This window comes from Aspergillus undulatus (genome assembly GCF_047715775.1).
Source record: "Aspergillus undulatus strain CBS 261.88 unplaced genomic scaffold BDV17scaffold_6, whole genome shotgun sequence".
In the NCBI taxonomy this organism is placed as follows: Eukaryota; Fungi; Ascomycota; class Eurotiomycetes; order Eurotiales; family Aspergillaceae; genus Aspergillus; species Aspergillus undulatus.
Window position 1 is genome coordinate 1 of NW_027396610.1, and position 499,350 is coordinate 499,350.

The window sequence follows — 499,350 nt, forward strand, 5'->3', positions numbered from 1 at the left end:
TGTTGCACGCATGGCCTGATATTGAGGTGTTGTCGCCATCAAGGTGCGTTACTAGTGATTACTCATATCTTAGTCAGCGATCCCGCTTCTTCTGTGGGTCCGTCCCTTTCGAGATAGGAAGACAACATCTATCTCATGAAATCAAACCATACGTTTAACAAAGGTCCTTGTATTTAGCTTGCTCGTAGTTATATTTTCGTGTAAAGCATGACTTAAGCTCAGGGTATTACTTAATAAGGCTCGTAATCTAATTCTGGCTAATTTTATTAGATAGAGAGGCCCCGTTAGCTTCAAGGATTATTTTGGCTATTTTCCGCATGTATAAGTAATAAGGCGCAGCGCCGTGTATATCTAGTAATATTATCTAATTAACTAATATATCCTCCTGTATATCAGAGAGCCTGAGGCTATTAATACAGGATTTAGTATAAAATTAGTAACCTAACATGCGGTCCCGAAGTATTGTTCAAGGGATATTAAAAATAGCTACTGCGCGACAAATACTCGGAATTTTGCCTTCTTTGATAGCAGAAATTGCGAGTTAGATCCTGCCCTCTTGCTCCACCAGGTTTTGAGATAATCCACGGGATTTTGGTGTCATGGTAGTTGTTTGAATAGTGACAGTTGCTCGGTCGGATTCTAGAGAAGTGGGCGGGTCGGTCGTGGTGGGCGGGTCGCCCGTGAATTACGTTATCTAGATGCAGGCTTAGTCATCATCTTCCTTGTTTTAGAGAGCTTTGTATGCCTAACGCTGAACGTGAACGGCACAAGTACAAATTTCTATACTTCAAAGTGATGAAAGGATATTGTTTTTACAGAAAGTTGATACCGATGCCGAGTTGCAGCCCCTTTCTGCCTTCCTCGCCTTTCCGCAGCACCAGCGGAAGGGAGACGTTGAGCTCGAACCTGGCAGCTGGATGAGCATAAACGAGTCCAACACCAGCTGCAACGCTCGGCAGGCCGTTGCCAAGCTCAGAGATAGTGGATGACATGGCGTCTTTCACTTCCGAGTTGGTAGCAGGAGCAGACTTGTCCGCGTTTCTCAGGGGCAGTAACCGCCCACCGTTAACAAACGCCTGGAGTCGAAGAGGCTTTTCAGCGCCTACTCGCGGGAGCGGGAAAAGAAGGTTTGCGCTTCCGGCCGCATATACATCGCCACCGACGGCATCTGCACCATCACGAGGCCCAAGGCCAGCCAGACGGAATCCACGAACATCGGTAGGGCCGCCTAGCTGGAAACGGTCATTGACGCGAGAGAGCCGCGGCCTAGAACCAGAGTCGAGGCCAAGAGGATAGAGGAGACCCGCGCGAAGGCCAGTAGTGAAGCTCACGCCACTGTCTCCTTTGATTCCAGGAATGGGAATGGGAATGGCGCTTTGTGTCTCGATCTCAGACTTCCAGAAAGCAACGTCACCCTTCAGCGGGCCCCAGCCGGCAAGCTCGTTGAATGCCCTTGCGTAGTAACCCCGAGATGGGAGGAGGGGGTTATCGCGGCGGTCTGTTGTCCAGCTGTGGAAAACGCTGCTCTTCACGCTGTCACCTGCATCTGAACGAACTGTAGGCGATGCATTGTCCGCAAGACCAGTTAACTGCCTCCAGAAGCCGTTGTAGCCTAGTTCGTGACGTTGGCCGTTCCGACTCAACCACCGGAGCTTACTCCAGCCGCCCTTCAGTACTTCTTCATGGCTCGCCCAGGCCTTCTGTGTTGCGCTGGCAATACAGCCTACCTCCAAGCGGAAGTCTGGGTCGCTGAGAATCGGCGCGTCGAACGCAGCCTGATAGGCAGATCGTGTTCTTGTGCCCAATGAGGCGTTGAAGTTCAGGTTCTCAGCGCCTCCAAACACATTGCGCCATAAAAGGTTACCATAGGCCGAGCCCTCGGCATTGCCCAGGTCAGTTCCAGTCTTGAGCAGAACACGAGGCTTCTCCTTCACGGAGTAAAAGACGTTGATGTTCGTCAGGCCCGTCTGCTTGTCGGACTGTGTCTGGTCCAGGTACACAGAAACTGGCTGCTGAAAGATGTCTAAAGCTTTATTGTTAGAGAAAGGGCTGCGCATAGGAGCTACATAGGGAACACCCACCGAACCTGCTAAGCTTGTCCGCGCGTGCCGATATTTCCCGCAAAGCTTCCGATAGGGTATAAGGCTGCTTCTGGTTCGAGCTGAGCAATGGGTTGAATAGTCGTTCTAGGAAGCCCCTGCGCGTATGCGCTGCGTTCAGGACCTGGACCGAAGAGATTGTGCATGGTAAGGTAGAGTTTTGGTCGATCTAGGTCATAGCCGGCATTAGTATCAATGGAGAACATAAATGAACCTCGAAGTAAATCACGCCAAGGAACAACAGGATACCCCAAGAGAAGGATGGGCTCACAAGCTCTCCAAGGCGATCTTGAGCTTTTTGATAGATCGCATGAAGGCGCTCATTGACAGCCTGCTGCTGCTCTTCTAGCACCTTAGGATCGGGTTTCTGAAGACGCTCGAAAATCTAGATAGCGGAAGCGCACAGAAGTCAGAAACAGCTCATTGAAAGCATTTAGAGGGGCACTTCGGAGAATGACATACGTCTCCATCCTCAGCAGACAGTGGAGAGGACATTGTGGCCAGCAGAGGACCAGGAACGAGTACTATCTGATTCTCCTCGAGACCGGGAGTAGCGTCCAATGCGGATGAAGCAATGCTGCATTGAGGTCACGTGGCGGCGGCCTTTCTCTGGCGTACTATCCATTAGCACCATCTTTCTTGACAGCAACTCCTAATTTTGTCGCATTCTTCCCTAAATCTCCTTTTTCCTCCTGCGCGGTCGACCTATCGTTTTCCTTTTGATCCTCCCTCGTCCACTACGTCATTCGCTCAGCTTCCTCCCGTCCCTACTCCGTACCACTCCTTGGGTTTCGCCGCAGATAAGCACATTAAGATGGCCACAAAAGCCGCCTACAAACGAGTATGAGAAATCGCAATACTGCCAGGATCTGCGTTCACTGACAACTTGGACAGCTCACTCGCGAGTATCAAAACATTCAAAAGAACCCGCCGCCTTTCATCATTGCGCATCCGTCAGAGTCCAACATCCTTGAGTAAGTCCAGCTTACACACGTTTCATTGCAAAAGGTACTAACAGGTGCTCCTTAGATGGCATTATATTCTCACTGGCCCTCCCGGAACTCCATACGAAAATGGTCAGTATTGGGGCACTTTGATATTTCCCCCCGAATACCCGTTTGCCCCTCCTGCGATCCGCATGCATACCCCGAGCGGCCGATTCCAACCATCCTCCCGTCTCTGTCTAAGCATTAGTGACTTCCATCCAAAGTCCTTTAATCCAGCGTGGGAAGTTTCAACGATTCTTATCGGACTCCTCTCCTTCATGACCAGCGAGGAAATGACCACCGGAAGTGTGTCGGCAACAGAAGCGGAAAGACGGGTTCTTGCTGCGCGATCCAGATGGTGGAACTCTACGGGCGGAGGTACGCATATCAGCACGACACCCGGAGTAACACCTACATCCAGGGGCATCAACAATGTGAAAGCGGGCGATGGAGGCTTGAAATTCCGCACGGAATGGCCAGAACTCGACCAGGAGAACTGGAAATGGTTGAAAGAAAATCGTATTGATACCGCGACTGGGCAGCTGAGGCCCGATCCGAACGCATCGGCTAGCAAGTGCTCCCCAGAGACAAGTGCGCTCCGCAGACGACCCAACGGCAGCGCGCCTGGCATCGGGGCTGTAATGGACGGTGGCCACGCTGCGCGAGAAGTCGGTCAGACTTGGCTCCAGCGCAACAAGATCTGGGTCGGCTTAGCGGTCTTGTTTGGCTATGCGCTCATTTCACGCCTTGTCCAAGATGTTCAGGGTTGAACCTTGATTTCATGCCATTTCTTTATTCTTGACACTATACTTTGAAGGTCGTGAACTCACGACTATTACCATTACATCATCTTTCTGCTCGTCGCTTGTCTTATGTTCCCTAGGTTTTGTTCTATACCGTTGGGCTGGATTCTATCAGGCTGTGTTTATGCGGGAAGGCGTACAGAGAAGGAAAGGCGTTTTGAACCTTGATATAATGTCAATACAGATAATTTTCACCACAAACTTCAAGCTGTAGTCTTGTACAGAGGATCTAGTAGATATCCTCGATGATTTGTTTTTTATCTCCTGCCCGAGGACATTACCGTAGTACAACTCCTCTCGGTGATTGGTCGGCTAGCCCCAAAGGCGGGTGACTTCTCCGTATATGGGACACGGTAATTGTTATCGGAAGTTACGGGAGTCTCCGATTAGATCATAAAAAGTTTCCAAGCCTCCTTCCCGTTCCTCATCGTGCATCCCAAACCATCCTCATCGGCCTATATCAGCCCACTTGACATCACTCACAACTTAATCTTGAATACTTCAACTATATTCAGTCATGGGTTGGTTTTGGGCAGATTCGCAGCCGCAACCTTCGGCGCGCATGCACCCAGCATCATCTGATGCGTCACCTCCGGTAAGTCGAACGGACGTTCAAGACTGGATTCAAGTCGCTCAGTGAGAATATAGCCAGGATGTCCTATGCATGCATCAAACCCCTCTTCTACTCCCGTGATTTCCCCGACAGAAACTCCAAGCGCCTGCCCTATCAAACCTGCAGACCGACCAGCAGATTCGCCTTTCTTCGTGCCCCCAAAGTCTTCGTCACCCCCAGAGGCAGCCCCTGCCCCCGAGCCAAAGCAGTCAACTTTATCGAAGCTCAACCCGCTAAACTACATGTTTGCGTCCATTTCACAAGAGCGCGCTCCAAATCAGACCGTGGATCTAGGCGTGGATCGCGAGGTATCCTCTATACCCAGAGGAGATTCGCAGGGCAACTGGGAGTATCCCTCGCCACAGCAGATGTACAACGCGATGTTGCGAAAAGGATATACCGATACCCCGCAGGATGCCGTCGAGGCTATGGTTGCGGTCCACAACTTCTTGAACGAAGGCGCTTGGAATGAGATTGTCGACTGGGAACGCATCTTCTCTAAGGGCCTAGCAAGTGGTTGGGAGAAGGTTAAACGAGGCGAGGAAAACATTCCACTAGAACTGGCGAAGGAAGAGTATTATGGAAAGGCACCGATGGAACAGCCGAGTCTTGTAAGGTTCCAGGGTCGGCCGCAGGAACTTACACCGAAAGCGCAGATTCTCCAGGCTCTCGGCAAGCTATATCCTGCGAAATTCGGGTTCGTCTTCACAATTTCATGCACCACATATTCTCGCAGTCTTACTGACCTTTTTTCTAAATTTATAGAACCAAGCCTCCATTTGACCGTCACGACTGGTACGTGGTGCGTGAAACACCATCAGGCCCCAGGGAAATTCGTTATGTGATTGATTATTACTCGGGGCCTCCGGAGCCAACAGGAGAGCCTGTCTTCTACCTCGATATCCGGCCAGCCTTGGACTCGCCTACCGCCGCTGTCGAACGACTCATGAGATGGGGTGGCGACGTTTGGTGGCGTGCCAGCGGAGGTGCTGTGCGCAACAATGGCGCAAATTAATTGACACTTGGGCGTATGCTGAACTTCCAGGCTGGATGCTTCATTACCTATTATCCACTCTTGACGTCGAAAATGAGGTGGAATGACACTCATCTATCCGACTATGTTTCTTTAATGAAGACCTTCCGCTACTTTGGCATTTGCATTTTTATCGCGGCCAGAAAACAGACTGATATGCGAAGCGATGATGACATATTGGCGTTTTTGGAGTTCGGGTGCTATTTGGAACGTTGCTTTACGACCTTGTTTCAGCAGTGTATTATTATTAGCCTGCCCTGCTCGTATATAATAGACTTACTCCATAATGCATTACCAGCTTCACTATGGACCCTGATACGCCTACCTCAGTTATCGTTCTTTCACATCGCTCGTAGCCGGCACAATAAAACAGATATCCTTGAATTATAATGTGCTTGATATGTGAAGGGTGTATGTACAATAGTGATGGGCGTACGACCGACGGAAGACCTAGGGAAAGTGGCTCTAGAAGTCTAACAAATATACAATACAGGAACAATTGGAATAATATCCCCAACCCACGGCCTCCCGGCTGGGCAGTGCCTAGATGTTAGGAGACAGCTGGTCGTACTTGACACACTGTTCGACACTCTCAATACTCGCCCTAAGCAAGCCGCGAGCCTCCAGGCCAACCCAAACACGAAGCATGGAGGTATCGCCCGACCGTACCGTTTTCAAGAAAGTGGCGTTGGAGCCGAGTTTCCGGAGAATGGGCAGGGCACTGGAGAGTGAATTAGTCACTTAACGATACAGAAAAGGGTTCTGATCGGGCGGCATCTCAATGAACTTGAGAAACAGGCCAGTGAGAATGGGCTCTAACCTCTTGAAGAGATCGAGATTGGGATCCATGCTCCGGCCTATGCCTTCAAGGAGGAGGATGGAAATGACGACGTTTACAAAGTCTCCTTCGAGGCGGACGTGGTGCCGCCGGACCATGGATAGTACTTCGCTGAGGACGTCGCCGATCTTGATGTTTCCTAGCGCGAATGTTCGCGACTTGACGCCGAGGACGAGATGCTGCATTCTTAGGGCGAAGATGTCCGGGTCAATGACTTCTTCTGGTTGGCGGCACCGCTCAACCATGAGCTCCCCCGCACGATGACCATCGAATTCGGCGACAGCTCGGAAAAGAGCTAGGAAGTTCGTGCGATTGGTGTCGTTCAACTGCGTTACTAGACCTGTGTCAATGAAGATGAGTTGAGGTCTGTAGCCTTCTGCGTTTAGCTCGTTTAGAGCCTTTTCCCAATCCTGGGGGTCGTTCGCATGTGGTCGCAAGCGTGCAAGTACAGCTTCCGCCACGTCAACCTCCTTCCTAGTTGGCGCTTCGGATGCACGGGTTTGTTTACGCAGAGACAAATTAAGCTCACTGGGCTGATAGAAGCGGACCATGATGTTCCCGGGATGCAGGTCCGCATGTACGAAGTTGTCGATCAAGAGCATATGGAGGAAAGCGTCCAATCCTTCGTTGGCAATTTCGTGCTGATACACACCCCCTCCCTTTTCCAGGAAGGTCGACAAAGGTATTCCCTGAGCAAATTCCTCCACGAGAACCTCGCGGGTGCTGTAATCCAAATATGGGTATGGGAACCAGGCGGTAGTGCGAGACCTGAACTTCTCGCGGAAGGACTTCAGATTCGCGGCCTCAATGCGGAGATCAAGCTGCATCTTCATCATTTCGCCAAATTGATTCACCTCATCAGGAAAGGATAACCAATGCATAGTAGGGATCGCATTAACCAAGGACGCAAAGACGGACATGATGCGTAGATCCCTGCGGATTAGACGCTCAACCCGTGGATGCAGCACTTTAACCGCAACGTATGATGACGGAACTCGCTGGGGGCTGCTCTTCACCAGAACGTCCACGTTCTTTCTAAACTTGCCGCTCAAGTCTTGGGGTCCTGAGGTAAGCTCATTGTCTGCGAGGTTTGCCAGGTTGGGCTTTAGTTTCGCCTTGTACACCTGGGCTATAGCGCCTACTCCGAGAGGCTCCTCGTTGAATTCCTCAAAGATCTCTTCAAAGGGCAACCCATTGAAAGCTTTCCTTATGGTCCGTTTGGTTTCCATTAACGAATGAGCGGGGGCATGTGAGTGTAAGGACGACATTGTGGTGCACATTTGCGGAGGAAAGATATCAGTACGTGATGCGGCCCATTGACCAAGCTAGAAGAAGTCAGGGAACCGCGTCTGATACGAGGCACGGACTAGGCGATGGGCGGGCCTACCTTGATGAAGGCAGGACCTGCGCGCTCCATTGCCCTCACGAGGAAATTATACCACCATATGGTACCCGTTCGAGCCCCATCTTGGTCCTTGATGCGCCTCCCAAGCCATATTGCAGGTGCCGTCAAGATGACCGGTAGAAAGATGACAACCAGATGGATAAAACGGAAGCCAGTGGCTATTGAGTCGTAAATATAATATGCCCAGTAAGCTAGCGTAGGACCCCCGAGTCCTAGCCGTCCTTCTGCTTTTTCGAGGATGTCTTCTCTGATTTCTTCGCGCGAAACCTCTAACATGAGCGTCTCCCCTGTTTTACCGTCGTCTTTTGTTTCCGCCAATTTCACAAAAGCGCCGGGTGCAAGCGCGGCAGCTAACACACTTCCAACCCTTAACCCCTCCCTCCGACGACCTCGAGATGAACGTTGCGGGCATATCGAATGCGTGAAGCGGCGGCTCGGCGGCGGAGGGAGGCGGGCGAGGAGCCTTGGAGTTCGACCGCAAGCCGAACAGAAACGGCCGAGCTGGAGGGATATCCTCATGTTCTCGTAGCAAATGCCATGGGATATGAGAGAACAAGGTATCAATTCGAGTAGGTATTCGGTGAATTTGAAGTTTGGAGTTGGTCTCGAATGTGGAAAGGGAAGCGCAGCAGCTCGCAAAGATCCCGAGGCATGTGCGCACCGCACGACGTCATTATTATCAACAGCCTCCTGCACTGCACGCGCACCACATCAAATTTCAGCATCCACCGATCTCGATCTCGCAATGCCAGTTTTCTATGAAGGTGCCGTATGTGCCGCTTGGTGCTTCCCAGCCTCTTTTGGGGTTTGCGCACACCCTGGTCGTTCGACGAATCCGGCAGTGCACATTCCTAGCATTTCAGGATGCAAGCGGAAGCCATAGAGCTTTCAGTGCATGAAGTTGAAAGCCCCCTCAGGCAATTATTATCCCTGAGACTTGCGATATATGCAGTTTTCACACAATTGAGGCATGATACACAATGGGCCGAGTTCGCGATGTCGAGTCGCACCTTGAGTCGGACTATGAATCGAACAATGGCCGCTCACAGTCTCGAACTTGGACTCATACCATCGTCTGGTCTGTCTTAAGCTACGGCGGCATACTTGTCATCTTCATCCGTGCCTGTTTCCCCAATAGTTCTCTTCTCAAACTTGAATTGCTCCCTCTGTTTATCCATGGTAGCTCTCCCGCCCTTTTCTATGCCTTCTCGCAAAGTCCGAGATGCTACCTCAAACCCAAGAACATCGAAATTGTTGCATTGGTACCTTTTCACCAGCATGGCCGGACAGAGATCCTGAACTGCTACTTGCGGGTAAGCATTTGCTTCGTAATCGATGAACAATACGCTGACTGGGTCGAAGCGGAATCTCGCCTCCAACGGAGGGTTCCTTGACCGAGTGGTCTTCATACCACAGACCAACGACACAGAGAGCCTCGATTGGCTAATGTATACGGTTAATGAGGATTTATCCTATTCATTCTCAGAAGCTGAGGGACTTGTTTCTGCCACGGCGAACGAGAGCATGGATATTCTCTTCGTATGGATTGATGGCGACGTCGTGTTCTCGGAAGCCCATACAATTCCAACAATGGTCAAAACCAAATTAGACCACCCTGATTCGTTGATTGTTTCAGCAAACGTGATCAACGAGGCGGTTCTTGAGAAACTCCATAGCCACCCTTCAATTGCCCTTCCGTATCTCCCTGAAGTCCAGCCTGCGGAATCTGTTGACCACAGCAACTGGCGCGCTTCAGCCCTACCACACTGGGAGGGGCCAGCACAATTTCAGGTTGATAGAGGGCTTAGTCCTCCATTCAAAGATCATCGCTAACTTCCCATTGATGAAGAGGGGTTTGATCGCACACCTATTTGTATGTCTATCTGCTCGGACCATGGCCGAAGGCCGGGAGAATGGACCATCAAAGCTCAACAACATTACTCCTTTTTGCACCATCTTGAACTGGGGGACCTGCTTCGTTATAAGTTTCCTCTATGGTCCCACCCAACGCAGCCTATCAGTACGGCTTTCTTCTGTTTCATGAGCGGCGACGCCAAATCCATACAGTCTTTTATGCAACAAAATGGTTCGCGATCCATGGCTTCCACAGTACCTTTAATTGTGAGATTTACTGAAGCTGTCTTAAATTGACGGTAAGGGGCTAGCTGCTAGATACAAATCTGAGCCTGGCTTGGAAGAGACAGATGTGCTCCAGAGGTACCGATCATATGCGCGAGAGATAGTTTGCCCTGGTGCAACGTGAGCTTGCCATATATAGGTATCTACCCATCTGTCCATGAAATATGTATTCCACTAGAGAAAAATGGGACAACAGCATTGCTGGGCTGACGCCACATCGCCCGCGTACACAAATCTTCAAGCAAGGGTATTTTTATGATCTCGTGGTCCGGCAGTACCAGACCGAAAGTACGCAGCAGCATCTCGCTCATCACGACGTGCAAGGAGGCACTGGCAAATTAGATATTTGTTTCTAAATTAACACAAGGTCAAGATACATCATGGCGCACGTGGCCTCATAAAGGTAATAGTAAAGAACTCCCGGGCAGTGCCCAACCAGACCCTAAGATTTCTTTCCACCATTAACTCCAAATAATGTATCCAGGACGCAAGTCGTAGCTTTGACGGTAGCCTGAGCATCAGAGCCGCCTGCGGCCCCAGCTTGATCCGTGGTCTTTTCAGCCAATATAGCTTGGAATAGTTTCTTCGAATCTTGTTCCAACCTCTCATTTGACCCGCTAACAAATCCAGATGGTGAGACGCATATCGTGGGCGTTAGCTCTGGCTCGCCGGACCATTCGTCGATGGTTATCTCGCATGATAAGAGGACTTCAAGGGGTCTTTGTGTTGATGTGAAGAGCATGGATGAGCGCTCGAGATGTGGAAGTAATCGACGCACGTCGTTTATGAGGCTATCGGTTCTGTTCAAGTTGGACTTTGTGGTATCTATCCGATTGTTGCGGCCAGGGAGTAGGTGCGAAGTTTGTTCCTCTATTTGCACCCAAATTTGTGCACGCGATACTAGAGCCTCCCAGTAACGATTGATGCCCCAGCAGAGTCCGCAGACATCAAGTTTCAATAACGGATTCTCTAATCGTTTATTCAGCCACTGTCGGAGACAGAACGGCGCTTTCTGATCGACATTTGCTGTTAGGGAGACTAAGGACTGTGTCTCTGGATTTGATTCGTAGAAGACAGATGACCTGTAAAGGTTTGGTGGAAACGGACGCGGTGCGGAGAGTTCGATCTGGTGTCTCGCTACAAAGCGGCCTGACTTTGAGGTAGAGACAGTGTTCGACGACGCGGTGATTGTCAAGGGTGCAAGCGCAGAGAGATACGAGTCTGTCTGGGCATTCTGGTCGAGTGCAAAAGGGTTCAGCTCGGGTTCCGGTCGGCGTGGTTTTGGCGGACGCTTTGTGGAAAACGGCAGCAATGTTGATATGAGGGCTGAAACTGTGAGGTCATTGGCATGGGGTTTATTTGAGTTGGTGTGAGATGAATCCGTAGAGATTAATAGAGAGCTTGCTGGTCAGTCCCTTCCTTCATGTCAGTGTTCATGCGAAGTCTCACCTTAGATCGTTCAAATGGGGTTCTATGTCCTCACTCTCCTGCTCAATCTTCTCACAGAATCCCTCTAGCTTGGCGATGTCTCTCTTGAGGGACTCTAAATCGGCCGCGAGTTCTCTCCTGACCCTTCTCTTCTTGATGACAGATCCAGTGCATAGAGGGTCATTCATAGTCGCAACATACTCCGTCAGGTCCTCGGGCCCAGTGCCGTAATCGACAGTCCTGAGTTTAGAAGGACTGCTCTCCAAGACCCCCGTGGCTCGTCGTTTCCCCCGTCTTGCAGGTTGTTTACTGGGACTGCTGCTCAATAATCCTTTCGGACGACCAGGGGGTGGTTCCAAGCCCAGTTGGGTCGGCGTCGGGGGTAAATCAGGTTCCTCGAAAGCGTCACCGTCATGCAAGGAAGGCCCGTCCATATCCCCACTCATGTCAGCGCCAGTTGCGCTGCCTAGCTCAGACGCCAATTGACCCTCCGGCGTATTCTCCAAGCTGGCCTCCATTCTGGTTTCTTGCGACACTATTGGGGATTGAAAAAAAAAGTCCGAAGCGCTTATTCGTTTCGATACGCGTCTTGGAGGTGCAGCGAATGCGCCCAATCCACTCGATCGTCGGCTGGCGAAGGGTGATTGTGAGCCTTGGTTGAGAGAGTTCGAGGGGCTGGCTGTTAAAGTGATGGAGGGTCTGAGGGCTTTTCTATCCCGTAGCCCAAAAGCCCGCGCCTCAGCGTCTTTTTGTTTATCATCCTGGCTGCCTCTGCGCGCATTTCTCGTCGGGGATCTACTCAATGCGCGTTCTAGTACTTCGGGGTGGGATCGCGCTAAGCTCGCTTTTGTGGGCGCTTGAAATGACGGTCTTGAGGGTGAACGCCGTTGCGATGCGTTTCGCGGGGGATGGCGCTCCATCTGCAGCGCGTAGAGGGCGGTTGCTATGCTGTTGCGATGTTGTGATGATTGTTTGCGGTCTATTTCAAGAAACCATTGCTGTTGTCCTGCGCTGGCGAAGGCCTATAATTTCGAGAAAGTCAAGGATATAATATGATGCTCATTATATATAATAGCTGCGATGCGAATTTCCTGCTGCAATTTACCAAGTCCTCCGGAAATTGAATCTCGCCGCGATCATTGAGCCAAACATACAATCCCACGTGACTCTGCAGGAGCCAGCCGTGTTTGTCCTGTTTGTATCCAAGTGCCGGCTCTCGGAGAAAGACCGCGGAGTCGCGGACCCTCAAAAGACTCCACGAAGACGATATTGTGCCCTTCTTTGCGCTTCCTCAATTCCTCGTACAACACAATATGGAAAGCCATGCGCTGGTCGCAATCCGACATTCGCTTTCCAGATCATTCACATCATCTTCTATTTCAACAGTGAGAACTTCACTTGCACAAAACATTAGACGGCATCGCTGCATGCCACCTCCGCGGCGCCTCTCTCACAACCATGCGAAACCAGATCCCAAGAGTGCAGACACTTCCCAGGCTTACCCGCTTACTGGATACTATTCCGACATACTCTCCGCCCGCTCCTCACATTTAGGCCAAGCAACCACAGCTCCGTCCGCGCCAGAGCAGAAACCTGAGGCGCCACCCGCCGTTGCCTCTCAGCAACCACAGTCGCCGGAAGAGAGGATGGCGATCGTTTTTGGCACAAGGCTAGCTGGGCCTGGTCGGTCATCACGCTATCACCCGGGGTCAAATTCAGCATGGAAAACAGTGAATGGGGTACCGATTCCGCCGAGGCCCGAGGAGCCCGATAACTGCTGCATGAGCGGCTGCGTACATTGTGTCTGGGATGATTACCGCGATGAGATGGAGGAGTGGGCTGCAGTATTGGCGCAGGCGAAGGCCAAGGGCGAATCATTGAAGTCCCCAAAGGTGATCCCCGGTGCCATTCCGAAGACACCGGAGAGCGGCGTGGATAGTACGAGTCTAGATGATGATGGCGGTGGCAGTGAGACAAATTGGTCAGTTCCTGGGGCTGGGGCTGGGGATGACCTGTTTGCTGATATTCCCGTGGGCATTCGAGAGTTTATGAAGACGGAGAAGAAGTTGAAAGAGATGCATCGGCAGGAGGGCACTGCTTGAGCTGTGCATGGGATGGTGAGGTGAAGGGATAAAATACCTGATGGCTCACATACGCCTTATTTGTACATAGACCACAGATTAGAACAGTAGATAACTTTTGTGTTCTAAAATTCAGGGCACATTGAAAGTCTCAAACACGTGACTGACATCAGAACTACTGCGCCGCGGAACCTTTGATCTGACCCTAGTTGCGGCTCATTGCAGATACGAAGAACGGGACCAGTACACTATTGAACTCGAAGAAACATAGCAACAGCTGATCGTGACTTTTCTGCATTACTGCAGAGAAAAGGAAATGATCATCGAGTCTGAGTCCTACTGTTTCAACACAAGATACGAAGGTGGTCTTGACTGTCGAATAGCTTGCCGATCTGTCTCAATCAAGGCACAACTGCATACAATTCCGGAAATTGTTGATCTCTCAAATCTCTCTAATGACAGTCAGAGCTCCTTCAGAGCCAAGCCAATTAACTTCATTCATGAATTATCATTGGTTCTAGGGGCTTGACACCTTGGGAAGAAGGGCTCTTTCTATGAACATGCTGCATGTAACCGTACAAGTAATAGGCATGAAGTTGTTCTTTCGAGTATAAGCTACTACGTCATAGTACATATTCAGGTCGACTTACTCCTCATGCCATAAGAAGTGGTTCAAGAAGAATGCATGTGCATGTATATCTCGGCGCCCATCCCTCCGAACCTCCGACCGCGCCAGCTCCGCGCGCCAAGAAATAAATTTATCGGCGATAAGAATAATTCAAGATCAAAGCAAAGCCTACCTACGCCCACCACCACCGCAGATTTCGAAGCCCGTGCGGAGGTAAAGAAGTAAAGAAAAAGAGAAGGGTAAAATGTCCCTCTCCAAATCCGAAACAGACATCATCCTCAACAAAGCGAACATCGCTCTCGCCCGCAGCCAGCGCCTCGTCGCATCATGGTTACCGGCGGAGCCGACGACGGACGAAAAGGAGACGAAACCCGACGCACAGCTTCAGAGGGAGGATGATGATATCTTTACAGCTGTTCCTGAGACGTATGTTCCATTTTCCTTGTTGCGCTGTTTTGTTCATCTCTGCTACGCATCGCTTTTCTATTCGTCTTGTTTTCTCCAACTCACATCAATGAATGAAGTGAAACATTCTATTCTAGACCATCTGTGTGGCTGAACTGAGCTGACCAACTCTTCTTCCCAAAATCCAGACTAGGTCTCGGAGCGCCACTACCCAGTAAAGCCGCAGACGGGAGCTGGAACCGCACGGAGCTTGATTCAAATGACGCATTGCGGAGGCAGCTTCTAGGGAGGAATTACAAGAAGGTTATGGCTGAGAAGGAGAAGGCGAGGCAGCAGAAGATTGCTGAAAATGGTAGCTCGGGGTCTTCGATGAAGAGTTCTGGAAAGGGCGCAGGGGCTGGCAATCACCAGCGGAGCTCTGGGGGTGGAGGCCGAGGGGTGGATGACGATGAAGATGATGATGACGAGGGGCGCGCAGCGTCCATTGGGAAGAAGGCATCATCGCGGAAGAAGAAGGTAGAGGGGAACATTGAGACTACGCCTGCTGCACAGACGGAGACAAATAATGGCGAACTGAGAGACGAGGATAATGAGGCGGGTGAGGGAAGCAAGACAGCCACGTCACAGCAGCGGCCAAAGCCTAAGGGGAGGAAGAAGGCTACGAGTTTTCTGGACGAGGTTCTCGCTGAGCGCTCGAAGAAGCGAAAGAAGCGATGATCGCTTTTTATTCGGTCAATATACCGTTTCTTAAATCTTGCAATATACCCCAATATGATCGTTTATCCACAAAACTCCAAGACTGCCATGCTGTGCTGTGACCTGTCTGGGCACGTTTCTACCCAAATGAGACCATGATCGGTCACTTTATGATGCTGCACCAAATCAAAAGCCCACCATCCTCTGTCCGCCTCCAAGTATTGATAGTGAAACATGCGGAGCTAGAGCGGAGATGGACTTTATAAAGCAAATATTCATGTGATAAGATGGTGACACAAGCCAGCTTAGATGAGGTGACTGCTGGTACAAGCTCAATCGAGCCTCTAGGCTCATATCGATGAAACTCACAAGAAGGAAAATGTTGTAAGGATAGCAATGGGCGAGGGTGAGAAAGAAGAATAAAATGCAGCTCTCCTGCACAGAACCATGATTTCCAAGAATCCACGCCTAGAGATTGTACAGTGATATCAAACCCAAAGTATATGAAAAATGCCACGCTCCAGGATATGTGATAATAGATATGAGAAATTGCTCTGAATGGTCTTTCCGTTCTTTCCAATAAATGCAAAGGTGGCACAAAGCCACCTGAAAAGGATATCTTTTGGCGCATCTCCGGACAAATGCCGGGAGAAAAATAAGAGTAATCACCAGTTACTCGAGTCTTTTCCGTTTTCGATCATCCGCCGCATATTGATCCTCATCGGGCCGCTCCGCAGTGTCGGCCGGATTCAGTAGAGAATGGACATTGCTAGCCATACTGGATCGGCGGGTAGCAGGTAGGGAAGACTCATGCCGAGGAAACCTAGACCCAAATCCCCAACCATTGTCCGTAGGTCCCTGCTGATCAGGATTCAGCGGCGGAGTAGCAGTTCGTGAAATGTCTTGAAGGCGACGCGGAGCTCCCATCTCATACTGGGCTAATACATCCCGTACTTGCTGCTCACTCGAGGTCGGTGTGCGATGTGGTGACGGGGACCAAGGTGACGTTCCCTGTGAGGGTGGCTGGTTCGGCGGGAACGGGGAGACCCCAGGTGGTGGCCAGCCATGTTGGCGGATGTCCGCTGAAGTATGTCGGCGCGCAAGATTAGGGCCCGGAGGCGAGGATGCGGCAGAAAGATGATGCGGGATTGCTGGCTGCGGAGTAACTATAGATGGAACTTGAGGGCGGCTGTAGTTGGGGGAGAAATTCGGTGCGCCGATTGAGCCGTGACGGCGCGGGGAGGCGGACAAGTGGGGGGGTAAGGGGGGTCGGATCATATTTGGTCGAGATGTGTCCATCAAAGAGGGCCGTCGGCTGTCATCTTGCGGCATCTGCCGAGGCGATAGTGGTGGGCCTGGATCGACTGCAAGGCTTGGTACATGGGGCTGTCGAACAGATAGATAGGTATCTGGAGGGTGCTCAAGGGCCCGTACAGTATCGAGATGCTTCTCCAATTCCACTTGCATGCTCGTCACTGTCATAAGTTAGAGTCGTCCATTTCGAAGCCATGAGAGTTGCGCCATACCATCCCGATATAGGAGACTTTCGCGATCAGGTATCATTCCTTGCAAGAATCGCGATATTGAATGACTCCACTGAAGATATGGTTAGCGGGCATTCTCAAGTCAAGAAAGAACGGAGACAGTTTTACATGATAACATCGGCTGATGCTCTCCGCCATGGCCTGACACCTAGCATTCAGCGCTGAATTTCCCTCCTCGGCCCGGCTAAGGCGATTGTGCATATCGTAAAGAGCATGTTCAAAGCCGGCCAACCGTGCTTCGGTGCTGTCAGGAACCGGCTCCGCCGGCGTACCAGGTTGGGAGACGGCAGTCTTGTGGCCAGGAAATGAGTCTCGATGAATCAAGGCATGGCGCGACGCACGTCGCTTGATCTCTCGTAGTCCGATTAAATCTCCACGTTTGAAGTTTCCGTTGCCATGTTTGAATTCCCAAAGTGCAGAATCAGGAGATCCGGTGTGAAATACGTCGCTCACTATACACCAGAGAGTCAACAAAGCTGCACGCATTTGCGCTCGATGGAGGACGTACCTTTATGGAAACCATACATGTTCAATTGCCTCACAAAGGACGAAATGTTGGTGTGCTTGAAATATTGGCTAGAGGATCAATTAGCGACTGTTTCGGTAATGGAAAGTTATGACGGGCGAAGGACGAACGCGAGGACTTTGGAGAATTCAGAGGTAGGAGACATGACGAAGCTGTCGTTGGTACTGGACCATGATATCAAATGCTGTATGCTCTGATCCTCCAGCATACTAGTACATAAGCATCAGCAAGGCTCTTTTGGCAATGTCCACGACCAGATGAATTCTCCGCTCCGAGGAACCCAGAGCTAACAAAACATACTTGTAGAGCTTATGGATGAAAGCTGTCTGCACGACCTTTGGCTGCTGAGCGGCGGCCGCGGCACCGATAGCTTGGCCGTGAGTCGCATGACTATTCGAATTTCCTGATTCAAAGGCGCCATTGGACGTCGTGGTGGTGTTTGCGCCCGTTCGATCGCTATCTGGGCGTGCAGCGCCTGTGGCGGCGGCCGAAGGAGGCGGAGTGATCTCCATCGGTTCACTCGTCAACGTGCGGGATGGAACAGAGGACGAAAGGACAGGGAGCTTCCGTGTCCTGCCCAGCGCATCTGTAGATCCAGAGGCAACAGTATTTCTCGATGGAAAATCGGCGATACTGCTCATCTCGCGCGGCGGACCAGGGGGTTTATGGGCGACAACGGCCGCACGCCGCGGGCGGGGAACGGGAAGCTAGACCAGGACGGCGAAATTTTTTGCTCGATCGGGAGGCTGTTATGAGGCGAGTCGGGACGGGAAAGAGCTAAGAGTTAGCAGGGTGGAAGAGACGAACAAACGGGAAAGTCGACAGAAGAAAAGCAGCGAACGTGAAGAGAATCTCTAGCCTAGGCTCTCTCCGTAACAGAGCTGATAATCACCAGGAGTAGCTGGGCCAAGCAGGCGCTGATCAACACCCAAGTAGTGTCTCCGCTTCCCGAGTCATGGCGAGGTTCAAAAAGCAATTGGCGCCCGACTCCTAGAAGGTTCCAGCCTTTCAGCACCTTCGCCAACGAGATGCCTCCCGTATGCGTTCCTCCTCCCTTTGCAGAGATGTTTCAAATAGTTGCGCCAATGTCCGGATCTTCCTTCTGAGACTTTCTTTGATGAGAGTTCCTGATTCTGCGGTCGGTGTGGCTTGCGCTGGAACCACGGCGGGCGGAGAGAGAAAGAATGGGTGTGAGAGACAGTCGCAGCCTCGCAGGATTATTCTTATAAAGATCGGATCTGCAGGAAGCTGCTAGTAGTCGGGTAATATCAGCATTCGCTCCCAGATGGCCGCCGGTGGCCAGAGGATTGGAAGTATTGCTCAGTTGGATAGAGCACGCAGTCTCATTTTTGAAGACGATTCAATCATATTTGATGGTGATAGGATAGTTGGAGTAGCAGATGATATAGTACATAAATAACAGAAAGACGAATGAGTGATAAAATGTGGGTGTTGCGGAGCTTGAGAGAGTAGATGGCGAGGGAGATCAGACTCAAGACATGATCAACACAAAATATATCCCACGCTGAGAACTATGTATGTACAATGACTTTCTTCCTAGATTATCCGTTCAATCCTCCATTATACTACAAGTTTCATGTATAGTCATACCCAAATAGATTGAATTCATTCTAGCTCAACTGAAGGTTCATATATATACCCACCTGCAGTGAGGCCACGAAGACAAAGACGAACGGCAAGCGCTCACCTCGTAACTAGGCTCGGCTTCTCTTCTAGCTGACCCGCATCCTCAAAGCACCATGCTTGTGTGCTGGTCGTACTTATCATGGTTACTAGACAGGAATCACCTAGCAAGACATAAGGGGCGGAGAGGGTAGCCCTGCTCGATGGGTGCACGGCAAAGTTCATGTTTTGTGCTGCGTAAAGAGATGGTTCAGCGTATGGCATGGAGACCCAGATGCTTCGCTTGTCGCCGTCAGCTCTGACCCAGTAGAGAATGTCGTTGTCAACGTTGATGATCCAAGGAGGAGCATCGAGGTCGAAGTGCTCTTCACGAAGCATGTGCATACAGAGCCATTGTGATTGCGGTTGGTACGTGACTGGCAGAATCACTCTAGCCTCTTCTCCTGCGGATTGGGCATACAAAAATGCTATCCGCTTTCTTCGGGAATCCTGCATATCATGTTGTATTCCAATGTGCCCCCAAGGCCGGTCTCTGGGCAAAGGTAATTCGCGAGTGTAGGAGCATGCTGTTGAGGAGGTCCCATCTTCGTGAAGTTCATAGTTGACAATGCACAGGCAGGAAGCCCCGGATACATAATATGCTTCCCGAGCGCCCTCTTCCTGTCCAAGGCAGATCGTTGTAAGATATCTAGACGAAGTTTCCAAGCTCACGAGTGCCAGCTGTTGTACATGTTGAATGCTATGGGACCGTTTTGACTGAAGGTCGAAGTGCATGATAAAGCCACACTGTCCACTGCCTTCACAATGGTCTTCGTAATACAAAGCAATCCTGAAGCCGTGTGTATAGAACAGACATACATCCGGGTTGGGTATACGAAAGGTGTGCTCCTCTCCCGTTTGGAGGTCCCAAGCGTGGCAATAGCTACAATATGTCAGCCAATCTGTGACTAGATTCGCGACGATGAAATGGAACAGAAGGATGGGTGTAATTTCACTGACCCCTGCATGGTAAACGCGGCTACCACATTGCTGGAAAGACGGTAATCTCCAATTCTTTCTCGGTGCTCTGTGCAGAAGCGTTGTTTCTTCCCTGTCTTTGTGTCATAGACCGTGATTGTTGTTTCATAGTCAGTGAGCCAAACGAATTTTCCGTTTGAAAGATAGAGACAATCTATCTCCCACTGTGGTAAGTGAGACAGATTTATTGGGAGCAGTGTACTTGGGTTCCCCTGTTCCAGACGAAGTCTCTTTCTTGAATAGCGAGCAAGCGTAGACTGGAAATCGTCTGTGAGAGAGGCTCCAGTGTAGAGGCGATACAGGATGCTGCAAGCCGATTTCGAAGAAAGCACTTTGTGCCATCTCTTCGAGACCCTCCGGAGGAGGTGAAGCTCATCTAGCTTGAGGTATTGGATGATTTGCACGGCGAGTTCCAAGGGTAGGGAGCCGAGGATATCCTTCTGGAAAGATCGTTCGTTAATGCGCTCCTTCACATCTCGCCATTCGTCAGGTCCTAGCTCGTCTATCATTTTGTGATATGCGGTGCGTCGAGCTGAGGTAGTTGTGTCAAGCTGCTTGAACAGAGTGATGATTTCCTGTATTTTAGGGTCCATGGTTCCCTTGGTCTTTGTTTAATCCTTGGAGAGGGAAGCCAGGAACACTCCAAAATCGGTATAGGATGACAAATAATCTTGATTATGACCAAAAAAGCACATGAAACGGTAGATTTGACTTCATCCGATGCTTGCACGGTAGTTGTAGCTGACAAGCCGCGACTACGGTGATATAGTGGAATGGCGGGACCAGATCCCGGCCGCTTTGGCGGAGGGAAGTACCTCGCTGTGCTGCAGCTGTAAGGTATGTACGATTTGCTTACTTTTGTTCACTGTTCCAAGATGGAGAAAAGAATAATGAATACATTGACAATAGGAAATGGTAACCAAGGAAATGAACGATGTACAAGACTTCAATGCTCTCTATTACAGATTCTCCTGATCCTTTCCTCAAAGCCACCTCATTCCCCCATTAGACCTCTTCTGCCCACTGTTTCGGTGTGCCTGGACCGACTATGCTATGGGCAGGAGGACTTTGTTAGCGTCAAATCTAGGCAAATACAACATACAATCCTCCCTCGGCTCATCCCTTTCTAATGGATTTCTGCGAATCGCCCGGTTTACCAGAGAGAGAAAGAAACGAACAAGAAGGCATTGGATGGTAAAAATGAGAACTTCGACGGAGCTTAGATACCGAGAGTGAATTCAACGCCCACGTCGATTTCGCGGGCCAGCTTGACGACCTTAGAGAACTGGACGGACTTCTCCGCGGCGCTCTGGAGGTCTTCAATGGAGAAGATCTTGAGGCCAGATTCGTTGATCTGCAGAGACTAACGTCAGTTTTGTTTCCACTATTTCGTAAACATGGCCAAACTTACCAGCTTGTGAGCCTGCTCCATGTTGGTACCCTGCAACCGCGCAATGATAGGAGTGCGGAGACCCATCTCGTTCACAACGTTGATCAATCCCTGAGCGATGGCGTCGCAGCGGACGATACCACCGAAGATGTTGACGAAGATAGCAGACACCTTGGGATCGCTCGTAATGAGCTCGAAAGCGGATTTGATGGCAGCGGGAGTAGCACCACCGCCGACGTCAAGGAAGTTGGCAGGGCTGCCACCGTTAAGCTTAATGATATCCATGGTAGCCATAGCGAGACCAGCACCGTTGACTAGAGTTTTGTTAGCGCCAGAGTAACTGAGGTGCTTTCCAGCAATACGTACCCAAGCATCCAATGTCACCATCAAGCTTGATAAAGTTCAGACCGTGCCTGTCGGGGTCAGTAATTCGTCGGCTTTGCATAAAAGGGTGTATCGGCGTACTCAGCGGCCTTGACTTCATCAGCGTCCTCCTGTGTCGTGTCCCTCCAGGAGAAGATTTCCTTCTGACGGAAATCGGCATTGTCGTCGAAGCCCAACTTGGCGTCCATGGCCAGGACCTGGTGGTCGGAGGTTTCGGATAGGGGGTTGATCTCAATCTGAGTGGCGTCGGTCTCCATGAAAGCCCTGTAGAGGTTCTGGATGGTCTTTCTAGCGTCGTCAACGCATTGCTCAGAGAAGCCGAGCTCGTTGGCAATCTTGGTAGCGATGGCATCCGTCACGCCGACGTTGATGTCGATGGGGGTAGTGATGATGGCGTCGGGGTTCTCCTTGGCAACAGCCTCAATATCCATACCACCTTGCGACGAAGCAACGATGACGGGGCTCTGGGACTGGCGGTCCATGAGGACGGCAAGGTAGAACTCGCGGCGAGCGAATTTGCGCTCGACAATGAAAACGGAGTTACAAAGACGACCAGCGGCACCGGTTTGCTTGGTAATGAGCTTCTGTCCGATCATCTGGCCAGCGAACATCTTGGCTTCCGTAGGACTAGAGAGACACCCAGAGTCAGTCAAAGGGGGAAACGTTCGGATAGCTCGAATTTAAACTCACGAGTAGATGACGCGCACACCACCCTTGAGGCCGTTGGTGAAGTGACCTTTACCACGACCACCGGCAAGAACCTGAGCCTTGATAACCATGTCATCGTTACCTGCGGAACTGTCTCAGTATGGCGCATCAGTAGCTTGACGAAGGTTGATATGTACCGAGAGACTTGGCGACCTTCTCGGCCTCTTCTGCTGACCGAGCGACTTCACCTTTGGGAACACCGACACCGTACTAGAAGATACGGTCAGTTGAGTAATGCAAGGTGCCGAGCTAACGCGCGATGTTGAGGGGCCACGTACTGATTTGAGCAAGTTGGCGGAAAGGTATTCATGGATGGATAGGTTTCTTTGTTGTTGAGCCAGGCGGGACTGCATAGATGAGCCCTACACGCGAATGGATGTCAGAAAAATCCGTGTTTGAGGTAGAGAACAAGGTACTGAGGATATCATCCTGGGGACCTTACTGTTGCAGCTCTGAGAGCCGCCGAAACTGGCCGACCGCGGGCAAGCTTAAACATGGCGGAGGAAGGAAAGATAAAAGAAAGAGAGGAGAGGTTTATTGTATAGGGGTATGTAAAGAGAGCAAAGAATAACCTCCGACTTTCAGCAACAAGGAATCCTTGGTTGGAGTAGACAGCTTGTGTAGAATGCGCTTCGGGATGATATGGATGTCTTTTTCACGCCGGCATGACTAACCCGGTCGCTACAGCCCGCCGTACCGCTTCCCGGCGCGAAATTACCGGAACGTCAAGAACTCTGACCCGGTCGCCAACGTTGACAGTGGACACTCTAACAGCGGTAACAAGGTTTTTGCACCCGCTTTCAAGATTTTAAGGCACATGTCAGTACAGCAATGTATGTTGCAGCCCTTGGAGCGCATTTTGAGCACAAAATCATTAACCGCGTTGGGGTGGAATCAATGACGGCAAATACTTTACACGGGCAATCGCCGCGCTGATAACGACAGCTACAACACCACTTGCTCTTCTGAGCTTAAGAACAGGCGAATCGTTGACGGCCATTGTCGATACCCTCTCTTCATGCCCACAAATGGTGATTTGCATACTTTACGGTAACTAGTTTCCGATCGCTTTTCTCAACTTGTTCAATCCAAACATTCTGGTCATGGCGGCGTGGGCGAGGCCAGTCCAAGCCCATCCACCCATGAGAAGCCAGATTAGCCAGCTCTTATTTCCCTCCCAAATCCAGCTCTTCCGGCCTCGTGCCCATGGCCAAAGCCAACGCCACGGCGCAGAGCCATATAAGACTTGCGCGACAACACTTCGGGCATAGGCGGTATGCGACATTGCACCGTCCTGGCTGTGTGTAACGCGACGGTTGTACTGGTCTTCAATGGGAGCGTATTTAGAGTTGGGTGCCAGCGTACGCTTCGTGCGTGCAATGCGCGATTGAACACCTCCAGTGACCACAGTAGTGACGTTGACCCTGGCAGCCTAATGTTAGTCGGCGAGCTCGACCAAAGATTATGAAGACATTTTTACGTACCCAAACGGAGCCAACTCCACACGCAAAGTGTCGCTGTAGGAATGCAGAGCGGCCTTGGACGCATTATATATTGATCCAAACACATAAGGGATTGTCTATATGAGACAGGTGAGCCGTGATTTGTCTGATCAACGTCTTACGAGCTTGGGAGGTCGGTCTTACCCCTGCGACTGACCCAATCTGGACTATAGTACCCTTTGCTTTAATGAGTAACGGCACGAAGGTCTTGCAGATGTAGACAACAGAGACGAAGTTGACTTCGAATGTGCTGCGTACTTCAGCGAGGTCAACCTCCGTAGCAGGAACAGTATAATCTGTCATGTCATGAGTATTAAAAACAAGGATAGTCTAGCACAAGGATACATACTGCGGCCTCTAGACTACGTCAGTATAATCTTATTTTGTCCCTCAACAGACAGAAACTTACGCGTTGTTCACGAGATAGTCGAGCCCCTTATCGCCCAGCCTCCTCTCAATCTCTGAATAGCACAGCTGAACGCTATCTTCATCGTCCACTGTCAAACTCAGTGTTTCGATACCCAAAGCTGCGAGATCCTCAAGGGACTTTGCATCTCGAGCGGTTGCAAACACGCGCAAACCATGTCTATGAAATTCGCGACAAAGAGCGTTTCCAATTCCTCCAGGGGCGCAACTGCATAAAGAATTAGCAGGGACTGATATATTTTGCTGAGCCTGAGACATTTTCCAGGATACATCAAAGAACAAGAGTCTTACCCTGTTATCAGGACCGACTTTCGTTTGTCGCTTTCGGTAGACATTGCGGTTAGCTAACTGGAGGTTATTGGCAGCTTCCTAGAGACAGCGCGCTATATCGACCTAGCCGGTTGATGCAACATAGAGGGCAAGCCGGGCTCAGATAGTTTAGATAAGGAGCTAGACCTCGGGTGGTGCTAGGCTCGTACCATGTGCAGTGGAAACCCCCGGGGCCGTACGCCAAGAACCTCGGAGTACAGAGACTGAACGAATACCCCAGGCAGAGGCTAACCTCCCCGGTACTCACATCAATTCTACACAGTTTGAGCAGTTCTTTACCTCGACCATGATACCTGAAGAGTACTTAATGTACTCTGCGCGTACTCCGCACGTGGCAAATGGGCTCGAAACTCGAAATCGATTGCCTTTGGAGATGCTCGTGCGCAGATCATCTCGTCTGTCGTCATCTCGCCTCGTTCCCGTATTTGTAGGCGACATGTCTCGGAGTTCTTTTTGGGCTGGTGGGTGATTATCGGACTCACCTGAATAGTGATGGGTATCCAGATGATCTCTACGGTTACCATACTCCCATTTTCAAGTATACAGATCCTGTGATTTGTTGATAACTGCGGATCTCCGATCAGCTCGCCAACGAAGCCGATTATCCGTGACGGTGGGGGTCCGCACACCATTAAATAGCAGTCAGAGCTTCCAATACCTTCATCTTGCTCCTTCGCCTAGAGCTTTCTGGGCCGTCGCTCATTGGAAACATCCTACGAAGATCGAAAACTCGTGTGCATAATTCGGCCTACCGGTTGAGGGGCGAGATTATTTGATCGCCACTGGTGTCCATAAGCGATGATCCCATGAATGAGACGCAAAATGATCATCAGCTCTCAAATGAGAAGGTAAATATAGACGGAGAAGGCCACTGTTCGCGGCCTAGTGCATCCATCGCCAAAACCACATAATGCATCTCGACCTTCCTCCGCCTCCCAGACATCTAAGGCGTCCTGGTGCCGATGGTTACCGCACCCCAACCATTGAGGATACAGAAGAGGGCTTGTCGAAAGCACTCTCGAATGGCGACAGCAGCAATGTAATGCTTCAGACACCAGGCTCGCGTCTGCGCGAGGTCCATTCTTCAGCTCTTGAGTCTACACATAGCCCTCTAGTACGTCGTGCACAGAATGAAGTCGAGATTCCTATAGCTCGGTCGATATCTGAAACCACTGCTGGGAAGCTCAATTGGAAGAAGCGGATACGGCACTTCACTTGGGCTTTTTTCACTTTGACCATGGCCACAGGTGGAATTGCTAATGTGATTTACAATAGTAATTGACCCCTAATTGCCCTACATCTTGGATCCTTATGCTGTCACTAACCAGAGAATAGTCCCTTATAGATTTCGAGGCTTAGACACCATTGGAATAATCTTCTTCCTCGCAAATATCGTCTTCTATCTCGTGATATGGGCCATACTGCTCACTCGATTCTATCTATTTCCGTATACTTTTAAAGCCTCTTTTCTGCACCCTACAGAGTCATTGTTTGTTCCAGCATCGGTAGTCTCATTCGGGACAATTTTGATCAACATCTCACAATATGGCACCGATAATACATGGCCATGGCTCACAGATGCCGTCCATGTTTTGTTCTGGGTTGATTCTGCTCTGGCGGTCATTTCATCTGCCGGTGTCTATCTCCTATTGTGAGTCACGTACGGCAACCACTGTGTATAATCGACGAGGCTGACCAAGTCTAGGTGGTCTACGCAGACCTTCACCATAGCACAAATGACGCCAATTTGGATTTTCCCGGCCTATCCTATGTTGATCATTGGACCTCACGCTGGGCTTCTGAGCGCTAAATTGGAGCCCTCTCGAGCAGTGGCAATCATCATCGGAGGCACCACTATTCAGGGGGTGGGCTTCTTGGTCTCATTGATGGTCTATTCAGCCTTCATCTATCGATTAATGTCTCAGAAGTTGCCTAAGGAGAACATCCGACCAGGAATGTTTGTCTCTGTCGGCCCTAGTGCCTTCACAGTAGCTAGCATTGTGACTATGGCTGCACAGGCTAACAGGTGTTTTCCGGATAACTTCATGGGCGACGGTGCCCTGGCTGCTTTTGTTCTGAAAGTTTTTGCCAATTTCGCCTCTCTATGGCTATGGGGGTAAGCAAATATAAGTCCGTTAGGTGCAGTTGGTGGCATTGGGGCTAACATTTCCTAGACTGGCGATCTTCTTTTTCTTCATCGCAAGTTTTGCGCACTTGTCAACCATCGGACCCGGTCGGATGGTCTTCACCATGGCATGGTTCTCGTTTGTCTTCCCTAATACTGCGTTGATCACCTCGACTTTCGCAATTGGAAATGCCTTTTCGTGCAGGCCGATTCTAATACTCGGATGCGCCATGGTCATCCCCCTTCTGCTGATATATGGCTTTGTTGTCTACATGATGGTCCGTGCCATTTACTTCCGCCATATACTCTGGCCGCAAAAGGGAGAAGACAAAGATGAGGGCGGATTTGAGATCAAGGAAATCAGACCCCTCGCAGTGGGCGAGGACACGGGCGAAGACACCCCGGTCTGAAGAGCCGTTAAGTTTATTGTTAGGTAACGAATGATGCAATCATTGGTCGTTCCTATTTATTGGAGCCATCGCACCAATCGGAACTATGTGCGAGGCATGCAAAAGTATCATCACAAAGTAAAACCGGCGTCTGTGTAGATGGACGCCATGGTGGACGAACGTTATGTGGGTAGTATACAGAGCAAAGAGTGGCGGCAGGCTCCGATGGGAGTCTCCACATCTTATCCGGGGCGATAGCTAACTTTTTTTTTCTCTTACCCCTCGTGAGTCGTGCTTCTTTTCTTTGTCTTCTATTGTTGTCTATCTTTTCTTCTCAGTCCTTTATACCTGCTACCTCGAAGCTCACAGAGCAGAAAGCTCAGTTCTACGCACGGCTCACACATCGCCCTTGTCTTATCGTGATATCCGCCACTTCTTATCGCCAAGATGCCGCAAAAAGTCTATGTCACCTACAACAAGGTGTGTTCTCTCGAGGTTCTGTGCGACTTACTTTGGCGCCTCGACTTTGTCGACAAACCTGCGCCTGCTGATCCGATCTTTATAAGAATGATTGCGGGGCTCTGATGTCGCGAAATGCATGCCTTGAAGATCAGTTTTCTAACGCATTATGCCATGCGATAGGTCCACCAGCTATGCCAATCTTCCGCTGAGCAGATCCTGAACACATTCCACCCCAACTTGATGATCGCTATTGGTGGAGGCGGCTATGTTCCTGCTCGAATTCTTCGGTAAGTCGGACGAACCTGGTTGCGAGAACAAGACAGGAACAGGCAATCTGACGAGTTTCTGTTTCCCCCACTAGATCGTTCCTCAAGCGCCCCGGCGAGCCTAACATCCCCATCCAGGCCATCGGCCTTTCGCTCTACGAGGACCTCGGTCGCGGCGACCCGGAGGAAGTTCCCGGCACAAAGGTTACCCGCACACAGTGGTTGGATCTGAGCTCTCTGGAGATGGCCAATCTGATTGGCAAGAACATCCTCATTGTTGATGAAGTCGATGACACAAGGACGACCCTCGAGTATGCCGTGCGCGAGCTCCAGAAGGATGTCGAACAAGCGCAGAAGCAGCTTGGCCGGGAGGGTGAGAAGACGAACTTCTTCGTCTTCGTTCTGCACGTACGTTGTATCCCCTTACATGCGCTATCGACAAAGACTAACACCCCCAGCAGAACAAGAACAAGGAGAAGAAGGGTCAACTCCCTGCAGACATGATGGAGTCTGGTCGTTACCACGCCGCTGTCACCACTGATGATGTTTGGATCTGCTACCCTTGGGAAGCCAAGTACGATTTCTCTGTCCTCTTGAGTCGTATTTGTTCGGCAACTAACGGTTATCCTATAGGGACATTGAGGAGCACGATGCGCTGGCTGCGGCCAACCCTCTCCTCTAAACTAGATGAGCTTCCGCTACCTCCTCTTAGACTTCAAGTCGCGGCGCCGAAGCGAGTCGTACAAAATCTGGTCGGCGGATGGCTTGGTCTCATCTCGACGCGCGGACGATTTTAGACGTCATATTACGAGCGGTGTTTTTGATGAATTCTTGATAGATAAAAGCAATCCTTTACAGCAGATCTTCCTGCGATTTGACCACTTGCGAAGACTAGACAAGCTTGCTCGCTCTACTACCCTTGCTCGCCGTTTTGCTCTTTGGAAGTAATTTTCACTTATGAGTCCCACGTCTTAGCACAATGCCACAATTCTGCCAATTCGCATGAAATACACAAGATCATCGTGTACAGATTAAATGACGCCCTAGCAAGCAAAGACAAATTCCCATATAATAGTAGTATATTTTACAAAATCCCCCTCCCCTTCTCTTCCGTCCTCACCCTTCTTTCCCCGAATACACCCAAGAACCAGGAACCAGGCATCAATTAAATATAATAAAGGAACAATTAGATCGGTCTGAGCCTTTGCTCATATCACTTAGTCAATGTCAACATTCGCCTTGCGCAGCTCAGTCTTAGCCTGCTCGATCTCCGCCTGCAACTCCTTGTGCGCCTCGGGGACATCGTGGAAGGTGAGGATCGCCAGGCCCAGGCGGCCGAGAAGGTAACAACCGAAGGATATCAGGGCGTAGAAGGGGAGCTAAACGCACATCTTTGTTAGCTGGGTTGTAGGTCGATATGGAGGGAGGGTATAGGGAGGTAAGTAGGCGGGTAGTAAGGTAAGTTGCATGCAAGTCGTAGGGGGAGATGCGACGTACAACGGGGATGACTTCTTGCTGGATGGTTTCGTTGAGGGGGACAAGGCCGAGGTAGAGGGATAGGTAGAGCTGAGGTTTTGTTAGCTTAGTTAACAGCGTAGGGGAGGGGGTATAACGTACGGAGGAGACGAGGAGGAGGACCGAGAGGGTCTGCTGGGCGCGCGTCATTGTGAGGACTTTTGGCGGTTGTTTCTTCGTGTTAGAGCGGGCGGCGCTATGAGTATTGTGAAATACGGAAATGCAATGGTGATTGAAAAAGGAGCGCAAGGTAATGAGGGACTGGATGGAGGAGAGCTCGAAGTGGACACTGACACTGATTTGGTTCAGGTGTTTGAAGGTTGACCGCGGAGGTGGCGTATCGATCGCGTATCATAGATTACCACAGATAAAAGTAAACTCATGGACCTGCCTAGAACACCCTATATCATATAAGATGATCAGTGTAATTTTTCTACGAGGCTCATGCTCTCTCGTCTACAGACTCAACCATTAGCATCTCTAAGGATATGAGAGCTCTGCGCATTGGGCATAGCGATACACAATCGTACGGCTTTACGTACACTAGTCGCAGCTGCCTGTTTGTCGCCTCAGGCCGCGATGTGTCGATATAAAGCTGCTCTATAATCTTCTTCTTGCACTACCAGCATTTTTCCGCAGTCAACAAATATCATCGTCCAGAATATCACAGTTTATAGGTCGCGGGAAGAAGGACAGCCCTATAGATGAGAACTTTGGATTCTGCATCTTACCCCTTACAGGCAGCCCCATATAAATACGGAGGGAGACGTGCACCATAAGCTTCGATTCTCCAGGCCCAGCGCATCACAGTCGAAACTTAGCAGAGACAACGCTTCTGCACAGAGTACTCAGGCTCGAAACATGGCGAAACTGCACAGTCCTTCGCTAGAGGAATTGTTTGACGAGTCGGCACAATTACCCCCCGCAACAGAATCACCCCGCGCGGAGACGCTATCGTTACCGGAGCAAGAAGCTCTTCTACAATCGTTGAAGGATGCATTGACGAAGGCAGAGCCAGAGAGCGATAAGGCGACCTTTGAGGGTGTGCCGGGCACACTATCCAAGCTCTGGCATTCTCAGTCCGGGCTCTTGCTACAGGCTACAGAAGCTCTCGCAAATGGGAGTAGAAACCGTCAGTATATCACTCTCCCCTATACTACTGGTACATTGCTGATTATATTTCAGCTGCATTTCGTCTTGCGTATGGCCAGGTGGGGATTCTCAGTTTCTTCCTGCGGCTTATAGCTTCAAGAGAGGTCACTGATAGCAGCCTGATTCTTCATTGTCTGAGGCTCATTGGGAACTCTTGTGCTGATACTGGTAGGCTGAGAATTTCTTGCAGAACGCACAAAAAGTTGACCACCTGTAGACGAAAACCGGGCAACTGTGGTAAATGACAACTATACATTTGCTATTTTACGGCATTTACTACGGCCTGGACTCATTCAAGTCGTGATCCCTGTTATATACAATCTATGCATTGACTATGGTATGGCCCTGCGAAGTATATATACGACTCTGTTATAGCTAAATATTGTACAGAGCCTGCTCAGTCTCAGTTAGCGGCAAACAAAATCGTATATATACTTCTAAGACTACTTGAAGACGAGGCGTTCCAGGGAAACGATGCTTTGATTGACTACGCATATGAGCTGATAGAACTGGTCGGCGAGAAAGGTAAGTGTCGCCTCCTGTTTTCGGTCCTTTTACTAATATTGTAATCCCAGAGCAAGGCATTGAAAGCTCTCCTGATGGAACTCTCTCGCTACTGGTAGCCCTCGCCTTAAAGCAGGAGGCCCCAGCCCAATTCTCTATCCTTGCAAGCTGCATCGCGGCATATCTGAACAATATCAGATATCATAATCTCTGTATATCGAAAGGCATGACCCCCGATATACTATCTTTACTCAAGCGATCGCCGTCTTCCTATCCATCAAGTCCAAGTGACGAGACACAAGCGCACACACAGGCACGACTCAAGGTCAACCAGGCGATGGCAGAGCTATCCGCCTCGCCGCTCTTCGCCGAAACCTACCCCCTAGACTCGCCTCTCTCGCAAACGCTCAAAGCCTGGCTGAATAGCTCAGATGATCAGCTCCAGATTTGCGCTTGCATCATGCTCGGTAACCTCGCGCGGTCCGATGAAGTCTGCATAACGATGGTCAGAGACCTGAAAATCCACGAAGACGTGATAGGCCTCCTCAACAGCAATGCTAGAGGCGCAGCCCTGCATGCAGCGGTCGGATTTCTCAAGAACCTGGCCATTGCTAGTGACAATAGGCTTCGTATAGGCGAGGCTGGTATTCTGCCAGCCATTGCTCGCCTATGGGCGTTCGAGACCATTCCGCAAGTCCAGCTTGTGGCAACCAGTATCACTCGGCAATTAATAATCTCCTCGATTGAGAACATTAGTCGCCTACTAGAGCCTGTTGCTCCGTCATCAGACAACAGACAGCGGACTTACCTCTCGATTCTCCTGGCTCTCTTCGAAAAGACCGACTCAACCCCCATAAAAACAGAAATCGGACGCATAATAGCATCACTCTGCCGCACACTCGTTCCTAAATCCAAGAATAGCGAGGAAGCCGATTCCTCAGCCGATGCTCTCCTCGACACACTATTTACCCGCCACGAAGGCATAGCGCACCCGCTGGGCGCTATGGTCACTCAGACCCAATGGCCAGTTGTCCGGAGCGAGGGATGGTTCGCGTTCGCCCTGATGGCATCCACGCAAGCCGGTGCTGAGGCCGTTATTTCTGGTCTGCAGAGTATCGATGGGCTCTCGCTCATTGAGCAGTCTTTGAGCTCTGAGGAACATAGCGAGGACAATGAGACGGAGAAGGTGCAATGGCGCAAGGATCGTGACAATATTGTTGTTTTGGTACAGGAGCTGCTGAAGAATAAGAATGAGGTATGTTGGTTGCATTTTATACTTTTGTGCTCTTTCCTGTCGTTGGGTTGGATAGAGTGTGCTAACATTATGGTTTCTTTAGCTGGCCACGATTGATGCTGCTTGGAGATCTAAGGTGCAGGATCTGATAAGACGTCATGTTTCGCAAACTCGCAAGGAGGGTAATTGAGTATTTTCAAACTTGGGTTATCGTATGCCTTTTGAGATAGATTATAGATAAGCACGTATACGTGCATGACCAGGGAGTTGAAACATGATGAGACGATGAGCTTATGCTACTTATTTTCTCTTACCTACGTTGGCTGCAATATGCGATGTTTGTTAAATCAGTGGTAGGGAACAGAAAAATCCTCTAACAACTTGTGCTAAACGCAGCGGTAGGCCTTTCTATCTCGAATTTCGTCCACCCCACAAGGCCATAAAGTCTACGAGGCTGCCCTGCCTTCTCGCCGCAAGACACCTGTGGTTGCGATTATACAGTGCGCTTCTTTAATAAGCCCAGAGGGCAACAGGACACAAGGTTCAGACATTCGCGTTTCATTCAGGGTAGTTCAGAAGCACCTTTTTATCTCTGGTCAAGGACAAACGAGGCAGGAGGAAATAGGAGGAAAGAGGATAAGGAGAAAATCGGGACGCCAGCCAATCCCAAGCCATGCCACAGTACACTTAGTAGGTATAGGTATGCGAGAGGGTAGTAGAATAATCCCCAATATGAAAATCGACGACCGGATTCATCATTAGCTGAAGATTTTTGAGCGCATAATTCGGTTAGGTACAAAAGGAGTTGTTTATTTCTTAGCGGCAGACTCCTCCTCAGCCTTGACACGAGCACGCTTCTCGCGGATACCCTGGTAGCGGGCTTCGCTGCGGGCCTCCCGCAGCCGGCGGTATGCAGCCTCCTCGCCCTTGGGCAGGTCGTCGCGCTTGACCTCGGTGACGGCCTCCTCGGCGGTAGTGTTCTTGATGGGCAGGATGGCGCCGAGCTTGGTGGCGTAGCCCTGGGTCTGGCCCTCAGCGGCGAAGGCAGCCTTGGCGGCGTTGACCTCCTCAGCGGAGGAGTCGAGCTTCTTGAACTGGCCGCTCTTGCGGGGGAAGAGGATCAGGCGGGCCTTGTAGTCCTGGAGGCGAGCAACATTGGCGACGAGGGACTCCTTGGAGTAGTTGTTGCGGCGGTGGTCAACGGCGATACCGATGGTGCGGGCGAGCTTCTTGGGGATACCGGCTTCCTGTTGATTGCGAAAAATTCACATGAGTTTCCATTTTTCCCATAGAGCAAAGTTGCTCGATCGTTGCGTGCGGAAATCTTTACCTTCAGCTCAGCAAGGGTGAAACCACGACCGGCACGGACACGGCGGTTGTACTTGACGGTAGGGCATCGCACAACAGGACGCAGCTTATCGACGGGGCGAGGGGCAACAGCGGCGGCCTTCGCGAGACGGGCCTCACGACGGCTGTGCTTGCGACCGGCCTATATCCAAGAAAAAAAAAACCCCCTGTCAGTCCGTCGACCTCCCAGATCATCGGGTAAAAATTCGTCTCGATAAAAACTCCATCATCCATGTTGTTTTTTCCGACACAAATTTACCCAGGATAGGCTCGAAAATATCGTACCTGCTCGAAGTGCACGCGGACACGACGTTGCCAGTCCTTGTGGAAGTCTATAACAGATCCCCATCAGTAACTCAATTCATGAATATTCCCATCGCTCATCGTAATTCTAATCGCGTTCGTCGAAAGCAAAAACGGCCTCTCATTCTCGATCATCGGGTGCCACTCACGGTGCTTCTGAATCTGGTTGTTGTGCTTGATCGCCTATATCACCCAAGAGATCTCATCAGCACATGTCGCCCTTCCCAAGAATAAAACAGAGCGATTCCCGTCTCTCATTCTATTCCATCATCTCAAAGCAGCAGGATAGCGTCGAAGTACGCACCATTGTGTCGGACGGGGATCAACCGGAGCTTGTCGTGGTCGTCGTGGGATGCTGGTCGTATCTCAAAAACTCCTCCGTCTCAATATTAGTGGAACTTTTCGGGTTCCAATGTGGCCGCGGGACTCGCTCACCGCCTCGCTTAGCGAGCCCTACCCTCCTTGCCCGATTCGGAACCCTTCGACCATGGACACCTCCATATGGGTATCATTATTGAGCTGGCAATAATCTGATGGCAGTGCAATGATTGAGGCACTATTTACTTCCTTGCCCTTGATACTACTACTGCACATTTCTATGGCTGCTGGTAACTATCTCTACGATGCTTACGAGCGCCATCTTTCTACTGTCACATGACTGGATTGCCTTAGTCATCGTATAGTTTGAAGCATCTATGGACAGACTGATATGATAGTCCAGTATTTTCCGTACACACGTTCAAAATTCAGTGTTGGATCATTCATGTTTTGATTCCTAGCTAAGTATGACCTGTGTCAAGGAATGTAAAAACCTTGCATCAAATCCTCAAGCAACCCAATGAACCCTGAAATCAAGCTGCGATACCCAACCAAGCGTCCATTTCGCCATGCATCAACACAAGTCATCATTCGTTAAAATGCCTGGAGCCAAGAGACAATCTGAGAGAGAAATGAAATGGACCAGCGTCAGGTCAGAAACATAAGAAAAGAACGCTCATAAAAATCTCGTCAAAGAACAAAGCATGAAAAGGCGCGCAAATAATGTAGATAGTACAGCAGGACGAATAGTATCAGTCGTGCATAAAACGAGTACTATGCCTCATACTTCAGTGAATACCGAGACCCACCTGGTCCTCCGCTTTCGATTTCTTCGAGCTCCCACCTTCAAAACTTGCTTTGCGTTTGAGGTTGTTCGCAGGCCGTTCAACACCAGCTTTTCTCACTTGACCAAACAATTTGGTCTGAAGTAAGGTGCTGGTTCTCGGAGCTGGGTGAGCTGCACTCCGCATAACCTGCTGGATAACCGGCGGGTTGCGACGAAGCATGCCGGTTGCGAGAATTTCCGCCTGAGAGGCAGGAATATCTTCTTCCGTTTCGGCTTCCTCGATGTCAGAGGCGGAGATAGTGCTATCCCGATCACGGTTCTCATCGCTGGAATCTCGTCCAGGTGTGACGTATTGAGATTCCTGATGAAGCTTCCGTGCCTGGGACGGAGTGATTGGGATTGACGACAAAGAATGGCTACCTCGCACATGTCCGTTACCAAAGTGTTGTCTATGAGATCTTTGCCGGTGGGGCGTCGATGTCACACTGGAAGATTCCCTGTTGAGAACGCGATCCGCTGCAAGAAGAGCAGCAAACGGATTACTGTTATCATTCCGGTGCATGTGGTGGTCACTGTCCATGAATTGAGGCATAGGCCTTCGATGAGGGGTTTGGAGCCCGGCATGTGAGCTCGGAGACATTGCGCGCTGCTCAATCATACGAGAGAAATGCTCTCGGTTTTCTCTGATGCGCTTCTTGAGTAGATCGTTCTCTTCCCTCAGGACCTCCGACTGGACTTTTTCTTGCTCGATGAGTTTCTTCGCTCGTCGGAGTCTTCTGTCAAGGGTAGCGCTGACTTTCTCCAACTCCTGATTACGCTTGAGGGCCAATTCTAGCTCGACGTTAGAGGTTTGAGGCACGGGCTCGGTGTCAGGCTGGAGATGACGAGTACGATATTCGTTACTTTGGAGAATTTCCGCCTCTCTTCTAGCAAGCTTATGCTCGACCTCGGCGCGCTTGATAGCCACATTACTTCTGAACGATAGAAGACCATATTGCAGCTTGAAGTGAAGAGCGGACACTCGCGACTCGCGGGCTACGCCAAGGAGCTCCTTGGCAATGGCACGGAGTTTTCTGTCGTCCGCAGCATCAATGTCGTCGGCAGTTGGAAGGTTCTCAGATGCCCCATACGCATCGCAGAGAGTTTCTTCGATATCGGGGAAGGGCGCCAGGTACGAGCTCGACCGAGACCTAGACCTTGATCTTCGAAGCGGTGCTCCGGGGATTTGCGTTGAGGGCGGAGGAGTCATATCTGATGAGGGCAATGAAGGGGGAGAGATACACTTCAGATTGTCGGAATGCGGAGATCGGCTCCTAGCCTCTGCGCTCAAGTCGGGAGATGCGGAGAGAGTTGTACGCTGCACTGGTGTGACCGGGCGGGGAAACTCCACTGGGGGAGCAAGAGAGCCTTGTGATAGCTGAGGCTCGGAGGTCTGCGACATGGCAGCGATATAAGAATGAAGTGGGGAGATGAGTTGTCCGTGTGGGGACTATATCGCAGCGGCTTCGCAATCATTAGTCAAAGATGCGTTGGTTGATTACTTGTCATAAGGCGGTCAAAACATACCACGCCTGAGCAAAGTCCCGTAAGTGAAAGTAGTATAGACTCGGTTGCACCTCAATCGGCGCGGATGTCAAAAGGAATGAATATATCTTCAGACACAGGTACCAATGTCCACAGGACTAGCTGTCCTAGTGTGCGGGACGTCGCACGATGAGAACAGATCAAATGCGCACCACTTGCGACTACCCACTCGATCCAACTGCTTATCGATTAAGAAGGGCGGTATGGACACTTGACGAAGTGGAGGAGTAAGTCTTAAGAGTTGAGCTCTTAGTGAAGGTTGGAGGCCCCGTTGACAGGTATCGCGGGATATGAGCGGGAAGGGCCCACAATATCGAGAGAGCAAGGGGTATAGAAGTATGAAGTTCACACGAGATAGATAGCAATGATGTGAGAAGCAAGGAGGACGGACGACAGAGGGGAGAGGCGGTTTGATGCCTTAAGATAGAGCGGGCGGCGGGAGTTTCGCATTCGGCGGGAGGCTGGGGAGACGGGCCAATCACGGCGCAGAGTGAGCCCAGCCGCGCGCTAAAATGAGACTAGGCCGGATGCGGAGATGGCGGGTTTGCTCCAGGGCATAAACAGTCGTCGAGCTGCCCCGTAACTGAGGCAACGAAGTAGAGCAGCGGAAGCACAGATCGCAGATGGCCCTGCGAGATCGTGATCTCCGGCTGCCAAAATGTCAAGCTACAACAGGATAGTACCCTAAAGCAATTTTCCAATGGCCGCAATGCTCTTCGTGTTATATCCCAACAGTACCTACATGCACTATCATCGCAGATTTGTCTGCGGTCGAGGTTTATATATCAGCCCAGACTTACGGAGTGTGGCGGTTTTGACTGCTGCACCACTTTCTCAATAAAGACTCTGATAATGCAGTACAAGAGCAGACCATTTAACAAGCCATTGTCTGAGGAAACCTCATGTCACTCTGTACTACCTTCTGTTCATGTCCGTAACTTGACTGTACCTGGTTATAGTTAACCAGTTGATGGGGGGGAACTGGTTAGTCAGCCCAAAGATAAACATCCAGACGGCGTGACGATCTATCACACCCATACTAACCGCTTCTAGTCCATGGTCTTGTTCCCAGATTTTCTTTGGGATGCGCCCCTGGAGCGCTTGGAGTCTTCTCCCACTCGATTTTTACCCTGCATCTTTCATTGCATCATAGGCTTTCTGCCCACATTTTCCGCGATTGGCCCCTCTTTCACCCCTCAGCGCGAGCCAGCATGAGACTGTTCTAAGACCTCCCCTGACAGATTTGCCCCCTTCTGGACTGAGACACTAGTGACATTGAAATTCGACGCGACCATGGATCAGCAGCCCAAAACACCCGCTCGTCCCAGCGGTATTCCTCGCTTGGTGTCTAGAATTCCCCTGCCGACGTCAACAAAAACCTCCGGTTCCCTCAAACCTTCTCCCTCCCGCGAGAGACTACGCACCGACCCCGGCTTGAAAGTTGCCAGGCTTCGGCGACCCTCCGAAGAACCAGAGTTCAAGAAACCGCTACCGAAAATAGCACCTTCAAATAAGGTTCAACATAATGGCTATCAGCAAAAGCGAGTTGTCTCAATGACCGGAACGAGTGATGGAGGAGGCTCAGAGAACGAAAGATTGCTGGACGTGGACTACAGCTTTGAACCAGTTGCACCATCGCAGGATGCGGACCGGGGCCGCACACGACCTTCGCTATCAGAAAGAACAATAGAGACACTCGCTCAAATCCCGCCCTCACCTGCATCTTCTAGGAAGCCGTCAAGCATCTTCAATCCTCCCAGCCCGATGCGATCCCCGTCTCGCCCGCCATCGTCTTTGACAAGCTATTCAAGATCGCGCTCCCGATCTTCGACCTCCCGTCAATTAAGTGGCACTGACTTCTTATCTGGCCCTCCGACAAGCATACGACTGCCGTCAAGACCTCGCCCGCCATTAGCTGCCAATGACACCGCTATTGGCAATACCTCTGAGGCGACGGTGGATAGTCCACCAAAGCTAGCGAAACCCATGGCAAGACACAGTGTGTTTGGCGGCATTGGTTCAGCACAAGCCACGCCAGCAAATTCCGCTGAGCCAGACGCAGAGCTTGCACAACCAGCCCTTCAAGTCAAGAAAACACGGAAAGTCCAGCCAAAGGCGTCAAACTCAAGGCTTAACTCAGCGGCACCGAGACCATCCGCAATCCAACCGAGTTCACCCGACGCATCCTCAGATCCGCAACCGGAGCTTGAGACGAAAAAGGCATCTAAATCCTCGAGTGCCCTGAGAGAGAGTATTGCTAAGGCTAAAGCAGCTCGAAAAGCAGCAGCACAAAAAGGGCCCCAGGCTTCGCCTCTTGATGCGTGGGCAGAGGCTGATATCCAAGACCCGTTCAATCAGCGACCCAAGGAATCGAATCATGGCTTACTTCGAAAGAGACTGGAAGCAGGCCGGACCTCAGGTCATCTCAACATTGCAGCCATGTCGTTGACCACTTTCCCTGACGAGGTCCTGACAATGTACGATTTCGACCCCACCGCAACTACCGATTGGTACGAAAGCGTGGATCTGGTCAAACTTATTGCTGCGGATAATGAATTTACCGAACTTCCAGATGCGGCTTTCCCAGATATCGACCCTGAACAAATAAACATGGATGAAGATGAGAAAGGGAATCAGTTTGGGGGTCTGGAGTCCTTAGACCTGCATGGGAATCTCCTAAAGACCCTTCCTATAGGGTTCAGAAGGCTACAGCGCGTTCACACGTTGAATCTCTCGAACAATAAACTAAGTATGGAAAGCTTACAGGTGGTCTTAGAAATGTCGGAACTCCGGGACCTAAAACTTTCGAAGAACTACCTGGAAGGCTCTTTTCTTCAGGACATTGGGCGACTCGGCAAACTCGAGGTTCTTGATCTCCATGAGAACTCCCTCACTGCCCTTCCCGAGACACTTGCAGACTTGTGCTCCCTCCGGGTTTTGAATGTTGGACATAACCAGCTGACCTCCCTGCCATTCGAAACACTATGCAGGCTCCCTCTGAAAGAGATTCTTGCCCCGAAGAACAAGTTGCAGGGTGCTTTGATTCCGGGCTCTGTACACAAGCTTGACGCTTTGCAGAATCTGGACGTTGTCGGTAATGCACTCCAGGGACTTTCTGAGAATGGAAACTTGGAGTTGCCAAATTTGCACACATTAGCGATCAGTATGAATCGCATCAAGAGCTTGCCTGACGTCTCATCATGGCAGTCGCTATTGACTCTGTCCGCAGAAGATAACAGCATATCGGAGCTGCCACTTGGCTTCACCGACTTGAAGAACATCAAGAATGTGGATCTGACAGGGAACGATATCAAGAAGCTAGACGAAAGGATAGGTTCCATGGATAACCTTTTCACGTTCCGGATAGCCAACAACCCTCTTCGGGAGCGCAAGTTTCTCACCATGACCGTGGAGGATATGAAGCGCGATTTGAGAAGCAGATGTGAGCCTGAACCTCAAGAAACAGATGATGAGGAAGGTTCTGTAGCGACGCAATTCACGCTTGCTCCAGAGTCACCAGCTCAATCATCAGGCTGGCAGCTGAAACCGGGTGGCGTACTCGACAAGTCTTACAGTGAATTGCAAGATCTACCTGTTGCAAAACTGGAGAACATCAACCAGAGCGACGTCAAGTATTTGTATTTGCAGCACAATGAGTTGCAAACTTTCCCAGTGCCAGCGCTCAGCATGATTGCCGCCAATCTCACAGACATCGATCTTTCGCACAATCCACTAGATAGCGGAGAGCTATTCAGCTCCTCTGTGGAGCTTCCGAGCCTCCAGACACTCAATCTGAGTGCTGCAGGCTTGACAACTCTTCAGTCACTCATGGACAACTTGAGAGCCCCTTCGCTTACTTTTCTCGATGTGTCGTCAAACGGCCTCTCTGGTCCAGTACCTTCTATTCGGCGAGTGTTTTCCAAAATGACCACATTCCTCGCCGCAGAGAACCAATTCCATAGCTTAGACTTCGAAGCTGCGCAGGGACTCCAAGTGCTCGATGTAGGCAATAACAACATCGGTTCCCTTCAGCCTAAGCTTGGCTTACTGCGTGCCGAGGGTAAGAGTGCCAATTGGGGTGGCGGTTCAGCTTTGAGAAGGTTTGAGGTTGCTGGGAACAGCTTCCGAGTTCCTCGATGGCAGGTTGTCGCCAAGGGAACAGACTCTGTACTTGAATGGCTGAAGGATCGCATACCCGCAGAAGAACTGCAGGAGTATGAATCTGGCGATGAGGATGATTAAGGAAATGCATTGTTGGACTATTGTCTTCAATAATGCAGTCTGAACTGGTAGACTGTCGAGTGTGTATATGATATTCGTTTCTAGGTTTATGTTTTATTCATTTTTCCGGGCCATCAACTTCCGGGTCTTGAATATTATATTCTATTGAAAAAATTTCTTATCAGATGTCATTTATTCACAAGCCTAACTTGACTTGGAATTGTTAGATCCGTCCGTGGACTTGCTGACCTCCTCGATGACCTTGATCCACGTCTTTGACCAAATCGTAAATTTATCCCCAGCGTCTTGCTCGCTGGAGTTCGGCTTCGAGCCCCAAGGAAATGTGATCAACCCAACAGCCTTGAGGGCAGAACTTTTGGCCTTCCCCAGCTGACACGTATACTTGTCAACATCGTCCTCATACAGCGCACCAGCCACCTCATCAACATGGTTCGGAATCTGCTGGAGGCTTTTCACCAGCGCTTCCAGAGTCTTAACTTGTGACGGCACCAACGGCGCAGGCGCCTTCTTCAACCGATTCGAGATAATAGCGGGGTATATCTGGGCGACGGGCTTCAATATCCGAAGGGCGCCCTTCTTACGCGCAAGTTGCGCAGCGCTATCTTCATCGTCGTCCTCTTCAGAATCTCCGCCGTCGCCATTCTTATCAGCAGCCCCCTCATCCCCGAGAAGATCATCATAAAAGTCATCCTCCTCATCCGGATCCCACTGTTCAATTTCATCCACCGCATCCCTCACCAAATCCCTGTACTCCTCTGCCCGCCTCACCACAAACCCAATCACTCCCTTCGTCGCAACATCAACCAACACATCACAAGCATCCCAGACGCGCCCTGCGGCGACCGTAACGGTACCCTTCTCCGCCTGGTCTAGATTCTTCTTGTCGGCCTTCTCCTCGGCTATAACCTGTACCTCTTTCAAGAGCAATGCAGTTTCCTTCAGCGCCGTACCCGCTAATACGCGAATTTCGGTCTGAAATGCCCTTGTGTGCGACTCGGGCGTTATGAGGAGACTGGCTGTGACCAGGGACGGGAGGACGGAGTCATTTAGAGTGGAGAGGACGGTCGTCACTGCGGAGGGCGTAAATGGCGAGGTTATGGCTAGGAGGGAGAGTTTCGTAACGTGAGACTTGAGCGCCGTGGATGATGAGGAGAGGAGGGGAAGGGGGTCGTTGATGTCGTTGTCACTCGGTGCGGGCCTGGGGTTTATTGGGGCGGAGGAGAGAGTAGACTGGAATTGCTCGACGAGGGAGAGGGTCGTTTTCAGGACGATTTCGAGTTTCTTCGACATTGTGAATCGTGGATTTGCCCCCTTGGCGTGGTTGGAGACGAGTGTGGTTAGTTGGCGTCTGCGAAGGCTGCGGACTTGACACAGGAGAAATTTTATGGAAGACTCGGGGCCTGACTGCGGGGCAGGATTAGTTAGGGCTTCTCGGTCGCCCTCAGGTCCATCACCAAATGTAGAACCTGCAAACAAGAAGCCACGAATTTGTCAGTTTCCAAATGCGTCGGTTATATCACGGCACGAGCTCCATGGGAGTCATAGTGCTGTCGTCGGCTAATTCTGACTGTTGGGCGAGGTATGCGTGTAGCGCCATAGAGGTGATTGAGGTATTGCTATCTGCGACATAAGCGCTGGTGCTGGGCGGGGCTCGTTAGAGGCAAATTAACAGAGACTACAAGATGAAATTCGCTATGTTGAGTGTCTTTGTACAAGGAGAGTTGAATCAGGTCAAAGAGTTGGCGTTTTGGCACAGGATCGTTGAGCGTTTGTCAGAGGGAAATGGCAAAGTACTTTCTCCACCCCCATTGCAGCAGGTTTACACCTGACAATATACAATCATCCTTGCTTCCTGCCATCACCACACCTTTTGCTATGTTTTTCGGCATGCTGTTATGCATGGTTGAGTGTGATTTGCAGGTCTGAACGTTGTAATCGTTTAACCATGTCTGAAACAACAGAGTGTGCCAATCTGTCGGGAGAGTCGAGTCAGACACAATTAATTTCTAAAAATGTAGTCTTATGTCTTGTACACAATTGATTGAAGGTTATATTGCGTTAATAATAGTTTCATGTGGCGCGCCCTACCACCGAGCCCTATATTTCCTCATTGGGGAAGATCAGCGCGGCTCTGACAGGCTTCTCCGCGTTCCCGCCAAAAAGTCCAAGCTCGCAACTTGCAACGCGCTTTACCCGTCGTCACCAACCGTTGTTAGAGCACCATCCTTTGACTCATGCTGACCTAGGGCTTATCATCGATAGTTTAGCCTCTCGCTGTACTCACTGAGCCCTAAAAAATGGGGACTACCAAACCGCGCCTGTCCGGGAGGAATTCCGTCGCCCAAGCTCAATCCCTCCCCGACAAGACCTTTATCATCGACAACGGCGCATATACAATGAAAGCAGGCTACGCGCCCGACACCTCACATTCAGATGACAAAGAAAGAGCTCTGTCAGCCTGCACGGCGATACCGAACGCAATTGCCAAAACTCGGGGGAATCGAGTCTACGTCGGCGCCCAGATCGGCGCCAATGTTACAGACTGGAATGAGATGCTGTTCAGACGTCCGGTGGAGAAGGGCTATACTGTGAATTGGGAAGCACAAAAGGAGATCTGGGAGAGCTCGTTCTTTGATGAGAAGACTGTGCGGTCGAAGGAATTGCGCATCACGGACCCGGAGGATGTGACCATTATCTTTGAGGAGGCTCCGAATGCCCTTCCCGCGCTGCAGAAGAATGCGGATGAGATTATTATGGAGGAATGGGGCTTTGGGGGTTATTTGAGATGTGTTGGTACGGCTGGAGATCTCATTTATTGCTGTTGAACGGACTCAGACTAACTGACCATCGTGCTGTGTAGGTCCGTCGTTGAATGCCTGGAACGAAGTTCAATCCTTGTTCGAAGACCCGGTTCTATCGCAGCCTGATTCCACCATCTGGCCAACCGAGTGTCTTCTTGTAGTCGATTCAGGATATTCTCACACCATCGTTACACCGGTATACAAAGGACAGCCTCTCCAGCGCGGTATCCGGAGACTCGATCTTGGCGGGAAGCATTTGACAAACTACCTCAAAGAGCTGGTATCCATGAGGCAGTATAACATGGTGGATGAGACATATATCATGAACGAAGTCAAAGAGTCGGTATGCTTCGTAAGCAATGACTTTAGCGGGGACTTGGAGCGGACGTGGAAAGGGAACCGCAAGCGCGGACAGCCCGACCCTGGGGATGGGGTTGTGGTCGACTACGTCCTGCCAGATCCGAACGGAGGAAAGAGAGGCTTTATGCGGCCCCATGATCCCCTACTAGGTTCCAAGAAGAGAAAGGCCGTTCTCGCCGGCGCCAGCGCGGAGCAGATATCCGAGGATGTCTTGGTCCTGGGTAACGAGCGCTTTACCGTTCCAGAAATTCTTTTTACTCCCAGCGATGTTGGGATGAACTCGGCCGGCATACCGGATATAATTCTTCAGAGTCTCTCGGTGTTGCCCACGGGTATGCACCCAGCCTTTTTAGCCAACGTCCTGGTAGTTGGAGGTAACTCCTTGCTTCCTGGGTTTATGGAACGACTGTGAGAAACTATCTCTTTCGCTTGCTACATGTCTTGCTGACATTTGCAGGGAAACTGAGTTGCGCCAGATCGCTTCGGCAGAATGCGTTGTTAGAGTTCGGCGGCCAAAAGAGTGAGTCGTTCGCTATCTGCTTTTCATATGTACTTGTGCTGATTGTTTGTAAAGCCCCATTCGTTCTGCCTGGCTCGGAGCATCTCGTCTTGCAACAAATAAAGAAGAGCTCAAGCGGATGGCGATCACTCGCCAGGAATATCAGGAAAATGGATCCGCATGGACTGGCCGGAAGTTTTCTGGCGCTCTGTAATAGGCTCAACGTCAATTCCCGACCTGTACTGGCAGGTCAAAACCTTCCAAGCCGGGGCGATGAACTCTATGCCATACTATTAGTTTGCCATATGAAGGTTTACTCTGAGTCATGCTGAGGCGTGGAAATTCCTGCACATGGTTTAACTAGCCAGGAACAAACCTCCGATAGGGCCGAGCCTCGAGCTTGCGTGGCGAGCAGCCCTATAGCCCAACTGCTCATGCACCCTGTGACGGCTCAACCCACTCAGTTCAACTCCTACAAGCACTATACCCAACATTACCAGTTGGCTATAAACTCGACGGCTCATTCTGAGATAACACCTCTTGAAACGGCGCTCACTATGCGGAAAACCCGGTTCATCGAGTTGGATCTTATCTCGCCGGAGAAAAAGATGGAGATGGAGCAAGGGTAAGAATAGCCCGTGTTTCCCCTCGGATCACAAACCTCTTGTGCCTCCTATGGCAAGTCAAACACTAATGTAGCCTAGATCGCTGGCTTGCAAGCCATGTCTCATCTGCTGGGTGCGCATACAACCAGAGAACATGGTCGAATTTGGCTGCAACCACATGAACTGCCGCGAATGCGTCGCTCAGCTATCCCGCTTCAGCTTCCCGCCCTCTTGCTGCGATCGACCCTTACCAGAAGAAGACATCCTTCGATGTATATCAGCAGAGGAAATGGCAACCCTCAAATCAAAGGCCGAAGAGCAAAAGACACCACTCACAAAACGATGGTACTGCCCCGACACATCTTGCGGGAAATGGATCCCTCAGAAGCAGCTTCTCGTCAAGGGCCCAAGATTCATTCCATCTCGAAAATATGCCTGCCCGCACTGTAAGACATCGATCTGTTCTCGATGTCGCGGACATGGTCATGACGGAGCATGTCCGCCTACCGACCCAAACCTCACAAAGGTCCTCGCCATGGCTGATACCGAAAAGTGGAGGAAATGCAACCGCTGTGGCACGCTTACCGAGAAGACGGATGGTAGCTGCAACACCATGTACTGTCGTTGCGGTGCTGCATTCTGGTAAGTTCGACGCTCTTTTTGTTTGGATTCGGCCGGGTTGACTGACTTTCCTCAGTTATATTTGTGGCGGCAATAGGGCAAACGGCCGGTGTGCTTGTTACTGGGCAACATATGTACGGACGGTCAAAACTCGGGCTAAGGATGTCGCTCGGGCTGTTTTGGGGATTACGGAGGTTTAACATCGCGTTTGGAAGAATTGTTGCATTTTCAATGCGTTATTGGTATAATGGTTTTTTTTTGGGGGGGGGGGGGGGCAAATCTAGCCAAATTGCTGCATGGTGCTCAATGGTGTTCTATGGTTAGTATTAGTATTAAGTATGCTGGTTATTTGTCTTGCTACTTGATCTTTGGAACCTTCGGTCAAATGATCTACAAGCAGTCTGTATGTTATCATTATGAGTCTCTTGAAATTTCATGAGTTGTTGCATTCAAGATCCCGTCCTAGTAGTCGTAGAATCCCTTGCCGGACTTCTTACCCAACCAGCCGGCATCAACCATCCTCTTCAACAACCCCGAGGGCCTGTATTTGCTGTCACCGGTCTCTCCATGCAGAACATTCATGATAGCCAGACAAGTATCCAAACCAATAAAGTCAGCCAACGTCAACGGTCCCATAGGCACATTCGTCCCGTTCTTCATAATACTATCGATATCTTCGCGGCCACCAACGCCAGTCTCAAGACAAATAATCGCCTCATTGATATAGGGCATGAGAATGCGGTTCGCAAGGAATCCGGGCGAGTCCGCCGAGACAGCAGCGACCTTGCCCATGCGCTGGACAAACGCAATGGAGGTGTCGATGGTCTCCTTGGACGTTTGCAAACCAGCGATAATCTCGACACCTTTCTGGACGGGCACGGGATTCATGAAGTGCGTTGAGATGACCCGTGAGGGAGCCTGGAGGTCTGTAGGGTCTGTCGTTGTAGCGGCTGCGATCTTGGTGATAGAGATGGACGAGGTGTTTGTGGCGAGGATTGCATGCTTCGGTGCGATCTGAGACAGCTTGGAAAATATGGATGTTTTGAGATCCGGGATCTCGGGGACTGCTTCGATGACGAAGTCTACTGATGATAGGTCGTCGAGCTTTAGGCTGGATGTGATGCGGCCTCGGGCGGCATCTGCTGCCTCTCTTGTGATGCGCTCCTTGGATACATCTTTCTCAAGCAGTTTGTCTGTTGCAAATATGGTTAGACGGGTAAGGGCGAACGGATGGCCGATGGTACGCACCCGCGAACTTCAAGCCCTTGTGTAGGGATGCCTGGGAGTTGTCAACCAGTGTGACGGGGACTTGAGCTTGCTGAGCCGCGACAAGTGCAATTCCAAGCCCCTAGAGTTATCAGTTCAGTTAATGATAGGAAGGTCTGTGTTAACAAACCATCTGTCCGGCGCCAATTACTCCCAGCGTCTTGACCTCGGCAGCATGAACGGCCGGAGACGTGCTAAATGCTCGAGAGCGCATTGGAGCGCCTACACGGCAGAGGACACGGACGGAAGAGAACAGCATCCTGGCAGGAACCACTGACTTGAAGAATGGAACAAAGATAATTGATCTCCTCGCAAAAAGCAAAGAAAGCTCTCGAGACGTGCGCGCAGTCTACAAAACACGGGGAGCTCTCATGTGATTCGACGTCATCGGCTATCCTCGGCTGTCGGTGCTGGAGTTTCTCCGCACCTCCGAACATCCCGCCCGGCCCCGACAACGCGGCAACGCGTGATCAACGCGTGATGATTGGCTCCTTCTCGACGCGGGCTTTATCAATTCCGCGGCGTTCGGATGGTGACGATGAACGGTGAACCATCATAACGGGATACGCACAACGTGCCGTGATGGAGGATGCAGTGCCGCTCAATCAGGCCGTTGAAGTCATCGACCCTGATGTTCGCTCCCACGTCTATGGTCTCGTCACTGCCGTGAGTTTACCCATTTCGCCGCGAGAATTGTTTACCTAGTAGCTGACAGTCAATATAGCTCGGAGGTTTCAATGGCGAAGATACGGATCGATACGTGCTCGGAGACGACGCCTTATCCTGTCTACGAGACATAAAGCGATGGCTAAAACTATACGATGAGAAGTTCAACCGGATGGACGTCGCGCGATGTCTGGGGGAAGCGAACCTGGTCAATGGCGACCTTATTCAGATCCTATCTTTGTGGTGGATGAATGGACAGCAAAGCAAATACATGTCACGTATTGCGCTGGCAATCGGTAAGCGTTGCACATAGTCTACCGGCGAGATCAAGATTATCTGACAGTTTGTAGTGGAATTGCTAGTACCTTTGACATGGCCGCTCGAGATCCACGGGGAGATGACAATCAATCATCACCGCCATATACCCTATCTTCAACAAGCCCAGGTGTCTTATAAACGCGGTATCCTTAACGGTGGTGTTGGCGGCCTAGGCCTACTACGGACAGTCATTCGCATCGGCCTTCCCAGCATGGCGATTTCACGATCAGAACGGACGACTCGAGACGAAGGTATACTCAAGATCATGCTCTACTTTTTGCGAAATATTGCAATGATCTCCGCAAATGCTCGGCTTGCGGCGGAAGGCGAGGAGGAAGAAACCTCTAGGTCGGCGACAATTAATGCGTTCCATGATCAGGATGTCTTTGCTCTCCTGCTCACCATGTGCTCGAACGTCAGTGATGACTTTAATATGCTGGACATCCCCCTTCTGGAAACGTTGTTCTGTATTGTTAAGGGTATCGATGTTGGGAAGCTTTTTATGAGTGATGTTCAGCGAACCGCCAAGCGCACCGATGAACTGAACAACCTGCTGAAGCAAGAGTCGTCCTTACGGAGGGAGTATGCAAAGAATGCACCCACTCGTCATGGCCGATTTGGGACGATGATTTGGGTCAAGCGTGATGATGCAAAGGTGTCAACGGTCTCCGGTCAGGACGTGCTTAAGGATGGACAGACGACCCTATACAAGATGGACCAGTCTAAAAAGTGGAACCGACCTAGGCGAGAACGGAAAGCTCAGGACATGACGGCGAACAATGACTTCAACACGCCAGTCCATATAAGCCAGACTGCGACAAACAACCTGCGAATGTTCGTCGAAGAGTTTTTGGATTCCGGTTTCAACCCTCTCTTCGTGCTGGTCCGTAAGGCTATTGAACGAGAGTCAGTTCGCGTCCTTGATATCAATAAGCGCCACTTTCTCTACACCGTATCCTGGTTCCTTGCTGCAGAACGTGCTCGCCGGGCGCGCCAACGTGAGAAGCATGCCATGAGAGAGAAGCCAGGAAAAGAACTAGAACCGGATAGTTTCGGTCTGGTTGCTGGGGTATTCAACCAAGAAACTTTCGTCTTCTTGAACAAGTCTATGCAGAACAGTCTAGACAATAAGGAGTGGGAAGATCTCAACGCTGCTATGCGGTGTTTCACGCAGGTCCTGCTGACGATCCAGGAAATGGCCCAGTCACCGCTTGAAGATGACCAGGAAATTGCTGAGAACATCCAGAACCGAATCTTCTATGAGGAGACGACCCATGATCGTATAGTTACCATAATTCGTGGTTACACTAACCAGGGATTCGGCTATTTGGACGCTTGTACTGAATTGTCTCATGTGTTTTTGCGGATGTTGGAACGCTACTCCAAGGAAAATGTGGACATGCAAGTCCGATCGCGACGGCGAGCTAGGAAGAAGAAGCGTGATGAACAGCCAAGCAATGAGGCCGATGATGAGGAGCAGGGATCAGAAAATGAAGACTTTGTTGAGGCTGAAAAGATGTCGAGGGAGCGCAAGTTCGACTTCACAAGGCTCGCCGCGAAATTCTGCAACCAGAAATGTGTCGACACCTTTGTGGCCTTTACCAAGTTCTACAAGGAGTTGAACACAGAACAGCTAAAGCGTGCCCATCGTTACTTCTACCGAGTAGCTTTCAAGCAAGAGATGACTGTGCTACTGTTTCGTGTCGACATCCTCAATCTCTTTTACCGCATGATCAAGGGGCCCGGTGCTTTGGATTCCAGCAAACCAATATTTGGGGAATGGGAGGAGCTGGTGCGGCAGATCGTACGCAGGTGCCTAAAGAAACTCGATCAACGGCCTGCCTTAATTACGGAGCTACTGTTCAGCAAAATCAACTCTACCGCATTCTATCTCGAATACGGGTACGAGAAGCAGACAATAGCTCCTAGTAAAAGGGCTCCAGCTGAGCTTGAGGTTGATCCCAAGGCAGGTTCAACCGGGGAAGAGAAGGTCAGCATTGTGGTAGCTGCATTGGTCAAGGATGAGCAAGGTGCGCTGGTCAAGTGGATCAGCGAAGTCTTAGAGTCGGCTGCAGACGAAAGAGAAGCGTGGGAAGCAAACAAACAGAACGAAGATCTTGCGGACCGTAATGGTGCCCCGAGTCCTATAATCGGTATGTGCCCTAGGTCTAACACCAATATCCATATGCTGACCCATTCTAGCCATCAAATCGAAGGATGAATCCTTCAAGCGAGCTATGTTCCTGAACGCCAAGCTCCGACTGCTTATGACGCTACTGAAGTTTGAACGGCTGGGGCAGGAGAATGTGGAAGGTATCTCCTGGGTTGTGCCATCGGAATTCAAAGCAGCTCAATTGCGGGAAACAAAGGCAGTTGTTGATAGAGCGCTGGTTGTTGGAGAAACAGACGGACGTGATTGTCGCGACCTGCTGCGCAAAAAGTATGGCCATGAGCCAAGAGGAGGAGCTGAACAAACAACCCTTGATGTGAACTTCGGATCAGACTCTGAGGGCGAAGATGTTGTGCCAGATGGCCCACTGTTCCAGCCAAATCCCCGGTCGAAAGCCAACGCGCTCGATGACCTGAAAAAGAAGAGGAAGAAGCGGAAAGACAAAGGCGACAAGGAACCAATAGATGAGGAGACATTGGAGGAACGCCGCCAAGCCCGACTAGAGAATACCAGGTCCCGTCTAGCGAAGATCAAGAGTGACCTGTACGTGCATGCCAGTGATGAGGAGAGCGATGAAGATGCGGATCAGGAGTTCTTCCGCCTCGAAGAAGAAAGAGGCAAGCTGCACTCGGAGCGAATCAAGAAAGCCCTGCTTCTTGGGAGAACCGAGGAAGCAAAGAAGAGCAAAAAGAAGCCCGGGAAACGCTTGAACGAATCCGATGCAGTTGACGAGGATGAAACTAGCGGCAAGCGACGGAGACGCAGTCCTGAGGTGGAAGACGATGATATTCTTATGAATGCCACCGGTATACCATCGCGGGCTTCTTCTGAGTCCTCGTCGGATATGGACGAAGTCAATGGCGCGAACAAAGACTCGACCGCCGCAGAAGACAAGCAATACTATGACGATGACCTAGCATTCAGACGAAACCATGAGCAAGAGACGGAACCACATGTCGACGATGAGAGTGATGGCGCCTCTAGCCCTAAAGAGAACGGAGCCACAAACGAGGAAGACGAAGAAGATGCGCCTGTAACTGCGCCGAATCGTAGGCGCATGCGGGCTGGATTTGTCGTCGAGAGCGACTCAGAATAAAGCACGAAATATTGATGATTAGACACGAGGAATTTTGGAGTTTTGGACGGGGCTGAACGTATATGGTATATGGAGGTATAGGACATGCATATCACCATTTTCTTTTCTTATGACTCAATTGAGCCTTCAGCACTGATGACTCAGTCCACGCGGGGAACTTGGCTCTTCGTGTAGTATTTAAAATCTGACATTCTCCAAGTTCGTCGAGGGAAAGTCTTCTCAAACACATTCTTCCATCACCATGGCCACCCACCTCAACTTCGTCACGCTGGACGTGTTCACTACAACACCATATACGGGCAACCCCCTCGCTGTAGTCTTCACACCACCATCCTCTCGACTCTCCCAAACCCAAAAACAAACCATTGCCCGCGAATTCAATTTCTCCGAGACAATCTTCGTCCACCCCAGAATTTCCACCAGTCCCAACTCCCGCAAGGTCGACATCTTCACCACAACCGCCGAGCTCCCATTCGCAGGCCACCCAACCATCGGCGCAGCTTCATGGTTCCTGCACCACGCCCCGGACAGCGATAACCCGGTCACAAGTCTGGACCTCAAAGCAGGGACCTTCCCCATTAATGGCGCCAGGGGTCTCGTCTCCACACAAGTCGCGCATAACGTGCGAATCCATGACAACCAGTACCCGCTCACAGAAGCTCTGCGGCTCTATCCCTCTCTGGAACCATACCTAACTCAGTGCTCGCTGATCCTCTTCTCCGTCGTGAACGGCATGAGCCAGCTCCTCGTTGAATTACCTTCTCTTGAAGCCCTAAGCGCCGTAACGACCGCGTGCGGCGGGAAGAGAGCCGATCCCTCGTTTCTAGACGCCGGGTGGAGAGGCGGGGGGTTCGCGACGTATTTCTACGTCAAGGATGTGGCAGATGCAAAGCTGGGGAAGCGAGTTATCCGGACGCGGGCGATTATAGGGACCCTTGAGGACCCGGCGACGGGGAGCGCGGCGAGTGGGCTTGCGGCTTTTTTGTCGTTGAGGGAGGGGAGGGCTGGGGAGTTTGTGTATGATGTTGTGCAGGGGCTTGAGATGGGGAGGAGGAGTGAGATTGGGGTTGAGGTTACTGTTAGAGAGGCCGGGAGGATTGAGAGCCTTACGCTGAGTGGGAGTGCTGTTAAGGTGTCTGAGGGCAGCATTGTTGTTCCCCAGGACTGATAGAGTGAATGTTATAGTGAATGGTGCAGTGAATGTACTCAGGCTGCATTTGGTGTCCACAATATGCTTACTGTCCATGCTGCTCTCGTATTATTTAGCAATACCAATGCCATTGTTGATTGTCTTGACTCGTCCATTTCTCGAGCATTTGTCGGGTTTCGCCTTGGGAGAGTGACCATGGCCGAGAAGCAACACCGCAACCACATCCTCATCCGGCTACAACACTTCACGCACAGCCTTAAATGCAATTCCCCCACCTCCTTACCCGACGCAACCATGCAGAATAGGTCAGCTTCAATGCCAATTAGGCAAGACACTGCATCGTCCAGCTACAAAAGCGCGTCTCGTCCTTCAACCCGAAACATTTCAGCTCCCCGGCGTCTTTCTCTATACAATCACACACCCTTCAGCACAGACCATAGCCAGGACGGGTACGAGCATGACAATAATGACGAGTATGAGGACAAGCACTTCGAGGACAGCAACTCCGAGCCGCGTGTAACGAAGACCGTCCGAATCCGACGCTTGGCTTCTCGCCTCAACCCTCTGCCGCGCACCCAGACCGCCACAGGACACAATCGCAGATCCATATTCATCTCCTCCAGACTCCCTACCCCGACAGAACCGCCAAAGGATGACCTGTGCTCGCACTCAATGTATCAGAGAGAAGGAAGGAGGAGCGTGCTGTCGCCTCTACGTCACTGGGACATGTCTGCATTCAAGACCAGGAGACCTGCAACGCAAGCAGCAGAAGCAAATACCGGTACTTCTCAGCACTTAAACCGCCCGATTGTTGTTATAAAGAGGTCTTCAGTACAATGCACTGGTGGCAGTGACACGGCTGCAAGGGAGATCAAGGCACCGGCGCCCATTGGGAAAGAGCGATCTGGTAGTATTGACAACTGCAACAAGAAAAGCCAGCTCCAGCCAGCTCGCTTTTATCAAAACCTCAACAGACTCTCTTCTCTTCCTTCTGCATCCGCAGAGACGGCGCGGAACACAATGGCTTCTCCTAGGCGCATCCGATTGACCAGAGGTTTTGAGGACCTAAAAACGCAAGAGTCCCAACGGACGAAGCTGCCCATACCCAAACATAATTTGAGCCCTAGCCCAATGATACCAACGACTCACAAGGTGTACCTGCAAACGCCGTCGCATGACTATGCGAAAGAGAATGACACTCCATATCTTCAATCGACCGTATTCCCTCAAACTTATTCGCGCATGGACACGAGCACATCAAAAGGCGCAAATAGCCCGGGGTCCAAACTCCCCCGTGCGAGCCCTACAACGCGGCGCAAGTCTCAGGTTGATAAGATGGTACCAACACCACTCCCACCAAAAAACCCTTGTCACACTGTGCACATCTCAGACCAGGTTTTGTCGGGAGTATCAAACCGCAAAAGCAGACCTGTACTAACGCCGCATCTTGCTTTCCGGTCACAGATCGAAACAGCCATGCCGCAGGGATATTGGCTTGGTCGATTGATGACACTCACGAATGCGTTTCACTACGAGGACTCCTTTAATGAGCCGGATATTGCGACGGGATTCGAGATGCCCTCGAGCTACTCGCGGCCGTTCCAAGGTTCGAACGATGGTGATCTCGCTGGGTATCGCGTAAAGCGGGCGTTTATGGTGCTGGAGAACCTCTGCGTGACTGAGGAGGCTAGTGCGAGCTTGCGAGGATTTCGGGACGCATACAGTCGCCGGTTTGGGGATCGGTGGATGGATTGACGAGTTCAAAAAAAAAAAAAAAAAACATTTTCGATGTGAAACCTGCTATTGAAATGCTGATTCATTGCTGATACTGAATGCTCATGTGCATGCTGTGTCATAATACCGCCTCATAGACTCCATGCAACGCCAGCCCTAATAAATAATACAATGACAGATGAAATCCCAGAGACAAACCACTCCCAGCTCCATGACCATAACCCTAGCAATTAAGCCCGACTCGTGAAATCCGTCTCCAGAGTAGACTCAACGGCAGCAGCCTTCTCGCATGTACAAGAAGCTAAAACAAGTCAGCAACTGCACCCACAATAAAAAGACCAAAGAGAAAGATCAAGACAAGACATACCCTCAGCCCTCTTCCCACAAGGACAAGCACTCCCACTCACAGGCTGATTCTCACTCGCAGCCCGCTCACACGTACACTCGCCAGCTGGACGCGCACCTGCAGATACATAAACCATCAGCACAGCCCATCCAATCCAATCTCAATCATAAGTTCACGTACGGCACGAACACCTAGCACCGGCAGTCGAGTTCTCAGTCGCGCCTTTGTTGCACGAGCAATGCAGGGCGGACTCCTTCCCGCAGGAGCACTTTGCTTGTGCGGCGCAGATGCATCCGCCTGAGGGGTTGCTCTTGCAGCAGGTTGAGGGGGGGTGGACCATTTTGATTAAGTGGTTTGGATGGAAGTGTTGTTGTGGTATAGATAAGTAGAGACGAATGACGTCAGGTGACTTGTTTCGATTGTTTCGAGAAGGTCGAGCTGAACTTGGTACTTCAAGAAATGGTGGTTGTTCTGTTGAGATTCTTAGAACAATGGAATATAAGAGAAATAATTCGTAGATCTTGATGAAAAGCAAGCACCAAAGACCGGGCGATATCTCGACTTTATAGAAAGGCAGGACTTCATCTGCCTCGTCAGGTGGTTGCCATGCTGAGAAACCCGGCGGCGCTGATTGGTTGAGAGTCGACAGCGTCCAGGGCCCGGAAAGATTTCGATCAAGCCTGATTGGACGGGGAGATATACTTCTTTGCAGCGTGGAAATGGATTCCTGACTAATATGAGTAATTCCTGTTCGTGCATTGGACAGGTTGGTCTTCGCTTTTGAGTATTTGCTTTTTCTGACAGCTGATTGATCGGCTAGTCTGCAGAGTGTGAAATGCTTGGTGGCAAGATGGTTTCAAGTTTCATGGGCCGTGTCGTGGCATGGTCCAACTGTTCGAGGGAAATTCTGCTGCAGATAACATTTAACATTATTCAAGTCGAAGTGGATAGATCTTCTTAACACAAAGCCAGTGCGATATAGAAACACAAACAAATAAATCAAGCAAATCACGCTGGATCCAAACTCCAATGATTTTCCGCCTTACAAGCAAGCAAAAGTATCCAATAAAACAAGCGAGAAGAAAAATATCAGCTATATCCAATCAGCAACGTATGTACTGGTGAGAGGTTCGAAGTTCTTTCGAAGATTAGACTGGTCGGACGTTGTCTTGTCCGCATTACGATTATCTGCAATCGCTGTCGAAGTATTGCAGGACGGTCGAGTTGTTGAGAACGAATGTGAGGGTCGAGATTATAGGTAGTTCGCATATTCGTAGCCCTGGCTGTACTTCGCCATGACATGCGGGGAGTTGTTCATCCTTTCGTCGGGAGAACTGCTAACAGCAACGTGTCCGGTCTCGGAGGGAAAGGTGGCTGGTAGACTCAAGCTCGAAGCGTTGGCCTGGGTGAAGGGGATCCCAGGGCTCATACTGTATGGGTGATGTTCGTAGGAATAAGGGCGGTATTCGGACGCCTCTGAGACGGGGAGGTGGTGTAGGGTGGGCATTGTTCGGCTAGGCTGCATGTGCGAGCTCATCTCCATTCCGCTGTAGGCTTTCGGAGCAGGCATCGAGAGGGTGGACTGATAATTGTGGATTTGCGGACCTATGATGAAGTCAATGGGTCAGCGTCGCCAAAAATTGAAACATCCGCTGCAGACTTACTGGCATTGTCCATTCCGTATGGCATCTGCGATTCTGGCTGACCATTTGGTGAGACAGAACCCTCAAGTGGGCGATGTTGATCATAACCAGCCATCATACCGTTCCCAGGACGGTTCATGACATAGTCCATTGGTCGGCGATATTGCATCCCGGCGTGACCCATGGCGTCGCCCGGTCTCGTGAATCGACTAGGGAACTGAAGGCCCGTGTTGAAGGAAGATTCGGAAAAGCTGCTCGATCGTGGAAAAGGGAAGGCACGGTTGCTCCTCAAATCTGGAACCGTTGCTGCTGCGCCGCGGTTCTGATAACTCTCGAAGCCTCTATCTGACGAGTTGGTAGGGTAGCCAGGGCCGTTGGTCGAGGCGGAGCTCAACGGAGATATACCGTATTCGTCGTCATTCAAGCGAGGTAACCCTTCGGTAAGGAGTCCCTATACATTCAACTGTTAGCCCAGTAGGACAGAGAACAAGAAATGCATAGCTTACCGACTCAGAAGGACCCCTACTTCCGAATGGGGTCCGTAAGACCTGAGTAGTGTCAAAGTCATCGGGAAGCGCTCGAGACTTCAACATACGCTCCCGGTCGTTGCTCGTAAGTCGCTTGAGCTTTGCGCGTCTGATAGGGTGTTAGAAACACATCATCCATCCCCATCCTAAAATCCAAATACCTGTTCTGAAACCAGACCTGGACCTGACGTGGTGTGAGTCCAGGGATCTCCCTTGATAATCGCTCTCGGTGTGCGGCATCAGGGTGTGCCTGTCGAGTAAACTCGCTCATCAAAAAGCGTGTTTGGTTATGGGTAAGGCTTCGAACGGTCAGCAATGGCTCGAGCAATGACTCGAAATCTCTTACCGGAACCGCTTCATTTTCTTCTTGTCAATTTTAGCGTCAAGCGATGACTTCTTCTCGTCGGCGACTGATGATCCCGCCGCATCGTCGTCGGACGAGCCTCCATTGATTTCGCTGTGATCCTTATCATCCTCTTGCATCTCGTCGGGAACTTCAGGCTTGACGTTGTATAGGAGTTCGCTAGTCGTTTGATGATCTTCCGTTCCTGGAATATCGGCGTTGACGCTGTCGACCTCAGACCTCCCCAATGCATTGCCATGTGCATTGGGTTCCTGACCTTCCACCGCGTCCAACGTCGCCTCCTTCCCTGAGTACTGTATTGTGTTGGAAGACCGTCCAGAAGGCTGGGTGTGCAAGGCATTCTCAGCCTTGACGGCAGCAGGTTGCATTTCCACGGGGGAGGCTCTATTCGATCCACCTACTGTCCCTCCGACTGCGGATAGAGTCGATAAGTTCACTCTCGACTTTGATGAGGCTTGCTCGCTGTTCCAGGAGACTGAAGCCCAGGAGTTCGTGATTGCAGGCGAATGAACAGTAGCTGGTGACGGCACCGTTGGAACCCAGGCACAGGGGCCACTGACTGACATGGTCGTAGTTCCTTTCCCTGCCTATTCCATGTAGTTTTGGCAGGAACGAATTCGACGTAGACGTAGGGGGTCGGTTGAGACGCAGTCCACAAGGTATCACAGGTACTGGTGATGCGTCACTGAACAAATGATGAACTGGACAGATTTGTCACAACCCTTAAGCAAGGGTCGGATGTCCCAAAATTGCAACAGGGGTGGTGATAAGAAGTAAAGTAAACAACAAGTTCGTCGCCTGTCGTTCTTAGAAAGACTTCAGACTGTCATCGGGATTCGCAACTAACAAATGGAAAATGGTCTAACTGCCTGGTCGTTTCCTATAAAAATATGAAAGGGTAATCTTAGTCGCAACTTAGATCACCACAAGGCAGCGGCAAGCAATAAACGTTGATTCCACAGTTGGGTCCTGAATGTGGCCACAGCACTCCAGCCTCCCGGCGCCTGGGGTGGGAGATGGGAGGAGCAGAGATTAAACAGTGCTTAGCCAAGCGGGTCAGGACAAAGAGATCAAGGTATTACTGAAATTTCAGAAACAAGGCCAGGAAGACCGGCGCTTAGGTCCAGGACTGTGGTCGAAGTCCGAGAGTAATGATCCACAGGATCTGTCACTTGTGCCACTGATGGAGAGGGGAATTCCAGGAGTGAGGGGTGGCAACTGGTCAAGGAGGGTTTCCTTCGGCTGATGACAGGCTGACACGCCTAAAGACGAATGACAAGCAGAGCCTAATGCAGGAGGCAGCTCAAGGGAAACCGGCACCTCGAGGAAAACGTTCGGAGACAGATATCGCACGCCAAGCTACAGGTATGAGCCATGCTCCTAGAGGTATCAGAATGTGTCTGCGGGACTTACAGGGCTAATCGGGACAAAGGGTCACAGAAAGGTGGGTATTTGGAGACGTTGGCTGGGGATTTTGAACAAAATTTCAGTTGTAGGAGAGGGATGCGGCGATAGTCTATTCAGCGGAGCTACTACTCAGAGTAGAATCTGACAATAATGATGGTGATATAAAGGTTCGTTGCAAGATGTTTTGGATTGAAAAGACGTTGGCGCTATCTGGGGTTCGACTCAGTTCGAGGCAACGTCGTACCAATGGCCAATTAAAGAAGACAGCCTCAGAAAATAGGGAAAGATTGTACGGGAGTAGTGGGATGTTGAGCAAAGTCAAAATAAAAGTCGAATGCAATAAGGTGATGGCGAGGACGACCATGCGCAAGAGTCTTGACAAAAGCAAGAGTGGCAAGCAGACAAACTCGGCCAGCTCTAGACTTGGGGAGCGGTACCTAGCCCTGTGGAAAAAGACGGAGAGAGGGTGCGTGGTATCTAGGCGATCGAAGATTGACTTTCACGAATGGGCTATTGCTATCGTTGTCGATTTGAGACAGCGATGGTGCACCGAGGTATGGTTGGTATGGACCGAGCAATGAGAAGAACGAAACTACCCATGCTGATTCAATTTCCACACCATCACACAGTATAGACACTGGCCGCAATGAGCCGCCGTTTGCGATAGTTTATCGATAGGGACAGCCCGTCGAGAGACCAAAGCTGTTTGGCAGCCTGAGGGCGTGGAACGAGGACGCCAAACCGGGATGATTCCTGATTCACAGTGCATCCACCATCCATTTCATAGTGGCGGGTCACTGGGGAGTCCGGGACAGTCTTAGACTCAACCCCACTGACCGGTTTGTACGCCAATTACCCGTTGCCAGAGGGGTAAAAAACGGACCCTTACTCTTGATGCCTGGTCTGTCGGAGCCGGGCCCGACTCAGGCAGCATGACGGTGATTAGTCGGTCAGACTGTCAGACTGTTGTTTGTCCTTCCGACGAAGGTGATGGATGGCAGGCACGCCGCAGGCCATGTGGAAGACGTTCCGGGAGGTGCAAGGCCAGTAGACTAGGGGTGGTGCTTTGGTCTGGAATCCACCAAACACAGCGCCTGGATCGAAACAAGAGGCCCTAACGTCGAAGCCCTGCTAGCGCGCCGCCCTGCCCGCAATCAGCCAGCCAAGACACGCCGTCCCGAGGTGACGTGAAGGTGGACGACACGAGGAAGCAGTGGAACCTTGTTGTCTCCTCCCACGCGGAAATGCGTGATCCATCCCGGAAGAACGAGGGGCTGGCAGTAGTGGCAGCAGAGTTGGCGAAGATCATGAGTCTGACTCCTCTTGCCATCCGCGTATTTGTTTCTGATTTGTTTGATGATTCAGGAACAGGACGGGTCCTGGAGGATCTAGAGACTATAGTCGAAGTCATCCAGGGCCGTGGAACAGGAAGCCGGAGAAGGGAAGGAAGAACAAATTCCACCAGATGGAGTCGGAGGAGGCCTGACCCCCTTGCCGCGTTGGGCTTAATGCGTTGCATTTTACCGAGCCTCCTATTTGTGCTCTGTACTATGAGTACTACTAGTAGACTCCTCACCCCGTGCTGAATACGGGAAATGATGGAATCGCGATGGATCACCAGAATCGACTCGAGTCAATTGGCTATGATAGCATCCGTCGACCCCGATACCCTTGGATAGTCAATTTCCAAGCAAACGCTGGGAGAATCCAGTTAGGCAGTAGACTAGAACGGACACTGGGCCGAGACTGTCCGAGGGCGCTAAAATCGTGTGCTTGTCAACGGCTTTGACGCTTCGAGTCTCCACCGGTTGTTTTGCAGACGGGGCGACCAGGAGAACAACCTCCACAGAGCGAGCCTGCATGAAACGTTGTTGTCGCAGACGAGGCTAAAAGGGAACAGAGAACGGGAAGTGAATGTGACCATCTGCCGAAAGCGACCAGATGAGGACTGAAGAAGACAGTGAGGTTTGTCTGAGGCCCAGTTCGGGGTGAAGACAAGAATTCTGTGTTTTAGTCTAGAAGGCCGATAGTGGGACATGAGTCGTAGTGGGTCACTTGATAGACAGCCAGCGTCTGAGGTGAGCTCGGTTAGAGCAGGATTTGCCAGGCGGATGGAGTCCTCTGCCCGCGAGGTACGTAGCTGCTCGGAACTATTGTTCCAGGGCTGTCGCTCGCGCTTCAGGCTCAGCTCGCCATGACCATGCTCCATAAGTTCGTACCAGTCTCTGCTGCCAATTATGCCGCCGAATATTGAAACAGGGATAGAGAAAGGAAGAAACGCGATGTCTACTTCGTAGATCCTCTACTCAACGCAATCGGCCAAAATTCGATGCTCCCAAAGTAGAGAGAAGGACGTCAGAAGAGGACCCGGAGTATCCAGGAACGAGGTTCATACGAACTCCACGGAGTAATCCCGTGGAACACGATAGAAGCGCCGGAACTTCTAAACGCTTCACGATCCTGGCTTCTTCGGAGAATTGCTGGCCAGTGGTGAGACTCGTGCCCCTTGCTAGTCCAGAAAAGATGCGAAAGACTGAGGGTCATCTTTAGGCTGAAGCTGGCGGTGATCTCGCAGCCTGGGTTTCTTACCTGGATGGGAAAGGTTCCAGGCGAAATCTCGGAGTCGTCGAATCTGACGGGAGATGCCGACTGACTGCACTTCGCCGACATCTACTCCGTACTGATATCCCATAGAGTGCGTGTGTATACTTGGTATCTTTGAACAGCGAGCGGGTACTTTGGTAGCAGGATTCCAGGAGGCTTCCATTTGAAGATGACTGGGCCGAAGGTGGGGAAACAGGGACTGAGGGACTTCGTAAGCCCCTAGCCTGAAGAGCCCAAGTGCAAAGACTATGGCCTGATCGCGTCAAAGCTTCCTTCAGGTGCGAAGAGGACATCGACGATGATCCTGGATCGCAGTGGCATCGTGTGGCAACGGTGCGGGGAAGAAGATCACAGGCGAATCCACGATGAAAGAAGCGACCACTCATGGCCATTCGGTGCAATCTTGATCAAGGCTTCGCGCCGTGTCTAGATGGAGAACATATCTCCTTCATTTTAGCCTTCCACTGACTGAGCCCAGCCTGAGTCAAAGTGTCAAAGCTCCTTCGGACAGCATACGAATGCTCAGTTCCTCAGCTGTTTGGTCTGTGCGGGTCATCGGCCATGGTGAAACGCCACAAGCATGGCATGCTCCATCCAGACTCCAGAGCGGTGCCTTATCTTGCGTTCAACCGAGACACGCCGAGATTTGAGCGGCGGAACGTAGTAGCTCCATCGACATCCGGGCAATCTGATACCTTGAGTAGCAGCCAGCTAAAGATCGGTTTACCCTCTAAACTTTGCAAGCTCACCCTCTTCTGAGGGTGTTCAAAATACTGAGACCCTCCTACTGAGACTTAAAGAGACCGTAGCTGGTAGTGTCCGTATCCTACGGGTAGGGCTCGGGCCTAATTTTACCGTGAAACATGACAGGCGCCCTTTAATCTCGCCTCCGAAACCTCAGTCTTCAGCATCTCCATTCCTCCGAATTCCAAACGCCTGGGAAAGGCCATGCTTCCCCCACGTTGCTGTCACGCTGTCATCACTCAGCTTGAGCCTGTCAGGTTGTCAGGTTGTCAAGTCGTCAGGCTGGATTGTTTCGACTAGATTGAAGTTTATGCAAGCTGTTCTTCAGATCACACAAGGTGAGGTCCGGGCTTCTAATTAATGCAGGTACTTTGCAGGTAGTACGTGGTAGGTGATACTTGTTGATCATTGATAGCTGCTAACGTGCGCAGAGTTTTTCTGCCGAGAGAGATCTGTGTAGACGAACTCAAAGGATTGATTGAAGGATTCTCTTGATGGCCCTAATTGCCACATATCTTCTAAAAGGCCTCGATCGCTCCCGTACAGATGTCCTATTGTTCATTTGATCAAAGGACCTGGGCGGGTGCCGTGTGAGAACTTTGCGGTGAGAGGCGGGCTAGGTTAGCCAAGGATTTGATAATTACCGTTCCACCTCCATTGCCAACCATTAGCCAGCCGCCCATGGGTTGCATCAGATATGCAAATAGCTGCCAAACACCAGGCATCATGCACAAGACTTGATACAAATAGTCAAGCTATAGAGATATTCATGCAGAAAGTGATGACAGTTGGGCAATCGTTTGGCTGCAGGTCGGGACATGAATAGTTTCTCCGCAACAGTATCGTATAGTGTCAACCTATTGGCCGGCGAAGATGACCTTGTCGAAGATTGCAGGACCCTGATCACATCCTACCCGATGTCCACATCTGCTTGAGCACCGACTCCGCAGACTTCTCCTCTGATTATTCATCTCGCCCTAGCTGCAGCCAGAGGGGTCAAGATGCATATATAGTTCGCACCATACAGGTGATCGGCGAAGTGAGCGCCACCAAGGCCAATCGAAGCGTTTTCCCTTCAAATTCACTGCAATCAAGACGACTGTGCTTCTTCAGGAACCTGGTGCATAAGTAGTCATTACGTCGTGCGGGTCAGCTGCCTTTGTCTCAGCAACAACGGCGGGATTTCCTGTTTCGGTGTCCATCTCCTGGTCTTGCGACGGCTCATTTGGTTGGCCCTCCTCCTTGGAAGGCTTCGTTGTGGGCTCCTGTGGTGTACTTGTGGCGGCTTGTGTCGTGCTTTCAGCGGGTTGTGGAGCCTCAAAAAGGGTTTTGAGGTTCTTGCCGTCATCAATATTGTCGAAAGCTGCAAATTTGCTTTTTGCAGAAAGCCGCAACATCAGCCAAGTTTTGCTTGCTTTTGATTGAACCGCAGTATCTTTATCTTCCTTCGTTTGTGCTGTATTGATGTCGAATTCGATGTCCTCGATAACTCCCATCAAGGATTCAGATGTTGGAGCGTTGAACCTAAACTCATGTCAGAACTTCTTGCCGGCTGTTGTGATGATGATGCTAGACATTAGTTACCTTTCCGGCTCTTTGAGTCTTTCACCTCCAGATAATGATTCACTCTCTGAAAGAAACTTGAGATTAAGAGATCCCATAGGAGAAGCCCGGAGGCGCTTGTTGGCATATGTCTTGGCAGCCTTGTCACGAGCACCAAGATATTCATCCACCGAAACCGCAGGTTTCTCAATTGGAGGACATCCTTCCGCCTTCCAGCGTACCCAATTCTTATCCCGCGACAAAACAGTATCCACCATTCGATAGTAGAACTTTCCCCCGGCACCTTCCTGAAGATATCCTTCAATTGCTTTTCTCATCTTTACTGCCCATTGTGCCTAGTGCTGTTAGTCAAATCAATCAAGCTCCGCCAAAAGCGCCTTACATCTTCATCATTTAAGACAAACCCGTATAGTACGGATTTGTTAGTCAGATCTGCCAGCTTCGCTTTCGACTTGGACGTGAGGGAGAGCATGAAGTCTAGAAGGATCAAGGCTTGAACCAGAACATGTCGCCTGAAAGCTGTATCGTTGACCTGAACTTCAGGTCAGAGTTTCATATGTTGGTGAGACTTTCGAGAACATACCTCGAGATCGAAAAGCTCTCGACTGGTCAAATATTTCGGGTTGAAGCTGCTTGCAATTTCCGGTCCATCTGCAGTCCGTTTCCGTTTGGTTGATTTCCGAATCTCCTCTTGCATTTTGCTATTGGAAGTTTCAAGCTCGGTATTGACCGCTTTGAATGCAGAAAGTGTGGATTCAAGCCCCGTTTTGAACGTTGCGAAGTGCTGAGGATCGAAGACTTTGGTCGGCGCAGAAAAATAAGCTTGCAGCCCCCAGAATATAGGGTAAAGGACATCTAGATCGAGCGACCGTTCCCCGGTCTTATCTACAGGCTGAGAAACGGCCACTTTGGGAGCCTTGGCGGTGTCATGCGGAGGCAGTTTGTCGTCTTTTTCAGCAACGGCTTGTGTTTCGGTTTCTTGTTCCTTGGTGTCCGCCGCTGCTGGTGCTTCTTTAACATCCGACATTTCCACATCCATCCCATCCGTCTCATCAGTGCGAGCTTGCGCAATAGCATCAAAAGTAGTCACATTCTCGGTATGATATTCGCCGCGGAGATTTACCGCACTTTTGTCGCCAAGAGGAAAGCTCTGGAAAAGGAAGATGAACACACGTCCGCAAAAGACTGTATCTTCCGCGCGCGATAAACGCCGTAGCAGCTCATTGCAAGATCTCAGGATGATCAGGTTCTTTTGTTTGAAATGTTTCTTCACATGCGTCAGCAGCTTTGCTAACATACGTAATCCGAGAGGAATGTACCTTCGTGTTCCGCTTCCGTCGAGATTCTAGGTAATCAAAAACTTTGCGACAGCCTTCAATCGTCTGGCTGTCTAGTAGTTCTTCAATCAGCCAGAATATGAGACCCGGCTCACATTGTTCTAGATGGCGTTAGGGCGTCTTTCAAATCGGGCGAAGGCGAGGACGAACCGTTATCGGAGAACACAGATATGATGTCGAGTAGATTCCATACCCGGACAAATTCAGGGTTGTCGATAGCTGTGGTTGCCTGGTGTGACCGTAGTGTTAGCGATTGGTTCGGAAGCCGAAATGCAATAGAAGACATACAAGGAGGCTATAGAACCTTTCCCTGAAAGCAACTTCCACGGCGGCATATTGAGTTTGCTGGCCCAATTGCTTAGATATCTGCTCATCCTCTCCTTGGACAAGCCAGAAGGCCTCCCCAAGTTGCGTTTCCGTCAAAGGAGGCTCAATCTCTTTTCCTGGTTTGGCCTGTTCTGCTTTCGCTAGAAGGGAGTCGATCAGTCTTCTGTAGATACCGACGACGTCAACATCTGCGTTCGCCATTTTCCGGAACTGGCGACAGTAGTTGTCGCTGATGTAACTGTACAGTACTTGGAGGCGAAGCCGTGAAGGAGCAAAAGGACCTCAGCCCGTTGCTGCGGCTCTGCATGCCTGACTGGCGTCCACCAATGATTGGCTGCCCTAAGCGCGCGATTAAATCTCCCCCCCATCCGCGCAGTCAGGCACGGAAGAAGAACCACTCGCGCAAATCCATATATCGGGCCCGCGCTAGGAGAGCTTTTGGATCATGGGCAGTTCCAACGTTGAGGAATGGGTCTCCAGACACAACATGCCATGGCGCCCGGTCTTGATTCCAGACCGACCGTGGAGGACTTTCGCGACGACAGCCCTTGGGTACGACTCGCCAAGACGCATTGGCTCGACACTGCGAATGTCCGCAAAGTGAAGCATGATGTGATCAAAAAGGAACTATGGGATCCGCTCGAAGCTGAGGGCTTCAGTTTTCGCTCGCTTCTTACATTGGAAAACCTGAACGTCCTCGAGAAGTGCGCGCTGTTTGTTCCCGGTCAGCCCTTCGCAAGCTTGCTAAATTCCAAACAGGTTTCTCTGGCCGACGTATACCGAAGACGCCTCCAACTATCACGTCCTGTCGGTAGCACTGTTTGTGAGCGTGAAACATAGAGAGCACTTGCCTATATGGGGTAAGGATTTTTTTCTCTAGGTATTCCAGTGCAAAGACTGACAAATATCAGAGATCTTCTCAGACCGTTCCGATGACTTCTCCAATCTTTTCCACCGGATCCTTTCAATGAGTATCGACCAATCGCTCCCCGCGTTCTCCAGCCTTTCCATACTGTCGTTCATGATTAGTGCTTTTCAATCGCTTGAAAATGCTACCATCCGAAAGGAATGCGCTCCCCTCGTTTCGATATCTGTCTGGCATAATATTCACAGTGAAGAAGCAAGAGAACGAGCTCTCGGGAAGGCTCCAAACCTGAAGAAGGCATGGAGGGCATCCGCGAAGCGCTACGATGCCGGAGACGAAGCGACCAAGGCCAAGATGCGATTCGAGCGGTCATGGCTGTACACAATGCTTCTGGATTTCCTCCAAAGATTGAACGGAGCCGAGAAGGACCAGGCGGATAACTTGCGATACTGCGAGCGGTTTCTTGAGTTTCTCGTGGATCTAGAGAGCCAACTGCCGACCAGACGATACGTTAACACCTTACTGAAAGACCTCCACCTCCTGCCCGTCATGCGCCTGTCCAAACTGTATCGTTCAACAGAGAATGCGCTTTTCCGCGATTTCTATAATCTCCTCAAACATTTTGCCGCATTCGCGATCAATGATTATACTGGAGAGGCACTGTCGTCGCAAGCGGTATACGATGCCCACTGCCATGATATGGCACAGCTACAGAGGACATCCATGAAACATTTCAAGCATAAATTGACTATTTTGGCTCTATCAAACTACGGCTCTATTGAACAGCGCTCTGAACTAGAAGGTCAATTGAGCTCTCTAGATGATTCAGAGCTTCAAAGTTTATGCTCGCGTCTTGGTTTCCGCACGAGCTATCCCAAGCAAGCGAATGTCGCATCCGATCGTGATCTCTACCTGGAGGTTCTTCTGTCTCACTATGAGCGGCAAACCTCTTTTCAAGAAGCCGCATCCAACCTTAGCGTCGTCCCAACGGAAGAAAGTCTATATGATCCATCGTTACTCCGAAATGAGACTTATGATGGGTCCAGGCCACTTGCTATTCCCAAACTGAACCTTCAATATCTCAGCCTCGGCGATTTCCTCTGGCGGTCATTCTTATTATACCGCGCAGAAGCTTTTTTCCAGATCCGCAAAGACATGGAATCGATCCTTAAGCGAATGCAACCTCGATCAAGCCAAGATGGACGAACGTTGACCTTCGATGGGTTCTCCCGTATGGCTATACCGATCTCAAAACCTGCCATCATCGAAGTCGCACCGCCAAAAGTCGGGTCTATCAAACCCGCGTTTGTGCGGGCCGAGATTACCATTGAAGTCGGCAGGTTGGCAGACCACATCCGCACGGAATGGGATTCACTTCGCCCTGGTGATGTGATATTCCTTCTCTCTGTGCAACCTAGTAACATCGGTAAATTTGGTGTGAGAGATGCGAACGCTCCTCAGACACCGGGTATCGCACACGTCAGATCAGCAGACGTCGTGCAGATCCTCGACGAAAACAGCCGCCCGTTGCGCGAGCCGGCTTCAGGCCAAACAAACGGATACCGGTCTCGCCCTCGCGTTAGGAGATTACTGGTCAATTTAGATGCTGCTGCCTTCAAAGCGGACAAGGATCGTACCTCAGAGGGAAAGCCTGACATCTACCCGCTGATCAACGTGGTTGCCAGGAGAAGAGGGAGGGAGAATAACTTCAAATCAATTCTCGAAACCATGCAAAGGCTCATCGTATCCGATGTCACTTTGCCAACATGGATACAGGATATCTTCCTGGGTTATGGCGATCCTGCCGGAGCCCGCTACACAGAATTGCCCAATCGACTCAAATATGTTGATTTCAGAGATACGTTCTTGGACTGGCAGCATCTGATCGAAAGCTTCCCGGGTTTGACAATCGAGCCTTCGAGTGATGCTACGTCAAGCTTTCAGCCACCTTACGCCCTAGAATATATCGAAGAATCCCCACAGCCGCCTCCGTCGGATACATCAAAAAAGCGGCGAAGGGATCAATCTGCGGAAGAACAAGCAGTGCCCAAGTCCCTTCGTGTCTCGACGTACAAGCCACCGAACCCGGGTCCGTACCCGGTAGACGCACCCAAACTTAATACCATCCGGTTTACCCCTGCTCAGATCGATGCAATCGCATCTGGAACCCAGCCCGGTCTCACAGTTATCGTCGGGCCTCCTGGAACTGGAAAGACCGATGTTGTAACCCAGATCATCAACAATATCTACCACAACTTTCCGAGCGAACGCACACTGCTTGTTGCACATAGCAACCAAGCATTAAACCAGCTTTTCCAGAAGATTGTCGCACTTGATATCGATGAACGCCATCTATTGCGTCTAGGTCACGGTGAAGAGGAATTAGAGACCGAGTCGAGCTACAGTAAGTATGGCCGCGTGGAATCATTCCTCGACAATCGAAACTATTTCCTCGCGGAGGTCACCCGCTTGGCAGCTTCGATCGGGGCACAAGGCGCGCATGGAAATTCTTGCGAGACAGCCGGTTACTTCAACACGGTCTACATCAAACCTGCATGGGCAAAGTACTGGGATTCTGCCCGTGCCGATAACACATCCACAGAAGATGTCATCGCGGCCTTCCCGTTCCACGACTATTTCTCCAACGCGCCTGGGCCAATATTTGATCCGTCTTCCTCGAAGGAGACAGTGATTGACGTGGCAGAAGGTTGCCAACGTCACATTGACAGAATTTTCTCCGAGCTAGAAGATATTCGTCCATTCGAGATCTTGCGACAGCCCAAAGACAAGGCCAACTACCTTCTCGTAAAGGAAGCAAGAATCATCGCGATGACGAGTACCCATGCGGCCATGCACCGCCAGGAGATTGCAGACCTTGGGTTTCATTACGACAATGTGGTCATGGAGGAAGCCGCACAAATTACTGAAGTCGAAAGCTTTATCCCCGCTGCCATGCAGAATATGAAGGAGGGTCAACTGCCCTTGAAACGAGTTGTTCTATGCGGAGACCACCTTCAAAACTCTCCGATTATTCAAAATTTGGCTTTCCGACAGTATGCCCATTTCGAACAGAGTCTTTTCCTGCGGTTAGTACGTCTGGGTGTCCCAACTATTACGCTTGACCAGCAGGGACGCGCTCGACCAAGTATCGCGGAGCTTTTCAAATGGCGCTACCAGAACCTTGGAAACCTGTCCATTGCCGAACAAGCATCAGAGTTCAAGCAGGCAAATGCCGGTTTTCAATTCGAGTACCAATTCATCAACGTGGCTGACTACCAAGGCACGGGAGAGCGTGAGCCGACTCCTCATTTCATCCAAAATCTTGGTGAAGCAGAATATGCTGTTGCCATCTTCCAATACATGCGACTTCTCGGATATCCCGCGTCAAAGATCTCGATCCTTGCAACCTATGCAGGTCAAACGGCACTCATTAAAGATGTACTGAACCACCGGTGTGCAAGAAACACTCTATTCGGCATGCCGAAGATTGTCACGACGGTAGACAGATACCAGGGCGAGCAAAATGACTGTATGTTCCACCTCAATAACTTCAATTGGCTCAAAGCTCCATCACTAACTTAATGCCACATTAGACGTCATTCTCTCTCTCACACGGACCCGCACAGTCGGATACCTCCGTGACGTACGTCGCCTAACCGTGGCTCTTTCCCGTGCTCGCCTTGGTCTATACATCCTCGGCCGCCGCGAGGTATTTGAGTCATGCTACGAATTGAAACCCGCCTTCGACCTGCTATTGCAGCGCCCCGATAAACTCATGCTCGCCCCAGGAGAGATGTTCCCTGCAACCCGGTCAATAGACGACAAGGTGCGGGGCACCCCCATGGAAAGCGTCGAGCATCTCGGCCAGTACGTGTATGAGATGACTCAAGCCAAGATTAAGGCTATGGGTGGTCAAGACGCGATTGTCGATGAGACGATGCCGGATGAGGAGGCAGATTTTGTGGAGGAAGATGGAGATGAGGTTATGCTTGGGGCGGGCGATGAAGGGGAGGAAGATCCATTGCATGAACATGTATACACTTGAACATGGTAGTAGAAAAGGATGGGTTTTCGAGGGATGGGAGTATTGAGAACCGGAGGCTTTGACTTGAATTATATGTTTCGATTTATGTACAGCATCTATCAAGACCCTCTGGGCTTTCGCTATCAGTCATACTTCCAGTGGTAGATCTCATGCATTTAATCTATATGATGTAACAAAACGTACTTGGAGGTTTGATTCCCATAGTATGTTACTTGGCTGGTGGAGTCCATCAGAGTCGATCAAGCGCCTGTTGATATATATACATGTGGCACCCGACGGCCAAATCCGAACACCGCGAGCTCCTTATAGTCAATTTCTACGTATGTGCGAAATCTTTACGACGACTTGCGCTCATTTAACTCCTCGACAATATTTTGAGGGTCTTTCCAGGCAAGTGCAACATACCTGCAGTACGTTAGCACGGCTCGCGCATATTATCATGCATCATATACATACTTAGTGTGGCTGCCCCGAGCGAAGACATCGCCCTTAGGGTTCATGAATCTGATTGAAGTGTACGCAAGGGTCTTGCCGACTGTAGATTCGTCAGTAACTTAGCATCACCTGCATCGCAAAGATCCAGTGGGTTGGATATCATGGCCGGTGGCGGGGTCTGAGGGCATACACTTATCACAAGTCGCTTCCTGTAGCGAAGTCAGCAATGTTGATCAAAGAGCACAAGGTTGAGAGGAAGTAGACATGCCGCTAAGATCTTATCGCCGACCTTGCCGCCAGAACTGAGATATGTCACTGAGGAAGGACAGTTAGGAACCAACACTAGCTCGCCAAAGGCAGGTAGGTAACCACTTACCGTTAAGATCGGTAGACACGCCGGTGGCATACAGCCCGCGCGATGCAACTGCTAGGGAACCACCAAGGTCGACTTTAGAGTACGCGGTTAGGGCGTACCGGGGAAAACGAGCGCAATCCATCTGATCTCTGCTTACCCATACTAGCAATGGTACCACCATGGAGAATACTTAGGCGGTTCTAACGAAGCATTAGCCACCGTATGAGTGAAATATGAAGAGCGCACCTTACCGTATGTTGCTTTTCGATATCCAATTCAAAGTTCACCGTTCCTGGCCTCGCAGCAGTAACTCGGAGCTGGTAGAGGTATTGATTAGCATATCGGGACGTCTGTAACCGAGGCTTTGGTAGCAATAGAACAGACTGTGGAAATCGTGATTGACAAGAGTCTATTCAGATCTCCAAGAAATATTAGACTCACATTATCCAGGAGCCTGTATGCTCATCAAGTGTCGCTGCTTAGCAATGGCTAGCTATCAACATCGGGCACTTGGTACGTACCTCGGCTCCAAGCCCGAAGTAGCCCGGAATGATTCCCAGACCTATTTGAGTCTGTTAGGCAGATTCAACGTAAGGGTATATTACTTACAGATCTAACAAATCGTAAAGCAGTCATTTTTAGTTCACTAGACGGACCAATACTGTATATACAACGAGATAGTGGAGGAAGTAGATATGCAAGCCGAAGCCGGGGTAATGCCGTGAGATCATCGCCGCGGACTGCGCTTTGGGCTGTTTGGGTCACCGGAGCAGCAGCTATACGAACTTCTTCAGCCTCATCATTGTTCTCACTTTCGTCTCACTTACGGCCCACTCTTCTCCTGGGCCGCATGATGCTTCAGAGGTGATAGGATACTTTTGTGTTCCCAAGGCAAGATGGCGGCCGCTCCATCCCGTCCGTTCGACTACCTCGAAAGTCTTCCCGGAACGGTCTTTCTCAAGCTCTACCAGCAGCCATCCACCGCTCTAGCTATCTTCAGGCGCATGCTGCCTGACCTGGGTATGTAGATATGTTGCGGTCGAGAGTTTTCTTTAACCCAGGTTAACCCTCACATGCGACGGCAGCGAAATGCTTCGTGATGGCGCTTCTCTATCTAAAGGACCCCCTTCCAGCGGCGGACCTGGAAATCTGGGTGAAATCCGAGAGCTTGAAGTGAGTTGTTCGCTTTCAACTGAAGCATATCCTTTCGGACTGCTGAAGAGCTGACTTCTTTAAGAGAACGGGATAACGCCCTTTCAATACTAGGAAAACTTCACATCCTCTCGAATACGAGGACCGCTAGCAACGTCCACGCCTACATGGTCACCGATCCGTTTGCCGCTTCTCTTCGGCAAGCACTTACGGGTGCTGAACAGACTCAGTCGTTTGGTGTGCTCTACCAGTTACCGAACGAGGAGGCTGTCTCTATCGCCAACCTCGATGACTATGCGCGCCGACAATGGGAGGGAGTTCTCGGTTACATGGTTGGAACTAGTGGGCTCGGGATTCAGCGCGATGTGAACCTGAGTAAAGGTGTAAAACAGCTTCTGCAAGCCGGGCATTTGGTCGAAATCCGAGATCGTCGCGTCGAGATTACTCAAGACGGATTCGCATTCGTCCTCCAAGACGTTGGTACGCAGGTCTGGCATATCCTGATCCTTTACGTCGAGAGTGCGGAGGCTATCGGAATGAATAGCGTTGAAGTGCTTTCCTTTATCTTCCTCCTAAGCAGTTTGGAGCTCGGAAAATCCTACGAAAAGAGAAACTTGACCTCGAATCAACTTCGCACTCTGACTGATCTAGCGGACTTTGGCATCGTGTATCAGGACTCCCCCGAAGCAACATATTTCTATCCTACCCGCTTAGCGACTACGCTCACCTCGGACTCAAGTGCTCTTAGCAATCCAATGTCTGGGACGCTCTCTGGCCCCGGCGGGAATGACCCTAATCAGCCGGGCTCTGGATTCATTATTATCGAGACGAACTACCGACTCTACGCATACACGTCTTCGCCACTTCAGATTTCTCTTATCGCGCTATTCACGACTCTCAAGTACCGCTTCCCAAACTTAGTTACCGGTAAAATCACCCGCCAATCGATTCGTCGCGCCATCGAGATGGGTATCACGGCCGACCAAATTATCTCATACCTCGCTACGCATGCCCACCCGCAAATGCGCAAGCACAATGTGGCGCGGTCCACGTCCAACCAAGCCGGAATCCCGCAATCGGTGCTGCCACCTACTGTTGTTGACCAGATTCGACTTTGGCAGCTGGAGCGTGACCGTGTTCGAGCTACGGCTGGCTTTTTGTTCAAAGACTTTGTCAGCCTCGCCGAGTACGAGGCTCCATGTCGTTACGCCGAAGAAATCGGTGTTCTGAGATGGAAGTCAGACCGTAAACGGATGTTCTTTGTGACCAAGCATGAGGAGGTCGCAAAGTTTTTGCGAAGCAGGAAATGATTGTTCCATCATACCATATTCACGGCGTTGACGAAGGTTCAGCTGATACCATATAACTCGTTTCTTTTTTTTTTCTTATATTTTTTTTTCTTTTTTTTTCTTTTTTTTTTTTCTTTTTTATGCATGACCAGTGGGCGTTATTGGTTATATTGGAAGACTTGCATCAGGGGCTTAAGGATTGGCAAAATTGTAAATTACTGAACTGAATAGAAAATCTAAGACTGAAGTACAGGAGATTATATGCACCGCCACGCCGTATCAACAATGTTCCGTAGATCTCCGCCTGATCGGCCCGGGGAGTGGCTCAGCAGCCAGAACGGGGGTAAACGCTCCTTGGTCCGCCGCCCATCGACGGGATCATGCTTAACTCTCCGGGCCTCACAAATCCCCGACTGTGATTGTGGTGCTTCTTCCTTTCTTCCTTTCCTTCCATTGCGCTTGGCCCAACTCCGGGGTAACCCACCGAATGCTGGCTATCCCTGTACCACATTACGCTAACTCCTGAGCAGGCCCGAAGACACGCTTGCCTTCTTTAACTTTGCGCCATGATCTATGCCGCTTAAGGTCCCAGGAACGCCCTCGCAAACGAACAGAGATTGAGCGACAGGATATGATTATATGATCTGCCCCGCCTGAGTGTACACTCCGATACGGTGTGAGCTCCTTCAGAAATTCGCAAAGACCACTGCATCCCCTTCTCCTTTCGCATTACAGTACGGCATTGCGAGGTCTCGAATAATTCAGTCACTCCTTACCACGCGAGAGCCCCATTCATCCATTCTATACCGCAGCTTTGACAACCTATCCGACCGAGATGTCTTCCATGCGAGGACTAGTCCAATTTATTGCCGACTTGCGAAATGCAAGAGCGCGTGAGCTCGAAGAAAAGCGAGTGAACAAGGAGCTGGCAAATATTCGACAAAAATTCAAGTCCGGAAGTCTCGATGGGTACCAAAAGAAGAAATACGTGTGCAAGTTGCTTTATGTCTACATCCAAGGGTACGATGTTGATTTCGGTCACCTCGAGGCTGTCAATTTGATCTCCTCGAACAAATATTCGGAAAAGCAGATTGGATACCTTGCAGTGACGTTGTTTCTTCATGAAGAGCATGAGCTGCTGCACCTTGTTGTCAATAGTATTCGGAAGGATCTACTAGATCACCATGAATTGAACAATTGCTTGGCTCTTCATGCAGTTGCCAACGTCGGAAGCCGGGAGATGGGTGAAGCACTTTCAACCGAAGTCCACCGGCTGCTGATTTCTCCGTGTGTTGAGCCCACCTTCGACATATCTGAGTTGCGTCGCTGACAGTCATTGCAGAACATCAAAGGCATTTGTGAAGAAGAAAGCTGCTCTCACGCTCCTTCGACTGTACCGCAAATTCCCTAGCATTGTGCAAAGTGCATGGGCGGAGCGCATCATAGCCCTGATGGATGACCCAGACATGGGAGTCACCCTATCCGTGACATCGTTGATTATGGCCCTGGCACAGGACAGGCCGGAGGAATACAAGGGGAGCTACGTCAAGGCTGCTCAACGATTAAAGAGGGTTGTGGTGGACAATGACATTGCACCAGACTATCTTTACTACCGGGTACCTTGTCCTTGGCTTCAGGTCAAGATGCTGCGTTTATTACAGTACTACCCTCCGTCAGGTAGGCATTCGCGCCCTTACGGCTGAAAGGACGAGCTAACTCGATGCAGCGGATAGCCATGTCCGCGATATCATCCGCGAGTCGCTCCAACAGATCATGCAAATTGCCATGGATACGCCGAAGAACGTACAGCAGAACAATGCTCAGAATGCTGTGCTCTTCGAAGCGATCAATCTTCTCATTCACCTTGACACCGAACACACCCTGATGTTGCAGATCTCCTCACGACTAGGAAAGTACATCCAGTCGCGCGAAACGAATGTGCGCTATTTGGGTCTAGAGGCGATGACCCACTTCGCTGCCAGAGCTGAAACCCTAGATCCGATCAAAAAGCACCAGAACATAATCCTAGGCTCACTTCGAGACAGAGACATCAGCGTGCGTCGGAAGGGTCTTGATTTGATCTATAGCATGTGCGATAGCACAAATGCGGCGCCGATTGTAAATGAGTTGATGCGATACCTTCAGTCCGCCGATTATGCGATTCGGGAGGAGATGGTTCTGAAGGTTGCTATCCTCACGGAGAAATATGCAACTGATGCCCAGTGGTACATTGATGTTACACTGAAGCTCTTATCTCTTGCCGGTGATCATGTCAACGACGAGGTGTGGCAGCGGGTCATCCAAATCGTGACGAATAACGAGGAACTTCAGGCCTACGCTGCGCAAACACTTCTCACCTATCTGAAAACCGACTGCCATGAGAGTCTGGTCAAGATCGGCTGCTATGTTCTTGGAGAGTTTGGACATTTGGTAGCTGATAACCAAGGGTCAAGCCCTATAGAGCAGTTCCTCGCCCTGCAGGCGAAAATGATGACCAGCACGGACAACACACGTGCTATGATTCTATCTTCGTTCGTCAAGTTCGTTAACCTCTTCCCCGAGATCAAGCCACAGCTCCTGCATATCTTCCGCCTCTACAGCCATTCACCCGACCCAGAGCTGCAGCAACGCGCCTTTGAGTATATGTCGCTGGCGACACTTCCAACTGACGACCTTCTACGAACGGTTTGTGATGAAATGCCTCCATTCTCTGAGCGGGCTTCAATTCTACTTTCACGCCTTCACCAGAAAACGGCTGGAACGACGGACAAGAAGACCTGGGTCGTAGGCGGCAAAGACGCCAATGCGGACGGAGCGGAGATTCTGATGGCACAGAACACAGGTCTCAAACGGACATTTACAACGATTGTCAACGGCACAAAGACGGGAACCAACGGCGCAACTGCTTCGAGCGCGGGCGACTTGGCGGGGCTAGATATGGGTGCAGGAGCCACGCCACCACCTCCTCCCACAAATATGGCCAGCGCAGCGAACCTCTCGCCAGACTGGGACATTGGATACAACAACCTTTACTTCTCAGACGAGGGTGTACTCTTCCAGGACGCACAGATCCAGGTTGGCCTGCGGTCTGAATTCCGAGGCCATTTGGGTGTGCTGAAACTCTACATCAGCAACAGATCTTCTTTCCCTATTGGATCGTTAACCACAACTGTGGATAACCCATCCACTCCTGACCTCAGGATTGACTCCAAGAGCCTTCCGGAGCCTTCAGTCCCAGCAGCTGGTCAAACGCAACAAACTCTCTTCTTCGAGGCCAAGGGGCCATTTTCCAACGCGCCCACGATTCGTATTTCTTACCTTGCGGGTGCACTGCAGGCTTACACTCTGCAGCTCCCGATATTGATGCATCGGTACTTGGAGCCCTCGAGCCTAACAGCTGACGACTTCTTTAAGCGGTGGCGCCAGATTGGCGGAGGACCACTAGAAGCGCAAAACACGTTCGGCCTTGTGGCGAAAGCAGGAAGCATCAACGAGGACTTCACAAAGCGACTTGTGGAGCAGTTTGGCTTCAAGCTCTTGATGGGTGTAGACCCGAACGCGACGAATCTTGTGGGCTGCGCAGTGTTCCACTCTGCACAAGGAAAGACGGGATGTCTTCTCCGACTGGAGCCCAACTATGAGCGCAAGGTAAGCTGCCTCCTAACCCTCAAGACAGATGGCGCTGACTGTCTTAGATGTATCGGGTCACAATCAGAGCCACACAGGAAGGAATACCGCAAGCGCTGGCGCGGCAGATGGAGGAGAGGCTATCGCAGGGGGCAATTTCAGACAGAAGTTATATCCGTGAAAAGCCAAGGGCCCTTAGCCCTAGCGACGACTTCACATCGGGCTATTAATCTTGCATACAGCATCTACTTACATGCTTCTTCGAAACCTTACTGTCCTGTGCCACGCATCGAGGTAGTCTGGTCTGTATTTATTGATATCATTTAGAGTACATATAATGTTTTGAGCATGCCACAGCATGCAGCCCTCCATCCCTCCAGGATACATCTCGTACACCTCGTACGTCCTCCTCAGACAACCCTCGCCTGATCCTTAGGCGGCCTATCGCCGAAAATAGTCGTCCCAACACGCACCTCATCACTTCCCAGCGCAATCGCCCCCTCAAAATCCTCACTCATCCCCATACTCAATTCCAACCCCTCCTCCCCCTCCCCTTCTAACCCAAAGTCCCTAACAACCCTGTCCCTCGCCTCCTTAAGCGCCACAAAATCCTCATTCTCATTCTCCGCCGTCGTCGCCCTCGACCTCGCTATCGCCCCGATCGTCATAAGCCCCTGCAGCTTCAACCGCGGACACTTCTCCCTAATAAACCGGCATAACCGCACCACTCCCTCGTCCGAATCAACACCGCTCTTCGCTTCCTCACCGGAGGTGTTAACCTGCACGAACACCCTCAATTTCTCCTCCCCGCCCATCTCCTCTTTTCTTTCTCCCCACCCCCGATCCAACAGCCCTGCCTTCTTCTCACTATCCACGCTCTCGACCGCCCAGAGGGCGCGCGTGTCCCGCGCAAGGGAAACACACTTGTTACTCTGCAGCCCGCCGATAAAGTGCCATTTTATACTCGCGGGGAGAAGTCGTGCTTTTTCTTGTAGTTCTTGCAGGTAGTTCTCGCCGAAGTGCACGTGGTTTGTGGGCGGTTGGTGGAGGGCTAGGATGTCTGACGCGGGTTTGAGCTTTGAGACTGCGACGAGGCGTGGCGCGGCGCGGGTGTTTGGGGATTTGGTGGATGAGGCTGTTATGCGCGTTGTTACGGAGGAGAGGTTTGAGAGGAGGGTTGTTGTTCTTTGATTGGTGGGGGGCATTATTGTTGTGTTTTCTGGGGTTGGAAGTTGGGTCGTCATAGCGTGCTTGTAGTTTAAATGACTTGATTGAGTGATGTTTAAGAAGAAATGTATTGCTGTGTTTGTTTGTTAATTTTCTAGGATGTATGGCAGCGAAGGCTGAGGAGGGGTGCGGAGGAAATTTGGAGAAGCTACTGGAGGCGGGCGGTGAAAACCGACGTACGCTTGGGAACAGTATTTGGAAGATTTGATGGTGCGGCTAGTGCTCTTGTATGGACCTATTGTACACGGATGCGATAATAGCATTCTAGATCATTCAACAGTAGTAAAATAGCATATCGCACATAAACTTCAAGGATAGCTGCATTTGAGTCGGGGGGCAAGACCACGTGATAATGATCTGCCACCAGATGCGCTAACCATGATAAGCCTAGCGGGATCACTCGATGCGGCATCCCGGATGAACGCACGTTCTCTCTCTGTGCGCCCAACAGTCAGTGTCACTATCCGCCGTCCGTCCGCCGTTTCCTCCAGCGCAGTCCGGTTCCTCCGCCATCGATCAGCAGCGACATGTCATCATCCCAGTCCCCTGGAACCACCACTGAACCACTGATAAACAAACATGATGAAATGTCAACTCTCTCCTCCCTCCATTGGGCAATGCAACCGGCCAAGATCCGCAAAGTGTACGCAATCCGATCACCCCATGAACAGCGTCTGAACGTTGAATTCTGGAGAACTCCGTAAGCCGCGGTCCCGCTATGTCAAATCTTGTCAAATCCACGCGAAAGAATTCAGACTCTGTCAGACCGACGGACTCCGAATTAAAAAGTCCATTATCATCGTGGATAGTAATAATCCCTTAGCTGATTCTTCACTTCCGTAAACCAGAAGCCTTGGAACTTGCAAGCTGGACCGCTGGACTGCTTGGAAAGCGCCAGATGAAACCCAAGACAGAGGGTCCAGAGCCATTCAGCCGTTCATTGTGTGGCGCCTAGCAAAACACAAGCCTTTGCGCGCTGGGCACTGCAAGAAGGATTGGCCCGTCAAAGAGAAGAACAGGCTAGAATTAGAAATTTGGAATCTGGCAGATCTCGAATAATCCCGGCCAACCCGCTCTCATCATCCATGAATTCTCCGTTGCAGGTTGGAGTGGTGGAGGTTCTTTGGGAGGGCTTTTGGCGCCAGACTCCAGACCACTCCACAGCGCTTGCTGACGTCAAAATACTTCGGTCTATATAGAAGAGCCTTTGCTCCCGCCGTCTTTCCTGGTCTTTTTTTTTTGTTCAATTCAGTCTTCGCCTCCTTGAATTCTCACTACCGATCTGGGTCCCTTTGTTGGCGGCTTTGTCTCTCAATCATAGCCCTCTTTACCTACATTCACCTGACATCTCCTTATACCTTTCTTCCTCGCTTGGGTATAAATCAACCACTCTACCACGTTGAACAATCTCCTACCATTGCCATATTTGACAGCTCGCTATTTCCTTGTCTCTTGTCAATCGCTCCAAAGCCAATCACAAGCACGGACAGCCCTGGTGGCACATTCTGACATCTCGATTTATACGACCGAACTATACGTCAAACTCAATTCAAAGATCATAAAACTACGACTTCTTCTGGGCAACAGCAAACAGCACTTGTGCTCAGAGAGCATCTACTTTGATTCAACGCACAACCTCTGCAATCAATTTTGCATCTAGCATCTCCCCGACATTGAGGGGCACTCTTAACGCCGGAACCTAGCGGAGTCTAGCCCACCCACTTGGCACTGATCACCATCAACGTCAGCGGCGCCAAAAAGAGCAAAAGATAGTCCAGCCAACTCAACCCTGAAAAAAAAAAAGAAAAAAAAAAGACAAAGGCATAACGTCAACATGTGTCGCCAATACCTCACTCTGTACAACTTTTGCCAGTGCGAAGTCGACTCAGGCTACCAGCCCTGTGGCTTGGGCCAGCCAAGCCCCGAGTGCGCCGGCACTGGCCTTGAGACCGTCACCATGCACTGCTTCTGCGACAGGCACGCAGTTAACAAGTTCAAGACCGAGAAGAAGCACCAAAAGCACCAGAGGAAGCAGAGTCGGTCCTCGCTGGCCTCCACTACTAGTTCCTCCTCGCGCAATTCGAGATTATCGGACGTGAGTTTGGTGCAGAAGGAAGACCCCCAGCAAGCCCCGGTCTCAAAACGGAGGTGGTACCGTCGCCTCTCGGGCATGTTCTAAGTCACTTCATTCATGATATGAATTTTAGATGTTGACCTGGCTGCTGGTCTGCTTTGGTTCTGGATGCGAAACTGGTGTTTAGCTCTTTGGATTTGGCGTTGATGAGCTCATGAGGCGTTATCATATGGTTGGAATTTTGTTTGATGACTGTTACGATCATTTACATAGAACATGACAAAACTGTTCATATTTCTATACATTTTTTACTCCCCTTAGTATCTGGTGGACCCCTCTTAAATACGGAGTAGGGGCTAGTAGGACTAGTAGTCACTGTGGGGGGTATCTATGACGCCGAGACTGTGAAGGGGAACTATACCAGGCCCCATCACGAACTGTTGGAGATAACAGCCCATGCATGCCCTCTCGATATTATAGAATGAAAAGTAGTCAACTGCTCTCTCAAGTTCAAGAATTGCTGGGCATTTTTCAGAGCATTGAGAAGGAACAGCTGAAGAATGGGATCGACTGCCCCTTGGTCCAATGGAGGGGCGGCGCTCTTAGTGTGAGCCTTGATTGTTATGGTCTGGTCCCTCCTTGTTTCTCTCCCTATTTCACCACCTTCTCAGCTCTCCCCTCTGTCATTGGTAGCACATTTGAAACCTTCTCTTCCACTGCTTCTCATTGCTTGCTTGCTGTCTCTTTCATCCACTCCCCGCAAGTCAAATGGGATTGACGTCTGCACCATGGATTCCTCCAAGCCGGCAGCTCCCACCACCGAAACGCCCTCAAGAAGACCTCCTCGCCCTCCAACCCCCATCGATCCCTCAATCTTCGCCGACCGTCTGAGTGATCTCTCCCTCGCCGCAACCCCGTTGCCTACCTCTCCGTCCACCCTATCCACCCCCTCGCTCTTATCGCCGTCCGGTGTTCCCGCGCGTTCTGGCGCCAGCCCAGCGCCGCAGTCAACACCCAGGCGCATTCCCAGTTCCAGCTCATTGCGAGATGAAAGGCGCAAGTCTACTCCTAATCTGAAGAAGCGCTCTTCCACTGCCTCTCTTCGGTCCAGTCAGCTTGGGGGTCCTGCCTCTCCCCGACCTAGCATGTCGCGCCGCTCATCCTCCGCTCTCGCGACGTCACCTACAGCTTCACTTAGCGCCAACGGTCATAATATGTCCTCCCGAAAGAGTTCGCTAGCGGTAGCGCCAGAGCAGACAGCACCAAAGGCTGCTTCTATTGCAGCAGATCATTTCAAGAAGGAAGTTGATCACCATCAGTCTGCCAATTTACAATCTCAGACCTTGGTGGTTATCCACGATGCGTGTTACGGCCATCGCTTTTCGCGTCCTCGCGCGTCTCGCGCTGCCCTTAGCTCGATTGTGGAAAGACCAGAGCGCGTTCAGGCTTGTGTTCTGGGCATCTCCGCCGCGTATGTTCGCCTTGCGCGCAGACATGCCGCTGGGCCATTCGCCCCTCATCCAGACCTGAACATCCATCAGCTCCCTATCCCCCCGTTTCAGATTCGCAAGACAGCACGTACAATGGCGATAAACTCTACGGCGGTCACTCATGTTCACGGGACCAAGTGGATGGAGGACCTCAAGTCCATGTGCGACGCTGCTGAATCACGCCTTGCGCTGAATGGCAGGGAACTGGTGCGGCCTCGTAGTGCTGGCAAAGATAGCGCTGCCGGAGCTGCTCCTGCGTCAGCTTTCCATGAGGGAGATCTTTACCTCTGCTCAGAGTCCCTGAACGCGTTCGAAGGAGCTCTGGGCGGAGTATGTGAAGGTATGGACGCTGTTCTTGGACCAGGGCCTACGAAGCGCTCATTTGTCTGCATTCGACCTCCTGGCCATCATTGCTCGGCTAGCCATCCCTCTGGATTCTGTTGGATCAACAATGTTCATGTAGGGATTTCTTACGCCGCGATGACCCACGGCCTCACCCATGCTGCAATCCTGGACTTTGATCTCCACCACGGCGATGGCTCGCAGGATATAACTTGGGAACAGAACCAGAAGGCGCTGAATTCTCCTAAAAATGCAGCAGCACACAAGAAGGTTATGATTGGGTATTTCAGCTTGCACGATATCAATTCATATCCTTGTGAGATGGGCGAACCAGAAAAAGTGCGCAATGCGAGTGTATGCATCAATGGTGCACATGGTCAGTCTATTTGGAATGTTCATCTTGAGCCGTGGAAGACAGAACAGGAATTCTGGGGACACTATTCATCCAAATACACAGTTCTGATAGAAAAAGCTCGTGCCTTCTTGAAGACGCACACTGAACGCCTGGCCAGTGTTCCCAGTGGCCCTCCACCGAAAGCGGCAATCTTCATTTCCGCCGGTTTTGATGCTAGTGAATGGGAAGGCGCCGGCATGCAGAGACACAAGGTCAACGTACCGACAGACTTTTACGCCAGGTTTACGGCCGATATTGTGCGGATGGCAGAGGAGGAAGGACTTGGTGTTGATGGACGGGTTATCAGTGTTCTGGAAGGTGGCTACAGCAATCGGGCTTTGACAACGGGTGTTTTGAGCCATCTGTCAGGACTGGGAGATCCCCAGAGTGCAGAAACGTCCGACATGAACCGCCTGGCAGCCGAAATGACAGATCGTCTAGGCTTGACTGACGACGCCACTGCTCCCACTGAGCAACCTGTCTTCGAGCCGATTTACGATCCGGCGTGGTGGTCTCCGCCTTTGTTGGAAGAACTAGAGGCTTTGGTCTACCCTGAACCTCCTGCCGTCAAAGCTAAAGAGAAGTCAGCTCCGACCTACTTCGCTCCGACACAGTCATTTACTGCAAAGGTCGTCACGCCAACCAGGGATAGAAAATCTACTGGCTCCCACGCTAGTCTCGAACTGGAGCCACCTCCACTGCCACCGGTCGATTGGGCTGTAGCGGCGCACGAGTTGTCCAAAGTTTTGATTCCTAGTGACCGGCAGGTCAACAGCTGTCGACCCGAGGAGCTTAACGCCGAAGCGTCACGCTTAAGACGCGAACGCCATACCGCGTCTGGTGACTTTGCTCGCGATGAGGTGGTCACGCCAACCGAATCGGTTGCAGGGGAAGAGAACAAGATGAAGCTCCGCATACGGAAACCTAAAGCTTCGCTGCCTAGTACACCGAGGGCTGAGACTCCGGCTCGCCGGACTAACAGGAACACCCGCAGAACTACTCTTGACTCCCCTAGCGCTCTCCCTAATCAGCCAAAGTCCCCCGGACCTCACGCTCCACGTAGGAAGAGCGGGACCTCAACTCCGGCCACCACTACGTCTTCCACACCTGAGAGAGATCTACCCCCTCCGAGACCATTGTCACAGGGCTCAGTGACGCTGCGCAAACCTAGTGCATCTCGGTCTACATCTCGGTCTGGGACCCCCAGACGCGCTGCAAGCCCGAGAAAAGCCCCACCTGTACCGCGCGTCCCCTCTGCGTTCCTCGCAACCACGGCTCCGGAGGAGCAGTCGACTGCATCACGGCCTACAACATCTGCTGGCAGCGAGCACGTGGTTGACGACATGGACAGCCTCACAGCTGATGTGAAGAAGCTGAGCATCAAACTGAAAGTCCCTTCTCCGGAAGAAAACGCAGCCAGGGAGAAGAAGAAGGCGGCAGACGAACGCAAGCGTAAACCAGTCAAGAGCGTAGCCAAGACGTCTCGGTCACCTAGAAAAGTGTCAACCGGCAAGGATTCTTCAAGACCTACTTCTAGAGCAACATCCCAGCCTCCAGCTCCCAGCAGCCCTCGCGACGAACCCCCGCTTCCCGATGTACCCAAAGAAACGTCTACATCCACCATTCGAGAAAGGATGGCGGCTTTTGAAAAGCAACAGGGCCATTTACTTGCAACTCCAGATGCATCATCACCTACACCTGCTATAAAGACCAGAGAACCGGAAATTGCGCATGTCACAGAGCACCGATGGGATCAGAAGTCAGCAGCCGGCGAACATGCCCTCTCCATTCAGAACGCCAACGCAGGTATTTCGCCGCCTTTGACACCGGGGCCGGCAAGTGACTCTGTCAGTCCCAAATCTATGCTCTTTGCGACTCCTGCTTCTGTGTCGGTGACTAAGCACGGCCTTCCTGGTTTCACATCTAGTGGTCCCATCCCGTTCGCGCCGTCGAATGCGCCAAAGGAGAAGCCTGAGGAGAAGCCTGAGTAGTGGTTTGGACCAGAATCCGAGTCTACTTCAGTTTTGTTTGGTGTTTATAGGATGGATTTGGAGTTGGTGTTGTATTGTGTTATCTCTTTCCCTTTAATTTTCTTTCCTGGGACTTGTATTTGATATACCCCCTTTGTTGGAGTTACCTTAGTTTGATAAGAATAGTATGAGCGTCAGCCTAGGTGTAAATTACTCGATATCAACCACTAATAATATCAAAGAATGAAGGTCTGATTTCTCAATCTAGCTGCAAACGGTGGTTTAAATACACAGATAATAGAGACATAACTTTTGAACCGTGGAAATAGCAGAACAATTCTGCATAAACCTCGGTGATCGGAGGTCGTCATTCCGACATCCTAAATAGGCAGGTCGTACGGTCGACAGATAGTATTGGACATTCAGAGTATATTATTTGGCTGTTGCTGAATTAGAGACATGTTATGTTGTCTTTTCCCCGTATACTTCGTTCCGTGACATCCCTGGGCCCCGCCCACCTGCACCAAAACGTTATTTGTTCATCAATCTTCCCATCTCCCGACAACCCTGACCCCAACACACTTCAACCCAATAACAACCCCGGAAAACAAATAAAACAAAATATCAACAATGCCCTATACCGACTCACTCCGTACATGAATCCCTTCCCCTCTTCCAATCCAATCCCGAAGCAGCTAACCAACCCCAGAACCACCTCTGACCGACGCCGAGCGCGCAATCGTCAAGGCGTACGGCGGCTGGACGAACTTCCTGATCTGCTTTGGGCTTAAGCCTTGGAATGAAGAGGATGCGGAGGAGGGGGTTGCGATCGCGAGGGCTTTTGCGAAGGATGAGGAGGATGATGAGTAAAGATTGAGACGGAAGAGCGATGGAGGGCTGTCTATCGGTCGCCACCCCTGGGGAGACCTAGTCCATTGCGTGGTGATTAGCTGGCCTGTATATCCATCTACTTCACTTGGCTGGGTTACGGGGTAGCAGCATGATGAGACTGAGAAATGCGTCTCCTGCCTATATCGATTTCTCGCAGCAGAATTCCTGAATAGTAAGCAGATCACGTCCTTGACTTCGTCTAAAACAAGGTGTAAACTCTTCGCCGGGACCATGACCCGTGGTACATACACACTCCAGTCCAGCTCAACTCTCCGCCCACCCAAAACGACAGCCCAAACACCTCATCTAGACGTCCAGCCGCACCCCTTCGAGGCCATCTCCTCCCCCGCTGTTCTGTCTCGAGCCCAGAGTGAGTCTCGTCCTCTCTCGGATTAAGATTCAAAGACGAATCCAACAAAACCTAGCTAGCTCAACCCGGGCACTTTATGTTGGGCTGGCTCATTACCCTACTTATCCTCGCATCTTATCTACCTACCACACCATCAAACAAACGATAACTATAACAATGCCCGACCCTATTAATCAGGACATCCGCCGTACGCTACCCATCCAGAAATCCATCATATCTAATCCCAACACCAATCTCGACCCCAAAGTATGAACCAGGAAGACAGCCAGAAAGACCACCCATCCAATTGAATACCTACCATCCAAAACCAACCAGCAAAGCTTCAGCAAGACACAAGACCTATCTATCCTACTACCAAACCAAACTAACCCCAAACAGACCCCGGTCCTTCAACCTCAACCTCAACCGGCCCCGAACCCCACCTCACAGACGAAGAACTCGAAGTGACCGACTCCTACGGCGGCTGGACAACCTTCATGGCGCACTTCGGGTTGAACCCGGGCGTTAGGCGGGATGCCGAGAAGGCGGTGAATATTGCGAGGGTCTTTGCGGCGGGGAATGAGCATGCGGTTGTTGATGATGATGAGATTTTGGAGGGGATGGAGACTGAGTAGGTTGGGATGGAGGGGGTTAGTAAGGTGGGTGAGGTGAGGTGGGCGGTTTTGGGATTGAAATGTTTTATTGAAAAAAGTCTTATAGTGGTAGTTTCTTGCCTTACCGTGACCTGCTGCTGCTATACCTCTATATATGTGAATGAAGTGGGATTCTGGTTTCTTCTTTTTTTCTTTGTTTGACTTCGATGCGATATGTATTAGTCCCCAAGCACATCAACACCAACACCCCTTAAAGCATCCACAACCCAGCTCGGTATCCCCCCCTTCTCTCCGTACAAATTCAGAAAGAAAGCACGTAGGAAAGTCGGAAATTCGTCTTCCAGAATAGCCTGTCGCGCTCGTCCCATCAGGTTCAGAAGGTAGTGGACGTTATGTACGGTGAGGCTTTGAATTTGCACGCACGTTAGCATGCGGTCTCCGACCCAGCTGAAAACCAGTCGGTACTTACAGATGTGCCCCGGCCGTCTCTTTAGCAGCTAGGTGGTGGATATACGCCCTTGTGATGCCCAGTCCGCCCTCTTCTCGTGGCTTGCATGTCATGCACGCACACCCTTCTTCGACGGGTCTGAAGTCGTGTGCGAAGGAAGCGTGGCGGAGGTTGATGCTTCCCGTTGAGATTAGGCCCGTTCCGAAGCGCTATTAGAATAAGAATCAGCAGTGAGTCTTTTGGGTTCGAAAAAACGATACTCACGGCAGTTCTTGTTGGCCATACGCAGTCGAACATGTCTGCGCCGAGGGCCACTCCTACTATCAAGTCCTCTTGGTAGCCCTAAATCGTGAGTTGTTAGTATCATCTGCGCAACCATCGTGCCGTGACTTGACTTACCACGCCCATCACATAACGCGGCTTATACTCCGGTAGAAGACCCGTGCATGTATCGACGCTGTCTACATCAGCACCACACCACCCTCGTCCTAGAACAGTGTCAAATAACATACACCTTACAAAACTGCTCCTTTGCCTCACCCCCCGATAACCCCCCAATCGCGATGCCCGGTGTATCCCGCGCAACCATCTCCTCGCAGCACTTTTTCCGCAACTCCAGATCTAGTCCGCCCTGAATAATGCAGAACAGGTTTTGTGTCTCGGGATTCTTGTGCGCTTCAATGCACCGGTCTAGCCAGCGGACTGAGCGCTCCATGGCCTCGTGGATCCGCGCGTGGTCTGGAGATGTTGTGGCGATTACGTCGTCGAGTTGCATGATTATGTCCGAACCGATGGAGTTTTGGAGGGATATTGAGTGTTCCGGTGTTAGGAGCCTGGTATTAGTCGTTATTGCAGATTCTAGAGAGGGAGAGGAATAGAAAAGACATACATCGGCGTCCCATCATGCGGACTGAGAAACCGCACGCCCTCCTCCGTAACATTTGCAAGCTTAAGCAGCGAAACCATTTGGAATCTAGAGCACACCACTGACGGTCAGCGACTGACTGCTTCGTAGATTCATCCCGCCCGCATAGATATCTGTCTCATTACTCACCCCCCACTATCCGTCAGGATATTCCGATCCCATCCCTGCAATTTATGAGCACCCCCTACACTATCCAAGACCGCCTGCCCAGGCTTCAAGCCCAAATGGTATGTATTATTCAGACAGAGCATGCACCCCGTCTGTTTCAGCTGGTCGTATGTAAGGCCCTTTAGTGACGCCTGCGTCGCAACGGGCATGAAGATGGGCGTGGGGACGGAGCCATGAGGGAGGCTGAGGGTGCTGGCGCGGGCTTTAGTTGTCTCAGCATTGTATGTTCGTTAGCAAGGTGTTCTTCATTGTGATTGATGACTAGGAAGCGAGCTCGCATTGACTCACGGAGCATTTGCGGTGCACGTCGAAGGTCAGTGCTGAAGGCATGGCCTTCCGCGGCGGGGGCGGGGTTGAGGACATGGATCGGGCGGGCAATGAAGATGTTGCGCTGGTTGGTATATATAGTGACTGCAATAAGTGTCTCGCCCGGGTATATAGCATTTAGAAGATTTAAATGGGATTTAGAAAAAGCATGGGGTGGTGTTGACTGTTGGATAAATTCGAGATGTGTTTGCACTGTTTGCAGATCTTATCTCCATGTCTGTATTGTGGTGCTGTCAGATACCGTTTGTTACCGGACGGCGCCAGGGTCTCGACTTTCGACGCTCGGCCCCGAGATCGGTACGTCTCACCCGGGCAAGCTTCTTGATCGTCGTGCTTGAGATGCATCGTGATGAATTCTGGATAGAAGAATGCAGCACCGTGATCAGGCGAGTGCGCTTACTATCCAATGCCTAGGTTGTTTCTCGCGACCTATCTGACTCTCAGCAGGAGTGCGTGAGCTGGGGATGTTCTCCAATGCTCCAAATCGGTTGTGGAGCAGACCATGGTTTACCCCGTAGAATCGTTCCTCGGCCGGTTCTCCAATCTCTATACCTGATTGCACTGCTTGAGCCATCCTCGAGGCCTCACGCGGCTGTCTTGACAGCGGCCTTGAAAGCCCTTCCAACTGTCGTTTTTCTGGAGTCTAACCTCCGTGCTCTTATGTTGCATTGGGCTTCTGTGTTGTACAAGATGAACGAAGTGTTATTCCGAGCGAATCACAGTATGGAGGAAGCAATATCATGTGGACCACACGCCGATTCCAGAACCACTTCGCCCTATGAGCAGCTTCAATCAAACTTGAAATTCAAATCGGAGGTTGACCGACCTTCGCGAACAGCCGTGGTTCTCTGTTGACGGTGGACGGATCATCCCAATGCCTGTATGCACCCTGTGGCTGGCTCACCCCATAATCTAGCCCAACTCCGACCATGTGGGGTGCAGGTCCCTGTCGGCGCGTGCTCTAGTCCCTGCTCCTAGCTTCGCTTCGGTCTCTTATAATCAGTAAGGATCAGAAAAAAGTTCTTTGAGTTTGCGCTGAACTTCTCCCATTACCCCCGCCAACATGAGAGAGAAAGAAGTCGCCCAGGGCGGCATTCTCAATGCGACTGACATGGAGTCAGCGCTTGAAGTATGATTGAAGCTTTACATTACCGAACGATGGCTAATCTGGGCTTTTAGAACCACGTCGACGACCCCGAGCTTCAGGCGAGAGAGAAGGCGCTGGTCTGGAAGCAGGACCTCCATATCGTCCCCCTCAGTGCTTTGATATATCTCCTTTGCTATCTTGATCGATCGAATATCGGTATGCTGTACAACTTCTGTTACAAATGTGGTGCTCATACGTCGCAGGGAATGCCAGAATCATGAATTCGGAGACCGGCAATGACCTCCTGACCGAAACGAGCATGTCTTCGTATGAATATACGTACGTAGCACAGCCTCTTGCTCGCTTCGCCCAGCGCTGACCATGCTAGAATCGCACTGATGGTCTTTTTAATCGCCTACGCCGTCTTCGAAGTACCCTCCAACTACCTCCTCAAGAAGCTCAAACCGAGCGTGCGTTCACCCAACCTGACTAGTCCCACGACTCAATTCTAATGTAATGCAGAGATGGATCGCATTCTTGATGTTATCATGGGGAGCAGTGACAATGGGTCTAGGCGGCGTGCACAACTACGCGCAGGTCGCAGGCCTCCGCTTTCTTCTCGGAGGTACGTCAACAACCACAAATTCAGACCAATCCAATATTAAATAAGAGCTAACCAACCCAACAGTCCTCGAAGCCGGCCTCTTCCCAGGCCTCGTCTACTTCCTAACATTCTGGTACCGCACCTCGGAGCGCTCAATCCGCGTAGCCCTAATCCTCGCCTCGGCAACATTAGCCGGTGCCTTTGGCGGCGCAATTGCCTACGGCGTCGGACACATGAATCAAGTCGACGGGCTCTCGGCGTGGCGGTGGCTTTTTATCATCGAGGGTGCGCCGTCCTGCGCCTCCGCTATACTGGTCTGGTTCATTCTCCCGGACTATCCAGAGTCCGCGAGCTGGTTGTCGACAGAGGAGAAGGCGCTTGCAGCGAAGAGGCTGGAAGTCGAGGGGTCGAAGGGCGGCGCGGAGGCCATGACTTGGGAAGATGCGAAGGGGGTTCTGTTGGATTGGCGGTTGTATGCGCATTATCTTGTCAGTCCACTTTCTACTCCGCCATTCGTCTGCCCACAAGTCTGAGCTGAGCTGAGCTGACAAGTGGTAACACTAATAGGTCTACTTCGGCATCTCCGCGCCATTCTCCAGTCTATCACTTTTTACTCCAGCAATTACCAGCGGACTCGGGTATACCAGTCTAAAGGCCCAGCTCATGACCGTTCCCCCGTGCGCGGTAGCATATGTCGTCACGACGGTCGTAGCCTGGTCCGCAGACCACTTCAATAGGTGCGTACATACCCGAACCGACCCCATCATCTCTACAAACCCCAGTATAAGTATGGCAACGGATCATGCTAACCTCAACCCCAACAGCCGCGGCCTCCACTCCGCAGCCCTCTCCTTCATCGGCGCAATGGGCTTCCTAGCCTCCGCCGTCCTCCCAGCAGACGCATACCTCGTACGTCTCCTTCCCCTTCTCCCTCCTTCCACCCACCAAACCATCCAATCTCTAATGGTACACAGTCCCGCTACGGCTGCCTAATGGTCGCGACAAGCGGATCTTTCGCCTGCATCCCACCACTACTCGGCTGGTTAAGTTCCAACATCCAATCGACAGCCGGAACGGGACTCGCAATCGCGCTTAACGTCTCGTTCGGTGCGCCGGGCCAGATCGTCGGTGTGTGGATTTATAAGAGCAATGAGAAGGAACGGGGGTATCCGACGGGGCATTGGGTTAATGCGGCGCTTTTGCTACTTGTTGTAGTGGGGTGTTTGGGGTTGAGAGGCTACTATGGGTGGAGGAATAAGAGAAGCAAGGGAAAGGGGAGTGGGAGGGGGAGGTTTGCGTATTGAGTGGTTTGGGTTGATTGAGTAATGCTCATTGCTCATTGATTACTATCGCTATGAACATATCACATATCCGGAATTGAGAAAGAGACAGTATAACTAACATATCTACACTGAGATTAGCTTATCGGTGTCTCTGTAGCGGTGCCTATCAACGGCGTCCACTCCATATTTACAGACTCGGAACCCCAGAGGGTACTATACCAGATGGCCCGTTCACCGGTGCAATATACAAAAGCGGTTAAGCAGGGACCTTGACGGGGAGACTATCGAAGAGCTGAACCATGGAACGCAGTCAGCACGTGAAGTGCTAGTTTCTGGATCGCTGGATCTTACGGGAAATAAGGTTAAGCTCAACGGTTCAGATCCAAGATAAGATCTATTAATTATGTAGATCTCGTTCCAGAGTTCATTGTATTCCAAGTTAAAGCATGGGCCCCATCTGAAGTATGAGGGCTGCCCGGCCTACGCAATGCTAGAGGCAGGAATGCTCCGAGGCACAGTTTTGGCCGGTATCGGTATCCACCACGGCACTACCGTCCATGGCCAATGCGGTATTAGATCGGCGAGATCTTTTTCTGCACAATGCACAGTGCCGATGCACAAGCGCCTAATCTCTTGGATATCCTTACTGGAAGTTGCTGCCAGGGTAAGTGAGTTCCGTCTTGAAGACTGATCAGGGACCAATGGTGACTAGACCGAGGACTCCATCAACTGACTACTGCCTACTAGTGGTATGTGAATGACGCTGAAAAGAAGAATCTTGCAATGCCCCGCAGTAGACACTGAAGGCTCACTCGAGTCCCCTCTCTACCATAGACTCAAGCAGCGTCTCGAGAAAAAGTAAAAGATAATAGCAAGAAATTTCATGCATCATAAACTTTTCCAGCGGTGTCGTGCCGCAAGGTCCGTCTGTCACGCCGGCTTGCCGTAAAATAAGAAAATGAATGAGATTGAACCACAGCCATGCTCATAGTCCGGTATTGATTGATTATAGAACAATTGAAGACGAAAGTAATATCAGCCGGACTGACAAGTCTCAGAATATCGTGAAATAAATTGTTCTCGTTCTGTTCCCGCCGAATGTGTACCTAGTATAAATCCACTCGCTTATAACAATGGTTTCCGCATCAAAAGAAGTAAGCTAGCAATAATGTCGACAGCCGGTAATGTTGTACATGTCTGCGAGATTGGTATCAATCCGGAGCGCGTCGCATGCAGTGTCAAGTTGTGGCAGAGCGGACAAAGTCGAGAAAGGAATCCCTCGGGAGGGCAGGGTAGAAGCGAAGCATATAAAAGAGACCCAATCGTACAGCAATCCCAGCTCATGCACCGTCAAACTTGACGGACCCTAAAGGCGGTCCTTGACTAGATTGCTGACGGGCCTCACGGTCGATTTCTTTGAGGGCTACCTCAGCAGCGTCTTCCATTGCATTCTGAACGTAATCGCCGTCAAACCAATATCGGGCGGCAAAGGTGCGTCCTTTGGCGATGACATGACAGGACCACGCTGTACGACCTCCTATGAGAGAAATTTCCGTCAGCAAGATGAAGAAAAAAATTTGATGGTCCAGTATAAAAGTCGGTGAGGGGTGAAGACTCCACTCTGCCGCTGCGACGAAGTGGCCGCATTCGAGATTGTTTATGTCTCTTCGTTTGAACGTACCCACTCGGCCAGTCCACAAAGAAGTGAAATGAGCGAGCGAAATCCCGCCAGACAAAGCGCTTGAGGCCTCAACGTATTGAAGGAAAGGAGGAAAGGCAGATATGAAAGATACACATACCTCGACGGTCGGAAAATGTGTTGTATTTCGGCTCCGGCAACCCATTTTTGGTACAGTAAACTTCGCAGACTCATATTAGCACATCAAATGATCAAACCACTGCGGAGGCCAAGCGAGACGACCGCAAAGGAATCAAGCGTCACAATAATTCCCACAAGAAGAATAGCTGGGATGTGGGGCGTACCTTCAAGTCTCAACCGCCAGTCATACTTGATATCGAGCCTTGGATCAGACATGGTGGGAGAGGGAGAGTTTGTCAGGTCGTGACGTTATAGAGGGCTCTCTTGTCTCACGGAGCAAGCGAAGGATGCAAAGAAATTAATGGACGGATGGGGCTTGCTGTGATGGCGGTCTTCTCTTCGTCTGGACTTGTGATCACGCTGTGTGCTGTGGCAACGAGTGGTTGAATTTGAAGGTCCCAGAGCGAGAAAGAGAGTGAGCAATTCGAAAAAATATGATAGAGAAGTTGTCACGAAAAAAGCAATGCCAGAGGATGAAAAAGGCTTCCCTCTTCTTTCCCCTCTCTTATCTAGAAAAGTTTTGACCTTCCCTTTCTTAAGTCGAACAGACGTGGTGGATATGGGGAACAGCAGCGTATAAAACTGTGGGCCGCTTCTTTAAAATAGCGCCCGCGGTGCAGGCAGGTCAGTTTTCCTTGCCCTTTGGCATGGCAAACACGGGACCTAACCATCAGGACCTAGCAGACAGGCTTATGCATGATTCTAGGACATGGCACGGCGCCAGCAACTTACCCCCCTCCATTACTCTCCACTCAAAGAGTGCCAGGGCATGGAGAACCTGCGGATCATCTTGAGGCTGCAAGCTGGAACGGGCCGGCGCACGCCGACGACGAATATGGCTTTGAAGAAACGCCAACGCTTATGGCAAGAAGGGCCACTAGTCCCCGCTATGGTTAGAGAGATCCGTTGAGTTGACAGGGAACAGGGCGACAACAGCAGTGACGTTTGTGGTACAGGAGGAATAATGGTTATTCTGGACCGGTTTGGACGAATCATGCGATTTTGAATTTCAGTACTCTAATTTAATTGCTCGCATCGTTGTGACTCGCGGGCCACTAATATTTTTCCCTCTGTTCCGCGTAGAACGAGGTGCCATCGGGTATGAACAAGGCCTAGGCTGCCTCATCCTGAACATGACTCCGAGGCAGGAACGGGAAAAAGGAAAGAGTGTGATAAAGCTCGGAAACAATGGAGGGTCCATGAGGGGCAAGGTCTGGTTGAGTCGTCGCCCAAAAGCGGAGAGTGGCCCATTGAGGAGTCAAAAAGCGACGAATTGTTGTTGATATTGGACGGACTGGGCCACTCACAGAGTCGAAATGGACCCAGACGACTGTGCCAGCTCATCAGGACGATCAAAATCCTCTGGTCTTCGATCTGGACAGGGGACCGTTCAAGGTCGTTCCGATCCCGCCAGCCCTGAACCTCAAAACGGCCAGGAGCAAGATCGCTCTGCAGGAATCATTGGTTCTCAGAAGCGGTTGCAGACTGTAAGCGACTAGGGGGCTGTTTTAGGTTGTCTGGGCTGAGCTATCTCGCGGCAACAGGGAGCGATTTCCGCTGAGGGCGCTAAAAGGTGTGACGACTGAGAGAACAAAGGATGAGATTCGGCCAAGTGCGCGAGTTTGTTGTTCGTTCAAAGCGTCATCTGCCTGGACATGTTCTAGATTGACTATCTGCCAACAAAGACTCAGGCGGCCTCTCCGGAGATTCTGATCGAGTTAATGTTAAAAGCAATAGTGATTCGTTGCCTCCAAGCTCGGGTATGTTGTTGGGCATTCATACGTCCTGCATCGCCCATCGCGTGTCTGGAGCGAAACTGGATGGTGGGGAGGGAGACACTGGCAGAGGACAATGGAAGAAGAAGCCGAGAGCAATGGAACGGCATTCGGAGAGATGAACCTGCATAAGGAGGCGAGATTGACGTCTTGACGCCAACTGGAGGGGTGAAGGAAGGGAGAGAAGCAGCCCAGCAGAGGGCCGGCAAGGTGCAGCTGATTCGCGCGCTTTCTTTTTCTGGATGAGCCTCGATCTCCCCGCATCATGCTTATTCTAGTATACAGTATGCAGCTGTCTCTGATTGTTTGGATACTCTCTACAGCAAGTATGATTGCATAATTGTAGTGTACCACAGTAGTGCATCTCATAGAAGTTTTGTATATGGCCGTTCTATATAATCAAGCCGATTCTAAGCGACCAACTTGACAAGACTCTGTAAAGCAAGTCGGGCAGAAACCGGTAGCAAGAATGTACATGTCGAATCCTTCTGTCTATGATCTCTTTCATGCCTGATGAAGAGTAGTCGTATCTGCAAGGCTAGCCGAGTGTCGTTAGCCTAATATACATGCATCCCAATCACTCGAACCTGAACTAACTATATGCGCCGAGTAATATAGCCCAATCAATGGGCGCCAATGCCAACAATTTTCAAGATAACGCTCAAATCATCACAAAAATCAAGTAATGAAACAAATAAAGTGAAGCGCGGCTAAAAAGAGCATCCATTATCCAACCAAAATTCATGCAGGTCAAATGATCCTCGTGTGCTGTCTCGCAAATCACTGCAAGTCATCCGGCACCCATTGGACTTGGGTGTCTCCATCTAACCGCCCCGAAGTATCCACACGAGGTGCAGGGGTATCAGACGAACCGAGGGAAAAAAAAAAAAGAAGAAAAAGAGCAGTCAGATCCATGGTCATTGTATGATAAGAAAAGTCATTAGATCGAAAGCGATCCTCGAGTGCGTGATGTTCATCTGCTGAACTGGTGGCACGCCCAATCCATTGGATGGAATGTTCGGCATTGGGCCGGCTTCACTACACGTCACTCCGAATGCTGGCTTGTCTGCTCAGCAGAATCACCGCTAGAAACGACACGACAACTCGCTAGGATGCGCGGCATGGCGTGCTTGTTGGGTTGGCAAGCCTGCTGTCTCAGGATCGATGGAACATCTCGTCGATAAGTCGCTTGGGTCTCGAGAAGGAGGATCGCATTGGTAGTATGAATTGGGAAGGACCGCTTCGATGCCATCGCCGACGGATGCAATCGTCAACCAGTACCATCAGTCCTGTAGCTACAATCACACTGCATCAAATTAGTTCAAATCCCAGGTAAGGATCATTAGATACCGGGCTCTTACTCGGCGACATCATGCATGTTCCTGTATGAAGAAACATCACTGATCCACATTGACGACGGGGGGATCCAGCCCCCCTTGCTCTCCTCTTCGATCGCCTCCATCGGAGTTAAGATCTCGGGCACGATGTGGGCGACTCTTTTGGACGTGCGCATGTTGACCAAGTGGTAAGAGACCTCACGCAGATCACCCTCTCGGCGTGACTCGCGTCTCCATTGGTACTTGGTGCCCCAGTACTCATACTCGTATCGCCTCGAAATCCCGGCTATCCTCCGCTTTAGTTCTACATGCGCGTAGTTGGAGAACTCTAGCATGATGCTATCGGCAAGTGCAGCCGGTCGATCGACGCTACCCTTGGAGCCAATAATCTCATTCTCGTAGAATCCGCTTTGCTCAGAACTTCGCCGCTTATGATGTGCGCCTGAAAGAGGCCCATGCCCACTAGAGCCTGGTCGCAGACTAGCCAGCACACTAGTCCACGAGCGCTGGAGCATCGGTGGCTTGTCATCTGATGATATCGCCTTCCTCTCTGAGTGGCAGACCTCGCGACCCGATTCCCGGCAGTAGCGGCGGAAGGAGAACTTTCTGGTGAACAAGTCATACATGCGTAGGTGGAAGAGGATTACGTCTTGCTGGTAGCCAGCTCGATGCGGTACCATCGTATCCACCCGGAGGTTCATGTTTCCGTCGAGCGTCGCATCGTCATGGCGGATAAGCAGTCTTCGGCAGGAAGGGAATAGCTTGCCAAAGGTCGAGGAGCTCGAGGGAATTACGTCGGCTAGGAACATGTCCCGTTTGCGGTCCGTCACCTCGAACAAGGGAGGTTCATCCTCGATCTCATCTGTCGAAGTGTCGGTCCCAAACGTTGACGCAGAATCCTTGGGATCAATATCTTCCTCTTCGTAGAGCTCAAACTCCTCTTCTCGCCGCTTTGACATGGGCCGGTCACTGTATATCGTTGGGGCGGTGCTTTTCGATCGGTCCGAGGCATCGCTATCGGTGGAGCTAGAGCTGGCTGCATTTCTTAGAGTCACTGTCGCATCTGGACAAGAGTGTGTGGTGTACAACCCCATGGCGGCGCTAACAAAGACAGAAGAAGAGAGGGTAAGCAGGGGTGTTGGCTGGCGTCCTGCCCGATTGGGAGAAAGTATGGCTCTTTAGATGGTCTATCGCAAGCGGAAGGAATATATCCAGAAGATGAGAGAAAAAAGCAAAATGAGGAGGGAAGCGAAATGAGAAGAGTTATTTATACAAGTAGATATCTGTTCGTTCAGATCATAGTCTCAGTGTTGTTGTCGGACCACGCCTACTCAGAAGGGAAGTTCTATAGCAGGCCCTGGACGAGGCGAGGGGACGAAAGGTTAATAATCTGCCTAAGTAAATAATTCATAAAAACGGCGGGAGAAAAATAAATAATAAGAAAGTAAAGTAAATGCGAGTGGGCAACCATCCGATTGTTGGCTGAGCGAAGGGGAGGAATGGGAGAAAGCGAGGGGCCTGAGAACATAGCAGATGACGAACTGGAAGTCAGCGAGCGTCCGAGACAAAGAGAGGCAGAGAGGGCGGGAGTGGCGCAGGATGTTTGTTGTATCGGAGGGCAACGAAGGAGAATTCGCAGCAGAAGCCAGCCGGGCGCACACAGGAGCCACGTCGTCAGGCTGGCCATACTTGGCTGGGGGCATTCTTAGTGATGATCCCCGTGGTGCCCAATAAGATTCAATAAAGGACAACCAGGGAGAATAAATAAGAGCACTTTAAGCTTCTCAGAACTATACCTGGTAGTCTATAGAGGTTTGGGCAAACTGGTCTCTGCACATTAGAGGCCATTGGCAAACTCATCCTCAGCATACTCCAGATACTATACGAGCGGTAGGGTCCAAGTAGATAGACAGCAGATAGAGTTGTACCCAGTGCCCACCGTACTCAGCCCCATCACCCTGTATTATTGTTGACATATCATGATCACCCCGTCCCGTGTTCCAGGACCCAGAACCATCGGCAGGATTCGCAGAGTAAGGCTGACCAGCCAGTCGGGTCCTCCGTTTTTTACGATTATTTCCCGCGAGAGGCGATTCTGGTTAGCGGGGGTAAGTCGGAGAGCGAGATGTTGCCTGATTCATCCTACTTCACCCTGATCTGGGCGGTCGAGCCTGCAGGGAAACGAATCCTGTGTTCCCCAGCCGTTTCACATGGCTCTCACCATGTCGAAACGTCCCACTCCCAGCTTTGGTGGAAGACGCTGGAAGCGGGCAGTAGTATGACAGGTGCGTTCGCAGAAGTCTCTCCAATGTTACCCTGAGCGATGCGGCAGGAGATGCAATCGATAGAGTACTGAGAGGCTGGAGGTTGATGGCCTAAAGTGAGTGAGTGCCTAACGAACTGAGCTGATCAGTGGCTGTGGATTTGATTGCCAACGGTCCGTACCGAAACCAGAGAACAGAGCAGAACGGGCCTCACTGCCTCAGGCTGACAGGCTGCCTTATTCGTTCCGACATCGGTTCCCATTGCCCACATCACATAAGTCCAAGACTCAATGATGCTGTATCGTCCAAATTATTGTCCAGAACGGCAAGGGAACAATTGAAACAAGGCATCTCCACATTCATGCAACAAATTCGATCGTCCCATCAATAAAGACCCTCTCTTCCCACCGATCAGCAATCAGATATACTTGTTTACCCTCTTAACCGCCTAGAAATCATCTATGGGCCAGACCGGTCACGACCACGACGTCACGCTCGGACGAAATCCTGAAGGCATCGTTACTCGTCAGTTCACGTTGCTCGGCGCATCCGTATGCGGCCTTCGGTCTGCAGTTTCTTCAGGATGGATGGCTGGGGAGCACTCCGCACTTCTGAGAGCTTTGATCACCAGTCACCACGGGGTTGCCACGGGGTAGTCTACTCTATGTAACCTTCAGGGGCCTGATTCGATTACCTCCGCGTTCCTATATCTTGACTTAGGATGGTTAGGCTTGACCAGGGCATCCATGCATCAACAGGGAAACCTTTATTAGTCAGGCTGCCTTTCCGCGACTAGACTGCATTGCACTGCGTCTCTGCTCCGGCAACTTCGAGTCATGATGCGATATGATCGCTCTGTAATCGCCAGTGCAGAGTATACCTCACCGGTAGCCCCTCGCACTGTACCGTGGACGACCCCCACGCAACGGGGAAGAAGGCAGAACGTCTCGACTGAGATGGCACAGCAGCGTGACGACACCAAAGTGACCGAACTTACCTACCTTACCTAAGTAGGATTCTCACCTACCAAAGAGGCATGCCTAACTTAACCAATCATGAATTGGTAAGCTATGCCAGCGTTGGTCTATCGGAGATTGCTTGCTTTCTGTTGCCTTGTCAGTCAAATCTCGAATCAGGCCACTGTGCTGTGTGACATTTACTTTGAGGGCTGTCATTATATCATTGTATGTGACTCCTCACCTTGCAGACGGAGTACCTCAACCGAGCCGGAACCGCAGCTGCAGCGGGAGTAGAGTACGCGCAGACTAAGCAAGTATAGACTGTACACGGAACACTACTAATTAGTACGTCACTCAGAGACCATTCATTGCCTCTCTGAAGGAGTATTGTCAAGTCCCTTGGATAATCCTCTGTAGATCACTTTATCAGACGAAGCCAGATCAGACCAAACTTTCGGGTACTGCTTCGTACTTACGTCCATTCTCAGACACGATTGTCAGACAGTGGAACCCCGCTTCTATAGAGCACAGACTCGAAGAAGTACGCGAGAACTGTTGGAGCGCAAATGGTAGCAGTAATATCCTGATCGCCGGTATTGAGTACAGAATCTGCAGCAAAGGTGCTTTTCGGGCCGCAGTTCTCTGCACCACTACTCATATGCAAGGTGTCCGGCGTACGTACTCTGGACTCAAGATCGATGTCGATGTCGATGTCGATGATGTCAATCGCCATCCCCTTGCAGAGTGCAGTTTATTCCTTATACCGAGTTCAGCTCTGAGTAAGCACTCCCTCTACTTGCACTCGAAGGTGGTCGGGTGATTCTAAGTCAAGTACGTATACGCCAGCACTCAGGTGTCCATTCAAATTTCACCGGGAGGCAGTTGGTTCAAGAATGGTTACTGAAGATGACACTTGACCAGTCTCTTGATACGAGACGAGACGAGAGAAGAAACTGCTTGCTTCTATATCTCTAAAGTATACAGGCTGCACTCGGCAGTCTAGATCTATAAGCAAGATAATAATCTAGTTTATAACAGTTACAGATTGATAGACGTTCTGTATCTCGTCTAGATGAACTGAATCATACCTGTGACCAAAGGGGCTGCGGGAGCTTTTCGCCGGGCTGGATGACTGCCTCCTGGCGGCAATTCATCGGCGAGTGGGATAACAACCCTGTGCGATTCCCCGAAGGTGGGTAGAATCCAACATAGGCTTCTCGACGCGCGGGGCTCCCAACCGTGACCGACCATGTGTGGAGGCCGTAGTAGGAGGCGATGGAGTGGACGAGCCAGCGACTAATAATCAGCGTGAGTAGGGATGTCTTCTATGATATTTGTGCTTGGAAAGGCTTACCCGAATCCAGCGGCGCGGTCATCGACAAGACTTTCGAAGACCATTTTCTCGCCGTCGCGCTCATTATGCGAGCTCATTGTCTCGCGCGTGGTTTGGAGCTTTGACTTGCGATCTGGAGCATAATGCGTCTGGCCATTCCGGCCGACAAAAACAACTTCGTCTTCGGAGTCTTCATCGGACAATGACGGCGCGTCAGCGAGACCGTCCTTCTGGCGCACCGACTGCCTCTCGTTCCAGCATTCAATAAACCGCCTGATATCCTCTTCTAAATCCTGAAGCATACCACGCGCAGCGCGTGCCCGTTTCAGCTTCAAACGGAGTTCTTTCGGGATGTGATGTTTCTCCGGCCTCGCCTCGCTGGCTGCCTGTTTCGGCGTGCGTCGGTCAAGGTGGGCATAGTGCTTATCCCAGAGCGGCGCGAGGAAGTATGGCATAGGCTCGTGACGGGTGTACGTGGGCTGTGGCATCCAGTCCTTGGAGGATGGAGGTTCAGCCCAGGGGTTATGCAGGAGGCGATCTTGGAGACGCAGGACCTGTCAGTAATTTTGAACCCGCCGATAGTGTGGTAAAACACGGATAAAGATGGCAGTCTAGGAATCACCCTGATTGCAACACCTTCAACCATTTAGCACATACCATTCTCCCAACGTTGTCTCCGGCGACTGCCGTCCTTTCCCTTCAGCAGAGCCTCGCGCCTTTTCAGACTGTCACGGCGGAGCGGTTCTCGACGTCGAAAGGTGACTTTCGGTACCGGGGTCTCCTCCGCGGGTTGGCCCACGATACTGACTCTTGATGCAGCATTAACGTGCGGAACCGAAACGGGATCGTCTAGAGGGATCGACAGCGAGACAGTCGCTCCGCGCAAGGTAGCGTTTCTGCTATTCGTAGAAGTCGAGTCTGTTATTGTCAGGTTGCCCAAAGATGCAGAAGCCTGTTCCATCCAAGCGGAAATCGCCTGCGCCTGTTGCGGCGACAATTGTCCCCGGACATCCCCTTGCGATGGGTAACTGGGATGTATAGCCATAGTGAAGCGCTTGCGGGAGAAGTTGGACCGTGAGGTACCAAGTCGGAAAGGTTAGGAGGCTCGTCGCGCGAGGTTCGTCGCAAGATCGATCCGCCACTCACGGATCGTATCAATGGGTTGTCGTTCGTGATAGAGGGAAGGGGAATCCTCCAAGGCGAGATCGAGCGGGGACGTACTGAGCCAGATAAGAGATACCGCGAGGTGCGTCGGAATCGGACTATCTCTTTCCGGAAAATCAGCCACTGGAGCGCGAAAACCCACTCGTTGACTCACAATGGCCCATCGTCTCTGATAATTGGCCCGATCCCCTTCTAGATGCCCTGGCTGAGCCGAGGATGACTCCGTCATTTTCAAGGATGATTCATTTTGGCTCACCATGTGCATCAACACGGTCCTCTCGAGCTCTACGATGGCCAAGTTACAAGATGCCCATGATCGAACTATGAAGCAAACACGAGTACGCCTTGATTCATCTCGTATCCAGTCGGAATAATTCGCCTGGCTATTGGTGACTGATGTTTCAGCAACTGCTTCTATCTACCTGGAGTAGTATGTGTGGGCTTCACCGGGTAGTACGTGCATATCCGTGCTTCACAGCTGAAGACAGGAACACCTTCAGAAATAGCCCTCGGAAGTATGCGATAGACTGGAGGCTTTGAACATATGCTATGACGAAATTGCTCGACAGATCTCGCGCTCGCCGTACCGTAGTCTTCTCATACCTGGCAGCCATTGTCCAGCTGGAGCACCTATACTTTACTTCACAACATAGTCTGATAGCATGTCATGCTCCCTAGAAAAGAGACAGTGAATAGCGCTAAATACTTCGTTTAGAAAAAAAAATGACGGCTCTAGTACTGTCAATAGTGGTTGTTGCAGGCTCAAATAGACCCGTAACAATCACGTGATAGCGTGACGCGCCGCGGACGCGCTGGATCTGCCTCTCAGACTTTCGGTTCATCTGCAGCACTCCCTTTGCCTTCTCAAGTCCATCTTGAAGAAACAGCACACCCAACAAGACAAAATGACAGTCCCAGCAGACACACCCCAGGGCAATGGCGCAGCCGCCACCCAACCCCCTCACAACCCCTCCCACGAAGAACACCAATACCTCAATCTAATTCGCCAAATCCTCGCCGAAGGCGAACACCGCCCTGACCGCACCGGCACAGGAACGCGCTCCATCTTCGCCCCAAACCCCATACGCTTCTCGCTCTCAAAGCCAGACTCCTCAAATCCGTCCTCGAACCTCAAAATCCCCGTCCTCCCCCTCCTCACCACAAAACGCGTCTTCCTGCGCGCTGTCCTCGCCGAACTCCTATGGTTCATCTCCGGCTCAACATCAAGCATCCCGCTATCCGAAGCAGGTATCAAGATCTGGGACGGCAATGGCTCGCGCGAGTTCCTAGATAAGGTGGGCCTCTCGCACCGCGAAGTCGGCGACCTCGGCCCCGTTTATGGATTCCAGTGGCGCCATTTCGGCGCCGAGTATGTTGATGCTCATGCCGATTACTCGGGGCAGGGAGTAGACCAGCTGGCGGATGTCGTGAGGAAGATTAGGGAGACGCCCTTTGACCGGAGGATTATCATGTCTGCGTGGAACCCCGCGGATTTGAAGAAGATGGCGCTGCCGCCTTGTCATATGTTTGCTCAGTTTTATGTCTCTTATCCTGAGGGGATTGAGAGTGGGGAGGGCAAGGGGCGAGGGGAGCTAAACTGTCTTTTGTATCAGCGCAGCTGTGATATGGGGCTTGGGGTGCCGTTTAATATTGCTTCTTATGCGCTGCTGACGCATATTATTGCGCATGCGACGGATCTGAACGCGGGGAAGTTGATCCATACCATGGGTGATGCGCATGTTTATCTTGACCACATCGAGGCCCTGCAGGAGCAGTTGACGAGGGAGCCGACGGAGTTTCCGGAGTTGAATATTAAGAGGGAGGACCGGGGAAGTGGGAATATTGATGGGTGGAAGGAAGAGGAATTTGAGGTCATTGGATACCAGCCACACAAGGCGATTAAGATGAAGATGAGTGTTTAGATGAAGATCAAAGATGCTATGCATATAGGTATATAGGTAGATCCCAAACGCCAACATAGAGAGTATCATGCTATGCAATGTCAAACATATCAAGGATATCATGGCTCAAGAGCGCAAATAGTCCAAAGATGACAAATCACTTCCCCAGCATTACTCCAGCTCCCCGCAGCAAAACAACCGTATCCCCGTTCTTCATCTTCCCATCCCCAACCGCATCCGAAAACTCCAGAAACTCCCCGCTCTCAACATGGAACACCCGCAACCGCGCCTCCTCCCCAGCCCGATTATTCACATTCTCAACCCCGAGCCTCTTCGCCGCATCGTCCAGAACCCTCCCAACCTTCCACCGCGAGTCAAACCAAAAGTCGCCATTCGGCGGATCAACCCCCTGCGTCTCCGATGTCCCAACAACATGCAAATACACCCTCTTGTCAGCAGGAACACCGGGGTCCCCCTTCGCCGCCTTCTTCATCGCATTAACTGCCACCGCCCGCGCAGCAGGACTATTCGCCTTCGGCTTCGGTTTCGCAGCAGCAGCCGCAGCCTGACTCTTATCCTTCCCCCACGACCGAACCTTCGCAAACATCGACTTGATTGTATCGTTCGACGCCCCTCCCGCAACCCCACCTAACCGCGGAGCAATCTTCGCACAATCATGTTCCTCCTTCAAACGATGCTTCAAGCAGTATTCCCTCCGACACTCGGGGCACTTAACGCCGGGATCCTTAAGCGTATTGATGAGCGTCTTGCACGAAACATGCGCGCACTGGTCTGTGTTGTAAATAGTGGGCTTCTGCGTCGGTGTGCCTATGGTTGATGAAGTGGTCGTGCCGTTCCGGCGGCGCGCCCACTCGCCTTCTTGCGGGCAGCGGTGGGCGGTTTCGGTGCGGTGGTCGAGACAGTATGTCCCGCGGCAGGACTCGCAGCGGAAGGGGAGGAAGTCGAGCTGGTTGCAGTATTCGTATTGGCAGTGCCGGCCTATAGATTCGAGGTCTTTGTCGGCCATTTGGGTGAATGATTCTGGTTGTTGGGTGCCATTGCCTTTGGTTATGGATATGGGGGACATGCTTGGGGTGGAATGAGCGATGGATGTAGAAAGTCTAACAGTGGAAAGAAGGGAAGATAGAGGCGGAGTTGAAATTTCCGACCTCTGTTTTAAGTGCAAGCTGGAAAGATGGTGAGGCTGAGTATTAGAAACGGCGAGAGATGGTGCTGGAAGCCGCTGGCAAATGCGGAGGCTGACTCAGCTCCGCGGAGTTCTTATGTATGGAACTGTTCGCCCTGGCAAAGCAACGGTGATTTCGAATAGTTGGATAATGGATCACCTGCTCTTGAATTAACAGCTTCAACTCACTTTTTGAGATTTATCTCTCATTATCATCTCCTTTGTCTCTTCTCTGGCGTAGAGGCGAGAGATTAGGCAACTACGTAAAATCCGACCATCTCCGCACTCAATGCGTGGACATCGCGCTTAGATTTAAGGCCCTGCCAACTTCAAGCAACTCTCCAGGACACTTGACGTGGGTGGTACAAGACCGTAGAGCATATCAAGGTCTGGCCCTGGAAATAAAATACCTGCAGATATCTCTCCCCTGGGACTTAGTTTGGGTCTATCATCGGATTGGCGGCATCGGGTCGACTTCGAAACGAGCTTGAGCTTATTCTTAACCGAAATTCCACGTCAACGTCACGCTGACTATATTTCTGAAAGGTAGTTACTCCGTCCACCGGAACCATTGAAAGAATAGAGAAACTTGAGATCATAGCGCGAGTCTGTGGGGCTTGCCAATTGAAATTTGGCGCGAATCTGGGTCCCTGGGACCGTCGCTGGGTCTTTGGATCGGCGCGAATTGTGCGGGGAATCGCGACGTCTTCAAAGTCAAGGACTCAAGACTCAAAAGTCAGAAGTCAAGAGCACTTCGATCTATTAATATGCTGTTGCCTGGCATGGTCCCTTTGTTTTGGCGCTAGAGCTCTCGTAGATAAGGTGCTATGATGTTGAAGGAAGTAGAGGTGAGGCTGTGTCAGGTGTACCTCGCAGCCTCGCAGGCCAGAGGCTAGGAGCAGGGTCGCGTGTGGCAGAGCTTGTGCCCAGGCGGGGATCTAACTCCATCGGGCAGCTTATATATTGGCTCCCCCCGGCCCAGGTCTGACGCAACAGTCTCATGCCCTTCTTTCATTCGAGTATTCTGAGGCTATAAAACATTCGGTCAACCTTTGAGCTTCATCGTGATTTGAAGCTTCTCGGATTTATCGGCGGTGTTGAGCAAAGTTCCGGTCGGCAACAGCGACCTCCTTCCTCGGCCTGCAACTTCCCTGCAGCACCCCCCAGTCATCAGAACGCCCTTCTCTGTCCTCCTTGATCAACTCTGAGCCTTTCCTTGGGTTCTCAGTTGTCACATTTGTACAGTTAACTGCATTGTTACGACTATCATTAACGGGCAATCGCTCCGAATCGTCACTATGAAGCTTTCGACTGCGCTCGCTCTGAGCGCGACCGCTTCTACTGGGGTCTGGGCCTACGCCATTCCGCAGCAGGATGTATTGGAGAATCCGAACATCCACCATGAGCAAGAAAAGTACCTGATCGAACTGGCTCCTTATCAAACGAGATGGGTAACCGAGGAGGAGAAATGGGCCCTGAAACTCGTATGGCTCTCTGTACTCTATTTATCTTCGGCCGATGCTAATACCTACCTAGGATGGTGTAAACTTCATCGATATCACGGAAGACCGTAACTATGGATTGTACCCGACGCTAGACGCTGGCATTTACCTCAATTACCCGCAGAAGATGGCGCACGTGGACAAGGTCAAACCGCTCATCGATGGCTTGAACAAAGACAACATGAAGAAGGATCTTGAGAAATTTACGTCTTTCCACACGCGATACTACAAATCGGGTGACGGTTATGACTCTGCGAAGTGGTTGCACGACCAGGTGCTGAAGGTGATCCATGACTCGGGAGCTGATGGTTGGGGCGCGAGCGTTCAGAAGTTCGAACACTCCTGGGAACAATTCAGCGTCATTGCTCGGTTTGTATACCCTACTGTTTATTGAGACACGTGGAATGCTAATATATACATTGCCAGTATCCCTGGTCTCACAAACAAGACTGTTGTCCTGGGTGCTCACCAGGACAGCATCAATTTGTTCCTTCCGTCTCTTCTGGCTGCCCCCGGCGCCGACGACGATGGTAGCGGAACCGTCACCATTCTCGAGGCCCTTCGTGGTCTTTTGAAGTCAGATATCATCGCCAAGGGACAAGCACCCAACACAGTCGAGTTCCATTGGTATTCAGCAGAAGAGGGTGGAATGCTCGGCTCTCAAGCCATCTTCTCCAAGTACAAGAGAGACCAGGCCGACGTCAAGGCCATGCTACAGCAAGATATGACGGGTTACTCTCAAGCTACCATTGAGTCCGGTCACAAGGAGGCAATTGGGGTCATGACTGATTACGTGGATCCCGCTCTCACGACGTTCCTCAGGAACATCATTACTACCGTATGTGCTAGTTGATTACACAGTTTTTATTATTCGCTAATGTCGTACAGTATTGCCGTATTCCGTTCGCCGAGACACGATGCGGATATGCCTGCTCCGACCACACTTCAGCAAGCAAATACGGATACCCTTCGGCCATGGCGACAGAATCCAAGATGGAGGATAGCAACAAGCACATCCACACCACCGACGACAGGATTAAGTACCTTAACTTCGATCACATGTTGGAGCACGCCAAACTCACCCTGGGCTTTGCTTACGAGCTTGCTCTCGCTGCGTTTTAATGTTTGAATGTCCAATTCAACCTCTTTATGACCTAATGCTACAGTATTCTTAATGCGATTTGGTTAATTGGCACGTATCATATCATGCAAAGGCTCCTAGATAGGGCTGCCTTTGGCCTTCCTAGATAGTCGAGCACATTATGAATACAAGATTGGGGAGCTGTTAGCTCAATTCCAATCAAAGTCTCTCTTCATATTTTCTTAGTGTCGAACACGGCCAAAACATCAATGCCTTGTTCACGGTGCCGAATGGGGACTTAGTCAACACTAAATGAAATGCTAATCAGATACAGCAGCAAATACTCAGTCAGCGGCCTTTTCATGCTGCATCTTCCCATACTTCACAATAAACCTCAACCCAACCTGACTCAAGCAAATGCCAAACGGTAGACTTCTCCACAAGAACAGGGCTAGCTCCCGCCCGGCCTCAAACGCCCGCTGCGTCTGCAATTCCAGAACCTGCCAGTTTGCCCAGTCACCCAGTCATCGATGAACGGACTCTGGTTCTGGATCTCACCACCTGCCTCTGACGCGGGTGGTGACGCTAACTGAGTCCGAGTCTCTGTTTTCGTCTCGCTCTCGCTCTCGTTCTCGTTGTTGACATTGTCTCCGCCCTGCGCAATTCTGTAGGCCGCACTGAGAGGGTGAAGGGGCGGGTTAGCCATCTTGCTAGCCTGTCGTCGCTTAGGGAGTAGATGTCCGTCTTTTCTGCTACTTCGCGGTGGAAGGTCATGCACTCTTCGGGGACTGAAGTTTGGGTGGGTATGGGAATTAGTTTCAGAAGTAGACTGTGTGGTTGGGTGTGAAATTGTTGGGACGTCTTGCTTGAGGGGGCTTGAGGGATGTATAATGGATGTTGAGTAAAGATGTCCAGTAAGAATAGCTCACAGTATATGAATACCGGAGTTTAGGTGTAGGTAACCAAAGGGAATGGTTCAGGGAGACTGTTATATTGCTTTATATTCAATCTATACACTGGAAGCTCTGATGTGAAAGAAAGACTTCACTTTTAACTAGGACTCAATGAATACATTACCTTGCTGAACAAAGCAGCTACACAAAACTATATCTCTTCACACCAAGCCTAGCTGAACAAGGCTGTTAATGGCCATTCTTGTTCCCGGTTTACAGGGAGTGAAAATACCTCCCTTCCAGCCTTCAATTCACAATAGACCATAAGATTTCGATTCAACTTAGTTATAGGAGCTACAATTGTGAGGGCACTTACCCATACAGCACATACAAAACCACCAACCAATAAGAGCGGCTAGTGCAGATCTCAAGCTCCGCCCCTCCACCTGCGGGCAGCAACCGGGACCGGCTTGGCACCACCACCGCCACCACCGTCAGTCGGCGAACACGCGAGCACCAGAAACGAAAAACTTTACAACACCCCTTACCAAAACTCAAATTCCAATCCCCTCCCAAAATGGCCTACACCGGCCCCTACGCGCGCGAGCTCCAAATAGCCAGCCTAGCAGTCCAGCGCGCAGCCCTCCTCACAAAAAAGCTCATCGCAGCCGTCGACAAGGGCTCCTTCGACAAGAGCGACGACACGCCCGTGACAATCTCCGATTTCGGCGCGCAGAGCCTCCTCATCGCTGCGATTCACCATATCTTTCCGGACGACGACATTGTCGGTGAAGAGGATAGCAAGACGCTCCGCGCGCAGCCGGAACTGCTCGAGCGCACGTGGGAACTTGTCTCTTCAACGCGGTTAGAATGTGAAGAGAGCGAGACGCTCCTTTCTCGACCGAATTCGAGAGAGGAGATGCTGAAACTCATTGACCTTGGCGCGTTGGGCAGTTGTAAACCCAAAGGCCGCACTTGGGTCCTTGATCCTGTCGACGGGACGGCGACGTTCATGCGCGGGCAGCAGTATGCTGTTTGTTTGGGGCTCGTGGAAGACGGGAAGCAGCGCGTTGGCGTGACGGGGTGTCCGAATCTCGATCTCGCGCATGGCGAGATCCACGAGGAGCAGGCGGATCGGGCTGGGAAGGGCGTGATGGTTTTCGCGGTCGCTGGGCAAGGGAGCTTCACGAGGCCAATGGGGACAGGTTCGCTCCTTGAACCCGCGACGAGAATCCAAGCGAAGGAGCAGATTACGGAACCTAGCGAGATCCGCTTCATCGACTGCAAGGCCGCGACTTCATCAGACTACGATGTCAACGCGCGCCTTGCGGAGAGACTGGGGGCTCCTTGGCCACCGCGTTCAGATCTCTGGTCTGCGCAGCTACGGTATATCGCTATCGCTGTGGGCGGGTGTAATGTGCTCATCAAGATCCCGCGGAAGGCGTCGTACCGCTCGAATTGCTGGGACCATGTGGGCGGGATGCTTATTGTTGAGGAGTTGGGGGTGAAGGTCACGGATTTGAATGGGGACCCTGTGGATTTGACGCTGGGGCGAAGGTTGGCGGGGTGTGAGGGGATGGTTATTGCGCCTGCTTCTATCCACGGCAGGATTGTGGATGCTGTGAAACAGCAGCGACAACAACAGCAATAGCAGGCGGATTCGCTCTGGAGCTAAGCAAGCCATGATTATTGCATGAAATACAAATACGTACCTACGGGTCTTCCTTTTGCTTGGGCTTCTTGCTTCGATCTTTGGGATTGATGCCCCGCTACCTAGTGGCCCTTTCATTCAGAGGCGCTTCGTAGGATCTATCAACGAGTAGTAGCCTGAGGGGGATCGACCCGTGCAGAGGACCCACGTAAGTCGGAGTATGAGACGTCCGCATCATGCGTTCCGAATAGGATGTTTAGTTTACTCTCATAGCCGGGGATTCCCTGCGATGTGCACCGAATACTTTCACACTGAGTAGATACATAGACAGATACGTATCAACTCGTACTTTTAGCGGAGGCGCGGTACTGCGGCAGGCAGTGCACGGATCGACAACGTGCGCATGGAGGAAATCAAGACTGCATCCGGGCGCCAGCACCACTCCAGGCAGAGAGGATTTGGGGTCCATGATGGGCAAAGACCAAATTTGAGCCATTCGCTGGCTATGCTCTAAAGCGCATAGCGGATTCTTCATGGGCCAGTGAGGGCTTGCGATGCTGAGATGTTGTGTCAGGAGACCTCTTGGACTGCGGGGTGTCAGGCAGTGTTCGACGATTTCGTCATCTCACCTCAGGCTCCAGTGGCCGAGGGTCTATATACCTCGTGGTTTTCTCCTCTTCAAGAAATTTCCTGGTCTCCATCGGCTTTTGAAGCTGTTGTACGGGTTGTTTCACCATGGGGTTCTGTATGCTTCCACCTTGCAGGTTCTGCGGTATACTTTGCAGATAAACTGACCAAGCTTACCTAGACAACGTTTTCGCGAGGCGCGAGTCGCACCCTTCTAATGTAGTCAGGGCGTATCAAGTTATTGCGCCTCTGAGTTGGGTCTTGGTGTTGGTCGTCGGCATCTTTTATTCCATCCATAAACCAGCCGATGTATATAACGGCCACACAATCTGGGCACAGTTTGAGCAAAGATTTACACCGTTCACTATAAATATCGTCGTGCTGGCGATTTACTGGTAAGTACCTGAGTGTACTTCACGTTCGCATGTCAGTAACACCCGGGCAGGATCCTCCTTCTCCTTGCCCAGATCGTCTATGTCGCCCAGCTCTTCTCCAAGGAGGCAGCCGTCCATAACGCCGCCAACGCCGCTTCACATTTCATTCTCAACAATCTCTTCGTCTTCGCGTGGATCCTCCTGTGGACCAGGAATTATTTCTGGCCTGCCGAGGTCATCCTGATTGCGCACTTCATCAATCAGCATATCTTGTTCTGGCGCGTCCGCTCTTTGCCACTGGTGTCGCACTTGGCTGTCGTCGCAGCCCCATACGCTTGGACTCTGATCGCGCTCTTCTTAAACGGAGCTCACGCTATCTTTAGTCACACCCCTGCTGCCAAAATTGCCGCCGCTGTCTTCATCTGGGTCATTTTCGTGATTGGCTCCGTCCATATTTTCACCACTGTGGATGATCTCCTTGGATACAGCCTTAGTCTTCTGACGTTCGGTAAGCCGCTTATATAAGTTCTCTAGCAGAGAAAAATGAATGCTGACTCTCGTTTCGTAGGTCTGGCCATTGCCCAAACTGATCACTATACCCGCTACCACCTCCAGTGGATCTTCGCATGGGTTATTTTCGGAGCGTTCCTCTTGGTCTCTCTATACCTGACTTCCGTCAAGTACTCCGGTCGCAATGTGTTCTTCCGCAGCCCAGCTGAACCAGAGTCGACTGATGCTGAACGTGCGCCGTTGCTTGACGACTCAACGCCGACACCCGCGACGACCTCTTAGCCTGCTACGATGACTGACGAGAGATCCGAGGATGGTTTATTGAGTTGGTGGAAGATGGGTCGATGATGAAATGGCAGAGATTGGCGGAGGAGTGAAATTTCCAAGCTCATAAAACGAGCTCTAGCGGTGATGTCGTTCGTTTGCTTTTGTTGGATACCTTGTATGTTCCGTTTTGTCTAGTTCATTGCGGAGGATCGCCACAGTTCCATGGTTGAATAGAAAGTGAATAATGTAGTTAGTATTTTGGGAAATGCAAATGTACTCTTCACTCTGAAATGGTTCCATGTCAGTGATGAAGTGAGGTCAAACGGAAGGAACGACCAACGGGCGGAGGTCGGCGGCGCTTGACCTCACCTTCGACAGCTTCCTCCTCGTTCATGAACACCCAACCACAAGAACAAGATCGAGATCAGCGACCTGAGAAAGAACCAAAATGAGTGGCCAGACGCTCGACAATCAAATCAGACCAGCGAGATGCAGGCACCGCTTGCCGTTGCGCCCCACTGCGGCGCCGCCGCAAACTGCTGTTGCCCTGGCGACAGTGCCTCCACGCAGCTCCATGGTGATGAGCTTCCGATCGCTCCAAGCGCCGTCAGCAAGGAACGAAAACATCTGAGACAAGTGCTGAGCGCGCAGTATCCTTGCTGTTCTCAACATATATATCGCCTGGCTGTCTGATTTCTCTGTTGTGGATTGCGTTATCCGCCTCGCAGACATCAAACCTGGCTTCGATTTGACTTTATTTAGTATCAGTACTTGGAGTACTTCGATACATTGGACCTTCATCCTTGACGATTACCCCGGATAACCCATTGTTTACCAATTTCTTCCCTGTCTGGGAGAGGTCGACGCTCCCCGCAGTGAGTTGCATCCATATCCAGAGGAATTCTCAGGCGGAAACCTGACTTTGAGCAGCTGCTTCAAGCGTCCCAGCTTATGAGCATGTCCTTTTAAGCCGTCTGTGAAGCAACCACCATGAGTCAACCCCGTATACCATACGGTCAGGATGACCAACCCCCAGCATACTCTTACGGCTACGGAAACTACGATGACGCCGATGTTCCCCAAAGTGCTACAATGCGACTGCTCCCAGCCAGTTCGCAAGTGGAGTCGGACTTGAGCGCTGATTTGGGATCTGCTTCTGCATACCGCTACGGAGATCCATTTGGGGATGATAATCAGTAAGTCCCTACACTCTTCTGTGGCATAGCATGCCAATGATTCCATCCGGCATCTTGCCCTATTTCCGCTCTATATCCCTTGCCAGAGCTGTCAACAGTGACATTCCCTCTATGAGATTATGTATTGACTTCTATCGCTCGTCCCTCGTCTTTCCCTGGACAATGTTGTTTAAAATGCCGTCTCGTCCATCAAGAGCTGACACTATTCGACACGGCAGGACCGAAAGCAGATACCCAGAGCGGTACTCTCACGAATACGATCGTGAAGAAACCCTCACACGCCCTGCTTCAAGCCTGCGAAATGCGCCCACGATTCCTCCGCCTACAGCATCTGGCGTAGATGAAATGCATTATTCCTCTCGCCCTGCTTCCCCTACACGACCATGGTCCCCTACTCGCGGGCCGGACTGGGTTCGACCCCCATCTGTGGCTGGCACACAGTACGAGCGTGCAGATCTCAATGGTAGCCCGCGACCAGGAACCCCCAGCTCGAGATACGGAGGGAGTCCAAGGCGACCGCTTCCGCCAGCGCCACTGTTCTCGAAACCCGGTGCCGGTACCCAGGATACGAGAATTGACATCGGTGACGGTGACGATGATCCATTTGGTGGAGGCGGAAGGACAATAAACTCTCGGCATGGAGGCCAAGGTAGCGTGCAATCGTTTAACAGTGAATCCACTTATATTACGGACGAACGGGACTTGGAAAAGGTTGATCTGGACGAATACGACGACGAAACCAAATCAATGGTTGATCCTAACCTTCATTACGGCCCTGCGCCAGAGAAACAAGGCCGCCGAGGAGTTCGCGATGCGCAGATGGCAAAGAAGGAGGTGCAGCTGATCAACGGTGAACTAATCCTCGAGTGTAAGATTCCAACAATCTTGCACAGCTTTTTGCCCCGCCGAGACGATCGAGAGTTTACACATATGCGATATACCGCCGTCACTTGCGACCCCGATGACTTTTTGCAAAGAGGCTATAAACTTCGCCAGCAGATCGGAAGGACTATGCGAGAGACAGAATTGTTGATTTGTGTTACCATGTACAACGAGGACGAAACCCACTTTACTCGCACTATGCACGGTATCATGCGAAACATCAGCCACTTCTGTTCGCGATCCAAGTCTCGCACTTGGGGTAAGGATGGCTGGAAGAAGATCGTGGTCTGTATCATTGCCGATGGGCGGAAAAAGGTGCATCCCCGAACGCTCAACGCTTTGGCCGCCCTGGGTGTCTACCAAGAAGGCATTGCAAAGAACATTGTCAACCAAAAGCAAGTCAATGCCCACGTCTATGAGTATACGACCCAAGTATCGCTCGATTCCGACCTCAAGTTCAAGGGAGCTGAGAAAGGAATCGTGCCTTGTCAGGTTGTTTTCTGCTTGAAGGAACACAATCAGAAGAAGTTGAACTCGCATCGTTGGTTCTTCAACGCCATCGGCAGGTCTTTGCAGCCCAACATCTGTATTCTACTTGACGTCGGTACAAGGCCGGAGCCCACTGCTCTGTACCATTTGTGGAAGGCATTTGATCAAGACTCCAACGTCGCGGGTGCAGCCGGTGAGATCAAGGCAAGCAAGGGAAAGAATATGCTTGGTCTTCTGAACCCTTTGGTTGCAAGCCAAAACTTTGAATACAAGATGTCCAACATTCTCGATAAGCCCCTGGAGTCGGTTTTCGGCTATATCACTGTGTTACCTGGTGCGCTTAGTGCTTACCGATTCTTCGCCTTGCAAAATGACGCCGAGGGCAACGGTCCTCTTAATCAATACTTCAAAGGAGAGACGCTCCACGGCAAAGATGCCGATGTGTTCACCGCCAATATGTACCTGGCCGAGGACCGTATCCTCTGCTGGGAGTTGGTAGCTAAGAGGGAAGAGAGATGGGTTCTCAGATTCGTGAAGAGTGCCGTTGGAGAGACCGACGTTCCTGGTATATACACTGCCTTTGATAAAGCTTAACTCGCTAACGGGTTACTAGATTCGATTCCTGAATTCATCTCCCAGCGTCGACGTTGGCTGAACGGTGCTTTCTTCGCAGCCGTGTATTCTATCGTCAACGTGAAACAGTTATGGAAAACCGATCACTCGCTTCCACGCAAAGTTCTCCTCCAGATTGAGTCTGTTTACCAACTGCTACAACTGATCTTCACCTATTTCGGTCTAGTAAGTTGACATTTCCCTGGGGGAAGAGATCGGAACTAATATAGATAGGCGAACTTCTACTTGGCCTTCTTCTTCATTGCAGGTTCCTTGACGGATGAGAAGATTGACCCATTTGGTCACAATATGGGAAAATATATCTTTGTCGTACTGAGATATGCCTGCCTTCTGGTCATGTGTCTACAGTTCATTTTCTCCATGGGTAATCGGCCACAAGGGTAAGTCTGCTGTTTTATGTGATCTTGAAGGGAGCTAATCAGTCTACAGGGCCAAGAAACTCTACCTCTCGAGTATGATTGTCTACAGTATAGTCATGACTTACACAGCATTCTGTACGCTGTACTTGATTGTTCTTGAGCTTATGGCAAAGACGGGACATGATGTTCCTATAACCATTAGCGACACGCTCTTTGTCAACATCGTGGTCTCTCTGCTTTCCACAATTGGGCTGTACTTTTTCACATCGTTCCTCTATCTCGACCCCTGGCATATGTTTACATCATCTGCTCAGTATTTCGCCTTGCTGCCCAGCTACATTTGCACGCTGCAATGTTATGCATTCTGCAACACCCACGATGTTACTTGGGGTACCAAAGGTGATAACTCGCTCAACACTGACCTGGGTACCGCACGTATCATCAACGGCTCCATTGTCGAGGTTGAGATGCCGTCCGAGCAGCTTGACATTGACAGCGGATACGACGCTGCGCTTCGCAACCTTCGTGACCGCCTTGAAGTCCCCGACCCTGGAATTTCCGAGAGCCAGCGGCAGGAAGATTACTATCGTGCAGTGCGAACGTACATGGTTTCCGTCTGGATGGTTGCCAACGTGGTTCTCGCAATGGCTGTATCCGAAGTGTATGGCGTTGGTTCGAACGGTACAAACGTTTACCTCGCCATTATCCTGTGGTCTGTGGCGGCGTTGGCCATTATTCGTGCTATCGGATCGACTACCTATGCAGTCCTATACCTGATCCAGAAGCTTGTTGAGGGTAAAGCGAAGTTTGAAGCCGGAAATATTGCCAGTGCAAATGCCAGTGCCGCTGCTAGCTCAGTGGGTGGGACGAAGTCGAACGTGTCATATGGCAACAAAGGCTTCAGTATGACGGACAAGCTCAACGAGACAAAGTGGGCCATGTCGAGGGGAATGCAAAAAGCGATGTTCTGGAAGAAGTGATCTCCTAACGACCGTTTCCTTTTTTTTATGTGTTTTTTTATTTCACGCGATCTATGTTACCCCGATTCCCAGATTCCCAGTTGATTTATTGAGATGGAAATATGCCATGATATGTTTGATGGATGGATGGAACAAGGACAATGATAATGGATGTTGTTATGTAGACATATGAATTGAATGTCATGAACCATAAGCAAGACCTTTTGTTCTGTGAGATATGGCCTTTGTTATTGGAGTCTGATCATCCTCTTCATGGAGGAGTGCCTGATTCACGTGATGTATACGGCAGACTGAACAACCACTCACGCAGCACTAAAACCCACCGCCACCCAAAAGATCATCCACAAGCGAATGCCCTGATTCTCTCCACCGTCAACTCGTCTTCCTACTACATACCCCTGGATCACTGTACCTTTATCTCTCTCCCCCGTGTCTCGCTCTAGACCTTTGACACCTTTGGAGTGTAGACGGATCATTCGCGAAATATCCCTCGTCAGACCATCGTAGTTCATCCCGGTCTCACCTTCTGGTCTCCTTCTGGTCATACTACTACTACCAACGTTTCTCTACTCTTTGTCGCCTTCCTTGTCTTCTCTTTCTCTTTCATTTCCTTTCACTTGCACGTCTTGTTTCTTGCTTAGCTAAAGCCAAAATGAGCTCTGGCATGCCGCCGTGGCGTGCTACCGCTTCGGCGACCGCCACTACGGCTGTTTATTCGAGTCATGGTGAGTTATCCTCATGCCCTACCTCGAAGAAATACGCTAACTTTCAAAAGCTACACCAGCATACATCCCGGTTCAAGCGCGTCGCAGCCTTGCCAACCCTGCCTCGACTTCCACTACCCCTGCCCCCTCTCAGCCAACAACCACAGCAGATGCGGCCAGCCGCAAGCGAGTGATGTGGCCGGAACCTGTCCGCTTGTATGTACAACGGTGCTTCGCTCCTGATCAGCAGATTCCCGGCGTCACCAGGGAAGAGATGGAAACCAAGTTGAAGTCTGTCATAACGAATGCAGCACAGTCCGACACGCTCGACAAGATTGACTGGGAAAGATTACCGCTACCCCAGGTTATGGTGCAGAATGACAAGACCAAGATTCTGGCTAATCCCGAGGCCTCGACATGGGGATCACCTTATGCTGCTCAATCTCCCAAACGTGATGCAGCCGCCGACGACCTGTCGAGGAAGAGGAAGTCAAATGAGTACCAACCGGATTCAAGCGCCTACCCGCCGTGGAGGCAGACTAACAAATCAAATGCCTTTGAAGACCGAGTCACTTATTCACCTACAGACAAACGACAACGATTAGATTTCAAGAACTCAAGTAAGTCAAAAGCTAATTTGGAAATGCGGAAGAAACGTTTTGAGGACCCCCGAGGAGGATATGGATCTTCGCCATCCTCACGTGGTGCATCTCCAAGCCCCGCCCCCACTGGTCCTGTTGTTGGAAGGTGCCAGGATCTGGAGAAGCGTTATTTCCGGTTGACTTCGGCGCCGAACCCGGATACTGTCCGCCCTCTACCTGTCCTGGTGAAGACGCTCGACCTGCTGAAGAAGAAGTGGAAGAAGGACAACAACTATACCTATATCTGTGACCAGTTCAAGTCTCTGCGCCAGGATTTGACAGTGCAACATATCAAGAACGAATTCACCGTCAGTGTCTACGAGATACACGCCCGTATTGCTCTGGAGAAGGGAGACCTTGGTGAGTATAATCAGTGTCAAACGCAGCTGAGGGCTCTGTACGCACAGCAACTGGGAGGTCATCCGACCGAATTCAAGGCCTATCGCATTCTCTACTTCATCCACACGCGCAACTGGACGGCGATGAACGATGCCCTAGCCGATCTAACCCCAGCAGACAAGCAGAGTGGAGCCGTCAAACATGCATTGGATGTGCGGTCTGCGCTGGCCCTTGGCAATTACCATCGGTTCTTCCAACTCTATCTTGACACCCCGAACATGGGAGCTTACTTGATGGACATGTTTGTGGACCGCGAGCGACTGTCCGCCCTCTCCGCTATTTGTAAAGCGTAAGTTTTCCCGTTCTCTGGTAATAAGCACTCGCTAACCTCAAACAGATACAAGCCAGACGTAAAAATTCGCTTTATCACCGAAGAGCTGGGCTTCGAGTCTGACGAGCAGAGTGCGCGCTTCATCCTGGACCACAGTTCAGAGGGAATGCTCTTGGAAAAGGATGGAGCCGTGAAGCTGCTCACAGGAGCGAAAGCAGCCCAACTGTTTGAGGTGTCGAAAGCCGAAGCCCACCGCGTGATTGATATCAAGGGACAGATCTAAGTTCAGTTGCTCTTCGATTCCTCTTGCATTAACTCGCCCGATATCATCTTCCCTTTCGCCCTCGACCGTCCTCTTCGCCCTTCGACTCTTTAGATCACCTTTTGTTTCTTTTCTTCTTTTCCATTCTGTTCGTGTGCATTGTTCTCCACTGCTTGTGCCTTCGTTCTCCCAGGCTCGGAGATAGTATACCCCGTCAGTTGCACAGCACCATTTCTTCTTCATTTGCGGTTGGTTGGAGTTTGGCATGGATGGGTAGTTAGACGGACATATCACCGGTTTCATACACATAGTTAATCAAAAGTTACATTCTTCGACGACTCTGCAGATTAATCAAGGCGAAATATTACCAACCGCACGGTGCACAGCCCGAAAGCCTTGTCTCGTATAGTAGTAGCCGTTAACGTATCAGAAGTATACATCTCAGGTGGGCAGACCCGCAGCCACGTTCTCGAACATTGCGGGTCCAGACGAGCCATACTGAGCATTTGGGGTTGGAACACCGGTCTCGGACAGAAGTACATTGTCAATTCTATACTAACAAAAGTACTACATTCACGTATGCTATATAGATACTCCAAAGATTGTTGCTGACAGCCTCAGAAACATGGCACCCGCCACCACCCTATAAGGAAAGGAACCACAACCACAACCACAACCACAACCCCCTGGTTCATGATTCATGGGTCACGGTTCAGGATCGCCCATGCGCCCGACCAATTTTCAGCCACTGGCCCAGCGTAAGAGGCGGGGAGATAAAAGGCTCAAAGAATGGAACAGAAGGTCTTGGAGGCTGAACCATAGGATGGATGGCAAATGTCAGTCTTGTATGGAATGATCTATGAATTGCGTGCTTGGACCGTCATTACTGTACCAGCCGCTGGTTGAGCCCCTTTTGTTGTGGCTCGCTTTGTTCTGATTTGTATTTGGGAGGCGGGATAATGGGTTTTATTAGACAGACCTCGGGAATATGGCGAGTATTCTGGATGAAGGGTTGCTGGTTCTCTGGTGGTTGGCGGCATCAGGTGATGATAAGGTGCGGCAAGGTACAAAATTAGATCTGGTGGCGAACGATTGGCGCCTGCACGCCAGAGAACTGTGCAGCTGCTGCCCTGGCGCTTAATCTGTAGTTTAGGTAGTCGATACCAGCTGAATATGGTCACTGATAAGCTGGCAGAGGAAGGAGGATCTGCTGCCCAACCTCTTTTGAGTCTGTGAGTCAGAACCAAGAAGCAGATCTACCCCGTATACCAGCAGTCTACTATTACTTTGCAGTATGCGAGTGGATTCGGTGGACAAGCATGGGATGCAGCGGGGAACAGAGCCGGCGGAACACAGCGTTTTAGCGGCATATTCAGTTACATATAGTCTTGGACTTGATGAAAATATTGTCAGTGACAGCTTTAAATATTTGATTTAGAGGTGGTCGGTATTGTCATTGGCCGCACAAACCCACAGCATCAGCCCGACTCCATGCAACTAACGCCATAACTGCAGACTGACGAGCAACTTCCCCGATATTAATATTACAAGCTGGTCGCTTGTGCTTGTGCAGACTGCAGCGCTGCATGATCATCCCCTTGCTCGCTAGTTTAGTGACGGTGCTACTGTAGGATCGCTGTCCCAGCCGACTGGCACCTCCGCCACCTTTCAACTCTCAAGACTCCAACCCCACGACCCCTTTTGGTCCTCCTCTGGTTCGCAGCCACCGATCTGTTCTGCTTTCTGAGTCTGAGACCTGCCCTCCCACTCCCAGCCTGGAACGCCCCTCTCGGAAGACGGGACACTGGGCCATCGACCTCACCGTGACAGAGGCGGGGGAGAGCATCCGTGGTAACTCAACGCACGAGGGCGACCCAGTCAACCAAACCATTTGGAACACAAAATTCCCAGTCCAAGTGCAGTTTGCTCAAAGAACAGCTGATTGCTTGCCTGCTTGCTTGCTTGCTTCCATCTTTCTCTCCTTTCACTCACTCCTGCACTCCTCCCGACTCTCCCTCTTCCATCCCACCGTCAGACGCTCTTTCATCAGCCCAGTTTTTCTTTCAGGCCTGTTTTGTCCGAGTCCTTTGCTTCTTTGACGAGTACATTCTCTTTCTTGCGTTGTCTCTCCTTTTATCGCCCTCGTGGCTGACGTCGCACCGGTTATATTGAATGGAAGTCCGAGTTCTTGACTCTTCTCGAGACTTGATTTACTGCCATCGCTGATTCTTCTGTCTCAGTAACAATTATAATATCATGAAGGTGCGTTTGCCCCTCTGATTGCGCTTCGATGAGTCGGGTTGACCGCCTTGTACTAATTTCCACCACAAAATTTAGGCTCTCCGACGCTCTCTGAAAGGGGAGAAAGATCCCAAACCCCACCACCACCACCACCACTTGTCCATCACCCCCAAATCCGCCGTTGCCATTCTGCCTCCAAAGAAGGTGCGTGCGCTTTGCTTCTTATTTCTTCCCTCTTTTGACCTCTCTGTTTCACCCTTCTTTCTCGTCACTCCTTTGCGCTCTCTCTCGCTCTCTCAATTATTGTTTACTTATCTCCCCTCTCCTTTCCGCCTCCTGTGTTGACCATTTCTCGTGCGACGCGTACAGGTCATCAAAGCGCTCTACGACTACCAACCCGAACCAGGAAACACCCAGGAATTGGCCTTCAGCAAGGGCGATTTCTTCCACGTCATCAGCAGGGAGGACGACTCGGACTGGTACGAAGCTTGCAATCCCCTTATCCCTACTGCCAGGGGGCTGGTTCCCGTAACCTTTTTCGAAGTCATCGGCAAAACCGGACGCGACAGCAGCGGCTCCATCGACCTCGGAAAAAAGAACAACCAACCGCACGACTCGGGCTTCGCTGATAGAGCTACGTCTTCAGGTTCTGAATTCGGCTCAGGCTCCTCGAAATCTTATCAATCGCACCCCGCATTCCCCAGGGTATCCATGATGGGCAAAGCCGGTGGGGGAGCCATGGTTTATGGCATCGTCCAGTACGATTTTCAGGCAGAGCGGCCTGATGAATTGGAGGCGAAATCGGGAGAGGCTATTATTGTTATCGCCCAGTCGAACCCGGAGTGGTTTGTCGCGAAACCTATCGGTCGCCTCGGTGGGCCCGGTCTCATTCCCGTCTCATTTGTTGAGCTTCGCGATATGGCGAGTGGCCAGGCCGTCACTGACCCGCTTGAGGCTGTCAGGCGCGCTGGTGTACCGAAGGTGGAGGAATGGAAAAAAATGACCGCAGAGTATAAGAACAGCAGTATTACTCTTGGCAAGATCGAGGCACCTGGCTCGATGCAGTCTGTTCAATCTGGCATGGAGAGAATGTCAGTGCGCCAGAGCGCGGACCACATGAGCCACATGAGCCAGAACGGTCAATCAATGGTGAGTCAATGCCTTTCGTTGCGAACATCGCGGGTTCTAATAATTTGTGTAGTCTTATCACAACCGCAACGCGAGCAAGGCATCCATCGCCCAGCAATCCATGCATCAGCACCAACCGTCCCAGAGTCACCAACCCCTCGTCGCACCCGTTGCTGCCTCGATCCCTCGGTACTGCTTCGACAATGATAAATACTGGTACATTATTGAAGTCAAGATGGAGGATGGTCGCTGCTGGGAATTATCGCGATACTATCACGATTTCTACGATTTCCAAATCGCTCTGTTGACGCAGTTCGAGGAGGAAGCTGGCAACCGAGGCAAGCCTCGCACATTGCCGTTCATGCCCGGCCCAGTCGCTCACGTCACCGACGCCATCTCTGACGGTCGTCGACACAACCTCGATGAATACATCAAGAAGCTTCTGTCTATGCCTCCGCATATCACCCGATGTGCTCTCGTCCGTCAGCTTTTCGCCCCTCGCCAGGGCGACTTTGAGATTGATCCCAGTGCCTTCGGAGAGGATGCTCGGTTCTCAGGCGGCTCGCAGCACTCGTCCGGACAGGAACTATCTCCCGCCGCGTCGAGGCAATCCTCGCAGCAGCAAAACGCGCCTTCAGAGCGAAACTCGCACTCACACTCTCACCACCGATCGCAACCATCGAACTCTATCCCCAACGGAAAGCCGCCCATGATTCGACAGCAGAGTTCGCTCACGCAAGTCTCAACCTCAAGTGGGGGCGCCCTAAAAGTCAAGGTCTTCTTCCAAGACGACCTGATCGCCATTCGAGTACCTGCCGATATTAATGTGCAGCAACTCAAAGAAAAGCTCAGAGACCGCCTGAAAATTAACGAGGAGATCGTGGTGCAATACAAGGACGAGCCGTCTGGTACCTATGTCGATCTTATCAGCGACGGCGATCTCGACACCGCTATTCAACGAAACTCCAAACTTACCCTTTATGTCGGACTTGCATAGATTCTGTTCTGTTTATGATAGAATTCCTGTTCATGTTTGTTACCTCGCTTCCCCTCTTACCACTTCACCTGCCCCTACCTCTCGCTACCATCTTCTATGTTTGAGTCTACTCATTTCAGCCCGCTCGACCTCTTCTCTTTTGTCCGTGTGTCCTTGTCTGTTTGGGTCTTTCTTCAGGATGTCCTGGCGTTCAGGAACTGTCATTGGCTTTGGCCACCAGCCTCACGAGCTTTGCTAAAATTACGAGGTTGATGGATATCAAAGATGTCAAGATTGAGACGTCTGAAACGTTGATGCGATTATGTTATGTATATTGTTTTTGTTTCTCCGTATTGTTTATGTTTTTTGCTGCTCTCATACCCTTTTCTTCATATTCATGGTTTCAAAGTTATCCGGACCTGCGAGTCATCTGTACATAAAATTTAGCCTGCATATACACAGATTTAGCTCAGAGTACCTTATTCCTTGTGCAACTCAAGAGACAGGCTAAATAATACCTGGCGTAGAACCATGGTCCTTTCTAATTTGTCCCTAACAAGTCCGACTCGGAGCCAGATCTGACTGCCGAATCCCGAGTCACATGACCCTCTCTCTCCCCCTCGGCAACGATGCCCTCTTGGGTTTCTCGTTTCCAGATTCGCGAAATACCTGAACGCTGACGCTGCGCTGCACTTTTTCTGGATCTTAGCGTTTCTTGTTTCTTCCCATAGACTTCTTTACTATACCCCTGTACATTACTCGACACCCCGCTTGTCGGAAATATACCCGCGACAAACGTTCTTCCGCCCCCGCGTTTTCGCCGCATCACGTCTGGCCGGGCTAGTGGAACGAGATTAGAACCAAGAGTCCAGGACAGGACGCTGTTAGGAGTTACGAGCATAGCCTGCATGCGCTCACAATACCGACCAAACCTGAATATCTTCGCGATCTTTTCCAGAGATTAGATTCAATGAGCACTCCCTCCGCACCCGCCAGGCTCTGCGCGGCGCTGAACCGGCAAGCGCTCGCACATCCTGCCCTCCGCACGCCAAACCCGACATTCGTCGCTGGCTGTCGGAGGAACCTGCATGTGCGCCGTGGTCCGGCTTACCGGTCGACATCAGCCCGGGGAGGATATGGTCGGTGGAATGGAATCTCAGTGAATCAGGATTGTGGATCCCGGAGGTGGGCGACTGTTGCGGCTGCCGCTGCAGAGGGTGCGGCTCCGGCGCTGTCTGGGAAAACACCTGGTGGCGGTCCGTTGGCGGAGTATGATGCGCGGGTTGAGGCGGGGAGGTTGAGGGATGACCCGTATCAGCGGCGTGAGTTGTTCGCTTATTGTTCGATTTACTAAGGTCAGTGCTAATATTACGGGTAAAGAGATCATTGAGCAGCTCCAAGATCTCTACGAGCGGCTGAAATCCTACAAAGCCCCGCCCGTCGTGCGCCCCAGCATCGAGTCGCTAGACGCCGCACCGAAGAAGTCGTTTTTCGGCTCGCTGTTCTCCAAGACGCCTGCGAAGCAGGAGGGTTCCATACCGGAGGACCTGCCGAAGGGTCTATACATGTATGGTGATGTCGGATGCGGGAAGACGATGCTCATGGATTTATTCTACGAAACGCTCCCGCCAAACATCACATCAAAGAACCGAATCCACTTCCACAACTTTATGCAAGACGTCCATAAACGACTCCACGTCGTGAAAATGCGCTTCGGAAACGACTTCGACGCGCTCCCCCTCGTCGCGTCCGAAATCGCTGAGGGCTCAAGCGTCCTCTGCTTCGACGAATTCCAATGCACAGACGTCGCAGACGCCATGATCCTCCGAAGACTCCTAGAACACCTCATGTCCCACGGCGTCGTCCTAGTCACAACATCAAACCGCCACCCAAACGACCTCTACCTAAACGGCATCCAGCGCGAATCCTTCATCCCCTGCATCACCCTCCTGAAGACCCAACTCGACGTCATAAATCTCAATTCACCAACAGACTACCGCAAGATCCCCCGCCCTCCATCAGGCGTCTACCACCACCCTCTAGGCCCCCAAGCGGATCAGCACGCCCAGAAATGGTTCGACTTTTTAGGGGATCCCATAAATGACCCCCCGCACCCGGCAACGCAAGAAGTCTGGGGTCGAAAGATCAATGTGCCCCTGGCTAGCGGGAAAGCCGCTAAGTTCAGCTTCAAGCAGCTTATTGGCGCTGCGACGGGGGCCGCGGATTACCTGGAGCTTGTTAGGAACTACGAGGCATTTATTGTTACGGATGTTCCGGGGATGACGCTGCATCAGCGTGATCTTGCGAGAAGGTTTATTACGTTTATTGATGCGGTTTATGAGAGTCGGGTATGTCCCAACCCCTTTCAAACCCTTCCCCTTACCCTCCCCTCCCATCCATGAAATATAACTAATTTGTCCATTCCCAGGCAAAACTCGTCCTAACAACCGCAACCCCGTTGACAACCCTCTTCATCTCCGAATCCGAAGTGAAAACCTCCCTCGACGAAAACGGGCAGGAACACACCGACCTCTCTGATTCCATGCGCATGATGATGGACGATCTGGGCCTCTCCATGGCGGCTCTAAAGTCAAGTAGTATATTCAGCGGTGATGAAGAGCGGTTTGCGTTTGCGCGGGCGTTGAGTCGGTTGTCTGAGATGGGAAGTCGGGAGTGGGTTGAGAGGGGGTTGGATGTTGGCGTAAAGGGGGGCTCTGAGGGGGGCAAGAAGGAGCATGAGGCTTATCTCAAGGCGAGGAGTCGGTGGAGTGAGGATAATATGTAATCCTGTCACTGGTGACCTACTCTGCCTATAGGGTTGGTTGTCTTTTGCCTTTTGCCTATGCCTACCTCTAAGTGAGTTGTTTTGCAAGTGCTCGTCGGGTGAGTGATTTTTGTCTTAGTGCGGACGGCATGGCATGGCTCGATACACATCTTCTGGTCTGGTTTTGTTTTGTTTATCTTGTATATACATTGATAGATATATACACATATATGGTTACCTTGATGATAGACTTGCCTCGCAGCTCGTAGCGGGCGCTCTCGAATCCAACGCCGTTCACTGCCAAGTCGCTTGCCCGTCGTCTGCGAGCGAAGCCGGCATTATGGCTAGAGGGAGGCTGTCATGCTGAGGAGCAACTTTCATGGAGGAGGCTTTCTGCTTGTCTCACATGACGGCGGTTTCTTCTAGCCCTCGGTGAATCTGCAATGAGCACTGGTTGTGTCCCCGGTAGGCAAGGACTCCAAGCAGCGCTATTTATCACGGACCCGGTTGAGAAGAGAACTAATTTCTGCAAAATGATCCCGGAGGCTTGTGATAAGGATGGGGAACCGTTTCCATTATAAGGGGTGTATGTAGTCGGCAAGGCAACTGAGAACATCAGCGTTGTCGAATACCAGGAGCCAGGAGCGATTATCTGCGCTGCTATCCCCGCTTACTGTCACGTTTATCGTCGTCGATGGATTGTTCAGCCCTGCAGGCCTTTACGGTTGCTCTGGTGGATACCAGGTCATGAGCATCTTCTTCGGGATTCTGAAGATCTAGCTTGATGCAAGTTGCCGCGAAATCAGAAATCAGAAAACAACTGAAAGAAGCCACCGGATTCAAGCGAGAAAATAGCACCAACCCAGGCATATGGCGCGTAGAGCGAACTTTTGTTCCATTCATTCCCCCAGGGATATCTCATTCTCAGCCTTAAGGTGCGGGACCACGTGTGGTTATGCCTCTTCCCCTTTAGGAACCTACCACCTGCCCCAATGCTCGTCTTAAAAGTAGCAAGACAGAAAGGTGTATGTAGCTTATTATATTGCGGAAAAGCTACCGAGCAGCTGCAAGGTCAGACAGGAAAGGGGGTGATTCAAATGGTGCATCATCGACGACTCAGGAAGGCTGGCAGGAGGTTGGGGGTGGCAGTTGCTCGAGGTGTTGAGAAAGCGCCCGAGGAACGACATCTCTTATTTCCAGTCTCTCAGCGAAGAAGGGTGACTAGTGCTGCCTTATGATCCAGATTCATTATGATCTGGCCGGCATATTGCCAGGAACATAGGAGCAAAGACACCGAATGACGAGTCAGCAAGACGCAATGCATAAGCCGATTGCTGTGTCAAACCAGGTACACAGCCAGTTCCTCTCCAGTTTAATTGGTTCCAAGCATGTAGTCCTCATGTACTGCTGCCTCGCCGAATGTTGGTATGCGTGCTCGCGGGGCCCGGATAGTATCCCTTCAAACATCGCCTTCATCATCCCCACATTCCCTGAGTCGTACAGCCAAGGCAGTGAAATTCCCCTTACATCAATGAGCGAAGCCCATGACGAGGGACAAAGCAAGTGGCTAGGCGGCAACGGCCCTTTTCTGGATCAAATCGAGGACAATACCCCAGCGCTGATTGTTTCATTCGTGAATGTGAGCATTCGACACAACTAGGGCAATGAAGCTCGAGATTTCGCGGTCTCGCCGGCTTATGGCGGCCATTGGAATATCGGCCGCCTTCTTTTTGACAGAAATTTCCGGTAGGCATTCTTGCTCCCAATTGAGGCACATTTCCCATTTCCTGGAATTCGCTGAGTCGCTGTAGTTGGCTTCTATACCCATTCACTGGCCTTGGTGGCGGACGCGTTCCATTATGTGAGTGGGATCAACATGGCCGAGAATTTTGCTGATAAGCTTAGCTCAATGATTTGATCGGCTTTATTGTTGCCTTTGCAGCCCTCAAGGTAGGCAATCTCCTATCGGACATGGGCCATTGCTGCAAAAAGGATGCTAAGCAGTAGTTGCTAGGTCTCGACTGCCGATAGCTCACCCAAGGAGCTTTCCTTCGGCTGGCAGCGAGCGACAGTGCTCGGCGCGTTTTTCAACGGAAGCCTGCTATTTGCCCTGGGACTGAGTATCTTCTTGCAATCAATTGAGCGCTTCATCACGTTGCACCGTGAGTTGGCACAGTCTGACTAGGGTTCGTCTGCTCACATGCACCAGATGTTGAAAATCCCAAGCTCATGTTTATTATCGGGTCGATTGGGTTGGGTTTGAACATCATATGTGCCTCGTTTCTCCACGGTAAATTGCCTCGCAAGTATGACGCTCATAGTTCTAATACTTTCAGAACATCATCATGATCATCATGGCCATGGTTATAGTCACGACTCAGGGGAGGAGGTAAAGTCCCAAGGGCCAATTGACCTCGAGCAGCAGCGTGAGATGGGAAATAAAGCCAAGGTATGAACGCATCATACAGAGATCAAAGGATATCAATAACAAGGACGTTTTAGCATCATGACCACAAGCATCCGGAGCTCAAGGAAGCGCCCGTTCATGGCGGTCACGATTTGGGCATGATGGGCGTCATGCTCCATGTGCTCGGCGATGCTGCGAATAATCTCGGAGTGATGGTTGCAGCACTGGTTATATGGCTGACTCATTATGAGGCGAGGTATTATGCTGACCCTGCCACCAGCATGGGAATTGCTGCCATGATCCTTCTATCTGCTCTTCCACTAAGTAAGCAAATCATGTGTTCGCGGCGCAAAGAAAAGACTGACGCTTTCAGTCCGGCAATCTGGCCTTATATTACTCGAAAGTGCCCCCGACGGATTCGACCCAGCGGATGTGCAACGTGATCTTGAACAGGTATTGTACTCGAGTCTTGCTCCATGGCCTTTATCTAAGGATTTTCAGATTCCCGGCGTTCTGGCTGTCCATGAGCTGCATATCTGGCGTCTCAGTCAGCATAAGGTCCTCGCATCCGTCCATATCGCTATATCAGACCACTCAGTGTCTGAGTTCTCGCAGCTGGCAACAACCATCAGGGAGTGCTTCCATGCGTCATATGGTATTCACTCAGTCACGGTGCAGCCAGAGGTCGCAACTCCAGCATCTTCCATGACTTTGACAAGCCACGAAGTGAAGCTCCACGAGCCGGGTCTCTCGGAAGAATACCAAGACCAGTGCCAATCCAAGTGCAGCGCCCTATGCAAAGAATTGGCCTGTTGTGGATAGATGGAGAAACGGTTTCGATGGAGTAACGAGCTGCAAAACATTGGGCCTATAGGTGGTTTAAAGCTCTCTCCTGCTGTCTTGCCTTTTAATGCCCCCAACATCTCGCACTGAGATGATTGCGTGCAGACGGGTTGTCCGGTATAGAATATGTTGCCTGGCAGGCCTGCTTGATTGATTGTACAATCTGGCCGTGGTCCAAAATCATCATACAAAGAGATCGTAGCCCGGCTTCAACGTAGACTTTGGATGAATGAAAGCGCTGTTGTGACGAAGGAGTCAAGAAGAAGATATGTAGAGAGTAGTTGATGGGCTTGTAGAGGCTATTCCCAATCAGGAAGGCAGCGACTCTCCAACATTCTTATGTCAGCCAAGACGGTCACAACCACGACACGACCAAGGCCTCAACCTTTCCTCTCCTTTTGTTTCTGATTCCGGATTTCAAAGGGCGCAGAAATGCCGGCTGGGTCTCCTAGATGTTTTTCAAGGCTCTGGATTTAACAACCGCGCTCCGTCCTTTACTGCTGCCAGATGAGACCCTACTCTTCGTCCAGGATGCGGTGGGGTTATACGAAGGGTAAGTGGGATACGAGTAACTGCTGCTGCTGCCTTGCAATCAATCTGCTTGTCTTTATCGCAATATGAGCTACTTGGGATACATCGGCTGACCTTATGTGTCCAACTGTACAGCAAATACAAGGTCGCCAACTACCAAAACGGCCATGCATACCTCACGTCGCACCGAGTTTGCTACGTCGCCGTCGACGAGCCGCGGAAATACTCTGTCGGCATTGACCTGAAAGAGATCGACAGAGCTGAATACCAGGTAATATGTATTCTGCCTCGACCTGCAGTTCGTTACTTATCCGACTCAGGCAGGATTCTGGAAATCCTCCCCGAAGATCATCATACACCCCAAGCCTCCGAAGAACGCGGACGGCCCTCGAGGCTCGAGTGCAAGTCCGTCGCGGTCGCTGCCGTTAAGGACACAGTTAGCAGGTACACAATCACCTCTCTCTCAAACATCGGCGCCGAGTTATGCACCACCTCCACCGAAACCTGTGAACGCGACTTGGGTTTGCCCTATATGCTCGTTCTCGAACCCAGTGCCGTCCAATTTCGACCCCTCCACGGCAACTCATTCTACTCCGATCCCACCTTGTCTCGCTTGTGGGATAAAGCCTCCTTTTACGACTATTTTAAAGGCTGCTATAACGGCGGCGGCGGCGAGTCGGGAAAGCCCTGCGACAACCCCTACGTCGCCTCAGATTGGGCGAGAATCCACGTCTGAGAATGGACACACAAAGGCATTGAATGGCGATGGCTCGGTGATGTGTCCACGATGTACATTCCTGAACCATCCGTCCCTCCTTGAATGTGAGATATGCGGCGCCTCTTTGTTGAATGCGAACTCTCTTGGAGCCTCCGGTAATCCGGACAGGTCGGACTCTCCGGCGCCGATTTTCGAGGAGGGCAACATACGGAATACGAACATTAGCGATCACATAAAGTTGTCTTTTCGCCAAGGGGGTGAAAAGATTTTCCTCGACAGGCTCAAGGGTGCATTGATTCAGAGAAAGTGGCTACTCTACGATGCTCCTCCGGCGCCACAGCAACCATCGCAAGCGAAGCCGGCATCCTCGCCGGATTTGACGGGTATTCAAACCAATGCCAATGGCCAGACTCGGTCACCTGGAGTTGGGATCGCTGGTCTGGAACGAAGAGGACTTGAAGCTCGCAAAAACAACGAACTCGTGATTGGGAACGCTTTTGAGGATCTCGAGGCGCTCATGGCTTCTGCAAAACAAATTGTAGCACTTGCCGAGACACTCGCTAAAGAATCGGGAATGGCCAGCGATGAGACTTCTGCGGAAACCAGTGCGGTCCTTTCTGAATCTGCTGCTGCTCTAGGGATGATCACCACGAAAGATATGCTTGGATCTAGCGCGGGAAATCTATATCTCTCCGAGCTGTCTCGAAACCTGGCCGAATATCTCACCGACGATCGGAAAGGGGTCCTCAAGAAAGAAGGTGGTATTATGAGTCTCATTGACCTCTGGGCAGTGTTCAATCGCTCTCGGAACGGGGTTGAGCTCGTAAGTCCTTCAGACTTTCAAAGAGCGGCCGAACTTTGGGAAAAGTTCAAGTTACCTGTTCGCCTTCGTCGGTTCAAGAGCGGCTTATTGGTGGTCCAACGGTATGATTGGAGCGACGAAAAGACCCTCCGACAGCTTCAGGACTGGATGGCCGATCTCCGCCGGAGTCCACCTCCGGATCCTGTTCCCTGGGACTGGCGCCTTTTCGGACGCCCAGTTACAGCCCAGGAGGCAGCGCAGCGCTTTGGCTGGAGTGTGGGAGTTGCAGCTGAGGAATTGGAAATGGCAGAAGATAAGGGCATCTTCTGCAGAGAGGAGGGCATTGAAGGCTTGAAGTTCTGGACCAACTTCATTACATATGATCCGGCACCTGGCGGTTTTGATGATACGGGTGTTTCGACTCTAGAGATTTGAGCGAACAGATTTATAGACTTGACGAATAATGGCTATATAGATCATGATCTTTTTCTTCTAGTGAATGACTCAGGCACTCATACCACAGGGCAGGTGACCCCGCACTGCCGATAAGCTCCCGGTCCTAGTCTCCGGCGTCTCCGCATCATCCGCGATAGCTCCAAGTACTCTTGGATTCTTAGTACTCTCTACTACTTCCTATCCTATCTTCTTTATTGTCCTGAGCTGAAGCCCTGTGGTCTGTCAAGGATATTCGATGTGATTGAGCGGCCGGTCGCCGTAGGCCCTAGTCGTACTCATTCCTCTCGACATCACCGCAGCTATGGCTCACGTCACGACATTATCCATAAAAAGCATACGCAGATTACCAAGAAGCTACATTCGACATCAGCGCATATGTCATCCATCTCAGACACGCAGCCTATGGGGCTGCTCTCATCAAAGACATCATAATAACCACGACTTATATAAACGCCATATCCGCATCCTGCTCAACGACCACCAGCCCATACGGAGACCCACCCGGCGGGATCGAGATCCGAATCAGCACATTACCTACCGCAGCTCATGGCGCAGCCCAGAGAGCGGCTGGGGCTTCTCTGATCCCGGATGGGCTTGGAGTAGCAGTAGCGCCAGCTCAAAGTCTGAGTTTCCCAGGTCCAAACACAGCGCAGGACACAGCGCAAGGCACAGGAAACGGTACGATGATGGCGGCTTTTTCGAAGATCGCGCGAGGAAACATATACAATGGATTAAGAGAGAGGTAGAGCGGGACCCATATGAGGTTGTTTTTGGCAGAAGATTAGATCCGTTTGGGCTGGGGTCTACGTTCAAGCTTGAGAATGGGTTTACCTCGTTCTGTCGGTCGTTTTTGGGTCTTGATAAGGATGCGCCGAAGTCAATGAAGGGTACCGATACAGATACAAAGGGCACATTGGACACCACTGCTACAACGGTGAGTGCGAAGGGGGAGACTCGAGATACTTCAGGTGGTAAAAAGGAAAAGCCAAAGCGTGAGAATGTCAAGGTCCACAACAACCAAGATCCGTGGAGCTTAGAAAAAGCGAGGCGTGGACTCCAATTTGATCCTATCAGTGGGCGTATGGCTCCAAATCGGCCCGAGTCCAAGATTCTCCCTGATGATGACAAAGTGCGCCACACAAGTCATTCCAATTCAGTGGAATCTAAATCTAAGCCTGAGCTTGTATCGCGAAGAAAGAAGAGTGATTCCAAGCTACAGGAGCCCTTGAAACAGGAGAATGACAACCGTTCCAACAACGGTATGCCAACGACATTCGAGTCCCCAGGACTGACAGAGAAAGAATCTTGGTCTATGGCTACCTCTCACGATCAAACTTCCACTTCCTCGTCCGCCCAAAAGGCCCCTGACAGCAAGTCTGACACGATTGAGTCCCCAAAGCTGGCTGAGGATGCCTTCCAGTCTACAGATGCCTCTCAGGGTCGGCCCTCCAATCCTCCGTCGGCTAAGCAAGGCTTTCATGAGATACTTGAGGCGCTCGGAATATCACAGAACGCAATTCAAGCCGAGTCTTCCCAGATTGAGAGTCGTATCGTATCCCAAGCACAACCAGAAGATGCTAGTTCTACTGCCGTGTCCCAAGATGGCGCCGATCAGCCAAGCCGAAGCGTTCAACAACATAACCAAGCCGATCCCAAAACGTCAGCGTCTAAGCATCGCAAGTCGAAGGACGACCTTGAGCGCGCGGGATTCCTATCCAGACGCAATAAAGAAGGTCTTGCGTCCACAAACTCCGATGGGACTCAGTCGCGGGCCAGACCGGATAATAGCAACGACAACCTTGACTATTTGCGTGCCAGCGACATCCGGGCCGCCTATGACTCTAGAAGGTTGAGCATCAGATCCGAAATAGAGGCGGAGGCGCCTAAGGGTATGAACAAGCCGATCTCTCACACGAGAGTCGATGTTGATGACCACCCGATACTCGGAGCAGACCAGAAGGAGGTCCCAATGCCTTCATCTCACAAATCGCTTGATGCAGACTCAGACGAAGCGGCCACGAAGTCCATTCTCGAAGAGTCAAAGCATCCGAGTAGCCGGATCTCCGACATGACTGCGGATGTTGACTATGACAGCATCCTTGGGGCACATCTAAGCAAAACCAATTCGGCTAACAGGTTTAGTGGTGCACCAGCTGCGGAGCCTTCAATCAAGCCAGCCCTAAAGGACAGTCTGTCCAAGGTCGAAGCGACGACTAGTGTGAACGAAGCCCGAACTTCTGAAACATATCGCGTGTTTGCATATGACCCTTCTTCTCAGCAAGTGACAGAGGCAGAAACAAATTCGTCGCTCCATGCATCGAGCGAGCATATTCATCCGACTGATGTGCTCTCCCACTTGAAGAGTCCGGCCAAGTTTTTACCATGTCTGAGTCAGATGCATGCAGAAGGATATGAAATTGTTTCGGGGGGTAAAGATATCCTTGTCTTTCGAAAGGCCCCGGCAGTGAGCTCATCCGACAGCCAGTATCAGATGGGCGAAAGTACAAGAAGGTCCATTAATGATCTTGTTGGAAAGTTACCAGCATCGCAACCGGCTTACCATAAACCCTATACTGGGTCCTTGTCAGAAAATCCGTCTGCCGGTCAATCCCGCAAGGATGCTCCAAAAGGGAGGGTCAGAAACGCTTTTCGACGCATGTTTATCGGTGGTGCCGCTACGGCAGGAACATGCTATGCAATCGGTGTCGTCGCCGAGTACTTCAGGACCGGCGGAGAGGACGGGTGGGGTGTTGATGGGTTTACAGTGTTTGAGTCAGAAAGGCGCCACAGAGAGCAATAGCATGTCTGATTTTGAACGAACCTGAATGTTGATTATCTCCGCTCTATGTAGAATAGAAGCGAACAATCTCAAATTGAAATACTGGGTATCCTATCCGCCCCTTCAGCGCGCTTGCATCCAATAAATAATCCATAATGAATCCGTCAAGGCCCGCCCATAATCAACTCCTCATCTTTCCCACATCCACCCTTCTTCTTCTCACTCTTATCCTTATCATCCCAATCCCAATCCCACCAAGGCTGCTTCAGCCCCTCCGCAAACCCCCCAATCTTATCGCGGACCAAACTCCTCATCGCCTCCCTCTCACTAACCCTAGCCCTACCCTCCTCTTCTTCAACCTCCCTCTGCTCCCTCATCACATTCTCCTTCCCCTCACTCCCATCATCACTTTCAGTCTCAAACCCCTCATCATACGGATACCGCTCAAACACATCCTGCAAGACCCCGCACCTTGCCTGCCCGCTCATCAGGTACATCGCAAGACCAGAGAGCATCCTTAGCGCCCCCGCAAACTCCCACTTCAGCCACAGATCGTACTCGCGGCTACCGAGTACCTGGAACGCGCGCGGGTGTGCTTCGTTCGAGGGGTCAGACAGCTGGCTCCACTCGACTTGCTCCATGAACCGCTCGAGGTTCGTCTTGCTGTAGAATTTTGGCTCGTGGGCTCTGTCCCTGTCTTCGTCGATAGTACTACTACTACTACTACTACTACTACTCATACTCATTCTGCTAAACAGGTTCGGTGTGCTCGTGCTCCACGCGTCCCCGTCGAATCGGTTTCCAGGGATGTGTCTGCCGCACCAGAGCTTCGAGGTTTTCTGGCCTGGGAAGATCCCGCGCAGGATGTGCAGCTTTGAGCCGTGCATGGCGATCAGAAAGGCTTCTTGGTCGGGGATCTTGTCGCCTGGTGGGCTTAGGCGGTGAATGTGCACGAGGAGTTGTGCGAGGAGGAGCTTGATTTCGCCTTCTAGGGCTTGCTTGAGGGGTTGGTTGCGTTCTGCTGTCTATGTGGGATGTTAGTCTGGGTTTATTGAAGATATGGGTGGGACATGGAGATGGGATGGACAAGGGGAAGGTATTACGTACCGTCACAACAGGCATGACAGCACGAGGCGTGCCCCGGCTCGGCTCAAAGTCTAGCGAGACTGAGCCGGCTGTCAAGGGCGTGTCTCTGTGTTTCGCTCGGTATCCGACCCAGTATTCGGGCTGGCAGGTAAGCAGGCGAGGTCTGTCTCGGCCAACTCTTCATTAGCAACGAAGCCAAAGCTGCCAAACCAAGCAATCAAGCGAACCAGGCGGTCCATCGTCTTGCATCAGAAGATCTCAGGACAAGATAGGGAAGAAAGAGAAGCATACCTCAAAAAGAAAACCACCCGATGATCGTCCGCCTCACGAGTAATCTTCAACATATTAAACACCTCATCCAGCAACGCATAAACCACCTGCCCCTGCGCCTTAACAGCCTCCTCGAAGTCGAATCTCGACGATCTAGACGAGCTCCCGGAGCCGGACCTGAATCGTCCATGGCCACTACCAGCACCGGTACCTTTACAACCTGCACCTGCCCCCTCACCTGGGACTGGGGCCAAAGTAGAAGTGGGAACTGAAGTCAGTGTGTAAACGTCGAACAAGCCAGCCTCAAACGGTGGGACCTTCTTGAGCGTCTTGAACACGCCTCGGTAGCGGATATCGACCTTGGACCATTTATTGATGTTTACTGTGCGGCCGTCTTTTGCGGCGCGGAAGATCCAGGGGACGCGTTTGAGGATGTCTTGTTCTCTATTAGCAGTCTCCCTAGGTTTATCTTATAGGTATAATCTCGCAGCCGCGTGAGGTAAAAGTAATAAAGAGAGGGAAGAACGAAGATAAAGATAACATACGCAACCGATCCGCCTTCTCAAGATACCTCGCAGGAATGATATCTGCCTCCGCACAATTAAGGTAGACCTTTGCCTTTACGCCGTGGACGTCGACCTCGATAGGGAGGGCGTCCTCGCCGTCGGACTCAGTGTCGGATTCAGGGAATGATGATATCTCTTCGATCTCGCCTTCCTTTGGCTCGTTTCTTGGACCTCCTCTCACCTTTCTCTCCTTTTCTTCGCCATTCCCTTCTTCTTCGTAAACTGGGGAAAGGGGACGTGATCTGGGGCGGTCCATTGTGAGGTACCGATGGTGCCTCGATCGGACTGAGGTACGTTTCGTTGTTATCGATCGAACAACAACACGGCAAGATGAGTATGAGAGAAGAGAGAAGAGGAGAAGTGAAAGAGAAGCCTCATCTGAAAATTAAATTGAATTGAGATTTCTTCAGCTGGGTGTTACTATTGGGAGTGGCGTGGAATGGCTGTGAACTGTTTGCGTGAATTGTGGCCCACTGTAAACATGCGTGAATATACTCAACAGAGATCAGGATCGAGGATAAGTGAATCCTTTATCATCAGCAGCGCATATTAGGAACAGGTTCCTTTGAGCCTTGACTGCTTGTCATGGCTCATAACACCAGACCAGATAGCCATAGACGTCCATATGATGTAGAAGGCAGATATAGATATACTAGACTGGGCCCTGCCTACTCGGCCACCCACGGCGATGGATCTGGACTAGGTGAGAGTCCACACAAAAGAGCCTCTTTTCATGATTAAATACTTGATTACAGCGTAAACCCTGCTTGTCCCTAAAGCTTCGTTGAGCCTTAAGGTGTATACTAGATGTAGGCACCGACTTCTACAGGAATAGCTCCCAAGAATCACATCGATTGCAGCTTACTCCAGTATCGCTATGCTCGGTGCCTTCAACTAACCAGACAAATTTTGACCCGACTCAGTTGACTTGATTAATTAGGATGAACTGGAGAAAAGTACAAGGAGGAGCGACCACTTAATCCGTCGAGAGCGCGAGTGCCATACTTCAAAACCACGACACCATGAGTCCGAGGATAGACCTCACTCAGCTTTTGAAGCAAGGGCCGCACGGAATTGCAACCCCCGGTTTTCTCTGCTGCCTCTGTTCTATTTGTCCTTGTGGTCCGCTGTTGCAAGGTTTCTTCTTTCGATGCTCCTGCTTAGCCACGGCCAGGGACGCACCTTCCCTGGCAGGTAGTTTCAAAGTGCTGGGTTGACTTCCCATTTGACCATGGCCCTCAGTTCTCTTCTTCTCTCTCTCTTCTCGACAACTCCTCCTTGAATCGCCTCTCCGCCACTTCCATTCTGCAAAGAGCTTCATGCCGCAATTCATCACTCTTCGTCTCAGCAGTCTCACCCGGCATCGAATGCCAGACGTTATTCACGATGCCGAGAGACAGACGCGCTTATGTACGTGCGCATCCGCTGTTATTGTCAAATATTTAGGTTACGCCCATTGGTTATGACTTCTTTGCCTTCATTACAGCACGCCTATCAGCGACAGAAACGGCAGCGAGACCAGGAGTCTCGCAACGCGAAACGCGCGTGTACTGAATCACTACGCCGCAAGCCTGTCAGAGAGCTTACCAAAGACCAGCTGGTACGTCAATTCCCACACATCGCCTGTCTGCTCCTTTATTATGAGGATTCCTGTACTGACAAGCCGTCATTGTTCCTTTTTTTTTTTGAAGACCTTCCTGCACAGAGAGCTTGTCGAGTCACTCGAACGCAGCATTGTCGAAGTCCTTAATCTGAAGAGAGAACTTCACTCAATTCAAATACAGGCTAAGTTATTGGGCTTTTCTATTGACGGCAGCAAAGTCCAAGGTCTACTCATTGAGTCGGCTGATGAGCTGAGCAATCTTGAGGGGAGGAGAGCTAATCGTGAGGTGGCACAAACTGGGGGCAAGTGAAGTGACGGTTGTATTTTCGCTGAGGGTTTGCTTTCCAGTATGGATTTTACGGTGTCATTAATGGGAGTATGATGAATTTGTGTGGCGCTTATCAACGTCAGTCTTGTGTTTCTTTTTTTTCTTTCTAGTACTATAGATGCAATAATGTAGTCTATAATGATAGCCCTCAATCAACGAAGACTTCGCTGCCATCTTGATACCACGCCCATGCTTGGGTCCTAAGCTTGCCATAAAATAAGGCTTTCAAGGGAGTCGAACCTGACTACCTTAGGTTGGGCGGGAGAGTATCGAGCGGTGCAGTTGAGGTATAGGATAAATATTTATAAGCCGGCGGAATGAAAGGATGTACATGAGAGTTCACCGTAGCACCATCATCCCATAACATCGGGAGCTTAGACAACTCGTTACTGAATATGGATTCAGTCCACGCCAATCCAGAGCTGCGATATCCAGCTCGCCTGAGTCCTGGCCGACGGGCAGGCGGCAGCCGTAAGATGATGAGGGCACTAGTACTATATGCGGCTATCTTATCGGCCGTTGTGGGTCAGCCGTCTCTCCATCTCCAACATCTACTCCAACTCCCCTCACACTACGTATTTGAACGGCCAACATTCCATTCCACTCGATAGTTCAATTCTACCTGCATCTTACCTCACCCAATCCAAGTAGAATACGAAGATCACAGTTAAAATGTCCAAGATCCACATCCGAACACACAACGCCCCCGCGCCGTCGCCTTACCTCTCGCAAGCGACCGTCGTGGGCAACATCGCTTTCTTATCCGGGCAGCTCGGCATCGACCCGGCGACGGGCAAGATGGTTGGGGGGAGTGTGAAGGATAGGACTGTACGTTTGATTTCCCCCTTCCCGTATCTGATAACTCATGCTGGAGGCTGGAGCTGTCGATGGGCAACTGAAATGAAAAGAAAGAAAGGCTAATTGATATGTGTTTTGCGATACGCAGCGCCAAATCTTCAAGAACATTGCCGCCGTCCTTGAAGGTTCAGGCTCGAGTCTTGCAGACATCGCGAAGGTTAATGTCTTCTTGGCGGATATGAAGGACTTTAAGGATATGAATGAGGTTTATATGGAGTGTTTGCCTGAGCCAAGGCCGGTACGTTACGTTTATTCTCTGGACACAACGTACCCGCCTATCTGCCTACCTACCTACCTGCGTATATCCTGTCGGCCTCCTTTCTTCTCTTTTCTTTCCTCCGCTCAAGGTTGTCTTTCGAGGTATCTTGGCGGACGCTAATGTATTGTGCAGGCGCGGACATGTGTGGCTGTCAAGACGTTGCCACAGGGGTCGGATGTTGAGATTGAGTGTTCCGCCGTTGTGACGGGGACCGTCAAGGCGAAGCTTTAGGAGGTGAAGTCGAATATGTCGCGTAGCTCCGCGAGGGATTGAAAGCGATGCTTTAGAATGATGAGGCGCTGTCTCGTCATTTCCAATAGTGACAACACTGTGCAGTGCGTTGTTGACGTCTGATTTGTAGAGTGTACTAGGGCAGCCTCGATGTCAGACGCAGTGCGATCTGATGTTGTGTTCTCGCATGACAGGGCATTGGTCGGCAAAACGACCTGTCCAGATAAGAATTCACCTCAATTTCCAGTCCTTCATTTCCGTCGTACAAAAATGAGCTCCGGAAATTGCTGGCAGAATTCCAACCAGTCAAGAAAAGCCCCGATCGACAGATGACTGCAGACGTAGAGTGCAGGCAGCTTGCTTTTTCTCTTTTTCTCTTTCTCGCAGGGCTGGGCCTTGCCGGACGAAATTTGCTTTGCTGTCCGTGATATTTTTGCTTTTCTTGTTTTCGCTGCAGCGTAACCTTGGCTCCAAAGCCCATCCAAACCTTGAATCTGAGCGGCGGTCGATATGATTGGTTTGGTCGCTCGGCTTCAGTTCAGGAACAGGAAAGGTAGCGTCGGGTACAAGCGTGATCAACCATGGTCTCTTTGATTATTTTGTTCTGCTTTCCAGGGGAAAAGGGCAAGAATTCAAAGAATTCTCTGCTGTGAGTCTGTGATTGTGGCTCACTTAGCGAGACAAAAGATGATGACCGTATTGGTTCTGCCACTGATCAGCATTTCATTGAGCTTTGACGTCGATCGGAATAGCTGGACTCTGATGTGGTTTTTAAGCCCTGGGGACGTGATTGATAATTTGACGAGGTGAAGCCCAAGAAATCCGGACAGGCACCTTGCAAGTCCTATGGCCACGGTCGAAGAGAACCAAGGACCAGGGGTTCATGCTGGTCCGAATCACAGAGCGTCCTAGCGAAATGTAGCTCTCCATTATGCAGTCTCGGTGCTCACCCATTTTGTGTCGGAATTAGGGATTTTTACGAGGAATGCAATGACAGCATGTTCGCAGACTGGGTCTGTTTCGGCCTCAGAGGGAGGAATGCGCTTGGATTGATGCGTCTGGTATTCTGAGTTTGAATCAAAGACACATTCTTGGATCAGGCTCCTTGCACGTGGTATTTAGCAGATCTTGGTTCTTCAGCTTCAGACCAGTGTCCCTTTGCAGGCTAGCATACACACTTCAGGGGAAGGCACACGAGGACTCCGAGGATTCGTGACAAGCGGAGGATCATGCGAGAATGGACGTGATAACCGAATGGTTTCGGCAGATAATTTAGCATCGTTTTGGTGAGACGAGAGGCTAGTGCATTATCAGAAAGGGGGCGGACCGGGTTGCCCAGTCGCTTGTCGAGAATCCCACTTTACGGACTGACATGGAGGGTTTTTTGTCAAAGCAAGAGAATATTTGTGAAAAGTCCAATTGAAATAATATTGAGAACCATATCAGAGAGATGTCTCGTTGATCGAAGCGAGTAAGACTCTCGAGGCTCAGTCAGACTGAGTTGTTGATCAGTGCTCGTGTCCTTAGGCACACGCACCGACCCACGCAATCCAGGAACATGCGCTAACAAGACGCCGGCGGTCTCGGCCTGGACGAGAAGAGGTGTCGTCAGCCCCGCTCATGGTCATTGTGATGTGCTGCCTGCAATTATACCGATCGCCGACCTCGATTGTGACTGGCCATGGCTCGCACCGTCGCTGCAAGGTCCGTCATTGTTGACCAATTCCGAAAGTGTTAAACCGGGTCGAGGTGTCTAGGTCTTCGTGGGGGTTTGGATATTATTTCGGTGACTTTTCGGTTTGTTGTCAATTCTCGCCAGCCGCTGAATTCCAAGTCCTCAAGGGGCCAGGCCTGATGTTGGCGCCGTGATGGAGTCTGGAGAAGAGATCTCCTGCCAACTCACTCAGTGATGGACCCAACTCTGTCATCGCCCATGGGCCATGGCCAAACCTCTCGGACGGCTGTCGATCTGAATCATCTTCACTAGAACGTAAACTAGTTGTTCTGTGGCTCAACCTCGTGTCTACCGCACGTTGGACTGGGGACTATTGGCTCTAGTCTGGCGTCATTTCCTAGCGTTACTCGGTGCTTGGGACATGGACGGTACCAAGGAATGCAGCAAAGGGAGTGTTGTTGCACACAATTTGAAGGGAAGGCGAGTGCACTCGGACAGTGCAGTGCAAGAAAGAGGGCAGAATGACGAGTTAAAATTAGTAGTCTTAGCAGCAGTAGGAACAAAGCGGTGCCTGGTGGCTGCCGTGTAAAACAGCGCGATGAAAGACTCGTGCCGCTATTGCCACGGTACACGGCCCACGCCCACTACACTCGAGTCTCCCCTCGCAGTCTCCAGTCTCCAGTCCCAGCCCAGTCTCTAGCCTCCCTCCCCTTTCTGCTTTCTCGCTCTCTTGTCTCGTTCTCGATCCCTCTCATCTTCATCCTCTCTTTTCTTCCCACCTTTCGCCTGATGCTTTCTGCCATCCGTTGGTGCTGTCGTTGACGTCGCCAGCCTTTGGTATTTCTTTCCACGTCAATGAGCGACTGACAATCCATTGCTTGCTCTCCTCTCCTTGCCTCGCCCACGGTCGCAACCTTTGAGAGGTAATAATAGCCAGCCTCATTGACCACTGCCATCTCTTTTGACAGTTTCGTGTTTTAGATCTCATCCCTCGCTCCTTACAGCACTCACACCCACACTCGTTTTTATCTGAATACTAATTAAAGGGGGTTGGTTAACTCCCTGCCGCTCTTTAACCCGATTGTTTATCGCTCGACACAATATCCACCACCTTACCACGCGTGTCGCTGGCAACCTCGTTATCCCTTGCGGAGGGAAAGGAGAATTGAACGAACGTCGTTTCGGGATTGATATCGTTCCAGACCGTCACGGCCAGCCTCCACCTGTGAAACGTCGCGAACCCGTTGAGCCCTTGCTCAGTCCATTCTTTTATATCCAACTGCCGTCGCCTGTACGAGTCCCCCGCTGTTCCGATCGCTTTGCGTACAGTCATCATGGTTTCTCAGACTGCTCTTCTCGCGGCTGCGCTGTCGCTTGGTGGGCTGGAGCTGGTTGCCGCGCATCAACCCAACGCTCTTTTCGGTCACAACCAAGAAGTGAAACGTCAATTTAAGTTTGGCGACGACTCGAATCTGGGATGGCTTAACTCGCTGTTCAAGCCCGAGGAGGAAACCACTACCTCTTCTACTATTACCCATACTGCCGCTAACACTGCCGCCAACCCAACCACAACGAAGGAGTCGGAGCCCGATGTTGTGGTAGTACCCATCACCCTGTCTGTCGACGAGGATGGTAAGACGCACACTCTCACAGGTACCGCTGACACTGCGGCTGCGACGGGTGCTGCCTCGACCACTACCAAGCAATCCACCGTAGCGGAAGTTACTGCCACGTCTACGGCGGAACCGGAGCCTACGACTGAAACTGCCGCGTCCTCGACAACAAAGGACGAGGGTTTAGTTGGCGGTCTTTTGGGAGGACTTCTCGGCGGATCATCGTCCGACAGCAGTTCGAGCACAGCCGAGACTGCAAGCGCTCAGACTTCTGACGATGCACCCACCTCTGAAGCGGCCACTACTGATGCTGCCACCTCGGAAACAGAGACGGCTGATACCACTACATCGCCTTCGACTACCACTTCCTCCAACAACCTGTTGAATCTTGATCTTGGCCTGGGCGCTGGCGCTGACACTTCGTCTTCTGTCTCGTCCTCCACGACGCCTGCCCCCACGGCTGACACCGCAGCTGATACCACGGCTGCCACGTCTAGCTCTACAACGACTGCGAACTCGCCCATGGCTACTACCACGTCCAACAACAATTTACTCGATCTCGATTTAGGCCTTGGTCTGGGAGATGATACTTCATCTGCCACCTCGTCTTCTACCACTACTGCCCCCACAGCTGCGACCACAGACGCCACAGGCGCTACCTCGAGCTCTACGACGACTGTGAACTCGCCTGCAGCCACTACCACATCCAACAACCTGCTTGGTCTTGACGTCGGTCTGGGCTTGGGTGGCGATACTTCGTCTTCTACTTCGACTGGCACCTCTCCCACGGCCACCACGACTGCCAACTCCCCTGCAGGAACCAGCACCTCGCCCTCGGCTACCACCACCTCGAACAACCTTCTTGATCTTGGGTTGGGCTTGGGCGGTGAAACCTCGTCTTCTTCATCAACCACGACTGCCAACTCGCCCGCGGGAACCAGCACGTCGCCTTCTGCCACTAGCACCTCTCACGGTCTGCTTGATCTCGATTTGGGCTTGGGCGCCGATTCCACGTCCTCTACCACCAGTGCTGCCTCGCCTTCTGCCACTAGCACGGAAGGTGGTCTTGGTGGTCTTTTCGGAGGTGAGACTTCTGCGACGCACAGTAGTCCAGTGCCTACTTCCACCAGCTTATCTGGTGGCTTACTTGGTGGCCTCTTGGGCGGCGATTCTACAAGCAGCACGATCACTGTTACACCGACTAGCACTAGCTCTTCAGGTGGTCTGCTCGATGGTCTTTTCGGAACTGATTCTTCAACTGGCACCAGCACTCCCCTGGCGACATCTAGCAGTACTTCTGCCGGTTTGATTGACCTCCTGCCTACAATCCCCGTCAGCGTTCCCGAGTCGACCCCTACCGCTGCCTCGAGCACCGACGCTGTGCCCAGCTCAACCCTTACTCTCGGCCCCTCCGATGTGACCAGCAGCGGCGTTATCCCAACCACTAGCAGCACGGCAACCTCGATTCCAGTCATTCCTCCTGTTCCCACTTCAAGCAACTCCGCTATCCCTACATCTTCGGGTGGCTTGATCACTTCAAGTTCCACGGTTTCCCAGCAGCCCACGCCTACCGTCCCGGTGACTACTACCACAACTACTAGCACCGAGGAGCCCCATACCACGGTTACTCAGATTACCACCACCACGACCTATGCTGAACCCACTGACTGGGTGCCGACCAGCATCATGGTGGAGCCTAGCCCGATTGACGAGGAGACCGGCACTGAGGAGACGACTACCGTTGCCCCTACCCAGCTGCCTGGATCTATCTCTCCTGCTGGCGGTCCTCCAGACGCTCCTGAAGGGTCTACTTTGATCCAGCTTGGTTTCACCCGCGAGCTTCGCTACTCCTTCGTCGCGACCCACCCGCTGTCATCGTCGCAGATCTTCCTGTACATTCCCCAAGGTCTGGTTTACGCTTTGGAGGAAGCGAGCAGCGACATCCAGATGTTCGCCATTTCGTCATATGATAACGAAGCCACTACCGGATACATCGCTACTGTTGCCCAAGCCTACATCCCAACTGAAAAGGTGGACGTCTTGAGGAAGCTCCTGCACAACCCCATCTCCCGACTCTACGAGCAGCCTGACGACTCTGTCAAGACCTTGTTGGGCATGATTGACCCCTCCATTCCTCTTCTTGTTGGCGAGTACGATGACTCGTACGGCAACTCCCTGTCCAACGGTGACTCCGGCAGCTCTGGCGACGACGGTGACGACTCGAACAACAACTCCTACGATGATTCCACTGCTGGCGCTGGTAGCAGCGGCTCCGTTAAGGCCAGCTCTGTCGGCATTGGTGTCGGTGTTGTCGCAGGTGCTGCCGCCTACGGTGCTGGTATGTTTTGGGTCGCTCGCCGCTACCGCAAGAAGCGTCAACTCCACCGCCGCACCAGCTCTACTGTGGACCAGATGAGCGAGGGTGGTTCTATCTTCACCGGCGGTGGCCGCATGTCTCGTGGCAGCAACAACACCCAGGGAAGCGGACGCACTCAAATGATCAGCGCCCCTGTCATGGCTGAAAACTCTCTGGGCTGGAACTAGGTATGGGAAATGATATATAAAGGGAAAAAAATCTATAAAATTGCATGGTCTTGGGTCAAGGCAGACCGGGCTATACAACCCAGGAGGAGCGAGTGGGAGAAACAAGAGGTCTCTGCACCGCTTCCTTTCGTCAGTGGGCTATCTGTTTGTATATTTCTTGACTTCTACCTGTATTCAACTTTTTACATGACGGTGTGCCCACACGCGTCCTTCATTCTTCTTTTCACATACTTTTATCATTTTTTCTTTCGACTTATTCCCCATATTGTTTCTGGTTTCTTCTCTTCATCATCATCACCCTGTGACAGCGCAGAGACCTGGCCACACACAGATACACTATCATTCTCTCCAACTCCTCTTTTTGGTTTGGACACCAATCCAATCTTCCTTGATCCGACTCTATCCTTGACCTTTTCTGTTTGTACAGCTGTATAGTGAACTGGAGTGAAAGTAGAGAAGAGATGAGCCATGTTTGGCACGAATTAGATGTTTATAATTAGATGTTTATAATCGTTATCTAGTCTTATACCATTGTTCTAGATGTGGTCATTTTGGTCGGTGCGTTAGGTAATGTTTAATAACATGATTGTTTCATGTCACTTGGTCTGAGCTCAATAAGAAGAAGTTGAAGAGACGTAGAGCACACCCATGCCTGGATATCACAACGGTACAAAGGAAATAAAAGAGAATGGGCTCAACAGAGACCGAACTCTGTACGTATAAGTACGGATAAATGAGTATAAAATCTCGCTGGGCGGAGTCGAGATTAGCAGACCGTGCCCAACACCTTGAAGTTGAGTCCCATATTCCCCATAAAAACCGCCTCACTCCGTCTTCCTCTTCCCCTCCTCACCCTGCGTCCCCGTCTGCGTCTCCCTCCCCTTCCCACCAAACCCCAGCATCGCCAGAATTCCACCCCCACTCGCCTCGCGCTCCTGCCTCCTCGCTTCCTTCGCGCGCGCCAATTCCTGCTTATACTCATCCCAACTTACATTATCCTTATCTCTGCCTTGACCCTCCGGCGCACTAATATGGAAATGGCTCAGCGAGGTCGAATCCGCGTCGTGGCCTCTGCTCGCCGCGACTTCCGAGTGCTTTGGTAAAGGCTTGACGGCGTCCTCGCCGCCGTAGACGTACAGCCCAACGCGGAATAGCCAGTCCACGGCGCCTTCGACGGGGTGATCGAAGATGTACGGGAGGAAGGGAACGACGGAGAGGCCAAGCTGGTACCGTTCGTTAGCAAGATGTTCAAGGCTGGCTTGGCTAGTAGATAGTACACTGGGGAGCGGGGAGGAGGGAAATGTCATACCCCAACAGGAACCCACGTCCTCGCAAACGTACTCTTGCTCCCTTTCAAGGCGCGCCCCGAATACCGCACTACACTGTGGATCGTCAACGCCGGAAGTCCCATACTCGCTACACTCTGGAAAACCGCGCGCTTCACCATGACCGTCCGGTAGTCCTCGATAAGCGGGATATGCGTGCTCGGCCAAGGCGTCAAGCTATCTCCGCCTCGTTTCTCAATTTCACTTTTCCCTTTCTCGTCGCCTTTCCCACTGCTTAATGGTGAAGAAAGCGAACCCGCAACATCCCCTGTAACCATCCCGTACATAATCTGTTGGTGGCTCAAATCCGAACTATCCTTGTACGCTTCACACGGCGGCGCCAGCACGCGCCGGTTCCGCAGGTACGCTTTGTACCCCTCGTGCGCGACATCGCCGAGCAGGTATGTCCAGGAGATGCCGTAGGCCGTGCGCACGAGGTACGGGTGTGCGATTGGGCGGAAAGACTCGCCGATGTCGCTTGTGTACGCGACATATCGGTGTGCTGAGAGGAGGAGGGTGCGGAGACGGGTTGCGTATCCGGCGTAGCGGTAGGGGGTTTCGGTTGAGTCTATGGCGCTGTTGGTTGTGGTGTTAGAGGTATTTGAGGACATTTTGAGGGGTTGGATTTAAAAATTGCACTTTGGGAGTGGTGAAGTTAACGTGGTTGTGAATATGGATGATATGATGCTAGTAACAGGGTAAATGGAGAGTGGGGATAGCGACGGCATGCAGTGAGTGGAACTTGATGAGATTCGAGATACGCACTATGGAGAATATACATCATCGTAGAAGTGGTCGTCTTGATCGATAATCGCCTGAAAATGCGGCGAGAGCTTTCTCCGTGCGCTGGGCGGCGGAGGCTCAGGATGTTCGTCGTCTTTGCGATTTCCCCAGAACATGTTGGAGTAGGATCCTGGGGTTGAACGAGGTACGAGTACGAGGGAGACCGACCGAAACGAGGAATTGTAGGTGGTAGGTGTTGAGATGAGGAGAAAGTGAGGGGGGTGAGGAAGCCAGGAGCAGGAGCTAAGAGAGCAGATATTACTATGCCACGGTGCTACTGCTACGCCTCCCTGTCTTGCCATACCCGCATAATTACCGGAGTTCGAGTCTGGATAAGATCACTTCCACCGAGGTTCGTGGTTTCCTGTTCCCTGGTCCTACTGGAAACTCTCCGGTGGAAGCCTTGTACAGCCGATAGTGATCTCTGATCTATTCTGCATGAACATCAAAAGCAAATATGGTCTCGCGTGCCATTGCAGCCTGTTGTGATGGCTGAATCTGGGGATCTCCAGCTGCCGACCACTTCCCGACGTCATTAAACGGCGGGAACTACCGGATTGTCACATGACTTCATGTAGCTTACGTAGCTTGCATTGCACAATTTATGCACACCCAGTGCCGGTTTATAGCTGACTCAGCAACCTACACAGCCTAACCGCATCCAGTAAGCCCGAACCCGGGCCGCAACTTCAACGCAGCGTCGGTTGGTCTCCTCCCGCAGCACAGCTCTTTCGATCAATCCATTCGTCCATCCCCTTCTCTCACGAAGACCTCACTCCTCAATCGCCATAATGGTCGTCTACTACCAGATCGCCGGCAAGCGTGTTGGCTCCCACCACGTACGTTCCCGTTCCGATTCCGGCACCACGTCGTCACCCCGACTCCTTCAAACCAAACCCTGTCTTTGCCGAGAAACGAGACGCAGATTGCTTGACAACAACAAGGCTAATGTTTATTGATTATAGCTTTCCCTCGGTATCCTGGGCTCCCTCTTCGGTGGTATCTACCTCGCTACCCGTGGCGGTGGTGCCCAGCAGAAGCCCGCTGCTCCCCCGATCCAGGCTTCTTCTAAGGATGAGGAGGCTTTTATTCAGTATGTTGTCTCGCTGCCATATACCCGGCCACTACACCATGAACAATCTATATTTGAACTGCGCCTTTTCAAACTTCTGGGCTCGTATCTCAAGCAATTGGCTAACCCTCTGTCCAGGGACTTCCTGAAACAAGTGAACGGGGAGGAAAAGAAGTCGAGCCATTAAAATCTCCTAGGCGTACCTAATCCAGCGGAGGATGGCCTGGTTCTGATGACTCGAGTACGATACGATGCAGTTTGCAATTTCCACGCGATGACCGAATTTACACTGTCGGGACCGTGGGGTCAGAGTCATTGGGGGCTTTAAGATCGCTTGCTGGCGGCTTGACTGGGCCCGGCTAGGCGGATATGTACATATAGAGGACTACAATTGGAAGGCTCATTCCTTTCATTCGGAGCGATTGTGTTGGGATTGATGTAGCAAGCGGTGACAGCGCCGTCGTTAGTGGCAGGGCTGCGGCCTTGTTCGGTGTAGTCCGTATGCTCGGTATAAACTTGCGTAGAGCCATTGTACCTTACTTCTCCAGCTAGTAACCGTTAAGTTCGTCTTTTGATATATCTAAACGACGACCTAGACAACTAGTTTAAGTCAAAACAGCTTAGTCACCTATTCCTGTGCGGCGGTCGACTCTCGCGGCCAAAATAATTTAGCTTCCACCCGGGCAATCTACTTTCACCCTTTATTTATTCTCAACCAAACACAATCATGAAAACCCCCGTCCCTTTCCCATTATCCCTCCAAATCGGCACAGACATAGTCCACCTCCCACGCATAACCCGCCTCCTCGCCAGACCGCACTACCTGAATCGCTTCACGCGGCGCATCCTCTCCAACCCCGAACAGCGCGATTTCCGAACCCGCTTTAATCTGCGTTCTGATTTTAGCCGGATCACCGATACTTCCACCAATACTGATACTCGAGGAGCGGTGGATTTGAAGGGCTCGCATTCGAGTTTGGGTTCAGGCTCCGCGGGGCGCACAAAAGTCACAGTAACGCCAGACATGGCGCGCTGGCTAGCCGGACGATTCGCGGCGAAGGAGGCGGGCCGGAAGGCTGCGAGGGGCGGGGCGAAGGTTGTTGGGTGGAGGGATGTTGTTGTGAGGGTTCCTGTTCCTACCTCCGATAAGAATAAGAATAAGCATGCACGTGAAAATGGAAATGAGAAGCAGGATGAGAATGATGGGGAGAATGAGGAAGAGGGCGGAATCGAAGGTGCGGAGGGAAGACCCGAGGTTATTCTCTACGACAAGAACAGGAGGGGGCGCATGGGGAGGTTATCGATCTCGCATGATGGGGAGTATGTTGTTGCGACTGTGCTTGCGGCTGGTTGAGTGAGGATCAAAGTTGTTGGAATGGATTGATTGACTCGAGACCGTGTTTGATATCAGCCGGCGCAGACGAAGCTGGGCTTTGGTCGGACTGGGCGCGGACGGCGGACTACGCTGCGCTCTTTAACAAATAGCTATTGAATTGGCGATGATGCGTGACTACACTATGCTATGCTACGCCGTTGCTCGAGATATCATCGGTGACTTCGAGCTGAGCGGACTCGGGATTTTGGACGAAGTCGGAAGAGGATATGCTCGTCTTTGCACTCCGCTTGTTGCACGCTACGTTTGGGAACAAATCAGAAACAATGGAATAGACCCAGAAGGAACTCTGAAGGGTGTCTAGGAATGTTGGCTGTTCAATTGCTGGGAAGTGTCTGTATACATGCCAAATATACGCCGAAGGGCCCCAACCTTCCCAGCGGAACGCGGAAAATCCCCGCGTCACCGGTCACCAACTTTATTTTTACTCTCTTTTCTACCTCAAATCAACACAACTCTATCATTATTCCCCAAGTAAAATCCTTATCATTAGACATCATCGAACCTGACAAAAGGTCCTCCCTCTCTACAACCACCCAGCTCACCGCTCCTTCACCGTCCCATCACCGGCCAATTCGTTATCTAGCGGGGCACCGGTCCGATCATCCTTGTACAGCCAGTCTTGTTGAGCACCATAGTCCATATCTTGAGTATACCGCTCTTTCTGATTATCTACATTCCATTACCAGCTTAGAACTAGAAGCTGATCCGTTATCCAGACCATGCCATTCTCCCACCACAGCCACTCAGGGCAGTTCTGCCCCGGCCACGCCAAAGATTCCCTCGAGGATGTCATCCAATTGGCCATCGCTAAGAAATTCCAAGTCTTCTGCCTGACCGAGCACATGCCCCGCGGCCACGCTGATTACTATCCGGAAGAGGTATTTAGTTCCCGTCTTGCTTGCCATTTCCAATCCTCAGCCAGCGTGGGGGAGGAGACGAGACCAGGGTCTCTGAAAAGCAATTATTGTACCCTAGCAAAAGGAAAGAGAGACAGAGGAACCAGGCACACGTACCTGATATCCCCGCCAAATACGTATCTAACGTCTCCATGACAAGCACAGATCGAAGCGGGCCAAACCCAAGAATGGATGATCGCCAACGAAGCGCACTACTTTGCCGAAGCAACCCGGCTGCGCGAGAAATACGCCTCCCAGATCCGCATCCTCATTGGCTTTGAATGCGACTGGATCAGACCAGAGTCCCGGACACTCATTGAGACGTCACTGCGCGCGTTCCCATTCGAGTTCTTCATGGGCTCGATCCACCATACATGTACCGTGCCGATCGACTACGACCGCGAGATGTACGAACGCGCGCGCGATTTAGCGGGTGGGTCGGATGAGAAGTTGTTCGAGGCGTACTTTGACGAGCAGTTTGATATGCTGCGGCAGTTGAAGCCGTTGATTGTTGGACACTTTGATCTTATTCGGTTGAAGAGCGATGATCCGAACGGTAGCTTCAGGCAGTGGGATGGTGTTTGGGAGCGCATTCTGCGTAATCTGGACTACGTGGCTGGATATGGGGGTATCCTGGAGGTGAATTCTGCGGCGCTGAGGAAGGGGATGAGTGAGCCTTATCCTAAGGCTGAGATTTGTCAGGTATATACTTCTTTCTCTGCACACGTTTGCAGATCTGCACTCGGGGTCTGCAACCGTGTGCAAACCCTCATGCACGCATACAAGATAAGCTCTAACCAGTCCGATAGGAATTCCTCTCTCGCCGAGGACGATTCTGCCTCTCAGACGACAGCCATGGCCTGGACCAAGTCGGACTAAACTACCACCGGGCCCTAGACTTCCTAGAAAAGACGGGCATCTCAACACTGCATTACCTCGGTCTCGGCACCTCTTCCGAGACGGAGGGACCCGCGGACAGCCGATTTCCCGGGACAGTGGTGAAATCCGTATCCGTGGACACGGTGAAGTCGATGGACTTCTGGAAGACGAAGTAAGCTAGCGCCCTGCGCGAATCCTCTAGTCTGGGCTCGAAGTCTGCATGTTGCATTAATTTCCTATCCTGCATGGCGGTAGTTCCTAAGCATAGGTATAACACCGTCATAATCGTTCCGAACCGAACCTTCAACCCAATCCGTAGGCTGTCAGCCTCCGACGCAGTCTGCATAGAAACAACCACTAGCCGTTCGACAGCCAACACGAAGGACACATTACATGGTACATGATACACGGATGTAAACCCGACTGGTCTTAGAATGTAGATCCGCCCGCATGCGTGGACGGCCAGTGCCGAATCGCCTGGAGAACGGTGAAGAACCAGATAGCATGGCACTATCTATGTAGATTATCTACAACGTGGAATCATGCCGATCAACCACCACGCTAGAGTTCAGTCCACATTTACACCCTAGAATCACGAAATCGCATCCTTCGGTTAGTCGAATCCAGCCTACAGCAGCCAGCCACTATACCCTGATAATGGCTAATCTCTGCATCTGCATGGATACCAGACTAAGCGTAGGGCTAGCAGCGACTCCTGCCTAACGCAGTATAGGGTCTGGCACCATTCCTCTCCCTCGGATTCTTCCCCATATAACCGGTACAACCCCATTATCAGGACGAGGCGCTACTCGTGTTCGGTACCTAGTACCAATCCTTAGTTTCGTCCCCCACTTATACTCATCAGACAGGCAGCCTAGACTTCCATCCTATTCTCGTCTATCTTATCCTTATAATTATTCTCATACCATCCTACCCCCCACCATTACATCTCCTGTTTCCCAGTCGTCACATTCACCAAACCGGTACTTATACGAGAATGAGCCCGCCTCAAGGCGTAACAAAAACCCTCATAACCCCCGGAAACGGCACCGACACCCCACGAAAAGGCGACACCTTGATAATCGAATACAGGGGGTGTCTATATGACGACAAGGCGCAGAAGGATAATTTCTACATGGGGACGCAGTTCGATACTTCGACGGGCCGCGGGCCACTGAAGACGGAGATTGGGGTCGGGAAGGTTATTCGCGGTATGTATCCACAACTATTTCCGAACCAAACAGCTGGGTATGGGCTTTAGGGAGGAGGCGGGGCTGATTAGGGCTGGGCACTACAAAGATTGGATTCTAGCGGGATTGCGACTAACGATCGATATCATAATATCAGGCTGGGATGAGGGCGTGCAACAAATGACGCTTGGTGAGAAGGCGATTTTGACGATTTCAAGGTGTGTGTTTAGCTTGTCTTCTATGCACCCTCGTTCGGATTCAACCCGGACTTGACTTGCGTTGTTGATAATAATAATATTCCGTTGTACAGTGACTATGGTTATGGCAAGAGGGGGTTCCCGGGGTTGATTCCGCCTGATTCGGGGCTTGTTTTGTATGTTCATCTTATTTCTCGGCTTTTTCATTTTTCGACCGAGGGGAATGCTGACTGCCCTGTCCTGGTGGTTAAGCGAGGTTGAGTTGAAGAAGATTATTCCGAAGGCTGCTTAGCTCTGGCAGAGATTGTGCTGCTTATTTCTTGAAGAGTGGTTAAGGATGGGAATGATGGATTGGATGTGCTTACTGGGCGTTGATTAAAGATTCATGCTGTTGCTGTTGCTTTTGTTGTTCTTGGGAGGGGAGTATACGGTGTTTGTTCCTACCTATGTTGAAATCCTCTTTTTGTTTCAGGGCATGGCGTGCGTTCGTGATGTTGCTAATTTTTAGGTCAAACAGACAGACGGACGGACGGACGGACAAAAAGACAGATACAGAGAGATCTAGCATAGGAGTCTAAGATTGCTGGGAATTAATATCCATCGATTCAATAAAGTGTCCTGCGTTGATCTACTGCGATGTACTGTATAAACTCTCAACCCCAACATACCAGCCCACCTCAATAAAATCAACCTCTCTCCCTACCGCGGAATACTATTGATAAACTCCATCCCCTCAACTCTATAATCATCCCCCTCAACATAACTCTCCTCCCTCGGAAGCCGAAAAACGAAGTTCGACGGTGTATCTGAGGTATATTTCGGCCATGCAGGGATATCAGGTACTACACCACATCAGCCAGTGCCAAATGGGTAGATTGGACATGAAAACGCACCACCATGCCCATTCGAATCCAGATCCGTAGCGAAAGAAGCCCACATGCGAGCTGCGAGATTCGCTAATTCCAGACGCGCAGGGTCGGTGCCTAGCGGGGTGAAATCCTGGACGGGGTTTGCGAAGACGAAGGGGATCTATACGGCCCAGATGATCTGGTCAGTTTCATTTCCCCAGAAACAATGAGTTCAAGGTACCAGCCTGATTATGTAGAAACTGGAAAGACGAACCTCAGCAAAATGATTAACCCCAATATTACTACTCTCATTGAGAGCCGGTACATCCCACCGGTACGAGTAGACATATTCCTCATACCGTGCCATCGCTTCAGCCAGGAGCCGCCGCGGCGCAGCCATGGTGATGTCGCCCGCCATGGAGGAGTACTTTTTGTATAAGAGGCCCTTCTCGGGCCATGTGACGTTGCCCCAGCCGTAGGGGGAGCCGATTGGATCGTCCGGGTAGTATGTTATCAGCTCTGACGCCTGCTCGGTTGTGAGGACCCAGCGTTTGGATGCTTTTTTTTTTGGCCTTGTCAGCCTAGCACAAAGTTCTCGGTAGGAAGATAAATGGGTGGAAAGGTGGAGGTGGAAAAGGATAGACGTACAAGTAAGCTGCGCAATACAATCCTCATCCGTATCAACGCCCGTCGTCCCAAAGCTAACGCCCTCGTCTGTGTTTGAGCCAAGCAAAATAGGGACTCTGGCGAGTCTGCCCTCTGTGATGCTAATCTGGGGATACTCCGTGATGAATGTGCCGTCGACAGCGGCGAACCATTCGAGTCCTTCGTTTGCGACGGCGTAGAGAGACGAGAAGGGGACGTTGCGGAGACATTCGAGTGTGTCGGGGGTGTTGGAGCATCTGTATCAATTTCAGGATGGGTTAGTTCGTTGTGAACAAGAGAACGGGTTGTGATTGCTCGTACCCTGCCTTTTCTACGATCCGGTCATACATCGGTTGATACCAGTCCGTGCCGTTCCATGGCGGCCCGACTGCGTTGCCGGACTCCATGATTGCTGTTCACGTCCATGGTCAGCATACAGGGCCATGCATTGCATTAGGAGGGAAGTATACCTGCTCTGAACAAACCTTCATTGTCTCCGCCATTGGCGACAAGGTGAGCCCCTACGCTGTATGCACCCCTGTTCTCATTATATCAGCGTGGAGCCTAATGACTGGGGTAGCGAAACCCACGCAGACTCGCCCCATATCGTGATTTTGTCCGGGTCCCCGCCAAATGCTCGAATATTGTTCTTGATCCAACGCATAGCGACCCGCTGATCGAGCAGCCCGAGATTGTTGACTCCAGAAGCCTGAGCACATTAGAATTAGTCATGCATATCAGAGGAGAGTAAATGCATGAAGACAAACGCACTCTAACCTCCTCCGAATCCAAGAATCCAAACGCAGCAAGACGGTAGTTGATTGAGACGCCTATGATAGACTTGCCATTTAATGCTGCTTGTCGAGTTATATACGTCATGTTATACCTACCCAGACGGACGTAGATTCATTAGTCTCTGATTCTTCTTCGAGGTCGAAGCCCTTGCTCTCACTGCAGGGCAGGGTTATCCTCATCGCCATACCTCGGATCAGCCGTCGCCCCCTGCTGCCACCCACCCCCAAATATCCACACGAGAACAGGTAATAAATCATTTTCTCCATTCCCATTCCCGGCCCCATCCCCAACTCCCCTCCTCGGTCGAACGACATTCAGATTCAAACAATCCTCACTAATCTCAATCAAGCCCTGCTCCAAGAGCGTCGTCTCATCAGATCCATACCCAGGACACTCATATCCGTATTGAGTAGCGTTATACAGCACCGTCCCTGTTTCTGGCCCTGCGAAGGGACGATAGCGAACAATGCCCGAATCACTATCACCAGAAGCGTAAACGGTTTTTAACGTCGAAGGCGTGAACCGCGTTGGTTCGTCTGCGTACTTGATTCCGAGGAAGATTTCCTGGTCGAACTCGGGGAGGTAGCGGCCGATAAATGTGGTTTTGTTTGTGGAATTCGGAGTGGAGAGTGTTACTATAGGGCTGGCGTTGGCGTATACGGTTGCCCCGAGGAGCCCAGAGAGGAGCTGAAGGGCTACCGAGGGGAGTGCCAGTGGTAAGAGATAATGACGCATTCTCAAGTGTCCAATTTCAGTCAAAATGGCTTCGTGCGGAGCGAACTAGGCGTACCCCGTAATGGCGATCCATGAGGGGTACTTATGGCACTGGTGCTGCTGTATTTTGGCTGAAGAGAGGGCTCCTCCGGTGGGGACACACAGGTGAGAACTGCATGATGAGTCGGGTATTGTTAGCAGGAGATCGCGTGTTGATTGTTCTGGAGCCGTGGAAGATGGAAACAGGGATGAAGATTGACCAGAGGAAGCAGATCATAGGTGGAAGAAGTTGGGGAAGAGATGCGGTGGACTCGCTAGTTGATTTTGCGGGGGGAAATTTATCCGGATCAGCATAAACAAAGCTTACCTGCTACAGATGCTTACCCCGTCGCATATCATGATTGAATATTGACAAAAGTTCAAGTGACAGAAACACAGATTATCTAGCTAGGGTACACGCCCTCAGCATGGGCACGACCAGCGGCCTCCAAGATCTCAAGTTAAGATCATGCTGAACGAAGAACAGCAGGGCCGTCATCTAGGTACACAATATAAACACAGAAAGCACATATCCTGATATCAAGGAAAGAAACCAAAGCAGTGTCCTGCTACGCCGTGCTATGCTCGAAGCGTAAAACGGGTTTATATCTCGGAAGCAAAGTATCAACAAACAGCATATTAAGGCAGTCGTGCATGACGTATAACAAGGACGCGGTATCTTCAATCATCCTTGAATCCAGTACGAGTCCTGCTCGTGCTAGGCGAAGCGGTCGGGAATCGCCCCCTTAGGTTCGCGCCGTTGGTGTAGCTGGAACCGGATCGAGTCAAGTTCGGCTTCCAGCTTGGCCCTGAAAGGAGTCCAGATGAATTCCGCGATTCCACACCATCATCGAGTTCAATCAGGTCTCCAAAACCTCTCCGTCCGGTATCTGGTGGTAGGGCATGGCTTTGTGAGCTGGATGTTCCCTGCTGAAGATCGTTGATGCTGGACTTAGCTCGAGCAGTCATCTTTCTGACCCAGCCTTCAACCGCACCGCCTATACTATCAAGACTTGTGGAGTTGCTGGAGGCCACGGTTGACGAGTTTCCACTGAAATCCTCAAAGTTCGGCGGGGCTTGCTTAGGAGCCAGGGTCGGCATGTGCTGAGCGAAGAACTTGCTGAGGCCATCCATAGCCGGCCCAGGGAGGTTTACATTGCGGTCAAGAGTACCAACTCCAGTCCCTGAAAACTCGAGGCCACTTCGCTGGCGCCTATGCCCACCCCCAGGCCTGCCTGAACCTCGGGACCTTGGCGAGCTCACATTTAGTCGATCATTCTGTGGTGAGACCGGCTGAATAGGTGAAGAGGCTGTTGTGTTTATCGGGGTTTGTTCGCGGCTTCGCACAGGCTCAGAATCGCTATAAGAAAGTGATTTCCGTCTTGTGCGGGGAAAGAATCCCAGCGCGCGCCGTGGAACTCGACCGATTTCCACATGCGCAGGAAACCCGTCAATCTGCACCCAAGATTCGTGCTTCCATATTTGATCACTCTCTTCCGCACTGGTCTGATCTGAACCTTTCGAGAATGTCGAAGTCTCAGGTGAAGGCGCTGGTACAATCGAACTCCCGCTTGTGTCCTCTATGGATGAACGACTGGGAATATCTTGCAGCAGATCGATATTCCTCCCAGACTGTACAGGTCGACCCTTGACCGAGCAACAATCAACCGGCAGGAGAACTGTTTTTCGACCTTGTATGCTATCACTGGGCCAGAATCCGTTGGCTTTTCTGAATATCGCGGCTTGACAGCCGTACCTTATCGTGACACCAGTGATGCTGTCTGTAGGCTGGACTTGGTGTACGTAAACCAGCGCCTCCTCGTCCTGTTCCGGTGCGGCTACCGGCAGACTTGGTCGGTCACCCGATTCGCGCCGCTTGTGTCGAGAATTCAAATTCCAGCTGGGATCCGTGTCCGCTAATAACAATGCCTCCATTTTCTTCGCATGTACCATCGCCTGTCTTTCTTCTTGTGTTCCAGCGCCAATCTCCGGTGTTGACGGGCCGGAGGGGCCCCATGTCGAAGAGTTTGTTGGTGGTTTGGTAAAGTAATCCGGCCGCGAAGGCTTCCTCGCGTGCGATCGTGGGGCTCCATTCGCAGTCGGCCGTGCAATGTCACTCCCTAGAAGCGAGGATGCTATACCCTGCAGCGATGACCAGGATGCATCTAGAAAGTCTACAGCAGCCCGCGACGACTCAGCGAACGGATCCTGGTGTTTTCCATTGGGGAAGAACCCACCTAATGAGTTTCCGGGCTGGGAGCCGCTGTGACCTTGTGTGACTCGCGAAGGGTGACCCTTGGGGATCGGGGACACGGTTGGAGACGGTCGAGAAGAGGGTGTTGCGCCGCGGGAGCGGAGGGAGGGTAACTCAGAAGAGCGCATTGTAGAAAGCCCAGAGGACGAATTCTGCCGTCCTGTATTGTCTCCATCGTCCTCCGTGAATGACATCAATCGGCGGGGTCGGACGGTAGAAGCAGATCGCTGCGTGAAGGTATCGGCGGAGCCGCTGCGGGAACTCATCCCTGGCGAGAGGGAATAAGGAGGTGTTAGAGAAGAGGCGATGCCTTTCAACTCTCTCAAGAAGGGTTTAACGCTGCGTTGGAGACTGCCGGGGCACAGTTTGCCATCGGACACCCCTATGATAGACCATTCGTCATGCGGTTCTGTATCGCATCCGTGTCCTTTATTGGCTTGAATTCCCCCCCGAGCGTGGAGAGTCGGACTGTTGCGTTGGTCGAGCGGCAAGAAGAGACTTCGAATATCGGGATTTTAAGTAAAGCAGGAACGTCTTTCAAGGACTCGAGGTTGGCGTAGCGATACGGAGCAGTGGAGGTAAAGGAGTGGGATGCGGCAAGAGTGTTTGGTAACTCCTGGGGATGATGACGACTCGGCCCCGGCCCAGGGTCGTTTAGCTATAGCGGGACGTTTCAACAACAATCCTTCGTCAATGCTAAGGAGTTGCAACAAAACAAGAGAAGCGACAATGTCTTGCCAGGTCATTTTCTATGATTATCTCTTCTATTACTCAATTCCGTTTACAATCTACGTGAGAGCAGCACCGGTCTGTTGTCACCGGTAATCATGGTATGGTACGGTACATAACGTCAGCGATAATCTCCGCAATTCTCCAGCTCAGCCTTATCTCTCGGTGTCAAATTGTCAATTAGTGACGAGCTGTTGGCGAGAGATTAGCTTGCATGCTGCGAAAATTGTGGAATCACCTCCAATTCACACTGCCGGTCAATAGTCTGCGGGCAGCTCAATGCGGAGAACTCCGCACTGCCAAAAACCACCGGACAGGGCTCGGGTTACGAGTGTATTCAAAGCTAAGAGATACTCTATATTGACATAGACTGAGAAGCTAGGTCTGTATAAGAGGCAATGAAATAGCGTGCCATTGGGGTATTAGTGTGGTGACCATACATTGAGCGTTTAGTTGTCGTATCCAAGCAAGACTGACGCAAGAAATCCAGTTCCCTTGCTGCTATATACACCTGCCACAGCGGGCGATGAGAATTCATGTCATCAATTAGATGGCTGAGCCGTCCCCTTGGACGGCTGCTTGCCACTCTCAGAAGCTGCATCATCCTCTGTACTCCATTCCTTCTCAGAGTTGGCTTTGCTAGAAGATCTCGGGGTCTCTGCAAGTGGCGGGATGATCCCGCCCGCGCGAGCAAAGAAATCCTCCGTTCTCAGGCCACGGACCTCGTTCGGGTTTACAGCGTCGAATGGCGCGCCCTGTGCTTTCTTCTGTCGAATGAACTCGCGCACCGGGGCCAATGCAGCATCACGGCAAGCTTCTTTGATGTCGCTACCGGACATGCCTGCCATCGCTTTGACAAGATAGTGTAAGTCGAAGTTCGGGCGGTCAATCTTCGTATCCTTTAGTACAAGGCTCAGGATTCCCAGACGTTGCGCCTCTGGCGGCAGCGTCACGGGGAATTTCTTAGGCATTCGCCGGAGAATAGCCTCATCAATATCGTTAATCCGGTTCGTAGCGCCCAGCACAACGACCCGCTGCGGCTCGCCCGAAGAGTTTGCCGATGTCAATCCGTCCCAATGCGTCATGAATTCTGCTTTTACCATGCCGCTCGCTTCGTGCTCACCACTTCGCCTCGTACCGAGTACAGCGTCTATTTCGTCGATAAAGACAATCGAGGGTTGAAGCTTCCTAGCCAATGAAAAGACCGCGTTGACCAGTTTATTGGAATCACCATACCACTTTTCTGTGAGGGTGGAGATATGAAGATTGATGAAACAGGCACCACTTTCGTGGGCAAGCGCTTTCGCAAGCATCGTTTTTCCACAACCGGGAGGGCCGTATAGCAGGACCCCAGAGGGTGCTGTGAGAAGCGAAGATGTGGAAGCATAGAGATGCGGCATCGTCAAAGGGTATATCACAGACTCTTTCAGTTCCTCAATCACTTCTTCCAGACCACCGATATCGTCGAAAGAAACAGGAATATCGTTCGGGGCGACGACATCCATCGCTATCGTTTGTTCATATTGGTTGAGTTCAAGGTCACTTCGCCTCGATCGTGATGACGACCCTCCTTTACCCGGTGCAGCTTCATCTTCTTGATCTCCATCTAGTTTGCGTAAAATCGCGGCTGATTTGCGTTTTTGTTCTTCGTGCTTTTGTCTTTCGGGATCGAGATCGAGGCGAGAGAGGAGATGGCGGATCAGGAAGTATGCGGAGGCGGACTTTGGATCCTGATCAGCAAAGCTCACGGCCAAGGCGTAACCAAACTTACTGTGCCTGCTACCAATACCAGATCTTGCAGGAACTGCTGCAATCGCGGGCGCGATGAGGTCATGTCGAAGGACCGTTGTTCGGGGAGGTGCTCGGGTGCGCTGAGTTGTCGCCCAATGGTTAACAATATGGACCGGGATAGTAGACAAGTTATGCGATACAGATGTAATATAGGCAGATGGGACACAAGCCCAAGCTCCAAACAGGTCCCAAGTCTACTTTGTAGCAGCAAAGAAAATTCCGAAAGACAGCACGATGTTATCTGGAGGAAGCCGGGACGAATTGCGGCGAAAGCAGCTGGAAGTGTGGCGCCCAGCCGGAAGTGTGGCTTTGCCGTCACATGCCCCGGTGTTTTCAATGCGCGTCGCTGTCAAAGCTCCGCTTCCGCATTATTCATCGCGTCTTGTGTGTATGCCCACACCCTGCATTTATACTTTTTTGATTCAACATCGCATTATATAGCCGCCTCAAATGCCTAAACGAAAAGCTACCACCAAACTTTCTGGTCTCATAGGATCGGACGACGATGTAATGCAGACCGGCGCAGATCGCGCTCAACACGACGATGAGCGACCGGCAAAAAAGGCGAGGGGAAGACCTCGATCGAAATCAGCGGAAATGAGGGCCATCGCTGAAAATGCAGTGCCAGAGACCCAGGGAGTCGAACCCGTTACGAGGAGAGGCACAAGAAGGGGGCGCCCCAAGGGAAGCAGAAACTCTGGCCAGATGGTTCAGGATACCACGGAGAACGACGAGAAGTCTGCGCAGGAACAGGTCGCGCATGAAACGGATGGCGGCGACGAACCTGACGCTCCCGGGAACAAAGCACCGCCAGCGAAATCCACGAAAGTGACGAGAGGAGGAGGGGCCGCTCGCGGTAGAAGGAAGGCTAGCACCCAGAAACAACTCGAAAACGTCGGTGAATTCCAGTACACTCCAACGGGATCGCGGCAACAAAAGGTTACCGAGAAACCTGAGAAGCGACCTGAGCCAGCCAACCGCAAACGACAAAAGTCCGTTACAGCTGCGAGCGAGAGTGTACATGAACCCGAACCCGAACCCGAACCTACAGTGCAGGAGGTTGTCGAGGAAACCATCATCCAGGAAGAAGCTCCAGAGCCCGTGTCCGTGTCTCTAACGAAGCGAAGGCAATCCGCTGTACGTCATTCGACAAGCTCTCCTTTGAAGAGAAAACTTCTGGGGGAGGATGAAAAGTCCGGCAGTGAACCTGAGCTGCGGCGTAGGCTTGGTGATCTGACCAAGAAATACGACACTTTGGAGAATCGTTACCGCAATCTGAAAGACATAGGAATTGTTGAAGCGAACGCTAACATGGAAAAACTAAAGAAGCAATGCGAATCTATGACAGCCGGTATGTTAATCCTAATATGCCGTATGATCTATACTAACGTTCTTCTCAGCGTCGAACGACCTCATCGAGTCTTTGAAAGCAGAACTAGAGGCGCAGAAGGCTTTGGGCCAGAAAAGCCGCTCGCTGCAGAAGGATCTACGCGAGCGAGACGCAGAAGTGGCCAAGTTGACGTCGGACGCCGAGGAGTCTGCCAGTCAACTCGCTGCGGCTCAATCTGAAGTTAAGGCACTGCAAACAAAACTTGCTGCTGCTCGCAACACAGCTGCAACGCTCGAGCAAACTGTCGTTAAAGCCCCTGGCAGTGCTATCAAGGGTGGTGCCAATCGGGCGACTGCTGTCGCGAATGCAGAAGCTGCGCAGGCAGCGCAATTTGCGCAATTGAAGGAGGACCTCTACAGCGATCTGACAGGTCTCATTATTCGCGATGTGAAAAAGAGGGAGACAGACAGTCTGTATGATTGTATTCAAACAGGCGTCAATGGGAGTAAGTGCTGCTTGTCATTCTTTGTATCGTGATATGCTAACTTTGAGATAGCCCTCCACTTCAAGCTTGTGGTTCCTCATGTATCGTCGGCCAACTTCGAGACCGCGGAATTCCAATACATCCCTCTCTTGGACGAAAACAGAGACCGCGACTTGGTCGATATTCTTCCCGAATATCTCACGGTTGACATAACTTTTGTGCGCCAACAGGCCTCTAAGTTCTACACGCGAGTCATTGATGCGCTCACGAAGCGACGGGCTAGCCAAGGCAACTGATTGTTTGATTTTCTTCTACGTCTTGGAGCATTGCGAAAGTAGGATTTGCATTACCAGGAGTTGTGAGGATTGGGCGCTTTTGCATACTGAATATGGTGAATTGGGTTAATTGTTTGAGCATAGTGTCTGATGTAGGCAGTCGAAAGATTGAGCTTGATAGCGCTCAGGGTCCTTATACGGAGATAACTCATTAAATCAAGAACGTTAGGCAGCTCCTTATAGTAGAGCATTTTAAGCTTCGGTGGATGCGCGACGTGTGGAATTACGCGCGTCCCATTGGTGCATTGGTGGAGCGCCGGTCTACCCCCAAGTTCCCCGAAGCTCCTCGACCTTGCGAAAAGTGCCATCTGGTCCGATGCTGCCCGCATTCTCATTGTCTTTCCATTCTTCCTTCTCTCCTTGACTACATCAACTGAGCTTTGACAGCTCACTGCTCCGCCGATTGACCCTTCACTCTTTTGGTTTATCCCTCTTAGGGATACTGGAGAAGGGAATCATGGCGCGTCTCGGCCGGACTGGGTTTCTTACCCTCGCGGTGGTGTTTCACCTGATCTATGCCTACTCCATCTTCGATATCTACTTCGTTAGTCCGATCGTGAGCGGAATGAAATCCTTCCGCGTGGAGCGAGACCCAGGTGCCGAAGCCCCAGCGAAACGTCTCGTTCTATTTGTCGCCGACGGGCTGCGCGCAGACAAAGCATTCGAATTGTCCCCAGACCCCGACCTTCCGGAAGACCACGAAGGTGACGACCTGGTCTACCTTGCGCCTTTTGTTCGATCCCGCGTGTTGTCCCACGGTACCTTCGGAATTTCCCATACTCGAGTCCCTACCGAATCGCGCCCCGGCCATGTTGCGTTGATCGCTGGATTGTACGAGGACGTCTCGGCCGTTACGACAGGTTGGAAGTTAAATCCAGTGAACTTCGATAGTGTCTTCAACCGAAGTAGCCATACGTGGAGTTGGGGGAGTCCCGATATCTTGTTGATGTTTAAAGAAGGAGGTGTTCCGGGGAGGATTGATGCGGACGTTTACGGAGAAGAAGAGGAGGACTTTACAGGCGATGCGACTGCTCTAGATATCTGGGTCTTCGACAAAGTAAAGGAGCTCTTTGCATCGGCGAAAAGTGATCCGGATTTGGATGCCAAGCTGCGTGAAGACAAGAACGTATTCTTCTTGCATCTGCTCGGAATCGATACCACTGGTCATGGGTACCGTCCTTTTTCCAAGGAGTATCTGCGCAATATCAAGCTTGTCGATGAGGGAGTAAAGGAGATCACGAAGCTTGTTGAGGACTTCTACGGCGACGACAAGACAGCATTCGTCTTCACAGCAGACCATGGCATGAGCGACTGGGGCAGCCACGGAGATGGCCATCCCGACAACACTCGAACACCTCTCGTCGCCTGGGGATCTGGTGTTGCGGCTCCTAGACAATCCCAGCCTGGCGTTCCTTCAGGACATGAGGACGGCGTCTCGGCTGAGTGGCACTTGCACAGAGTTCAGAGAAATGACGTAGCACAGGCCGATGTTGCTGCTTTGATGGCGTATCTTGTTGGGCTTGATTTCCCTACCAACTCGGTCGGTCAGCTTCCCCTGGAATACATCGATGCTACCCCCAAGGAGAAAGCCTTGGCTGCTTTTGCCAATACCCAGGAAGTTCTGGAAATGTATCATGTCAAGGAAGAGCACAAGAAGGCTGCTCTCCTCCGGTATCAGCCCTTCGAACCACTCGCTGGCAAGAACTCAGCGGAGCAACATCTCGAATTGATCAGGGAATTGATTGACAGCGGTTCCTACGAGGATTCGATTGAGAAATCTGCTGCTCTGTTCAGGACCACCTTGGAGGGGCTTCGCTATCTCCAGACTTACGATTGGCTTTTCTTGAGAACCATTGTCACTCTTGGATATCTGGGGTGGATCGCATATGCTTTGACATCAGTCATTCACTTGCACGTACTACATGGTGCTTCGGATTCGGGTAGAACGACAGCCAGCATAATCTTCTTTTTGTCGATCCTGGTGGCCCTCTTCTCGGTCTTCCTATATCAGGGTTCCTCCTGGAGATATTACATCTATGGATTCTTCCCGATATTCTTCTGGGAAGAAGTTTTCTCTCGCAAGAGAGCATTCGTGGCTGGACGCGAAATACTTCTGGGTCATGTGCGCTCAGTGAGCGACCATTTCTCATTCGGATTCCAGTTGTTGCTTTTCGTGGGCGTTTTGGAAGCGCTGGTAGGTCGTATTCTCTGGTTTCATTTGAACAACACTAACAAGCCAACGATATAGGTTCATTCATATTTCCAGAGGGAAATTTACACCCTTTGCTTTATTCTCGGCGCTTTCTGGCCACTCTTCTACGGGCTTGAGTTTCTGCAAAAGAACGTGGCACTTTGTGGTACATGGGCCGTCGGCTGCCTTCTGATGAGCACTTTCACGCTATTGCCTGCGAACAAGGTTGAGGATGTTAACACGATGTAAGTCTTCTTCAACTTACCGATAATGGGCTTATATAATGACCGAAACAGAACATATGGCGCATTAGTCATGATACTTACTGGCCTGCTATATCTACTTTTCGAAGACGACATTCTCGGCCCCAACCAACAACCCGCAGCTGTATCTCGTATTGGCTCGCGGATAATAATGGGAATGCAGGTATGCAAGGCTGTCCTCAAGCTGACAACATGAGATTTTGAGCAAAGAACATGTCTGCTGTCCTGGGCAGTATATGCTGACGTGCAATAGCTCGGTATGGTTATACTTGCGTTGATCGTGACGAGATCCAGTGCGACCTCTCTCCAAGCAAAGCAAGGTCTTCCGTTTGGAAACCAGGTTGTTGGATGGGGTGTCCTCGGTACGTCAGATACTCCTGTCTCGTCCCCTTGGACTTTGTGGCCAGTAAGCTCATTGATTATCTAGTTTCGTCACTTTTGTTACCATTCTTCCACCGACTATACCCTAACAGCCACTACATACACCGGCTGATGATCATATTCTTGACATTCTCACCGACCTTCATCATCCTTACCATATCATACGAGGGCCTATTTTATTTCGTGTTTTGCATGACCCTCATTACTTGGGTCAGGCTAGAGCATGCCACCTACGTCTATACCACCTCAAAGTCCGCTACCAAGCAGGCGCAAGAGCCTTCTGGATCACCCCAAAAGGCAAGCGCGGACACCACTACGACCGTGGGCGGCGAAACATATCAATTCCGCACCCTTAGCGTTTCAGATGCTAGAGTAGCTCTGTTCTTCTTCTTCCTCCTACAATCAGCCTTTTTCAGCACTGGAAACATCGCATCAATATCCTCGTTCTCCCTCGACAGTGTTTACCGACTCATCCCTATATTCAACCCCTTCAGCCAAGGTGCCTTGTTAATCCTCAAGCTCCTCATCCCCTTTGCCATCATCAGCGCCAATCTGGGCATACTAAACCGCCGTCTGGAGGTTGCCCCCAGCGCTCTGTTCATGGTAGTGATGACCATCTCTGACGTTATGACCCTGAACTTCTTCTACATGGTCCGCGACGAGGGCTCCTGGCTCGATATTGGCACCACTATTAGCCACTTCCTGATTGCCAGTGGCTTGTGCACGTTTGTTGCCGGGCTTGAGTTTCTCAGCGAGATTTTCATCAGTGGCGTTGAGTTTGAGTCTCACGCTAGGGAGATCAAGGCTGCTATTGCTGACGCTGCCCAAGCTGCCAACGGGATGATTCCTGGAGATGACAAAAGTCTCCCTAATGGCATTGAAGACGAAGGGTGAATATGGTTATTGACCGCTTATACTCTCAGAAACCGGCGCTAGGGCCATTTCTTGCTCGCCAGCCTCACGACATGTACATGTGCGATATAGATAGATACTGTTTATACTAATTCAATTACACCTCTTGACATTCTGACTTGTTGCTAGTTTCATCAATCACCAGGATGACACTGAATTGTTCACGGGAATGATATTTGACATTATCCAGGTATACCAATCCTACCTTACACTTTTGGGAAAGTATTGTCGAGGCAGGGGCGACCTAAGCAATCACCCGCTTCAAAACACCAAGCAGTATCAAATATCCTGCATCATCATCATCGAGGAACTACGCCCGATTCTACCAGTTCATTATTGCCGAGCTGATCCAATGATTCATCTCTACAGAACAATATCAGAGGAAGTCTATAGATACAGCAAAAATAGCCGAGGTATCACGAGGACGTTGGATGACGACACTTATCGCGTGCGGCTCCACAGACCACCCGCTGCCATCCTGCTGTCTCCGGACTGTTTCCTCACTAGGCTGAGATCGGATTATATCGCGAGTCTGGTCGAGAAAAATGAATGGTTCTTACCACGGATATGCAGTCCTTGAATGCTAGCGGCTTACTACTAAGTCCCTGTCGACTGCAGCATGCGTCACTCCGCATCCCACCAACACGCGGAAAGAAAGGATCCAGGAACGGCCATGTTCCTAGTCCATCAGTCCGCATCCTGAACATGCAGCGCATCTCGCCGGAAATCCGCCCGTTATGGAAGGGATTGCGAAACTGGGCATCCATTGGTTTTTCCACTCAGTTTTTCGGCGGTGTCGTCTTGACTAACAAGGTACATATTCCTTGCGATGCACTCCAGCCTTTCAACACTAACCCCGCATCTAGTGATCGCCCGCAGGCTTCTTAGACCGCCGGTGTACCTAATCCCGTTAGCTGACATGGAATCCAGACTTTTCGACAGGGCTCGTGCTCGTGAACCCGTGTCTTCCCGCATAGTCTGGGTGACAAACGTGGAGCTAGTTATGAGCTTAGACCATGGTTAATGACTACAGGGGTCTGGAAGTTGATAATGGGCCCTGACTCCCGCTGAGCCCTGCGCTGGGGAAATGAAATGAGCACAGGATCCGGAGGGGCTAACGAGATGACACACTCATACCAACCGAGATGATAGATCCGGTGGATCCCGGCATTTACTGTCCTTGTTCCGTCTCGAGAATCTCGATAGCATTGACATCTGCACAGTGTGCTGCTTCTCTCGTGCTCTTGTGAGGGCGAGCCGTGATGTCCATACAACCCTTGCAGTCGATTCGTAAAATTCAAGACCCCAGTTCTTGAACATCCCAGTCAGCAGGATATCACTGGGGTCTACCTACCACGGCCCCAACCACAGCCCAGCCCATCGCCGCGGTGCCGACTTGGTCTCGCAGTCATGACCATGCACGGCAAGGCTGTCACGGCCTCGTGTTTCATCGCCAGGCTCCCAGTTTAGTTCCGATGCGTTGCAGATCTATCAGCGATTGTTTGAGATAAGTTGATAGGTACCGGTGACCTATCTCCTCAGATGGGTTGACAAACGGTGACGATGGCTCTGGCCGGGTTTGCTCGGCTTCTGAACCAGATTGATCTTCTAGTAACGGGAACCACGGTTTTTACCGGCGCCAACTGCGATTATCGTTCGGATCCCGATGTTTCGAGTATCGAAATTTGATGCTTCATATATTTTTGGAAGCTGACGGTGTGTATACAAGTATAGAAAGTCCTCCGTCCTTAGTGTCCCCTTGAAAATTGGGAGTATGGGTGTATTCAGTTGAGGCTCCACAACATGAACTCTCGCGGGGATTTTCCTGCATTATTGTATGTAGAAACTTGATGTCTGTAAATCCCATAAGTTTGAGATAGCGTAGCAAGAATGGAGACAGGGATTATTATCTCAGGAGATATCAACGTGCTTGCGCAGGGCGACATTCTTCCGCAGTCATGCCAATATATAGTGTAGCCTACTAAGCGCCAGCCACTGCCAACTAACAGGGACTCATTCTCTAAGTGTCAGCAGTAATATCATTGGTGTTATTATTGTTAGTATACCTAATGATACTAGTTTCCCCTCCTTCCACAACAGCCACCTAATTAGCAGCCTATTCCAGGAGCCTAGTCATTGCGGAACTTTCTCTCTCTATCACCTGCAGGGCCGCGACTGGCGATTGTCATGATAATAGCGCAGTCTTCCCTGTGACCAGATTGGAACTTGGTGGCTGCGGCAGGTTAGTTGACAACCTTGTAGGCGGGCCCAGCGATCCTCCGCCCCGTCCACTCTTTCTCAGGGAGCCTGAGCCTAACCACTCTTCTACCCTGTAATAGCCATCTCTGATCTCTCCCTTCAAGCCGTTTCATCACTTCCCTGCTTTGACCTCCCCGCTCCATTCCTAATCTACGCTTGCACCGTTTGATGTTTGATTTTTAACTTTCGCGACCGTCTTTCGACGTCCCCACCGATTGACCTTATTCCCATCGACCTGGATTTCCCGCCAAACGCCAAATAATCCCTTAAATATTCGACTCGGAACGCTTTCCCCGTTTTTCGCGACTTCTTTTGGATGGATGATTTTCGGCCATGAGCACAACAGCAGCAGGCGAAAAGTTCATAGATCCTTCAGCAGGATCCAGGCCCAGTCCGACACCAAGTACCGCGGGCTCAACCGGGACTGCGGGAATAGCTGTACGAACTGGAGCAAACGGTGGAATGAGTTTTAGAAGGTGAGTGAGCCTGTTCATTGTCTCTCGACTTCGCGGTGCGGTATTGAGATTTCCTGGGACGCGGGGTTGGGTGAGCACTGAGCACTGAGCACTGCGAAGGCAGTGCAGACCACCTTGAGTTGAGCCCCTGGACTCGAGACAAAATACTGCGGGCGGGGATACGCGAAGAAAATAATGCGGTGCTATAGATTCTGACATAGTTCTTATACAGACAACGTGCGTCGCGTGCTTGCGAGGTAGGTCAACTTGTTCCTAGCAGGGTGACGCGAAGCTTTTGCAGCCTCGGCACCTCGGTTCATCGCAGCTTTGGTGATGCGGTGCGCTGCGGGTGTCACTTTTGAGCGCCAGATAGAGGCACACCCCAACCGTGATGATTATTTATGGATATTGACTGACGCTGTTTTGTTCGCGCTCCTGCGAAGACCTGCCATGCGCGAAAAGTGAGTTTTACCCGCCCGTCCCGCTGCGACCGGGGCCTACCCCCTCGCCACGAAAACCCAGCTAATCGCCTCTCTCTCGATGACTAGGTTCGATGCGATGCTGCCAGCTTAGGTGTGCCTTGCACCAACTGTGTGGCCTTCTCGATTGAGTGCAGGATTCCCACGCCGAAACGCAAAAAGAACCAGACCAAGTCGAGGGAGACTGGCGAGTACGTGGACGATACCCAGACCGCTTATACCGAATACCAACTGACCACAACCTTCGTCGATAGGAACGACGACGCCGATGATAAATCACAGAGCCAAGAGAAACGCGAAGAGTCCATACCGATCCCCGGCAAGGATGCCTTCGGCTACCAGAACCCCGGCATGGCCGTGGACGGAATGCCTATAACGAGTCTCTCAGAAACCCAAGCCGCCCAGCAAGCCTCGCAAAATGCGACGTACGCCCAATTCATGAAGCCCAAATTCGCCCGCGCGCCGATAAAGGAAGCTGGAAGGGTTGCATATCTGGGAGAGTCGTCAAATCTGTCGCTGCTGGTTCAGGATCGCCATGGGACGACGGACGTCGTGCATTATCCGTTACCTCCCAACATCCGAGGATCACGTTCGAGAATCACAGACTTGGACAATCTCGAATTGGACATTCTGCACCAGCGCGGCGCTTTCTTGCTCCCACCGAAACCCTTGTGCGACGAGTTAGTCGAAGCCTACTTCAAATGGGTCGCGCCGGTTGTTCCCATCGTCAACCGCAGCCGCTTCATGCGCCAATATCGAGATCCTAAAAACCCACCTTCCTTGCTACTCCTCCAGGCCATACTCCTAGCCGGATCGAGGGTCTGCACCAACGCGCAGTTGATGGATGCCAACGGCTCGACCACCCCGGCTGCGATGACTTTCTATAAGCGAGCGAAAGCTTTGTATGATGCTAATTATGAGGACGACCGTGTCACTATCGTTCAGGCTCTAGTTCTCCTTGGATGGTATTGGGAGGGTCCTGAAGGTGAGTCTTTATAGCCCCGCCAAGCCGTCTCGGTTGCTAACGTGCTGCAGATGTCACGAAGAATGTCTTCTATTGGACACGAGTAGCTATGGTTGTTGCGCAGGGGTCTGGCATGCACCGCAGGTAAGATAAGGTGAACGTTACTATCGTTTGGCGGCAACTGACATGGTGTAGCGTGGAATCTTCACAACTTAGCAAGCCTGATAAGCGGTTATGGAAACGAATCTGGTGGACTCTCTTCACTCGAGATAGATCTGTAGCCGTGGCTTTAGGGCGCCCAATCGGCATCAACACAGATGATGCAGATGTCGGCATGCTAACAGAAGATGACTTTGTCGAAGATGAGCTCGATATGGCTGCTGAGCATCCGCCGGATCCAGTTCATGTGCAGTTCTTCCTGCAGTACGTCAAGCTCTGCGAGATCATGGGCTTAGTACTTTCACAGCAGTATTCAGTGGCGTCAAAGTCTCGGCGCATGAACGCTATGGATCTTACCCACTCGGACATGGCACTTGCGGATTGGCTTCAAAACTGCCCGAAGGAGGTTTGCTGGCAGCGACAACGGCATCACTTCTGGGCGGCTCTTCTTCATGCAAACTACTACACCACGCTTTGCTTGCTGCATAGGGCCCATATGCCGCCGGCATCATCGGTTCCAAGCAGCTACCGTGTTGAAGAGATGGCGTATCCGTCACGGACAATTGCTTTCCAAGCGGCTGGGATGATCACGTCCATCGTGGAGAACTTAAATACCCATAATGAGATTCGCTACACCCCGGCTTTCATGTATGTTCAAACTATGCTTGCTTGGTCTATACTAATGGATAAACAGTGTTTACAGTCTCTTCTCGGCTCTGATCATGCACGTGTACCAGATGCGGTCATCTGTGCCTTCCATTGTGGCTACCTGCCAGGAGAGGATAAACATCTGCATGCAGGCGCTCAAGGATGTCTCTAAAGTTTGGCTCGTGGCCAAGATGGTGCACACTCTGTTCGAGTCTATCCTGGGCAATAAGATTCTGGAAGAGCGTCTTCAGAAAGCTGCTGGAAAGAGGCATCAGCGGGTTAAGCACGACACACAACAAGCACCCCAGCAAGTACCCGCAAGAAGGCCAGATCCTCCGCCGAAGCGCAAATTCGATGATATGGATCTTGGACTGCCTAACGGCGGGCCTACGCCGCCAGTCTCTTACGAGCGGTCTCGCCCTCAGACCCCAGCAGTTACCCCCTCAAGAGACCTAGGACAGTCTACATTGCCCTTACCCCAGGCATCCCCACCTGTTCCTAAGGAGACTCTTCCTGGGACCGGCAACTCACGAGCAAACACGCGGCCGACGACACCTTTCAATAATCAATTCTCCCTTCCCGCAACCCCACCTGATTTGTTCCTCGTCACGCGTACTTCGCCGAACCTTTCACCTTCCCTCTGGGAGAACTTCCAGCCAGACCAGCTGTTCCCTGATGGCACCGCAATCTTCCCAGAACTCACCTCCCCACAAAATGCAGCAGTTGATCCACAGCTTCAGATGCAATCACAACTTCAAACCCAATCTATAGTCCCACAGCAAATGTCACACCGGACATCTCTCCCAGGGACACAGGGAAGCCCCGAACTTCTATCCAACTTGCCCGCATTGGGCATACAAGGACAACAGCCGCAACAGATGTACGGAATAGACCCATCACAATCATGGCCCATGCAAGGCCTTGATCCTACAGTCGCTGGCACTGGGATGGACCATGCTAGTCAGGACGATAACTGGAGCAGTAGCTCCCGCAGTGGCCCTACTGCGCCCACGACCCTCAACGTGGAAGATTGGTACGTCGACCTTCGCCTCCTTGAGGAACCTGCTCTTGCTCACCAACTCTACTCCAGGTTCCAATTCTTCGGTATTAATGGCAGCTTTGGCGAGATGGCGGCTTAGGCAAGGTTAGGCTGGGCTGGGCTGGGCTTGTGGCTGTACAGTATCGTTATTGTTGTAGTATGATGATTATCTCAGAGAGGACATGGTGTGACTATATTGCGTTCCCTGTGCAATGTAGGAGTTGTTGACTCCTATTGCCAGACTTCGGCATCGGTGCTGTTGTTCTGTTTCTAAGAACATGCGCGAATCCTGTGTAGTATGAAAATCAACAGAACTTGTGCTCTGAAATAAAAGGATACTCCATCGTCCATGGACACAGCATGGTCCCTGACAGAGTCCATACTCCAGAGTATGAAACTGGAGTCGAATGGCTAACCCCATGTGGTTTAGTGCGATGACGACATCGCCCCCCCAGCCGGCTAACCAATCAGCAGCGGCGTTAGTCATGCCGGCATGAGAACGAGATCGGTGAAGATGACTCCAATGGAAATATCAATACTCTCAACCACTGCTTCTCCTGATCTCGTACATACTTCTCTACTTTTCCGTGCTCTTCAAAATTGACCGAGGAACTCAATTCCTACCCCAAATCCGTCCTATCCTCCGCCCCAACCCCTTGCCACCTCCTCGCATCTCACCCTCCGCTTCCGCCCCCGCAGCGATGTCGGCCCCTCTGAGGAAGGCTGTCGACGCCGACGGCCACGACCTCCCACCCTCCCCTGCCCCCTCGAGCCCCTATGGGAGCAGACGCTACAACATTGCCACTGAGCTCGTCTACACCGAAAGCAATGACCAGTACAATGCGAGCAGTGTCCCGATCTACCAGGTACAACTACACTATATCACCCCTTGCTGAAGCGTCACGATAATATGCCGAAGCTAATTGACGCACCCTAGAGCGCAACCTTCAAGCAGGCGTCCCATGAGGGGGGAGGAGAATATGACTACACCCGATCCGGCAATCCCACTCGCACACATCTGGAACGACACCTAGCCAAGATCATGTCGGCGCAGCGCGCCCTCGTCGTTTCCTCGGGAATGGCGGCTCTAGATGTTATCACCCGTCTTCTTCGTCCGGGCGACGAGGTCGTGACTGGTGACGATTTGTACGGCGGAACTAACCGTCTGCTTAAATACCTTTCCACTCACGGCGGCATCATTGTTCACCACGTGGACACGACGAACCCTGACAAAGTGAAGGAAGTGCTGTCTGACAAGACCGCCATGGTCCTGCTGGAATCGCCGACGAACCCGCTGATCAAGATTGTTGATATTCCTACGATTGCTGCGGCGTCTCACGTGGCCAACCCTAGTGCCCTGGTCATCGTAGACAACACCATGATGTCTCCGCTTCTCATGAGCCCGCTCGAACTCGGCGCCGACATCGTCTACGAGAGTGGAACAAAGTACCTCTCCGGCCACCACGACGTCATGGCCGGTGTCATCGCAGTCAACGATCTTACCCTCGGCGAGCGACTCTTCTTCCCTATCAACGCCTCCGGCTGCGGCCTTTCACCCTTCGACTCATGGCTGCTCATGCGCGGAGTCAAGACACTCAAGGTCCGCATGGACCAGCAGCAATCCAACGCACAGCGTATTGCCGAATTTCTCGAAACGCACGGCTTCAAGGTCCGGTACCCGGGGCTAAAGTCTCACCCGCAGTATGACCTCCACCACTCCATGTCCCGCGGTGCAGGCGCCGTGCTTTCCTTTGAAACGGGCGACGTCTCTGTTAGCGAGCGTATCGTTGCCAATGCGAAACTGTGGGCTATCAGTGTTAGCTTTGGATGCGTTAACAGCCTGATTAGCTTGCCTTGCCGGATGAGTCATGCTAGTATTGATGCGAAGACGAGAGCGGAGCGCGCCATGCCCGAGGACTTGATCCGGTTGTGTGTCGGTATTGAGGATGTGGAGGATCTTATTGATGACTTGAGACGAGCGGTAAGTCTGACTAGTGCTAATGGTCAAATGTCTTTGCTAACTCTTTGTTTTGCAGCTGGTGCAAGCAGGGGCTGTTAATGTGACCCTCGACGGCATCCAAGCAGGTACGCCGCAGTCGGCGTAGGGAACGAACGTAATGGAATATGGATAAAATCATCCATAATTTAGGCATGTGGCGTTTGGCGTATATCGTATAAAATTGGTTTATCATGAGGGATATTTCTGGTGGTTCCTTGTAATTGGTACTGTCCAGAGAATAGATCGGGGATCTCGGCAGGGGATGCCGGCATCGGCGCCAACTCCGAGCGGCCCAGTCTCCCCCGGCCTTGAGTCAAAACTCGACAAATAAGACCTCATCCATCACTCATCTCTCCAATTTATTGTCCACCATTCGTTATCATGATATAGACCTCTAATTCCAGCTAATTAATCTATTTGTTTCTTTGCACTTAGCATTCTTTCTTTTCCTCTTACTTCCTAGACTCTTCTTCAGCCGCATTCCGCAGCGAGCTTGTGCTTACGATTAAGGATTAAGACCGGATCAGGTCCAGCTGATTATGCCTCAAAATGCAACTCTCACAGTCCCAACTCCCACAGTCCCAACTCCCACGCCCTCACAAACAAAGGTATGGAACACAAGCCGTCTAGGCGCGCGATTCGGCGCCGACGTCGTCAGCGCTGCAACAGCCGGAGCTCTAACGTGTCCCGTCATCACGGTCATTGATCGGTAGGCACCTAGCTAGCTAGCTCCCCGACCATGAAGCAAAGTGCAGTCAGTAAATAGCTAACAATTGCATCGCAAACAGAGCAATCATCGAGAAGGCAGCAAAGGGCATCCCAATCCGCCAAACAATCACCTCCGGCTTCCGCTCTATCCTCACGAATCCATCGGGCTTCTTCCTCGGCATGCCGTTTCTCCTGATTTATACCCTCTACACGGGGACGTATCTTACGGCGAATACTATCGATACTGTTACGTCGACCTTAAGGGATAAACCCTTTTCGACTGTGTTTCCTGGAACCGCGAAGTTCATTACCACTACGGCTGTGAATATGGGGATTTGTGTATACAAGGACGCGCGGTTCGCGAAGATCTTTGGCGCGAAGCAGGCGCCGCCTCCGTCATCGTCTCAGCAGAGCGCGGGCCCAAGCTCAAGTTCAGCGTCAAGTTCAACGTCGACGTCAACACCAGCATCCTGCCATCCTTCGCCGAATAACACCGCCCTCCGCGTCCCGAAAGTCAGCTACACGCTCTTCTGCCTCCGCGACAGCATAACGATCTTCGCCTCGTTCAACATCCCCGCGCTCATCGCGCCCTCGATCCCAGATACACTCGCCTCAACGCCGGGCATGAAAACTGCCATTGCGCAGTTCAGTTGTCCCGCCCTGATGCAGTTTGTTAGCACACCGATGCACTTGCTCGGTTTGGATCTGTATAACCGCCAGCCCCTGGGTGGGTTAGGTTGGAAGGAGCGCGTTGCCAGGATCAGGAGGGATTATGTCGTTAGTGCGATTGCGCGGATGGGCAAGATTGTTCCGGCTTATGGGGTTGGTGGTGTTGTTAATGTGCGCTTGAGGGCGGAGTTGATGGGGTGGCTTGAGGGGAGGTAGTGAGTAGTGAGCCGCCCCCCCCCCTTTTTTTTTCTCTCTCTTTTATTTTGTTCCATGTCATGGCTTCTGTTTGATTTATTTGTTGATGACGACTCTCCCCTCATACATGATGGCGTTTGGGAATTGGATTACAGGTGTTCTGGTTTTGGTTCGGTAATTGAAGCGATCATAGATCTAGACCTGTTGATCTTGTCTTGTCTTATCTTACCTTGTTTTATTTTGGTGTCTCGATATTTACTTCACTCATACATATAGGTATAGCTATACAGAGACTAATATCTACTCTGAAAGAGCATATCAATTTTGGTTCATTGCCCATATCGAATGAGTAACTCGAAATCCGGTTTGTTTGATTGGAATATCACCCAAGGAGAAAGAAGGTAGAATACAAACCACGGCCAGACCGTATAACTGATAGCTTCAACTTCGTTATAGTAGTAATACTCTCGACCATGTTCGGCAACTTGGAACTCCCTGAGCTCCAGCCTACCTACGTACTTCCTAGGTAGGTAATTTTCCGCGGTTGCCCTACCCTGTACTGCACAGGCCGAGAGAGTCCACCCAGGAAATGCCAATTAAGAAGGCACGACTACCTTAGGTACGACCTTGACCACGACCACGTTACCAGGCTAGGTTCTGCCTTAAATTGGTAAATAGAACGCGGCTGACTGCGGTCTTCTCTTTGACTTCGACCCTGTGCCAATCTCTCAAAATAGAAATCAATGTCAAACCAATATGTACCCGGGAGCCTCCAAGCTATGGTACGGTCCATATACGTATACTAACAGTCGTGGAGCACATAAACCAATCACAATCCCGGTCACCATCGCAATCTCCCAGGAATACAAAGAGCCATGCGGACAAAGCGCGGAGGGATAATTATCAACCTGTAAGAAGATTCCGTTGTCCTGCACTGCACCGGGCCTAAACAGAGACAAGATTCTAATGCGTAGTAAAAATAACTCAGTATACCGGTCTCACCCTCTTTCAAGGCCAGTATGTACCAAGATGCTGCCGATAGGAACGACCGTAATCCTCCATTCTTCACTCCTCCCCTGCCGCCCGAGGCTACGACATGGAGCCTCAAAGAAGGACAGGTGGGGGATATACCGAATGAATGCCGATTACACTCTCTGTCGGTGGAATCGACGCCAGGGGCGCAAGGCCGCAGGGTACGGATACCCTTTTTGATTGTCCAGGCGAAAATGGTCATGGCCCATGAGCCTTGAAGATGACGGGGCAGCCGAAGGGTGGGGGTAACATGAGCTTCGAAGATATCTTTGGGGACACTTTCGGCGGAATCCCACAGAGGGAGAGGAGTACCCAGGGCACTAGGCAGCAGGCAGCCTGGGAGCAGGGCACGGGCCAGCTGGAGAGATATCCTGGAGAAACTTTTGACAAAGTACCGCGGGGGAAGAGGAGAGGCCGGAAGCTGTACGGCACCATCGCGATTGGGGCAGCCGTTAGACTATACAGATCCGACTCATCGCAGCGGAGAGTAGGGGCGTTGTTTAAGGCCTGGCGGAGCCAGGAAGTTATCAACGACAAGGCTTATATTCTTCGATACCTCAGACATATGAGGCTGTACCAGAGCCATACCAAGATTAGAGCTAAGAATGTATGCTCTCGTGTCTCTAGTCTCCGTATCGTTACGAAGGGACTTGGATACATAGCGTTGATGGATAACATTGCATGCCCGATATTGGCGCGAGGATTCCTCGTCGTCGAAGATGTAGGTTCACTTAATTCATGTTCATCGGGTTCGTATACGAATGGAGTGCGTTGAGTGTCGTGGTTGCAGTACTAGACGTTGTCCTCGCCATTGCTATAGATTATAAGCCTCACTATCCCCTACATGACCCTTGACAACAAAACAAACCGTCCATTATTCATTCTGCCCCCTAGAACCATCCCCATCCTCCCCGTCTTTCAAACCCAGAACCACCTTTCAAGGATCCGGTGCTTGTGCTGGCACAGTAAACCCCCTCCCCGAGGCAGGCGAAGATCCATCCGCGGGAGTCTCTGTAAAGAGCAGTAAAATACGGCGAGCATGTGCAGAGATCGTGGTGGACGCTGAAGGATGTCTCATGGCCTTGAGGTCCGACTGTGATATGTGCTGTCCTGCCGCTTAGGGTTCTGTAGGAGCTTGGCCAGTACTAGCGGGTTGGTTGGTTGCGCAGAGGATGGTGATGAATATACTCTTTTTTCAGGCGACCGGCCATTGGATTTCAGAAGTAAGTTTCCTTCGAAACTCAAATGCCCAGATCGGTGCCGGAAGGACAAGAGTCAAGACCTCAGCGCAGATGCCTTGCTGATGGGTAGCAGTGTTTCAATGTTGATGAAGCTTAAGCGCCCTGCGTCTGAACGGATCAAGTAGGCTCACCGGTAATCATGGATGAATAGAACTAGCAACTTTGCGAGCAGTAGATGAAGAGATGCAATACTATCTCTTGCGGCACTTGAGCTTGACGTTGGACCGTGGGACTTCCCAATACTGCTGCCTCAGCACTCAGGCCTTATTCACGACGTACGTCACGTCTACTTGTCTGCTTTGAACCGATAGAAGATGGATTCTCGCGCAGGTATACTAAAGTGGAAATTGTTTAAATGCTTCCAGAATCACAGGCGCGTTGATCATATTCTGCATTATCAACACCTTGCTTTCAAAAAGCCTGCAATTTCGTCCAACCGCCCAAGAACCCACTGGCGAGCCTCCCACACTTGATGCCATTCAGAGTCACTGCGCTCAGGCTCCAGGCACAGAAATTGCCAACCTAGTGGCTCATTGGGGAGGCTGGCGAAGCCAGGAACAGCCTTGCACATCCTCGACCGCCAATATCCATCCCCGAGATAGGATCGCATAGCCTTCTGGAGCGTTGCGACGTCATTCGACGGAAGGAAATGTGCGATCAGCGACAAGATCTCAGCGGAGAGCAAGTTTAAGCAAGTTCCCGCTTTGCGCCGAGTAATCTTGAATTTCTTTTATGTTCGTCGGCGAGCTCGCTTGACTATACGCTGAGCATGCTTATTGCGGAAAAGATGGATACAGTCAGTCTCTGACTGCGCGTCTCCCAATATCATATCTTTGCCTACCAATTCCGTGAATCCAAACAAGCTCGCAAGGTTGCCAAAGCGGAACCGCTTTCAACGGTGTACTGTGTTTTTAGTCCCTGGCACTTTTGCGACGTAATGCTCGCACAAGCTTCTTCAGATCCGCCCGAGGGCTGGGTTTTCTAGGAGTCTTGTGCTTGCATAAAAGTTCCCAGCAGTAAACATGGACTGGAAGCCCCTAGAGTCGATCACTGCGGCGTTCTTTCTCGATCTCTTTACTGTCAGCGAGGGCCGTTGCTAGAAGCGAAGAGTCCCATTTGAGCCCTTTCCTTTGAGTGACGCCCGTATTCTCGTCCCATGGGACCTGAAGCGTAAGGAAATTAAAATCCGTTCCCAACAAGTAGGAGATTCCCGATAGAAGATAGATGTTCTTTTTGGAGGTGGATTAATACTGCAAGATAGTGGGAATATCAGTACAGAATCACGATATCTACGCACTCATCCGATCATACCGAAATCAGACCTCATCTCGCCAGAAGCGCCTGTCGGTCATCATTTCCGGGCATGCATAGATGCCCGAAGTGAGTCTGGGGTTGAGACCAATACCACCAAAGTAGCCGATGCGCGAACTACAAATATAGCACCGCGAAGACTTCCACCGCGCGAGAGGGATTGGGAGTAGGTCTTGCGGTTCAAGTTGGTGAATTTGTTCTTTTGGTGGTTGATGGGAACGAAGACAGAAATTCTGATCTCATGACTCTTGAAGAAATGTGTGCCATCATAACTCTTATTACTACATAGGGAATAGAGTTCGGTGAAGCGTGGTACTTTTATAGCCAGAAGACAAAAAGGCAGCGATAGAGAACACTCATAAATCGATCCAGTAGCGATAGCGGGCAGAGAGGGACATGGTCGGAGGCGACTTGGAAAGTTGCAGAAGTTCAAGAGACCTGGTGGTTTGAAGCGGATTCCAACAGTCCGGTCGCTCCTTCCCTGACAAGATCAACCACATCAGACCAGTGCTTGGAGCCCTGACCAGGAACCATTGTTTGATCTCATTTCTCAGCTACATGGAGCCGTTGGGAGCTCAACTCCAAAGATCATAGAGTGGGAGCTGGGCTGGCTGCCTGGCGCCACGCAATCACAAAGGAGCAACCTCGGATTCTTCTCGGCTAGGTCGACACAGATACCGTAATCAACGTGGAATAGCTTATTCTGGCTTGTTCTGGCTTAGTTTGTTCTGGCTTAGTTTCCACCAGCCTCATGGGGGCAGTGTCAGATAGCGGAGGCTCAGCCGGACTCGGGGCTGAGAGTCAGCTGCAGAAGTCACACCGACCCTGCAGTAATCTGACCAATAAGCTCTGTTTATTTATCGTCTGTGCTGGACAAGCTCGTGTGGAGCTGTGGGAGTCTAAACCGCTTTGGGGGCGATTTCGCGCCCAGAGACCAAGTCAAGGAAGCCCTAGCTGGCGGTCACGATGGCTATAAGAAGACCTTGGATTCCTCCCTCATTTGCTTTATCACAGCTCAACAAGACTCAGTTCCTCAATAATTGAAGCAACAGGATAATTTCAGTCATCTTAGCCTCTTTAAACAACCAACATGAACAAACCAACCCTCGCTTTCTTCGGCGCAACCGGCGGCTGCACCCTCGCCTGTCTGGCGCCTGCTCTCCAAGCCGGCTACAACTGCGTCTGCTGTACGTCAAAGATATCAATACCAATCAGTCCAGAAGAGCCTGTGCACTAACTGCAAGAAGTGGTCCGCAGTCCCGAAAACTTACGAACCTCCTCTCAGCCCGCGGTCTCAACCCGTCCTCCCTCCCAAACCTGCACATCATTCAAGGCTCAACAACCGACCTCTCTGCCATCGCTGCAACCCTTTACCCCGCGGACCTCCCACCTGTTTCCATGATTCTCTCTGGTGTTGGTGGCGTTCCCGACTTCTCGAACCCCCTATCGCCAAAGTTCAACGGCAAGACAATCTGCCAGGAGACAGTGCGCAATATCTTTACCGTGCTCCGTGAGCGAACGCTTCCCGAAACACCAAGAGAACTCAAACCTCTCCTTGTGGTGATTTCAACGACGGGATTGACCAAGGACCGCGACATCCCGCTCGCCATGGTCCCGCTTTATAAATGGGGCCTTAAGGTCCCGCATGCGGATAAGAAAGTTATGGAGCGAATTATCTTTGAGGAGGGTGCAAAGCCCGAACATGAGAGGGTTATCTCTGAGTACACGGTGATAAGGCCGAGCTTGTTGAATGATGGCGCGAGCCAGAGGGAAAAAGTTCGTGTGCTCAAGGGACATGGTGAGGGGCAGAATACTGCTGTTGGTACGGCTTGTTCGTTTGTGGGGTATACGATTTGTCGTGGGGATGTTGGGGGGTTCATGTTTGAGTTGGTGAAGGCTATTGACGGGGGTGAGAGGAGTGAGGGGAGGGAGTACTTTGGGAGTGTGGTTTCTATATCGCACTAGTTTTGTTGATGGGTTGGGTTTTGTCGGGTTTTTGGTTATGTAGTTTTCTATACGTAGCATATTGCACTGTTTGAATTGTATACCCTGCCTAACTTTACTGGGTTTAATAAGAGGTACGACTGAGTGTTTAAGAGATCTCATACTCGCGGTGCTGGGGGTAATTGCCATGGTGTAAAAGGCGACAGCGATTGATGCCAGGACAGTGACGCGCCATAAGTCGGTATACCATCTGAGATAGTACCTTCACGCATGAGAGGAACCATCACTAAGATTTATTGGCAGCAGGGTGCTCGAAGGAAGGCACGAAGCACGTTCGACACGGCCGGATATGGCAATCACATGGTATAGCCCGAGCCATGAAGACAGGCGGGAGGTGAGCAATCCTTTTCTCAGCCAATCTCACCATCGCAGAGCCCATGGTCCCGTCATCAGATTCCTCAGAGCCACTCCTAAATGGGACTGTGAAGGGACATTTCACACTAGCATCATTGTGGTGGAGTCTAGCCCTAAGTCTGGGCAGCTCTTCCGTCTTCCGCGGGATACCCGAAAAGCGGCATGCCTTGTTATGTGCTTCACCATATCCATCACTATCAGCTTTCTCTAGAGTCAATACACACCTCTTGCCTTCGTCGGGCTGTTGCCTAACGTCATAACGGGGACAATGGACCCGGCAAGACTCAAGGCTCTCTGTCTTCACCATCGCCATTCACAGTAACAATCCTGGATGACGAACATGGATCCACTCAAACATTTATTCACTTATTGACTCGTGCAACGGCATGAGTGGCCCCATGATGGGTTGGGCTAGGCTGGTTTCCCGGTTCCAGGTATATAAATTTCCCCTCACCCTAAGGCTTTCCTCCTTTCACACCCTCTCACACCCTATAGCCAATGGCATTTTATATATTTATTCCTTTGCACGCCCCAATCCAATGAGCTTTATATATCTTTATAGTCTTTTTATATATTTATGACTTGTTTATATGCTAGCCTGTTTTTATATATACCAACTTCACTTTTCATCGATGGGTTTATACGATCCTTCGTCAGGATGCTGGCCCTCTCTAATCCTATATATATACCCTGACGACTCTCGCCATCTTTCGTTCTTCTTCTCATCATTCTCCTTGATTTTTCTCACTGGAGAGGCGCCTGGGTCAATCCACATATAGCTCAGCTGCGAATGGAGAGAAGTACTATGGTCGGGACGGTGACTCTGTTTATATATCTGGGTGACTTATATATGCCTACCAGCGTCCTCGCATCTTCAACCGGATGACCCGGATTGCAATCATGGAGGCTCCAAAGCGTGCTTTATCCAAGGAAAGGCGGGTTCTTCTGAAGGCGATTGAAGGATATGATATCTATGTACCTGGCTTAGGGCTGGAAAGGATCTTTCTGGAGTATGGTATGGGTTGGATGCTCGTTAACTAATCATCGATTGGATATCTATGGAGGGCTCTTCTGTTTTTGCTTTGCTATTCGATAGACGAAAACACAAGAAAACGCAAAAAAGTTGGATAATACTTTCTCATACTTGGACCTGAGTCGAAATATCACTTCGTACTTGTACAGGTAAGGCCTTTGAGCTCTATCAGCTCGTCCATGGCCTTCAATCAATACCTAGATGGTTTAACCCTATAAACGGCGACACGAACAATGATCAGTTAGGTTGAATAACTTCTATGCCCCTTTAGACGTCTATATCTTTATGCATGTATAAGCAAATACGACCCGATATACGGGTATGTTGGTTTAGAGCACCATGCTTTCGCTTTCCACGCTTCAAGAATCAAGGAATTGGAACCAGGAAGACTAGACCTCCCTCCCTCGCTTGCTCGCTCGCTCGCTCTCTCACTCAGCCAGTCAGAACTTCTCGCTCATCCAGAGTTTTTGAACTTGAAAAAGTACCACTGGCTCACGAGGTAACCCCCTGCCTCCCACTCTCCACTTCCACCTCCTCACCCTTCTCCTTATTTTTCCTCTCCTTATTCCTCTCCTCCTCAACCCTCCTCGCCCCCTCCACTTTAAGTTTCTCATCATCCTCCCGTTGAAGCCCCACCTGCGGCATCAAAATCCAAGCTACCACCCAAGCCAGCGCAGCAAGGGCCGCCCCAATGATAAATATAATATTGAATCCGCGCTTGTATGCCGGGATTAGGAGGGCTTTGGCGCGTGCTGCCTCTGCGGCGGGGAGGGTCGAGAGGTATGTTGTTGGGCTTGATAGGAAGGATTTTTGGTCCTGGGAGGTTAAGTGGAGGGGTTTGAGGGAGGTGGTTATGAGGTTGTTTCTGTAGGGTTGATATAGATTAGTAAAGTTGGTTTTGGTAAGATGGTTGAGTTCAGTTGAGTAGGTAAAGGAGGGGGGGAGAGATGAGTGAGGTTTAGACGTACATGATTGTCTGCGCGATTGCGAGGCCGAGGGTTCCGCCTAGGTTTCGGACGAAGCTAGACAGACATTTAGTAAGCTGACGATTTGGAATTGATCGGGGCATCAGAAGAAAGATGGTTGAGGGGGGGGGGGGGCATGGACGTACTTCCTGAACGACGTAACAACGGCCATATCCTTCCGCTCAACACCAGCCTGAATGGCAATGAGGGAACTTTACAGCCAAGATTAGTACGTACTGAAGTCATCTAGACAGCCCTGAGACGGAGAACTTACGGCTGCAACGTATTGCCAACACCGACACCAGTCAGAATCCCGTACCCGATCTGTTTCCCAAGACCGGAGGATTCATCCAGCGTCGAGAAGAGTCCAAGTCCGACGGCCCAGATCATCCAGCCGAAGAGGATGCATTCTCTGTACCGGCCGACCCAGTGGACTATGAGGCCGGAGACGGTGCTGCTGACGGCTGAATTCTTTAGCTTGAGCTTGAGGAGAATGAAAATGGGCCGCGGACATACTTTGCATCAGAGTGATGGGGAGAAGCATCGCGCCGGATTTGACCGTGGAGTAGTTGAAAACGAGTTGGTAGAAAGTAGGGATGTAGTAGACCTGCACGAGAAAGTTCCAGCCGTTGATGAACATGGTAAGACAGGCTCCGTTGACAATCCGGGACTTGAAAATATGCATCGGCATCAACGGGTACCGGGCTCCCTTCCACTGCCACAGCACGAAAGCCACGCAGACAGCGAAGCCAACGATGAGAGTGACAATGACGTGGGCTGAGTTCCAGGGATATTCGCCGCCGCCCCAGTTAAGCCCTAGGAGAAGGACCGCGGTGCCCGCGAGAGCTAGCGACGCCCCGACAAAGTCAATCGCCTTGAGCTTGATCTTCCAGTCTCCTGTTACTCGACGTAGTGGCATAAAGAAGAAGACGGCCAGGGTGGTGATGGCCGTGAGTGGCAGGTTCAGACGGAAGATCCACCGCCAGGAGTCGTGGGATATAGAGGACAATGCACCACCCACTATTGGACCTATGCCGTTGGCGATTGCGACCACTGCGCCCAGGATACCCTGGTATTTGCCTCGCTCGCGGAGGGGTACCACGTCGCTGACTATCATTTGGGCTACCGTCATCAACCCGCCGCCGCCGACACCAGTGAAAGCGCGAAAGACGATCAGCTGGGTAGCTGATTGTGCAAGGGAAGCAGCGAGCGAGCCGAAGAAAAAAATCGCCAGGCCTACGAAGAGAACGAACTTGCGCGACCAGATGTCTGAGAGACGGCCGTAGATGAGCTGGAAGCATGTTGACGTGCTGGAAAACGATAAGCAAGGTGTATACATCGCACCGATGCAAAGCTAACTCACACAAAGTATCCGCCAGAGATCCAAGCGGCCTTGTCACTGGCATTGAGGGCGTTCCCGATGACAGTCAAGCTGGCGGACAGGGTCGTCTGGTCCATCAAAGCTATGAGGTCGACGGTCGAGCAGGCCAGGAATATCTGTAGCCGCGTTAGCCAGGGGATCCTCACGGTGGAGTTTTAGGTGCATTAGGTACAGTGATGATGGTGCTCCGCGGTACGTAATTAGTCTGCTCGTTGAAGACATGGAGCTTTGGAGAGCTCTGGTCGGAGCCTGAGCTCGCGGAGTGCGAGGTGGCCGGAGGATTGGCTTCATGATCCTGGCCGGAAGCACTCATCTTGTCAAACTGATCCTGGATATTCGGACAGCAGAAAAGGGGAGGCACGGCTTATATGGGAGCAATGGAAGCAATGCAATCTCTCCCGCGTTGGGTCCTCCGACGCCGGAAGGGCGCTTCCGCGAAGCTCACCGTAAGTTGGGTCAGCCATGGTCTGGGGCAATTAGCTAATTGAACGGCATGTCGTATCCAGAGTTTCGGAACTGTCATATCGTCATCTGCGGATGCCAAAGTGATCGGCGGAAACTGCCTCAAATTGCCTCAAAGGTCCTCAGCGGCACGTGCCAAGCGCAGCTCCCACGTCCCCGATTGAGTACCTTGACTACAACAAGGACCTTGCTCTGTGCAGATATCGCTGATCCCGGGCCAGAACCTGCCTCAAACGTTGTAAGTTTCCCGTCCAAGCGAGTAGTACCCTGCGGACTGACTTTGCTGATCCTCCGAGCCCCTAAGTCCCGTTGGCTGTCTCTGGCCGAAGTCCACTTGCCCATCAAGCAAAATGCCGATTTCCTGCAACTGTCGCAACTCTTTCCGCACAATTGGCCTACGAGCGCATTCTCGTTTGCATTATGCGCATTCTGGACTTATGTTAGTGGGTCAGAGCACCGGTTTTGCTTGTGAAGTGCAGGCGACGGAGGGGGGGATGGAGGGGTGAGGGCGTGGGGGAGTGTGCCATTAGACTTGACTATATTATGGCTCTCCCCTCTTGCATTCCCTGGCACCTGTCAACACTTTCTGCAGACTGTCTACTGCACAAGCTGCAGCATTCCGGGTGGAACTGTCACCTCCTTGCATGACCATGGCCAACTCTAATGAGCTCAATGTCTACTTTGGTCAGGATTCTCTCAAAAAGTACTTTGATCCGGACTCGCAGCCGCCTTTGCCTCTGGTCGAACTTCCAGAGTACCTCAATCCTTACAGCCAGGATGGGGTGCGCATCTACGCAAAGATGATGACGATGCATCCGGCCAATAATGTCAAAGCCATGCCAGGTATGCCTCTACTTATTGTTCATTGTTCTTTACTGACCAGTCAGCCATGAATATGCTCCAGTCAGACGTGTCCGATAGGACGAAGACGATTATTGAATACTCCTCCGGGTCTACGGTTATCTCCATGTCGATGATTGCGCGGGTGATGCATGGCGTGCAGGATACCCGGGCCTACCTCAGCAACAAAACCAGCGAGGCCAAGCTCCGCCTAATGCAGTTCTTCGGTCTCAATATCAGCCTATTCGGTGGTCCGTCTCAACCAGAACCTTACGACGAACGAGGCGGCATCCAAAGTGCACGGAGACAGGCAACAGAGTCAGACGAAATCCTGAACCCGAATCAGTACGAGAACGACAAGAACTGGCAGTCGCATATCCGCTGGACCGGACCGCAAATCTCAAAGCAGCTTCCTGAAATTAACGTGCTCTGCGCCGGCATGGGGACTTCGGGAACGATGACCGGGTTGGGAACATACTTCAAACAGACTAAACCATCCGTCATGCGTCTCGGGGTGTGTACGGCGCCTGGAGATCGGGTCCCTGGTCCCAGATCCTTTGCGTTGATGAAACCCGTGGAGTTTCCGTGGAAGGAGGCAGTTGACACTATTGAAGAAGTCAACTCCTACGACTCTTTCTCTCTTTCGCTGGACCTTTGTCGGGAGGGTATAGTCTGCGGGCCATCATCAGGATTCAACCTGCAAGGTCTCTTCCAGATGCTCGAGAAGCGCAAGAAAGCTGGTACTCTGCCCGACTTGGCTGGACCCGATGGCACAATCCACTGCGTCTTCCTCTGCTGCGACCTGCCATATCAGTACATCGGCGAGTACTTCTCGAGACTAGGAGAAGAGAAGTTCCACCCTATTAAGAACGAGGTTGGTTCCCTTGCTCTCTCCCCCACATTCCCTACTAATCGAGTCTTAGAACCTAACAAAAGTCGACCTCTACCGCTACGACGAAAGCTGGGAGCGCAGCCCCATCGTCCTTTTCACGCATTTCTACGAGACCCCCAAGGCCAGCGCACTCGAACAAGACCTCCTAAGCAGTCTCGCCCTCCGCCCACAATGCTGCGTCGTAGACCTCCGAACCTCGCTCGACTTCGCCTCATGGCACCTCCCAGGATCCGTCAACATCCCACTTAAGAGCCTCGACTCGCATACCCCAAAGCCATTTTATAACCCCGCTGTGCTCGAGGGACAATGGCTAGAACTAGACTCTCTTCTGAAGGAGCAGAGCGTTCTCTCCAAGCTCGCAGACCAACATGTTCTCGTCATCTGCTACCATGGTGATACGGCAAGGGTAGCAACGAGCGTTCTCCGAGCGCAAAATATCCAGGCTGATAGTTTGCGAGGTGGGTATCAGGCGCTTAAGGATCAGGGACTCTGGGGCGAGGGTGGAGCGGAGTCGGTTGGCGCTGACACTCGGAATGAGAAGGCTTATGTTCAGCCTGCGGTGTCGGTTACGCCAATCTCGTTGCAGACTAATTGATGAGATGAGATGAGTTAATGGGTTGTGTAGGATGTGGTGTTGATGATCAAACGATTTTGTTTACCGCTGCTGTTGGTGTTGGGTGTGGATGGCGGAAGGAAGCATTCTTGAGTGAGAACGAATGTGCCCACCCTTGGTCGCATTATGAATAGGCAGCATGTGATTTATTGAGATCCCCAACATGACTTGTATAAAATCAACACAATCCTACTAGTACTTTGTACACGGTCTATGGATGGCCGGCCCGGGGGCGGGGCCCCGCGGAAGCGCATTAAAACAAGGAAAGGCTGGTGGCTTCAACTCTCCCCGCGCCGCGTCCTCAACTACATGGTTATCCTTTCGAACACCATCATATCCAGCTCCCAAGCAACCGTTTAGTTACCGATCCCCCTCGTTAACCACTTCTATGTCTGCACAGTGGCCCTATCCTGGAAAAATGAAAGCTAGGTGTCTCCTGTATCCTCATATGTGCGGCAAGAAATTCGTCCACTCAACGCACTTATACGCATCAGCTGGCAACTCTCAGACCAGCGGACATCTCGATAAGGGTATATACCCTCGCGACCATATATAGCGCCGCCATTGTCGAACCGAACCCACATTCCCATCTTAACGGGAAGTCCGCCGGCGTGGGCTTCGGTCTCGGCGGTCTCATCGCGCGTCTCTGCTTCAGTTCCCCCAAATTTTCCCGGTGCAAAGACCATATAGTACCACAACTCAAACGCCTTATCTCTTTTCCATCCAGCGGCGATCTCAACGGCCCAGAAGAATGCCGCTGTTGATGAGCATTTGCAGACTTGCGACGCGCCATGCAAGCTGCTCGCCCCGCGTCGGGAACCAGTATGCCCATCCGAAGAGGTAGATACCAACGCCAAACAGTGTCATCACCACGAGAAGGATGTACCGGGGCACGCGGACATGTGGGAAGGTGTCGTTTATGAAGCGCGGGAGGGAGCCGGCGTTGGGGACCCGCGCGAATGTTGACATAGGCTATGACGTTCGCAGACCACGAGGGACCCATGTTGTCGACGAAGTCGAGAGGTATCATGGCATAAGGTCTTCTTGCCTTGTCACCGGCCGCGCAGAGGATCTCGGGATGTGCTTGCGCGGATGGGCAGCGGGATCAGCGTCATTACGTCGGATAGCTTGTGCAGCAAGGTGATGTGAATGCAAATGCTTATGGCAACGATTGAGGCTGTGCTCAGCTCGAGTGTTGTGGTTGTGAGACTCTGCGCTGCGCGTGCTATTACATTCAGCAGCGTCCACGCTATCTGCACGCTGACGATGAATTTGATGAGAGTGTCGGCTTTGCTCTTGTCCCAGATATCCCCTTTGCGGACCGGCGGAAGATCCATGTAACCGTTATCCATGAGCCAAAGGATAGGCTGGTTGTTGACTGGGAATGCGTTACTGTCTCGAGGATGCAGATGGAAGCCGCCCACATCCGCGAAGAAAGCGTGCCTCATGGACCAATCGTGACCACGGTCCGTAAAAGCAATGACAGCCTTGTACGCGTTCTCGTATTGTCCTGCTGCAAAGCCAAGGACAGATTCGGGCCCTGGAATTACTAGAAGCATCCAGCAATCGGCTCTTTACTGCTCAGTTTGGCCTTTGCTTGTTCAGTGAAGCATCATTGAGCGGTACGAAGCATGTGATGAGCGCCTTGCTTTCGTACTTTGATCCGCCATCACTCTGGGATCCCGACTTGCTCGCTAGCGCTAGAGAGGCAGAAAGAATTCAAGCGAGAGCGAAGCTCGACCGCCACGACGACCTCACTCGAAGCTATTCAATGGTGGCCCTGGCCCTTAGACATGGGAACGCTCAAGCCCTCAGTGCTTGGATTGACCACGCGGCGTCTTCCTCTGCCGGCCACGGAGAGCTGGCAGTCAGAAACATTGCAAGAGCCGCCGTGCGCGTTGACAGTGTTTCCACACTCAAATGGCTCATGGGCAGATACTCCATGAAGTTAAATCTTGATTCCTACCGGGAAGCTGACGACGGCCAACTCAAACCTGACAACAGCCAACTTAAAGCTGACGATGGCCAACTCCCAGTGCACCGCATGTTCCGCGAGGCCCTCCGCGCCTACGCCTTTGATGTCGCAAAATAGCTCCTGCAAAACTGGAGAGCGTACTTCAACGAGTATGAGGGCCAACTCTTCCTCCACGAATGATTCCTGGCAGCCGTTACGGACCGCTCCAAGAGAACGATCAATTGGTTTCTCGAACTTGAGGCATTTGACCCAAACAGGGCCTCCCGATCCGATAGCAACCCGATTTTTCTACGCACTACCTGACGATGATTGGGACTGGGGACGTGGCACGGATCGGAAACGTAACGCTGCCACCACAATAAAGCTACTCAAAACCCTCCTCGACGGCGGTGTCCATCCTAACAAAGTGTCCGACTACAGGCCAGATCCTGATTCACTCCATGAGACGCCGCTCCTCTTGGCCGTATATAGCGAGAGAATGGACATTATCTCGCTCCTCCTCAACTACGGCGCAGACATCAAACCGAACTCTCCAAATACACCAATCCAGGGCAGGGACATGTCGACCCTCCGTCACGCCGCCGTGGTCACAGGAAACAAGGACCTGGTCACCCTCCTGCTTGACAAAGGCGCATCTCCTGTTTTTACCCGCAAAGGCAAGAGCTTTCGCGTCGAGATAACTCCTGGAACCAACCGGCCGTTAAAGGACCAGCTCCTGCGATGCAACCTGATTGGCCAAGATTATTACTCTACTGAGAATGACGGGAATGATTTTCACCTGCGTTATCCGGATGGAGATGTGTCGCCGTGGAAGGCCCAGATTTCTTACACCCTGACGGAGGTAGAGGTTGCTGAGGAGGATGAACATGTCAGGAGGGAATCTGAGGAGGAGGAGGAGGAGGAGGAGGAGGAGGAGATACATAGATGGACTGATGGCCTAGAGAAACAATTATATCATGAAAGAGGGGTATTTTGGGACCAGAGGGGCGCCTTCCATTTTCGGCCACCGTATGGCAACTAACCCCTCCACGGCTTCATTCCTCCTGGTAGCTGGTTCTTTTCATTACCATCAGTATCATCAAGTTAGCTCTACGATGGACCTTGCAGTGTCTTGAGGGAATCAAGACGCTTTATTTCATCCATTCCTTTACCAGGATCCCTACAGATCGATCGATATAGACAAAAGCCCAATTAGCAGGTGCCCGAGTCCCTGGGGTCTTTGCACCGCCAACATAACAATAAACATCAACAAAGCCATTTCTATTTTCTAGTACTCTAATATATTTCTAGGTCTTGTTGTTTGCACATTACTTGACCCTCGTGACACGCCAACCACCAACCACCACCTCACCACACCGGAAGGCAGAGCACCAGGGACGACCGCACAGAGTGTCGGAGGTTAATAACAGCCTACCTGTCACCGTCACCGGAAAAAAGCGAAACAAGCTGCAAGCAGTACCCTCAGTTATTGGCGCTAAAAAGAAATAAATGTGCTCAAATGCTCGCATTCCTGCGCTCTGTGGACCAATCACAGCCCTCCCAGCCAGGCCACAGTACCACTGGATCCAGTCCATACACCACCAGCAAATAACATGATTGCTTATGCTCTACTTAAGTCTATCATCTTGCTGCCCTGACTTGTCTAGCGTTGCACATCGACAATTCTGTCCTGCATCTTGCGCGCCTGATTCACCATGGACCACTCGCACATGGACATGGACATGGACATGGAAGAGCCATCGGGGCTTCCTTGGCTCGATAGCCCCGTCATGCTGCATTCCAACCGGGCCGACACCTGCAAACTGACGGCTGAGCAGTGCGCTTATCGTAACGGGCATTGGCGGTACTGGTACGTTGGATCTGGTTGCGCTGATCCCGATCTTCACACGCACCATTGATATACAAACTCTATCTTCGACCCTGGCCGACTAATAATAATGACACCAGGTACGAGGCAGATCACGTCTATGCCCTGAATACGGTCTACTTTCTTTGCGCGACAGTCGGCGTGTTCACGATATTCCATTTCACCGAGCGGTATGCCCCAGATCGGTTGAGGAGGAATGCACTATGGCAGAAAGGGACTGCAGCGTCGAGGTTTCTGGCGTACCGAGGCGTGAGGCTACCAGTAATAGGGTACTGGGCTGCTAGCTTAGGAATGGTTGCTTTGATTTCCATTGGAATCATCTTCTTCTTTGCCATGACCCTCGGCCCTCGACCGTACTACTGGCCGAACACGGACGAAGTGTCGTACGGGGGAAGTCCGCCCCTTGCGACAAGAGCTGGATGGATGGCTGTTGCGTTGCTGCCTTTTGTCTTGTAAGTTTATTGCGCGTATACGTCGCGCGTCGACCGAGGCCGAAGTCCTGACTGCGTAGGGTGCTCGGCTCAAAAGCCAACGTCATCTCAGCCCTAACCGGCGTGCCGCACGAGAGACTGCAGGTCTTCCACCACTGGACTAGCTACGCGATGTTTGTGCTTGCGCTCGTGCACACCTTCCCTTTTATCGTCAACAATATTTCTGAAGGTCAGATGATGTCCGAGTGGAGGACGAGCATGTTCTACTGGACCGGTGTCGCGGCGTTGCTTCCGCAGGCTTATCTGACGTTCATGTCGTTGCCAAGTATACGGTGCATACTGCTTTTCCTGATACCCCCAAGTCCAGAAGAAACGAATGCAATTGGCTTGCTAACTGTCTAGCTAGAAACCGGTACTATGAATTTTTCAAAGCGACGCACTTCCTCATCGCGCTGCTCTTCATCTTGTTCTTCTTTTTCCATTGTGATTTCCGGCTGTCTTCTTGGTAGCTCACCTCTCTCCCTTTCTTCTCTCCTTTACTCTCCAACCATGGACTAACACATGGACAAGGGACTACTTCATCGCCGCCGGATCGCTCTACCTTCTCTCCCTCCTCACCTCCCTCATCCGTACGCACCTCATCAACGGCCGCCACACCGCAACAGTGACTCTCCTTCCCAGCGGCCTACTGGAGATCAAGATCCCCACAATCACTTCCTGGAGCGCAGGAAAACACGTCTACCTTCGTTTTACGAACCCGTGCGGAATCGGCTTACACAGTCTCACCTCTCACCCGTTTACGATCTGCTCAACGGCCCACGACATCCGAGGGTCGGGCAAAGCGAATGAGATGGTTTTCTATATTAAGCCGAAGAAGGGCATTACAGGACGCCTTGCCGCTATCGCGACTAAAGAACCGGGGAGGGCTCATAGTGTTCTCGTTGAAGGGCCGTATGGTGGGATCGACGAAGGGGTCCTAGGCCGCTCAGATGGGATTTTGGTCATCTCTGGTGGTTCGGGAGGTGGGTTTTCGCTTGGTGTGTTTGAGACCGCGTTGAAGGACGCCATGACAGCGGTTGTTGCCAATGGGAAGAGGAGTATCAGGGTTATTTATGCTGCACACACGGTCGATGTGGCGAGGTGGTATCGTGAGGAGATCGAGACGCTGCTGGCGCGGTATGGGGCAGAGTCGAAGCTCAATATCGATGTCGATGTCTCTATCCACGTCACCTCGCGCTCCATATCGGATGCCGGTAACAATGCCGACACCGACATAGAAAAAGAAATCAATCCTCGCGTGATACCAGGATCAGGACCAACAGGACCAACAACCAGATCAAAGAAAGCCTCAGCATCCGCAGAGGAACAAGGCACCGAGCCGCTCTCAGACTCAAGCTTATCTGACGCACGTGAAAACTTGAACAAGACTGGGTCCAACCACACCACCAGAGCCAACGCCAACGCCAACGCCGATGCCTTCCACAGAGGCCGTCCAGATCTCCCCTCTATCATCGCCAATGCAGCACAATCAGAGGGGAGTACGGCGACAGGCAAGCGAATGGCGATCTTCGTCTGCGGCCCCGCGTCAATGCTGCACGATGTACGGAATGCAACTGCAACAGAGCAGGAGAAGATTTTGAAGGGTGTTGCTGGTGGGGAGGTATACCTGCATTCGGAGAGTTTCTCGTGAGTTTCTGCATCCTCCAAACGTGACGATGACTCTCTAGCTAACAATGGTAATCTAGGTGGTAATGTTATTTCAGCGTTTTGGATGTTATCTTCCACAGCTGGGTCCTTATATATACATACAAGATGCACGGCACTCTGTTAGATTACTTGAAAGGGCGTCTTAGTCTAGTCCACAGCAGGCCGAGCTCAGGCCCGTGATATCTATATAATCAGCCTGGAATGTTAACTATAAAATACCCGGTAAGCAGCGCGCAGCTGGCTCAAGTTATTGCAGAGTAGTATAGGGTAGTATATAGAAATCCCTGTGTAAGCCCGCATTCAATACAATACGAGAAATCTTGAACCGCCCTCCGCTACTAGAACTGAATCTGGTCTGCCCAGCTCTCTTCCGTCCAGGAAATCAACGATCGCAGCTCCGCGCGAGGTTTTTCTCCATGGACAGATAACTTATGGGGTGGTTTATCTATACTCGGCCGTCATCAGAAGGATTTTGCGTTCGCCATCCAGACAATGAATGCAGAATTGGTCGGGTCTGGACTACCGAGAACTGGTCGTGTTGTCTGTCCCACCACCACACCTGACTGCGTGAGCTTCTGCGTGAGCTATCTGAAGCCGAAGTCAGACAGTTAATAGGCAGAGGCGGCGGGGATTAGATTCTATTACCTAGAACTGTCAGGTCTGCCTATATCACGGAGCGGAGCTCTTAGTATGCAGGCATACTAGTGGTTAAGGTTGTAGAAATGGCATTAGATAAGCCTGTAGATACAATAGTTAGTTATTAGGATATCACCTGCACTTCTTAACCCTAACCCAACACATCATATCACAGAGACAAAACTCAGGCTCATTACCTTTGGGACCTTAATCACAGCCCATTTTCCTCCAGGTCCAGCTTCCGAGCAGACGTCCCAATGAGGTTCCTTATCTGGCCAGGGCAGTTTACCGTCCACGACCGGACTTTGGGCTTTGGAAATCGCATTGGTCCCCCGGCCTTGGGCCCGGACGGAAGCTTCTGATTGAAGCCGCGGGGCCCTTGTCATGACGGGAGTACCTATAGAGAAAATATGGTACTGAGCGTTGTGAGACGAAACTTACCGCTAGGCATCTGTTAGGTGAGACTATTGATCAGACAAAGGTTCCAGTGACATGACATCCCCAAGAGCTTAAGGGCGCGGAGCAGAAAGATGAAGAAGGCTAAGGCTAAGGCCATGGAGAAGAACAAGAGCTATTGGTACTAGTGGCACATCCTGCTTTGGACTTGGTGTCCTTGGTTGGGCCTCGACATCCCGCTCAGTGATATGATGAATAAGGTCAGAACATATAGTTAGTCAGGAGCAGAGCATGTGGTCGTAATGGTGGCCGTTCTTGGAAGAAGTCGGCCCGGCTTCGTTTCAAGAATGAGCTACATCAGCAATATCGAGTTGTTGTTATGTGTGGGGATTCGCTAGACCTGACTAACTAACTAATCCTTTGAGACCGCTCTGAATGATAATGGTCCAACTAAAGCTGATGTATTTTCATATTCAGGTTAAAACTTCAATTTCCCCACGCTCGTACTCCATTCTCCAATCGAATGTCCAGATAACCAACCAGTGATCAGGAGTTTCTGAACCCTCTAAGTTGCTTCAATCACAATCAAGCCCGGGAGGGACATGTGCGGCTTCAATGCTGTTTTGAAATCCTTGAGCTTATCCTCGAACTCCTTGGACGACCCGTCAAGAATGTCCTTGTTGATCCCATTCACAGAAAGAGCGAAACGCGCGCGCGCCGGGCACTCAGCGTTTAGCGTCTCGAGCTGAGCTGAGCTATGTTTTTATCGGGCGCTGTATCAAGATCATATGTCTCGGTGAATTCGTACTCGTACGGACCGCCAGCGATGCGGCACTCATGGATCGACATGTACATCTTGTACGGAACGAGGACGTCTCTGAATCCGTACTGCGCAGCGGATATGTCGAGGATCCAGACCTCCTTCTCCTTGTTCGACAGTAGCTTGACCTTGAGGACGGTATGCGGCGTGGTGGAAGAGTCGAGAGAGGCAATGTCTGGGAAGTCGGGGTCGGGGACGACTTGGGTTGCCAGAGGGCGTTTTCCAACTCTGACTGTAAGAGCCTCGATCTGACAGGGCACATCTAGGTAGATTATCGGTCTTAGTCCCTTTACAGACAATGGTGTGCCAGTGCAGAAAGGAGGGAAATCTCAGCTCACCTGCCAGGAGCTTCAAGGTCATACGGCTCACCGAGGGACAGGCAGCCAAGCATTGAAAGCAAGAGAGGGCAGCCTCCCGATACTCAACACTTGTTGTCAGATGCTCAGGGAAGGGGGGCCGCGCTTGGGAGGGACCATCAGATTCTTCTAAAGCTCAACATCAAATTCGAGCCCTCTATACCCAAGGAACGCTTCCTTGAGGATAACTGCTACACGAAGATGTTCTTTCGAAGCCCCCGGGCCTTGCACTGGGCTCGATGGGCGGACCAGTGCTCCATTTGGCAAGCTTGGGTGCAGTAAAAGATGCTGCTCAAGTCGCCAGTGTCGTGATCCGGAGCTCCCTTGCAGCGAGAACAGCAGTGGTGGGCCTGCTTTCCACCTCTTGCACAGGTACCGTTTGGAGATGCCATCTCTGGGGTAGATGGGGATGAAGTAAATGGAAATTCTCTGGGAGACAAAGGCTGATGGATAAGTTCAGCTTGTAGATGAAGAGTAAGCATGTAGATGCACGACTCGTTTGGAGAGATATGAAGGCAAAAAAAGGGGTAAATGACAGATTTTAGTTGTGTTGTTTGGAATATCCATTTGCTGTTGTGTTATAACACGACCTGCAGCCCCCTGACCTTTCTGGTCCCCTTGACTTCTTAACTTTTATCATTAGTGAATTCCTTGGAAGCCAGTGGGAATATTTATCATGTTGCCAAATTTGTTCTTGACTATGTGCTCACTCCTTGAAAGGTTGATGCGGTTTTGAAAGCCATGACACTCTATTCCGGCTCATAGAGGTCCCATCTGTTCTATCTTCATACTTACTAGTGCGGAGATTGTCCCGAGTAAGCTCTTCCCTTGCAAGTTGAATACAATTTATGCATGGCCAGGATATATGCAAGATTTGCACAAGTTATATATATATAAAGCCTGAAGCAGGATGTGCCATTGCTGCCAATAGCTGTTGCCCTTGTCCATGGTCTTGGATAGATTTAGTTCTAGGTTCTCCCTTTTCCTACTCCACGCCTTAATCTCTTGAAGATATTGCTGAGGCGCGACTGATTAAAGCACCTGAGTTTCGTGGATGGACTAATGCAGTAGAACGAAATCCATCCTTGACTTCTTTTCGTATCGTGATCTATTCGCAGTGGCTCGCTGGCACATACATGATTGAGGCATGCTTGATGGTTGGAACCTGACCTATAGGGTTAGGCTGTAGAACCATATCCTTCTACAAGGCTCCTACGTATGCTAGCATCCATTCAGCGTCTACTTGATTAAACCATAAAGACTTCTAAGGTTTGCAGACTTGACCCTTTGTAGTAGAGCTCGGCCCTTTTACAATGTCCCCATCTTTACCCTTAAGCCAATAGCCCTAATCATCTTTCTCGATGACCATGTGTGTTATTTGGATGGACAATTACTAGAGCTCTTAAGAATGCAGGCAATTGCACGAACCGAAGAGCGGAATTTGCTATCAAACAGAAATCTGTATATTTATATACAATCTTAAGTGAACTAGAGAAAAAGAAAAAGAAAAAGGAAAAGGAAAAGGAAGTTCCGAATCCATCATATTTGAATCGAAACCGAAAACGAAATCACATCATTGCATGAATAGTTAGTTTACAACTTCGCTTTAGCCCCCTCCAGCAACTCGGCCCCAGCACCCGAAATAGCAGGCTTCCCCGTCTCAACAACAGTCGTCTGGAAAAGCACCGTGTTGCCCTCCTTCCACATCTCCGTCTTGAGAGTCTGGCCTGGAAGAACAACACCGGCGAAGCGGACCTTCAAGTTCTTGATTGGTCCGAATTTCTGGAAGACGTGCTTTCCACTAACGCCGAGCGAGCACAGGCCGTGGAGGATGGGGATCTTGAAGCCACCCACCTTGCTGAACTCGGGGTCGATGTGGAGCGGGTTGCGGTCGCCGTTGAGGCGGTACAGGGCGGCTTGGTCCTCCGACGTCTTCTCCTCGATGACGGCGTCGGGTTTGCGGGTTGGTGGCTTATAGGCGGCGACTGCGGCCTTGGGCCGTTGCGCTGTGGGCTTGGGCGAGCCGCCAAAGCCGCCGGAGCCGCGGATGAAGACGGTAGATTCGTTGTAGAAGAGGTCTTCGCCTGTTGCGACGTCCTTGGTTGTGTAGCCTGCTACCACGAGGGCGGCGGCGCCCTTGTCGATGACGTCGATGAGCTTGGGGTATGTTTTTGTCTTTGCCTCGGTGGGGATGGGGAATTTGCGGATCTCCATGTACTGCTCGCCGTGAAGGAGCATCATGGGGGAGAAGTTCTTGACGATGTCGCCCATGTCCCAGGGGGTGGAGGTGTTGAACCAGGGGATGACGCCGAAGGAAGGGAGGGCCTGGAAATGCTCGTTGTTTTCGTAGACGAGGGGGAGGTCTGTGCGCTTGGCGCCGAGGCTGAGGTTGTAGAGGATGATGTCGCGGTCTGTGTAGTCGAAGGGGGTGCCGTCGGTGGTGGCTTTCTTGGCTTCCTCGATGGCCGTGAGGATTTCGTTTCCGCTGCCGTCGCTGCGGTTGTTGAAGTTGGCCATGACCTTTTCATTGGCGGCTTGGATGTCCTCGGGGTGATCGGCGCGGCCATCATCAAAGTTGACGATCTTGGAGAGCTCCTTGGCGACAGCCTCGGGAGTCAGCTTGACGTCGACGGGGAAGCCGTGGCCCCCAGTGCGCTGCCAGCGGGTGCTGCCGAACCAACCGCTACCACATTCGAACAGGCCCTTGGTGGAGTACGGCTCGGGAGTGAGGTCGGAGCAGAGAAGAACCACGAGGGGAGCAACGTAGTCGGGCTTGAATGCCTGGATCATCTCCTCGGGCATGATGGAGCGGGTCATGTTGGTACCGGCATTGGGAGCGATGGTGTTGACCTTGATGTTGTACTTGGCGCCTTCCAGGGCAAGGGCGCGGGAGAATCCGAGGATACCGAGTTTCTATACACATTAGCAGTAGTCCATGATGATTACACAAAAAGACTTACGGCTGCAGCATAGTTGGCCTGACCGAAGTTGCCGTAGATTCCACTGGTACTGGCAGTGTTGACGATGCGGCCGTACTTTTGCTTGAGCATGTGGGGCCAGGCGGCCTGAGTGACCTTGTAAGTTCCACGCAGGTGGATGTTGAGGACGGGGTTCCATAGATCATCGTTCATGTTGGTGAAAGCCTTGTCCCGCAGGATACCGGCATTGTTGACCAGAATGTCGATACGCCCGTAGGTATCAATCGCGGTCTTGACAACAGCCGCACCGTCTTCGCAAGAAGCCTTGTTACCGACGGCCTCTCCGCCAGCCTTCTTGATCTCCTGCACAACAGGCTCGGGGTCTACCAAGTCGTTGACCACAACCTTGGCACCAAGCTTGGCAAACAAAAGACAGTAAGCGCGGCCAAGTCTACAGCAGTTAGCATCGCAATTTCGCTTCTCTTGGTTTCAGACGTACCCATTACCACCTCCAGTAACCAGGGCGACCTTGCCCTTGAAGTCTGGCTCTTCGCCTGCAGGGGCGGGAGGCAGCTTCAGTCCGTCTTCCAGGAGCCCCATAAAGTCGGCAGGACCAGTGGGATAGTCGGGCTTCGAGAAGTTGGTGACGTCATTCCACTTTCTGGCAATAGCGCCAGGCGTCAGTGAGGCGTCGGTCTTTAGCAGAGCACCACTGGAACGTTCCCAGCGGATCTTGGCTACATGGCCACCGCCAACCTCGAAGATCGAACCGGACTCTGAGGTGTTGGAGGAGTGAACCAGAACCGCGACGACGGGAACAACCCACTCGGGCTTGAGGAGGTCAAGGACCTCAGGGGGCATCACGGTAGCAGTCATACGACTGGCAGCTATTTGAAGTTAGCATATACCTGCGTAACAAGGCCGAGCGACATACCAATCGGAGCAATGACGTTGGCAATAATGTTGTACTTAGCACCCTCCTTCGCAAGGGTCTCGGTGAATCCGACCTGGCCGAGTTTGGCAGCGGAGTAATTGGCTTGTCCGAAGTTGCCGAACAGTCCAGCAGCGGAGGCTGTGTTGATGATGCGACCATACTTTTGTTTCCGGAAATGAGGCCAGGCAGCCCGTGCGCACTATAACTTATCAGATCCTCGTAGCAAAGGCGCGGAACAACCGGACCCTACCTTGTATGCACCGTATGTGTGAACCTTGTTGATAAGATCCCAGTCTTGGTCCTTCATGTTCTTGAAGCTGATATCCCGCAGGATACCAGCGTTGTTGATGAGAATGTCGACCCGGCCAAAGTTCTTGATCGCTGTGTCAATGATGCCATCACCGTTCTCAACGCTATCGTAGTTGGCCACAGCCTTGCCGCCAGCAGCTTTGATTTCGTCGACAACCACATCGGCAGCCTAGAGAAGGAGAATGTAAGTTAGAGCTGGCTGTTATTGCATGTGATCGCTGGCGCTCACCTTGTTTGACTTGCCCTCGCCTTTGTGAGAACCGCCCAGGTCGTTGACCACGACATTTGCTCCCCTTGAGGCAAAGAACAGAGCATATGCCTTACCCAAACCACCACCAGCTCCCGTCACAACGACGGTCTGGTTGTCAAAGCGCAGCTCGGACATGTCGGTAACGGTCCACGGAATGAGATAGGAGGATGGGGGAGAGTAGGACGGAGCGGAGAATAAAACAGAGATGTGGGAAGGAAATGTGATTTATTTAAGGAGCGGGTAGAGTAGGAGGAACACAAACAGAAGTCTGGGGGAGAGCGGGATCATGAAAGAAGAATGAGGGAGAATCTGGGGAGAAGAAGAGAGTTGAGCGATGACGGTCGCTGGCTCGGCAAGCTGGAGTCGCTGAACCGAGGTATCTCTGCTGACCCCAAGCTCGGTGCTCCTTGCCCACCCGCCGGCCGGATCAAGCATGGCAGATGCTACGGATTCACATGCCGATATCTTCTAACCTTCTCACTTTTTACAAAATTTGTCAAACCTCCCTGGTCATACTTCATCATCTGTCAGTCGCCCATGGAGATTGTTTTCTTCAGCCCAGTTGTTTTCCCCAAGCGGTTAGCCTTCATGTGATCCAAGCTCCGGCTCGAGTCATTATGTCACCGCGTCAGGTGACTTAATGTGGGGTAACCTTCTCAAGCTCCGTCCACGGGCTTCTGCACATCGTCTTTCGCTCTAAGGGCCTACCCACCATTTGATGGAGCGGCCCTTTTCTGCGCTCTTCGCGTCTGATCGGCAAGTATCTCATTCACGGAGCCGAGGAATACGCTGCACGTACCGCCAACTGTCCAAACGTCAAGTCATCTTCGCTGACTATTCTTTGAATCACCTTGTCAGTATCTGCATCAATGTGTTACTGCCACAATCCGCGCATCGAATGGCAATGCTGCGGTCCTTCGCAGTAGTCAACTAGGTACTCGGGGTCAGGACTGCGGTATGCCGATACATCGTCTACGATAAATAGTAAGACATCACCGAATGCACCGCTCATCGCCATTGGGACTTGCGCCGTATTTAATGCTGAGTGTCATCCCTTAATCAACATCCCCTACGCCATATTACAACCGACAAGCGCTTTGGTCTCAAATATGTTTGTTGAGTATTTTCCAGTAGTATATCTTCCAGTGATCGTGGTCGTTGCGCCTCTTACGTTACTCATGTTTATATTTGTTACCAATCAGCAGTGACGCTGAGCTTGGAATCGGCATGACTTTAGTAGCGGAAGACCCATGAATATGATAGAGCAAGGGCCAAGCTCTCCTCAGAAAGGTTGTTGAAGTCTGAAGGCATTACATCGCTCTCCCTATCGGAACGCTCTAACGGGAGCGCGGCTGCAACTGGTTTAAATGGCGGATGACGACATTATCTACGGAGTACCATGTAGCAGTCTTATGAGCTCAGCTCTACAAGGTCAACAAGCCATGTACAACAATGTCAGGAGGAGGTCTACTTTTACCTCTACTCGAACAACCTCTTACCTAAGAACTATACTCATGTTGAAGGATAAATCTGGAACGAGATCCACCTGCCGTCTGAACCCCACACAGGCTAAACGATTCCCCAGCCGGAGGAATTAAGTCCGGTCGGACATCCCCCGATCATGCTATGGGCGACCTATATCAAGCGCGCAATCTGCACCTCGCGAGCAATTCGTTCTAGAACTTTTATACGCTCCATATCCAACTTCAGAATGCCTGAGATATTCGACGACAAGTCCGAGCATTGCATCCCGTTCCTGCTCGAGCGGCTCAAGGCGCACCAGGCGCAATATGGGAATGACCCCGCGCGTACCCCGCCGTTCTTCCTGGGTTTGAATGGGGTGCAGGGGGCTGGGAAGACTGTTTTGGTATGAAGTCGCCTCTTACTCTGTATTATGGTGAGTCGCGATTTGTGAAAGAAACCAGCTAACATTGTGCTCGTGTTCCTACAGGTCTCAACCCTCCACTCAACCCTCCGCTCCCCGCCCTACTCCCTCCCCGTGGTAACTCTCTCCCTAGACGACCTCTACCTAACGCACGAAGACCAAGTCTCGCTCGCAAAAGCGAATCCTACAAACCCGCTCCTCCAACACCGCGGCCAACCCGCAACGCATGACCTGCCCCTCGCGGAATCTGTGTTCGCGTCTCTGCGCGCCGGCCGGGAGACTGCGATCCCGCAGTACGATAAGTCTGCGTTTAGTGGGCAGGGCGATCGCGTGCCGAGGGATAAATGGGAGACAGTCAACGGGGACGGGCAGGAGAAGGTTAAGGTGCTTATTTTTGAGGGGTGGAGTGTTGGGTTTAGGGCTTGGGATGAGGATGTCCTCAGAGAGAAGTGGGAGGGTGCGGTAAGGCTGAAGGAGGAGTTGGGGAGTGGGTATAAGGGAAGGCTTGGGCATGTTAAGCTTGAGGATGTTAAGACGGTTAATGAGAAGTTGAGGGGGTATGATGGGTTGACTAAGTTTGTGTCCTGCTCCTGATTTAATGGTGGGTGTATGCTAACGGGGTCATATAGTCAGCTCGATGCGCTGATACATATGTGCGCGCATTACTTTGCCTCTCTGCTGACCGTCCAGTGGAGCTAACATCTTATAGTGACGCCCAAGATAACCACTTCGTCTACGACTGGCGACAAGAACAAGAGCGGACGCTTCGAGCCGCGAAAGGAATCGGAATGACAGAGGAGCAAGTCAACCACTTTGTCGACGGATGTATGTTGGCCTGATTATAACCTCACCAGATGATATTATGAGTGAGCTAAAGCTAATCAACTAGATTACCCTTCCTACGAACTCTACAGCGAAACCCTCCGCGAGGGCGCCTTCAAACCTGTCCGGCATTCAACAACAGCATCGCGGCCATCATCAGGATGGGAGGGTAGACAGCTTCGGTTGATTGTTGATAAGAACAGGAGGGTGCAGGGCGTTATCAAGATATAGAGGTTTGTTCCTGCATTGCCGACTTTTTGCACTTATGTTCTTATGAGGCGGAGATATATGTACGAATGAATTCATATGATCTCAAGGTCCTTAATAGAGGAAGCTCCGCTACGGATAGTAAGAGTCTCTCAACAAGTTCGGAATTGGTTCCTGTCAAAATACTGAAAATTCGGCTGCTAACGGCAGCTGGGAGTTTTCGTACCTCAGTATGTACTAACCGTTGCAGCCAAATTAGGTCGAGACCAGTGTCGCCTCTCAGGACCCCTCCCTGGGTATTTGGGTTCCATAACACGAAAAGCGCAACTGTCATCACCCAAGGTCGTTCCATCCTTTGTACTGGGCAGCGTAATCCACTCAACCTCTGAGAAGGTACAATATTTTCCTCAAGCTTCATTCTCTGGCGCGCACATGCGAGAATAGTCCTGTGTATCTCGCTCTCGGCGTGATTGCGAAGCAGGTGGCAGATAGAAGCCGTGGGCTACTTAACAACTTCTTCGACAGAGTCAAGAAGTACCAGGCCTCGCTGGGTCCGGGAGGTAGTGAGAGCTTGATCAGGAATTCATTCTGGAAGGTCCATTGGAGAGTCAAGCACAAGGAAAGCTTGGAGGAGTTTCGAGGGCAGGTGGCGCGGCAGGTCCAGGCTGTTACCGTTCTGCTGGCCACTCTGAATATGTAAGTCAGGCTCAGGTGTCTTATGCTGAGGAGCTTACGCTCTGCAGTCATATCAATATCCTAAACGACCAGAAAGCACAGAATCGCCTGAAACAAGCTCATCGTCAGTTTGATGAGGTGAACTCGCAGCTCAAGCAGATTAAGGTGGTGGTTGATGAGAGTAAAGCCCTGACTGAAGTGCAGAGCGAGACTGCCAATAGGACCTAGTCAGACAATGCAGTGGAGGATGCTATTGTCTAAGATAGCGGCTAATAGTGATACAGAGACGTTGTTAATAGACTCAAGACAGCCATAACCAGTTCTCTGGGTATCTTCTGGTAAGTGGTTATACTACATGATCTCTCATCCATAGTATGTGCTACAACATTACAACATGCAATACTAAAGGGATATCTAGGTTGATCAGTTTCGACACCTGGAAGAAGATCACTGTTATGCATGACCAATTGGCTCAGAACGCCAACACTTGGTCATAGGCTCCTGTCATCTTCGAGGATGCTTTAGGCAGAGTCATTCCCATCCATGCAGACCTAGTAGATTCATGGGATGTGGGTCACCGCCTAATATGTTTTAAATACCAAAACGGAGACTGACAGCTGCAGATGTTCGCGGCCATCCTGACCACAAAGTTCCGGGACATGCCGGGCTTTGAGAATGTCTGTCAAGGCCAGTACGTTTTGGAAGACACTACTACCGGTCAAGTAGTCAACCCACAGATGCAATGGACGAGGTGCTTTCTCCCTGGCCGCCGCATTATCATGATCATGGTGTTCAGATCGGCGACCTCCTTCTTTGCGGGACACTGTCCCATCTGTCAAGATAATTCTTTGGTATTTACTTCAACATGCAGTACCCACTGGTAAGTGCTTGCTCACTGGTCATATTTGGGCTAACAGGTCGGTACCACAGTACAAACTGCGGTATTGGCTTTGAATGGGAACAAAAGACAAAAACACCGGAGCCTACGCAAGGGCCGCAGCCACCCAACCTGGAAAATAGCTCGCTCGATAAAGACAAGGTTACACTGTTTCGCCGCGCGAAGGTAGTTTCAGAAGAGGATTTGGGATGGTGGATATACTCCTTGTGTGGTATGTCGAATAACCCTGACCTTACCATCGGCTCATGTTCCTGTTGCGGCCATAGGCATTGTGTGCAGTGCACCAAATTCCGCAATTGATTGTCCACATCGAGGTATTACAGGCTGTATTGTCGCGTCGTGGTGAAGACAGAAAAGCTATCAACCAGCGATGTTGTACTCAGTAAAAATGTTAAAGTATGGAGGTGGTGGCGGTGCGGGGAAGGAGGGGTTGACTGAGCTCATTCAGGAACGTCAATCTGCCGGGCTCAGGGATTTGCCTCCTGCTGTAGATTATCTTTCAACAGGATTTGCCCTGAACTTACTTCCCTTGCTCAATTGTTGAAACAGGTGAAATTCAAGTTTTCAGTGCTGTGAACTGCAAAGTAGTGCTGGCTACTGGACACCTCAGGCTTACTACCCCACCTCTTATCGCCTTCTAAACGATTGCCAACGTCGTCATTCTATCCTCCTTCAATCCCTCATAGACCACCAAGATGTCGAACCAAGTCCGCACCCTTTCACCCTCCACCGGCAAAGTCCTCTTCGAGCACCCCGGCGCCACCGTCGACCAAGCCGGCCAGGTCGCCCAGGCCTCCGAAGATGCCTTCGGCACCTGGAGGCAAACATCCCTGGCCGAACGCAAGGCCCTCGTCGTCAAGGCATTGGAGATAATCGAAGCCAACAGGGAGACCCTTTCGCAGGAGCTCACCTCGCAGATGGGCCGCCCAATCGCTTACACCGGCGTTGAAGTCGACACTATGTGCAAGCGAGCCAGGTACCTGCTCGATCAAGCCGATGAGAAGCTGGCTACCATTCCTGGGCAGGCCGAGAGCGGATTCAGGAGATTCGTCAAGAAGGCGCCGGTTGGGCCTGTGCTTGTTGCAACCGCGTGGAACGTACGTACACTTACTTGCATCTGAGTTACGGCTTATTGAAGCTATGTAGTACCCCTACCTGATCACCATCAACGCTCTCGTCCCCGCCCTCCTCGCCGGAAACACCGTGATCCTCCGTCCTTCCCCACAGACGCCCCTCATTGGTGACCGCCTCCTGGAATACTTCAACAAAGCCGGTCTCCCCAAGAACGTGCTCCAAGTAATTCATTTTGGCGCATGGGAGGTCTTCGACGAGGTCGTCAAGATCCCGCAGATCAAGCTCGTTTCCTTTGTCGGGTCTACACAGGGAGGTCTCCGCCTCCGCGAAAAGACTGCCGGCCGCATCCTCCCGTTGAACCTAGAACTCGGAGGCAACGATCCAGCATATGTTCGCCGTGACGCCGATCTGGCCTATACTGCCGCGCAGGTTGTCGACGGCGCGGTCTTCAACTCTGGCCAGAGCTGCTGCGCCATTGAGCGGGTGTACGTGCATGCGGATGTGCATGATGCATTTATAGCTGAGGTGCAGAAGGAGCTAGCAACGTACGTTCCTATATCATTGGTTTATTGCATAAACTGATTATTATTGCAGCTACAAACTCGGCGACCCCTCGGACAAGGCCACAACCACCGGTCCAGTAATCTCCCACCAAGCCGTCAAGAACATCCAATCACACATTGACGAGGCCCTCTCCCGCGGCGCCACCGACTCAACACCGGTAAACCCTACATTCGCCAACCCCCCAAGCACAGGAAGCTTCATCGCCCCGCGCGTCCTCACAAACGTCTCGCACGACATGCGCGTCATGCGCGAAGAAACCTTCGGCCCCGTCATCCCCATCATGAAAGTCGCCAGCGACGACGAAGCAGTGGCCCTCATGAACGACAGCAACTACGGTCTTACCGCGAGTGTCTGGACAAAGGATATCAAGGCCGGCGAGGACTTGATCGAGCGCATCGAGGCCGGGACGGTCTTTATTAACCGCTCTGATTATCCTGCGCCGGACCTGGCGTGGGTGGGATGGAAGGATTCGGGACTCGGGTGCTCGCTTGGACCGCAGGCTTTCGATGCGTTTTATAATTTGAAGAGTTTTCATATTCGGGAGACGCAGGGTTAACTTAAACCTATACCTGTTTCTAGGGTTGAGAGCTACTATATACCTTTTTTGAGGATATAACATACATGACATTGATCTTTGCATTAGCAGCCGGTCATACACTTTCATTCATAATATCTCACATAATACATAACTACCCCCTTTTTGTCTAGCTCAGGACCGCGCACAATCCGGACCGGGGCCTTAGTTCTTGGTCTCCCCAGTAACATACCTCTCGCGCTTCCCCCCCTTGGTCTTTCTCGAGTAAGCAACCCCAACACTATTCCCACTCTGCACATCAAACGGCACCGGACTCTCATAATCATACGTAGGCTCAAGCCCAGCATACGTCTTCTTCACAACATCCAAAATCCCATACCCCCCCGAACACTTCCCCTCCGTAGCCGGAATCGGCCACTCATACGTCTTCTCGGCATAGTCGCCATTGGCCATGGGGCCCGGGTACGAAACATTAAGGTAGAGGTTTCTCGTATCGACGTCGAAATTCGTGTACCCAACCTTTTCGGCGAGGAAAGAGAGGAGGTTCGCGCCGCAGTCCCAGCGACCGAGCGAGGGGAGGCCGAAGTTTGCGCTTAGCGAGGAGATGATGGAGTAGTGCGTGTAGAAGGTGTTGTCTTCCTGTCCTACAAGGTGGGCGGGAACAGCGCCGCCGAGGAGGAAGGAAAAGATCTTGTTGCCCTTTTCGTAGGTATCGTTTTCGTCGAAGGTGAGTAGGATCAGGGTATCGTTTGTGAAGTACTCGTTGTCAAGCAGATGAATCAAAAAATCCCACGTCCAGCGCCCAGAAAACTCAATATCCGTGTCGTGTCCGTCGTTGGTCATGTTGGGGGTAACAAAGGAGTACTGCGGCAATCGACGCATTTCCAAATCCCGATAAAAGTCCGTAAAGTTCTTAATCTGCCGGTTCCGCGTTGCGTCTGCCGTGACGGAGTCAAAGAGCACAAGCGGGTTATGCTTGCGCACGTAGTCGTTATCACCAGATTCGCTCAAGAACTCGTACCCCTGGTAGCCCGGGTAGGGCAGGTGCTCTTGGTACTCGCCCCAAGTGATGTTTTTGGTGTCGAACATGTCGGCGATCGTGGACACGTTCGCGGGAATCTGGTTGAATTCGTCGTTGTCCATGCCGAAGGTGTCGCCCCCGGCTGAGGCGCAGTAGTTTGGCTCCGAGGGGTGCGTGACTGCCCACATGTTTGAGAGGGTGAGGCCCTTGGAGGCGAGTTTGGCAAGGTGTTTTTCATTGGCGGCGACGGAGTAGTCCTGGCGGTTAGTTAGTACCGTTATAACATTATATCGTAGCCAGGACGGATGAGGTACGTACTGTGTTCTCGAGCCAGATGTTGACGAATCGTTGGAAGGATTTGCCTGGAACGTTGGAGACGGGAGGATAGGGCTTCACTGTGGCCCGGGCAGCTTCGATCTCAGCCGCGGACGGGTTCTTCTCAGAGGAGGTCTGGGCTACAGCGAGCGACAGACCTCCGAGGAGGTTGACGAGGGTCTTGGTATACATGGCACCGAATCACAACAATAACTTGAATGGTAATTGAACGGTGTCGGAGACCTGTGAGCAGTAGAAAAAGCAGAGATCGTCGTGGGATCTTCCACTCTTTATATAGCTTCCCAGACACGTCTAGAGCTGTTGACCTGCTGACTGAGTACCGCGCTGCCATAGATCCATCGCTCATCGCCGAGAGATCCATCTGCCTCCAACTAGCAGAGTAATGCCCCCATCACGATTGGTTACATCGCGGTATAAAACGCTCCGCTTGACTTCGCGAGGTGTCGACTGTCCCACCTCGCGTAGCTCGCAGTGCTGCACGTTGCATATTTTCAAAGTTGAGTGGTTGTACTGGCCTCGAGGAACAGGAACGGGTGTGGGGGCGCTCGACCACGTGCGGGGCTTGGGGGCTCTCAGAGGTCCGGGACTGCACTTGGGGCACGAGGCGCATGCTCAAGCTTCCCAAGTCCAGATTGGCAGAGATTGGCAATGCTTATCCTCTGTATCTCGCACGTGCCCGGGGTTGTGCTTCCGGACAGACGTAGGCACTAGGCAATCCTGGTAAGAAACAGGTATACTATTAGAATCATTATTTCATTCCCTCATCGCATAGTCTATCTCTATCACTGCGCGTCTAGATCAGGCTGTAAATCTAAGCAAAGAACTTGGCGTCACCCTCCTTGGCCTTGCCAGCTCCAACGAGCCTCTTGAACTCCTCGGTGTAGACGTTCTTAACGGCAGCAGCATCCTTGCCCGCAGCAGTAAGACGCTCAGCCAGCGAAGCAAGCTCCTCATTGTCGATTTTGCCGTTGATAAAGTCGACGTCTGTAAGAACATTGTCGACCTGGGCGGCAGATGGCTCGCCAGACTCGGCAAAGTAGTTGACGTCCTTGACGGAGCCTTTGAGCACACGCTTGTTCTTCTTAGCAGCGTTCTTAGCGGCTTCCTTGGCCTTCTTCGCCTTCTCACGGTCCGCCTTGGCGGCCTCCTCGGCGTCCTTCTTGGCCTGCTCCTCGGCAAGACGAGCCTTCTCCTTCTCCTCGGCCAGACGCTTGGCCTCGGCTTCCTTCTCGAGACGCTTAGCGTCCTTGCCAGCACGGGCGGCCTTGCGGAAGTTCTTGATACGCTCGTCGAGAGCGGCACAGTCGTCAACCAAATGACGCAGACGGGCGGTGTCCTCGGTCTTGCGCTTGCGGCGGGCGTTGGCGTTCTTCTTCTCGACGTGACGCTTCTGGTCACGGTTCTCGTTGTCATCGGGAACATCCTCGTCGAGATACTCGAATGTACGCCAGCTGTCAAAGTTGTACCAGAAGTTGTAAAAGTCGTTGACCTCCTCAAAGGTGCTGTTCTCGTTTCCTAGTTGAGGAACAGGCTGAATCTTAGAGAAGCGGCCCTCGCTCTCGAAAACAGGGCCCCAGAGCTTGAAGAAGTTGCCCTTTAGGGTCTGCTTCTTGGTAGGGGGCTCGACATCGGCAGCCTCATCCACGGAGTCGAATTGGCGACGCTTGACGGGGTCGGAGAGAATCTCGGTGGCCTTTTGGATACACTTGAAGAAGCTGTCGTTCTCGTCGCGGTCGCCGAGGGCAGCCTTCTTGTCGGGGTGATGGCGGAGCACCTTCTTGCGGTGGGCACGCTTGATCTGGTCAGGGGTCGCACGCCAGCGGTGCTTGGACAGACCCAGAACGGCGTAGTGGTCTTGGCCCTACATTCATTAGTGTTGACCAGGCAGAACCGTGATGCAGTACAAACCTTCCAGTCCTTGGCATCACGCTGGAGCATCATGGGGTCCTCATCCTCGGAGATTTCGTTGTCCTCGTCATCCTCAGTCTTCTTGACGTTCTGCTGAGCCTGGATGCGCTCATCCTCAGAGAAAGTGCGGTGGTGGCGCTTCTGTTGTTTGTTAGCATCAAATCAGATTCGAATGCAAAGTTTCGCTGTAAAAGCACAGTTTCCGGGATAACGTACTCTGCGGGCATGAGCCAGGAAATGAGGGCCGACAGGCTCGAGGTTCCTCTGGGTAACGGCGGACAGCTTGCCAACGGCCTTGAAGTCCTTGTCGGCAGACCAGCCAGCGGTCAGAGCCGGAAGGGTGACGTTGATAGTCTGTGTAGAAGACATTTTGAAGCGAAGCGATGGGTTGTCTCGCGCTTCGAGTGATGAGATTGAGGTGGGATAAAAACTGATAAGTATCTAACCTTGACTTGCTGATCAACAGTGTGGAAATTCAAGTGGGCGATTTTTTTTCTGCCGCTACCACCCGCCTTGGCATCAGCCAATCAGTCATTGCATGTTTCGGAGGTCTTCGATGGCAAGACGATAACAGCGACTTACTCTGTACAATTTCTTCATCAGTTAGATCTCCTTGTTAGTGTCCGTCTTTGCAATCGCATTTCTTGTCTCTTTTGAAACTGTGGTTGGTCGTCATCTCGCCAACATATACAAGCACCCGTTCACCCATCTCCCATAACGCTCGACCAGTACGGATATAGCCGGCCAGAACATCAACACTGAATCGCCTCTTCAATTCCTCTAGACATATTTCTCCCGCCGTTGCATAATATCAAACCCAAAATGTCCGCCCAACCCGCCATCTCAGCGTTAAGCGCCTACCGCCAACTCCTCCGCGCCACCCGTATCGCATTCCAGAGTCAGTTTCCCAGTACAACCCAATCTACCATTTTGAAACCGCTAACCAAGTCTCCTCTCCACGCAGACGACACCCGCGTCCTCCTCGCAGCCCGGCAAGAAGCGCGCCAGAACTTCGAGAAACACCGTCGATTCGGCATCGACACGCCCATGCAGATCAACCACGCCGTCGAGGTAGCGAATATCCTGCGCCATAACATCGTGCAGGGGTCTAGAAAGGCGGGGGATGAAGATGCTAAGTGGGGTATGTATACTTTATTTTATTCCAGTGGACATGGTTTGGTTTGGTTTGGTTTGAGCGGGGGCTAATTGAATTGTCTGTAAACAGAACTCAACATCCACGAGGACATTGAGCGCGGCGATAACGACTCGATTAAGGTTGGGGGGAAGAATGTTAAGGTTGATAAGCCTTGTTCTTCATAGTCGTGGAATTTGGAAAGAATATGGTGAGAGAAGGAGCGATGTATAGTGTATAGTATGGAGTCGCATATGGGCAGTTGTATTATAGTATACCCAACTTTTCTCTCTCCTTTGGCGTTTTAGTGCTTATAGCGATAGAATTGGGATCTTGATTTGCTATAACAAGTTGGACTCATTCAAAACATAGGAGGGGAGGCCTAAGCTTATTCTATAGTGGTAGAGACTTGTGGCTGTAAACGATAACCATGACCGGTAAGACGAAGTGAGTTTAAAGTGTAGTAGTATAAGTAAAGGGAAGGTATTTTGAAGACGATGGTGGCACAAATTGGCCGGAAGCCTGGAGGGGTAAGTCGCCGGTTTGGTTATAAATTTTGCACGGGTATACTACAACTGACCTGAGTCAAGCTACAGCTGCTCTTGATACGAACGTTGACCATTGCTTGTTGACTTTTGGGTATTCATAGTAGTTATTTAAAAATGTACATAACGCCCGCTTCGAATGACATGAAGCCCCCAACCCATAACCTTTGCAAAAATAAGAGATAAATTAATCACCAGATAAACTCGAGTACTGGACCTCTCCACTCCCCGGCGGAGGAGCAACAGCCACGTTGCGAGGCCGCTGTTCCTTCTCAGTTCCTGCAGTAATGGCCCTAGTTTCCTGACCCGCGTTCCGCGGTGACCCTACAGCCTGACGACCTTCACGAGCATACTTCAACCGTTCCTCCCGATCCATATTATCCAACGCCTTGGGCTTACCCCACCGAATGCGAAGAGGACAGCCTTGAACGACAGCCTTGCCTTGACATTGTTTGGCAGCCGCTTCAGCGGCCTCACGAGTGGCGTAGTTGACAAAGGCGCAATGGGCGCGGTGAGAACAAATCAGAGACCGGAGCTGGCCGAACTGCACGAAGAAAGATCGTACAGCGTGCTCGGGGAGATCATCCTCGACACCGGTGACGAATAAAGATGTGATGTTCGGGTCTGCGGGCGGAAGAATATCTTCTTGCGATGGTGGCAGCTGCGCGGTGCCTGGGAATGGTCGACCCGGCCGTCCACCGCGCATACCACCTCGACCCCGACCGGGTAGTGTTGTCCCTCGTCTGCTCTCGCTTGTCCGCACAGGCCCTGGCGCGTTCCCGTAGCGGCTTTTGACAACGGGTGCGTCTGTTGAAGGTTCTGCCTCTCCGTCATCCTGCGGCGCCTCCAGCTGCTGCCGAGGCTTCCTGTAGTATGGTTCGCTGTTCGCAAGTCTCCGAAGTAGCTCGCGAGCTTTCTCATCTGTCTTTTCATATTCCTCTACCGCACCTCTGCCTTCTTCAATTTCCTTTTCGTGGCCCTGGGCGTAGTATTCGCGGTTGATCGAGCTCTCCGGACCAGGCGCCACCATCTTCAGCGCGGCATCACGAACCACAATCGGCAGACCGAAGGACAAATCGAGCATGCAGCACTGGCAGCAGTTTTTCAAGCGAGCACATGTCAAGCAGATATTCGTGCGCTTGGTGCGGGCTGTGCGGTCGGCTTTCCATCGGAATATGGTGAAGGGACGCGTGCAGATCTTGCATTCGGCGCCGTGGTCTTCTTTGAGCATCTGAACGTAGGGATTCTCTGGAAGGCAATTTTCGCAGACTGAGGGAAAGTCAGTGGACTCCCATCCTGACCGGTTAAGGTCCTGTTTGATTTGGGGAGGCATGTTGGAGTAATGACCAGATCTGTGAAAGCGGGCGAGGACAGAAGATGAAGTTATCGATAGCCTGAATGTGGCTGAGGCTGTAACAGTGTGGCTAATGAGGATGTGGCTGGTGCTGCAAAGCTGTTTTCACGTGATCGTATAGAATTGTCGGAACATACTGTCCTCCGGTACCGCCTGCCCCTTAGAAGTTTGACCTCACTTAGTCTTATATTAGTAAGATAAATATCTTAACATAGATAGGCGGCCTACCGGCCACCCAATAAGACACACACACATCCATCGCTTCCCACAAGAGCACGGAGTCCGCGGAGTCTGGCCGGCCTCGGGCCTCAGGCATGGCGTCCCTGGAGATCGTCGTATCGAATACGGCGATAAATGATTCCCACCAGCAGGCTGCAGAATATCCCAGTTTCAGGCCATATCCAAGCCAGTTCGCTTCCTGCGGCACGATTGCGTATCTCGTACTACCTCTGTCGCTTTCATGTGCTCAGCCTCTGTCAGGGTTTCTGGGTCCGTGACTCTTAGAGTGCTCACTGCCCAGTGCACTGCTCCGTCTCGGCTGTCAGGGCCTTTCGGTCCAGATCACCCCAGACTAACTTGATGGAGCTAGCGCAATGCGTAGGCTCTCCGGCAGCGGCAGCCGTGATTGGCCGAGCACCCAAAAACCTCCAGACGACCTCCTTTCTGTCTTTCTTTGCCATCGTATTCACCGCGTATTTCCATTCTTCTCTCCTGTCGTTCTTTCCAAAACACCCAAAACACCCCAAGCACCCCAGTTTGCGCTCATCGTCGCTTTATAAAGTCTGTCAATTTCTGCGGACAGTTGTGATTTCAATTCAAACCACCCTCCCACTTTCCAGAGATCCGCCTCGAGACCTTCCGCTTCGCCCCTTTTCCACCACAACTTTTTCCACAAACCCTCAATCACAATGGCTCCCTCAGCTCTCGAAAAGGAAGACCACCAGCGTGATGCTGAATTCAACCGCGCCATGCACGGAACATCCTCCGAGGCCCAGGGTGGTTTCGCCGCCATGCGCCAGAAGAGCGCCGCTGCTCAAAAGGCCGCCGTTGACGAGTACTTCAAGCACTGGGACAACAAGTCTGCTGAGGCTGAGACGGATGAGACTCGCGCTGTAAGATCACATATGCAAAGAGAAAGAAAAATTGGCATGCTAACTTGTCAAGGCCCGCCGCGCTGAATATGCCACGTTGACCCGCCACTACTACAACCTCGCGACTGATCTCTACGAATATGGATGGGGTACATCTTTCCACTTCTGCCGCTTCGCCTACGGAGAGCCTTTCTACCAGGCCATCGCTCGTCACGAACACTACCTCGCCCACCAGATGGGCATCAAGCCCGGCATGAAGGTGCTCGATGTTGGCTGTGGTGTTGGCGGTCCTGCCCGCGAGATTGTCAAGTTCACCGACGCCAACGTAGTTGGTTTCAACAACAACGACTACCAGATCCAGCGCGCGACTCGCTACGCTGAACGCGAGGGTCTGAGCGACAAGCTGAGCTTCGTCAAGGGTGATTTCATGCAGATGCAGTTCCCCGACAACTCCTTCGACGCTGTTTACGCCATTGAGGCTACTGTCCACGCCCCGGAGCTCGTCGGTGTCTACAAGGAGATCCAGCGTGTTCTTAAGCCTGGTGGCATCTTTGGTGTCTACGAGTGGCTCATGACCGACGAGTACGACAACGACAACCAGGAGCACCGCACAATTCGTCTCGGTATCGAGCAGGGTGACGGTATCTCCAACATGGTCAAAGTTTCCGAGGGCCTGAAGGCCATCAAGGACGCCGGCCTCGAGCTCCTTCACAACGAAGATTTGGCTGACCGACCGGATGATATCCCCTGGTACTACCCTCTTGCCGGTTCCTTCAAGCACATGACCTCGCCCTGGGACTTCTTCACCATCGCCCGCATGACGTGGTGGGGTCGTGGACTTGTCCACCGCTTCGTTGGTGCTATGGAGACCATCAAACTCATCCCCAAGGGCACACAAAAGACCGCCGATAGTCTGGCATTGGCCGCCGACTGCCTTGTCGCAGGTGGTGAGAAGAAGCTCTTCACTCCCATGTATCTGATGGTTGCCCGCAAGCCGGAGTAAGCGCACGATGTACAATGACTTTGATCCGCATCCTTTTTTGCATGGCGGTCTACATATTTAATTTTTCCTCTTTTTCTTTCTTCTGTGTTTTATTTCATTTGTTCTTATTGTCCCGCCAGATGATTTCGCACGAAACTGGAGCATGTGCTTATGAATACGATGTATTTTCTAGATTAATAGAGCCAAAACTTCTGCTCATGTCAAGGGCGCTTTGATATAACCTGTTTTGTCTTTTCATGATTTTCATCATTGGCTCAAATTCGTCCCTTGGGGCCTGGTTCCAGCTCTGGGCAAGTCCACTCATACTGAGATCAGCACTGGTCAAGCTAACTCTAGCCACCACACCAGCTACGGAAGCTCTCGAGGTGTCCTAGACGTCTCAAATCGATATGAATATGGATCAAATCTTGCAAACTCCATGTGTTCGTCCATTCAAGATTGCCAGACACGAGTCATGCTAAGTTGTGGCGACACCGGTCTAACCCAGTATACAGCGGGGACTAACTTAGGGTCTTGGTCCGGGTTCTCCACGCTGAAAGAGTTGCCCGATCAGGCAAAATGACCAACTAGCGGGGGATCAGATCTGCGGTTACTCTTATAAAGCAGCTGTTGCTGTCTCTTGTGTGGGGGTTTTCACTCTGGCGTCCTTCAACTAGTTGTGGCCAATATCAGTATGGACACTGGAGCATCAGAGGCGCAGCGAAAACTACCGGCACAACCCCGCGATATCGTGGACATGGAGAAGGGTCTCTCAGATGCGAATTTGCGGGGCAGTACTTGTAATGCCAGTGACTCGACCAAGGCCCAGGCAGATAATGGTGGTGTGAGTGATGATAACGTTGGCCATATCGAGCGATGGAACTACCCTCGTTCGAATGTGGTCAAGACGCTTTCCACCTTCTGGGCGTTCTTCGTCATGGGCGCGAATGATTCGGCATATGGAGTGAGTTATAGTCTTCCTTTACGTTGTCCAGTTTCTCCATTTATATTAACACATATCAGCCTCTTCTCCCATACGTGAGTCCACCCGCCTGTAAAAATCATCACCACAAAGCCTAGCTCATGAACCTTGACCCATTCAGCTCGAAACCCACTACAACCTCTCCTACACAACCGTCAGTCTCGTCTTTCTTTCCCCAATAGGCGGGTACACCCTAGCCGCCATAACAAACAACAAACTCCACTTGTACCTCGGCCGGCGCGGCATCGCCTGGCTGTCCCCAGGATGCCACCTGATCGCATACATCGTAAATTGCCTACACCCGCCGTACCCGGTTCTCGTGGTCTCATTTATCTTCGCAGGCCTGGGAAACGGACTCGCGGACTCGGCGTGGAACGCGTGGATCGGGAATATGAAAGACAATAACCAGATGCTGGGATTACTGCATGGGCTTTATGGGGCCGGTGCGGTTATGGCGCCCCTTGTTGCGACGAGTCTTATTACGGAGGCACATGTCGGGTGGTGGTATTTTTATTATATTATGGTTGTCTGTGCGGCTGTTGAACTGGCTTTCTGTGTTTATGCGTTTTGGGATAGTACCGCCGCTGCATTCCGGGCCTCGCAGGCCCCCACTGCCACTGCCATGGATGCTACGCAGCCTGAAGACCAAGAGGAAGAAAGAGGTGGCGTTCGCCGCGCACTCTTCATCCCGCGGTACGCGCGCGTAACGTGGCTCCTCTCGTTCTTCCTCCTCGGCTACGTGGGCCTCGAGGTTGCGATTGGCGGGTGGGTGGTTACGTTCCTGATGCGTGTTCGGGACGGCGCGGAGTTTGCGAGTGGGATGGGTTCGACGGGGTACTGGCTTGGTATTACAGTGGGCAGGGTGGTGCTGGGGTTTGTGACGCCTAGAGTTGGGGAGAAGGTTGGGATTGCGGTGTGTTTTTCTGTCCTCCCCAACCCCATCTTATCAATCATCACTGGACATTTCATTGAACTGAACTGGACTGACATCTGAAAAAAGGTGTATCTTTTGCTAGCAATAGCATTCAACCTAATCTTCTGGCTCGTCCCGCATTTCCTCGCCAGCGTGGTAGCCGTCTCATTCCAAGGCTTCTTTCTGGGCCCCATGTTCCCCGGCGCCGTTGTCGTTGCGACGAGACTCCTCCCCCGCGCATTACACGTTAGCGCCATCGGCTTCGCAGCGGCCTTCGGTGCTAGTGGCGCCGCTGTTCTCCCGTTTGCTGTTGGGGCGGTCGCGCAGGCGAGGGGGGTGGAGGTTCTCCAGCCGTTTGTTATTGGGTTGAGCGCGGGGATATTGGTGCTTTGGTGTGGGTTGCCGAGGATGCCGAAGGGGGGGATATAGCTGGAGCTGGAACGGGAGAGGGAAAGGGAGAGGGGAATGAGGTTGAGGTTGACGTGATGGCTTCGAGATGAGAGCTTTTTGGCCCGGCGTAGTGGTTTCGGCGGAGGAAGTACATTATCAAAATCGCGAGGAAGAGGGAAACCAGGACTGCGGAGCCACTGCAAATCCATGTACCATTTAGCAACCCCGGAACATCCAATTCAACAACCTAAACCCTCCTCAAAAAATCAAAAAAGTAGAGGGTGAAAGGAAGGAAATCAACATACTAATTCATCCTCCCCGGACTCGTAGGGACCCTCGTCGGAAAACAAAACAAGACACCCACGAATATTGTCCAACCCACAGCAAACCCATTAACCGCATACCCTAGCCATCCCAAATCAAACTCCCTCCCTTGCCGTAGGCAATAATCGCCTCTTCGTCTTCTGGACAGTCTTTGGAAAAGGAGTATCCCCTGCGGCACGGAGAACGCAATATTCACGAGCAATGTCGCCATATTCACGACGGAGTTGAAGGCAGTGCTGCTGGCTATGTAGATTGTTCCGAAGAGGATCAAGAAGGTTGCTGAGAGAAGGGTTGTGCGGAGGGGGAAGGTGTGGGTTTGTGAGTGAGAGTGTAAGTGTGTGAGTTGAGTGAAGTAAGAGGAGAAGGGGAGCGCGTTCTTATTTATCCATTGGGTGTTAGCCGGCTATGTTAGGTAGGTAGTCTGGTAAGATATGATATGGTAGAGAAGTGAGGAATGGGAGCTGGAGGGGCTCGGGGTAGCATATGTAGCCCTAAGCTTGAGCCGGAAGACTTGACTCGACTTGACTTTACTTACATCCCTAGCCAAACTCCACGCGATCCGACTAACGGATACCCATTGCGTGCATACTACGGCTGGTGGATTGCCCTAGGTGTTAGCTCTTCCTCCATTTTTCTTTCCTCCTCCTCCTCCTATCACATGTATATCCGCAAACATAGAGGACGGATTCGGGGAAGAGAGAGGAGAAATGAAAAAAAAAAAAAAATTGAACATACTATAATAAAGCAAAACCAAACACCCCTGCAGTCCTACCGCAACCGCTTTCCGCCCGGTAGCCTGGTAGAACGCTTCAAGGGTAGGAATGTACGCTTCCTGCACGGCGGGGACATCACTAATACCGAGGAGGACGACGATTATGAATGGGATTGCGGTCGTTAGGCCGAGGGCCATCGTTGTGTTTCTGACACACTCTCATTAGCTCATTCATTCCCTTTACATGATAGTAGATAGGGTAGTATGCGAGGAAAGGGGATTGAGGGCATACATAGCAACCGGAACACCCCAACCCGCCCTCGGGACCTCCTCAGCTAGATTCACGACCGTCCCCGTCGCCGAGAAACTATACATCCCCAGACTGATGCTTAAAAGCCAGGCTGTGGGGTCGGACCAGCCGCTGCGGTTTTGGTGCGTTGTTAGGTTGGAGGTGTTATACTTCGATTCCTTTCCCGGACTATCTCCGTCCCGATTCCCGATTAGGGTTGCGAGAACCGTTATGAATGTTACTAGGAAGAGGAGGGAAAGGGTGAGACTGGCTGTCGTTAGGTACTTTGTCTTGTGGGGTGGAATTGTTAGGATTGGGATTACTGCCGTCCACATCACTTGTTAGTTCGAGCGGATTTCAGTTAGGTAGGGCTACCGATATCCCTAGGAAGGACTGGAGAAGGAGAACTCGCATGAAACCAGCACAACCCCGACATAAGCAAGATAAACCTCCCACCGATCCCCGGGCAAGCCCGGCTCAAAACCCTCTCCATCAAGCGCAAACCCAACCATCCCGAAAACCGACTGCGTCGTATAAATCGCTGCCGAAACGCCACCGATCCAGAATCCTAGCAAGTTGACCATCCCCACGGCAAACGAGGCAAAGCGGCGGATTTTGGGAGTGGAGAAGGCGTATGTGAAGTGGTAGCAGCCCTACCGCGCCATCATACTAATCAGTTGACTGTTTACTTTTCTTGAGTAGAAAAGTGGTGTTGCGAGAGGATTCTGATTAAATATAAGGTAATGGGAAAAAAAAAGAAAAAGAAAAAGAAAAAAGAAAAAAAAAAACCAACCCCAGAAGAAGGCACAGCAGAAACCATCTCACAAACACCCAAGAGCACAACCCACTGCGCGACCGCCGCAACAATAAGACCGAAAAGAACCGTCACGCCGCCGCCGTAGAGGAGGGCTGTGCCGAACGTCGCGGCGTAGCTCATCCATGAGTTTGTGATTGTGAATGCGAGCCCGATTGCGCCGAGGGTTGAGAGTGTGCGGGTTAGTTGGGGAGTGTTGTCTGTAAGAGGAGGGGCTCTGGTTAGGACATTTGGAGGGAAAGAGAGACCGGGTGAAGGGGGAATGGGGATAGGCTCTGTGAGTCGGAGCTGGGTCTTTTCGAGCGCGGTCTCGTCGGGGAGTTTGGCTGCGTCCATTGTATTTGTATTTGTCGGGAATGCGATATTGCTCCAGAGGTCTAACACTAAAGGAAGAGGCCATGGTGGGATAGGGTAGGTAGTTATATTAAGACAGAGCCCGGCGAATTCAAGGTTGGTGTAGCAGAACGCAAGGACAAGAATTAAACTTGCTTCGACTGAGTTGATGCCGCAGGGGATTACATTCCGGGGCAGTGACTGTAAGTACTTAAGGTATCACGAGATAAGAAGCGGCAAGGAGCCGACGAGGGAGAAGTGGTGACACATTCCACAATGAGACAAGCTCACCGTATCGATTATTAGTATTTATCCATCTCATTAGTATACCAGCACGTGAGAATGCAATGCAAATGTCGTATAATAATACAACGAACGAGCGAACGAACATTCAGAGTCCCGAGCCATCCATCCTGATTTGCCATTATATATCCATATCCATATATCCATATCCAAGTCCAAATCGAAGCGACCGAAACCTCAGCTCAGCTCTGTGCGACGACGAAATCACGCAACAACCCCCATAACAGCACTAACAAGCAACATAGCCAAAACACCCAAGCCGGCCTTGTTCACCGGCTGACCAAGAGTCACAGCCGCATTATCCGTCGTCTCGGGATCCTCCGCATCATCGGTGCTGCTGGGCTCATCGTCATCGCCATCATCGTTCCCCGTCGCTGTCGGCACAGGCGCGGTCGCGGTCTGGGTCAAGTTCGCACCAGCTGCACTACAGAAGTACTGCCCATCCGTGGCGCCCTCGTCCTTGAGACAGTCGAGGAGGTCCTGGCCCGACTGGCCCTGTGCGAGACAGTAGATGCTGCAGTCGTCGTTGTAGGTCTCGACGTTTGCGTCGGCGCAGCATTTGTCCATGATTGAGGAGGTCTCGTCGGTGTTTGTCGTGATGGCGCAGGCGATGTCCTGGACAGGGAGCTCCCAGGGGCTGCCGGTGCAGGTTGCTGCGGCGGCGGTGGAGGAGGTTGTGGAGGACATTTTCGCGATGTTCTAAACGAGGGACTCGATCGGTAACGAGAGACAATCGAAGTATCAAACTTTCGATGAACGAGAGACTTGACTTGACTTGATAAGCCTGAAGAAGGAGAAAAAAACAGAAGAGAAGAAAGATCAAGGAGAGCAGGGTCAGCAGGATTTAAAACAAAGCCTGTCTCACCATCCGCAAATAACCAGGATCAGGCAGTGCTGCTATAATTATCCAAGACAAGCTGCTTGGCATCCCAGTCATTGGACCCCCAATCCTGGGCGTCAGCCAACCACTTGATTCCTTTCAGTTCCAATGAGCTGGAGCTGCGTGGCTGACCCCAGTGCCGATCGCCTGAGCTGTTGAACGTTCAATTCAGCTGCATAGGGCTGCTGTATCCACTTTGACCCTCTTAAGTGGATCTGAACTGGATCGCGATAAGAGGCCCTGTTATCGTTCATTCTTGTTGTCTAATAAATCTCTGAAACGATCGGATGTGAGGCCGCATTGATTTGCTTCGCTTGTAGCTAGGGATATGGAAAAGGGAGAAATGAAGTCCTGAATGAACGATTACGACCTGATTCTGCTAGATTGACGATGAAACTGTCAAAGGGACTAGAACGACATGCTAACTGCTCACACCATCGTTCCTATCATAACTTGCCACCGGAACCAGCAACCGAGCAAAACTCAAGATAAAAGTCAATAGGGAGTAAAGCCCACCACTGACCACACCCCCAATCAGCCAACCCCTGGCACAACAAATAAATCCAGAAAATGCCAAAAGCTTAGATAGAAACCTTAAGCCAGACAACTTTATAAACACCGCAAATGCCACCCTATCGCCCTGCTTGGGGGATGACCCCCGGCTAGCTAACTCGTATGCCCATCAATACCGGTATTATGCACGCTCCATCAATCGAGGACCTGAGACTTCAGCCTCAGCCCCAGCACAGGCTCCAAAGACCACGACCACGACCACGACCACCCACACCCATGCCCCCGCGTATAAGGCCATCTCTGCCCGATTCCGAGTCGTTCCCGTCAGGCTTTTCAAACTCTCTAGAGACCTCGGCCTCAACCTCAACCTCAACCTCAAACTCTACGTCCACCGAGTCTGCCCTTACACTTACATCTACACCTACACCTTCAACGACAACATCAACACCAACATCCTCCTCCTCCTCTTCGACGAGATCCAGGTCCATTCCAATCCAAACCCGCCCGCGAGCACGCATTTTCCCGCGACCGAGGGTGACGCTCTTGAATCATCATTTGCCCGGGCTGCATTTTCGACCTCTCGTGTCGGACCGGTCGATTGTTGCTGTTTCGACGGGGGTAAGCTGGAGAGAGGGCGGAGACCTAGCTTAGTCTGAGAGGAAGAGGAAACCTAGGTAGGGATGGGCATTGGGTTGATTGGTAGGTGGGTAGGGTAGGGTTGGAGGCTGCCGGCATCTGGGCAATGGCATAGTATGGTATGGGATATGAGGAAGTGAGTTAAAAAAGAAATGGGCTTGTGGGTCGGTCGATTGCTTAGTTATCTCCGGTCACTCTGTCTGTTTTATCTATAAAATGAAGACTTGTGAATTCCCGCTTCCAGTTAGTTTCGCCTCTTGGTGGGGGGGGTATAGAGAGATGGTCGCCCGATACGCCGTCTCGTCATCACCGCGCGCCGGCTCCTCCGAGTATATAAGAGCCGTCCTCGCTGTTTCTGACCCTCTCCCCTCCCAATTCCTTCTTTCTCCTCTCTTCCCCTCCCGTATTCTACACCCACGCGATCGCGACCCCTTGTCCAGTCTACTCCAAAGATGTCCGCGCCCTTTTCTCGTCACCTCAATTTCCAAGTTCCCTGCCCCGTTAGTTCGGACCAGCTCTTCAGCTGAACTTTCTGCCATTTTTACTCCCTTTTGTCAAGTAAAATGGTTCATATTCTTTGTTCCACCAGCCGCTACTGTCAGAGCATCTGTTTATTTGGGGAATCACATTGCCTGCTGGTCTTCTACGGTATCTGCACTTTCGACTGTCTTCATTCAAGAGGCTGACCCTCCAACCCCCCCCCCCAGCAGGCTCAAACCAAGCCTGATTACGCGTTACGCATGATGCCTATCCCACCTCTCCCCCTTCCGCGCCCCTTCCGCGTCGGTCGCCCGTCCTGCACCTTCGTTTTCGGCCCCGTTTTGCCCCGGCCACGCTGATCTCGCGTGTTGTGGGTTACGATTGGACTGCCTTGATGGCGACAAGAGACTCGGAGGAACAAGTTCAATGGCATAAATACCTCATCCATGACTCCAGTACCTTCGCCGCCGTTGCCATCATCGATCACATTCTCGTGGAATCTCGTTAGCCGACGGGTGACAGATTTCTCGATCTTCCCGTTTCCTGCGCCCCGATATAGAGAGTTGTGGGAAGCATGACGTTACAAGCATGGCTATTTGCTGTTGCTATGTTTTTAATGGAAGATTGCCGAGCTCCGAGGCTGACATGGGTTTCACCGAATTTGTGCCGTGCATCCAGAACTTACCCTTTGCGGACAATGCCCCATTGAGTTCTTTGCAATGGCCGAATAGAACATACCATGTCAAGACCCAAGGCGCGTGAGCGGGGATGCACAATCGGGCTATTCTGCGTTGATTCTGTTTTCGGAGGTGTGACACTTCTCTTCGTCGAAACCTCGAGAACAGGAATTCCGTCGTTGCCGATCCGCAGGCTATAAATACCCTGGCCTGTCTCGAGTTAAACATTGACGCAGACAGCATAGTCAATTTCCTCTATATACACTTTGTCTCCCCCTTTGCTCGATTTTCAGGATGGATCGCCAGATTTCTTACAATAGCCCTTTGCACTACTCTCCTTTGCCCTGTAATGTCCCAGGCGCACGTCCGATGACTCTTATTAACCACCCATTGCCCCCAAAACCACCTATTTCCATGTACTCCCATGCCTATACTCCCCCTGCCCGCACGCCTGTTACTGCAATTGCAATATAGCAGCACAGTACGTTAACCAGGGTCAAACTATCTCTGTGAACAACGAGCCGGAAGGGCCTTATTCGCGCCATCGCGCAACTGTATCTTTAGTAGGAGTAACTAGCAGTGTCGGCATGGAGAGCGTTATCTGCTCTTTTGGTGGAGGCTCGTACGGATCTATTATGCCCTTGTTGCCTATCTTGCTTATTAGGAATCCTTCTATTTTCAGATATATCTCCTAAGCCTGGAAACGACGACTTCCAACGCGACAGGCAGTATTAACAGCGATGACTTTCACCATCCAGATACGTTATGGGAGTCTGTTGCTGACAGCTATGTGCCTTCGGACGCCCCTCGACGTGCGGATAATGGACCATGTCACGACGAACCAAGCGCTACTGCTTCTGAAGTTCATGGAACCGGCCTGTGGTCCTGCAAAAGCCGCATCGGCAATATTCTGGATATTTTTCTAGCTCTGCTACACATTTGTCCTTCGTGTATTGCATTGGGCTGCCTGCTGGCGCACCCGTAAGGCCTTGATCTGTGCTCTTCTAGGCTTGCATACTTTTTGGGAGCAACTCTAAGTTATAGGGATGATGAGTGGTGAAGCATATACGTCGACAACTAAAGATCATAGTCACATGAGCAGAAAATAGAAAGCACTTCAATGTAGGTATCCAGATTCCTAAGCTATTCAATCCGCAACATTCTGCACCTCGCTTTTCTTTTCCCTCGGCTTCCCAGGTCTCCGCCTTCAGTGTTACGATCATAGGATCATCAGTTGCCCATTTTGGCGCGGTAAAGGGTTTATACTGGGCGATGAGACGTTTTGACACGCTGCACTGTTCCAGCGATTAGGTGCTTCATTTAAATCTGGCAACGGGGACGGGGGTACTAGCAGACTATGGAAGGGGGCCATCTGCCTTGTAGGATTGGTTTTATAATTTCTTCCTTCTTTATATATGAAAGTTAAGTAAAATAATAACTGGTTACTAACTACTTAATAATTACCTAAGAAAATGGCTACTTATTAAAATAGTCTATATTAATATACCTGATATTAGTATAGTTAGTCAGGTGACTGATCTGCCACCTGACTAGCTGGCCTGCAACGACCACCGAGCATTCAATCACACTCAATCCACCGAAACAATACCAAATCACGCCCCAGATGCAACCCACCTGCAAGTTACAGTTTCCAAAACCCAGAAGTCGCGCCAAAGATGGTCCAGCATTTGTGTTTATCGATGCTACGGAGAGTTTGCAGGATGAGGGGCCTAGGGCCCTGATCAGGCGACAGGCAGCACGGTCAGGGCGCAAACAACAACGCACACAGAATGCGAGTAGAGAATCGATCAATATTCCGGGACAGTCCACTGCAGTGGTGCTGCCCGGTGTGGGCAAATGCTATGTGAACGACAATGGTGATGGCACACTCATCGACCCGTTTCTTGCCCCGCAGCCTTCGTCAACCGGTTATGAGGCCTTGAAAATGAAGTACAAGTTTGATATTAGGTATCTTACAAATTTCTTTGATGTTTCTCTGGGGAAGCCCTCTTCCCTCCTGTATGAACAACGTACTTTCCTTATAAGCCTCCTCCAGCAACAGCCCCCGTCTTTTCTTAGCCACCTACCCAGTCGATACGGTTGGAGTCCGCACCTTGATGATGCGATCAACTGCCTTGCTGCAAGGGTTGGCTCAATATTTGGGTTTCAAACAAGACCAGCGACAGTAACAGCATTATACGGAAAGGCACTGCGGAGCTTGCAGATTGCGCTGGCCGACAGGAGCTTGATGTTAGGCCCAGACGTATATTGTGCTACGCGGCTCTTGACGCTCTATGAGGTGAGCCTACCTTTGCTTCTTTTTTCAATGATTATTATAACAGTGTATAGCTGGTTAGCCGCCCTGAAGACAACCATTGGGTACTTCATGGTAGGGGTGGAATTAACCTAGTCGGGCTTCGAGGTCCTAGTAACCATAACACCCAGTTTGACTGGATGCTTTTGAAAAGTCAAGGGCTGTTTTCTGTAAGTACAGTACTGGTAGTAACCTTCTTTGTCCTTCCAGGTAGTAGTTGACGTTCTGTCTCAGGTCTTGGATGACATGTTCAATTTAAGAGGCTCAATCTTTGAGGCCCCAGAATGGCAGAGCGTCTTCAAACAGGCCTCGCAAGCAGGAAAAGACCCAGACGCGAGCTTCTGGTGGGAGATGTTTGGGTTAATGTGCTTCGTCCCGGCGATAATAGCTGAACTGAAAGGCCTCTGTCTAAAGCCGGTGTCACAATCCGAGTATTTCAATCGGAGCTCTAACTTGTTAGAGAGAGCAAGGTGGCTCTATAATAGGATGCATGACAGCCATATACGCTACCAGAAAAACAACCCCTCCTCACTCTCCCTCCTCAGCCTCCCCATTGCCCCGGAGTCGCTTGATCGCATCCGACTCCGACTATTTTACACAACCTGCCTGATACAAATATGCCGCGCGATAGCTACAGTGTCCGTGGAGGAGATTGAGCGTGCAACTCGCGAGGACGAGGCGCAGACTCTAGCAGCGCAGGCATTGGTCATTCAAGAGAAAACTGCAGATTTGGATCTGGCCATGTCATTCCATTTACAACAAGGCAGAGTTCTTTTCACATCTACGGTACGGACAAAGGCAATATGGGCTTCTGGGAAGGAGCCTGACTTGACTTGCGAGCTACCAGGATTCCTAGCACAACGTTGGTTAAAGTGGCAGTTCTTTGTGGACAGTTTTATTACTGAATCCTTGGACACTTAATGCTTCAGGGTTCACCCTGGATACTGTGGTTTTCTTATGTTTCACGTTTGATGACTTATGACATTAACCTAAGAAAAGGCAAGACCCTTGGTTATATGCCCGGATATTCAAAAGTATACATCCGGAAAGTAACTGGTATGCGAAACCCACTGATATGCCGTGCAATATTGAATGATTCGAATAATTCAGCCAGCCTTGCCTTCTGTTCCAAGCGCGATCCGTCCATTTGGCCGGAGTCGGATAAAGCTCTGGAGCGCCAGGCGCGGCATGTGCCCTCTTTCTCAAACGTTCGACCTCTTCAACCTTTGCTGCATGTGCTTGGTCTAGCACCGGAAGCGTATCCTCCGAGACGACTTGCGAGATAGCATGCCAGTAGTTCCCTATCAACGAACTTTTGGTATAAACCAGGAATAAAAGTATGGTGGCTGCAAGTACGATAACATGGGATGCAATGATAATCGTGCCGGCGATAAAACCAGTCCACCGCGCGGGCAGCGATGTTGTGGTTGAGAACTTGGATGATGCTGATTGTGTGGTGTTGAACCTATTGAGGTTGTGGTAGAACAGCATCTGAGTGCCCCCTTGTTAAAAGCGCCTGAAGGGCTAGAGCCGGACTTTGAGTTGATCGCATGATGCCCTGGAATAAGTCCGCATGGGTACTATCTGCGTCTTTCATCCTCATTGAGAATGAAATCTCTGATAAGAAGAAGCCGCTGTCGGAAGTCACGCTTGGTGTGACGGATAAAATCCAACCACCAATGTTTGCTCCATCTTTTGTCGTCGTCTGCGGGAATATTGTCGAAGTCCCTCCATTGTGATCTAGGCTGGAGCTTAAGTAAGCCCCTGTTCCTCAAGCTTTCAGGCAACTTCGAAGCACCAAGCTGGTGTTGGCTGGAGCTTGTATTGTATTTCTGGATGCCATGGACCCAGGACAGCTTTGGCTCTGAACGCTGCCAGGAGCTCTCCATATCGACTATGGATGTCCTAAATGCAAGGTTGATGAAACACGCAGAGATACGGAGAGCCTCGGTATCTGAACCGTTGTTGACAATCGCCCACGGACCGTCACGGCGGACAACCGTGACATTGGCCTCCGGAGATCGGGTTGGTGAGTACATTGCCAACGGTTCAATGGTTTCAAGAACCATGAACATTGCTGCTGCCCTGGGGTTACCGTATATCTGTGAAAGAAACGCCGTGGTGCTGTCGTTGTAAGTAGGGTTAACCAACGGATCTTCCATCTGGACCATCCACTCAGTTCCAGTCAGGAGGGGACATATTGCGAGGTACCCGTATGTAGTATAAATCACGAATGGGTCCTGAAGACCACATTCGAATTCAATAAATTGCGGCGCATCCGTGTTCCGTAGCCCAGGATAGGATTGGTTTCTCATGGCCAGATTGCCTGACAAACGGAAGTCACCCCTGGTGTTAACGGTGGTGTTAAGGATCATATTGGTGGCTGACGGACTCACACAGACCACTCGGTGATCTATAACAGGTGCTGGGCCGTGGAATCTGGATAGGAATATTCATTGAGACTCGTCCTCAAAGGGTATCAATGCTCGATACGTGTGCCCAGTATCATGGAAATCTGAGCCCTCTAGAAAAGGATCTGACAGCTCGCTAAACATCCAATTTGAAGCCGGAGGCATCTTCCACCAGGGCGATGCGTCCATATTGAAGCCGCTTGTCATGCCATCTCCCATGAAGGCGACATTGGTAGAGTTGTTGGTGTCAGTAAAGGCGTTGTTCTTGAAGTCGGAGATAAGGATGGTAGAGAGAGAAATCGGGATATCACGGTCAGAAGTACTTCGGCAATAAGAAGCAAAGAAACAAATAGCGCCAGCGAACTCCTAGGTTTATGCTGGCTGTGAACAGTAGACTATTTGGGCTGGCACTGGACCCCCTGATAATGGAGTAAAACGGTGCATGGGATAACGAGGTGCTGATTTTCTCGAGAACGATACCGCCAACCATTGCAGTAAATAAGCTAGCTTGGAGAGCCATGACTGTTCTTATCACTGCGGTGCAAACTGTTACTAACTTTTATGCCCAGTCGGCGTGGACGATCTGTATCCACAGCATGTTTGGCTCTTCCCCTAATATCGTTCATATATCTGATGCTACGACACTATCCCTATTAAGGAATAGTTAATTCAGATATATTTTATTATATCAAGTCCACCTTCCAACAGGAAGAGATTAGCTGCGCTTTGAAACTCGGAGTTGCCAAATTAGCTCTAGGGTTAACGCGGTATTAAGAGAAGCTTTATCGCGGAAGGCTAGTAAGATAATTTGGTTAATTAGGCAGTATGCTAGTTAGTAATCACCGTGTATGAAGAATTTGGTCCTATAAAAGGAATAAAGTTAGAGTTAAGATATGTAAGGGTGTCTGTGATATAGATCAAAGATACCCTTACCTATCAGCGCCTTCTGGCCAACCCTTGAGATTACAGAACTCGATGATAGTACAAAGAACATCGCGCTTGCTATCCGGGTCCCTAAGATAAAAGAGCTCGATATCGCGATAGCAGACTGAGGCCGAAAGATTATCTACTGAGATTCATTGAGGGAGGCCGCTCTGGAAAGTCTGGTCCCGTTTTCGTTTGCCCGGCTCTGGTAGAGAGACTTTCGGCGGAAGGAGCACGCCTGGTCGAGTTCCGGGTAGAAATGCGGCCGTTTTTGGCCTCAGTAGCGATCATTTTCGGCGTCGATTTCTCAGGTCCTCACATTCTAGTTGTATAGACAGCTTTCAAACAGCCTTTTGTAATAGTGATAATTAATGTTTGTAATAATTCATCTAATTTCATCAAGGTCGGATCGCTCTAATACTCTAATCTCTATATACAATCTATATTTACGTTCCAGTGGCAAATTACCTCTGGCAACATCTGCAGATTAAATACCCCGCTTCATCTTCCACCGCATGATAAACGACGCAACGGGGAAGAAAGCAAGCGAGACCGCGATCCAAGCGAACAGGATCCCAAAATCAAGTCCGATACGCGAGTGCGTGCCGAAGAGAATGGTTCGGAGGGCTTCGACGACTGCAATTGTTCACGTTAGAAAATGAATAACTAGATTGGGTTGGTTTTTGGCCGTTAAGGCTGACTTACTCCTGTGCAAAGGCCACGCCCGGCCCCACTGGAAGAACCCAGGCGCCAAATCAAGCGCATAGAATCCCGACGAGACATTCGTAATGACCCAGAAAATGAGAAAGAGTGAGGAGTACGGGAACCCCAGCACCATAGCCATATTCTCACAGGGAAATCCGAGCGCCGCCATACCGACCCAATTGAGCATCCAAAATACCACGAACGACCCCTTGCCATAGGCATTGGGATTCTCGGCCGAGACGGTATCCGGCGCTGGGTCATTCGAGAACGGGATCTGGAAAGCGAGCGAGACGATGGAGTAGAAGAGGGAGAGGAAGAAGTAGGCGGCTATACTGGAACAGACGCGCCAGATGAGCCACTGGGGGATTTTGAGCGGGCGGTCACCCCTCAGGAAGAGGCCGTGCACGGGCATGATGAAAGGGAAGTTGAAGAAGGCGATGATGATGAGGTAGATGAGGCCGATTGTCACGCTGGGGGTCGCAGCGGCGGGCGCGAAGGGTCGGAGGTCTAGAGTATTGAAGCTGATTGCTGGGTTGATGGCTTGTGGTGGCGCCGAGGAGAGGTCGACTGATAGCTGCGTGAGGTTGCGCACCCACTCTGGGCCGAACTGCGCGCGAAGCTGGAGTTCGAAAGCGTTGAAGGCGGGCGTTATGTAGCTCGAGAACGTAGTCTGGTCTCTGGCTTGGACGATGACAAACTGCGCTGCATCGGTAGGCGAGTACGAGTCGTTGCCGTTTGTGATCGCATCCGCGAGACGACGTGACGCATCGGCGGAGACAATGATCGCAGCCCAGCAGTGCTCATCGTAGACGGCCTGGATGACAGATGCTGGGTCGTTGTCAAACTCGGCCGGTGATTTGATGGTATAACCAAGACTCTGACCCCCGGCACCAATCTGTTCGGCCAGATTCACCACGGCCGACCCAACCGGCCCGTCCTCGGCGCTGTCGAAATTCACCACCCACACCTTGAGCGAATTGAGTTTGTCGTCGACGGTGAACTGCACGGCCCAGTAGAGTGATAGAATGGCAAGGATGAAGACGCATAGCATCAATACTGAGGCGCAGATCCGTCAATTAAGGTTCGCGGAATGCGCAAGGGCAATGGAAACTTTACCCGTGCGCGCCCATTTGAAAACAGCCTGCTTGCGCACATCTTTGAGGGCGGGATCAAAGAATCCGACCGGCTTGGGCCCGTCAGGCTTCTCCCCAGTTTCAGAATCCGTCATTTTGACTCTGGGATGTCTCTGTATAGAAAGAGACTCGAACTCAATGACGGAGCTTTTGCGCGGGCGCCGAGACCTTAAATTCTCCTAAAGTTTCCCAGGCTGGTCGATTGGTCAGCGCTGGTCAATTGGTCAGCGGAGTCTGCGGCCGCTGCGGCCGCTTTCAAATGAGCGGAATCAAGCCGTCGGTCATGGGGCGGAAATCGAGTGCTGACTTTTTATTTGGCATCTGCTAATGCCAAGCGCGCTACCCAAGACTAAGTTGCGTCTGAGTAAAGATCTTGCCGGTTATCCGACTCTTAAGACCTAACTCGAGCACCAAGTCTGATATACTCTGTACCTCTGTCGGAGCACTGCGGCTGTCATTGCCACGCTGTCCGACCATGGTTCGGTCCCAATCGCGTCATTAGATTTACTCTGGGTGTATTGTGAATCTGAAGTCTTGAGTTTCGCATGGTATTATTATTATCATCTAGCACGCTGACACTACTAACGGCCAGCTGAGACGTCCTCCGGCTTACTTCCTCCAGCAGAGCCATGTCTTGCTGGACCTTGGCCTGCCACGCAGCAATCAAGCGGGCGATGCCATGGTGACCCCTGAATTGGCGTTATACAACAGATTCTTCCCCCAATGATCGATCATCTGCGCATCGGCTCTGGCCTCAATGAGAATATGCACGATGGGCAACTTCTCCACGCGCACCGCGTACCATAAGTGCGTGCTTCCGCGATATCCACGACATTTGACGTCCGCACTGACGTCCGCCTTGCGCTCAACCAACAATCCAACCGTCTCTGTTTGTCCTGTCATAATTGCTGTTGTTAGCGCAGCCAGCTCAAACTGATCAGCTGAGTTGATCTTGATCGGCGAGCAGAGATAATGATATACCCGCGTGCTCCCTTCGCAGCAGCATAGTGGAAAATATTACCCCATCCAGCGTCTGGTCTTGTCTGACCGTTGTTCGACATCGGAAGCTCAATTGCTTGGGATCCGCGTCGCGGACTCGCGGTCAATCAGGAGGCCTAAAATCCTAGGGCAAACGTAAAGGACGGCCCGCATAATGGGGCTATTTTCCTCATCATGAAGGCCAGCTGGATGATTGACCTCAACGCCGTCAAAGGTCTAATGAAGGACCTTGGCATAGCACCCGCCATTACTGACTTCCAGAAGTGTCCGATATCCAACCACAAAATCCGGATTAGTATGCTGTAGCTGATGTACCGGAGGAGAGCAGGTGAGATAACCAAAGCCAACACCGTCGACACGCCCAGTCATAGACGCGCATCATTTCGTTGGCTCGGAGATAGTCGTGCAGCGTTAAGTGTCCGATCCGATGGGCGCCTTTGAGCACTGCATAAGGAACACCAGGCTCGCTAGAGAGATGTTAAAGACTTGCTTTGCTGTCAGCATGACTAACCTAAGGAAGTCGAAGAGGTTATATATAGTATCTATTTGATACCAACAGGACCAGTCAATGTTCGGCAAGATAGCCCGGATAGAAGTCAAGAGACATAGTGCGTGTCCGAGGGTCGCAAACATCTTAATAGATCTAAGTGGTATACCATTGTGTCAAGTCAAGTCGTTCTCCATAGTGTGCTTGAAAGCGCAAAGCTGACGAGGTTGCTACGATAGCGGAGTTCTGCAACAGAGTGTTGTAATATTGCCATTGAAGTAATGGTAATGAGCAGAGATGTGATACCTGCCCGCCAAGCGAATATAGCCCGCACAGGTACCAGATGCCATATCGATCTTGAACGGGCTCCCATGCCGCTGTCCTGATGTTGTTCTTCCCTTCGTCGCAGTTCAGAGAAACCCATGTTGCGCTGCGCGCCCTGTGACATGGATTAGTATACGGTAGAATGTTCTACCGCGTCAGGTTGCATCAAGCCTCGCTTGTCTGTCTGAAGCCGCTACTAGTGACATTATGATCCCGGTGTAGAGAGTCGCAAGCCCGCTAGACCAGAATCTCTGAACGGTGTAAGGCGTATACGTCAGATGGTTTAAGTTGTTGTATGGACAAGAGACACATTCCACCCCTCGCGGAGACCCCGATAAGAACTGATAAAGGATAAAGCCCCCGCTGCCCCTCGCCTCGCCTTCTTCTCCTCACCTTCTCCAACCCTGCCAACACTCCCAATCTTCAAGCCAGCAAAGCTCAAAATGGCATCTCCTGAATCCTACATCGGAAAGCCGGTCTCAGACCTGCCCACTCCGTCCTTTGTCCTGAGCAAACCCACAATTGAGCGAAACATTAACCAGCTCCACCAGGATGTTGACAAGCTGGGGATCGCCTTTCGGCCGCATGTCAAGACGCTCAAGGTGCGACTACTCTCTAGTACATATTATCGTATTTGCTAATTTGAGAATTGCAGTCCCTAGAAGTAACGAGAATGATGCTAGGCAGCAAACACCGCCGGATCGTCGCCTCAACAATCCCCGAGATCGAGGGCGCTGTCCCCCTCGTAAAGGAGGGAGTCTTAGACGAGGTTTGTCTTGACCACTGTGTCCACCAAAATACTAGTCTAACCGACTTCTTCTACAGTGCCTCTACAGCATGCCCATCTACCCCTCCGTCCTTCCTCGCCTGCAAGAAATCACAAAAACCCTCGCCATTTCTCTCATGATCGACAACGAGCAGCACATCGAGGTCCTGGAGAAATTCAACGAGACAAATCCTTCCGCACCCTGGCCCGTCTTCATAAAGATTGACGTTGGCACGCACCGCGCTGGAATCGTCAACTCCTCGTCTGATCTCCCGGGCCTTGTCAAGCGCGCTGAGGAATCGTCCGCTGTCGAGCTCTACGGCTTCTACTGCCACGCGGGCCACTCGTATGCATGCCGCACGGAGGAAAGTGCCGTGGAGGTACTGAAAGAGGAGCTGGAGGGTGTCGTCAGCGCATCAAAGCATATTTCTACGTCTCGGAAGATAGCGGTCTCGATCGGCTCAACACCCACAGCGCACGTTGTGAAAGAGCTGAAATCCGTCCTCCCGGAGAACCTCGAACTCGAGCTGCACGCTGGGAACTTCCCCTGCAATGACCTGCAACAACTAAGCACGGGACTCATCCCGCACTCCGCGCAATCGATCCGTGTTCTCGCTGAGGTATGCAGCGTCTACCCCGAGCGCAACGAAGCTCTCGTCAACGCGGGGACAATTGCGCTCTCGAAGGAAACTAGTGAGTTTCCCGGTTACGGACGTGTCACGGATCGTCCGACATGGGGTGTGGTGCGGACGAGTCAGGAGCATGGGATTTTGGGACTTTCGGTGTCTCCGGCTTTGAAGTTGCTTGGTGTAGCTAAGGAGGTTCAGGAGAAGGCTGAGGAGACGTGGAATGTCGGACAGAAGGTGTTGCTTTATGTTCAGCATGCTTGTATTACGGCGGCGGCATATGGGGTTTACTATGTTGTTGATGAGAAGGATATTGTGCGGGAGACGTGGGTGCCGTGGAAGGGGTGGTAAGTTATGAATATAAAGACAGAATAGATTGCTATATAAGACAAGGCTGAATAGGTACGTTATTGCATATAGAAAGCCAAAGCAGAAAATCAAGACCGTGAATCATAACAAAGTGAGAGGCATTATCGTGAGCATTAGGAGGGTATATAGGGTCATCTGCAGATGTTTGCCCTGTTGCGGGCTGCAGTCAATGTCGGAGTTGGTGTGATTCAGTCACTGCTTGTCCTCGGGCTTATCCTCGGCCTTACCCTCAGACTTGTCGGCCTCGCCATCCTGCTGAGCACCATCTTGATCTTTAGCATCGCCACCACCCTGTTCATCCTTGCCATCCTTCTCACCCTTCTCTCCAGCTTCATCTCCATCCTCATCCTCTCCTTGAAGATCACTCTTCTGTCCATTCTGACCCTGACCACCAGCCTTCTTCCCCTTATTGCCACTAGGCCCCTCCGCCTCAGACTGTTCAACCGTCGGAGTCCCCACCGAACTCTCAGCCTTTGCACTACTACCCTTACTTTTCTTGCGTCCACGGTTAATCAACCGATTATGAAACTCGGGCTCATCAACCTCAGGATCCTCATTAAGTATCCTCCTCGCCGACTCCCGTCCAATAACAGGAAGTCTATCAACACCCTGCACGCCCTGCGGCACATGCTTCGGATCCAACAAGCCAACCTGAACAAGAACGCTCGCCTGGTCCCAGTAGATATGCTCCGAGTAGAGCTGGTTTGCACGGAGAGAGACAATACTGACTAGGACGATCTCGACCTTTTTGTTTGTGGCGGGGACCCCGGGGAGCATCCAGGGGATTTCGTGGGTGTGTTCGAAGGAGACGTACAGTTCGTCGACGACGTGGTCTGCGCCGGTTGTGCGCGATAGCAGGCGCAGGTGCATTGAGGGGGGCAGTTTGTTGAGGAAGTGCTGGTCGTAGAACCGTTTAAGGGCGCGGGACCCGGTCCCGCCGCTTAGGGTTGGCGTGTAGGTTACTGTTGGTGTGAGGAGCTTCGTGTAATGCTTTGTTGTGTCTGTTAGGTTCATTGAGAAGAATTTGCCTGTCCGCTATTAGCCTTCATCCCGTCCCATTAAATGGTGTGAGCGGGTGGCTGGTAAATCCTACCCTGCAAATGCTCCTCCCACGGCTTCTCCAAATCCCTATCCTGCCCATACGCACGCCTTAGCACCTCCAGCGTCCTCGTAAACGCCAGATCCGCATCAAGCCGGTTATACTCGTCGATATCGACCTCCGCAAACCCCGGCTGCGAGCCAGAGTAAGTATATGAGCGGTGCCCAATGTCGAATTGCTCGCCTGTTCCGATCCCCGGGTTAATTTGCCGCGTGTGTCGCTTCTTCTTGCCCTGCAGGCCGAGCATCGTGGGTGTCGTTGTCACATCGATGACGTCGCCTGCTAGATGGGTGAGCATGCGCACGCTGGGCGGGTACCGCGAGCGCGTGTCGGGGATGTTGGTGGGATAGTAGCAGACGAGCGCGCAGAGGCGGCTGACGTTGTTGGGTTTTAGGTAGTAGTCTAGACAGAAGGAGGCGGCGTCGCCGAAGGCTGTTCATATCTATTGTTACCAACTTGCAGTTGTATTGTATGGAGAAGTATGGCGGACATACCAATAACACCATAGTTATCACCGACGCTGAGTCCCTCCCTGATGGCCGTGATGCGCCGGGCATACTCCTTCTCGTCTGAAGTGTACGCAACATAAACACAGCTGAACCCTTCCTTCTGCCACGCCTGGATGAACTCGTTATCGAAGTTTGGGGTTTCAGCGGTGATGATGAGTCGGGCGTTGCGCGAGTTTGTATACAGGAAACCGCCGCCGCCGGGGGCATTGATGGTTACAGAAGCCATGTTTGTAGGAAAATCCCGAGCAGCCTTGTTGAGGATTCTGTTTGTGTTTTTCAACATGAATATTGAGTTTTCAAAGCAAGACTGTGCCTGAATGAGACCAGAGATTTGGGACGTTCCAGTGTTTTATGGGAGTGGCTACGTCATTTGGGGAAGCCGTTATACGTCATGTCATCTGACGGCTGGGACGGGGTCTTGGATAGCATCATATTGCGGAGTGCCTAGCAGAGCAATGTCATAGGCGGATCGCGGGCTCGGGCGCTAAGGGAATTCGCAATCAGCCGCCATACAGAACATTGCTCTCACACTGTGCTAGAATCGCCAGACCTTAGTTGGCGCCCCGCAATTCGACCACGGGCAAGTATTAAAGTTATTGTTTCTCGTCCTTATCGCGATAAGAATTCAGGTATATATTTGAATATTGCCCAGTATTTCAATCATGGCATTGACTGTTTGAACTATAGATTGATTGTACGACTCAGGCTAGTCGCTCTTATCTGCCTTGGTCATCGACCGAACTAGACCCACGTCCGCGGCCACACAACCTGCCTTCAGCCTTTTCACCAATGGCTCTTTCCCTCTGAATAAATCTCTTCAACTCCTCGACATCGCTCACGGGTTGAGTCCAGACACCCAATACCCGTCCGACTATGTCCCTCGTGCAGCATGTCTCTGCACTCGAGGGCGTGGACCGCGCCTTGGAACCGCCCGATGAAGAGCCTGCTGGCAGTCTCTACAGTGGGTTTGGAGGGTCAGTCAGGCGAAAGATCAGCTACGACCTCTTCCCGCAGCCGGTCGCTGCCATTGAGGATATTTCGACTACGGCGCCTTACAAGGTTTCGACGGCCAAGAGACTAGGTACCTCTTTGCGACGCGAGTGTTGCGACGCGTGCTAACCTTCCCAGCTCAGGTTTTTGCCACGGTGTTGGCCTGCTGGCTCGGCTCGGGGATCATCTTCGGATATGCTGCGCTGAAGCCTGTTCTTGTTGCTCAGGGTGTCTATAGAGATCTGTGTCCGGTCGATGAGTTAGACGGGGAACTTGGTACCTGTACTGAGCAAGAGCTGCGGTAGGTGCTCAGACCATGTCCGCGGATTAATGCTGATTTCTTCTCTAGATTGAACCTATTCTTCACGGTCGGCTCGATAACGGCGAATGTTTCTTCTCTCCCGGTCGGCTCCATCCTCGACCGTCATGGTTCGCGTGTTTGCGGGTTCGCAGCGTGCGTCGCGTTGGCTGCAGGCAGCGTGCTGATGTCTTACTCGTTCTCAATCCCAGAATTTGACGGCTATATCGTCGCGAACTTTCTTCTTGCGCTTGGAGGGACTTTTCTCTTTGTCCCATCTTTCCAGATAGCGAATGCGTTCCCAAAATACTCTGGGACCATCGTCGCGCTGGTGACTGGTGCTTTCGACGCGTCTGCGGCTGTGTATCTGTTTTATAGACTGCTCTTCGAAGCCAGCAGCCAGACCTTTACCCCGGACAAGTTCTTCTTCGGCTATACGCTTGTTCCTGCTATGATTCTCATCGCTTGGCTCACGCTGATGCCGTCCCACGACTATCAGACTACCCACCAGCTGGAGGTCAGGATTGGGAAAGCAGAGGATGCGACCCGGGATGTCCACGACTCGGACGATGATATTGAAAGTGATAGCGAGCTGCGACGGGTGAGAAGCGCACGCGCCGAGCGCCGTCGCGACAAAATGCGCAAACTCGACAAGATCCTAGGAGATGAGGAGGAGCGAAAGCAGCGTGAGCAGCTTGAGGAAGCGCGCCAGCAGACTAGCGCTGTTTGGGGTGTGCTCCACGGTCTACCAGCCCACAAACAGATGGCCACCCCGTGGTTTATACTCATCACCTTGATGACCGTCCTGCAGATGCTACGTATGAACTACTTTATTGCTACTATTCGATCCCAATACCAGTACATGATTGGTGACGCAGAGGGAGACGCAATCAATGATTTCTTTGATTTTGCCCTTCCAATTGGTGGAGTGCTCTCCACTCCTTTCATTGGGTTCCTGCTTGACCACCTCAGTGTCCCGTTTACACTGGCGGTGATTGTCTTCCTGACAACGATAATTGGTGTTCTCAATTCCATACCTACCTTGTGGACTGGCTATCTGACTGTGATACTTTTCGTACTTTTGCGCCCGCTATACTACTCTGCCATGTCGTAAGTATTCAGAGACCCATGCACGAGACATCTACAGACGCTGACTTCGCAACAGCGACTACGCAACCAAAGTCTTTGGCTTCGCAACATTTGGTCGAGTCTACGGAACGATCATCTGCCTTTCGGGTCTGGTCAATTTCTCTCAGTACGGCCTTGACGCACTGACCCACGGCCCATTCGATGGCAACCCTATCCCAATCAATGCGTTCTTTGCTGTAGCGGGATTCGTTGTCGGTTCGGTACTGGTCATTTACGTGGCGACGGCAGGAACGCGGGCTTTGCGAAAGCAGCGGGAAGAAGCGGAGGAAGGTGAACGCCAGAGACTGATTACTGTGCAGGAGGAGGGGCCTGCGCTTAGCTATATGTAGCGAAGCGAGCCTTGATATGAGGCTGGAACTTACCGAGGGATACTATACTTCTCGCGGCATATGAGTTCGTATCCATGTGGCATGGTACATATATCGATTACACTTATTCTTAAGTCTGGGGTAATATATTACTGTTCATTATAGCTTGGTCCAACACAGACCCAGTCAAACAAGCATCGTTCGGCACTCAGCCCTGCAGTCTTGTCTTGTCCCTAGGTAGGCGCATCCATCCAAAGATGCTTGGAGCGGTAATTGCCTTGCTCTCAGTCTGTCGAACTCGTGTTTAATTTAACAGGAGGTCAACCCCTATCCTATCGAGCTGCGAAGGAATCCTTCCTAGATGCCAAGGGCGCCAAGATCGCTGATATCCGAGGCATTTCTCCTGGAGTAGTCTATCTGCTCTGTACTATCACTGTCGCACTATCGCTTAGAAAGTTACGTGCTAGAAGCATGGACAGTGGAGTGGGGACCCCCGCAACAACCCCCCCGCGGGCCCCGTCCAGGCTGCTCCAGCCTATTCAATCCGGGGAACAAAACCTCGCCCAAAATTTCCAACAGAAATCCATGATTTCTGCTAAAAATGCCCAGACAACACGGCCGCCTAACCAAATCAGGAACTGTCCGAGGCATTCTCCCTCCCAAGCCGGCATTTGCAGGAGGTCTGGGCTGATCGGCAGTTATGGAAGAGAGTCATTGGTTCGGGGTCCACGTCGATTGCGACGTTGTCTGTGCCACTTTTGCCATGCGTCTACTCGGTAAGTCGAGACTGGTAGGGTCCGGGGTTGTGGAGGGGCACTCAGGGATATGGGGTACCCCGTAGCTGTTTAATATCGATATGGCGGGGTTGAGATTGAGAATCTCGAGAGAGGGTATGGCATATAAAACCCCCTTGCCCTACCTTGCCCGTTCTATCTACCTTACTCATTGATTATCTATCCTCGGTCGTTTCGCCTCTCCTTCCTATCAATCTCTTTCCTAATATTCTGCCTGACGAACCTCTTAATTCTATATATCCTTACCTGCCCACCCACTAAATACCTAGTTGGCCTACCTACCTACTCTCCTGATCTGCCTCCAGCCATAACCATAAACATGGCCTTCTCAACCACCGCCGAAAAACACGATCATCCAAGCATCGAAAAAATCGAAGACGCCAAACAACCAGCCCTAAACGATGTGGATTACGACGAGGAATTCACGCCCGCCGAGCAGAAGCGAATTATACGGCGCATTGACTATCGCCTTGTAACGATCACGGGGCTGGCGTATTGCGTTTCTCTTATGGATAGGACGAATCTGAGTATGGCTGCTGTTGCGGGGTATGTTCCTTTTCCCCTTTGGATTTGGATTTGGTTTGGACGTTGGGCTTCACTGATTGAAGGGTTGGGCTGGGCTAATCCTGATGCAACGAGGACAGGATGGTGGTTGATTTGGAGCTTTATGTTGGGTATCGATATGTATGACCCGTCCCCATGTCCTAGCCCTACTTACCGTTCCGACAAAACAACCTTGAGACGAGATTCCTTTGCATGACCAGGAGTATGAGGGAGTGCTGATCTAATGGTATGCATACAGTCCATCGTCGTCCTCATGTTCTTCGTCCCCTACGTGATCTTCCAGCCGCCGATGACGGTGATAACGAGGAAGGTTGGGCCGACGCTGTTCCTGGGTAGTATTGTGATTTCGTGGGGTGCGATTTTGGTCGTGAGTACTGTCTCTTCTTCTACTTTTACTTCTGTTTCTCTAGCTGTTTTGTTTAGAACTAGGTGCTGATGGGTGGTCAGGGCATGGGCTTCACGAAGAATTGGCAGCAGATGACAGCTTGCCGGGTGCTGCTTGGGTTGCTTGAGGCTGGTGAGTTGCTACTCAAATCATTGATGTGATGTGAGATGTTGACCACTGAACCATGCAGGATACTTCCCTGGATGTGTTTACCTCTTGTCTAGTTGGTACGCTCGGTGTGAGTACGCTTGTCCAACTTGCATACGCTGTCTAATTTAATGCAAAATGCCAGACGACGTCCAGAAGAGATTCTCCATCTTCTACCTGATCGGCTGTGTGGCCTCGGCACTGGCGGGAATCCTGGCCTTCGGGCTGATGCAGCTGGATGGGTCTCATGGGATCGAGGGTTGGAGGTGGATTTTTATCCTTGAGGGGGTGGTACGTGATTCCTCTGTTGTGTGAGCGTACGCTGACTGCGAAGATCACCGGCGCCATCGGCATTTTAGCCATCATCTTCCTAGTCGACTTCCCGGACAGGGCCCACAAGTCATGGCGGTTTCTCAACGAGAAGGAATGTGCGTTCATCGTGCGACGCATCAACCGGGACCGGTCAGACGGCAACGCCGAGCCCTTTACTATGAAGCGGTTTCTGAAGCCCGCGCTTGATCTGAAGATCTGGGGCTTTGCGATGATCTTCTTGTAAGCCATTATCTAATTCCAGGTCGATTCACCTCCGCTGACCTTACCAGCTGCGTCACGACCGTCTCCTACGCCATCGCCTACTTCCTCCCCATCATCCTCTCCGAGGGCATGGGCTTCGACACAGGGACCTCGCAATGCCTCGTCGCACCGCCCTATGCCGCCGCCGGGTTCGTCATGTACGGAACATCCTGGGTAGGCGACAAGTACCGCACGCGCGGGCCCGTCCTCATCTTCAACGCACTGCTCTGCATAATCGGGCTTCCCATGATGGGCTTCACCAGCAACAACGCCGTGCAATACGTAGGCGTCTTCTTCACAGTCGCGGGCTCAAACTCCAATATCCCCGCCGTCATGGCCTACCAGGCGAATAATGTCCGGGGGCAGTGGACGCGCGCGTTGTCTAGCGCGACGCTTGTGGGGTTTGGCGGTATTGGTGGGATTGCGGGGAGTCTGGTCTTTCGCGAGCAGGATAAGCCGCAGTATAGGCCGGGGATTTGGTGTGCGATTGCTTGCAATTTGCTCCTGATGCTTATTGTCGTTGTTCAGAGTGTCTGGTTCCGGTTTGCGAATCGGCAGGCGGAGAGGGGGTTGAGGGTTATTGAGGGGTCTCCTGGGTTTCGGTATACTATTTAGCCTTGGGATTTGGGGTGGTTAAGATTGGTATATGCGAGAAGCGATTGTATAGCCGATTTCGTGGAATAGGTAGCATTGCCCGTTGAACTATGGCCGTTCCCGTTGGTTCCCCGCACATACTTCGGAGAGCTAGACAGACCTCCGGGCTCCATTGCCGCTGGTCAAGAGAAGCTCCGATTTCTCCATCTTGTTGATTATTCATTCAGATAGCAGTCCTAACTCGGAGAATTGAGGAGCAGTTCCGGCAGTCGATTATTACGCCGTAGAAACATCATGGAGCTTGCTGGGGCGTGATGTCATCGCATTCTTCGCGTGCTGTTGTAGATCGCATGACAACAAACGAGAGTCGACACCGCTTTGTAGATATTGTATACGAGGATATCGTCTGTTGATTTCCATAAAAGCCTGCCCTCGGTACCAAGGAGTGACCCCAGAACGGCCCCAGTCGGTGTAAAGGTGTAAAGGGAAACGAAAAGCTGCGAAAAGCTGCAGGAGGGTGTCCGGTTTCCCGCGGGAAAGGCTCCTTATCAGGCCATCGCTGGTCGCTGATTGGCTGACCAGTGACGTTATCGGGGCCTTGGACAGTTTCCCGTTCTGGCCGCGGTCTTCATCTTCATATACCACCACAATCCTCGCTTTCTTTTCTGCTTCGCCTCTTCACCTCTTCTTCAGCTTCATTCTTCGTCTCCTCACCCTTCTCCCCCTTATCCTTACTCCTACCTAAGCAATTGACCTCCCGCCGCCTATGCCGACGCGATAAGAGCTATACTCATCCCTAGCTAGAGCTCCGATACTGCTGACGGGCGTGACATTGCCCCTCGCTCAACAATGGCTGCGTCTTGGTGCCTCCGTGGCTCTCGCCAGCTCGCCCTGCGCTCTCAATTGCGCTCCGTCCCTTCTGTGACCGCAAGGAGTCGATTCCTCCCCGCATACCGTGCCCTGCACACAACAACACAGCAGTCGCATTCCGCGCGGAGGCCCGTCTACACCAGCTCCGTAGCGGACCATGGCGTTCCTCACCCCAGCGACATCTTCCAGCCGTTAGATACCTTTCCCCGGCGCCACATTGGCCCGTCACCAGATGCTGCCGAAGAGATGCTGGCCGTCCTTGACCCCCCGGCTGCTTCTCTCGACGAGTTCGTCAAGTCGGTGCTCCCGCCCGATGTTCTCTCGAAGAAAGATTTGCACGTCACGCCTCCCAGCACAGACAAGGGTCTGCCTCGGAGTAACGTGCACGGAGGACTGGGCGAGACAGATATGCTGAAATTATTGGCGGAATACCGGAAACAGATTGATGTCTCCGGGAAGACGTACATTGGTGCTGGTTACTATCCCACGATTGTGCCTCCGGTCATCCTCCGCAACATTCTGGAGAACCCCGCGTGGTACACAAGCTACACGCCCTATCAGCCCGAAATTAGTCAAGGCCGTCTGGAATCGCTATTGAACTTCCAGACCTTGACCGCAGATTTGACCGGCTTGCCATTCGCCAATGCCTCGGTTCTGGACGAAGGTACTGCTGCTGCTGAGGCCATGACGATGTCGATCGCTACATTGCCCCTCTCCAAGCAGAAGAAGGAGGGCAAGACGTATGTTGTGTCTCATCTGGTCCACCCCCAGAGCATTGCAGTCATGCGCTCGCGTGCAGAAGGCTTTGGAATTAAGCTGGTTGTTGGTGACATCCTGGCCGACGACTTCAAGCTGATCAAAGATCAAGGCGATAAGCTGATTGGTGCTCTGGCGCAGTACCCTGATACCGAGGGTGGTGTTTACGACTATCAGGCATTGAGCGATGCCATTCACTCCACTGGTGGTACCTTCAGCGTTGCTACCGATCTGCTCGCTTTGACCGTGCTCAAAGCACCCGGCGAGTTCGGTGCCGATATCGCTTTTGGCAGTGCCCAGCGGCTGGGCGTTCCTATGGGTTACGGCGGTCCTCATGCAGCTTTCTTCGCCTGCGCTGACAAGTACAAGCGCAAGGTTCCTGGTCGTGTCGTCGGTGTCTCGAAGGACCGCCTCGGCAACCGCGCGCTGAGACTGGCGCTGCAGACCCGAGAACAGCACATTCGCCGCGAAAAGGCGACTAGCAATATCTGCACGGCTCAGGCCCTTCTTGCAAATATGAGTGCCATGTACGCTGTCTACCACGGACCTTCCGGGCTCAAGGCTATTGCTCAGCGTATCATGTCCATGACTACTACGTTGCAGGCGAAGCTCGCAACTCTCGGCTACAACGTCCCCGTCAAGTCGAACGTTGCAGACGGCGCCGCAGTCTTCGACACTCTCACCGTGGAGTTTTCAAGCACCCAGGAAACCGATGCCATTGTTGCAGCGGCTCGCGAGAACTCGATCTTTCTCCGTCGCGTCTCTCCCACCAAGGTTGGAGTGTCCCTTGACGAAACGACTGGACGCGACGAAGTCAACACCATCCTCCAGGTCTTCGCTACTCACGCCAAAGGTGAGGCTGACGTCGAGGGAGAGCTTGGATTAGCTCCGATTCCCGCAAGCCTGGAGCGCACATCACCCTACCTCACTCACCCCGTATTCAACACCCACCACTCGGAGACGGAAATGCTCCGGTACATCCGCCACCTAGAGTCCAAGGACCTGTCCCTGGTCCACTCCATGATTCCCCTTGGTTCGTGCACCATGAAGCTCAACGCTACTTCCGAGATGATTCCCATCTCGTGGCCCGAATTCTCTCAGATGCACCCATTCCTGCCCGCGGATGTCGCCAAGGGATATACCCAGATGATTGACGACGTCGAACAGCAGCTCGCGGACATCACTGGCATGGCCGAGGTGACTGTTCAGCCAAACTCTGGTGCTCAGGGTGAGTTTGCCGGTCTGCGCGTTATCAAAAAGTACCAGGAAGCCACTAGCAGCGGCAAGCGCAACATCTGCCTTATCCCAGTCTCCGCCCACGGTACCAACCCTGCCAGTGCTGCCATGGCCGGTATGAAGGTCGTTACCATCAAGTGCGACACGAAGACTGGTAACCTTGACCTGGATGATTTGAAGGCCAAGTGTGAGAAGCACCAGGATGAATTGGCCGCTATCATGATTACCTACCCCAGCACCTTTGGCGTCTACGAGCCCGGTATCAAGCAGGCTTGTGACCTTGTTCACCAGCACGGCGGCCAGGTCTACATGGACGGAGCCAACATGAACGCTCAGATTGGTCTCTGCTCCCCTGGCGAGATTGGTGCTGATGTCTGCCATCTCAACCTGCACAAGACCTTCTGTATCCCCCACGGTGGCGGTGGCCCCGGTGTCGGACCCATTGGAGTTGCAGAGCATCTCCGCCCGTATCTCCCATCCCACCCTAACAGCGAGTACCTTCAGTCCAAGCGGACCGAACATTCTTCACCTCCGATTAGCGCGGCTCCTTGGGGTAGCGCCAGCATCCTTCCCATCACCTTCAACTACATCAACATGATGGGCTCCAAGGGCTTGACGCACGCGACCAAGATCACTCTTCTCAATGCCAACTACATCCTCTCCCGACTCAAAGACTACTACCCCATTCTCTACACCAACGAGGCCGGCCGCTGCGCGCACGAGTTTATCCTTGACGTCCGCAATTTCAAGGACACTTGCGGCATCGAAGCCATCGACATCGCCAAGCGGCTGCAAGACTACGGCTTCCACGCGCCGACCATGTCCTGGCCTGTGACCAACACGCTCATGATTGAGCCCACCGAGTCAGAGAACAAGGCAGAGCTCGACCGTTTTTGCGACGCGCTCATCTCCATCCGCCAGGAGATCGCCGCCGTTGAGAGCGGCGAGCAACCTCGCGACGGCAACGTCCTACGCATGGCACCCCACACTCAGCGCGACCTCCTCGCGACCGAGTGGAACCGCCCATATACCCGCGAGACGGCAGCCTACCCTCTTCCTTATCTTCTCGAGAAGAAGTTCTGGCCCTCCGTGACGCGAGTTGACGATGGTACGTTCCTTCCCCTAATCAGTTGACTCGAACAAAGCTAACGAATGCAGCCTACGGCGACCAGAACCTGTTTTGCACGTGCGGTCCTGTGGAGGACAGCGAGTAGAGTAGTTATGATACCCATGTCCATATTTCAGTAGACTTATACTTACGACTTTCAACATTTTGGGCGGCTGTTGTGGCATTGTGATTCAACATGACCATGATAGATGGCGTTGGTGGTTTGACTTGGTTTGACTTCAACATAGCATTGGACTGTGAACATGTCTGTTCTGCATATCACAGCAAAAAGCAATACTACCTATTGTTATACTTGTGCTCAAATAATGTCTGTCTCTCATACGGAGTAACTCCGGGGTATGAATTTCATGCCGGTCCTTGACGCTATCGCAGTGTAGTATTCTTATCATTATCTTTATCGGTGGAGCGCCCCCCGCGCCTTCTCCTTGTGAACAAATCAGCGGCAATCGGCTTCCTCCGGTGCTTCTGTCACTCAACGATTGCGGAGCTCGCCTTCTGCTGATCCACTGCCCCTATATATAATCCCTTCTCTCCCGGGACGTCGTTAAGACAAGGTGAAGTGCTGTCGGTTTTTTTCATACCCAGATATTTATTCTCCCAGGTAAGTCCACCTCTATCGCCCCAAGTCCCCCTCGCCTCACACAACATGCTAATGCATGATGCAGACAAAATAAGAAACCCATCCGCAGGCGCAGAGGCAGAATTCGGCTATAGAAGGGCAATGGCGCCCGAGGTTACGCTCTACTATGGGACATTCGTCGACCTTCCCCGCGTCAAGGCTGGCGCAAAGCATGAGCTGTCGATCAGGCAAGGCGCGCTCTGGGTAGCCTCGTCCACAGGTCGCATTGAAGGGTGCGACTGGAGTATTTCCAGCGAGGAGGAGCTGCCATCTCTAATTCAGAGACATGGCTGGAGTAATGTGGAGGTTGTAAAGGCTCTTGAGGAGCAGAATGAATTCTTTTTTCCGGGGTTTATCGGTGATTTCCTCCCTCCTCCCTACCTATTGTCCATTCAGAATTCAGTGGTACTAACAAGGATAGACACACATATTCATGCTCCCCAATACCCGAACAGTGGTCTCTTTGGCTCTTCGACGTTACTGGGCTGGCTAGAAACATACACATTCCCCCTCGAATCATCCATGTCCAGTCTTTCCAAGGCTGGAAACGTTTACAATACAGTCATTTCGCGAACGCTCGCGAACGGGACGACATTCGCATCATACTTTGCGACAATCCATGTCCCAGCCACCAACCTCCTCGCTGTTCTCGCGCATAAAAAGGGTCAGCGAGCTCTTATCGGTCGTGTATGCATGGATAATCCGGATTTCTGCCCGGAGTATTACCGCGATGAAGATACGGCTTCGTCGATGAGGAAAACGGAGGAGGTCATTAGACATATTCACAAACTTGATCCCGCGGGCAACCTTGTCAAGCCGATTGTTACGCCGCGGTTCGCGCCGACGTGTACCGCCGAGGCACTTTCTTCTCTCGGTGAGCTAGCAGCGCGATACGACCCACCACTACACATCCAAACGCATATATCAGAGAACCTTAACGAGGTTTCTCTCGTGCGCGAGCTTTTCCCATCTGCGATGACACCGGATTACGCATCTGTGTACGACGTCCATGGCCTCCTAACCAAACGGACGATCCTCGCACATGCGGTGCACCTCAGTCCCTCCGAGCAGAGTCTTATCGCATCTAGGGAAGCAAAAATCAGCCATTGCCCCGCGTCAAATTCGGCGCTTGGGTCTGGTCTCGCGCCCGTTAGGGCTTTGCTTGATGCTGGTATTACTGTAGGTTTGGGAACGGATGTTTCGGGGGGCTATAGCCCTAGTATCCTTGAGGCAACACGGCAAGCATGTCTCGTTAGCCGATTATTGCGACATGCTGTTAACCCCGCGAGTTCGAATGAAGAAAGTACAGCTCTTGGTGGACCGAAATCTGAATCCGGCTCGGAGGGCGAGATCGATGAGAGTGGAGAAGAGAAGAAGGAAAAGAAGAAGAAGGAAGGCTGGGAGGTCCTCTCCGTCGAAGAAGCACTGTATCTTGCTACGCGCGGCGGTGCCGCAGTCGTCGACATGGCTGAGGACCTAGGCGGGTTTGATGTCGGGATGTTCTGGGATGTTCAGCTTATCAGACTTGGTCGTGAAACCTCGCCTGGTTCTGACTCGAAAGATGGCTATAACTCTGTTGTTGATGTCTTCGGCTGGGAAAGCTGGGTTGAGAAGGTGCATAAGTGGGTGTGGACCGGCGATGATCGGAATGTAAGCAAGGTTTGGGTTGGCGGTGTGCTTGTTCATGAACTTGATGGTGAGGATGACGGAAAGAAGAGTGCTTTTACTTTTGGGCTTGGGGCATGGACTAGCAGGGACTGGGTGAACTTGGTCGTTGGGTATGTGGGCGTTGCGGCGTTGGGATTAGTTCTGGGAAGGAGATTGAAATGATAGATTCTTTAGGTCTAGATATCCTTGACTTTGACTTGGCGAAACTGTATCGGTATTTTACTTAGGGATAGATGGTCTGACTGGGATAGACACATTTTGTATTCATATTTATCTGTATTCCCATTCTTATGAGCTTGTACGTTACTCTGACATGAGGAGTATACACAGTGACTGCAGTCAATGTGGTAGCTATCTGCATACATTCAAACACAGAACAACTACGGAGAATTCCTATTTTTATTTGTAGATATGTTCGAAGTTGATATACAAGAGTAATATAACCGAAAACTATTATATGCAGAGAACAGAGTCGATTCTTCTCCACTCAATCAATCACTCACTGGCCTCCCCATCAACAAACAAGTATGGCAGGTCAGGATAGATCACCATCAAGTCCACCCAAACTAACTCTTACTGGAAGAGCTCAATGCAGTCAAAGACCTAGGTAATAGGAACGGACCACCGATCAGCATTTACATTCAACCCGCCAACCTCAAGCCCAAAAAACCACGAAAGCCAAGAGAACGAGAAGAGGGGGAAGATGGAATAAACTTACCACATTCGGACTCAAAAACGTCTCCCCTGAGCTCCCGGAGATGATACTGATGGTGATCTACATCAGAAAAAGTCAGTCACAGACCTCTTATAAGAATGGAAAGAAAGGTTGGGGGAAACGCACCGTATTCTCCCCCTCAACAATCGTCCCCTCGGGAACATCAACATCATAAACCTCCATGAGACCGTGGTACGCGCCGCGGGTCACGCCGCGCGAGTTGAGGTTCGTTGGGGCGGAGGGAGCGGCGCCTGTGTAGGAGTTTATCTATTAAACCCATCAGTACCTCCATTCTCTCTAATCCCAGGGTGAAAATGAAGATGAAAACGGGATAGGTTAGGTTATGGACTGGTTAGGATGAACGTACCGTAGCCTGCGGCCGTCCGCCGGCAAACGAGATCGTCGTTCCGATACGCAGCGTCGCAGCGCCAGTTTGTTCGGCTGTCGCAGTGAAGACAATCGTGAGCGGGTTGTTTACGCTCTTGAAGACAGCCATGGGGAAATCGGAGAGCGACGATGTGCCGACGGTGTATGTGAGCGGGCCCCAGTCTTCCATGCGCGAGTCGGACGGGTGCATCCGGAGTTGGTTTTCGGCGTTGCGGAAGCCGGTTGGTCTATATCACGTATCAAACACACATCAGTCTTGGTCATTTGGGGTGGTGGCGGGAAGGGAAAGGGGAACGAACGCTCCATCCCACTCTCCAATCTTAAAAATCGTAGTCCCCGTCACGACAGACCCAGAGATATCCTTGCTTGTGGCGGAGCCGGCCGTCACATCGACGGATTCCTCAGCGACGGCGAACTCGCCCTGGTAGTACTTCATCGTGTACGTGCCGGGTTTCATGGCGGGGGATGTGAAGGACCCGTCGGAGGCTGTGTATGTCCAGTATTGGGCTTCGTCGTTGAACCTGTTTTACCCATCTGTTAACAACCATTCCTACATCTACTCGGATACGGATGGATGGATGGATGGATGATGGACGGCTGGGTGGCTGGTTGGATAGAGTAGGTAGGCTCACCAATGAACAACCCAATCCATACTCTCGTCAGCGCCAGAGGCCGTTCCGGTAACGGTTCCTCGTCCATTGGCAGCAACGTAGCCCTGGATATCGAGGTTCGCGAAGAACGAGGTGTCGATGTCTGTTCCTGGGGTGCCGCTTCTGCTAAAGTACATGCTGTACGGTCCGTGCAAGCCCATTCTGAAGTCCTCGGTTGGGACGTGGCCGGAGTTCTGTTGTGGTTAGCTAGGGTGGAGTTGGGGATAGAAGGTGATTGTTGAGTAAGAGACATACCATATACCAGTATAGCGCTGTGTAGTCGCCGCCGTTGTTCGAGTTGATGTCTCTGTTCGTGATTAGCGCTAGCCACCATTGAGAGGAAAGGAAAGGAAGGACTCATACCTATGGAACGGACCACCAGAAGAACTCTCGTACTGATTCAGGATCATGCAAACGCGGTGCGCGCCACCGGCGACACCTGCAAATAGGCATGAGCTACTGACCATGTTCATGAAAGAATAAGAATGGCTTACAGTGTCTGTGGTCATCGATGAACCGCTCAGAAGAGTAGAACTTCGAACGCGTTTCTCCGTCCACGAGGAACTGCGACAGTTAAGCCAGGGCTTCAACTAGGTTGGAGAAGTCACGGTACGGTATGTACTCACCACATCAGATCCTTCAACAACACTTCCTCCGGCCGTGGTCGAAACGTCGCCGAATGGTTCCTCGTTGGGTAGGAGCTCGCTGTTGAGACGGGCGATGAAGCGCATCTCGCCGATTTCAGGCTCTGCTCAGGTCCAGTCAGGCCAAGTAGTGATTGGTATGGGCAAATATTACCGGCAGTGATATAAGTCGCCATGTGAATAATTGGATCTCCATTATGAACAACAAAGTACTGGGTGAGGGTTCCCGCGTCACAAGTCACCTTGACGTAGTCGCCTATGTATTGATAGCCAAAGATCAGCGCGCGCGCTCCACGCAGGTGGTGGCCTCCTCTCAAATTGAAAACAACATACCATCCTGAGTCGCAGAGACCGTCGCAGAACCAAGCCCAGACCCGATATGGCTCCCTTTACCAGAGTACTGCAGCTCCTGACCGTAGTAGGAAATAGACGTGATATCGCAGCTGGACTGAGACACGGTAAAGCGTAATGGGTTGGGAGAGTTGGCATCGACGGTGTAAGAGTCGCCGTTGTCAGTGACGCCGAATGCTGCGTTCGCGCCGGCCCAAAGGGCAGCAGAGGGGAGGAGTGCCTTGAGCAGCATGATGTGCGTTGCGGTGCGCTGCGTGATTGTCGCGATTTGCAGAATCCAAGACGACGATCGCTGAGGCAAAGCAGAGCTTAAATCATTTCTAACTCTCTTGAGTGTGTAGGGCTCAGATTATCCAGACCTAGACCCCTGTCGCTTGGGAGTCTTCATCACCCTTCATCTACAGGTTCCACCAATGCAGTCGAGAGAGGGCATACCTCCGTGACGAGGTGGCTAGTGCCAGCCTCATTGAAGAATAGTCTTGAATAGTCTATGCTCGGTGAGCGCATGAACGGAGCTTTTACTGTGATTTTCTGAAGGATGCAGCGGGCAGTGGGTTTGCTGACTCTGGGGGATAGTTTATTTCGAACGATCATGTCTATATTTGGGATTCCATGGCATTAATCTGGGACCCTTGGCGATTGAATCCGGCACCTCCACAGGAGCTCGGTGCGCTCCAAGCGCTCAGTGGTGGAAGGTTTTCAAAGACGGGACATGGTCTATCGCGATGTCTCTTTTGAGCGCGGACATTCCGGAATGCAGCGGGGTTAATAACGTTGAGTGGTCGGATCGATGACGGTATCCATCCGTGTTGACCATCCTATATTATTCAAGTCATTTGGACCATGAACATCAACTCGAACCCTGCTGGCGTGATCGCGAACGTCGGGGTCTTGCAGTTTGCGGACCGGAGCCAATCTATATGAGACTGCTTGGGGCTCAAACCGCCAAGAGGCTCGGGTGCTCTCTGACACACCCTGCTTTCCGAACTCGCGATAGCGGCAATCTCTGTGAAACGGCTGTGCGACCAGGTTCCAAGTCTGCGAGCACACGTCAGGAACGAATTCTCCGAAGAAAGCACGGTTTTGACTCTTGAGACCTGTGCTGTTTTCCTAACAGCTTGCTGAGGCTTGTTCGGGAATTCGATGACATCGGCCTATGAAGCTCCTCCCAAGCATTTGCCAGGACGCTGATCAGCCGTGTATTTGCAACCTTACTGGGGCTGTGGTCGGAAACGGTGTGGCAGCGAGAGCCTGAGCTCAGAAGTATACCTTATTCGCTAGCCGCGCAGAGGAAAGTTTTCGTCCTTCTCATGTCCAACTGTCGAGACAACCAAATCAAAGCAAACAGTGCCAGGTTTTGCGATCGCACAGATCTGCATAATGGCGAGGCACGAAAACTGATGTGCGACCAGGGGCGCTGGCTTGAGTTTGTCATGTCATCGAGGCGCGGGCATTCCAAGTGATGCAGCCAACATTCCAGTCGCAAACACTCAACGTGCTCGGAAAGTGCCGAACTGCTTCCGGTCTCAATTTATAGCAATTTGCGGGTCACTGAGTTCTGACAAATTGTCTAAACTTGCTTTTGGCAGTGGACCGCTCTATGCGGAGGTAAACCACGTGGATAAGATGCGTGAACAGGAATAGTGCTGTGAATGTGTAGGGCTCAAGCAAGACGGAGACACGGCCTCCCCAGTGTGACATCTGGCTGGTCTGACTCGTCTGACTCCAGATTGAGACATCGAGCCCTTTAGGTGCGTGGTTCCGAAGGCATTGTCGCCGTTGGTTTGATCGTGGTCCTGCTGAAGAAGCAAAAGAGAGTTCAAAAACAGGTGATCAGGGCCGTCTGCGTTCAAACGCACGGGGCAAATCAGGAATGCCAGGATATATTCTCGAAGAATGGCATTGTTCTTTCGCATTGCCTGATTCGAACATAAGGAGGCTGGACTTGAGTCAAATAGTGGCTGTTTCTGTCTTTTATCGCCTCTGCATCCCCGAAGACATCGAGATCGGCTTTGCATCTTGCCTGGGTTACTCAACGTCTAGGCGTTCTTACCGCACACGATGTTGGTCGCTGACTCGCATACAGTTCGCTTTGCGTTTTGTCTGTCATGGGTCAGAGGCGTCCACAGACAGCCATAGCAATGATGCGGCCGATTCTCATCGCTGCAGACGTCGGTGCTCCATGTTGTAGAAATAGGAGTGTTTTGCCCATAGCTCATAATCTTCTTTCGTAGAAAATCAGCTCATGCAGCTTGTGTTGCTCCCCTACTCTCAGCTCTCGCTTTCTTTTTCCCCACTGTGCATGACCCTTTGTCTTCTCTTTGCTTCTGTGGCACCTTCAACACCTTTGTCGCCTTGTCGCACATCGGTGCACATAAACCGTAATGCGACTCAACCTACCCTGCATCACTGCCTTTGTGGCTCTTCTCTGCAGCTCCGTTGCTGGATTTGGGCAGCGCTTCCGTTTTGCAAGGGAACTGCAGCTTGCGGCTGAGTTCGGTCTGGATGCAGACAAGCTGCTCGAGGACCGCCAGGAGTTCCGCACGATTGAAGAATACGACAGAATCCCAGCTGAATACATTTCTGTATGGCCCATTTCCGTAGTTGTTGGATATCATGAATTAACTGGTGTTGCAGCTTCCCATTGACCACGACGATCCGTCTGTCGGTACCTTTCAGAACCGCTTCTGGGCGAACGACGAATACTACAAGCCTGGTGGGCCAGTTATCGTTTACGATGCCGGTGAGACCAACGCGGGTTCGAGCGCCAACCATCTCACTTCAGAGTATTCCTTCTTTCCAGGTATTCTGGAAGAGTTTGGTGCGATAGGAGTAGTCTGGGAACACCGGTGAGTATCAGCCTACCCATCCAGGGTCATAGCAGGGACTAGAAGATCTGACAATGGCAGCTACTATGGAAATTCGCTGCCGTACCCCGTTGCCAACGATACTCCGCCTGAGCACTTCAAGTACCTTACCACCAAACAAGCGCTTGCGGACATTCCCGTCTTTGCCGAAAACTTCACTCGTCCACGTCTCCAACAGTTTGATTTGACACCGGTTTCAACTCCTTGGGTCATGTTAGGAGGCTCGTATGCCGGGTCGCGTGTTGCTTTTGCTCGCAACATGTACCCCGATACTATTTTTGCCTCTTTTGCATCCTCGGCTCCTGTTCAGGCTCAGGTCAACATGAGCGTCTATTACGAGCAAGTATACCGCGCAATGGTTGCGAACGGATGGACAAACTGTGCCAAAGACATTCATTCTGCTCTTGAGTACATCGACGAACAGCTCTCGCAGGAAGATACAGCTGCCTCAATCAAGAAACTCTTCCTTGGCGATGGTGCTGAGCAGAATTCAAACGAAGACTTCACTGCGGCTCTTTCGATTATATACGAATTCTTCCAGAGCCGTGGATTCGATGAGAGCTCGGGGTCATTGGGCGAGTTTTGTCAGTGGCTTGAGTTGGACCATGAGACTGGTGAGTCCTCGGGGCCCGACGGTTTCGCACCTAGCCTTGGGAAGCAGCACGTTGTCGAGCTTTGGGCGACATGGCCACAATTTGTAAACTTGGTCAACATCTTCATGGAAACCAACTGTCAAATGCCCGACATTCCCGATGCAACTTGCACATTGAATGCGCGCGTGACCGACCCAGATTCGATCGCCTGGAGCTGGCAGTACTGCTCCGAATGGGGGTTCTATCAGAGTAACAACGTCGGGGCCCATTCCCTCCTCTCTCGATACCAGACGCCAGAGTTCCAGCAGGTTATGTGTAATCGACAGTTTCCTGAGGCTTTGGAACGTGGTCTTCTCCCCTCAGAGCCGCAAGCAGATGCAGTCAATGAGGAGTTCGGAGGGTGGTCTATCAGGCCTTCCAACGTGTACTGGACCGCCGGCGAATTCGACCCATGGAGGACACTGTCGCCACTTTCGAACGAGGAGTCCTCGCCCCAAGTTAATGTGACCTCGGAAATCCCTCAGTGCGGCGTGCAGACAGCTGCCAACACTGTGTTCGGGTATATCGGCGACAACGAATACCACTGTTTTGACTTCAATGCCGCCTCAAGCCTTGGAGAGACGTCACGAGGGTATTTCCGTCAAGCCCTGAAGGAATGGCTTCCCTGCTTTGGGAAGTAGGAATACGACAGAAGACTGACATCATTGGGGGGAGCATAAGGCTTGGGAGATGCAGCTCACAAGCCAAGTCAGCACTTGACACTGGTTTATAATATTTGTTCATAGCATTATAGTTCGTTAGCGCACATAGTGTAGTCATCTGAAAATACACAGCCTGATATTATTACCATCGGCCGGAAGTTGCACCGACTCAATTGAGTAGTGTTGCGAGGCGGAGAGACTGAAACCTCGGAGCTCCCCAGAGCCCACACTGTGGAGGAGGCACGCTAGGCCAGGTCGGGACCAGCTTGCGATCACGTGGCTGCGACCGGGCTCAAACTCTCCGGTTGCATGGAGCCTGTACCTTGTCTGTGGTACTACTAGTTTGTACATCTGTTGTGGACGCAGATGGACTCGACCCTCCTTCGCTCTTTCCGAACCACTTTCCTTTGTCTCTGGTGGCTGGAACCATGTTTGCCTCTGTCAGTCGGACGAACATTGTCCCACATTCCTCACATCACGCAGCTCCCGCGAGACTTTCCTTTTAACTGAAGCCATGTCCCCATCATGCTCGGTTCCTCCATGTCATTTCTCACTCAACAACGCCATAATGCTGTCACCACTAATTCTCCTATTGGGCGCCCTATGCCTCGCATCGCTGACACTGCGGCGCGTCCATCAGCACCTGCAGCGCCGCAGGAGTGCCAAAAAGTGGGGATGCGAGTCCCCTCCAGTACTACCGTCAGGCATCTTTGGCATCAAACCTTTTCTCGATCTCCTCAAAGCGATCAGGGAGAACCGCCTCGTGGAGTTCATTGCCGGACGCTATGAGTTCATTGGCAATACCTTCGTCCAGTCTATGCTGGGACGCACGGCGGTCTCGACTGCCGAGCCAGAGAACTTGAAGGCTCTATTGGCTACCCAGTTCAATGACTTTTGCTTGGGGACTAGACGTCGAGAGTTTTATCCAACCCTCGGGGATGGGATTTTTACATTGGATGGTGCTGGCTGGTCGCACTCGAGAGCTCTGCTTCGCCCACAGTTTGCTCGCGCTCAGGTAGACCTCTTCCTCCTTCTCCTTGCACTATATGGTGTATTGAGACTAACTTCGCCAGGTTGCCGACTTGGACCTCATGAACGATCATGTTTCCCGCATGATAGAACTCATCCCCAAGGACGGTTCAATCTTCGACATTCAGAAGCTCTTCTATCTCCTGACCATCGACTCCGCTACTCATTTCCTCTTCGGGGAGTCCGTCGGCGCCATGGAAGATAACGCCGTGCTCGGAAAGTCCTCTGTTGGAAATGCGCAGGGCTTTGCCGATGCCTTCGACAAGACCATGGAGTATCTCAACTTTCGGTCCATGTCTCAAAGTTTCTACTGGATGGTGAACCCCAAGGAATACCGTGAATTAAACCGCCGCGTCCACGAGGTCGTTGATCACTATGTATACCGAGCCATCGAGGCCAATAGGCACCCCGAGAAGAAGGATCCTGAACGTTATGTCTTCTCCGAGGCAATTGCTGCAGATACCGATGACCCCAAGGTCCTCCGCGACAACATGCTGAACATTCTTCTGGCGGGTCGTGACACCACAGCCGGCCTTCTCAGCTCCGTGTTCTTCCTTCTCGCCCGTCACACCGCAGTTTGGAATAAGCTCCGTACGGTTATCATCGAAGAATTCGGTGACTCCCAGAACCCAAAGGGAGAGATCACCCAAGCCAGACTAAAGGATGTTCCGTACTTGAGACACGTTTTAAACGAAGGTATGAGCAATCAACTATTGACAGATGATAGTGACAAGGCTAACAATATTCCTGTCTAGTTCTACGTTATCTTCCCCCGGTGCCTCTCAATTTCCGCGTTGCTACCAAGGACACTTCTCTGCCGGTTGGCGGCGGGTCCGACGGAAAGTCTCCAGTTTTTGTTAAGAAGGATCAGGCCGTTCTTTACAGCGTCTACGTCATGCACCGGCGTAAGGACCTCTACGGGCCTGATGCTGACACCTTTCGACCCGAACGCTGGGAAGAGAACTCCAAGCGCGGATGGGAATTTCTTCCCTTCAACGGAGGACCGCGTATTTGTCTAGGGCGTGAGTTCCCTTGCCTATCATAATGGTCAGCAAAAATCTAACCAAACATGTAGAGCAATACGCCCTCACCGAAGCAAGCTACACCATAGTCAGACTGATGCAGCGCTTCTCGAAAATCGACAACGGCGATCCGGGCCTCAAACAACCTCTCATTAAATCGAACTTGACCATGTCCCATGCCCAAGGTGTGAAGGTCCAACTGTATTGACGAACGGCCAACCGATGATGGTTTTAATATGATTAATGAGGCATTGTTGTCATTCTTGTATATTTATGATGCCCTACATAACTGCAAATATCACGACTCCATTTATGTGCACCGATCCCTCTTCAGAGTCTGCGTAGACTCTTTTAGCCATAGCCGGCACCGAGCTACATAGTTAGTCCGAACTCTCGAAAACAACTCTCAAGGGCGACATCGAAACTTGGGTCCTTGTGGAGATGCAGAAGGATCTGTGTTATATTGCATAGGGCGAGGAATATGGAGATCCCGTGGATGCAATAATCGCTGCGACCTTTCTGTCCTCCGTTCCCGCACAACCAACCACTCAAACAAACAAAACCGCAACCCCCCTACTCCTCAAACAACTCCCCGCATCCCAATTCGAGTCAACGCTCTTCCTCCGCCCCCAAACACACACCATAATCCTCAGTGCAGCCTGCATACTCCCCAATGACCCCAATGGCCCCATTAAATCTACCACGTCATGAAACGAATCCTCTTGGTCGGGGGCAGCTAGACACCCCGCTATGCAGAATGGCCATGCTAGGGCGACTAGGATACCCGGGGAAGAACGTGAGAGGTTAAGTAGGAGGGATAGAGTGGTCGAGACCTCAGACCAGATTTCGGGGGATGAGAATTGCCAGCCGCTTAGGACGGTTTGGAGGTAGATGCGGGCTGCGTGGGCCCAGATTAGGGTTACGGTTGTGGTTGTGGTTTCGGGGATCTATGAGTGGGTGTGAGCGGGAGCATGGTTAGTGTCCGTGTCTGTATCCGAGAAGGCTGGAAGACTGCGTCGCTATTCCAATCCACGTGAGAGTATGATTCAGTTTGAGATTCTCGTCTGCACATCCCTTTCTATGGACGAGGCGCGCTCCATGAACTGCGTCATGTTTAACGCGCGGCGCTTCTTCAAGTCCTTTTTCCAGGCATCGAGCGCGGCAATCTTACCCATCAAGCAGAGGACCCAATTCTGGCAGCCGATGAAGTCTTCCAGGTTGAGGGCAGGTTTTTGGCCGTGTCCAGCTTCACCTGCTAATGGATCGGCAGGGTACTTTTGCGTTTTGGAGGATGCTCGAGGGCTGTGCTGGCTAGGATATCTGCGACTAATAAGACGGCAGAGTAGAATCGAAACGCGGCTTGGTCGGCTGTCCAGAAGATATTGTTGTATGCATTCGCCGGCAATGACGAGAATTGACCCATGAGGTTCAGAAGAGAGGAGTACGACCCCGACGGCTGCATAATCTGCTCAAAGAGGACGGTGGCGGCATCGAGGTGCATCCGCCACGTATCCGCCGCAGCTACGACGCCGTCGAAGATAAACAACTGCACGATGCTTTCGAACAAGCCGCAGATCCCGCTGCACCATGGTCACAGCTAGATCTATCTGCTTGAGCTGTTCGCCGAAGGCTATACTCGGGCATAATGACTGCGCTGGCCCCGAGCTTATCGGCACGTTGGAGAAGAAATATGAGGTTAGACTGATGATCACATAGCACAGCGCTCTGATCTTCAAGAGCGCTAATAGCCAGCCCCGGCCGCCTTCGATCAGAGACGGTGTGTATAGAGGGAACAATATGGGGAATGTATAGTCGAGGTATATCATGACGGATTGCAGCTCCAGCTCATTGTCAACCGGTTGAGACACTCCGTGCGAGTCTGGCCTGGTCGGATTGTCCATGGGAATCGGCGCAAAGCCAGCGGAGAACTGAGAAGTTCCGCGGGTTGCTTCGGAGCCAGCGGTATCATTGCTAGGAGTCACGGATCTCTGTTCTCGCTCCTCATTCGAGACGTGTCCGGTTCCCTGCGCCGGTGACACGCAGGCATCGGGTCCGTGTTCTGATTCCGGGGCTTGGGTACTTCCCTCCTTGTCAAAGTCCCACGCCAGCCGTTGCATCAACCGCCTTAATCGACGCCGTGCGGAACTTCTCTTGACATCAACCTTGAGCCGCTGAGCCATCTGGCGCTGCTTCTCGCCGTTGTCCATCCATGGTGGCTCTTGTCGGTTGGAGTAGCAAGTGATTTCCAAGGCGAGGCATATTCCGCATATGGACTGAGCCTGATCGTATTTTTTGCTGCGAAGCCGACAGGTCCAGCAGCCAGCATTGTCCTTTGAGCTGCCAGTCATGGAATTCAGCGCCGTTGCGTGCGAAGAGGTTAGTGTGGCATTGCAATGCCATCGGCGCTGACGCACGTGACTGGATAAGTTTCTGTGGCCTGAGGCAGTTGTATCGGCTTTGTCTTGGCTTTGTCTTTGTCTCTCATCCACAAGCTTCAGATTGGTCTTCCGATCGCTGGATTTGACTTGGAACAGTCCTTGCGCTCTGTTAATGGACTCACAGCTTGCCTGTTTCTCACCTGAAGGTAGGATTGAAAACTACTCCGACCAGCACCGCGCGCAATGAACCCGCGCGCTCTTGATGTCGCGCGGCCCCGCTCTCACAGAAGTATATGAGGCCACGGCATGCCAACAGCCTAATCTACGATAGAAACCGTCTTTGTTCACTTTTCCTTCACGTCGAGTCGATTTGGCAATGGCGGGCTCGAAAATCCTTGTTCTCGGTGGCACGGGTCCTTCAGGCATCTGCCTGCTGCGAGAACTCGTCTTCCGCAAGCACGAAACCATAGTTTATGCTCGGAACCCATCCAAGATCGACGAAAACTTGGCGTCGAACGATCTGATTGAGGTTGGTATCTGGTCCGCGCTGCGATGGAGTGTTCGCTAACTTGTGTTGTTCCTATGAAATAGATCATCAAAGGGGAGATGGACGACCTCGACTCTCTCTCCGCAGCTATGGCCCAAGCCCGACTTGTCATCTCTCTCTTGGGACCCAGCTTAACTCACAAAATACCGACTACATTGTTTGCAGACATCTACAAATTATCAGTGTTCCCTCTCATGCGTGAGCATGGGGTACGCCGCATCTTCGCAATGGGTACACCCTCTATCCCACGGCCTGAGGACAGTTGGACATTTATATCATGTGTCGGGGTTCCTTTGCTCCGCATATTCGTCAATTACGCCTATCAGAATGTTCGAAACATTGGCGATGCATTCGAGCATCATGCGGAGGGTCTTGACTGGACTGTCTATCGAATCTCAATGATCCCAGGGAACCACGATGAGGACAGCTGGCGGGCTGACAGAGAAGATGGCGAGGTGTTTGTGGGATGGGTAGGAGAATCCGGATGGACCATGTCGCAGAAAAGAGGAGCGCTTGCGCGGTGGCTTGTTGATGCGGCCGAGGGTGGAGCGGAAGAGTGGGTTGAAAAGATGCCAGCGGTTTCCAAGAAAGGGTGACCTAACCACTGCTTCCTGTATATGGAGCCGTCATAACACTCGATAACGCAATGTACTTTGTATAACTTTTTAAACCAATGAAATGCATCCTTGCGTTGAAGTATATCTGTATAGTACTCCGTAGATCACCAGATCATCAGCCACAGCTATATCCACAATTATGTGGCTGGTTAGTGGCGCAGCCCCACACGAGCCAAATTCATTCGATCAAGTCAACGGTCAACCACCATCGCCATCGCGTCCTTGTTGACCCAACCCCTTGCACAGCTCGGGAGCAATTGACTGACTTTTCCTGTATTTGCGCGCCTGGTCAGGATTATATATACTATTACAGGGACTTTGATTGATTTTCATTCATTCCAACTGGAAACTGCCCACCGGCTCAAAGCTGGCTGTCCTGATACCCAAATTTGAGCCATCGCCATCTGTGAATACCGCTGAATTCACAAACACAAAAATGTCTAACCAGAAAGAGTCCAACCCTAAAGCTGCCCTGGCCACTGCCCCAGAAGATGATGCTGAGCCGATCGATCCTGAACTTCTGGATGAGGAGCTCGGGCTCGTCTCCTCTCTCGCCAAACTTCAGAAGCTGGAAGATATGGTGAGTTATCATTCTCTCCAACTGGCTTAGTCTGTCTCCTCAATTCAACAGCAAGCTCACTACCGATAGATTCATCGACTCCGCACACTGCTTCCTGACCGGTTGTTGGAGCCTATGATACCGATTGTCAACCCCAAGGCTGCGCCAGGCAAGGATGTTCCACCTCAGAAACTGTTCGAGCAGCTCTCAGAGGCTGCGCGTAACGGCGCCAACGAGGTTGCCGAGTTCAAAGCCTTGTGGCGCGGAAAGGAGATGGAAGCTGTCTGGGACCGCATCGACGTTCTGACGTACGAAAACGCTGGCCAACTTTTGCAGTCCAGTGGCATGTGGGAATACGACTATGATAAGATTCTTGAAGAGCTCACGAAGCAGGACTCCATCAGGAAGCAGCAGCTACAGACGGTTAAAGAGGAGCAGGAACGTTCACAGCTTCAGTCGGCGGAGGGAGGTTGGAGAGCACTTGTCGCTAAATACGCACAAGAGATCATCCCTGGAATGCGCGTTCTGCCCACCAAGCAAGAGTCGTCGTTTCTTGTCGTGCTCCAGAAGGTTGGGCTTGCATTCAAGATCTCCGCCGTCAACTCGGGTCAGGACGCGGTTCCTGAGTTCAATGTTTCCAGCAAGTCGCCATCCGGGGAGCCTACTTCGAAGCTCGAAACCGCAGTCTTGGACTGTCTGAACTCTCGTTCAAGAAAGTGGGATATCGCATTCCTCATTGTGAGTCAATTTACACTACTTTCAGGACTATTCAAGAGCTAACAGTCACCAGGAAATGATAAAATCGTATTCCAATCTATCCCAAACGCCATGTACCAAATGCGGCAAAATGCAAGATAACGCAGCAAATCTCCCAACACTCCGACGCGCAAAACCAACAGAATCCCAAACCGAGCCTCAACAACCAACATTCGTAGCCTACCACACCGCATGTGTCTGAAATTGATCAACTTCGCAATGCAAATCTAGTAATAATAAAGCACCCTCCGCCGAACGGGTTTCTGCTTTTCATGAGGTTCATAAAACTTATCATGCTGCAAACCAGCCGGGACCCACTCGCTTCCATACCGATCCCAGTATCTCGTGGGATTCACATGCTCCCAATTATCACAATACTCTACCTTCCTCCAAGTCTCCTTATCTGGAACCGCATACTTCCTCGTCCGGAAATCGTACCGCTCGTCGGGGTCACGTCTCACCCAGCAGAAGACATTGTCGCGCTTTTCTTGGGCGCGGAGTCGCTCGCATTCGTCGCACTTTCGCTTTCGGCAGTCCTTCAAGTGCTCTCTGTTCCATAGCGTCCAGTCTCTTCCTGTCTGTTGGGTCTGATTGGGGCTGCCTTTGGCTCCATCACCGTTTCGGCGCCTACTTGCACCTCTGCCGCGAGTTTTGCCGTTGATGAGTACCTCCATGTCGGAGTCGCAGTCGTAGCCGTGGTTGTCGTTTCTGTAGTTGTGGACATAGGCGCGGCGAGTTCGTGGCGTCCTCTCTTCAACAACGATATCCGCTCTCTTGCCCCAGCCTCTACTTTCGCGTCTGCCGCAGGGTTTGCCGTTGATAACTGCCTCGGTGTCGGAGTCATAGGCGTCGTCATTATTTCCGTGATTGTGGACATGGACAGGGGTGCGCCTAATCCGTGGTCTTCTCTCTTCAACAACGATATCCGCTCTCTTGCCCCAGCCTCTACTTTCGCGTCTGCCGCAGGGTTTGCCGTTGATAACTGCCTCGGTGTCGGAGTCATAGGCGTCGTCATTATTTCCGTGATTGTGGACATGGACAGGGGTGCGCCTAATCCGTGGTCTTCTCTCTTCAACAAAGATATCTGGTCTCTCGTCTCCACCTCTACTTGGGCGTCGGCCACGTAGTCCGCCGTTGACGACCTCCACGTCGGAGTCGTAGGCCTGGTTGTCGTGTTTGTGGTTGCGTGCATAAGCGTGGGCGGGAGCATAGGCGCGGTCATCACCACGACCATAACTATAGGCATGAGCGTGCGCGTACATGTCGGTGGGTGCGGGCTTCGGTGATCTCTCGCGAGCAGGAGGAGAACTGCTCCGCGGACTCCTCTTCTCAACATGAATATCCGGTCCTTTCCCCGTGAGGACGTCAGTGAGGCGCTGGAATGACCTCCAGTGGCGCGGGTTCCCTGGCAGAGGGTCCTTGTGCCAAACTTTGACGTACTCCGGCTTTGCACTGGACTTGCACTTGGGCGTTGGCTTGGGTTTGGGTTGTTCGGGTTGTGGCTGTGGGCGATGTCGATATGGTGGATATGAAGATGGATGTCGATGGGGGTAGGTGTATGCGTGTGTTTCGGCGATGAATGGCCAATATGAATGAGACCAAGGGTAGGGCATGATGGATAGTTCGTCTCGGCAAGAATGATAGAGTGGATGGACGAGGTGTCTGCGATTGGTTGTTAGCAGTACAACGAAACAGTCAGGAGAGGAACTTACAGCACTCGAGGTAAGTGAGTTCAAGACGAGACAGCAGAGACAGGGCAAGAAGAGAATAGGAGCAATGGAATGCTAGAGGTGAAGCAGAGAAGCAGGGAAGCTACGGGACAAGAATCAAGAGACATTTATCTATCTACTCATATACATACCACATCTCTTCTAACAGCTCACGACCTAAAAGATCTGCTTTCTTTCATCCTTCAACTCCCCAGAGGTGAAGCAGCTTTCTTTGGTTCTAAATGTGCACTGTAGCTGTGCACATCTGGAGAGCAATTGCTACTATAGCGGGATTCACGTATATGAAAACATTCTAAGTCTTTTGACCACAACATAAGGTCAAGCTTAATCAAGCTCAAAGAGATATATGCATCCATAACTATCCTTCCAGAGGCAAGCAGTCAAGACCTTAGTAAATATTCAATATACGCATACTCCGTACTGCGCCCTCCTACAATGCTTCATTGAGGCTTAAGCGTAAGATCAGCTCAACCTTGCCTAGCCATAGCCAACTTCTATTCCTAGGTACTGTAGTAATTAGAAAGATGTCCATCTAGATCTAATATCCCCGACACCCTTTACGTAGTGAAAAAACATTGTTGCATCAAAGAGCTAGGCATCACAGTACGCCATCCTCCATATATGCCGCGCACTCCACTCCACACCCACCAGAATAAAGAGGAAGGAATCTGCAGGGCGGATTGCTTATACCATTCTGGTGACATCCGAGCTCCAGATTGTGTGCACAGGTTTATCTCGCATTCAAGCACCTGCATATAACGAAATAAACCGAGCCTGCAATGCATGAATTGAGATTGAATGGATTTTCCTTTCCTTTGTTGTGCATGTTGTAGATACATAAAAGTAGTGTGTCGCCACTCGGGCCTAAAGAAATAACTGCAGGCAGTGCATTATGCATGGCATGGCATGGCCTGCATGTGTCAAGCAAAGCACTTGGAGAACTGGCTAGAACGACATACATGAGGCCTACTACTTAGGGACCATTTTATAGTTATACGCAAAGGTCTGCAATTGTAGTAGTCTATATACAGCCTTCTTATCATCCACCTAAAGCTCTTCATTAATATATCCTTCGAATTTATTATATGTTAGGTTCCTAACAGGAGTAGCCACCCATCTGCAAGCACCTGCAGGGAAAAAGAGCAGAGCAAACCAAAGCGCAACATTTCACCAGAAAGAGTCTTACTAGTAGTTATAGTATGTATGTAAAGCACAAGACGAGACGAGACAGAATAAACAAACGCAAGACGCCATCCCACCCTAATTTCTTATAAGATCAGATCAATCAATCAGTCAACAATCAGTCGCTATTATCGTGACAAAACGAAAGAAACCCGCTCAGCTGCATGCAACATTTTCAGAATGCATAATATGTAATGTGATGTAGTGTAGATGGTCGTGGCCAGGTCAAGGTTAAGTGGAGAAAACGCCGAAAGTGCCGGCAAACCAGGTGAACGAGACGATTGTGAGCAAGCTCATGCCCACGGCCATTTTCAGGCCGAGAGTCTCAACGGATGAGAGCGCGCCGTTGCATGTCGCACAAACGAAGTCTAAAACGGGTCAGTTTTGTATCAAAGACGGAGCGAAGTAAAAGACATACTAGTCAGGTTCTCGTAGGGCTGCGGCGTGTACATTCCGAAGTAGTAGCGGTTTTGCGAGCTCAGCTCACCGGCTTTAGCGGAGTCATCAATGTCTTTGCTGTCATCCCACACGATCAAGGTGTATGTGGCGGTGAGCAATGGAGCCGTAGCGTTGGCGTTGAACTTGCCAGTGTCCCACTTGACTGTTTGAGTCTCCTCGACGCTAACGTTGCTGGCGATGGTGTAGGTGGCATCATTGAGACTGCATGACGCGACAACGTTGATCGCAGAGGGAGTAATAGACAGCGAAGTGTAGTTCCAGACAAACGTGATCTCTTCGTCAATCTTGTAATATGTCGTCGAAGAGGATGCCGGGGTCAACATGGAGATACCGCCGGGAGGAAGGCGAGCGTCCACCGAGGTTGTCTTGTTCGAATGGCTAGTGGTCTTTGTCTCATCGGCGCTCTTGGTCGAAGTAACAGACGCAGTGTTTGTCTCCTCGCTGTCGTCGTCAGAAGAGGATGTCGAAGTGGCCGTTTCGTCCGGTTCGTCGTCCGCTGTGGGGGTAGCACCGGTCGTCGCACTGTCGGCCGCGGTCGTGGTATCTGAGTCTGAATCTGAGTTTGAGTCTGAGTCTATAACAGTCAGTCAACTATTCCTTCGACGCAAACCAGCAATGGGCAGCTAACCATCCTGTCTAGGCAAGAGTTGGGCGGGACTCAGCAGTCCGTCCAGCTGCCATGCGGTCGAAAGCACTGCCAGCAAAAGTAGGCACGCAATCGGGAAAAGTGAAGTGAAACGCATTGTGTATGTATAAGGCTCGATTTCCGTTGGTTTGCCTGTCGAAGAAGCGGGGTCGTCTCGTCGATCCCGGGGGCCTCAGTCTATTTCAACCGAGCCTGGTGTCCACAGCAACGAGTGTTGATAGTCCAGGGTGATAAGCGACAGATGAGTATCGACGAGGGTTGCTACCAATCGAGAATCGGAGACGGGTGGAAAAAAATCAACCGAAGGCGATATGGGAAGACCGACTGTTGCGTTGGCTGTGAAACACGCAGTTGATGTGGTGTTATCGGGGTCTTAGGGGTCTTCAGAGCGAGTGGAGCGGCCAAGAATGAGCGTAAACAAGCGAGCGACTGGGCGATTCGGGCGCAGGGGGAGGTATAATCGGGATGGAGAGGATGCAGAGAAGATCGGAGAGGAGGATGAGAAGATGAGAAATGAATCAGATGCAGGGTGGTGAGGAAAGAGGACGCGAGAGCGGCGATGGCAAGAAAAGAAGAACCGAAACGACCAGAGTCGGCCGATCAGCTGCTTAACCCGTTTGGGCCACTTGTGAGACATTAGAGCTATTTTTGGCCTTAAAGGCCTCAGGCACCAAACGCCCTTCATTTCTAGCTTATTCCAGCCTTATCCTCATTGAATATCACAAGTGTGGTGATCATAGATGTATTATTCTTGTCTTTTATTTAGTATACATGGAGTGTGGCGTCACTCCCCAGCACGCACAATCCAGCGGTTCAGCGACCGCGGTCCGATCAGCTATGCGACCTGTCAGCGGACCACCACTCTATACTATTGCCAATAATTGACATTAACATTATCCCGTCTCGGGTCCAACAATAAGCCAAGTATCCGGCAATCGATTCCCAACATCATCTTCAGTAAATTTTGCAAACGGATGACACGAATATAAATCATGAAACAGGGTGGGCCGTTACACTTCGTCTCAGACCCAGGCACGCCCAGACAGGGACGGCCGGAGGATACCCATGGCAGGACAGCGGCCATAACCACGGCTGTTCAAACTCTATAATTCATCAAGCTCGCCACGCGCGTCATGGACTCGGAGTTTCGAGCGGATATACGGGATGTGGCGAGATGTCATAATACGGTTCCATTCATGCAGCGGACTCGGTCAGGAGCTTCACCTCGCTGCAGGAGGAGGGGTACTGGGGCGAGTAGTAGCGGTAGATATAGAAGAGCTGGGGGGCGTTGTGCCACCAGTCGCAGACTTGGGAAGGAATTAGCTTGAGTCCAAGGGATAGTGGTGAGAGCCTTACCTAGCCATCCACCGAAGCCGTTCTGAGCAGACCATTGCAGGCCGGTGCTGTTGGCAGAGAAACCCTCCTCGCCTTCTCCAGCGTTGATCTCAACGAATTGCCATGCTGGAAACTGTCAGTTCGGACAAAGTCACTTGGGTATGGTAGTTCAGAGAACTCACCAGCATAGTTGGTCACGTAGTGAGGAGACAAGCCCCAAGGGAAGTCACTGCCATAGTCGAACAGGACCCGAGTGCCGTTAAAGTAGGCAGTGCTTGCAGTCTCAACATCAGATGTGAGGACGGCATCGTTGAGCCCAGCGCCCGTGTGGTAGCCGTAGACATAGAGATCGTTGTGGGCAGGGTTCCCAGCGCCAGAGGTCTTGAGGTAGAACTTCTCGGGCGTTGAACTGCTGGCCTGGCGACCGACGTGGAATGGTTTGGCGGCGGCGGCAGCAGAAGCGCCGATCAAGAGCGAAAGTGTGCTGAGGAACTTCATCTTAGCGAGTGTTGACGATACGATAAACAAACAAACTGGCTGGAATCGAATAAGCCCAAAGAATGTGTTGACTGCTTTTTATCACGGGAAGAATGACTCGAAGGCGAGGAGGAATAGCTTCTTTAACAATGAACAATCAGGGGAAGTGGCAAATAATGGTAACCATGTCAGACTGGACCGCATCAAGAGAACCGCCAGCAGCGAGTGGAAAGATGAGCAGCTCCGAAATCTTAAACTCGAACTCATCCAGGGAAATCGAGCTGTTTTGTGGAGTTAAGAGGCAAACTGAGACATCTCCTGCACAGATCCTGGCATCAACACCAGCAAGGGCCGATCTCTCGCCAGTTCAAAGGATGCCGTGCTTTCCATGGTCACATCGTCCACAAATGGTCCGAACTCGGGCATTTGGTGGTGGAGCGCGAGAAGAGCTGAGGATGATCACAAGGTCCACTACTTTTTGATAAAGATGCGCATGTTACTGTTTGGTTCTTTTGACTGCGACTGGGATGTGCTCAACTGGGTATGCTCAAGGTGTGGAGTTGACAGTGGTCAAATGTGAACAATATTGAAGTATCTCGTGAGAAAGGTCTCTGCTCAAAACGAAGGATCTTGACCACCAGACAAGTGTTTTTGCAACTAATTTAGCCCCATCTTAGCAGCATAGATGGAGATCAGACCCAATTTCTTGTCTAAGCGTAGCCACAGCTGGCTTGCTGTAACATATAAGCAAAGGTTATAAAAAAAACAGTAACAATTCCTCGATGGTCTAACGGTCATGATTTCCGCTTGTCACGCCTCAGTATGACGAACAAGCGCGGGAGACCTGGGTTCGACTCCCAGTCGGGGAGGATTTTTGTTCTTGTGTTCCTTGTTAGTTTTGTTTAATTCTCTATTTTTCTGCTTCATCATGCCAATTGTAGGCTTGTTGGTTGTTCATGGGAGTGCTTATTTACACACATATGTCATCAACTTGCTTTAGATATCTGTTACTCCGCGACGTGTCAGCAACCCGTGGGTCACCTGAATATCATGATCTTTGTGAAACAATAATTGAGGACCAAACCATCAATGAGAACGTCAATGTAATTGACATCATGAATTAGGATCGACATCTTTTGTTGGGTCTCAGTGTTTTCACTGTCCTTCAGACTACCCAATTTTGTTGCCTTGATGGTTTGTGGATCAGAGGATCGTAATCGCATCGGCGTCGGATGTAGGCCCGAAAGCATAATATATATTTAGAGCTGTGACGTTTTGGCATTGACATCGGGCTTCATCATTATTGTTGGGGGTGAGAGGTACATACAGAGTAAAATCACCTGCATTATATGTTGTATTGGAAAGACTGCTAGTATATATATATTATCACACAGAGGAAACCTATTCGTAGTACATAGCTCTAGATCATAACCATAAACTTCGAAAATGAATCACCGACCTCGGACATACTCAGCCTTAAGCGACCACTTCCCCCGCCCGTTCCGGCCACCCTTATCCAGCACCGCAATCTGCTTCAGCATCTCCTTGAACTCAGCTGACCGCTGCGGCGTATTGCAGTAGCGATTGAAATGATCGATCAGATTCTGGGTATACACCGAGCCGCCATGAGACGTGATGAAGTCCCGGATCATGGTGATGAAGTCCTTCCCGCTGGGATTGAGATCGTTGGAGGCGCCAGGGGCTGGACTGCTCGTTGCGCTACGGGATCGGGATGAGGGCGTTGCCGTCCGAGGACCGCCGGATCCGGATGAAAGGTTCGCGAGGATACTCGCTGATGAGGGCCCCGCCAGCGCGCGTCTAGCCGTGCTGCCCCGGCCGCCGACGCCGAATGGTCCGCGTATGGGATTGGGGACCAGCGATTCCTCTGGCCTTCCCGCGACGCCGAATTGGCCAGTCCAGGTGGGTGTTCCGATTGGGACGGATCTAGCTGCTTCGCCTGCACGACGGAGTTGCTCGGCTGCTTCGGCGGCGACGCGTTTCGCCTCGGCTTCGATGATTTTGGGGTCTGCGCGGACGACGCGCTTGCCGTTGACGATTTGGTCGTGTTCCAGCGCTGAGTGGACTCCTGAGCGTGTGAATATGCCTTTCATTATGCGGGATTCGGAGTTTGTGCCGCTTGAGCCTTCTTCGCCGGAGGTCTTTGTGGGCTGTTCGGGCTCGCCTTGGAATTGTTCGATTGATGAAACGCCGGTTACTTTCCTGATGTCTCTGTTTTCCGCCTGTACGTTGCGCTGATGGTCATTCGCTCTAGCGTTCTGGTGGGTTGTTGCGGCGGCGTTGTAGTCTTCGTTCTCTCCGTAGGTGACTTCGGCTTCTTTGAAGATTTTGCTCGTTTCTGTCGGGCCTTGGTCCTCCTCACCTAGGGCAAAGAGGTCGTGTAGGTCGCTAAGTTGGAATGTTTGGCGCTGCTTGGGATCTTTCAGGATCTTATTCGTGAGGAATTGTTTGAAGATCTGACGATGGTAGATCTTCTCCTCGATCGTTCCGGCCGTCATTAGTCGGTAGATGGTGACATCGCGCTTTTGACCTAACCTCCATGCACGCTCTCGGGCCTGGACGTCTGTGGATGGATTCCAATCGGGGTCGTAGATAATAACTCGATCCGCGCCGGTAAGATTGACACCTAGGCCTCCCACTTTCGTGGTAAGAAGGAAGACATGTAAGTCTGGATCCTTGTTGAACTCATCAACCATAGTTTGTCGGTGCTGAATAGGCGTGGTGCCGTCCATACGACGATAATTGAACCCAGACAGAGACTTGACGAATTTCTCCAAGATATCGAGCATGATTCGATGTTGCGCGAACAGGAGTGTCTTGTGGCCCGTATCCTTCCATAGCTCCAGCAGCGATTTGACTACCTGCATCTTCCCCGACTTTGTAGGGTTACCATAGTTTGCCTTGGTGTATAGCAGTTTATGACTTTGAAGATCTGGGTGGTTGCAGATTTTTCTGAGAATGTCGACTCCGTAGAGGACTTGCCTTCGACCTCTTAAGATCGACTGCATCTCTTCTGAGCCCAGAAAAGCCATGTATGCCTGGCGCTGCGGTTTCGTGAGTTTGCAAAAGAGGACCTGCTCGCTTTTTTTCGGTAAATCGGCCGCCACGTCAATCTTGAAACGTTGTAGGAGGTAAGGACTTATTGCGTCCTTGAGCGTCTCTGCACATTTGGCCGCTGTTTGCACTTGCAGATTCGAGGCATTTGCATAACCTCCCTGTCTGATGGGAAATTCGAATTGATTCCGGAAGTTCACCAGCGTGCCGAGACGCATGGGGAAAATGAAATCGAACAGCGACCAGAGTTCTGTCAGATTGTTCTGCATCGGCGTTCCTGAAAGAATAATCCGGTGCGGGGTCCTGAGCTCTTTACAGTGTATGGTAATGGAGGTGTTCGGATTGCGAATTTTGTGGCCCTCGTCGAGAATGGCACCGCCCCATTCAACTGGAATTAGCAGAGAAGCGTAGCTCTGCAATCCGGAGTAAGTGGTAACCAGCACATGACCCTCCTCGATTACTCGTTTGACGACCTTTCGCGCCGCCTTTAGGCCACTACTAGAGCCGCTAGAACCGTAACTTCCTGAGATAAGCGCATCCTCACGGCTACTTTCGTTTTTGATGTTGACCATGCCGCTGCCGGACGTATGCAGGATAGAAACACGGAATGGAGGCCACCAGCGATGGAACTCATTGACCCATTGTTTCATTACTGTTGCCGGGCAGACAACGACGATGGGCTTTGTCAACTTCTTGCTGTAATGGAGCCCCGCCAGAAACGCAATGGCTTGTATCGTTTTTCCCAAACCCATCTCGTCACCGATGATTCCTCCTACTTGTTGCTGATGCAGCTCCCACATCCATTGTACCCCGGTTTTCTGATAGTCGAATAACAGTGCATGGGTGTCACCCGGGAGACGATATTCGTTATCCAGGCATAAGTCCGGCTTAGTAGGATGGGGCATGAACCACTCTTCCTCTTCAGGAGCCTGAGCATCTAATCCATCTATAGGTTCGGCATCTGGTTGTTGAGACTGCCGAGCAGCTTTCCGAGCAGCGCTTCTGCGCGTAACCCAATGCTGAAGCCGAGACTGGTATATCTTTTCGTTACCATCATCCAAGCCACTTAAGTCTTCCACCCCATCCTTGACATTCGAGTTCTTCGCAGTAATCGGTTTCTCCTCGGTCAGAAAGTCATTATCGTCCTCAGATGAAGATTCCTGCGCTTCTGATTCGACGTAGCTCGCTGAAGCGTCTTGATCCTCGGATACTTGGCCATCAGAAGGCGTTTCGCGGTCCATACCCTCGTCTTCTGTTATTTTGACAGACACCGTGCTCGGTCGAGACTTCTTTTCCAGCTTTCTCCTCTTAGCTGAACGCTCGACAACCGGCTCTTCAGAAACACTTGATCCACTCGGTTCGTCGAATCCGAAGCCAGGACGCACTAGGTTTCGATGAGAAACGGCCGATCGTGTCTTCACCTGCTCCAGAGCTTCCTGCTCATCGCGCTCATCCTCTGCATCAATAAGCGCATCCTGGAGGCTGGCCAAAGGTCCTGAATTCGAGCCCGCGCCCATCCGTGAGAACGGTGTAATCTTGCCTGTTCTGATGAGGTAGTCGCGGCGAGATTCATTCGGCATTCTCCCTGTGCCAGTCGCCTCCATATTTGTCTCCTGCTCCTGGCGTCTGTCGTCGATGCGCTGTTGGATATCTTTGAGATCAGTAGCAAGCGCGTCATTGCGCTCTTCCAACTTTGCGAGATCATTTTGCAAGCGCACTCGGCCTGACGTGCCAACTGGTTGTGCAAGACGTTGGTGCAATCGCAAGATTTGCGATTCGAGTTTCCTGAGGAATACAATAAGCTTAAATCATCTACTGGACTGAGACGGAGATCATACTCTTTTTCGAGCTTCGTCTTCTCTAGCCTTTTGTTGTCGCGTTCATCGGCCTGCTCCATGAGCAGCCTGTCGGCTTGGCGCGTGATGTCTCGTTCCAGAGTGTCCTGATCGCGAATATCCGCGTGAAGCTCTCTCAACCTGCTGGCTTCATCTGTAGCTCCGGGGTTATCTTGTTCTGGTGATGGTTGCTCTGCAGGCGGAGAAACGTCGGAAGCCTGGGGGTTAGCGTCTTGCGCCACGCTCTCTGAAGGAGGTTCCTCAACGGAGTCATCGTGCTCGTTCTTTACAATGGGACCCATGATGTAAGGATTCTAATAGTGGATCACTTGATTCCTGATTAAACGAGTGGTATTGAGCTACAAGAGACGGCCGGGAGTGAATGAAGGAGGCGGCGAATCAGCACAATATCGGCACTCCACAGTCGGCCGCATGCAATAAATTTGAAAGAGAGAGCAGCATGATGAGATGAAGCTGCCATGAGTCCCGATTCAAAGCTTTTCTTGCTCGATGATCGGCGGTCGTCAGTGTAAGGTAACCTCTCAGTGTCAGTGACGGTAGCCTGCCCTCCACCGCCTTCAGCAGGCGACATAATATTAGTCATCACTCCATGCGCTGGGCACCGTGGACAGCCTCCCACGTCACATCAGACTATACTCGGCGCAACGGATTGCGACCAGGAATGGCTGTGCACTACCTGTGAATTGATCTTGATGCGGCGAATCGTTCGAAGTGATGATCAAAGTGACTTGAAAATTTCTGCGAGAGAGTAAGATTGCATCTCGAGGTTGCATGTACGGAGTCCTCACAACAGTACGTACTTTTTTCGATAATCGGAGACTTGGAAGTTAGCAGACAGTGGCCAGACCTGCTTTAGCGCCACCTCCAGCTTCTGTTTGGAGCCGGATTCGACAGGAAATATGCCGGAGGAGGATGAGAGTTCGCTTCCATACCCGAGCTGAGCCTGAGCTATTGGACCTTATTGGAACCATAGACGCGCATTGGGTACCAATGACGCCTCAAGGGGCAGCTGAACGTATACAGAGAGCGTAGACGGGATCGCCCAAGAGGCTGGGTAGAGGGGCCAAGCGACGGACAAGCACATTAATCTTGGGTCATTTTCATTTGTAGTAAGACATACACTTACGGCAGCTCGCCGCCGGTCGCGATATTAATTTTGTGCGATCTGAGGTTGGCAATAATATCGTTAATACAACCCTGCCTCCAGCTGTTCCTCCTCTCTTCACGCATTCATTGGACTTCACCCACACCACGAGTACAAGTCGATAGGAAAAGAAGTGAAATCGAGATCAGCAACAAGGCCGTCGGAGAAGAGACCTATTACAGCGAGTCTGGCCGCCGTGAGCTGGCACCATTCTCTCAATAATACCTAACAACCATCAGCAGCCTGAGGCCTCCAGATTCCAACATCACGTCTGTCTGTCTCCGCCTCCACGAACGTCCTCGTCTCTCTCTTTCCCTCGCTTCCCCTCTCCTCCGGTTCCTCATCTCAGCCCCTTCCAATCAGTGCCGTTCCTCTGCGTGTGAGCCGTCTGTCTGGACTTCCCGTTGTCTCCGGGACTTCCTGCAGTCGACATTCTTCACCTTCCAGCCGACCTCCCCAGCCCCTGCTGAGGCCTGGGATTGTGGATTGCGACCGCCCTTCTCGTGTCCCTCACCAATCCATATCTGGTGATCCTCTCGCTGAACTGCATATTAATCTCTCGAGGATAATGAGGTACGACTCAGTCTAGAATAAACGCCAATTCCTTCACTCTGCCTTCGACATTTCGCAGCGTGCCATATCGCTCGCCCGCGTCCCGTCCGTGTCCCACCCCCACTGCTATCTAACCCCGATCGCAGTGCATGTGCGCTGTCGAACCTTCCCAGGCGATCGTCCCTCAACTTCGGCCAAATTACTCACGATTGCCTGCGCCTGTCGCAGAGACTAGGCAAGGATGGATTCCCAGTGGCAGCCGTATAAAGAACCGCTGGTGGGACGTCCTGCGCAGTTCAACAACAACGGCTTGACGTCGAACCCGAATCCCCAGCACCTGCCCTCGAACTACAGCAACCAACCACAAGCATCGCAGGCCCCCGCAGGCTACACCTACGAGCCTTTCCAGTCCCCCGGAATTGTTGCCAAACCTCCTTCGTCCAAAACGGTTTCCATGGCGTCGTCCCCAACAGCGACACCACATACCCGGGATTATGGTGCGGATCCGGATACGGCCATGGAGGACGCGGATCCGTATAACCGATCCAAGTACCCTTCGAGGGCCAACCATTCGAGCCGGCCGTCTTCGCAGTACTTCCCGACCGAGGGATCAACTGCTGCCCGCAGGTACTCGCCGATGAACGTTTTGTCGCCAACTTTGCCCTACAACTCAAGCCCGGGAAAGTCTAGCAATTCCTATGTATTTCCACCCGCGACGCATCCGTCTCGACAGTCGCCCACAAGGTCGGCGAACTACTCTTCTCCTCCTCAACCTTTCCAGTCGCCTCCTTGTAAGTCCTCTATTGCGATCATCAGTTTGCGGTTTCCAGAGTGGCTAACCCTGGATCGCAGCATCAGCAGGGTCGCGTCCGCCGAGATTACCTCCCCTCCAGCATACCGACATGAGCCCCGATCAATTCTTTGCGCCGTCATCAGGACCGCAACTGAGTTCGCCGTTTGCACAGGAAGGAGGGTCTCCCCGTCCAGTCGGTGGACCTGTCCAGCAACCAGGTCGAGGTCCAGTACCAAAATTCCAGAAGTTCAAGTCGGTTCAGGAGCTTCAGCCTCGCATTCACGCCCAACCTGCGTATCGGCGTGCAAATCCGGAGGGCGGTTTCATTAGTGTAAGCACCATGTCGAATAATTTCGTTTGCTCTGAATCTGACACCCAGTAGCCACTCCAGGCGTTAACCAACCATCTTCCGGCGACCTACCGGATATGCAACCCGAATTTCCACTACGAATCGTCGAGGAATCCACGCCGTGTTCTCACAAAACCCAGCAAAGGCGTCAAAAACGACGGGTTCGATAACGAAGATAGCGACTACATCCTATATGTCAACGATATCTTAGGAAGTGAAGAAGCAGGGCACAAGTCAGTTTCTTTCTGCCCAAATGATGTTTCCATTCGGCTGATGCATTGTTCAGGAACCGCTATCTCATTCTTGACGTACTCGGTCAGGGAACCTTTGGGCAGGTTGTTAAATGTCAGAATCTGAAGACGCAGGAGGTTGTTGCCGTCAAGGTAATCAAAAACAAGACGGCCTACTTCAACCAGAGTATGATGGAGGTTTCCGTTTTGGATTTGGTAAGCCTTCAATATAAACATGCCATGGACTTCTACTCACCCCCATGGCAATAGCTCAACAGCAGATACGACAAGAACGACGACCACCATCTCCTCCGGCTCAAAGACACGTTCATACATCGCCAGCATCTTTGTTTGGCATTCGAGTTACTCAGCGTCAACCTTTACGAATTGATCAAGCAGAACCAGTTCCGAGGTCTAAGCACCACGCTTGTTCGTGTTTTCGCACAGCAACTGCTGAATGCGTTGAGCCTTTTAAATAAAGCGCACTTGATCCATTGCGATCTTAAGCCAGAGAATATTCTCCTCAAAAAGTTAGTTTGAAACCCTCCCTGTTGTTGCGGTCAGCAAATTAATGGTTTCGTCTACAGTCTCGAAAGTCCAATCATCAAAGTTATTGATTTCGGATCTGCTTGCGATGAAAGACAAACTGTTTACACATACATCCAGTCTAGATTTTACCGCTCACCAGAAGTGCTTCTCGGTTTACCGTATGCGACCCGTGCAGTCCATCGTTACCAGATTCTAGTGCTAATCTTGTTCCAGGTATTCATCTGCCATTGATATGTGGTCTCTCGGATGTATTGTCGTCGAGCTATTCCTGGGTTTGCCGTTGTTCCCCGGCTCTTCAGAATACAATCAGGTGTGCCGGATCGTGGAGATGCTAGGGCTACCGCCAACCTGGATGTTGGAGATGGGGAAACAGTCCGGCGAGTTCTTTGAGAAGACTCAGGACGAATTTGGACGAAAGAGTTACCGTCTCAAAAGCCTAGAGCAGTACTCTAGGGAGCACAACACGAAAGAGCAGCCTAGCAAGAAGTACTTCCAGGCGTCGACGTTGGAAGAAATCATCCGGAGCTACCCAATGCCGAGGAAGAACATGAAGCAAGCAGAGATCGAGAGAGGTAAGAGCTTTCTCATAGGTTGTTCTTCTCATTGTCACTAATGTCGCCCTACAGAGGTCAATAACAGAGTTTCTTTCATTGACTTTGTCCGCGGTCTCCTGTCGATCAACCCGCTTGAGCGCTGGTCGCCTCAACAAGCCAAACTGCATCCCTTCATCACGCAACAGAAATTCACCGGGCCGTTCGTGCCCCCAATGAACCTGAAGTACTCTTCGCTCAACAAGACTCTTCCACCCGGCATCCAGCAACAACAGCAAGCAGAAGCCGCCAGCAAGCAAAGAGCGGCACATGCTCAATCTGCCGCACAAAGCGCGTACTCAATGCAGATGAACCAATACCACCCGCCCGCCCATGCACAGGCGCCGCCACCCATGTACACCGGAATGTACGCAGGGCATCAACAAGCTCCTCCGCCCTACCCAACGCAGCCACCGGCGTACGGTCACCAAATGAACCTCATGCCGGGTCAAATGCCTCAAACACAATACGGGCCTTCTCAAAGCCTCTACGCGCAGGCAACAACGAGGGCTGGCCGTCAACGCGCCTCGACCATGGATCCTCAGGGAGTTCCACCCACCATTCAACGAGTTGCAAGCCACCTCGATCCCAACGCGCCGATTCGGCTTCAACCAAGTCCGGCCTACTATCCGCCACCTGCCGATGGATATGTTGATCCCAACGCTGCAAACCAAAGACGACGAGGCAGCCGTGTTGGGGGAACCCGAAACAGAGACTTTATCCGCACTCTCGAGGATGGCGTCTTGGGCGATGGCTACATGGGCCAAAATCAATGGCATTAGGCAGGATATGAAGGTTGCGCAAGACTCACGTATTAGGTATTTTCTCTTTTCTTGGGCACGAGCATGCTCCGTATGCGTTATTCGCAGATGCTGCCAACGCAAACTGGCTCCAAATTGCCACCATATTCTGGCTTCTGGATTCGCTTGAACATGTCCCATTCCTTTGTACCTTGACCTCGCTACCAGCCGGGCTGCCATATCACTTATCGCTGCTCATCGACTCGTGCCCGAGGACCCTGGTCGAAGGGATCTGACCGAGTCCAGGTCACTCGCATAAACAAGGGGTAAACCTTAGTGATGATGAGCAGATCGCTTATCCGCTGGTACTTGGCGAACTTGAAGGCTCATTTGGTGGCTTAAGAGGCTCCTTATTGCCTTAGCACCCGGGTGCTGATGGGCATCCGTGGCCATCCACCTACCCCAGGTATACGTACGCGTTACTCTCGGCATAACCAGGCTGTGTTGGGAAGAGCGTTGATTCATTTCCCTTCCATGTTACATTTATCCTCCCATTCTTCTTCTCTTCTTGCTTTCCATTTCAACAGCATTGCGGCTGCCCACTGTATGTGTTCTACGTCATGCATTGTTTGATTGCTCCTCTCGCGTTACTCTCCATTATCATCAAGGGGGCAGCATCACTATAGCTTGGATACTCAGGCCTAAAATGCCAGTTATGCCAAAGATCACCTTCCCGGTCATTTGGGACTTCTCATCTTTGAATCGTTGACTCAGGCAAGCCAAGCTGCTGTCAGGTACCGGCAATCAATCCATGCGGTGACCGTTTGGGTCCGGATTAGCCTGGTAGCCATGCTCTAGATTCGCTATGAAGCCTCTGATTCTCCTGAAAAGTATCTTTGCAGCCCTGACTGGCCATTCATGCCCTAGCTTCACTAGTTATCTCTGATTGAACGCACATTTGGGATTCCCCTTCTTTGCTAGCGAGCGTCCTTCACTCGTGAAATTTATATATTGCATTAGTAGCATGCCGATGTTTGTTATAGATGTGAATGATTGATTGGATGGCGATAATGACTAGGCTTGCTGTCTCGAGGTCTTGAATGTATTCACACCTGGCGATGAGATATATATATTTTGAGTCACCGTTTCAGCAGAACTGTCTGAATCAATGAATCACCTGAAACCATGAATTTTAGTTCGAGCCTCAGGCTCTTCATCAGGGCCGAGAATTGTCCTAAGGTTGCTATGAATCATCTACCCAAGGTCATTCATTTACTGGAAGTATGCTCAGCAATGAGAATGGATGCCCGGGTGATATACGGTACTTGTGGCCTGGCGGTTAAATACCCCAACCCTCCCGCATGAACGGTCGAAACACAGCCGACACCCCAAGAAGTACTCGATGTTCCGAATGCAATCGCAAAGTCAAAAACCGATCAAAGCTTCAACTGTCGACGCCGCTATACCAGCAGCAACAACATCACGTGATAAATACCAAAAGCGGTTAGCCCCGGGCGCGGTCTCGCTTAGAGGAAATTTGTGTGGCACGCCGCCCAAGGCAACATTGCGGGCAAAGAACCTGGAATTTCTAGACACGGTCACCACCGATATCGACGCCGATACCCTCCTTCCCGTGAAAGTCGTCGACAGGTCCATTGACAGGTCCACACCCAAGACTCGCATACCCACCGCAACCATGTCGCGCTTTTTCTACGGCAACGACAGCGACAGCGACAGCAGCGGCTCCGACGAGGAGGAGCTCTACAGCGACGAGGAGGTCGAGAAGTCCGAGGAGGAGAGCAGCGAGGAGGAATCCGGTGCTTCTGATGAGTCGGAGGAGGAGTCCTCTGAGGATGAGGACGCCGGGAAGACCGGTGCGAACCGGTTCATGAGGGACGCGAGTGAGAGTGAGGAGAGTGAGGATGAGGAGACGGTGACGATTGTGAAGAGTGCGAAGGATAAGCGGTTGGAGGAGCTGGAGGCAACGATTAAGTTGATTGATAATGCTCAGAAGATCAATGATTGGGCGGTTATTTCGGCTGGTGCGTGGACTTTCTCTTTTCCAGATGGTGTTGATGGATTGTTGAGGGGTGAAGCATGGTTTGAATGAATGGGTGATACTGACAATGTGTGGTGTAGAGTTCGACAAGTTGAACCGCCAGATCGTCAAGGTCGTTCAGTCCGGCCCTGTTCCGAAGATCTATGTCAAGACCGTTGCCGACCTCGAGGATTTCGTCAACGAGACCGTCTCCAAGCAGAAGTCGTCAAACAAGAAGATGAACGCCAGCAACGCCAAGGGTTTCAACGCCATCAAGCAGAAGATCAAGAAGAACAACAAGGAGTATGCTACGCAAGTTGACAAATACCGGGCAGACAAGGACGGCTTCATGGACGAGGAGGCCGAGGAGGAGAAGAAGAAGCCCGCCGCTCTTCCTTCCCGCCCTAAAAAGGTGGACCAGTACGTTGAGGCTCCTGCTACCGTTGGAGACGACGACGGCTTCGCTACCGTCGGCCGTGGCGGAAAGACCCTTCAGTACACCCCCGAGAGCATCCTCAAGCACCTCCGCGTTATCGTCGAGTCGCGAGGAAAGAAGAACACCGACCGTCTTGAGCAGATCCGGACTATGGAGAAGCTCCTGGAGGTCGCTCAGACTCCTTACCAGCGCATCCGTGTTTACCTTACCCTTATCTCTACCCGCTTCGATCTCACGACTACCTCTACCGCTGCCTACATGAGCGTCGAGCAGTGGAAGGCTGCTGCCCAGGAATTTGCCACCCTGCTTTCGGTTCTCGAGAAAGAAAACAACTACGTTGTCAACGAGGGTGCCGAAGAATGGGAGGACGACGAGAAGCAGCCCCAACTCGAGGCTAATGAGACTTTCTACATCCCTGGAAGCATCGTTTCGTACGTCGAGCGATTGGATGACGAGCTCACCCGGTCTCTGCAACATATCGATCCCCACACCGCCGAGTACATCGACCGTCTGAGTGATGAGAAGGACCTGTACACCAACCTCGTCCGGACTCAGATCTACGTTGAGGGCCTCTCAAAGACAAAGACAAATGAGCGCCAGGGGAAGATCGACCAACACCAGCGCCAGGACAGCCTTAACCGCGTGGTCATGCGAAGACTGGAGCACATCTACTTCAAGCCTTCTCAGGTCATCACAATCCTTGAAGACGGCACGGATAAGGCTCTCCCCTCCAGCCTTGAGACCTCTATCACAACTCGCGGCAGCACCAGTGATGCTGAGACTCTTGTCCAGACACTATGCAACTACCTCTTCAAGAACAGCGACGGTATCCTCCGGGCACGGGCGATGCTGGCTCAAATCTACTTCCTCGCCCTTCACGACCAGTACTACCGCGCTCGCGACTTGATGCTCATGTCCCACTTGTCCGAGAACATTGCCAACTTCGACGTCAGCTCTCAGATCCTCTTCAACAGGACGCTGGTCCAGATCGGTCTGTGTGCCTTCCGTGCCGGTCTCATCTACGAGGCCCAGAACACCCTCTCCGAGATCTGTGGCAGCGGTCGCCAGAAGGAGCTCCTCGCCCAGGGTATCATCCTCCAGCGCTACTCCACCGTCTCACCCGAACAAGAGCGTCTCGAGCGTCAACGCCAACTTCCCTTCCACATGCACATCAACCTCGAACTGCTCGAATGTATCTACCTCACCTCTAGCATGTTCCTCGAGGTGCCCCTGATGGCGCAGACATCTTCCTCCCCCGAGATGAAGCGTCGCGTCATCTCCAAGACCTTCCGCCGCATGCTCGACTACAACGAGCGCCAGGTCTTCACCGGCCCCGCCGAGAACACCCGCGACGGCGTCATCATGAGCGCCAAGTTCCTCGCCGCCGGCGACTGGAAGAAGGCCGCGGAGATGCTCAACTCCATCAAGATCTGGGACCTCATGCCCCAACCCGACAAGATCAAGGAGATGCTCGCCGCCCAGATCCAGGAGGAGGGCCTCCGCACCTACCTCTTCACCTACGCCCCCTTCTACGACAGCCTCTCCATCTCCACGCTCTCCACCATGTTCGAGCTGCCCCAGAAGAAGATCGCCGCTATCATCTCCCGCATGATCTCGCATGAGGAACTCGGCGCCGCGCTGGACCAGGTCAACGACGCCATCGTCTTCCGCAAGGGCGTCGAGCTCTCCCGCCTCCAGTCCCAGATCGTCACTCTCGCAGACAAGTCTATGAACCTCCTCGAGGCTAACGAGAAGACTCTCGAGCAGCGGACGCAGGGCATGGCTAATGCCTTCCAGCGCGACCAGGGGCCTGGTGCTCGTGGCGGCCGTGGGCCGAGGGGCGGTGGCCAGGGTGCCCGTGGTCCCAGATTACCTGGTGGACAGCAGCGCCGGCCTGGTGGGCAGCAGTTCGGTGGTGGTGCATTGGGTGGAGCGATCAAGGCATAAATAAAATAAGGTTGTTTTGTAATGGCATGTATTTTCCTTTTCTTTTTATCTCATGGTCTAATGTTCTTATTGAATATGATACTTATGATCATTTATTCTCCTTGATTCTTTTGTATGGTTACTAGAGGAACCATGTTCATTCTTCTTTCGTATGAGAACACTATTTTGAAAGTGATAATAAGGTAGCGCAAGTGCAGCTGTTGAAGCGAGGTCGTGACTATCTAGGTTGCCTTCCAAAGTATTAGAGGCTATATACGATACCGCCCGGGCACGACTAGCTCATGTCCTTTACAGGGCTTAGTTTTGAGGCGCTGATGAATTAGGGTCATCTTTCGACTCGAGAACGCATAATTAACATCCGCGGCAGTAATAACGAACGCCCTATCAGTCGCAGAACCGACTGGGAAGCTTGCCGTCATGATGAGATGCTCACATTGGCGGGTTGCGGGAGGACTCGCGGGTCACGACCTGGACCATGACCGGTTGCCAGGGGCGAGCAGCAGGTGGGATGTCTGCAGTATTGTACTGAAAAATCTTGACTGTCTCCATCGTAGGAAAGTCTCAGTAGTTTCTCCTGCATCAGCCCTCCTCCCCATCCCCAAGCAGATTCTGCGGAGACCAGTACTCCTTCTCCGCGCACTGGAGGTCCACCCAAACAAGGCCGTCTGCCATAAGATCATCGATAACGGTCTGCGCGCGAGCCTTCTCCCAGTTCAAATTAACTCGCAGCATCGATACACTCACGTATCCCAGGACCTGGATGGCTTCGAGGACTGTGGCTTGGTCTGTATTCAGCTCTTTCGGTATGGACCGGATATACTGCTTGCTGCCGACGAGGATGATGGAAAAGCCTGAGCCTAGTGGTTCGAGGGATTTAACAGCGCGGAGAACGTCGTCACTTCAATGAACACATTTGTAAGCTGCTGCCATGAATTAAAAAGGAAAGATGCAGAAGATACAATACGTACTCCGTAACCTCCAGACCACTCCCAATCGCCTTCCCCCTCCCAACCCTTCTCGTACACTCCTTAACCCCAAGCAACCCACCATTCTCACCCCTCGTCTCACGACAAAGCTCCACAACTCTGACCGCAACCTCAAAGTAGAAATCATTCATGTCCCCGCCCATAATCTGCGTCCAGAAACTCGCATTGTCGCCTGCCTTGCGCCCGTTCTTGCCCTTGACGTTACTAGCGGCAAGCGGGTCCACGCCGATAGCATTACACATGCGTGCAAATTCAGCGCGGAAGGTAGGGTTGCTTTTGATTGTTGAGCTGTGTTCGAGCGCGAATGTGTGCAGGAGGGTTTGGAAGACGGAGAGTTGGGTTTGCAGGGAGGTCGTGTGGGTTGAGCGGAGGTTTGCGCCGTGCGTTGCGTAGGACTGGGTTGCTTGGGTGCGGTTTGCAAAGGCGCCAAGGCCGACGCCACGGCGAGAGGACATGGTGGAGTTGATGTAATGTGGATTGAAGTTCGGCGTTGAAGATGTCGAGATGTCGAGGCAGCGATGGTGATTGATGAGGCTGGAAGGATGGGGCTTATCGGCTTATCGGAGGTCCCAGCTGATAAGGGCTGCACTGGGCATGGGCGATAAGGGCAGGCTCTCAAAGAGGACTAGCGTCTGTCAGAGCAGGGCTAACCAGACATGGCTAGCGCACCTCGGCACCCACAACGATTTCTCTTCTTCAACCGAAATTTCATCTTCTCGATCTCTCCTCAGTACGACAACGCCAACCGCTCAACTCGCGAACTCAACAGACCGTCGCAATGGCCGCTACTGCTACGTATGTTGCCTTTGATCACCCCCTTGCCGGCTGATTCGCTCCATGAGCCTGTAAGGTTCGGTTTATAGTCGTCCTTCTCGCTGGAGATGCTCCGTCCAGAAATGGTCGCGAGGCACCAGCTCGATTATTCCCGCGTCCTCTTTTCTCGCTTCGCTGCTCGCATTCGCATCAATGGAAACGTTGGTTGGAAGTGACAATGGACTTGAGAGAGGCATGGGGTATTGAGGCTGAAAGCACAATGCCTTCTCCTTGAAAACAATTGTTGAGAGCCGTCGTCTACCACCACCATTCTTTCTGGCCGCTGGTCGGATCGGAGTGCTAGACAACAGCGTCAACATTATCTTCCAGAGCGTTATGCTTAGGGTCTTGTCGGATGAGGCTTGCCATGTTGATTGATGACCGCTGGACTGCGAACGTCGAGCTGAAAATGCACGATTAGTAGCGAACTGCATCCGAGTCATCCAACTACGCACCTCACCGATTAAAAAAATTCTGTCGGGTGTTATTCTTCTAGCCTTCAGCAATGAGAATGTGGCGCTGTAGCCGCAATTCTTGCACTCGGCGGAATTGTTCAGTTCTTGCGGACACGATAAACTGACCTTCACAGCACCGTCCCCACCCAGGACCAGGTCCTCGTCCCCGAGACCCTCCTGAAGAAGCGCAAGAGCCAGGAGCAGGCTCGCGCTGTTGCTCGTGAGGAGGCCGAGAAGAAGAAGAAGGTTAGTGAAGATTTTTGTTTCTCCTTCCTTTTCCTTTTTTACGGTGATGACACCAACCATCACGCGACTAGATTACCAGTCGATGCTGTCGCTTTTGTTAACCATCTTTCGGGGCTGAGAATACTGTCACTGCTTTTGCTTTTGTCATGTTCTGTGTCGGCTCACGCTAACTCGGAAACTTCAGGCCAACAAGGAGAAGCGCTCCGTCATCTTCAAGCGCGCCGAGTCCTACGTCAAGGAGTACCGCGACGCTGAGCGCGAGAAGGTCCGCCTTGCCCGTGCTGCCCGTCAGGAGGGTAACTTCTACGTTCCTGAGGAGCCTAAGCTCGTCTTCGTTGTCCGTATCAAGGGGTATGTCTCGTCACATGTTTGTCACACTTCTAGGCTTCGCGCTAACTCCGTCTAGTATCAACAAGATTGCTCCTCAGCCTCGCAAGATCCTGCAGCTCCTCCGTCTGCTCCAGATCAACAACGGCACCTTCATCAAGCTCACCAAGGCCACCCAGGAGATGCTGACCATCATCAACCCCTACGTTGCCTACGGTTACCCCAACCTCAAGTCCGTCCGTGAGCTCATCTACAAGCGCGGTTACGGAAAGATCGACAAGCAGCGTGTTGCCCTCACCGACAACCAGATCATCGAGGAGCACCTCGGCAAGTACGGCATTGTCTGCATGGAGGACCTGATTCACGAGATCTACACCGTCGGCCCCAACTTCAAGCAGGCCAATAACTTCCTCTGGCCCTTCAAGCTCTCCAACCCCACTGGTGGCTTCCGCCCCCGCAAGTTCAAGCACTACATCCAGGGTGGTGACTTCGGTAACCGTGAGGAGAACATCAACGGCCTCATCCGCCAGATGAACTAGATTTGTTCTGTCGGTTGGGCTTGGTCGGTGTTGGCGGGGTCTGGACTACTGGCGTCTTGTCGGTATAATGGTCTGAATTCCGAGTTGAAAATACAAAAGCTTTGAGCAGTTATGATTATCCACGTTATACCCTTGCTAGTCTTGAATTGTAGTTTGTTCGCTTTCTTCTTTTCACGTATTCCGATTGTAGTAAATCATCATCACTATGCTGCAACATTCCTGTTATCCTCTCAACAACCCCAATCATCACTCGGAAATGCTTCCGATCTTCAACGCAACTGTGCGTCTGCTGCAGCTCTCTGTCCCTATTCAATATCCGTGCATTCCGAAGCGCACGCGATGGTGCCAAGTGTATAGTCTCCAACGCATCGACCTGCCGGTTAGGGAAGTTGATACTCACGATCAACTCTAATCTCCAACGGGCAACGTCGGTGCTATCAACTACTACTGAACAAGATAATATTTCAATGACATTGACCTCTGACTCTATTGATTTTGACTGTAACCTGGCATGACCCACATAGATAGGGAAAGGACCGCGGTCCAGGGCGCGATCCCCGCAAACTCTGCTGCTGCGCGAATTTTCCTCTCCAGTGCTTTCTACCCAGCACCTGTCGCTACTTCATAAGGGGCTATCCCTCCAACCTCCAGGCTGCCTTCAACATGTCCTAAGAATTTCTCTGCTATGGCCGAAACCCTCGCGAAACCCATCGCGGGCGACTCGATCCTAGACGATGAGCAGGATCTCGCAGCCATGGGCCACTCGCAGGCCCTCTCCCGGAAATTCAGTGTCTGGAGCATGCTGTCTCTAGCATTCTGCGTGCTAGGAAGCTACAGTACCTTTGCGCAAGACCTCAGCAGTGGAATCACGAATGGCGGCGCCGTCACGATCTTATGGGGTTTGGTCTTGATCACCGTTTGCAATCTCTGCGTGGCTATTAGTCTGGGTGAACTCGCGAGCAGTATGCCCACTGCCCTTGGGCAGGCATACTGGGTCTTTCGGCTTTGGCACACGCCTACGGGCCGGTTTCTGTCGTACATGACGGCCTGGATTAATACGTTTGGTTGGTGGACGTTGACGGCCTCCCAGGTTGCATTTATGACGGAGTTTCTGCTGGGGATGAAGACGATGTTTGAGCCGGACTGGGACGGCGCGGAGAAAGGGTGGCTTCAGTTTGTGGTCTATGTTGGGGTCTGTTTTGTCCTGACCTTGACGAATGTGGTCAGTTGTCGGAAAGAAGCTGTCCTTCCGTGGCTGAACAACTTTGTTGGGATCTGGTTTACGGCTTTGTTCTTCATTCTCTCGCTTGCGCTGCTTATATCGGTGGGCGCAAAGCCCGGTCTGTCTTTTCAGCCGGCCTCCTTCGCCTTTGGAAAGTGGATGAACGAAACGGGCTGGTCCGATGGCACAACGTGGTTCATAGGCTTAGTCCAGGCAGCGTACGGACTCACTGCCTTTGACTCCGTCGTGCACATGGTCGAGGAGATGCCCTCGCCGCGCCGTGATGCACCCCGAGTAATCTGGCTAGCCGTCCTCCTCGGCGCCATAACCGGCTTCATATTCATGCTTATCTGTCTCTTCTGCATTCAGGACGTTGACGCCGTTGTAGGCGCCGACCTCCCCTTCATCGAACTCATGCAAGAAACCGTCGGGCTACAAGGTGCCGCCGTCCTAATCGCCCTCTTCATCTTCAACGGCCTCGGTCAGGGAATCAGCATTCTCACTACCGGCTCACGCCTTACATGGGCATTCGCCCGTGACGGCGCAGTCCCTTGGAGCTCATACTTTGCCCACATCGACCGAGTCTGGAAAGCGCCTGTCCGCGCTCTCTGGGCGCAAGGCTTCCTCATCGCCCTCGTCGGCATCCTCTACCTATTCGCAAGCACAGTCCTCGACGCAATCCTCAGCGTCAGCACAATAGCCCTCACAATATCCTACGGAATCCCCATCGGCGCGCTCCTCTTTGTGGGTCGCGACAAACTGTCCCCGGGCTACTTCCATCTCGGACGCTGGGGGACACCAGTAAACTGGATCAGTATCATCTACTGTGCCCTGACGACGGTTTTCTTCTTCTTCCCTGGTGGGCCGAATCCCGCGCCCGCGGATATGAACTATGCCATTGCGGTGTTTGGAGTCATGCTTGTTGTTGCGGTGGGGTTTTGGGTTTTTAGGGGGAAGCGCACGTATCTGAGGACGGATGATGCGCTGGCGCAGATGATTTTTGCCAGGAGGTTGGAGGCTGATGGGGTGGGGATGGGAATGGGTGTAGGGCAGAGGGAGGGGGAGAGGGAGAAGGTGACCTAGATATAGTAGTTGGAATCAACTACCACTTAATCTCTGTCCTAATCTACAAATTCAACAAGCTTCTATCTGCCATGCTACATAAATTCTGGTAAGCATAGCACAGATTTCTCAGATACTAAGGTAATTGCATAGTTGAGGCAGAAAAACGATCAATGCTGGTTTTGCTCTACTTGGTTGTTGGAGATAAACGGTACTGAACTATGTATATCAGAAGCATTAGCTTAACTAGACCTTCTACCTCTGATAATCTACTAGATTGCCAGATTTAGCGTTTCTTCAGGACTCTATTCCCAACAACAGATAACAGCCAGGCAATCATGCGATACAGTACGCCCAAACCAACTTGAAAAGATAACCAAATCACCTCCGCGAATAGAGAGCATTCGAAATAGCAAAGGAGGGAACGTGCCACTAGCTGCTATATACGACAGCTCCGTGTCATGGAAGTTGGCCCCCATCTCTCGTCCAGCGCGCACTAGAATGCAAATCGTCTGTTAATCAGCCATCTCACTCAGGAGAAGGCGGGCGGACTCGTCGGGATAATTAAGGCAATTGACTTTTGCCCCCGCAGCAAGCAGCATCTTCACAATCTCAGTGTGGCTCCCGTGTACGGCGGCTTGGAGGGGCGTGTGTGTACAGGTCTCCACCGGAATACCAGTTCTTACTTGGGCACCTCAATGGAACATGGTCAGCCAGAAGAGCTTGTACAGAGCTGATATCGCCCTTCTGGCAAGCCTCAACTAGAGACTTCCATCGCTCCCAGCCGTCCGTCAAAGTTGTGCAGGGTAGGGTTACGGACTTCTCCCTGCTTCCATACGAGCACGACGTCTTACTTGACTCTCTTTTGCGGCGAGATTTGATGAAGGTATTGATGTCTCTCTAGATGTCAAAGCGAAGGCGCATAGACTCTTGCCTGATATGCATCGTGTAATCTGTAGCCTGAACTAATGGCCCCCCGAACTCTTAATCGTTGCGGCTGCAGCACTTGGGGATACGCCCATGGTCATGCAGCTCATACCTCCATGTCAGTCTAGTGACGAGTCTGCAGACGGCCTTTCAGCAGCACTGCTCAAGACTGCTCACTGTAAGAATGACGATGCTTTCGAGGCCCTACTCCCACATGTGAGAGAAATGACAAATCTCCACCATCTGGAAAACCGCTGGGAACTGATATCACTCCTCAGATTTGGGAAATAGGAACGCACCCGAGCCATACTCCCACGTCGTTCTTTTGATGGAATCGAAGAAAGGGAGATCGGCGCGTTACTGTGCCAGACGATGGGGACGCCTGCGAGTATCTATTCATTGATCCTCGACCAAAATCCCTATCCGACTATCGAGTCCCAAAGTAGCATTCCCTATTGATGAACTGGCTTGCGCAGGAAATCTCAAGAGTCTTTGAGTCTTCCTGCAGCATCTCGGACCAGCCGATGCCGAGGCCCAGGCGCGCGGCGATCTTGTGCCTACATCAGACTGGAGTCTAATTTACCATCCTCTAGTCTCAGCCATATAACATGGACTCCTTGAGTTTGCCAAAGCTCTCATCGACTGGTGCCCAGGTTACTTCCGTCTGGATGTCAATCGTCGCCCTTTACCAATGAGCGCAGCAGTCGATTGCAATAAACCCGAAATGGTCGCCCTTTTACTCGAAAAGGACCCAACTCTTGTCTCCTACCTTGAGCCCATGATTACGAGGTTGACTGGCCCAGGAACGCTTTTGTATCCAATAGTCAATGCAGTGAGATAGGATTACCTCGAAATCGTGCGCATATTCCTTGCCCACGGCGTTGATGTCAATTCCAAGGACGCAATGAGCGACATACCCCTGTTGTCATGGGCCGCAGGAAACGGGGATGCAGAAATGACTCGCCTGCTTCTCGAGCATGGGGCTGATGTTGGACTGCGCGATGAATTCGGCCGCACACCCCTTGCACACGCAGCTGTTGGACACGCCAGCACCGTCAGACTCGTCTTAGGAGCAGGCGCAGACGTGGAAGCACTCGATAAAAACGAGAAGTCTCCCTTTTTCAGCGCCATGACAGACGATTTCCCCACGCCAACCTGCATCCCATTTAGGGGAAGTAAGCGCTGGGGATCAGTTAAGTACTCACCCGAGTATCGTCGTGAAGTCGTCAGAGATCGCGCCGAAATATGTCGTTTGCTTCTAGAATTTGGAACAAGTTGTCTTGATAGCTATGGTGTTCCCGGGTACCGATATGCCCTGGAGAATGGGCACGGCGAGATTCTGCAAGTTCATTCTGAGTAGGAAATGATGCCTATTGATGTAGTGGGTGGCGAGAAACGTTCATTGCTACTATGTGCCGTGGAGAAGAACCACCACACTGTTGCGCGTGCTCTAGTTAATGCTGGTTGCGATGATATTAGGGCTAACAAGAAGGGCAGGGCGCCTCTCAGCCTTGCTGATGATGATATGGAGAAGTTCTTGTATTCGCGCAGGTTATTGAATCTTGTGATTCCTCTGGGTTAAATGGTGTCTTGCTCCCCGCCGTATCTTGTTCATTCGCTACAGCCTCACCAATTACATATGCCACACTATAGATATCTCTCGTTGACTATAATCCATTCCGCAATCTGATTATTAACTTATGCAAACCTACGTACTTCCACCTCTTACCTCCCTGAGCCCTGCATCCGGTCAGACCATTATCGCGACTCGATCCAACTAGTAATCTACACCTCATTCAAAAACAGCAACCCCCACAACATCCGGCGCAAACCCCGTGAACCCACCTTCACCCCCCTCATTCCCAAGCACAACCTCATTAACCCCCTCCTTCCACCCCGTCGTAAGCACCCCAAGGCGCGCACTATCCCACCAACCCAGACCAGGCCCAAAAAGCTCACTGTGACGCCCGGAAAGCGGGACCTCCAACCGCACAGGCTGCGCATCGTTAACCCGGATCGTCAAATTGCGTGAATTAGAGCCCCATCCCCACGCTGAGTCGAAGGCTACTTCGTTGTTTATGTAGTCTATTTCGAGATATTTGGGTCCAGATATGGATGTGGAGGACGTTATTTGTGCGACTGCGCTGCTGTTGGTGCTTAGGTGCGTGAGTTTTGAGCCGGCGGGTGCGCAGAATGTTTCTGGGCATGTGAATGTTGAGGCTGACCCGGAGGGGGTGAATGCTTCCGTGCCTGTGTAGTAGGTTGGTGATGGAGGGGCGAGGTGGATTGAGGCGATGGGCGGTGCGTTGTGGAATGTTATTGTGTTGTTTGAGCTGGCGGTTAGAGTGACGTGGGTTCTGACTGTGGATGACCCGGCTGGTATTGAGATAGGGACTGGGGCACCGCTGCTGCCTGTAGTAATAGTTATGTTGCGCGTTTCGGTAGCTGGTTCGTTTAGAACCATTGTGAGGTTAAAGTTAGGGCTTGAGGTGAGGCCGTAAATCGCTGAGAATGTAGTTGTATCGCTATAATAGAAGCTGGTCAGTAGCAGTCCATATATTGACACAAACTGAATATACTCACCCATCGGTAGAAGCAAAGATATCGCCCGGATAACTCCCAGCAGGAACCGTCTCGCTCAACTCAACCAATATCGTCCCATGCGCCTCGACCCTGGCCGTATAGCTCGTCTTCACATTCTCAACGCTTTCACCTGCCCATATATTTCTCAGACCTCCGGCGAACTGCAGTCCAACATCCGGTAAGTCAAGCGTAAGTTCCCTATCTTCTCCCCTCCAATTGATCAATGCCGCAACAGTTCTATCCCCCGTCAAAGGCCCACTCCAAACCTCACATCCATCATCACTCCACCTCCTCCTCAGCGCCGCACTAACCCCCAACCTATCCTGATTAAAAGCAATAACATCCTCATTCCTCAGTACATCAAGAGACTCCTCCATCATCCCATCGACCTTCGCCCCAATAATCAGCGGCGCTTTGAGTATCCCCCAAAGCCCAAAATGCGTCTGCTCTTCGGGAATCGTAAGCACATCTTCCAACCCAACAAGCAACATATCCGGATCTGGCCACTGCCCCGGTCCCGCGAAGTCCGTCTGCGGAACGGCCTGGTTCAGCGTGCGGAATATCGAGCGCCAGTGTGGCGTGATGTCGTTTCCGATCCGCCATGAGTGTCCGATTTCGGGGGCCCAGAGGGCGGGGAAGTCGATTCCCCATTCGCAGACTTGGAAGAGGATTGGCCTTTCTTGGGACTGGATGTAGCGCGACATGTTTGCGAAGCGCGGGTGGGGGGATGTGGAGGGTGAGTAGTTTACGTTTGGGTAGTTTGTTGCTGCGTCGGAGTAGCAGTTGTCGTCTGGATGAGATTATTAGTCTCTCTTATGCGTGTGGAATGGCGGGAAAGAAATGGAGGGCTGACATTTAAGTGAGTCAATCTCCCACTCAGCGAATGTCCTCGCATCAAGATCCTCAAAATCTGGTCGAACTATTAGCTCCGCCATTCATACGACCGTCTTCGAAACAAGGAAAATGCAAGCATACAAAGACTCCCCGTATTATTAGGCGGACTCCCGCAAAGAAGGATACCCGAATCCCCATACGCTCCAAAGAGCAACCCCCTATCATGCAAATACCTCCCCAGCGCCGGGAACCCCTGCGGGAAGAGCGTCTCGTTCCAAGTCAAAGTACCGTTCGGCAATCGGTCCTCGACAGACCAGCCGCAGTCAACGGTGACATAGCGGTATCCGAGATCTGCGAGGCCGGTGTCGATTAGTGCTTCGGCGTTGAGATGGATGATGCTCTCGTTCGGGAAGCAGTTGTATTCGTTGTAGGTGTTCCATCTATAGATTTTTGTTAGTGGATGGTGATTTCTAGGGAAGGCGGGCCGTGGAGCTGGAGTATGACGAACCCCATTTGCGGAGTGAGGGCTAAACCGTCTTGGAGACGGGGTTTGAGGGGGGAGGAGCTGGTTAGAGCGCTCGGTAAAAGTAAAAGTGAAGTGAGGAGGATCATGTTGGCTTCGGGCAGTTACCTACAGACGCGCGCTCATGTTGATTGAGCTCAATATAGTCATTTATATAGTGCGGCAAGCAGAAGAAACATGTCATGCCTAGCCCGTTGAGCGGAATCTCCGGCATGGCGTCATGTTAGAAGCAACCGGGAATTTTCCCTTTGCAGAGACTAGATCAAGCACCTCCATGAATCAATCATTAGCCTAATAAGAAGTGGAGTTAGGGCTGTGCGGGGTACCCCGGCATAGCGACAGATCACTCTGCACCTGCGGCATTTCAGCCACTTGTCAGACAATAATACCGCAGATAACTTCCAAATGGAGGATGAGCAGCAGAACGGCAAGCGTGGAGACAGATAATGGTGTAGAGGGTGCAGGTTGCGAAGCATCTTGGGCGCGGTCGAAAGAAATTCTATTTCTGTTCATCTTTAGTGCTACCATTAGTCCAAGCTTCCCTCTCATAGACAGTAAGAACATAGTAAGACTGATGCCTGCCTATGGTGTAGAGTAGCTTACTTAGTGTACATAGCTGGCAGATCTCCCAAAAACATTCGCAAGATGAACTAGCTCCTAAGGCAAAGGTTCAAGTCGTTCAAGGAAATCTGTGTAAAGAATAGCCATTGTCACGTATATCCCGAGGTCTTGCAGTAACATTCGCACTGTTCCAATAGCACCACTGTTAGCGGCGATATGAATTGGGAAATAGCCGCCTTTATGGTCTGTGCGAATCCTCCCCTCCGCGGTATCCAACAAGAGCCGAATCACGCCATGATACCCTCCGTTAGGTCTGGCCCACACAGTCAGTGCAGCAGCTATTCTCTTCTGGTGGGATGTTTCAAAGGGCCAGAGTCCACAATCGATAAGCTTAGAGATGGTGGACATGGGCAAACCACAAATACAGGCCATGTATGCCAGGTCGCCCGTCAGCCAACGAAACCCGCTGTGCGTGGGTGGGTTTTTTCAAGAACCTGATCGTGCTCTCATCCACATTGGGGTTGCAGAGGGGACTGATGACCTCGTCGATATGGTTGGTATCGTAATAGTTATTCCTAAACCAGGCCCTTGCGCCGAGGCGAGGGTAGAGGGATCTCAACTCAATGCCTAGGACCACTCCCACCACAACGCCTTGACTCCCCAGCTGACTCCATGCCTCATCAATTCAACCGACAGACAGCCTCGCCACTAGTGTCTGACTGCATCTTACTTCAGCACTGATACAAAGAACTTGCGACAAGAACTCAAAGACTTCTTCCGTCCATCGGCTTCAACTTTAGCTTTTCGATCTCGATACCCTCGATAGTTCTAGCCTGGCTATTGTTAATGCTAACTATTCCGTCAATAGGGAGGTTGATGGGAAATACATTAACAGCCATAAAGTCGGTCCCTTCAGGACCCTTGGCATAAACACTAGTACCGCAATTCACGCAGAAAAAGTGTGGGAACCTCTTGGTCGCATGGTAGTAGGTCTTCTAAAATTAGCTTCTCTGAAGATAATTTGACGGTGGAGCCCTATATACCCTCACAGCGTCCTCAGGGTGGTTGAATGTGGTCTCTGACACCTTGGGGTACACCATGAGGTAGCCGTTCTTTGTGCAGATTGAACCTAAAGAGATCTTCAGCCTTCTGCAAAGGACTTTTGTTAAGTCAAGGAGCTAACAGTTGCAGTTGACGACTTCCTGCTCCTCAATAGGCGCGCGAAGAGTAAAGGTGAACTTGACAGTGCCACAGTGACAAGATCCGTTGTAAGAAGACATCTTGCTCGTTTATTCTGATCTGGGTTGACAGGACAAGAAATATTGGAAATCCCATCTGCTGACGAGGATATTTGTAGCTGATTATGATGCTCAACGATCCTCGTATTCAACGGTCCAAGAACCCGTATCTAAGAATGTTCGGAAGCGTCACTTGGCAAGTCAGGCAGCACTCACATCTGCCTTGAGCAGTCTGTCTACATAAGCAAAGATTGGTGCCCATGAGTCAAAGGATAAGCTCATGGGCTGGCGAATGAGTCGTACCAAGATGGTAAGCCAGATCGACCACGTCCAATAGACGCTGTGGACGTGAACGTCTCGCCCCCGCGCCGCGGCTGACCTGCAGAACCCGAAACAGCTGATAAACGCTTTCTGACTGAGCCTAGACCAAACTTCAGGATCATTTACACCTGTTTCTATCAGTAGAGACGGGCACGGGATAAAAATTCACATGACCATTACCCTATCTTGTTCGCACCCTTCCCCCAGATGGTTGACTGACAGCTTCACCCCGCTGACTCTACTCGGGAGTTGCGATCGGTAGAAGGTCTGACCCTGTTTCAAGTCGTACTCATATTCAGAGAACCAGATCAGGGAGCTCGGGGCGTTCAACCCCGACTGCAGAGGATCGGCAGTTGCAATGCGGGGAAAACCCGCATCCAAGATTCAACCAGATTCGACCCCAGAGAATGCCCAGACTTTTTGTACTCCATTATTTAGGATCTTCAGCATCCACCGTTGCTATGACATGAAAGTTCGGGGTATCATTGTCCCAATCTCTTCGCACTGGCCTCATTGCGGGGACCCCGCAGCAATCTACGTGAATATTTATACAGTGCCACTATGAAGGAAGTCTTCGAGAAGCACAGGCAACCCAAAAATGGCACTGTCAATCTCCCAAGTATCCTTCGAGCATCATCGCTCCGAGTTAGGGATCGGGGAATCCTGCCCCCGCATCTCATGGAGATTCGATGGAAATGTCACAGACTGGCACCAGAGCGCATATTCAATTGAAATCGAACGAGACGGTCAATCGTACACATTCAACGTCAACTCTTCAGATTCCGTGCTGGTCCCATGGCCATCAGGCCCACTTCAATCTGGCGAGGAAGCTACCGTCCGTGTCCGCTCATTCGGTTCAACTATCGACTCGTCCTGGTCTGACCCCGTTACTGTGGAGTCAGGTCTCCTCAGCGAGGAGGACTGGCAGGATGCGGTGGCTATAGTGTCCGATAGACCGACCGAGGTCAATGCCACCCACCGTCCGATCTACTTCCGCAAGGACTTTGCAGTCGATGAAGATATTCTCTCTGCGCGGCTTTACATCACGGCACTAGGTGTTTACGAGGCTGAGATCAACGGTGAACCTGTTGGCGACTATGTTCTTGCCCCCGGCTGGCAGTCTTATACCCATAGACATGAATACAACACCTACGATGTCACCGACCTCCTGAACGTTGGCCAAAACACAATCGGCGTCACAGTCGGTGAAGGCTGGTATTCTGGCGCGCTTAGCTGGAATATGATCCGGAACATCTACGGTGATACTCTGGGTTTCCTTTCTCTGCTAGCGGTTACGACCTCGGACGGTGAGACAATTTACGTACCCAGTGACGATACATGGCAGTCATCCACCGGTCCTATCCTCTCATCGGAAATATACAATGGTGAAGTATATGATTCGACTCAGGAAATTCCCGGCTGGTCCTCGCCGGACTTTGATGCGTCTGAATGGCTGGGTACGCACGAGGTTGAGTTTGACAAGGGCTTGCTAGCCGCTCCTGATGCTCCGCCCGTAAGGCGCATCGAGGAGCGCGCCTTGGAAAACGTGTTCCTGAGCGACTCGGGCAAGACGGTTCTTGATTTCGGACAGAATCTTGTTGGGTGGCTGAGGGTTCGGGTTAAGGGTCCACGAGGCGCGAACATTAGCTTCGTGCACACTGAGGGTACGCTCATCCGCTGATCTATAATACTGACGTGAACCTATGCTGATAATTGTACTGTAGTCATGGAAGACGGTGAAGCCGCAACCCGGCCACTGCGAAACGCAAAAGCAACCGACAACCTAACCCTCTCCGGTGAAAACCAAGAATGGGAGCCCTCGTTCACATTCCACGGATTCCGCTACGTCCAGGTTACCGGTTGGCCAGAGGAGACAGAATTAAACTCCGACTCTGTCACTGCGATCGTGATCAACACGGACATGGAGCAGACGGGCTTCTTCAACTGCTCGAACCCTCTACTCAACAAGCTCCATGAGAACATCATATGGAGCATGCGCGGCAACTTCCTGTCTATTCCCACTGATTGCCCACAGAGAGACGAGAGACTAGGCTGGACTGGCGACATTCATGCATTTGCACGAACAGCCAATTTTATCTATAATACAGCCGGTTTCCTGCGAGGGTGGCTGAAGGACGTCTACTCAGAGCAGCTGGAGAATGACTGTAAGCCCACGCCTTCCTATCAACTGAGATAAGCCTGTCACTATATCAGTACTAAGCCAAAACAGATGGTCCCCCGGCCGTGGTGCCGAATGTCCTCGGCCCCGACAACGCCGCCGCAATCTGGGGCGACGCAATCGTCAAAGTCCCCTGGGACCTATTCCAAACATACGGCGACAAGGTCATGCTCATGGAGCAATATCCCGGAGCACAAGTCTGGATCGACAGGGGCGTCACACGCAACGAAGTCGGCCTCTGGAATCGTTCATCGTTCCAGTACGGCGACTGGTTGGACCCGCTGGCACCCCCTGATTCCCCCGGCGACGCGACAACAGACAGGAACTTTGTCGCCGACGCGTACCTAATTCACAGCACGGAATTGCTAGCAAATATATCAACTTATCTGTCCCTTTCAGAAGAAGCAGACAGATACACCCACGACCGCGCGAATTTAACACGGGCCTTCAGAAACGCTTGGATCTCAGCCAACGGGACCGTCGCGAACGAGACTCAAACTGGCCTTACTCTACCGTTATACTTCAACCTCTTCGCGCAGCCATCCCACTACGCGGCCGCCGCCTCACGCCTAACAGACCTAATCGCCGAAAACGATTACAAGGTCGGAACCGGCTTCGCAGGAACGCATATCCTCGGCCACGCATTATCAAAGTACAACGCGGCCGACGTGTTCTACCAGACGCTCCTCCAGGAGGAAGTCCCCGGCTGGTTATTCCAGGTCATCATGAACGGGACAACGACCTGGGAGCGCTGGGATAGTATTCTTACCAACGGGAGCGTGAACCCCGGTGAGATGACCAGTTTCAACCACTATGCCGTCGGTTCTGTGGGTAGCTGGATGCATGAGAATATTGGCGGGTTGAGGCCGGCTGAGCCTGGGTGGAAGAAGTTCTACGTGGATGTTAAACCGGGTGGGGGCTTGACGCATGCGGAGACGAGTTTTTTGACGCCGTATGGAATTGCGGAGACGAGGTGGAGGGTGAACGGGGATACTTTTAGACTGGGCTTGAGGGTGCCGCCGAACACAGAGGCCATTGTGGGTTTGCCTGGAGTCCCGAGGGACGGGAAGAAGAGGGTCGTTGTTGGGTCTGGGTATCATCGGTTTGAGAGTCAGTTGGAAGGTTGATTGATGGTTGATGGTGATGACTGCGGCTCATTTGCCTGATAGGCCAAACCAGAACAATGTACATATGGCCATGAATGAGAATAAGGTGCATACTGATTGAGCGCAACTCCATTGTCAAAGTTTATGGCGAATATTTAGTAACGAGTAAGCCCCATTCAATAACTGCCCGTCCTACCTCAAATCCAACAATAGCCGGCACCAAGTATCCAAGCGAAGTCCCGAGCCTAATATACATAGATAAAGTCCTCGTTCTTGAGATCCGTCGTATCGAGGAACCCCTTGTCCTCTTCCCGCGCTTGACCCTTATCACCACCCTCCTCTCCAGCGGCCTCGCCCGCCTCAACGGCCTTACTTTCCTGCACTTCTTTCTTCCGGAGCATGGACTCGTCCACGACGCTTGCGTTCTTACCGAGTTCCGCTCGTCTCTTTGCGTGCTTTTTGTTGAGGTAGTAGAGGTAGAGGTCCGCGATACTGCAGTGGAAGTATAGAAAACGTTAGCTAATTCGCCGAGTACGGATGAAACAACGGTGAGAGAGGGCAAGTTAATGAGGCATCAAGCAGGACAACCCCCAAAATGGATGAGACAACATACACAGCAATCACAGCAACAAGCACAAACATAACCAAGTTCGAGATCAGACCCTCGCGGTACTCGGGCGCTTGGTCAAGCGAGTAGAGTTGGGGACCGATAACCTGCACAGAAAACCGGGTCAGATTTCCTTTAACTTCACTGGGAGAAGACAGGACAGATGGAGTGATTGACATACGTTCCCCGTACACATCCCAATAAGCACTACCGCCGACGTACACTTCCTCTTCGTATCACCCGCTGTATTCTGCGCTTCCCAGGCGTAAACGAGGGGCGTTATTCCAGCTAGACATGAGACCTGTCCCACAAGAACAATCAATGGCCCGGTACACAACGTAATTTAGCAGTGAAGAGGTAGGCAGACATACCAAGTAATACCCAAAAAGCAGCGCACCCTTCTTTTCCCTCGGCACAGTGAGCATAATAATCGTCCCGACAGCCGCAATCACTGCAATCGCCGCAATAACCAGCCCCTTCGTGCGGAACTTCGTGGCTGCCCATCCGCCACCCATAATTATAGCGACTTGGACAGCACCGAAGGGGAGGTTGAACAATATGGCGTCGAAATTCGTATACCCGAACGAGGTTATGATTAAACTGCCGAAGGTGGATATTCCGCCTGATGGGATACTGCATTTGAGCAAGGAGGGAGAGTTAGTTATAGTTAATTGATGATGGAGGTCAAGGTTAAAATAAGTTCAAGAGCCTCAAGGCCTTCTCAATCCTGGAATCTGGGGTAAACGTGGACTCACGAGATGGCAATAATAAGCAAAAACCAAACCCAAGTCTTGATATCAATCGCCGTCTCCCAAACGTGATCCCACCTCCACTCGCGCGATATAATCCCCATCTGGTTTGCGCGGAGGCGCTCGACCGCGATGACCTTTTCGCGCTCGGATAAGAATTTCGTTTCCATGGGCGAGTCCGGCATGAAGATTAGTACGACGACGGCGTATAGCACTGTGAGTAGGCCGCAGAGGAGGAAGATTGTTTGGTAGGAGTAGAGTGTGTCGCTGTTTATGTGGCCGAGGCCGTAGGTGAATAGGCTGCCGACTATGGCTGTCACGCCGTTCATGGCGTTCCAGAGGGCGGCTCTCCTGTATTTTCCCTCATCAATAAGCTGAACGATGAGAGCCGAAGGGTGAGTAGGTAGCTAACCATGTTTGTTCGCCTCTTCGCCACCACATCTGGGTGACGGCAATACACGAAGGTGCTTGGATTAGAGCGTCAACACGCATTCCACTCAATGTCAGGACATGGACAAAACTCACCAATCATACTCTCAAAAGCACCCAAACAAAATCGTAATCCCAATAAACTGGGGAAATCTTTGCAGGCCGCCATGATCGTCAAACTACTCCCCCAAAGGAAAATAGCAGCAGCAATGACCTTCCCCGTCGGCAGCTTGACAAGCACCAGCGCCGCAACAGGCTGCATAACCAGCTGCGCGATGTATAGGATCGAGCCGAGCCATGAGTACTGCTGCCCCACAAGATTGGCGTCCTCGACTAGTCCGAAGATCGAGACGTATGAGAGACTGGATTTATCTAGTTGCTGGAAGAAGTACGCGCCTAGTAAGAGTGGAAGAACACGCAGGTCGATTCGGCGGAGGACCTTCTTTTCTTCTTCTGGTGTGAACGTATGAGATCCTGAAACAGTCGCAAGGAACTGGGCGGCTTTTTCGCCGCGGGGGGTTGTCGGGGGTTGGGTTTGGACTGCCGGCGTGATTGAGTCTGCGGACTCAATTTGCTCCGCTGAGGGAGGTTGTTTGCTGGCCATGATGGTGGTCTCTGATGGCAGGATCCTCCCAATTTCTCAGCTCAACGGCCACCGGGGGCTCAAGGCTATATAACCAGCCACGGCGAGAGATCCCCCGGCCACCTTTGGCGCTCTTGGAAGAAAGGTTAGCTCCTGATTCTCTTGCCTCGCTTGACTCTTGGGTGCAAGGGAGCGTATTGGACACTGCTGGTACAAAGGATTCGCCAAGGCATGCTTCTGGTATCTTTACCCCGGAGGGCTTGATACCCCAAATGCGGGGGTTGCATGATCGTCCCCCCGCTGGACCCTCTAATTGATGGAAAATCGATGCCGAGCCCTTGATATCTATTCAGGCTTTGACCAGCTCATCGCGCAATTCCTGCTTAGGGTCCTAGCGATACTCCCTTCGCACACTTGGTGTACGCTCGGAGGGTGTCCGCGGTGTGTTCGGACTGATATATCCCGATGCCCCTCATATCCTTTATATGCCTTTCATTCCCGCAAAAGCACTCTATCTCCAACGGCTGCAAAGAAACAAGCCAAAATGCCCAAGAAATACGCCCTCGTCGGCACCGGCGGCCGCGCCATATTCTTCTACACCGCAATAGTCCGCGACTTCCCCAAAACCGCCTCCCTCGTCGGCTTCTGCGACACAAACCAAACCCGCCTCAACTATGCAAATTCCCGCCTGGAGGCCCTAGGCCATGACCGAATCCCAACATTCCTAGCATCTGACTTCGACAAGATGATAGCAGAAACAAAACCCGACGAAGTCATCGTCACGACAATCGACCGCACGCATAACATCTACATCGTCCGCGCGTTGGAGCTGGGTTGCAACGTGATCACCGAGAAACCAATGACCATTGACGCCCCGCGCTGCGGCGAGATCTTTGACGCCGTCGAGCGAAGCGGACGACAAGTCCGCGTGACGTTTAATTACCGCTACGCACCTCACAACACTAAGATCTATGAGCTCTTGTCGTCCGGCGCAATTGGGGAAGTGCACTCCGTGCATTTCGAGTGGCTGCTGAATACCCAGCACGGAGCAGACTATTACCGACGGTGGCATCGGGACAAGCGTAATTCGGGGGGATTGCTGGTACATAAGAGTACGCATCATTTCGACCTCGTGAACTTTTGGCTCCAAAGCCGACCCGAGACTGTGGTTGCGATGGGCGACCTTAGGTTCTATGGACGCGAGAACGCAGAGCGTCGTGGGGAGACGAAGTTTTATACGCGTGCTTATGGGAGTGAAGCCGCGCAGGACGATCCATTTGCACTGCATCTAGAGCGCAATCCTCAATTGAAGGCCATGTACCTTGATGCTGAAAAGGAGGATGCGTACTTCCGCGACCAATCTGTTTTTGGCGATGGAATCAGTATCGAGGATACGATGGGCGTTATGGTAAAGTACCGTTCTGGTGCGGTGCTGACGTACTCTCTTACATCTTATGCGCCGTGGGAGGGATTTAGGGTTATGTTGAATGGGAGTAAAGGCAGGTTAGAGGTAGAGGTTGTTGAACAGTCATACGTCAATTCAGGCGGCGAGCAGGCGCTTGAGGGGGCGCTTGAGAGCCGGTCTATCCTGCTTCGACCGCTCTTTGGGAAACCCGTCGAGATTGAGATTCCAGAGGGCAGTGGTGGCCATGGTGGCGGCGACCCGCAGTTGCTGAATGACTTGTTTGGGGAGGGGCCCGGTGATGATCCGTTACGGAGGGCTGCGTCGCATGTTGATGGCGCACTGTCTATCCTGACTGGGATTTGTGCCAATCAGTCTATTCGGACGGGGTCGACTGTGAGGGTTGATGATGTTTTCAAAATTTAGAGCCCTTATAATGGCATTATTCATGTTGGTGTAGAAACGAAATAACACCATCTACCAAGAAATAACATCACCAGCGCTCATTGGCGTGAAACGACCCTGATCATTTGATCCGTCCTAGCGTAATGAAGTGGCGTCTTAGGGTTGCGAGAGAGATTAGCTTTGGACACGTCGCAGCCAGAGGAAACCAGAACCTGAGCGGACTTGTAGGCTGTTCGAGCAAGGTGGTCACTGTAATTAACATTGGTTCCGCACTGTAGCAAAAATTTCACAGCTTCTGCGTCGTCATTTGTTACTGCAAGTGCCAGTAGATGGTTAATAAAGCCGGCGCGTTCATGGCTGTGCAGGACCGGCAGTAGTGGCTGTAGAAGATCTACTGAGCCCACCTGTGCCCCGAGTTCCAGAAATTCCTTCGTTTGAGCCTTGTCGAGATTAGCAGACGTGAATGCTGGTAAGAGTAACTGGACAATGTCGCGGCGCTTCTTCGAGGCGGCAAGCCCCAAGAGCAGACTTTCTGTCTAATCTTGTCGAGCCCAGAACATCAACGCCGGCGTCTATCAGTGCTCGGACAGTCTCGATCCTTTCGTAATTGGCCGCCTCGTCCGGAGGAGTCTGCCCGTAAGCGGCGCCGTTCTCAATAGTTTTCCGCGGTGGACGAACATCAGGGGTGTCTCATCATGCCCATTGCGGATGGCGCAGTGCAATGGTAGAAAGTCAGGATGAAGTTTTATCTCATGCAAATCCATGTACTGCAGCAGAACGCGGCAGGTCTCAGTTTCACCTTCGTTCGTTGCATCTGAGACTGTAGTGCAAAGACTCCCCTGCAGCTTCTCGTACGAAAAGTTCTCCATCAGGCTCTGGGGCTGGTCAGCTGTCGTAACCTCGTTGATTCGGTCTAAGAACAACGAGAGCACGCCAACAGACTGGGTTTGAGCGGCAGTAACCAGACGGCGTGTTTTCCATTGCATTCTGGTCGTTAATTATATTGCTACGCGGAAGCAAAAGACGCACTATTCTTTCAGAGCCATCGAGAAGCGCCAGGTGTAGAGCAGTTAGCCCAGTAGCAGGGCCTGGAACATCGGATGTTTCGCCCAGGGCCACAAGCATTTCAATCGCGGCTTCATCCTTGGACCTCACGGCTGCAGTGAGAGGCGGCCAGATGTCCTTGTATATGTCTGCATCTCGCCACTCAGCAATTGACACCTCGCCGCGTTGCGACATCTCTTGCATCGATGGCATATCAAGGATGGCAGCTAATGCACTAAACATGAGACTGGCGGGCAGTCCCCCAGGATGCTGGCTCTGCCACTCACTAAGAAGGCACCGGACATAGCCAGAATGCTCGCTGGAGGTACTGCGCTTCAGGATATCCATTGCCTTATCGCTGTTCACTGCTATAGAGGCGCCAGTCTCCAGGGCAATTGTGGCAACCTCATACCGCTTATCGGAGTCCAGGAACATAGAGGAAGAAGGCTCCAGGGCATCGAGTGCCCCGAGAGTGCGCCCAACCAGCTCGATGTCGGCTCCGAACTCCAGTAAGATGCGAAGTGCTTCAGGCTCGGCCTTGTTAATCGCCACATGGATAGGGTAAGTGCCATTTCCAGTGCCTGGAGTGTTCACCTGTGCTCCCTGTTGTAGAATAAAACGCGAAACATCATAGCCATGAGGATCATTGTTCTGAATGCCACAGATAGCCGCGCACAGTGGGCTCATGAGGCGCCCATTGTTTCTTTCTTCGATATCGATGCCATTATCCGGCAGGAATCTGACGAGAGATAAGGAATTTGGCAGGCAAGCCTTGTACAACAAGGTGGCACCTGCGAGAAATTCGGTTGTGTGTATATCTAGCCCTTCGTTGACAAGTGTTTGGGCTATAGCGCGGTCTTTCTCCGCCCAGGAGACGATATATGCCTTGAAAGGAGTACTCATTGAGCCGAACCCCAGCATCCAATAACATGTCGACTATATTTTTGTGGTTTCCTATCGTTGCCTCCATCGGAGGCGTTTTGTGACATAAATGCCCGGAGGACCAAACCGGCAAGGGGCAGTCTGGGGGACAATTTGATGGAACGCCTGCCGCAAGTAATTGGGCAACACTCTGTTCAAATCCAGCCTCCGCACCGGCAAGAAGGGCTCCATATCCCACAATTGGGCTATATTCAAAGACTTTGTAAAACTCTCCGCATTGCAAGGTCTATTGCCGGTTCACATCGTGTTTGGAAGGCGCCGCTGTGGCGCGTAGTAACTCACACTCGTTATCGACGCCAGCCGGGGCGTAGAGCACTGAGGTGGCCATGTCTTTTAGTCTTGTAGAGGTGCGACACAATGATGCTAGAGCCTCCGTTGAGAGACAATCGCAGATTGCTCGTATGTCTTCAGTGGGTAGATCAAAAGCTGCATTTTCGAAATTATTTGACTGAGTTATTGGATGTTGGATATGCGGAGGAAGAAAAAAGACTATGAGCAACTCTGTCATGATGCTCCGTCTTATACCAGGAGAAAAATAATGAACTGGCATTATCATTCACTCGACACTGTCTTTCTTTCTATCTCGGGCCCATTATCCCTTTATCAGTCGATAACAAAGGTCGTTATTGGTAGGAACAATGATTCCATGTGCCACGCAGACTGGAAAGCGTACAAAGGCCGTTTATCAGAATACAAATAATAGATCAAATGTCATAGGCAGTTTGCCTTTCTGAGGCTGGGCTCCACCTATGTGATGTCGATTCAAATAGTCCCAAGCTGAAATCATAAACCAGCAAAGCACCGTAAAATAGCCCAACATGCGCCCCCAATACGGAAGAATGTGCTACTCCGGCCTGGACATCACAATCGACGAGTTCCTCAACGCCTGCGTTAATGGCGAGTACGAACGCATAAAATGTCTGCTTGACCAGGGCCTAAACCCGAACATTGGCCGCCACCGGCCGCTGATGGTATGCATAAATTGCGAGCATCCGGAGATAGCAAAACTCTTGCTAAGGTACGGTGCAAGGAACGAGTGCATGGCCGTAAGGGAAAGCGATTGGTCCGCCGAGAGCATCTGATATGACGGGTGCCTTGCAGTTTGCCGTTATGCGTGGCAATGTAGGCGTTATGCAGAGTCTGCTAGAGCTGGGTATTGTTAACTATGCTGATGCTGTAGGACGGACGGCGCTGCATTTTGCTGCGAGGGCTGGGAATTGGGATATGGTCGCTTTGTTGATTGATGCTGGCGCTGATACGGGTCTGGTTGACCATGAGGGATATACTGCGCTTGACCATGCGGTTGCTGCGGTGCACACGGAGATAGTTGAGTTCCTGGAGGTGGCTGTGACAAACGCCGGCTCCAAATGAATGAGTGGATTGTAATAGAAAAAAAAATGAGGTCTCAGAAACATGCTGTAAGTAGGTTTATGCTCTAGCTGTTGCGCATGCATATTCTGCTTAAAGAGTCTGAAATCACGTAGTTGCTCTAAAATCAGATCAAAAATGTCCAAAAGCTGTTGCTCGACTGTCCAGCCGGCTATTGTTCCGAGGCTGATATCAACATGGCGCTCCTGCGAACCGCCCAGTACAAACGCGAAGAGGCTGTCAATTTTCTCCTTGCGCATGCCACAACTATTACAACCACTGACTGTCAATGGGCCAAACCTATGGCCTTGCAGCATGCACCACACCTCACCGAAAAACCCCTTCCACGAAGTGCTGGCCCGTGCAAGTGACGCTGAAGTCGCTGACGCAGCCTCTCGATTGCTGAGTCGAACCGCTCAATACTGCTCAACAACGACTGTGTCCCTAATCCTTGAGCGCATTCACCATCCCAGTCCGGAGCTCATTGAACTTGCCTTGGTTGGAGCTGCATCCACGGAAGATCTAGAGATGCTCAAGATGATATTTGGGCGAATTCAACTAGACGATTCCAAGCCAACAACATTGAGGCCATTCGCCAGATTGCTAGCAGCGAATATCTTGAGATCGTCAAGACCCTATTAGATGAATGTCATCTCGACATAGACGCAGAGGATAGCTGCGGAGAAACGTTGCTTACTCATGCAGTTAAAAACAATAAGCCGGAGGTAGTGGCTATCCTGCTGGAGAGAGGCGCAAACGTGAATGCTCAAACATCAACAATGTGGAAACCTTCACCTTTTTCACTTTCACACTATCAACAGCCGCTAGCTATCTGCGCTGCGAGCAAGGGCTACTCCGACGTCCTAAAGATGCTTTTAGATCATGGCGTGGACCCTAACAGCGTTGATGCAGAGTACAACATGACTCTTCTTGGCTGGGCCTCCTACAAAGGCCATATCCATATTGTCCGCTTGTTAATCGAGGAATACAGAATCAAAATCCATTGTCCGATGGTGGCAATAGGACAGTCCTGTCCTATGCCGCCGCCGGCGCCCATCTCGAGGTTGTACGTCACCTGCTAGACGCCGGCGCCGTGGTTAATCACATCGACCACGAGGACCCGACTCCATTCTTCCGCTCCCTGACGGCTGACATACCGGAAGCCCAGAGCTGGGAGCGAGATACTATCCGGACCGAAAGGGAGATGGCGATCAAAGAGGGAACATTTACAGAGCAAGCTCGAGCCCGTTTATCGACAGCGGCTTTGCTCCTGGAGCGGGGCGCGAACCGAGACCAGAGCGATTACTGCGGGCGGTCGGTCTTCTCGTATGTGGCTTCTTCTTCCTCTTATCCAGAATCTCTCCTGCAGTCTTTGCTTGAGCAGGGATGGGATCTAGGTGAGGTTGATTCTGCTAAGAGGACGGCGTTCTCGTGGGCTTGCGAGATGGCGCGACGGATGCAGCGCGCATTCTGGTACAAGCGGGGTGGGACACTTTCAAAGCTGACAAGGATAATATGACGCCCCTGCAGTATGTTTCAGAAAAAATATGGATGATATTGTGAAACATTTTTAGGCTGGGGTTGTCAGTAAGACTACATTGGTCGGTCTTTAAAGTGCTGGCAGGACAAGCAAAACAACATATAAGTGATCTAGGCTTGACCTACGCGATGCACAGAATCATCAGTATATCTCTTTTTCCACAACGAGTTATTGTCCTCATGCTCTATGGGTTGCGTTCAAGCGTGCTGCATGGACTCGGTAAGGACGCGGTATGGGTACTAGACTGAATGGTTAATCTGAAAATCACTTTCAGTCGACAACCGTCGGCACTCTTACGTTGCCTATTAAAAAGAAAAATAGCCCAAGTGCGCCTGGCATCCAGCAATGCGAGGCATTCCTGTTGCCTCCCACATTCTGCAGTGGCGAGTCGTCCCACACCAAAAATTAGCCCTACCCCAACCCAACCCAACCCAACCCCAAGCATCATGCAATTATCGAATCAAGCACCCAGCCCAAGGCTTATCCAGCCTCTAAATTAAAACCAAATGAGATGTGTTAGATAGCGTTACATCCTCCAGATTAATATCACCGGCCATGTCCGTCTCCATTCTCCAACCCTCCAGGCAGCACCGCCAGCTGGACTGGCACTGGCATGCCACGCCCCACACCAGCGGGCCCCTGAAGATCGCCTCCAACAAGCAAAAGCATAAGCACCATCATTGGGCGCGCCTTGTTCTCCTTTGTCCACTAAAATAGCGCTACGACATTGTAATCTCGCGCTAAGATACATGGGGAAGGTGATATGCTGGAATTGATAGATAGCCAAGCACGTCACCGTGCTCGGTGGCTCACGCGCGTTGCCTTGGCCAGTCCTGTTCCTGATGAATGCCCCTTGCTTGGCTTGTTTGGAAATAATAAAAGATCATGGTTCCCCTGTCCTACTCTTTCTCTCTCTCTCTTTGAATGTGGCTCGAATGAAGTCGACTCGTTGATCGGGTCGATAGCGACATAGCGGACACTGGACAAAGTCAACGAGAAAATTAGCAGTGAGAGATCGAGATGTTGCCCTCCCTCACCCGCCTCACGGCGTTCTCCCTGGCAGGGTTCTGCCTCGCTACCTCCGTCGCTGCTGAGGCGTTTGAACGATTAAGTGGTGTTCCCGATGGTACAGCCTCCCCTCACTCTCTCCCTCCAAATTAACCCACCTATTCAAACCCAACTAACAAGATGACCCCCAGGCTGGCGCTACTCCGGCACCCCCTCAGGATCGCAACCCCTCCGCCTCCGCATCGCAATGAAGCAGCACGACGTCGCGGGCTTCGAGCAAGCATTATTGGACATGTCGACCCCAGGCCACGCAAACTACGGACAGCATTTCGGGTCGTACGAAGATATGAAAGAGCTTCTCCTGCCCTCCAAACAGGCCTCGTCCGATGTGCATTCGTGGCTTAGCTCCTCGGGCGTCGAGTTCGAACAGGACGCCGACTGGGTGAATTTCCGCACGACCGTCGAACAAGCGAATGCGTTGCTTGGCGCGGAGTTTCTGTGGTATGCGCCTACGGATTCAGACGGTGATCGGGTCCTGAGGACCCTAGAGTATTCGGTGCCCGAGAATATCGCCTCGCACATCAACATGATCCAACCGACGACGAGATTCGGCGGGCTGCGCTCGAACCGCGCGACGATGCGCGCGAAGCCGACGTTCCTTGAGACGGGTCGACAGCTGCTTAATGCTGTTGCGCAGGGGTCGCTGGATCACTGTAACGACGCTATCACGCCAAACTGTCTTGCGGATCTGTATAATACGGAGGGGTACACAGCCTCGTCCAAGAACGGCGGGAAGGTCTCCTTCGCTAGCTTTTTAGAGCAGTACGCGCGGTACGACGACCTGGCTGAGTTCCAGGAGGAATATGCGCCTCACACGCTCGGCCAGAACTTCAGCGTGATCTCATTCAACGGAGGATTGAATGACCAGAACTCGAACGAGGATTCGGGAGAGGCGAACCTCGACCTGCAGTACCTCCTCGCCGTTTCAGCGCCGATCCCAGTAACGGAATTCACGACAGGCGGAAGGGGGAAACTCATTCCTGACTTGAGTTCCCCGGATCCAGAAGAGAACTCCAACGAGCCGTTCCTCGAGTTTCTCCAGGGCGTGCTCAAACTCAACCAGTCTGCCCTCCCGCAGGTCATTTCAACTTCCTACGGCGAGAACGAACAGACCATCCCGGAGCCCTACGCCCGCGCAGTGTGTAACCTCTACGCACAACTCGGGTCGCGCGGCGTGTCAGTGCTCATTTCCTCCGGTGATAGCGGCGTCGGATCTGCATGCGTAACGAACGACGGGACAAACACGACGCACTTCCCTCCCCAGTTCCCAGCCTCCTGTCCCTGGGTTACAGCAGTCGGCGGAACAAACGGGACGGCTCCCGAGGCAGGAACTTATTTCTCCTCTGGTGGGTTCTCGGATTACTGGGCGAGACCGAGTTACCAGGACGGTGCGGTGAAGAGTTACCTGAAGCAACTTGGCACAACGCAGAGCCAGTACTTCAATGCCTCCGGTCGCGCATTCCCGGATGTCGCGGCGCAGGCGCAAAACTATGCCGTCGTCGACAAGGGCCGCGTCGGTCTCTACGACGGCACAAGCTGCTCGACCCCTGCATTCGCAGGCGTCGTTGGTCTTCTCAACGACGTCCGTCTGCAAGCTGGTCTTCCTGTTCTGGGTTTCCTTAACCCCTGGTTGTACCAGTCTGGTGTTGACGGATTGAATGATATCGTTGATGGTGGAAGTACAGGGTGTGATGGGCATGATCGGTTCGGGGGCGCTGAGAATGGCTCTCCGGTTATCCCGTATGCGAGCTGGAATGCCACCGAGGGGTGGGATCCTGTTACAGGGCTGGGCACGCCGGATTTTGCGAGGTTGAAGGTGCTTGTTTTGGACGTTTAGATCTGATTTTGCTCTTTCAGTTCCCTTGCCACTGATTTGAAGGCATTTCGAGTTGATGTGTGTTGCAGCATTCGATTATATTATATATAGATGTTTGGCATCGCATCGATATATAGCGTTGGTATTGGCTTGATTTGAATCGGATCTATTTGCATTGCAATTGTTCTTCCCTCTTTCATCCTTCATTCTTGAAGTAAACGTTATCCCGTCATTCATCGAAGCGTGGTCTATGTACCTACGTACCCGCGTGCAAAACGCTATCCATTCACCTCATCCCATCAAAGTTGCGAGTGCTATCACCAGGTCAGCCATCCATATATCCCATTGTACCTAAGGTCAGAAAAAAACTCACCAACAACCTGCACCCCCAACAAAACCCACACCCCCTTCCCAATCCCCAATTCAGCCGCACCCCCAGTATTCCCATCAATCGCCGGCTGCGCCGGCGCAATATAAAATGGCAACTCGGGATCCTGCACAGGCCCATCATCCAACCCCTGCCCCTCCCTCGTCCCATTGCCCCTGAGCACACTCACCATAGCCCTACTAACCTCATTCGGCCTCCTCAGGAACCCCTCCTCCTCAGCCGTCTGAATAGCGGCCCACCACACACTCGCCATCCGCTTGTACCCCGTATCATTCGGATGTGTGCCGTCGACGAGGGTATTCGAGTCGACAAAGTATGCCATTTCGGCGAGGACGACGCGGTCCCCGGCTGCGCGGCGCCGCGCGACGACGTTTCGGTATTCGGTGGAAAGGCGTTCGACGACGCGTTGGATCTGTGTGTTGGGGATGAGCGTTGAGAGAATTATTGTTGTGTTTGGGATTCGACTGAAGAGGTCGTCCATTAGGCTGTCGATTCGGTCGCCGGCGCCTTTTATGTGCACGTTTTGAAGGCCGTCGTTTGTGCCGACACTAACAGACAAGACTTGTCAGATACCTGGGTAGAAGAGGGGAAGAAAAGGGGGATCGGGATAGTGGACGTACTTAATCAGAATAACATTCGGCTGCATAGGCGCCGAATCCACCGCTGCGTTCGCAACCTCATCAATCGTCTTTCCAAAGTGGCCTTCGTTTTGCTACCACAATCCCAGTCAGCTATCTATAGCACACTCCATCCACCCAGCCCATCGTATCTGTATCTAGGGGCCGGGAACATACATTATCCTTCATCGTCCCATTCGCCAGCGCCCCAACCATATCAACCTCCCACCCGGCATACCGCAACTGCTCGCGCAGGACCTTGCGGTAGCCCGTTCCATCACTCGACTGGTACCCGACTGTTATTGAAGCGCCGAGGGGCATGACGCGGAGGAGGAAGGGTTTTGTTGCGCGGGGGGTGTGGGATAGTGAGACATCGTCTTGCGGGAGGGATGGAATGCGATCGGGGGTGGATGCGAGGACACTGGTGAGGAATGTGAGGAACGTCAGGAGGAGGATCGGTATGTTTGATGCTGTCGCTGTCACTGTCGATGTCGCTGTCGCAGACACCGAGGTAGATCGGGTCATCTATGATATGTGCTAGCTCTGCTATCGGTCGGAGCTTTACCTGCGTCAGTGGGTTAGTACAGTTCTGAGCAGCGGAGGGGGAATTCTCTGTTTTGTAGTCTCTATTCCTGTCAGTTCCGAACCAGAGTCAAGGCGGTAGACAAGTCCGAGGTGGGTGTGACAGAGGCAGTGTCGTCAGCTTGATTACTGGAGATGCAAGACGCTTACGGCTTACGGATGGATGACACAATCTTGATTCCTGCCCAATGTCAATGTTTATCTTTTACTTTTTCAGGGTTTCGTTGCCGGGAAACTCTCTGCTAATCTATTTTGGGTTTAGTGCGTTACGCGCCAAACCTCATCAAGACTAGCGCCCAGCTGATCCCGTGGATCGATCGGTCCAAGCCAGGAACCGCGGGTGCCTGGGCTTTCAGGTGTCAGTATAAATCTGCAGCATTTCATAGTTCAATAAGCTCAGGCTGAAATAATTTCCTGCAAGCCACCGGCACGTAGTGGACTATCCTATTTCTGCATATCAGTCTCTTTCTAACCAGAGTGCGGACTACCTAGGTACCGGAGGTCGGGTGGGTGGGTCTGCAGGCCCTGGACCCTGGCAGTGAACCAGGCAATAAACATGGGTGACTCGGGGATACGGGGTTATGACGCAGATACTCGAAAAAACCCTGCGAGAGTCAAAATCTGGAGAGCGTGAGGTCCTACAGTTCTGTCATTGAGGTGGCCATCTTCTCATTGGTTTGTTCACATTTAACCTACATTGGATCCTGGAGTTGACGAATTCATAAGTCATGACACTCTGTCTGGATAACAGCGGCTTCTTAAGTATGTCAACTCTTGCTATGGACTGGGTGTCTGGGGTAAATTCATACTTTAGGGCGCTTTCTACATGCACTTTTCGGATTGTATAATCAGATAAATCTAAGCTTATTAGTAAAAGCGTGATGTGCTTAATAGACATCTGAGTAGATACCCAGGACCTGAGTTCACACTGAGACTTCGCCCTAATTACGCTGTGCAGTCATTCATCGGCCAGATCCAGGGCGTCTAGCCCCAGTACATGTATCCGAGGTTTCTGGTGCTGTCTTGACAGGGAAAGGCTCTTGAAGGGTACTTATTTGATGCGGCTTGCTTCCTCCTGGGATATTCGGCTTTCTCTCGCTGCTGGGGAATAGGCAGCAATATTGCAGACTGCTTGAGCATGTCTGTCAACCGGGTCTGCGTCCTACAGAACTATCAATACACTCTGTCGGGGACTCAGGTTGAGACCCTGGTCTCTGTAGACGGTCGTTGTACCCTTACAAGGTCTCGGTGTATCTCAAGTACACCCGCCCTAGAACGAGTTGGGCTGCGACGACCTGGAATGTCCTCAATACAGCCACCGGCTGAGAGGCGGAATTCGTGTCCCCTGAGACTATTGACCACTAGACGCATCGGCCCGTTTACGAGTCTGAATGCGACCGGTTCAAGACTGTGCCCAATGGCAAGACGTAGCCCTAGTGCACATACGTTGGATGAATGCCATTACCTATGCAAGAGTTCGCTGTTCTCGGTTTAGATATCTGTCTTTGGCGTACGCTTTACGTTCTCGGCTCACACCTACACGGGTTGTGCTGGTGGGATTCCAGAAGTTCAAGTGTCGATGGGTAGGCCGTCTTTACAAATACCCAGATTTACCTGTCTAAGCACAAAACCGGGCATTTTCATGAAGGTCGAACCCCGGGCTTGACTAGAAGCCGTTATTGGTGGAATGCGGACCGAATCGTACATAGCGCTTCTAACTTCAAGCGTCCGTCGGAAAGTGTGAGGATCTAGCTAGTCCATACTGGCAAAAGGCTTCATGCTGGAGTGGGTTAGCTGCTATATTCGAGGAAGATCTTCAGCAAAAGAGGGTGGTAGTATTGCCACGCTCAATCAGAGTTACAATGTCACAGATCACCTATATACATTTCTCTCCCCACAGCTCACTCTCATTCCCTCACACTATCTCATCCAGTCAAGCGTAGCTTATCATAGTCCTAATATCCCACCTAATCATCTAGGAAGGAGGAGCGCCACCGGGGGGAGCACCACCAGAGCCGCCACCAGGACCAGAGTTGGCGTTCTCAACACCACCCTGCTCAGTGTAGTAAGCAGCAGGGGTAACAGAGGAGCTCTTGCTCGAGTCGATAACAACATTGATCCAAGCAAAGATACCATCGGAGACATCCTCGCCAAGGAGAACATACTCAACAAAGGGGTCAATGTCATCTTCGAGCTCCTGGAGGAGGATAGAGTCATCAGCGTTGAGGGTAAGCTCCTGCTCGTTAACAGCGTAGACCTCGTTCTCCTCGACGAGGGAGATCAGGTCCTGGTCGAAGAAGATCTGGCCGACGTGCGAGGAGGAGGAGGTGTACAGGCCGGAAATGGTGTTGTTCTCGTTGACCGTGGTTTCGTTGGCAGGGTGCGAGAGGACGTGGATGTGCGTGGCGCGTCCGGTGTAGTGGCCCGGGAAGGTGGTGAGGAACTCGGCGACACCGAGCTCGTCGGTCTTTTGCAGGCCGCGGAGGAAGGTGCTGTCGATGTTGGAGGTGTCGTCCGAGTTGCCGTTGCCTTGGGCGTTGACGCCGGAGTACACGCCGGTGGAGTTGCAGTGCCAGAAGTCGAGGTAGACGTCGGGGACGGGCTGGTGGGTATTAGTGAAGGGGGTGGAATCATGAGGGAAAGGAGGAGGAGCTCACCTCGCAGCTGGTGGAGTCCACGAGCTGGATGTCGAGGTAGAGAGGGACACCCTGTTGGTCCTCGGTCAGATCCTTGCGGATCAGCTCACCGGAGACGTCTGCTTTCGTTAGTTGTGTTGGTAGGACACATGATCGAGGTGGGACATACAGTAAGGACCCTGAGTGACATCCTCAGCGAGGACGCAAGTACCGCTAGAAGCGAAGAGCTCGGAGGGGTCGGTGTTGAGGTCGACAGCCAGGTCTGAGTGGTGGCTCTCGTTCAAGGGGGCGGTGTCGCGGGCCTTGAGAAGGGGACCAGTCAAGCCACGAGCCTTGCGAACCTTTTGGAGCATGGCATCACGGCGGGCGACGTTGGCAGCCTCGACACCGCGGGCCTTGAGCTGCGCAGAACACTCAGCGGACAGACCGCGGGCCTGGATGTTCTTCAGGGCAGCAGCGCGCTCAGCAGCTTCAACCTTGACATCGTGGCCGGGGTGCGCGGAAACGATGGTAGCCAGACCAGCGAGACCGGTAACGAGAGAAGAGAAGTGGACCATTATGAAGATAGGCAGTGAGACTTGGGACTGAGAGGAGAGATGATGTGGTTGACCAAGTCAGACACTCGGGACGAAGAGACGTCTTTATATCCTTTGGAGACCCTGGTTCATCAGGACGTGCGCAATGGCGAATAACCAGCTCGATATTGTAAACCCCAATAGAATGGCGTACGCAGCCACATCACCAGGATGGCAACGGAATTAGAGCGCGCCAGGCATCGACTCCACACGTCTTCAAGGTTCACCCACGGGGGTTTTGCTCCAGAAGGACCAGAACGTCCGCGGCGAATGCAGAATTCTCATTTGGCGAGAGTGCAGCAGCCGGCGTCTGAGTTCCTGAGCCATCGACGCCGCTAAGAACAAGCTTGTTTGAAGATGGGGAAATGCACTTGTCGATCACTGGGCTGACGACGCCCACTTTTGTTTCCCTGTATAGAATTGGTGGAAACATTGGGATTATTGGGTTGCAAAGTCAATAATTCCGATATGGAGTCCGGAGTACTACACCTGAGACTTGAATATTCGCCTGTATAGTCATGGCAGTATCAGCCCGGTATCTATGTGAGCAACACACCCCTGTCGCAGCATGCATAGAGACGTGTGAAGGAAAGGCCTGATGAAACGTCAATATCAGCAGCACAGTAATAGGAGAGCCCCCATTCGCCAGCGCCCAGCAACGTCCAAGCACAACAAGCACCACCAAGGCCCGGGGCGCAGGCTAAGACGTCTTCAGTCCACAGGCCGCGCATCCTTCTTGGCAAACTCGTCATCCAGCGCCTGCCAGAATGTCCAGAATGTCCAGAATGTCCCAGTCCGCCCCTCCCCGCTGCGTCTTGACAAGAACTCGGAATTACTCCTCATTATAATCCCGGGATCGACGGTCCATTACTGCATACGTATAATCCACCTCCTGCCACGCCCTTGGCAGGTAACATTAAGCTTGGACTCGGCTTGTCGATGCGGTCTTATTCCGAGCCCTAATGTGGCTGTCCGTGACGATCTCAACGGCTCAGCCAACGAGATGCCCTGCGTTGCAAATGTTGCCATTATCGGCTCCTCATACTTGCCGATTCTCGATGAAAACCGAGGCATTCTTGACTGTTATTCTGGCTTCGATGAAGAAGTACGGCTGCGAGGTCTGACTCGTTTTCCGACTTCCAGTTCTCGGCTCCTGTTCAGACTCCTTGGCCGGTCGGTGCGATCGTTTACGGCGGGTCGTCCGAGCTTCTGCCGTCGAATTCTCGCCGGGTCACAGATGCTGCAATCTCATCTCAGCCTGCGATTGTACTGATCTTCAGTCTCCCTACGTATCCGCTTGCAATTTTACCGCACCGTTTAATTTGCTAACATGTGTTCTTGTGCAATTATGGTTGAGCACCCGCGGGATCCAAATTGCGCCTCCCGAGAACACTAACATCTAGCCAATGGAAACCTGCAATTTCAAATAATATCTGCATTAAACGTCGAGAAGGAGTAACTTATGTACTCTGTAGGCAGCAGTATAACTGGGATACTTACTCGTCCTGGCACTCGCAACATCTGTTTTGTGTTCAGGCCGAGTGTTTTGCCGTGCCGATGCAAGATGTGGGTGCGACTGGACCTCGGAATACTCGTATATATTTCGGTGCCCCAGCAGGGAAAGCGCTACCCTGCATAGTGCATACTGGACAGATGCAGGGCATGTGGAATTGTGGATATGTCGGTGTGCAGTTTTCCGAGTCCTGGAACGCAGTAGGAAGTCAGTTCGCTCAGAAACAGCCCCCCCAGGACTACGTCGGCGTCCGCGCAGCACCTGCCAAAATGAGACTGTGGCTTTCACACTGGGGGGGATAGGACGGGTGATCTTTCGTAGACGGCCTGGGGCTTGATGCTGCTATTGAGGTTGGGGACCGTGGCGAATATGCCTGTAAGTGGCAGGTGTATGAACTTCAGGTGCCTACGAAGAGAGAGGATTAGTTTTTACCTACCGCTGGAATGAAACAGTGGAAGACGGGTCATGAACTCTGCTCAGAGTCATCTGATTTCTACGGCTGGTGCTCTGAGAAGCAGACTGTATCCCTTCCAATGGAGAGACAATAATTCCGACCTTACGGCTGTCGATAAGTCTACGCTGCGACATCGACGGGCCTGAGTAAACCATTAGACACACAATAAATGATAGTTAGATACCAGCCAAGAAACCCGGCACATTTCTAGGGACGGATCTGTCAATTGAGGAGGTCGGTTTTCTCCTGCCGTATCAATCTAAATGATCCAACCAATTTGTCTCCTGAATACAGCCGTGGAAGCTCACTGCGCAAAGAGCACCCAAATTCCCTCTCCTCAAGCCAGATCTCTTCTTAATCTCCCATAAGAGAGAAATAACGATTGTACAGTTTATCCTACTTCTCAGACACCCTGGGCTGCTGCAGTGAGCTCGGATGGGTAGACTACAACCTAGATACTCATACACAGCGTTTAGGGAGACCGGCCCCTTAGGCCGGACCCCAAGTCTTCCTTGGCCGGGCCGATTCGAACCAGATGACGGCAAACCAACCGCCAACCTACCTAGTGCGCCAGAGTGGGGAGCCCGAACTGGAGAAGCCTATAGGATATTATCATGGTTCAGGAAATGCAACACTGAGAAATGGACTAGAAGAAAGGGATGAGCCCGGCGCGCTCTAGAGCTCTCCTGTCCCAATCAGTTCAACTGCTCTAAGCAATGCCGGGGAGGGAGGGGAGAGAGTATGGTATTTAGGTAGAAAGGAGGCCGGAACGCACCAAGAATCCTAAGCTAAATACCTATCTAGAAGCTAGTAGACGCACTGCTGCTACCTTGATCGGAAGGAAGCCGAATTCAGGATGGTTCAAGTTAAAGCGGCATCCATTTGGCTATCTAGTAGTCTATGTGGAGTATGGTTCGACCTCCGATGTGCGCCGGCTGACCCTAAGGGGCGGGGGACAGAGGCACCTGCACTGGCCCCCAAATGGATTCGGAGACAATAATGGCTAATTGCAATCTGAGGACCTGCGAAGCGCAAGCCAAGCCCGAGAAAAGATCACATCATAAGGAGGGGTGATAGGTAGAGTGATGCATAATGCAATGCAACCGTGTAGCCAGACATGACCCCCACTTGCTTAGTTTCGTTTTCAACAGTAAAAAAAATGAAAATAACCCTGAAGAGTAGAGCATCCGCGAAGATAACATCCAACACAAAGGATACCAGCAATATTCGATGAGAAGATATATAGTGCGTGCTCACGGCTAATGCTTTGGTATTCAAGGAAGAAGAACGAGCAATACTTTCCGGAAAATCCTATGTGTCAGTATGTCTTCCTATGGCTGTCAAGTCGCGTAATTCAATCCTTCCGGTCATCGTAGAGTGTCTGAGCGTTTCCTTGTAATGTTGGGAAGATCTATCTTGCGACCCCTCAATCTCATGCTCATTCTAGAAGTGCTTGTAAAAGTACAGAGGCTCCCTCGGTGGATCTCCGCATCGAAGCGTGCAATGAAACAATGAATCCATTTGTATACTTTCGGATTTGCTCGTAGCCGGAGGACAAGGATATTTTCTTTATGTTACCAGGACATATCGCGGATGTATTTGGTGCCCTCTTCATAAAGAATCTCCCTTCCCTATCACAACGCCTCGACATATCTACATTCCGACTCCTTTCTATTTCCATTGCAGGATCTGTCTAGAAATATAAGATCAGATAACTTGGTGAGGATACTCTAAGCTTCTGAAAGCCGAATATATATAATGGTTTTGTTGTTTTGTGAAGGTCGGGCAAAGATGCCCAACGGCTCGTCTACGTACGCATGAATCTTCTAGCGGAATACGAAATTATTCTGACTTTGAAAGATAAAGAAAGCCAACCTAGAGCGAATAAGCGCCCAGGCCCGCGGGACAAAGCACATTGGGGAAGGCTGAGGAGGCCTTCAGAGGAAAGAAATCGACAACGGCCGCCTCGTGGTATTGGAGGTCGTGCGTGTCGAATTCCTGTAGCAAACTATAATTCTGTGCGCCTAAAAGAGATCAGCTCTGTAGACATAGGCAGCCGAACGCTACTGCCCCTGGATAACAACACATTCGACCGTCTCAACGGCTCCACATACCCTTTTACCGAAACGATAGATTTTCCGTGGAGCCAGCTTGGTGCAGAGACTCGGCGATTCCCTCGACCCATTCATGGACTGGGGCAGCCCGTGTTATCCCATGGAAGCGGCCAAGAAGGTAGGAACAGCGTTAGTTTGGCGCCTTGGTCGTTTTCAGTTTTCAATGATGATATGATGTATTCGTGGGCGCCTTGTCTCAAGTGACTTATCAAATATGGGTGCTTGAGTACTCAGGTATCCGCTGATGCTCGGGGTTATCGACTACATAAGACAAATGATATTCATAATACCACCGGCAGGCCATGAGTGGTTGGTTTTGCGCTCGAATATACGGAATGCATCGATACAATTGGAACACGTACTGAGCCTCGTAACAAAGGCAGGCCCAGGTGGTTCATACTACTACTGATCTAGACCAGCACAGGCACATCCCAATCCACCCAAGCGGAACTATCGAACCCCAACCCGGGGTAATCCTTTTCGACCGTAGTATCAACCCCCTCCTCGCCCAAAAGAAACCTTCTCAAAAACACATCCAAATCCCCTTGCTGCTCCTGCGGAAAGCTGCAGTGCGCATGATTACTCGCAAGAGAATACCCCATCCGATCCTCCACGCCGAGCGCCTCCCACACCTTCCTCGCAGACTGCATACAACCCAGCGAAGACCACGGCCCTAACCACTCATACCCGACATTATCAATCGACAGCAACGCCCGTGGGGCGATCAAGCCAGCTAGCAAATGATGGTCAAACGGCAAAGACTCCACATCATTAACATACGCCTCAAACACCTTTGCGAACCACACATTCTCCGTAACGATTTGCCTCGCTGTCTGCACGGACCCAGACCCGCCGTCCTCGGAATCCGCGAGACGCCAGCAGCCTGATCCGCCGGTCCCCGATTCCTGGGGAATAGTCAGCGCAATCCGGTCGTCGAACGCGCCCGCAACGAGCGCGCCTTTCCCGTTCCGCGAACACCCCGTTACAGCGAGCCGAGCCGGGTCGATATTCACTGTGTCAGTGACGGACTCCAACTCCAAGGCGTCAATGAGCACCGAGACGCCCCAGGCCCAGGCGACCATAGCCGAAGCGGGATGGTCTGCGCCGTAGAGGTCGTAGAATAGACCCTTCCCGCGGCTCGAGGTATCGGTCTGCTGGGCGATGTTGTCGTTCGGGAAGGTGATTGTTGCGAGGCCCTCGGGGAGGGGGAGGCTGAGGGCGCCGTAGGCGATGACAGCCGGGTATGGCCCGGTGCCGCCTGTTGGGAATGAGATGGAGACGTCGAATGAGATGCTCTTCCCAGCCTCGGAGGCGGTGATTGAAAGGGTGTTGCCGGATAGAGTTGCGGTGATCGAGGACGGGGTGGGTGGTTTCTCGCCGAGCTCGAGCTGCTGGAGGAGGGCAGCAATGTGGTCGCGGCGGCAGGTCCAGTCGTCAGCGCTTGAGATGCGGCCGTCTTGTGCAGGATACCAGGAAAACGGGTCAGGGAGGGTTGCGATGTTCTGCAGGGACGGAGAGGAGGGAAGAGTGGGGCATTGTGCTTGGACTTTCACTTGGATGAAGCTCGATGCCAGTGCGAGAAAGACGAGACGGTGGGTAGGAGCCATTGGATGATATAGTACCGTGGTGCTGGTTCATGTGCTTCTTGATTTGAACAGCTCTTCTGTATACAGCCAAAACCTGCCCATCCACCTTCATCTTTTATAGACAGCCATTCCCTTCGACCGAGCAGAAACATGTCCCTGGAGGGTATATAAACCCTGCATGCGTGGGCGTCTAAGATCAGGCTAAATGGGTAAAGATAGCACGGAGCTGACCATAGACATCACGACAGGAGTCGCCGTGACATTTTGATGTATAATCGCTGGTACTATATACAGCACTTCCCTCGCCATTCAATTTTGAAATCAATACAGACCGTTTGGTAGGAAGAAGCAGGCATTGAATGTGGAAATCAGTGGTTATCACCCCTACACCAAGGTAGTCTGCTGGTATTTACCGGTCGCGATTCTTCAGCTGTAATGCACTGGTGAGCGGGGTACATGTTTATTGCAGGTGCTTGGAGTCTGGACTCTGATACAGTTCTGCGTCAGAGTTCTAGGTGCAACAAGACCGAGTTGAATGCCTTGAAACAGCAATATTGCAGTCGATCAGGTCTCTGGGGATAAGGGGATCCAAACTGAGGCGAAACAGTCCGTTCCAGAAATGGCATTGCCGTGGCATCCCGAGCCCAGTACATAATCATCCATAATAGCCACCAGGTTTTCTTCAGATGCTATGCGAGTTCTACATGGCAGCATTCTAAATGGATGTAAGGAGTGGGTTCTCGTCACGTACTATGAACGGATCGGGTCTATTGAACCGCCTCGCCTAGTGGTAACTTGTAGTATACTGCCTACAATTGACAGGCTTCCCAATGCTTCCAGTCTTCTTTTTTTAACATCAAGGATATATTTCCCCGGGATTAAAGGTGGCTTGAATGTAACGTGAGTCCAAGACGTACTGATATAGAGTAATAGCGCCCCCCACTACAAGCTTATGGCTGTGAAAGTACACATTGTTCTCCTGATCCTTGATTCGTTTGGCGGTGCGTCAATTCTGCAGGTCCGCTCCGAAACCTGAGTAGAGGTAAGGGAATGATAATAGTTACGAGCTAGAAGAGTGGAATTATATCAAACTTTACGAGCGTGGAGATTCTTAAGGCTAGGGGTATCAGTGATTTCCGGCTCACAGATCAAGAATCTTGTAAGTGTAGGCGAGAGGCCAACCTTGTAAAAGCGAGCAGTTTGACGCAATGGCAGCATCAAAAGCTTGCGGACGCGGATTAAAAAAAAGGAAGTTGTTTGATTTTCAATTATTAACCCGGTAACGTCGCTTTCAGGCTGGCTCTTGAGCAAGGCGTGGCTTATCTTCGTGGGTGCAAACTTAACAATAATAATGATGAATAAGTGCTGGAAGGACCACCAGGAGGCGGTGTCGTATGAGCAATATTTGGAGAATCGAAGATTATCAAGATACGCACAGTGAAGGCCATTTGAATGGCGGCTGTTGATGAGAATGGTTTTAGTCCCAGAACTGAATTTACTAGTTTTGCTTGAAAAGCGCTATAGAGGTCTGGCACGGCGCCCGGGGTTTATCTGAAAGGGAGTCGAGAATCTCATCAGGTTGAAGAAAAACGTCCGCACATATTTGCATAGCAAGAGGTTCTTGTATGAGACGCGGTATGATCTGTCAAGCTCTTGCCAGTGAAAACGCATTTTGCGTGATGGAGAGCCGTCGATCGTTGTCGTATATCTAGTGTGACATGAAGACAATAGCGCGAAGAGTCTAGGCCATGAATTTAGGCTGGATCGAGTTCCTCGAGACGTTCTTCGTAACTGATAGCCAAGAAAGTGCTTGCTTTAAGAACTTAGCAAATAGAAAGACGTATTCTTGTTGTATCCCAGTTATCGGTTACGCCGAAAGATGTTATCCTCAATTTGTAGCAAGAACACCCAAGCAAACCCTATCTTGACAATGAGGGCCACCCTGTCGATAGGTACATAGTCCGCAAATTCCATCAACATGCAAGTCCATCGTGAACCTTGCTCCGTCTGTAGCTACGCTAGGGCTGGCCCCAAGAACGGTAGAAGTAGTTTACGGATGGTAGCCTTCTTGTTCGTTGATACTGGCTCCTTTTGGGAATGGACGTCTTCGAGCTTTACACGCAGGACGTCAATTTTACTTCTGAGCATCGACCAAGATCGTAAGCCTAGCAACCTAGTCAGCTTCCTTGATAGCGTGCTCCAAAATCTGACCTAGGACCTTCTGCACTCACTTCATCCCTCTGCGAGCAGGTTGTCGGATTCCAAGGATGTTGAATGCCGTCTGCAAGAACGGCGAAGTGCCAACCAACCTGCTGCGCATGCACAACATTCCATTTCCAAATGCAGGCTCAATCACTCCCAGCGATTACTTCCTCAGCGACAACGGCTAGGCAGTCCCGTATGAATTCGTGTATACGTCTCGCATTGGCAATGGATGTGACAACGACACCGATGCTCCCGAACCTCTGACTGCCTCATTCCTGAACGAATGGACTTCTATCCTTCGGCAGCATGACCTTGTTGGCCTACTGGGTCTCTCGGTTCGCGATGACTCGGTCCCCATGAGCGCGCGTGAGAAATTCGACCCGGAGGCGAGGCTCAACTTCCTGTACTTTGACGAGCCTGCTGAGGAGGACATGCCTGGGCTCTTGACGACCACTTGGCGGGTTGCGGAAACCAACGGGATCATAGAGGCAAAAAAGTGCAGCTACTGCTATGACCTGCGTTACCACCATAAGAACTGCACTTCGCCGAGCAGGTGAGGTGTTTTTTTCCCAATGATCTTGCGGTGTAGACAATATTCTGCGATTCCCTGTGGGGAAAGACGTTGAGGAGGGTGCCGAAAGTCACAGGACTGTTGGACACAGATAGTAATTGTCGCTTTTATCATGATTGGAGTCGATGACCACTGAATAAACAGTCCTTGAGCTGCGCCAGTAGGATCTACTTCCCTTTATTGAAGGCTTCCACAGAGGCCTGGGCCAGAGTCCTGGGTAATTCTTGCGAAGAGGAGTATACGGGATCATGTGATGCATACCCTAGCTCCTTGGCCGTCATTCAGCCCTCTTCACTGGTGTCTGCCCGCACCCTTGTACTGCTTTACTAACTATATTAATTCTTGTACTTTTGTATCCTGATGAATCCAAGTTCTTTCGCTCCGGCATCGCGCGGCATAAAAACTCTGAGTGCAACCGTGGCTCTGTCTTCTCGTCCTCCTCTCTTTCCCCCGGTTCAGACGAACTCTACTGCAGAGTTGTAAAGTAAGAGATCTTTCTTTTCATTTCTTTCGAATCTCGTGATGAAAATCTCTACTTGCCCTCCTCTGCAGCCGCGCGATGTGATGCGATGCTGATACAACTAATGGATCTTTCTCCGTCCGCTCTGACAAGCTGCCAGGTCGATTTCTTTTCGTGTCTCCCTTTAGACGCTTCGTTGCTAACTACTTGGAGAAAATATAGTTAGTGATGAAGTGATATACTACCGCCAGGCCCACCACCGGGTGGAGCTTCCCGTCCATGACGATCCTGTCGCGTTGGCGTCGCCTCTGATTTCTGAGGATGATACATCCTCAGTCCCCACACGGCCCCCGACCCTGGCCCAAGCCATAGGGAAGTGGAGAAAAAAGAGGACCGGAGATTTAGAAGGGTCTGTTGTCGGACATTATGCCCTATGGACAATTCTATACCTTCTTGCGGCGATTGTACTCTAGCACCTGAAACCCTATCGCTCGTTCCGCACCTGCGCGCGATGCTCCAAACTGTACCTCCCTCCGGCGAAGATCTCGAGTTCCAGCGAAGGAGTGTGCCGCGCCTGGCTAGCCCTACACGCATCTCGTATGTTCTGTAATGTAGAGCTGGCGGCAACTTCCTTTCGTTATTGTAGCCAGTCGCACATTCTAAGCGCAGAATTGATCACCATCTAGCCCTCTTCCCCCGGCCGCTCGCGCTGCGTATTGTAGCCATTTCCACATTTGAGCTTTGATACAGTCTCCCGAAATAAATGTTAGTAGTTTTGTTGGTACTCCTATTCGTTCTCTGCCCAGACTCTCCTGGATTGTTACCGTCAATCGTTCCTACAGGATCAACCTTTTATATCGCACCTCTCCTCGTCTACCTCTATTCTAGAGGATGCGAACTACTGAACGACAATTCTAGCTAGCGGCGATACTATGTGGCTCCTGTTCTGCTCGGGCAGAAATTCTTCTTGGCTGACATAACCCTAGTTTCGACCACTCTTCAACTTCACTGACATGCCACTTAGTTTGCGAGTTTTCTTACTGAGATTGCTCTGTCTACAAAATCTGGTCCCTATCATGACAGGATGGAATCCATAGACAACCCTGCACATCAGTGGTGAGCTCAGCCGGTTACTATTAGAAAGGCAGTTGATACACCAAGATTTAGTGCCTCGTCAGCATCCTTGGCCATCGCTTGGCGATTGAGGGCTGCGGTATGTAATGCCTATATCAGACGATAGCTTCAGATGGCCATAACTACCCTACTCCAGAACGCCAATCTGTTTCGGCGATTCTTCTCTCAGCATACATACATGATCTATATTTACCTCGCTATCAGAAACCATCCATGGCAATGCTCGCTATTACCCCGCCTTACTTGGTGGCCGCAAGCAATAACAGCCGTATGTCAATATCATGCTTTGCAGCGCTTGCTTACTGACGCTCTCCAGACACAAATTCTTGGACGCTGTTTTATGGGTTGCTTGTTCTCGTTGTGGCCATTATGCTTATCCTGCTTCGGACATGGCATTGAATCAGTCCTATTTGCCGTACGCTTTCATTCTGGTAATATTAGAAACATCAAACTCTAATGACTGGTTGCAGGTGGTCCGATAGAATGTCATGGGAATTGGCGCTGTGGCTGAAACCGAAACGAAAGATAAAATTGAGCTGTTTATATAGATGCGCGATTGAGAGCGATTTCGTGAGTAGACTGGGGAAGCACAGAGTAGTCAAGAAGATAATTGCGTACCATAAAGAATGGGCAGCACACTAGGTCTATTATACCTCGGATACCTCGGGCTGGAGGGAAGAAGGTCCTCTGTGCTAGAGGTATACCTAGTCGTTGCCCACTATTATTTCATTCTAATGGAGTCATTTTTAGAAAGCTCAGGAGCTAATATCTGTTCAATATATCCAATTATTGAGGATATTGCATATGAACTTATGAGCATGGAACATATTTATGTCTATGATGAGAGAGGAATAGTATATAAGGCCCTTCAAGCTGCATTTGGGACTCGAACTACCGCCAGAGGCCCTTGGCCGTGATCGAAGAGCAACGGTTTCTCAACTTATACGCGGCTACCAACATCCAGCGTCTCAGCAACGATGTCCGTTTCCACGCGACTACTAAGAGACAGTCTTGTTTTGGCCCAGGGCGTCGACTGCTCGGCAGAAGTAAGCTATCTTCGTAACTTCCATATTGGAAGATGTGAATTTCCTCCTACACAGGCGAGATGCTCTAGCTGATAAACGTCTCTAGTCTCCCATGTGACGTATGCATAGATTTGACTTTATGCACAGGTTTGGCTTCACGAACAAGCATGACCAAGCTTTCAGGCCTGCATATGATAAACATCTGGTTCTCCACATTTCGCGTGCCAAAGGTTCTGCTGGTGGCGAGACTGGAGCAGTCGAAACCTTAGATAATGCTCGCAGATTGTGTTGACCCGCGGTACTGGGACTGAGCTCCCGTCACAATGACCGCTTGACCCTCGCGCTTACGATGACGACGCCCAGCCGAGTGAGACCCAGAATTGCATTGTTCCGGGCAGGCGATCGGTCCTTGTGGCTTAGGCATATTTGGCTCCAGTGGCTGTTGCTGTGGCTCATTACCAACGACCATACTATCCATGGAGCAGTCTGGCCGTTTAGTAAACGTCATAAAGATTTGGCTGGGGAACTTTCATCATTTTAGCTCCGTTTGACGGGCGTGGACGTGAATTGAGTGGTGGACCGTTAATGCCGGGTTAGCCCTGACCGGGGTTCGACTCAAGTACGCATCATAGAGAACAGAAAGAAGCATCGTAGAGATCGTAGAGATCGTGGATAGAACCAGGACATGGAGCGATATACCAAGTATTGCTGTCCATGGCACTGAATGAAACAGTAATAAGCGAGAACCGTTGCAAGATTGAGCCCTTAAAAGGGGATGACTCAAGTATAAGACTGACCGCGAGGTCGCATCGATCGCATTCATGATCTTCCCATGTCCATCCAGGGAAGGAGAGTTCCAGCACTGAGGACATATCGGAATAGAAATCGGAACACCACACCCCCATCCGACAACATGAAGCCGCTCATCATCTTGAGCCCCTTCATGCCCCTCCTAGGCGTCAGCGCCTCTTTTCTACCCAAGCTAAACAAGGAAAACACAGACAGTAATGCCTTTAACCTTGTCTTCCCCAAAATACCCTGCTTCACATCTACTAACACAACTCCACCTTCTTACCAGATGCCCTCACCAATAGACAAGCCCAACCCCTAGCCACCTGCGACAAATACACTGCGGGTCTATGCTCCTGCTTCTGCACGTACGGCCAGTACGCCTACTATCGGTGCATCCCAGGCCAGTGCCAGTGCTACATGCAATACACTCCGGGCTGCTACTACGCATACGAGTACTACCCCAATGGCGGGTACCCCGCGCCTCGTGACTGGAGCGCGGTGTCGTACCCCTCCTGCCCTGACTATCCGTGGTGTAGTGGGCGTGCTTATGAGCCTTATGAGAGTCCGACATACTCCTCAGGGTCCGGTAGTGAGTATACCGCGACTAGCAGTTATTCGTCATCGAACGACCATACTACAACCACACCCAGCGACTATTCGTCGTCAAGTGACCATACTACTACCACATCTAGTGATTATGGGACGTCGAGTCCGAGCGAGTACCCGTCTACGACTAGCGAGTACCCATCTCCGACAAGCGAGTACCCGTCTATGACAAGCGAGTACCCGTCTATGACAAGCGAGTACCCGTCTACGACTAGCGTGTACCCGTCTACAACTGGCGAGTACCCATCTCCGACGGCTCCCACGTATGAAGGGTCCTCACCTGGCTATGAGTCGGGTGGTCAGGGTGGTAGCAGCTACGCTCCTCCAGCTGCTTCTGACCCTCCCATCCCGGGCGGTTCTGCATCTTATGCAGTTTGATGGCCTCGGATTGGATAGGGTGATGTAGTTGTTGAGGATGTTTGCAGTCCGAGCCCGGTTGTTGAGTGGTAAGGAGAAAAAAAAAAACTTGGGTCTTGGTCTTGGGCGGTCTTCTCATGCAGCTTGATTATGCGGTGGAAGGGAAGGGAACTTGGAGGAAAGAAGTGACAAATTAAAAATCTGGAGACGATTTGGCCATCTTACTGTGCGTTCCTCGTCTGCACTGTGTGTTCATACGTTTAAGACTGGAATGTATATTCATTATGTAAGGTACCTACATACTACACGCCTGCTAGCCTGCTGCTGGGAAGTTGAACAAGATTGTCGGTCGAGTTTGTCCAACAGGCCGAGCTTGGCTATGTACCTCGAGCCGTGCGCTGTTGCATGCCCGGCTCAGGATATTCTAATGATTGGTGCCATGACTAGGGTCCATAGTTCTAGGAGGCTGGGAGCTTTGTTAAACGGCTTGGCGGGAACTCAATCTCGTTTATTTTCATAGCAAATAAGGACAAGCTGATCCTAAATGCACCTACCAGGGCAGGGTCAATTTCCGAGACGGACTCCGTTCAAGCGGCTGCGTCAATCGTTCTACGTTGCTCAATGCAGTGAAGTGCCGTTGTTCTGGTCCTCAAAAACAGTATGACTGATCAACGAGCGAAAATCATAAGCGTGAGAGAAGCCATTGCCATTGTTGACAGTGCAGGGTTGAGGCTGCTGCTCGAGGCCATCCTATACATGTTGATGCCGTCTTGACCTCAAACCTACGCCTCGGTTCGTTGTTCCATTCAACTATAAAAAGTCAATAGCGTGGTACTCTAATCTATGACCCGTTTACACCTACGCCAGTCTGAACTGCATATAATCATCCTTTTCTCTGCGCGACCATGGTCAATCTGATTGTATAGTACCTATTTGTGTTGAGGGTTGTACACTTGAGCTCTCTAACCTAACGCGACTTGCATGCTGCTTCTATATCGAAAATGAGATCATCAAGCCTGACTTATATCATCTATCATGATGCGGACGCTGTATGACCCCCCTCTCCACCCTCACCATCATCCTTCTTTTCCCCCTCTTTATCCCTCAAATGTCTCTCCCTATTCATCCTACTACTCCCCTCAAGTCCATAAAGCGTATCCTCGCTCATCCCCGGAATAACCATATCAAACGTCTCCCGCACAACCGCGTACTGATAATACCCACACCTCGCAATCGGTTCCGTTTTCCTCACATCCAGTATGCCATCATCATTCAACGCCCAATTCGCAATATGAACCCCCACCACGCGCCCAATAATAACATCCACCGTCCCCATGGGCGGGTGGCCCGGTAGTCGAATCGTACTGTGATAAGTACATTCGAACTTCACTGGACTTTCCTTGACCATGGGGACGTCGATCAGGGAGCCGTATTCTTTGGTTAGATTTGCGCGCTCGAACTCGTCAACCCCATACGGGACTTGTTCGGCGGATATATTGACCGCTTCGCGGAGCGGATACGTGGCTAAGTTCCAGGCGAAGTGCCCCGTGCTTTCGGCGTTCACGACGGTGTCTTTGCGTGTGTTGGTTGCTGTTTGGTTTGCGCTGAACATTACGTAGGGCGGGTCGAATGTTAGGTTGTTGAATTGCGAGTAGGGGGCTAGGTTTGCTGTTCCGGTGGGAGATCTCGTTGAGATCCACCCGATGGGACGGGGGATTACGCAGGCCTGTATTCCTTCGTCAGCTGAGTAGGAAGGGGACTGGGATTGGGAAGGTAGTGTAATTGAGAGGTAGGGGGTTTGGAGTATAGGGAGGCGATGACGCGGGGTATACTTTGCGTACCTTGAATGGGTCATGGGGGAGACCGTGCTCGGTCACGCCGGGTTCGTAGAACATATCGAAGACTCTCCTTATCTATCTCTATTCGGCTGTTCAGTAAAGTGCTGTAGATGTCAAGAAGCACATCTGCAAGTCTTATATGATGCTACCTTGAAGATCGGAACTCCTTCCGCGCGGGGGTGTGGGGGTAAAGCGCGTACCGGCACTAAAGAGTATGCATCATTGCCGAAGCTTCCGATGAACTCCAAGGCGCTGAGCTGGCTTTCGGAGCCTCGGGGATACCGATTCACTGTGAAGATGCGTTGAGAGTAGCGTAGGGATTGAGTCATTTTCAACTGCTATATGCTGACTAGCATTTTTCAACGATTTCTGTGGCGTAGAGCTTGTTATGATGTCAGTGCTTGTATATCCGCTTTGTATATATTGCTTGTCGCAATGTATTATGTTATAGCCTTGGATTGGATCGTCCATGTCCGAGTATGTCTCGGGGTGTTATTATAATAGCTAATACCTATAGAAGACGCAGAGCAGAGTATCTAATGCAACGAGAAAATTGTAGGCCGTTCGCAGCGTGTGGCGATCCGTCCTGTGACGTTACTTCTAAATACCGTCGACATTATAAAGCGTATGACAACAAACAGCAGATAGACCAAACGAAACGCTTTTGCCATTAGATAAAAGTACAGTCAAAAATTATCTATGATCTATGTCGTTCACTCCTTCTGCCACCCATTCCACCTCTCAAAGTCCTCCGTATCAAGATTAAATAGATCCAGCATCCGCCCAACACTCTGATCAATCAGATCCTCCACACTCGCAGGCTTAATATAGAAGGCCGGAACAGGCGGGAAAATAACCGCGCCTGCACGGGTCACCTCAAGCATATTCCTCAAATGAATCTCACTAAGCGGCGTCTCCCTCGCAACAAGAACCAATTTCCGTCGCTCCTTAAGCATAACATCCGCCGAGCGCGAAATCAAGTCATCGCAGAAGCCCGAGTGGATCGCGGCCAGCGTCTTCATGCTACACGGGACGATGATCATTCCGTCTGTCTTAAACGAGCCAGATGATATCGGCGCTGCCATGTCGGATATGTTGTAAGTGTAGTCGGCTAGTGCTTTGACGTTCGATGGGTGGTAGTCTGTTTCGTATTTTATTGTTGCTTCCGCCCACTTGCTTATGATAAGGTGGGTTTCGATATTGAGGCGGCGTAGGGCCGTTAGCACTTTTATGCCCATTAGGGCCCCGGTTGCACCGGTCATTGCGACGATAATGCGCTTTCGTCGTGGGGTTTTGCTTGGGGCTGTGGATGGCGTGTATGTGCCTGGGGTTTGGTTGGTGGTCATGTCGGTTTCTGGCTCTGGAGATTGTCGCGTCGAGTTGAATGTTACTGTGCCCTGGCCGCTGAGGAAATTGTGAAGCATAGTAGCTGATATCAAGCCTAAAGCAGGTTGAATCTATGGTCGGTGGATATAGCTGTGTTCTGCGCCAGGCCTGAGGTGTGTCGCTGCAGGACGATTCCCTGGAGGTTTCGCTTGTATTATATGATCCTCCCGTGCAAGCTCTGATGGCAAAATTTCAATCTTGAACACTAGTTTCAGGGATTTGACTGGCAAACCTGCATCGGGATGCCGTGGAAACTTGATGGATCCCGAGCGGGCTGATTGCGAAGCTCCGAGGGCCGAACATGGCCGAGAGACCGACCGACATAAGTCCGAGTGACCGAGATGGCCCGTGGTGTCGGCACGTTAGTTCCGCTACTCGAGGGATGCAATAGTGCAAGTGCATAAATTAGCCCTCCGAGAAGTTAAACAGCGGAACTGGCATCGTTAGCAGAGAACGCCTCCCTAATTTCCGGTACGCACCGTTCATGATGGAGTCGAGGTAAGTCACTGGCGAGAAGTCCATTCCATTTCCACCGGAGAAGCTGACAGTGAATGAGTCATGGAGCTCAGCAGTAAGACCTGACGCACTCACCCATAATAAAGCCCCGGGAACAAGTCGTTGTACGAGGAAGAGTCACCCATCCATGGCATATCCTGAGGGACGTCGCTTACCCCATAGTTAGTGGCGTTTTCCGCTATTTGGCCATGGCCCATATCTAGACCACACTTTGGACCGAGTGACGGCGCGCTGCGTTGTTTGAGTGCTTGTCGCAACGTAATCAGCGCCTTGATGTGCCTCGCTGAGAGCCACTGACTATACCCCGAAGACCCGGTATCTTTCTCAGAGTTGCCTGCAGAAAAGACCTCGATCACCTTCTGCTGCAGGTCTCTGCACTCTGGATCCTCTTTCGTTTCTTGCCAAGTACTCAGAAGTAGCGTGGAGCTTAGAACTGTATGTACCATAGACCAAGTTCGCAAGGGAACGATGCTCAAAGCCTGGAAGTCAAGAAATGTTTTCGAGGCAATGATTAGACTCTCTTTGGCGCGAGACCTTAGAGATAAATAGCAAGTGTCTTGAAGGGTCTGTGGAGAGCTTCTGATGGCCGGTCGACATAGCGCGGAAACGCAGAATGAGACGTGCATCCGCAGTGCGAGATGCTCGAGATGCTGCTGCAGGTTCTTGCAGTCTTGCCGCCGGAGAAGGTGCGACTGTGCTCGACTGTAGGTACTATCTAGTTCAGCAAGTAATGCAAGGTTCTGCGTCGGCTCTGACTCTGGTGGATCGTCAATTTGCATGATGCTCAGCGCTATCCAGCAAAGGTATTGCATGAGATTTAGGTACGACAGCTCTGTCCGCATGGACCTTGCTTCTGGGTTCCAACCTCGCGTCGAGACAATGGGTGGACGGTCGTAACAGAGGCTTAGAAGACTGTCCTGCCAGACCGTCATCGACCTGGATGTGTTAGCTTTACTATCCATTAATTAGAGGGAACTTACCATAGCGACTTTGCGTTCAATTTTGAATGCTCGGGCCAATGGGCGATTCCCCTCTCTGTGTGCAAGCCTAGTGTTTGAGCCAGCCTCACAGTAGTCCCCAACAGAGCCCAGGCAGAATCAGACTGTCCATTGTTCTGGAGTGTGTTGCCGAGAATGAGCAGCGACTGAACCGCCTCCAATGATGGGCGGAAAAGAAAGTTCGCAAGACGAAGAGCCTGGAAGGAACGATGGGCTACATTGTAAGCAATTAGACCCCAACAAGAGATTTCTTGACTCACCAAAATCTTGGCACAACTCGGAACGCTGAGGATTCTCCAAGTCAGAAAAGTGAGCACCAGCGGCCAGTGTCGCCAACAGGAGACTGATCTGGCCGACAGATTTCCCAGATGCCCATTTGTCCGATATCTTATTCCGGTCCCGTAGTTCACCCGAGGCATAGGCGCTGAGGTAGACACATATGTCTGACTCGAACTGGTCCACGTCCACAAGGATCGGATTAAAAGGGTACGCGGAGATGCGGTAGAAATGGAAGAATCTGTCCCCATAAGCTAACGTCGTTCTGAAGATAATGGCTGACTAACTTCAAGACCTCATCTCTATGAGGAAGGATATCCAGTAGAGCGGCCCACCGATCCTGCGGCTTCTTCGTCTCGATGAAGGGATAGCTCGGGTAGGTGTTATGGAGTCCTAGGACAGAGGTAGCTTCGCGTGCCATGGCCCCGTCAGGATCCTGCTGTCGAAGCATCGAGACAAGCGAGTTATCGCCGGAGAATACGTAGGATGGGTTGTCATTTGGCTGGACCGAGCTCCGAGCGTCGCCCAGCGAGGAGGTCGGAGGCTGGGATACCTCGGCGCCAACACTATGAGTAGGGGAGGTAAGTGCTGCGGTATCATCTCCACTGCCTCGAGACACTGTCTCTTGGTCTCTAGGCCTGATCGAGACTCTCTTTCGAGCGGGGCTTTGTTCAACATTGTAGGCACAGATTTCGGGATGGTCTCGCCTCGCACACGTCCTGCAAGGGTGACCGCCCTCACATTTGACTTTCCGCTGACGACAAGGATAGCATGCCTTTGACTCCCGCTGCTTGCGTTTTAGAATGAGAACGCGATCGATCTCTTGGCGTTCGATGTTGGGCGAAGCGTTGTCCATCTCGGCCATGGTCTGTATTACCCCCCCAGCAGGCTCATTCTTCGGAAACGATGCGCAAGCGCTCTCCACTAAGCCCGGGAATGTTGTTTACAGAGGTGCCACTAGGATGATGTTGATCTCCGAGGTCTCCGAATGATCTTGCGACAGACGCGACGTTGTGGTGTTCCCCATTCGGAAGACAGCTGTGAGCACGTGATCTCGCCGTTCCCTTCCCCGAGCCCCCGAGATCCGAGACTGGGTCCCAGAGCCCCATCGGCCCGGCTTGCTGGTCCATGGTCAATTGTCCCGGTTTGCCGGCATGCCGTGTCTTATATAGCCATGAAACCGCCGTCAAACATGAGCCCATCAGCTAAATGAGCAACATAGCACGCACTACTCAGTATGTCCTCCACGGAACCCCATCTCTGCTTCAGGTCTTTCGTCGAAGCCCTCAAGGCCGACAATGACCTCGTAGAGATTAACAACCCTGTCAATCCATATCTCGATGCAGCGGCCATTACCCGTCTCGTTTGTGAAAACGATGAGAAGGCCCCTCTGTTCAACAACCTCATCGGGGCCAAAGACGGCCTCTTCCGTATCCTCGGTGCGCCTGCGTCCTTGAGAAGATCCTCGAAGGAGCGATACGGCCGGTTGGCTCGTCACTTGGCCCTTCCTCCGACGGCTGGCATGAGGGAGATTCTGGACAAGATGCTTGCGGCTGATCAATTACCACCCATCCCGCCGAGCGTTGTCGAGACCGGCCCTTGCAAGGAGAATAGTCTTGACGGAGACGCAATTGATCTCACTCAGCTTCCTAACCCTTGGATTCACAAGTCGGATGGTGGAGCTTATGTGCAGTCCTTTGGTATGTACTCTTCTCAGACATTGGGAATCCTCTGCTGACACTAGCAAGGAATGCACATTGTTCAATCCCCCGACGGCAAGTGGACCAACTGGTCTATTGCGCGTGCTATGGTCCACGACAAGAACCATCTGACTGGACTGGTTATCGAGCCTCAGCATCTTTGGCAGATCCACCAGATGTGGAAGAAGGAAGGCCGTGATGTTCCATGGGCTCTGGCTTTTGGTGTACCTCCCGCGGCTATCATGGCGTCGAGCATGCCTATTCCTGATGGCGTCACGGAGGCTGAATACGTGGGCGCCATGGTCGGCCAACCAATCGAGCTCACTAAATGCGATACGAACAATCTCCTTGTCCCGGCGAACTCTGAGATTGTCTTTGAGGGGACACTCTCAATCACCGAGACTGGCCCAGAAGGCCCATTTGGTGAGATGCATGGGTAAGCTGATGGAACCAAGGATTGCATACTGCGCATACTAATCAAGACCAGCTACATATTCCCCGGCGACACGCATCTTTGGCCGAAATACAAAGTCAGCAAAATTACATACAGAAACAATGCAATTCTCCCAATGAGCTCGTGCGGAAAACTCACCGATGAAACTGTAAGTCTTATCTCCGTATAAATAACGTTTTTCCAGGAAGATACACACTAATATGCCGATAGCAAACAATGATCGGCTCACTCGCCGCCGCCGAAATCCGTAAACTGTGCCAAAAAGCCAACCTCCCCGTCCTGGACGCGTTCGCCCCCTTCATCTCTCAGGTAACCTGGGTGGCGCTGCGCATCGACACAGCCAAACTCCGCAAAATGAAATCAACGTCCAAGGAATTTTCCAAGCAAGTCGGTGATCTGATTTTTAACCACAAAGCCGGCTATACCATCCACCGGCTCGTACTCGTCGGCGACGACATCGACGTCTACGATGACAAGGCCGTCATGTGGGCCTTTAGCACAAGATGCCGTCCTGGAGACGACGAGTTGTTCTTCCCTGATGTCAGGGCATTCCCGCTTATTCCGTATAATGGCCATGGAGCGCACTCGCCGATTAAGGGGGGCAAGGTTGTGAGTGATGCGCTCTTGCCGATTGAGTATACCGAGGGGAGGAACTGGGAGGCTGCTGATTTTAGAGAGTCGTATCCGGAGGATGTTAAGGAGAGGGTTCTGGGGAAGTGGGAGTCTATGGGGTTCCGGAAGTTGGATTGAGCAAACTGCTCCTGTAGCGACTGGTGCTGGACATGGTCCAGTGAAGGAAATCAAACCCTAGGTATAGATCTAGATTGACCTTTTATACAGACGCCTATCAATAAGAACAGGAAGCGTTATCAGCATGCATGATCTATGAACCTTACTATCCTACACCCGCCATGTAATTGACCATAGATCACGAACCCATCACTCCAATGGCCCACAAGCCTCCCCCCCCCCCCCCCCCCGATCCCGATACTAGTCCTCATAAGACCCCATTCACATAACCCGATCCGCACACCTCGGCCTATCAGCCCTCTCCCCATCCTCTCATCCTCCCAACACCCCGGCAACGCAGCCACCCACTGCTCCTCCGAATGCTTTACCCAAGGCTTGGGTAGAGGCACATCACTAAAATGCACCAAATAAGCGCGCGGCACCTCCGCCATCGCATTCCACTCCGCGTCCCTATCCTCAGTAAGATGCAGTTAGTGGTCAGCGACGCGGAACTCCCCTATAAGCAGCGTATACCGTCCATGAGGGAGGATCATCGCCGAGTCGCCGAATAAGTGGTTGAGAATTTCCATGTCGATTGCCCGTGAGGATTTCCCGTCCTCCATTATGCGCTGGAAATTGCCCATGTTCGGCTCGATGAGCATGACGTGTGAGGCTAGGATCTGGTCTGTGCTTGCCTCCGCGCCTTTCTCCGTCTTGGTTAGCCAGTATGCGCGCGGGACCGCGACATGGGCAAGCGGGGAAAGGAAGTAGTGGTCCATATCATTCAGGACCATGCTGTCGGAGTTAAAAGTCAGGACCGTCTCCAACACAGCGTAGTTTATCAGGGCTCTCACAGGGCATAGCCCAAACCGCTAAGACGGAGGCCACTCCAGCTGTCAGACTGCCTTTGTCCAATCCTCATAGTCATTGTCATCATAGTAAGCATCACAATAGTAATCGTCATTATAGTCAAAGTCAAATCCATCAAAAGGGTCCAAGTCACGATCCGAAGGATGCGAAAAATAAGCCATTGCTGGTGCCGGCGCATTCCACTTACCAAGGAGCCTGTTCTGCTCGGGACGTATGAGGTTGTCTGAGGCATAAACGAGCACGTCACGAGTGACATCTTTCCGCGCCGGCTGAGTTTTCTTCCCTCAATGTCGATATAGAGCGGGGGCTGTAGGTCCCCCATCCAAGTACCCAGGCGTGCTATCCAGTCCACGAGACTCCTAAGCCCCCTTCGTGTATTAACGAATATGGGATCATAGATCATTCCGGGCGACGTGATGCGATACACTCCACTGAAAGCTTTCATTCGAGCTGATTGCTTGTGGTGGTGATATATGACGGGGAGAAGGGAAGTCTTACGTATGAGGATATCCGGCGACTTTCACCGTGGTCAGTCAGAGCACGACTGCCTAAAAAGGAAAATCCTTACAATCCGTCCCAATAAGATGCTGGCGTCCAAGGTTTGTGCTGTGGTACACATGTAGTACTGACTTGAACTTGAACCGCATGGATTGTGATAAGACTTTGGCTGGTATCGATCCAGTAAGGATCGTAGTGGACGAATGGATAGAATAGAGATCTTCAATTCCAATAGCAGAATAGAAAAGCCTATAATCACACTATCTGACTGGTCAAGCAAGCAATAATAATAATGAAGAGGATATGGAGCGGTAGGGAGGAACGACTGCCTGGAGTAGAAGGTGTCTAGGCCGCTGGGTATCTCCATTGGGTTCGTAAACCTCTCGAGGGACCATTCAGACAAGGTATTGCCAAACTTAGGTTTCTCCTGCTTGTTAGATCTAGGACTCTGAACATAGGAGAAGCCTCAATTCCTTGAAACTCCTCGAGTAGCACGTTCGGCAGGATCCGAACGATCTGCAGTGTCTAGAAGCTAGATTACTAACCCCCTTGTCGGCCCTCGCATCCCAGACATAGCCAGCATCATCCATGATTACTTCCCAGCTCTAGACTTTCCCCAGACCCAAGCCCCTTCAACCAAAATGACCAGCAGCCCTAGCCCAACCAGCCTCAAGCTTAAACTCGCCCCCCTAACAGCGATCTGGTTCATTGCGTTCACCGACCCCGCCCCGCGCCGTTTATGGCCCGATACCCCCGGCGTACGAGGATGGTGGGACGAGGCAAATAGCAACGATCTTAGAGAAAACCCGTTTCAGAAGTACGTCAAGGTCGTGGGCACCGAGATGGGACGCATCGCCGCATACGCCAAATGGGATCTTTCCACGCCCGAGGAGCGCGGCCGGCGATACCCGCCCTGGCACGCTGATATGCCTGCTGCTGAGTGTGATGCCTTTTTTTGAGAGGGAGGAGAGGGAACGATTGAGGTTGATGAAGGAGATTAAGCATGATTGTACCTACCACTCTGCCCAGCAATTACAGTCACTTTACTAACAGGACGCTTACAGCTCGACACTCTCGCCACGCACCCAGACTACCAACGTCGCGGGGCAGGCTCGATGCTCCTGCAATGGGGCTGTGGCTTGGCGGATGAGGATAGTGTCGCGCTGTACGTGGACGCAAGTAAAGCTGGAGCATCGCTGTATCAGCGGTTTGGGTTTGTGGATGAGAGTGAGCCTGACGCCGGGGAGATGGCGTCGATGGCCAGGGCCAGGCGGGTGCGGTAGATTGCCTACAAGGCAAATTCGTTTCCCTATAGCTCTAGACACGGAGGCTTAGGATACAATACTATGACCCTGCTTGTCGAGAAGTCGGTTGGCTTGAACCGTGTAGGAGACAAGCAGACAGACCAGTCCAGGTGCATCCAGCATCCGTAGACCTTCCATCATCACGAAATCGGACAGAGTTTTCGCCCCTCATCACTCACCACAGCCCTGACAACTCTAAACACCAAGCCATGGTAGTCAGCTACACCTGCAAAAGAACCCAGCTTTGTCTCCTCTATACCATTATCCGAAGTTCCGTCTCCAATTCCATCTCCATCTTCCACATGGAAGCCCCAGAGAGCAGTTCCCGGTGCAGCAAAAACTACGACGTGGATCTCGGGCGTAGATCCATCCCGGAATCTGATTCCATCCATGGCCTCGAGCCAAGTCGACAAGATAATGATGAACTGTGTAGCTGGAATCTCGATCTCCACGGCTAGACTCCGCAGCCCACGCATCTCTGCTAAGATCTCGCAGGCATGACTCCATTGTTCCAGCATTATATCTGACACGCCGGGTACCGTCACGCGGATATGTCCAATCTGCTGCAGTCGGGTAGGCAGGATAGTTGCAGGCAATCTGTGGACCACGGCTGGCTGTGCGAACGAGAGTGTGTTTTGTTCGTAGAGGAGGTGGACTGATTCTTGATATCTGCAACAAATCAGCATTCATGAACATGCAGATCAAATGAATTTTAAACATAGGTGCCAACGTCAACTTACATCCCGCGACAAGTAAGCAGCAGTCCTACAAACGTCCAACGGGGAAATCGGTCACAGTAGAGTCGGCCGCTAGCTCTCCAATGTTTGAGGTGAAGAGGTTCCTCTGCCGTAAGGACATAGCAGTAGATCATATGTCGCAGCTCGGCGGGAAGTTTATCAAAGAGGCCTGCTCGATATTGTGTGCTGGTGGCCGTAACCGTTCCTTGATGACCCGGGTCTCGATAGCTACCCGCCTCCAAGGCCGAGTTCTCTCCCACATGTCTTTCCAACTGGGGCTTAACGACTCTTTTCGGCGCTAATAATCTAGAAGTATCAGAAGTTGCCCTTCGGTTCCGTTCAGCACGCTTTTGGCGGATTTTATCGCGTATAGCTAATGCACCTATACAAGGGCCACAGAGAATGAGCCCGGCTATGCTCAGGCATAGTATTTGATAAGCTTCCTTGTCCGTGAAGCCCATCTTGCGCGGTATAAATCCGTAGTAGAACAGGAAGAGGGCTGTTTCCTGATGAACCAACTGCGCTAGAGTGCACTGGGTGGGAATGCGTTGATGAAGACCTGAAGACGTCATGGAGTAAAGAAGTGCAGCACTAGGCTGCCTGGTGGCTGAGCTCATGGCCAAGATCAACAACCTGAAGACGATCCCAGCCGCTGCCAAGGTAGGCTCCTGCCAATGGCCGCACCCGGGTATGATTGGCGGTTTCCTTTGTCTCCCCACTTTATATGAGGCTCAACTATTATCGTCCATTTGGAGATAAAAGACAAAACTAGGTGGACAGCTTGGGTCATATCTATATCTGCTAAATGACCCTCTATTTTCAAGCCTGCAAATGAACAAAATCAGGCAGAATTACCTACCTGCTCCTCTGCAATGTTCTGCTTAATAGGTAAGCGTCTCTCGCCCTCATGTTGATTTGTCGGTCATAGCGTATCATGTGTTCGTGACTTGGCGGAACACCTTAAGCTCACCCCGCAAAGGAAGTCCCAGAGATCTTTGCTTTTGAGTTGGCTAGCTCCAGCAGAGATATACGTGAGAGTACATTTCCAACAGAAATATATGCCTATCAAGGTCAAGAAAAAGCTATGACGGTGAGATGCAGGTAAGAAGCCACACTCTGCAATGCAGAAATGCCCGTCGAAAGAGCCAACAATTTGTTTCAACGTGTTCTGCCAATGCTGGCCCGTAACCCTTGGGTAAAATTTGTCATGCTGTGTATCTGTTAGCAGTCACCTGGGCACGCCCAAGAGAGGCACATACACAACTGCATATAACAGGCCACAGAGCCACGCCGCTCGCTTACTTCATCGTCACACATCTACTGTACGAAAAGCCATCGTCATGGGATCCATAGCTCTACATGACAAGGTAGCTCATCACCCCCTAGGAGCAGCCTCCTACTACTTCAAGACCGCCCTGGTTCAATACCTCAACAACCAATGCCCTCGATCACCAGTCGCAATCCACATAGGCAGCCAGCCAAACTGCAGTCCGCACATTGGGAACATCACGACGTTTGCGACTGGATTCTCCATCGCAGCAGCTCTCAAAGAACAGTATGACCGCGAGGTCAGAGTTGTTTTCGTCCTTGTGGATACCGCGCCATCTCCGAATGCGAATGAACATGCACCTACCACGATCGACGGGGTGAATTATCAGAGAAGCCTCAAACAGACCGGCGACCTTGAGCAGCATACCTCGCCGCTCATCCGGGTCCTGCAGCGACTTTCCGAGCTCTCGGACATTCCCTATGGCATTGAAACGCAGAGCCTATGGCGCTCGACGCCTGTCTTCGCGTCGATACTCCAGAAGATCGTCGCCCAGCGGGATTTTTTGGGCCCTCGTCTCTCACCAGAAACAGGCAGACTAGCTATCCGTGCCTCATGTCCGCAGTGCGGCCTCGCAGATAAGCACGGCATCAATAACCGGTACGACAATGACGGACGCACTATTACATTTTCGTGCCCCCAGCACGGCGACTACATCGTGGACATGACCTGTCACGAAGATTTACAGAGGCTCGAGTTCAACACGCCTCTGCGGAACCTCATTCGAATTTTAATCTGCAGCCAGGATACGACGCGCTCGTGGATCATGTGCACGGGATCCGATTATGCAGGGTTCTACCAGGAACAGCTCCTGTGGAGGCTTCTTGAGGGTAGGGTCGATGGGCCGGTGATTTGCTACGCGCCGCTGATCCTTGACTGGTCGGGCGGGAAGCTCTCGAAAAGCTTGTATGTTGAGACGGGGGCGTATCAGTATCTGGTGGACTCGGGGAGGGGGTATATGCTTGATGCAGATGTCTTTTTGGGATGTGAGGGGGGATCGGAGGCGTTGTTTGAGGAGGTAAGGGAGTGGGTGAGGAAGCCGTATAAGCTGTTTAGGGATTACTCTGTGGAGTACATGGACTTTAAGCTGAGAGAGAGGGGGATGAGAGTGTTGTAGTCGGATGTCTATTAGTGTCATTATTATCGTGGGTTATATCTATATCGTACATTCGTTTCCGCCTCACCAATCGACCCTGGCTACTACCGACCGGAGGATAGAAAGTAGTCGGAGATTGTCCCTGATTTCTTCGCCAGTAAAGCAGCTGGCTTGGGTTTCTCTTCCCCTTGCCCTTCTTTATCCTCACTGGCCTCGCGCTCGCGCTTCCCCCCTCCCTCTCCTTCACCCCGACAAAACAGCTCCACCTGCCTCTCCAACGGACGCGTTTTCAACAACTCAACCGGGACCCAAGAATACTTCTGAGGCGCCCCCTTCAAGTACCCCGCCTTAATCACGCCCTTCAACGTAATAACCTCCTGCAACCTCCAAAGCTCCAAAATCTCATACGCGTAGTTCGATATCTTCAGTCCCGCATTAAACTCCTTATTACCAATCCCTCCATCTTCGGGGACTTCTCCACGCGTTTTGCCACGTGAGACACGCGCAACGTACTCGAGACGCGAGAGGGGCGCTGTCGTGTAGAACCAGATTCGCTGGACGGTGGAGGGGAGCAGGTACCGGCGGTACTCGTGGTTTTTGGTGCGGTTTGCGATGTTGGTTATGTGTTCAGGCTTTATGCTCATGAATATATCGTGTTTGCTTGTTTGTACTAGTCGGGATCCCGATTGTGGAGGGGGGTTGGAGGACATTGTTGCTCGAGGGGTTGTTGTTTGGGTCATCTTGAGTCCTGACAGCAACAAAACATGGGATGGAATCCGGGGACGCACTAGTGCAGATCGGGACTAGCGCTCGGCTCGGAAGGAGACTCCGGAGATTTAATTTTAGCGATATTTTTCCTGCACAAAGTGGACATGAATATCGCGAAACACTATTGAAATTCCTACTAACTTTTATTCTATATGCAGTGTAATGAATGAATGATATATAACAGTAACTACAAGACCCCAGGAGCAATGCAAAGGGAAGGCGTGACCCCAACGGCAAAGCAAAGGATGAGACTCTCAGCAAAGGCTCAAAGCAGAGGGCGGTAGCTTATAGCTACTGATATAAGGAGGGGGAGGCCGGGAGGGGCGCCGAGTCAGGTAATCGTATATAGGAAGTTGATGCAGATCGGTACTTAGGTAGGCAGGTTTCGCAAATCCTTAATAGTTATGTAGTACTAGTAAAAGCGAGCAATGCTGGTCAGTACGGAGTACTAGTGCTTATGAGTATAGGGAGGCAATACGGACCTGAGAATTGCTCCTGATAATATAGAAGATGAGAACTTACTTCTTAGAGAAGAAGATCTGTAAATACAAACCGATCACATCTCTGGACTTCAAATGAAATTCCGTGGTACTTTGGGTATTGGGCGCTTTGTTATCACTCCTTAGCATAAACATACAAGTGAGATGCGGAATGCCTCTGGATTACGGAACAAGATGTTCCTTGTCAAAACTGAATGGGCTAGAGATTCTCAAGTCGAGGTTCTAGAACATGTCTACCAAGAGAAATTGTCCGAGCCAAGAGACGAAGGATGAGACACTGCAATGCTGCTGTCTACAGGGTACTGCAGCTTGCCATGAACAAGCGGGTGAAAGGATTGACAAGCCCTATTCGCCGCCGTGTCTCCTGAGTGAAGTTCGAAGCCGCTTTCCAGTAGCCCAGCACAGGGATATGCAGCGCCGAGCCTGAATCAGGAGCAGGAACTAGCTCGAGTCTCATGTCAAACAATGAATCGAAAGATTTCCAGGCTGGTCGTCCGTCCATTTGGCCGCAGCACAAAGGTCGAAGTTTGGCGCCCTAAACCTGTCTGTATGGCCTATGGACAATGTCGACCGTACGACCTGCCTATTTAGGATATCGGATTGACGACCTCCGATCACCGAGGTTTATGTAGAATTGTTCTGCTATTTCCACGGTTCAAAAGTTATGTCTCTATTATCTGTGTATTTAAACCACCGTTTGCAGCTAGATTGAGAAATCAGGCCTTCATTCTTTCATATGATTAGTGGTTGATGTCGAGTAATTTACACCTAGGCTGACGCTCATAGACAATTTTCCGGGGATTAACTCGGAATATTATGTGCAAGGAGCTCGACGCAGAGTCGGCGATCGCAGACCTGAGACGTGTCCTGAAAGTCGAAGTCACAGTCTAGACCAGGTGGCGGAAATGAATTTTGCAGGTCTTCCATTTTTAGTTCTTGAATCAGCTTGATCCATCGCCATGCGATTGCGCGGAGACTAGGCGATAGCTGGACTGCGTGATTTTGATTTCATTGTGGGCCTGACCGTTGGACCTACTTTAGTCTTAAGTTTTGGGCCCCATGCATAGCCCACTCGCCGAGACTAAGCTCCATGTCCAGCTCCCCACCGGGCACACGGAAGACGACCCGATCCTACTATCGCCAGTGACAGCAGACTAGTGAGATGTATCAAGTCAGAGATTTCAGAGATTTCAGTCTCCAGTCTTGCCTCTCGGTCAAGTCTGTAGTCCTTAGCTAGTGTGAGCTTTTGCAGGGTAGATCTAGTCCTGCCTAGGTCTGGGCGCACCCAGAGTCTTATGTCCATGATTTCCGTGCTATGAGATATCTTGATAAGACGTTTGTCATTCTCGGGCTCAGGCTGATGTTGAGGCTGAGTCTGAGTTCAACCACAAACCACGATACATGCTCACAGTGACATAGCTGAGTGAGCTCGAGTGTGACTGTGGATCGTGGATGGGCAAGAGAGGGGGATTTCCGTGGTTTCTCTTAGGGAAATAATGCCCTGATGGTCTAGACCTAGACCCTCTGGACATGACTTCAATAGCAAGTCAGCAACGCCATCAGGATTAAGATAGGCATTCCATAGAGAGTAGTGGTGTCGAGCTTCAGAGATCACTTCCATGGTAGATAACTCGGTTTATTGCCTCAAATGGGGCCCGCGAAATAAATGAATAGAGTAGAAATTGATGTTTATGATCTGAGTATGAAGCAGTACCCCTTGGTCTTGTGATACATCAAAATCCCAATCGAGTAACCTTACGAGTACGTGCATAGTCCCTACGTTTCCTCCAAATAAGATTGCGTTTCTTCTCTTCAAATCCACTTCAAGGATGTATGATATTAGTTAGGTAGTATTCAAAGTAGCGAGCTCTTCAATGTTCAAATCAAAAATAGAGAAAGGCCAGACAGACCAACTTTTCCGGGTATCTATGCAATATGCAACCGACCAGACCAGTTCAAACGCCAGACAGGAGAAGTGTAGTGTAGTGACGGTCTACCACCAGATAGAGGTAACCAACCGACAAAAAGGTTTAGTATAGTACAGACAGACTAAGCTGCTCAGTCACCAGTCATAATAACCCGGGGGAAAATCAGTTGTCCAGCTGACAAAGAAAACAAATCAAATCCTAGAACAGTCCCAAACTCCGAAATCAAGACAAGATAGTAAGAGGGGTGGGTAGCCTAGTAGGCTCTTCGTTCCCGCGCCATCGCAGCGACCTCCTTCCTCAAGCGCTCATTTGCCTCCTGTAGCTCCTGCATGTACGCGATAGCATTACTCAGGATCTCAGATTTCTTCAGCGACGCACTCGATCCCTTCCCGCTATTCGACGTCGTCGCTGACGTAACCGGTTTCGAGACACCAGCGGGCTTAACAGCCATAGCCTTCTCAAGCGCGACGAACTTGGCGTTCATATTCGTGCGGTAGCGCTTCTCGATAATGTTGTGGGCTGCGCGCTTAGCGGCGTTGCGGCCGCGGGCTGTTGTGTCGCCGCCATTGTTTGTCACTGTGCTGCGGGTCTTGCGAGTTGATTGTTGCGGGATGAGTTCGGGCGATGAGGCGGGGGAGTAGTGCGGGGAGACAGAAGAGTCTGTTGAGATTGAGGATGCTTTGCGCTTTGGTTGTTGCGCTTGTTGGGTTGCAAGGGGTTGAATTGTCTGTGGTTCTTGTTTGAATTGCATGGGGGAGGGGAGATCGATTGCGGAGGGGGGCGTCGAGGCCATGAAGTTGGTTGGGGAGAAGGATTGGTCGTCGCTTTCGTCCTGATATCATTAGTATATGTAAAATAGGTAAGAGATACGAGGGCCATACAGAAGAAAGCGAGTCGTCGTGCGAGACAGTAAAGCCGTTGATATCGGTCGGGGCAGCAAAGAAGTCCGCAGGCAGGTCTTTGGCATCCCAGAGCATGTCGTTGGGGATGTCGATGGGAAAAGACTCGGGGACCATGGTATTGAGGGAGAAGAGGTCAATGGCGCTGTCGTAGGACCAATTGGCCGACAGGGGATCAGGAGACATGTAGGCCATAGATAGTGAGGCGCTCAGGTACTTGTTTGATCTTGGTTAGATTGCTTTTGGTTGCTTGGTTGCTTGGTTGCTTGGTAAGATATCGAATCGAATCGTGATCTGGATGACAATGGCAAGTAAACCATGGACGGCCTCCGGGCTTCTCATTTATAAGAAAGACAAGTGCATCCCGAAAGCAGAACCGATAGGAAAAAGTCTATAGAAGCAGATGACAATCTCTGCACGGTGACTTGCTCGGTGAAGCGCAGCCGAAGTCACCCCAGCCGGATGCTCTCTATCCAGATGGGCCACATAGCGTCGGCCGGGTCCGAAACGAACAAGAAGCACAAAGGGAGGATAGTGCGTAGGGAGTTTTAGGAATGACAGCGGTGGAGCTGCGGATGCGATCGCTGGATCCTCGATTCGTGCGTTTTCGCAACGGTCTGGACGCTCTGGCAGGATCGTTCCTGGCTGTCGGCCGTAGCTCGGAGCCGACTATAGCAGGCTCTTTTATAGGGGGTAAAGCCTCTACACAACTTTATGTCCATCTTATACTGTGCATTGTTCAAATATTATCATCATGTCGCCTCTCATTCGACACCTACTCTTTCACATTCTCATCTAACCCAACATCTCGTACTCACACCCCTGGCTTGATAGACACACAAACAAAGTATACCGTAAAGTAACAACTGCAAGCAATATACATCACCGGAACCCGCCGACAGCCTCCATCTCTAAACCTGAAAACACACCGTGGTCTGACCTGGATGAGCTCTCTCCGCGTCACCTCATCGATCACCTGCCCGGCGACGGCTGCTTCCAGCGCTCACGTACCGAAACCACGGTACTTGCGCGAGTCAATCTGGCACGGAGACCGTTTTCCTGTGGAGTCGCGCCCTGGACCCTGAATTCCGAGCGGCTTAAGTCATTTCCGCCTTGGTTGGATGATTGGATTTTGTTGTCACTGAGGTTGTCACTGTTATGGAGTGCTGACGCTGACGCTGCTCATTCTGAAGCACACAAGCACCCAAGGTTCCAGGATTAGACGAGTCATTGGAGAGCAAGTCTTCAGCTGGAATCCTGGACTACCCAGTAAGGAGTGTATCTAGTCGCCGCAGGTGCTCGGCCACGGCTGGCTCTTCCGTGCACGTGTCCCTGAGGAAATAATTACTATATTCTATACAAACTGTACTGGCTGGCTGGAGCTGGTGTTGAGACGCCTTCTCAGCCCAATGGCCTCCTAGGAGCCCAACAACACATTGAAACCCATCCAATTCTCATCACCCACTCAATCACGCCCCTTCAAAGCCTTCGTAGTCACTATCAAAGGGCTCACGTGTAAAGTCTCCAATGACCATCATATCGCCTCGTCGCCCTCCTGCGCCTGCGTCTACCTTGGCAACGGAAAGGCGATTCCGCCGTGGCGAGGCACGATAAACCCCTGCCCTCCCCCTGCACTGTATTGTCCAGTCTACAGGTCTAGAAAACATCCATCTGCATCTGTACGCCCACAAGGTTCAAGGCACCCGACCTACTGCAGCCTGCAGTTTGCCCGTTTCCTTTCTTCATCGCTCGGTCGGTCGCGCCTGCGAATCCGCTTCACTCAGCCTCAACGGCCGCCGTCCATAATTGCTAACATCGGTGGTTTGGACGAGTCGGATACACGCCGTGCTGGCGGACCTGCTTCGGTGCATAGGGATGCCTGTCTATATTTGCTTGGGGGAGCATTAACGTTGGAACTTGTCGCATGTTGGGGCCTTGGAGTTGGATGGGGTAGTGGCAGCCTGCAAGACGCAGGTTGATCTATCATCCATCCATCTGTCCGTCCAGGGTACAGTTGGTTGCTGATGACGTATAGAGATAGGAGAGGAGGGAGGAGCTCCCCCGCCACTGTGATATGCGATATGCGCGCGTATCCTACGGAATGCTGCAGGAAGGCGATCAACGGCTCTGAAGACTTGAAGATTCTCTGTCTGTGCATCTGCATCTGTATCCCGCACTGACAGATACTGATCTAGGTATTGACCAAGTCGCATGTCTCTGTACATCGATAGTACCCGCGGAGTATGCCGATCAAGATGATGGATCCGCATCACTTCGAAAACATCTGCCCTGGCCGTTGCCTATCTACATACCACCAGTATCGCGAACACGACGGGCAATCTCACAGCCCCCGTATTCTGCAGTCGGCAGGCTCCGCTGGTTGCCCAAGTCCACCGTCCAAGTGTGAGAATCTGAGAGATCATTTGGACTTGCTGGTATCACGTGGCCAAGCCCTTCACATGTCCAGGCCCAACGGTCGCGCTTAGCTCCTGCATAGTCCTTCCTACATCCAATCGAGCCTCGAGAAGACCGGGCACGGAGTCGAAGCCGAGATCTCGGAGGGAGGAGCCGAGTGTTGAGTGGCGGGGTGGTCCTGTTGGTTCTTGACGCCCATTTCATCGTGTCTTTTGAGGCCTTCAAGTCACCTTATTTGCACTCAATGTCTAGAATGATTCGTCAAAGAGGGCATTCATAGGCTTGACTCGGATGTGCACTCGAACATGGGTATCGCAGATCCGGTGAAAGCCGGGTGTCGGTGATTTTGAAGGTTGACGTTTTGTTGACACTGGTCGCCACTGCCAGTTGTACCTTTATGTGCACAATTTATACACCAGCTGAGTAATTATGCAATTAACCTTCGGTTCCCGGCTCTTCCTCACTCCTCCTATCGCCCAGCCAATCAGCGGCCGCCATTACTCATCCCGGCCGAAACTTTCCAATATCTGTTTCAACTACGGCGGAAAATCGGTCGGCTTCGGGTTTCCGACTTTGAAAGGTCAGATCATGGTGAGAACTGATCAAAAGTCGTCTAAATTGAGATGAGATTGGCTAAAATCTAATCTATTACGTACATAAGAGTCGTGATTTCCGTTTCCACATTCCACAATTCCAAAGTCCAATTCCGATGCCTCAATCCACACCATAACAAACGGGGATATTATTACGAAGAAAAATCATCATCATCGTCACCGTGCCTTGCCTTGTTTTGCGTCGCTTTGCTTCGCGAAATGCCTCATGTTCCAAGAAGCTCGCACTCTACGAAGCAGGAACCCCACCAGTCCCAAAAAGCTCCATATGCACACGACTCTCATCAACCCCCTTCGCAAGGAGCGTCTTCTTACTCTCTAGCATGAACCCCGTCGGACCACAGATGTAGTACTCCGTCTTGCCATCCTCAAGGAAGAGGTCGTCCTCACTGAGCTTCGACAGATCAACGCGGCCCGCATGCGTATAGCTCTCGCCCGCTTTATCGGCCTCCCCCGGCTTCGTAAGGAAATACGTCGTGCGCAACTTCGGAACGGAACGCTCGAGATGCTTCATGTGCTCCCCAAACGCGCGCGACGCGCTCGTGTGCGCGCCGTGGATGAAATGGATTGGGCGGGCGTTGTTGCCTAGTTCCGTGAGGGAGTTCACCATTGCTGTTAAGGGCGTCAGGCCGACGCCCGCGGAGACGAGGACGAGCGGGCTTGTCGAGTCGGGGTTCGTGAGGTGGAAGTCGCCGTAGGGGTGCGAGAGCTTGATCACGTCGCCTTCGTTGAATCGTTCGTGGAGGAGGTTCGAGACGTAGCCTGGGTGTGCGGGGGCCGAGGCATCGCCGGAGGCGTTGAGGCCGGGGTCCTTGCGTACGGAAATGCGGTAGTATTTCTCGTTGGGCTTATCGCTCAGACTATACTGGCGGCATTGGGCGTGGTTGAGTTGCGGCACGGGGACCATGACAGAGACGTATTGCCCTGGGATAAAGCTGGGCAAGGGCTTCTTGTCGACGGGCTCGAGGTAGAAGGAGGTGATCACGTCCGACTCGGGGACTTTCTTCGCGACGGTGAAATCGCGGAAGTCTGTCCATCCGTCCGCGGCCTTATACAGCTCTGCCTCCTTCCCAATCATCAGGTTCGCGAGCATCCAGTACGCACTGGCCCAGGCATCCAAAAGGGGCGGGGTAAAAGCATCACCGAGAACCTGCCCCATTGCTTCGAGGAGGAACTTGCCGACGATCTGGTAGTGCTCGGGCTGGATGTAGAGCGAGGCATGCTTGTGGCAGATGAGTTCGACGGTGGGGGAGAGGACGCCGAGGTCGTCGATGTGGGATGCGTAGGCGAAGAGGGCGCCCGCGAGCGCGAGCGGTTGGTGGCCATGGACTTTATTCGAGACGTTAAAGACGGTTTGCAGCTCCGGGTGGGCCTTTAGCATGTTATCGTAGAAGAGCTTGGTGATGGTCACGCCGTGTTCTTGGAGGACCGGCACGGTGGCCTTGATGAGGCCGATCTGCTCTGGTGTGAGGGACATGACTGTCAAGTGTCAATAGTCTTTGCGATTGAGTTTGGAAGAACGTGGTTCAGCAGTGGTTAGACGTCAAGCTGCTGCAGTCATGAACCATGGTATTTATACTCCAACGTCTCTACCCAATTTTTTTTATCTTTTCCAGCCAATTCCAGCGGTGATCCCGCCCGAACCGCATTTCCGCGGCCTCTGATTGATGGCGTGGTCCCGAAGCCCGATCCTTCTCCGCGGAGTGGGTGGACCCATACTGTGTTGCTCCGAATATAGCCCATTGGGCATTTCAAATACCTGCAAGTTGTACATTATCATGAAGAAAGAAGAGTGACTTGCATGAACTCTGCGAGTCTGGGAACTATTAAAGTTTAGATATCTATAGATAAGAGTTGATGCACCAGACATACTAACGCCACGTTTCTGCGCTAAGGATTCTTTATCGCAGAGTATAGAACTGGCGAATAGCGTGCCGCTCGATCGGGGCGATTATCAGGGATGAACCATGAACCTTCCTTTGTCTTGGGTTGAAGTAGGGGGCTACTTTATCTACCTTGGCCATGCATGCAAGGAGTACCCGGGCCGCGAAGTCAGTTTTGGAATGCGACTGCTGGATGTTATCGTCGGGACTCCGTTCAAAGGGACATTCCTCGTTGGCTGTTGGAATTGCACTACACTCACGATCCTTATCACCAAGCCAGGAAGGAACAAGTCAACGCCCAGTTGAATAGCGCCTTGACAGCCTCCCCAACGTCCTACGTTACAGCAGATATAGAGGTATCCTTGCCACCGTGTAAACTGCCAAACCACAGACACTTTCGCTCCAGTCATACCCATAACAACACACGACAGGGCCCATGGAACGCTCTCCAACACCCCGCATCTTGACGTCTTGACGTCCGAGTCTAAACTAACGGCCCCGGCCGAATGAAGAGCCTCAACGCCGAGCCAGTATACCCAGTCATGACGTTGAAGTCTGAAGTTGGAGGGTTTCAGTTGCACGTTGGAGAAACCATAGCGGCGAGCACGGGTATAAGAAGGACTTGATATGAATGAGATAGAGGACCAATACTTATCTGCCTAACGTATGTCCTACCAGTATCCGCCAGCATCCGTGACTCGTCACACACCCCGACGCCGTTTTCACCTTGCCCTAGCATAATCAGTCAATCAGTCCGTACCCAACTCACACCCAGAACCCCGAGTCCGAGCAAAATGCACTTCCCAAAACCCTGGCCCAGCCGGGCCTCTCAAGACCCCGCCACAAATTCCGGCGATTCGCCCGTCGTACGGCGCAACAGGACCCAGCTACCGATGCTGCAATTGGCAGATACAGCGCGCAACAACATCATCGCAACAGCGGGCGAGTTCGTCGGGACGTTCCTGTTCCTCTTCTTCAGCTTCGCGGGGACACAGGTGGCTAATACACCGAAGCCCGTTGACGGCGCGCCGCCGAATACCGATGCGCTGCTTTACTCGAGCCTCGCGTTTGGGTTTTCGCTTGTGGTTAATATTTGGGCTTTTTATCGCATTACGGGCGGGTTGTTTAATCCGGCTGTAAGTTTTTCTTTCTCTCCTCTCTCTTCCTCTCCCTTCTTCTCCGTCTATTGCCAGATTCTGGTTGTGCTGATTGATGTACTTGGTGATAGGTAACGCTAGCCCTCTGCCTCGTAGGCGGTATGCCCGTCGTCCGCGGTCTCTTCGTCTTCGCGGCGCAAATAGTCGGCGGGATTGCGGCGGCGGCTGTCGTGAGCGCTCTCTTCCCGGGTGATCTCAATGTAACGACCCGACTGGGCGGCGGCGCGTCAATAAGCCAGGGTCTGTTCATCGAGATGTTTCTGACCGCGCAGCTGGTGTTCGTCGTTATCATGTTAGCAGTCGTGAAGCATAAGAGTACATTCCTTGCCCCGGTGGCAATCGGATTGACGTTTTTCGTTACGGAGATGATCGGTACTACTCCCCTTCCTCTCCCTCCTCCATATCCGCGATGCTAATACGATGATACAAAAGGCGACTACTACACAGGCGGCTCCCTAAACCCATCCCGAAGTCTCGGCCCGGACGTCATAATCCGCGATTTCCCGGGGTACCACTGGATCTACTGGGTCGGCCCACTGCTGGGATCCCTGCTCGCCTGCGGCTTCTACTACGTCCTCACGCTAGCCTCGTACGAGAGTGTCAATCCGGGCCAGGACTTTAATGAGTGGGAGGCTAAGATGGGCGCTGGCTCTTGCGACGCGAGTATGGGGAGGCCGAGTTATTCGGATACCACGACGTTGAATCGGCCGGTTTCGCCGAGGGCCGGGGCGCATGGGAATGGGATGAATGGGAATCCAACGGGAGGTGTTGGGCATGGAAATGCGATGGATTGGGGCAAGGGGCAGAGGGGGAGAGGGTCGGAGAGGGATTATGGGTATGCGCCGCATGAGCTTGATAACAATGGGGTTGAGGATATAGATGGAGGGGCATATCCGCACCCTCCGAGGGGGGCCGAGCAGGTGTAACCTTGGCACTGACAGTCCATGGACGTTAGCTTGGCTGGTCTTCGTTTTTGTGTCTTTTGTTTGTTTCCCCATTCGTGGGCTTGTCTTTCGAGCGTATCAATGGTTTTGCTTGGTTATCTTTGTCCGTGGGTGCCATTATATAATTCCGACGGGTGGTCCACATAAGACCAATTGTGATCTGATAGCGACCACCCAATAAAATCTATGACACGAGATCCTCCTCGATGGATAGATTCTGCCCTCTCTGTTAAAACCAGGTCTCCTTTATGGCCATGGACGCTTCTGGATAATTCTCCCTCGGAGTATCCTGCTACTCGTAACTAAGCTCTGTGCACCTGGACCATCGCCAACTATGGGACGAGACCCGATGGTCACCATTATCCCAGGGATGCCCAATCAAGCAGTCTAAGTGCCAGACGAACTGTATTCTGGCCAATAACAGTCCAACGGCCCCTCTGTTCGCGGGCTTTGGCTCGATCAGCGCTGATCCTGGGGCCCCCCTTACTTGGCACCAGGGATGGCTTACTCTTCCTGATCCTTCGCCCTGCATTCCTCTTTATCTCTCTTCACATCTTCAACTCTTCGTCCTCAAATTCACGACATCATGGCCGACCCTCCACGCGCCGACTCTCCACGCGCCGACTCCGGCGCAAGCGGAGGAGCTCAGGCTCTCTCCTCCACCTCCGACGCAGCCCTGCTCGCCAAAATGGGCTACAAGCAGGAGCTGCGCAGGCAATATTCAACGTTGCAGATCTTCGCGATCGCATTCAGCATCATGGGCCTCGTCCCTTCGATCGCGTCCACCATTGCGTTCTCGCTCCCTGCCGGGCCTGCGGGGATGATTTGGGTGTGCCTCTCCTTCTCCTCCTCTTCTCCCTCCCTCGCTTATCTTACTCTGTACGACGGTGTCATGTAATCCCCGCAGTTGCTAACAAACACGTGTGTCGCGCGCAGGGCTGGTTCACAGCCAGCATCCTAATCTTCACCGTCGGCCTCGCGATGGCCGATATGGCGAGCGCGATGCCCACGGCCGGAGGACTCTACTGGTGGACGCATTACTTTGCCGGACAAAAGTGGAAGAACCCGCTGAGTTTCCTGGTCGGGTATAGCAATACCCTGGGGTTGATTGGGGGGATCTGCTCGGTTGATTGTACCCTTCCTTTTTCCCCATCAACTCATCTGGAATAGCGTTACTGATATGGGCGAAGATACACTATCCCTTCTAATCCTAGCATGCATCTCCATCGCGCGCGACGGGACCTGGTCCGCCTCAAACGGGACAATCTACGGCCTCTACGCAGGCCTCATCCTCATCCACGCAGCATGCACGATCCTCTCGTCGCGCATAATGCCGCGCATCCAAACAATCTGCATCTTCATCAATGTCGCCCTCATCATCGCGACCGTGGTCGCCCTCCCCGTCGGAAAAGTCACGCGCGGCGGATCGCTAAACTCAGGACGGTACGTCTTCGCGCACGTCGATAACCTGAGCAACTGGCCGAGTGGGTGGAATTTTGTGCTCGCGTTCATGTCGCCGATCTGGGCGATTGGGTTCTTCGATTCGTGTGTTCATATGAGCGAGGAGGCCGTTGATGCTGCGAAGGCTGTGCCGAGGGGAATACTGTTCTCGGCGGGCTCGGCTTGTGTTCTTGGGTTTTTGGTACTGAGTGTTATTGCGGCTGTTATGGATCCTGTTGTTGCGAATACGGCGGGGACGGTGTTTGGGCAGCCTATGGCTCAGGTATTTCCTCCCGTCTTATACTTGTTGGTTTGTGTGGAGGGCTAACGTGATACCTAGATCTACTACGACGCCCTAGGCAAGCACGGCGCACTAGGCTTCATGGCCGTCCTGATCCTCATTCAATTCCTCATCGGACTTTCCCTGGTACCTTCCCCATCCCATCCCCGTCCCATCTCATCCCACCCCCTCTAACAACCAAAAAGATAGTAGCAGCCTCCCGCCAAGTCTTTGCCTTCGCGCGCGACCACGCTCTACCCTTCTACCCTCTCCTCCGCCACATAACACCCCTCTACCACACACCAGCCCCCATAAACGCAATCCTCTTCCTAGCAGGAACATGCATAATCTTCGGCCTTCTCGTGCTCATCAACAGCGTCGCGGCAAACGCGCTATTCAGTTTATTCGTCGCGAGTAATTATGTCGCTTGGGGGACGCCTATACTTTGTCGACTTGTCTGGAATGGGCGGTTTAAGCCGGGGTTGTTTTATACGGGGGATAGGGTTAGTAAATACATTGCTGGGGTGGCTGTGACGTGGCTCGGGTTTGGGCTTGTGCTTAGTATGTTTCCGACTGTTAAGAGTCCGGGGGGTGAGTTTTTTTCCCTATCCTGTTTTGTTGGGGTCATGCTGATAGGGGACCAATCGCAGCGGACGAAATGAACTACACCGTCGTGATAAACGGGTTCGTTTGGATCGCGTGCATGGCGTATTACGTCGTCTATGCAAGGAAGGTCTTCAATGGGCCGAGGTCGACGTTGACGCAGGGCGAAGCGGTGGATACTACTAGAAAAAACGAAGAGGATGATGGAGGGACAGACTCAAGACCAGGGACGGGCGAGGCAAAGGTCGAGTAAGGGCTGACTAGAATTGGGAAAGACCCGACTCTGTACTTGTACAATCCACCATGTATATATCCAACCTGCGAGAACCCATCAGCTGTACAGTAAGCTAGGACATTGATCCTATGTATCGTATGAGTCGAACTGCGACCTAAACAGAGGGTCCAAGAACAGCTGGAACTAGAATTGGGTGTGCCTCAGTCTCAGAAGCATCCTAAGGAAGGGGGCATAATGTCGCAGTCGCAATTCCACGCTGCACGCCTTACATGTTAGTCTACATATTCAGCCGCAGACCTCGCTCTCAACATCCAACTCCCAATTTGCAAGATTGCAAGCCGTGAGCCCAGACAAGTCCAACAGCCGCGTCGGTTTCACTATGCCAATACCAAATTGAGCCAAGCAGCGGTGTAAGCAAGGCATCTTTGGGGTCTTGGTGAGACCTAAGCTTACTCTGTACGTACAGTATACAGTCTGTATGCAGAACCGCTGCGACTGCGACTGCGACTGCGAGTTTCTATGCATGTATTGTAGAAATGCGTCATTTGCTTGCCCTATGGCGTCATAACGAGCCCTTGTCTTTTTTTCGTCGTGCGCGTCCACAGAGGAGTGTCTGGAGTCCGGGGACTGGAAGAGGAATAGGGGTAGCGGACATCAGAAGGCCCCAACCTACAAAAGATTTAATAGTGAGTGTCTAAGAGGTGTTGTTTGTTCATGCAGTTGATTCAATTCGTAGATTACATTCCCAAGTGCAAGTGCAAGCGCAGCCAGCGACCGACGTAAATTATCCTTTACCCCATCCATTCATTATCATGTACCGATCCAGTACTTGTGGCATCGTCCTTGAAAGAAGCTCAGATAGACAGCGAGTGGTATGTATGTATTGCGACAGCAGTATGTTCGATATGCAAAGTATTCAAGCGTTCAACAAGAGATGATTGTCCCGTTTACAGAGCAGCAACAACACCCATCACACCAAGGATACCGGCAACACCCATGAAAGGCGTAGCAAAGGTAGCCGCATCCTCAGGGGGCTCATCGGTGCTCTCGGCGTCGTCAGCGTCGTCAGTGGAGGAGGGGCTCTCGGTGGGCTCATCGGAGCTCGACTCGGTAGAGGTCGAGGTCTCATCCGCATCATCGGTGCTCGTCGTCTCAGTGGAGGTCTCAGTAGGTGAAGCCGAGTCGGAAACACTGCTCGTAATGGACGCGACGTCGTCGTTAACGGAGGAGGTGATGCTGTCCCAAGCAGAGGACCAGTCGCTGGAGGCAGAGGTGAAGATTGACGCGCCCTCAGAGGAGATAGACTCCCAGTACGAGGTGATATCTTCAGGGGCAGCGGTAGCCCAACTGGATGCGTCGGATGCGACCGACTCAGCCCAGCTTGACGCGTCGGCAGGGAGGTCTGTAACGGCGTCCGTGGCGCTGTCGATGGCGGTGCTGACGGCTGTGCCAACGTCCTCGGCGCCGGAGGTCACGTCGTCGATGATATTATCGATGTTCTCGCCGAGGGTGTTGTCGTCGTTGTTGTCCTGCTGGGCGCGGGCCAGGGCCGCGAGGAAGAGGGTTGAGGAGAGGAGGAACTTCATTGTGGTGGTTGTTGAATCTGATTTGGAAGAGGTGGATCGATGGAGATAAACGCAGTGAGGTATGGATACGAGAAGAACAGAATCCGGGGCAGGCGTCGTATTTATTGACAGCGTTGTACACTGCGCCACTGCGCTGCCTCGTCCTCGCCACTTGGCAGCGAATCCAGTCCTGCCCTGTCCTGATCCACCGGGATTCACTTAGGGCTCCACAGGTACAGCGAATGCACCATTCATCGTTGTTAAGCAAAAAGTGGAGAAGCCCTGAAAGGGAAATTGCAGCAGCCTTACCAAGTTCGCTCATGGCTGATCGTCTAATTTTAGCGTCGAATTCGCTCGATTCTTCCTTCGTGGATGAGGATTCCACAATCCTTACACCGAATGACGTTGGCGCTCGCTCGGAGTCGGCTAGCCTTGTGAGCTGTGACTTGAGCTGTGATGTGATGCATTATTGTGGCATAATCCATCCCCATCTTCAATTCGGTTAATTCATTGCTATTGATTATAGTCACTTTCGTGCCCTGTGGCCACTGGCCAAGGTACGGTGGCCAATTGCTTCGTCCGAACCATAGACGACTTTCTTTTCTTTTTGCCATTCCCAGCAGTCAGACTCAGAATCCTGCTGCCTGGCGCATGTTGTAAGGATGGCTGTTACACTGCTTACGGCTTAGCACATGCTGTGAACCCACGCCTAAACGCTTGTCGGCTTGGACCGCGTCTCAGCATCCTGCAGGATCCAAGCCTCCAATGATCCTTCATTTTGTCATTTGTACACGGCCAAGAGAGAGCCGAGATCTCGATTCCTGTTTGCGCCCACAGGTTGTGAGCTCGAGCCTCTATTGATACATTGGCACTATGACGCGGCCTCTGGCTCAGCCTGCCAGCCAGTTGGCATTGCCGCAGAAGTACGGGGTAGTTGGCCTGTCAGCTTTGGCAAGTTGGCGACCTGGGACAAGTTGGGGGCCAGCCCTACGATCTCCAGAGTAAGCCGCCTAATTAGTACTTTCGCAGCGCTCCATAAGGATTCCATTAATTAAATCCTACAGGTCGATACAGAATTACATCTCCTTCTCGGACTTCTCGCCCTTTTGCGTCTTCCCTAGAGCTTTGATGATGCGCACTCCATCGTCCAGGGCCTTGCCCGACCAAAACCGCCTCTCTGATTCCATTGTAGCCTCATGCAGCACATCGTCCTTCTGCGGGGAAGGTGGATCGGTTGCACTCGTGTAGACACTGACGCGATCGCGAAAGCGCACCCGGAGCTTCCCCCGTGGCGGGCTTCCACCAGTCGTTGACGTCTTGAGGTATCCCTTGCGCACTGCATACCGCTTGGCCTCTTCTCGGCGCAGCGTGTTACTAAGAACCTTGCGCAGTCCTGTGCTCACCGCGAATCGCATTCCCAAATACGCCCATTCGGCAACCAGTATTGTCAACAGGAACGACGATAGGCGGACCTCGGCCATCCCGCCGCGGTAGAGGTAGACAATCGCCGCTGTGGACAGCGTGCCCAGCCAGCTGAGCACCTCCAAGCCTTGCAACGAAGGGCCAATCGAGTCTGCCCGAATTGGCGGCGGTCGCTGACACTCAAGGCTGAGTTTGAAGAAGTCCCCACGCAGCTCCAGCCAGTTGTTCACCAAGAACCCTAATGCAACTAGCGGCCATGATACCCCGAACAGGGTCAGATACCCAAATTGCACGCACATCTCTAGGGTATCCTCGTGCACATTATACTCGTCAGCTTCGGCCTCGTTGCGGACTCGCGTGAGAAAGTCACTTTCGTCGGGATTGTCAAACAGCACCTGGTGGGTGGCGGTCGAGGCGCGCCGTCGATGCGCGACGGCCTCTTTGGCATTCTGATAGTCGCGCCATTTCTGCATAACAACTCGCTTTACGTAGGGAAGAACTACTTCCTGTCCGAAATCCAGCACCTGGCCTGTCATTGACAGGTAGATTACTTCTTGTTGCAGACGGCCGGGGTCGATTGTCCTGTCTGCAGGCGCGCTGCGACGGGCAACGTCGAGATAGGGCACTATAGTCGCGCCAAATGGAACATATACAAATGCCGTCAGGATAGTCGGAAGGAAGGAGGTAATAAAGTTCATTACAAACTGCTTCGTCGTCTGGGCGAGGTCATACTGATCTTGTGTGCGATAATTCTCGTACTTTGTCAGCCTCGTGGCAATAGCAGTCAAGAATCCGGTGATCGAGGGCAAGCACAGCGAAAACACAACCGTCGGAAGAAATTCGAGGTAACCTTTTAACGACCCTGTATAGACCTCAGAAATGAAGACCTCCATGGCAAAGGTTACCACAATGAGGCCACCCAAGGCGAGACTGGCGATCGTGGCAAATGGGATAAGCAGCAGCTGGCGGAGGAACTGGCGATACGGCGAGAAGTATTGCACTGTCTCGCCTGTGATAGGATCCTGGATTTCCTTCTCCCAGACGTACTGATGGCGCGTCACTTTCAGAGCTCCAACGCCATTGACCTGCCATCGCAGACTGAGGTCCGTCTCGCGGATCTTCCAGTACTCGACAAAGACCATGGCCCAAATGCAGTTCCCGACAGCAAAGGGAATCGAGTAGGAGCCCCAGTACCACCAAGTGATCGCTCCCCAGACCGCTGGAAACACCAGAAATGAAGAGTACGACTGGAGGAAGGCGTAATAGAAGGCCACTTTCTCCCCAAACAGCGACCTAATCGCATCCAGATCCTCGGCAGTCAGAAGTACTGTCTTGCTCCATTTCCGTAACAATTCTGCATTTGCCGCCTGGTCGTGCAGAGGAAAGGCCGACACAATGTTCTTCCATTTCCGATGCTTCGGTGTGATATGTGCCCCTCCCAATGATTTCTTCCAGGTCACGGCGTGGTATACGGATCGGAGGGCTTCGGCTTGTGTTTCGGATTCCGCTATCGTGTCGTCGTCGCCGACGGGGAGCTCGTGGATAATTCCGTATAGCCAGTCCTTGACCCTGCTATCGTTAATTGTGCGTCACCAGGAAACGTCGCACGTCCTACCTTGACTGATGAACCATGTTCCCCAGGTGCATCCAGGGAACCCGAATGAATACAAGAAGCGATGCCCCATGTCCATGGCGTACTTGCGTCTCGAGGTGGGCTTCGTGAAGATCGTGGATGAGCGATTCGAATTCGTCAATTGCCTTGGATATATCTGTCCCGGTTAGACTGACTGACTTCTCGTCGCGGTAGACTTACCAATGTCCTCAAATTGGTAGTGGACAACCCAGTCTACGCCGTGGTTGTCTGTATGGGCCTGCTCTGGCGGCCGGTAGTTGGGTGTGAGACTCATTGGCTAGTCGACTGGAAGTGAGAAACGTAAACAGAACAGAAAGCGATCGAGGAGGCCATCCGCATCTTATGGAGAGAGTGGGCTCGTCCGATGAGTTTCAGTAGCCGCTGGAGTCTGGAGTAGAACCAGATGGTTGGGAAGGAGCGAAGTTGGCGCTTAAGAACGAAGAGAGCAGGAGAGGAGAGCGGGTGGGGAGGAGCAGGCCATTGCTTCCCCTAACGGGATTCCTGATTGCCCTCCTTCCATGATGTTCCTTGATCTGTCGTGCAACGTATCCCCAAGTCCCCATTGCTCGCTCTAAAATAGCCGAGAACGGGTTAAGCTCGTCAGCCCTACAGGGCTCGGCCAATGTGAACGACCCGTCATGAAGGTGGAGTATTGACTTCTGGTATTTTCAACCAAAGAAACAAAGAGTGATGCCCTGCTGGGGCTGGATTGGTGGTTGCCTACGGAGTATCGGATGTCGGATGCTCAAGGGCCTTTATTCAACCTGCATCTGTATCTTCGCTCAACATGCTGCTATTTCCAGCGCAGAGTACAGCCCGGACACAACAAGCATCAGCAGAATGGGCAGACCTTCCAGCGTACCCATGTAAGAGAGAGGAGACCATGTCCCCTTGTTGCTGCTTCACTGCAGTCGAGAATCCTGCTGCCTACGCCTTGCCTGAGGCTATACAAGCCGCAATTCGAGTGGGACTTGTGGGGGGAACAATGGACCTGTGGCGCAAAGTATTCTTTTCCAGCCAATGAGATGTCTTTTTCACCTTCAATAATGGAGCACCCTTGCAGGCATCCGCATACTGATTCTTATACAAGCCTTCTGCGCAGAATATAAGCAACTCGACATGCACGGGGTACTTCCAGCAGGGAACTCGTCCATCTGAGGGTTAACAAGGGTGGGAGCAAAGGGGCCGTGGACAGATCGACCGGATATTGTCTCCGCTTGGCCTGACATCAACAACTCATTACTACTGCTATCGATCAATAGCTCGTCCATCGCAATCTCATACAATTCGATCATATCACCTTAATCCATATCCAACTCCATACCACTATCGAGCGATGCTCTCGGTCCTATCACTCCTCGAACCCATGGCTCGCCGGTTATTCCCCGGCCAGAGCTTAGCTTTCGGCGTCACTCTCTTCCTCTTTACTTTCATGTTCATCCCCACGCTGGTCGTCCTCATCGCCGTCGTCGTCTTCTTCCTCTTTTACTATCCTAAACTCCAAAAGACATCATGGCTTTCGGTCTAAACCTCGGTATGTACGTCTACTCCTTGCGTTTCTTGACCATGACCGGCCTGGCTGACAGACAGCTGTTCGGCTCCAGCACAACATATGACGTCTACCCTACTTTAATTCTGATTTTCGACTCCCTCCAGATAGGTTGAGTCCTGTATTCTACTATACCTTGATAAGGTGCCTTCTTTTGTCTTCTCTATTCGGCACCTACGGCACAATATTTGTCACGAGAATGAGATGTATGCATCATAGTCTCTGATTGCCCCTTACGGCTCCCACACAATTAAAATACTCCGAAACATTATATTACTAAGTAAGGACTCGTTCTATAGTTCTCCGTTTTCAGACTCGAGGAAAGAGACGCACAGGATACGTAGCACTACTTGCAGAGTACATCCGTAACCGATGTCGCTGATCCCTCTGATACTTCAATGCACTTTGCGGACAATATTCGGGGCTTATGACCATTTCTGGCACGCGGGAAGACTTTGTTTGTTCAACCGAGTAGAAAACAATGCGGTCTCTTCCAATTCAAGTTAAAAAGAGCCCGGGGTGGAGACTTGGGCTTTGATATAAACAATGTTGTCATCTCAGATGTGCGGAGGGGTTATTATTGGTAGGCAGTGGATTCAATCCCCTACTAGTAGAGAGCACATTTCCCGATATCAAGTGGAGTTCAAGACGGACTGAGTGAATAAGAGACATTAGTCTCACCTAAACACAGATCTTATGGACGCACGATCAAGGTAGATCACGGCGGTCAGTCAACCCAACTACCCCGCGAATCAAAAGAGCATGGCTAGCACCGGGTCCACCGCCAGGGGTTGTCCTTCAGCCTTGATCACGTAGGTCCGCGCCAGGCAGCAACGCAAAGGTTGTCTAACAGGGCTGCATGATAGGGTTTCTCCAGCTCCGCGATCGACTTCCATGCTGTTAAGGCCCACAGGCCCGAGATGCCCGGTTGATCGTGCCAAAGTTTAAGCTGACGGTAAATTCCCTAGTATATAGAGGTCTTGCTAGTTTCTCTTCTTATATCTGAGCGACTTCTGGGTCCTGACCTCGGCCAGAAAAGGCTCTGCTGTAGTTTCTAATACTAGTTGAAGTACGTAATCGAGCCCTGCAAGGGATAAAACAAGCCCTTCTCGAAGGTCCTTTATTACGTCTTTGTGCAAGGGCAGATGTCACCCATAAGGCTGCATTTTAGGCAGCATGATATCCCTTCATTGAGTTCTTTGGCAACGTGTAACAATGAATGCTCATTGCAGACGCCAGAGTACAGAGTATGATCGCGTGCATCCGGCGGTGATCGTACCAGTGGGGATCCTGTCGAGGGTTGAGAGTCGAGACACAACAGAGAGACGAATAATTGGGCCCAGGTGGCTCATTCTTGCGGAGAAGCGAGTAAAAACGGGACATGGTCCACTCGGTCCAGGTCGATCGTGAGACAGAGGACAGAGAGTAACCTCTGGAGATAGGCTATGAGAGACGTTACACCTGTCAAAGAGGTCGGCTCCATTTCAAAATATCCTAACTGAAAATAAAGATGTCATCCAGGCACACCGTCATAGTCGTTGAAGGTAAATCTCGCTCTAGGATTGGCCCAATTCGGTGGCTGCTCGGGCCTCGGAGACGCGCTCCGGAGAAGACTCAGCCAATCAGCGCGATGATCGACGACACACAGTGGCGGTGCAGACCCCCCTAATTGGCGGCCTTATCACTGCAGAATCCAGACTGCGATCAATCGAGAAGGCCTCCTTGCTGGACAATGATACCATAAGGGACCTGTTGGGCAGATATTATTTGGCAGACTGGTAGAACACTAATCAAAGCGATCATTCATTGATGCAATCCAGGGGCATCACCTTGATTCATCATTGGGCGTGATGATAAATAAAATAAAGCTGGGATCAGGGACACAGTGAGGCAGGCTTGGCATACGTACATAAGACCAACCAAGCCTCACCCAAGGCTTCTTGTCTTCCTCACCCATCTCTCGTCTCCATCTCCTCTTCTCATCTCTACCTCAGCCTTCGCGTTTGCCCATCTTCAATCCACCACTGACCTTCTCTCTTGGTCCTGAATTTATGCGTGAGTCTCCCTCCTGTCACTTATCATTCCCTCGTATCTCGGCAGAGATACGAACGAGATACGAAGCGTCTTCTGGGCATCTCCATCCCTGCGCTTGGCCTCCTGGGCAAGGCTTGGAGTTGCTGGAGATGACTTCCCGTGTTTCCTGCTTCAACGCTGCATTTTTTGCAACCAGCTGATCACGCTGACCATGGTCTACAGACCGGATTCGTTCGTGGGCGAAAGCTCACGCCTCCACTGCCTCCGCCTCCCAACCCCAGACGTCCTCCCCAGAAGATGGCGATCGTCCTGACGAACCCGATATACGTAACCAAAATGATCAAGTGAATAAAGAAGCCAGTGCCCCGGGCTCGGGTGCACCTACCGATGAACAAACTCCTCAGAAGGGACTCTTCCCTCGTATGAAGGCTGGCAGCGTCCGCTTCGTCCGCCACACCAAGACAGCATTATGCCACAGCTGGGTCAACGTTCTACTGGTCTTTGTACCGGTTGGAATCGCCGTTGAGGCCGTTCACCTCAATGCCAGCATCATCTTCGCGATGAACGCGGTGGCTATCATCCCTTTAGCCGGTTTGCTCAGCCATGCTACTGAGTGTGTAGCCAGCCGCATGGGTGACGCTATCGGAGCTCTCTTGAACGTTACCTTTGGTAACGCCGTCGAACTGATAATTTTCATCATTGCCCTTGTCAAGAATGAAATTCGCATCGTCCAGGCCTCTTTGCTAGGGTCTATCCTAGCAAATCTTCTGTTGATTCTGGGAATGGCCTTCCTCCTTGGTGGTCTACGTTTCCAGGAACAGATCTACAACAGCACCGTCACCCAGATGAGCGCATGTCTTCTCAGTTTGGCCGTTATGAGTCTTTTACTGCCTACTGCATTTCACGCGTCTTTCTCGGACACGAACATGGCCAACCGTACGACGCTCAAAGTCTCCCGCGGCACCAGTGTCGTGCTACTTCTCGTTTATGTCCTGTACATTCTCTTCCAACTGAGAACGCACGCCTACCTCTACGCCAGTATTCCTCAGCAAATCATCGACGAGGAGTCGCACCCTGGTGTGCTGGCAGATTTCATGGACTCTTCATCCGACTCGTCCAGCAGCTCTTCGTCTTCCGACTCGGACGACACAACGACTTCCTGGACTACGGCAAAGCGCATCAAGCGTGCGATGAAGTACCGCAAACATAGAAAGGCAAGCTTCAGCTCGCGAGGTACCGCCTCGCCTGAAACTGTACAGAAATCGTCCACTGTCGATGTATCATTCTTGCCTCCACTCAATACGAGTTCTACGAGTGCTTCCAGTCCTAACCAGCGTGATGGCAATGGTCCGTACTTTGGAGGGGATCACACGCACGTCGATTCGGAACCCAAGATGCCCCTTGACCCCTTGTCAAGGGACTTTGGCGATAACGGTCTCCTCAACGTGGATGCAATCACCAATGCAAGCCGTTCCGATGGACCGCAGTCGCGAGACTTTGGTCAGGCCCCGAGTATCCGAACCACCGATACCGACAAGAAGGCCAAGCGTGAGCGGAAGAAGAAGAGGAAGGTCCGAATGCAGTCCAAGGACAAGCCCACTACCCCGGCGCGTCAGCCTGCTCGGGATCTCTGCGTCAATGCTCTCTCCTTGGAAGAAGGTGAAAGCGCAGACCTCCCCCGGAAATGGTCCCCTTTTCGCCCAGGTCTCCCGTCTTTGCTCTCGAACACTGTCTTCACCAACCCGCCATCAACTACGCAAGATCCCATGGGTAACTTGAGCGGCCTTCGCCGTACCCACTCGCTTCCTTCCCTTGTCCAGCGGCCTGCTCCACAGCGTCCACCTCCAGTTGGTAACGCCGTTCAATTTGCCAGAGTTGCCGCTCGTGCGCCATCGGCCGTGGCTCCCACCGGTGCCCCTCAACCGGCGCAGGAACATGTCGAGCCTGAGATGTCGCGCACAGCCGCGGTTGTCATGTTGCTTCTCTCCACGGGTCTGGTGGCCGTATGTGCCGAATTCCTTGTCGACGCAATTCCGGAAATGATCGAGAGCTCAAACGTCAGTGAGGCTTTCATCGGTCTGATCATCCTGCCAATTGTTGGTAACGCCGCGGAGCACGTAACTGCCGTCACTGTTGCAACGAAGAATAAAATGGATCTCTCAATTGGTGTTTCAGTCGGAAGTAGTATTCAAATAGGTATGTCTTTTCTCTTTACTCTCGTCTCTCGCTGCTTTGTACTAATCCCTTTCAAGCAATCTTCGTCACTCCCCTCGTCGTTATCCTCGGGTGGATCATGGACAAGGACATGACTCTGTACTTTACCATTTTCGAGACCATATCACTTTTCGTTACTTGTTTCGTGGTGAACTTCCTTGTTTTGGATGGGAGGAGCAATTATCTTGAAGGATCTCTTCTCATTGCGGCATATGTGATCATCAGTGTTGCGGCGTTCTTCTACCCCGACAACAAGGATGCCAGCGTTATTGGTCAGGCGGGTTAGCCAGTGAGACACTGTCTGTGAAACTTCCCAGGCAATCACTTTCAAGATTGATTTACGGCCGTCGGAATTGCTTCCGTAAATGATCATTGCTCAGGATGGAAGGGGTTCTCTCAGATTGCCGTCCATCTTAGTGTTGTTGATTGCTTTTTTTAATTTTGCAATTTACTAGGTCTTCATTCATTATATACCTTTACCTAGAATTAGGCATCGATATATCGCAATGATATGCTAAATTTATGTTGGAATGATGAAGTCCTCTTGTTGAAGTGATTTGTCCTAGCTTCCGTAGAGTAAGGGTCCCGCTCTTACAGTTGGAGGAGGAGCCAAGAAGACTACACCGTACGCCAAAAAACTGGACGTCCTCATGAACATTCTCCATCTGTGCGTTTCTATCACTACGGGATTCGATATATGAATGTCATCCTCACTACTACTATCCGTGCGAAGAACAAAAACATCTGCTGAGAAGGACTTCACTACCGGGTTGCGGGGATATATAATTCCCGTCCTCCGCGCAACCTCCTCACAGCGACGATATGAAGCCACAAAAGCACCGTTGATACTACGATAACCTCGAACCTCCGACAATATCTTCTTGGCCAGCTTGACTCAGTTTTGTGCTCCGTTGCAGCGCAACAGTAATGGACGTGGTCCGAACCCAGTAGAAACAAATGATCGCGACGAGTTAAAATGTGGCTCAGCTCCGACACCAGCCATATCTCGGCGACAAGGTCAAAGCCACTTGGGAACCTACACGTGGTTGGAACAGAAAAATGCCTCAGGTGCTCCATCAGCACCTCCTTTGGCGCTACTGATCAGTTTGATTGTTTATGAATCACCTTAATCTGGATGCCTTGCGCTAGGGAGTCGTGGCTGATGGACCATGGTCGGTGGAGCTGTGTGGCTGGTGAGGGGCAGCAGCTCCCCGATTGGGCAGTCTGTTGGAGTATCAGCCACGCCACCAGCCCTGTGTGGTGCCAAGACCAACGGGCTGCAGCCTGAGGCCGCCTTGTTTTGGTATACGCCCAGTAGGGCTGGCATTGCCCAAGCACCACGAAGACTCCTTGACTGAGCTGGCCAGGTTTCGAACGGTGACTTGACGGCTGAGAAGGTTATGAGAGACTTTACTCCAAGTGGTTTGCTAGGCTTGAGCACACACTTCCTGTCTGTGACACGACCGAGCTACAGGAGAAACCGCTGTTATGCTGCTGCCTAGCTGCTGTCTCTCGATACTGGATCTCCGCTCACTAGCCACTCCGACTATTGACAGGCCTCCATCCTGAGGTGGATGCACCCGTTCTTAGCGCCTGTTTCCTCTCACCCTGGACATTGTCAAACCGTGACGAATGGCTGTGCAAGCATTATAGGGCCCCGCAGCTAGCGGCACTCTCGCATTGCGGATTTGATACTCCAAGTGAGAATGGGTCTCTACACTACACACGTATGCACGACAGGGGTTCAGGAGGAAGTGAGGCTGGTGGGGGTTGCTCTTCGAAGTTAAGGAGCCTGATGCCCCTCTACTCCGTGCCATCAGAGTATTTAAAGTACGACGTGGCCGTTTGACTCTCAATCTATCTTCCTATCCTCTTCTCAACTATCTACCTCCCTCATCCATTGATCTATCCTATCCTATCCCTCCGTTTCAGTCAGAAAGCATACAGCATGTCTTACTACGGAGAGTCAGCCGGCTACTACGGTGGTGAGCGCCCAACATACGAGCGTCCCTACGAGCGCCCTCCCTACGAGCGCCCTCCCTATGACCGTCCTCCATACGAGGAACATCGCGGCTCACCCTATGACCGCCCACCCTACTCCAGCGCCCCTCCATCTGCTCGCCCCCCTCAATACCCCCCTCCCCCTCTCCCCATCGGCTGGATTCAAGAGTGGGAGCCCAGCGCCCGCCGCGCCTTCTACCTTGAGACCTCCACCGGCCGCACAGAGTGGACGCTCCCTGAGGCCCTGACCTACGGCGAGGCGTCCCGCAGCGGCCCTCCTGCGGACTACTATGCTTCCCCGCCCCCGCCTGCCGCGTACCCGCCTCAGGAGGGGTACCGTGGTGATGGAGGCTACCCGCCTCAGGAGGGGTACCGTGGTGATGGAGGCTACCCGCCTCAGCAGCATGGTGGGGAGTACGGCGGCGGCGAGTATGTTGAGAAGAAGGAGAAGAAGGACAGTGATACCGCGAAGCTACTTGCTGCAGGTGCTGCTGGTCTGGCCATTGGTGGTATTGGTGGTGCTATTCTGGGGCATGAGCTTAGTGAGTTTTCCCTCTTGCCTTTCACTCTTTTATCCCTTTCTCTCCTTCGTCAATGACGACTTGATAATATAGCTTGACTGCTGCTAACATACTGTAACAGCCGAGGACGACAATGAAGAGATTCGTGAAGAGGCGCGTGAGGAGGCGCGTGAGGAACTCCGGCGCGAGGAATACTACGAGGAGCACCACGACGAGCCGCACTACTCGGACCACGACTCCGACTGATAAGAGTGCCTCATCGTTCTGTGGCTTGTTCAGTGTACTAGGTAGCTTGGCTTAGCGAGATCTCTCATCTCCGAATCGAAGACTTTCGGCTCCATCTGCTGCAGCGGTCCATGGTCCACAAATCCCCGAACGCAATTATCCAGAAAATTCTAGAGTAAGATAACTAGAGTATCGCTGTTAAACCTCGGTTCGCGAACGCCCCTGAATCTGTCGACCGTACGACCTGTCTATTTAGGATATCGGATTGACGACCTCCGATCACAGAGGTTTATGCAGAATTGTTCTGCTATTTCCACGGTTCAAAAGTTATGTCTCTATTATCTGTGTATTTAAACCACCGTTTGCAGCTAGATAGAGAAATCAGACCTTCATTCTTTGATCTTATTAGGGGCTGATATCGAGTAATTTACACCTAGGCTGACGCTCATAGAATCTCATTGATCATTAGTCATTCTCAAGACCCGACCGTCTCACCGTCTCCGCAAAAGCAATAACAGTTGATTACAGTGGACCCGCCCTTGCGTATCCCTGAGTCTGAAACTCCCTGTCTGAAACAACGAAAGTGAAACGATGATCATGATGTCAACACCGCTACCCCTGGCCGTAGTCTGTAGATCGATCTCCACTTCATCGCAAGCTATAAATACGCAGTCGAAGGTTCCTTCCCCGCGTCCCGAGCCTTCGGTTCCCGCTTAGTCCCTAGTCTCTACCAGTACCAGTTTTATGTGAGGTTTTGGTCGAAGTTTGTTTGATCTGAGATCCAAATTTAAAGTGAGATCATCCTATTCTATCTTATCCAGCGCCGTATCAAGTTGATATCGACTCCCGTCGTCAAAATGGTTGTTTACGTACGTCATCCATTCGCCTCCCAATGTCGCAAGATTGCGAGTCTTCATTTTCTCGGGCTAACATCCCATTTTCCTAACAGGGCATAATGGTCGGCTACTTAGACGAACAAGTCTACAGCCGAGTCAGCGACAGCATTGAGGAGACGTAAGCCTATTCCATTCCAACCCTGAGCTTCACAAATCTCAATCCATCCTCACCTCATCGCATTCGGCTCCTCTTCTCCTCCCCTCACTCACTCCTACTTACAAACCATCCTTCAGCGGTATACGGTTACTAATGATACATCCACAGAATCAAATCCAAATTCGCCGCAAAAGGCGCCCAGACACACGAGAAACCACTCCTCGCGACGCGGTCGTACCCGCCCAGTCATTTTACGCAGTAAGTGCTTACAACCACTTCCTCCCACTTACCCCTTCACCATTCCTTAGTGCATTTGGATTGTAAATGGGACGTTCTTGTTAACAGATGTGGTGGATGCAGGTGGAACTTCCCTGACGGAACAAGCGCCGATGAAATCCGCGAGACGGTGCAGATGCCTCGCGGTGTTTTCTTTCTTGTTGATGAAGAGCCGGAGAGGATTTGATGGTTGGGCTGGTTGGGCTGGTCGGAGGAGGGATGGCGTTGGATGCTATATAAATGCATTAGGTAGGGTATGCTCTGGAGACATCTCTAGTTCAAGTTGAAGGGAATAATTTCGTGTTTGTTTGTGATTACTTTTGCTGCGAGCTCTATATAGAGTAGGTTTGTAGCAGTGATATTAGTTGTTTTGTAGGTTTCGTCCTGGGATATGACTACTATTTAGTACTCATGTCGTCCCATCAAGTTGAGTTCCACCTCCACTAGGGAAGCTGGAGTCTTTTTATAACTAGAATGTGAGGACCTGTGAAAACGATGCTGAGATGATTACTACCGAGGCTATAAGCAGCCGTATTTCCAGCTGTAACTTCCAGCCTCTAGGCGCTGCCCAAGTGTCCCATCATGTGCTTTATACCAGCACCTGCTAAGTTGTAGTATTAACGTAATCATACACTGAGTCGCACAGGACACCGAGGCGCGCATCCGTCCATCACCTTAACCAGTAAACTAAAGCTATTCTTTTATAACCTAATTAGTTGCAATCGATGTAGCATGGTGCTGCTCGCTTTTATAATAGTTCACCACCTTCCTGTTTAATCAACGCAATTGCTTCCAGGGCTTGCTGACCAGTACTGTTAACCCTATGCAGCAGCCATGATACCTCCTGAGGCTATACAAGTCCTTTTAGCCTCCCTCTTCTGCTTCTGGTATGTATTCACAGCCTGGAGTTGCTGAACCTCTTGTTCTAGAAGCAAGGTATTTTCTATCGCAATCTGACAGCCTTTAACAACCTGATTAACTGTCTGAGCAATAGGACTTGGAGATTGTGTATGTTGTCTCCAGAGTTTCTGGATAAGAGAATGTTATTCTTGAAGGACTTTTATAGAATTTGGAGTCTCTGCAGTCCCACTAGAAGATGAATTGCTATAAGAGCTGCCTGGGGATATTGGTGTAGAGTCGATTAACAAGCCTTCAAGTACACAGGTAGATGTGTATGGTACTGGACCACTTGCAGAGAAAGCACTGCCTATATTACCTATAGAGAAGGTGTCGACCGCACGACCTGCCTATTTAGGATATCGGATTGACGACCTCCGATCACCGAGGTTTATGCAGAAATTTTCTGCTATTGCCACGGTTCAAAAGTTATGTCTCTATTATCTGTGTATTTAAACCACCGTTTGCAGCTAGATTGAGAAATCAGACCTTCATTCTTTCATATGATTAGTGGTTGATGTCGAGTAATTTACACCTAGGCTGACGCTCATAGAAGGCTTGAGGCTATATTTACCTGTAAATCTGCAAGAAATCAGTCCTCCACATGTAGGCTGCGGCAACATCTGCGATATATCCAAATCTTCATATCCGCCGATATAGATGTGATCTGATACCTAAATATCCGCAACAATACAGTATAAATAGTAAAAGGTATCCGTAGTGTGGATTTAGATTTTCTGTAGATAGGCAAACAATACAAACATGACTGTATCCGTTGCTATATAGTTTATGTGTAAGTTGAATATAAATCATGCCACCCTCCTTCGAAGAGCTTAAGAAATCTTACATACAGGGTACCTATCTTACCCCACAACCCACTCTGCGACGCTTCATGGCTCGCTGATTATACAGAGAATAACTTGCCGTCTGACATAGCCCTAGGTTGTTCTCCCTTCCAGCTGAACAGTTTACCGGATTTGTTGGTTCAATCGGAGGATTGACGTTTGTCGATAAAACGACTGAGTTCTCTGGCTTAGATTCTAATCGCCCGAGCCCAACTCAGATAGCTCTCGTGGGGGGAATTCAGACGTTCGATACAATCTGCCGAAGCTACTGCGGAACAAGCGCAACAAGTCGAATCCTTAGCTAAAAGCACACAAACTCGGAGAGGCCGAGATATTGCGTAACTAAGCTCACTGAGAAGAACAGCCAACGCTCTTGCAATCGTCACAGGCGTTCAGCGATGCAGCCGAACGCTATATTATAGGTTATATCACATCGCTTGCTAGCCAGGGGACGGCGGTGCGGGTGACACCTGCGCCAAGGTGGGATATATACTTGGAACTTAGAAGATATCGCATGAATTATCCAGGACCTTGTCCTTAATAACGAGCAGTTGTCCATAGCTGGGAAATTGAGATAACGATAGTCTGGGGATAAGCTATGGTCACAGACGTTGTGGAAGTATCACCTTCTATGTTAGGGTTATTCTAATCCATTATGGTGAGAGGGTGTTAATTTTGACGGTGAGGTTGACGTGCTCGCGAGCTTGCAAAACGTTACGGTGCAGAGAGATACTTGCTTGTCCTCGGGCAAGGGAAAGTATCCAATGGAGCCAGGTGTGCCTTGATAAGTCGAGAATAGAAATAAGGTTGAGTTTGCAGGCTTTTACGAGTCAATGGAGCTCTTAAAGTAGCAGTACCACACATGCAAACTACAATTACTTTTACCCGGAGCTATAGAGAGGTAGTCAATTGACAATAAGTTTGGGAATGATAAACTACAGCTCGACTCTTTCAACGAAGCTAGTCTAAGACAACAACATTGACAAGTAGTACAGGAACCGTAGAAGCCAGGGTACTCCTTCCAACACTCACTGGTACTCCTCCAAATATCCAAGAAAACCTATACCATCAGCTAAGCAGCGGTAAAGCGATCTTCTGTTCCAACCCAATACTCTACTGGCTGAAGTCACGAGCATGCTGACGGCGGTAAAGGCCGCTGCCGCAAGTATCGGCCCCCTTCTGCTGGGTCCAGCCACTGGAGTAGTCCGCATTGCCCCCGTTGGAAGCAGAGCCAGAGCCAAAGGCAGAGCTAGAACCAGAGCCGGAACCACCGGTCCAGACGGGAGGGCCAGGCATAGGGTAGTCCTTCATGCCACCCCAGACGCTGAAATTGAACGAGGGGTCGTCCTGCTTGTAGCCACCGGGGAACTGGATAGTAGCGTCCGGAGATCCGTTGCCACCCCCAGTGACCTTGACCTGGGCACATCTGGGAACTGTCAGTACTAATTGAGTAGAGAAGAAGTAAGAAAAAATAACTTACTCGTAGTAGAATTCAGCCTGCCCGTCATGTGCTCCGTGGACGCCTGACCGGGGGATTAACGTTCTTGCTTTCTCTTCAAGGTTACGAGCGGTAGAAAGACATACCGATGTGCTCAGAGCGAATAAGGTACTCTCCATCGGGAAGGTCAGCAGGAATGGTGAACTCGATACGGTCCTTGCCCCAGGTGCACCAGGCATCGGTCTTGATGTCCTTGCTCGTGTCGCAGATGCCTTCCTCGTGGATCTTGAACCATTCATTGTCGCCCTCGTACTGGTTAGCAGCACCGGGAGCCTTGGACATGTACACGAGACCAGGGCCAGGGTGCTGCATGGTAGCACCGACACCAAGCTTCATGGCAAGCTTGGATCCAGCCTGGACCTCAGCCGTCTGGGTCTGGCCGGCGAAGGTGAAGGAGCCCTTGTTGCAGCGGAAGTCGGGCATGTCGGGGGTCATGTCATCGCGGGTATTTATCCATTTGGTCGGGTTGTACTTCTCGGGCCGGGTGTTGGAACGAACGTACTGGTTGGGGGTGGTTTCCTGGCCATCGATGACGAGGGTGTCGAAGAAGTAATGGGCCGACACCAGGGGTGCGATAGCCGCGGCAACGAGAAGAGAGAGCTTCATGTTGAAGACGAAGACGAAGATGAAGATGAAGCGAAGAGAAGGTTGGTTAAGCGAATGCAAGGGGCCAGCCCAGAAAAGAGAGTGTGTAGCAGAACTTGCGAATGAGAGAAGACACACAGTGACTTTGAAGTTGCTGGGGCCTGTCACCACGGGGGGATGATTCCTTATATAGTTGACGAGAGCAACCCAAGCAGCACAACAACAGAGTTTGATACTGTTTACCGCTTTTATGGATAGTAGTCATAACGTAGGCCATCTGTATATCGGAAACATGCCGAGCCCGTCGATACCACCCAGCTCCGCCCTGTTTCACTCCGCGGCGGACCGGCCGACGTCAAGCCTGGAAAGCTTCCAGGCTGGGGCCACCATCCGCTAGCCCGAAGGGTCTGGCGCAAGCGAGGCGAGCCTAGCGAGAGAGAGACTGGTGTTACACATATGATTGTAAGCCATTGTATCATTGGCAATATTCCATCAGAGAGGCTATGGCTTCATAGCTATCGCAATGTGGATTGCCTGCTTGGGATACTGCAACCACGGGATCGGCTACATGCCTTGAAATCAATCAGACTTGAAGCAACAAGCGAGCCGAAGGGTTTTTTTTTTACGGAATGCTCCGAGGCTCAAGCCTTGCAATACCCACAGCTTCACTGGCCAGGGACGGTCGAGTCTCGACCAGGGTCCAAAACCCTTAAAACAGACCCGCAGCTCCATACAAAGTCCCTACTCAGGGAAAGCGGCCCCACAAGGCGTAGCCGAATCCCCGTTGATAAACCGAACCTGAAACCAGACTTAACCTGTATTGGGAACAGGTGTCCAGGCTTCAGAGGCCAGAGCTCGTGTTCGGCAGTTCGAGCAATGCTCCCAGAGCCGATATGATCTTGACATGCCAGCCCAGACCCTCTGCATTCGTGCAGAACATAATCTGGGAAGGTCCTGGCTGAATGGCTGCATATCATGACGAGCCAACTGTTGCAGGTGTATTAGCCAAGGGAATAATATAACCTAACCTCAGTACTCTGAATCCTTCACCCATACCCGGCTTCTCCTCCGCCAACGATGCCTGCCGATTACGGCGAGATACTCCTGTGGAGAGCCCTGACTGCTCCTCTCTTCAGCTCTCTGCGCGTCTCGGGAGTTTATGCAAGTCTCATCCTGCAACAATCCTAGACTTCTCCCCGATTCATATGCAGAGCCTACCACTGACAGCTCGTAAAGTGTGCTACAGACTCAAGCAAGGTGTGTCGGCAGCTGAGATCTGCAGACCTGGACAGACGGGGGCAATATGAAAATCATCTGTGCTCTTTTCCATCAGTCCGATATGTAAATAGAGCTCCGTTTCTAAGCCAGCAGTGATCTCAAGAGCATAGGTCCTAATAGTTAAATCAAGCAACATAAAAATCAACCACGGAGTTGCTGATGCCTATCTCACAGTTCACCTTTGTCCTTACCACTCTACAAGCTAGAAAAGCCAAGAAACTTCGGGCTATCATTTAGTGGCCATGAGTCTACTCGCCATTCTTCAACCCCTCCTGGGCCTCAGTGCCCTCACCTCCTTCCTCTCTAGGCTGCGGTAAACAGCCCACCCTCACCAACGGCGTCCACCAAATCAACACGACAAATACACTCTAAAGCTCGCCAACAACTACAATCCAAGAAACCCACGCCACCTTATCTTCCGCCTCCACTGGTGTGACAGAATCATGAACAATATTGTAAACTGCGACAGCATCCAGCCCTAGTTCAGCCTAAAGTCCCACACACAATGCAGTGCCATCTTTATCACCCCCAACAGCCTAAATGCCGACTGGGCCAACTCCAACAGCAAGAACATCCTACGGATCACTTTGCTCACCCTGCTCACCCCCAGTAGACTGCAGGATAGAGGCTTGGCTGGCACCCTTATCCTGAACAGACATAGCCCGCTTTGTAGAGCTTCAGGATTGTTATCTTGTTTTTGCTTACTCATACTCGATCGCGCAATGTTCACCCTTCGAGAGCGAGATACTAACCCTCTAAGGTGAGTGTAGAGATTTACTTGAACGCATGAAATCCCCGGGGTGAAGGGTATGATATAGCCGCTCTTTCTGTTTACTTAGTCCTAAACAATTTTGTATAATAGCCGAACTAAAAACAATCTATTACCGCACGTTTAATAAATTAAAAGGCAAAAAGCTAACAGTATTAATATTGAGGAGGTACTCTTTTCTGCAAAGCCTTTAAATTTAGCCAGGAATATAATGCGGACGTCGTGGTAGCAGTTTGGCTAAGGAAAAATGGACAGAATTGCTAGTTTATTACAGTAACCCACCTTATTACGCTCCAGTTGGCAAGATTTGCAAGCCACTGACTGGCGTTTTCGCTTGAGCTGGCTCACCTTTTGAATGTCAGCGGCTCTAGCGAGAGTTGCGGGGAGCAGCGGTCGTAACAAAGGACGGTTGGCCATTATTTTAGGCAGGCTGCGGGCTGACAGTCTTTTGATTATGCCATCCAGTCGCCTTGAGCTCTTCAATCACAACGTCTGCATTCATTATCACCTCATCCTTAAAGGAACAAAAAGTGCAGATTAATTATTGTCAAAGAAAGAAACCCATGTTGATTTGGAAGACTGCAGCGTGAGTGTGTCAAGCTGTTTGCTTTTTCCTAAGACAAAGAACTGCCTTCTAAGCCTTCGTAACAATATTAGGAGTGAAAGAGAAGAGAGTGAGATTTTTAACGCACTGATGTTACTTACAGAAATACTGGTCTGAAACCACCTATGATCCTGCTGGAATACCGCCAACTGGCGGCTACCCTGGATGTAGAACCCACACAGCCTTCCATCTGTGTTTTTGCGAACCCATTGGTCTACCGACGACCTAACTACCCTGTTGAACCAGACGCATATCTGGCTGGATCTGTTCCCTATTCTATAAGAAGGGCGCCCCTAATACACGCCCATCCCCTTTCCTTTATATATTATCTTTTATATATCGTCTCATTTGCGCCCTGATCCTGTGCTACGCTCAGCCATTTCCACGCTTTGGAGCGATATGTTGGGAAAGGAAAATACCACTTCCCGTAGAAGGCTGGCCACTCTTTTCTCGGAGAACAGCGACTTCGATTAACCTCCTAATGAACTTGACAGTGATCAGCAGGAGATGACACGGGACCCGGCCAAGCGAGTCGCATTTAAAAGAAAGTGTATTGAAAATGAGCTCAGGAACCGACAAAAATCTTACCAACAGGAATCACTGTCGATTTCGAAACTGCGTTCCTACGAAGGTAACTGAGGAACGCAATATCAAGTCTGCCTATCACTTCAATCTCAAGGAACTTTCCGGTCGACGCCATGGCTGTCTACAGGATTTGTGGTCTCAATGGCAAAGTCCTGGATGTCTTCTTTATCGGCGGTGGATAAAGTTGCTTCTTGTATTGTAAGCTGTCTTTTCCGTAGGAGAAGACCAATGGCGTATCCTCACCAGTTCTTTGGTCATAGGTAGAGAGTTTTTGAACGAATCTGTTGTAAAATAGATTGTTTTGCCATCCTCCCGGGTTCGAATGATCACGCAGGTGTCGGCGTTGCACTCACAAGCATACTTGTAGGCGCCCTTGAAAAGAATCCTGCGAAGTCGAAGTCTTTGTTGGCATTTTGCCATGATATACGTGTTGAATGTGGTGACATCTTAATGCACTGCCCCACAATCAAGAGCTATTTATAAGGAAACAAGAGTGCACAAATGCGTAATTGTACCTTTTGTCTCCGTGTATTGCCACGAATCCCAAGTTCCAAACCCGACAATATCGCTGAGTTCACTTTAGCCGCCTAACGAGGTAGAAAGCGTGATCCTATACTGTAATGGAGTTCTAGTTCATGTTTGCTATACATAGTGCGATGCATGCTATATTTGGTGCCTGCTGGCGCAAAGGCGATAATGTAAGAGGGTATGAGACAGCAAAGCCGAAATTCACGCTATCGATAGGGGAGGGTCCTCGTAGAGATTGCGACGTGGATACGCATCATGCATCCTCTACATGGCCAGACGTCCTACATAGGTACCACTACGTAGACAGACATCCTAGGTAGGGATAGCTACCTAGCCAGGCGCCCTACATAGGGACCACTAAATAACCAGGCATCCTAAATAAGGACCGCTTCATAGCCTGGACGTGGGTGGGATTTTTGGATATCTTCCTACGGAGGATCGATGACTAAGCCCACCTGAAAGAGCCCCTGGCAGAACCCCAAGAGTCTACAGGTCACAGCAGGTGGTTCTAAGGGCCAAGTGACCATCACTCCCGTGGGGAAAGAGCCCATGGGGGGTAAAAGTCCCTGACAGACCCACACACTGGGATTAACGCGTAGGTCCTGCGCGACTGCTACTGCCAGAGTGTGCAGACGCCAGAGTGTCCAGCTAGAGGAGCCCAGACGCTGGCAGACCTAATGTAATTTACGCAAAAAAAAAAAAAAAAAGAAAGAGTTGCGCTTTTGTTCTAGCGGAATGTGAAAAATGTAACATTGTGCAATGGTTCCTGGTAAAACACTATTTTCGCTCTAGAACATTCGGGTAGATTGGCTCGAGCCAATAAAATACCTATATTCTAGGAGCTGGTTGAGAGACTTCAACTCTTCAGCGGAAAGCCAAAACGCGGCCGGTCCGGGTCAATTGAAGCGCTTAATGAACAAGCGAACCGCACCAGCGGAGTTTAAGAACCTGTCTTGCGGATGATGCCTTGGATGTTGACATCGATATCAACCTCATAATGCCGGATAAAGGTGCGGATATCTGAAGTAGCATATCAAGCTCTGACGCACATATTTTGGCGTGTTCCATCGGAATTGTACCCAGCAAGACCTTATCATATTGCATTAACGGAGGGATGTTCATAACCATTGCTACCTTTATCTGCCGTTTTTGTTTCGCGTACCAATATAATGCACGAGTTTTGCAGTGCTTTCAAGGCACCTGGCTCCTATTCGGTATAATTATCATAGAACTAATTCCCACGAGCCTTCCGATAGGTTAACAATGGATTCGACTTTTATAACATTATGCATAATGGATCCTTACAATTTCCTAGTCTGGAGTTGGCACTATGGTGCCTTGCGCTCATCCACGTTCAAGAAAACCTCCAAGTTTTCGGGATAACCCGCCCTTCCTCTTCCCCAATCACTCTTAACACTGCATGCCAGCGTACCAGAAACCTGAACAAATAATGAAAATACATCCCCAAATCGTAAATTACATGGCAGTCTATCGGTAAGTAACGTTTCTACCATTCTGCGAGGTCGATGTTCCCTGTACAAGACCAATGCTGGAAAGTTAATTTAGCATTCTCCACCTCATCAACAATGGCAACAGCCATGTCCTCGTTATAGATCCCTCCCACAACTGCCTCGGCCGCGGGGTTTTTCAGCTGAGTCAATATAGACTTGATACTCCCCAGTGCGAATTCCTAAAAAAAAAAAAAGAAAAGTGTTATCGTTGTTTCCATTCGAAGAAGATCTGCTCATGAGAAATGACTTATCTAACCTTTATCGCGAAGGAGGCCCGGTGGAGAGAGGAAAGACTACTTTTTGTCTTTGACGCCTTCCCATAGGGTCAAAGCCATGCGGGATGAGGTTATCAAAGAACGTACTTCCTTCCCAGTGAGAGTCCGCTTGGCATGAGCAAGGAAGGCCCATGAAAGAGGCCGGAAGAGCCATGAAAGCCCGCCCTATAGGAGTAGGTAAAGCATATCATAGATTACTTGCGACTCTGAGCATGAAGTCATTGGAAAATGGTTTTCTACTCACAACCAGGCCTCTCTACGTTGTTCCTTGCCCACTGAAATGCCATGATAAACATCGGGAAAGTGAACATTCCATGAACCATTGTCCGTACCCGCATATAATGAAAATGAGTATCCGGCCACTCATACCTGTAATATGTTGTTAGTATGGCCAGCCCACGTCACCTGGAGGTATTGGGCACATTACCACCAGCTGTAAAGGCAGTCTTTCTGGTCTATTAGCTGTATTCCATTTTCGAGGTGTAGAGATCCGGCGCCGCCTTTAATCCAGTAGAGAGGTTAGCCTCCCCGTTTTCTTTGGCGTCAATCGTGTGTAAGGAACACAGTTCGATCTAAAGGTAATCACTAGGGAAAAACCAACAGACCTATCACAATGAATGTTCCTTCATGCGTTGAGTCAAGGAGAGCCTTTTTGATCCTTCCATGCCCTTCGACTCCAGCCTCATAAGTGGAAGTTAGATCTGACAGAGGCGGCGCAAACGCGCAGACAATGGTGTCAAAGCCGTCTGAAAATGCTGAACTCAATTCCTCGGTGTTATTGATGTCTATTCGAATCCCGGTGTATAATGCATCACGGGATCCCTTCCAAGTCGTTGGTGGGTTACGAGAAATTCCGACCACTTGATAGCCCCTTGAAAGGAGCTCATCCACAACGCAACTACCGCGTTGGCCGGTAGGGCCCAGAACAGCAACCTTGAGGGACTTTTTGACTGCCATTCCTCTATCGAAACAAATAGATGAGGACGAGAAGATGACTGAAGGGAGTGATGAGATATAAAACAGGCAGGCAGGCAGCAGAGACAGATGGAAGCAGCAAACAAGAATCATTAAATAATAAGGGTGGGACGGGATGAGAGCGCAGAGTAGAAACCGAGTCCGAAAAGGCACGCCCACATTACCGGACCCGAGGACCGCCAATCCTGCGGGAACCCGCTGATCGACAAAAGGGTACTTCGATCTACCGCCAAACATCTTCCAATTTTGATGGAAATTGCCCCACAGAATAGACCCACCTAGATTCGAGCATTCCACGAAATACCAGCGGTCTCCTATGCCAAAGCCTGGGCCAGAGGTTCCAGATACCAACGTAGCAAAGCATCTTGGCCAGCAGGGAATGCTCCGCGCATCTCACCATATCAGCTTGCGGCTGCGTCAGTGTGATGAAGTCCCACAATATGACCACAAGTCTCGTCAGCCCATTACACCAGGTATGGTTGTCCCTTTGCTTATTCCAATATGACCGGTGGGAATGGTCTTTTGAGGCGGGTGAGGGTTTGGTGCTCCGAATCTCCGGCCACGATATGGCACTCCCCCGAGGCTGAAACTCTGCGGCCGACAAGCCCTATTGACGAGAATCGAGGCACACATATAGTGCATACTGGCGGGGAGCATCAGAGCCATCTTGTGATCCCTGTAATTACCAACTAGTCAATATCTTATTGCTTAATAGACTTCAGCTTTCTCTGTTATTCTCTACGGAAGATATTGAAATCTAGCTGTGACATACCCCACGGGATATGTACTATGTGTCAAGCATAGGTCTGATCTCTGGCTGATTTTCTCTCCTTGAGCTCATAAACACTTTGGATGAGTTGGTCGCTTTCTTGAGGTTTCGATGGAAGGTGGGCGCTTGAATACTAACAAATCTTGGTCTTTCTGTGGATGTCTTGGTGCACTCCACTCCATTATACGCCTACCCGTGTCGGTCAACAATAAGGGCCAACGGATGCGATCTGGCCTTTTGGTTAATGAAGGCACTGCTCTGCTTGGAAGTCAATGACAGATGCTTGATGTATAAGATAAGAAATCTGTATTCTTCGTATCTCAAAGTATACGATATGGGTCTTTATTACAGCACATTAGTAATAAAAGATATAGCAAAGGAGAAGAAAACAAGGCCTGAAGGCTGGATAGAATACTAGAATCCTCAGATACTGACGTTCCTGGGGGCGAGCTGGGTGAATGATTTGCAGAGCACTCTTGAAGCCAGAACCAAGCCCCAAGGTCAGTAGGTATCCACGCCCAGCTAGTATTACCCACATCACTGTGTATCGTCCCTGCCTTCAATGCGTCATGTACCCTAAAACCGCAAATCCCATCCGATTTCTGCCCCTAGTCGGGGCAATACCTCAGCCACGGTCTGCACATCTTTATCACCCCTACCACTCAGACACAAGACGAGATTCTTGCCAGTTCCGAGTTTCTTCGCTGCCTCTACAGCACCCCAGACAGCATGGGATGACTCCAACGCCGGAATGATTCCTTCCAGCTCTGATAACAACCGGAACCCCTGAAGAGCCTGGGCATCGGTCGCCGACAGAAACGTCGCCCGGCTACTCTCCTTCCAGTACGCCAATTCCGGTCCAACACCGGGGTAGTCTAGCCCCGCGGAGACCGAATGCGTGGTTTCGATCTGGCCGTGCTGGTCTTGGAGGATATATGTCCGGACACCGTGGAACACTCCAATCGACCCACCGGTCAGGGTCGCAGAGTGCCGGCCAGGACCTAAGTCTAGACCATCGCCGGCAGCTTCGACGCCAAAGAGCTGGACAGAAGCGTCTTGCGAGAAGGGGTAGAACATGCCAACGGCGTTGGACCCGCCGCCGACACAAGCAATCACCGCATCGACTTTCTTGCCCAAGGCAGCCATCTGCGCTCCGGTTTCATCGCCGATGACGCTCTGGAAGGTCCGGACCATGGTAGGAAAGGGATGCGGCCCGATGGCCGATCCGATAATGTAGTGAGTGGTGTTCAGCCGCGTGATCCACGCGCGAAAGGCCTCGTTTACGGCATCGCGGAGCGTGCGCGATCCAGACTCGACGGGCACAACGGTTGCGCCTAACAGCCTAATCCGAAAGACGTTCAGGGCCTGCCGGCGGACATCCTCCGCGCCCATATAGATGGTACACTTTAGGCCAAACTTGGCGCACACGGTGGCCGTCGCCACCCCGTGTTGGCCCGCGCCGGTTTCCGCGATGATCTCTGTTTTGCCTAATCGGCGCGCAACAAGGATTTGACCTAGAGCGTTGTTGATCTTATGTGAGCCGGTATGATTCAGATCTTCTCGTTTCAGCCAGATATTTGCGCCGCCAGCGTGGGCTGTTAGTCGTTCGGCAAGGTGCAGGCTCGATGGACGGCCCATGTAGGGATAGTAAGACCGAAACTCCTCCCAGAAGGCTGGATCCTCACGGGCTGCCTGGAACCCAGCCTCGAGCTCGTCCAGACCGATGCGCAGCGCCTCCGGGGCATATTGACCGCCGAAATGGCCAAACCGCCCCGGCTCGTCTACGGTCACCGTTGCCTCCTCATCTTCGGCGGTTGAGGCGACCGTTACACCCTCACTAACATCTCCCAGCGCACACGAGCCCGTCTCGACCTTTCGCTGCGTGATCTTTGTGCAAAACCTCTCGGCTGCCTGGGCGCCCTTTCCGGCCGGGGCCTCATCCAAGGTCGTTATCATTTGACTGCCAATAACGGCGCCGTCGGCAACGGAGGTGACGGCGAGGTATTGCGCTCGAGTGCTAATTCCAAATCCGACTGCCACTGGCACATTGCCGGAAAGCCTCTTGACGCGCCGGATGAGGGCTGGAAGCTCTGGGTTCATTGAGCCCGTGATCCCCGTAACGCCCATGCGGGAAACAAGGTAAATGAAAGAATCTGCCATGCTACAGAGGGTTCTCATGCGGTCTTCCGTGGTAGAGGGGGCGATCAGTGGGACGTAGGAGAGACTAGTATATTCAGCGGTGTTAGTTACTTCAGTTACAAACGTTTTCGCGTTCAAGGATTATGGATGGCACTACCCTGTCTTGACACAGCCCTTGCGAAATCGAATCGCCTCCTCCGGTGGCAAGTCCACAATAATGAAGCCGCTGACGCCGGCGAGCTTGCAATCGGCCAGAATCTTGTTCTCTCCATACCGTAGCAGCGGGTTATAGTAGCCCATGAAAAGCACAGGCGTTCTGAGCCCCCTCTGGCGGGCTTCGCGGACCATTTCGAGCATGGAGCTGATCGTGACCCCATTCTGCAGCGCCTTTAGGTTGGATTTCTGGATCGTCGGACCGTCCGCAATAGGATCGGTAAAGGGAAGACCCAGTTCGATGATGTCTACTCATCCTATGGATTACAATCACAACCCGTTGGCAACGAAAGGATCTGACTCACCGGCTCCTCCAGCCTGCATCCCCAGCATGATATCTGGTGTCTCTTCTGCAGTGGGGAATCCGGCCGTCACGTAGGTGACCAGCGCGGGACGGCTTTCCCGCTGGCATTGGGCAAAAGTCTGGCGGATGTGTTCCATCGTATAATGATCTTCTGGTAGGGATGAAAACCATGGCAGTCAGTCCTAGGGCCATTTTATGCCTGTGAAATTTAGACTGGCTAACCGTGAGTCACGGCTCGAAAGGGGCCACCGGAGCACCGAATGGACTTGGGCCCAGGCGGACGCTACTTTAGTTTGATCTGGAACTCCGCAGAGACATCGAGTCACTACGGTGGAGGAGCATTTGGATTCTGATGTCTACTCAATGAGACTAAAGATGTTAGATCGGAAGTCATCTACGTGTCCTCCCAATCTTAAATTTTTTTTTTTGAGGTTTTTGGAAGAATTCTTTTAACAAGAATTGGAAGAATACTAGTGATTTGGAAGGCTATACTATAAATACAAAACCACTTTGCCCCCCACGCTAAGAGTCTAGTGTGGCCTCAACAACAACCGGGTCCGATATCGCAGAGACAGCGCTTCATCAACGCCCTTACCGGCTCATATACTCACGCATATGGAGTAGATTTCGGAGTTGGTTGGATTGCGGCTGAGCCGCAGCCTCCTACGGGCCCACTGGGTCGTGGCATTTCCCTAGGTGCAGGATTCTTTGGGGCTGGGGCTGAGTCCGACTTGTACACTTATTCCAAGCTCTAAGCTCCCAGCTCCAACAGCCAGATATCCCAGTCGGGTCATACGACTGTCTTTGACTCTGCGGGTGTCGTAGAACGCCCGGGTCCAGAATTTCTGGTGGTATGCCTTATCAAGTGGGGAGTTGGATTATAGTGATAGCTTCAGGACCCGGTCGGCGTGCGTGGGTTTCAAGAGCTGTACTGAGGCATAATGGCAAGTAAGCCGATTCCATTATACATTAATTACGGCGGAAAGCTCTAAATTATCCAACAAGATCCTGTGAAATGCTCATGATAGCTCGACTTTCACAAGCGATGCCACGAGTCTCCTCCAAACAGGCCGACTATCTTGATCAACAGCTCCACTAAACCCGCTACACCCATCCGGAGCCCGATCATTATCACGCACTTCCAAGTCATTTTGCCCTACGGTCCCATCCCCAGGATCTCCCGGGCCCCCATGCGTCAACGTCCTCGGGCATCCAACAACAATAAGACCCGCGCGCGCTCTTGTCAACACCACGTTCAACCGTCTCAAGTCACTCAGGAACCCGATTTCTCCATGTGGGTTACAGCGAACGGTGACGTAAATGACAATATCTGCCTCGCGGCCCTGGAAACCATCGATGCTAGAGACGGTAGCGGAGGATGGGAGGGAAGATTGCAGCATTTTGACCTGCCGAGTGTAGGGAGTCAGGACTGCGATTGACGGTGGTGCTGTGCTTGTGCTTGAATCGGATTTTGGCGACGTGAGCAATCTATGTATCTTCTTGCAAAGCTCCGCCTGGCTAGGGTTGCCTTTTGATTGATGTCCGGCGTCTTCAGTGGCATAGCAGGCGACAAAGACGCGTCGTGCTAGCGGTGTGTCGGGTGTATTTCGTTCCCGCGGCCAAGGGAAACAGCCACTATGGAGCGGCCTGTTGTCGCAAGAGATATCTGCCTTGAGCCTGCCACTGTAGAACTCGCGCGACGGAAATTCGCCAATCTGAGGGTGCATTCGATACTGAATGTCTAGCATGACCTTGCTGAATGCACCACTCGAGGCCTCATCACTCGTATATAAGCGCTCAAACAGGGAAATTTCCAAGCCCATCATTTTGGCATACTTCCCTACTGTGCTACGGAGCTGGACATGGTCCCCGACGAGAATGGCTCGTTGACAACCCTTGGTCAACGGGATTAGGGACATGGGCTCTGATTGCTGCGAGGACTCATCGATCAGAACAACCTGGAATCCTTCCTTTCGTAGAAGCCCCAGGCCGGCTCCGGCGCATGTTGTGAATACGAGCCGGGCCTGCCGGATGCGCTCGAGTGCCAGGCGTCTAGCCTTAGAGGCTGAATGTGAGTCGTTCATGTCCATGCCATCACAGGTATATTGAACCAGATCAGAGGACACCTTGCGGATCTAAAAGGAAGTACTTAGGGAGTATGAGAGACCTAGGGCTCGAGAAACACGTACATTGGTAGTCACTCTAAGAGGCTTAACACCCGAAAAGCCCGTAAAGGCCAAGTATCGTCTCAAGATGTTGTCGACGGCATTATGGGTGGGAGCCGTGACGAGAATGCGCTCCTCGGGTCCCTTGCGTAGAAACTCCTGCAGAATGACAGCAACTGTCTGTGTCTTTCCGGTGCCTGGTGGGCCCCAGACGCAGGTCAAACAAGTGTTGAGAGACGCCTTGACTGCCTGGTTCTGGCACTCATTCAAGTCCTCTCTAGCCCGATAATGTACGCCTTCGCGTTGAGGCTTTGGGTCCCATCGACCATTGGCTAACAGAGGATATAAAGCGCATGCATTTTCCTTTTGTTCCACCAACTCAACCAGTGCATCAAACATTGCTTCAGCGGTGACAAAAGAGCCGCAATGCTTCATCCGCCACCGAGCGGACGCAAGATAGGCAGGCGGATACGATAGACAGGCGAAGGTGACCGTCCCTGGCTGTGATGTTTGAACCAAAGCGTCAAAGCTTGCGAGATCAGGCAGTAACACGTTCTCTGGAAACCGAGCCAGTTCGAACCGGACATGATCCCCCGCCGCTAGGCGCTCCAGTTGCGGTGCATCTATACGCCGATTGCTTGTTAAAACGGGGTACGTGAGGGACAAGGCAACAGATTCAAATGCCCACAAGTCGTTGCGCGGGGGCTTTGCCTCACAAGCTTCTTCATTGTGGTCAATCGCGGCGGCAAAGAGGTGGCGCGAGAAGTACTGTTTTGCTGAGGACGATTCAGTAAGTAGGCGCTCGCCCATCGGCTGAAAACATTCCAGGCAGAAGTCCAGCAACAGGGCCGGGGAATTTAATACTAGGGATGCCTTTTCGACCAAGTTTTTGAACGACAGGGGCGACAATGTGTCAGCCTCGCGGCCGAGTTTGCAAAATGCTTCAATGGCAAACTCGCCGATGTACCTGGCCGATTGCAGAAGTGACTGTAGGAGGTACGGGATGTGGGATTTGAGTGATCGACGCAAATTGTCTGGAAGGTTCTGTTCCCATGGGCAGAGCCGTGCAAAGAAGATGACGTTTCCAGGCGCATAGAGCAGGCCTTGGAGGAGGCCATCTAGCAACTCCTTAGGTGCAAGCCATTTGCTCACCGCGCTTGCTGATTCCAAGTAGTGGCAATATATTCTTCCAGGGAGATTGGCCTCGGCATAGTGGTAGCAGAATTGGAAAACTGGAACAATGTTCGACTGCATCGGTAACTGGTCCAACTGAGACAAATCGCCCTTGATTACCAGCGCTCTAACTTCGTCCGTCTGTGAAGACCAATCTGCCGTGGACATCTGCGGGATCACCAATGGAGGAGGCACCTTCCCAAAGAGTGGTGTCGTCTCCAGGGTATCAATACTCTGCAACCACAGGTCCAGCGTTTGGAATGAATGAACATCAGTATTGCCGATAATGTAGAGCTCCTGTATTTCATTAGCTCAACTGCCTGGTCCAATATAGAAGTCATAGTCTCTTACTACAGCTGCAATCCCATGCCGACGTACTGCGCCAATGTGTGTCTGGAGGCTTCGGCTGATGCGATTTAGGGCGATGCTTGCTACCCACTCATGGTTGGTACCTTCGACCACGGTCTGGTGTCGTTGCCGGGCACGGTTTGCTTTACCCTTGTTTTGTCGAAACGAGGCATCGTTGATCCCTGGCTGACCGATCCAAATGAAGGTATCCTGTCGTTGGCGGTTGTACAGCTGCAGCGTAGTATGGTTGAAATGTAGCCTGTACTCGGCGGTCGTGCAATGGATGCGGTCGCGGGCGTTAGTATAACTCAGTGTATGCGGAAATGCAAACACGAGTACCCTTGTGCCAACCAGGGCTTCTTCATGGATTGCCATTCGCTGCGGGATATAGATGGCGATACTGAAACGTTCGTTGATTCGCAACACCAGCAGCTTCCTAGCAAACTGTGGAAAGGTCTTCTCGAGCACTTCAAAGAGATTGCCTAGTCGGTTCTCGACACCGAAAATTCTTTTCCATCGCATGCTAGGGTAGTCGAGATGGAACGGGCTTAGTTCATGCGGTTGAAGTATGTTAGAGCTGAGGAGGCCATTCATCACCAAGGCTGGGAGATCAGTCGCCGTAGGTAGCTCCTGCAGAAGCCAGTGTTGCTGTTCGACAGTGAGCGCACCGAGATCGAAATAAGGCAGGAATTCTGCGAGCTCCGCTTCTCTATTTCTTCGACACCAATCGTAAACCAGCTCGACCATGCGAAACTCAGAGCAGCTGCGTGGCTGGCACAAGATGGTTTCAATGAGCTCGCGCGAGTCGAACATCTCCCAGCTCCCTTGCGCTGCAACGCGCTGTTGGCACTCCTTCTCCGCTGCTTCGTGAAGAACATTGAGTACGAATGACTGGCTGGCTCCTTCCTTCAGCGGCGGCAATTTCGTAAATCTGTCGTCAATTTTGATTCGATTCCCATCAACGCAAAGGGAGTGAAGCTGGTTCAACTCCTGACACTCGCTGCTGAGGGCTCCGTCCTCGTTGCGCATCGCCCATTCCAGAAACAGATTTTTCACACGACCCAGACTGATACTCGTATACCTTGCAAAGAACTCGATCCGGTCATCGGTCGTGATTTTTCCGAAGGAGACGGGTTGTTTGCCGGGAGGATATTGTGCCGCCTCTGACAGTCTCGATGGAACGAGATCAGGGTCCCAGCAGACAAAAACTATGGTTTGACCGTTAGATTGGATTCTCAATCAAGGGACCATGAACTCGAGGATGACTTACAGGTATCCCCATCAAGGTCCCCGCCGGACATCTGGTCTGCTGCCGGACGGCCACCTTTGACTGAGAAGACCACGCAGTCCGTCAGATGTGCGAGCTCTGGACGATCAACTGCTCTCAGCTTTCGCAGGTCGCCAGGATGAAGACAAGGATTGCGAGTGACGAGGACTTCAATATCGCTGATTGTTATCGGGCGTCCATTTCTGTCGTCTGTCACGCGCAGAAAACACTCGCCTTCCTTCAAAAGCTCTCGATTATCACAGATTCCGAATACCAGTCGAGACTCTGGGACAAGGATCCGGCATTTCTGAGTGTCCCGCTTGTTAAGCGTCTTTTTATACTCAGCGGAGACAAGACTGCGCAGCGAGCTAGACACCTGCCCAAAACCTTGCAGAACCAGTTTCTCAGCTAAATCAAACCGATCAAGAGAGCACAGGAAGCTGAATGCAGTAGCTGGATTTGTAAGGGATTGGCGCAGCCGGTCAAAGTGAGCCACTTGTTTCTGGAGAAGGACGACGGTCGAAATACCAAGTGCGCTCAGGAGCAGCACAATGTCGTCATTGAGGTAACCATATGTATAGGGCTAATCTGTCAGCATGCACTTGCAATCAGTATATTCTTTGAATACCTTGGAGTGCTCAACCACCGCAAATGATTGATCTGCAGAGCCAGAGAACTTGCGCATAGAATGTCTGAACCGGAACCAATATTCTTCGGGCATCTTAGGCTCCAGCGAAACAACACCTTTGTAACCCTTGAATCGAATTTGAAACACCGATGGATGATAGCGTGTGTTGCGGCTGATAATTGACAGTTTCTGGGATAAAAGCTTTGCGGCGTTTGGACCGATCTCGCCGCAACCGTCCGTGAAGTTGTACCCGTCTCGTTCAATATCGTCAATATCTTCGTAGCGTGCATCAGAAACGTCCATGGTCGCATTGCAGGAGGAGAAGAGAAGACCGATCCGCTTAGCCTTCTTTGCCACAGTGGTGATCTTCGAGAAGTCGCCTAGCGATTCCACGATAGCAGCCACCTCGTGCTTCGACCCTCGGAGTAGATAGCAAGACCTCGATTTCAACTGACTGAAACTATGACCGTAAAAGCTGTAGGCCTCACAATTTAACGTAATACCTTCTTTGAGCAGTCGAACCAGGTAGTCGGCCGTCTCTCTGGCAGTGAATGTCTGCCACTTTCCCTCTTCGTCGAACTGCCCGAGACGAAAATCAGGAAAGGAAAGATGCAGCAGTCTGTCGGAGGGGCAGGAACCAGTAGCACGATTGGGAACTGTCTTGATGAACCTGAGCTCTAGCTTGCGTGTTTGTGCGTTGGAGACCAGCTCCAGGGATTTGATCCATCGATCAGGGTTCGTGATCTGCGCTGTCGGTAAGTCAGGGACCTGATACTCCCATCTGCAGTCAGTCGTGAGAAACTCCGACTGGAGAATGAGCGAGAATGAGCTGAGCTTCTTCGAGGCCATGGTTCGTGTGTGATGACTGTGTAGGGAAAGCTGAGGTTGACTGCAGTGTTGTGGAGGGGAGGCAGACAGGCAGGAGCAGTGAATGAGTGTTGTGGAGTGATGGAGTAACACTGTGAATCTGTGAATGATCAAAACAAACCACCTCCCACCAATACCTGAGCAGCTGATTCTTTTTGACCATTTTGTCATGTTTGCTCCTAACAGGCGCGAGCGACGTGGACTACCAGGGTTTGCTTCCTTTGGCTTCTTGGAGCGGGGGTTCTTGCAGCCTTGCAGTCTCTTCTCGCCAACGAACAAACCTTCCTTGCTGGTAAGCTCAAACAATATTGACGATCATCCAGCCGCTTTCCAAACTGACCTGTCTTTGGCTGCATAGCTGGTCCATTTACAAGATGCAGTCACCGTCTGTCTATATCATTGGCGCCCAATGCACCGGCAAGACAACCCTCTTCCACGTACTGCAAGACGTCTTCTCCAGAGAACACCCATCCTTGAATCTGCGAGTCATCTCAGAAGTGGCACGAAACGTTCTGAAGAAGCATCACTTCTCGCGCGATGACATTGCGAATAACCCGCACCGATCACTGGAGCTGCAGCAACTGATCCTCGGCGCTCAATACGACGAGGAGAACAAAAACCCTACCGAGCCCGTTCTAAGTGATCGCTCCGGTGCCGACCCCATCGTCTACGGAATTAAATACGGAACCGTCGATGCGCGTGAAATCCTAGAGTCTTCGCCACAATGGGAGTGCCTCCGAGATCGAATGAGAGAGGCGTTGGTTATACTTTGCCCCCCGGTCGCGGACTGGCTGAAGGATGATGGTGTACGGTTGATGGCTAGGACTTGGACAGAGTGGGAGGACACTCATATTGCGTTCTTGGAGGTGCTGGAGGCAAATGGCATTCCATTCCATGTCATCCCCCCGGAAGTGCTGGACTTGGGAGAGCGCGTTCAGTTTATCCTGCGCTTGTGGCACAAACTGACCGGTCGAAACTGTCCTCTCTCTTCTGCCTATATGGTAAAGGATGATGGTATACTGTCGGAGCAGTGACACAACTAGTCATGGGCTATGTATATCTGCTTCCGGTAGAGTACGTTTCTTTCTTTCTGTGTGCCCGGCATGGCCCTGTCGATAGCCGAGAGCAGCTTACTGTATGCCATCCAGTCCAAGGCATCGTGCAGAGTTGTGCGGATGCTCCCTGTCCTTCTGAACAGCATGGTTGCGACAATGGACATGGACTGGATCTGCAACGGTAATAGATGTACATACCACACTATCACCACTATTTAAGTAACATATGGTCTATTTCAGGAACGTCTGTTGACTCTGGGATCCCGTACTGGTGCCCGTTTACTGTGCAGAGCCCGTTCTTCACTATCTACATCGGACCCTCGGGGGCCTATTGGAGTAGACTGGACAATGTAGTTTGTCCCTACTATATCTCCGATTGTTGCAGCCAATCGGCGAGCCCTGCTCAAATCTTACATGGTACTACCTAATTCACCTTAGTGCGGGGCAACTGGGCCATCCTTATCAACCGTTAGGTAAGATCCATGCATCGCCACAAGGTCCGTAATCTGTAATCGATCCTCCGGTAGGCGAAGGACGAGCGCCCCGTTCCACGTTTCCACCACGACGGATATAAAGTAGACCTGCAACGATATTTACTTTCGCTCACTTTGCCTGTCTCCAGGGCGCAGCGTCAGTATGTCCTCGTCGACATCCAAGAAGGCAAACGTCCTCCTTTTCGGAGGCGGCGCCGTGGGTGCCATCGCAGCCATGAATATCGAATCCGGTGGACTAGGCCAAGTCACTGCAGTGCTGAGATCAAATTATCAAGTTGTGAAGAATCAAGGCTATACAATTGAAAGCGTCGATCATGGCAGTCTGAAAGGATGGAGGCCAACAAGAGGTACGACTCTCCTCTGGTCAAGGACAAATGAACTGACCCTGGAGTGACAGTGGTCAATTCCGTCCCAGATGTCGCAAAGGAATCACTCCGACCATTCGACTACATCATCACAACAACCAAAAACTGCCCCGACATCCCACCGACAGTTGCAGAGTTGATAGCTCCCGCTGCAACACCAGGCCACACCGTAATCGTGATGATTCAGAACGGACTAAATATTGAAAAAGCTATTTTCGAGAAGCTCCCGTCTAATATCGTCTTGTCTGGTGTATCCATGATCGATTCCTACGAGGGTAAACCGGGACACATCGTCCAGGAGTCCCGCGACAGGGTATACCTAGGCGCATTCAGAAACCCAAATATCCCATCGCACGAAACAGAAATCAAAGCAGCACACGATTTTATCCGGATCTACGAAGCGTCAGGAAAACCCGACGTCACTTTCTCCGATAACGCCCCCTGGTCACGATGGCGAAAGCTCGTCTATAATGCGGTTTTGAACCCGCTAGCTGCAATATCAGGGCTTGATACATCGAGACTCAGATTAAGCGGGAGCGTCATTGAGCAACTTGCTAGGCCTGCTATGAAGGAAGTTGTTGCGACGGCAGCGGCATTGGGGCATACTTTACCGGAGGATATTATTGATGCGATGGTAGATCTTGATCCGATCGAGTTGTATTTGAAACCTAGTATGTTGAATGATAGTGAAAAGGTAAGCTATGGTTCCTTCTCTATCGGGCCAGCGTGGATGTTCATGGCCGCGACTGTGACTAAGACTAACAATCCAAGGGCAATTTTATGGAAGTTGAGTATCTAGTCGGGGAGCCCGTACGAGAGGCAGCTAGGGTAGGGGTCCCAACACCGCATCTCAAGGCGATATATGAGATGGCGAAGCTTTTACAGTGGAGGACAAAGGAGACGAAGGGGTTGGTTACTGTACCCCCTAAGCGAGGGGAATAGTAGATGCTAGCGACAGGGGGCTTCGAGTGAAGGTGCTGCCTGGTCAATGAAAGAGATCTGGACCAGGAATTCATTACAGCCTGGCAGGTACCAACATTGTTCAAATCTCTCCATTATTTACTACAATGTAACGCTATAGACCACCCTCTTATCAATGACGTCATTTATACCCCGCGACTGCGACTGCAGCCTTGAGACCACTTCCCCTGATTCAGATTTCTCAACAGGAACACAACTCCACAAAGCACAATCAAAATGCCAAAGTTTGTAAGCCATCACTTCGAGAGACTCATTATCTTGATTCCCGGATACTAACCAAACTCCAGACCGCCATCATAAAATACGACAGCCACGACGCATACCAGGCACACGGTAGCCAGATCGAGCAGATGTACGTGCACCAGTCTACCGCCTGGAAGGTATACCCATACTAATGAGGAATGTCCAGAGCAAAAGACCTCTTCACCTCCAAGGGCGCAACTGATCTCGCGCCGTTCTTCTCGACGCGGAGCATGCCGCCTACGCATCGGACTTCGTGAGTATAGCCGATCAACCGACGTTCCCGTTGCGAGAGCCTGGGATGTGGTGAGTGAGTCATTGCTAATAAGTGTCGAATCCAGGTTCAATGTCCCCGATGGAGTCTCGGCTGATGAGCTGAAGAGTGCGGGGTTGCCGGAGGGTGTGCAGTGTGACATTATGCAGGCGTAGAGGAGATACGTTGTTCATGGAATAGGAGGTGGCATTGTTTTATGCGGAAATCAAGTAACTCTGCGTTGCCGCATCGAATTATAGATACATTATTGAGAGGACATGCTTGCCTTCTCCTCGCCAGGGACAATCGTTCCCCTGACTGGCGTGGACTGACGAGCCTTCTGGCCACCCGCTTAAATACAGTGCATTTGTTGTTTTCCTTGAAGTAAAGAGAATTGATCACTTCCAACACAAAAGCTGCCCATGCAAAACCCCAAACCACCCATCATCCTGCCCAACCCACTCCCTCCACCCGCGCGCAATCGCCTCAAGCTCCCTCTTACTCGCAAAACCCCCACTAACCGCCCCCTCCGCAAGGCCCGACCCCTCCATCCTCCTCGCCATCGACTCTCCCCAGTACTGCCGCTCCTCAGGGGTACTAAAGCACCAAGTCCCCGCACTCCGTTCAATCTTCACCCTCTGAAAGCCCGCCTGCACAGCCCAAGCATGGATCATTTTCCCAGGATGCGGATTCCCGCCCTTCTCTTTCGCCATCGTCGTCGTGAGGTCGAGCCACGATTGGATTCCTGGATTCTCAGGGTACCACGAGAAACTATCCGACTCGCGCGCGGAAACAACCCCTCCCTTTTTCGTCACGCGGCGCATCTCAGATAGTGCGCGGACAGGATCAGCTATATGCTGCAGAACCTGATGAACATGGACAACATCAAAAGTCTCATTGTCAAACTCGAGAGCGTGGATATCCCCCACGCGAAACTCGACGTTGGTTACGCCCCGAGCTTTCGCGAGGCTCCGCGCTTCGTCGAGCGGGCTGGAGACGTACTCAATTCCGATGACGTGGCCGTTTGGAACGAGGGATGCGAAGTCGACTGTTATTGAGCCGGGGCCGCAGCCGATGTCGAGGATTTTGATTGGCATGTCTGGTTTGAGATGCGGGAGGAGGTGCGGGGCGGAGTTTTGGGCTCTGCGCCAGCTGTGAGTTGAGAGGACGGATGGGTCGTGGTTTGTTGTGTAGGCTGCCATTTTCAGAGTTGGTAAGTGTGGTAGGTTGATTGGAAAACATTGAAGGTGTGATAAAGATGATGTAGAGCAGAGGGCAGTTTATACTCGCAAGAACAGTGAGGCACTTCGGAATTCCGACAGAGCACGTGACTTATATTCCCCCCGATACCCCCCAATACCCTCAACTGCAGTAACTGGCTATAAGGTTGGTTCCAGAAGTGCTTGTCCCATCTACAAGTATACAAAGACACTAGTCTCTGGGCTCTGTGGGTTCAGGTGTAGATAGCGGTCAACACCCATGAATATGGGCACACACAGAAAACAGCATCATCCCAAACTCATCCACAGTCTTCAACCACCGCTCAACTCTCTCTCTTCGTCTTGCCGACCCCGTCTCTTCAGACCTCCAAAGTTCAGAGATCTGCAATATCCCGTCTGGCCACTCTCTCAGATGCAGATCATACGCCCTCTCCCACTCGGCACGGCTCCTTGCCTCCCATAGTGCCTTAGCCTCCGGCGCAAAGACATCTCGGAGTTCCTCGCCTAGGAAGTTCGGAAGATCGTTTTCAGCATTATATAAACTGCTGAAGAGGTACATAACGTAGATGGCACGGCGCTTGGTCGAGGCCACTATCCATGATTCCCAGGTTGGTCTTGTGCGAGAGAGTTCGGATGTGCAGATGAGGCCGTGCCGGGCTGTGCGGTAGGCCATTTCCATTAGGGTTATCATATCTCGCCCAGAGACAAGTGATTGTTCGTAGCTTGGGATGCTAAGAGGGTTGGAGTACATCAGAAGAAGGTAGGTCAAGTAGGCCTGGAAAGCGGACAGATGGTCTATATCGCAAAGGGTCGAGGGCTGGAGGTGGTACAAATCTCAGCATACTAGCAGCAGACTACTTCAAAACGAAAGTCGATACATACCTCCACAGCTAGCCGCTCCATCTCTAACCGTACAGTGTCCACCACAATTCGTTCACTCCCCGGCACAGCCTGAACCCACATTCGCACGAGGGTATAGCAGTTGGCTAGTGCAGGCGCTATTCGTCCCCCAGAGACTTGGGATCGGTGGACTATTGGCGGAACGTCTTTGTCCTTAATCATGCGATGTGGGTAGGTGCTCAAAACTCGCGATAGAAACTGCAATGTGAACGGTTGATAGACCTTTGAGTTTTCACTTCCGTATAGCGAAGGCATGAAGTATGGTCTGAGCCATCGATCTCGAATATCATCTGCGCTATCGTTCACAGCGAGATGCGTACTGGTTAAATCGAGTTCGTTGTCATTGTTCTGCTCATTAGTGATCTGTAGCTCTCCAGATTGGCTTGGTGTGAGTCCAGCGGTGTTTGGAAGGTTAGGTAGAACTGAAGCTGAGCCACTGATAGCTGGATCAATTGGTGGGCCTGATAAGATGGGCCACGCTGGGGAATCGCTTGCGTCCTGGCTTGATCCAAGTGCTGGAATGGAAGCTGAACTGGGGGTTGTGTACTCGCAAGTCCGACCAAGTGACCTGCACCTCGAGCATCTGGGACGCTCGAGATTACACCGGACCTTGGATCTGGTGCAGCTGGTGCATGCTTTCTTCCTGGGCGGCCGAGGATGCTTTGCTCTTTTCCTGTCTGCCGGTGTCATTATGGTCGAAGTTGGAGGAAAGATGATCGGTGTGAAGTCGGAATTCCGATCTTTGGCGGTCTCCGCGTGGCGAGGTGGGTCTGAACCCCTCCACGCAGTATTCACCCTGACTACATTAACTGTGAGCGCTTGCACCCCACCCTCTACCCCTCCTTCGAAGGTATAGTTCTAGATGAGAGGATCAAAAACATCAGGCAGGGAATGGAAGGCCGAAGAGTCCAAGTCTAGCCAGTCGGCTGGCTGCCAGCCATCCAACATGCCGGGGCTTGGATGGAGATCCGAGAACCCCATGGCCTGTTCCAACGCCTGTTGTTCATTCGGCCCGTTCATGCTATTTTGGGGTATATCAGTCCTATTTATGGAGGTGGCGCAACGCCTGGAGGCCCGTTGCTGTGCCTCCGACCGAAGTTCTTCGAGGATGATTCCGTAGCGATGACCAAGTGGAGCAGCAGAGTGACCCTGAAGGAGGCTTGATCGACAACTCTCCGCTAGTTCTAAGAGAGACTGTTGCGAGTGCTGATCTTCCCGGACAGAGATCGTTGGCCTTTGTTGAATCTCCCGGACGTAGACAACTGCAAGAGCACAGAACAGTACATATTGGGTCCACCACAAGGAATGGAATAGATGCGCATCACTGGCCATACTAGTGATAATTTCCAGTACTTTCCGTGCGGAGTCCAGACACTCGGCCGCCTTGTCCTCCAATGCAGGCGTAAGGGCATCGTTACTGTCATTGTTCAGTAGAAAAGGGCGCGTAGCATGAATCAGAGCATGCAGATACGCAAGCCGAAGAGCGCTTGCCTCGCGCCGGAAGCTCGGAATCAAGGTAGACGGCTTTACTGTGCCCAGATACGATGGAAGTTGCTCGTGCCACAAATTGAGCTCCTCAATTGAACGGTTCGCCGCTGCCAGTTGGTCTACATCTCTTCTCCCACGAACACAGTACACTTCGCCGGAAATTCTTGCAATAATTCTAGCAATCCTGAACGGACACCGAGAGTCAGTCAGTTGAACGAATTGGAGTCATAGGCAGGCACACTTAGCATGCGAAACGAGCGATATTATGTGGCATTCCTCCCTTGGATCTTCTGTAGAAGCACCATGAGGCCCCATGTCCTCGTCGTTGACGGGGTCTGGAAAGTCCTCATCAATCTCATCATCATGCATAAGCCGGGGTCGACCGAAGACGACGCTGAGGTACTTGTCAATAATGTACGCTGTCCAGAAGACGCGCTTGCCGCATTGGCAGGTAATGTAGTCTAAGTGGGCCGGTAAGGAGACATTGGCTTTTCGGGGCTGCCTTCGGTGCAGACCAAGAGACGAGATAATTTGATACGCGTTTCCGAAACTGTACCAAGCGTTGTTCATGCGGGTTGTCTGCAGCAAGTACAGGACTTGGAGTAATCGAGCCTGGGCGGATTCGAGTCTTGGAAATCCCGTCTCGGAGTCTGTCAGTGCCACCGCAGCACAGAAAACAGGATCACTCTCTGCGAGACCCATGTGCTCGTTGCCATCGGAAGACTCGCTTTGCAACCTGTGTTTGCGGAAAGTTGCGATCGCAAAGATGGAAAACATGATGGCGAGTCTGGCATTGCCAACAGCTTGGCTGACTGGCTGGCCATGCGCTCTGTTCCTCAACGTAGTCTCAAGCCAACCTTCTACCGTTTGTCTATGAAGAATGCGGTGCGTCGCAACACACATGTCAAAATAGAACGAAAGTAATTTCCGGGCGTTGTTGTCGCCTGGGAACACGCCCGCAGCAGATTCGTCCCGATGAAATGGGATATCCCCCGCAGAGGCAAGCAATTGGTCAGTCTCAGAAACATTTGGTCCCAAGAATGACGAGCGACTAGCTTGCGTTGAGAGCTTATTCCAAGCTCTGTGGAGAAACGTAAGGTTCGAGGTGGTGCCAACATACTGTCCCTCGATGACCAACTGGGAATTCGCCCCCGGCGTCGCTCTTTCTTCGTATCGGTCGGTGGAGGCCAGGGAGGGAGGAACGGGGTAGCCATGAGAAACCCTTTCACTGAGGGATTCATTCTCATTTCCTTCTATCTGTCGATCCGTCGTTGACGATTGTGGTGTCGGTGGTTTACCCCTACCATACCTAGTCGCAAAAGTGCAAGTCAACTTGCGTCGGGAGCATGTATTGCATGGCAGTGTTCCCGAGCAGCGAATCTTCTTTGCTTTGCAAGTGTCACAGGCGCGACTGACCTTGGGATCCTTCCTTCGGTTCTTTGAGGCGCCCTCGGCCGGTGATGCGAGATGACCGTATGATAGCTGGGGGGTGAAAGCCGATCCAGCCGAATTGCCGTCCAAGTCCATATCGACTCGGTGTACCTGTGCTTTTCGGGAGAAGTCCTAAGAGAAAATCACCAGAAAATCAGGAAACGCCGGAAAAGACGGGGGGAAGAGCTCTCCTACCAACTGAGCTTTCGAAGGATCCGGGGTTGCGGGGTGGAGAGACCTCGGTTACCTAGGGCTTCATCCATCGGAGGTGCTCCGCCTCACGTAGTTTACTAACCAGCTGGCGAGGGTTTGGCTTTGTCAATTGCGGTATGGAGGTATGTGGAATATGCTGTCTGAACGGATGTCATTCAACTGTTTCTCTTGAGGTCTATGTGCAAATCCCCCGATCCGTCTTCATCTACAACTATGCAATTTTGCTAAGTGAAGCAGCAGTAATGGCAGCGTGGATCTCTTGCTCAGCCCCAGGCTCCAGAGGTAGCAGTGGCGATCGAACAGTGGCATGAGAAAGGATTCCGCGTGCCACAAGCGCATGCTTCAGCGCAACTGTACCCTCCATGTGTGAGCCACGATGATAGACGCTCTTCGTCACGGGGAGAAGCTGGTCATGGATCGCCCGGGCTTTCTTATAGTCTTTGGCCTTTCCCGCCTCGATAAGCTCCAGTAGTGGCTCCGGTGCAATGTTCCCGTAACCGACAAGAAAGCCGTCAACATCAAATGCCGTGTGGAGGAGATACTCGTCGTGACAGCTGAGAATTTGCAGGTTCGGCCTCTCGCGACGGATAACAGGGATCTCTGTATCCCAGCGCCTCATATTCCTCACACCATTCTTCATCGCGAATACTCCCGGTTGCGACGCAATATCGAGCATTGTCTTTAGATTATATGTCGCCTTCGTATTGTCGGGGTATTGGAAGAGAATAAGTGGGAGGCCACTGGCTTCATAGACTCGCCGGTATCGATCCTGGGGCGCGCCATCCTGGTAACCGAAACGAAGCCAGCCATGGGATGGATATAGAAGCCCCGCCTTGGCGCCGGCGTCTCTAGCACGCTTTGATTCAAGGGCGGCTACCTCAGTTCCTTCCCCTGTAATGCCAGCAATGATGGGTATCTTGTCGTCGACTGACCGGACAAATGCCTTGATGACGGAGGCTTGCTCTTCTTGAGTGAGGAAGGTTCCTTCGCCGGCATGCCCGAGAACAACGAGGCCTTTGACTCCCTCGATGCCACCCAGCCAACTGCCTAGACGTTGGATTGCGTCGTAATCGACCTCGCCGGTTTTGGTGAACGGGGTGATTGGCGCAGGGATGAGCCCGTGCATATCGAAGCCGACCATCTTGATTGATTTGAAGGTAGACAAGAAACGTTGATGTAGAGATAATGATCGAAGGAGGACTTTGAAAACAATGCAAGTATTTCTGTCGCTTTGGATGGGGATTAAGTGGTGAACTTCAGCAGGTTGTCCGCAGTTATATATTTGTACATCACGGCATGCCATCGCCTCTAGATGTCAGGGCCCCCAAGAACACTCGGAAAAGACGGACTATCGGCGATGTCTAGCGCCTCCAACATTGACTCATTTGACTACATGTCTACAGCCCCGCTGTTCCCGCGCTCTCTCATTCGGATTCCCCGGATTCCCCGGATTCAACGGGCCCAAGCCTTCCCCGGGCATAACCCACAACCATTATCCTGACGGCACTCGAAGGCCCTCGTTCTATTCTGAACTGTCGTTTATTCCACAAGCCCCGTGTGGTTATATATTCCACTCTTCCCCACGGGGTTGGAGGCAGTACTCATGTGGTAGAAGCATCTTGTGATAACTACTACTTAACAACCATACCATGCCTTCCAGTATCCAAGCCGATGTCGAAACCCCGGCTATCGACAAGGAAGCAGCGATGCACCTGGAGCGGGCTCCCGCAAACGGCTTATCGCTCGAAGACGAGGAGTTCCTAGCCAACTTCTCAAACGACGAGAAGAAAAAAGTTCTGCAGAAGGTACGTCTAATCAGCTTTTCCTGCCGGTCACTTACCGTGCTGATTATATTTACCCTTGTCGCAGGTCGATGTTAGAAAATCTCCATTTCCTACAATGCGAGCACACGCTAAGTCTTCGTGCAGTGGCGGCTTATGCCCATGCTCGTCCTTCTCTACTTGGTTGCGTACATTGACAAAACAAACATTGGTATAGCTCTCCTCGTAGGCATGGGATTGTGATGCTGACCATATAGGGAATGCAAAAATCGAGGGTCTTCTCCCCAGCCTAGGAATGAGTGGCGCGCAATACAACGTTGCTTTAGCCATCTTTTTCGTTCCCTACGTCCTAGCAGGCGAGTATCGTCACAAACTGGAATATTCATTGAGCCGTATAGTAACCATTCGCAGAGGTACCGAGTAACATCATCCTCAACTACTTCAAGAAGCCGTCAGTCTATCTGGGGATCCTGATCTTTATCTGGGGCGTTATCATGATGTGCACAGGCTTCGTGCAGAGCTTCGATAGCCTGGTCGCAATTCGATTTCTGCTGGGTCTTTTTGAGTATGTTGATTTAGTTCAAACACCATATTTCAATCTAACAGTTTCCTAGGGCTGGTTTTCTTCCAGGCGCTGTCCTCATCATCTCGAAATGGTACCTCCCCAACGAGACCCAAACACGAATTGCAATCTTGTACACGTCAGCAGCATCAGGGGGCGCATTCTCTGGTCTTCTGGCCTTTGGAATCGCCAAGATGAATGGTTTAGCTGGCTACGAGGGCTGGCGGTGGGTTTGTCTCACTTGTCGGTGAATTTGGTCAATTGTCCTAACCAGCCCAGATCTTCATCATCGAAGGCCTCGCCACAGTCTCACTCGCATTCGCGTGCTTTTTCTTTCTACTTGACTCCCCCTCCTCCAGCTCCAGCTGGCTCACGCCGTCCGAGATCCGCTTTCTCGAGACTCGCCAGATAGCCAACAGTATCCAATCCCAGCCAAGAAAGCATGGGGTTGACTGGCCCGCTATCTGGTCTGTTCTCACAGATTGGAAAATATACCTCCTTATCCTTGGAAGCTGGTCCAATGCTGTCCCAAACTACGCGATGAAATTTACCATGCCTCAGATCATCACAGGAATAGGATTCACCTCAGCCAGGGCCCAGCTACTCACCATTCCACCATACGCAGTGGGCGCACTATCCGCGTATGTGTTCGCAGTCTTCTCAGACAAGTACAGTTGGCGTTTCCCGTTCATCGTCGTCCCCCAACTTTCTCAGGTTGTTGCATTTAGCATCCTGTTCACCAAGGCACCAGCCATCGAGGACAACATCGCGGTGTGCTACTTTGGAGTCTGCCTCGCTTGCTTCGGGTATGAACGCCTCCACTCTACTCCTCTCTACGGTCATCCGATCCGAATTAACATACGCAGAATGTACCCCATCCTCCCCAGCGTCAACGCCTGGAACGTCTCAAACACCCCCAACCCCACAAAGCGGGCCATCAGCATTGGCTACCTCATCTGCATGGGGAATGTGGGCGGGCTCATTGGGAGCTTTATATACAAGGAAGATGAAGCCCCGCGGTATGTGACCGGTTACGGCAACTCATTTGCTTTTGCGTCAGCGGGTATTGTTGCTTGCCTTGTGCTTGAGTTGGTGCTGTTGAAGATCAACAGGGAGAGGGAGATGAGTGAGCGCGAAGTAAGAGAGAGGTATAGTGAGGAAGAGCTGAGGGGGTTGGAAGAGAGGAGTCCTTTGTTTCGGTATACGTTGTAGGGTAGAATATCGTTAAGACCAAACCACATGAGAACTGCTCAAACAGGCCGAATGGCTTCCAGAATACTCTCAGCCAACAAATATTTATATGTACCGTTTGATTATCGGTGCTGGGGCGTGGCGCATATGCAACTCACTCCCAAAGAAGCGCGAGAGTTACAAGGGATCCCTGTTACGAATGTGCGCGATCTAGCGTCTTCGAGCCAGATAATAAAATACATAAGCCTAAGTCCTGCCATATGGGGGGTGCTTTCACGAATTATGCTCCTCGAAGGATGAAGCTGGATCAAGACTGGGACTGTCGCTACCGTTCACCTCACTCTCCGGCTCGCAATACATCCCCGCCAACGATGAAAAATGTATCCGGCACCTTCTTCGTCAACTCTGGCCGAATCTCGCAGACCGGCCGCTCATCGACAAACATCTCTGCTGGGTTGCGGACACCGAGGATTCGGACTTTATTATTGACTTTGTACCTGGGACGGACTCGTCGGTCGTTGTTCTCTCTGGTGACTCGGGGCATGGGTTCAAGATGATGCCTATCTTTGGGGAATTTGTGCAGGATCTTCTTGATGTGGGAGTGTAAAGCCAGGGGAAGTGGCGGTGGAAGATGGGGGAGATTGAGGCTGCGTCTGCGTGCCGGGGTGGGGAGAATCGGGATCTTGCTGGGGTTGTGAGGGTGAAGTTGTGAGCAATTGTAACCGTGCTTTAGTTTGGATAGGGCGTTTTCGTTAGAGATTAAGCTAGGGTGCAATCTGTTGTTTTCTTGGCTACGTCCCAGTGGTGAGAATACTCGATGCGAGAAACTTCAAGGACGGGCTCATCTGTTACTGACAAAACAAACAAGATAGAGTGGGACAAGCTTTGAGCAGACAGTGAATGGAAGCTGAATTTTCCGCAAAACCTGCTATTTAATGTACTAAAACACAGGCCAGGGGCCAGTGGCTGTGCGCAGACACGTGGTGCTTGGCTCTAATCGTCGGCGTCAAGCTACATCAGCCCCCTCATCTCCCCATGGTTCCTTTCTGCACCTCCCCATACTATCTATTGTAGTCTTCCCCGGCTGCGCATTGTTGAATCAAGTCATTCTCTGGAGTCTCGCTTCAATATGTTGGTATTTGGCAGCGGAAGGGAGGTAGTGGCGGACCTGTTGATGACCCTTGCCTGCCTCCCATGTATTTGCGCACGGATGAGATATGAGGATGTCCGTCAAATGATCAAGAGGAGGAAGAACCCTCCAAATTCAGTGCCCAGAGCCGAATGTCCCGAGACAACTCTTGAAAGCAACCCCAAGCCAACGGATATACCCCGCCGACCTTTAACACCCCCTCTGGAAGGGGACAAAGACGCCAACATTCAGATCATGCACCTACAGTTTCAGTCTGCATTTTTTCACAAACTCCCACCTGAAATTCGAGATTTGATCTACATCTATATCCTCAAATTCGAAGCCCCGCTGTTGCTAGAGAATAGAGGCGCTCGACTAGCTAGCAGCCGAGCGGATTACGATGATCTTAGGGCATATGTTCCCGATGTGCTTGAGGCGGAGTTGAAGAAGGCGTTTGACAGCCGCCTGCAAGATCTACAGTACTCGATATCTGGACTTTTGACGAGTTGCCGACGGATGTATGTATGCCTAAATGGCGGCTCTGTTCGCAGCTCCATAGCATACTCTAATGGCAGGCATCTGCTGACAGAAACCTCAGATACTCAGAATCCATCCACATCGTCTACGAGTACAACATACTACGCCTCCGAAGCCCCAGCACACTAGATCTCCTCCCAATATGGATCGTGCCACCCCGACTAACCACAATCCGGTGTATCCACGTGCACATCCCAAGATACTACAGCCGTCAAGAGCACTACATCACAACCTGGAAACAAGGATGTGCCATTATAGCAGCGCTAACTAACCTCCGCCGCCTAATCGTCGCTTTCGCCAGCAAAAATCGGCACGTTGATATGACGCCTTACTTGGAGCCTATGATCTCTCTTGGTGATAGTGAGCGTTTGAAGGATATCATCATCTATGCTGGGAAGAATGTCTGTTTTCATGGACCACATGAGAGGAAGGAGGAGGATTTGGTTTGGCTGAGTGAGTTGCCTTTTATGTGTATTAGAGGGAAACTTGCGTATAGGACTGCGTTGTCGGATCGATATGTTGGGTGTGAGGTTTTGGGAATTAACGAGGATGGGAAGGTCATTAAAGCTTCCAGCTAACGGCCATGGATAATGCGAGATTACACTCGAAGAAGTTTGTTGGGCGCAAAAGCATATGAACATCTGAACGTGCCCCAGGTCCTCAGTGACCGCCAACCCAATCTAGGTACATTGACCTACGTGCCCTTCACCTGCATAATAGAAAGCAGGCGTTGAAGGTGTCGCGCCTTCCGGGTTATGCGCGCTGCTTGCTCATATATGCCATATCTCGGCCTTGTTGAGGAAGAAACGAGGGGGACAGCCCTGGGGCAGCCGAGCAGGTGTTTTACTTCAACTAGGCCCCTCCAGCTGAATCTCTTCATCTCCTGAGAAATTTCCACGATAATTCAGCAAAAGACCAATTTTCACAAATGATGCTCTGCATAGCGATTGGCTCGATGACTGCGGCCTCTAGTTGGCGACAGCTTATGAAAATAGCACATAACGGCGGCTTTTGCCGAATCAGCAGATCGACTAACGTAAAGCAGATCGGCATTACAATGCGTCAGCGATGGTCTAATTAGCACGTCCTTCTCAACTGGAAGCTTTAACGCTTGGCGATTGACTATACCCCGGTTGACGGCGATGTAAAACGATCCCACTCAGTGCGCAAAGGATCACGGTTTCTGGGGCCTCATGTTCGTAAGTGTGGTTCTTCGATATAGTACCTTACAGAATCGCCAAAGTCAAACTCTGAAACACCCCTGCTTTCTATCTATAGTACCCTTGTGCCTCTGAAACCGGGCGAGAAATATTGATTGGCATGCTTACGGTCCAGCCTGTCTGCAGTCTGCACCAGCCTCCGGCCACCCCGTCAGCCGTGTAACAAGACAGACACCGTGAACTCCGACCGGGCGGTACAGATTCTCGTGGCTGGGCGATACAAATCACCGATCCTGGAAATTTTCGAACATCCATATTCCTTCAGCTGGAACGGGCCACGGACCACTCGTTCTCTAGACACCGGAGTCGAATATCCGCGAACGGCTGATCGAAGCGGGCAAAGTAGAACAACATCCAATCAAATATGAATTAAGATTACTGCGCGCCATGATTCGCGGAATTGAGATCGCTCATCTGGACGCCGTTGATCCAAGTTATTTCGCTGGAATGCCAGGGCAGCCTGCGGTCAGCAGTCGATCAAGAGATATTGTCCGAAGGAACAAGGCCCTGGCAGTCAACCCTACGGAGCTTATCCTCGTCATCAAGCTGACCAAGTGCGAAGATCCCCAAGTTTCATCTGTCGGTATATCCGGCTCTCCTAAGCTGAAAGGGGAAAATGCAGTGGACGCCGACGGCGAGCCTCAAAACCATGATTTTGAAACAGACGAGTTGATAGAGAAAGATTCTAGAAGGATAAACGCTTCGTGCAACCTCAGCAGTGAGCATAACGTGTTTGAAGAATGCAGAAGAGGGCGAAATGCTGCGCTGACCACGTTGCGTCAACCTCCATGCTTGCTTTTTTTTTCTTGGTATGTATTTTTATCCCCGCCTTGCAGCTGAGACCTCGCAGCACCGGGCCGGACTGAGACAGGAAGCCTTCCATCTCCTTCAAGCACTGGCAAGATCGACAGACAGAGTTCCCGTTCTGATCACCCACCGACCTATTCTTCCATTGCTGATGAGTTACCCCCTTGCGCAGCGCAGAGACCTACCCAGGTCATCCGAGACGACCTTACGGCACCCTAGACACGAATGACAGGGATGTGAAAACAAATCTCGTTTATACCACGTTTATGTTGCCACGTTTCTTGCGCAACGGAGATTTTACCCAAAGCAATTCATAGCCGCCGTTGGATATTCCTCAACCACATACGTCCAGCCTCATCCCCGCGTCATAGAACAAGGCACTGCTTATGCCCTTACGTGAGGGCGCCTGCTTCGGTCTCCGGCCCCAGCACTTGCGGCTGATCAAGACCTGTATGCGCTACTGCATCTCGCCAACCTCTCAGTGCATGGTCATCGAATCTGACGTACCAGCGCTCATTGGCAAGTAAGGCAACTCGAAACATGCGAGGGATGCGAGCACGAGGTGGGTGGAGCCAAATGCCCGTATCTCGTGCAGTGCCAGACCTCGTGTCGTTTGTACGAGGCCAAATCTTATCCTTGTTTTGTGGGTGGGGTGGATTGGGGCCGGGATAGACGGGGCTTTGCGCCTTCTCGCGTCTATCTACTCAGCTTGGTGAGGATGAGTAAGTGTGTCAGTCAGTAAGCGTCTCAACCGAGCGGGAGTAGAGCGCCTAGAAGGATTCGCTAAGGGAATTATGTTATTGATCCTGGTTCAATTAGACGGGCCTAGGCAGGGCAGGGCCTTAAGTGGGATGGGGGCGCAGTCGAGTCTGTCTTATCTCGACTTTTAAAAGTTGGAGTTATCCTGTTCGGATTGCTGTTTCAGTCCACGGACAATAGCCGACATATACCAAATCAGATACTCGCACAAGCTCTCCAGACAACCTTTACAATGGCAGACGTACGTCGACGCTGGACAACTACTGAGGATGCGCTCCTTTGGGAGCTATACCAAGTACAGGAGAAAGGTATGTCTTCATTTTCATCAGCTCTTTTGCAATATAGATCTTACTAACAGTACCAGCACCCACCGGCAAGTGTCAAAAGATCAACTGGAACGAGATCGCGCGGCATATCCCGGGCCGAAGCAACAAGGACTGTCGAAAGCGGTACTTCACCCGGTTTACTGGCGGACTGCGGAAAGGTTCTTGGACGCCGGAAGAAGACGAGCGGCTGTTCCAGCTGGTGGAGCGTTACCAGTATAGGTGGGCTACTATTGCGCAGAAAATGGAGACGAGAAATGCAGACCGTGAGGACCCTCTAGATCTAGCTTTCCCTCCAGCGGGTGCTGACCAGGGGTAGAATGCTCAAAGCGCTGGCATCATTGCTTGAACCCGGAGCTGGAGAGGAGTCCCTGGTCGGATAAGGAGGTAAGCACCATACTATCAACAAAATATGCGGGGACGAGGGCTAGTCTAATCTGTTTCATAGAACGCACTGCTCCTATCAGCAGTTGAGACGCATGGAAGCAGCTGGAAAGATATCCAGCGATGCCACTTCCCGACGCGGTCCGCGAACAATATCAAGAACCAGTAAGTCCGCTGATTCCTCTCTCCCTTCACACAGCTGACCGGGTTCCTCCAGATATACCATCCTTTCCCGGAAGAACCTCCAAACTATCAAGTTACCACCATGCTGTTCTTCCTCTACCTCTCCGCCTACGCTCCCGTCGTCCCGACGCCCTCCCTCTTCGACATCGTCGATGGCAGGTAACTCGCAGCATGGCGTTTCCGAATACTCTATGCCTCCTTCTACATCCGGATCTACATCGGCATATAACTATGCCTCCCCGAGTCTCTCGTCAACAACGCAGATCTCGGCAGCAGACTACCTCCCCGCAACACCGGATGTCTCGTCAGCATACGACTTCGGCGCCACTGGCTCGATGGGAGTAGGATTGCCAGGAGAATCATGTGGCTATATGCCCCAGTACCAGACGTGTTACTATCCCAATGTTGCTGATAGCAACGGCAACGGCATGATGATGAACCATCCATTGGCAATGGGATACGATATGGACCTTGGACAGTTCCAAGGTGGGACCTTGCATCAGTATTACGCAGGGCAGAGACCGTATGAAATGTGATTGTGGCGCGATTTGTTTTGATTTGATCTACACTGGGTGTTTGAGTAGAGGAGTTAGGTTGGGAATGGAATATGGATGGGTAAGGCGCAAATGTTTATAGACGGGGTTGGGGACCAGGGATTATATGGATTGGACACCGGCGTTTGTTTTGATTCGTTTCGTTCAATAGACTAGATTGTCACTATGAATAGACCGCACTCCAATAGCAATAACCAGTCAGTTGAACTTCAACAGCAACAAGCTTGGCATCTAATATCGAGACCATTACGACCCCCCTTTCTTCGTGAATAACATTCAGGCTGCAGCATCTGACTCACATCAGCAGTGTCCTATCCCTGAAGCCTGAGCAGATGCCAGCCTAGAAGTTTCGTCCAGCCTAGTCCCATACCTATTCTTCCAGCACCAATAGCGATATCGGCCACTGGCGAGGGAGCCATTCGGACCAGTACAACTACAACTTTTAACTCAATAATACAGAATGTAGGACACACCACTCAGCGCGCGAAATGCAGCCTCCAGATGAGGCCATAGAAACGCAAGCTTGCATGGTGTTAGCCCGTTGATTTCGGTACTTAGAGGCATACAGCTGTTACGACACTCGAACGAGGATGATTGGCCACGCTGAACAGTCGTCGCTGGGGTGAAGTACCCTGCTACGGAACAAGAACAATAGTTACTGAGGTGGACGGTCTTGCGAGGGATATGATGCAACATTAAGCATTGACAGCAGGCAAAGACTGAGTCACCGGTTGATATTGGTGTTGGCGATGGTGTTGTTGTGATGAAAGTAGGGGTGTGCTAAAGTGAAGAAAATTTGGTGTTGGATTTGACAATTTATAGCATTGTCTGTGGGTGGGTCTAGCTTGTTTGGGCTAGTGTCGCGTAGCCGAGATGGTGTTGGAGCCTCAGGCAGAAAATGTATACAGCCCAACTGAGAGGTCCTGTTCTGAATGGGTAGCCATCCCACAGGAAAGAAACTCCAACAACTTTGCCTAACAATTCATCCTGGGTCTTTGGCTCCAAGAGTTTCGATTACTCCTTGGGCTCTATCCCATTCAGCTCCCATTGTTGTTGGTAAAAGTGCCATCCATGGCTCCATCATAACTAACTAGAGCAAGAGGGCGAAACAAAGACCCATGTCGACTGATTTCACTTCTCATTCCTTTGTGATTGCCATGATGGCTTTACTCCATACTCTATTGCGTATGCTACATGAACTACAGAAGCAAAGGTGTAAGTAACTATAAGAAGACAAGTCCTCTCCTCTCTCCAGGACGGACAACCTTAAGTCAAGAGGACTGCTTACCTAAAGCACTATCTCTCGAACTGCACCTATATCCATATCTCTTGCTCTTGTCAAAAGGTAATTGCTTGTTTTTTTACTGATTAACTAACCAGGTCCGTTGACACTTGAACAGAAACTATGGCGAACTGCATCCTAAGCGGCACATTCACATTCACATCAAAATCCTACCCGGGACACGGACAATGGCGCCGAATCCGCAAAGGATATAGCCATCGACTATACAATCTTCCTGCAGTCCAAGGGCATCATGAACTACGAGGTCCGGATTTGGTATCGTCCGACCGATGGTACATGGCGGTTCGCTGCGATCCTCTTCGATCAGACTGTTAACACCAGCACCGAGGCGCAGACGGAGGTCGAGACGGAGACAGAGCCAGAGCCTCAACTGAACGCTCCAACCCCCGCGACTCTCAGAGACGTAGAAGACCTCTTCAACTCGCATGTTAACGGCCCCACGAGCTGGCTGATGTGGGTTGATAAGATCAGGGACTGTGATGATCTCATTCCGGGCTGGGAGGAGTGGGAAATGCCAGCTGGAAAGGGGGGTTTACAGTGCCAGACTAGGCTTGCTTGGGATGATTTGTTGGGGGAGACTTATTGAAATTGTTGTGGGAGGGGCCTTGTGGGTAGTTTTGGGAGATTCGACGGTGACAGTGAGGCCTGGGGGTTGCCGTGTTTTGTCTTTTAGCCTAGTCAACAGGTAGTATGTCATGGCATCTGCCATTCCACTATTTATATCAAGAATGATTAAAATTTGTCTTCCTCTACGTCTGGATTACTGTCAGTGGTGCGATGCCAATTTGATATATTGTTTCTAAGTTTCTATATTGTTCTCAATGTTTATCATGCGTGCTGGATTAGCCCATGCCTTGGATGATAATAAGCCGTTATCCCTTTCTCGCCTGAATTTGTCTATTGTTGAGATAAAAAGGAGCACCATAGTCAAACAAGTTCCCTATTCAACTCGAAGTCAAGGCTTTAAAGCCAACCACTACATCAGGAACAATGAGATGAGTGAACCACAAAGCCGCATTATCGTACAATCATACAACTTCCCTCCCTCACTTTGTCCCAAACACCTTCATTATCCCAGCCAGAATGTAAAAGCAGTCACTCCGGCTGTATTGTATCCGGCAAGAATCTATCTTCTTGGTTTGCCAAAGACTTTGCACGTCAACACTTCGTTCTCGAGATATCTAACCCAACCCTAAGTCCATTAATCCGCACATCACCATCACCATGATCTTCCCGGTCCTGGCGCACGAAACCCTCCCGGCCATCCTATCCCACTTCCCCACAATAAGAACTGGCACCCTCTCGCACTGGACCCGCGAAAGCGCACACTCCTTCGCAGCCCAAACCGCGCCGGGAGCGAAGCGTACTCTCTTGCCATCGGGTACGTGCCCACCGCGGAAGCATGGGGCATCTGGATTCAGATTGCAAAGCCGGACTACCTTGGCGCGCAGAGAGCCGGGGAGGATATCTGGTGGGGAGAAGTTCGGGCACAGGTTCTAGAGGGGATGAGGGGTTGTGATGAGGGCTAAATAGGCAGATTGACGCAGACTTGGAAGGGGTTGAGGACGCGGAGGGAACTGAAATCAGCTGCTTTTTGTAACTTCCCAATACTGGTAATGGGATTGATATTCTATCTAACATGGAACGCCGATCGCAGAATTCGTGTACGACGAAAGCGCGTTTCTGGTTCGGTTTGATGGGGAGGTGCAGCAACGTGGTGTGGATGCTCGGATGCATGTCCTATATACTGGGAGAACAAATCCAAGTTGTTTTCTGTTATTTAGAGTGCTTCCAGATAGTATCTCTCTCTCCTATAATATGCAAGTAATTTTGGGCAAACTCCAGCAGATCGGTTCAAATAGTAAAATGGTGTATGAGGGAATCTCTCCATGTTCGATGGCCCAGAACCCACGTTTGTTCTTAGAGTGCCTTATAGTAAACCTGCCTTTTCTTCCACAGATGAATGGTATGACATTGTGAAGTTTCAGTCGCTTAAAAAGTTGCACTTCAATTGAGGCCTCCAATTCCTGGAAATACTCAGAGAAAAAAGGGGGAAAGAGAAAACTGCCTAAGGAAAGGTTTTGAAGCAATCGAGATATCCCGGGGGGCTATAAAATCTCGGCAAAAAGACTGACACATAAATAGTTGCAATGAATCGATCTCCGATTAGAACAACAGACTAATTTGTGGGATGATAGGCTGGGGGTTGAAATATCTACCCCCACCTCAAGCACGCCATCGCGACGCAAAGCAAGGCAATCGCCCTAAACCTCAAGACGACATACCTCGCCATCATGCCTTTCACCTCAATTTCCCACAAATATCTTATTTTCAGCGTAGTACCACGGAATGGCGCTCTGGAAAGACCAAACCTCACACACAAATAATGAGGTCGACGAGTCGTCGCCCTCGCCTGACGATCATGCCCACGATGGGAACCACGACCCCTTGACTGCGCCGCTCAAGCGCAAGCTGCATTCGCGGCACTTGCAGATGATTGCGATCGGAGGTATGTTTTCAATTCCAGTCACTTAGCTATTCAATCATCTCTAACATATCGAAGGAATTATCGGCCCTGGTCTGCTCGTCGGGTCAGGAAAGGCGTTTAGCGAGGGCGGGCCTGGGGGCGTGTTGATCTCATTCTCACTTGTCGGAATTATTGTCTATTTTGTTATGTATGTGAGGCTCGTTGCATATACGCGACATTCATGCTAACATGGCACAGGCAAGCCCTAGGCGAGATGGCGACGGCGATCCCCGTCACCGGTTCCTTCACGGAATACGCGCAGCGCTTTGTCGACGATTCTCTTGCTTTTGGGCTCGGATGGGCGTATTGGTGGCTTTGGATTACTGTATGTTCCACTCCTCTCGCCAGTACATACATAACTGCTTGGTGGAATCCCGTTCAATGTGTGGGTGTTGACGATAATCAACCAACCAGGTCCTAGCAAACGAATACAACGCCGTCTCGCTAGTCATAATGTACTGGACGGACGCGGTGCCTCAATGGGCCTGGATATTAATTTTCTGGTTCCTGTTTCTGGGGCTGGCGAACTTCGGTGTTAGGGAGTACGGCGAGATGGAGTTTTGGTTGTCGTTGTAGGTCTCGCATCTCACCAAAAGCCAAAGGTCGAACTGACAAACACAGAATCAAAGTCCTCGCTCTCATTGTATTCTTTATTCTTGCCATCTGTATCAGCACCGGTGGAATCGGGGGCGAGGCTATTGGCTTCAAGTATTGGCATAATCCCGGGGCTTTTGCGGATAGTATCAATGGCGTCGCCAGGACCTTTGTTGTTGCTGGGACGTTGTATGCGAGGACTGAAATGTATGTTCGACCTGTCCCTCCTCACTCATGAACTGTAATCCCTTAAAAAATACAGGGTCGGTATCACAGCCGGAGAATCAAGCAATCCCCAAAAAGCCGTACCACGCGCCATCAAGCAGGTCTTCTGGCGCATTCTCGTCTTTTATATTGGTACATCCTGCCCCCTCTAATCATACCGCTATGCTATGGTATCCCATCCTGACCTGGTACTAGGAACAATGTTCTTCATCGGCATCCTAATGCCCTACACCGAACCGCAACTCCTAAACTCCTCCTCGTACGGCGCAAACTCCCCCTTGACAATCGCGCTCTCCAACGCCGGGATTCAGCCTGCCGCGCACCTTATCAACGCTCTCATCGTTGTCAGCGTCATCTCCGCAGGTATCGGGTCGCTGTACGTGTCGTCGAGAACGATCTTGTTCATGGCGCGGACAGGGAAAGCGCCCAAGTTCCTTGGGAGAACGAATGCAGCTGGTGTTCCCTGGCCCGCTATTCTCTTCTCGAATATCTTCACCTGTATTGTATTTTTGACGTTGGGTGAAAGCGCGGGGAAGGTCTACAATGCGCTGATTACGCTTTCGGGGGGTATGTATTTTCCAATCCACCATTCCCATCGCACCCCTCCTATCTATCTAGAGACCGTACGCTAACGCGATCGACATAGTGGCAACCTTCCTCGTCTGGAGCACAATCTGCATCGCACACATCCGCTTTCGCCTCGCCCTGACAGCCCAAGGCCAATCCCCTTCCTCTCTCCCCTTCCGCGCAGCATTCTACCCCTGGGGAACATACTTCAGCCTAGCCCTGTGCATTTTCCTCACCTTTTTCCAAGGGTATACGGCCTTCTTAAACCCGTTTAGCGCGGACGACTTTGTGATTAATTATATCCTTTTACCAGTGTTCGCGATCTTTGTGGGCGGGTGGAAGGTTTGGCATCGGACGAAGATTGTGGGGTTGGCTGAGATGGATATTTGGACGGGGAGGAGGGAGAGGGCTTTTGATGAGGGGGAGGATGTTACTGGGAAGGGGAAATGGAAGAGGGGGTGGAGGGGGAGGGCTTGGAACGCGGTTGTTGGGTGAGATGTACAAGTCTTCAAATGAGGTTGGCCAAGAGGTTTGCGTTGGGACAAAATACTAGGAGTACGCGGTGGATATGATAGATTTTGTAGATTCCATTGCAATGACCTTACTAGCCAAGCGCTTCCTCAATAGTGTTTTATTGTTTGAGGCCACTGTCTGACTTGCCGTTGTGCCCCTAAGTTCGATTGTAATATTGCTCGAGCACAAACATGCGCCAATGCCTGTTATGTAATGTGAATGTAAACACTTGAATGGTTATAGAGCTCCAATGCGAGATAGATCAACCTGAAAGGCAACTTTCCTATCCGCTGCTAATGAGACCCTATTGCCTTGTTTCACACTAATGTCAAGGTACTACACTTGCAAATCTACAAAGCAGGAATACAAAGGTTTTGTCCTTTCCCTTAGCACTCAAAAGACACAGGAATCAATCACCCTTGCGACGTCTCAAATATCAGATTTCCGTTGATCATAGTGCGACTTGGACATGAAGGACATTGCTTATACAACAAAGGCCTTAAGCAAAACATACACTCCATGCTGAAAGAGCTCACTGAGACATTGAGTCAACCTGAAGAAGGACAAAGAGATACAAAGCCCCCGGAAAGCCATTGATTGTCTACCAGCGCCGGGACAGTGTATAAGGTCTAGTACCCCCAGCAGCTATCAGCAGACGAAGAACCAAGTCTTCGCTGCTCAACCAGCTCGGTCGAGAACAGCCCAGGTTCATCTCGACTATCTAAATCTGGACTTGTTGGTGCTATTGAAAATCGGTGTCCGATAACCCAGACCTTCGCCTCAGTCTAGATTATTAGCATCCGCCAGACACCCATCCAGCATCTACTTACCTAGCACATACCCGCCACTCAAGATGGGCTACGAATCCACAGACCAGGAAACACCCTACATCCTCTCCGCATTCCTGCGGATCCCAAAATCAGCAACAGCCGTGAAACTCCGCAGTAGGCTCATCGCGGACCTCGCCGCCTCGCTCCGAAACAAGAGCCTAGAGGCCTACAATATAGTCGTCGGATACAGCACACAGCCCTTCCTCTCGTTCACCGCAGGCGAGTGGCTCCTTTGCCTCCAGGTCATCGCGGAGCCCATATGCGGCCTAGACCTATCTCAGTACCTAGACGTATGGCAGACGCAGACATGGAAGATTATGCTAAACGCTCTCGAAATCGTGCACAAGACCTACCGAAATGAGAACCCATCTTCATCTGGATCCGGATCTGGATCCGGATCTGGATTTGAATTTCAGTCATGCGCGAGCTCTCACTGCCCCGTCTGTCTCAGACTCAGACTAGATTCGAAAGTAGAAAAAGTCTACGGCGTCGAAGAAAACATACACTGCATAAGCTCAATGCTCTCTTGGCGATGGCGTACCGAGATCGCGGTCGTCGAAGATATACCATTCCTGGCTGTGAAAGATGGGATGAGCAGCCCGACTATTTGGCTCTGGAGGATGCGGCGGATCTCTGTGGGGGCGATTCTATGAGGCAGATTAAGGCTGGTGTTGAGGGTTTTAGGGAGGCCGGGAGGTGGGAGGGGTTAGGGGGAGGTTGATTGTTTCTTAATGCTTAGATGGTCACCTTTTTTTATTATTATGTGTTGGCGTTGGGGAGTTGAATGGCTATTTTTTTTTTTTTTCCTTCTTTCCATCTCTTGTTGACTTCATACGTAGAGTAGATCTGAATCACTGAGTCGCAGTCACGGCTTCCTACTGTCCTACAAACATTATTGCCCACCCTTTGAAGAAGTACAAGTATGGATCTAGCTCTAACAACGAGCTGTGCTGCGTAGGCCTTTGAGGTACGGTAAAGGCCTGTCTGTCCGACTCTCTAAAGCAGCTTTTGGAAGACGTGGGCAAAAGACATTCTTCGGTGTTGATAAAATATATATTCACTACGCTAATCCGCCGACGAGGAGAGAAACTTATCACACCGAGACAGGTTCAGGATACTCAGAGTCACTTGACACCATCCATGCAGGATCTCAAACAAGATAGGCTTTGTATTTTATTTGTTAAGCAACACAGTAGCACCAAGGAAGCCTTGAGACGCCAGGCCAGACAAGACGATCCCATGAACCTAAAAGGGAAACCAAACCGAAGCGCCCGGGAGCTCAACAGCTTTATGGATGAAATCTACGATGAGTTTGAGTGGGCGTCATCGTATGCGCCTTGCAGGCTATAACTTGTGCCTACGGATGGACGACTGTCAGTTTCGAATAATCAATACCCTATCCCAGATCCGTTCGGCAGAGCCACTAGAAGCTTTAAAACCTTTAGACGCCCGCTGTAGCAATCGCAGTTATTTTGGGGCCCAGGCACAAAGAGGCGATTGCTCACTGAAGTACCTTCGATTTTAACTGGACGTGTCCCCGGTAAATCTACAGAGTACACTGGCGAAGCGATACGCGTGCGCCCACCACCACTAAGGCCACAGAGCCTACCACTCCCTTGTTCAATAAAATGCCTCCACATAAAGAAACACATTTGCTGAGATCTGCCCACGGGGAGAGTAGGAAGCTGCGGCACGCACTCTTTGCACAAAACTTCAATGCAGACGTTACATCCGCACTTTAGGAGCTGCAAAACCTACCGTAGAGGCAGGCCTGCTCCGGATTTCATTCTATTCCTCTGCCTTGATGGTCCACTGTTATCCGCCTCAAAAGCATACGCGCCGAAACTCAAAATCCAAGACACGTCTAGTATCTATCTTCGTCTTCGCTCTCGCTCAGCGCAAGCGACTATCCGGAGCCACGTTGAAATCTGAAATCTAACAGCCAGAAGATATATGCAGGCAGGTGGGTAGAGTAGAGTAGCACGATCGTAGCGACTGCGGTTGACGTGCCGCGATATCAATCTAGATCGGGGGATGAGCACTGTGAACACAACGGCCATGGTCGAGGTATGCTCCAGCCGCTCATTCAATATCATTGGCTCAATTTCTTTTTTTCTGGACACGATCGGAACCTCCAGCGGGAAGAAACATAGCCTCGGACTTTCGCATCGGGGAAACGGTGCTTGCTGCTTCGTATGTGGTAGGTGCGGGAAGGGTAGAGCCTGACGATTAGATAGACTGTTAACAGTATTGGTGACCTGAGTGCATGAAGGAGGGAAGCTTCATTCTTAAGCGGGCGACCTCGTCTCACCACCAATGAATGGAATAGCTAGTGGCCGTGAGTCGGGATGGACAGCATAGACGCAGAGTCACCATGATAGAGTTGAATTTTCGTCCGCAGCGTGCTGGCCTTGTTTATACTCCGGTAACCAACAGGACAATTAAGCATAGAGAAACAGAGCGATGACGTGGCTCGACAGAGCGTGTTAAGATTCGAGACCATTGATGCAAAACCATTAGGCAAGGCATAGGACACGGAGACAAACATCATTCCGAGTCCGGATCGCTAGGCGCCGCAAAAGAACTGAACTGTGCCGAGATGGAAGGACCTACCCTACTCTGTGCGACATCCTAGCCATGGCATGCATCGTCGCGGACGCACGCGTGCTGGAGGCTGGCCGGCTGATGTTAGAATCCGTTGTTTTGATCGCGACTGGCTGCATGACGGACCAGTTTATCGCACACTAGAGTTCACAGCACAGACACCCGTTGCAATAATATACAGCTTAAGATGACAGGCACAGGCACAGACAGGCCCAAGGGCCGACCAAAGACAAGACGAGCCCGAGGGCTTGCGCAGGGGCGAACAAGGATAGAGTCAGCTAGTATGACAGACACAAACTTTTCGCTGTAGTTAGCTCGTTATAGCTAACAAAGGCAAAGGGTCCGTTCAAGGTGAGATTGCGCAGGAGAATATATCGGTAGTCGGTTCTGCCCGCCATGTGACTGCGCCGATATTACAGCTCCAGTAGGGTCCTTTTAGCTTTAATCGCTGCGACCAATCTCGCGACGGATTCCTAAAACGGCTGAGTGGTTGGCGTGAGACACGGCCAATCCGGGGTTGCAGGAGGCCGCGTAGGCACGCAAGGATGAGGACTCTGGGCTTACTCTGTAGTGCAATAATGACATGCTGCTCTGAAGCCAGAAGTCCATGTGAAGTCAGCCGGGCCGGATTTCTTAATCGCCTGAGTTTTGAGCAATACAGGTTTTCTTTTCTCATCCAGGATGTCGATGCGAGCTAGGGCTACCAGAAATCCAGAACGGCCAGATGATAGATCTCACTGATCTCCACGTCAGAAACACTCGATCCGGCCAATTGTCTCACAAGAAAACTCACTTAACCTTGGCGACTCCGGACTCTGTACCTTTATTTCCATTGCAACTGTGACTGCACACTATACTTTGTACTCCTCGTAAATTGAGCCTCTATCTAATCTGTTCTGCGATAGCGATAAGGGAGGGTGGCAATGGCACCATCCCCAGGTTCAGGTTCAGGGTCAGGGTCAGGGTCAGGTCCAGGTCCAGGTCCAGTTCCAGGCCCAGCTCTGTACGATTAAGGAGAACCTTGCAGCTCATCTCCGAAAACGTCACTGGCCCTCTGCATGACCAAGAATGATCCTGGTCCTGGAGCGCCGGTGGGCTGCGCTTGATGTCGCCACTCCACCAAAAATTGGCGGAATTCGCGTCTTGGCACTCTATACAGGACCGTTGACTGGGGTGCGACGAACACTCCTTGTCGGCCATGGTTGATCATTTCCTGCCAGGTACAGATCGACTCGGATTGACCAAAACAAACATAGAGTGTGTTCCGAGGGATCCGTACGGAGTATAGTCGAGACAGAGTCTGGAATGGACCTTCTGCTCAGGCCAGTGTAAACCACCACATCGAAAATCGAGTTAATAACGGACAAATATCTCCGGAATAAGTTGAGTAAATGAAAAGCTCTGGCCAGCCGGGGCCATTGCTAGAAGCGGCGGGCTGGTCGCCGCCGACCCCTCAAAGGGCTTTGTCGTTATTGCGGGGGGTGGTCCAGTCACAGACGCGCTCAGACGCCACTCCCCAGGGTTGTCTCAGTTAAATCTCAAGTCACTGGCCCTAATCCCTGCGGTGGATCCGCAGTGGCGCACCAGCATCGCTTCAAGAGAAGCAACTGGAGCAAATGGGAATCCGGGGGCGGGCCGACTTTGTTAGTGACCAGACTAGCGTTGCATTCGCTACACGACGCCATCGCCCAGGGCTGGACACCCATTGGAAGACTCAATTTCGATTTGCTCATCACCACAGTCAGACTGCCCTGCCAGAGGGCTCATCCAACCCCCCGAGAGGTTACACGCTGGTCGCTGTGCATCTGCTCTGTGACACCGTCGGCGCCCTCGGTCGAGCCCAAGAAATGGCGTCTTGAAACCAATCAATCCAGAATTGGCCAATCTCCTGTCTGACAAGCATCGATGGCGATCTCCGGTCGTTGCTGAGGCACTTCCACCTCTCGGACGCTCTGGAGCTGGCAAGGCCGGGGACACTTCGACCTTGATCGCAATAGCGCTAATTCTTGATCCAATATTGCTAAGAATAACTGTTCCATTCTTTCATTGTCTCCCCCTGATTCGTCTCGCCTCGGCTCGTGCGCGCATGTGAGCTGTTTTCCTGCTTTCCTGCCCTGCTGCACCCCCGTTTCCGGGATATATATAGGGCCCGCTCACTCCCTCTGTCTTTGTCCTCTCAGCAGTCAACTCGATCAGGTCCTTCGTTACTCAGCTTCGGTCCCGGGCACTCGTTTACACCCCAGGCTCTCACAACTCTATATCTTATTCAATAATCTAATACCCACCACCGGCACCATGAAGTTCACCGGCTTGTTCACCCTGGCTCTGGCCACCACTGCCCTGGCCACCCCGGCCAAGCGCCAGTCCTCCCCCGCCGACATCATCGACACCATCTCCGAGCAGGTCTCTGCGCTCGACTCGGCTGTCGACTCCTACTCCGGCGGTGACCCCTCCTCCGTCCAGGACGCCTCCGACACCCTCGTCAGCACCATCAACGACGCCGTCGAGCAGGTCAGCAGCGGCCCAGACCTCTCCAACGCTGACGCCCTTGCCCTCACCGGCCCCGTCCAGGACCTAACCGACCAAGTCGACGGCGTCATCACCAAGATCATCGACAAGAAGGATCAGTTCGTTGAAGCTGGCTCCGGCGGCCACGTCAAGACCTCGCTCAACCAGCAGTACGAGGCCGCGGCCAACCTCGCCGAGGCTCTCTCGTCCAAGGTCCCCGAGGCCCTCGCCGAGATCGCCGCCGAGCTCTCGGCCGGTATCACCAACGCTATCCAGCGCGGTGTCGATGCCTACGCTGATGTTGAGGAGGGTGGTGACGACGACTCGACCACTACCTCCTCTAGCACCGCTACCGCTACTGAGACTGAGACCGACACTCCTACCTCGACCTCCTCCACCCCGGTCATCCCTACCCCAACTGACTCTGAGCCTACCGGCTCCAGCACCCCCACCAGCTCGCCCACCAACTCCCCCTCTCCCCCCGAGTTCACCGGCGCTGCTTCCAAGCAGGGCTTCTCCCTCGTCGGCGGTGCCCTTGCCGCTGTTGCCGTTGCCGTTGCTGTCTAAGCGGTCGACTCGACTCAATCTGCTCGACACCTGCAACATGCATGCACGGATGGAAACGGTAATGGTAATGGGAAATGTAAAACCATAATCTGACGGTTGACGATTGGTAATGAGTTGGAACGGAATGGGAAAAGGCTAGGCTTGCGTGCTTGTGCTCCATGTACATTTCTCTTTCATCTTCATTTTCATTATGCATGTCTGATCTACGCCTCCCTCTCATGGGTCTGGGTCCGGGTCTGCATTCATTATTTTTTCTTTGGATATTTTCTGGGATACACTATACATCCTATAATAAACTGTCTCAGTGGCAATGCCTGTATTGATATCGCGAGTAATGAACTTTATGCTTTGAACTCTTTTCTCGTCTTTTGGTTTCGGTAGTTTGGAATTGATGGTAGATAGATGGGTTGTTGATCAGTCCAATTTTCAAACGTACATCTCCACCTACCTCGTACATTACTCAAACCTTAGCCTTCACGGATTCATCCGAGGCCGTATCAAGTTTGGCACCAACCATCGACATCTTTTCGCTCTTCCAGGGGTTGATCTTACAGACTATCTCACCCTCAAACATGCAAGAATTGGTACGGTCCGAGTCCGAGCCCCACTGATCTTGCCGATTTTGGCTCCATTCCTGGTAAAACAGCCGAGAAAATTCCGGTCCCAGTATAGGTGCGTTTTGTTGGGCCGGATGGATGGGCTATCTCCTTGCCGAAAATTCGTTCTCCTCGAGACAAAGTCAAACACCGGCGTAATTGACTGATCAAGTTATCAACCCTAGATACCGCACTGCCCCAACCTCTCTGTTCCACCAGCAAAACAACGTCAAGGTCTTTATGGCCCGTAAAGTGTCTTTCGCCCGCGGCGATGGTTGTGGATTGGTGTTACCACCTCGGCGAGCGGGCAATCTAATATATGGACAATGCTCTGACCGGCTGGAGGGGTAGAGTAGTTGGAAAGAGTATTCGGCGCGTAGCCATAATGAAAATACCGAGCCATTGATGGATGCAGCGCGGGATGGTGCAGGGCATCGGTAGTCAGTAGGGAGATTGGAACATACAAACCACTGTCACACCGTGGACCCCATGGCCTTTACCGTTAGGAGTGCACACACCCGGGAGGCAACACTACGCAATGCCGGGGCTGCGCAGCATCGGGAACGCACTGCTGCATGGGTCTCGGAGGTCGGCGGGATGCTATGCCTGCATGTTTCCTTGATGCGCTGTGGCTCGCCTCGACTCGAGATGTTTGCATCTAGACTAGCTGTACATTGCCCGTGAAAGGTGCGGATAATCTGGTTACCTGCATATGTACCTTGACACCGACGAGTGGAATCGGCTGGCTCTGGTCCCAAGAGACAAGATGTCTGGAGCCCTAGTCGCCCGGCTGGCTTGAGAACCCCCTCAATTTTTTTCCCCTGCACCCCTTACACCCCGGATTAATGTTCTCCTCCTGCCTATTTCTTCTTACCGTGGCGTCTGTTGAGCTGCAAACCCTTGTTGCTCTCGGAGACTGATTTCATTCTCACGATGGCCATTACTAGAGCCAATTAGAGACGTTGGCATACTATGTCTGTAGAGCCTTGAAGCATAGTATATCCTTGCACTAAGCAACCGTGACTCTATCTATTTACCATCCTCGAGCGGATTATCAACCTCCCGCATCTGAAAATCTATACCCACCACATCCGCAAACATCCATAGCTGTATCAAATCATTAGCTTCATCTCTCGAACAAACGAGACCACATTATACACACCCGACTCTCAACAATATCCCAATCAATCCCATACTCATCCCTAACCTCTCTCTTCGGCAAGAACACGACCAATCGTTCCAACAGACAGTCCCGCCCCCAAATGTCCAATAACGAAAACACAAATAAGTTCTCCGGATGCTTTAGCCGCAACACAACGAATCGCATCCTCTCAAGAAGCGTCTCACAGATAAACTCTGCTATATCCATCTGACGAAAGACAAAATATGTACTCGGCGTAGCGTATAGAGTCATCTCTTTGCTGTATAAAACTGGGAGCGCCTCTGCTGTGATCAGCTTGTTTAAGAGGAGGATCGATGGCGTTTTTCGCGTGACGTGGAAGCGTGGGAGCATTGCGCTGGGAAGACTTGAATTGTCGTAAGCTTCCTTTGCGCGCCGATTGAGGTGCTTGTAGCTGGAGCTGTAGGTGTTCGGATCTAGAAGGAGAGGGTAGATCCGGAAGCGGATATCTGGTGGGAGTGCTAGGAAGCTCATTTTTTTATGGGATGGACTAGATTATGCAGGTGATGTGCGTAAATGGTGTTTATCCCTTTTGCCATGGGTGGGATACATACCTAGTCAACAAACGGACTGGAATCCATGCTCATAACGATTGAATTTCAGGATGGTCAGCCTACCTACCTACAAGATACCTACCCCGCGCTGACTCATGTATGCAGGGCCGCATTCCACACGACTCCACGTCCTGGGTACATCGGAATCTCGACTCTGGGCTGGAAGGGATGATAGGGTACGAACGCGAGATGTTACCAGTTTTCCGGGGGCAGTCAAACAGCACATGAATAGCAGTGACTGGGAAAACTTAGGCCCCTTTGTTCCAGCTGGCTCTGAATTCTTGTATTCGTTCCCAATAACATTCTGGAACTTGGAGCCACTGGAAAATCTACACTTAGCCCCATATACGCTGTGTCTGAATGTACTTTGACCCGGTTTGTAGAAACTGTCATAGCATGGAATGACAATGGTACTACCAGGCCATCTATGAATGTAGAATACATGATATGGGATGGAAAAAGGAAAGAAAGAGAAAGGAATAGAACAAGTGCTATTCATAATCTCGTCATAAGAAACAACAAGCAAGCACTAATACGACAGCCAATATAGCCCTAACACAAAACTCTCCCCGTTGGTAGACTCGTCACATTCGCCAACAACTCTTTCGCGTACGCCGCCGCAGTCAACGCCGCATAACACTTCCAACTCCCGTTACTATGAGAGTCTGCATAATCCGCAACTCCAAGTATAACAAGCGTCGGAAAATCGTTTCCCAGCCCTGCAGCACCCACCTGGATCCCCTTGGCGCCGAATCGCATCTGCAGGAAGTCGCGCACGCCAACATCCGACACAGCTCTGTCGGCGGATGCGATTGTGCCGCGGTGGGCGACGGGGTCTGTACTTTCTCTAGCCTTGCGCGGGATAACTTTCTCCTGATCACAATTGCCGCAGTGCTTGGTATCATTGTCTGCGTGTGTGTCGTTTGCGGAGAAGTACTTGTCATTCGAGACGCCAGGGTACTTGTACGTCTCTTTCTTATCGGGGTACCACTCGAACGCCTGATTCATGTAAAAGGGGATCTTGCCCTGAACGCCTAGGCTACGATCTGCCCCTAGGGCACGGGCAGCGGAGACCAAGAGCCGGGGGTAATCCTTGAATGCAGGTGTATCAGTCAGCTCAGCCCTATTCTTATCTTCTTGGACATTCAACTGACGAAACCCAATCAACCCATTAAAGTTCCGATCCGGCGTCCCAACAACAACATCACCCAGCCTGATATCTTCACTCGCTGTCGGAATCCCACTCCCAATTGTAACCATCACGCCCATACGTATCGAAGGAAAGGTAGCCTTCATCTGCGCGGATATACGCCTCGCTGTATCCATGCTCGGGTCTCTGTTTGGAGCGTACGCCATCACAACCTTATTCCGTCCAATTTGGCCTAGTTCGTAGGAGTTTTCGTCATGGGGAACTCTTGTCCTGGGCGACTTTCCGTAGACCTCGTTGAACATCTCGCGAGCTGCGACGAGCTCGAGTTGACGCATGCAGATCCAGCCGATTGTGAACTCGTCGTTTTTTGGGATGGTGGCTGGGGTCATTTTTGATGGGGTGGGCTTTTGGACGGATATGTTTGGGTTGAATTGAGGCATTTGTGAGGGCACTGGGGGTAGTATAAAAATGGGGGTGGTTGAGAGGTCTAGGCCGCAGTGGTATTGAGGGAGAGTCTGAGGCAGCAGTCAGGGTGTGAGAGGTTTTATGGCTTGGAGCCCTTGGCTATGTTATTGGTGCTTTCTCTTCAATGGCTTTGCTTGCTCAATAAAATCATTGTTTGGACAGAGTGAAGTTTTCATTCACTTAACAGAGATCGCCATGTGTTCATTCAGAAAGCTTGAACATTGGGCTCTAAAGGGGCCTCTTTGCTAAGGATAACACATATAAACTATCCTATATGTGAATTATTCTTGAGCCATGATTCAAGTCTTGGTAAACATGTGTTGCTACCCACTTATAATCGGGCTTACAGGCTGCGATTCCCAGGGGGTATCCGTCCTCAACGCTCAACACCGTCTCAGTTTCCGGTAGTATACCAATTCCTTAGTGAAGCAGTCAATCCGAATCACGTTTCAAGCCTTCCAAGCTAGCGATATTGTGAGCTCTCTGACCAGGCTATTACCTACTCCTATTCCTACTCCATATATGCTTGGGGTAAAGCGTCTTCATGATATATGCTTGGGTAAGGTACCCATGGACTACGTGTAGCTTACTATCTCGTCTGTAACTGACTCCAAAGCTTGAATTCTAACACAGGGATGCTCAAAGTCTCCGTTTACGTCTCTTCATACTCACGTGAAACAGTTGATGATGTTGGAAGTTGCTCTCAAGGTACAAGGTGGACACAGATTTCTACATGAAATCTAGATAGGAAGCTTCAAAGTAATACTTCAAATTAATACTGCAAATAAAATCAAGAAGTCAGACCATGCGAGCCGTCAAAGACAAAAAGATTTTGGTAACGATGCCACACTGCAAACAACCGATCAGCCGTCGCTCACGAGGTTAACCACACCATCAGAGATTCCCGAGTTCTAGCCAAGGGAGCTCAACCCCTTCTTAGTATTTTTGCTCCCCTTGTATAGGCCATGGATAACCACTTCCTATCTTGGGATTGTAAAGGGGCGTGATCACAATGCGGTCAACGAGATCGTTCGTCCGTTTCTCGAGCGTCTTCTCCAGGTCAATCTTGTTACCACCATAAGCGAACCATTCACATCGACCGACTGGTATCCAGATAGCTGGACCCCCTATCTTGCCACTATATAACTCCACGAGTTTACTATACCACGTATTAAATACCTGTGAGTTAGCGGTCACCATGTATCGTCTTCCTTGCTTGTTCATGGTGCCATTTACACCGTCCACTTTCTGGTAGATCCTATTGGCTAGAACGGTCTCTTTGAAGGAAATACTTCATTCAATATAACTCAGGACTATACATACCTTCACCTCAATACCAATCATGTAGAAAGTCATGGTGTCGTTAATCAAGTTGTTGCAGTGCGAATACCAAGTCAGAAAATGTAAGAGTACTTCTTCAACCGTGTATAGAGATTAGGTGTGATGCAGAAAACATTCAGCCTACAGGCGGAAAAGACCCTTTTACTTATAGCCTATGAGCCAATATGTTCCTGTTTCAAAGCTATCAGATGACTTTGTCACTCTCTTCGAGTTCTTATGTTGGTCAAACAGATTCTTTTATGCTTTCGATGTGGCTCCCTGTCTTGTTTGACCCAAGGATAAACACTCACGCCGAGACAAAGGCAGGTGCCTTACAGTGGATATAGATGCTAGGCATTCTATTTTTCTTTGCCACTTCTAATCCATGCACTTTCATTGAGGCAGACCTGCCCTGCGCAAGGATCACTTTCACTCCGCCAAACAATAACAACTGTTTCTCAATCAAGTTTGTGGTTATCACAGGCCTCTGGCTTTACGATTTGAGTTACAGGCGGATTGATTGAATGTGTTAAGGTATCAAAGCTCGCTATTTTGTGTGGTGGATGTCTGTAGTCTTACCTTCCCTTCTACACTACGTAGCATTATTCTACAGCATGAAGACTTTGCCAACGCTAGTAGCTTGTAAAGAGCGATAAAGAACATATCCATTAACCTTCGGAAGTATAATCGTACTATCTATGATCTTTTCAATATACGACTGCTTACGGAACTTGGCCTTTTGAATGGCACGCCTATTGTTTTCGTTCGCTCACCCACCTCGGAATCGCACACATACCACAAATATTCTGTACCAAGTCAACCAGTAGTACAAATAAAAATATCAGAGGGTAAGTCCTCAGATTCTGCTAGATATGAATCCTATCAACCATGAGCCATATCTGTCAGTTGTCTAACGGCTGGCCGATAGCTGAGACCCCCGCCTGTCACCAAGAACCAACTCCAGGTCCCAGGATCCTCATCAAACCAACAACGAACCCCCATTCGTACTAAGACAACTCCCCGTCGCATTCGTATCTCTCATAAAATACAGATACGCCTCAGCAACCTCTTCAGCGGTCCCAACCTTCTTCAAAAGGGTCTGCTCCTCCAAGCCATCCGGTACGCCCGCCTCCCCCCACATAGGTGTGTCCACCGCACCGGGACTGACGATGTTCACTCTCAGCGGCTTCAAATCAACCGCGAGGTTGCGCGTCATCCCATGCAAGCCCGTCAGATAGCCCGCGATAAGTGACCAGTTCGGAAACGGTTTCTCGGATGCCGCGCCCGTAGTCAGTGTCAGTGACGAGCGGTATCCGGGCGTCATGAATCGCGGGGCGAGCTTGGCGACGAGTAACGGGACCGCAAAGCGGATGTGGCCTGCGCGATGGATGGCTTCGAGATTGATACTGTCCAGTGGTTGGATTGGGAGTGCGTCGCCGGCTGTGTAGACGATGTGGTCGATTGGCGCTGCGCTCTGGAGGAGATGTTCTAGATCCCTTTCGACGTGGCCGCTGGACAGATCGCAGACGTGTCCGGTGATTGGAGCATTTGAATTAGAGACCTTCTGCTTCAGGGCGTCAATGCTCGATTGCAGCCGGGTGGAGTTCGAGGAGGCGATATGGACTTTTGCTCCGTTTTCAAGACATGCGGCTGCGACTGCGTAGCCAATACCCGAGGAGCCGCCGATGATGACGACGGTTGAACCTTTGATTGGGGGCATGATGGTATTGTCTTTGTTGCTCCGGAAGTTGTATAAGATCTTGTAGGTTGAGGTTATGCGTGGGCAGGGTACTGTTATATGTGCCTCAGGTGGCGGTTTACCTCATCCAGACTCCACCAGGCATGCGGAGATCGTCGTTAACTCCGGCCGACTGGGACTCTTTGCTGACAGGGAACACAGTCCAAAGGGCCGGATGCAATAATGCTAATGCTAACCTTCCCTTAGTCTCTCTTAACGCCATGTCCCGCTGACAGTCTCGACAGGACTCCTCCTTTGGCGGAGTATCCGGGTAGTACGCCTATTGGAGATATACACAAAATCTAGTCTAGAGACCCCAACCCTCTTGTTATCTAGCCCACATAGGCAAGGTCGCGACACGAACCGGGGACAAAGAATCGGCGGTCATTCAAGGTGTCAAGGTCTCCTATAACAAGCTGTCAGAGTGGCCCCGCGGGCACTAAATAAGCTCATCTCTCCCTGGAGGATCGCGCTTCGATATATTATGGTTATTCACTCGGGGGAGTATTGGGGAGCCCCGAGTCAGAGTTCATTCCCTTTCAATGAGCGCGAGTGTTGGGTGTCTGTGGTAGTAATAAAGTAGGAAGGGCGATAGTAGACTGGGGGGGTTTAACTCTGGTTGGGTGCAGTAACTTCTTTAGTACAGTCCACACGCATATGCTACACCTTGGTCATAACTTGCTACTGCCTACATGTTGAGGCCTCTGTGAGGACTATCACACACTGAAAGCCTTGAATAAATCCTGGTAAGTAAGCAAAGTAATCAGCAAAAAGTTATGCCCGGTGGATTATACTAAATAAGTTACTACACTCAACCAGAGAAGTACATCAGCGGAATGTCAAGATTCACCCCCAAAATGAACACCAACAAGTCATCTTACCCATAGAACACTCGCTAAGCAACTAAAAGTGCTCTAAGTCTTAAGGTCTCGGAGATCATGAAAAGGTCTATACTTGCTTACGCGGACGCTCAAAGCTCCCAGGCCCGGCCCCGGCCAGTTATACTTCCTCTGTGGTAGGGAGTCTTGGGCTTCTATTGCAAATCAATCCAAACGCACTATGCAAGCTACCGAGTAGAAAAAATGAGCATCCAGTAACGACCATAATGAGGTAGGATAGGTGAGCACCACTCATGCAGGTTAGTCAGTCCTATAATTTACCGGCCGGAGACCGATAGCGCACAAGTAGAGTGATTTACCATTGACTACAAACCCTTGTCAAATCATCCAGACTGCACCAGGCGTAAAAAGTACTAAGTTTTCAGGCTATATCGAACCAGAACAGCGAACCAGCAAAAGGCATTTTTACGCCGGACTACATTGGCTTAATGCATACTTGTCCTAGATGGACATACAGAGTAGACAGCTAATCCGTTCCCCGCACACATGGTCACTGCGAAACATCATACACTTAGAACAGATACCTCGAATTGCGTATATCGAATATGACCAGCATAAACCCCCGCATCTTCTCCAAACCCAGAAGCGAGAAAAAGAACGATAATTGAAAGGAGGCCCAGCAGCCGCCCTAGCCTCTCCAGCCCCAGGCCCCAGACCCCAGATCCGGGGCCAGCCCTAATCCCCGAAAGCCACAGGAAGCCAAATCCATACCCATACCCATACCCAGCACGCGGCAGAAATTGGATTAAATCAGATCAATCAAACAGATACCTGCCCCGCCAGAAACTCCGCCGCACTTCCGGCATTCATCCCATACGTCATATGCGCAGCTGTAATAATCAGCGTCCCAGAACAAACCATATCACCCACCGCACAATAAACCTTCGTCTGATCCTTCGGGTAATCCGGGATCTGCCCCTTATCCTGCAAGTTGCGCGTATACCCAAACAACACGACGCCCTTAACCTTTTCCCTCAGACTCTCATCAAGGTCCTGCACTGCCCCGCTAATCACTGCAGAGCCCTGCGAGTACCCGCCCGCGACGATCTGCGTGTCCGGGCACTTTCCAGCAAGCTCGAACATGTCGACGGCAGCTTTAATGGAGCCGGGGTCGGTGTTCTCGGGGAGGAAGTTCTGAACTAGTCCGGCTGTGTAGGCGCCGCCAACGCCCTGGCATGCGACCTTGTCCGAGCCGAGCTTTTGTTTTAGGGAGCTGCAGACGCCGGGGCCGACGACGAAACCCTAGTATACATATTCAGATCAGTATTTTATTCTCGCTGAGGACGGCTGGGAGAAGTGCAGGCGGGTGTACCATGTTCCCCGTCTCAGTAGACCCCCTGGCAAAGATAAACGCGACGGGCTTGCACTCGCCATGCTCGAGGTCATTGGAGCTCATGAACTGGCGGCGCTCAAGCGTAATGGAGCCATCTTCTGGGTTTGGCAGGGGCGTTGCGATGGCTAGCGTAGCTAACGCGGCGACGAGGAGGGCGCGGATGCTGGGCATTGTTTGAACGATAATCGAAAGAAGGATTGGTAAAGAGTTTTGACTGTAAATGTGATGAATTGGATATGGGTAAGGACTATGGCTGGTAGGTAGGGCTTTCGTTCCGGGGGCGTAGCTTGCTCCTGAGCTTCTCGACCCTGGTGTCAGTTGAGGTCCTGACGGGGGTGTATATATACCAGCTTCTCCGATCCAGTGCCCGCTACCCAAGCCCACAGATTCAATAGGAACTAAGCCTCGGTACAAAGGACCCAATTGTTTGAGTCCCGTACCTAGGCTGTATCAGATTTGCGCAGCGACTCAAACGAGACCCATTCCTGGGCCAGTGAAGCAGTAGTAGCCAGTGTCCACGGGTCGGTTCCCAAAGACGTACTGTACGTACATAGCAGGTCCGCGTCCGCAGGGCCAAGCCCATCGCGTATCGTGCAAGCCAAACCGAACCCGTCACAGCCTCATACATGCCTCCGGGTTTGTCTCGAGCCTCGGCAAGAGATCAAGAGCCCTAATCTTTGCACTTTCTACTGGGGCCAGTCAAGACGACCTGAAACAAAGAGCCGCCTGTGTCCCAGATTGTTCGACTATTCCGACAATTGGCCGGAGATTCTCCGGCATAGGGTTAGACCGCTACTGCTACCGGCCACTGTCCTGTGGCTTTTGGTTTGGGCTTGGGTTTGGGGTCAAGCATAGCAATGGTACTATGTAGGGCCGTGCGTGCGCCCATGAGCCCTACAGGCCTAGATAATCATGGGGAGGGAACTGGAATGGGATTCAGTTTCGGGCCTTTCGGCAGTGATCGTTTCACTGGGCGCTGCAGAGAGGATAGGGACCTAGGTATCTGGCTAGATGATAGATTGACTATACGACTGTGTCCGGCCAAACGACTGCATAGTTCAACTGCCGGGATGCCGAGGTGTGGAATGAGAAGATCCATGAAATCTGCGAGCGCGGAGTATCTGCCGGAAACGGGAATACTGTGGGATGAAGTGGAGTTTCCAAGGTTGGTGTTTCAGATGAGATGAGTTTCAGCAATATCCGCCGGGATCGATATCGAATTTTCTAGATCTGATCTGAGCTAATTTTGTTTATTTCACGGTGAAGATGCCTTATCTAGATTAGATACATTCATTTACTCCGTGAGGTCCGCCCGATGCGGTCGGCTGTTGTCAGAATCCACGACTCAGACAAACATAACTCCTGCATCCATGTCCACCGGCACCAACGTCCAAATAACGAGCCTACCTCCTCTTAACCGCCGCCTCCGGACCAGTATACTTAAGCGAATAAATCCCACGCTCGATACTGTTAAGCAGAATATGCCCGCTCGCGAAATAAGGATAAACACTCCAAGACCCAACGAACTCAACCTCGCCACCAATCTCATCATCCTCAGGGTGAACATCGAAAGAGCCCACCTCCACAAAGCTACCACCAGTGGGATCGTCGAAGACAGACGAGACATCAACGATACGCAGCCCACTACCGTAGTTACTCTGGTACGTCAACCCATCAACGACATACTGGTTGTGGTCGATCGATCGCACAGGAGACTGGTAGAGACCCGTGTGTTTGGGGTTCGCGAGATTTTTGATGTCGAAGATGTAGGTTGTTGTGTGGCCGTTGGCGGCGGAGCCCGTGCCGTCCATCTCGTCGAGTTCGTCGTCCAGGAGGAGATAGGAGTGGTCGACTGGGTCGACGAGCCAGCCCTGGTGTGTGTAGGAGGACCCGACGTAGGGTGTTTTTGAGATTTGGATGGGGTTCGCCTTGTCGGTTACGTCGGCGATGGTGAGGGTGTCTTCGTTGTAGTTGAAGCAGATTTCGCGACCGACGTATTGCTCATCGGGGCCGCTGTAGATGACGCATTGCGCTGGATTCACTGGGTTAGGGTCTTGTTGTAAGATAGGGAAGTGAGTGAGGGCTTACCGTCGTGCACGTAGCCGTCTTCGCTAGCGCAGCCGGGGGAGACGGGGTTCGCTGGGTCGGAGACGTCGACCATCCAGAGGCCACCGGCGCAGGAGAGGCTGCGGGCTGTGCCGACGGCATAGATCATGTTGGTCTCCTCGTGGGCGACGATGTTGTGAGAGCTGCCGAAGCCATCGTACCAAGCGGTCAGGTCTTCCGTTGGCGAGAAGATCGTCGGGTCTGCACTGGACGCGGTAGTCAACTGCGAACGTCAGTGTCATTCTCTCACTACTCAAGCAGTAAAGTAACTTACCTTGTTGAGGTCGAAAATCTGCAACCCGTGTCCGGGCGCCTCGGAGCCAATGTAGGCATGGTCACCAATGACCTTGATATCGCGCCAGACGGACGGCTCAGTTTGAGTCGCTAGTCGACCAACATACTCGAGGGAGCCGTCCTCGAGAATCTCGACGAAGGCAACGCCATCGGTCTGCCCGACAACGCCAAATTCGCGACCCTCAGCAGACGTCCAGCCTACATCACATTATTAGCAAAGTTAAGTCAAGGCAAGTCAAGAGAGATAAGACTAGCTCACCCCAAACGTCGTTGCCCTCACGGGTAGCACTGCCCAGAGCCTGATGCGAGATGAAGCTCAACAGGTCGACATTCTCGCAGGAGTATTCTCCCGCCTTGCCCTGGGTACACGCCTTGGCTCCCTCGTCAGGATACCGGTTGATGTTGAACAGACCCTGGGCACGGGCACGGTCACGAGACTGCTTCTTCAGCGACATGAGGTGCTCCATTGTGCGGGCGCCCTGGTGAGAGGCCATGGCCACACCGGCGAGGGAAAGCAGAGAGACGTGCGAAAACTTCATCGTGAACTTGCCCTGAAACCTAAGGAGCGGTCGAAGTCAAGATAATGAGCGAGGTGCCCTACAGGACATCCCCAGACTCCAACAACCCTTATATACCCTCCCTCCACCTGCGGAGAGCACCGCAAGCCAAGGCCGTGACCATGCCGCCGAGACACCAGTCCGGATTTATATGACCTATACTACATCAATATAGGAAGGAGGACAGGAACACAGGATGCATCGGGCATTTAGCTCCGGGAGGGGCTGATAAGATGATAAGTGATAAGAGAGAGACTGCTTCCTTTCTGCAGATAGAAGATTCGAGGCGTGCAATTGATTCGATGAGAGGTGTTGTCCAAGAGTTCGGAGGGCTTGGGTTACAGCGCTGTATATGTAAACGCGGGCTGTGGTTGGACGGTGCAGCGCGCTGTGCGATATTGGGCGGGCGATCAGCGTTCTTGGCCATGGGCTATGTAACCAAACCAGATCACACAAGAGACAATGCGCATGTGGATATTGTTCTTTGGCTTTCTGGGTTGCTTTGTGCAATCAAGGCCATTTTGCTTTGCTTTTTTTTTTGTGGTACGGCGTCAAGAAAGCATTGCGAGCGTTAGGTGTGACCGGGGATGGTACGGTTTCGCGCATCCTCCAGCTTCCTCTGGGAGTCTGGGTTCATGAGATCGACGATCCCATAGAACATAAAGATCCTTTCCAGAAGAACCAAGGCCACAGCATCCCCGCACGTCGATATCCCCCGCTGGTCGATATCCGTCTCCAACCCTGCATGGCCCGGCTAGATACGGGGTCTAGGCCAGGGCCGCCGCTGCACTCAATATCGAGCGTCATCCGGAGTATCACCGACCGCTGAGGACATTTGTGACATATCTTGCATCATACAGTTGGGGTTGCTTTGAAGATACAGGATAGGGAGGGGTGGGAACCTCATACGATGCGAACGAGGCCGGCGAATTCCAATACCATGCAATTCCATATGTACAAAATGTGAAATCAAACTCCTCCCACATGACAAGACCCATGTTCCTGAAGATCCCCGCCATAGAAGATAAGGGAATAATAGTGACAAATGAAACGCCATTCCATCGCTGATGCTATCGATAAGAGTAGTGTGGTTATAGAAGCATTTTCCCGCGTTTGACAGGGCTCGGTGTGCGGGGGTTCCTGGGCCTCTCTCGGCTTCGTCCGGTGATGTTCATGCTCTGAGGGTGGTCAAGCAATAGGGGAACATCCTGTTTTTTAAAGGCCGTGTTCTCTTGGTGCTGTGCTCCGATATATCCGAACCCAGAATGTTGCGCCGGGAGGTTTGAAGGCAATTGATGTTGACCCGATGGTTGGCGGGTGTAGTTTGGAGGTGGGTGTGCGTAGTCGTGCTGATTGAGGCGGCTTCTGAAGGAGCGGAAAGACCAGTTGCTGACAACAGTGACAGTCGAAATCGTAGCAAGGAAAAATAGCTGGACTAGTTAGTGCTGAACCTGAGAAGAAGGTAGGGAGCGCTTACGATAGCTTTCCAGCTAATCGGGTCGATGAAGCTGTTGATGATAATTGCCATAGTCTGAGCCGACACCTTTGCCCGTCCAACCTTGGCCGGATCCCGGTTCATGCACCGCTCCCAATTCTCACAAACAGTCTCCAATGCCGGTAGTCGATCTCCGCCGCCACATTTGTTATCAACGTAGCTCTTCGCGCAGGTCGCCATCTCGGCTAGGATCGTGTCAGACACTTCTTCCGCCGCCTGATCGAACTCGGCCCTGATAGCCGACACAAATCCAAAGACAACGTAGACGGCCAGCGAAAACAGAGAGAGGTTGACGACGAGCTGCGCCCACCAGGAAAGAATGTTAGGCACGTTCGGATGAGCCTCGAGCAGGGCGAAAAAGTCGGAGAATTTCGACGTTTGCACCGGTTGAGCATCATCATGCTGACCCCTCTGCTTCCCCTTCTGTTGTCCCTCACTGCTACTCGGCCGATCACTCTCGTCGTCACTATCCCGGTGTAACTGCAAATCCAACGCTTTATTCCGTAACCGTCTCTTCTGTACCCGCCTCGCCCCCGCATTCGAAAAGTGACTCAGTCGCGGGATTTCGCCTCTCCCCGGGCTCGGCGCGAAGCGTCCGTACATGCCGAACAACGAGTTTCGGTGTCCCTTTGACGGCTGCTCCGGCGTCTCATCGTTATCCGCATTCTCAGGCGACGAGAAGTTCTCCGCCCCTGACGAGAAGTCGATGTCAAATTTTCGCGGCGTCATGAAAGCCGGTTGTGCGAAAGCGGATTTGGGCGTTCCGGGTGCTTGTGCTTGTGCTTGGGATCCCGTTTGCGAGAAGAGGAACGGTTGGGAGTTTGGTTCGCGGAGAGCAGGGATTTGTTTCTTTTCGGGCGAGTCGAAGATATTATGTGAGCCTGACTGGTCAGTTAAAAGCACTGTGAAGGGTTCAAGGGTAGATAAGACGCACGTTTCTTCTGGTTGTCATGCTGCATGCTGAGCTGGTAGAATGGCGAGGTCACGTCCCCCGGAGCGCGGGACTGCCACTCAAAGTCCATCGGACTTTCAGCCGTTCGTTTATCCATCTTCATGAGACGGACACTGGCAGACAGACTGAGGACAAAGGGTGAGGCTCTGGGTGGGAAGTGGAACTGCCAGAACGGAGGTGAAAGGGTGATCTGCGGAGGATTTCACAGGGATCGAGACTTTTTCCGTTCCTTTTGTTTGTAAACAATTCACTATGGCCCCAGCAACCAACATTTCAACCAGCGCCAGTTCCCTACTGTGGTACAACGGAAACATTCTTCTACTAAATATACTGGATGACAATCTAAGTCGACTTCCTCTACGGCTCCTCTGTTGATTATCGCAGGACGCTGTGTCTCCTCAATGTTCTGCCGGTCGGGCTGGCTTCCCCTCACTTTGCACGTTCCCCTCTCCACTACTGAGGACCCTCACTTTCCGGCCACCGACTACACTCTACAACCACCAAGAAGATATGGCAATCTATGTATATTCATTCTGGTGCAATAACAATAAAAAATCGCATCGCCTCCAGCTCTACCACAGTGCCGTCCGCTGCCTTCACCAAATGACCGTCCGAACAGTGTCGAAATCAAGCGCCAGCAGACTCCAAATCGAAATCATCTAATGCGAATCAAAAAGATCTAGCCCAACTCCGGTCCATCGCTGATAATACAAACGCTTGAGGGAAAGACAAGGCGGGAAGAAGAATACAAAGATGGTCATCAGGGAAGTCAGAGCTTGACGTGGTCGACGAATTCAAAGTCATCCTCGTCCGCAAGGTAGCCGATCGAGACTTCGCTCTCGCGGGTGATGAACTCGTACTCCTTGACCAGCTTCTCCGTCTCCTTTGTCTCGAACTTCTCCAAGGCCTTGTCGATCATGTCGTTGAAGAGCGTCGCTCCGGTGACTTCGTACTGGCTGACCGGGCCGTCTTCCTGGTATAGCTCCGGAACAGTCGTCGCGACTGCGATATCGTTGCCCTCGCTCGCTAAAGAGTCGAACGTGCCTTCGCCGAGGGCTTCCTGGACGTCGTTGCGGAAGCTGACCTTGGCCAGAGTGGAGTTGTGATGGGCGTCGCGTACGCGCTGCCGGCGGTTCCAGGACGTTCTATCTTGTTAGCCTAGGTTAGGATAGGACGAAGGGCCGGGTACTTACGAGTGAGGCTTTGCGGGCCGGGTTATCGGGAGACTTCCGTCAATAGTGACAACGCCTGGGCGGGCAGAACGACCACCATGAACCCACTTGGCCTTGTGGTCGTGGAAGCGCTTTGCCGCGGTGCCAGCCTGGCGCAAGTCGCTGTTATCAAACGATCCGGACATGGTGAAGAGGAGTATTGTAGACAGCGAGGTGTGAAGTGAGGCGTAGGTGGTGTAGGTTTCAATAGCGTAGGCAGGACTAGGTGACAGCGGTGCAAGATATACAAAATAGAACAAGGTAGAATGAGGAGAGAAAGAAGCCTGAATAAGCGCTCGAGTGAATCGGGGCTATAGATCGGGTGAGTCACGCAGTCAGTGAAGTGCGGTAGCCAGTCACGGCCTTGTGTCATCAAAGAGCGACAAGGCGTGCAACAAGGGTCCCTGAGTAATTCACAGAGGAACCTTAGCAAGAAGTCGGGGACCTTGTTTGGCAAGGGGTCGATTCGAGTCGAGTCACAGTCGGGGGTCGGGGCTTTTATTATACCCCCATCTTCACTCCAACCTTGGGATCACCACCACGGGGTACTTATCACCGATCAGACCTTCCAAGGTTATCAGGGGCCCGGGCGAGGCGAAGCTGATTGCGGCAGGTGTGAAATGACCCATGGCTGGCGGTGATAACGATCTGATGTCCTATCGATCGAGCACCTTCCCTTCCCTTTCCCCCTCCCCCTCATCTGCGCCACTTACCACTTACCTACCAAACCACGGAGCTCTATTTTCGTCAACCGAGGGTTCCCCTCCGAGGCAGCAGATAATCACGAATTCACTAGTGATAGGATAGGTTCAGCCACAGCCTCAGGCACGTTGTCTGTTCTAGCTCGTCACTTGTCAGCACTGTGATGTCATGCGCTGCGCACCGCATCAGCGCGCATCTCCCCCTTGTCTAAGAGTATGGTGCTTAGGCATCCCAGTTCAAGTTCCAGCGCTAGACTCCCACCTGGCAGGTCTAATCATGCGCGCCATGGTGCAGGTGATCTGTGAGCTCTGTCACCTGCATAGGTAGTGCAATCACGTAGTATTATACTTGGAGGTACTACTTCGGTGGATGCTGTAGGGACTGCCAGGGGCGCATTCCAGTCCAGAACTTGGTTTGCTGGGGGTTCGAGCTCAAGGGCTAGTTGGTGTTGTACGATGACGGAGTGCTTGAAGTAAGCTTACCTACTGAATAATTCCTATTGAGCGCTCTCAAGGGAAATTAAGTAACGGGGGTGAAGGTGGATGGCTCCGGCGAATGATTGTTGGTACGTCGACATTGCCGAGGCTCAGTCCAGCTCCGGCTCTGAACTTCGAGATTCAATCAGTACAACGTAGATCAACCAACATCTCAGGCCAGAGCCATGATGATATCCACGTTAGGTTCATACATTATTTTGTAAACAGGTCGCGCCAGCACGACATCCCAGTCATATAGATATAGTAATACAGTCCAACCTACTCATCCATCTGCCACTCATACTCCAGCGCCTCCAACCTCCCCTTCCGATTTCTCGCGGCAAACCATTCCTTCTCAAACCCATTCGCCCTATCCACCCCATCCCACCTATGCCCCGGCCGAATGCCATACCGATTCGGCTGGAACGCACCCTGGTACAACGGCTTCCCCGTACGACTTGTTCCCTTTGCAACCTTCGTCAGGAACCGCGCAGCAGGATCATTCCACCGGCTCTGCGCCTTCAACTCCTCATTTAGCTCCTCGTCGTCGGCCCGCCTCGCAAGCGGCATAGCCTTCGCTTCTTCAAGCGCGACTCGTCGATCTTCCCTCTCCGCACGCTGCACATCGCCCATAAGTGCCTCTTTCGCTTCGGCCTCCTTGGCTTTCTTCTCCTCTTCCACGCGCCTCGCCTCAGCACGCTTCATGGCGACGTTAATGATTCGACCTGACGCATCTCGGTAGATAGTCTCTTGTGTTCCTTCCCCGTCATCGCCCTTTTTACCCTTCCACTTCGCCTCCTCAGCTCTCCGCTTCTTCGTCTGCGCGGCCACCATCGCGGCCGTTTGCTCCGCTGTTTGGAGGCCCGCCCGTGCACCGGATTCCATTCGTGGCCCGTCGTCGTCGTCGGAGTCATTGTCGACAACCATCGGGTCCTCGTCACCTTCTGCTCTTCGCGCGTTCGATTCCGCCATTGCGTCCGCTAATATTGCATCCGCTGCATCGCGCTCGCTATCCCTCGGCGTATCCGTCGTGGTCCCCGTCCCCGGCGTAGATGTATTCGTAGATGTACCCGATAACGTCGTCCAATTACTCTTCTTCGCCCTCCGAAACTCCGCGCTGCGACTACCACTCACAACAGCAGGTCCGAATTCATTCCTATCTCTTCCCCCATTCTCATGTAACCCAGACGTAGAGCGCAGATCAGGCGGGTCGTCGTCGGCGATAATCAGGCCCGAGCCTGTGGTGTCTATTTCTGATGCGGCGTTCTTCTTGCGTTTCTTTTTTGGGCGCGTTGATGGAGGAGCAGGGTCGGCGGTTAGGTAGTTCTTTGCGAGGTATTCGGCTAGGGAGTTGGAGGGCATTATTGTGGTTTCTTTGTGGTTGGGGGTGGGTTGAAGGTGTTCAGTATGGCGAGGCTCTTATCCGATCACTGAGCGTGAACCTTGAGGCTTGTGAAGATTGATTGGACTTGGCGTGGAGGAGCTGTGATGGGCCGAGTGGGCGCATTATTGTTCTTCCGACGGGTCTTGCTATCTCGTATCGCGTATCGTCGATATCGAGTGAGCTGAGCTTCGGATTGAGCTATAGTCTAGTTATTATCCGATACGCCTTGTATGTGACTCACAGAACTGGCCGATGTGGTGTCATTGCCTACCCTACGCTCCCGTCAAGCCGAGGGCCCATCCATTGTTAATCTGTTACCCGTCGTGTAGTCAAGACTTGAACTCTACCAACGAAGACATATATCCAAGCAACTTCAACAACATCACATCATCACCGCCACCACATACCCAACCAAACAAAAGAAAGCAAAAATGCCCCGCACAGAAGAAGCCGAAATCTGGTTCTCCTCCGTCTACAGCCTAGTCCAGTCGATACCACACGGTCGGGTAACATCCTACGGACACATCGCAGCCTTATTAGGTGAACGTATGTACCGTAGCCACCAACCCTACCCTTCACCCCTACCCACCAGCTGATCCCTCTCCGGGAATACTTAGTAGCATACAACGGAGGATGAGCTAATGTGGGTTCGAGCAGCAAAACGCCCCCGCCAAGTCGGCATAGTCCTAAAGCACCTCCCGTCCCCCTCAAGCGGCGAGTTCTTCCATAGCGGGAATGTACCCTGGCAGCGGGTTATTAATTCTAGGGGTATGATTTCGCATCGGTATGATTATCTCCCTTCAAGTTCAATCATCCTATTATCTACAGTAGCTTGAGGTGGTCTGGTTGGTTGGGTTGAGTTGGATTGTGTTGGGTTGCTTGTGGCTAACGGCGATTATGTATATGTAGGGGGCCAGGGAGTGCAGCGCGGCAAGCGGAGGCTCTTAGGGACGAGGGGGTAGAGGTTGATGGGGATGCGATGGGGGAGTTTTATGTGGATTTTGGGCGGTTTGGGTGGTTTCCGGTTGAGCTGCCTAGTGAGGGTAGGGGTGATGAAGACGATTCAGAGGAAGATGATGCGAATGAGAACGGGGAGGGACGATGACGATGGAACAAAATAAGTCTACAATATGATACCCTATTTAATAGAAAGTCTAGGAAAAGGAGTTTGCGATCTCTAACGAGATTGATGATTGCGCGCCTATCTTCAAATCAACACCTCAACCCATACGTACAAGTTATCGTAAGCGTCAGATAATCCGGACCGTAAATTAATAACATAGTGGGGTTCAAATAAACCAGCGGCATAATACGTATATCCATCCATCTCTGTCGTCACTACCCGGGCGTCTAGTGCAGGCGAATAGAATAGTGAGTAGAGGGGCGCAAGGCAAGAGGACAAGCAGACTCTATATGGTAAAGAATGAGTAGGAGACGAGAGGGAGATAGAGAGAGTATGTAGGTATGATAAGGAGGAACGGTCATGGAACGAACACCAACAGTCGACGGCCCAAGATGTGGTAGATGCGCAACAAGAAATCATGAAAAAATGAAGGAAAATCGTCGCTCGAGACATATAAGTGTCGTTATATCGGATCAAGGAGTCATTCTGTAGTGTACTGCTTATCTTCGCTTCACCTCGGTCGCCCAGCCCTCGATGCCCTCGCCTCTGGTTCCCGGCGCGATGCCGAGGTCGACCTCTTGCATCCCCCGGGTATCCTTCATCCACTCGTGAGATGCCATACCGCCTGCGTTGGCACGTCGTTCCGGTAGCACCTCAAGCATCGGCAAGAGGAAGTCGCTGATGGCCATGGCCTGTGAGACGGAAAAGTGGTATTTCTCACGGAGTACGTCCGGTAACGACCAGTGACGGAGTCGATGGATATTGCGGAGCTCGCCCTTGCGATTAAAAATCTCTTGTGACCACCGGCCTGAGAGGCAGAGCGACTTCGGGAACGGGCCAAGCAGCTCGATGACTTGGGCTATGTGGTCATCGTCTTTGCCGTAGCGGGTACCTGATTGAGGGTCGAACAAGTAGTCGCCGGTGATCAATTCAAAGACCTGGGACGTCAATATTGCACTATCAATGGTTAGTCAGGGAGCTCACCATGCAAGCCATACTCCAGATGTCGGTACTGGCTCCCCATTTGGATCCTAGAATAACCTCGGGCGAGCGGTACTGGCGGGTTTGGATATCGTTGGTAAAGTGGTGGCCGACCCAGCATGCGTTGCCCAGATCTGCAATCTTGACCGAGATAATGCCACAATCTATTTCTTCGTCGTTGGAGGACGACTTGTCGAGTGAGATTCCAGAAACCTCTCGTTCCAGCAGGTCGCTACATTCGTTAGCAAGTTTGACAGATAGATATTGGGTGTACCTACGCAGTTTTCTCCCTTTGCTTTTGCTGCTCATCCTCATCCTTGATGCCGAGCAACTGTCTCATCGACGGAGCTTCCGTAGTACCTGTACTAGTTAGCAAAGCACAGTCGACAGTCGTGCCACTCTCACCTGGCGATTCATTGACAAGTTGGCTCAAACTGCTGTGTGAGTGTTGCGAGCTGTGTTTGAATTCGAAGCTTGTGTTGAGAGGACTGGGCAACGGCTGACTCCCGGTGATCAACGTCCTGCGCCTCCGCCGACCGTTGCGATTGTCCTCTTTCTGTGCCTTCTTCTCCTCCTCTTTAACATATGTCTTGACGATTTGCTCGACGTCGCCGATTTCGATCAGGACGTTCTCTGGTTTCAAGTCGGTATGGATGATACCGCATTCCCGATGCATGTAGTCCAGACCGAGGAGCACTTGCTTCGTAATCTGCTTCACCAGCGCCATAGGAATACCACGGTGGTTCCATTTCTTGATCAATCCAAGAAGGTTCTCTCCAAGCACTTCGAACACCATGCAAACGTGAACCCCGTGGGGCCCCTTGTGCTCGAAAGAGTCAAGCAAGCTGACGACATGTTTCCGCCCGGGGTGCGAAGGCTTCGCTTGAACGATGCGATTCAATAATTTGATCTCGTCGATCGCGGTTTCTGTGTAGTGGGCGGCCGATCGGACGACTTTAAGCGCGACGTGTTTTCCGGTGGTGGTATCGCGGGATAACCAGACGGTGGAAAAGTGACCCCACCCCAACTTGCGCACGACGACATATCGCCCGTTATTGTATTGTTCTCCAATCTGGACGGGGTGGTAGCCGCCCTTGCAGTAATCTTCTGAATCTTCTTCTTCGGCCGTGGTCTCGGGTTCTTCTTCTTCGTCGGAGGAGCCAGATCGTGATGGCGGGACACTGTTGAAGTGAGTTGGTCAGAATTGTGGGTGGTGGAAACTAACAAAAAGAGGGGAAACAGAAGATCGATGGGAAAAGCGAAGCATACCTGTCGCTGCCAGCACCGGTGGAATCGGCCGGTGTCACAGAATCGCTGGTGACGATGGGCTTCAAGTCGGTGCCCTTTCTTCTCTTCTTATTGGTAGTGCCGTTGGTGGCGGACGAAGCGACGTTGGTCGCCATCTGCTTGCCTTTATTGAGGACGGATTGGAGGTCAACGCCTTCCATGGCTCCAGGCGAATGTGAAGGGAGATCGCACGGAGCGAGAAAGGAGGTGACGGATGGGAGATGCGAAAGATGCGAAAGAGGGGTGGATTTGTTGGGCTGGCGAGATCGCAGCGGAGCGAGGGAAGAACAGAAGCAGGTCGGGGTGGTTGGCGGCGGCGGCGGAGCTGGACTGGCTTGGTTTGGACTTTGTCTTGTTGTGCGATCCTGAGGGGGTTTCCGCACCAGCCTTTTTCTAGACGATCAACAAAAGAAAAAGACAACAGAATGACTTTCAAGAAGAATATGAGCAAGGTTGAAAACAAAGACCAGCGCGATAGGAGCGGAAACAAAGTTGGCAGCGGGGCAATTGAGTTGGGGACGGGGGGAGAGGCAAATGACGCAAACGTTTTACAGTCAAGTATATCTGGACTCGACGATGGCTCGCTTTCACTGGCAGTTTCTGTGTCGCGCACTCTCAGTCGCAGTGGTGAGATCGACAATGGAGAATGCCCGCAAGCAGAGGATATCATGCCCAGCGCGTACACCGATGTGGCAAATCATTCATACCCGCTTCTTCTTCTCATTTGTAGTTCGACTACCGGTGGACATTGGAACCTCAAGTTGCATTCTGGGGTAAACTAGAAAAGAGCAGAATATGTAGTGCTACCAAATGGTGCCATCTCTGTCCCAGCCTCCATCAGTGCCTGCTCCGAATTATATACTTTGGCGGTGATCAGGTCTCCCTGCAGGGAATCCGCTTGGAACGTGCGGAACCACGACAGAAGGCGAGGAACAGATGGTAAGCACTAATCAGACTACTGCAGAAGTTAGCGACGATGCAAATCGAGTCTTGCTATATGTGGCTATAGTAAAGCGCCCGAAATGAAGGACCCCAAGAAAAGTCCTGGTGTTTGTGCAGTGGATGTGGCAATACTCTCGCCCCGGTGCATTCTTGGCGGGGTTCACTGCCATTTACCGTGGAATTAGCGCGCAAGGCCGTGTCCTCAATTTGGTGGTCCAACGACAGCTTCTCAGTCCCTCAGCTAATTGTACTGCACCCGCGATCAGGTACTTGCAGGACGCGTCGACGATTCTCCGTTGCGCGAAAACCCTCGAAGCCACGCTGGGACAGATTCGACTGCTGCTAACCAAGATTGGTCTATGGCATGGCGCACCTCAGAATGCTCTCTTCCTGGCCTAGAGAGCCGGCATATACTGTCTCCCTTCAACGACTTTCCTCGATGACTATTTAAGCGTTGAGCTCGCAATCACCATGGTCGAACCTTTGACGTATCCAGACCATGGACTTGGTACGCCTGACCGGCCGACAGATTTGCGTTCAGCGATATGGCTCACTGACGGGTCGGCGGCTACATATCGCCGAGGTTAACTGTCAGGCATAACCTGGATTGAGGGCAAGAAAGGCTATATCTTCTGAACGAGGACGCGAAGCGGCTGATGAGTGCTTGATCTCTGCACATTTCATGCTCAAAAACCGTTTTTTAGGAAGTGACCAAAGGCTCAATATCATCTCAGCGCTATACACTGGGGCTCCTTGCAATCCTACGCCCTCCTTGTTCGCCTTCCAAGGGCACGCAAGTACTTGCGATTCGATATGATAATAACGGCAATAGTGCTCTTGTGCATTTGTCTCTGTAACTGAGGACGGGGCTGAGTTATACTACGCCAATTATATCACGGAGACTCGTGCTCCTCGAGCAGAAAATGGTAACGACAACGCATTGAGAACGGAAAGACTTCACTTACAGCAGTGCATCACTGACTTCATCAGAGTGTCCAGTATTTAGTCAATAAATCGCCAACTGACCGGGTTTCAACTTCATACAGAGACCGTTCTCGCGGGCTCAGGTATGAGGAAGGAGAATTGATCATTGGAGAATCCGTCACGGAGTTCATGAAGACCTGGATGCAGCAAAAATCCCAGTTGAAGGCCATGGCTCAAAGCCCCCTGATATACAACCTGCGGGGCGCCCAGCCAAATCGCCATCATGAAGCTGGATGGTTGCTTGTCATTATAAGACGCATCCCATAAGAATAAGACTGATAAGGGCAGACTTCTGGAAGGAACGTCGTCGAGCCTTGACCGATAAATCGTCGCAGGACGCTTCAATCTGGATTCAAGGCTGGCAGGACAATAATACTGAGTCGTGATCGGACCAATATCAGTGCCGGGACCGAGCAGGCCACGGACTATCTCGGTCTCGCTGCAAAGAAATCGGAAATCTGGACCAAGTTGACATGCGAACCGTGCTCCGCGTGCGGTACGGCGGACAAAGCTTTGAGTCCGAGCTCCGATAACCCACTAGGGCAGGATACAGAGAGAGGTATATAGACCGAGACGCCAGCCCCTGCGATTCCGTGATTCAAGAAGGGAACCAGCAGATCGAATTGGCCCCCATCTGGCCTTGTCGCCTGGGTATTTTGCCCGTCAGGATGTCCTTTGTCAGACGTCGTCATCGGTTCTCGCCAAAGACCTGGACTACACCAACAAGCGCCAACGGAGCCGTCAGCATAGAGCGACTCATTTCGGGCATTTCAGAAAGTCACTAGAAGTGACCGCAGATAGGCAATTCTCGGAATCTAAATGACCAACCAATGGTCCACCATGGCTTACGGGAGCCGCAAGCGCCCGGACACTAGCCATCACCATGGCAAGTAACAACCCACGAAGGGAGTATTGCTAGCAAGCCATGCGGGCGTGGCAGTGATCTACGTACGTCAAACCTGTGGAGTCGTATCAGATTTTAGTGCTCAGTGGAGTACTCTGCAAGGGCACTCGGACATAGAAAGGGGAGATAGCGGGCTGATCCTATCCACGGTCCTAGGCGGAGTTAAGCATCCTACTTATACTCCGCAAACCCTCACAGCGGCAATCCCATTGTTGAGAGACAACAACAACAAAAAAAAAAAAAAAGGCTGGACTTCGCCTTATCTCAGCGAGCCTGCCGACTTCCACCTCCCTTCACAATGGCTGATGCGAAAATCGTCCTGATCACCGGCGCCAACACCGGAATCGGCTACCAGGTCGTGCGAACCCTCTACAGCGCGGATCAGCCATACCATGTTCTTGTCGGCGCGAGATCGCTCTCCAAAGCGCAGGAAGCCATCACCGCCATTCGAACAGAACTCACTTCTTCATCAAACAAGTTGACGCCCCTGGTTGTGGATATCGAGGACGATGAGTCCATCCAGCAAGCCTACGACGAGGTGCAAGCTCAATTCGGGAGACTCGACGCACTCGTCAACAATGCCGGTACGCCCATGGTCCAATACAAGCCTCAGTTCCTTCAAACCCATTACTAACGACGACAGGCGCACAATTTGACCTCCGTGCCGAGTACAGCACCCGCGAAGCCTTCAACAAATCCTGGAACGTCAACGTGACCGGCACCCACATTATAACATCCACATTCATTCCACTCCTCCTTCAAAGCCCATCACCCCGGCTAATCTTCGTAACATCTGGCGCATCTACACTCAAGGGCACAGAGTCACGCACCATCCCCGCAGACCGCGTCCCTCCAGCCGGATGGCCGAAAGCCGCACCCAGCGGAGCCGCGTACCGCAGCTCCAAGACAGGCCTGAACATGCTGATGCGCCAGTGGGATCGGATTCTGACGAATGACGGCGTGAAAGTGTTTGCGATTAGCCCGGGTATGCTTGCGACGAATTTGACCGGGACGCCCGAGGCCATGAGGAAGATGGGCGCGGGGGATCCAGCTGTTGCGGGGCCGTTGTTTCGCGATGTTCTTGAGGGGAAGAGGGATGCGGATGTTGGGATGGTTGTTAATAAGGATGGGGTGCAGCCTTGGTAATGGACTACTTGATTGTCAAGCGGCTGGTTAGGGCACGCTGTAGTAGGAGTGTTGCCTGTCTGCTACCTGCCAAGAATTAATGAAGTGAATCTCTGGATTAGCTTGACTAAACCGCTGCATAGATTAACTATGTCTCGTCATGATGATTCTACAAATTGTAGACAAAGCTGCCATGCCCAGTCATGTGATGTCACCGTGATGTAAACCATCGCCCTACTTCAATACTGCAGACAAGTTATTCTATGAACTTGGAAATCAGAGTAATTCAGAACTTCTCATAAGTTACCTTGTATTCACACATCTCTGCAGAACCATCTCGGAACCATCAGCAAAGTCCCATATCCCGATTTACAATCCTAACCACCAAACCAACCAATCATCTCACACCCTCGCCAAACCGAAACGAACTATACACCCCAGGGTCCCCAACCTAACTCAAGTCAACCCAACCCAACCCAACCCCAAAAACCAATCATTAATCAATAATCATGGCCGCAACACAGGCCGCCAATCTCGTCGAGAAAGCCGTCGGCCACGGCGACACGGCAACCGTGCATACAGACATAAGCAACTACAGCAAGAACGAGGCGGGCGTTGAAACAGGCGAGAAGATCCTTGCTGCTGTTTGGAATGGGAAGAATGATGTTACGACTGGTGAGTTACCAACATGGGACATTGGAAGATTGGAGGGAGAAGGGGTGTGAAGGTGAGGCTGAGGCTAATGTATATGATATGGAATAGCTGAAATGCCCAAGCCCCGCGTCATCGACGGCGCAGATGTTGTTGTTCGTGTGACGGGGAGTACAGTTTGTGGGAGTGATTTGCATTTGTATCATGGTATTCCTTCACACCACAACACCATCTACCAACCAATGGCCTAAACTGAGATATCTGGGACAGGCACAATCCCCCAACTCCAAAAAGGCGACGTCCTCGGTCACGAATGCTGCGGCGTCGTAGAATCCATCGGCCCCGACATCAAAGACCGCAAACCCGGGCAACGCGTCACCGTCTCATTCCCCATAGCCTGCGGAACCTGCAAACGCTGCACCGCCCAACAATACAGCCAATGCGAAAACACCAACGAGAACTCCATCACAAACGCCATGTACGGGAAGCGCACGGCGGGGATATTCGGGTACAGCCATTTCACTGGTGGCTTTGCGGGCGGGCAGGCGGAGTACCTGCGTGTTCCGTACGGGGACGTGAATCTCCTCCCCATCTCCGATGAAGTACCCGATGAGAAGGCGTTGTATCTGAGTGATGTTATCGCGACGAGCTGGCACTGTGTTGTTGATACTGGTGTGAAGGAGGGCGACACGGTCGCGGTTTGGGGCGCGGGCCCGATCGGCCAGATGGCTGTGGAGTTTGCATTCTATCATGGTGCGAAGAGGGTTATTGTTATTGATGGTGGGGAGGGGGCGTGGCGGTTGGGGTTTGTTAAGGGGAAGGTGCCGCGCGTGGAGATTTTGGACTTCTCTGCCTTGCCAAAGGGCGAGAATGTTAGTTCTCAGCTGCGCAAGATGACGGATCACCAGCTTGACGTGTGTCTTGAGTGTGTGGGTGGTGAGTATGCGAAGGGGTGGGTGCATTTCATGGAGCAGATGGTTGGTGCTGAGACGGATACGTCGGAGATTGTTAATGAGATGATTACGGCCGTTAGGCCGTTTGGGCGTGTTGGGTTGACGGGGGTTTATGCTGGATTTGTATGTCTCCCTCTCCATCACCACTCCCTTGTCTTTAGGGTAACATACTGACATGCATGTTTGTGTCCACTAGACAAACCACTTCAACATCGGCTCCCTCATGCAGACAGGCGTCCGATTAATCGGGAATGGCCAGGCTCCTGTGCAAAAGTACTGGAAGGATCTATTAGAGCTGATTCGGAAGGGCGATATCGACCCGCTGCACATGGTCAGTCACCGGTTCAGACTGGAGGATATCGCCGAGGTTTATGCCAAATTTGATAAGCGTGAGGGGGGTATCCAGAAGGTTTACCTTGAGACGAAGCACTCGCAGCCTGCTGCTACGCAGTCGCCTGCTTTGACAACTATTTAATCGAATTTTGGATGGGTTGTGAAGAGTTGTATTGCACCCTAGGATGCCATGAGATGTATTCATTTGGGGTTTCAAATGAACTGAGTGAACCTACAGAATGCAGGAAATAAACGACGCTACGCGCTACGATATCAACCAGAGTCAGAATGAATCAAAGCAAACCAAACACACCCACACATTCCTCATTTAAGCTACTAACACATAGTACACATACATCCACACCCATGATTTTCATCCTCAACCAACCGGACAAGTATCGGTAGTACCAACAAACCAATACCCTGAAAGCGAGTCAAGTGTCCTAACACTCCCCCATAATGTTATCCTCATAAACACTGGTAACCTTACCGGTGTTCGAGTTCTCAATCTCGTACCGCGGGTTGTCCGAGCTGGCCTGGACATTGCGATCAGCTTGCTTGCCGGACTCGGTCAGCACGGACTTGATTGTGCCTGTGCTTGTGGAGGTGTTGGAGTCCGGTCCTAAGGTTTATCGTTGTTAATAGGGGGCTCGAAGATAGGACAGGACAGGTAGAGGTTTGTGCTTGTAGAAGGTTGGGCTGGGCTGGGCTGGGCTGGACAAGGTAAGATTGAAGACGTGTTATGACGTACCACCGACAGGCCTGTACGAGACCATCTGGCCGTTTGAGTAGCGGGGCATTTTTGTTGGGTTATCGTTATTTTGAACGTTGCGCGAGTTTCAATAGATAAGGTGGTAGTGGAGGGGGAGGCGGATTGGGAGGGAAACCAAGAGGCCACATCCTGCATTGATATACCTGGAGCGGATGTCCACCGATGAATCACCATCATAGTGGCATGCACACAGATAAATGACTTACATGGTGGTGTGTTTTTCCAAGCAGCGCTATTGGTGAGTGTGCGAGACAGAGTTAGGTAGGGTTCGGTCTAGACACCTAACGGGCGCTACGGTACATTGTGCGCGCGTACGCAAGACGTCATTGCCACAACCCACCCTGCGCGGCAGGGAAGCCAATCATTCAACTCGGTGGAAGAGACGTCGGTGTGATGGAAACCTATGAGATGAGATTTCAGTGCCCATGAGCTTCATTCCGGGGAGAGATATTGATTGAACTGCAGACTTCACATTCGACGTTTAGGACAGAGAGAAATATCAACTTTTATGAGGACATGGACGATCCAACTTCGGACACTCCGGGCTCGAACATTCTGGAGTTGCATGCTGTCGGGGGAACGAGTGTACGTCTGCAGAAAGGCATTGTGGAAGAGAGTAGTGCTGATTCATCTGGCCAGGCCCAAGGATCTCGACCCGGACAAGAAGACGAGTACGTTATCCTAACGTCCGAGGATTTACCGAGTGAGATCAAAGACACGCATGCCTTTTTCGCGGTGCTTGATGGCCAGTACGTACACCAGATCAACAATCCATCCATCACCGCGAGGCAGATAGATACATTTACTAAGTAAGAACAAACAGCGGCGGGGACATCGTCTCAAAACACGCAAAGGAACACATACCAAAGCTTGTCTTCGACTCTGCCCAATTCAAGAGCGGAGAATATGAACAAGCCCTGCAAGAAGCCATAAATCAAGAAGACGAGTTGTTAAAGTCCGAGTTCCACAAGGGTCATAATAACTTCGCTCTTGCCGGGTCCACGGTGAGTATTGCGTTGGTTGATCTGAGAAAGGGGCTCCTGGTCGTTGGGAACGTCGGCGATTCTCATATCTTCCTGGCTGAGCGGGATGCTGAAAATGGGGAGTTGAAGAGTGTTGTATGTTTTTGGGTCTTGAGGGTCCCTGCTTGATGTATAGGTACTAAGATGCGGTTCCAGCTACGCCTGACCGAGTCTCACAAGCCGGAGAAAGCAGAGGAGAAAAAACGCATCGAACAAGCCGGCGGACAGATCCACGAGCAGCACGCCATAACACGAGTTGGTATATAACCCTCCTCATTTAAGCCGCCACGATGCCACTAACGAACGCACCCAGGCTCCCTAAACATGTCCCGCGCCTTCGGCGACCTGCAATACAAGAAGCCTCTGATCTCCTTAATGACAAACCAAACCGACGCGCAAGAGAGCGCCACCACCAACTCCACAGACCGTACGCAAAGAGACGACCTGATAACCGTGCAGATGTCGTCTCAGCGGCGCGAACTAGGCAAGGAGCAGCAGTATTTCCTCGCCCTGACAACGGATGGGATCACGAACGTTGCGAACGATGAAACTGTTATGCGGACCATGGCGGATTCATTCAATGAGGGAAATAGTGCGGACCAGGTTGCGGCGAAGTTGGTAAATCAGGCGACGGCGACGCCGCAGAGTGATAATTCGACTTGTATAGCTGTTTTTCTGAATGGAGTTGCCGCGAGGCCTAATTTGCAGAAACGGGAGGGGGCTGGGCCTGCAGATTAGTTTTGAAGGTGTGCTTGCATGGTGTGAGTGCTGTTATTGAGCCCGGTTTCGTTGTAGATTCTGGCAGCCATTATTAGCTTCAACCAGCCTTTTTGAGTTTTTTTCTCGCCTTAATTCTTCGGCAAGACCTTTGAGGATGCCCATGTGTACAATGCAAGACCGTCAACCTCAGTCTGTCGGACATGATATTCATGACTCAAGCCTTACCTATACTTCATCCTCCGGCGACACCGTAAATCCACAAGCTAAGCCCAACGCGGAACATAAAGTCGGGCTCCATTATAGGAAAAGAGCAGCGCTGAGCTCACTTCACCCATTTGTTCCACAACATTGAACCTCAAAACACCATGGATCTCAGAACTTTTTGAAATCAAACGCACTTTCAAAATGTCCCAAAACATCTACGATAGCCCAACCTTCTTCAGCACCTACGCGACCCTCCCCCGATCAACGCACGGCCTGTCCGTAGCCCCAGAATGGCCAGCGCTAAGATCCATGGTGCTCAACAACAACCCCACCATCCAAGACACCCGCGTCCTCGATCTCGGCTGCGGTTACGGCTGGTTCTGTCGGTGGGCTGTGGAAGAGGGTCGAGCGCGACATGTCCGGGGAATTGATATCTCGGAAAGAATGTTGGAAAGGGCGCGGGAGTTGACGCCAGAGAACCTAAGCTCGGGAGGAGGGAACGGGATTACATATCTGCAGGATGATTTGGATGTCATTAAGCTGGATTGTGAAACGTACGATATCATCTACAGCTCGCTTACACTCCACTACATCCGTGGCCTGGACAAATTACTCGCCTCGATCTACACCGCACTCAAACCAGGCGGCCGATTCGTTTTCAGCGTCGAGCACCCGATCTACACCGCGCCGAGTGCAGAGCACTGGCACAAAGAGAAGGGCGAAGACTCTTGGTTACTAAACGGGTATGGGAGGGAAGGAGAACGAGTAAGGAATTGGCTGGGACAGGACGTGCGGAAGTATCACCGGACTACGCAGACGTATCTGGGACTTTTGTTAGGGTGCGGGTTTCGGCTGTCGGATTTTGTGGAGTGGATGCCGTCGGATGAAGATCTTGAGGTGCATCCAGAGTGGGCTGTCGAGAGAAACCGGCCGGCTTTCTTGCTTGTTGCGGTGGGGAAGGACGAGGAGAAGGAGAGTTAGGGATAGGATAGGATGAGACTGGATGTGCCTAGATGGAAGGCAGTGGGTATGCATTGTATGAGAAGATGTTAGGTTCTGTTCTGGGCAATATATACTGATAGATGATTTAGAGTTATTGCTACCTTGTGTTCGGATACGCCGCCGCTCCAGTGGACATATTAGGGTAACTGAGAACATAAACACTGGATACACTCTCCTTAGCCACCTAACCCCCCCCCCCCGCCCTCCCTGCACTCTTTCCCATCCTCAGCCTTTAACCCCCTTCCCAACCTCAACCTCAACATCAACACCAGTCATAGTAATAGTGTGATCCTTTCCTCCGTCAAAGACCCTATCAATCTCCTCCAAAGTCTTCCATTTCGTCTCAACTCAAAAGCTCCAAATAAAAACAACAAGCGCTACAATCCACGCCGCATTCATAACATACGCGTTTCACCCATACTCTCCAACGCAAAAGGGAAAGAAAAGACAAAAGCCAGTCCGAGCCCAAAATACATCCACGTGCTGACTCCCATCCCCGGTCCCCGGATCCGGTTGTTCAGAACCTCAGGCGGGCTACAGGTAGCACAGTGGTGTTCAGCCGAGCGAGTATGACCCCATGAAGGCGAACATGCATGCGACGGTGCCGTAGATGCCGGTTTTGTTAGTGCTGCGTCCGTAGTATTTTGTTAGGATGCCGATGAGGAGGAGGAATATTGTAAGCAGGGTTGTTGAGAGGAGCGTGCTGGGCCGCCGGCCGATTTTGTCGGAGAGGTGGGTGCCAAAGAGGCCGTAGAAAAAAACACCATGCGTTGAGGATTATGTCCTGGGTCCCGGTCACCGATTAGCTAGGTTGGATGGTGTCGAAGAGGGGGGTTGTGGTTGAATGGAGGTAGGGCTTACAATCTGAAGTTGCGAGGTTGAGTCGGTAATACCTGCGCTCCTGCGTATCGTCCCGAATTAACTGAGTGGGAAGAAGAAAGTAAGTCAGTAGGTAGGGGAATAGACTAGAGGTCATCAGGGATAATCTCTTACTAGCTAGCAATTTGGTTCCCTGCAATCGTCCTTGTCAGCATCAAGCCACATGCAAGAAAAGACTTAGGGTTAGCCAGGGCAGTTAGATGACCACTCACCAGCAGTAACCGTCGCCAACGCACAACTAAACACCAGACTGAGCCGCCTAAGGACACCTTTACTCCGAATAATCTCTGTGAATTGCATCCTCCCCACTGTCTCCTTCTCAATCCGCATACTCTCCATAATCTCGGTATACTGCTCCACGGCAGCCAGACTCCTCTCATCCCAATCAGCACCAATCTGCGCCAGCACCCTCAGTGCCTCCTCGTTCCGTCCCCTCGCAACAAGCTACCTCGGCGACTCCGGGCAAAACAGAAGCGCCGAAATACAAGGACAACTCCAGACCCCGTGCAACAGAGACGGAAGACGGCAGAACCACGTTGCGTTTAGCTCGGCAGTGCTATACGTCACCCCCGCTGCGATGAGCACGCTGACATAGTAGAAATCGTTGATGAGCCCTGGTCCCCACCCGCGGTACTTGTGGGGGAAGGTCCCGGCGAGGTATGTAGGCGCTACGACTATGGTTCAGGATTCGTCGAAGCCCAGGCCGATGCGTGGGGCGATAAACATGGCTATTGTTTGAGAGGCGGCCTGGAGGGCTATGAATATCAGGGTTATGCAGGCGGCTAGGAGGAATGGTGTGCGTCTGCTCATTTTGTCCACGATGTGCGGGAAAGTTAGGCCGGCTAGGATGCCCTCTATGTACGTGGCGGAGGTGCTGAGGGCAGTTGTTGTGGTTGTGATGTGGAAGTACGAGGTGTAGCTTGGGAGGATGTTGAGGTTGTTCCTGGGGGAGCTCAAGGTTAGTAGCTCTGTCCATAAGAGAGGGAGGACGGAGGAGGTACATCATAGGTGCGTCGAAGCCTACTGTATGGTTAGTAGAAGTTAGGTACCCGGTCAGTGTCCAAAATAGAACCGGCGAGGGACGAGACATACTGCGGACGTGATGGTTGCACATGCCATGAGCATTACTATTACGATCCTTGAGGATCCAGGGACATGGGATCTCCATAAATTGCGGAGTGTCTCCATTGTCCAACTTTGATCAGGAGATATCGAGCCATTGACTGATGGAGCTGTGTGGGCATCCTGACTCCAGGGTCTGCAGTTTATAGTTTCCATGACACATAGACATCTGCACTATGAGGCAGAGATAGCTATAACACAGCCTATAGGTCGACTGAGTATGTCATTATCTTTAATACCCTATCTCCAGGTCTGTGACTAGGCAGGCTCGCTGAGCGGGATGGAGTAGTTATCCGTGCACCCAAATAGTCACGGGTGATGATACTAATTTAATCGCAGTCGGATCGGGGCAGTGGCCGACACAGGGCTACGTGGCTACAGGCACCGCGTTCGCATATCTTATCAACTCTAGTCAGGACCCTTTCCGGGCATGGTTGACCTATTGGTAGGTGGTCATAAGTAGCCCGCTTCTCCAGATGCGAGTACAATATCCTGATTCCAGGGTCCTGCAGAGAACGAAATATCGCCTATTGAGACCGGGAAAATTGCCCCTGAACTGGTATGACAGCAAATTATCTCATCAAAGCCTGGCCTTTCCCTTCAAATCAGCATCAGTAAGAAGAGATGCATTTGCCAGAGCTCGCCCGCCTTTGCTCCCCTCCATCAAGACATTGGCCGGTGCCTCCCCCCCCCCCAACCCCCCAAGTTTTCTCCACCTCCATGCCTTAACAGCATCTCGCTCCAGCCCAACCCCCTCCATAATATCCACCACCCAGTTCTCAATCTTCGGCAGATACTTGAACGCATGTCCACTCCCCCCAGTAGCTACCATTAGCCCGTCCTTCCCAGGAACCCGATCAATGACGAGATGATTGTCAAAACTATCCGTATACCAACACACACGCGTCAAGGCAATATCAAGCCCGTTCTCAGCAAGCACAGGCAAGTGGCTCTCTGAGAACGCCCGAACCACTTTCACAGCTTGCGCTGGGATAGCCGTAAACATGCTACCGCCACCCTGCTCAGACCCGGACCACCTCGTAACAGAAATACTACGCTCCTTCCCATCATCCTGAAGCGTAGGATTGGTATACTTTGTCCCACGATATCCAATCTTCAACCACTCGTTCTCGTCGCGCGGAAACCCGTACAGCCCGCCTTCCGCGCCGTCGCGCATCTTATACTGCCATGACGGAAACCGTTCGGGAGCGAAGCGGTCGAAGAGCGGGGTTCCTTGCTCGAGTTTAAAGAGGACGACTGAGCCCGCTGTTGCTTCGCAGAGGTTGTCGAGAGCTGGTAGGAGGGAGGGCGTCCAGCCGCCGCAGGCGAGAATGGTTATTGTTGCGTTGTGGAGTTTGTCGTCTGCTGTTTTGATGCCTATTACTGTTTTCCTGGTTGAAGGCTCTCTGGAGGAGCCATGGCCATAGCAAAGCGATTGTAGTTTTCCAGCTACTGGGTCAAGGATAAACTTCACACCAAGGCTTCGTGCTTTATGTGATGCGAATCGACACGCTTTGTCTGCGACCGCTACCCGCCTGTGGTATCAAGCACGCCGACATTAGACTTGCCCGCTCGCTTCCTCCTAAACGGATCAACAGCATATCCTAGACCCTTTCTCTCAGCGACTTGCACATTGCTGGAATTTGTAAGATCAAGCTGCGTATCTTTAAAGCCCGCCTTCTTTATATTGGCAATACTCGCGACCTCAAAATCCGGCAGCGTGTCACGATCCGTAAGAACCAAATGACCATTCTGGATAAACACGCGGTCCGACGTTGTCATACCAGGCGGAACAGTCTTCCCACTCTGGATTTCCCCATTCCATGCTTTCCACTCCTCGATTGCGTTGAGGGTTAGCGATTGGTACTCGGCTGAGCTTCCGTACGCAGAGCGGATGATTTGTTCAGGTCTAATCGTTAGCCGGCCAGGACTATGTGCAAGGGGAGTATACGTATGTGTACCAGCGGAAGCAGCATCGCAACCTTTTAGATACGAGTAGAGAGTCTTGTCGTACGGTTGCTTGTCGAAAACTGTGACGTTGTTGTAGCCGCGTCGCGCGAGATGTAGTGCTGTGCTGAGGCCGAAGATACCGGCGCCGACGATGATGATGGGGCCTTGTTTGTTTGGGATATTGGCATCAATCAGGGTGGTAGTTTTGTTTCTTTGGAATTCAGCGAAGCTGAGACCTGTATAATCGCTCCAGGGCGGATATCCGGGCGCCGACTCCACGCTTATGTATCGTTCTCCAAATACAACTGGGCTCGACGACTTTCTCCAACGGCTTTCCCCGAGCCAATTAGCAGTAACCTGGCATCTAATATTATCGGATTATCAGGGTCGGATTTATCGGAGACAGCTTTTCTCAAATCACGGCGTAAGTCACGCGGCTAGGAAGACGCGGATTGAAAGGATACATATTGCGTGTCTTTTGCCCTATACGAAGACCTCCAAGACGCGCTGGGTAACATGAATTTTGAGCCACTGCTAGTGGTCTAAAAATTTCAATATTGCTAGAATGGAGTTGGCTACTAGATTCTCTTTGTATTTGCCATTATACTACTCTCACCTGTCTCTGGCTGTTACAGTGTAAGAGAAGACCACGGAGAGCGACGAGCATGTGAACAGAAAAGTTCAATCTTGTAGGACTAGTATCCGATGAACCTGATTGCTGTACTGACTCAGATACCTTTCGTTTCTCAAACATGTAGTTTATTTTGGCCGGGCTAGGCAGCGAACACATTGCAACCTTTACTTCTTAGGGCTTCTCGTGGTTAGCCCTCACTTCTCACATCACGAGGAACACATCCATGAGGAACAAACTCATTTGCACTACAATACCCCTACACTAACCACCCCCCCATCCCTTCCTCCTGCTCAATTTCAATAACTGGCGATACCGGCCTCCCATCCCTAAAAAGCGCCCTTACATTCTCAAAACACTCCGTCTCCGCCCTCTGAAACGCCATATCCGTCAACCCCCCAAGATGGGGCTGCAAAATAACCCTATCACTCCCTCTAAAATACTCATTCACATTCGGCTCGTCGGGAAACACGTCCAGACCTGCGCGGGTCCCCTTGCCGAACTCAAGCGCTGCAATGAGTGCTTCTTCGTCGATTACTGCCCCGCGCGCGGTGTTGATGATGAACATGCCGTATTTCATAAGACTGAACTCGGCGGGGCCGAGGAGGTTTGTGGTTTCGGTGTTGAGGGAGCAGTTTATGGAGATTATGTCTGATATTTCTAGGAGGGAGGGGAGGGTTGGGGCGTAGATTAGGCCATATTCCTTCTCGATTGAAGGGGGAAGCTGCCGCCAGTTGTGGTAGGTTATTTTTAGGTTGAAGGCCGCTGCTTTTTTTGGCGAGATGAGAGTTTCTCGGTCAGTGGAATTGTTTGTGTATAGCTCTTTCTTCTCGAGGATGCTTTGCACGGGTGGCACTGAAGGTCGGGAGATCCCGAGTTGGAGATTTCGACCCCGCATTCTTGCTGTAAATCCTTGGAGATATCGAATTGCGCAGGCAGTGTATAATGCTTCTGAATATACCCCGAGTGCATCAGTTAGTAACTCGGTAGAGCCCGTACGGTTTTAGCCGTAAATTGTTGTAAATAGATGCTGTGGAACATTGAAGAGGTCTATGTATCTAGTAGAAAAATCTCAAAGTTGGAAACAGGCGTTCGCGTACGCTGCTCAGCGAGGATTTGTTCAGCTATGGGACCGCTCACCGGTGGTTTCAATTGAGTTGTATGCGACGACCCAAAGCGAGGCTTAACGGGCCATGGACCAATTGTGGAATTTGATCAGTTCTCAGCACTGCAGCCGTTTTTCTAAACATCAGTATCATAAAAGGCATCAGCAGACGGTGCCCGGTGCAAGAGCTCCTGGACAAGCCACTCGAATTCCTTTGGGATGGCCAAGTCGTCCATCCCATTGTTGATCCAATCCTGAAACAGAGGGTCTTCAACAGAGGGCTCCGTTTCTACTCCCGGCTGTGCTCGTGATGGGTTAGATAAATTCCCATCACCGCGAACCATGTTAATTGTTCTCTCTGACAGGGCCTAAAAGAGGTCTCGGTATGATGTAGCAAGATTCCATCGTTCGGTAATAATCACATGCACGGTAGAGCATGCTAGGCAAGTGCTGACTACATCCGTTTGCTTGGTTCTTTTACGCACTCTTTCGGACTGCCAGAGTCAATAGATGTAGGAGAGCCCACCGAGGAACGGAATATGCAAGCTTCCCCAAGTGAACTGGATAGAAGAGCTCTGGTAAAGCCTTCGGTAAAGAAGGCACATTTCCCGTGCGCATTTTGCGCATTCGTCGAATGCATTGTCGATTATATCTTTGTTGGGGCTGTCGTTAGGGCCGGCGTATGAAGCGCGGTTTTTACCTTCTTGGTCAACTGAAGCGGTAATGAATGGTCTATAGAGGAGGAGTATTGAGTGGTCATAGGCGAGTCGGAACCATTCAGATGATGCAAAAACAGACAATGGATTGGACTGGCCAAAATCCAGCTGGCTTGGTAAGGAGGACCACCATTCCTCCAGTTCTTCGCGGAGGGTCGAGGTAGTGGTCTCTTGTGTATGAGTAATATCAGAAAAGTGGGTTACCTTGGAGTAAAGACAGTCGTTGAACCTGGCCCATAAGCGTCGTAACTTTACAACATGCAAAGCACCTGTCATAACAGTTGGGGGATCATTTGTGGATGTTCGGACGTTGCACAAATAACCATCTGGGGTGATATTTCCATCATCAATATCGGCAGGAAGCTAAACTGGTGAGCGAGCGTCAATGTTTAGGGAGTTCGTGGGCTACCTCAATGTCAATACAGTCTTCTGGAATACCAACTGGTCTCCCCAGAGTAAATGCGGCGACGCGGTCAATGGAACGAACACATTACCAGAGGCTAGCGCCAATGGGAGACCGTATGGAATATACATCACGGCACAAAATACCTTGTATAGACTCAAGGCTGTTTTGCTCAGGGATTGGCGGCAAATGGACCAGGGCTGCCGCATAGTATTTCTGGCGAATTTGAGCCATTCAATCAATACTTGCTCAGAAGTGACGTACCTCTGCAGTTATGGAGTGATGTTGTCCCAAAACAGCGATCCAATGGCGTATACCTGTTTCTGTCAGGGTTCGAGGTAATAGTAACGTCAGATTGGTTATATGCCATTAGCACAAAGAATAGAGGTATATTAGGTACTTCAGTCTGGATCTCGCCTGGACTGCTTTTGCGAAAGTCACTTTCCCACGTCTCAAAAGTCGGACCGTGCAGCAGAGGGTATTGAGGGTGGATGTTGCCAAAATAGGCCTTGGTTAGTTTTTCAGAAATTGTTGCGGACGGTAGGCGTAAGGGGGCGTCGCTTTCTGAGTTAGAAAAGTGAGATACTTCTCCTTCACCTCTTACACTGTGTTGAGATCCCGCACAAACACTAGGCAATCCCATTGTCGCGCCCACTATACGCGAGAAAGACACGGCAGACGAGGGTCCGAAATAATGAGGATTCGCGCCCGGTGGCACTCAAACATAAAAGAGCAACCTCGGCCGAGAGTACATCAACTGGATGGTCTTCGGATTGCAACGAGGACGAACGCCGAGCTACCTCTGCCGGTCTTGATGCAATTCTGACATCTTGGGCTTTGGCCATCACACTATAGGTATATCAGCACACTGGGTACAACATCAGACATCAAGGTTACCATCAGCTTTCTCTCTTTGCAACCGATACAAGCCAGCATCGTACGCTCTCCACCACGCTTTGGCCGCTTTGCCGCGGGAGGGGTGATTCCGGGGGAACCCATTCTTGATCAGAGCAAGAGGCAGCGGGAAGATTCAATGGATATTGGGCTAGCTCATGTGGTCTAAATAACGTGGGGTCATGCAGGAAAGACTGTAGGAGGTTGTAATGTTGGAGAAAGAGTACCTAGCCGGCCGTGGCTGTCTTATCTTATCTGCCTATCTGCTTATCTCCAGGCCAAGACGGATGACAGCACGTCCACCGCCTTCCCCACTCTTTGCGGTGCCTGAACAAGCGCCGAGGCACCAGACAAGAACCCGCCCACAGGCTTCATCACACAAACTGAGCGAAATCACCGTCGAATCCCCCGTCTTGCTGGGCAGGTCAAGCCAACATGTCGTCTCCGTTCCATCGCCGCCCTTTCCCCGATTATCTCCTCGCCTCTCCCCTCGCCGCCTTCCTCTATCCACTCCACCACCTGCTCCTGCGACTCCGCGGCCCTCCTCGATTGCCTCCTCCAGACGCCCGTCCCATCCGGGTGGTTTGCATCTCCGATACCCACACCTTGGAATGGTCGGATGTACCTGATGGCGACCTCCTCATCCACGCAGGGGACCTGTGCAACGATGGTAGCGCCCGCGAGATTCAAGCAGCGGTAGACTGGCTCCGAAAGCTACCCCATCCTGAAAAAGTAGTTATTTGCGGCAACCATGACAGCTATTTTGATTTCCGGTCAAGACTCGCCGAAGACCGAGACCAGTCCTTCGCGGCTGTCTCGTCATCAACAGCCTCTCTCCGCTCTGTTGACGACTTTGACTCTCCACACTGCATCGACTGGGGCGACATCCACTACCTTCAACACTCTTCGGTGACCGTAACCTTTCCTCCTCTCCCCCAATCGCCTTCCGTTTCTTCCACTCTATTGGCCTCGCGGCCTCGCTCGCTTACCATTTATGGCGCTCCCCAAATACCGGCCATTGTGCCTTTTGGTCCAGAACACGCGTTCACATACCCTGCCCACCATGACGCATGGTCAGGCACTATCCCCACAAACACCGATATCCTGATTACCCATACACCCCCACAAAACCACTTAGACCTCTCACCTGTCTACTCTACCGGCTGTCCCTTCCTCTTATCAGAATCCTGGCGCGTTCGACCCGCGCTCCATGTCTTTGGACACGTTCATGCCGCTTACGGGCGGGAGCCCGTCTACTGGGATGAGGCTCAGAAAGCCTGGGAGCGTATCTGCACCTCGCGACGGTCCCGCGCGGGGAATTCACGCTTCAGCTCACTCTTCGGTCTGCTGCAGGACTTGTTTGACGTCTCCGGTATGTTCGACTCTGCCCGAGTCCTATTTTATGGGGTTCTAGGCGTGGTATGGGCGAAGGTCTGGGGTGGAGAGAACCGGGGAGGATGGATGGTGAATGCAGCATGCATGTACCGTGACTCCGGACGGCTAGGAAATAAGCCGCAAGTGGTAGTTCTGTAGCCCCTACTGTACCCTTGCTGCTCTGCTGTACGAATGATGCAGCTGTTTATTTACATATGATTAGCGATTACCGGCGCCTCCCAGCGGCATTCCATGTTAACAATATACCCTATGTCCCTATTCCTCAGTCGCAAAAGCATGGTCATCCCCAATACAGAAATTCTATTCCGTCTTGAGCCTTGGCTACATATGTCTGCTGCCGGCCTAGTCTACCTACTGTCTACTGTCACCTGTCAATATACTTGACTCTACAAACGCGAGAATAGGACTGATTACTACATAGCACAACAGGAGGTTATGACGTGGCCGCTAATGACCGTGAACCCAACTGTCGGCCTTGCAGCTGCAGCCACGTCACAAGAGCGACGACGAGGGGGCCGGAGACACTACCTAGGTGCCTAGGTAGATAGATATCTCGCTCCGGCCCCGGCCTGCTCTCGTATTTTCATTTTCGAGCAAAAAGCAAGGAAGTGGACACGCGATGTAGATATAGATATACATATCCGTGAGGTAGACAAAGAGCCGTCCAGCTGTTCTGCAGTGAAATCCGAAAAATGGACGAAGGCTCGACGATCGTCAGCCTTAGCCATCAGAAAGGCTAATTCAAATTGTGCAGCGCTGCGGATGTACAAAGAGAAAGCAAACCATTCCAAGCCCAGCCCAAGTGAAACTGCGATCCTGAAAGAAAAGGAAACCGAGAAAGTCTATAAATTGAAGAAGTACCCTAATGCAAGTCCGATTGATGTACAGCCTGCGCCTTGATTGGCAGAAAGAAAATAGTTCACGTATGTCGTCGTCAGGGAAGTACCAGTACCGATTGCGATGGTCGAATAAATATATACAAGGTACAAGAACAGAACCAGGATTACCAGAAATAAGGGTTGCCGTAGACGTCTTGGTAGCACTGGAAAACGTCGGGACAGCTGTGACGTTGGTTAGTGCTAGGATCGAAGAAAGAGCGGTGGTTTGTTGCAGGAAGGGTGGGACGTACTAAACGGGTTCTTGACCGAAGATGATATGCCATGTATACTCCATCACCCGCGAGGTCATATCATCGGGGAGATCATTCGTAAGCACCCAATTGTAGTACCGCTGGTAGTCGCTCAGCGGCCGCTTAAGGACCTGTTCCCGGGAGACTGCAAACTGAGAGCAACAAGGGGCCCCAATGACCTCGGGAACGTTGGTGTTCCCAAACAGCGCCTTCCATGCATCTGGGTAGATCTTCTCGACGTTCTTCCCCGGTCGAGGCGGGTTGCGGTTCGGTCGGATTTCGTCGGGGCAGCCGGGTGTTTCCTGGCAGCGGAGGTTGGCGTAGCCGTTGCGTTGTACAAAATCGATTTGCAGTGACCGGACCGACTCCACGTTGCTGTAGTCCATTGTGTCTGTGTGCCAGGCGCCGGGCCAGCCATCGCGGTGGCTGTGGATGAAGACGATTGTCGAGGGGAGATCGTCGTAGTGCTCGACAATGTATTGGAGGTAGGCGAGAGCTTCGCGGCCCTTGTTGAGGGGGGTGTGGCGGGGAGCGTTTGGGTCGTCGACGACGTAGATGAAGTTTCGCCAGCTGGTACAGTCAATATTTATCGAAGGTCCCAAGTACTGGAAAGAGATGCACGTACTCTGTCAAATCAGCGCTGACCCAATTCGTATCCTCCGCGGCCAACTTGGCCATCACGATAATCCGATCATTTGGAACAATAATAGGTGTTGTGTCGTAGTGCTGCGGCATGACGCCCGAGTCGCCCTTTGACCACCGCGATTTCCACTCGGCGAGCTCAGAGGGGTCCGGTCGGCTTCCAACGTTGAATACCCATCGCGGCAGTGGGCGAGGGACTTGTGGGCCAACGGCGAAAAACTGGGAGAGGAGGAAGATGAAGCAAACGACGAGGGCGGCCGCCCCGATGCGGACGGACAATCTCATTTCATAACAATCGCAAGAATAAAACCAAATAAAAGAGTGATGGAGAAGAAAAACGAGAGACGAAAGGACAGACAGATGGCGGATAGCGATGGGGGAGGAGAGGACTCAGGGGATAGCGATGGGGGAGAAATCTGGACCGGGACTTGGCGATGGGACCTACGCGGCAGAAGGGCCCGGATTGGTCCAGGGGCCTGTCAAATCTTGAGACTCTTGAGTATCGATACCTACGATACAGGCTCGAGAGAGAGGAAACCTCTTCTTATGCTGTCTACACGTTCAGCAGAATTCAGTCCCTTAATATCACCAGAGCTATTTCCAGCCCAGCGGTGGATATTGTCTTGGATTCTTGAGACTTCTGGCCGCCGATGAGTCAGCCAGCCTGTCTCCCGTCGTGGGCCAGCAGTCAAGAGATTCACACCACCACAATAATCTCGGTAATCTGATTGCTGGGGAATAATCTGGTAGCAGATACCCTCCTCCAGGGTCTACTAACGTAGATCTGACCACTTTGGCGGCGGAGTTCGAGATAGATAGTCGCCAGGGTCCAGTCTCGAACGTCTACCGTGTCGGCCGCCGACCGGTATCCATATCCCTGACAAGACAGCGAATGGGAATTAGTAGGTGAACAATCGGACTCTTCAGCCGACTCGACCATAGTCTATAACCAATCCAAGGGTGACTTGTCTGTCTACTCTGCACGATGGTTTGCTCGTCTGAGAGAACTTCGTCAAGATGACCCTCCATGTGACACACACTAAACTGACATTGACAGACGCACGGCCAGCAAACTTTGAGGCGGGATCTTCGGGGCTCATTTTACTCGCGACGGGCTAGACTCGATCGTCGGGCCCGCTTCTATCATGCTGTTAGCGTCGTCACGGAGATTTTAGACTACAACTACGGAGTATATAACCAACAGAACTCGTCATAATCTGAGAGTATCCGTATATGCCTGTACTGTAATCAATCATAACTACATGGTATATAACATCATCCATGTACAGTTCGCCAGAAGAGCGCCAGCGCCCATCCAGTATGCAAAAACACAGGTAACCAAACCAAGTCAACGCCGCCAAGCAAAAAAGTCCATCAAAGCGCAGTGCGACCTGAATCATATCAACAACATGTCCCCTTCTTCTTTACAATTTCAACCGCCTCATCCCCATCGCCCCCCGCACTACTCGGCGGGAACATAAGCCAGCTCCGCCTCTTGTCATTCATCCCGAGCCGAAAACTCCCTCCACCATCAATCCCGCCCGGCATCGAAGACGACGGACCCCCGTTCTCAAAAGCCGACGACGACAACACACCAGGCGTCGCCAGACCACCCATCGCCTCCGCCTCGCGTCGACTCCGCTGCTCAACTAGCTTCCTCGCAATGACCCGGAACACCTCCTCGACGCCCTCGCCGTCCTTGGCACTGATCTCATGACAGCAGTCCCACCCAATATCCTGCCCCCAGAACCCACTGCTCCGCTTACTATCGAGCCCCATACCCATTCCATTCCCCAGCATCACGCTCGACGACCTTCCATACGTACCAGGTCCGGATCCAGGTCCGGGCGTGACCCCGGAAGTCATAATAGGCGTCGCACTCGGCGGCGGCGTCGACGCCCGACTCGGATAAAGCTGCTCAGCAATATACGCAATCGTCCTCTCAAACGGCACTTTCCGCTTGGCCGGGTCATCAGTAACGATATCGCTCTTTGTCCCAACAACATGAATAACGACACGCTCTTCCTCCGTCGCAACGTTCTTCTTCAACTCATTCAACCACCCCGTCATTTCGACGAAACTGCTCTCGTCCGTGATGTCGTAGCAGAGAAGGCATGCGTTCGCGCCGCGGTAGTACAGCCGCGATATACTCCGGAACCGCTCCTGGCCAGCCGTGTCCCAGATTTGGAGACGCACGGTCGTGTCGGATTCGGCGTCGACAACGCGTTTCGTGACAAAGGAGGCGCCGACCGTTGAGGGGGTGGATTTTGGTGAAAAGGCGTTTTTGACGTAGCGTTGGACGAGGGAGGTTTTGCCGACGCCTGGGTTCACGGTACTTGTTAGTTATTTTTTCGGAGAGGTTGTTCAGAGGACGGAGTTACCCTGTGCGCCGAGGACAACAATCTTGGCTTCGAGGGAGGAGCTCATGGTGGGGTTGGAGAGCGGACTGCGCGGGTGAAGTGGATTTGCATGATCTAGATGCGACTAGCAGGACTGGTAAAACAACCGCTACAGAGGGTAACAGGTAGGGGGGAAAGCAATAATAAGCCTGAAGCGACCGTAGAAGGCTAGAAGCGAGAGAACAACTGGGATGGAAAGTGAGGGGCTGAGGAGGCGGAACGAGGCTGAGACGTGAAACTGGATTCCTGCAACGATCAGCCGATCCATCGCAATCAGGTGTTCGTCCTGTGTCCAGTGCCGGGCGCTTTGTCCAGGGCCATTTCACTCCACTCATCACTACTACGTACTGTTTACTCTCACACTGTATGAGCGACTGCTTAGACAATAGACGGTGGCGACCCTCGTCAGCCCCTTACAGAAGTTCTCTGCAGTCTGCAGCTGAACTCCCTGCACAGCCAAGACAGCGCATCTCGATCCAAGCAGGTCAGTTATGAATAATCGCGCATGGGCCTCGAATCTTCGCTGGGCAACCTCCAACCCAACTACCAATCACCGGCCCTCCTTCGCTTCGCTCACCTGGCCGCCAGGAGGTCGAAATAAGGTGCGATGCAGGTGACTTGTAAAGGTTGGGAGTCGCATAGAACCACCAACTCCCGCGCTTCCCATAGCCGAACTAAACTGAACTTCGACCAGAGTCCAGGAGATTTACATCTGACAATGGATGGAAAGGGACATTTCAATATCGACAACTCTATTGTCTATCATATTTTAAAGGTAGAAGAATATAATATCGTCATTTGTAACGGTATACAAAAACTAAACATAAACAAAAGCAGATCGCCACCGCCCGGGCTCGCGGGTTTGGGTCTGGGTGATAGAGAACAGAACGTAAGGAAAGGGAGGAGTAGAAGGTCATTCGCAGCGCAACTGCGATCAAATCGTGGACATGAAGATATGATGTTTCGTGGAGTGTTTGTGAGAAGAATGAAAGTCTTTTGAGAAGAAAGATACAGGCGTCGCAGAGGCCGTTATTGTGTAAGTAGTTTAGGTATAGTTGAAGTTGTGGCAACATCCGCAGTGGACATCATGCGGGTGTCAGAAAAGTCAACCTGGGAAGAGGTAGGGTAGAGCCCACTAGAAATAGATTACGCATTCCCCGCATCAGAGCTATTGCTCCCCCCAGCAGAGATATGCCCCTTCTCCACCTCAGCCTCAGTCTCAGGCGTGTAATTGTACCTAGCAGCCTCGGCCTCAATTTCATCATCACTAAGCTTCGGCAGCTCATGAGACGCGCGAACATAACTAATTCCCTCCGTGTATCCCTTGGCGAAAATAAGATCGACTTCCTCAAGACTCCGGTTCGCGGTCTCGGGGTAGAAGAACCAAACGACGGGGATGAAGAGGGCGTTCCACGCCGCGAAGAACAGGTACGTTCCCCAGCCGATGGCGTCGACCATCACGGGGGTGATCATGACGACGGTGAAGTTGAAGAGCCAGTTGTTGCAGGTTGAGACGGCGTTGGCTTTGGCTCGCGTACGGACGGGGGATAATTCAGCTGGGTATAGCCAGGGGAGCGGGAGCCAGGCGGCGCCGAAGGCGGCCATGTATAGGAAAAGACCGAAGACGGCGCCCTTGGAGGATTGTTCGTCGCCCGGGATCAGGCAGGCGAAGGTGATGACCATGGCCACGGTCTGGACCGCTGCACCGCCGAGGAAGAGCTTGCGGCGGCCGATGCGCTCGATGAAGAACCAGGAGAAGGTCGCGAAGATGGCGTAGACGATCATGTTGATACCGCCAATGAGGAGGGCCATGTCGTTGTCCTGGTGCAAATTTTGCTTGAGGAGGAGAGGGAGGTAGTAGATGACTGCGTTGCAACCACCGAGTTGTTGAAAGACCTGGGAAGAGGAGCCGACGAGCATGCGGCGGAGATGCTGGCTACGTCCGCCGGTGAGGAGGTCGCGGAAGCTGGTCTTTTGGCCGAGGGCACCGGATGCGCGGAGCGAGTCGAGGACGAGCTGCTTCTGAACTTGGGCCTCGTGGTCGTGGACTTCACAGCCGGCCAGGGCGGCAAGGACGTACTCGCCTTCTTCGACGCGATCCTTAGAAATGAGGTAGCGGGGGGAGTCGGGGAGGTACCACATTCCGATGATGATGACGATACCGAAGATGATCTGGAAGGCGATGGGGAAACGCCAGACGAGGTCATCGGGGCCATAGTGGGCGCCAAAGTCGATCCAGTAGGCGATGGCAGTTCCGATGGCGATGATACCACCTTCAATACAGATGAGGAGACCACGGTTGCTGGTCTTGGAGCACTCGGCTTGGTAGGTCGGAATGGTCGAACTATATCGGACATGGTCAGTAAATGGAACGAACGCTTGTCGAGCCGAGGGTGCAGGGGCCGAGGCCGCCCGACGGGCCGACCTTTAGTCATCCCGCTAAATGGCCGAGCCCTCGCTATGGGGGGTATAGGAGATGAAAAACTTTACTTACGTGTTCATTCCGTTTCCTATACCTGTTATAACCCGACCGAAGAAGAACTGGAGCAAAGGGATGTGTCCGACAAAGCTTGTGACTTGAATAATCACGCCAATGATCATCACAATAGCACCAGAGAAGATCATCCACCGACGACCGGTTCTATCGCCAAAGATCAGGGCGAAGATAGCACCTGCCAAACACCCTAGCTCGTAGACGGCCGTCACGAGGGCCTGCATGGTAGAGTTATCCTTTGTCGCCGTGAAGACATTGTTGAACGCTGCGTCACTGATGATACCGGACATGACACCCTCTGCTGTCGTTAGTTGAGTTGATGCAACCATGGTCATTATGAGAACTTACGGTCATATCCGAAGAGCAGGAATCCCATAGTCGCTACAGTAGAGACGGTCAAGGACAGCGGCCTGCCCCGCATACCGGCGAAAGAAGGCGCCATGATGGTTGGCAATCAAGATAAGGAACTAGAGCTGCGCCAGATTGAGCCTAGTGATTGTCTTCTCTCAAGGTGGATAGTATCTTGATAGAAGGAAAGAGGAGTGAAGGCAAGGAGAGCGAGGGAGAAGGCGAGAAAAACAAGAAAGTCAAAACGTGGAGAATGAAGGGGAAAAAGACGGGGGGTTATATGTATACCCAGTCTTCTCCAGAAGTCCTGACATGGGATATGGTGGGAGGGGACACGAGGCAAGGATCCATCCCATATGGTTACTGCGTCCGGTAAGCGTGGCGACGATAGTTGGCGTTCGCCAAACAGCATTGAGGTTGAAGAAGAGGTTATCCATGGCGTTGCAGTTGTTTGGCCAGGACGTCTTGTGCAGCACATGCTATTGACTATACCGATGACCAAAAATTTAAGCAGTGGAGCAGGAACCGCAAGCATCTCGATGGGCACAGCTCCCCTAAGCATATTCCATGGGCGGATCCCCGATCCCTCAACTTGACGATGGCGTCTCCACATTGCCCACCGTGACATCACATATTGGAGCCGCTGCAGGCCAAGCCTGCGAAAGAAAAGTCAAGAATTTTAGACCGAAACCTTGTTGAGCAACTCGTCCGAGAAGGATGTCAATCAATAATGAATAGTCATCTGCATTCATCATCATCATCGTCACTCTGCTTTCCTTTCTTATATGACGCCTTGCCGACCACTGAAGTCAAAAATAAACTGCGCAAATCCAGAGCTCAAAAACAAAACGCGAACAGAACACTGCCACTTATCACTAAGAACCTTGGGAATAGAGCCGACTCGCCAACTGCACGGGCACAGAAACTGCCTGAAGTTGTATGGCGTCCCGCGGGCTCGGTAGCCGCGGACCAAGGTCGGCACGAATCTTAAATCTTTCGGGACATGGTACAAATTCGGGATGCCCCGTTCCCGCTTCTGCCGGCCAATGTCCTTGCTCTCTTTTGTGCGCTGTCGTCATCCCTCGCAACCACCACCACCACCAATCGCAATGCACTTCTACGGCTTACAGTTCATTCACCTTTCAATCGCCTCCTTGAAACCCCGGACAATAGCAGCAGTAGAAACAGGGTATTTTGGTTGGCAGCCACACTCGTCATAATTCGGTATCGCGAACCGCCTTCGGCCGCTCTCCGGAACAGGAACTGGATTGCATAATATGACATGAGTAACACGATCCACTCCGAATCGCCCATGGAAGCATCTCTATATGTAGAACTTGGTGGAGGGAGATGAGATGAGATGAGATGGCACTGGCAGAGGGCTTTTCCCCACCGTGCTAGTGCTTCTGCCTGCAACAGTGCCGAGCACCGTGCAGCTTAGGGCTCGGGCTCGGGCTCATTCAAAGACTTTGATTATATGAGTTGGACTGGGAGCACACCTACTGATAAGCTAATATCTCTATTCTACATATGTTCATCATAGAACTTCCGATAGTCCTTCAACTTCAGCGGCGCACAGAGATCGGAGTTGACGCTATCTTGTAGAGAAATGTACTCTGTACACGAAAATATGGTAAAAGCAGTCGCAATTAATGTCGAGTCGCACGATTTACTGCAGCTTCGTCCATCCGCAAAGATCGACACGAACGCCTGTCGTAAACAACTACCCTGTAAATCGCATTCCGTAAGTAGTCTCAACGAGATTTTCTGGCACCATGCAAGATGCATGTCAAACTAAGACAGCGGGATAGACTTCATAAACTCCAAAAATCCCAGCCCTGCTGGACATTACAGAATAAATCCCCCCAGAGCAGTGGCATGATCCCTTCTTCTATCCTTATCTTCAGATAAGACACCCCTTGTAGTCTCTAAGCCATGTGCCAGGACATGGAGAAACACGGAGAAACACGCGAAACCCCGTGTACGTCAGTCAGGTCGTCAGCAAACCCCAGGCCCCAGCTTACATTTTGCATTCACGAAACCCCTCGTGCAAATACATAGTTATCAGTATTCCTCGACTCCGAAGTCCAAGCACTATCCCATCCCGTTCCGTCCCAAAAGATAAAAAAAAAAAATGGGGGATGGGCAAAGCCAAGCCCGATCGCCCTCTTAACTAAAACAAGCCTACGCCGAGAAAGCGAAGGATGATTTGACAGTCGCGGTTCGCCCATCAATTGATTCGATTCGTGAAGAAAGCCCATATCAGTCTCCAGCGTTGGTGAGGTGGACCTGATTCTAGTGGGTTTTGTGGAGTTTATGGTGGAGATCATTAGTTACTGCGGGACTACTGAGGTGGTGGGTTCAACGTCATATTCTGCGAGATTTTTGAGGTGGGTTGGACTTAGGGGGTATGGTTATGATGAATAAAGCTAGGATTGGATCAGGCGGTGAGAGTTGTTTGGTGTGCGTATTAATATTGGGAGTGTACCTCTGCTGTCGCGAGGGTACTGGAGACCTAACCCACGGTCACATGTAATCTGGATAGCCCTATATAGTACTACTGCAAAAACACCACATATATGGCGGGGTGAGGAGATTTGTTGGTCCATGTCCACTCATCGTCGAGTACTCTAGGGGGTCTCATAGCTAGAAGCTAGACGTCAATAGACCTAGATAGAAAGAGAAAAGAGAATAAAACAAAAGAGCACGGTGTTCATTCAAAAGGCAAGGATTTCAAGGAATGACAGCGACATAGTTGAAAAGAATAGCCCGAACTCCCCCTGTTTCTCAACCCTCTCTGCTCCCGGCACAAGTCCCAAGATAATGAAGCATATCCCGCTTATCGAGGCAGACAGTGACACTTGTAAAAGTAAGCGCACGACAACCTCGCTTCTCTTGAGATGCTGTTATTTTACTTCTACCTTCTGGGACCTCGAGTTCCAGAAAAACTGAAGCGAGATGGAGAAAGTGTGGGCACGTTTCTGGTGCAATGCATCGAGCTAGTTGATCAAAGACATAGTCTTGCAAGTTACAATTTGATCTTAGGGACGATAACGGTGACCTGATAGAACTCGATACTTCACGGTCAGTGGTGATCTCCCAATGCAGATTCAGTAACCTTTACATCAATTTACGGGCCATATCACGTCGTGCCGTTTGGAGGCGTCGCGTACATGGCCCGAGGCTGAGAAATCGGGTAGAATATCATCGCAAGGCCAACATATAAGCTAGCCTAGCCTAACTGTTCCCGTCACTTGGTAAATGCAACGTTTGAACCACACAGTTACTAGCTATGCCATCGTGAGAAGAACTCACAGTCTGACATGCGCTGAACCATACCTGAGCCTTGGACAATTCAAAAGCTGGATAAATGCCCATGCAGTTTCTCGAGGGGAAGATGGGGGAGCAATAAGTAAACAAGTAGGCAGAGTCTCTGGCCGTGGTCTGTCCAACCGTTTGACCTGGTGCATTAATGTACTCACTGCAGCCAGGATCCATCAAGAACCTCTCTTAGTAAAGCACCCATGAGGTACCATTGCTTTCTAAACGTCCGACGTCTCTATCTCTGGGCTCGGATTTCAGCATAGTTGATGCGTATAGGAAGATCTCGGTTAGATGAAGGGATTAATATCTGTCAAGATTGAAGTTATATATATATAGCAGCTTAATGACAATAGTAAAACAAATCTAGCCGTGAGTCTAAAAGAATGTCAAAGGCACAAACTGAGACAGCAATTGTAGTTGAGTTTATGATCATGCTTGGATGCTTCATTCCGAGAGATTCAGGACATGCTTGAGAATGATTAAACCATGGGAAGTTTGCAGACAATAATCACATCAACCCCAAAGCGTCAGGGGTGTCTCTCTCGTGGCTTTCTGATGCCACTAGTGTCATCAATTTCTCACCAGTGTCACTGTGAACACGTTGGGAGTTTGGCAAGGGCGTGAGAAACATCTTTCGTTCGAATGCCGCGGTCGGGAAAGTAGCCCATGCAGTCCACTATGGAGAAGAAAGCAGCGTTACAAGTAAACCAGTAAGTAATATTCTCCTCCTTACTGTCTCGTGGACCCCAATTAACTGCGTCCGGCACCGTACATGCTGTGGCACAGAAGTCTTTGATGTCCTCTGGGTATGGAGCTTCGAGTATGTACTCTGTTTCTTCTCCGTGAGCAGGATTACTCTGTTGTTGATCTTGGGTGTTAGTAATTCTCTCGTATTGAATGGCATCTGAAGGGCCTACTAAAACTCACGTTGGTATCGATGGCATGCGCCATGGCATGAGTAGTCAAAACTCGTTGGAGAATGATCTCCAAGAACCTTTAAATCTATCCAAGGCCGTTACGTTAGATGTGAACCACCAGGGAGTGCTTTCTTTAGTAAGCCACTATCAAGTGTCTCGAGCCAATCCTGGAAGGTCTCTTCGCAGTGTGCGATGATTTGATACCTATTTTCCCGTCGTCAACACCACTCTTTCCGGACGAAATACAAGATTCAGTAGTTATTAGGCCAAACCAAGACACTAGGGCCTTACCTGAAGGCCTATAAGGTAGACTATGGTCGGAGCGTCCATGATGTACTATTCAAAACTCGGTAGTGGATACTGGTTTGGTAGTTAGCAGCCAACTTGCAGGATTGGAATGAGGGTGAAAAAGATAATGAGTTGGGCTGTAGACGAGGGGGAAGCCAGGATTTGTACCCCGAATGATGCATAACACGGCTCGCTTGCAGGTATCATAACGATGAGATTCCTTCTATAATTGATCTTTCATGTTTCTTTTTAACTAAGAAGGCTGAAGATCCCTTTTCTCAGATAAAGAATAAACGAGAATCTTTCTTTGGGATAAAGCCCGTATCGATAAAGAGTCAACAATGCGCACAGGGGTCAAAAGATGTCAAAACTCGGTCTTCATTCTCTATCCTGTAAATTGACGAAAAAACCAACTGATAGTCTATAGGAGCCATGTATCGTCTTCAAAGCTACCTTTGTTAAGTCTCCGTTTCTGGTCATGGTCTGTTGAACTAGGGGCATGGTAGTGGGCAAGCTATTTGATGCATCATGGCCTTACCTTTGTTCCCCTGTGCAGCCTCTAACAGAGACAGAGGCTCCCGTCACTTACGAAGAATACTGAGCCAAACGCTATCGGCACTTGTTCTCGATGGCTAATGCTAGTTCGCATCTATATGCCTTGCACAGGGTATCTTTTAGTGTGGGTTTGGGATATTATCGACTTGGATCAAAAGGGTCCACGCAGAGGTACGAGGAGGCACCCGCAATGCTCGGATTCTTCCACCCTATTTTCTGGCCGGGCCCCCGCTACCCCTAGAGGACACTGTGGTAGGTCAATGGGTCTTTTCTGCTTATTTATCCTGACTTTCGGCTGGCCGCCTCGTCCTCTGAAGAGCGGGTGGGGGTATTTGGTCCCTACCATTTCCGCGTTTTAAGGTGGAACATTCCCCTGCAGAGAGAGAAAGAACTATTAAATGGACCATAGTCAGAATAGTCAGTTACAATTAGTATATAAAAGCATCCAACACTTCAAAAGTACTGAATCATCCCAATCATATCTCTCGCGTGCCGTCAAGATTTTCCTCCAGTCCTCGCCGTGGTACATACAACCATAACAATAAACATAACCCGCATTCACCAACCCGCAACCTTGAAAAATGCAATATACACAAGTCAACATAGATAAATAGGTATCACCAAATCAATAAACAACCTTCCCCTCTCTTCCCCCTTTCATCCTTGCCTCCCATTAAATATAAATATCAACCCAATGCACTACTCTCACCTCCAACGCCGCGCATCCACATCCAAGCCCCAACCCAGTCCAGCCCACCACTCAACTCAGCTTAGTCCACGGCAATAACTTTCCGCACAACTCCAAATCTAAGGAACAGCCGTAGCCGGCCCATCATGCGGCGGCGCCGGTCCGGCCGTCGTGGCGGGCGGGTTCTTCTCGACCACGGGCGAAGCGTGCTCGCGGCGGTAAGACCACAGCGAGAAGAGTTCGAGGAGCATGCCGAGGAAGGTGAAGATGCTGCGCGCGTGGTGGCTAGTTAGTTACTTGAGTTTGTCTTGTTTGGGTTTCTATACATGGAGACCCTGGGTAGGGGTAGGGTGCGGAGGTGAGAGAAAGAGAGGGAAGAAACGTACAAAGCAAGGAAAATAAACGACTCATTCGCCTTTTTCTTACTGCAGCCTAAGTACGGCGGGGCATTGAAGTAGCAGTTATGCCAGTTATAGTCTTGCGCCGCGAAGATGAAGGCCGTGAGCCAGCTGGTAGGTTGTTAGTAACGTATCTTGGTCCTGGCCCTAGTCGTTTGTGGTTGTGGTTGGTATTAAAGGGAGGACATACAGGTACGAAAAAACAACATCAATAAGGAAGACAAAGCGGCTGAGCATATTCGGCATGAACGGGGAGAGAAAAGCCGGGAGGAAGAAGACGACTGAGAGGACGGCCTGGGAACTTCGTTAGCGACAGCCTTTACCTAGGTATATTCGGGATAAATGAGGGGTCTAGACAGACGTACAATGACCTCCTGGTAGATAATATGCTGTCCGCGCGGACCGTGATGGATAAAGTACGACGTTATGCCCATGACGATGACGGCGCTCGCCCATTGCAGGGCACGGGCTATGAGCATGACCGGTCGAGCGAGGGCTTGGCGTGGGGCCATATTTGCGGTTCTGAGTGATACTAGATGGTGATTATTGGGCTAGAGGGAGGGATATGCCTCTGGGGAGGAAAAAAAAAAAAAAAAAAAAAAATGTCCGCAGCGCCTCAAGGGAGTAAGGCAGGTATAAGGCTGAGTGAAGAAGCGAGTAGGAAACTGGTCTTGCAGGTGGCTAGGACACGAGCTTTATAGTTGCGGGGGACAGTAAACAGGGAATCATTGCGTCTGGTCTGGTCAGCCCACGGGCTGGCGGGCAGAAGCCGGCAGTAGAGGTGTACGATGGAGGTAGGGCTTGCGTCAGGGTGCTTGATTGACCCCGGCCCAAACCCAGACCCAATAGACTATCTAGAAAAGCTTCCATTCCCCAGCCGGGGTTCATTTTTCTTCCAAGCTCCTTGCGTCGAGTTGAGCTAGACATAAAGTCAGTGATGATAATGGCTGTTTGCGGTCGAGAGAGGAGGGCACGGCATGGGATTGCATGTCGTCTTCTCCAGCTCATACCTGCGTCACTTACTTGTTTTGCTTCTGCACAGTAGTAGACTAGAGCAGTCAAGAAATGCGAAACACCGATCCGTCCAATGCGAACAAGCCAACAAAGCCGGGGTGCCGGAAGGCAAGGAAAGGATCGACCTATGGCGACTAGACGCGCCAATTGCCGGACCAGGGGTGGTGTGTTGTGTGATCAGCGAAGACTGCAGAACTAGGGCTAGCTGCCAATTGATCTGCGATGCAGAGCTCGACTGGCACTAGTTAGTGATCACGGGTTGCATGACGTCCGGATGTCGCGGGACCACGGTCATTCTTTCCATGGATATAGAGAGTATTGTAGAGCTCGTGAGTCGTGACTCGTAGGGTACCTATCATCTGACCTCGACCTCATTGACGTCGTGGCTGTTTGGTCGAACCGACGATCCCGACCCGGCGAGCCGACTGGGCCGATCATATGTATCTAGACTGCTGTTTAGTCACATCTAGGTCGTGCATCGCACTTGTCACCAATGTCCCCCATTCACCGCTGTTCCTCTACCCATTGCATGCAGGTTTTCGGGGACGAAAGTCCAAAAATAAAACATTAAAGGCCATATGGTGCAGTCCCTTACTTGCACCCGGCAGACTACTGCTACAACCAACGTAGTGACGAAATCTACATTGGGGTACATTCCCTGGCATTTGTACGGCTGGGCCAAAGCTTGAGCTTAAATACGACCGAGACGCAAGGGTGTATGTTGCAAGTGCCTAACTAAACTAAACAGTTCGATTACCCTACCGACGCCAACTCCAGCTCCAGCACGCCCTACCCTGCTTCCGCCCTACCACGACGTAACGTTTCCTAAATCGTGTTCCTGGTAGAGTTAGCGACAGCGATAGCAGTAGATTGGTTTGACATACCTTGAGATATTCACTCCCCTTTTCCAGGTACTCCTCGCGCGACACGGATGACTTTGCGAGTCCCGGCCCGGAGGCCCATTGCGCTGCTCCTTTCCAGGCGTCGAGGATGGGATCCGCGGCGCGGCGAACGGCGAGCTGAGCCTCGAGAGGGAGGAACGCGCGGAACTCATTCTGGAACCGCTCGTCGAAGTTCTGGAAGAGGGTGTTGCCGCCTGTTAAGAAGACGTCGCGCAGTAACCTCGACTGTTCTTCAGGGTTGGAAAAGCGCTGGTTGACAATGTCCGCGGCGATCTCGACGACTCCCGCCTGGTCGATGCCTGCAATCGAGGGCTTAAAGGCAACTTCTGGTACCCGGATTCGTTCGACGTTGAGATGAATCTGGTGTGCCTCGCGCTGGCTCTCGGCGTCGAACGGCCATGGGCCACGAAGGAAAACATGGACTAGACTCTTTGTCCAGTCGGATTGGGCGGCGAGGGTGTGGTTTTCTGTGAATTCCGGATCGTACTCGAGAAGTTCCTTTTCCACGTTGTTGAGCATTCCGCCGAGGTCTTCCTCTTCTTCATCGTCGCTTTGCTCGCCGGTGGCCACCGTTCGGTAGACACCCCAATCTTCGTCGTTGGCGCCAAAGTCGTCATCGTCGCCGCCTCGTCGTCGCTTCTTAGGGCCGTCTGCTGCGAGGTTGGCGAGCGTTTTCATGCGCATCTGGCTGGCTAGTGATTTGCGGTTGCCGAGATCGGCCTTCAACCGGTCGCGATCTTTGATCCGTTGCAGGAGGTTCTAAACTTGTTAGCTTAAGCTCGTAGGTGTCAAGTGCAGCTTACCTGACGCTGTGCTCTCCGTTCAGCGACCCAGCCTTCAGGGTCATTCTCGCGCTTCTCGCGATCGAGTCGGATCTCCTCGTCTCGGCGCGCCTGTTCTCTTTCCTTCTCCTCCTTTGCGCGTTGCCGAGCCTCGATGTTGGACTTCATCAGCCGTTGATGCCGCTTCTCCTTCAGGCCAGCCTCATCTAGCTCCTCATCCGGGACATCTAGTAACGGGAAAGTCTCCTCCTGTTGTTCCTCCTGTTCTTCGTTCCCCAGATCCTTGTTCCTTGACCGCTTAATCGATCGCTCAAGGTCCCGGATCAGTCGGTCTAGGTGCGCCTCGTCCTTGAGATCCTCGGCATCCAAAATTCGCGTCTTCTCTTTCTTCGTTTCGGACTGAAGGCCGCGCTGTAGATCCTTGTAGTATTCCAACTCTTGCTCCTTCTTCATCAACTTTTCCAGTCGCATCTTGGCGGCTTGCTCTTGCAGCCGTCGTCCGCTCTCTTTCTTCCTCTCGGCGATCCGCGCAAGCTCCTCCTCTGTTTTCTCGGGCACAACGTGCTCGGTAAAGGGATATTGAATGATGTGATCTCGGTCTTCCAGTCCTGTCCAGTCCAAGTATCCGCTCAGTTCTCGGTCGTAGTCCTTTGAAACATAACAATGGTTGTGCAGGAGGTCCTCCATCTGGTTTTCCGTCATCTTGCCAGGAAATGTCGGGTATTTCAGCCGCATGAGCTTATGTAGGTACTCCGAAGCGTGCATACCGCCAAAATTCAAGCGCGAACAGTTGGAAAGCATGGCTTTTGAGTTGAGCACCGGGATGACGTGAGTAGAGGTGTGTGAGGAAGAAACGATTAAACCATCCGTTCCACGGTTGTACCGGTAGGAGAAAAGCGAATCGATTCCGTACGCGACCGATGGGGCAGAATAGCACTCGAAGAGGATCTCGTTCATCACTATAACCGTCAGCTCAGCTTCGACCCAGCGCAAAGTTATTCCTACTTTTCCTTGGGTAACTCGGGTTCGCGATCGGCTCTGTCATGACGATTGGCCGATCAACGCCGCCATTCGCTCCGTCAATTCCAAGCTTGATAAACAGATAGTCCAACACGCCCTCCATTACGTCCCAGTTGCCCACCACGCTAGTACCGGGGTCGAACGCGTACCGGAGCTGGCCGCGCGTAGTCGCATCGACGTAGGCATCATGCCCGATAAATTGACACGCCTTGTTCAGTTTCCGGTCTCGGTATCGACTCATCACGGGGGGGAGTATGAAACGGGGATTCTCGTCAAAGGACCAGCCGGATTTCACGAGATGCGAGCCTATTCAACGAATAGATATTAGTTATTGCCCTGAAATGTACTATAGAATCAGACGTCTCACCATTGTCAATGACAATGGCGCTCGTATCAGGCTTGGATTTGCTCTGTTCGTAGCCATCGGGCTGCGGAGGCTGGTAGCCCTTGAAAGGACGCTCGTAAGCATTAAAGATCTTGGACGGTGGTTTGGCGGCACGCTTCTCGGATGAATTGATGGAGAATCGCGCAGGGAGGACCGACTGCACGGAGGTGATAGCCATGGTTTCGGCTGGCGTAGGTCAAACGGGGATCTCAGGAGCTTTGGCTGATTACCGCATCGCTGCGTGTCGCGTACAGCACTAGAGCAGCTGGGGGGTATGATAGAAGTTTCGCAGGTGATGAGGATGTTGGAAGGAGTGGGAGTGTTTGCGGCGACATTTCAGAAGAGGCGGGTGGACTTAGGATCCCCAGCGGTGGAAGAAAGTCTGGCCAGTGCCAAGACCGGCCATGTCCCCGGATCTACTACTGCACTGCGTCGATACTACCAGGCTATAGATACAGATATAGCATCAATTGACTACAGAGTGTAGAGCAGCATAGCTAGGATCAGGGCATTTCAAAGTAGTTTCATGACTGCGTAACTAAATCTGAGATATCTATGGTTGAGGTTCACATCGAACGCCGAGGTATATGTCTCAATCATGACGGCTCCTGGAGATTCTCCGTAGCTATGACTGATCAGCGGAGAACTAGAGACCACATCAAAGGACATACCTTCTAAGTGAAATAACACATTCGACTGGTAGTTCTTGAACATTTGCGCCACCAGCTCAACGTTCATGTTCTGGATATTGATGCCCTGGAAGGTAGTGCGTGAGTTGACAGCTGCTCAAAAAAAAGAGACCGAAAATTATATACCTGAAGAACTGTGTTCATGTCCATGACGGCCTCGTTCAGCTTTTGCTAGTGGTTGTCAGTGCAAACTTGGAGGTTGAGTAAGGAGGCGGGGAACATACAACATTGTTGATGATTCGAGACAAGAGAAGGGCTTGCTGGTGCTCGTGAGGGCTCTCCTGTAGACCCGTTAATACCGCCAAAGCTGCATTGACGGGACTGTATGATTTTCATTGCCATGCTCACCATTTTTGCTTCTGCATTTGATTCGGTTGTTGTTGATGGGAAGCGGATGTTTGTTGTCGCGGATCAGTCACGTGATGGAATTGCAGTAGACGGCCGCAGGAGTGATAATATTGGTCGTATTGTCGTTTCTGGGACTGAAGCTAATTGTTGCTATCTTCTCCAAATAAAGGCGATTAAATTGAGGCCCTACGGATTTGATGCTCTGGCTGCTTATTGACTCTCAACACAATTGAGCGCTCCTCCGCCCGTTGCGAAGGCCCTTCTCCTTCTCATCACCTCAGTTATCCATTCCATTCCCGCATCGCCTCCTCTTAGAAATCTCAATCAATCATCATGGCCCCTCCTACGCAAGCCGACAGCGAAAACCACCAGCTCCTCCTTGACAGTCTCGACATCGCGGCAGTCCCACGCCCCTTCCGCAGCCAAACCTGGCGGCCCTTTCAACGCCGAAACAAGAACGTCAAACAGCTCCTCTCCGACAGCTCGCGCAAGGAAGCCTCCTCGCTCGCTACGCAAGCAAACTCCGGCGCAACGACTCCCGGCGCCGCCGGCAGCACCGACGGAAGCCAGACACCTGCCGAGGGCAACCAAAAAGGCGCCAACATCGCTCAGGCTGCGCAGAGCCTCCAGACTCTTGTGCTAGAGAAGAACGCGCGCGCTGCAATTTCGGGACCGTCCGTGACGTATACGAATATCGAGTCTGCGCCTTCCCTGCACCCGTCGCAGCAGCGGCCGTATTGTGATATCACTGGGCTGCCGGCTTCGTATACCGATCCGAAAACGAGACTGAGATATCATGATAAGGAGGTTTTTAGTGTGATTCGGACTTTGGGGCAGGGCGTGCCTGAGAGCTATCTTGAGCTCAGAGCTGCCCATGTTGTGCTCAAATAAGGTGTATTCTTCTACGCAGAACATTAAGCACACCTACGACAGGATAAAGTTGCAGAAATAGTGAGATACCCGTTGTGAGGATACTGTTATTATCGTCTAACATTGATGATTCTAGGACTATCTGACAGAATGTACGACCAACACAGTCAAGCTCTTCCACCCACCATGCCCCTTTCGAGACAGGCTCAAGAAAGCGCTCCGGCTTATTCGTGATCTTGCATTGTATATATACGATTGATCTTCGCCTTGTGCTCGAAGCACTCGACCCATACCGACGCTCCACGACGGAACATCAGTTACAGCACCCGAGGATGCTGTTGCCACGGCGTATAGCTGGAAGCCAGCTTGAAAAGGAAATAATGCGGTTCGAATCATGCCATAGTAGCAGGTTGCGAGCAGAGTTGCTAGAAACGCCTCCATCAGGCTCCGATTTGGGATTGTTTTCAGCTCGACTTGTCGAAGGGGCAGACAGATCCGCCGTTAGAGAATCACATTATGTTCCTCATCGTTATCAAAGGGTTAAAGCTGCTGTCGTTGAGTTGCTTCATTATGTAATTTGAGCGGCCAAGTAAGATACTCCGGCCGTACTGCGTAGTAGAGAGTTGACCGAATGTGTTGTCGAGTAACGGAGAGTGCAGAGCTTTCCCGAGAGTCGGTTGTGTGGCTGTTGCGGACCCCTAGACCGCCTTCTCAAAGAATCCTAGCAGTCCCACGCCAAGACCCAAACACGGCAGAATTTTTGGATTATTCGTCGCAACCACAGCGATTGTTGATCAAGATCTCCGAGATCTGGCTGGAATTTGCGACGAAGCTCAAGAGGACGTGGTCTATACCTGACCCAGAATTTGAATCCTTTTCCTTTGTTCTTGTCGCCGGGTACGAGTCCTCGACCACGGCCGCACTCCATCCCACTCCTTATCAGCCCGCGGACTGCGATGCTAACCTTCCACAAACAGTTTCAGGATCGTCGTCCTCGGCCACCGCACTCGTCGCACCTACAACCCGACCTTCACCTTCTTACACGCCCGCAACAAACCTCTCTTCCTCTTCCTCGTCGTCTCTTCTTCGTTCCTAGAATATCTCCACGAACTCGCCCGAGATGCCGTCGGTATGGATGACAGACAACCAAAGTAAGCGCGACTCCGAAGCCATGCGATGAAATCCCAGTCATGCTAACGCATATGCGAAAATATAGAAATTGGGGTCATATTTTGTTCCGGTGGTATGTTTAATGTCCCGCTGAGCCGCCGAACGCCGTAGCTTCAATGCGCCGCGCTATACTGGCTCCGAGCCACGGTCATAGCCATGGTCACTAACTGTCGCGCGATCAGGGGGGTTATTCCTATTCGGCGGAGTCCTTATGTTTTTTGATCGGTCGCTGTAAGTCTTCCTGGCCTCCTCGCAATTATAGTAATAGAGCCGTGATTAACAAACCCTTTAGATTGGCAATGGGAAACGTACGCCTCCCCTTCACTTCTACCCCCAAGTCGCATACCAAACCACACGTCACCTAACCATCATCCACAACTAGATCCTCTTCCTAATCGGCCTAACCCTAATAATCGGTCTCGAAAAAACCCTCACGTTCTTCTCCCGCCGCCAAAAACTAAAGGGCACCGCTGCGTTCGTCTCAGGAATCCTCCTCATCCTCCTCCGGTGGCCGCTAACAGGCTTCCTAATCGAGCTCTACGGCCTCTTCATCCTCTTCGGCGACTTCCTCGTTACAATCGGTCAGTTTGTGGGTGGTGTACCGGTTATTGGGCCGTTTGTGCAGCGCTTTCTGGAGATTTTGGCCGGGGGGAGGCGGAATGCGGAGTTGCCGGTTTAGGGGATCGAGTGATTTCGCGTTCTTTTCGTTGTATAGAGGTGGGTTGGGGTTGGGGGTATTAGATGGCTTAGGTTCGATGGGGGGTTTGAGTTGATTGAGTATTGTTTATGATACATGAGGTTGGGAGGGATGGATGCATAATGTCTATATTGCTATGATTACGTATTATTATATTCTATATCTAATGACTCTGGTGTGCTGGGTCTGTGGCCCTACGCATCGATTACCTTCCATGAAATAAGAATCGAAACGCAATTAAGTGCAATGACTCTAGGTCTTAGCTGCGCCAAATGCTTGATACGGGGTTAGTGCTTGGGAACTAATGCGAGACACGGCGTGGATTGAGGTCGTTTCAGAAGATTTAAATGCTTCCAACTTGACAGGTGTCTTTTGACGGCTGTTGATCATAATTGAAACCGTAAGTGGATATCCACAGTTCATTTTGTACCATAAAGTACATATTGAAATATTTACGCGTTCGACGCAAGATGAAGAAAGTAGAAGAAAGCACCATCGTGATTTACATTAGGCAAACACATTGTCTGTCTGATTCCAAGACTAACCGGATGCAACGTCGTCATCTATTGGCCGTTGATGAGGTAGTCGCCGACCTTCTCAATGGCAGCAGCGGCATTGGTGGTCTGAACGGCCTCGCTGTGGTGACCTACGAGGATGCACGAGGGGGTCCTGACAATGATGGCGCCCTCCTTGCCCTAGAGAGTCCAGAATAATTAGCATTGTGACAAGACGTGGCGTTCAGGTTCTAGATATATCCTACCTTCTTACCGTAAACACTGCGCTCGTCGGCCTTGATGGCGAGGAACTTCTCGCCGCCAAGTGTGAAACCGTGCTGCATGGCGTAGCCGCTGTCACCGAAGGCAGAGCCAATACTGGAAATATCCTGGGGAGAGACCTGTCCTCGTCGTTAGCGATGTGTGTCACGAAGTTGACTCGGGCGGGCGGCCAGCCAGCGCACGGCGGGTGGCCGATAAAAGGCAGGCGTACCTCGAAGCCAGCAGATGTAGCCTCAACACCGGAGAAGTCGTAGCTGAGGATAGCAGCCTTGTCAAACTGGCCAGATCCCATCAGACTGTGAGGTTCTGTTGTCAGCATCGATGCGGAGGTCGCGGGGGTTCTTGTTTGGTTAAGGCGGGGTAACGGCGGAGGCACGGTACCTGGAATCGACATATCCTAAGTGAGAGATGCAGGTTAGCTGCAACAGCTCGGTGCAAGGGATTCAGGAACAACCGAGACGTACCTTGCCAGATAGCAGAGTGAGCACCCATGGTAACGGTTGGATAAACAAGTAGCGGGGAACGGAAAAGGGGAAACGGTGGGAGAGATGCCTGAAGGAGCGGCAAAGGAGTGCTGAAGAGGGACGGTGGAAGGTTTCAAGGGAACAGAGGGAGATCGGCCAGCGACAGGGCTGTTGAAATTATGTATTTGCAGTGATGCGAGAAGGAAAAGAAGAGTCGGTAAGGAAAGCAGAGCAGAAGGTGAAGGTGAGCTGGGAGTGGGTGAGGTAAGGTGGGGTGGTGGATGCCTGACTCCTGAGGCATAATATGTCTGCCCCGCCATTTCCAGCATTATTACTATAGAATTCTTCTCCCTGCATCAACTGCTGCACGATCATGACTTGGTGACTGCCTGCGGTACGCAAGAGCTCAGTTACTATGTACGGCACAGCGCGAGCGCCAAATTATTCTACAAGCTCACTGCAGTGCTACGGAAACACGATTACATATGTCTGCGAATAGCATCGAGTGTGCCGACCTCACCGACTCATGTCTTAGGTAGACTACCACACCGAGTCCGATGACAAGCGAACGACAAATATCCCGAATAGTACTGCGATACGAGTACTTGGCCCAGGGTCTTAAAGTTCGAACTTTAGGGTGAACCTCTTCTGAAACTGAAACGACGGAGCATCACGGGCTCACGGACCTCCAGCTATGATTTGTTCCAGATTCAACAATTTCTACCTCCATCTAGACCCCAAGCATTAGGAACCCCGACTTTTTCAACTTGAGGTATGGATAAATTGATATCGCATCTTGCAGCATCAACGGTGTACATCCGCAGAAACGGCCCGGCACGTGTGGCTCTTGTCAGGTGCCGATCACCTGTAGCACTTGTCCCTTTTGGTCCACGCCCTGCAGAATCATTTGCCAACCCTCCAGCGCTCCTTCGTTTCGAGTCTCAACAGACTTCGGTCATGGTCAGATAGTGCCACTGGAATACAATGCTATTGTCCACTTCTTCAAGACGCCGCGAATGTGCGCACCTCGGAATTTGCCATCCTTCCGCCCGCCCAAGGCACCCTGGCTTTGATCCGATTTTGCACGAGATTTAATCTAACCTCTGCCGACAAGCGGCCATCCGACATTTGCGAACTATAGAAAGTGCAGAGCACTACATCGTGCGGGGTTTTGTATCAAACAACATCGCCAACCGTGATAATTGCAGTCCAGATTGAAGATTCGTCTCAGGCGTCCACCACCGCGAACATCGCATCGGAGTCGATCACCGTCCAAGAAATCAAGACTTTGACGTTGGTTATCATTCAGCTCACGAGTCTCATTTCGTTTAATTAGATCTCCGAGGTCTGGCGTCATCTCGGTTTATTGGCTGAGCGGGCCCTGTTTCAGAACGAGCTGAAACCAATCGTGAATCAGAAAGCGCTCGCGCCGAGTGCTGCGTATTTGCCGGCCGCGCTGACAAGCTTAACATCTGCGCAACCACAATTCCCATTTCAAACCCTTGGATTAAGCGGCCTGCGCTCCTTGAGCTGTCGCTGATGTATTCAACGTTGACTGGCTCGGCTAATTATCCCTCAGGGCTGACCTTGGGCGGCTACAACAATCTATAGTGCTTATTGGTTGTTGGTGGCCCTACGCTAATCAATCCCAGATTGTCTCATATTATTTAGATCTTAGATGTGAGACCTTGTAGGGCCCACCAAATCTCTGACAGTCCTCTCACGGAGGGGGTATGGGCTTGTCGCCCTTTTAATATCGCGATCCGCCCTCTCCTTTCGTGCATAGCTCTCTCTTCCTTTTTGGATGCTTCAGTTCCCTCGGTCTTCTGGAAAGACGTCCGCTCTTTTTTTCTACTTTCTATGTTCAAGCTTCACTTCGGTCCCTCATACACACCGTTCCTTCAGCACATACGCTTTTAATAGACGACTCCTATGAAACAACCCTAGTCAGCCATGACCAAAGGATGTCTAGGTAAACCGCGCACGCCGCCCCAGGCGCAAGGCATCTCCAAGCCCTACTTGAGATACACAGATGCCCTACCAAGGAATGACCTCCGTGATATCGACCGCAACGTCAGTTACAGTCGACCGGTCGTCAACTTCGGACAGTCAGACAGTCGCAACCAATCTCCAGTTCCTGACTTTGAATTCGGGGCTGCTGTACCAACATCCCAATCCACGCTGGCGTCTGATACCAATCTTGGAGTGGACGAGTCCATGATTGGAATTGCCCTAGGAAGCCCTCGAATGCTGGAACCAAATCATATCGCAACTGCACCACGGATCCCACCGCCCACACCCCCTGACGATGCAAGAGCTTCTTCAGCCCTGCGGCGAAAGCCAAGCAAGTGGAGGAAGATTGGGGGCATGTTCAAGGCAAAGAATGCAATGTCTCCCAAGGCAAACAAGCCATTCTACCAGGTTCGCGCCGGGCAAACTGGCCCGGAACAGGGCTCTACCCATTCAGTAGACTACAAGTCTCGACGTGGATCCGAAACCAAGACGGGGCCGATTGAGAATACCGAAGTATGGCCGTGCCTTGTTTCGGAGAACGAAGCGTTGACGCATCAAGGCCAGTCCAAACCACCGGCAGGATCATTACTCCAGGTGGAAATCCCTCAGATCGCGGAGATGGAAAGATACAGCGTGATGTTTGGCGGTTTGCTCAACAAGAGCCAGCCCTCGCTGCTGGACAGGCGAAGCAAGACGCTGGACAATTTGACTATCACCGGCAAAGAGGTTTGTTCACTGCCGTCTTCCTATACCATATTCATGTGCTCATAGTCCTAGTCACCTCCGCCGGGGCCACAACGACGAGCAACTTCTCCAGCACTATCAAAATCACCCAACTTTACCCTTTTCCCAACCATGCCAGCTAGTAAGGCCTCAAAGGTCCTAGGGAGTCACAACCTCCCTCAAGGTCCAAACCCTCGGCCCAGAACCCAGGGGTCCCTCGCAAACCAATCTCAAGAGACACTCTTAGCCCAGAGAAATCTCTCGCCAGATATCCACCCCAAAGCATCCCACCGCTCACAAGGCTCCGTCACATCCTTCCTATCCTCAACCTCAATAGGATCCAATGACGAACCCCTCCTTATCCACAAGATCGAGCCAGTTCGCACCTACGCCGGCATGAAAGAGCCAAACTGGGTCATGGTAAACCGCAACCCACCCACCCCATCCCAATCCGACTCTCCATCCAAGAAAAAGCTCACCATCAACACTCGAGAAATACATTCACGGTCAGACTCAACGAGTAGCAGCGAGTCAACACTCACATCCACAAGCCTCGTATCCTCTGCCTCATCGCCAATCCTCTCGCCGCTAAACACAACCCGCACCGGAGCCTCGCCTCCAAGAACCCAGAATGGCCTCGACACCAATTCCCAGGGACCTGCGCAGAACCCCAAACCCATTTCCTTCCCACCACCCCGTACATCTTCCCGCACCAACGACCAAAGTCCAAGTTCCAACCATAGCCACAAAGCCAGCAACTCCCAGACCGAAATCCCCACAATCGAAGTCTCCATCGCGCGCTCGGTCTCCGTCTCAAAGGGCAAGAAACAGATGCTTGTCCCTGTGCGCACGAGAGCGCCAACCTTCAACTTGAGCCAGGCGAAGACGCCGCAGGTTTCGGGTCCACAGGTCGGGCATCGGCCGGGGTTGTCGCAGGATGCGAGGATCGAGATGGTCTAGGGCGGCTTAGTTGGGTGGAAGGTTGGACTTAGGGTTTAGTCTGGGTTCGAGTTTGATAGGATTGGGTTGGTCTTAGGGCTGGTTTGGCGTTTCTGGATTGCATACGCATACCTTGTATATACATACATACATACATACCCCTTTGGTTGTACTTGTGGTCAATTTCTGTGCTATTTCGGAATTTTGGGGTCTTTGGGTCTGGTTCAGCGTCAGTACAGTGTCGGAAGTATCGATCTTTCAGCTTTCAGTCATTATCTATACACTTGTATCTCATTTTGTGCATATCTCATTTTCAGCGAAGATGTTTTATCAAAATTGATGAGTATGCTCCGTACACAGACTGTCCTTGCTATTCTGACCCGATCTGTACTATGGCAATTTTCTTCTTTTCCCCGCCCATACTTCTATTGATCTTTTTCTACCGTTTCGACTCTTAATATTCACCCGAGACAGCCTGTCCATTGGTCCTTACCAAGGCTACCTACACGTTTTCTAATACTATCTTACCTCACCTTCCTCACCCATTCAACAATTATGCGCCATGCGCCATTATTTCAGCGCCCGTTTCCGTACACGTTCACGCATCAGCAACGCATACAGATCCTGCATGTTCTGGGTTAAACCAAAGTCGCCTAAATAATCATAAGAAGCACTAAGTATGCCCCATCTGGCCTGGCAACGGTCAATCCTACTTCAAGACGGCGCAGATCTCTCGTCGTTCATCGATTCACGGTATTTTACGAAAGGACCTGGGTCAGGGTGCCCCGTCTCGAGCTCGTCATCACTGAATCCGTTTGAAAGCTTCGGATCTTGTGAATGGGATCTCTCCACCACTCCTCAACATCCCCATCATCACCATTTTCGAAAATGCATGATGCGGAAAGCCTGGTTTCTTTCTCGCTATCCAGCACTGTCCGGAGTCCCAGCGCATGAGGGGAGGACTGGTCATAGCATATATAGGTTGGTCCGATAACTTTTGTCCCTGTCCGCCCTAGTAAACACCCTACATATGGTGGTCTCATATACCACTACACAGAACAGAAAGTATCCCGTAAGACCCGAGAAAGACGACATCAACCGTTGGTCACATATGCCGGTGAGTTCTACGTATAGCATCCGATTCAACGACTTCAACGACTGGACTGAGGTGGCCGCGCATTGGACGCCGAGGCTAGCGTAGCCCTAACTTGGCGTACCAAGTGTGAGGCGAGAGACTCAAAGTCAAGAGGCGGTAGGTCGTCAACGTCTACGTTCGTGGAGATCGGGTGTTGTAGATACGTATGTAGACCTGCTAGTCCGGTGCCTGGAGCGCTGCCGGGTTCGAATCATCAGCGATCAATCACCAACACCAGCATCATCACAGTGTCAGCCACCGTCAGAGTCCGACTACGACCCAGTAGAAGAAAAATGCGGAAATGGGGGAGGTAGCAACGGACGGTCGCTGGGCTATGCGGGGCATTGGGTACTTGAATTGTCTCATCCATAGATCAGACGCTCTTACGCTATGCATCGGACACAATTTTTCATTTGCGATAGCGTGCCTACTCTATACCCAATCTAATCTACTCCTTCGCCGGCACACTCGACTCAGACACAATCTGCCTCTCAACTTCCTTCCCTTTCCCCTTGCCTGTATCATCACCACCACTGACACCCCCAATAGAAACCTCAACACCATTCAAAACCCATTCCATCCCCGGATACGAATCGCTAATGACGCGCACATTAACCCGTTCTGGGACAGGTAGGCCGCGCGGGAACTTGACCGTCGATGTTGTCGATATGTGACCTCCCCCGCGGCCCTTGGGCTGATTCCTGCTCCACGAGCCCGAGGCCGAGCCCTTCCCAATCCCCTTCTCATTCCTATTATTCTGATCCCGACTAGGCCACGAAACCCTCTTCAGTGCAAGCAAATCCCCATCCGCGCCATCAGACTTAGCGCCACAAACAAGCAGGAAGAAGCCCTCCGTTTGGGGCTTCGGGAATCGCGGCGCGTAGATCCGGAAGTCCGGATTTGTAGGGTTATTCCTGCGCGTAAGCGAGACTGTTATTCCGCGTTGGGCGGAAGAGTGAGGCGTTGAGATGTTTAGACGCGGGAGATGCGTTGTTGCTTTTGTGAATTGGGCGTGGGTTTGGGGTGGGAGGTTTAGTTTGCTGGGGAGGGAGGTGATGGCGTTGTAAGGGAGGCTTGTCAGGGCTGTTAGGGAGGCGGGGAGGGATTTATCTTGATTAACTGGGCTTGATGGGTCAATGCCCGGGAGAATTGAGAGCGGGTGGTCGTCCGGCCATCGGCCTGATTTGATGCACTGCAGGAGGGTAATGAATGAAGTGCATGTGGCCGTGTACCCCAATTCCGCCATGGCGTCGATAGAAGCTTGGATGATACGAATGCTCTGATCGAGGACGGACGTCTGGTCACCGACGTAATCTGAGATGGGGAGGTCGATGCGAGACATGTATGCCTGGAGAAGGAGGAATGCCTTAACGTGGGGATCCCACATGGGTAGATCGCCCATGGGTTCGACGGAGAGCGGCAAGTTCCGCGAGAGCTCGGCGTTGATGAGATCTTCGTTGTGACGGACGGGAAGTTCGTCAAATTCAGTGGCTGAGCACATCCAGCTCAGGACGTCGTGGAAGGATGGGGCCGGTTTCGCGTGGGCGAGTAGGTACCGGATTGTTTTGTGCGCGAGGTAGTAGTAGCTCATGATCTTGCCAAAAGGGGTTGCGTCGACTTCGCCGGTTGCGGAGTCGAATATAATGCAAGAGGATTCCGAGAGCTCGCCGAGGGATTTGTCCACCAAGTTAATCATGAAGTCTTGCGCGAGGGTCTGGGCTTCGAGGGAGTTGTGCTGGTTTGCTGAGATTTCGAGCCCGTAGTAAGAGGGGTTCTTGTGCAGGCGCCGGAAGAAGAATGTCCAGGTCAGATAGTCGAGAGCATCTTGTTTAGTGGTTATAGTCCCGGCAGAGACTTCAGCGCCCAAGTGGTTATCTAAAACCTTGTGGAGCGTAGACTCAACAGGGAAACCAGTATGCAGGAAGTGTTTGTAAAACGCCTTCTTCGAATCTTGTGTGAAAATACGTGCAATACCAGAGTCGTCGAATTGCGGCCGTCCCGCACGACCCAGCATCTGCAGAACGTCAGTTAGATCCATGTCCTTGTAGCCCTCTATCTTCGCGTCAAAGTACTGCGTTCCCTTGACGACGACAAGATGTGCAGGAAGGTTGACACCCCACGCGAGGGTACTAGTGGCGACAAGAATTTGAATTTTGTTGTTTGCGAAGAGCTCCTCTGCTAGTTGGCGGTCCGACTCGACCAACCCAGCATGATGCAGACCGATACCGAAGGAGAGTGCCTCGCGCAGAGCATCATCCTTTACTCGTTCAAGGTTTAACTGCAGGTCGTCCTCCGACATACGAACAAACCGACGCGGGTTATCTTCCATACCACAGAAGTTGATCAGGTCCTTCGCAGTCAATCGAGTCTGTCTACGAGAGGCAACAAAGACGATCACGGGTTTTTCAGGTGAGTGATTCTTGATGGCCAGGAAAGTCGGTCTGTTCATCGACTGCATGAGCGGGCAGAACCCACGTTGCTCAGGGAACCCATCGATAAAGATTTCCAATGGAACAGGGCGAACGGAGTGCCGGAAATTGTACAACCCTTCCTTAACGCCCAACCAGTTTGCAAGGTCCGAGGCATTGGCGCAAGCCGTCGACATGCCCATCAATCGAACCGAGCCCTTTGACTGCGAAGCGATATAGTTCATACGAGAGACGATAATCTCGAGAATTGGCCCACGGTCACCGCCAAGTAGATGGATCTCGTCAATGATAACCAAGCTCACCTTTCGGACATAGTCTCTGGTTTGCCAGCTACGAGAGATACCGTCCCATTTTTCAGGTGTGGTGATGATGATGTCTGCGTCTCGGATTGTGCGCGTATCAGGCGTGTTGTCTCCCGTCAGCTCGACCAGTTTCAGTCCCATGGGTGCTGTGACACGCTTTCCCCAGTCCAGTACACGCTCGCGGACGAGCGCTTTCATAGGCGCGATGTACACGACCTTTGAGCCTGGGCGTTTTCTGAAAGCCCACCACATCGCCAGCTCTGCAGCTACGGTCTTTCCACTACCTGTCGGTGATCCAAGAAGCACATTCGCCGCGGTGTGGTAAAGAACGTGGAAGAGCTGAGTCTGCATTGGATTGAAGTACTGGAAGCGTTGGCCGTAGAGCTCTTCGAGGATTGGATTGTTGAGCGCAGATATGGGGAGAGGCTGCAAATCGAGAAGGTCAGTATACACACTCTCCGTGTCCGGACGGATCAGGTGCTGGAACGAAATGGGCGTGACAGTCTCGGCTCCCAGCCACCGATCGGAAATTGCTCGAACATAGATCTGGCTTGGTAACGGGTCCGAGAGAGGAATGGTGAAGTTGAGTTCGTGCTCGTCGTAGAGCTTCTTCCGACTAAGGATGAAGTACTCATGGTGATAGATCTCAGACGTTTCTGAGTTCTCCACCCAAACCCAGTACGATTCGGAGGCGCCGTGATGTCGGTCATTCCAAGTGAACTCGGGATAGAGCATTAGACGCACACGTAGAACGTCGCGGTTGAGCGGCGCAATCTCAGCCTCGACACTCAAAGTCGGGAAGTTATCCAGCAGCTTTGCCAATGTCTTGCCCATCTTCTGGTTATGAACGAGTTCGCCAAGCTCCGCGACTTCCATGTCTCTCATCGACTCCACGGAAGACGACGGTAGTCTCTCGTCCAAGTTCCTCAGAATCGGCTGCGGCAGGTCGAATTGGCGGAATGGGTGGTCGAAAGGCCATAACTGTTTCTCGATAGACTTGCACATCGAGAGGAGAACCTGGCACTGGTAACCCCATCGTCGATTCAACGCGATCATGAACAAAGCACGACAAATGCGTGCTGCATTTTGTGCTACGTACCCCATATCCGAGACCAGGGCAAAGTCCTCAATTCTAGCGCGAGATATAAATGACTGAAGCAGAATGTTGGTCTTTGCTTGTGCGGAGTCATTGCCGCCTTCTACTTCAGTCTGGACCGCTTCCTCGCGAAGTCTGGTGAGTTCCTTGGACTCATTGTCGCGAGATTGGATATTGTCGAATTCACCACTCATACTGATCATTCGCAGTACGTCGGCTTCGCCAGACCGGGGTCGCATCAGTTCGTTGAAGATTTCAATACTGGTCTGGAGGACGTAATATTGACTTGCGATTCGCCCAACATCTTTTGCTCGAAGTTCCTCGGTCTTCTCATTGTAAATAATCATCTGACTCTTTTGCAGAACGAGAGCAGCTTGGATAATGAGTTGGCGGCGACGCAACACAAGTCCAGGATCGTCTATCATCTCCGCATAGTCGATGCCATAATTCCTCGGTTCACGCTTCATGCGCACAAAGAGATACGAATATCCCAACCACTGCACTGCTTCGGAAACCGACGTGACTGTTCCTAGAGCGATCTCGGCGTTCAGATTGTCCACGAGACGGCCAGAGAAGCGGGACTCGATCGGTTGTTGTGAAGTTACTGCAGAAAGATAGTGGTTCAATTTGTCGTGCGTCGTACAAATGAAGCCGATACCTGTATCCTGGAATTGCGGACGACCAGCACGACCAAAGATCTGCATGACATCCAGGATACCTAAATCGACGAATTTACCCTCTTGAGGGTTGTACAGTTGAGTTCCTTTTATGACGACCGCCGCAGCCGGAAGGTTGACACCCCAGGCAAGCGTAGCGGTACAGCAGAGGGCTTTGATGAGTCCTTCGGCGAACATGCGCTCCATGAGGTTGCGATCGCTTCGGCTCATTCCAGCATGATGCGTGCCGAATCCGCTAGAGAACAAATCGCGCAGCTCGCGAGCACGAGCATGCTTCATGTCCCGGAGAGCGTTGGAGTAGTTCTCATGTTCATGACAGCTAAAGAGTGCCTCGCATCCGTCTTGGATAGCCATTTGCTTTAGCATCCGCGCGGTCAATACTGTGTCTTTGCGCGAGTGCACGAACACCATGACCTGGTGGCCTCGTTCAAGCATGTCCCGGACCTTTTCGAATGCTACGGTGTCGATGTTGTCGCGAGACTGCTTAGAGCCAGGCTTTCCTTTGACACCAATGAAGTGCTGTTCAAGGGGCACCGGTCGGAAAGAAGAATCAAAGAAGAACAGTCCAGCCATTTTATTGACCTTGAGGAAGTCGGCGACGTCGACATAGTTCGGAAGAGTTGCCGACAACCCGACAATGCGAATGAGCGACTGCGTGCTTTCCACCTGTCGCTGAGTTCGAGCAACCAATGACTCGATGACCGCACCTCGCTCATCGTGAAGCATGTGAACTTCATCGATAATCAACAAGCGGACCTTTTGTACAAGCTCTGTATCACCCGTGCTCTTCCGGGTCACCACATCCCATTTCTCAGGGGTGGTAACGATGATCTGGGTTTCCACGATCTCCCGTTTCGTCAACTGCATGTCACCAGTCAGTTCACGAACCTTGATCCCGAGCCACGCAAGACGTTTTCCGAGCTTTTCAGTGACTTCGGCTGCAAGAGCTTTCATGGGAGCCACATAGACAATCTTGAAGTCGTCCACCAGAACCGAGAACTCGGTGGCCTCGGGCTGTTCAACAGGGTTTGGAAGAGTGTTCTTTCCGATGGCGTTTAGAATCGTCAGCATAGCGGCGTCGGTCTTACCCGCACCAGTCGGAGCGCAAATGAGCATGTTCTCGCTGGTCTTGTAGGCAACATCGTACAGAAGACTCTGCATTCTGTTCAATGTCTTGTAACCCTTGAATGTACCCTGACAAAGGCCATCCATAGACGAGATTGAAACGAGCTTCTGCTGATGCCCGAGAGTTCCAACTTTCGCAGCAGGAACTTCAACTTCCGTATACTTTGGCTCATCAATCTGCCTACTCCCTAGCGGCAATCCATAGCTCTTCCCATTCAACGCAAGCACATTTCTAGAATCATGCGACTTGAACACATGCGGATACTTTGGTCCCTCCCTCGTCTGCTCCGGCATCAAGGCCGCATTCTTATGCTCGAAATCCTGCCGTCGAAGAGCCTGCTCTCGTTCAGCCCTCGTCTGCAGAGAACCCGCCGCCAACCCATCCGTCTGCGCCCTTGTTTTCCCCGACCCTCCACCCAAGCTCCCCAGTATATCCTTCCGATGCGCAATCAGCTCGATCACGAAATCCAGGTCGTCAAACCCGACAATCTCTGCCAGCGCCATCTGCAGCTCGTCATCGCCGCTATCTGCAGCCAGAGCGGCGATTAGCTGTTGCGCTGTCTCCGTCGCGTCGAGCCCGGGTTGTTGGATCGCGAGAAGCTGGCACCTCTGTTGCAGCCATGTCTGGTCGTACTGCTTGGAGGAGCAAGGAGGGGAAGGAAGGTCGTCGATCGCGTCGAAATCGTCGCTTGTCGACTCGTCGTCGGAGCTGATCAGGTCCCAGACATCGTCGACTGTTCCAGCGGAGGAGGAGTGTTCGTCAAGATCGAGATCGAGATCGCTGCCGTAGGTGAGCTGGTTGTCGGCGTTGGCGGGGTCCTTGGTGAGGTTCAGGTCTGCGATAGCCTGGCGCATGGCGGCCAGTTGGGCGAGCCATTGGGATTCGATGGAGCCTGTTCCGTTCATTTTGGCGGCTTCCGTAATTCAAGTCTAGATTGAATTCTTGCAGAGGGGGGTTCAAGGTGAGGGAGGGAGGAGAGAGATAAAGAGAAAAGGTGAGGTGTTGGTCGTTGGAGTATTGCAGTGTTTGAGCCTCAGGCATCAATACTCTAAGAATCAGCCTAACCCGATTTGGCACTCACCATGCAGCGCCTGCCCTAACATGAGTCACAGTTGCTCTCTAAAGAGTCATAATGGCTCTTCTTGGCATAATCCCCTCTTCTCTGTGCAGCCTGGCATTGGATACCTAGTACAGAACTCACAGGTATGAGCAATTTGGCTCTAAAGCGCATTGAATGACGAAAAGGGTAATGTTGTGTAAGTTTGTGCTGTTTATCACTCAACAACAGTACAAGTTTAATGGCTGTTAACAGCCATATTCAAGCATTGGCTACGTGGATTCTACCCCCAGAGACAGTCACAAAGGCCCGATGCCCGAGTTCGCTCCCGCCAGCTGTGTTATGGCTGACTTGGAATAGTCACGGGTGTCATTTCACATTGCGTTGTTTATTGAACAAGATGAACTATCCACTAGTCGAGTAACTGGACGAACTTGATAAATCTGCGGCTGCTACCATCCCCCCTAAGATTTGCCACTAACAAGTCTCTCGGAGTACAACCCTGCCCTGTGAGAGAAGCGTCGGCTCCTTTATTAAGAATGTAAGAAAGAAAGTTTTTTCTGTCCCATTTTACGGTCCACCAGCAAGTGTACCATATCGTATGGCTTCTTCCGTCCAGGGCACTATAGCCAATGGCAGAGTTGATGAAGCGATATCGACCCATCTTCAAGCACGCGTGCATTGATGTCGGTTCCGGAGGCTAGTAGGTGGTCAATGGTCGCTTGACCGAGTTCTTGTAAAGCATCTAATCGCTGCCCCTTGCATATTATGTAGTCTGCTAGGAGGCGTGTTGGGAAGAGGTAGAATTCTTGGAGCATGAACTTGTCGATGAACCCTATCCAGTCCCGGACCTCCTCCCCGGACTGAGTATCCTAGGGCCCATAAATGGATGGATTGTAGACCCTGCGAAGAGCGAATTCACACCGAATTAACACTTCGGCTATGTCTCCACGTTGCACGCTGCACCTCAAGAGATACTATACCATCGTGCGGTAGTCCAGATTCTCTCTCAGCTTCGCTAGCCCCCACTTTTCGAGAAGGTGTTCCAGGCACGAGGGGGCAATCCTGTTGGGATAGGTCTGCCCTTGCTTCCTCCTCGGCGCTTCATTGTAACCATTGTGTAGATTTATCAATCCCAATGCTTTGATTAACCAAGCTTCTCAGCCAAGTCCATTAAATTTGTCCATGAGTCGTGGGCAGTCTATTCGCAGAGCCACCACGGCCCTGACCAGAGAAGCCAAAGTTTCCTACTCAGTACTCTGGATACTGAACAAGAATTTGGCAGATCAGTTCCTCACCGGTTGTCTAATAGCTCTTTAAAAGACAAGAAGGATGTTGCAACAAACGATCTACCAACTCCCAATCCGTGCGCCAGCTCATGAGCACGATAGAGACAATTAAAAGGGTACTAAACATTGACCCCTGTGCATCTAAGGGCTTTGAGAGAAGGAAATAAAATGCAGTATAAGCCCCAAGGATATCGACCACACATAAAGAGCCATCCGCTGACCAATTAATCTAGACCTGAATTTTCTCATCTTCTGGGATCGTGCATCTGTAAGTTGGCAGAGTGACAGATTTGACGAACTGCCCAAGCGGTAGATCCAAAGGCTTGCTTTGCAAATAACTTACCACATCCTTAACGGGTCTAAGCATGCAGATCATACTTTGAGAAAGATTGAAGGGAGAATATTCTACGTCGCCAGAGGATAACTAGAGAGTACAGGGGTTGACGTTCTGTAGTCACTGATGGAAGACTACTTTCTTTCAACCTTGATCATGTTGAGCCACTTACAAGCATCAGGTTCTTTGAGGTATGGAATAGTGCTTGTGTTTGATATGTATTGGAGTAGCGACTTAAAGTCTGCCCCAGCGGCTGACATCACTCTAATCCTAGAGCTGAAGCTGATACACGTCAACATCCCTCTTCACCGACGCCATACACAGCCCCCAATCAAATCAGTTTCCAAGGTTCATACCTTCACGTTCCCATCCCCACCGTGAACCCCAGCCCCCTCCTTCACCATCCCCCAAGACTTCCAACCCCTCTCCGCCGCAGTCCCAATGCCATAATCCGCATCCCTCATCCTCCAATCAAAAATCTCCATAGATACCCAGCCTTTGAATCCCGCCTCAACGATCCAAGCCCTAACCACATCCAGAACAGGCGTGTACGCCCCGAACTCCTTCTCCAGCGGGAACGGCCGCGCATGCTTCGACCAGGTAAACTCAGGCGCTTCGCCCTCAATATACCACTCATGGCTCTTGGAGAAGGGCGGGTCAAACCGCTCGGCATCAGATAGTTGCACGTAGAAGACCTTTTCGATGGGTATTGTCTCCACGAAGCGCCAGAGCGAAGAAGAGAGTCTCTCCGGCCCGTCGGGGTAAACACCAGACTTCTCAAATGAACTCGCCCAGAGCTTCGTGAGTTCATGGAACGTATCGACGCAAAGACCGAAATCATCTCTATTCACAAGGTTCACGAGACGCAGGGCGTCGTCCCATGTTGAGTAGACCACGCCCCAAGATAATGGCTCGTATGCGAGTTTTATAACTGGTGACGACGAAGCAGCGAGGTCAGAGAGTTGTTGCATCTCCGAGACAATCACGCTTTCGTCAGTAGTGCTGTTGTTCGCGTCATACTGCGATGGAATCTGCAGGTACGGTGCCCCCAGGATCCGCGCGAGATCGAGCCAGTGCGACGCGATTTTGAGACGCTCGGTTAGTGGTGTCTTGGTGTTCCCTTCGAAGTTCTCGAAGGGCGCGAGGGAGAGGATTTCAAGGCCTAGATTGTCGACTAATTGGCGGATTTGCTGTGCGGCTGTAACCATTGATACATTTCGGGAGGTGCAGTACCGCTCTAAATCGCCGTAGACGATTTCCAAGCCCTGGAAGCCGGCGGATGCAGCAGAGTGGATTTTATCGGAGAGGTTGTGGATAAGGGATTGGCCGAGGCAGGACGTGCCAATTGCAATTTTGTTGGTGAGGGTCATGGTCGTGGTATCCTGATTTTGGTCCTGGGTGGATGTCAATCTGGAACCTGGGGAAGTGGTCTGGAGAAGCTACGGTGATATGGATAAGGTTCTTATACTCCACGCCCTAAGCCCCAGGGGCGCCCCGGAAATCAGTTTCCTCATCTCGGACATGTTCGCGCCAATGACACTAATCGAAGTTCGAAAAACACCCCCGATAGTCAGAATCAAGCTTCTTGGCCCATTTAACCGCATAGAATATTCTATACAAAGTATCGCAGATCTCGGCTGTACATGCGAACCCCCCTCCCACTATTCTACACCTCTTCACCAGCCAATCCCCATAACATTCGTTTCGGCATTCTATATTTAATCTATTGAGCCAATTTATCCAATGCCTCTCCTTCAACCATCATTTTGAGCCATTCATCCATGCCTTTCGCGCCCACCTGCTTATAGAACTTAATACTCGGCTCATTCCAAGTAAGCACGCTCCACTCCAACCTCCTCCCCCGAATCTCAACAACCTGCCGTGCAAGCCACTTTAACAGCGCAAACCCATACCCGTTCCCCCGTGCAGCGGGCTGGACATATAAATCCTCAAGGTATATCCCCGGCGCGGCGCGCCAGGTAGAGTAATTGTAGAAGTAGAGTGCCATGCCGACGGGGATCGGGGACGGGTTGGATTGCGACGCTGGGGGGGTTATGAGGGCTGTGTAGACAGTGCCGTGTTTGGGTTTTTGATCGCTGGGTTGTTCATTGGGGAAGGAGAGGGTGTTTAAGAGGGATTCTTCGGTTGCTTCGACTTCGTGGAGGGCTTTTTCGTAAGAGGCGAGTTCGCGGATGAATTGGAGGATTAGGGGGACGTCTGTGGTTCGTTTCAGTTAGTGTTGGTGTGGGGGTTCTCGATGTGGTGCGGGTGAGGGGCAGAATGCGATGCGATGCGGGCGTACGTACCATCTGGTGTTGCTAGTCGGATTGTTGCGGACATGATGTCTATGTCTGGTGAGGTGTGATGATCGTTCAGAGAAGGAATTGGTTCAGTTGCGACTCTGGATAATGGGTGGAATGTTTGGACTGCGAGGATTTATGGGAACCGTAAAACCGTGGAAGTTGGTCCGCCCTGCGGGTGACATGCTCCACTTCGACTACATCTATGCCGCAAGAGCTGTAGAGTCTAGACGTACTAGATTACAATTACAAAGCAAAAGTCTGACTCGAGTAGTCTGGTATTATTTCTATCCTAAAGGTATGCTAAAACTGTATTAATATAACACATAGAAAGAATTATGTACCCTAAACGTCTATACAATGGAATATCTACCCAGACTACTTCGAGGTTATCGCCGCCATCCACTTTTGCTCGTCCGTTCTAGCAAAGTTAGTATTGAAACAAGAAGGGAAAGGTGAGTAAG

At 51.5% G+C, this 499,350-nt stretch overlaps 204 protein-coding genes and 1 non-coding gene across 205 annotated transcripts in view; 102 read left to right on the forward strand and 103 right to left on the reverse strand.

Moving 5' to 3' along the window:
• Nucleotides 1-669: 669 nt before the first annotated feature.
• sam50 (SAM complex subunit SAM50) lies at nt 670-2,626 on the reverse strand. The gene is made up of 4 exons (XM_073756716.1): nt 2,562-2,626; nt 2,371-2,484; nt 2,082-2,268; nt 670-2,023 (listed from the first exon to the last, which is right to left on the reverse strand). Exons 1-4 carry the CDS (start codon nt 2,592-2,594, stop codon nt 813-815), a joined length of 1,545 nt encoding a protein of 514 aa, XP_073619098.1. The 5' UTR covers nt 2,595-2,626; the 3' UTR covers nt 670-812.
• Nucleotides 2,627-2,667: 41 nt separating this feature from the next.
• On the forward strand, nt 2,668-4,085 carry BDV17DRAFT_253974 (ubiquitin-conjugating enzyme E2). Its single transcript, XM_073756717.1, has 3 exons — nt 2,668-2,940; nt 2,994-3,073; nt 3,129-4,085. Exons 1-3 carry the CDS (start codon nt 2,914-2,916, stop codon nt 3,853-3,855), a joined length of 834 nt encoding a protein of 277 aa, XP_073619099.1. The 5' UTR covers nt 2,668-2,913; the 3' UTR covers nt 3,856-4,085.
• A 45-nt stretch (nt 4,086-4,130) lies between these two features.
• Nucleotides 4,131-5,877, forward strand: BDV17DRAFT_191860 (holocytochrome c synthase CYC3). The gene is made up of 3 exons (XM_073755121.1): nt 4,131-4,483; nt 4,537-5,198; nt 5,267-5,877. The coding sequence occupies exons 1-3, from the start codon at nt 4,406-4,408 to the stop codon at nt 5,514-5,516; spliced, it is 990 nt and encodes a 329-aa protein (XP_073619100.1). The 5' UTR covers nt 4,131-4,405; the 3' UTR covers nt 5,517-5,877.
• Nucleotides 5,878-6,000: 123 nt separating this feature from the next.
• BDV17DRAFT_191978 (ABC1 kinase family protein) lies at nt 6,001-8,453 on the reverse strand. The gene is made up of 3 exons (XM_073755123.1): nt 7,760-8,453; nt 6,355-7,697; nt 6,001-6,255 (listed from the first exon to the last, which is right to left on the reverse strand). The coding sequence occupies exons 1-3, from the start codon at nt 8,294-8,296 to the stop codon at nt 6,078-6,080; spliced, it is 2,058 nt and encodes a 685-aa protein (XP_073619101.1). The 5' UTR covers nt 8,297-8,453; the 3' UTR covers nt 6,001-6,077.
• A 1-nt stretch (nt 8,454) lies between these two features.
• BDV17DRAFT_191853 (uncharacterized protein) lies at nt 8,455-9,845 on the forward strand. Its single transcript, XM_073755120.1, has 2 exons — nt 8,455-9,090; nt 9,140-9,845. The coding sequence occupies exons 1-2, from the start codon at nt 8,758-8,760 to the stop codon at nt 9,608-9,610; spliced, it is 804 nt and encodes a 267-aa protein (XP_073619102.1). The 5' UTR covers nt 8,455-8,757; the 3' UTR covers nt 9,611-9,845.
• A 470-nt stretch (nt 9,846-10,315) lies between these two features.
• BDV17DRAFT_191891 (uncharacterized protein) lies at nt 10,316-12,433 on the reverse strand. The gene is made up of 2 exons (XM_073755122.1): nt 11,366-12,433; nt 10,316-11,316 (listed from the first exon to the last, which is right to left on the reverse strand). The coding sequence occupies exons 1-2, from the start codon at nt 12,262-12,264 to the stop codon at nt 10,359-10,361; spliced, it is 1,857 nt and encodes a 618-aa protein (XP_073619103.1). The 5' UTR covers nt 12,265-12,433; the 3' UTR covers nt 10,316-10,358.
• A 185-nt stretch (nt 12,434-12,618) lies between these two features.
• BDV17DRAFT_253983 (oxidoreductase-like domain-containing protein) lies at nt 12,619-13,775 on the forward strand. Its single transcript, XM_073756719.1, has one exon. The coding sequence runs from the start codon at nt 12,658-12,660 to the stop codon at nt 13,444-13,446; it is 789 nt and encodes a 262-aa protein (XP_073619104.1). The 5' UTR covers nt 12,619-12,657; the 3' UTR covers nt 13,447-13,775.
• A 522-nt stretch (nt 13,776-14,297) lies between these two features.
• BDV17DRAFT_287802 (DUF3245 domain-containing protein) lies at nt 14,298-15,175 on the forward strand (the record flags this gene model as incomplete). Its single annotated transcript, XM_073761245.1, has 2 exons — nt 14,298-14,479; nt 14,647-15,175. The coding sequence occupies 2 exons, from the start codon at nt 14,298-14,300 to the stop codon at nt 15,173-15,175; spliced, it is 711 nt and encodes a 236-aa protein (XP_073619105.1).
• Nucleotides 15,176-15,667: 492 nt separating this feature from the next.
• Nucleotides 15,668-18,064, reverse strand: BDV17DRAFT_192028 (HSF-type DNA-binding-domain-containing protein). Its single transcript, XM_073755124.1, has 6 exons — nt 17,525-18,064; nt 17,335-17,433; nt 17,207-17,274; nt 16,807-17,150; nt 16,681-16,750; nt 15,668-16,629 (listed from the first exon to the last, which is right to left on the reverse strand). The coding sequence occupies exons 1-6, from the start codon at nt 17,863-17,865 to the stop codon at nt 15,827-15,829; spliced, it is 1,725 nt and encodes a 574-aa protein (XP_073619106.1). The 5' UTR covers nt 17,866-18,064; the 3' UTR covers nt 15,668-15,826.
• Nucleotides 18,065-18,919: 855 nt separating this feature from the next.
• BDV17DRAFT_253994 (F-box domain protein) lies at nt 18,920-20,597 on the reverse strand. The gene is made up of 2 exons (XM_073756721.1): nt 19,868-20,597; nt 18,920-19,790 (listed from the first exon to the last, which is right to left on the reverse strand). The coding sequence occupies exons 1-2, from the start codon at nt 20,476-20,478 to the stop codon at nt 18,929-18,931; spliced, it is 1,473 nt and encodes a 490-aa protein (XP_073619107.1). The 5' UTR covers nt 20,479-20,597; the 3' UTR covers nt 18,920-18,928.
• A 102-nt stretch (nt 20,598-20,699) lies between these two features.
• BDV17DRAFT_253997 (succinate--CoA ligase (GDP-forming) subunit beta) lies at nt 20,700-23,091 on the reverse strand. Its single transcript, XM_073756722.1, has 8 exons — nt 22,810-23,091; nt 22,646-22,729; nt 22,505-22,577; nt 22,350-22,449; nt 21,741-22,286; nt 21,642-21,688; nt 21,297-21,589; nt 20,700-21,239 (listed from the first exon to the last, which is right to left on the reverse strand). Exons 1-8 carry the CDS (start codon nt 22,861-22,863, stop codon nt 21,105-21,107), a joined length of 1,332 nt encoding a protein of 443 aa, XP_073619108.1. The 5' UTR covers nt 22,864-23,091; the 3' UTR covers nt 20,700-21,104.
• Nucleotides 23,092-23,344: 253 nt separating this feature from the next.
• BDV17DRAFT_192139 (SDR family oxidoreductase) lies at nt 23,345-24,790 on the reverse strand. Its single transcript, XM_073755125.1, has 7 exons — nt 24,775-24,790; nt 24,587-24,723; nt 24,279-24,503; nt 24,219-24,226; nt 24,014-24,165; nt 23,852-23,946; nt 23,345-23,791 (listed from the first exon to the last, which is right to left on the reverse strand). Exons 2-7 carry the CDS (start codon nt 24,628-24,630, stop codon nt 23,422-23,424), a joined length of 894 nt encoding a protein of 297 aa, XP_073619109.1. The 5' UTR covers nt 24,631-24,723; nt 24,775-24,790; the 3' UTR covers nt 23,345-23,421.
• A 606-nt stretch (nt 24,791-25,396) lies between these two features.
• BDV17DRAFT_192177 (putative C4-dicarboxylate transporter/malic acid transport protein) lies at nt 25,397-27,429 on the forward strand. The gene is made up of 4 exons (XM_073755126.1): nt 25,397-25,899; nt 25,961-26,276; nt 26,331-26,741; nt 26,800-27,429. The coding sequence occupies exons 1-4, from the start codon at nt 25,536-25,538 to the stop codon at nt 27,158-27,160; spliced, it is 1,452 nt and encodes a 483-aa protein (XP_073619110.1). The 5' UTR covers nt 25,397-25,535; the 3' UTR covers nt 27,161-27,429.
• Nucleotides 27,325-28,835, forward strand: BDV17DRAFT_192186 (xanthine phosphoribosyltransferase). Its single transcript, XM_073755127.1, has 6 exons — nt 27,325-27,423; nt 27,523-27,619; nt 27,782-27,888; nt 27,963-28,275; nt 28,329-28,441; nt 28,501-28,835. The coding sequence occupies exons 2-6, from the start codon at nt 27,587-27,589 to the stop codon at nt 28,547-28,549; spliced, it is 615 nt and encodes a 204-aa protein (XP_073619111.1). The 5' UTR covers nt 27,325-27,423; nt 27,523-27,586; the 3' UTR covers nt 28,550-28,835.
• A 249-nt stretch (nt 28,836-29,084) lies between these two features.
• BDV17DRAFT_287808 (dolichol-phosphate mannosyltransferase subunit 3) lies at nt 29,085-29,532 on the reverse strand (the record flags this gene model as incomplete). Its single annotated transcript, XM_073761246.1, has 3 exons — nt 29,085-29,246; nt 29,365-29,433; nt 29,485-29,532. 3 exons carry the CDS (start codon nt 29,530-29,532, stop codon nt 29,085-29,087), a joined length of 279 nt encoding a protein of 92 aa, XP_073619112.1.
• Nucleotides 29,533-30,028: 496 nt separating this feature from the next.
• Nucleotides 30,029-33,033, forward strand: BDV17DRAFT_192357 (putative GTP binding protein). Its single transcript, XM_073755128.1, has 6 exons — nt 30,029-30,514; nt 30,568-30,702; nt 30,752-30,871; nt 30,925-31,059; nt 31,110-32,293; nt 32,376-33,033. The coding sequence occupies exons 1-6, from the start codon at nt 30,244-30,246 to the stop codon at nt 32,460-32,462; spliced, it is 1,932 nt and encodes a 643-aa protein (XP_073619113.1). The 5' UTR covers nt 30,029-30,243; the 3' UTR covers nt 32,463-33,033.
• Nucleotides 33,034-33,081: 48 nt separating this feature from the next.
• Nucleotides 33,082-34,411, reverse strand: BDV17DRAFT_279552 (60S ribosomal protein eL13; the record flags this gene model as incomplete). The annotated part of the gene is made up of 5 exons (XM_073759736.1): nt 33,082-33,519; nt 33,603-33,761; nt 33,905-33,951; nt 34,072-34,105; nt 34,409-34,411. The coding sequence occupies 5 exons, from the start codon at nt 34,409-34,411 to the stop codon at nt 33,082-33,084; spliced, it is 681 nt and encodes a 226-aa protein (XP_073619114.1).
• A 256-nt stretch (nt 34,412-34,667) lies between these two features.
• Nucleotides 34,668-37,009, reverse strand: BDV17DRAFT_254027 (uncharacterized protein). Its single transcript, XM_073756723.1, has 2 exons — nt 36,594-37,009; nt 34,668-36,530 (listed from the first exon to the last, which is right to left on the reverse strand). Exon 2 carries the CDS (start codon nt 36,466-36,468, stop codon nt 35,029-35,031), a length of 1,440 nt encoding a protein of 479 aa, XP_073619115.1. The 5' UTR covers nt 36,469-36,530; nt 36,594-37,009; the 3' UTR covers nt 34,668-35,028.
• Nucleotides 37,010-37,633: 624 nt separating this feature from the next.
• BDV17DRAFT_192401 (uncharacterized protein) lies at nt 37,634-40,927 on the forward strand. The gene has a single exon (XM_073755129.1). The coding sequence runs from the start codon at nt 37,905-37,907 to the stop codon at nt 40,851-40,853; it is 2,949 nt and encodes a 982-aa protein (XP_073619116.1). The 5' UTR covers nt 37,634-37,904; the 3' UTR covers nt 40,854-40,927.
• A 1-nt stretch (nt 40,928) lies between these two features.
• On the reverse strand, nt 40,929-42,384 carry BDV17DRAFT_192402 (uncharacterized protein). Its single transcript, XM_073755130.1, has one exon. The coding sequence runs from the start codon at nt 42,141-42,143 to the stop codon at nt 41,037-41,039; it is 1,107 nt and encodes a 368-aa protein (XP_073619117.1). The 5' UTR covers nt 42,144-42,384; the 3' UTR covers nt 40,929-41,036.
• A 583-nt stretch (nt 42,385-42,967) lies between these two features.
• arp6 (actin family protein) lies at nt 42,968-44,963 on the forward strand. The gene is made up of 4 exons (XM_073755132.1): nt 42,968-43,646; nt 43,714-44,422; nt 44,472-44,534; nt 44,589-44,963. Exons 1-4 carry the CDS (start codon nt 43,151-43,153, stop codon nt 44,725-44,727), a joined length of 1,407 nt encoding a protein of 468 aa, XP_073619118.1. The 5' UTR covers nt 42,968-43,150; the 3' UTR covers nt 44,728-44,963.
• Nucleotides 44,838-45,985, forward strand: BDV17DRAFT_192417 (uncharacterized protein). The gene is made up of 3 exons (XM_073755131.1): nt 44,838-45,138; nt 45,218-45,760; nt 45,816-45,985. Exons 1-3 carry the CDS (start codon nt 44,948-44,950, stop codon nt 45,937-45,939), a joined length of 858 nt encoding a protein of 285 aa, XP_073619119.1. The 5' UTR covers nt 44,838-44,947; the 3' UTR covers nt 45,940-45,985.
• Nucleotides 45,986-46,047: 62 nt separating this feature from the next.
• BDV17DRAFT_254033 (3-hydroxyacyl-CoA dehydrogenase family protein) lies at nt 46,048-47,344 on the reverse strand. Its single transcript, XM_073756724.1, has 3 exons — nt 47,136-47,344; nt 46,988-47,087; nt 46,048-46,932 (listed from the first exon to the last, which is right to left on the reverse strand). Exons 1-3 carry the CDS (start codon nt 47,262-47,264, stop codon nt 46,202-46,204), a joined length of 960 nt encoding a protein of 319 aa, XP_073619120.1. The 5' UTR covers nt 47,265-47,344; the 3' UTR covers nt 46,048-46,201.
• Nucleotides 47,345-47,565: 221 nt separating this feature from the next.
• On the forward strand, nt 47,566-51,376 carry tof1 (putative DNA repair protein (Tof1)). The gene is made up of 4 exons (XM_073755133.1): nt 47,566-47,671; nt 47,730-47,967; nt 48,022-50,142; nt 50,192-51,376. The coding sequence occupies exons 1-4, from the start codon at nt 47,588-47,590 to the stop codon at nt 51,253-51,255; spliced, it is 3,507 nt and encodes a 1,168-aa protein (XP_073619121.1). The 5' UTR covers nt 47,566-47,587; the 3' UTR covers nt 51,256-51,376.
• Nucleotides 51,067-52,655, forward strand: BDV17DRAFT_300557 (PhzF family phenazine biosynthesis protein). Its single transcript, XM_073764085.1, has one exon. It carries the CDS (start codon nt 51,497-51,499, stop codon nt 52,421-52,423), a length of 927 nt encoding a protein of 308 aa, XP_073619122.1. The 5' UTR covers nt 51,067-51,496; the 3' UTR covers nt 52,424-52,655.
• Nucleotides 52,656-53,040: 385 nt separating this feature from the next.
• On the forward strand, nt 53,041-54,185 carry BDV17DRAFT_254036 (uncharacterized protein). Its single transcript, XM_073756725.1, has one exon. The coding sequence runs from the start codon at nt 53,078-53,080 to the stop codon at nt 54,158-54,160; it is 1,083 nt and encodes a 360-aa protein (XP_073619123.1). The 5' UTR covers nt 53,041-53,077; the 3' UTR covers nt 54,161-54,185.
• Nucleotides 54,186-54,264: 79 nt separating this feature from the next.
• On the reverse strand, nt 54,265-55,004 carry BDV17DRAFT_192458 (putative copper resistance protein Crd2). Its single transcript, XM_073755135.1, has 3 exons — nt 54,666-55,004; nt 54,507-54,602; nt 54,265-54,440 (listed from the first exon to the last, which is right to left on the reverse strand). The coding sequence occupies exons 1-3, from the start codon at nt 54,823-54,825 to the stop codon at nt 54,370-54,372; spliced, it is 327 nt and encodes a 108-aa protein (XP_073619124.1). The 5' UTR covers nt 54,826-55,004; the 3' UTR covers nt 54,265-54,369.
• A 733-nt stretch (nt 55,005-55,737) lies between these two features.
• BDV17DRAFT_279557 (homeobox domain-containing protein) lies at nt 55,738-57,585 on the reverse strand (the record flags this gene model as incomplete). Its single annotated transcript, XM_073759737.1, has 5 exons — nt 55,738-56,090; nt 56,150-56,579; nt 56,635-56,764; nt 56,817-56,954; nt 57,002-57,585. 5 exons carry the CDS (start codon nt 57,583-57,585, stop codon nt 55,738-55,740), a joined length of 1,635 nt encoding a protein of 544 aa, XP_073619125.1.
• A 2,480-nt stretch (nt 57,586-60,065) lies between these two features.
• Nucleotides 60,066-60,823, reverse strand: BDV17DRAFT_192453 (uncharacterized protein). The gene has a single exon (XM_073755134.1). The coding sequence runs from the start codon at nt 60,633-60,635 to the stop codon at nt 60,186-60,188; it is 450 nt and encodes a 149-aa protein (XP_073619126.1). The 5' UTR covers nt 60,636-60,823; the 3' UTR covers nt 60,066-60,185.
• A 1,869-nt stretch (nt 60,824-62,692) lies between these two features.
• BDV17DRAFT_192461 (THO complex subunit THO1/HPR1) lies at nt 62,693-65,256 on the reverse strand. Its single transcript, XM_073755136.1, has 7 exons — nt 64,963-65,256; nt 64,825-64,903; nt 64,657-64,775; nt 63,921-64,604; nt 63,720-63,869; nt 63,359-63,672; nt 62,693-63,298 (listed from the first exon to the last, which is right to left on the reverse strand). The coding sequence occupies exons 1-7, from the start codon at nt 65,200-65,202 to the stop codon at nt 62,884-62,886; spliced, it is 2,001 nt and encodes a 666-aa protein (XP_073619127.1). The 5' UTR covers nt 65,203-65,256; the 3' UTR covers nt 62,693-62,883.
• Nucleotides 65,257-65,417: 161 nt separating this feature from the next.
• BDV17DRAFT_192730 (RNA helicase aquarius) lies at nt 65,418-70,032 on the forward strand. The gene is made up of 4 exons (XM_073755138.1): nt 65,418-65,705; nt 65,761-65,861; nt 65,913-69,395; nt 69,460-70,032. Exons 1-4 carry the CDS (start codon nt 65,470-65,472, stop codon nt 69,909-69,911), a joined length of 4,272 nt encoding a protein of 1,423 aa, XP_073619128.1. The 5' UTR covers nt 65,418-65,469; the 3' UTR covers nt 69,912-70,032.
• An 11-nt stretch (nt 70,033-70,043) lies between these two features.
• On the reverse strand, nt 70,044-71,373 carry BDV17DRAFT_254105 (PaaI family thioesterase). Its single transcript, XM_073756726.1, has 10 exons — nt 71,311-71,373; nt 71,223-71,263; nt 71,143-71,155; nt 70,953-71,018; nt 70,859-70,901; nt 70,723-70,794; nt 70,615-70,661; nt 70,537-70,555; nt 70,368-70,446; nt 70,044-70,316 (listed from the first exon to the last, which is right to left on the reverse strand). The coding sequence occupies exons 1-10, from the start codon at nt 71,335-71,337 to the stop codon at nt 70,247-70,249; spliced, it is 477 nt and encodes a 158-aa protein (XP_073619129.1). The 5' UTR covers nt 71,338-71,373; the 3' UTR covers nt 70,044-70,246.
• Nucleotides 71,374-71,529: 156 nt separating this feature from the next.
• BDV17DRAFT_254108 (TFIIH/NER complex subunit TFB2) lies at nt 71,530-73,331 on the forward strand. Its single transcript, XM_073756727.1, has 3 exons — nt 71,530-71,721; nt 71,787-71,874; nt 71,939-73,331. The coding sequence occupies exons 1-3, from the start codon at nt 71,598-71,600 to the stop codon at nt 73,161-73,163; spliced, it is 1,437 nt and encodes a 478-aa protein (XP_073619130.1). The 5' UTR covers nt 71,530-71,597; the 3' UTR covers nt 73,164-73,331.
• Nucleotides 73,332-73,506: 175 nt separating this feature from the next.
• Nucleotides 73,507-77,341, forward strand: BDV17DRAFT_254115 (AP-2 complex subunit alpha). Its single transcript, XM_073756728.1, has 4 exons — nt 73,507-74,429; nt 74,485-74,819; nt 74,869-76,790; nt 76,838-77,341. Exons 1-4 carry the CDS (start codon nt 73,978-73,980, stop codon nt 76,997-76,999), a joined length of 2,871 nt encoding a protein of 956 aa, XP_073619131.1. The 5' UTR covers nt 73,507-73,977; the 3' UTR covers nt 77,000-77,341.
• Nucleotides 77,090-78,281, reverse strand: BDV17DRAFT_192763 (YggS family pyridoxal phosphate enzyme). The gene has a single exon (XM_073755139.1). It carries the CDS (start codon nt 78,011-78,013, stop codon nt 77,180-77,182), a length of 834 nt encoding a protein of 277 aa, XP_073619132.1. The 5' UTR covers nt 78,014-78,281; the 3' UTR covers nt 77,090-77,179.
• Nucleotides 78,282-80,650: 2,369 nt separating this feature from the next.
• BDV17DRAFT_254121 (histone deacetylase hosB) lies at nt 80,651-84,469 on the forward strand. The gene has a single exon (XM_073756729.1). The coding sequence runs from the start codon at nt 80,694-80,696 to the stop codon at nt 84,285-84,287; it is 3,594 nt and encodes a 1,197-aa protein (XP_073619133.1). The 5' UTR covers nt 80,651-80,693; the 3' UTR covers nt 84,288-84,469.
• A 427-nt stretch (nt 84,470-84,896) lies between these two features.
• Nucleotides 84,897-85,136, forward strand: BDV17DRAFT_287827 (uncharacterized protein; the record flags this gene model as incomplete). Its single annotated transcript, XM_073761247.1, has 2 exons — nt 84,897-84,918; nt 84,976-85,136. 2 exons carry the CDS (start codon nt 84,897-84,899, stop codon nt 85,134-85,136), a joined length of 183 nt encoding a protein of 60 aa, XP_073619134.1.
• A 1,051-nt stretch (nt 85,137-86,187) lies between these two features.
• Nucleotides 86,188-88,103, reverse strand: BDV17DRAFT_254128 (tRNA-ribosyltransferase family protein). Its single transcript, XM_073756730.1, has 8 exons — nt 87,950-88,103; nt 87,623-87,873; nt 87,458-87,541; nt 87,081-87,401; nt 86,968-87,025; nt 86,833-86,910; nt 86,590-86,777; nt 86,188-86,525 (listed from the first exon to the last, which is right to left on the reverse strand). The coding sequence occupies exons 1-8, from the start codon at nt 88,022-88,024 to the stop codon at nt 86,339-86,341; spliced, it is 1,242 nt and encodes a 413-aa protein (XP_073619135.1). The 5' UTR covers nt 88,025-88,103; the 3' UTR covers nt 86,188-86,338.
• An 844-nt stretch (nt 88,104-88,947) lies between these two features.
• On the forward strand, nt 88,948-90,983 carry BDV17DRAFT_300561 (putative MFS transporter; the record flags this gene model as incomplete). Its single annotated transcript, XM_073764086.1, has 9 exons — nt 88,948-89,117; nt 89,168-89,291; nt 89,339-89,414; nt 89,464-89,545; nt 89,598-89,700; nt 89,764-90,167; nt 90,247-90,416; nt 90,504-90,588; nt 90,654-90,983. Exons 1-9 carry the CDS (start codon nt 89,052-89,054, stop codon nt 90,981-90,983), a joined length of 1,440 nt encoding a protein of 479 aa, XP_073619136.1. The 5' UTR covers nt 88,948-89,051.
• Nucleotides 90,984-92,302: 1,319 nt separating this feature from the next.
• BDV17DRAFT_287831 (uncharacterized protein) lies at nt 92,303-92,997 on the reverse strand (the record flags this gene model as incomplete). The annotated part of the gene is made up of 3 exons (XM_073761248.1): nt 92,303-92,499; nt 92,762-92,821; nt 92,946-92,997. 3 exons carry the CDS (start codon nt 92,995-92,997, stop codon nt 92,303-92,305), a joined length of 309 nt encoding a protein of 102 aa, XP_073619137.1.
• A 2,321-nt stretch (nt 92,998-95,318) lies between these two features.
• On the reverse strand, nt 95,319-97,112 carry BDV17DRAFT_192898 (uncharacterized protein). The gene is made up of 2 exons (XM_073755142.1): nt 95,918-97,112; nt 95,319-95,862 (listed from the first exon to the last, which is right to left on the reverse strand). The coding sequence occupies exons 1-2, from the start codon at nt 96,985-96,987 to the stop codon at nt 95,712-95,714; spliced, it is 1,221 nt and encodes a 406-aa protein (XP_073619138.1). The 5' UTR covers nt 96,988-97,112; the 3' UTR covers nt 95,319-95,711.
• Nucleotides 97,113-100,023: 2,911 nt separating this feature from the next.
• On the reverse strand, nt 100,024-101,775 carry BDV17DRAFT_192872 (uncharacterized protein). The gene is made up of 3 exons (XM_073755141.1): nt 101,107-101,775; nt 100,471-100,987; nt 100,024-100,412 (listed from the first exon to the last, which is right to left on the reverse strand). Exons 1-3 carry the CDS (start codon nt 101,492-101,494, stop codon nt 100,199-100,201), a joined length of 1,119 nt encoding a protein of 372 aa, XP_073619139.1. The 5' UTR covers nt 101,495-101,775; the 3' UTR covers nt 100,024-100,198.
• A 743-nt stretch (nt 101,776-102,518) lies between these two features.
• BDV17DRAFT_287834 (thymidylate synthase) lies at nt 102,519-103,535 on the forward strand (the record flags this gene model as incomplete). The annotated part of the gene is made up of 1 exon (XM_073761249.1): nt 102,519-103,535. The coding sequence occupies one exon, from the start codon at nt 102,519-102,521 to the stop codon at nt 103,533-103,535; it is 1,017 nt and encodes a 338-aa protein (XP_073619140.1).
• Nucleotides 103,536-103,603: 68 nt separating this feature from the next.
• Nucleotides 103,604-104,867, reverse strand: BDV17DRAFT_192869 (AN1-type zinc finger protein). The gene has a single exon (XM_073755140.1). It carries the CDS (start codon nt 104,599-104,601, stop codon nt 103,672-103,674), a length of 930 nt encoding a protein of 309 aa, XP_073619141.1. The 5' UTR covers nt 104,602-104,867; the 3' UTR covers nt 103,604-103,671.
• Nucleotides 104,868-105,998: 1,131 nt separating this feature from the next.
• BDV17DRAFT_279568 (uncharacterized protein) lies at nt 105,999-109,827 on the forward strand (the record flags this gene model as incomplete). The annotated part of the gene is made up of 6 exons (XM_073759738.1): nt 105,999-106,184; nt 106,237-106,571; nt 106,629-107,040; nt 107,091-107,242; nt 108,236-108,237; nt 108,794-109,827. The coding sequence occupies 6 exons, from the start codon at nt 105,999-106,001 to the stop codon at nt 109,825-109,827; spliced, it is 2,121 nt and encodes a 706-aa protein (XP_073619142.1).
• A 677-nt stretch (nt 109,828-110,504) lies between these two features.
• Nucleotides 110,505-111,680, forward strand: BDV17DRAFT_193970 (DUF1774 domain-containing protein). The gene is made up of 4 exons (XM_073755145.1): nt 110,505-110,572; nt 110,636-110,849; nt 110,900-111,336; nt 111,397-111,680. Exons 1-4 carry the CDS (start codon nt 110,563-110,565, stop codon nt 111,618-111,620), a joined length of 885 nt encoding a protein of 294 aa, XP_073619143.1. The 5' UTR covers nt 110,505-110,562; the 3' UTR covers nt 111,621-111,680.
• A 553-nt stretch (nt 111,681-112,233) lies between these two features.
• Nucleotides 112,234-116,349, forward strand: chsB (chitin synthase class II). Its single transcript, XM_073756731.1, has 6 exons — nt 112,234-112,480; nt 112,536-112,801; nt 113,020-114,737; nt 114,786-114,970; nt 115,019-115,185; nt 115,235-116,349. The coding sequence occupies exons 2-6, from the start codon at nt 112,596-112,598 to the stop codon at nt 116,142-116,144; spliced, it is 3,186 nt and encodes a 1,061-aa protein (XP_073619144.1). The 5' UTR covers nt 112,234-112,480; nt 112,536-112,595; the 3' UTR covers nt 116,145-116,349.
• A 173-nt stretch (nt 116,350-116,522) lies between these two features.
• BDV17DRAFT_254162 (SAC3/GANP domain protein) lies at nt 116,523-118,889 on the forward strand. Its single transcript, XM_073756732.1, has 3 exons — nt 116,523-116,869; nt 116,920-118,177; nt 118,226-118,889. Exons 1-3 carry the CDS (start codon nt 116,797-116,799, stop codon nt 118,440-118,442), a joined length of 1,548 nt encoding a protein of 515 aa, XP_073619145.1. The 5' UTR covers nt 116,523-116,796; the 3' UTR covers nt 118,443-118,889.
• Nucleotides 118,890-120,495: 1,606 nt separating this feature from the next.
• BDV17DRAFT_194026 (phosphatidylinositol-3-phosphate-binding protein BEM1) lies at nt 120,496-122,938 on the forward strand. The gene is made up of 4 exons (XM_073755146.1): nt 120,496-120,683; nt 120,759-120,866; nt 121,032-121,811; nt 121,864-122,938. Exons 1-4 carry the CDS (start codon nt 120,678-120,680, stop codon nt 122,785-122,787), a joined length of 1,818 nt encoding a protein of 605 aa, XP_073619146.1. The 5' UTR covers nt 120,496-120,677; the 3' UTR covers nt 122,788-122,938.
• A 502-nt stretch (nt 122,939-123,440) lies between these two features.
• Nucleotides 123,441-125,736, forward strand: BDV17DRAFT_194156 (AFG1 family ATPase). Its single transcript, XM_073755148.1, has 3 exons — nt 123,441-124,088; nt 124,147-125,114; nt 125,195-125,736. Exons 1-3 carry the CDS (start codon nt 123,737-123,739, stop codon nt 125,549-125,551), a joined length of 1,677 nt encoding a protein of 558 aa, XP_073619147.1. The 5' UTR covers nt 123,441-123,736; the 3' UTR covers nt 125,552-125,736.
• A 1,865-nt stretch (nt 125,737-127,601) lies between these two features.
• BDV17DRAFT_194179 (putative di-, tri-valent inorganic cation transporter) lies at nt 127,602-128,889 on the forward strand. The gene is made up of 4 exons (XM_073755149.1): nt 127,602-127,979; nt 128,033-128,261; nt 128,311-128,390; nt 128,439-128,889. Exons 1-4 carry the CDS (start codon nt 127,839-127,841, stop codon nt 128,757-128,759), a joined length of 771 nt encoding a protein of 256 aa, XP_073619148.1. The 5' UTR covers nt 127,602-127,838; the 3' UTR covers nt 128,760-128,889.
• Nucleotides 128,890-129,186: 297 nt separating this feature from the next.
• Nucleotides 129,187-131,428, forward strand: BDV17DRAFT_254182 (ESCRT-II subunit protein VPS36). Its single transcript, XM_073756733.1, has 3 exons — nt 129,187-129,333; nt 129,447-129,582; nt 129,632-131,428. Exons 1-3 carry the CDS (start codon nt 129,233-129,235, stop codon nt 131,264-131,266), a joined length of 1,872 nt encoding a protein of 623 aa, XP_073619149.1. The 5' UTR covers nt 129,187-129,232; the 3' UTR covers nt 131,267-131,428.
• A 2,802-nt stretch (nt 131,429-134,230) lies between these two features.
• Nucleotides 134,231-136,244, reverse strand: BDV17DRAFT_287845 (uncharacterized protein; the record flags this gene model as incomplete). Its single annotated transcript, XM_073761250.1, has 4 exons — nt 134,231-135,091; nt 135,174-135,315; nt 135,444-135,858; nt 135,968-136,244. The coding sequence occupies 4 exons, from the start codon at nt 136,242-136,244 to the stop codon at nt 134,231-134,233; spliced, it is 1,695 nt and encodes a 564-aa protein (XP_073619150.1).
• Nucleotides 136,245-138,298: 2,054 nt separating this feature from the next.
• Nucleotides 138,299-139,335, forward strand: BDV17DRAFT_194201 (Endoribonuclease L-PSP/chorismate mutase-like protein). The gene is made up of 3 exons (XM_073755150.1): nt 138,299-138,747; nt 138,866-139,015; nt 139,169-139,335. The coding sequence occupies exons 1-3, from the start codon at nt 138,592-138,594 to the stop codon at nt 139,265-139,267; spliced, it is 405 nt and encodes a 134-aa protein (XP_073619151.1). The 5' UTR covers nt 138,299-138,591; the 3' UTR covers nt 139,268-139,335.
• Nucleotides 139,336-141,595: 2,260 nt separating this feature from the next.
• Nucleotides 141,596-145,640, forward strand: BDV17DRAFT_254189 (putative mucin family signaling protein Msb2). Its single transcript, XM_073756734.1, has 2 exons — nt 141,596-141,865; nt 141,924-145,640. The coding sequence occupies exon 2, from the start codon at nt 142,277-142,279 to the stop codon at nt 145,097-145,099; it is 2,823 nt and encodes a 940-aa protein (XP_073619152.1). The 5' UTR covers nt 141,596-141,865; nt 141,924-142,276; the 3' UTR covers nt 145,100-145,640.
• Nucleotides 145,641-147,690, reverse strand: BDV17DRAFT_254191 (mitochondrial fission process 1 family protein). Its single transcript, XM_073756735.1, has 3 exons — nt 147,190-147,690; nt 146,409-147,000; nt 145,641-146,322 (listed from the first exon to the last, which is right to left on the reverse strand). The coding sequence occupies exons 1-3, from the start codon at nt 147,507-147,509 to the stop codon at nt 145,924-145,926; spliced, it is 1,311 nt and encodes a 436-aa protein (XP_073619153.1). The 5' UTR covers nt 147,510-147,690; the 3' UTR covers nt 145,641-145,923.
• Nucleotides 147,691-147,914: 224 nt separating this feature from the next.
• On the forward strand, nt 147,915-148,736 carry BDV17DRAFT_254193 (ATP19 family protein). The gene is made up of 3 exons (XM_073756736.1): nt 147,915-148,046; nt 148,173-148,300; nt 148,418-148,736. Exons 1-3 carry the CDS (start codon nt 147,999-148,001, stop codon nt 148,464-148,466), a joined length of 225 nt encoding a protein of 74 aa, XP_073619154.1. The 5' UTR covers nt 147,915-147,998; the 3' UTR covers nt 148,467-148,736.
• A 209-nt stretch (nt 148,737-148,945) lies between these two features.
• On the forward strand, nt 148,946-150,103 carry BDV17DRAFT_194298 (uncharacterized protein). The gene has a single exon (XM_073755151.1). The coding sequence runs from the start codon at nt 149,007-149,009 to the stop codon at nt 149,631-149,633; it is 627 nt and encodes a 208-aa protein (XP_073619155.1). The 5' UTR covers nt 148,946-149,006; the 3' UTR covers nt 149,634-150,103.
• On the forward strand, nt 150,102-151,751 carry BDV17DRAFT_194299 (histidinol-phosphatase). The gene is made up of 4 exons (XM_073755152.1): nt 150,102-150,322; nt 150,392-150,553; nt 150,737-151,273; nt 151,381-151,751. Exons 2-4 carry the CDS (start codon nt 150,395-150,397, stop codon nt 151,624-151,626), a joined length of 942 nt encoding a protein of 313 aa, XP_073619156.1. The 5' UTR covers nt 150,102-150,322; nt 150,392-150,394; the 3' UTR covers nt 151,627-151,751.
• A 520-nt stretch (nt 151,752-152,271) lies between these two features.
• BDV17DRAFT_194306 (FKBP-type peptidyl-prolyl cis-trans isomerase) lies at nt 152,272-153,328 on the forward strand. Its single transcript, XM_073755153.1, has 4 exons — nt 152,272-152,661; nt 152,798-152,858; nt 152,951-153,013; nt 153,090-153,328. The coding sequence occupies exons 1-4, from the start codon at nt 152,448-152,450 to the stop codon at nt 153,127-153,129; spliced, it is 378 nt and encodes a 125-aa protein (XP_073619157.1). The 5' UTR covers nt 152,272-152,447; the 3' UTR covers nt 153,130-153,328.
• Nucleotides 153,329-153,445: 117 nt separating this feature from the next.
• Nucleotides 153,446-155,360, reverse strand: BDV17DRAFT_254202 (putative triacylglycerol lipase (LipA)). Its single transcript, XM_073756737.1, has 8 exons — nt 155,102-155,360; nt 154,921-155,039; nt 154,801-154,868; nt 154,652-154,742; nt 154,334-154,587; nt 153,960-154,243; nt 153,731-153,866; nt 153,446-153,679 (listed from the first exon to the last, which is right to left on the reverse strand). The coding sequence occupies exons 1-8, from the start codon at nt 155,207-155,209 to the stop codon at nt 153,537-153,539; spliced, it is 1,203 nt and encodes a 400-aa protein (XP_073619158.1). The 5' UTR covers nt 155,210-155,360; the 3' UTR covers nt 153,446-153,536.
• Nucleotides 155,361-156,257: 897 nt separating this feature from the next.
• BDV17DRAFT_194326 (putative LysM domain protein) lies at nt 156,258-158,739 on the reverse strand. Its single transcript, XM_073755154.1, has one exon. The coding sequence runs from the start codon at nt 158,396-158,398 to the stop codon at nt 156,560-156,562; it is 1,839 nt and encodes a 612-aa protein (XP_073619159.1). The 5' UTR covers nt 158,399-158,739; the 3' UTR covers nt 156,258-156,559.
• Nucleotides 158,740-159,192: 453 nt separating this feature from the next.
• On the reverse strand, nt 159,193-160,887 carry BDV17DRAFT_254209 (protein-degrading AAA family ATPase MSP1; the record flags this gene model as incomplete). The annotated part of the gene is made up of 3 exons (XM_073756738.1): nt 160,793-160,887; nt 160,633-160,732; nt 159,193-160,582 (listed from the first exon to the last, which is right to left on the reverse strand). Coding segments are annotated over exons 2-3 (1,238 nt in total), but the record flags the coding sequence as incomplete, so codon positions are not given.
• A 149-nt stretch (nt 160,888-161,036) lies between these two features.
• On the forward strand, nt 161,037-163,060 carry BDV17DRAFT_254212 (putative chromosome segregation protein (Pcs1)). The gene is made up of 3 exons (XM_073756739.1): nt 161,037-162,003; nt 162,053-162,487; nt 162,539-163,060. The coding sequence occupies exons 1-3, from the start codon at nt 161,103-161,105 to the stop codon at nt 162,760-162,762; spliced, it is 1,560 nt and encodes a 519-aa protein (XP_073619161.1). The 5' UTR covers nt 161,037-161,102; the 3' UTR covers nt 162,763-163,060.
• A 56-nt stretch (nt 163,061-163,116) lies between these two features.
• Nucleotides 163,117-166,697, forward strand: BDV17DRAFT_254214 (mannose-ethanolamine phosphotransferase MCD4). Its single transcript, XM_073756740.1, has 5 exons — nt 163,117-164,995; nt 165,050-165,237; nt 165,289-165,418; nt 165,509-165,617; nt 165,683-166,697. Exons 1-5 carry the CDS (start codon nt 163,259-163,261, stop codon nt 166,528-166,530), a joined length of 3,012 nt encoding a protein of 1,003 aa, XP_073619162.1. The 5' UTR covers nt 163,117-163,258; the 3' UTR covers nt 166,531-166,697.
• Nucleotides 166,698-168,567: 1,870 nt separating this feature from the next.
• On the forward strand, nt 168,568-172,844 carry farA (CeGAL family transcription factor). The gene is made up of 9 exons (XM_073756741.1): nt 168,568-169,283; nt 169,495-169,519; nt 169,706-169,723; nt 169,811-169,932; nt 169,996-170,726; nt 170,777-170,849; nt 170,901-171,512; nt 171,559-172,545; nt 172,603-172,844. Exons 1-9 carry the CDS (start codon nt 169,141-169,143, stop codon nt 172,649-172,651), a joined length of 2,760 nt encoding a protein of 919 aa, XP_073619163.1. The 5' UTR covers nt 168,568-169,140; the 3' UTR covers nt 172,652-172,844.
• Nucleotides 172,845-173,252: 408 nt separating this feature from the next.
• On the forward strand, nt 173,253-176,143 carry BDV17DRAFT_287859 (cystathionine beta-lyase STR3; the record flags this gene model as incomplete). Its single annotated transcript, XM_073761251.1, has 5 exons — nt 173,253-173,417; nt 173,489-174,532; nt 174,588-174,636; nt 175,115-175,259; nt 175,339-176,143. The coding sequence occupies 5 exons, from the start codon at nt 173,253-173,255 to the stop codon at nt 176,141-176,143; spliced, it is 2,208 nt and encodes a 735-aa protein (XP_073619164.1).
• A 16-nt stretch (nt 176,144-176,159) lies between these two features.
• BDV17DRAFT_254228 (uncharacterized protein) lies at nt 176,160-176,523 on the forward strand. The gene has a single exon (XM_073756742.1). It carries the CDS (start codon nt 176,198-176,200, stop codon nt 176,396-176,398), a length of 201 nt encoding a protein of 66 aa, XP_073619165.1. The 5' UTR covers nt 176,160-176,197; the 3' UTR covers nt 176,399-176,523.
• Nucleotides 176,524-180,796: 4,273 nt separating this feature from the next.
• On the forward strand, nt 180,797-181,671 carry BDV17DRAFT_287860 (uncharacterized protein; the record flags this gene model as incomplete). Its single annotated transcript, XM_073761252.1, has 2 exons — nt 180,797-180,893; nt 180,992-181,671. The coding sequence occupies 2 exons, from the start codon at nt 180,797-180,799 to the stop codon at nt 181,669-181,671; spliced, it is 777 nt and encodes a 258-aa protein (XP_073619166.1).
• Nucleotides 181,672-183,589: 1,918 nt separating this feature from the next.
• Nucleotides 183,590-185,756, reverse strand: BDV17DRAFT_287861 (putative MFS drug transporter; the record flags this gene model as incomplete). The annotated part of the gene is made up of 7 exons (XM_073761253.1): nt 183,590-183,962; nt 184,066-184,119; nt 184,209-184,274; nt 184,337-184,526; nt 184,579-185,372; nt 185,426-185,559; nt 185,616-185,756. 7 exons carry the CDS (start codon nt 185,754-185,756, stop codon nt 183,590-183,592), a joined length of 1,752 nt encoding a protein of 583 aa, XP_073619167.1.
• A 746-nt stretch (nt 185,757-186,502) lies between these two features.
• Nucleotides 186,503-188,335, forward strand: BDV17DRAFT_300571 (putative cysteine synthase B). The gene is made up of 3 exons (XM_073764087.1): nt 186,503-186,748; nt 186,793-187,619; nt 187,669-188,335. The coding sequence occupies exons 1-3, from the start codon at nt 186,550-186,552 to the stop codon at nt 188,230-188,232; spliced, it is 1,590 nt and encodes a 529-aa protein (XP_073619168.1). The 5' UTR covers nt 186,503-186,549; the 3' UTR covers nt 188,233-188,335.
• Nucleotides 188,336-188,685: 350 nt separating this feature from the next.
• BDV17DRAFT_194459 (uncharacterized protein) lies at nt 188,686-189,389 on the reverse strand. Its single transcript, XM_073755155.1, has one exon. The coding sequence runs from the start codon at nt 189,278-189,280 to the stop codon at nt 188,741-188,743; it is 540 nt and encodes a 179-aa protein (XP_073619169.1). The 5' UTR covers nt 189,281-189,389; the 3' UTR covers nt 188,686-188,740.
• On the reverse strand, nt 189,303-189,809 carry BDV17DRAFT_287864 (uncharacterized protein; the record flags this gene model as incomplete). The annotated part of the gene is made up of 1 exon (XM_073761254.1): nt 189,303-189,809. The coding sequence occupies one exon, from the start codon at nt 189,807-189,809 to the stop codon at nt 189,303-189,305; it is 507 nt and encodes a 168-aa protein (XP_073619170.1).
• A 77-nt stretch (nt 189,810-189,886) lies between these two features.
• Nucleotides 189,887-190,342, forward strand: BDV17DRAFT_287865 (uncharacterized protein; the record flags this gene model as incomplete). Its single annotated transcript, XM_073761255.1, has 1 exon — nt 189,887-190,342. One exon carries the CDS (start codon nt 189,887-189,889, stop codon nt 190,340-190,342), a length of 456 nt encoding a protein of 151 aa, XP_073619171.1.
• A 1,373-nt stretch (nt 190,343-191,715) lies between these two features.
• On the forward strand, nt 191,716-194,452 carry BDV17DRAFT_254238 (ferric reductase family protein). The gene is made up of 6 exons (XM_073756743.1): nt 191,716-192,074; nt 192,173-192,544; nt 192,604-192,855; nt 192,930-193,028; nt 193,094-194,209; nt 194,269-194,452. The coding sequence occupies exons 1-6, from the start codon at nt 191,920-191,922 to the stop codon at nt 194,273-194,275; spliced, it is 2,001 nt and encodes a 666-aa protein (XP_073619172.1). The 5' UTR covers nt 191,716-191,919; the 3' UTR covers nt 194,276-194,452.
• A 1,375-nt stretch (nt 194,453-195,827) lies between these two features.
• BDV17DRAFT_287868 (uncharacterized protein) lies at nt 195,828-196,442 on the reverse strand (the record flags this gene model as incomplete). The annotated part of the gene is made up of 3 exons (XM_073761256.1): nt 195,828-196,017; nt 196,071-196,344; nt 196,421-196,442. The coding sequence occupies 3 exons, from the start codon at nt 196,440-196,442 to the stop codon at nt 195,828-195,830; spliced, it is 486 nt and encodes a 161-aa protein (XP_073619173.1).
• A 1,409-nt stretch (nt 196,443-197,851) lies between these two features.
• Nucleotides 197,852-201,139, reverse strand: mfp (putative peroxisomal multifunctional beta-oxidation protein (MFP)). The gene is made up of 6 exons (XM_073756744.1): nt 200,829-201,139; nt 200,541-200,768; nt 200,291-200,489; nt 199,856-200,243; nt 199,399-199,807; nt 197,852-199,351 (listed from the first exon to the last, which is right to left on the reverse strand). The coding sequence occupies exons 1-6, from the start codon at nt 200,982-200,984 to the stop codon at nt 198,032-198,034; spliced, it is 2,700 nt and encodes an 899-aa protein (XP_073619174.1). The 5' UTR covers nt 200,985-201,139; the 3' UTR covers nt 197,852-198,031.
• Nucleotides 201,140-202,014: 875 nt separating this feature from the next.
• Nucleotides 202,015-204,037, forward strand: BDV17DRAFT_194497 (TDA10 family protein). The gene is made up of 6 exons (XM_073755156.1): nt 202,015-202,716; nt 202,801-203,309; nt 203,364-203,387; nt 203,444-203,559; nt 203,624-203,904; nt 204,014-204,037. The coding sequence occupies exons 1-5, from the start codon at nt 202,471-202,473 to the stop codon at nt 203,785-203,787; spliced, it is 1,059 nt and encodes a 352-aa protein (XP_073619175.1). The 5' UTR covers nt 202,015-202,470; the 3' UTR covers nt 203,788-203,904; nt 204,014-204,037.
• A 1,801-nt stretch (nt 204,038-205,838) lies between these two features.
• BDV17DRAFT_194539 (aldehyde dehydrogenase family protein) lies at nt 205,839-207,622 on the forward strand. Its single transcript, XM_073755158.1, has 3 exons — nt 205,839-206,433; nt 206,483-206,955; nt 207,005-207,622. The coding sequence occupies exons 1-3, from the start codon at nt 206,032-206,034 to the stop codon at nt 207,528-207,530; spliced, it is 1,401 nt and encodes a 466-aa protein (XP_073619176.1). The 5' UTR covers nt 205,839-206,031; the 3' UTR covers nt 207,531-207,622.
• On the reverse strand, nt 207,622-209,142 carry BDV17DRAFT_194524 (putative acid phosphatase). Its single transcript, XM_073755157.1, has 2 exons — nt 208,849-209,142; nt 207,622-208,787 (listed from the first exon to the last, which is right to left on the reverse strand). Exons 1-2 carry the CDS (start codon nt 209,035-209,037, stop codon nt 207,714-207,716), a joined length of 1,263 nt encoding a protein of 420 aa, XP_073619177.1. The 5' UTR covers nt 209,038-209,142; the 3' UTR covers nt 207,622-207,713.
• A 535-nt stretch (nt 209,143-209,677) lies between these two features.
• On the reverse strand, nt 209,678-211,143 carry BDV17DRAFT_279586 (putative ribosome associated DnaJ chaperone Zuotin; the record flags this gene model as incomplete). The annotated part of the gene is made up of 3 exons (XM_073759739.1): nt 209,678-210,727; nt 210,775-210,915; nt 210,991-211,143. 3 exons carry the CDS (start codon nt 211,141-211,143, stop codon nt 209,678-209,680), a joined length of 1,344 nt encoding a protein of 447 aa, XP_073619178.1.
• A 209-nt stretch (nt 211,144-211,352) lies between these two features.
• On the forward strand, nt 211,353-212,443 carry BDV17DRAFT_254246 (LYR motif-containing protein). The gene is made up of 3 exons (XM_073756745.1): nt 211,353-211,672; nt 211,739-211,915; nt 212,000-212,443. Exons 1-3 carry the CDS (start codon nt 211,597-211,599, stop codon nt 212,092-212,094), a joined length of 348 nt encoding a protein of 115 aa, XP_073619179.1. The 5' UTR covers nt 211,353-211,596; the 3' UTR covers nt 212,095-212,443.
• Nucleotides 212,444-212,638: 195 nt separating this feature from the next.
• slt11 (Pre-mRNA-splicing factor ECM2) lies at nt 212,639-213,784 on the reverse strand (the record flags this gene model as incomplete). Its single annotated transcript, XM_073759740.1, has 1 exon — nt 212,639-213,784. The coding sequence occupies one exon, from the start codon at nt 213,782-213,784 to the stop codon at nt 212,639-212,641; it is 1,146 nt and encodes a 381-aa protein (XP_073619180.1).
• An 815-nt stretch (nt 213,785-214,599) lies between these two features.
• erg6 (sterol 24-C-methyltransferase) lies at nt 214,600-216,265 on the forward strand. The gene is made up of 3 exons (XM_073755159.1): nt 214,600-214,917; nt 214,970-216,189; nt 216,248-216,265. The coding sequence occupies exons 1-2, from the start codon at nt 214,714-214,716 to the stop codon at nt 215,897-215,899; spliced, it is 1,134 nt and encodes a 377-aa protein (XP_073619181.1). The 5' UTR covers nt 214,600-214,713; the 3' UTR covers nt 215,900-216,189; nt 216,248-216,265.
• Nucleotides 216,266-218,335, forward strand: BDV17DRAFT_194669 (putative MFS transporter). The gene is made up of 4 exons (XM_073755160.1): nt 216,266-216,842; nt 216,902-216,916; nt 216,982-217,773; nt 217,861-218,335. The coding sequence occupies exons 1-4, from the start codon at nt 216,573-216,575 to the stop codon at nt 218,200-218,202; spliced, it is 1,419 nt and encodes a 472-aa protein (XP_073619182.1). The 5' UTR covers nt 216,266-216,572; the 3' UTR covers nt 218,203-218,335.
• A 459-nt stretch (nt 218,336-218,794) lies between these two features.
• On the reverse strand, nt 218,795-220,890 carry BDV17DRAFT_194757 (amino acid permease-domain-containing protein). The gene is made up of 5 exons (XM_073755162.1): nt 220,282-220,890; nt 219,901-220,141; nt 219,492-219,810; nt 219,223-219,407; nt 218,795-219,081 (listed from the first exon to the last, which is right to left on the reverse strand). The coding sequence occupies exons 1-5, from the start codon at nt 220,636-220,638 to the stop codon at nt 218,891-218,893; spliced, it is 1,293 nt and encodes a 430-aa protein (XP_073619183.1). The 5' UTR covers nt 220,639-220,890; the 3' UTR covers nt 218,795-218,890.
• On the reverse strand, nt 220,891-221,795 carry BDV17DRAFT_194725 (uncharacterized protein). The gene has a single exon (XM_073755161.1). The coding sequence runs from the start codon at nt 221,623-221,625 to the stop codon at nt 221,143-221,145; it is 483 nt and encodes a 160-aa protein (XP_073619184.1). The 5' UTR covers nt 221,626-221,795; the 3' UTR covers nt 220,891-221,142.
• A 585-nt stretch (nt 221,796-222,380) lies between these two features.
• Nucleotides 222,381-223,210, forward strand: BDV17DRAFT_254266 (uncharacterized protein). The gene has a single exon (XM_073756746.1). The coding sequence runs from the start codon at nt 222,494-222,496 to the stop codon at nt 222,980-222,982; it is 489 nt and encodes a 162-aa protein (XP_073619185.1). The 5' UTR covers nt 222,381-222,493; the 3' UTR covers nt 222,983-223,210.
• A 2,790-nt stretch (nt 223,211-226,000) lies between these two features.
• On the forward strand, nt 226,001-227,445 carry BDV17DRAFT_194801 (uncharacterized protein). The gene is made up of 4 exons (XM_073755163.1): nt 226,001-226,092; nt 226,331-226,423; nt 226,474-226,617; nt 226,673-227,445. Exons 2-4 carry the CDS (start codon nt 226,373-226,375, stop codon nt 227,357-227,359), a joined length of 882 nt encoding a protein of 293 aa, XP_073619186.1. The 5' UTR covers nt 226,001-226,092; nt 226,331-226,372; the 3' UTR covers nt 227,360-227,445.
• Nucleotides 227,446-227,718: 273 nt separating this feature from the next.
• BDV17DRAFT_194818 (uncharacterized protein) lies at nt 227,719-228,988 on the reverse strand. Its single transcript, XM_073755164.1, has one exon. The coding sequence runs from the start codon at nt 228,811-228,813 to the stop codon at nt 228,019-228,021; it is 795 nt and encodes a 264-aa protein (XP_073619187.1). The 5' UTR covers nt 228,814-228,988; the 3' UTR covers nt 227,719-228,018.
• Nucleotides 228,989-230,141: 1,153 nt separating this feature from the next.
• On the reverse strand, nt 230,142-231,852 carry BDV17DRAFT_254275 (SNG1 family protein). The gene is made up of 3 exons (XM_073756747.1): nt 231,595-231,852; nt 230,479-231,534; nt 230,142-230,409 (listed from the first exon to the last, which is right to left on the reverse strand). Exons 1-3 carry the CDS (start codon nt 231,704-231,706, stop codon nt 230,261-230,263), a joined length of 1,317 nt encoding a protein of 438 aa, XP_073619188.1. The 5' UTR covers nt 231,707-231,852; the 3' UTR covers nt 230,142-230,260.
• Nucleotides 231,853-233,778: 1,926 nt separating this feature from the next.
• BDV17DRAFT_254279 (D-serine ammonia-lyase DSD1) lies at nt 233,779-235,165 on the forward strand (the record flags this gene model as incomplete). The annotated part of the gene is made up of 3 exons (XM_073756748.1): nt 233,779-234,023; nt 234,077-234,190; nt 234,247-235,165. Exons 1-3 carry the CDS (start codon nt 233,865-233,867, stop codon nt 235,162-235,164), a joined length of 1,191 nt encoding a protein of 396 aa, XP_073619189.1. The 5' UTR covers nt 233,779-233,864.
• BDV17DRAFT_254280 (dienelactone hydrolase) lies at nt 235,166-237,101 on the reverse strand. The gene is made up of 2 exons (XM_073756749.1): nt 236,276-237,101; nt 235,166-236,210 (listed from the first exon to the last, which is right to left on the reverse strand). Exons 1-2 carry the CDS (start codon nt 236,577-236,579, stop codon nt 235,375-235,377), a joined length of 1,140 nt encoding a protein of 379 aa, XP_073619190.1. The 5' UTR covers nt 236,580-237,101; the 3' UTR covers nt 235,166-235,374.
• Nucleotides 237,102-237,385: 284 nt separating this feature from the next.
• On the forward strand, nt 237,386-239,679 carry BDV17DRAFT_254282 (putative MFS transporter). The gene is made up of 5 exons (XM_073756750.1): nt 237,386-237,419; nt 237,478-237,871; nt 237,919-238,081; nt 238,130-239,188; nt 239,244-239,679. Exons 2-5 carry the CDS (start codon nt 237,664-237,666, stop codon nt 239,554-239,556), a joined length of 1,743 nt encoding a protein of 580 aa, XP_073619191.1. The 5' UTR covers nt 237,386-237,419; nt 237,478-237,663; the 3' UTR covers nt 239,557-239,679.
• A 969-nt stretch (nt 239,680-240,648) lies between these two features.
• BDV17DRAFT_300573 (putative phthalate transporter) lies at nt 240,649-243,055 on the forward strand (the record flags this gene model as incomplete). Its single annotated transcript, XM_073764088.1, has 8 exons — nt 240,649-240,875; nt 240,974-241,013; nt 241,132-241,260; nt 241,371-241,410; nt 241,469-241,516; nt 241,571-241,716; nt 241,760-241,977; nt 242,028-243,055. 8 exons carry the CDS (start codon nt 240,649-240,651, stop codon nt 242,611-242,613), a joined length of 1,434 nt encoding a protein of 477 aa, XP_073619192.1. The 3' UTR covers nt 242,614-243,055.
• A 219-nt stretch (nt 243,056-243,274) lies between these two features.
• On the forward strand, nt 243,275-246,938 carry BDV17DRAFT_254290 (glycine decarboxylase subunit P). Its single transcript, XM_073756751.1, has 2 exons — nt 243,275-246,562; nt 246,613-246,938. Exons 1-2 carry the CDS (start codon nt 243,442-243,444, stop codon nt 246,666-246,668), a joined length of 3,177 nt encoding a protein of 1,058 aa, XP_073619193.1. The 5' UTR covers nt 243,275-243,441; the 3' UTR covers nt 246,669-246,938.
• A 19-nt stretch (nt 246,939-246,957) lies between these two features.
• On the forward strand, nt 246,958-249,063 carry BDV17DRAFT_194922 (chlorohydrolase family protein). Its single transcript, XM_073755165.1, has 3 exons — nt 246,958-247,184; nt 247,249-247,560; nt 247,624-249,063. The coding sequence occupies exons 2-3, from the start codon at nt 247,305-247,307 to the stop codon at nt 249,030-249,032; spliced, it is 1,665 nt and encodes a 554-aa protein (XP_073619194.1). The 5' UTR covers nt 246,958-247,184; nt 247,249-247,304; the 3' UTR covers nt 249,033-249,063.
• A 380-nt stretch (nt 249,064-249,443) lies between these two features.
• Nucleotides 249,444-251,899, reverse strand: rglA (putative rhamnogalacturonase B; the record flags this gene model as incomplete). The annotated part of the gene is made up of 12 exons (XM_073764089.1): nt 251,600-251,899; nt 251,421-251,522; nt 251,249-251,370; nt 251,117-251,186; nt 250,986-251,061; nt 250,878-250,929; nt 250,605-250,816; nt 250,272-250,493; nt 249,953-250,199; nt 249,712-249,852; nt 249,589-249,645; nt 249,444-249,473 (listed from the first exon to the last, which is right to left on the reverse strand). Exons 1-12 carry the CDS (start codon nt 251,847-251,849, stop codon nt 249,444-249,446), a joined length of 1,581 nt encoding a protein of 526 aa, XP_073619195.1. The 5' UTR covers nt 251,850-251,899.
• A 2,102-nt stretch (nt 251,900-254,001) lies between these two features.
• Nucleotides 254,002-255,757, forward strand: BDV17DRAFT_287889 (putative serine peptidase, family S28; the record flags this gene model as incomplete). Its single annotated transcript, XM_073761257.1, has 3 exons — nt 254,002-254,202; nt 254,255-254,466; nt 254,527-255,757. 3 exons carry the CDS (start codon nt 254,002-254,004, stop codon nt 255,755-255,757), a joined length of 1,644 nt encoding a protein of 547 aa, XP_073619196.1.
• Nucleotides 255,758-256,346: 589 nt separating this feature from the next.
• Nucleotides 256,347-258,037, forward strand: BDV17DRAFT_279597 (cytochrome P450; the record flags this gene model as incomplete). Its single annotated transcript, XM_073759741.1, has 4 exons — nt 256,347-256,793; nt 256,852-257,503; nt 257,563-257,829; nt 257,883-258,037. The coding sequence occupies 4 exons, from the start codon at nt 256,347-256,349 to the stop codon at nt 258,035-258,037; spliced, it is 1,521 nt and encodes a 506-aa protein (XP_073619197.1).
• Nucleotides 258,038-258,377: 340 nt separating this feature from the next.
• On the reverse strand, nt 258,378-260,177 carry BDV17DRAFT_287891 (transcription factor domain-containing protein; the record flags this gene model as incomplete). The annotated part of the gene is made up of 4 exons (XM_073761258.1): nt 258,378-258,776; nt 258,900-259,039; nt 259,105-259,409; nt 259,480-260,177. 4 exons carry the CDS (start codon nt 260,175-260,177, stop codon nt 258,378-258,380), a joined length of 1,542 nt encoding a protein of 513 aa, XP_073619198.1.
• Nucleotides 260,178-260,322: 145 nt separating this feature from the next.
• On the forward strand, nt 260,323-261,451 carry BDV17DRAFT_254297 (NAD(P)-dependent oxidoreductase). Its single transcript, XM_073756752.1, has 3 exons — nt 260,323-260,413; nt 260,539-260,736; nt 260,799-261,451. The coding sequence occupies exons 2-3, from the start codon at nt 260,584-260,586 to the stop codon at nt 261,348-261,350; spliced, it is 705 nt and encodes a 234-aa protein (XP_073619199.1). The 5' UTR covers nt 260,323-260,413; nt 260,539-260,583; the 3' UTR covers nt 261,351-261,451.
• A 143-nt stretch (nt 261,452-261,594) lies between these two features.
• Nucleotides 261,595-263,605, forward strand: BDV17DRAFT_254300 (RNA polymerase II mediator complex subunit MED27 domain-containing protein). The gene is made up of 3 exons (XM_073756753.1): nt 261,595-261,951; nt 262,021-262,668; nt 262,721-263,605. Exons 1-3 carry the CDS (start codon nt 261,808-261,810, stop codon nt 262,886-262,888), a joined length of 960 nt encoding a protein of 319 aa, XP_073619200.1. The 5' UTR covers nt 261,595-261,807; the 3' UTR covers nt 262,889-263,605.
• Nucleotides 262,799-264,636, reverse strand: BDV17DRAFT_195138 (uncharacterized protein). Its single transcript, XM_073755169.1, has one exon. The coding sequence runs from the start codon at nt 264,297-264,299 to the stop codon at nt 262,914-262,916; it is 1,386 nt and encodes a 461-aa protein (XP_073619201.1). The 5' UTR covers nt 264,300-264,636; the 3' UTR covers nt 262,799-262,913.
• A 749-nt stretch (nt 264,637-265,385) lies between these two features.
• On the reverse strand, nt 265,386-266,938 carry BDV17DRAFT_195087 (uncharacterized protein). The gene is made up of 3 exons (XM_073755168.1): nt 266,686-266,938; nt 266,017-266,607; nt 265,386-265,966 (listed from the first exon to the last, which is right to left on the reverse strand). Exons 1-3 carry the CDS (start codon nt 266,798-266,800, stop codon nt 265,830-265,832), a joined length of 843 nt encoding a protein of 280 aa, XP_073619202.1. The 5' UTR covers nt 266,801-266,938; the 3' UTR covers nt 265,386-265,829.
• BDV17DRAFT_194969 (uncharacterized protein) lies at nt 266,939-267,732 on the reverse strand. Its single transcript, XM_073755166.1, has 2 exons — nt 267,718-267,732; nt 266,939-267,538 (listed from the first exon to the last, which is right to left on the reverse strand). The coding sequence occupies exon 2, from the start codon at nt 267,386-267,388 to the stop codon at nt 267,077-267,079; it is 312 nt and encodes a 103-aa protein (XP_073619203.1). The 5' UTR covers nt 267,389-267,538; nt 267,718-267,732; the 3' UTR covers nt 266,939-267,076.
• Nucleotides 267,393-268,243, reverse strand: BDV17DRAFT_254304 (uncharacterized protein). Its single transcript, XM_073756754.1, has 2 exons — nt 268,221-268,243; nt 267,393-268,164 (listed from the first exon to the last, which is right to left on the reverse strand). Exon 2 carries the CDS (start codon nt 267,785-267,787, stop codon nt 267,572-267,574), a length of 216 nt encoding a protein of 71 aa, XP_073619204.1. The 5' UTR covers nt 267,788-268,164; nt 268,221-268,243; the 3' UTR covers nt 267,393-267,571.
• BDV17DRAFT_254306 (uncharacterized protein) lies at nt 267,393-269,213 on the reverse strand. The gene is made up of 3 exons (XM_073756755.1): nt 268,221-269,213; nt 268,060-268,164; nt 267,393-268,010 (listed from the first exon to the last, which is right to left on the reverse strand). Exons 1-3 carry the CDS (start codon nt 268,534-268,536, stop codon nt 267,898-267,900), a joined length of 534 nt encoding a protein of 177 aa, XP_073619205.1. The 5' UTR covers nt 268,537-269,213; the 3' UTR covers nt 267,393-267,897.
• Nucleotides 269,214-269,291: 78 nt separating this feature from the next.
• BDV17DRAFT_t30 lies at nt 269,292-269,384 on the forward strand. Its single transcript has one exon. It is a non-coding gene; the product is annotated as a tRNA-Asp (tRNA).
• A 460-nt stretch (nt 269,385-269,844) lies between these two features.
• Nucleotides 269,845-274,458, reverse strand: BDV17DRAFT_254309 (DNA-dependent ATPase RAD26). Its single transcript, XM_073756756.1, has 2 exons — nt 273,426-274,458; nt 269,845-273,372 (listed from the first exon to the last, which is right to left on the reverse strand). Exons 1-2 carry the CDS (start codon nt 273,722-273,724, stop codon nt 269,967-269,969), a joined length of 3,705 nt encoding a protein of 1,234 aa, XP_073619206.1. The 5' UTR covers nt 273,725-274,458; the 3' UTR covers nt 269,845-269,966.
• Nucleotides 274,459-275,380: 922 nt separating this feature from the next.
• BDV17DRAFT_287898 (putative protein kinase Yak1) lies at nt 275,381-278,432 on the forward strand (the record flags this gene model as incomplete). Its single annotated transcript, XM_073761259.1, has 8 exons — nt 275,381-275,930; nt 275,992-276,263; nt 276,315-276,514; nt 276,568-276,727; nt 276,782-277,041; nt 277,099-277,218; nt 277,274-277,632; nt 277,687-278,432. The coding sequence occupies 8 exons, from the start codon at nt 275,381-275,383 to the stop codon at nt 278,430-278,432; spliced, it is 2,667 nt and encodes an 888-aa protein (XP_073619207.1).
• Nucleotides 278,433-280,086: 1,654 nt separating this feature from the next.
• nip1 (translation initiation factor eIF3 core subunit c) lies at nt 280,087-282,811 on the forward strand (the record flags this gene model as incomplete). The annotated part of the gene is made up of 2 exons (XM_073759742.1): nt 280,087-280,432; nt 280,530-282,811. The coding sequence occupies 2 exons, from the start codon at nt 280,087-280,089 to the stop codon at nt 282,809-282,811; spliced, it is 2,628 nt and encodes an 875-aa protein (XP_073619208.1).
• A 499-nt stretch (nt 282,812-283,310) lies between these two features.
• On the reverse strand, nt 283,311-284,314 carry BDV17DRAFT_195234 (ESCRT-II subunit protein SNF8). Its single transcript, XM_073755170.1, has 2 exons — nt 283,780-284,314; nt 283,311-283,709 (listed from the first exon to the last, which is right to left on the reverse strand). Exons 1-2 carry the CDS (start codon nt 284,250-284,252, stop codon nt 283,391-283,393), a joined length of 792 nt encoding a protein of 263 aa, XP_073619209.1. The 5' UTR covers nt 284,253-284,314; the 3' UTR covers nt 283,311-283,390.
• Nucleotides 284,315-284,537: 223 nt separating this feature from the next.
• BDV17DRAFT_254316 (60S ribosomal uL30 domain-containing protein) lies at nt 284,538-286,382 on the forward strand. The gene is made up of 4 exons (XM_073756757.1): nt 284,538-284,592; nt 285,200-285,311; nt 285,496-285,662; nt 285,718-286,382. The coding sequence occupies exons 1-4, from the start codon at nt 284,576-284,578 to the stop codon at nt 286,175-286,177; spliced, it is 756 nt and encodes a 251-aa protein (XP_073619210.1). The 5' UTR covers nt 284,538-284,575; the 3' UTR covers nt 286,178-286,382.
• A 435-nt stretch (nt 286,383-286,817) lies between these two features.
• BDV17DRAFT_300585 (putative amino acid permease family protein) lies at nt 286,818-288,482 on the forward strand (the record flags this gene model as incomplete). The annotated part of the gene is made up of 1 exon (XM_073764090.1): nt 286,818-288,482. Exon 1 carries the CDS (start codon nt 286,863-286,865, stop codon nt 288,480-288,482), a length of 1,620 nt encoding a protein of 539 aa, XP_073619211.1. The 5' UTR covers nt 286,818-286,862.
• A 1,810-nt stretch (nt 288,483-290,292) lies between these two features.
• BDV17DRAFT_287903 (ankyrin repeat domain-containing protein) lies at nt 290,293-290,748 on the forward strand (the record flags this gene model as incomplete). Its single annotated transcript, XM_073761260.1, has 1 exon — nt 290,293-290,748. The coding sequence occupies one exon, from the start codon at nt 290,293-290,295 to the stop codon at nt 290,746-290,748; it is 456 nt and encodes a 151-aa protein (XP_073619212.1).
• A 432-nt stretch (nt 290,749-291,180) lies between these two features.
• On the reverse strand, nt 291,181-293,417 carry BDV17DRAFT_279603 (glycoside hydrolase superfamily; the record flags this gene model as incomplete). The annotated part of the gene is made up of 5 exons (XM_073759743.1): nt 291,181-291,913; nt 291,972-292,761; nt 292,825-292,881; nt 292,947-293,245; nt 293,314-293,417. 5 exons carry the CDS (start codon nt 293,415-293,417, stop codon nt 291,181-291,183), a joined length of 1,983 nt encoding a protein of 660 aa, XP_073619213.1.
• Nucleotides 293,418-293,528: 111 nt separating this feature from the next.
• Nucleotides 293,529-294,505, reverse strand: BDV17DRAFT_254320 (uncharacterized protein). Its single transcript, XM_073756758.1, has 2 exons — nt 293,932-294,505; nt 293,529-293,841 (listed from the first exon to the last, which is right to left on the reverse strand). The coding sequence occupies exon 1, from the start codon at nt 294,319-294,321 to the stop codon at nt 293,986-293,988; it is 336 nt and encodes a 111-aa protein (XP_073619214.1). The 5' UTR covers nt 294,322-294,505; the 3' UTR covers nt 293,529-293,841; nt 293,932-293,985.
• Nucleotides 294,506-294,560: 55 nt separating this feature from the next.
• On the reverse strand, nt 294,561-295,305 carry BDV17DRAFT_254322 (GFA family protein). Its single transcript, XM_073756759.1, has 4 exons — nt 295,073-295,305; nt 294,933-295,018; nt 294,777-294,881; nt 294,561-294,722 (listed from the first exon to the last, which is right to left on the reverse strand). The coding sequence occupies exons 1-4, from the start codon at nt 295,167-295,169 to the stop codon at nt 294,654-294,656; spliced, it is 357 nt and encodes a 118-aa protein (XP_073619215.1). The 5' UTR covers nt 295,170-295,305; the 3' UTR covers nt 294,561-294,653.
• Nucleotides 295,306-295,482: 177 nt separating this feature from the next.
• Nucleotides 295,483-298,790, forward strand: BDV17DRAFT_300589 (bacterial alpha-L-rhamnosidase-domain-containing protein). Its single transcript, XM_073764091.1, has 3 exons — nt 295,483-297,112; nt 297,173-297,613; nt 297,679-298,790. The coding sequence occupies exons 1-3, from the start codon at nt 296,047-296,049 to the stop codon at nt 298,752-298,754; spliced, it is 2,583 nt and encodes an 860-aa protein (XP_073619216.1). The 5' UTR covers nt 295,483-296,046; the 3' UTR covers nt 298,755-298,790.
• Nucleotides 298,791-298,978: 188 nt separating this feature from the next.
• Nucleotides 298,979-301,122, reverse strand: BDV17DRAFT_279605 (putative MFS transporter; the record flags this gene model as incomplete). Its single annotated transcript, XM_073759744.1, has 7 exons — nt 298,979-299,225; nt 299,347-299,447; nt 299,522-299,641; nt 299,712-299,973; nt 300,096-300,440; nt 300,502-300,556; nt 300,615-301,122. The coding sequence occupies 7 exons, from the start codon at nt 301,120-301,122 to the stop codon at nt 298,979-298,981; spliced, it is 1,638 nt and encodes a 545-aa protein (XP_073619217.1).
• A 523-nt stretch (nt 301,123-301,645) lies between these two features.
• BDV17DRAFT_279606 (Gfo/Idh/MocA family protein) lies at nt 301,646-302,929 on the forward strand (the record flags this gene model as incomplete). Its single annotated transcript, XM_073759745.1, has 1 exon — nt 301,646-302,929. One exon carries the CDS (start codon nt 301,646-301,648, stop codon nt 302,927-302,929), a length of 1,284 nt encoding a protein of 427 aa, XP_073619218.1.
• Nucleotides 302,930-303,361: 432 nt separating this feature from the next.
• Nucleotides 303,362-304,996, reverse strand: BDV17DRAFT_195290 (ankyrin repeat-containing domain protein). The gene has a single exon (XM_073755171.1). It carries the CDS (start codon nt 304,871-304,873, stop codon nt 303,794-303,796), a length of 1,080 nt encoding a protein of 359 aa, XP_073619219.1. The 5' UTR covers nt 304,874-304,996; the 3' UTR covers nt 303,362-303,793.
• A 716-nt stretch (nt 304,997-305,712) lies between these two features.
• Nucleotides 305,713-306,265, forward strand: BDV17DRAFT_287910 (ankyrin repeat domain-containing protein; the record flags this gene model as incomplete). The annotated part of the gene is made up of 2 exons (XM_073761261.1): nt 305,713-305,865; nt 305,996-306,265. 2 exons carry the CDS (start codon nt 305,713-305,715, stop codon nt 306,263-306,265), a joined length of 423 nt encoding a protein of 140 aa, XP_073619220.1.
• A 776-nt stretch (nt 306,266-307,041) lies between these two features.
• BDV17DRAFT_287911 (ankyrin repeat domain-containing protein) lies at nt 307,042-307,781 on the forward strand (the record flags this gene model as incomplete). Its single annotated transcript, XM_073761262.1, has 2 exons — nt 307,042-307,235; nt 307,286-307,781. 2 exons carry the CDS (start codon nt 307,042-307,044, stop codon nt 307,779-307,781), a joined length of 690 nt encoding a protein of 229 aa, XP_073619221.1.
• A 459-nt stretch (nt 307,782-308,240) lies between these two features.
• Nucleotides 308,241-311,035, forward strand: BDV17DRAFT_254349 (S53 family peptidase). The gene is made up of 2 exons (XM_073756760.1): nt 308,241-308,928; nt 309,002-311,035. The coding sequence occupies exons 1-2, from the start codon at nt 308,823-308,825 to the stop codon at nt 310,705-310,707; spliced, it is 1,812 nt and encodes a 603-aa protein (XP_073619222.1). The 5' UTR covers nt 308,241-308,822; the 3' UTR covers nt 310,708-311,035.
• BDV17DRAFT_195434 (SGNH/GDSL hydrolase family protein) lies at nt 310,815-312,422 on the reverse strand. The gene is made up of 5 exons (XM_073755173.1): nt 311,869-312,422; nt 311,695-311,786; nt 311,060-311,622; nt 310,951-311,000; nt 310,815-310,894 (listed from the first exon to the last, which is right to left on the reverse strand). The coding sequence occupies exons 1-4, from the start codon at nt 312,214-312,216 to the stop codon at nt 310,978-310,980; spliced, it is 1,026 nt and encodes a 341-aa protein (XP_073619223.1). The 5' UTR covers nt 312,217-312,422; the 3' UTR covers nt 310,815-310,894; nt 310,951-310,977.
• Nucleotides 312,423-314,248: 1,826 nt separating this feature from the next.
• On the reverse strand, nt 314,249-315,519 carry BDV17DRAFT_300592 (intradiol ring-cleavage dioxygenase; the record flags this gene model as incomplete). Its single annotated transcript, XM_073764092.1, has 3 exons — nt 315,079-315,519; nt 314,931-315,028; nt 314,249-314,875 (listed from the first exon to the last, which is right to left on the reverse strand). Exons 1-3 carry the CDS (start codon nt 315,464-315,466, stop codon nt 314,249-314,251), a joined length of 1,113 nt encoding a protein of 370 aa, XP_073619224.1. The 5' UTR covers nt 315,467-315,519.
• Nucleotides 315,520-319,975: 4,456 nt separating this feature from the next.
• On the reverse strand, nt 319,976-321,172 carry BDV17DRAFT_279609 (putative extracelular cellulose binding protein (Cip2); the record flags this gene model as incomplete). The annotated part of the gene is made up of 1 exon (XM_073759746.1): nt 319,976-321,172. One exon carries the CDS (start codon nt 321,170-321,172, stop codon nt 319,976-319,978), a length of 1,197 nt encoding a protein of 398 aa, XP_073619225.1.
• Nucleotides 321,173-327,459: 6,287 nt separating this feature from the next.
• BDV17DRAFT_287916 (uncharacterized protein) lies at nt 327,460-328,322 on the forward strand (the record flags this gene model as incomplete). Its single annotated transcript, XM_073761263.1, has 2 exons — nt 327,460-327,550; nt 327,625-328,322. The coding sequence occupies 2 exons, from the start codon at nt 327,460-327,462 to the stop codon at nt 328,320-328,322; spliced, it is 789 nt and encodes a 262-aa protein (XP_073619226.1).
• A 1,012-nt stretch (nt 328,323-329,334) lies between these two features.
• On the reverse strand, nt 329,335-330,196 carry BDV17DRAFT_287917 (flavin reductase family protein; the record flags this gene model as incomplete). The annotated part of the gene is made up of 2 exons (XM_073761264.1): nt 329,335-330,027; nt 330,143-330,196. 2 exons carry the CDS (start codon nt 330,194-330,196, stop codon nt 329,335-329,337), a joined length of 747 nt encoding a protein of 248 aa, XP_073619227.1.
• A 635-nt stretch (nt 330,197-330,831) lies between these two features.
• On the reverse strand, nt 330,832-331,754 carry BDV17DRAFT_195501 (UbiX family flavin prenyltransferase). Its single transcript, XM_073755175.1, has one exon. It carries the CDS (start codon nt 331,561-331,563, stop codon nt 330,853-330,855), a length of 711 nt encoding a protein of 236 aa, XP_073619228.1. The 5' UTR covers nt 331,564-331,754; the 3' UTR covers nt 330,832-330,852.
• On the reverse strand, nt 331,747-334,262 carry BDV17DRAFT_195488 (Zn(II)2Cys6 transcription factor). The gene is made up of 6 exons (XM_073755174.1): nt 333,603-334,262; nt 333,300-333,556; nt 333,022-333,253; nt 332,117-332,977; nt 332,005-332,066; nt 331,747-331,959 (listed from the first exon to the last, which is right to left on the reverse strand). Exons 1-6 carry the CDS (start codon nt 334,178-334,180, stop codon nt 331,931-331,933), a joined length of 2,019 nt encoding a protein of 672 aa, XP_073619229.1. The 5' UTR covers nt 334,181-334,262; the 3' UTR covers nt 331,747-331,930.
• Nucleotides 334,263-334,552: 290 nt separating this feature from the next.
• Nucleotides 334,553-336,351, forward strand: BDV17DRAFT_300594 (UbiD family decarboxylase; the record flags this gene model as incomplete). Its single annotated transcript, XM_073764093.1, has 4 exons — nt 334,553-335,015; nt 335,064-335,451; nt 335,503-335,617; nt 335,680-336,351. The coding sequence occupies 4 exons, from the start codon at nt 334,553-334,555 to the stop codon at nt 336,217-336,219; spliced, it is 1,506 nt and encodes a 501-aa protein (XP_073619230.1). The 3' UTR covers nt 336,220-336,351.
• Nucleotides 336,352-336,689: 338 nt separating this feature from the next.
• BDV17DRAFT_287921 (uncharacterized protein) lies at nt 336,690-337,126 on the reverse strand (the record flags this gene model as incomplete). The annotated part of the gene is made up of 2 exons (XM_073761265.1): nt 336,690-336,993; nt 337,053-337,126. The coding sequence occupies 2 exons, from the start codon at nt 337,124-337,126 to the stop codon at nt 336,690-336,692; spliced, it is 378 nt and encodes a 125-aa protein (XP_073619231.1).
• A 1,081-nt stretch (nt 337,127-338,207) lies between these two features.
• On the forward strand, nt 338,208-338,849 carry BDV17DRAFT_287922 (GNAT family N-acetyltransferase; the record flags this gene model as incomplete). The annotated part of the gene is made up of 3 exons (XM_073761266.1): nt 338,208-338,506; nt 338,569-338,575; nt 338,631-338,849. 3 exons carry the CDS (start codon nt 338,208-338,210, stop codon nt 338,847-338,849), a joined length of 525 nt encoding a protein of 174 aa, XP_073619232.1.
• On the reverse strand, nt 338,740-340,287 carry BDV17DRAFT_254359 (uncharacterized protein). Its single transcript, XM_073756761.1, has 2 exons — nt 339,611-340,287; nt 338,740-339,539 (listed from the first exon to the last, which is right to left on the reverse strand). Exons 1-2 carry the CDS (start codon nt 340,222-340,224, stop codon nt 339,011-339,013), a joined length of 1,143 nt encoding a protein of 380 aa, XP_073619233.1. The 5' UTR covers nt 340,225-340,287; the 3' UTR covers nt 338,740-339,010.
• Nucleotides 340,288-340,947: 660 nt separating this feature from the next.
• BDV17DRAFT_287924 (uncharacterized protein) lies at nt 340,948-342,051 on the forward strand (the record flags this gene model as incomplete). The annotated part of the gene is made up of 1 exon (XM_073761267.1): nt 340,948-342,051. The coding sequence occupies one exon, from the start codon at nt 340,948-340,950 to the stop codon at nt 342,049-342,051; it is 1,104 nt and encodes a 367-aa protein (XP_073619234.1).
• A 46-nt stretch (nt 342,052-342,097) lies between these two features.
• On the reverse strand, nt 342,098-342,826 carry BDV17DRAFT_254363 (uncharacterized protein). Its single transcript, XM_073756762.1, has one exon. It carries the CDS (start codon nt 342,768-342,770, stop codon nt 342,135-342,137), a length of 636 nt encoding a protein of 211 aa, XP_073619235.1. The 5' UTR covers nt 342,771-342,826; the 3' UTR covers nt 342,098-342,134.
• Nucleotides 342,827-343,991: 1,165 nt separating this feature from the next.
• On the reverse strand, nt 343,992-345,084 carry BDV17DRAFT_254365 (uncharacterized protein). Its single transcript, XM_073756763.1, has one exon. The coding sequence runs from the start codon at nt 344,599-344,601 to the stop codon at nt 344,380-344,382; it is 222 nt and encodes a 73-aa protein (XP_073619236.1). The 5' UTR covers nt 344,602-345,084; the 3' UTR covers nt 343,992-344,379.
• Nucleotides 345,085-345,100: 16 nt separating this feature from the next.
• Nucleotides 345,101-346,822, reverse strand: BDV17DRAFT_254367 (uncharacterized protein). The gene is made up of 2 exons (XM_073756764.1): nt 346,108-346,822; nt 345,101-346,058 (listed from the first exon to the last, which is right to left on the reverse strand). The coding sequence occupies exons 1-2, from the start codon at nt 346,318-346,320 to the stop codon at nt 345,480-345,482; spliced, it is 792 nt and encodes a 263-aa protein (XP_073619237.1). The 5' UTR covers nt 346,321-346,822; the 3' UTR covers nt 345,101-345,479.
• Nucleotides 346,823-348,834: 2,012 nt separating this feature from the next.
• On the reverse strand, nt 348,835-350,895 carry fhpA (flavohemoprotein). Its single transcript, XM_073755178.1, has one exon. The coding sequence runs from the start codon at nt 350,626-350,628 to the stop codon at nt 349,381-349,383; it is 1,248 nt and encodes a 415-aa protein (XP_073619238.1). The 5' UTR covers nt 350,629-350,895; the 3' UTR covers nt 348,835-349,380.
• A 770-nt stretch (nt 350,896-351,665) lies between these two features.
• On the forward strand, nt 351,666-353,272 carry BDV17DRAFT_195565 (aquaporin). Its single transcript, XM_073755177.1, has 3 exons — nt 351,666-352,170; nt 352,263-352,563; nt 352,624-353,272. Exons 1-3 carry the CDS (start codon nt 351,829-351,831, stop codon nt 353,115-353,117), a joined length of 1,137 nt encoding a protein of 378 aa, XP_073619239.1. The 5' UTR covers nt 351,666-351,828; the 3' UTR covers nt 353,118-353,272.
• Nucleotides 353,273-353,702: 430 nt separating this feature from the next.
• Nucleotides 353,703-356,391, forward strand: BDV17DRAFT_254380 (putative GABA permease (Uga4)). The gene is made up of 6 exons (XM_073756765.1): nt 353,703-353,964; nt 354,072-354,267; nt 354,326-354,858; nt 354,916-355,002; nt 355,062-355,446; nt 355,506-356,391. Exons 1-6 carry the CDS (start codon nt 353,722-353,724, stop codon nt 355,709-355,711), a joined length of 1,650 nt encoding a protein of 549 aa, XP_073619240.1. The 5' UTR covers nt 353,703-353,721; the 3' UTR covers nt 355,712-356,391.
• A 38-nt stretch (nt 356,392-356,429) lies between these two features.
• On the reverse strand, nt 356,430-357,389 carry BDV17DRAFT_195539 (putative GPI anchored protein). The gene has a single exon (XM_073755176.1). The coding sequence runs from the start codon at nt 357,277-357,279 to the stop codon at nt 356,641-356,643; it is 639 nt and encodes a 212-aa protein (XP_073619241.1). The 5' UTR covers nt 357,280-357,389; the 3' UTR covers nt 356,430-356,640.
• Nucleotides 357,390-358,180: 791 nt separating this feature from the next.
• Nucleotides 358,181-360,817, reverse strand: BDV17DRAFT_195927 (anoctamin family protein). The gene is made up of 3 exons (XM_073755179.1): nt 360,494-360,817; nt 360,296-360,449; nt 358,181-360,249 (listed from the first exon to the last, which is right to left on the reverse strand). Exons 1-3 carry the CDS (start codon nt 360,585-360,587, stop codon nt 358,335-358,337), a joined length of 2,163 nt encoding a protein of 720 aa, XP_073619242.1. The 5' UTR covers nt 360,588-360,817; the 3' UTR covers nt 358,181-358,334.
• A 1,871-nt stretch (nt 360,818-362,688) lies between these two features.
• On the reverse strand, nt 362,689-363,278 carry BDV17DRAFT_254389 (uncharacterized protein). Its single transcript, XM_073756766.1, has one exon. The coding sequence runs from the start codon at nt 363,243-363,245 to the stop codon at nt 363,030-363,032; it is 216 nt and encodes a 71-aa protein (XP_073619243.1). The 5' UTR covers nt 363,246-363,278; the 3' UTR covers nt 362,689-363,029.
• A 346-nt stretch (nt 363,279-363,624) lies between these two features.
• On the forward strand, nt 363,625-366,651 carry BDV17DRAFT_254392 (putative membrane bound cation transporter). The gene is made up of 3 exons (XM_073756767.1): nt 363,625-363,917; nt 364,119-366,092; nt 366,149-366,651. Exons 1-3 carry the CDS (start codon nt 363,914-363,916, stop codon nt 366,394-366,396), a joined length of 2,226 nt encoding a protein of 741 aa, XP_073619244.1. The 5' UTR covers nt 363,625-363,913; the 3' UTR covers nt 366,397-366,651.
• Nucleotides 366,652-368,058: 1,407 nt separating this feature from the next.
• Nucleotides 368,059-368,878, forward strand: BDV17DRAFT_287933 (WW domain protein; the record flags this gene model as incomplete). Its single annotated transcript, XM_073761269.1, has 2 exons — nt 368,059-368,653; nt 368,754-368,878. The coding sequence occupies 2 exons, from the start codon at nt 368,059-368,061 to the stop codon at nt 368,876-368,878; spliced, it is 720 nt and encodes a 239-aa protein (XP_073619245.1).
• A 463-nt stretch (nt 368,879-369,341) lies between these two features.
• BDV17DRAFT_254395 (uncharacterized protein) lies at nt 369,342-370,600 on the forward strand. The gene is made up of 4 exons (XM_073756768.1): nt 369,342-369,726; nt 369,807-369,871; nt 370,019-370,108; nt 370,211-370,600. The coding sequence occupies exons 1-4, from the start codon at nt 369,715-369,717 to the stop codon at nt 370,311-370,313; spliced, it is 270 nt and encodes an 89-aa protein (XP_073619246.1). The 5' UTR covers nt 369,342-369,714; the 3' UTR covers nt 370,314-370,600.
• A 2,381-nt stretch (nt 370,601-372,981) lies between these two features.
• Nucleotides 372,982-373,972, reverse strand: BDV17DRAFT_287935 (lytic polysaccharide monooxygenase auxiliary activity family 9 protein; the record flags this gene model as incomplete). Its single annotated transcript, XM_073761270.1, has 3 exons — nt 372,982-373,294; nt 373,349-373,391; nt 373,453-373,972. The coding sequence occupies 3 exons, from the start codon at nt 373,970-373,972 to the stop codon at nt 372,982-372,984; spliced, it is 876 nt and encodes a 291-aa protein (XP_073619247.1).
• Nucleotides 373,973-377,062: 3,090 nt separating this feature from the next.
• BDV17DRAFT_254400 (uncharacterized protein) lies at nt 377,063-377,543 on the forward strand. The gene is made up of 3 exons (XM_073756769.1): nt 377,063-377,088; nt 377,191-377,377; nt 377,431-377,543. The coding sequence occupies exons 1-3, from the start codon at nt 377,084-377,086 to the stop codon at nt 377,449-377,451; spliced, it is 213 nt and encodes a 70-aa protein (XP_073619248.1). The 5' UTR covers nt 377,063-377,083; the 3' UTR covers nt 377,452-377,543.
• Nucleotides 377,544-379,521: 1,978 nt separating this feature from the next.
• Nucleotides 379,522-380,513, reverse strand: BDV17DRAFT_196055 (NADH(P)-binding-domain-containing protein). Its single transcript, XM_073755180.1, has 3 exons — nt 380,107-380,513; nt 379,929-380,001; nt 379,522-379,870 (listed from the first exon to the last, which is right to left on the reverse strand). Exons 1-3 carry the CDS (start codon nt 380,456-380,458, stop codon nt 379,738-379,740), a joined length of 558 nt encoding a protein of 185 aa, XP_073619249.1. The 5' UTR covers nt 380,459-380,513; the 3' UTR covers nt 379,522-379,737.
• A 998-nt stretch (nt 380,514-381,511) lies between these two features.
• On the reverse strand, nt 381,512-384,178 carry BDV17DRAFT_254404 (tryptophan synthase beta subunit-like PLP-dependent enzyme). Its single transcript, XM_073756770.1, has 3 exons — nt 383,903-384,178; nt 383,542-383,845; nt 381,512-383,469 (listed from the first exon to the last, which is right to left on the reverse strand). Exons 1-3 carry the CDS (start codon nt 384,036-384,038, stop codon nt 381,822-381,824), a joined length of 2,088 nt encoding a protein of 695 aa, XP_073619250.1. The 5' UTR covers nt 384,039-384,178; the 3' UTR covers nt 381,512-381,821.
• Nucleotides 384,179-384,920: 742 nt separating this feature from the next.
• On the reverse strand, nt 384,921-390,331 carry BDV17DRAFT_279620 (RNA dependent RNA polymerase-domain-containing protein; the record flags this gene model as incomplete). Its single annotated transcript, XM_073759747.1, has 5 exons — nt 384,921-386,036; nt 386,091-387,536; nt 387,591-388,795; nt 388,858-389,437; nt 389,483-390,331. 5 exons carry the CDS (start codon nt 390,329-390,331, stop codon nt 384,921-384,923), a joined length of 5,196 nt encoding a protein of 1,731 aa, XP_073619251.1.
• A 392-nt stretch (nt 390,332-390,723) lies between these two features.
• Nucleotides 390,724-391,383, forward strand: BDV17DRAFT_287938 (ATP/GTP-binding protein; the record flags this gene model as incomplete). Its single annotated transcript, XM_073761271.1, has 1 exon — nt 390,724-391,383. The coding sequence occupies one exon, from the start codon at nt 390,724-390,726 to the stop codon at nt 391,381-391,383; it is 660 nt and encodes a 219-aa protein (XP_073619252.1).
• A 542-nt stretch (nt 391,384-391,925) lies between these two features.
• On the forward strand, nt 391,926-393,442 carry BDV17DRAFT_254410 (ketopantoate reductase family protein). The gene is made up of 3 exons (XM_073756771.1): nt 391,926-392,245; nt 392,296-392,957; nt 393,035-393,442. Exons 1-3 carry the CDS (start codon nt 392,041-392,043, stop codon nt 393,203-393,205), a joined length of 1,038 nt encoding a protein of 345 aa, XP_073619253.1. The 5' UTR covers nt 391,926-392,040; the 3' UTR covers nt 393,206-393,442.
• BDV17DRAFT_254413 (uncharacterized protein) lies at nt 393,443-394,298 on the forward strand. The gene is made up of 4 exons (XM_073756772.1): nt 393,443-393,472; nt 393,532-393,596; nt 393,654-393,740; nt 393,826-394,298. The coding sequence occupies exons 1-4, from the start codon at nt 393,461-393,463 to the stop codon at nt 393,911-393,913; spliced, it is 252 nt and encodes an 83-aa protein (XP_073619254.1). The 5' UTR covers nt 393,443-393,460; the 3' UTR covers nt 393,914-394,298.
• Nucleotides 394,019-395,370, reverse strand: BDV17DRAFT_196130 (class I SAM-dependent methyltransferase). Its single transcript, XM_073755181.1, has one exon. The coding sequence runs from the start codon at nt 394,937-394,939 to the stop codon at nt 394,136-394,138; it is 804 nt and encodes a 267-aa protein (XP_073619255.1). The 5' UTR covers nt 394,940-395,370; the 3' UTR covers nt 394,019-394,135.
• BDV17DRAFT_196147 (Zn(II)2Cys6 transcription factor domain-containing protein) lies at nt 395,074-396,642 on the reverse strand. Its single transcript, XM_073755182.1, has 2 exons — nt 395,840-396,642; nt 395,074-395,774 (listed from the first exon to the last, which is right to left on the reverse strand). The coding sequence occupies exons 1-2, from the start codon at nt 396,545-396,547 to the stop codon at nt 395,208-395,210; spliced, it is 1,275 nt and encodes a 424-aa protein (XP_073619256.1). The 5' UTR covers nt 396,548-396,642; the 3' UTR covers nt 395,074-395,207.
• A 73-nt stretch (nt 396,643-396,715) lies between these two features.
• BDV17DRAFT_287943 (Zn(II)2Cys6 transcription factor) lies at nt 396,716-398,872 on the reverse strand (the record flags this gene model as incomplete). The annotated part of the gene is made up of 2 exons (XM_073761272.1): nt 396,716-397,529; nt 397,587-398,872. The coding sequence occupies 2 exons, from the start codon at nt 398,870-398,872 to the stop codon at nt 396,716-396,718; spliced, it is 2,100 nt and encodes a 699-aa protein (XP_073619257.1).
• Nucleotides 398,873-398,968: 96 nt separating this feature from the next.
• On the reverse strand, nt 398,969-400,194 carry BDV17DRAFT_254421 (dihydrodipicolinate synthase family protein). Its single transcript, XM_073756773.1, has 2 exons — nt 399,230-400,194; nt 398,969-399,111 (listed from the first exon to the last, which is right to left on the reverse strand). Exons 1-2 carry the CDS (start codon nt 400,128-400,130, stop codon nt 399,095-399,097), a joined length of 918 nt encoding a protein of 305 aa, XP_073619258.1. The 5' UTR covers nt 400,131-400,194; the 3' UTR covers nt 398,969-399,094.
• A 444-nt stretch (nt 400,195-400,638) lies between these two features.
• Nucleotides 400,639-402,544, forward strand: BDV17DRAFT_279624 (putative MFS transporter; the record flags this gene model as incomplete). Its single annotated transcript, XM_073759748.1, has 7 exons — nt 400,639-400,794; nt 400,918-400,981; nt 401,028-401,126; nt 401,182-401,335; nt 401,385-401,562; nt 401,612-402,138; nt 402,199-402,544. The coding sequence occupies 7 exons, from the start codon at nt 400,639-400,641 to the stop codon at nt 402,542-402,544; spliced, it is 1,524 nt and encodes a 507-aa protein (XP_073619259.1).
• A 978-nt stretch (nt 402,545-403,522) lies between these two features.
• On the forward strand, nt 403,523-404,825 carry BDV17DRAFT_196203 (uncharacterized protein). Its single transcript, XM_073755184.1, has 2 exons — nt 403,523-404,170; nt 404,251-404,825. The coding sequence occupies exons 1-2, from the start codon at nt 403,653-403,655 to the stop codon at nt 404,765-404,767; spliced, it is 1,035 nt and encodes a 344-aa protein (XP_073619260.1). The 5' UTR covers nt 403,523-403,652; the 3' UTR covers nt 404,768-404,825.
• A 2,016-nt stretch (nt 404,826-406,841) lies between these two features.
• BDV17DRAFT_196177 (uncharacterized protein) lies at nt 406,842-408,634 on the forward strand. Its single transcript, XM_073755183.1, has 5 exons — nt 406,842-407,283; nt 407,340-407,564; nt 407,618-407,685; nt 407,747-407,847; nt 407,900-408,634. Exons 1-5 carry the CDS (start codon nt 407,208-407,210, stop codon nt 408,399-408,401), a joined length of 972 nt encoding a protein of 323 aa, XP_073619261.1. The 5' UTR covers nt 406,842-407,207; the 3' UTR covers nt 408,402-408,634.
• A 1,320-nt stretch (nt 408,635-409,954) lies between these two features.
• On the forward strand, nt 409,955-410,308 carry BDV17DRAFT_287948 (uncharacterized protein; the record flags this gene model as incomplete). The annotated part of the gene is made up of 1 exon (XM_073761273.1): nt 409,955-410,308. One exon carries the CDS (start codon nt 409,955-409,957, stop codon nt 410,306-410,308), a length of 354 nt encoding a protein of 117 aa, XP_073619262.1.
• A 1,694-nt stretch (nt 410,309-412,002) lies between these two features.
• On the forward strand, nt 412,003-414,130 carry BDV17DRAFT_300607 (amino acid permease; the record flags this gene model as incomplete). Its single annotated transcript, XM_073764094.1, has 8 exons — nt 412,003-412,231; nt 412,286-412,397; nt 412,448-412,574; nt 412,664-412,821; nt 412,871-413,050; nt 413,106-413,200; nt 413,264-413,635; nt 413,715-414,130. Exons 1-8 carry the CDS (start codon nt 412,072-412,074, stop codon nt 414,128-414,130), a joined length of 1,620 nt encoding a protein of 539 aa, XP_073619263.1. The 5' UTR covers nt 412,003-412,071.
• Nucleotides 414,131-415,001: 871 nt separating this feature from the next.
• Nucleotides 415,002-415,631, forward strand: BDV17DRAFT_287950 (uncharacterized protein; the record flags this gene model as incomplete). The annotated part of the gene is made up of 1 exon (XM_073761274.1): nt 415,002-415,631. The coding sequence occupies one exon, from the start codon at nt 415,002-415,004 to the stop codon at nt 415,629-415,631; it is 630 nt and encodes a 209-aa protein (XP_073619264.1).
• A 3,731-nt stretch (nt 415,632-419,362) lies between these two features.
• BDV17DRAFT_254436 (cell wall mannoprotein 1 family protein) lies at nt 419,363-421,117 on the forward strand. Its single transcript, XM_073756774.1, has one exon. It carries the CDS (start codon nt 419,878-419,880, stop codon nt 420,655-420,657), a length of 780 nt encoding a protein of 259 aa, XP_073619265.1. The 5' UTR covers nt 419,363-419,877; the 3' UTR covers nt 420,658-421,117.
• A 1,116-nt stretch (nt 421,118-422,233) lies between these two features.
• BDV17DRAFT_196286 (uncharacterized protein) lies at nt 422,234-423,005 on the reverse strand. Its single transcript, XM_073755185.1, has 2 exons — nt 422,416-423,005; nt 422,234-422,360 (listed from the first exon to the last, which is right to left on the reverse strand). Exons 1-2 carry the CDS (start codon nt 422,905-422,907, stop codon nt 422,283-422,285), a joined length of 570 nt encoding a protein of 189 aa, XP_073619266.1. The 5' UTR covers nt 422,908-423,005; the 3' UTR covers nt 422,234-422,282.
• A 534-nt stretch (nt 423,006-423,539) lies between these two features.
• BDV17DRAFT_300609 (nucleoside phosphorylase domain-containing protein) lies at nt 423,540-424,526 on the reverse strand (the record flags this gene model as incomplete). Its single annotated transcript, XM_073764095.1, has 1 exon — nt 423,540-424,526. One exon carries the CDS (start codon nt 424,524-424,526, stop codon nt 423,540-423,542), a length of 987 nt encoding a protein of 328 aa, XP_073619267.1.
• Nucleotides 424,527-426,583: 2,057 nt separating this feature from the next.
• Nucleotides 426,584-427,661, reverse strand: BDV17DRAFT_254439 (oxidoreductase, short chain dehydrogenase/reductase family). Its single transcript, XM_073756775.1, has one exon. It carries the CDS (start codon nt 427,640-427,642, stop codon nt 426,902-426,904), a length of 741 nt encoding a protein of 246 aa, XP_073619268.1. The 5' UTR covers nt 427,643-427,661; the 3' UTR covers nt 426,584-426,901.
• Nucleotides 427,662-429,318: 1,657 nt separating this feature from the next.
• Nucleotides 429,319-430,063, reverse strand: BDV17DRAFT_279629 (cutinase family protein; the record flags this gene model as incomplete). The annotated part of the gene is made up of 2 exons (XM_073759749.1): nt 429,319-429,801; nt 429,872-430,063. The coding sequence occupies 2 exons, from the start codon at nt 430,061-430,063 to the stop codon at nt 429,319-429,321; spliced, it is 675 nt and encodes a 224-aa protein (XP_073619269.1).
• Nucleotides 430,064-431,091: 1,028 nt separating this feature from the next.
• On the reverse strand, nt 431,092-433,056 carry BDV17DRAFT_254440 (uncharacterized protein). Its single transcript, XM_073756776.1, has 4 exons — nt 432,552-433,056; nt 432,273-432,490; nt 431,981-432,221; nt 431,092-431,924 (listed from the first exon to the last, which is right to left on the reverse strand). The coding sequence occupies exons 1-4, from the start codon at nt 432,829-432,831 to the stop codon at nt 431,296-431,298; spliced, it is 1,368 nt and encodes a 455-aa protein (XP_073619270.1). The 5' UTR covers nt 432,832-433,056; the 3' UTR covers nt 431,092-431,295.
• On the forward strand, nt 433,028-433,682 carry BDV17DRAFT_196316 (uncharacterized protein). Its single transcript, XM_073755187.1, has one exon. It carries the CDS (start codon nt 433,083-433,085, stop codon nt 433,422-433,424), a length of 342 nt encoding a protein of 113 aa, XP_073619271.1. The 5' UTR covers nt 433,028-433,082; the 3' UTR covers nt 433,425-433,682.
• Nucleotides 433,683-433,940: 258 nt separating this feature from the next.
• On the reverse strand, nt 433,941-435,393 carry BDV17DRAFT_287957 (putative nuclear envelope protein Brr6; the record flags this gene model as incomplete). The annotated part of the gene is made up of 3 exons (XM_073761275.1): nt 433,941-434,279; nt 434,327-435,225; nt 435,279-435,393. The coding sequence occupies 3 exons, from the start codon at nt 435,391-435,393 to the stop codon at nt 433,941-433,943; spliced, it is 1,353 nt and encodes a 450-aa protein (XP_073619272.1).
• A 672-nt stretch (nt 435,394-436,065) lies between these two features.
• On the reverse strand, nt 436,066-436,653 carry BDV17DRAFT_287958 (uncharacterized protein; the record flags this gene model as incomplete). The annotated part of the gene is made up of 2 exons (XM_073761276.1): nt 436,066-436,441; nt 436,490-436,653. 2 exons carry the CDS (start codon nt 436,651-436,653, stop codon nt 436,066-436,068), a joined length of 540 nt encoding a protein of 179 aa, XP_073619273.1.
• A 943-nt stretch (nt 436,654-437,596) lies between these two features.
• Nucleotides 437,597-439,278, reverse strand: cwc26 (putative cell cycle control protein (Cwf26)). The gene is made up of 2 exons (XM_073755186.1): nt 437,898-439,278; nt 437,597-437,812 (listed from the first exon to the last, which is right to left on the reverse strand). Exon 1 carries the CDS (start codon nt 439,045-439,047, stop codon nt 437,965-437,967), a length of 1,083 nt encoding a protein of 360 aa, XP_073619274.1. The 5' UTR covers nt 439,048-439,278; the 3' UTR covers nt 437,597-437,812; nt 437,898-437,964.
• A 14-nt stretch (nt 439,279-439,292) lies between these two features.
• BDV17DRAFT_254446 (MGMT family protein) lies at nt 439,293-440,162 on the forward strand. Its single transcript, XM_073756777.1, has 2 exons — nt 439,293-439,615; nt 439,727-440,162. Exons 1-2 carry the CDS (start codon nt 439,501-439,503, stop codon nt 439,903-439,905), a joined length of 294 nt encoding a protein of 97 aa, XP_073619275.1. The 5' UTR covers nt 439,293-439,500; the 3' UTR covers nt 439,906-440,162.
• Nucleotides 440,163-440,509: 347 nt separating this feature from the next.
• BDV17DRAFT_196369 (serine/threonine-protein kinase) lies at nt 440,510-442,807 on the reverse strand. Its single transcript, XM_073755188.1, has 5 exons — nt 442,443-442,807; nt 441,579-442,354; nt 441,452-441,533; nt 441,177-441,405; nt 440,510-441,130 (listed from the first exon to the last, which is right to left on the reverse strand). The coding sequence occupies exons 1-5, from the start codon at nt 442,619-442,621 to the stop codon at nt 440,693-440,695; spliced, it is 1,704 nt and encodes a 567-aa protein (XP_073619276.1). The 5' UTR covers nt 442,622-442,807; the 3' UTR covers nt 440,510-440,692.
• On the forward strand, nt 442,215-443,326 carry BDV17DRAFT_196493 (uncharacterized protein). Its single transcript, XM_073755190.1, has 2 exons — nt 442,215-442,362; nt 442,407-443,326. Exon 2 carries the CDS (start codon nt 442,682-442,684, stop codon nt 443,240-443,242), a length of 561 nt encoding a protein of 186 aa, XP_073619277.1. The 5' UTR covers nt 442,215-442,362; nt 442,407-442,681; the 3' UTR covers nt 443,243-443,326.
• A 1,737-nt stretch (nt 443,327-445,063) lies between these two features.
• Nucleotides 445,064-446,680, forward strand: BDV17DRAFT_196387 (uncharacterized protein). The gene is made up of 3 exons (XM_073755189.1): nt 445,064-445,334; nt 445,408-445,874; nt 445,934-446,680. Exons 2-3 carry the CDS (start codon nt 445,589-445,591, stop codon nt 446,434-446,436), a joined length of 789 nt encoding a protein of 262 aa, XP_073619278.1. The 5' UTR covers nt 445,064-445,334; nt 445,408-445,588; the 3' UTR covers nt 446,437-446,680.
• BDV17DRAFT_300614 (zinc-dependent alcohol dehydrogenase) lies at nt 446,566-448,734 on the forward strand. The gene is made up of 4 exons (XM_073764096.1): nt 446,566-447,090; nt 447,178-447,273; nt 447,337-448,142; nt 448,216-448,734. The coding sequence occupies exons 1-4, from the start codon at nt 446,925-446,927 to the stop codon at nt 448,492-448,494; spliced, it is 1,347 nt and encodes a 448-aa protein (XP_073619279.1). The 5' UTR covers nt 446,566-446,924; the 3' UTR covers nt 448,495-448,734.
• Nucleotides 448,735-448,795: 61 nt separating this feature from the next.
• On the reverse strand, nt 448,796-449,152 carry BDV17DRAFT_287964 (DUF2945 domain-containing protein; the record flags this gene model as incomplete). Its single annotated transcript, XM_073761277.1, has 2 exons — nt 448,796-448,974; nt 449,104-449,152. 2 exons carry the CDS (start codon nt 449,150-449,152, stop codon nt 448,796-448,798), a joined length of 228 nt encoding a protein of 75 aa, XP_073619280.1.
• Nucleotides 449,153-449,471: 319 nt separating this feature from the next.
• BDV17DRAFT_196525 (PP2C family serine/threonine-protein phosphatase) lies at nt 449,472-451,192 on the forward strand. The gene is made up of 5 exons (XM_073755191.1): nt 449,472-449,709; nt 449,764-449,873; nt 449,948-450,242; nt 450,303-450,405; nt 450,460-451,192. Exons 1-5 carry the CDS (start codon nt 449,641-449,643, stop codon nt 450,882-450,884), a joined length of 1,002 nt encoding a protein of 333 aa, XP_073619281.1. The 5' UTR covers nt 449,472-449,640; the 3' UTR covers nt 450,885-451,192.
• An 18-nt stretch (nt 451,193-451,210) lies between these two features.
• BDV17DRAFT_196541 (class I SAM-dependent methyltransferase) lies at nt 451,211-452,190 on the forward strand. Its single transcript, XM_073755192.1, has one exon. It carries the CDS (start codon nt 451,272-451,274, stop codon nt 452,049-452,051), a length of 780 nt encoding a protein of 259 aa, XP_073619282.1. The 5' UTR covers nt 451,211-451,271; the 3' UTR covers nt 452,052-452,190.
• A 1,442-nt stretch (nt 452,191-453,632) lies between these two features.
• BDV17DRAFT_287967 (uncharacterized protein) lies at nt 453,633-454,119 on the reverse strand (the record flags this gene model as incomplete). Its single annotated transcript, XM_073761278.1, has 3 exons — nt 453,633-453,894; nt 453,953-453,971; nt 454,044-454,119. 3 exons carry the CDS (start codon nt 454,117-454,119, stop codon nt 453,633-453,635), a joined length of 357 nt encoding a protein of 118 aa, XP_073619283.1.
• A 534-nt stretch (nt 454,120-454,653) lies between these two features.
• BDV17DRAFT_287968 (uncharacterized protein) lies at nt 454,654-457,552 on the reverse strand (the record flags this gene model as incomplete). The annotated part of the gene is made up of 3 exons (XM_073761279.1): nt 454,654-455,554; nt 455,605-456,234; nt 456,918-457,552. The coding sequence occupies 3 exons, from the start codon at nt 457,550-457,552 to the stop codon at nt 454,654-454,656; spliced, it is 2,166 nt and encodes a 721-aa protein (XP_073619284.1).
• Nucleotides 457,553-458,072: 520 nt separating this feature from the next.
• On the reverse strand, nt 458,073-458,956 carry BDV17DRAFT_196555 (fungal specific transcription factor domain-containing protein). Its single transcript, XM_073755193.1, has 2 exons — nt 458,885-458,956; nt 458,073-458,838 (listed from the first exon to the last, which is right to left on the reverse strand). Exon 2 carries the CDS (start codon nt 458,749-458,751, stop codon nt 458,263-458,265), a length of 489 nt encoding a protein of 162 aa, XP_073619285.1. The 5' UTR covers nt 458,752-458,838; nt 458,885-458,956; the 3' UTR covers nt 458,073-458,262.
• Nucleotides 458,957-460,014: 1,058 nt separating this feature from the next.
• BDV17DRAFT_196562 (metallophosphatase domain-containing protein) lies at nt 460,015-461,471 on the forward strand. Its single transcript, XM_073755194.1, has one exon. It carries the CDS (start codon nt 460,208-460,210, stop codon nt 461,303-461,305), a length of 1,098 nt encoding a protein of 365 aa, XP_073619286.1. The 5' UTR covers nt 460,015-460,207; the 3' UTR covers nt 461,306-461,471.
• A 1-nt stretch (nt 461,472) lies between these two features.
• Nucleotides 461,473-463,223, reverse strand: BDV17DRAFT_300616 (DUF3431 domain-containing protein; the record flags this gene model as incomplete). Its single annotated transcript, XM_073764097.1, has 3 exons — nt 461,473-462,228; nt 462,297-462,866; nt 462,922-463,223. The coding sequence occupies 3 exons, from the start codon at nt 463,221-463,223 to the stop codon at nt 462,171-462,173; spliced, it is 930 nt and encodes a 309-aa protein (XP_073619287.1). The 3' UTR covers nt 461,473-462,170.
• A 1,116-nt stretch (nt 463,224-464,339) lies between these two features.
• Nucleotides 464,340-465,365, reverse strand: BDV17DRAFT_279637 (Rab family GTPase; the record flags this gene model as incomplete). Its single annotated transcript, XM_073759750.1, has 2 exons — nt 464,340-465,259; nt 465,320-465,365. 2 exons carry the CDS (start codon nt 465,363-465,365, stop codon nt 464,340-464,342), a joined length of 966 nt encoding a protein of 321 aa, XP_073619288.1.
• Nucleotides 465,366-466,483: 1,118 nt separating this feature from the next.
• Nucleotides 466,484-468,273, reverse strand: BDV17DRAFT_279638 (putative MFS monosaccharide transporter; the record flags this gene model as incomplete). The annotated part of the gene is made up of 3 exons (XM_073759751.1): nt 466,484-467,681; nt 467,832-468,129; nt 468,180-468,273. 3 exons carry the CDS (start codon nt 468,271-468,273, stop codon nt 466,484-466,486), a joined length of 1,590 nt encoding a protein of 529 aa, XP_073619289.1.
• A 5,352-nt stretch (nt 468,274-473,625) lies between these two features.
• BDV17DRAFT_254486 (uncharacterized protein) lies at nt 473,626-475,000 on the reverse strand. Its single transcript, XM_073756778.1, has 4 exons — nt 474,715-475,000; nt 474,540-474,643; nt 474,338-474,460; nt 473,626-474,221 (listed from the first exon to the last, which is right to left on the reverse strand). Exons 1-4 carry the CDS (start codon nt 474,859-474,861, stop codon nt 474,071-474,073), a joined length of 525 nt encoding a protein of 174 aa, XP_073619290.1. The 5' UTR covers nt 474,862-475,000; the 3' UTR covers nt 473,626-474,070.
• An 824-nt stretch (nt 475,001-475,824) lies between these two features.
• On the reverse strand, nt 475,825-478,776 carry BDV17DRAFT_254490 (actin-related protein ARP5). The gene is made up of 5 exons (XM_073756779.1): nt 478,435-478,776; nt 478,053-478,373; nt 477,069-478,006; nt 476,248-477,024; nt 475,825-476,201 (listed from the first exon to the last, which is right to left on the reverse strand). Exons 1-5 carry the CDS (start codon nt 478,628-478,630, stop codon nt 476,169-476,171), a joined length of 2,265 nt encoding a protein of 754 aa, XP_073619291.1. The 5' UTR covers nt 478,631-478,776; the 3' UTR covers nt 475,825-476,168.
• Nucleotides 478,777-479,048: 272 nt separating this feature from the next.
• On the reverse strand, nt 479,049-479,370 carry BDV17DRAFT_287975 (DASH complex subunit Dad4; the record flags this gene model as incomplete). Its single annotated transcript, XM_073761280.1, has 4 exons — nt 479,049-479,077; nt 479,124-479,208; nt 479,268-479,312; nt 479,362-479,370. The coding sequence occupies 4 exons, from the start codon at nt 479,368-479,370 to the stop codon at nt 479,049-479,051; spliced, it is 168 nt and encodes a 55-aa protein (XP_073619292.1).
• A 258-nt stretch (nt 479,371-479,628) lies between these two features.
• Nucleotides 479,629-480,992, forward strand: BDV17DRAFT_254497 (uncharacterized protein). Its single transcript, XM_073756780.1, has 2 exons — nt 479,629-480,440; nt 480,496-480,992. The coding sequence occupies exon 1, from the start codon at nt 479,823-479,825 to the stop codon at nt 480,378-480,380; it is 558 nt and encodes a 185-aa protein (XP_073619293.1). The 5' UTR covers nt 479,629-479,822; the 3' UTR covers nt 480,381-480,440; nt 480,496-480,992.
• BDV17DRAFT_254498 (uncharacterized protein) lies at nt 480,419-480,992 on the reverse strand. The gene has a single exon (XM_073756781.1). The coding sequence runs from the start codon at nt 480,798-480,800 to the stop codon at nt 480,498-480,500; it is 303 nt and encodes a 100-aa protein (XP_073619294.1). The 5' UTR covers nt 480,801-480,992; the 3' UTR covers nt 480,419-480,497.
• Nucleotides 480,993-481,173: 181 nt separating this feature from the next.
• On the forward strand, nt 481,174-482,301 carry BDV17DRAFT_254499 (Got1 family protein). The gene is made up of 5 exons (XM_073756782.1): nt 481,174-481,510; nt 481,576-481,602; nt 481,712-481,760; nt 481,822-481,837; nt 481,912-482,301. The coding sequence occupies exons 1-5, from the start codon at nt 481,480-481,482 to the stop codon at nt 482,206-482,208; spliced, it is 420 nt and encodes a 139-aa protein (XP_073619295.1). The 5' UTR covers nt 481,174-481,479; the 3' UTR covers nt 482,209-482,301.
• Nucleotides 482,302-482,338: 37 nt separating this feature from the next.
• pfy1 (profilin) lies at nt 482,339-483,713 on the reverse strand. The gene is made up of 5 exons (XM_073756783.1): nt 483,467-483,713; nt 483,384-483,399; nt 483,214-483,298; nt 482,987-483,121; nt 482,339-482,921 (listed from the first exon to the last, which is right to left on the reverse strand). Exons 1-5 carry the CDS (start codon nt 483,492-483,494, stop codon nt 482,790-482,792), a joined length of 396 nt encoding a protein of 131 aa, XP_073619296.1. The 5' UTR covers nt 483,495-483,713; the 3' UTR covers nt 482,339-482,789.
• A 1,408-nt stretch (nt 483,714-485,121) lies between these two features.
• BDV17DRAFT_196728 (uncharacterized protein) lies at nt 485,122-487,288 on the forward strand. The gene is made up of 2 exons (XM_073755195.1): nt 485,122-486,205; nt 486,257-487,288. The coding sequence occupies exons 1-2, from the start codon at nt 485,420-485,422 to the stop codon at nt 487,160-487,162; spliced, it is 1,692 nt and encodes a 563-aa protein (XP_073619297.1). The 5' UTR covers nt 485,122-485,419; the 3' UTR covers nt 487,163-487,288.
• Nucleotides 487,289-488,636: 1,348 nt separating this feature from the next.
• BDV17DRAFT_254509 (RNA helicase SLH1) lies at nt 488,637-494,867 on the reverse strand. Its single transcript, XM_073756784.1, has one exon. It carries the CDS (start codon nt 494,809-494,811, stop codon nt 488,725-488,727), a length of 6,087 nt encoding a protein of 2,028 aa, XP_073619298.1. The 5' UTR covers nt 494,812-494,867; the 3' UTR covers nt 488,637-488,724.
• A 1,989-nt stretch (nt 494,868-496,856) lies between these two features.
• On the reverse strand, nt 496,857-497,956 carry BDV17DRAFT_287981 (sugar phosphate isomerase/epimerase family protein; the record flags this gene model as incomplete). The annotated part of the gene is made up of 2 exons (XM_073761281.1): nt 496,857-496,868; nt 496,943-497,956. The coding sequence occupies 2 exons, from the start codon at nt 497,954-497,956 to the stop codon at nt 496,857-496,859; spliced, it is 1,026 nt and encodes a 341-aa protein (XP_073619299.1).
• Nucleotides 497,957-498,007: 51 nt separating this feature from the next.
• BDV17DRAFT_254510 (GNAT family N-acetyltransferase) lies at nt 498,008-499,015 on the reverse strand. Its single transcript, XM_073756785.1, has 2 exons — nt 498,893-499,015; nt 498,008-498,803 (listed from the first exon to the last, which is right to left on the reverse strand). The coding sequence occupies exons 1-2, from the start codon at nt 498,924-498,926 to the stop codon at nt 498,310-498,312; spliced, it is 528 nt and encodes a 175-aa protein (XP_073619300.1). The 5' UTR covers nt 498,927-499,015; the 3' UTR covers nt 498,008-498,309.
• A 131-nt stretch (nt 499,016-499,146) lies between these two features.
• Nucleotides 499,147-499,350, reverse strand: part of BDV17DRAFT_196765 (putative vesicle-mediated transport protein (Imh1)) — a 3,262-nt gene continuing 3,058 nt past the window's right edge. The window contains exon 1 of the mRNA XM_073755196.1: nt 499,147-499,350. This exon is cut by the window's right edge and continues 3,058 nt beyond it. The gene's annotated coding sequence lies outside the window, so the exon portion shown is untranslated.

Bases quoted from the DNA above. Each gene is read 5' to 3' on its own strand.
- sam50 (XM_073756716.1), bottom strand. From the start codon at position 2,594: ATGTCCTCTCCACTGTCTGCTGAGGATGGAGAC. The intron at 2,485-2,561 runs GTATGTCATTCT...TCCGCTATCTAG, and splicing joins TGTCTGCTGAGGATGGAGAC to ATTTTCGAGCGTCTTCAGAA. The intron at 2,024-2,081 runs GTGGGTGTTCCC...ATAAAGCTTTAG, and splicing joins GGACAAGCTTAGCAGGTTCG to ACATCTTTCAGCAGCCAGTT.
- BDV17DRAFT_253974 (XM_073756717.1), top strand. From the start codon at position 2,914: ATGGCCACAAAAGCCGCCTACAAACGA. The intron at 2,941-2,993 runs GTATGAGAAATC...CAACTTGGACAG, and splicing joins CAAAAGCCGCCTACAAACGA to CTCACTCGCGAGTATCAAAA. The intron at 3,074-3,128 runs GTAAGTCCAGCT...GGTGCTCCTTAG, and splicing joins TCAGAGTCCAACATCCTTGA to ATGGCATTATATTCTCACTG.
- BDV17DRAFT_191860 (XM_073755121.1), top strand. From the start codon at position 4,406: ATGGGTTGGTTTTGGGCAGATTCGCAGCCGCAACCTTCGGCGCGCATG. The intron at 4,484-4,536 runs GTAAGTCGAACG...GTGAGAATATAG, and splicing joins CATCTGATGCGTCACCTCCG to CCAGGATGTCCTATGCATGC. The intron at 5,199-5,266 runs GTTCGTCTTCAC...CTAAATTTATAG, and splicing joins CTATATCCTGCGAAATTCGG to AACCAAGCCTCCATTTGACC.
- BDV17DRAFT_191978 (XM_073755123.1), bottom strand. From the start codon at position 8,296: ATGAGGATATCCCTCCAGCTCGGCCGTTTCTGTTCGGCTTGCGGTCGA. The intron at 7,698-7,759 runs GTAGGCCCGCCC...GACTTCTTCTAG, and splicing joins CAGGTCCTGCCTTCATCAAG to CTTGGTCAATGGGCCGCATC. The intron at 6,256-6,354 runs GTTAGAGCCCAT...TTCACTCTCCAG, and splicing joins AATCTCGATCTCTTCAAGAG to TGCCCTGCCCATTCTCCGGA.
- BDV17DRAFT_191853 (XM_073755120.1), top strand. From the start codon at position 8,758: ATGGGCCGAGTTCGCGATGTCGAGTCGCACCTTGAGTCGGACTATGAA. The intron at 9,091-9,139 runs GTAAGCATTTGC...ACTGGGTCGAAG, and splicing joins TCCTGAACTGCTACTTGCGG to CGGAATCTCGCCTCCAACGG.
- BDV17DRAFT_191891 (XM_073755122.1), bottom strand. From the start codon at position 12,264: ATGGAGCGCCATCCCCCGCGAAACGCATCGCAACGGCGTTCACCCTCA. The intron at 11,317-11,365 runs GTGAGACTTCGC...CTGACCAGCAAG, and splicing joins CCCCATTTGAACGATCTAAG to CTCTCTATTAATCTCTACGG.
- BDV17DRAFT_253983 (XM_073756719.1), top strand. From the start codon at position 12,658: ATGGAAAGCCATGCGCTGGTCGCAATCCGACATTCGCTTTCCAGATCA.
- BDV17DRAFT_192028 (XM_073755124.1), bottom strand. From the start codon at position 17,865: ATGAGCAGTATCGCCGATTTTCCATCGAGAAATACTGTTGCCTCTGGA. The intron at 17,151-17,206 runs GTACGTCCTCCA...TCTGGTGTATAG, and splicing joins CATGTATGGTTTCCATAAAG to TGAGCGACGTATTTCACACC. The intron at 16,630-16,680 runs GTATGGCGCAAC...AACTTATGACAG, and splicing joins AAGTCTCCTATATCGGGATG to TGACGAGCATGCAAGTGGAA.
- BDV17DRAFT_253994 (XM_073756721.1), bottom strand. From the start codon at position 20,478: ATGGACCCTAAAATACAGGAAATCATCACTCTGTTCAAGCAGCTTGAC. The intron at 19,791-19,867 runs GTCAGTGAAATT...GACATATTGTAG, and splicing joins GCCGCGTTTACCATGCAGGG to CTATTGCCACGCTTGGGACC.
- BDV17DRAFT_253997 (XM_073756722.1), bottom strand. From the start codon at position 22,863: ATGTTTAAGCTTGCCCGCGGTCGGCCAGTTTCGGCGGCTCTCAGAGCT. The intron at 22,578-22,645 runs GTACGTGGCCCC...CGTATCTTCTAG, and splicing joins CCGCCAACTTGCTCAAATCA to TACGGTGTCGGTGTTCCCAA. The intron at 22,450-22,504 runs GTACATATCAAC...ACAGTTCCGCAG, and splicing joins GAAGGTCGCCAAGTCTCTCG to GTAACGATGACATGGTTATC.
- BDV17DRAFT_192139 (XM_073755125.1), bottom strand. From the start codon at position 24,630: ATGTCTACCGAAAGCGACAAACGAAAGTCGGTCCTGATAACAGG. The intron at 24,504-24,586 runs GTAAGACTCTTG...TTCTTTATGCAG, and splicing joins AAGTCGGTCCTGATAACAGG to TTGCGCCCCTGGAGGAATTG. The intron at 23,947-24,013 runs GTAAGACCGACC...TGTCTCATATAG, and splicing joins AGATTGGGTCAGTCGCAGGG to ACAATCCCTTATGTGTTTGG.
- BDV17DRAFT_192177 (XM_073755126.1), top strand. From the start codon at position 25,536: ATGCATCTCGACCTTCCTCCGCCTCCCAGACATCTAAGGCGTCCTGGT. The intron at 25,900-25,960 runs GTAATTGACCCC...ACCAGAGAATAG, and splicing joins TGCTAATGTGATTTACAATA to TCCCTTATAGATTTCGAGGC. The intron at 26,277-26,330 runs GTGAGTCACGTA...GACCAAGTCTAG, and splicing joins GCCGGTGTCTATCTCCTATT to GTGGTCTACGCAGACCTTCA.
- BDV17DRAFT_192186 (XM_073755127.1), top strand. From the start codon at position 27,587: ATGCCGCAAAAAGTCTATGTCACCTACAACAAG. The intron at 27,889-27,962 runs GTAAGTCGGACG...TTCCCCCACTAG, and splicing joins GTTCCTGCTCGAATTCTTCG to ATCGTTCCTCAAGCGCCCCG. The intron at 28,442-28,500 runs GTACGATTTCTC...GTTATCCTATAG, and splicing joins TGCTACCCTTGGGAAGCCAA to GGACATTGAGGAGCACGATG.
- BDV17DRAFT_192357 (XM_073755128.1), top strand. From the start codon at position 30,244: ATGGCGAAACTGCACAGTCCTTCGCTAGAGGAATTGTTTGACGAGTCG. The intron at 30,703-30,751 runs GTAGGCTGAGAA...GACCACCTGTAG, and splicing joins GAACTCTTGTGCTGATACTG to ACGAAAACCGGGCAACTGTG. The intron at 30,872-30,924 runs GTATGGCCCTGC...AATATTGTACAG, and splicing joins CAATCTATGCATTGACTATG to AGCCTGCTCAGTCTCAGTTA.
- BDV17DRAFT_254027 (XM_073756723.1), bottom strand. From the start codon at position 36,468: ATGTCGCAGACCTCCGAGCCTCAGCTATCACAAGGCTCTCTTGCTCCC.
- BDV17DRAFT_192401 (XM_073755129.1), top strand. From the start codon at position 37,905: ATGGATCAGCAGCCCAAAACACCCGCTCGTCCCAGCGGTATTCCTCGC.
- BDV17DRAFT_192402 (XM_073755130.1), bottom strand. From the start codon at position 42,143: ATGTCGAAGAAACTCGAAATCGTCCTGAAAACGACCCTCTCCCTCGTC.
- arp6 (XM_073755132.1), top strand. From the start codon at position 43,151: ATGGGGACTACCAAACCGCGCCTGTCCGGGAGGAATTCCGTCGCCCAA. The intron at 43,647-43,713 runs GTACGGCTGGAG...CGTGCTGTGTAG, and splicing joins GGGTTATTTGAGATGTGTTG to GTCCGTCGTTGAATGCCTGG. The intron at 44,535-44,588 runs GTGAGTCGTTCG...TTGTTTGTAAAG, and splicing joins AGAGTTCGGCGGCCAAAAGA to CCCCATTCGTTCTGCCTGGC.
- BDV17DRAFT_192417 (XM_073755131.1), top strand. From the start codon at position 44,948: ATGCACCCTGTGACGGCTCAACCCACTCAGTTCAACTCCTACAAGCAC. The intron at 45,139-45,217 runs GTAAGAATAGCC...AATGTAGCCTAG, and splicing joins AAGATGGAGATGGAGCAAGG to ATCGCTGGCTTGCAAGCCAT. The intron at 45,761-45,815 runs GTAAGTTCGACG...GACTTTCCTCAG, and splicing joins CGTTGCGGTGCTGCATTCTG to TTATATTTGTGGCGGCAATA.
- BDV17DRAFT_254033 (XM_073756724.1), bottom strand. From the start codon at position 47,264: ATGCTGTTCTCTTCCGTCCGTGTCCTCTGCCGTGTAGGCGCTCCAATG. The intron at 47,088-47,135 runs GTTTGTTAACAC...TGATAACTCTAG, and splicing joins TAATTGGCGCCGGACAGATG to GGGCTTGGAATTGCACTTGT. The intron at 46,933-46,987 runs GTGCGTACCATC...TATTTGCAACAG, and splicing joins CAAGGGCTTGAAGTTCGCGG to ACAAACTGCTTGAGAAAGAT.
- tof1 (XM_073755133.1), top strand. From the start codon at position 47,588: ATGGAGGATGCAGTGCCGCTCAATCAGGCCGTTGAAGTCATCGACCCT. The intron at 47,968-48,021 runs GTAAGCGTTGCA...GACAGTTTGTAG, and splicing joins ACGTATTGCGCTGGCAATCG to TGGAATTGCTAGTACCTTTG. The intron at 50,143-50,191 runs GTATGTGCCCTA...GACCCATTCTAG, and splicing joins TGCCCCGAGTCCTATAATCG to CCATCAAATCGAAGGATGAA.
- BDV17DRAFT_300557 (XM_073764085.1), top strand. From the start codon at position 51,497: ATGGCCACCCACCTCAACTTCGTCACGCTGGACGTGTTCACTACAACA.
- BDV17DRAFT_254036 (XM_073756725.1), top strand. From the start codon at position 53,078: ATGTATCAGAGAGAAGGAAGGAGGAGCGTGCTGTCGCCTCTACGTCAC.
- BDV17DRAFT_192458 (XM_073755135.1), bottom strand. From the start codon at position 54,825: ATGGTCCACCCCCCCTCAACCTGCTGCAAGAGCAACCCCTCAGGCGGA. The intron at 54,603-54,665 runs GTACGTGAACTT...ATGTATCTGCAG, and splicing joins CGGTGCTAGGTGTTCGTGCC to GTGCGCGTCCAGCTGGCGAG. The intron at 54,441-54,506 runs GTATGTCTTGTC...GACTTGTTTTAG, and splicing joins TTGTGGGAAGAGGGCTGAGG to CTTCTTGTACATGCGAGAAG.
- BDV17DRAFT_192453 (XM_073755134.1), bottom strand. From the start codon at position 60,635: ATGGAGCATGGTCATGGCGAGCTGAGCCTGAAGCGCGAGCGACAGCCC.
- BDV17DRAFT_192461 (XM_073755136.1), bottom strand. From the start codon at position 65,202: ATGGCGAACGCAGATGTTGACGTCGTCGGTATCTACAGAAGACTGATC. The intron at 64,776-64,824 runs GTTCGTCCTCGC...AACGCCATCTAG, and splicing joins ATCTGTGTTCTCCGATAACG to AACAATGTGAGCCGGGTCTC. The intron at 63,870-63,920 runs GTATGTTCTCGA...CCTGAAGTTCAG, and splicing joins GAGAGCTTTTCGATCTCGAG to GTCAACGATACAGCTTTCAG.
- BDV17DRAFT_192730 (XM_073755138.1), top strand. From the start codon at position 65,470: ATGGGTCTCCAGACACAACATGCCATGGCGCCCGGTCTTGATTCCAGA. The intron at 65,706-65,760 runs GTGCGCGCTGTT...AATTCCAAACAG, and splicing joins AACCTGAACGTCCTCGAGAA to GTTTCTCTGGCCGACGTATA. The intron at 69,396-69,459 runs GTATGTTCCACC...ATGCCACATTAG, and splicing joins CCAGGGCGAGCAAAATGACT to ACGTCATTCTCTCTCTCACA.
- BDV17DRAFT_254105 (XM_073756726.1), bottom strand. From the start codon at position 71,337: ATGACTGCTTTACGATTTGTTAGATCT. The intron at 70,795-70,858 runs GTAAGCAGAGAT...CGTACTCTAAAG, and splicing joins TGGTACCATTGCTAGTATGG to TCGACCTTGGTGGTTCCCTA. The intron at 70,662-70,722 runs GTAAGTGGTTAC...GTCCTTCCTCAG, and splicing joins CGTGTCTACCGATCTTAACG to TGACATATCTCAGTTCTGGC.
- BDV17DRAFT_254108 (XM_073756727.1), top strand. From the start codon at position 71,598: ATGGCGGCCGCTCCATCCCGTCCGTTCGACTACCTCGAAAGTCTTCCC. The intron at 71,722-71,786 runs GTATGTAGATAT...ATGCGACGGCAG, and splicing joins GCGCATGCTGCCTGACCTGG to CGAAATGCTTCGTGATGGCG. The intron at 71,875-71,938 runs GTGAGTTGTTCG...GACTTCTTTAAG, and splicing joins GTGAAATCCGAGAGCTTGAA to AGAACGGGATAACGCCCTTT.
- BDV17DRAFT_254115 (XM_073756728.1), top strand. From the start codon at position 73,978: ATGTCTTCCATGCGAGGACTAGTCCAATTTATTGCCGACTTGCGAAAT. The intron at 74,430-74,484 runs GTGTGTTGAGCC...CAGTCATTGCAG, and splicing joins CACCGGCTGCTGATTTCTCC to AACATCAAAGGCATTTGTGA. The intron at 76,791-76,837 runs GTAAGCTGCCTC...TGACTGTCTTAG, and splicing joins AGCCCAACTATGAGCGCAAG to ATGTATCGGGTCACAATCAG.
- BDV17DRAFT_192763 (XM_073755139.1), bottom strand. From the start codon at position 78,013: ATGACGACCCAACTTCCAACCCCAGAAAACACAACAATAATGCCCCCC.
- BDV17DRAFT_254121 (XM_073756729.1), top strand. From the start codon at position 80,694: ATGGTCTGGTCCCTCCTTGTTTCTCTCCCTATTTCACCACCTTCTCAG.
- BDV17DRAFT_254128 (XM_073756730.1), bottom strand. From the start codon at position 88,024: ATGTCCTCAACCCCGCCCCCGCCGCGGAAGGCCATGCCTTCAGCACTG. The intron at 87,026-87,080 runs GTATGTTATTTG...TGATGTAGACAG, and splicing joins AAGGAGCAGTTTTGTAAGGT to CGTCGATACATGCACGGGTC. The intron at 86,778-86,832 runs GTGAGTATCGTT...TTATTCTAATAG, and splicing joins TATGGCCAACAAGAACTGCC to CGCTTCGGAACGGGCCTAAT.
- BDV17DRAFT_192898 (XM_073755142.1), bottom strand. From the start codon at position 96,987: ATGGGGTTGTACACCACACACTCTTGTCCAGATGCGACAGTGACTCTA. The intron at 95,863-95,917 runs GTAAGAGCCCGG...AATTTGATGCAG, and splicing joins AACATGCATGATGTCGCCGA to TGTGATTGTAGCTACAGGAC.
- BDV17DRAFT_192872 (XM_073755141.1), bottom strand. From the start codon at position 101,494: ATGGCTATACATCCCAGTTACCCATCGCAAGGGGATGTCCGGGGACAA. The intron at 100,988-101,106 runs GTATGTGCTAAA...TGCGTCTCCAAG, and splicing joins GAGACAACGTTGGGAGAATG to ATCGCCTCCTGCATAACCCC. The intron at 100,413-100,470 runs GTAAGCCTTTCC...GCTGATTATTAG, and splicing joins GACCGCGCCGCTGGATTCGG to TCGCTGGCTCGTCCACTCCA.
- BDV17DRAFT_192869 (XM_073755140.1), bottom strand. From the start codon at position 104,601: ATGTCCCCCATATCCATAACCAAAGGCAATGGCACCCAACAACCAGAA.
- BDV17DRAFT_193970 (XM_073755145.1), top strand. The intron at 110,850-110,899 runs GTAAGTACCTGA...ACACCCGGGCAG, and splicing joins GTCGTGCTGGCGATTTACTG to GATCCTCCTTCTCCTTGCCC. The intron at 111,337-111,396 runs GTAAGCCGCTTA...CTCGTTTCGTAG, and splicing joins CCTTAGTCTTCTGACGTTCG to GTCTGGCCATTGCCCAAACT.
- chsB (XM_073756731.1), top strand. From the start codon at position 112,596: ATGAGTCAACCCCGTATACCATACGGTCAGGATGACCAACCCCCAGCA. The intron at 112,802-113,019 runs GTAAGTCCCTAC...TCGACACGGCAG, and splicing joins CCATTTGGGGATGATAATCA to GACCGAAAGCAGATACCCAG. The intron at 114,971-115,018 runs GTAAGTTGACAT...TAATATAGATAG, and splicing joins TCTTCACCTATTTCGGTCTA to GCGAACTTCTACTTGGCCTT.
- BDV17DRAFT_254162 (XM_073756732.1), top strand. From the start codon at position 116,797: ATGAGCTCTGGCATGCCGCCGTGGCGTGCTACCGCTTCGGCGACCGCC. The intron at 116,870-116,919 runs GTGAGTTATCCT...AACTTTCAAAAG, and splicing joins GGCTGTTTATTCGAGTCATG to CTACACCAGCATACATCCCG. The intron at 118,178-118,225 runs GTAAGTTTTCCC...AACCTCAAACAG, and splicing joins CTCTCCGCTATTTGTAAAGC to ATACAAGCCAGACGTAAAAA.
- BDV17DRAFT_194026 (XM_073755146.1), top strand. The intron at 120,867-121,031 runs GTGCGTGCGCTT...CGACGCGTACAG, and splicing joins CCATTCTGCCTCCAAAGAAG to GTCATCAAAGCGCTCTACGA. The intron at 121,812-121,863 runs GTGAGTCAATGC...TAATTTGTGTAG, and splicing joins GCCAGAACGGTCAATCAATG to TCTTATCACAACCGCAACGC.
- BDV17DRAFT_194156 (XM_073755148.1), top strand. From the start codon at position 123,737: ATGAGCACTCCCTCCGCACCCGCCAGGCTCTGCGCGGCGCTGAACCGG. The intron at 124,089-124,146 runs GTGAGTTGTTCG...TTACGGGTAAAG, and splicing joins GGATGACCCGTATCAGCGGC to AGATCATTGAGCAGCTCCAA. The intron at 125,115-125,194 runs GTATGTCCCAAC...GTCCATTCCCAG, and splicing joins ATGCGGTTTATGAGAGTCGG to GCAAAACTCGTCCTAACAAC.
- BDV17DRAFT_194179 (XM_073755149.1), top strand. From the start codon at position 127,839: ATGACGCTCATAGTTCTAATACTTTCAGAACATCATCATGATCATCAT. The intron at 127,980-128,032 runs GTATGAACGCAT...AGGACGTTTTAG, and splicing joins AGATGGGAAATAAAGCCAAG to CATCATGACCACAAGCATCC. The intron at 128,391-128,438 runs GTATTGTACTCG...AAGGATTTTCAG, and splicing joins TGCAACGTGATCTTGAACAG to ATTCCCGGCGTTCTGGCTGT.
- BDV17DRAFT_254182 (XM_073756733.1), top strand. From the start codon at position 129,233: ATGTTTTTCAAGGCTCTGGATTTAACAACCGCGCTCCGTCCTTTACTG. The intron at 129,334-129,446 runs GTAAGTGGGATA...CCAACTGTACAG, and splicing joins GCGGTGGGGTTATACGAAGG to CAAATACAAGGTCGCCAACT. The intron at 129,583-129,631 runs GTAATATGTATT...TATCCGACTCAG, and splicing joins TCGACAGAGCTGAATACCAG to GCAGGATTCTGGAAATCCTC.
- BDV17DRAFT_194201 (XM_073755150.1), top strand. From the start codon at position 138,592: ATGTCCAAGATCCACATCCGAACACACAACGCCCCCGCGCCGTCGCCT. The intron at 138,748-138,865 runs GTACGTTTGATT...TGCGATACGCAG, and splicing joins GGAGTGTGAAGGATAGGACT to CGCCAAATCTTCAAGAACAT. The intron at 139,016-139,168 runs GTACGTTACGTT...TGTATTGTGCAG, and splicing joins GTTTGCCTGAGCCAAGGCCG to GCGCGGACATGTGTGGCTGT.
- BDV17DRAFT_254189 (XM_073756734.1), top strand. From the start codon at position 142,277: ATGGTTTCTCAGACTGCTCTTCTCGCGGCTGCGCTGTCGCTTGGTGGG.
- BDV17DRAFT_254191 (XM_073756735.1), bottom strand. From the start codon at position 147,509: ATGGCAAGACAGGGAGGCGTAGCAGTAGCACCGTGGCATAGTAATATC. The intron at 147,001-147,189 runs GTGCGTATCTCG...CACAACCAACAG, and splicing joins GATGATGTATATTCTCCATA to CGCCATAGACTCAACCGAAA. The intron at 146,323-146,408 runs GTATGACATTTC...GAACGGTACCAG, and splicing joins GGACGTGGGTTCCTGTTGGG to CTTGGCCTCTCCGTCGTTCC.
- BDV17DRAFT_254193 (XM_073756736.1), top strand. From the start codon at position 147,999: ATGGTCGTCTACTACCAGATCGCCGGCAAGCGTGTTGGCTCCCACCAC. The intron at 148,047-148,172 runs GTACGTTCCCGT...TATTGATTATAG, and splicing joins AGCGTGTTGGCTCCCACCAC to CTTTCCCTCGGTATCCTGGG. The intron at 148,301-148,417 runs GTATGTTGTCTC...CCCTCTGTCCAG, and splicing joins GATGAGGAGGCTTTTATTCA to GGACTTCCTGAAACAAGTGA.
- BDV17DRAFT_194298 (XM_073755151.1), top strand. From the start codon at position 149,007: ATGAAAACCCCCGTCCCTTTCCCATTATCCCTCCAAATCGGCACAGAC.
- BDV17DRAFT_194299 (XM_073755152.1), top strand. From the start codon at position 150,395: ATGCCATTCTCCCACCACAGCCACTCAGGGCAGTTCTGCCCCGGCCAC. The intron at 150,554-150,736 runs GTATTTAGTTCC...TGACAAGCACAG, and splicing joins CTGATTACTATCCGGAAGAG to ATCGAAGCGGGCCAAACCCA. The intron at 151,274-151,380 runs GTATATACTTCT...CCAGTCCGATAG, and splicing joins CTAAGGCTGAGATTTGTCAG to GAATTCCTCTCTCGCCGAGG.
- BDV17DRAFT_194306 (XM_073755153.1), top strand. From the start codon at position 152,448: ATGAGCCCGCCTCAAGGCGTAACAAAAACCCTCATAACCCCCGGAAAC. The intron at 152,859-152,950 runs GTGTGTGTTTAG...TCCGTTGTACAG, and splicing joins GCGATTTTGACGATTTCAAG to TGACTATGGTTATGGCAAGA. The intron at 153,014-153,089 runs GTATGTTCATCT...CTGGTGGTTAAG, and splicing joins CCTGATTCGGGGCTTGTTTT to CGAGGTTGAGTTGAAGAAGA.
- BDV17DRAFT_254202 (XM_073756737.1), bottom strand. From the start codon at position 155,209: ATGACGTATATAACTCGACAAGCAGCATTAAATGGCAAGTCTATCATA. The intron at 154,588-154,651 runs GTACGAGCAATC...AAATTGATACAG, and splicing joins CGGATCGTAGAAAAGGCAGG to ATGCTCCAACACCCCCGACA. The intron at 153,867-153,959 runs GTTCGTCTTTCC...TGGGCCGTATAG, and splicing joins GGGTTAATCATTTTGCTGAG to ATCCCCTTCGTCTTCGCAAA.
- BDV17DRAFT_194326 (XM_073755154.1), bottom strand. From the start codon at position 158,398: ATGAGTTCCCGCAGCGGCTCCGCCGATACCTTCACGCAGCGATCTGCT.
- BDV17DRAFT_254212 (XM_073756739.1), top strand. From the start codon at position 161,103: ATGCCTAAACGAAAAGCTACCACCAAACTTTCTGGTCTCATAGGATCG. The intron at 162,004-162,052 runs GTATGTTAATCC...CGTTCTTCTCAG, and splicing joins ATGCGAATCTATGACAGCCG to CGTCGAACGACCTCATCGAG. The intron at 162,488-162,538 runs GTAAGTGCTGCT...ACTTTGAGATAG, and splicing joins TCAAACAGGCGTCAATGGGA to CCCTCCACTTCAAGCTTGTG.
- BDV17DRAFT_254214 (XM_073756740.1), top strand. From the start codon at position 163,259: ATGGCGCGTCTCGGCCGGACTGGGTTTCTTACCCTCGCGGTGGTGTTT. The intron at 165,238-165,288 runs GTAAGTCTTCTT...TGACCGAAACAG, and splicing joins GTTGAGGATGTTAACACGAT to AACATATGGCGCATTAGTCA. The intron at 165,419-165,508 runs GTATGCAAGGCT...GACGTGCAATAG, and splicing joins GGATAATAATGGGAATGCAG to CTCGGTATGGTTATACTTGC.
- farA (XM_073756741.1), top strand. From the start codon at position 169,141: ATGAGCACAACAGCAGCAGGCGAAAAGTTCATAGATCCTTCAGCAGGA. The intron at 169,933-169,995 runs GTACGTGGACGA...CTTCGTCGATAG, and splicing joins AAGTCGAGGGAGACTGGCGA to GAACGACGACGCCGATGATA. The intron at 171,513-171,558 runs GTATGTTCAAAC...ATGGATAAACAG, and splicing joins CGCTACACCCCGGCTTTCAT to TGTTTACAGTCTCTTCTCGG.
- BDV17DRAFT_254228 (XM_073756742.1), top strand. From the start codon at position 176,198: ATGTCATGGCTTCTGTTTGATTTATTTGTTGATGACGACTCTCCCCTC.
- BDV17DRAFT_300571 (XM_073764087.1), top strand. From the start codon at position 186,550: ATGACCATGGCCAACTCTAATGAGCTCAATGTCTACTTTGGTCAGGAT. The intron at 186,749-186,792 runs GTATGCCTCTAC...CTGACCAGTCAG, and splicing joins TAATGTCAAAGCCATGCCAG to CCATGAATATGCTCCAGTCA. The intron at 187,620-187,668 runs GTTGGTTCCCTT...ATCGAGTCTTAG, and splicing joins TCCACCCTATTAAGAACGAG to AACCTAACAAAAGTCGACCT.
- BDV17DRAFT_194459 (XM_073755155.1), bottom strand. From the start codon at position 189,280: ATGATACCTCTCGACTTCGTCGACAACATGGGTCCCTCGTGGTCTGCG.
- BDV17DRAFT_254238 (XM_073756743.1), top strand. From the start codon at position 191,920: ATGGACCACTCGCACATGGACATGGACATGGACATGGAAGAGCCATCG. The intron at 192,075-192,172 runs GTACGTTGGATC...TAATGACACCAG, and splicing joins AACGGGCATTGGCGGTACTG to GTACGAGGCAGATCACGTCT. The intron at 192,545-192,603 runs GTAAGTTTATTG...CTGACTGCGTAG, and splicing joins GCGTTGCTGCCTTTTGTCTT to GGTGCTCGGCTCAAAAGCCA.
- mfp (XM_073756744.1), bottom strand. From the start codon at position 200,984: ATGTCCGAGCTGCGCTTTGACAACCAGACCGTCGTTGTGACGGGAGCT. The intron at 200,490-200,540 runs GTAGGGTCCGGT...GATAAGTTATAG, and splicing joins ACACATACGGTGCATACAAG to TGCGCACGGGCTGCCTGGCC. The intron at 200,244-200,290 runs GTATGTCGCTCG...AACTTCAAATAG, and splicing joins CAACGTCATTGCTCCGATTG to CTGCCAGTCGTATGACTGCT.
- BDV17DRAFT_194497 (XM_073755156.1), top strand. From the start codon at position 202,471: ATGCTATGGGCGACCTATATCAAGCGCGCAATCTGCACCTCGCGAGCA. The intron at 202,717-202,800 runs GTATGAAGTCGC...GTGTTCCTACAG, and splicing joins GGGCTGGGAAGACTGTTTTG to GTCTCAACCCTCCACTCAAC. The intron at 203,388-203,443 runs GTGCGCGCATTA...AACATCTTATAG, and splicing joins CTCGATGCGCTGATACATAT to TGACGCCCAAGATAACCACT.
- BDV17DRAFT_194539 (XM_073755158.1), top strand. From the start codon at position 206,032: ATGTCGAACCAAGTCCGCACCCTTTCACCCTCCACCGGCAAAGTCCTC. The intron at 206,434-206,482 runs GTACGTACACTT...GAAGCTATGTAG, and splicing joins TTGTTGCAACCGCGTGGAAC to TACCCCTACCTGATCACCAT. The intron at 206,956-207,004 runs GTACGTTCCTAT...TTATTATTGCAG, and splicing joins GTGCAGAAGGAGCTAGCAAC to CTACAAACTCGGCGACCCCT.
- BDV17DRAFT_194524 (XM_073755157.1), bottom strand. From the start codon at position 209,037: ATGTATACCAAGACCCTCGTCAACCTCCTCGGAGGTCTGTCGCTCGCT. The intron at 208,788-208,848 runs GTACGTACCTCA...ACTAACCGCCAG, and splicing joins ACATCTGGCTCGAGAACACA to GACTACTCCGTCGCCGCCAA.
- BDV17DRAFT_254246 (XM_073756745.1), top strand. From the start codon at position 211,597: ATGTCCGCCCAACCCGCCATCTCAGCGTTAAGCGCCTACCGCCAACTC. The intron at 211,673-211,738 runs GTCAGTTTCCCA...CTCTCCACGCAG, and splicing joins CACCCGTATCGCATTCCAGA to ACGACACCCGCGTCCTCCTC. The intron at 211,916-211,999 runs GTATGTATACTT...GTCTGTAAACAG, and splicing joins GGATGAAGATGCTAAGTGGG to AACTCAACATCCACGAGGAC.
- erg6 (XM_073755159.1), top strand. From the start codon at position 214,714: ATGGCTCCCTCAGCTCTCGAAAAGGAAGACCACCAGCGTGATGCTGAA. The intron at 214,918-214,969 runs GTAAGATCACAT...TAACTTGTCAAG, and splicing joins AGACGGATGAGACTCGCGCT to GCCCGCCGCGCTGAATATGC.
- BDV17DRAFT_194669 (XM_073755160.1), top strand. From the start codon at position 216,573: ATGGACACTGGAGCATCAGAGGCGCAGCGAAAACTACCGGCACAACCC. The intron at 217,774-217,860 runs GTGTGTTTTTCT...ATCTGAAAAAAG, and splicing joins GGGAGAAGGTTGGGATTGCG to GTGTATCTTTTGCTAGCAAT.
- BDV17DRAFT_194757 (XM_073755162.1), bottom strand. From the start codon at position 220,638: ATGGACGCAGCCAAACTCCCCGACGAGACCGCGCTCGAAAAGACCCAG. The intron at 220,142-220,281 runs GTTGGTTTTTTT...ATGGCGCGGTAG, and splicing joins CTGCTGTGCCTTCTTCTGGG to GGCTGCTACCACTTCACATA. The intron at 219,811-219,900 runs GCGAGTTCTCCT...TGTGGACGGCAG, and splicing joins CGGGGTTGTGCTGGTTTCAT to TAATCCCAATCCTAACAATT.
- BDV17DRAFT_194725 (XM_073755161.1), bottom strand. From the start codon at position 221,625: ATGTCCTCCACAACCTCCTCCACCGCCGCCGCAGCAACCTGCACCGGC.
- BDV17DRAFT_254266 (XM_073756746.1), top strand. From the start codon at position 222,494: ATGCCCATCAATACCGGTATTATGCACGCTCCATCAATCGAGGACCTG.
- BDV17DRAFT_194801 (XM_073755163.1), top strand. From the start codon at position 226,373: ATGTTAGGCCCAGACGTATATTGTGCTACGCGGCTCTTGACGCTCTAT. The intron at 226,424-226,473 runs GTGAGCCTACCT...AACAGTGTATAG, and splicing joins GGCTCTTGACGCTCTATGAG to CTGGTTAGCCGCCCTGAAGA. The intron at 226,618-226,672 runs GTACTGGTAGTA...GTTCTGTCTCAG, and splicing joins GGCTGTTTTCTGTAAGTACA to GTCTTGGATGACATGTTCAA.
- BDV17DRAFT_194818 (XM_073755164.1), bottom strand. From the start codon at position 228,813: ATGATCCTTAACACCACCGTTAACACCAGGGGTGACTTCCGTTTGTCA.
- BDV17DRAFT_254275 (XM_073756747.1), bottom strand. From the start codon at position 231,706: ATGACGGATTCTGAAACTGGGGAGAAGCCTGACGGGCCCAAGCCGGTC. The intron at 231,535-231,594 runs GTAAAGTTTCCA...TCTGCGCCTCAG, and splicing joins TTTCAAATGGGCGCGCACGG to TATTGATGCTATGCGTCTTC. The intron at 230,410-230,478 runs GTAAGTCAGCCT...GAACAATTGCAG, and splicing joins GGCGTGGCCTTTGCACAGGA to TCGTCGAAGCCCTCCGAACC.
- BDV17DRAFT_254280 (XM_073756749.1), bottom strand. From the start codon at position 236,579: ATGCTCACCCATCTAGCAGGCGACGTCATCGATGTGACAACGACACCC. The intron at 236,211-236,275 runs GTAGGATTTACC...AATAGCGGACAG, and splicing joins GTGGGAGGAGCATTTGCAGG to GCAAATTCTTCTCAATGAAC.
- BDV17DRAFT_254282 (XM_073756750.1), top strand. From the start codon at position 237,664: ATGTCCCTCGTGCAGCATGTCTCTGCACTCGAGGGCGTGGACCGCGCC. The intron at 237,872-237,918 runs GTACCTCTTTGC...TAACCTTCCCAG, and splicing joins TTCGACGGCCAAGAGACTAG to CTCAGGTTTTTGCCACGGTG. The intron at 238,082-238,129 runs GTAGGTGCTCAG...TTTCTTCTCTAG, and splicing joins TGTACTGAGCAAGAGCTGCG to ATTGAACCTATTCTTCACGG.
- BDV17DRAFT_254290 (XM_073756751.1), top strand. From the start codon at position 243,442: ATGGCTGCGTCTTGGTGCCTCCGTGGCTCTCGCCAGCTCGCCCTGCGC. The intron at 246,563-246,612 runs GTACGTTCCTTC...TAACGAATGCAG, and splicing joins CGTGACGCGAGTTGACGATG to CCTACGGCGACCAGAACCTG.
- BDV17DRAFT_194922 (XM_073755165.1), top strand. From the start codon at position 247,305: ATGGCGCCCGAGGTTACGCTCTACTATGGGACATTCGTCGACCTTCCC. The intron at 247,561-247,623 runs GTGATTTCCTCC...TAACAAGGATAG, and splicing joins CTTTTTTCCGGGGTTTATCG to ACACACATATTCATGCTCCC.
- BDV17DRAFT_254297 (XM_073756752.1), top strand. From the start codon at position 260,584: ATGGCGGGCTCGAAAATCCTTGTTCTCGGTGGCACGGGTCCTTCAGGC. The intron at 260,737-260,798 runs GTTGGTATCTGG...CCTATGAAATAG, and splicing joins CGTCGAACGATCTGATTGAG to ATCATCAAAGGGGAGATGGA.
- BDV17DRAFT_254300 (XM_073756753.1), top strand. From the start codon at position 261,808: ATGTCTAACCAGAAAGAGTCCAACCCTAAAGCTGCCCTGGCCACTGCC. The intron at 261,952-262,020 runs GTGAGTTATCAT...CACTACCGATAG, and splicing joins TTCAGAAGCTGGAAGATATG to ATTCATCGACTCCGCACACT. The intron at 262,669-262,720 runs GTGAGTCAATTT...AACAGTCACCAG, and splicing joins GGGATATCGCATTCCTCATT to GAAATGATAAAATCGTATTC.
- BDV17DRAFT_195138 (XM_073755169.1), bottom strand. From the start codon at position 264,299: ATGCCCTACCCTTGGTCTCATTCATATTGGCCATTCATCGCCGAAACA.
- BDV17DRAFT_195087 (XM_073755168.1), bottom strand. From the start codon at position 266,800: ATGCGTTTCACTTCACTTTTCCCGATTGCGTGCCTACTTTTGCTGGCA. The intron at 266,608-266,685 runs GTTAGCTGCCCA...ACTCAGATTCAG, and splicing joins ACTCTTGCCTAGACAGGATG to ACTCAGATACCACGACCGCG. The intron at 265,967-266,016 runs GTATGTCTTTTA...GACCCGTTTTAG, and splicing joins GCCCTACGAGAACCTGACTA to ACTTCGTTTGTGCGACATGC.
- BDV17DRAFT_194969 (XM_073755166.1), bottom strand. From the start codon at position 267,388: ATGAAGGGCGTTTGGTGCCTGAGGCCTTTAAGGCCAAAAATAGCTCTA.
- BDV17DRAFT_254304 (XM_073756754.1), bottom strand. From the start codon at position 267,787: ATGGCCGCTGTCCTGCCATGGGTATCCTCCGGCCGTCCCTGTCTGGGC.
- BDV17DRAFT_254306 (XM_073756755.1), bottom strand. From the start codon at position 268,536: ATGAAGTTCCTCAGCACACTTTCGCTCTTGATCGGCGCTTCTGCTGCC. The intron at 268,165-268,220 runs GTGAGTTCTCTG...GACAGTTTCCAG, and splicing joins CTACGTGACCAACTATGCTG to CATGGCAATTCGTTGAGATC. The intron at 268,011-268,059 runs GTAAGGCTCTCA...TTCCTTCCCAAG, and splicing joins CGGCTTCGGTGGATGGCTAG to TCTGCGACTGGTGGCACAAC.
- BDV17DRAFT_254309 (XM_073756756.1), bottom strand. From the start codon at position 273,724: ATGGGTCCCATTGTAAAGAACGAGCACGATGACTCCGTTGAGGAACCT. The intron at 273,373-273,425 runs GTATGATCTCCG...TGTATTCCTCAG, and splicing joins AAGACGAAGCTCGAAAAAGA to GAAACTCGAATCGCAAATCT.
- BDV17DRAFT_195234 (XM_073755170.1), bottom strand. From the start codon at position 284,252: ATGTCCTCTCGCCGTGGCGTCGGCCTTGGCGCCTTTGCAAACCGCACC. The intron at 283,710-283,779 runs GTACGTATTGTA...TGTTCATTGAAG, and splicing joins AGTGGTCTGGAGGTTACGGA to TGACGACGTTCTCCGCGCTG.
- BDV17DRAFT_254316 (XM_073756757.1), top strand. The intron at 285,312-285,495 runs GTTAGTGAAGAT...CGGAAACTTCAG, and splicing joins AGGCCGAGAAGAAGAAGAAG to GCCAACAAGGAGAAGCGCTC. The intron at 285,663-285,717 runs GTATGTCTCGTC...AACTCCGTCTAG, and splicing joins TTCGTTGTCCGTATCAAGGG to TATCAACAAGATTGCTCCTC.
- BDV17DRAFT_254320 (XM_073756758.1), bottom strand. From the start codon at position 294,321: ATGGCCTGTATTTGTGGTTTGCCCATGTCCACCATCTCTAAGCTTATC.
- BDV17DRAFT_254322 (XM_073756759.1), bottom strand. From the start codon at position 295,169: ATGTCTTCTTACAACGGATCTTGTCACTGTGGCACTGTCAAGTTCACC. The intron at 295,019-295,072 runs GTTAGCTCCTTG...AGATCTCTTTAG, and splicing joins GGAAGTCGTCAACTGCAACT to GTTCAATCTGCACAAAGAAC. The intron at 294,723-294,776 runs GTATTTCCCATC...AACAATAGCCAG, and splicing joins CCGACTTTATGGCTGTTAAT to GCTAGAACTATCGAGGGTAT.
- BDV17DRAFT_300589 (XM_073764091.1), top strand. From the start codon at position 296,047: ATGGCACTGTCAATCTCCCAAGTATCCTTCGAGCATCATCGCTCCGAG. The intron at 297,113-297,172 runs GTACGCTCATCC...ATTGTACTGTAG, and splicing joins TAGCTTCGTGCACACTGAGG to TCATGGAAGACGGTGAAGCC. The intron at 297,614-297,678 runs GTAAGCCCACGC...AAGCCAAAACAG, and splicing joins AGAGCAGCTGGAGAATGACT to ATGGTCCCCCGGCCGTGGTG.
- BDV17DRAFT_195290 (XM_073755171.1), bottom strand. From the start codon at position 304,873: ATGCTGGGGTTCGGCTCAATGAGTACTCCTTTCAAGGCATATATCGTC.
- BDV17DRAFT_254349 (XM_073756760.1), top strand. From the start codon at position 308,823: ATGTTGCCCTCCCTCACCCGCCTCACGGCGTTCTCCCTGGCAGGGTTC. The intron at 308,929-309,001 runs GTACAGCCTCCC...GATGACCCCCAG, and splicing joins ATTAAGTGGTGTTCCCGATG to GCTGGCGCTACTCCGGCACC.
- BDV17DRAFT_195434 (XM_073755173.1), bottom strand. From the start codon at position 312,216: ATGACCCGATCTACCTCGGTGTCTGCGACAGCGACATCGACAGTGACA. The intron at 311,623-311,694 runs GTACGTCCACTA...CTTGTCTGTTAG, and splicing joins CCGAATGTTATTCTGATTAA to TGTCGGCACAAACGACGGCC. The intron at 311,001-311,059 runs GTGAGTTTTTTT...ACCTGGTGATAG, and splicing joins GTTGGGGGTGCAGGTTGTTG to CACTCGCAACTTTGATGGGA.
- BDV17DRAFT_195501 (XM_073755175.1), bottom strand. From the start codon at position 331,563: ATGCTTCACAATTTCCTCAGCGGCCAGGGCACAGTAACATTCAACTCG.
- BDV17DRAFT_195488 (XM_073755174.1), bottom strand. From the start codon at position 334,180: ATGGCCGAGATGGACAACGCTTCGCCCAACATCGAACGCCAAGAGATC. The intron at 333,557-333,602 runs GTTAGTCAGCCA...TTATGGGGACAG, and splicing joins CATAGAGATGAGGTCTTGAA to ATTCTTCCATTTCTACCGCA. The intron at 332,978-333,021 runs GTAAGTTCCCTC...TAACACATCCAG, and splicing joins TTGAACGCAAAGTCGCTATG to GTCGATGACGGTCTGGCAGG.
- BDV17DRAFT_254359 (XM_073756761.1), bottom strand. From the start codon at position 340,224: ATGAGCTCAGCCACCAGGCAGCCTAGTGCTGCACTTCTTTACTCCATG. The intron at 339,540-339,610 runs GTAAGTTGACGT...GATTTGTTGCAG, and splicing joins CTGCTTACTTGTCGCGGGAT to ATATCAAGAATCAGTCCACC.
- BDV17DRAFT_254363 (XM_073756762.1), bottom strand. From the start codon at position 342,770: ATGACCCAAACAACAACCCCTCGAGCAACAATGTCCTCCAACCCCCCT.
- BDV17DRAFT_254365 (XM_073756763.1), bottom strand. From the start codon at position 344,601: ATGGACATAAGACTCTGGGTGCGCCCAGACCTAGGCAGGACTAGATCT.
- BDV17DRAFT_254367 (XM_073756764.1), bottom strand. From the start codon at position 346,320: ATGGCCTACATGTCTCCTGATCCCCTGTCGGCCAATTGGTCCTACGAC. The intron at 346,059-346,107 runs GTATGGCCCTCG...TAATGATATCAG, and splicing joins ACGACGACTCGCTTTCTTCT to GACGAAAGCGACGACCAATC.
- fhpA (XM_073755178.1), bottom strand. From the start codon at position 350,628: ATGTCCCTCACACCAGAGCAGATCGGCCTCATCAAGGCCACCGTGCCG.
- BDV17DRAFT_195565 (XM_073755177.1), top strand. From the start codon at position 351,829: ATGCACTTCCCAAAACCCTGGCCCAGCCGGGCCTCTCAAGACCCCGCC. The intron at 352,171-352,262 runs GTAAGTTTTTCT...ACTTGGTGATAG, and splicing joins GCGGGTTGTTTAATCCGGCT to GTAACGCTAGCCCTCTGCCT. The intron at 352,564-352,623 runs GTACTACTCCCC...ATGATACAAAAG, and splicing joins TTTCGTTACGGAGATGATCG to GCGACTACTACACAGGCGGC.
- BDV17DRAFT_254380 (XM_073756765.1), top strand. From the start codon at position 353,722: ATGGCCGACCCTCCACGCGCCGACTCTCCACGCGCCGACTCCGGCGCA. The intron at 355,003-355,061 runs GTACCTTCCCCA...ACAACCAAAAAG, and splicing joins TCCTCATCGGACTTTCCCTG to ATAGTAGCAGCCTCCCGCCA. The intron at 355,447-355,505 runs GTGAGTTTTTTT...GACCAATCGCAG, and splicing joins GACTGTTAAGAGTCCGGGGG to CGGACGAAATGAACTACACC.
- BDV17DRAFT_195539 (XM_073755176.1), bottom strand. From the start codon at position 357,279: ATGAAGTTCCTCCTCTCCTCAACCCTCTTCCTCGCGGCCCTGGCCCGC.
- BDV17DRAFT_195927 (XM_073755179.1), bottom strand. From the start codon at position 360,587: ATGAGTCTCACACCCAACTACCGGCCGCCAGAGCAGGCCCATACAGAC. The intron at 360,450-360,493 runs GTAAGTCTACCG...TAACCGGGACAG, and splicing joins CTACCAATTTGAGGACATTG to ATATATCCAAGGCAATTGAC. The intron at 360,250-360,295 runs GTAGGACGTGCG...TAACGATAGCAG, and splicing joins AACATGGTTCATCAGTCAAG to GGTCAAGGACTGGCTATACG.
- BDV17DRAFT_254389 (XM_073756766.1), bottom strand. From the start codon at position 363,245: ATGTCCCGTTTTTACTCGCTTCTCCGCAAGAATGAGCCACCTGGGCCC.
- BDV17DRAFT_254392 (XM_073756767.1), top strand. The intron at 366,093-366,148 runs GTATGTCTTTTC...ATCCCTTTCAAG, and splicing joins CGGAAGTAGTATTCAAATAG to CAATCTTCGTCACTCCCCTC.
- BDV17DRAFT_254395 (XM_073756768.1), top strand. The intron at 369,872-370,018 runs GTAAGCCTATTC...ATACATCCACAG, and splicing joins AGCGACAGCATTGAGGAGAC to AATCAAATCCAAATTCGCCG. The intron at 370,109-370,210 runs GTAAGTGCTTAC...TGGTGGATGCAG, and splicing joins CCGCCCAGTCATTTTACGCA to GTGGAACTTCCCTGACGGAA.
- BDV17DRAFT_254400 (XM_073756769.1), top strand. The intron at 377,378-377,430 runs CTTGTATTGTAA...GCGTATCCTCAC, and splicing joins GGCGGTGGATAAAGTTGCTT to CAGTTCTTTGGTCATAGGTA.
- BDV17DRAFT_196055 (XM_073755180.1), bottom strand. From the start codon at position 380,458: ATGGCAGTCAAAAAGTCCCTCAAGGTTGCTGTTCTGGGCCCTACCGGC. The intron at 380,002-380,106 runs GTCTGTTGGTTT...ACTGGATTAAAG, and splicing joins AGGAACATTCATTGTGATAG to GCGGCGCCGGATCTCTACAC. The intron at 379,871-379,928 runs GTAATGTGCCCA...AACATATTACAG, and splicing joins GACTGCCTTTACAGCTGGTG to GTATGAGTGGCCGGATACTC.
- BDV17DRAFT_254404 (XM_073756770.1), bottom strand. From the start codon at position 384,038: ATGGAACACATCCGCCAGACTTTTGCCCAATGCCAGCGGGAAAGCCGT. The intron at 383,846-383,902 runs GTGAGTCAGATC...TAGGATGAGTAG, and splicing joins GATGCAGGCTGGAGGAGCCG to ACATCATCGAACTGGGTCTT. The intron at 383,470-383,541 runs GTAGTGCCATCC...TGAATATACTAG, and splicing joins AAGGGCTGTGTCAAGACAGG to TCTCTCCTACGTCCCACTGA.
- BDV17DRAFT_254410 (XM_073756771.1), top strand. From the start codon at position 392,041: ATGTCCTCGTCGACATCCAAGAAGGCAAACGTCCTCCTTTTCGGAGGC. The intron at 392,246-392,295 runs GTACGACTCTCC...CTGGAGTGACAG, and splicing joins AGGATGGAGGCCAACAAGAG to TGGTCAATTCCGTCCCAGAT. The intron at 392,958-393,034 runs GTAAGCTATGGT...TAACAATCCAAG, and splicing joins TGTTGAATGATAGTGAAAAG to GGCAATTTTATGGAAGTTGA.
- BDV17DRAFT_254413 (XM_073756772.1), top strand. The intron at 393,597-393,653 runs GTACGTGCACCA...AGGAATGTCCAG, and splicing joins GGTAGCCAGATCGAGCAGAT to AGCAAAAGACCTCTTCACCT. The intron at 393,741-393,825 runs GTGAGTATAGCC...TGTCGAATCCAG, and splicing joins CCGCCTACGCATCGGACTTC to GTTCAATGTCCCCGATGGAG.
- BDV17DRAFT_196130 (XM_073755181.1), bottom strand. From the start codon at position 394,939: ATGGCAGCCTACACAACAAACCACGACCCATCCGTCCTCTCAACTCAC.
- BDV17DRAFT_196147 (XM_073755182.1), bottom strand. From the start codon at position 396,547: ATGACACCGGCAGACAGGAAAAGAGCAAAGCATCCTCGGCCGCCCAGG. The intron at 395,775-395,839 runs GTATGTATCGAC...TACCACCTCCAG, and splicing joins TGGAGCGGCTAGCTGTGGAG to CCCTCGACCCTTTGCGATAT.
- BDV17DRAFT_254421 (XM_073756773.1), bottom strand. From the start codon at position 400,130: ATGGTCGGCTTCGATATGCACGGGCTCATCCCTGCGCCAATCACCCCG.
- BDV17DRAFT_196203 (XM_073755184.1), top strand. From the start codon at position 403,653: ATGTTGGTATTTGGCAGCGGAAGGGAGGTAGTGGCGGACCTGTTGATG. The intron at 404,171-404,250 runs GTATGTATGCCT...CAGAAACCTCAG, and splicing joins TTGACGAGTTGCCGACGGAT to ATACTCAGAATCCATCCACA.
- BDV17DRAFT_196177 (XM_073755183.1), top strand. From the start codon at position 407,208: ATGGCAGACGTACGTCGACGCTGGACAACTACTGAGGATGCGCTCCTT. The intron at 407,565-407,617 runs GTGAGGACCCTC...GACCAGGGGTAG, and splicing joins GGAGACGAGAAATGCAGACC to AATGCTCAAAGCGCTGGCAT. The intron at 407,848-407,899 runs GTAAGTCCGCTG...GGGTTCCTCCAG, and splicing joins GCGAACAATATCAAGAACCA to ATATACCATCCTTTCCCGGA.
- BDV17DRAFT_254436 (XM_073756774.1), top strand. From the start codon at position 419,878: ATGAAGTTCACCGGCTTGTTCACCCTGGCTCTGGCCACCACTGCCCTG.
- BDV17DRAFT_196286 (XM_073755185.1), bottom strand. From the start codon at position 422,907: ATGAGCTTCCTAGCACTCCCACCAGATATCCGCTTCCGGATCTACCCT. The intron at 422,361-422,415 runs GTGTGTATAATG...GATTTGATACAG, and splicing joins GGGATATTGTTGAGAGTCGG to CTATGGATGTTTGCGGATGT.
- BDV17DRAFT_254439 (XM_073756775.1), bottom strand. From the start codon at position 427,642: ATGCCCCCAATCAAAGGTTCAACCGTCGTCATCATCGGCGGCTCCTCG.
- BDV17DRAFT_254440 (XM_073756776.1), bottom strand. From the start codon at position 432,831: ATGAAGTTTTCGCACGTCTCTCTGCTTTCCCTCGCCGGTGTGGCCATG. The intron at 432,222-432,272 runs GTAAGTTACTTT...TGACGTTCGCAG, and splicing joins AGATTTTCGACCTCAACAAG to TTGACTACCGCGTCCAGTGC. The intron at 431,925-431,980 runs GTAAGCCCTCAC...CAGTGAATCCAG, and splicing joins AGACGGCTACGTGCACGACG to CGCAATGCGTCATCTACAGC.
- BDV17DRAFT_196316 (XM_073755187.1), top strand. From the start codon at position 433,083: ATGATAAGTGATAAGAGAGAGACTGCTTCCTTTCTGCAGATAGAAGAT.
- cwc26 (XM_073755186.1), bottom strand. From the start codon at position 439,047: ATGCCCTCCAACTCCCTAGCCGAATACCTCGCAAAGAACTACCTAACC.
- BDV17DRAFT_254446 (XM_073756777.1), top strand. From the start codon at position 439,501: ATGCCCCGCACAGAAGAAGCCGAAATCTGGTTCTCCTCCGTCTACAGC. The intron at 439,616-439,726 runs GTATGTACCGTA...GGGTTCGAGCAG, and splicing joins CGCAGCCTTATTAGGTGAAC to CAAAACGCCCCCGCCAAGTC.
- BDV17DRAFT_196369 (XM_073755188.1), bottom strand. From the start codon at position 442,621: ATGGAAGGCGTTGACCTCCAATCCGTCCTCAATAAAGGCAAGCAGATG. The intron at 441,534-441,578 runs GTGAGAGTGGCA...TAACTAGTACAG, and splicing joins ACTTGTCAATGAATCGCCAG to GTACTACGGAAGCTCCGTCG. The intron at 441,131-441,176 runs GTGAGCTCCCTG...TTGACGTCCCAG, and splicing joins TCTGGAGTATGGCTTGCATG to GTCTTTGAATTGATCACCGG.
- BDV17DRAFT_196493 (XM_073755190.1), top strand. From the start codon at position 442,682: ATGCGAAAGATGCGAAAGAGGGGTGGATTTGTTGGGCTGGCGAGATCG.
- BDV17DRAFT_196387 (XM_073755189.1), top strand. From the start codon at position 445,589: ATGGCTGATGCGAAAATCGTCCTGATCACCGGCGCCAACACCGGAATC. The intron at 445,875-445,933 runs GTACGCCCATGG...TAACGACGACAG, and splicing joins CGCACTCGTCAACAATGCCG to GCGCACAATTTGACCTCCGT.
- BDV17DRAFT_300614 (XM_073764096.1), top strand. From the start codon at position 446,925: ATGGCCGCAACACAGGCCGCCAATCTCGTCGAGAAAGCCGTCGGCCAC. The intron at 447,274-447,336 runs GTATTCCTTCAC...TATCTGGGACAG, and splicing joins TGATTTGCATTTGTATCATG to GCACAATCCCCCAACTCCAA. The intron at 448,143-448,215 runs GTATGTCTCCCT...TGTGTCCACTAG, and splicing joins CGGGGGTTTATGCTGGATTT to ACAAACCACTTCAACATCGG.
- BDV17DRAFT_196525 (XM_073755191.1), top strand. From the start codon at position 449,641: ATGGACGATCCAACTTCGGACACTCCGGGCTCGAACATTCTGGAGTTG. The intron at 449,874-449,947 runs GTACGTACACCA...AAGAACAAACAG, and splicing joins TTCGCGGTGCTTGATGGCCA to CGGCGGGGACATCGTCTCAA. The intron at 450,406-450,459 runs GTATATAACCCT...GAACGCACCCAG, and splicing joins GCACGCCATAACACGAGTTG to GCTCCCTAAACATGTCCCGC.
- BDV17DRAFT_196541 (XM_073755192.1), top strand. From the start codon at position 451,272: ATGTCCCAAAACATCTACGATAGCCCAACCTTCTTCAGCACCTACGCG.
- BDV17DRAFT_196555 (XM_073755193.1), bottom strand. From the start codon at position 458,751: ATGACAGGTGCTTTGCATGTTGTAAAGTTACGACGCTTATGGGCCAGG.
- BDV17DRAFT_196562 (XM_073755194.1), top strand. From the start codon at position 460,208: ATGTCGTCTCCGTTCCATCGCCGCCCTTTCCCCGATTATCTCCTCGCC.
- BDV17DRAFT_254486 (XM_073756778.1), bottom strand. From the start codon at position 474,861: ATGGCCCCACGCCAAGCCCTCGCTCGACCGGTCATGCTCATAGCCCGT. The intron at 474,461-474,539 runs GTATGTCCTCCC...ACAACCTACCAG, and splicing joins GATGTTGTTTTTTCGTACCT to CTGGCTCACGGCCTTCATCT. The intron at 474,222-474,337 runs GTACGTTTCTTC...CCACGCGCGCAG, and splicing joins TCGTTTATTTTCCTTGCTTT to CATCTTCACCTTCCTCGGCA.
- BDV17DRAFT_254490 (XM_073756779.1), bottom strand. From the start codon at position 478,630: ATGGCTATCACCTCCGTGCAGTCGGTCCTCCCTGCGCGATTCTCCATC. The intron at 478,374-478,434 runs GTGAGACGTCTG...TTCGTTGAATAG, and splicing joins CGCCATTGTCATTGACAATG to GCTCGCATCTCGTGAAATCC. The intron at 478,007-478,052 runs GTAGGAATAACT...TGACGGTTATAG, and splicing joins CCCGAGTTACCCAAGGAAAA to TGATGAACGAGATCCTCTTC.
- BDV17DRAFT_254497 (XM_073756780.1), top strand. From the start codon at position 479,823: ATGGCCCCTCCTACGCAAGCCGACAGCGAAAACCACCAGCTCCTCCTT.
- BDV17DRAFT_254498 (XM_073756781.1), bottom strand. From the start codon at position 480,800: ATGGAGGCGTTTCTAGCAACTCTGCTCGCAACCTGCTACTATGGCATG.
- BDV17DRAFT_254499 (XM_073756782.1), top strand. From the start codon at position 481,480: ATGCCGTCGGTATGGATGACAGACAACCAAA. The intron at 481,511-481,575 runs GTAAGCGCGACT...GCGAAAATATAG, and splicing joins ATGGATGACAGACAACCAAA to AAATTGGGGTCATATTTTGT. The intron at 481,603-481,711 runs GTATGTTTAATG...TCGCGCGATCAG, and splicing joins GGTCATATTTTGTTCCGGTG to GGGGGTTATTCCTATTCGGC.
- pfy1 (XM_073756783.1), bottom strand. From the start codon at position 483,494: ATGGGTGCTCACTCTGCTATCTGGCAAG. The intron at 483,122-483,213 runs GTACGCCTGCCT...CGACGAGGACAG, and splicing joins CTACATCTGCTGGCTTCGAG to GTCTCTCCCCAGGATATTTC. The intron at 482,922-482,986 runs GTAGGATATATC...TGGACTCTCTAG, and splicing joins GCAGTGTTTACGGTAAGAAG to GGCAAGGAGGGCGCCATCAT.
- BDV17DRAFT_196728 (XM_073755195.1), top strand. From the start codon at position 485,420: ATGACCAAAGGATGTCTAGGTAAACCGCGCACGCCGCCCCAGGCGCAA. The intron at 486,206-486,256 runs GTTTGTTCACTG...TCATAGTCCTAG, and splicing joins TGACTATCACCGGCAAAGAG to TCACCTCCGCCGGGGCCACA.
- BDV17DRAFT_254509 (XM_073756784.1), bottom strand. From the start codon at position 494,811: ATGAACGGAACAGGCTCCATCGAATCCCAATGGCTCGCCCAACTGGCC.
- BDV17DRAFT_254510 (XM_073756785.1), bottom strand. From the start codon at position 498,926: ATGTCCGCAACAATCCGACTAGCAACACCAGATG. The intron at 498,804-498,892 runs GTACGTACGCCC...AACGAACCACAG, and splicing joins CCGACTAGCAACACCAGATG to ACGTCCCCCTAATCCTCCAA.